Source organism: Callithrix jacchus, chromosome 8 (genome assembly GCF_049354715.1).
Source record: "Callithrix jacchus isolate 240 chromosome 8, calJac240_pri, whole genome shotgun sequence".
Classification (NCBI taxonomy): domain Eukaryota; kingdom Metazoa; phylum Chordata; class Mammalia; order Primates; family Cebidae; genus Callithrix; species Callithrix jacchus.
This window is the reverse complement of record NC_133509.1, coordinates 111836994-112281381: the sequence shown is the minus strand read 5'-3', so window position 1 is coordinate 112281381 and position 444388 is coordinate 111836994. Positions and strand designations below refer to the sequence as shown.

General features: G+C 49.5%; 8 protein-coding genes, 1 long non-coding RNA gene, 1 other non-coding gene and 2 pseudogenes across 38 annotated transcripts; 6 read left to right on the top strand and 6 right to left on the bottom strand.

Moving 5' to 3' along the window:
* Positions 1 to 7165: 7165 nt before the first annotated feature.
* Positions 7166 to 18440, bottom strand: GSTZ1 (glutathione S-transferase zeta 1). Of its 8 annotated transcripts, XM_009006385.5 has the most exons (10): positions 18296 to 18440; positions 14867 to 14954; positions 14555 to 14606; positions 12586 to 12653; positions 11966 to 12046; positions 11479 to 11604; positions 9924 to 10023; positions 9268 to 9320; positions 8694 to 8743; positions 7166 to 7595 (listed from the first exon to the last, which is right to left on the bottom strand). In XM_009006385.5, the coding sequence occupies exons 2-10, from the start codon at positions 14882 to 14884 to the stop codon at positions 7469 to 7471; spliced, it is 675 nt and encodes a 224-aa protein (XP_009004633.1). In that variant the 5' UTR covers positions 14885 to 14954; positions 18296 to 18440; the 3' UTR covers positions 7166 to 7468. The 8 variants fall into 8 exon arrangements, with proteins under 8 accessions (XP_009004633.1, XP_078191643.1, XP_017832738.1 ...); XM_078335517.1 differs by lacking the exon at positions 8694 to 8743; XM_017977249.4 differs by lacking the exon at positions 11479 to 11604.
* POMT2 (protein O-mannosyltransferase 2) lies at positions 18076 to 63781 on the top strand. Of its 7 annotated transcripts, none has more exons than XM_035261158.3 (21): positions 18076 to 18280; positions 27072 to 27156; positions 31980 to 32084; positions 33606 to 33714; positions 35425 to 35533; positions 37102 to 37261; positions 38757 to 38863; positions 39510 to 39592; positions 42315 to 42424; positions 47278 to 47344; positions 49846 to 49915; positions 52120 to 52198; positions 53300 to 53451; positions 53891 to 53982; positions 55050 to 55126; positions 58331 to 58402; positions 58715 to 58774; positions 58867 to 58972; positions 59926 to 60066; positions 60212 to 60351; positions 61275 to 63781. In XM_035261158.3, exons 1-21 carry the CDS (start codon positions 18144 to 18146, stop codon positions 61794 to 61796), a joined length of 2583 nt encoding a protein of 860 aa, XP_035117049.1. In that variant the 5' UTR covers positions 18076 to 18143; the 3' UTR covers positions 61797 to 63781. The 7 variants fall into 7 exon arrangements, with proteins under 7 accessions (XP_035117049.1, XP_002754196.1, XP_009004635.1 ...); XM_002754150.6 differs by lacking the exon at positions 18076 to 18280 and adding an exon at positions 18582 to 19044 and having other exon boundaries at positions 60237 to 60351; XM_009006387.5 differs by lacking the exon at positions 18076 to 18280 and adding an exon at positions 18582 to 19044.
* Positions 63782 to 67204: 3423 nt separating this feature from the next.
* NGB (neuroglobin) lies at positions 67205 to 90035 on the top strand. Of its 3 annotated transcripts, none has more exons than XM_054240239.2 (5): positions 67205 to 67612; positions 68992 to 69103; positions 70056 to 70175; positions 72226 to 72363; positions 86107 to 90035. In XM_054240239.2, exons 1-4 carry the CDS (start codon positions 67524 to 67526, stop codon positions 72358 to 72360), a joined length of 456 nt encoding a protein of 151 aa, XP_054096214.1. In that variant the 5' UTR covers positions 67205 to 67523; the 3' UTR covers positions 72361 to 72363; positions 86107 to 90035. The 3 variants fall into 3 exon arrangements, with proteins under 3 accessions (XP_054096214.1, XP_035117054.1, XP_054096213.1); XM_035261163.3 differs by lacking the exon at positions 86107 to 90035 and adding an exon at positions 72982 to 73369; XM_054240238.2 differs by lacking the exon at positions 86107 to 90035 and adding an exon at positions 72716 to 72845.
* On the bottom strand, positions 74863 to 190005 carry TMEM63C (transmembrane protein 63C). 11 transcript variants are annotated; one of them, XM_035261148.3, is made up of 26 exons: positions 159478 to 159609; positions 139661 to 139734; positions 139002 to 139150; positions 121055 to 121117; positions 115318 to 115480; positions 114694 to 114773; positions 114170 to 114251; positions 108905 to 108942; positions 103341 to 103483; positions 101293 to 101341; positions 98787 to 98895; positions 96758 to 96831; positions 96029 to 96109; positions 95796 to 95919; positions 94926 to 95059; positions 93133 to 93255; positions 92562 to 92715; positions 91027 to 91133; positions 89253 to 89339; positions 87887 to 87952; positions 86072 to 86234; positions 85675 to 85780; positions 85090 to 85257; positions 82497 to 82606; positions 80750 to 80821; positions 74863 to 77696 (listed from the first exon to the last, which is right to left on the bottom strand). In XM_035261148.3, exons 5-26 carry the CDS (start codon positions 115465 to 115467, stop codon positions 77496 to 77498), a joined length of 2421 nt encoding a protein of 806 aa, XP_035117039.1. In that variant the 5' UTR covers positions 115468 to 115480; positions 121055 to 121117; positions 139002 to 139150; positions 139661 to 139734; positions 159478 to 159609; the 3' UTR covers positions 74863 to 77495. The 11 variants fall into 11 exon arrangements, with proteins under 11 accessions (XP_035117039.1, XP_035117038.1, XP_078191632.1 ...); XM_035261147.3 differs by lacking the exon at positions 159478 to 159609 and adding an exon at positions 153103 to 153204; XM_078335506.1 differs by lacking the exons at positions 139661 to 139734; positions 159478 to 159609 and adding an exon at positions 189485 to 190005.
* On the top strand, positions 133910 to 133998 carry LOC128928973 (small nucleolar RNA SNORA32). Its single transcript, XR_008474738.1, has one exon. It is a non-coding gene; the product is annotated as a small nucleolar RNA SNORA32 (small nucleolar RNA).
* On the top strand, positions 161941 to 162541 carry LOC118144995 (protein FAM204A pseudogene; annotated as a pseudogene).
* Positions 187355 to 190671, bottom strand: LOC144577450 (uncharacterized). Its single transcript, XM_078335521.1, has one exon. It carries the CDS (start codon positions 190040 to 190042, stop codon positions 189419 to 189421), a length of 624 nt encoding a protein of 207 aa, XP_078191647.1. The 5' UTR covers positions 190043 to 190671; the 3' UTR covers positions 187355 to 189418.
* On the top strand, positions 189417 to 199943 carry ZDHHC22 (zDHHC palmitoyltransferase 22). The gene is made up of 3 exons (XM_002807253.7): positions 189417 to 189605; positions 191458 to 191997; positions 197243 to 199943. The coding sequence occupies exons 2-3, from the start codon at positions 191472 to 191474 to the stop codon at positions 197506 to 197508; spliced, it is 792 nt and encodes a 263-aa protein (XP_002807299.2). The 5' UTR covers positions 189417 to 189605; positions 191458 to 191471; the 3' UTR covers positions 197509 to 199943.
* Positions 199944 to 213573: 13630 nt separating this feature from the next.
* On the bottom strand, positions 213574 to 323909 carry CIPC (CLOCK interacting pacemaker). 4 transcript variants are annotated; one of them, XM_035261140.3, is made up of 4 exons: positions 323566 to 323909; positions 225630 to 225817; positions 221172 to 221341; positions 213574 to 217459 (listed from the first exon to the last, which is right to left on the bottom strand). In XM_035261140.3, exons 2-4 carry the CDS (start codon positions 225763 to 225765, stop codon positions 216566 to 216568), a joined length of 1200 nt encoding a protein of 399 aa, XP_035117031.1. In that variant the 5' UTR covers positions 225766 to 225817; positions 323566 to 323909; the 3' UTR covers positions 213574 to 216565. The 4 variants fall into 4 exon arrangements, with proteins under 4 accessions (XP_035117031.1, XP_035117032.1, XP_035117033.1 ...); XM_035261141.3 differs by lacking the exon at positions 323566 to 323909 and adding an exon at positions 231066 to 231955; XM_035261142.3 differs by lacking the exon at positions 323566 to 323909 and adding an exon at positions 231875 to 231955 and having other exon boundaries at positions 223384 to 225817.
* Positions 270413 to 271067, bottom strand: LOC118144994 (small ribosomal subunit protein eS26 pseudogene; annotated as a pseudogene).
* Positions 322671 to 326799, top strand: IRF2BPL (interferon regulatory factor 2 binding protein like). The gene has a single exon (XM_009006378.4). The coding sequence runs from the start codon at positions 323585 to 323587 to the stop codon at positions 325943 to 325945; it is 2361 nt and encodes a 786-aa protein (XP_009004626.3). The 5' UTR covers positions 322671 to 323584; the 3' UTR covers positions 325946 to 326799.
* A 60759-nt stretch (positions 326800 to 387558) lies between these two features.
* Positions 387559 to 392798, bottom strand: LOC144577449 (uncharacterized). The gene is made up of 2 exons (XR_013521428.1): positions 392525 to 392798; positions 387559 to 388362 (listed from the first exon to the last, which is right to left on the bottom strand). It is a non-coding gene; the product is annotated as an uncharacterized LOC144577449 (long non-coding RNA).
* Positions 392799 to 444388: the final 51590 nt, after the last annotated feature.

Genomic DNA, 444388 nt, shown 5'->3' with positions numbered 1-444388 from the left:
AAGCCTCCAGGTAGCAGGCTTCAGAGAGAATAGATCATGAATATTTCTTATTAGACCTTAAAAGGTGTCAGACTCTCCAGAAAAGACCTAATCAGAGAAGGAGATTTTCTTGATTTGCAGTAGCTTTGAAGGTCTCTTAAAAAAAAATGGCCGGGTGCGGTGGCTCATGCCTGTAATCCCAGCAGATCACTAGGTCAGAAGTTGAAGACCAGCCTGGCCAAGATGGTGAAACCCTGTCTCTTTAAATAAAAAAAAAAAAAAAAGAAAGAAAAAAAAGGAGATTTTCTACAGAATGCAAATTTCCCCCAGAAGAAACGGCTTTGTAGGGCCATTTCAAAATATGTTAAATAAATATATTGGGGAGTAAAATACTTTGATTTCCTTTGGGGCCTGCTATCTGTCATGTGATGCTATATCAGAGTCAGGTTGGGATTTGGTATTTTATTGCCACAGAGAGTCTGTTTGGTTAGTCTTAAGATCTCTGTATTAACGTTAATGCTGGTCAGTTGTAGTTAAATTCCAAAGTGAAGAGGGTGAAAGGAGGCATGTCCGACCCTATATACCATACACCCTCCCACGTAAATTAAAAAATTTTTAACTACCAATTCTTAAGCAAAGATGATTCTAACATTCTGTTCCTTTTGACAAGTTCCAGTTAGAGAATGCTGAGAATGTCCCCTGCACAGACAACTTCAGCTCTGTCAGAGAGCCCCTGATTTTTAGCAGACCTGTTTCATTCAACATGGGTTATCCAGGAGGTGATCTTCATAAAAATGTTTCTTGGAGCCAGGCATGATGGCTCACTCCTATAGTCCCAGCACTTTGGAAGGCCAAGGTGGGCAGATCACCTGAGGTCAGGAGTTTGAGACCAGCCTGGCCAACGTGGTAAAACCCCGTCTCTACTAAAAATATAAAAATTTGCTGGGCCTGGTGGTGGGTGCCTATAATCCCAGCTACTCTGGAGGCTGAGGCAGGGAGAATCTCTTGAGCCCAGGAGGTGGAGGTTGCAGTGAACCAAGATCGTGCCATTGAACTCCAGCCTGGGAAACAGAGCGAAACTCCATCTCAAAAAAAAAAAAAAATTGTTTATTGGTCTCCAACTTTGAAAACCTGTGCTTTATTTCCCCTTTCCCTCAGGCCATGATCTCTGCAGTTTTCCTTACTAACTGGCATTTCAGTATAGGAGTGATTGCGAAGCTGCTCCAGAAGGGCTAATCTCTGTTGCTTCATGACACGACCTCAGGATCCTGATACTAAAACTCAATCCTCAGATAACAGGTAGCTTTATCATGGAAGTAGGTAGCAATTTGGAATTGACTATTCTTATTTTTTTTCTTAATGAATTGATATATGCACTTTAAAAAATATTTTTGTTATTTTGGGAAGAAAAACTTAGACTTTTAAAGTAGTGTATATTGTCCCATTATAATATGTACATGGAAGAGTGAAATCTGAATGCTGCCTTATATTAAACAGTGGGATTAGGTATTATCATAAAATGTCTTCATCTATAAAAAATAACGAGTTTATGTTTATGATGAGCCCTGCTCAGTCCCTCTTGAAGAGAATTAGTTGAAACCCAAACTCTAAAGTCAGTACTTTTATATTTGTTTGTTAAGAACGCTTATCTGCAAAAGGTTGGCATCTAAGGTGTGGAGTTGAGTGACCCTAATATTTACATAAAAGACTTGTTTTAATGGAGCATAAGGGAGGGGCATAAGTTAAACCATTTTGTGTGGCTTGAGACCTGACTTTTAAAATTGACCACCAGGAGTGAAAACAAAATAAAATGAGGGGCAAGGGGTAGGAGGTAGGAGTATGTGGGCAGGGGAGAGCAGAGCTATCAAATAGATCTTAGAATTTTGCTCAGAAATCACTGCTCCCTCTCAATTGTTATCCCTGCCTAAACCAAGAAGGCCAAAGAAAGTCCCTCCTGTTTGAATTCTTAAGCTAAGAAAACACTGTTGCCTAAAGCCTGTGATAGTGGAGCTCATTTACAAATAGGCATGCCTCACACACTGAGTCCAAAGGCAAGACATTGGCTTTGAAATCAGGCTCATGATCTCATTCCTATTATATGTACCTTGATTTCTTTTAGGCCTCAGGTATGTGGACCAGAGTTAATGTCATGACTCTTCATTCTAAGAGAGGATGAAAAGTTGCCCTAGAAATCTAGAGATGCATGTTTATTTAATTCCATAGTTTAAAAAAAAATCATTTTAAGCAGGTAGTTGTAGCTTATCTGGGGGTAAAATAATATATGTGAAATGACTTCCAGAGGACAAAGTATATTTTCTAAAGTTGTGATACAGGATCATGAACCATTCTGAAGTTTTGGTTTGAAATATTATAGTATATGATCTTACCAAAGAGCCCTTAATTCAGAATTTAAGGGGCTCTATTTCTGGATGAACTCTTCATCACTCAGGGTTGAATGTGTAATGTTCCTTGCTATTGATTGTTGTTGATTCTTAGGATCGGGCCAAGAATCATCTGGAAAACATTATCTTAATTCCTTCTTTCATATCCTAAACAGTACATGTTACTAAGGAACTCCATATGAAAAACCCCACTCATGTCTCCTGAGATTATCCCGTAAGTGAAGTAGCTTTCATTTAATCCAGCTAAATTATTTCCACTTAGCCATGTTAAAGAGAAGTCAGGTCTGGAGAAAGCGATTCTGTAACCTGTGACTCTGGTGTACCCATTTTCCCTTAACATAATGGGAAGTGTTTTGAAATTCCCAAAAGAGAGCTGTTTTGTAATCCAAGTGATGGATTATAAGAAAGCCAGACTTTGGATAAGGATAATTGGAAAAAAGGGAGGTGCTTGAAGATTTTCTAAACTACTTTATGCCATTTAGCTTGTTTCTGAAGGGCCTTCTTTGGTGCCATGTACTCAGATCAATCAGTGGACTGAAAGATGATCGTGTTTTCTTCGTCAAGATTTAAGCAATTGGCAACCACAAAGACGTTCTTTCCTTTCTGTTCTATATCATGTACTGTTGCTGACATTACAAAAAGGGGTCTGGAAGGGAAACTGTCACTCTTTTATTTTTTTCTTTAAAATACAAAAGCATCCCAACTAATCATTTATTATGGTCAACTTGTTTCACATGTCCCCTATTATGAGAAATGCTATTAACATCTCCCGTGATTTCTAAGAGCTCTTACCAAATTGTTACTTACTTCTTGTGTCCTGCTGAGTGGTTTTTCTTTTAAAATACCATTTTTATCATCCTGTGGCACTGAGTGTGTTACTGCGATTACACTGATGATTCTGAGCTGTGGTTCTTTAAATAGCTCAGTTCTTGTGTTTTATATTATGTAACAGTTTTGTGATGCTTTTGTGCATTCTTTGTCATCTCTTCTGAGTTTTGAAATCTGTCATAAATAAACTTTTTCACTATGCACCTGGGAACATCTGAGTTGTGTTTTCATGAACCTGATTTACATTTTAAATTCTTTGTCTTTTATTTATCTTCCTTAAGAAAGGTATTCTATAAACCCATATGAACTATTTCATAATCTATTAAGATTATAAAAGTTAAGAAAAACTAAAAAAAAATTGAGAATAAGGTTAATAATAGATCTTTCATCTGCATTTTAATTCATGGCAGAGTATCATGAACTGGGAACTGGGATTGGAAAAACTGGGTTAACAGTGATGATGAATAAATAGAACATTGAGTTTTATATCAGTGTTTGGTCCCAGTGAGCCTCATTTCCCCATAAACATATTCTGTTCAAATTTGGAACCTGTATTTTGGATACCAGGCCAATCATTAATGTAATCTAGGTGATACGAATTCAGCCTATTTTTTACAAAAGTGACACCGTATCTTTGATATCTTTTAAAACCACATCTCTGGTGTCTGTTACAGAATAAGGACTCACTGGAGCAGGGAAGGGTTGCATATAAGTATTTCCTTCAGTGATATCTTGATTCTAAAATGAACCTGTTAGATCATTCTCTGCTTTCTGTTGCAACACATATTTTAGAGGTTGAAGCATAAAAGAGGAAGGGATCTGAAACAACTGAGTTACATGAATGTAATCACCAAACTTCCCGACAACTGACCAAAGGCCCAGGCACATTCCCTGCAGCTGGAGATCGTTAATGATTCGTGTTTGGGTATGCTGGATGTCATACGTCACTGCTAACACAGAATATATTTAAGATCTTTTTTAACTTTTAAAAGCATATATGTCATCTCATTGACCTTGACATAGCTCAGGAGTACATAAGGCAGCTCACACATTACAGCTCTTGACATTCAGCCTTAATGTTCTTTAACCTGTGCAGTTCTGGCTTAAACCTGGCAGCTATCCTTAGTACAAGGTATTCTCCAAAAGTAGAATGATGCTTGCTTGTGACCTTGGAAGCAAGAGCTAAATAAGTTATGTTTAGAAGTAAGAGCCGGCCCAGCTACACAGGAGGCTGAGGCGGAAGGATCAAGATCAGCCTGGGCAACACGGTGAGACTCCATCTCTAAAAAAACTGTTTTTAAATAAAAAAAATCTAAAAGGAAGAGCCAATCTTGGCTGGGCACAGTGGCTCACACCTATAATCCCAGCTCTTTGAGAGGCTGAGGTGGGCGGATCACCTGAGGTCAGGAGTTCGAAACCAGCCTGACCAACATGGGGAACCCCTGTCTCTACCAAAAATACAAAAAATTAGCCAGGTGTGGTGCCAGGCCCCTGTAGTCCCAGCTACTGAGAGGCTGAGGCAGGAGAATCACTTGAACCCAGGAGGCAGAGGTTACGGTGAGCCACTGCACTCTAGCCTGGGTGCGACAGAGTTAGACTCCGTCTCAAAAAAAAAATAAATAAATTAGTGTCTTATGAATATGTGTATCACCTGTTTATCCAGTGAGTTTGCCACTTTCCTTAATGGATATGTAAAATTTCTGAGGAACATAAGCCTATGATTTTTCCTGTGTTCTCAGGTGTTTCCTGGCAGCACCTCCCTACTGCTTTCCTCCTTCTGAAGTATTTCTGGGGATTTGTTACTTCCATATAGTTGGAATTACCAGTATCAGGCCGAGTGGTAATGTTCACTCCATGAACAATCACGGAGTGTCATTGATCTTCCTTCACGGTGGCCGCTCCCAATCTGGGAAGTCCGCATATCAGGTCTCCCTGTGGCCTCTAGCATATCAGGACCAGGTGTCTGCTGAGTGTGCACGGAACTGACAGCTGATATGGAAAGGAGGGACTTGACTTAAGCCCCTACTGGAAAATCTCCTGTAAAAAGTGATGGTCTTTGCTACGATTTAAATGTTCTCTCTTTTTTTTTGAGATGGGGACTTGCTCTGTTGCCCAAATGAGTGCAGTGACACAATCTTGGTTCACTGCAACCTCCACTTCCTGGGTTCAAGCAACTCTTCTTTCTCAGCCTCGTAAGCAGCTGGAACTACAGGCACACGCCACCACACCTGGCTAATTTTTTTTTGTATTTTTAGTAGAGACGGGGTTTCACTGTTGGACAGACTGGTCTTGAACTCCTGACCTCGTGATCCACCTGCCTCGGCCTCCCAAAGTGCTAGGATTACAGGTGTGAGCCACTGCGCCTGGCCTGGATTTAAATGTTTATGTCCCCTCCAAAATTCATGTTGAAACTTAATCTCCAATGCAACAGTATTAAGAGGTGGGGCCTTTAGGAGGTATAGGTCCTAAAAAGTCATCTCATTTCATCCCCAGAAGCCACCCCAATCTCCCTATGCCATCTCTGCCAGGAGGTGGTTGGTCCTGGTTCTGCCTGCACACTGCCAAACATGGGAACTTGCTCCTTCCAGGGCAGCCCATGGTACATTGGTACCTGCTTGGTCTCCTGAGCTGGCCTGGTCAGTAGCTGCTCACACTGCCCATGGGGGAGTCTGCTTCCCATTCCCAGGAACACTCGTGAGTGGATTTACCCAGAGTGCCTAATCCTGGGACTGGTCTGGAGAACACTGGCCCTGAAGACAAGGGACTGGGTTGAGAGGAACAAGTTGCTTCTCAGAGCTGGAGTGGATTTTTTTTTTTTAATTTTGAAACAGAATCTCACTCTTGCTCAGGTTGACATGCACTGGCATGATATCAGCTCACTGCAACCTCCACCTCCCGGGTTTAAGTGATTCTCCTACCCCAGCTTCCTGAGTAGCTGGGACTATAGGCACCTGCCACCACGCTGGCTAATTTTTTTTTCTTTTGAGACAGAGTTTTGCTTATTGCCCAGGCTGGAGTGCAATGGCACGATCTCAGCTCACTGCAACCTCCGCCTCCCGGGTTCTGGCGATTCTCCTGCCTCAGCCTCCTGAGTAGCTGAGATTACAGGCACGCGCCACCACACCCAGCTAATTTTGTATACATATATATATATCTTTTTTGAGATGGAGTTTCGCTCTTGTTACCCAGGCTGGAGTGCAATGGCACATTCTCGGCTCACCGCAACCTCCGCCTCCTGGGTTCAAACGATTTTCCTGTCTCAGCCTCCCAAGTAGCTGGGATTACAGGCACGAGCCACCATGCCCGGGTAATTTTTTTGTATTTAGTAGAGACGGGGTTTCACTATGTTGGCCAGGATGGTCTCGATCTCTTGACCTCGTGATCCACCTACCTCAGCCTCCCAAAGTGCTGGGATTACAGGCGTGAGCCACCGCGCCCGGCCCTGTTTTTTTAGTAGATATGGGGTTTTTCCATGTTGGTCAGGCTGGCCTTGAACTCCTGACCTCAAGTGATCCACCTGTCTCAGCCTCCCAAAGCGCTGGGATTATAGGCATGAGCCACTGCGCCCAGCCAGGGGTGGAACATTTAACGACGGTACCATTCTAGCCCTGGGAACTCAGCCAGTCACTAGATGCTTTCCTGCTTCTATCTGTTATCACCCTGGATCTTGTCTGATTCAGGCAGGCTTTTGGGTGTATTTCTCTTCATTGCCCTTAGGTCCCATGGGCCAGGCCTGCCACAGGGTAGGCAAGCGGCTGACTGACTTCCTCTACTGGTCCAGGCACAGGGGATTCCAGCTAGGGACAGTGTTCATCTTCTGGGACCCAGCTCAGTCTTAGACAAACAAGGTAGAGCCCTGGCCTTCAGTTTAATTCAGGCCAGATTTCAGTGTGGGCATTCTTTGGAATCAGACACAACAAAAGGGGATGAGAAAACACACTCAGGCTTCCCTGTGGTCCTATGGTAAGCATGCCAGGCATTTTAATCCACATTCTCATCTCAGCTTCACGACCGCCCGCCGTCACATAGATAGCAGGTAATATTTCTGTCCACCCTGCTTCCAGCATCTCCCTACCCCACCCCACATGCATTTGACAGATGAGGGGACTGAGGTGGAACTGGGTTCAGCAGGAAGGCAGATCCAGGGCTAGACTTTGAGTCTCCCGTCTTCTCAATGAAGATTCACTTGTTTCCAGGCCTCTTCAGTCCACCCAGCTTCTGCCCCTGTGCCCCTGTGCTAATGGGGCAGGATTTGGGAGCTAGGCCCTCAGCTCGGTGGGTGTATCTGGCTGCCGGCAGGGGTGAGACAGCTGGAAGGCCTCCAAGGCCAGCAGCCTCTTGTTGATACAGCTGATGGTGGGGTAGGGTGTGAAATCCACCTTGAATCTGTAGTAGAGAAACACCCGCTAAGCCAAGCTTTTCAGGGACACAGGGAGACTGCCCTGGGGGCAGTGAGGGAGCAGAGAGGCAAGGCAGGATGAGGTCCCAGGAGCTGTCCAGAGAAGGACAGTGGGGCAGTCCTTACTCATAGAGGATGGGTAGATCTTGTGCAGTATCATTTAGCATCTGTTACCTACTGTTCCTATTTCTTTTTTTCTTTTTTTTTTTTTGAGACAGAGTCTTGCTCTGTCGCCCAGGCTGGAGTGCAGTGGCACGATCTCAGCTCACTGCAACCTCTGCCTCCCAGGTTCAAGTGATTCTCCTGCCTCAGCCTCCTGAGTACCTGGGATTATAGGTAAGTGCCACCACGCCCAGCTACTTTTTTTTTTTGGTATTTTTAGTAGAGGTGGGATTTCACCGTGTTAGCCAGGATCATCTTGATCTCCTGACCTTGTGATCTGCCCACTTCGGCCTCCCAAAGTGCTGGGATTACAGGCGTGAGCGACAGCGCCCGGCCCTGCTGTTCCTATTTCTTTGAGAACCTACTATGTGTAAGGCCTCATGCTAGGCATTTATATATATAGTCTTTCTTCCCCCATTAGAGATAGGGATATGGAAACTTCATGGGGGGCAGGGAATGTGCCATATGTTTCCATATCCCTAATGCCTAGCAAGATGCTTTCCAGATAGGGCTCATTGGAATTAAACTGAAGGCCAGGGCTCTACCTTGTTTGTCTAAGACTGAGCTGGGTTCCATTCATGCCCTATTGAAGGGTTGACGGAGGGAAGCAGAGGTAGAGGTTGCTGCTGGGCACGGACACATCACATCTGAGGACGTCAGGCTCTTGGGGGTCTACCACGTGAGCCAGCTCATCCCAGGAGCAGGAGCTATCTATACAGGATCATCTGGGCTACAGTGGGTGTGGTAGGAACACTGCCCCAATTTCTTTTGCCCTCTTCCAGGCCAAAGTGGCTGAGTGGCCTGGCATGGTGGGCTCCTTGGCTGGTTGGGGAAGAGTCTGAATGAGATGCTACTTCACCAGCTGAGTGGGGGCCTGACTGTGGGCAGAGCCAGAAGAAGGGAGGGTGGCGGGGCTCTCTTACCTCTCAGCATTTGCCACCTGAGGCACCAAGCACAGATCGGCCATGGTCACCTGAAAGAGGGTCAGGTGGGTTCTCATCTGGGTGAGTACTCCAGACTCACTGGCTAGACTGGGTGTGTCCACTGTGACTCTACGGGGGTGCCAAAAATCTGCTTCGGCTCTTTCACCCATCCTGCCCCCATTCTTGTCTGCCACAGGCCTGCCTGGGTGTTTCCCAGAGCTGAAATGCCCTCCCAGGCCATGCCCCAGTTGCCCAGATGACCAACTCTGTGGGTTGAGAAGGCCAGAAAAGATGGATTGCCTTCATTGCACAGACATCATCTATCACAATCCCTCCACTGATGCCTGGCCTGCCTCATCCTCTCACAGCGCAGTCTTCTACCTTGAATAACTGCCTCTTGAGATGGTTTAGTAGGAGTGAGCTGAGGAGTGCCCCACAGCACAGAGCTCCCCCTGCAGAAAGCTCCCCGCTCAGGAAGCTCTGCCTCAGGGTGGGGGAGACAGCTAAGTCCCAGTGGAAGACAGTCCCAGCATGAGGGAGGTGGCCCCTGTGCCTGGGCCTGGGGACAGCTTACCTCATCTCCTACACAGTATTTGCCGGCTGTGCTCTGCAGGATCTGCTCCAGGGCTGTGGGGAGGCCACATGAACATCTTATTCTGGGCAGAGGAAGGGGACATGAAGCTTTCTGGGCCTTGGCCTCCATAGTTATGAAATGGGTGCCAATCTGAGTGATGGACTGGGCACAGCTGCTGGAGAGAACGTGGCAGCTGGGTCTGGAGAGAGCTGCTAGGAACGAGCTTCTGTTTCCTAAGGCTCTGCACACCCAGCCACCATTTCCCCCACTTGAGTGGACAAACCCAGCCACTGGCTGTAGTGGCAGCTCTCACTGATGGCTGGCACTGTGCTGGCCTTGGTTTCCCAGCTGGAGTGGGCAGTGAAGCAGAAGTTGGGCCACCCAGCTATGAAGAACTGTGGGTTCAGGGACTGAGGTTCCTGGAAACGCTGGAGGTAAGGTCTGGATACCCACCCAGCCTATCACCTTCCCAATCCTGCTCTCATCCATGGAACTGTCAAGACCAAAGCAACCCAGGGGGCTGGTTCAGATACTCAGGCCCTTATGTGCAAGGGTCAGACCTCTAAGAGGCCACTGAGGTTGGAGGGAGGTAGCCATCCCAGCAGTCACCGTCACAGGCTGCCCCAGCGTGGCAGCTCACAGGCGTGAGGACTCACCGTTAAAGCCAGAAGTGATGGCATTCTGGGCCCAGGTCAGCTTAGTCTCCTCTCTCAAGTCCTTGGAAACCTCTCCCACTTTCTTCAGGATAGACAGGTTCTGTGCAGCCCAAAGAAAATCTGTGATTGCTTAGGCATGAACAGTGGCCAAAAAACAACAACAACAACAAAAAGAAAATCTGTGATTGCTCTGAGCGCTGGCTGGCGGCTGCCGCTTGGCCAAACCCCCGCAGGGAAGTTCACTTCCCATCTGCCCCTGGCTGGACATCTATCCCTTCTCCCCCAGACTACACGAGCTCCTTCCTTCAACCAGGGCCCTGAGGTTGGAGGGAGGTAGCCATCCTAGCAGTCACCTTCCCAGGCTGTCCCAGTGGCCTCTGAAAGCCACGTGATTCCATCAGAGATGTGCATGAATACCTATTCATGCAACACAAGATGTGGCCATGGCTGTGGCAGGTGTGCCCACAACCCGAGGCCTGTTTCCTTCTTTTCTCCCTTGCATGGTCCCTTGTGAGGAGAGGGAGAGTGACCGAGGGTGGGGCTGGGATGAGGGAGGCACACAGGACTGGCTTCCAGAGATTCCCACCCTGGCTCCATCTTGGCACCCCAGAGCCATTTTACCTCTGCCTTATTATAAAATGGAGATGTCTGTTGGCTCCTACATCCTTTGTTAAAATAACAAGATGACATGGGGGTGGGGGCCACAGGTGTGCAGGGATCCTGGCTGAGTCCCCATTCTGCTACCACCTAGGTGTGGGACTCAGCAAAGTCACTCCACCTTTCTGGGGCTATTTCCTCATTCACAAAGTAGGAGTTGGGACAGATGAACTGTTTTTAATACTTGTCTGTTTTAACAGGGAAATTTTCTTTTCTTTTTTTTTTTTTTTGAGACTGAGTCTTACTCTGTTGCTCAGGCTGGAGTGCAGTGGTGCAATCTTGGCTCACTGCAACCTCTGCCGCCTGGGTTCAAGTGATTCTCCTGCCTCAGCCTCCTGAGTAGCTGGGATTATAGATGCACGCCACCACGTTCAGCTAATTTTTGTATTTGTAGTAGAGATGGGGTTTTACCATGTTGGTCAGGCCGGTCTCAAACTCCTGACCTTATGATCCACTGGCCTCAGCCTCCCAAAGTGCTGGGATTACAGGCATGAGCCACAGTGCCCGGCCAACAGTGAAACTTAAAAAATCTGAGCATCCCAGGGTATGATTGAGATAGCACAGATGAAAGGAAAGCCACTCTGGTTAAAGGCAGGGGGCCTGGACAGAAGCCTGCCCAGTCTCTCCCCTGCCACCCTGGCCTTTTCCCCACCTTGAGCACCTGTACATGTGTCCTTGGAAACCTGGAGCTTCTAGAAAGCAGTTGGGGACCCACTGGCTGATTTCTGATTGAGATCTCTGCCCCTTCTTTCACATGGTGCAGGTCAAAGCCCCTAGGAATCCCTGTCTCTCCCTTGACACCTCTGCCCCCACACTGGGCAGCTCTCAGCCAATGTATGAGTGTGTTAGTGTAGGAGTGCATGAGGTGTGCAAGGGTGTGAGTGTACAAGTGCCACACCTGCAGGGGCTGGATGCCACTAGCGATGAGGTCAGAAATCATTCGCACGCTGGCCCTCTTCTTTGGGTCCTGAGGCAGAAGTCGTGGAGTGGGACGCGTCTCCTCTAGGTACTCAATGATGGCCAGCTGTCCAGCGGGGAGCAGTGAGGCTGGGAGAGGGCCCAGGACCCCTGGACCAGAGGGAACAGGGCCAGCAAACCCCTCCTCCTCTTCCAGTACCATCACTATGCTCTTTCCTCTCCTCCTTCTCAGCTCAAGCCCTGTATAGGCTTTTTGGACCTTATCCTGCAGAACTTGGTTCCTCATATGCTTGAGTCTCCTCTTATTTTCCTAACAACCTCCCACCCTCCCCACGAGTCTTGTATTGAACCCCTACTACGTGCTAGGCTTCTTATGGCATGCCCATACACAGGTGAGGAAGAGATTTCAGGCGCTCTCATTCAAGGCACTGCTCTCACGAGGGCCCTCCCCCAGGCCCTGCACTCACTGACTGATGAATGGTGATTCCATCAATCTTCAAGGTTGGCACCTGCTTCATGGGATTCAGTGCCTGGAAGTCCTTAGAGAACTGTGGAGACAAGGCCCTGGTAGGCTGGATGGCCTGGCCTAAGTTGGCCAGAGGAGAACCAAGCAAGCAGGAGAACCCCAGGTCTGCTGCCCAGACCCCTCTCCTTTCCCTAGGAAGGCCCTAGCTCCTAGGCCCAGGATAGTCCGTGGGGGATCCATGCAGTTTCCCAAACCCCAGCAGCTGCTGAGCCACAGGCTTCACCCTAATAGCCTGGCTATGGGCTTTTCCCTGCATCTTACACGGTGGCCACCATGGTGGCTCCTACCCGTCAGCCCTCCAGAGGACCCAGTACGGGGTGGGGACCCACTTGCCATCCACCCTTCAGGGTCAGGGACTGGAGAGCCCAGGCTCTTCCCTGGCCTCCTACTACTGCACAGCTTGATACCTTGTCCCACAAGAGAGAGCCAGCAGCCTCCTGCAGTGACAGTCCACAGGATACAGATTCACTTCTGGGGGGCGGAGCCTCCCCTTCTTCCCCTGCCTGGTGCCTCTTCAAGGCCTCCAATTCCTACATCATGGTCTGGGCACAGCCTTCTTACCTGTTGGCCCCCATCCTTTATGAGATTGACGGGCACCATCTCAAAGTCAATGCCTTTCAAAGCCAGAGCTAGGAGAGACCAAAGATAGCAGAGTCAGGGAACAGCTTCTGGCCATACTCCTAAGGAAAGAGCCCTTCTAGGGTGACATAAGGCCAAAGAGGGGAAGGCGTCACTACACTTCTGGGTGGTCAAGGCTCAGCTTGGCACTATCCCCTTCTCTCCAGCTTTCTTTGTCACTACCTACTCCCTATCCCAGATGCTCAATGCTCTGCCTCTCTCACCCCTGAACTCTCAAAGACCTCACGATATGGACCCCCGCAATGGGGGCTGTCATGCCCCCTGGGTGGTGATAAAGGTGTATGCCCTGCCACCCTGCCACTCTGTGGGCTCCTGGAGGACAGCAAGGGTGTGTCGTGTTTGCCTCTGCCCCCTGCCTCTGCCCTGGGCCTTAAACAGTGATGACCAGTGTCTTGGTTGGAGACATGCAATTACTCCTTCAAGAAGGCATCTAAGGATCAAGGGAAGGAACTCAGGTGACCCAGAGCACACAGACAGCAGCAGTCTTGTTCTGTTGGAGAGGAAGCTCCTCCAATCTATTCTCTCTGTTCTCAGGGCTGTTTACTAGAGATTCCAGACAGGCATGGGGCTCTTTGGTGGCCTCGGAGCATTTGCTGTGACTTCAGTCACCAGATTTCCCCTCCATCCCTTTTGATAATTTCCCCTGGCAAGCTGAGGGTAAAAAAAACTTGGGTGGGTCAACACTAATGGAGCAGACTGCGTGTGTGCATGTGTGTGTGTATTATGCACGCATACTTGGGCATTCGAGTATGGTGATGGCCAATCTCAGGCAAAGGCACAGGCACGAGGGGAGGAGGACCAGACATGTCTTGGTGTAAAGAGCCTGGGCAACACCAGGCTCGTCCTAGCGCTGGGCAGCTCCATGCTGGAGAGTGACAGTGTTTGGGGCCGAGGAAGAAAGGCCAAAGCACGCAGGCCCTACAGACAGCACCTGTATTGCTCCGGCTTCTGGCTGAGCCAGGGCAGAGGCACTGGTGCCCAGGGATGGGTTAATCTTGGGGGAAGTTTCTCCTGGCACCCAGTGCTCTTGCTTACTGATCCCAGCAAATACCAAGTGACTGCGGGATGGAGGAGGGGTCACAGAGGTTGGTTTTGCCTCCACACTCTGGAGGCTAGCTTCTTAGGTTCAAATTTCATCATAGTCATTTGCTGTGTGGCCTTGGGCAAGTAACTTAATGGGCCTCTGGAACCAGACTATGTGGTTCAAATTTCAGTTCTGCCTCTTAGTAGCTGAATGATCTTGGGTAAGTTAATCTTGCCTCAGTTTTTTGTGCCTCAGTTTCCTCCTCTACACAATGGGGACAGTAATAGTACCTCCCTTCTAGGGTTGTCGAGGTTTAAATGGAATCGTGCACACAAAAGCACTCAGCACAGAGCTTTTCCACAGTACAAGCTGCTTTGATTATGACCTTTGCTGAAGGTTGTGTTAAGCCGAGGGAGGGAAGGGTCAAACAAGGACTAGCCACAGGGCCCTTGTTTCTGCTTTTCTAAAGCCTCCGAGGCTGACGCTAACCCATTCTGTTTGCTTTGCCAGTTCAAATAAGATAAGAACTGAAGGAGGCCAGCTGTTTCCCTGCCAGTTACCAGGGGCATCTGGATTTTGTGACCCTGCTTTAAACATGGTTGCCAAGGGGCTTTGGAGAGCAGTGTCAGGAGAAGTATCAGTCCCTAGAGAAAAAACAACCCCCCTCCTCCCACCCTCACCCTGCATGTCCGGGGTGGAGATGACATTCAGGGATGTGGGTTCTAGGAGATGGGGGATGCTGGTTGTGGGGGGTGAGGTCCTTTCTGACAGAGTACCCCTTCCATCCCTGGCCAGCTTTGCACCCGGGCTCCTCCACCCCAGCCCACCCAACTCCAGCACTCAGCCTGGCGGAGGCACAGCTCTTACCAATTCGAACTCTCCATGAGCAGGAGCTTCGGAAATAGGAATAGAGGACAGGCTGAGGAGAGAGAGGATGAAGGTGCGTGTTAACCCATGCTGGGTGGGCTCCAGCTTCAGGAGCCCGCTGGAGAGGAGCCAACGGTTTCTTCCTACCCTGCCAGGCCTCCTCCCTCAGGCCTGCATCTGGGCAACTCAGGCCAGACTCCAGGTTCTTTGACAGTCTTGTGAGGTCCCTTGGCTCCAAAATTGTGCTGGTTTGAGCTCCTGAGGTCCAAGAGGCCCCCAAAGGGGCAGCTAGCCTGCGAGTGCCTTCCTTACCTTGCCAGACTCGGTCATGGTGCGTGGTGACCCTCAGCCTTCCAGGGAATGTCCCCTCTGGCAGAACTTCTGAGCAGGGAAAGGAAACCTACAGGGGTGGATTTCAGGAGCCAATGGGGAAGCTGGACTACCCAGGAGTCGGAGGAACTTTGACTCTGGTCAGAAAGGGCATTTCTGGCCAGGCACAGTGGCTCACGCCTGTAATCCTAGCACTCTGGGAGGCAGAGATGGGGGGATCACTTGAGGTCGGGAGTTTGAAACCAGCCCAACATGGTGAAACGCTGTCTTTACTGAAAATACAAAAAAAAAAAAAAAAAAAAAATTCAGCTGGGCATGGTAGTGGGCACCTGTAATCCCAGCTATTTGGGAGGCTGAGGCAGGAGAATAGCTTGAACCTGGGAGGTGGAGGTTTCAGTAAGCCAAGATCACACCATTGCACTCCAACCTGGATGACACAATAAGACTCCGTCTCAAAAAAAAAAAAAAAAAAAAGGGCATTTATTTCCAACTTGCAGGACGTTTCTTATGCTCCTGCTGGGGTCAGGTTTGGTGTCCTGGGCACAGAGTGGGGCCTGGTTTTGATGCAGTGGTTTGAATGGTAGAGAGGGCTGTGAGCTGGCATCTGGAGCCTGGACCTGGTACAGGAACCAGCTCTGCATGACCTTGGACAAGCCTCTGCCTCCTCTAATCTTTGGCTTGTAAAACAAAGAGTTGCCTTAAACTGATGGCAGGGATTCCTTCTAGCAGTGCAGAAAGACCAGAAATTCTAATTTTTTAATTCTTTGGTGCCTATCTTCTTCAACCCCACCCCTTAGCAGTCCTCCAGGATCTCAGCTGGCTCCATAAAAATAGCTGGCAGATATGCTCACTTACCCCAAAGGTGAGGTCAAAAGCTAGCAGCACACTGGGACCTATCTGGCCCTCAGAATTTCTGTCTGCTCAACACAGTAGTTTAAAATGTTTCAATGGTAATATAGTTGCCAATGTTTTAAAAATCAGGACATTTTGTTCTAGTGTGATAGCTCATGCCTATAATAACAGCACTTTCAGAGGCTGAGACCAGCAAATCACCTGAGGCCAGGAGTTTGAGACCAGCCTAGCCAAGATGGCGAAACTCATCTCTACTGAAAATACAAGAATCAGCCATGCATGGTGGCATGCGCCTGTAGTCCCAGCTACTCAGGAGGCCGAGGCATGAAAATCACTTGAACCCAGGAGGCGGAGGTTACAGTGAGCCAAGATTGTGCTACTACCCCCCAGCCTAGGGGACAGAGCAAGACTCCATCTCAAAATAAATAAAGTTAAAAAAAAAATCATGACATTTTATATACAACATGTTTGTTTTTTTCTTTAAAAATCTGGAGACAGGCTGGGCATGGTGGCTAACACCTATAATTCTAGCACTCTGGGAGGCCGAGATGGGTGGATCACCTGAGGTCAGGAGTTCAACACCAGCCTGGCCACCACGGTGAAACCCTGTCTCTACTAAAAATACCAAAATTAGCCGGGCGTGGTGGCACACAGCTGTAACCCCAGCTACTTGGGAGGCTGAGGCAGGAGAATTGCTCCAACCCAGGAGGCAGTTTATAGTGAGCCAAGATTGCACTACTGTACTATAGCCTGGGTGACCAAGTGAGACTCTACCTCAAAAAAATATAAAAATAAAAAAAGATCTGGAGACAGTAGATTTGGGTTCCTAAATAGCGGCAATTGATGGGAACAGACTGATGGCCCCCATCAGCCAGGGTATGCCCTCTCAGGTCTCTATGGCCCATATCTGACCCATTCTTCTCATTTTTATTACTTTTGGGCTCCTGCGGGCTGTTGGGTATTCGGTCTCTGTTCCAAAGTTTAAGGGCCTCAAAGCTAATTTCTCTGGTACTTCTTGGGTGGCCAGCATTTCAAAGTGGAACCCAGGAAAGACTCGCCAGTGATTAGCACTCATGAATCTTCCCACCAACACATGTGTATCCCTATGGATGGGGGAGAACTTGATAGAATTTCTCAGATCTCGTTTACTACCCCTCTGACTACAGACATTTCACCAAAGCTCCCTCTCCCCTCTGCCACCCCCAGCACATTAAGCTGCTCAGTGAAACTGCTTTCACCATCTCTGTACTACCAACTCAGTCTGCTAGGTGGGCAAGGGTACAAGGGGGAATCTAGGCCCTTCCAAGGTGTTTTCCAAGCCTAGGAGTCCCAGGCTGTCCTGAAGTCACCTTTTGTGGAGAAAGTAAAGATGGTCCTGGCACAGAAAGCAGGTGATGGGCAGAAAGGGTCTTTCAAAGAGGAGGAGTTGGGTGGCCACAACTGGATCTTCCTTATTTGGAGATGCAGCACCCTTTCCTTACCTAGCCAGGCTACAGGGACCCCTGGGGCCAAGGGACGGGGACTGCTAGTGACCACTAGAGAGTGGCAGACATTAATTAGCTCAGAATCCCTGAAAAATGCCTTACCTAATGGCATTCTAATGTTATACCTTTGGATCTGTACTACGAGTGACTGGAGCACGGTAAATGCCGCTGCCCTCCATCACGACCCACAAGCAGGAAACCTGAAATCTCTTAGGCAATTTCTGCTTTCTCTTACCAGTGATAACTGTGTAAACCATCCCGTTCCTTTCTGCACTTGTAGAGCTAAATTTTAAGCCCAAGTATCCATCTCGTCAGCACTCCTGGAAGACTTCTGTTTCCAACTCAAATATGCATTCTGATTACTTTAGCACATTTTATTTTTAAACCATGTCTGACACACGACTTGAGACAGACTCCTAAAATCCCATTTGGAAGAGGAGGACTATACATTATTTACATGACGCAAAGTCCCATCTGATGTGCGACCTTCCTTAGTGCCACAAAACTTTACGGCGCATAAGACCCATCTGGGCCGCTTGTAAAAACATGCAGATTCTCGGGTCCCTTCCACCAGAGATGAACAGAGCGAGCGGGCCCTGGGAAGAGCATGGGAAAGCCGTGAAGCTCCCCAGGTGATTGTCATGACTGCCTCTCCTCCCTCGAGGACTCTTAAAATACAAGCATTACTGGAAGGCCATCTTCTGCTAGGGCCGAGAGAGGAGCATGAAGGGCTGCGAGAAACTGGGAGGCTTGGGACGACATTTGCAAGCCCTAGTGGAGGGGTCTATTACAGGGAGCAGGGAGGGCGGGGCAGCAGTGAAGCGCGACCGGACAGCGACTCCACCCTGCTCAGAACGCCACACCAAGGCCGCCTCCTCTGACCCCACCCTCCCGGGACTACGAGCCCCAGCGGGCAGCGCGCAATGCGCAAGCGCAGAGCGTGCCCGGCGCGGCGCACTGCACGGCGGGAGTCTTTGTCGGCGCCGGGAGGGCGGAGCGGTTCACCTCTGACCCATCCCCCCAGGGTCTCCGGGTGTCTAACCAGCTTCCCTCCACCCAGGTGCGTAACACAGACCTTCCCCGCCTGCATCTGGCACTTCGCGCGACCCCTCCTCCAGGCCGAGAAACTTCGCGCCTGGGACTCTCCGACGACTAAGGTCCAGTGAGACTCGACGAGTTAGGCTCGTGGCTTTCGTCCGGGTAAAGCGAGGAGTTGGACTAGAATGATCCTTCCGGTCGCCTCTGGCTTGCGCAGCCCTCCCGCCATGCCCCGTGCCCTGGGGCTGCTGGGAATTGCAGTTCCCTGAACCCGTCCCCTCCTGCCCCGTTCCCCCCCCGGGCCGTCCGGCCCTCCCGATCCCGACATGCTCTGCGCCTCTGGCTGCCTCCTAGCGGCCCCGGCCGCGACCACGCTGCCCGCCGCGCCCCGAGCGCGGGGTACCGCGCTCCGCTGCTGGCGGAGGGAGCTGCATTTTCCGGGGTACCCCGAACCTGCCCTCCTGTGGCCCCCTTGGCGGGGAGGCTGGTCCGACAGAGTGTGCCTCCGGGCCAGAGGGCGATCCGAAGGAGGGGGAAGATGCCACCAGCCACGGGCGGAGGCCTGGCAGAGACCGAGCTGCGTCCCCGGAGGGGCCGCTGTGGGCCCCAGGCTACTAGGGCCGCTGACCGGGACGTGGCCGCCAGGGCTGCGGCGCGAAACCCCAAACGGCCTGCTCGGGGCTCGCGGCGCTTCGAGACGGCTAGCCGGTGGGCCCTGCTGGCCCTAGTGACGCTGCTGTCCTTCGCCACCCGCTTCCATCGCCTAGACGAGCCGCCGCACATCTGGTGAGTGACTGGATGGACTCGGCGAGCACCCATGGCAACCGGGAGCGGACGCCGCCCTCTGATTGGCCCTAGGGCACGGAGGGGGCGGGATTTACCAGGAGGGGCGGGGCCGCAGTAGGGGGGAACTTGAAGTACGGGTGGGTTGGCCTCTGACGACGTGCAGTCTCTGGGAGGGGGATCGGTTTGCTCTGGTGTGGGGTGGGCAGCGGGAGGCTTAGGATCTGAGGAAACAGCTGTAATGACTTCCAGGTTATGCTGCAGTGCCTCACCTGGCTTTCAAATTGTGGCTTTTAAAGGTGCTTTAAACTTTTCAAAGAGAATTGCAAATTCTTGGGTACAGGATTTTCTAAGGCCTGAGTTGGTATATTTGCAGGATTTTCAGGCATCAACAGAGAGGGGAAATACCTAACTGTGTACCTTTATCCTATAGGGCAAGGCCAGTTTGGGTGTTCAGGTATAGTGACAAAGGATTTTAAGAGACATAACTCTTCCTGTGAGAGAGATTTGTTTTCTTAAAGGTTTTAGTTTGTACTATCCAGTTACTGGGTGTCAGAAATGGAACTTTGAGCAAAATGCAAGCAAGAAGACAGACTGTCAGACTTGCCTTATTTAGAATTTAATAAATTAGCCTGTTATTGTGTCGTGACTGCTGGATTAGAGACAGAGGACTTTTTATTACAGGAAATAGGATGCATGTTAGAAGCAGTTTCCCTTGCCATCCAACTGCCACAGGGTGACGCTATGGGCTCAAATGGATGACTGCACAGGCAGTAGGTTGCATCCAAGTGAAGGAACGACAGGCTTGGGAAATCTGTTCTATAGAAGGCAGTACCAGACCTCCTCTTTGTCCTGGAGGGAGACACTACCTCTTCTCAAGGTTGCTTGCTGCAGACACAACCCTGAGAAATGGCCCAGGTGAAATGTAGTCAGAGCCTTGCGTTCTTAGTATACCCAGAATGATGTGTAGATGTATGAGCAATCTAACAGCTTCTCTGATCCCTGGATTCTACAGTCTTGGCTTCTAGCAGATTTTCACAAGAATATGCAACTCCCTTGGCTACTGGGATTAACCTGGCTGACGGAGGCAGGGACCAAATCTTTTCAATTTGTCCCTTACAGCGTTTAATTAAGGTTGCTGTCAGTGGGACTTTAAGCAGCAGAATAAGGGCAGCCTACAGTATTTACCTCAACCATGCTCTCTAGGGTCCTGGATTCAGCCACTTGTGAATAAGTCCTGGGGGCTCCTAGGAATCTTATTTCAGACAGACGGGCTGCGGTGTAAGACCAGTCTATTAACCACTGCGACCTTTGCACAGGAGTTCAGCTTGACCTCTGGTGTCATTACCAGTAATTACAATATCCCCCTACCCTTGTAAAAATTTTTTTATGTAGTAACTACCAGGCCGGTCGTGGTGGCTCACACCTGTAATCTCAGGACTTTGAGAGGCTGAGGTGGGTGGATCACCTGAGGTCAGGAGTTTGAGATCAGCTTGGCCGACATGGAAAAACCCTGTCTCAACTAAAAATACAAAAATTAGCTGGGCATGATGGCGGATGCCTGTAATGCTAGCTACTAGGGAGGCTGGGGTGGGAGAATCACTTGAATTTGGGAGGTAGAGGTTGCAGTGAGCTGAGATGGCACCATTGCACTCCAGCCTGGGCAACAAAGTGAGACTCCATCTCATTTAAAAAAAAAAAGTCACTACCATGATTAATGGAAAGATATTTTGTGACGCATTCTTTCTTACACACTAACGTTACTTGAAGGAGTGCAGACCGCTCCAGGGTTTTCTGTTAGATTTTTATTTGGATCACCATCAAATTCGATTACTATTACAGTGGTTTAAACCACATGGGCAGTGTCACTGAGAAACTGCAGCCTCAATCACGAGACGAGGCATAACCTAAGTAAGGCCCCTCGGATCTCAGGAGAAGCATGTGATTTCTGTCAGTTGCAATGACAGAAGGTTGTGCTGAACCTAGATTTGCACACCTATGAGGGAGGTCTGTGTTTGGGAGTTGGTATTGATGTCATCAGGCACATGGGAATAGTTCAAGACTGGCCATGTCCACATGAGTTTTTGTTTTCTTTTTTCTTTTTCCTACTGACCTACTAGAGAAAGCTTTTCTGTTTTCATAGTGCGATGATAAACTCAGCCACAGGTCACATTGCCAGCTACAGTTGCTGCTTGACTTAGGTGGACCATATGAATGTTTGCCAGGCTTTGGTGCTGGACCTAGGGGACAAAGAGAACACTGTTTCCCTTCTCTTTATATCTTCAGGGGACTAAGGTGTTCCTTCCCTAGAGGCCAGGATTGTTTCTTTCCTTTCATTTCTACTTAATTAGTATGTCCTGCCCTGGTACCTATAACTTCATCTTTTCTTTATTTATCCCCTACCAGTATCCAATCCAGACCTTTTAATATCCAAGGACATTGTTAGAAAATTGACAGAGGCCCATTAGGTCTTCTACCGTGACACATGTGGGCCACTGTAGGGTGACTTTAAAAGCACTGTACCCAACCAAATGATCATTAACTTTATACTCTAGCACCAGGCCATTCCAACAAGACAATCCAGTGACTGAACCAGAGTTAAGTCTGATTTACATGGACACCCTTCTCCTCCCAGCTGATCTGGGCTTTCTGCAGGGGGAAAGAAAGATGAATCATGACCAGAAATGATCAGGGGAGAATCTTAAATTTTTAAAATAGGTTTTTATACCACTCCACCCCTTTTTTTCTGATCATTATACAGTTGGTAGCCAAAAGGAGATGAACCCTTTCTCAGAATGGCTGCCTTAGGTGACCAAACTGCTTCACTAAGGTGTGTAGAGCAGGAGGTGGTTAAAAACATAGAATCAAATATCTTTTGAGTTGATCTTTGGGGGAACTATTCAGTACTTGACAATATCATGCCTGTGGATGGTATGGAGTGTGGGATGTCCATCGAATACCTTGGCTCTTGACTGTTGACATTGTTGGGTGGCCATTGTGACAAAAAGATATGCCAATGTCAGACTGTAGATGGCTTGGAAAGCAGAAAACCTGGCAGAGTTTAGTTTCTTTTTTTTCCTTCTTCTTTCTTTAAAAAAATTTTTTTTTAAATTAAAAAAAGAGTTTTACCATGTTGGCTAGGCTGGTCTTGAACTCCTGGCCTTAGGTGATCCTCCCACCTTGGCCTCCCAAAGTGCAGGGATTATAGGCATGAGCCACCGTGCCCAGCCGGCAGAGTTTAGTTTCAAAGGCCACAATGGTATACACAGAGTCAGATAATTGGACTGGAAAAGCAGCATCAACACTGTCATCTGAAAAAGTATCAGCAGTAGCAAGGTACTGATGATAGCCTGGAGAGGAACAAAGTCCTAATGTCAGTCTCTCAGGAGCAGGTGGGGTCAGTGCCCCTTGCAACGTGGTTTCCTTTACTGCAAGACAGCAGGCCAACTTTTGGCAGGTGTCACAAGTCTGGCATGCAGTGGTGGCTTCTGTCTCAGAAACATGTAGTCCCCTACATTGTGCCTATTCCATGATGGTAGATGTTTCCACACCTGTTGCAGGAATCCAGGTGGCTATAGCAGCAGTCTCAGTGGTGCAGGCGTGATCAGCAGTTTGATTCCAGTCCGTCTTATCAGAGTACCTGTCCTTAGTGTGGGCATCTACATAAGTGGTCCAGTGTGTCCCATTGGCAGGCAGCCGTGATGTGTTTCCACACTTCTCAGCGTTCTTCTCTCAGTATTTAGTCTTCCACGTGGCATACCAAATGCTTCAACCCTTACTGCTGTCAGCCATCCGGAGTTGTCATTGGGGCTAAATGCCTGCTGCTGCCTGGTGGGCACCATCAGCTTTTAACGCAGGCTAATCATTGGTGAACCAGGCCTAAATGTTTTGAGGAACCTCTGTGAATCAAGGGCCCGATTAAACCAGCAGCTCAGCTTCAGGCGTGGAGAAAATTGTTTCTCCTAAAGTAGGAGCTGCCACTTCTTCATGTAAAACCAAAATGCCCCTAGGGCCAGCCTGGCTATACTCTTTTTTTTTTTTTTTTAAGAGATGAGGTGTGACACTCTGTTGCCCAGGCTGGAGTGCAGTGGTACAATCGTAGTTCACTGCAGCCTCAAACTCCTGGGCTCCTCTTGCCTCAGCCTCCTGAGTAGCTGGCACTACAGGCATGTGCCGCCACATCCAGCTAATTAAAACAGATTTTTAAAGAGACGAGTTCTCACTATGCTCACCAGGCTGGTCTAGAACTCCTGGCCTCAAGCCATCCGCCTGGCTCAGCCTCCTGAATAGCTGGGATTACCAGCTGTACTCTTGAATATACCATTTCCACAGGATCAGTGAGGCTTGTTAAACCCTTCCCTTGTTATCAGTAGATTCCCATGTATCCACCCCAAAGTGGGAATACTAGGCCTGGGAGTCCTGAGGCCTGTATGGATCAGGCAATCAATTTCTAAGTGTTGACTAGTAAGAGGTTAATAGCTGCCCTTTTAAAAAGGGTGTGCTTGGTAACTGTGTCCAGCAGGTGGCACTGTGATTCTGGTTCGTGGCTCTCAGTACTCCAGCAGCCGTGAAGTTTTTAAACTTGTGATTTATTTTCCTTTCCTTCCAGGGATGTAGAATTTTTTCCTCTGGACCACCAGGAGAGGACAGGATCACCTGTCTACACACAGCAGCCCTTGCACAGGATAATCCTATTTCACACTTATGGGATCAGTATCAGACATATATTCAGCATTGGCAGCCACAGGAATAGTACACTGAAGAGGCCCAAAGAGCCCTGCCACCAATGTCACTTTAACTTCCTTTCCCTACAGGGAGCATGGCTCAAACTTTATCAGTTTAATTTGGATACTTTTTCCACCTCGAACTAATGTGTCTAGTAGGCCTGCATCAGGGGCTATGGTGACAGCCAGCTAGAGATTTTGCCATTTCCCCAGTTGGAGAGTGTGACGGTGCTGGCTGCAGGGAGTAGGGAGAAGCTGCTTTTCCTACTGTAGCTCTTCACTAGGCTTGGCGCCACTGTCTCCCCAGTGTCACTCCCCCAGGGCTTAGGGGCTCTTTTCCCTTTAGTCCTTGTGCGCACTACTACAGCTCTCCTTGCAGTCCTCATTGCCTGCGGTAACCTCTGTGCCTAGTACATCCTCCCACCATGGGACCAGTTAGGGTGGAGATAGGGGACCTCACATCCAGCAGAGCTCTGAGTTTGTCTCTCTCCTCCCTGGGGCTCTCCAGCATACCAGGATGAGTGTGCATGACCTTCAGTCCCTTTACAAACATAGAGACCTCAGCCCAACCTTTAATCATCGTATTCTTTAAAGCAGCTGAGGTTGTGGTAGAGTGGGAGGGATCGTGAGACATAAAGGGAGAGGGTGGCTCTGAGCCAGAAAGCAAGGCATATTTATATTTGCTTTTGGCTTGAGTACACAGCTCACCCAAGGATCTTTCAGTGTTTTCATTTTACTCTGAGTTCTATCTTATATAGCAGGGTCCTATTGCTGCACCATTTGTGGAAGCATTGGAGACTTCTCGATTCAGCAGCCACGTCTGTACTGCCTTTCGGCAGGGGCTGCTGGACTTGCTGCCATGATCACACTTCTTCCTCCTTTTGCCCAGAGGACGGGGCAATAACCGAGGTGACATTCAATGGCTCATTTCAATCCTGCCTCTTTCTATCAGCTTCTCTAATAGGTGGGACAGTGGGGACTCTCCCTACCCCCATTGCCGGCCTGTGGAGGCCCTCATTCTTTCTCTTCAGGAAGACTATGTCTCTCCTCATCCTATGCTTGTCCCCACACTGTCAGGGGCTGAGATTTTATCTTAGCCTACTTATAAGCTGATAAATTAGCCTGTTACTGTTTTTTGCATGCCGACAGAAGACAAAGTCTTGGGTCAGAGACAGAGGACTTTATTTCCCGTGGCACAGCAAGTGGGATGCGCATCAGCATGTTGGCGTCAGTTTCCTTTCCCCCTTAGTCCCGGGTGGTGCTGTGGGACTGGATGAATGCTTGCACACGCAGTAGGTTGCATCACAGCCAAGTAATATTGAGCTTGGGAATCTGGTGTTTTATAGCAAGCAGTAAGCAAGATAGCCCTCTTCTCAGAGGGAGGCATGAACTCTTCCCTCTAAGGGTTATGCTCATGGCAAACATAGCCCTTAGAAATGACCTCGGGAAAGACGGATCAGCATTGCATTCTTGGCACACCCTGCAAAGCTTGGAGGAGCACAAGGGAGCCATGGAGGACTGTCTCTCCTAACACAAGCAATAAAAGCCTGGAGGAAATAAGAATGTCACAACTGGCTTTACTTGGGAAACTTTTGAAGTGAAAATCTGGAGCCCAGGCCGGGTGCTGTGGTTCACACCTATAATCCCAGCACTTTGGAAGGCCAAGGCAGGTGGATGACCTGAGGTCGAGAGTGTGAGACCAGCCTGGCCAACACGATAAAACCCTGTCACTACTAAATATATACAACGGATGTGGTGGTATGCGCCTGTAGTCCCAGCTACTAGGGAGGCTGAGGCAGGAGAATCGCTTGAACCCGGGAGGCGGAGGTTGTAGTGAGCTGAGATTGCATCACTGCACTGCAGCCTGGGCAACAAGAGCGAACTCTGTCTCAAAAAAACCCAAAAAACCAAAAAACTGGAACCCTTTTGTTAGTATGTCCCCAAACAGATTTAAAAACTAACCACGAATGTCAGGACAGTTTAAATAGGGCCCCTCAGGTATGATACTTTATAGTCTACAGAATTCTTTCACATGTGTTATCTGATGTGAGCCCTAAGACTTCCCTGGGAGGTGGGCAGGTATTGTGTTCATTTTGTAGATGAGATAAGAGGAGTAGAGAGAGTGAGTGACTTTTGCCAGGTTGTGCCTTTAGTTAGTGGTGGAGCCAGGACTGGACCACTCTGCAAATCAATTTTGTTATATTGCTTTGACATTATTTTTCTCTTTGACTTTACCATGCCAGTGTCCTCACTGCATGTCATGCAGTGTGTTTAGCAGATGAAGAAATAGACTTATTTTTCTGCCTCATCTTGGACCCACCGAGTAAGATATAAAAAGATCCCTAGATTTTTGGGTAAAGCATGTTTTGCCCGTGATGTAGTTGGTCAGTAATGACTGCTCATGACCTGGGATTGATGACTACTGGAAAGTAACGCTTCTTTGGAGCTACAGGGAGAAAATCACGAGTAGAAATGGCCAGGCTCTGCTGGGTGACTTGGCTGCCTTCCTAAAGCCCTCGTGTGTGGTGTAGAAAGTTGTATGTGATTGTGTAAAAGAGGACTTTGCGTTGTGTTTGAAAGCTTATTTATTCAGATTGCTTATTTACTTGCAAATAACTTAAGCAATGAGAATAGGTTTTAGATACGGTTTTAACTTAGTAAGAAAACCCTCAGTTTTTATATACTAGTTAGTATAAGATCAGCCAGATCATAGTTAGCAGGTTACTTGTCACAGGGTCGCTGAGCAAAATGAGACTCCTATGCCAATCAGGTTGATAGTCTCAACTCTGATCAGTAGCCCAGCAATGTAGTAATGGACCTTCTGATAGCAAATGCTGTCCCAGAAGTTAACAGACTTGGAAGAATTTTTTTTAATTTAAATTTTTGTTTACACGAGCCAATTTTTAGCCATTGCAAAAGATATTGCAGTGTTTACACTAGCTACTTGGGGATAAGAAGAAAACTCTTACTACAAGACTTTCCATATTATAGGAAAACTTTTTGTCCTTTTAAAATAAATAGAAACTCAAGATACAGAGTGAGTGTACGTGTATTTAACTTAATTGGTAACTAGCTGGTGACTACTTGCTCACCTTTCTCATCTGTCTAAATGAAGACCAGTGGCCAGCTTGATGTCTGTCTTCTTCAAATCACTTGTGTCAAAAGCTTTTCTTAAAAAAAAAAAGCCAGACTTCTTCATTAATCATTTGAAATGCATAGCCTTTACTTTTAACCATGCTTTATTAAGGCCATTTGAATTTTATGATAATTTTACAATTCTTGTTTCTCTTTTTATGTTTCCTTTAGTTGGGATGAGACTCACTTTGGAAAAATGGGAAGTTACTATATCAACCGCACGTTTTTCTTTGATGTGCACCCGCCTCTGGGAAAGGTGAGCAGTGTGGTGATCAGCAGCTCTCTGGTCCTGGAGGATCAGTCCTGAGGGTGGGAGCCACATCTTGATTTTGGATTTAATTCTGGGACTTGCAGAAGGAATTTTCTGACATTTCAGACCAGCTACTTTCATGGAAAATGTTTGGTGTTTTTAGAGAGTCCTCTGGGCTCGGAAATGGATAGCGGACCCATCAGCTGAGGGAGGGATCAACAAAATGTGGCACAGCCATATGGTGGATAATATTGGGCCTTAAAAAAGGATGAAGTTCTGATACGTGCTGCAACGTGGATGAACCTGGAAAACACTATGCTAAATGGAAGAAGCCAGACACAAAAGGTTACATACCCTGTGATCCCACTTACATGGACTCTCTAAAACTGACAAATCCGCAGAGACACTAAGTAGATTACTGGTTGCTGGGATCTCAGGGGAGGCCATGACTGCAAATGGGTAGGGGGATTCTTCTTGGGGTGATGACATGTTATGGAATTAGATAGTGGTAATGATTGCACAGTCTTGTGAATGTATTTAAAACCACCCATTGCACACTTTAAAATGGTGGATGTTATGTGAATTTGTCTCAGTTTTAAAAAAGAGATAGGAATATATTGCATGAAGCGGAAATAGCGTAGGGGGCTGATGTCTACATGGGCTGACTTTTTTCTCCCTTCCCATGCCCAGCATACACATTGTTTGATTTGTTTCTTTCACATGTTTTACCATTAGAAATTCCATCAATTAGAATTCATTTTACTCTTCTTTGTTTGTGTGAGAGCAGTTTCACTCTTGCCACTAGGCTGGAGTACAATGGCATGATCTTGGCTCACTGCTACTTCCACCTCCCAGGTTCAAGTGATTCTCCTGCCTCAGCCTCCCAAGTAGCTGGGATTACAGGCACCTACCAACATGCCTGGCTAATTTTTGCATTTTTAGTGGAGACGGGGTTTCACCATGTTGGCCAGGCTGGTCTCAAGCTCCTGACCTCAGATGATCCACCTGCCTCGGCCTCCCAAAGTGCTGGGATTACAGATGTCAGCCACTGTGCCAGGCTCATTTTACTCTTAAAAGCAAACACCTCTGAGAAGACTGTTGGATTAGCCCTGGAATTCACTCAGGCTTTTCTTCCTAACTGGAGACTTAGATCTTGGGCACCAAGGGGACAGGAATTTTCCTGTGATGAAGTGGGGAGTGATCTTGGAGCATGTGGTACTTGGGGATAAAGGTGGGAGCAGGGAAGGCAGGAGGAGGCAGTGATAGTAGTCTTTTATCAAAGATCAGGAAAATCACCTATGGGTGGGCTTAAGGAAACATGAGAGCAGGGGGCCCTACAGCGGGGAGGGGTGGAGAGGGAGGTAGAACAGGTAGCCTATTTCAGAATTGGCTCTGAGCCCAGGAAAAGTGTAGAAGGTATTATGCCTCTTCCTATCTGTTTTATACTATAACGACAACACAAGAAGAGCCATTAAGAACATTTAGTCTGTTCTAGTCACTTTAGAGTCGGTATCTCTTGTAAGCCTCAGAACAACCTTATAAAGTAGGTGTTTTCGTATCCCCATTTTACAGATGAGGAACTGAAGCAAGGTTAGTAGTTTGCCATAGGGAGCCAAGCTAGTAAGTGGCAGACTCAAGGTTGAGACTGGCATAGAGCCTGCTCTCTTAATCATGACACCACATTTCCTTGCAAACTTGCCTTGGCTCACTCCTCAGACTCCATCTGTTACTACCATAGAATTAAGCAACAGAATGTGTTGAGTATTTGCATGGAGCTAGCCTGTGAACCAGACCTCTGATGAAGATTTTTTCAGAGGAAACCCAGCCCAGTCTTTCCGCTGGGGACTGCCCCTTCTTTTTTGGAGTTTCTCAGTGCTCAGCGCATGTGGACATGTGCACAGGACTGGCTGATTGGTTTAATTTACCTTAGCCTTTGGCTGGGCGCGGTGGCTTACACCTGTAATCCCAGCACTTTGGAAGGCTGAGGCGGGTGGATCACCTGAGGTTAGGAGTTTGAGACCAGCCTGGCCAACATGGTGACACCGTCTCTAGTAAAAACACAAAAATTAGCCAGGCGTGGTGGTATGTGTCTGTAGTTCCAGTTACTTGGGAGGCTGAGGCAGGAGAATGGCTTGAACCTGGGAGGTGGAGGCTGCAGTGAGCCAAGATTGTGCCAGTGCACTCCAGCCTGGGTGACAGAAGCAAAATAATAATAATTTACCCAAGCTTTGCTTTCCTCACATCCAGTTGCCCGTGTGAAGGGAGAAGTGTGAGGCTTCTAAGGCTGCTCTCAGGGAGTGTGGCCCATCTGCACCCCTAATTCATCTCCTGATGATTCTGTGTTCTGTCTGGTTAAAAGAGAGTGATGAGCAAACTGGAAGCCTGTGAGTGGGCATAGTAGCTTCTGCAGGTTCTGAGGCGAAGCCAGTCAAGGAATCAAAAGCCCCTCCCAGTGGCAAGCAGGAAGTTTTCTCCTTCGCTACTAAGGCTGAGACCCGCTACTTCACACTGGCCCCCAGCCCTCGTAATCTGGTGGCTCCAGTCCAACAGGAACTTATAAAATAAGAAAGCCTGCACATAGTAGAAAATGTGGTCAGCACGGAAGGAAGTACAAGGTCAGAAGCCTCCGCCACCACATTTCTAGTCCTCAGAGGTAACCACGGTCATCTTTGTCAATAGTTTCTTATATTCCTCTAGGAATTTTTTTATACAAATACAAGTGTGTCTGTTTTGATATATGTACATGTGAACAACACAGTACACGTGTATACACACAATCCTTTTTAAAAACTCAAATGGGATAAGACGACAATGGTTTAGCAACTTGTATTTGAAACGTGAATTATCTTCTTCCCACATTTGCACATAAAGGTGTGCTTCATTCTTTGTCACAGCCATGTGTCATTCTGTTACATAGACGTGCCGTAAGTATTTCACCCCTCTTCAGTTGGTGGGCAGCATGTATGTTATTTCTAGTTTGTAGCCTTTACAAAAGATACTGCAGTGAGCATCCTTGTACATATATCATTGCATAGTTGTGCAGGTATATCTGAAAAACTCCCAGCAGTCAAGCTAAAAGAATCAAAGAATATGCACATTTAAAATTGTGTGTGTTATTGCTAAGTTTTCCTGCAAAAATGTAATAATATATACTCTCACCAACAGTGTGTGACCATGCTTTCTTCCCCACATCATTGCCAGCACTGGTGTGATCATACTTTAAAAACTTTGTCAATTGGAGAGTAAAAAATGATGTCTCCAATTGACAAAGTTTTTAAAGTATGTTTTCATTTGTGTGGTTTTATGAGTTAGGTTGAACATTTTTTCATATGTTTGTTAGCCATTTGTGTTTTGTTTTCTATGAATTTGCCATTTCTTCTGATAAGTTATTCATTTTTTTCTATTGATTTGAAAGAATTGTTTAAGAAATTAACTTGGGACTACTTTTAACTACTTTTAAGGGGACTGAGAGAGAACTGAACTTTGAGTGTCTGCTAAGTGCTTGGTATAGCGATAGGTGTTCACTTAATAGCATCACCTCTAACCCTCACACTTGCTGTGAGGAAGTTTTTATGACCTATAGCTCAGTGATAGTAAGTATTGTTTGTGATCAGAGAGCTAGAAGGTAGGGTACCGAGATCTAAGACATCCGTGCATTTCTTCACTCCAGACCAGCCAAGCAGCCTGGAAACGTATGACCAGCACCAGGCAAGCTTGTCCTCCAAGATCCCAGGTGGGAAGAGGGGTTCATTTCATTGCCACTTGGCAGCTTTAGTTCCTCTGGACCCTGGGGTTCCCCCATTCCTTTTTAAAAACAAGTCTCTGTAGTCTTTTACTGCCAAACTTTGGCTTCTATACCTTGACCTGGAACTGTAGAGAGTGGCTTTGTTTAGAACTACATAGAGAAAAAAGTGGGTTGATTAGTGGTCCAAATCCAAGTCCCTCAAGTGTGGCTAAGAGGGACTTTCCCCATATAGCCAGTGTATTCCGTGCTCCACACAGTCTGCCAGAGCCCTCGGGTCAGGCTGGAGCAGCCTGGGGCTGTCCCAGATGGTTGGCATTTGCCGGCAGTTTTTATACTTCAGCTGCCTCTGGTGGCTTGTGTGAAAAATAGAATTTTACAAGGTTGATGGCCAAGGAAATATCCAAAAGAAACGGCCAGTCTTCTCAAAGGTTTTGACGGATTCATGACTCACAGTCTCAGTTTATAGTTGATTTGTTCTGGTTTGGGAGGCACCAAGGTTGCCCTCCTTTGGAATATTAGGAATAGGAGAAAGCAGCCTCTGGCCTTTGGCCGTTTTTCTCCTCTCCTCTGGGCAAATTCATCTGTCTTTACATTCCTCTTTCCGATTTTCTTCCCTCGTCTCTATTCCTGGTGTGTAGCTCCTTGGTCCCTTTTCTCCCTCATCGTGACTTGGAACCTCACTTGCCTTTCAAAAGGCCAGTTTCCCAGGAACCAGCCCCTGCCCATGACCCAAGAGCTGCCATGTTTTATTTTAAACTATCTGAAAGAAAGGGGAATAAGAGAGCCCCTTACTGACTCTGCCCTTCAAATTGGAGCTCTTTTTCCTTCCTAAGTGTTTAGGCTGCGCTGTTCCCAGAACTCGGCCATAATACAAGAGAGGATTTGTTTGAAGCAGTGAACTCTGTAGACAAAAGATTCTTTGCTCTGTGGCAGCTGCAGGAGAAAATGTCACATTGGCAACTTTTTCTATGGATGGTTGTCAAGGGAAGCCAAAGTCTGTGGGTGCAGCTGGAGGGAAGTTCAGAGGACAGAGGAATCTTCTCCCAAAGGCTTCTCATCTTTCTGTTTGTTCTTCTCTCCTCAGATGCTGATAGGTCTTGCTGGCTACCTGAGTGGATATGATGGTACCTTTTTGTTCCAGAAGCCTGGGGATAAATATGAGCATCACAGCTACATGGGAATGAGAGGAGTAAGGCTTCCTGACTTGATATGGACTGACGGAACCCTAGGGCCACACCATACTAACATCAGAAGTGTTGCAGTTAGCAGCCCTGGAGTGGTGGCAGTGGTGAGGAGAGGGGAGGATGATCAGATCCTCCCCTGTGGTGGAGATATTTAGAACTGAGGTGAGGAAGAAGGGAAGAGGAGGCCACAAATAATTCAGAGATGACATAGATAGGAGCAAGTACACACTGTCACCTGCTGCCCTGCCTGCCCGGTGTACTGTCAGACTTGAGGTTGGAGAGCAGCCTGGAAGCCGGGCATTTAGGAGTCTCCTGCAGCTCCAGTGGTGCTTCTGTGCACTAGCACGCTGCCTGCTCCTCCTCTCACAGCCACAGCTGCTGGAGTCTTGCCTACCTCTCAGAGCCTTATCTGAAGATTTTGGCATCCCACACCCTGTCACTAAGCTCCTGTGTCTTTCCCCATGAAGATTTCAGGCACACGGAAAGAATTTTCCAGCCTTATTTTAAGGGAGGCCAAACATCTGCTCCAGTCCCTCTATGTCCTGATTCACAGCACCAGCCTTGATGGAGCATGGCAGAGCCTAAACACCCAACTCTTTGGGAACCCTGAACATGTAGCTGAATGAAGCCAGCAGAAGCTGACCTGCAGTGTGGACCTTCAGAGAAGTTTGCATTTACTAGCCCCTTTCCTTGAGGGTTTTCCAGCATTTTAGATAAATGGCTATGTGCTCATTTGGCCTTGTCATTAGTTGGTTTGCATGGCCATATCATGGTCTATTAAACAAGGAGTGTATCCCACCCTCAAATTATGTTCTTAGGTGATTCTGTGTCTTCCTAATAACTTTTGAACACCACGTAGCATACATAATTGGATGTGACAACCAAATGTGAGAATTTCCCATTCTCCTGGCTGGTCTGTTTATTTTGATGGACAGGTAGGGGAGGGAAGAGGGCTGGTAGCTTAAAAAAACAAAAAAAACCAAACAGGCATCCAGGTACTGAAGTATCAAGCAATCCCTTTTTCCAAAATCAAAATATGTACATTGTGCAGATTAGAGACTGGTTTCTGGTGTAATTGAAGAAAAGAACTAGGAGTTCCTTAGAATTCTCTGAAACACCTTCAGAAGGGTCTTTCTCAACTTGTACCTACAGTTTTGTAATAGGAGCTAATGGCTATCAATTACCATCTATGTGTTAATAACACTCATTTTCTTCCCTTCTCTCTATTCCTGCTGTGTAGCTACTTGGTCGCTTTTCTCCTTCTCTCCTGCCACACCTTCCTGGCTGAACTTTGCTGATGTCCTGTCAGTGCACAAGTTGCTGCTTAATGGGAACATACATATTGCTTGATTTGACTCTTCACTGTTACAGTACTGTTTTCTTAGTTATAGATATCCTAGGTGACTTTAGGTCACCAAAGTCATGCCTTCATCAGGTCCCCTGTCTTAAACGTTAGGTGTACTGAGTCCAGTAGGTCCCTGATGCCCAGCTCAGCTTATTTGACAACTTCTCTATTCCCCCCACAGTTCTGTGCATTCCTCGGTTCCTGGCTGGTCCCCTTTGCCTACCTCACTGTACTGGATCTGTCCAAGTCCCTCTCAGCAGCACTGCTCACCGCTGCCCTCCTCACCTTTGGTAAGTCGTCTTAGCCATGCCATGGCTTTTGGAAAATGGCTGCCACTCTGTGAGCGTAGCTGAAAATCAGTACATTCAAGGGCCCTATCTGCGGGTCCAGTTCTTAATTAATTTTAGGATTGGGTAAAATGTGCTACAAATCTCATTTTATTCACTAGTAATACTTAATGTATCTCAATAGTTATACATAACAAGCCTTTATATTATTGGAGGGGAGAACCACGTGAGTGATCCCAAGCTATTCACATTTGAGTTTGGGATGGGTAATAAGATAGATTGGTATGTGTGAGTATGTGTATGTTTGAAGGAAGCTTATAATTCTAATTTTGCTTCTCTTAGGTTAAGATTAGTTTGCATTCCTAATTTCAACTGAATACAAAGGCAAATGTCCCAGAAGTAGCTGGGTGGCAAGAGATAGCAAAATGGGAGCTTGGATAATAATCCTCACCTGGATAAATGAGAGTTCATCATAGAAGTTGATCCTGTTGCTAGCTTTGTTCTTAAGAAAGTGAATTCATGACCTCGTGGAGCTTACTATTTAAAGAAGTCTAGGCCAATTTAAATGGGTACTTTAGGGGTTTGCTTTGACAGATAGATTGCAAGATTATTGGCTTTCTGTACAGAGCACTGGTGGCTTTTTCCTTGTTTCTTGAATTTCCATCTTCAGTTATTCATTCATTTAGTCCTTTATTTACTTTAAATTCAACAGTTATTTCTCAAGCACCTCCCCTGCTCCTGGGCACTTTTCTTGGTCTCAGAGGATACACCAATGAAGCACTCTGGTCTCATTCAGCTTACCCCATCATGGGGCAGACAGTAAATAAGCAAATAAATGAATAAGTCTGTAATGTGAGGTCCCAAGCCACAAGTGCAGTGTAGGAAGTAAAGCAGGGTAAGGGATGGAATAATGGAGATCAGTACTGTGTTAGACAGCATAGTCAAGGAGGAGCTTCTGAGAGGGGAGCTTTGAGTGGAGACCTGACTGAGACAAAGGATCAAGCCCTGCAGAGATGTGAGGGAAGAGCATTCAGGTAGGGAAAGCACATGTGCTGCAATTGTGGTGTGGAGCTCTGTGGGTTCAAATCCCAGCAAGAAGGCTGGCATGGCGAGGGCAGAGTGAGTGAGGCAGAGGGTGTTGGGAGATGAGGTTGGATGGGGAGGGAGACCATGCAGACTTTGGCAGGTGTCATGAGATCTTTTTACTCTGAGTGATATTGGAAGACATTGGAGGGTTTAAGCAAGGGCATGACATAATGAGATTTAAGGATTTAAGTTAGAAAAGAAAATCACTCTGCCATCTGTTGGGAGAATCAACCCCCAAGAGAGACTTCATGTAAAATGATAAGATTCTGTCATAGGTTTAGATAGTTTGCGGTGACATAAGCAGGGTGGCAGGACTCTCTTTTTGATGGTGGAAATGTGGAAGAGACCTCGTCTCAGGGTGGCTCGGAGTGAATGAATGACATGGTGCTCCCTTGGGTTGAGGGCCTAGAAGCAGTGTGAGATACTGCTTCTCGTCACTGGGCTTTGATGTCTCCCAGAGCTGTGGCTTCCACCTCCCTGAAGACTCAGTGATGACTCTAGTCCTCACTGCCAAGTGCTTACATTCAATTAAGTGGCAAGAGGAACTGTTTCCTACTGCTGGGGTGTTTGGTTTTAGGGGGCCCCTCTCTTACCTCACTTTTTCACCAGTGAGCTCATGTTTTTCAGACACGGGATGCCTCACTCTGTCCCAGTACATTCTCCTTGACCCCATCCTGATGTTCTTCATCATGGCTGCCATGCTGAGCATGGTCAAGTACAACTCCTGCGTGGACAGGTCAGAAACACCATCCCCGGGAGGGGAGGGTCGGAAGCTGTGGCAGCTCCAAAATTTCTGTAATGGCCAGGGCCAGGGTGGGTGCCCAGAGACTTGTCTTGAAACTGAGTTTAAGGCAAGCATACTTTTTGTTTGTTTGTTTTTTAACTTAGATTGTCTGTTTTAGATCATAAAAACAGATTTTAAAAGGTTTTCTACAGATGATTTTATTTTTGCCATATTCAAGACTGAGAAAATGTCAGTTGTCTTTTTCAAGAGTAGTAATATTATCATGTTTACAATGGAGTACAATTGGGTAGGGGTTTGGGGATATCATGGAGTGGTCCTAATGCTTTCCCCACCCACCTCTTGTAACCAGTGCTGGTTAGGAGATCCTGAGACGGGCTTATCCTCACATACTCTGTCCTGAAAGGGAGGGCACCAGGGTAGATGCTGCCTGCCCTCAGTGGTTGTATCCAGTCCTGACCTAATGATGGAAATAGTATATATAAAGGTTGGCTTGAATGGCCCATACCAGCCAAGAGGAAATTTTCCAGGTCCTGGTCAATTCTAAAGCTGACCTGGAGGGTCCAGTCTGCTTCTAGAATAGTCTTTTCCAGATCATTCTTTTACTTCTGAGAAAGTAGAATAAGTCATTCATTCTATTCAAACCAAAAGAGTTGGCCCCTCCTAGGCTTTTCTGGAAGTTAACTTGGCACAGCCAGGCTCATTAAGCTCCATTACGCTAATCAAACCTGATCAGTGCCTCTCAGCCCACTCTGGCTTTGGGTGTTCTACTTATGCCACATCTACTCCCACCTACCATTTCTTGAGTACATACTTTGTGCCAGGTACTATGCTGGGAGCTGGAGGTACAGAGCTCCGTTGGGCTTGGCTGTTAAGGAATATTCACTCTGGAAGAGGAGGCAGCCAGAGAGCCAGAGAATCACAATGTAGAGTACTAGGTGTTACACGAATAGCAAAATGGTTAACAGCACTAACCTTGACCCAACTGCCTGGGTTAAAACTGTGCCCCACTGCCGGCTAGCTGCATTATTCCATCTCTCTGTATCTCAATTTCCTCCTGTGCAAAAAGAGGACCTAGTGACACAGGATCCGCTGTGGGCTGTAGTGGCAGCTGGAAGAGTTAATATACATGTTGTACTTGGAATGGTACCTGACACACAGTAAGCACTCAGTAAATGCTGCCTTTGACAGGTCAGAGGTGACAAAAAGGAGAGGGCTGCCTGAGTCCAGGGGCACCTCAGGATTCTCCTTTTACTCCTTTCTGACCCATCACTAGTGAAGAAGGAGTCCCTGCTTGCCCTGAGCCCTGTATTAGCCAGGAACACTGGACACTCTCCCTAGAAAAATAGCCTGCTCACTCAGACTGTGGTTTGCCTGCCATTCCAGGGGTTTCACAGATCATCACCTCCATGGAGCCACGCCATCGTCTCTTGAAGCTAAGAGCCCCCAAGACAGGGCCCAACACAGTCTTTCTGAGTCTGAGAACTGCCCTGTCCCCTGCTGCGCTTGCGTTTGGCTTTGGTTCCTGCTGCCAAATTGAACTCCGTCTTGTTGATTTTCAGGCCCTTCTCTGCCCCCTGGTGGTTCTGGCTCAGCCTGACTGGTGTTAGTCTTGCTGGTGCTTTAGGGGTCAAGTTTGTTGGCCTCTTTATCATCCTTCAAGTGGGGCTGAACACCATTGCAGACCTTTGGTACCTGTTCGGAGACCTCAGTCTTTCCTTGGTGAGCACCCAAGTGTTTGCTTTAGAAATGTTTTTGCTCCCTGATATTGCTTCGTAGGAGCCCGTGGCCTTCTCTGTCTCTGCTGCAGGTGGCAGAGTGGCTGTGTCCTGGGCCCCAGGTGGGCTGGACCCCCCCCACCCTCCACAGACAGCAGAACATCAGGGAGTAGGCCCGGCTAAGGACTGGAGAGGGTTCAAGGGAGAGGATGGACTCACATTTTTGGAAGCCTCTTTTGGCATTTGTTTTGTAATGTCTTTCCTTTTTTATTTTTTTGAGATGGAGTTTCACTTCGTTACCCAGGCTGGAGTGCAGTGGCCGATCTTGGCTTACTGCAACCTCTGCCTCCTGGGTTCAAGTGATTCTCTTGCCTCAGCCTCCTGAGTAGTGGGGATTACAGGCACACACCACCACACCCAGCTAACTTTTGTACTTTTAGTAGAGATGGAGTTTTACCATGTTGGCCAGGTTGGTCTCAAACTCCTGACCTCACATGGTCTGCCTGCCTTGGCCTCCCAAAGTGCTGGGATTACAGGTGGGAGCCACTGTGCCCCACCTGAACTCAAAATTTTCATTTCCTGACCCACAGTCTCCATATTTGGAGGCCAATAAGGGCCTTATGGTTTATTATTTATTAAGGACTGATTCTATGCCAGGCAGTATGCAAAATGCTTTATTTCCATGGTCTAACTTACCCCTCATCATAGTTCTATGAGGTGGGGAATTATTAACCTGATTTTCAAAAGAGGAAATCAAGACCTACAGAGGTAATGACTTCCCCAAGGCTATTGGGGAGTGAGAGCTGTATCTAGAAATCACACCCAGGTTAGATTGGCCCCAGGCCATCACTCTGCTATAGTGCTGCTCCATGACCTCCGATCTAACTCCTAACAAGTTTATTCATTCACTCAGAAAATATATAATGACCATCTACTCTGTGTGTGAGGTGCTGGAATATACAGATGAATGCAATATGATCCCTACCCTCTGGGGTCAATGAAGAGGGAGAAATAAGGAAGGAGGCAGTTAAAGTCAGCTAGGAGTGCTGGGGGAACACAGAGGATGGCACTAGGCCAGTCCCAAGCAATCCAGGAAGGCCTCTGGGGGGAAGCTGAGGCCTGAAGTTACGATAAGGAGCCATTAGCCATGTGATGGGTTGTGCTGGGACAGTAGAGGAAGCACTGGGAAAGTAGAAGGATATCAGTGTCCCTGGAACATGGAGGGGACTGGTGAACCTTGTCCTTGGCACAGTGATAGCCTGGGGTCCCGGATGCAGAGCCTGGAGAGGCAGCAGAGGGCTGGCCCGTGTTTATCTTGTGTAGTGCTTGGGTGGTGGGTGTCACAGAAAGGCTTAGGGTTTCCACATACGCTTCTCTCCTGTTGGCCGTTTTTTATGATTATGTCTTACACATTAAAAACTATATATAATGCATGCATAGTGCATAAGGAATAATGAGGTCTCACATGCCTACTACCCCATGCTGGCCTCTGTTTGCAGGTGACTGTGGGAAAACACCTGACTGCTCGTGTCCTGTGCCTCATCGTGCTGCCCCTGGCTCTCTACACAGCCACCTTTGCTGTTCACTTCATGGTGCTGAGTAAAAGGTATGGACAGAGCCTTTGCAGCATCTTGCTTCTGGTTTCCCTTTTGCCCCTAAGCCTGTGGAGGGGCCGGATGATGTTCTGGGTCTGCGGTTAAAATGGTAGGAGAGGGACCCAGGAGCCTTTTCCTGTTTCTTTCCCTCTCTGTTCTATCCTTTGGGTATGCTAAGGGCTCAGAAAGGCCAGCACCCTAACCTGAAGGAAGAAGCTACTTTTCTTCTGGACAAATTGTCCCTTATCTCCAAGTAGAGTCCCTTGTGCATTACGGTGTGCAGTAGGAGTGAGGGCGACAATAACAGTAACGCCAGCAGCAGCAGCTCCCACTTAACGCGCAGCTCCTGAGAATCAGGAACCGTGTTCTACATTTTATATACATTATCTAATTTAATCGCAATCACTTGCGACTTCTGTTGGTTTCTTTAAATCTCTAGTTTATGAGGAGCTAAGGCTGAACAAGATTACCTTGCCCAAGGTCACACAGCTAGTAAGTGGCTGAGTTGGGATTTCTTCAACTCCGTCATCCACCTCTGTTCCATGATCTGATTGAACTTCCCTTAAACTAAGTGAGCAGAGCTCTTCCCAGCACTCCTGGGAAATCACATGTTCACTCCTTTAGCTTGGCTCTCTTTTGCTCTTCCTCTCCCCGCAGTGGCCCTGGTGATGGTTTCTTCAGTTCTGCCTTCCAGGCCCGGCTTTCAGGAAACAACCTGCACAATGCTTCCATCCCTGAACGTGAGTGTCTCTGGGCCTTCACGAAGGAGGAGGCAGAGGGACTTCCTGGGAGTTGAATTAGAAAAGACAAACATGATGGCTTGGGTTGTTTTAGCCTATGATGGATGGCACAGTGAGAGAAAGACCCAGTTAGATCTCGTAAAAACAGTTAAGAATGCCAGGCATGGTGGCACATGCCTGTAGTCCCAGCTACTCGGGAGGCTGAGGCTGGAGGATCACTTGAGTCCAGGAGGTCTGGGCTGTAGTGTGCTATGCCCATCGCGTGTCTGCAGTAAGTTTGGCATCAATATGGTGACCTCCTGGGAATAGGGGACCACCAGGTTGCCTAAGGAGGAGTGAACTGGCCCAGGCCAGAAACAAAGCAGGTCAAAACTCCTGTGCTCAGGGAGTGGGATTGTGCCTGTGAATAGCCACTGCACTCCAGTCTGGGCAACATAGCAAGACCCTTTCTCTAAATAAAATAAAAAAAAAAAATACTCAAGAGTGAATCAGGACAGAGGAGAGGAAGACATCCTGAGCAGCAAGTTCTCTGACCCTAAAGAATGACTTCTCCTTTGTGGGAAGCTCACTCAGAGAGAATCTGGTGACAGCACCAGGCCCTTCAGAGCCAGTTGTCAGTTTCCTGCATCGCTTTCTGAGTGTCGCATCCATTCGCCTATTCCAGATGGTAGTGGAGCACGTGCTCACCCTCCAGAGATGAAGCCTGGTGTAGAGGAGGTCCACATAGTGTGACCAGAGGCATTGAGTATATAAAGAGGGAGTACAGCTCTGGGGATCGATAGGTGTGAAAGAGCATGGCTGCTGGGCAGTTGAGGGCATCAGAGGTACATGATGTGGGTTGCCTTGGAGTCAGGCCCTGGAAGGATAGGTGGCTTTCAGCAGATAGAGGAGAGGGCATCTCAGGTAGGAGGGATGACGTGATCAAAGCTGAGGACAGACCAAAACTCAAGGCACAGGTTATATGCAGAAAACTACTGAAAGATAAATGTGAAAAGTTGGGTTGGGTCCAGACTATGAGGGTTTGAGGTGTCTGGAGGAGGTATTTGGCTTCCTTAAAGAGGCCGTGGAGACCTAGTGGAGGTCTTTGAGCAGGCTGGAGGCCAGGAAGGCTGTGCTGTAGGGAGATGACATGGATGGGAGAGTCACGGCTGGCTAGGGAGTGGACAGGATTGGAGAAAGGAGAAGCCCTCTGGGAAGCTATTGCAGGGACCTGAGCAGGGCATGGCGGGGCAGCCACAGGAGTAAGCAGATAGGCATATGCAAGGGAGATCTAGGCACAGAAAAGAAGAAACATGTCACTAAGGACTTGAGTGCACATGATTGCTTCCTGGAGGCAGAGACTGCATCTTACTCATGAGTCTTTCCAGGGCTTTGCACAGTGCCTAAAATACCATGGACTGGGAAGAATGAGAAATAGGGAAGCAGGAGAAGAAGTTGGGTTGGAAGGGCAGATACTGAATTCCACCCTAGAGGGGTTGACAGTGAGCTGCTTGGGGAAATTGGTGCCATGGGGCCAGTGGGCTTGCGGCTGATGCTTTCAGAGGAGGAATCAACCAAGTAAAAGGGTGATTCATGCTGTGATAGTAGCTATAATTTGTAAGGAAACTGTAGGAAGAGGAGAATAGGGCTGAGGTCAGGTCAGTGGGGAATGCAAGAGGAGGAGGAATTAGGAGAGGAGGCTGCAGAAGAGTGGTCCTTGAGGGAGTATGCGGTCGAGAAGTGGGAACAGCGAGCATTTCAGGAGACGAAGGTGGTCAGCTGTGTGCGGGGCTGCAGAGGTTAGCCTGCCTGAGAACTCAAAGAACTCAGCTGTGGAGTTTAGCAAATGCCTGCTCACTATTTAAAGGCCTAGCTCAGCTGTCATCTCTTCCATCAAGTCGTCCTCTCTTTACTCCCTGGGAGAGAATTTGTCCTGTTCTGAGTTCCCATCACTCCCACCGTGTCACACAGTGTCACTCTTTGCAGGGCAGTTGCCCATTGTCCTGTACTTGTCAGTGTGTGAAGCCATCTTCCTTGTAGACAGGGCTCTTCCAGGGCCACAGGCAGGCCTCCTCCATGTTTGGATCCACCATGTAATCAGTGCATTCTGCTGATCCACTGAATGAACAAAGAAAAACAGAGCAGATCATTACAGAGGATTGGAAGAGGAATAGTATTAAGGAAAAGAGGGTTCTCAATAACCCAGGGCCTATGGGAGGAGGGGATGCCCTTGAGAAGTGGTTTTCTCTGTGTTTTTTGTCTTTTAATTCAGAGTAAAAACAAAACACCATTGAACAGTTGTTTTACATGGTACTGGATTCAAAAGGCACAAAAGGATGTAAGTGAAAAACATGGTTTATCAAAATGTTATATCATGGAGAACATTCCAGGTGAAAACAGAAAATGCTTCTTCCTTCTTTATTCCATTAAATACATGTAGAGACCTTGAGAAGTACAAGTTGTTTTTAATCTTTTGCTGTTACACATGGTGCTTTGATAATGACAGCGTTAACTCCAGCTTCTTCCGAAGTCCTCAGGAGGGCGGGGAGGGCGTAAGTGGGTCCTTGTGGTGAACTGTCTTGAGTCAGCTCCATGGGAGTGAGAAGGCAGCTAGGCTTCAGTCCAGGGCCCACAGGAGTGTCGTAGAGGGTTAGTGAGCCTTGTGGCTTCCAAGCTCCTCACAGGCTGGGGCAGCCTCTAGCACTGTGCCCACTCACCCCTCTTCTATCTCCTTTCCTCCTAGACCTGGCCTACGGCTCTGTGATCACTGTGAAGAACCTCCAGATGGCCATCGGCTATCTGCACTCGCATAGGCACCTCTACCCCGAGGGCATTGGCGCCCGCCAGCAGCAGGTTGGTGAGCCTTTTGTGCGCTGGTACTGTAGCAATGCTGTTCGCCATGACGGTTCACTTTCTTGCCTCCCGTCCTTTGCTCATTCTGTCCCCGCTGCTTCAAATATTCTTCCCAGCCCTGCACACTTCTCTTTCCTTGGGCTAACCCCAGCTTCTCTAGGCGTCAGTGTAGGTACTCTTCAGTGACCACTGTGCCCCACCTCTCTGTGGTACGGGGTGGGGTGCCCTTCTGTTGAGGCTTGGTGGCATCCTCCACATGCCTACATGGTAGCCCTTCTCATATTGAACTGAGTGCTTACTTCCTGCCGTCTCTTTGCTTCTTGATTGCCAGCTCCTGGAAGGCTCAAGTGCCTAACACAGTGCCTGCTATGGAGTGGGTGATGAGTAAATACTTGTGTGGTAGTTATGAACACAGACCTGGGAACTAGACTAGATGACCTGGGTGTGAAACGTGCTTTCATACGGAGTGTGACTTTGCACAAGTTCATCTTGTGCTTCAGTATCCTCTTCTTTAAGTTGGGGAAAATAACTAGTACCTCTCTCCATCATAGGGCAGTTGTGAGGATTAAATGAGTTAATAATGTTAAGTGCTCATGAGAGATTAGCCATGTGAGTATCATCTGAATGAGTGAATGACACTGTGTCCATGTTAAGGAGTGTTTCTGTGGCTGCAGTGGATGGTGCCTGAGAGGGAGAAGCAGGATGCTGAAGAGGTTGGTGGGGCCATATTGGGGAGAGGCCTGTGTTACAGTAGATTTGACTTTGATCCATAGACATTAGGGAGGCAATGAAAATTATGATTATGATTAGATCTCTAGTCTAGAAAGGGTAATTTTAGTGGTAATGTGATAGCTCACAAGGAACCAGTTTGGAGGCAATAATTATGACAAAGGACAGTGAACAGAGGCAAAAAGCATGGGATATTTACTGTGCAAAGATTTTTACTTTGCAAAAAGTTATGCCTCTCCGAATGCTTTATTTCCCTTTTAGCTGCTAGAAAGTGATCCAGGGTGTATTAGTTCGTTTTCATGCTGCTGATAAAGACATACCCAAGACTGGGCAATTTACAAAAGAAAGAGGTTTAATTGGACTCACAGTTCCACGTGGCCGGGGAGCCTTCACAACCATGGTGGAAGGCAGGGAGGAGCAAGTCACACCTTATGAGGATGGCAGTAGGCAAATGGAGAGCTTGTACAGAGAAAATCCCGTTTTTAAAACCATCAGATCTCTGGCTGGGTGTGGTGGCTCATGCCTATAATCATAGCCCTTTGGGAGGCTGAGGTGGGTGGATCACTTGAAGTCAGGAGTTTGAGACCAGCCTGGCCAACATGGTAAAACCTCACCTCTGCTAAAAATATAAAAAATTAGCCAGGCGTGGTGGCATGTGCCTGTAATCCCAGCTACTTGGGATACTGAGGCAAGAAAATCACTTTAACCGGGGAGGTGGAGGAAGGTTACAGTGATCTGAGATTGCGCCACTGTACTACAGCCTGGGCAAAAGAGCGAGACTCTGTCTCAAAAATAAATAAATAAATAAATAAAATAAAACCATCATGAATAAAATAAACAAAATAAATAAAACCATTCGCTATCATGAGAACAGCACGGGAAAGACCCAGCCCCATGATTCAGTTACTCCTCACTGGGTCCCTCCCACAGCACATAGGAATTATGGGAGCTACAAGCTGAGAACTGGGTGGGGACACAGAGCCAAACCATATATATATATTTTTTTTGAGACGGAGTTTTTGTTCTTGTTACCCAGGCTGGAGTGCAATGGCGCGATCTAGGCTCACCGAAACCTATGCCTCCCGGGTTCAGGCAATTCTCCTGCTTCAGCCTCCTGAGTAGCTGGAAATACAGGCACGCGCCACCATGCCCAGCTAATTTTTTGCATTGTTAGTAGAGACGGGGTTTCACCATACTGACCAGGATGGTCTCGATCTCTTGACCTCATCATGATCCACCTGCCTCAGCTTCTCAAAGTGCTGGGATTACAGGTGTGAGCCACCGCGCCCGGCCTGAGCTAAACATATTACAGGGTATTGGATTTTAGTGTCAGTTTCTTATCTTTAATTCTCCATTCATGTTTGGTCCAGTGGTTTTCAGCCCTGGCTGCACTTAGAATCAATGAAGAAATTTTTAAAAATTGTAATGCTGGGACTCCACTGCAGAGATGATGATTTAATTGATCTAGGGTGAGACCCATGCATTATGCATTTTTGGTTTAGTTTTAAGCTCTCCAGATGATTCTAAGTCATGTACACCCAGGGCAGAGACAGCTAGCTATGATGTGTTACGTGGTGATAGATTGCTGCAGGTGTCCCATAGAAGACACTGCAGTTACAGACATGGTGACCAGGAATATCTACACTGTGCAAAGGGAGGGAAAGGCCAAGTTTTAAAAGGCTTTGTTAAGCTAGTGTCATGTACTTAAGACCGGCGTGTGGAGGTGTGAAGTGGTAGTAGTGGGAAAGTGCCTTGGGCCAAGGGACAAAGGTGTCTGGCTTTGTCGTTGACCAGATCACTTAGCCTTTCAGCCTGTTCCTCATCTGTAAACTGAGGGGATTGGACTAAATAATCTCCAGAGGCTCTTCCTGCCCTGCAGTTTAATGTCTTATTAACATGTCTAGGTCTCTATTTTAAAATGTTTTAAAGCATAGCATTTATAAAACTGGAAAATGTAGAAAAGTAGAAAAAAGAAAACAAAAGCTGCATGGGATCCCAGAAGATGAGTGTTTCTCTGAATGTTTTAATGTACAACGTTCTGCTATAATTGGATACCTGTGTTCTTAGGAAATCTCGTGGTATAAAATATAAAAATCTCCATTGTCAAAACAAACATTTCAATGGGAAAAGGGGCCATGGACTGTACTCATGATAAATAATTTTTCTTGTAGGAATTTTAATCATAATTGCTCTCGTAAAACAGACACACAAAAACCCCTCTCCTGCACACATCTACACAGTTCACAAACGAGCATCCCGGAACCTTGATTTCCTTGAAGAAATCCAGGCTGGGTGGATGACGTCAAACTTTTTCTCAGGAATGTGGACTGAATTTTAATTTCTTTATGAGCGCCAAAAATTTTTAGCTTCTTGTATATTCTTAATACCATTATCCCTAATTTTTCTTTCCTGAGAAACAAAGCAAATACCACTCAAAAGAAGCAGCCATAATGCAAGCAAAAGAATTATTTCCCTAAATGCAAATCCTAAATCTCCTTCTAAGTACAGTCATGCATCGGGGGGATATCTTCTGGGAAATGTGTCATTAGGTGACTGATTGTTGGGTGAACATCATAGCATGTGCTTACACAAATCTAGGACATATCTAGGTGGGACAGCCTATTAGACACCTAAGCTGCCCGGTATAGCTGATTGCTCCTAGACTATCAACCTGGATAGCATGTTACTGTACTGAGTAGCCGTAGGCAGTTGGAACACAGTGGAACACAGTGATAAGTGTTTGTATTAACTTAAACATGTCTAAACATAGAAATGATATAATAAAAATACGGTATTATAATCTTACGGGACAACCATCATATATGTATTCAGTGTATTGTTGACTGAAATGTCATTATGTGTCATATGACTATAAATTGGTTATGTTTTGTCCAATTGGGGTTATAAAAACTCATTTGTAAGAGTTCTTTACTTGTTTACATAATTAGCATAATTAGATGTATATAGTCAGTATCCTGGGAGCATTGATTTAGCTGCCCTGGTTTGAATCCTGTCTCCCCAGCTCATAATCTGTGTGACCTTGAGCAGATGACTTAACTTCAGTTTCCTTGTAGGTAATGTGGGGATAACATAGTACTTATGGCACAGGGCTGTAATAATGGATACATGACTTGCCCAATGCTTAGAACAGTGCCTGGTAATAAATGGTAGCCATTTTCAGCATCAGCATGTCATTAGCCTTTTCCCTTGTTGCTAAAAAAATGCTCTGAAACATTTTTTGTGGCTGTATAGTATTCTATCCCAGGGACATACTATCTATCATGTTGACTATTTTTCTGTTACTAGACAGTCATACTGTTCCCAGATTTTTTTGTATAAAATGTGAGTTAAATACTAGGACAGGATACTGATGGAGCTTTTTAGTTTCATTTGGCCACATTACAGAAAATATGCTAGCATGGATTTTTGATTTAGCAAGTTTGAGGGATGATCTTAATTACTTTTTTTTTTCCCCCAAGATGGAGTCTTGCTCTGTTGCCCAGGCTGGAGTACAGTGGTGCAATCCCGGCTCACTGCAACCTCTGCCTCCTGGGTTCAAGTGATTCTCCTGCCTCAGCCTCCCAAGTAGCTGGGATTACAGGCATGCACCACACCCAGCTAATTTTTGTATTTTTAGTAGAGACAGGGTTTCACCATGTTGGCCAGGCTGGTCTTGAACTCCTGACCTCAGGTGATCTGCCCACCTTGGTTTCCCAGAGTGCTGGGATTACAGTGTGAGCCACCGTGCTCAGCCTGAATTACTTTTAAAATGCACTTAAATCCTCATCCTGTTGTGCGGGAGTCGGTTATATAAAGCCTTGTGGCTCCTCCCTCTAGAAGGCTGGAACTTTTAGGACAAGATGCAGAAAGAGACAAAGAGACAAAAAGGCTGTTGTGGGACAAGAGCCTTCTGCCTCTAAATGCAAAAGGAAGGAGTGAATCTTACTCACCAGTGCTACGTCTGAGCCCCAGTGGGAAACGTGCCCCTCGGGTTGGTGGCTGGGGATTCTGCAATTGGCTTAAGCAACGTTCATTTGCTGTTGGTTGTCCTTGGCCAGCTGTGCTGATAGTGATGGTATTCTCCCTCCTGCCTCCTCTTTCCTCCATCCCCACTCCCCACACAGGTCACCACCTATTTGCACAAGGACTACAACAACCTGTGGATTATCAAGAAACATAACACAAACTCAGGTAATGTGGTCAGAGACTGATGCTTCTTGTGCTGTTACTCCCTCTGAGCCTTTCTTAAGATTTCTCATGCCTGCAAAAGAATGATCCTGAGATGGGCTTTCCTAAGCATCTTTGACACCTTTACTTATCTCAATTATCCTTTCAATTATTATTTATTAAGCATCTACTGTGTTCCAAGCACTGTTGTAGGCATAGGGGATAAGCATTGAGCAAAAGAGGTAAGAACTTGCTCTTAGAGCTGTCATTTTGAAAACAGATAGCAGAGCTCAGATTTAATCCAGGAAGAGGTTACCTTAGCATGCCACCGGGGGCTGGTGAGTGGCCCCAGCTAAGGGCACCTGGCGGCTGCCCTCATTTTTGACATAGAGCACACCAAACATTGCAAACATTGCACAGCCTAGCATGTGGTGCGGCTCAAGTTGTCTTGATAAGGTAGAGTGCTGCCCACTGCTCAGCCCTGGCCTGAGTCAGTCAGTGGGAGACCTGAGGGCCTGCTAGCCCTGTGACTGGAGTTTGTCTAGGCTGATTCCTGGGACGTCACTCAGTGCCTGCTGATCTGCTCCTAACTGGCCTGAGCGAAGTCCCTCTGAAGCACACCTATCAGGTTCTCAGGGCTTAATGACACGAGCAAGAGCTAGAGCCAGATCTTCCTGTCTTTGGTCAGACAGCTAGCTACCTGCAGGCTGTGCCTCTGCTGCAGCTGAGAAGAGAAGAGAGGGCATTCTCCACTCACTTTTCGAGCCTGGCATCACTGGTTCTGTGCCACAGGTATCTCTGACTCCTTGGCAAATCCCACCTGACTTAGCCTGTCCCAGCTCAGCTGCTCTGGGCTTTCATGAAGTGGGCGGCTGCTTACCTAAATCCACATCCTCTTAATGCTGTGTAGGCTAGAAATGTGGTGTATACAACCACTCTCTGTATTCTGCTCCTTAGTAGGATAAATTATGACTCTGCCCAAACCACTGGGCAGAGTCTGTTGTTATAGCTTTATAATGCATATTGATTGATTCAGCAGGCCAGACGTGAGTGTTCGCTCACAATGATGAGTTCTGAGGGAAGACCAGTTTTGCTTTTGTCGTGTTCATGAACCAAGTCTTTGAACAGTTCTAGTCTCTTATTCCACTGTGATTTCTGAGTTAAGATGAGTTGCATTTCATCAAAGTGATTAAGGATTTTGTGGGAGCTTCATATTCTAGGGTCTTTATGTTCTTGAAGGCTATAAATGTCCCTCCCCACCAAATGCATATAAAATAAAACTTCCCTCCCTATTGACTTAATTGATTTGTCATCTTGCTAATTGATGCTTTTAAGAGACTCTAACGGGCAGCATGGAAATGGGCATCTCTGAAGTTGAGTTTTCTGATTCTCTCAAGAGCCAGTGATTTGCAATGGCAAATTTATCTTTCTTGACCTTGATCTATTTATAGTGTGTTGGTATCTCACTGCTTGGCACTGAAATTCGCAAGGATCCATTCTGTGTTGCTGTGATTACTGCCAGCTCCTTTTCTGTGTCATCACCTTTGGAGATCCTGATTGGTGTTGACCTCGAGATGATACAGAAGTAGTCCTTTAATCATTCCATCACTTTCTTCACCTCACATTTAGCAAGTTTATTGCCAGAGACAAGATGATTGCTGGCAAAATTGTCAGGATTATTTGATTTTGAGGAGAGTTGGGCAAGTGGTCATTTGTATGGAATTATTTTTTAGAAGACTACTGTTATTACTACTAAAGTCTTAGTATTTAGCTTCTGAGCTTAAGCTCCACTGGGGGCTTCGGTGATTAGGCCACATTCCAGCCTGGAATATGCAGTCCGGCCACACTCATTCGTAGGCTCATCTGTTTCCATTTCCACTCCTTTCCCCCACCCCACCCACCCTTACAGTATGAAACCCATTTACTATTCATCAAAGGAGTTTTTCTTCTTCTGTTTTTTTTTGGGAGACAGAGTCTTGCTCTGTCACCCAGGCTGGAGTACGGTGGTGCAATCTTGGCTCACTGCAACCTCCACCTCCTGGGTTCAAGCGATTCTCCTGCCTCAGCCTCTCGGGTAGCTGGGACTACAGGTGTATGCCACCATGCCTGGCTATTTTTTGTATTTTTAGTAGAGATTGGATTTCACCACGTTGGCCAGGCTGATCTCGAATTTCTGGCCTTAGGTGATCTGCCTGCCTTGGCCTCTCAAAGGGCTAGGATTACAGGCGTGAGCCGCAGCGCCCGGCCGGAAGTTTTCTTCTTTCACGCTTCTAGTGCCTTTTCCCCTGCTGGTTCACCTGACAGAATTCTCTCCTTCCTTTAAGAGTCTTTTCAAGCATTATCTCTGGTACACCCTTCTCTAATCCTCTGAGGCAGTTTAGGGGCCCTTCCTCTTTGGTCTCAGAGTACGTGGTTAGTACCTCTAGCAGACACCACGTGGTACTGTAACTGTTCACCAGTAGGCCCTTGATTGATACTAGCCCAGTGAGTGATTTTGGATATTGATGCTTGTTTTTTCTTGGCAGACCCCCTCGACCCTTCCTTCCCAGTGGAGTTTGTAAGACATGGAGACATTATTCGACTAGAACACAAAGAGTAAGTCAGTTTGTGGTTTGGATAAATAAATGGTATGGGCACCAAGGGAACGGTTTTTGTTTTTGTTTTGAGATGGGAGTCTTGCTCTGTCTCCCTGGCAGGAGTGCAATGGCGTGATCTCGGCTCACTGCAACCTCTGCCTCCCAGGTTCAAGCAATTCTCCTGTTTCAGCCTCCCAGTAGCTGGGATTACAGGTGCCCACCACCATGCCTGACTAGTTTTTGTATTTTCAGTAGAGACAGGGTTTTACCATGTTGGCCAGGCTGGTCTCGAACTTCTGACCTCAGGTAATCCACCTGCCTCGCCCTCCCAAAGTGCTGGGATTACAGGCGTGAGCCACCTCCCCTGGCTGGGGAGGGAGCTATTTTAAGAAGTAAACAGAAGTTGGATTTGGATGAGGCTTTGGTCAATGGAGCAAGGCTGCTTCATGAGAATAGGAGAAGCTTTCTTGAAGGTGGTAAAATCACAGGCCAGCCTTTGCCTGCCTACTGGGGACCTTTCAGTTTCCTATTTCCTAGAGGAAAATTTGAGTTGTCCAAAGCTGCTGCTGCTTTTTACCCAGGCTGGCCTCAGAGTCCTGGGCTCAAGCTATCCTCCCGCTTCAGCCTCCCAAATGGTTGCTATTACAGGCATGAGCCATCACACCCAGCTCCCAAAGCTTCTTCTTAAGTGTCTGCCTTTAGAAAGATGTAGGAGTCTGTTTCGGAGAATATGGCAAGCCAACTTATTTAACCAGTGTTCGCACTGAAAAGGACTAAAAATGCTGGAATAATATAAAGACTTCTTAAGAGCATGAAAAGGCTGACAAGATATTAGTTACCAGACCAAATCCTAAGTGAAATGAGGAATCCAGAGAAATAAGTAAGACTTATTTCTTGTCTCTTTTTTTGCTTTGATCTCACAGTCTTGACTTTTGGCTGCCTCTTGAGAGAAGAGGTTTTAAAGTCAAACCTCTAGGCTCACCCAAAGTGGTAAATGTATTAAGTTATCCTTCCCCAAATTTGGAACCCCCAAAGGCTTGGGGTAAGGGTAAATCTGCCCTATCTACCTATGCCCAGGAAAAGTTACCTTATGACCCAGCTAAGTGTTGGGGGTTGGGTGGGGAACTGTCCTTAGTCCCTGACGAGTTGGGACTACCATTTGATCCTCACGTGAACTTCCAGCTCAAATTCATGTCACCTGGATGATCTCAGAATCTGTAAGCCATGAATTTAAATGAACATGATCCTAGATTGGTAATGTCTCCTAGGCGCATGGCTAAAAACAAATGTAAGTCCTTTCTTGGGAGAGACGGTGTCATTTGTTCCCATAAATAGTTTTTTAGTGACAGTAGTACACACCCAAAAGTAATGAAGCACACAAGGAAATAGGGCACTGTGTGCAAGAGAAAGCAGAAACAACAGACAGCCGGAGCAGCCCTGTAAACATTTCATAGACTGGAATTATCAGGTACAAATTTTTAACAATCAAGGGTGTATGTATGTGTGTGTACTAGGCCACACACACACACACACACACACACACACAGAAGCAATTAGCAGTGATTTTTTTTGTAGTCAGCTGGATTTTGAATACTTAAAATTTTTAAATAAATTCCATTTTGTCATTAATAAAAATTTATTGTAATTAAATTTTACTTTTGCAAGTTTTCCAAAATTTTACAATGAACATTCATTACTTGTTCCAGATGAAAGTGAGAGTTGTTACATAAAGCTAAATAAATAAAAGCTAAATTAAACCCCTCTCATCCTCCACAAATGTCCACCTAAAAAACCTGGTCATGGGAGCAGAAAGAGTAAGTGGGAGTGAGGAGGTTACCTAGCTCAGGCCATGTAGATTACAAGTTTTAATTTCTCCTCTCCCCAAACCTGCCTCCTAAGTCAGGCAAGCTAAGTGCTTCAAAGCTACTAAATGTGTGAAAGTCACCCCCCACCTCCCTGCCGGCACCTAAAGTTAGCCCCTTTCTTGGCACGTTGTCCAGCGCTCCTACCATCTGTCTCTCCGGTTTGGGCTCATCTCTTCTCCAGTTCTCAGGATATTTCTTGTGAGTAAATAGGAAACACATTCCTGATATGTTGGATTTAATAGTTCAGAATCTAATTTTTCTTATCCTGGCAGATGCCTCTGAACATCCTTAGTAAAAGAAGAAACGTGGCACATCTTCTTTCTATAGGATAGTGATAAGTCTCTTTTCTAACTTCTAGAACTTCCCGGAACCTGCACAGTCACTATCATGAGGCTCCCCTGACCCGGAAGCACTATCAGGTCACCGGCTATGGCATAGTAAGTGAGCAGCGGGGACGTGAGCAGGATGTAAAAAGTTATGGGCCTTGGCTCAGGGCTGTGTGGTGGAACCTCTCCTCCCCAGAATTCTGGAATATTCCTGAGAATAAGAGGTTGCACAGGGAGCCTCTTAACTTTTGGGAGCTTTTTGGCTAGGCTTGCTGTGGGAAAAGCAGCCTATGAAGTCTGTTGTCTCCATCTCTCTCCTCACATAATAACCAAGCCATTTACATGTTCTGATACTTAGTAAATGTCAAATGTGAATGCTATTTGGATCTCTTTTAAAATCACATTGGGCATAGAAGCCAAGGACCCAAAATATGGCCCCGGACGAACATGTATGTTTATCTTTTGCCAGATCCCAAATTCTCATTAGCTTTATTTTTAAGTATCACTTCCCTGTTCTGCAGAGGGATATTACCCATAGCTTTTTAATTTTACTACCTCAAGAAGATGCAGTTAATAGTTAAAAGCTCTACGAGTACTTACAGCTTTGGGAGTAACTGAAGACAAATAGTACTGCTGGGAAACTATATAAAGATTATGGCCTTCAGGTGGATTTCCCAGCCCTCTTGCTGTTTGCTCATCCTACATTGTGCCAGGTCAAGACTGTGAACTTTCTCGTCTTCTCTGTGGGCATCTTCTGAGAGAAATTAGGCACACACATCTAAATTTCCAAAGTGTGACAGCCAGGCCAGACCTTTCTGGCTTAAATGAGTGAGTACCTAGATGGCCAAGGTAATGGATGGAAATGGCCCAGATCTGTTTCTGTTGGCTCAGGGTGATGTCTTGAGTATGGTTGAAGGGAAAAGCATCTATTTAGAACTCGAACTCTAGTTCTATGGGATGAAGAGTTGGATTTCTGGTTCCAGGAGTTAAACCGCTGTTTTTTGGTTGTAATAGTGAGTTTTGGGACAATGCCAATCACCTAGGATATTTCTTTGGCCTTCTTTTTCCCTTGCTCATCTCTATCATTGAGTCTGATTTGGTCTTTGACCTTTATAACATGGTGGCATCTAAAGGTGGCCATTTCCCTTTCTGACACATTTTCTCTAAAGTCCCCTCACTTCCTTTTTGTTTGTTTCTTGGCTTTTATGGCAGAATGGAACAGGGGACTCGAATGATTTCTGGCGGATTGAAGTTGTAAACAGAAAATTTGGAAACCGGATCAAGGTGCTGAGAAGTCGAATTCGCCTCATCCATTTGGTCACAGGTTGTGTTCTCGGCTCCTCGGGAAAGGTTCTGCCCAAGTGGTAAGTCTCTAGGGTTTTGCTGTCCCAATCGAGGCTCCTGATTTTCCTTTCACTCTACAAGGCGTATGCCAGAAGCTTTTGTTTTCCTGTGTTCACCTCCTGTCTACTTGTTCTTAGTGGCAGATGGAGAGAGAGTAGGTGTCGGGTGTATTATGGAGCACAGAACCCAGGGGAGCTTCAGTGTTTTGTGTGTTCTGATAGTTGGACATTTTCACATCTAGTTGGTGCTAATAACTCTCTGGGTCTGTGTCTCTTTCTAAAATGGGAATAGCATATCCTAGACTTTTCTAGGATAGTTGTGCAACATGGAACATGAAGAAATAATGGCCACCAGGTAGAAAAGGGAAGGAGTCCATGGATTTAAGAGCAGAAGACTAGCACTGCTCTCTGGTGGATTTCAGGTCTTCTGAGACACACCTGTGACTCCTGCTTTTCACAGGGGCTGGGAGCAGTTGGAAGTTACTTGTACACCATACCTGAAAGAAACCCTCAACTCCATCTGGAATGTGGAGGACCATATCAACCCCAAATGTGAGTGAGGTCACTTTCTGGGCTGGCTCTGGAGGGAAACATTTATAAGAAACCCTTATCTTAGAAAAGTAAGCCTTTGTAGACCCTGCTGTCCCTTCAACTTGCTGCTGTTTATTCCTTTTTAACACTCTTTTTATGAGTTGTCTGTACCTACATAGCATACTCCTTGTCTTTCTCATCCACTCCCTCCTTAAACTCTTCTCCCTAAAGTGGCCAGTGCCCATCTGCAGGACCATCTGTCTCATCTTCCTCTGGGCTCCTCTCTCCCCTGCACCATGGGCACTTCCCCAGTCTCTGGGCTTGGAGCAAGCTGGTACTTTCCCTTTATGCCTCAGTATAGAGCCGCTCCCCCGCTCCCTACATATGCAGCCAATGCTTTTATAGGAAGTGACAACCACAGCCCTGATCTGTGCCCCACATCTCTACACTCAAGCTCCAACTTGATATTCCCACTGCATTGTCAGCTTCAACTCAATAAGTATTTGGATTCATCATCTGTTTTCTTAAACTACTCGCCTCAAGCTTATGTGTCCCTTCATTTTGTTCTTCTTACCACCTATTCTAGCCAAACCCACTAATCAGGGAATTCAACAACTCTTTATCAAGTATGCCAGGAACCACACGGGGCCCTGTGGACATATTAATGAGGAGACAAGCTTGGTCCCTGTCCCGACAGCACCTGCTCCAGCAGTCCAGCATGATTCATTCCTCATTCCCAGACCCTTCAAAGGGCCACAGTGACTCAGGGGCTATGCAGCTGTCCCTTATGCCTAACAGGAGAGCAGCATTTGTGCCATAATGAAAAGTGATGGTGCTGAGAGCTGTCGGAGCACCAAGCATGTGAAGAAGCCTCATTGTCTGTTTCCGTTGTATTTCTCAGAATGCCTGATGAGTTCTGCGTACAGTTGAGTAAATGATCAAGAATTGGGTCGAGGTTTCTTCTGTCTCCTCAACAGTTGTCAGCTTGTCAGGAAGACTGCATGTGGATTCCGTGGGAATGTGGATACCACGGATAGGCTGAGAGAGAATGTATGACAAAGGTGTTTGTCCTGCCTTTTTTTCCCTAGTGCCAAACATCAGCCTGAATGTGCTGCAGCCCAGTTTTCCTGAGATCTTGCTGGAATCCCACATGGTCATGATTTGGGTATGTGTCCCTTTCTCATTTCATGGCGTCTCTAAGAGCTCTTGGGCAGCCATCAATTTGGATCACAAGTCAATGCCAGGCTACAGCTCCATTCCCCCTTGTGGAGGAATTTGAAAGTGTCTTCACTACTGCTTTCCATGATCCTCAAAGGCATTTCCCTTCCCTCACCACAGAAAGAGGATGGTGGTGATGGTGGTGATACCAGTGAGTGCTTGTACAGCTCATGCACCAGCCTCTACACTAAGCACTGTATATTTATCAGCTCCTCTGATACTTATTACAATCATGTGGAGATTGCTGTCATTCCCAGTTACAGCTGAGGTAACTGAGATACAGAGAGGTCGGGGAACTTGCCCAGGGTCACACAGCTAAGTGTGAGAGGTAGATCTAGCCCTCAAAGCCAGGCTAGTAGGCTTTTGGAGTTACTGCTAGTTACCGCTACACTAGCCTACCTGTAAGTGATTTGTAAATCTGTTTAAGTGGCAGAGCCCCTGAAATCATAGTTTGAATTGTAGCTCTTGGTTGAAGATCATAAGATACGATGGTTCATTCCATCATATGAAATTGGGATCACTTAGGATAGATAGCTAATTTGAGTGTGTTGTTTATATGCAGCATGAAATCCCAGCCACGAGCCCACTCATATTCCTGGACAGAAACTGCTTAGGCGGGGCATGGTTGATTCTTTTTAGGTTTTCTAAGACATTGTTTGCGCTCTGTCATTAGTGGCTGACAGCAGTTGTAGCATCAAAGGTTTAAGAACAATTCAGAGAAGAAATCTTTAAATTGAGAAAATTCTACTCACTAGCTTAAATTTTCCCCTGCTGTAGTCCTGATGTTTAGTGGAAGACTCCCTTTTTCTGGCTTATGGAAAACCTTTGTTCTGTAGGAGTGGTGTTTAAGAATCACTATCTCAAGCCAGCTATGTGATTAGCACACTACCCACAGGATTGCAGGGAGGTGTAGCAGTTGTTATTTTTCCCCAGTAAGTCATTGCCAAGCGGATCCGCCCGGAAGTGATTATGTAAGCAGTATTCAGTAAATATAGTTGACTTATTTTACCAGATAACATTTCAAAACTTCAAATTTTGTCATTTTTGCACATTGGGAGGTGATGAGTTGACATTAAGTGTCTCTGGGTCGCTTCCTCTCTGACTCTCTGCTTGTAGCTGTCACTGTGGCCTGATGATATAGCTCTTTTGAACATGTGCCTGTCAGTCAGAATAGCAGTCTGGGTCTGGGTCAGATTTTAAGACTAAACCTAGGAGCTTCTTTTTGTTTTTCATTATCGAAGAAGTGGAGTCAGAGAATAAGTAAGAGAGCTTTCTTATTTGGCCAACAAACAGTCAGGGAGCGGGGAGAGATGAAAACACTGAGTCCAGAGTATAGAAACTTCTTCTGCCAGCTGAGTGGTGGCCCCGGCCCTGGACGGGGAGGCTGCCTTGCCTGGTGTAGTTACCAGAATGAGCCCATCTAGATTTCAGCCATAGAGAACAACTTACAAGTACATATGTCTGTGATGGTTACAGATTTTTCTTTCCTCTTTCTCTTAGTTTAGTAACAGAACAGGATTTCTCAGAGTTTAATGCAGTGACTAAGATTCCCTTGGCTTGGTACAGTTCTGGCTGGAGTCTCTGGGTTTGGGACTGAACTGTGTAATTTGAAGGAATTGGTTTCCCTCAGCAACTGCTCCAGGGGTCCAGAATGATTCATTCCTCATTCCCAGGTCCTTCAAAGGGCCACAGTGATTCAGGGGTTGCGCAGCTGTCCCCTTTGTGTTTGATGCCCCCAGTGGACTTTTGACCTTGGAAGTACAACCTCTTCACCATGCAGAGGCCTGCAAGCTATTCCCAACCCCTTAATGAACTGGATTCATTAGGCCCTGGGTGGCAGTCCATTGAACCTTCTGGATCTTTCTTACATTGTACCAGTGGTTCTCAGTTGAGTGCAGTTTTGCCTTTTGGAATTTTTGGCAATGTCTAGAGAAATTTCTGGCTTGGAAACTGAGGGGTTGAGGGTAGGAGTGTTACTGGTATTCAATGAATGGAGCCAGGAATGCTAAACACTCTACAATGCACAGGATAGTCCCCACAACCAAGACAGCCAGCCCGAAATGTCGGGAGCACAGGACAGACCCCCCCAACCAAGGCTCAGCCAGCCCGAAATGTTGGGAGTACAGGACAGACCCCCCCAACCAAGGCTCAGCCAGCCCGAAATGTCAGGAGCACAGGACAGACCCCCCCAACCAAGGCTCAGCCAGCCCGAAATGTCAGGAGCACAGGACAGACCCCCCCAACTAAGGCTCAGCCAGCCCGAAACGTTGGGAGTGCTGAGGTTGAGAAGCTCTGGCCTAAGTCATGGCAGCTGACTCCCTTTCTGAGGAAATGCCTTTTCAGTCTGTCCCAGTGATGGAGCTGACCCCCGTCCTAGTGGTTAATATCCCGGATCCTGACCCTATTCCTTCCTGTTTTAGCAAAGACCGGATTCTGCCCTGTAGAGACAGGTTAGTGGGTGTTCTTGGCTGCCGGATTAGGGAGGCTGAGTCTGGGTCCTTCAGACCAAAGTGTGCTTTGGGGGTGATTTCTCTCCCAGGAGGTGAAAAGTGTTCTTGGAGGGCAAAAATCTAATTTTTTGTGTATAAAGCACAAGTATTCATATAGTTCATAAACGAAGTATTAAAATGTCATGGAGGGTGTTTGGGGGAAAACATGTCTGTGAAGGCTCCTGGTAGAGGGGCAGAGTGGGAAAAAAGGTGGAGAAACACTAAGCTAAAATAACCTTTTCCAAGTCTAGGCACTCAGGAGGGTTTCTGCATTTCTGTTTGAAATTGTTCCTTTCAGAACAAATAAGCCTCATTTTCTATCCCCTCTCTCTTGACACCTTGTCCTGGGTATGGCAGATAGGTGTATATTTTGTGCCCATTGGAACAGTTTCCTCATTCCTCTTTCCCTTCTTTTTCCTAGCGTAGATGGCTGGAATGGACCATCCTTATGGGAAATGGAGGCTTTTTGGGAGAAGTAGAGCAGTTGGTGTAGGCAGCAGACAGTGGCTCCAAATGACCCCTAATTCTTCCCTGCAAGGAAAGGGAAGGAGAGAGGGTTCCACTCAGCACTTGGCCATGTGTCAGAGAAACCTGGGCCTCACATTTCTGTCAGCCTTCTAGATCTCTATCTTGACTAGCTTTTCTTTGCTACCTTCATGCAGGGGAACAATGGCCTCAAACCCAAGGACAATGAGTTCACCTCCAAACCCTGGCACTGGCCTATCAACTATCAGGTAGGGTCTGAGGCTAGGGCTCCTCCCAGGAAGTGGAGCCAAGAAAGAGACTTTAGAGATAGGTGGAGGCGGGGGTGGGGTGTGCCAGGATAGCAGGGCGAGGGCCCGCCTGGGATGGATTGGCTAGAGGCAGCTCTGTTTTCTGCTTTAATTCTGACCCTGCCTTCCCAGAGAGCTCGTATAGAATTTGCACAGCCTGAGCCTCTGTGTCCAGGCTCCCTGTCTGTGAAAGGTGACCATCTTCCTCCCTCTAATGGGTGTGGCTAAGGTTGGGCTGGGGCCTGGGTCAGCAGGGTGATCTCCATTCCACAGGGCCTACGCTTCTCAGGGGTCAATGATACCGACTTCAGAGTCTATCTGCTTGGCAACCCGGTGAGTGCCTGAACATTCCCCACTTAGGCCCTGGAGCACTTGCCCGTGGAGAGTGGCTGCATTCTCATCTGCCCGTTCCCGTTTCTGTGCAGGTGGTTTGGTGGCTGAATCTGTTGAGCATCGCCCTCTACCTTCTCTCAGGGAGCATCATTGCTATAGCCATGCAGAGAGGGACACGGGTGCCGGCGGAGGTTGCAGGTCAGGTTCCCTGGGCTCTCCCTCTCCTGACCTGGCGGTGGCAGAACACCTGCACCCCTGGGGAGGGCCAGCTGCCTGCCAATGGGCCATCCTTTGCAAAGTTTACCACCCCACTTCTTCCCTTAGCTTTGCTTTTGAAAGCTAACAACCCCCAAGTAGCCAGTGCTGTGTTAAACTTTACTTCCTCCCAAGGACACTAGAGGGCTGGGTGTTACTGCCCCCATTTTATGGATTAGGAAACCAAGGCACCATGAGATTAAGAAACTGCCCCAGGACATACAGCTAGTAAGTGATAGAGCTGAGGTTCAAACCCATGCAGTCTGACTCTAGGGCCCTTCTTTTAGCCCCATGCTGTGCACAGAGCTGCCCATTTTTTCTTCTGCCGCCTCCTTGTTCCATGGCCCTGTCCTCTCATGGGCTAGAGGGGAACCTCCAGGGTTGTTGGGCTCCCATCCCAGTGCTGTTCTTGGTAACTGTGGCTGCCAGACCATGGTACACAGCACCTGAGACGTTCACACAGGCCCTTTTGCCTCTGCAGCTCTCTGCCTGAACAGTCAGAGTCCAACCCCCTCACTCCATCCTCACCTGTGGCCTCAGCTTAGCGCCTGTCTGTCGCTGCAAAGTTCTGTGTGGCAGCAAAGATGTGCGAGGTGAAAGCAGGGAGAGAAGCTGTCTACAGATGCAGAGGGGTTTCTTTAGAGGCTGGGCTGCCTCCTGCTGGTGTTTGGTGCACCTGCCATTGGTACCCAGGCCTTACTAGGCTGGGCCCTGACCAGAGCTCTTGAGCCCCAGCTGCTCCTCTCTTCCAGTTTTTGTAGAGTGGTTTGGGTTGGTCCAGTGAGGTGATGTGACTTATTCAAGGTCACACGGCAGGGAAAGGGCAGAGCTGGACCGGAGCCTGGGATCTCTGCCCACTCCTTGTCTTCTGACCGGGCTGCTCTGCTTGGACCCAGGGTTGTCCCAGGTCCTGCTGCGAGGAGGAGGCCAGGTCCTACTTGGCTGGATGCTCCATTACTTCCCATTCTTCCTGATGGGCCGGGTCCTCTACTTCCACCACTACTTCCCAGCCATGCTCTTCTCAAGCATGTTGACAGGTCAGTGCCACCCATCTGGACTTGGGAGACAGCAGGTGGAGGGGGAGGCCATTGTGGGGCAGCAGTGCTGGGAGTGACTCTCTGCTCCTTGACTTGGAGTGGCTCCTTCTGTAGCCCAGAAGTCATCCCACCTGGCTGGCTCCAGGTTTCTCTCCTCTCCTCTGCTCTAGGCATTCTGTGGGACACCCTCCTGCGGCTCTGTGCCTGGGGCTTGGCCTCTTGGCCCCTGGCCAGGGGCATACACGTGGCGGGAATCCTGAGCCTCCTCCTGGGCACCGCCTACAGGTGAGTGTCCCTGCACTACACATTCCCTCCCAGTGTGGGCACAGCGGTGCCTCAGCCCTGATGCACTCCAGAATCCTCTGCGGTACTTTCAACAACACCAGTGCCCATGCCTGGAGGTTCTGTTTCACCCCGGCCCAAGTGGGGCCATGGTTTCCTGAGTCCCCCAGGTGATCTTAATGTGAAGCCAGGCAGGAGAAGCAGGGGGTTAACTCTGCCTTTTCCCCTTTTGCTGGAGGTTCAGCTTTTGTGATGTCCCAGCACACCTGGAAGGGCACCCTTCTAGTCACAGTGACTCCTTGCCAGAACAGCTCTCAGGGGGTGGGAGAGGTCGGGGAGGATGGGAATGGGGCAGGGTACTCCTCTAGTCACAGTGACTCCCTGCCAGAACAGCTCTTGGGGTGAGGGAGAGGCGGGGAAGGGTAGAATATAGGTCAGGGGATCCCTCTTTAGCCACCACAGCCCCCTGCTGGAACAGCTCTCAGCGGTGGGGTGGGGAGAGGAGGGTGGGAATGGGAGTGTGTGGCTGAGTGGCTGGAGGGAGAGTTGTTTGGAAGGCTCCCTGCTTCCCCTCTCCCTGGCCTTGGTGCTGGGCCTATGGCCTGTGAGCACGTGCCTGCCTAAGAGGGTTACATTCACAGGTTGACAAACACCCCGGGCCAAACAGCCCACAACAAGACCCCTAGAAGGGTTGCCCTCCTGGGCATCTTGGGAAGCGTGCTTTTCATTATTGTCATTCAGTCAGCATCTACTAAGCACTCAGGCTGCAGTGTGCCCCAGCGGGACTCAGACAGACAAGGCCATGACAGAGAGCGGGGCTTGGTGATGGGGAATTTCTGTGGCGCTCCAGCAGGAGGAGTGGAATTCAGAGCCCCTCAGCCAAGGCACTGGGATGCCAACTGCCTCCCGCTGGTTCTCTCGCACAGCTTCTACCTCTTCCACCCTCTGGCTTATGGGATGGTTGGTCCCCTGGCCCAGGACCCACAAAGTCCTATGGCAGGACTAAGGTGGCTAGACTCATGGGAATTTTGAGGCCACTGCAAAGATTCCAGCCTGGGTCCAGGAACTTCCCAGGAGAGCCAGCTGGGACGCAGTACTGGACCCTTCCAGCTGTGAGGAAGCTGCCTAAGGAGGCTGAAGAATTCTGCTGCCCACCAGGACCCAGCTCTGGGAGTGCCCCTGGAACTGAAGCCAGCATTGGAGACAGCCGCAGCTCCGTCCACAGCACCACAGAGGACTGTATCTCACAGGCCGCTCTCTGGTGCGCAGCACAGCGGAGGATGGGTGCCAGAGGGTGGATGTGGGTTCGTGTGTATGTCCATATCCCTCTGGAACACAGACCGTGTAACTGTGGACAGCTGACTGTCATAAACTCTAAAATAGTCCAGGCTATAGTCATATATTCTGATATTTTTTTCACATTGGATTTCTTGGGTTTCGGTTTGTAAGATCCATAAAAAATTCTCAGACCTCTAAGAGGGCCTTGAGGGCAGAGAGCACTGACCTCACCTTGGGATGTCACCAAAGGCAGAGCAGATGGGACTGCCAAAGCTGTGCTTCCCTCCCTCCCACAAACAAAGGAATCCAGTGTGGAGGAAGGTGAGCTGCCCCAAGCTGGAGGGCCTGGTTCCCGCCATGTCCCTGAGTGGCAGGAGGTAGCTGAACTTCCTGCCTCTGACACACAGCACCGGGCTCTGGGGCATCCACCTGTCTTAGCCCTTGGTTCCTCGTGTTTTGGGATTGTCACACTGTGAGACTCAGGAGGAACGATGTCCTATCCTGGGCTGCTTGGTGTTTCCAGGCTCCATGTGCCAGAGGCTGGGTCTCTCCCGGTGCATCTGGTGTGGCCTGGAGGGCGAGGCAGATGCATTCTCCTGGCTGCTGGGAGAGGCTGTGGAACCTTGCTTAGCGTCCAAGGCAGATGAGAGGCAGGGCAGGGAATCTGTATGGTGCTGGGGTGTGGGGACTCTGGCCTCTCCAGACTAAAGTTCTTGTCACCTGCTGAGCTTTCCCAGTGTCACTTCTGCTATCTTCCCCTGCTCACCCCTACCTCACTCTGTGGGTGTTTCCCTTTCTCTCTGTCACTGCTTCAGCCATGAAGACCCGTAGCACCTAGAAATGCATGCCTGTTTCCTACGCCTACCACTCTGAAGCTCGAACAGGAAGCTCAGAGCTGCTCCTTCCACTTCCTCCCCAAAAGGGATGAAGAAAACCCACTGGTAGAACCAAACCACCCAAGGTCAGCCCTTCAGGCTGCCTCCTCCTTCCTGGGGCATGACAAAATACTTCTTTTGTCTCAGAGGACTCTGATGCTTCAAGACTTAATGATGAATCTCTGCCACACTCCATTTTCCCTCCTCTGTAGCTCCCAACAACTCTGACACGGTCAGATCTCTTTAAAGCATCTTTGGGAAGCGGTTGCCACGGAGACTGGATATTGGTCCCAGGGACAGGCTGTGCTGCCTACTGGGTGGTGGGGAGCGAAGCTTCTGGCCATGCTTAGACATTCAAACCAACCATCATTAATGTTAATAGAGGAAATGCAGCAACGTCAAAAGCAAGGCAGGTTGGTTAATTAGATCTGGGGCCTGATGACCTCCCTCTCCCACAGTTACAGCCCTTTTGACTTCCCCCAGCAGGAAGTGCTGTCTGTGTGGCTGCGTCTGGGCTGCTTACTTAATTGTATTTCTGGCAGGGAAGGAGAGGAGGGATGGAGAAGCTCTGCTCCCTGCTTCCACCTTGCCACGATTCCTCTCCTCCCCTCCCCTCCCTTCCCCTTTTCCCCACAGGCAGAATTTCTTCTGAGCCGGGCGGGCTCTCCTGCAGGTAGAATGCCGGGATCTGTGGTTGGCTCTTAGCAAAGCAGGCAGCCCACAGTGACATCCAGGAGGTGGCTGACTTTCCTTTGTGCCTTATTTCCCAGTAGGAACTTAGAAGGGAGGAGCTCTGAAGGAGCCAGAGGGGCAGCCACCCCGAATGAGGGTGAGGAAGGAGACGCCCAGACAGCCTCTACCCATCCCTCCCTGCCAATTAGGCTGCACTGGGGCTGAATGCTTCCCTGGCTCCTGCTGCCTTCTAAGGATCCAAGGAGAATTCTCTGCCCATTTTCTCTTCCTCCATGCCCAGACTGGCAGATGCCTCTCTGGGCTCAAGACTACACAGGTTGATGCAGCTTCACGTACTCAGGTTCTGTTTTCTGGAAGATGGCTAGAGAAAGGCTATCAGGGGGCTTCTCTGAATATGGGCGTCAGCCTTAGCACTTGGCAGAAATGTGTCCCACAAACTGCGGGTGGAGGAAGGAGACATTCGTCGACCAGTTCAACCTCCAGCCAGCTTCTTGAGTCTCATTTGGTTAAAAAAAAAAAAAAAAAAAAAAAAAAAAGCTTCTAATCAGAAGCCACTGACTTATATAATAAATAGAACTTGTTTTGAATGCCATGTTGTCCTTGTACTTAATTGAATCTGACTTGCTCTCTGGCTCCCAGAAAAGCCTCCCTGAGAAGAACGTTGTGAGTGCAGGAACCATCCCTGGTGTCATGTCCGAGGCTGGGCTAATTCCTGCAGAGGCCCTGGGCTGGGCAGGTGAACCTGATTACTCCAGGTGGCGTTTGGGATACAGTTACTTGAGTAATGTTGATCGCCATTTTGATACATTTAAACTGATCCAAAATAAGTAGGAAACTGGACCTCTGATTGTCCTCTTTTAACCTGCTCACATGGCAAAGAAAGATGTGCAAGAAGAAGTTTTCCCCTTCCCAGACAGCCCAGTGTCCCAGCACTGTAGCAACTAGCTATTCTACCTACCAGGCCCCCATCTTGACAGGGGTCTCCTGTTAGCGGGAGTGATGTTAGGATCTGAAGGCAGCAGGAGCTGACCTGAGTGTTGGACAGAGGTGGGGGAGGGGAGTAGCACTGTGTTGTGGAACTGGGGGTCTTCTGGGCTGCCTAGCCACCCTCTGGTGGGGCTGGTGGGGAGAGTAGGGCGTGTGGATCTTCAGGAGATGGACCATGCCTATCACAGGCAGGTTAGGAAGGGGCCTGATAACTCTTCCTTGAGTGGTACAGCTTAGTTTACAAAGTCTCAACACACCTCCGACATTTAATCCTCATAAAGGCCCAGTGAAGTCAATGATGGTTTTGTTCCCATTCTACCCATGAGAGATTAAATTACTTGCCTTAAGTTCCCACCATTAGTTAATAGTAGAGCCAGGACTGTCTAGCCTGGTCTTGGGACTAGACGCACCTTCCCAGAACAGCTTGTCAGTTCTAGACACCCCAGGGAGAAGGCCTGAGCACTCAGCCCAAGGTCCCTGACACAGCACATTTCTGTGAACCTGCTGCTTAACGCATCAGCAGCTGCTCTTCTAGGCCTTAGTTTTCTGGGCTCCCCCAGGTGCACCCAGATCAGTGTTTGCTGGTAGATGTTTAACCACAGGTACTCTGGGAGGAAAAACTGGTATGTATAGCATTTGCCAGTTTCCATGGTGTATTCCCACCATGTTCTTTTTTTAAGCTACCAACTTGATGTTGCTGAATGAGAAGCTGCAGAGATGCATACAGCTGGTTCTTGAGAGGCGTGTAAAAGCTGGCTCCAGCACACTGCTGACCCTGACCCAGTGACCATGGCTTGATCTGAACTATTGAGTAGGGCTCTTGGCCATAGCCCATTAAAGCAAGGGAGACATGAAGGCCTACAGGATGGGCCAGAGAGACCTGAGGTCAAATCTTGGCCCCATCACTATTAACTGTGAATTTGGGCTAGTTGCTTAACCTCTGACTCTGTTTCCTCAGCTGTAAAATGAGGGTATGATAAATAGCACCTACTTCATAGAGTTATTGTGAGGAAGAAAAGAGGAAATGAAGTAACATGCCCCGAACAGTGTCTAGACATAAATGCCAGCTCTGTATTATGATTAATGATACATAGACCTCAATGACAGCACTGGCTCTGCGACAGTACTTGAACTCTCTTCTAGGTTCTTGCCCCCTGGTTGGATGACCCACTTGGAGGAGAGCTCCTGTGACTTTTACTAAGCCCCTCAAATGTGGGCTCAGCCCCTTGGTCTACTGGTGGGAATATATCACTGTGGTCGCTTAGGCCCATCCAGATTCTCAGGCTGTTCTTGAAGGGAGCAGGGATAGAGTGCACTTAGCTTGGCTTATCTTAGTGTGTATCTCCTGGCTCTGGGAAGACTAAGAGTGAAGCCATGGTTTGAGTGCTGACTACACTTAACTAGCTATGGCCATTAACTCCCCCTGCCTCATCAGACTCCAGACCCTGGCCAGAGGAGAGAGGAAGCAAGATGGGTCCTAAGTGTAGACTGCTGGCAAGAAGCACGAGCTGGGTAGAGTGGGCCACCAGCCAAGTGGCCTGCACAGAGCATCTGGGCACTGAAGAGTGAAGGTCACCAGTGACATGTGGCCTTGCCCTGTGACCTGCTGAACCTGGCTGCAGGTCCATGAGACCCCAAGTTGGAAGTCTAGTCACGTCTTCTCCCTGCAGCACCCCTCCCTTGGTGCTCTGCCTGCGGACCTCTTGGACCCTACGATCCCAGCTTTTCCAGGCTGCCTCATAGCCTTGCTCTCCTGCTCCAGCACAGAGATGTGTGAGGAAATGGGGAATAGAATAGGAGGCACCACAAACTCCTGAGTCCTTGGAAGAGGGAGAACCACTAGGTGGTTTCCAGGGGCATGGCTGGGAGCAGGAAAGAAGAATTCTGAGGCACTCGGTTCTGATTTAGGGCCAGAAGGAGAAATTTTAAAGGCCAGGACTCACCACTCCGTGTCTAGCACAGGGCTAGGCATGGAGCCACAGCTCTTCAGAACCAGGGGCTCAAGAACACACGCACCTTGTACCCATGGAACCAAAGGAGGTGGACTAGAAGGCCCCAGAGACTGCGCCACACAACCTCCTCGCTGCACAACTGAGGAAACAGGCCCAGAGAATCGTGGATTGATAGAGAAGACAGGCTTGGAGGCTCCTGAGGGAATGATGAGAGACAAAGGAAGACGAAAGGGGCTTGCTCTCCCAAACCTGGGCCACCAGCACTGGGTGGAGCCTGAGGAACTTTCTGATTCAAAGTGAAAAGTTTAGTTCTAATTGACAGGTGGCCAACTGCACACCCTGAGTGGGGAGCGTGGATTCTATCATCTGAACTTCTATCGAAAAAATTAAACAGTACTTCCATTAAAAAAAAAAGATTAAAAATCATGGAAGTGGGGTGGGCCCCCGGGAGGGGAGAGGTGAAAAATACAAATAAAAATTAAATCATGGAATGGGAGAATCTTAGAGCTGAACCCCCTCAAGATTTCATCCTGGCCAAGCGGAGCTGGGATAAGATTCCACCCTGGCCAAGTGGAGCTGGGATAAGTTTCCATCCTGGCCAAGGAGAGCTGGGATTAGAACTGGAGTTCATGGATTTCTAAAGATGAGTCTCAAAAAAACCCAGGCCTGGCTGGAAAAGGCTGTGGTCTTGGCCCTGTCCCTAGGGCTGAAAGCCCTGGTGGTCCCCAACGTGTGCAGGTGCCCTAGTTAGACCCAGAGCTAGACGCCCCAGGCCGCCTTCCCAGGCCTGACCTGCAGAAGGAAGGAGACTGCGGGCCAGGTAGGTGGCAAGCTCAAATGCCTCCGGCAATGCTGGAGTGGAGGGGTCTGTGAAGAGAGGGCGCATGCAGGGCCTACCTGAGGCCACCAATTCAACACAGTGGCCTCGGGGCTCGGGAGGAGAAACTGAGGCCCGGAGAGCCTCGGCTACGTCAGTTACGTTCTGCAGGCCAGGCCTTTCCCGGGCCACCAGGTCGTCGCTGGAGGAGGGAGCGCGCGCTCGCTCGCTGGCCTGGAGAGGGCGGGGGCCGCAGTGGCTTTAAAGCGCCCAGTCCGGGCGGCGCGGGGCGGGGCTGCTCTCCCGACTGCGGGGCGCGGGGCGCGGGGCGCAGGGCGCAGGGTCCGAGCGGGGTCCCCGGAAGCACAGCTGGGGCGCCTCCGCCTACGGCCGGCCGCGCGCCTCTTCTCTCCCGCGCCAGGGAAGAAGCGGCTACGGCCCCCACCGGGCGGAGGCACGGGGGGCATACCGGGGACGGAGGGGTCCGCGTCGTGAGGAGATGGCGCGGCACGTGCGGTGACGGCGCCCGCGCCCAGAGGGTCCCAGCCCCGCGCCTCGCGTCCCCGGGACAGCATGGAGCGCCCGGAGCCCGAGCTGATCCGGCAGAGCTGGCGGGCTGTGAGCCTCAGCCCTCTGGAGCACGGCACAGTCCTGTTCGCCAGGTGAGGGCGGCCCGAGCGCCCCAGGGGTGCGGGTGGAGGCTGCCTCGGCGGGAAAGGGGTCACGCGGCAGCACCGGCCCCGGAGGAGGGAAATCTGGCCGCTGCCGGGGCGCTGGGGCGCCTGCCAGATGTGCGCCAGAGGAGCGGGGCGCGGCGACGGCTGGCACTGCCCCTCTGCCTCTCTCCCTGCCTTGGGCGCCTCTTGCGAACCAGCGCAGCACACTGCTCCCAACGGGGCTCACCGGGTCGGGCGGGGTCCCCTCCCGCGGATCTCCCCACATCCGGGCGGGTGGACCTCCGTCCAGGCGCTGCGCCTCCATCCCGCCTAGTGCCTCCTGCGTGTTCCTTGCGGTTACTTGCGTGACGACTGCGGGGGTGCCCCCGCTGCCGGTACCAGGGCAGTGGGGTACCCCGAGGGCCGGGGAGGGGAGGTGTGCGGGGCGAGCTCCTGTGCCCGCGTGTGAGTGCGCGGGGTCCGGCTCCAGGTGTGTGGATTCCTGACAACCAACAGGACAAACCTTTCCGGGAAAGGTTCAGAGAGCCGCCGGGGAAGGGGTGACAGATGCAGGAACCTCAGGGCAGGGGAGAGGGGTGCGGGGTGCGCAGGGCCTGGGGGAAGGGGAGGCCAGTCTCCAACCCCAGCTAGCTGTCTCGGTAACCCCTCTGTCATCACCAACGGGGCACCGCTTCCCTCACCGTGGTGTTCCCAATCCTTGGCACCCTCACGCAGTCCAGAACTTCTGCCCAGGCTTCCGCAAAACCACCCCCAAGATAAAAGAGGAAAAAATTCAGTTACCCAGAGATCCCTCCCAAATGCCAAGGAGAGCCTCTGCTTCTGCCTCCGGACTCCCCCCAGCCCACTTTTTTTTCAAGCACCTGCTGTAGCTCCGCTACATCCAAGCTGTGTGACCATAGGGAAGTTCTAGCCTCCCTGGGCTTCTGTTTTCTGCTCCATAAAATTGGGATAACACTTGTACCCACTGCTAAGGACTGTGAGAACTACAGTTACAAGTTAACCACAGGGAAAGTACTCAGCGCAGGAGAGAGAAGGGCTTTTCTCTCTGCACAATGTAACGCCAGGTTTCCTGTTTGGGGACCTCTTCTTGTCCCAAATCACATCCCTCAGCAGTTCACTGAGGGGCTCCTGCGTGCCAGGTGTTGTAAGAGGCCCTGGGACACATTGCTCTTTCTAGGATGCTGCCCATGGCCAGTGGAAGGCTTGATGAGGAGGGCACAGCCAAAGCTGGCCAGGGAGCAGTGCCAGGTTCGAGAGTCGGCTGTAGTTTGCAGCTGAGACCCGGCTTGGCACCCCGCCCCAGGGCTTGCTGGGGCTTGCAGGGGCTCACACCCAGGGCTAACACCTGGACCTCACACCCACAGGCTGTTTGCACTGGAGCCTGATCTGCTACCCCTCTTCCAGTACAACTACCGCCAGTTCTCCAGTCCAGAAGACTGTCTCTCCTCGCCTGAGTTCCTGGACCACATCAGGAAGGTGAGGGTGGGTGGAGCTGCAGGGGCCTCTGGGATCCAGCAGAGCCCCTCCCTGGTGGAGAATGGGGAAGCTAACTTTCTGCCCCAGGCCCAGTCTTACTCCCCTCCTGTTCCCCGGAGCAGGGTATCTGCTCCTTTCCCTCTGGGCTGGATTGGTCTGGGACATCAGAATCAGCCTCTTCTCCTACCCTGTGCTCAGAGAGCTGGTCCCAGCCTCGGTAATGACAGGCTCCCATAGGTTGTGTTAGCACAGATCCTGGCCATTGGGAGCCATCTGCCTATGAAAACCAGGCTGGGATTTTCTTAGAGTCTCATGATTCTCTTTCTTTCTTTCTTTTTTGAGATGGAGTCTCACCCTATCACCCAGGCTGGAGTGCAATGGCGTGATCTCAGCTCACTGCAACCTCTGTCAACCGGGTTCAAGTGGTTCAGCCTCCCGAGTAGCTGGGATTACATGCGTGTGCCACCATGCTTGGCTAATTTTTTTATCTTTAGTAGAGATGGGGTTTTACCATGTTGGCAAGGCTGGTCTTGAACTCCTGACCTTGTGATATGCCTGCCTTGCCTCCCAAAGTGCTGGGATTACAGGCGTGCGCCACTGCCCCGGCCATATTTTTCTTCTTCTTTTTTCTTTTTTGGAGTCTCATGATTCTCAAAGGGCCTCAGTTTCTCCTTGTCCCAGGCAGACAACACTCCCCAGTAGGCATGTTTAGAGATATGAGTTCCTCAGAGGAGACAGGCTTCCTTCATGGGTGTAACATTAGGAGTTTGGCCGTCACATATTGCGTGCCCCCTGTATGCAGTAGACACAGGCTGCCTTTGACCCCTGATCTTGGAGAACTGAGGGTCCTGCTGGCCTCTCTTGCTTTGGGACCCTCAGGCCTTGGGCTGTGATTGTGAGCAGTTGGGGCTGCTCTAGTCTCTCTGTTTCACTGCTGCCTTGTCCTTGGCAGGTGATGCTCGTGATTGATGCTGCAGTGACCAATGTGGAAGACCTGTCCTCACTGGAGGAGTACCTTGTCAGCCTGGGCAGGAAGCACCGGACAGTGGGTGTGAAGCTCAGCTCCTTCTCGGTGGGTAAAGGAGCTCTGCCTCTCTCCAGAGCTCCTGACCTGGGGCCACTTCTCTCTCCCAGATCTCCCCTAGCCACCCATTATCTCTCTTCCATTCCCATATCCTTAGATAACCAGAGCTGCATCTGTCCTGCTGTGTGGCCTCGACATGCGCTTGACCTCTCCGAGCTTCCAAGTTTTCTTGTCTGATATGGCTTCTTTTAAAACTGTAAAAGTTAAGGAGCCTTTGAGATTAGCTGGTCTGCTCAATTTTCTATTTTCAAACAACCTAGAACTATGACAATGCTTTCCAGTTTCTCATGGCTGGGCTCAGCTGGGCAGCTCTTCTGTTCTGCATGGTGTAGCTGGAATTACCTGTGTGTTGTGTTTAGCTGGGAGCTCAACTGAGGCTAGAATGTCCAAGGCCTGTCAGCCTTTGAGCTCTCTCCCTGTTGTCATTCACTAGTCTAGCTGAGCTTCTTTATGGAATGGCAGCTGAGTTCTGAGAGGCAGTTTTTAGAGGACAAACTCCAGTGTGCAAGGGTCTGTAGAGCCTCTGCTTTCATCACTCTTGCTAATGTCCCATTGTCCAAAGCCATTCACATGGATAAGCCCAGTGTCAGTGTGGGAGGACCCTACTCAGGGCATGAATCCTGGGGGCCACTGATATGACAGTCTGCCACACAATCCAGTCACCTTGCCAGATGGTGAGCACCTTGAGGAAGGAGCTGTGTTGGTCATGTCCTCCTCTCCATCCCCAGGACTAGCACAATGCCTGATCAACAGTTGATATTCAGTTAATATTTGTGAGATAAATAAACCTTATTTTATTATGAGTAATAATAGCAAATGAGAGCCATTATCTTTTATTTAGTTATTTATTTATTTTGGGAACACAGTCTTGCTCTGTCGCCGAGGCTGGAGTTCAGTGATATGATTACAGCTCACCGAAGCCTCAGCCTCCCAGGCTCAAGTGGTTCTCCCACCTCAGCCTTCCTTATAGCTGGGACCACAGGCAGGCACCACCATGCCCAGCTAATTTTTGTATTTTTGGTAGAGATGGGGTTTTGCCATGTTTCCCAGGCTGGTCTCAAATTCCTGAGCTCAAGTGGTCTGCCCACCTCAGCCTCCTAAAGTGCTGGGATTATAGGTGTGAGCCACTGCACCTGGCCTATTATCATTGTAGGTTTCCTGTATACAGATGCTGTGCTAAGAGCTTTTTCTGGATTATCCCATTTAATCATCCCAGCAGGTCTAGGAGTTGGAGCTTCTACTTTCCCTGTATCACTGATGAAACGGCTGAGGCTCGGAGAGTTTACATAACTTACTGAAGGTCACCCAGTTGATGAAGGGTGGAGTCAGAATCTGAACTCAGGTGTATCTGGCTCCAGAGCCCAGGCTTTTAGCCCCATCATTGCTACCTTGCAGATGAGGAAACTGAAGTCTGGGGACAATGACTCGGTTTGGTCTAAACTGGGAGGTCCCAGGCAATGCCCTGGCCCCACTCATGGGGTGGTTGCAAGACTAAGAGTGGGATGAAAAATGTGAGGATAGGCGGCCAGGCTGGCAGCTCACGCCTGTAATCCCAACACTTTGAGAGGCTGAGGAAGACAGATCATGAGGTCAAGAGATCGAGACCAACTTGGCCAACATGGTGAAACCCCATCTCTACTAAAAATACAAAAATTAGCTGGATGTGGTGGTGCGCGTCTGTAGTCTCAGCTACTCAGGAGGCTGAAGCAGGAGAATTGCTTGAACCCGGGAGGCAGAGGTTGCAGTGAACCAAGATTGCGCCATTGCACTCCAGCCTGGCGACAGAGCGAGACTATGTCTCAAAAAAGAAAAGAAAAGAAAAATGTAAGGATATAGAGCCTCACATTTAGAGGGAAAGGTGGGTACAATGTGATACCCAGGGATTTGGGCAGGACCCTGCTCAGGAAGCATGGACTCTGTGCAGGAGAGAAAAAGGCCCAGGAGCCTTAATCAGCACTAGGCCTGGGTTTTCTCGCCTGTGGAATGGAGCAGTGCCTTCCTGCCTTTGGAAGTGACATGGTGCCCCTTGCCTCTGCAGACAGTGGGCGAGTCTCTGCTCTACATGCTGGAGAAGTGTCTAGGTCCTGCCTTCACACCAGCCACTCGGGCTGCCTGGAGCCAGCTCTACGGGGCGGTGGTGCAGGCCATGAGTCGAGGCTGGGACGGCGAGTAAGAGGTGATCCTGCCCGGCGGCCCCCATCTGTCTGTCTGTGGTCTGTACTGTTGTAGCCCAGGCTTCCCAAGCTTCCGTGCATCTTGGTCCTTGTCCCCTTGGCCAGACTGGAGAGGTGACACTGGGCAGGACTGGGTCTCAGCTCTCAGAGCCCAACTGCAGGAGTGGCTTTTCCTCCAGGAAGGGGCTTCTGGGTGTCCTGTCATCCCCAATAGTGTCTTCCCTGCCTTTCTTTTTACCTTTTTGGCACTCCTCTGGCCCCATGAGGAGTGTTTTGGTTGCAGAGGTGGGATGGAGCCGGGAAGGTATGGGGCTGGGAGGGAATGGGGCTCTTCTGTCTGTCCTGCGTCTTCAGGAGCACAGGCCAAGGTGGGGGTGAGATGGCCGAGCTTCCAGCACCTTCCATCCTGCCTTCCCAGCCCTTCCACTGCTCTCCTGCCCCAGAACGGCTTGCTATTCACAAATAAAGAGAAAGAGCAGCTTTAGCCTTCTTGGTGGAATCCCAGGCAGTGGGAGCCGAATCAGAACCACCAGGGAAGGGAAGGGGGCCTGGGTCTCAATGGGGCTCACTTGAGTCCCAAGGGCTGTGCAGATACTCTGACAGTCAGTTTCCCTCTGCAGCATTCCCTTCCCCTCATTCAGCACTTCTGAGGGAGCTCCTGGACTCTTCTGCAGCTGTGGGAACCCAGCTAGCAGGCCAGGTGGGGTGGGGCTGGGGACCGGCCAGGAAGGAGGGGCGACTTCATCCCAGAGAGACCTGAGTTCCCCCAGCCCTTCATCAGCAACCCAGCCCTGCAGGAGTGAGTCTCACCTCCCTTGGCCCTCCTTTCTGCCCCAGCCTGCAGCGACTGGGAGGCCACAGTGCCTCAGATTCACGGCCCGCTCTGTGCCTGTACTCAGGCAGCTGGAGGGAAGAGAAGGCAGCCGCAGAGGCCTCTGCCCTCACCCCAGCTGTCTGCACTTCAACCGTTTGCTCTGTGCTGTGGTCTATAAACTCATGAGAAACAAACGTTCTGTGTGCCTCTCTGACCCTCGGCCTGGTCTTTTCTTGGGTCTTGGTCTGTGCCGGATGAAGCTGCAGTGGAGCGGATCTCAGAGCAGGATAGGAGGATGGAGTCAGGGAGTCCAAGGCCAGAGTGGGTGGAATAGGAGGGAGAGGCCTGGGAGGAGGTGCTGGGAAGCCAGTGGCAGAGAAGGAGCTAGGGGTCTGTGGCCCAAACTGGCTGGTAGGCCACAAACCCCATTCCTCTTCCTCCTGGGCTCACAGCTGGATGTCCAGCAGCCACCCTTGCATTTAGGTGGGGCGTGTGGCTGGGCTGTGGCTGCTGGACCATGCAGATGTGTGTGCCACTCCCAGGCCTGGTCCCCCAAAACTCCTGCATGCTCCTCCATGCTCTGTCATCTTTCTGCTGGCTTTGATACAGACCTCACAGAGACCATGAGGGCCACGTGTTGAACATGGCAGAGCCACCCCTGAAAGGAGTCCTGACACTGAATCACTGCTCGGAGGAAGGTGCCCATTAAACAGAATCACCCATTTTGAATTTTACAAGGAAGAGACAAACCTCTCTTGTGTTTATGCCATTACACATTTTGGGGTTAGTTAAACCCAGACCTACACGAATCCATGGTTTGAAGCAGGTCATTGGTCAGGGGCTTGGAGCCCACAGGCTGGTGGGCTAGAAAGCCAGCCATGGATGTGGGGGAGGGGAAGCCGCGTTGAGTGGGCATGGAGTCTTGCTCTTGTGGCCCAGGCTGGAGTGCAGTGACACGATCTTGGCTCACCACAACCTCCGCCTCCCGGTTCAAGCGATTCTCCTGCTTCAGCCTCCTGAGTAGCTGGAATTACAGGCACGCGCCACCATACCAGCTAATTTTTTGTATTTTTAGTAGAGATGGGGTTTCTTCATGTTGGTCAGGATGGTCTTGAACTCCCCACCTCAGGTGATCTGCCCGCCTCAGCCTCCCAGAGTGCTGGGATTACAGTTGTGAGCCACTACGTCCCGCTGCTAAAGGGTGTTTCTTATCCCACCTGGCTGCCCCACAACTTTCTTGGTGCCAATCTAGCCTCCGCCTTCCCTATCCCCAAGCCCCCCACTGCATCCCCTTGAAGACCTGGGCCCTGTCTGCTGCTCCTTCTGGGGTCTCACCTAAAATGTTTTTTTTTTTTTTTTTTTAATAAAGACAGGGTTTCACCACGTTGGTCAGGCTGGTCTTGAACTTCCGACCTCAGGTGATCTGCCTGCCTTGGCCTCCAAAGTGCTTGGATTACAGGTGTGAGCCACCATGCCCGGCCAAATCTGTGTGTTTTGAAGTTTGGCCACTAGCCTAGCCCAGTGGCCTGTTCATGGAGCTCAGCACTCACCAGGGACTTCTGCGGCTCCTCGGGGCTGCCCTGCTGGCTTCCCGGTAGCTCAAGGACCAGAAAGTTCTCTCCGCCTGCACAGCAGAGCAAGACCACACTGGCCCAGAGGCAGAGGCAGAGACAGGGGCCAGTAGAGATTGGGAGGACTCGTTTATTCAAGGCACAGTCATAGCATTAACAAGAAGATTCAGCATTCTGGCACATTCCTTTAGTGGTGGCGGCCAAGGTTAGCCCACACCCCCCACCGGGGGCCCCAGAGGACGCAACGCTGCTGACAGGCACTTTGCTTCCAGGGGCAGCGGAGGGTCAGGCAGGCGGGTGCGGGGCCACTGGGGCCCCTCCTGGAGGCTCTAGGCAGTACCGGTTCCTGGGTGGCAGCTCCTTCTAAAAGATTAAGTGTGGGGGCATGATTTGGTGGATGGAGTGGGGTGGGGCAGCTGGGAAGTGGCTAGTGGAGGAATGGGATGGCCATAGGTGGGGGGGGCAATGGGCAAGGTGGGTGTGGGAGAGGAAGGAGATGCCTGAGAGGGTCTGCATGTGGTCAGGGGGAGGCTAAAAGATGTCCCCCCCACCGCCCTGCAGTGACCGTGGGAGGTCCGGATGGAGCCAATTGCCATGGGGCTTTGCTGGTTCCCCTAAGAGTGGACTCTGGAACCCTCCCCACATTCTCACCACCTCTCAGAGCCAAGGTGCAAGGGACCCAGGTTCAGAGGGAGAAGCCCCCGGCCATCCTGCCACACTGTCTGCCAGGACCTTTTCCATATGTGGCTTCCACAGTGCGGCAGGGGCTGCAGGGACTGGAGGCAGGTGCCAGAAAGCTGTACCCAGTGAAGGAGAGGCCCCAGGCCAGCTTCTGGTGGGACCGCCACCTCCCCACTGCGTGCCAAGCTCCTTCTGGGCCTGACCACTCTGCTGGGAATGTCCTTTCTTCTTGTTGTTTGGTGAAATTCCAGGGGGAAGGGGTCCTGTGGGGCCTGGGTGTGTAGGGGCCAGGCTAGGTAGCATTTCCCCCTTATTCCTAGGTGGACAAGGAATGGGCAAGACAGCCTCTCCCCAGCAGACCCAAGCTCTAAGATTCCCCCATGCCAAAATGTGGGCCGTGTCCTGGGGGTATAGCAGTTTCTGCCCATTGAGCACGGTTTCTCACCTGTGGTGAAGCTTCGAGCTTCTGGGGCTGGGGTGGGGCAAAGGTGGGGTAGGAACAGGGCTAGGTGGTCTGAGTTCAGGGCAGCCATGTGCCTGGGCCTGGTGGTGGCGCTCAAGTGAGATAAGCCTGAGGCCAACCTTCAGCAGGTTGGTGGCAGGGACCCAGACCTTGGGAGGAGGCTGAAGAGGGCCCTGGAGCACACAGACTCCATTCAGCTTGGCTTGTTCTGGTTCACTGAGGCCCTCACTGGCCCTTCTCATGTCCTCCCTGGCTGGGCTGCGTGGTGGTCCTGATGACAGCCCATCCCAGAGGCAGAGGCCGGTTCTCCCCGGCAATGGCAAAGTTCTGAGTGTCACCAGCACTGTTCAGAATTCAGCTCCCCCAGGTCTCAGGTGCTGGCAGTCCTGGGAGGGCAGCCTGGCTTCTCCAGAAAGGGCTTCTCCTGGAGTACGTGGCCCTCCCTCCACCCCAACCCCGGCAGTCCTGGGGTGACAGCATGATTGAAGCATCTGCAGTGTCTGAACCAGGGCCACATTGGAGCCGCTTGGGTGGTCTTCAGGGCAGGGTGCAGGGGCAGCCCAAAGAAGGGAGGAAGTGATGGTCAGTCCCTCAGTTTGAAGCATGGGCTTCTAACCCTAAAGTACTGCCCATCTTAGCCAAGCTGGGGGCCCAGGCACTCGGCTGGGTAGGAGGCAGGAGACTCTTTTAGTGGCCACATCTTTGGCTTTGAGGGTCTTCTCTTTAGACCCTGGGGCTTGGGGAGTTTTAGCTGGTTTCCCACCACCCAGAGTTTAGGGGAGAAGACCCCCTTCCATGAATTCAACCTCTATCTCACTCCACCCTGTGTTACCCAGCAAGGACTAGCCAAGGTTTCCTTCTGAAAAATGCACGCAGGTCTCCTTTGATAAGCTCCAGGTGATCACGCTCTAGCTACCCTTGTATGAACAGAAAGGAGAAGCACCTCTGCCCTGCTGCTCCTGGGGACATCGAAGAGGGCAGAGGAGCAGGAAAGGGTGAAGTTACCTCTTCTCAGGTCTATGCTTTTCATTGCCTCTTGCTCAGGAGGGTGCAGAAACTCTTTACAGCTGCCTGTGCAGGGAGCCCCGTGATGAGGTGGTCTTCCGTGTCCTGTTAATGTGCCCCATGCATGTACTTTTGCCTCCTCAGACTGCAGGGGAGGAATGGGCCGGGGCTGGGCGAGGAGCAGCAGCAGGAGCTCCTTAGAAGGGCAGCTGATGCAGAGTGGTGATGACCCCAGAGAGCCTTTGCGGCCTCTTTCTGCCTCCTCCCTTAGGCACGCCATCTCCATCTTGGCCCCAGGAAGGGACCCCAGCATTCCGTCTCTGTGCTGGGGCTCCGGCCACCTCTCTCAAGACATGGGCTTGCCTGTATCCTCCATCCCTTTCCAGGCTCCCTCAGCACTGCTGAGCACTCCCAGTTCCAGCTGGGCAGCAGGTCGGGCCCCCTCTGTGTGGCCCAAGGCTGGGGTGACAGATGTCTCCACTGGGGGCTTCTTAAAGTCTGCAGGAGGTAGTGGGGACGTCCAGGCCACCCTCCTGCCTCCCCCTGCCAGGCCCTCCCCTGGCCCCTCAACATGTCGCCAGTGGAGGCCTCAGGTCCCAGTCAGTGGTACTGGTTCTGGCCCTCCAGTTCCAGCCCTTCCTGGAACTGGGCCGAGTCTAGCTCCCCCGCAAAGCCCCTCAGACCACTCTCTTCTTCTCCCTCTTCCGGCTGGTTATTCATGGTGCCATAGGTGTGCCTGGCTGGGGAGGAGGCTGGGGTCAGGTTCAGCTCAGGTTCTTGCAGCACGGTGGCCACATAGAGCTGCTTGGGATAGAGACAGGAGATAGGAGCGAGGTCACATCTGGAGCAAGGCCCTAGGCACACCCTCTCCCCTCACAGCCAACCCATCACCTCCGTCTCCTCCAAACCTTGGAGCCTACCTTCTTCCCCAGCAGCCTGGGTCCTATCTGTCTCACCCACTTAGTTGTTCTTGACCATATAATGAGCATCTGGGCACTCCCAGGGCTGGTTTAGTGGCGGGACTCCACACTCCTAGTCCACTGCTCCTTTAGAACGTGTTCATTTACTCTTGCTTCCAAGTCAAGCTGCACCCAGGGGAGGGGACATGAGGCTCCCCTCTGCTGGGGTCTGGAGAGACCCCCTTTTCTGAACTAGTGCACTTTCTAATACAGCTCAGAGGCGCATTCAGAACACCCTGGGGAGTGGAGACGTTGGTCATATAACCTATCACACCCAGGAATGGTCTCCATGCCTGGACGGGCAGCAGACTAGAAATACACAGAACTATTAGGAAAAAGAGCCATTGTCACCCTCTGAAGTGGCTCTTAAACCATCTCCTTATTTTGAAAATGGGTAATTAGGGAATGTAATAAACCTTTCCCGTGGGAGATTATTTCAGTGAAACCAGTGACCCTGGTGGAAGGAACAGTTTTCCTACAAAAGAATCTAGACATGTGCATGGCACCTAAGTAAACCATCGAGATGGCCTTTTGGTCATAAAGGGGAAAATGTCAACTGAACAATGGAAAAATCCATCTGCCATTCCCCTAATGAGAGGGTCACGCTGGCATCATTAATGACTGGGAATTAACGGGATGTTACATCTCTCTGGGTGTAAACTGCAGCACTACCTGTAATGTGCTCTAGCCCCATGTTGAGCTTGAATCCATCGAGCCATCAGATCTAACTTCCATTGCTCAGAGAATACAAGGAGATCATGGAACCCGTCATAAGACATCATGAACAGCCAGAAAAATCCAGGTGGAATATTCTGCAGGACTACTGGCTTGGTCTCTCCAGGTCATTTAAAAGGGACTGTGCTAAAATAAAAGGGACATGAACCCCTGATGCACAGGTACTAGATTTAATATTGGTTTGGACAAGCTCTAAAAGATCCTTCTGGAACAATTAGGGCAATTTGAATATGTACTGGATATTCGAAGAGATCAGAAATTTATATATGTGGAAAGACACTGTTCACTAAAAATGCAGGTTATAGGCCAGGCGCAGTGGCTCACACCTATAATCCCAACACCTTGGGAGACTGAGGTGGGTGGATCAGCTGAGGTCAGGAGACCAGCCTGACCAACATGGTGAAACCCTGTCTCTACTAAAAAGACAAAAATTAGCCAGATGTGGTGGCAGGTGCCTGTAATCCCAGCTATTCAAGAGGCTGAGCAGGAGAATCACTTGAAACCAGGAGACAGAGGTTGCAGTGAGCTGAGATGGTGCCACTGTACTCCAGCCTGGGCAACAGAGCAAGACTGTCTCAAAAAAAAAAAAAAAAAAAAAAGGTTATAAAACAGTATGTGTTGTTGCCCTCGTAGGACCGTGGGCAGTGCGTTGGTCTCATAAAACGGTATGTGCACTACTATTTCATTTTAGCAAATGTAAATCACATACAATTATCTGAAAGAGATCATAACATATACATATCTGGAGGAATGTACACTATCGGTGGTCATCTCTGGGTGTGGGAATATGGACTTTTTATTTCCTTATTTCTGCTTATCCTTTCCCCTCCCCGTAACGATGCACAATGTTCACACAGACCTGTTGTAATAAGGCAAGATTTAAAAAATAAATCTTAGTCATATGTTTTAAAAGCATAGGGTTTAGAATCAGATGGACCTGGTTTGAACTTTGTCCTGACACTTCCTTGCTTGGTGCCCTGGAGTCTACACTGACTGATCTTCTGAGCCTCCATTTGGGGATGAAAACCCTACTGTGTGAGTTTACCAAAAGATTAAGAGGGAAAACAGCAAAGCGCCAGGCTCATAAGAGGATTTCAAACCCTTATTGCTAACAATATTCCAAGAGGGATCCTTTTGGAAGGGTCCCAGGAAAAGAGACTTTCTCGCTCTGAAATCCTGGTCGTCTCTTCATTATCGAAGCACTTTCTCCTGTCCCCTCTCAGAGGTAATCTGTGCCTGTATGTAGGGTTTTTCAAAGTGAGGAAACCTGGCCCTCCGGTGACTTCTGGCCCCCTGCTGCTGTGTTGTCTGTGCTCTGTCACTGTGCGCTCACACCCAGCTCTGCCCATGACTAAAGAAAGCCTCAGCTCCCCTAGGGCCCTGCTGTCCACTCTGCGTTTCCACCATGCTGAAAGCTATCTTCAGTCCCCAAGCTATGGTCTATCGTCCAGGGCTTTCCACAGGCTGCTCCTCGTCCTTGAAAGCTCTTGCCCCACACCCTACTTCACTTGGCATCCCATATGCCCATTCCTGGGGTCCGATTTGAAGCTCCTTCCTCTGGGATGATTTCACTGAGTGCCAGGCTGGCTGTCACCCTTCTTCAGACTCCTCCGAGGTGCCCTGGCCTTGGGGCACAGGCTGACCCCAGTACCCAGCTCAGTGTGTGCCTTGGTGGCCCTGCACTCCGAGCCAGCCTCTCTGCAGGCAGACTGGCTCGCTCATTCAGCATCCCTGCCTTACCATCAGTGCAGATTTCTAATAGTTCCCAGAAGCTCTGTCTGCGTCGCTTTGCCTGCACCTGTGCCCTCGGGGGCAGCCTTGCGTCCTGAGACCAAGCCTCAGCAGGCCCCCCTGCATCTACATGACAGAGGTCGCTGAGGTCTGGGCCTCCCTGACCAAGTAGGTGCTCTCTGGGTGGCTTCCAGACAATGCCGAGTACATGGTGGCTCTTCTCTTTTCCCCACTCTTCAGCCAGGGCCACGGCAGCATTTTGACCTGGGCCAAGTCCTGCTGCATCAGAGGAGGGAGCCCAGGGGTCCCCCATCTCCTCCCCTATGCCCAGAATGGGCATCAAATGCTGGTGTCCCCCAGAATGCCACTGGAGCAGACCACCCTTGCAAGCACCGCCCTCCCGACCTGTCCCCGAGACTCAGGACTCACGAGGGAAGTGGGCGTGGAGGAGGTGCTGCTTGGCTCCATGTCAAACACTGTCTGGATCTCCTCCTCCTCGGGCTGCCGCAGGGAGAGGTAGTGGGTTACTGGATGGGGGTCTGCTCTTTGCTCCTCCCCCCACATCCAGAGGATCCTCAAGCCCACACCTGGGCTTCTCACCACCTTGGAACTCAACTCAACTAATCTGTCTTTCCAGACCTTCAGCCTGGCAAGACTGAAGTTCAGGGGGACAGAGAGAGGGCTGGGATGTTAGGGAGTCCCTTCTGGAATGTTCTATTCCCAAGGACCATCATCGGGGGAAGTAAGCAGAAGTGGGACAGGTTCAAAGACAAGCCTGCTTAGACTCCAGGAGAAGCCTTGACTTCAGCACTGTTGTCTTTCCTCCTGTGGCTTCCCTTCTAGTTTGGAAAGAATCCTATACCAATGCAGCCTAGGTTCCCGCATCCTCCTTCTCTAGAGTGGACACTTGGGCAACCCAAGCACATGATGCTGCTGTATTAGAAAGACAGAGACAGTGGGTCATTCACGCTGGCCCTTCACTAAGTGGTGCTCCAGCCAGGCATGGAAGAGGAAGGCTGGGCAGAGAGGGCAGTGGGCGCTCGTGCCCAGAGCCCTGGACACAGAGACATCAGAAGCAAGGAGATCCTCCTCCAAGTCCCTCCTCTGGCTCAGTCAGGTGTCAGTTCTTAAAATCAGCTTCTTTTCCTTTACATATATTCATTAAAAAAGGAAATGATTTGGCCAGGCGCAGTGGCTCACACCTGTAATCCCAGTACTTTGGGAGGCTGAAGTGGGTGGATCATGAGGTCAGGAGTTCAAGAGCAGCCTGGCCAAGATGGTGAAACTCTGTCTCTACCAAAAATACAAAAATTAGCCAGGCGTGGTGGTGGGTGCCTGCAATCCCAGCTACTCGGAGGCTGAGGTGAGAACTGCTTGAACCCAGGAGGTAGAGGTTGCAGTGAGCTGAGATCATGCCACTGCACACCAGCCTGGGAGACAGAGTGAGATTTCATCAAAAAAAAAAAAAAAAAGGAAATGATTCAGTATTATAAACAGAAACTGTGTCAGTTGTCATAAGCAGAAAGTTAATGTTAAATACATAACCATGAAAAATGAAAAATTATGTTGTGATCCACTGGAAATCACTCCAGTGCCCAAGGATAGACATCCTTTCTGGAAAATGCTGAGCTGGAACACACAGTTGTTGGCATGGCTCTAAAAGGGCATGGATTGGCTCCCCTCTCCTAATGAGTAGGCTGGGCCCTCTGCCAACAGCCAAAGGAGTCATGTGGGGCAGGGGCCACCTCCAAGCATGACAGCCTCAAGTTCAACAGCCTGGGGTCTTAAAGGAGAGAAAACGATAATCCCCCTTTTCGGGTTCATTATCAGCTCCCCTGACAACCTCCTTTGCTCCATCATCTCTCTTAGCGTCCAGTCCTTGGAGGCTCACAGCTCAGTGGCTTCACTGGACTCACATCGCAGGAAGGAGCGGCCAGCAGTTTGGTGTCAGAGGGCAGAAAAGGAGAGGACAGTTGTCTTCTGGAGAGGGGACAGGGTCTAAGTTGGTGCAAGGCATGAATGCACTCACGCTGGGCTCTATGCTCTATGGTCAGAGAGAAAGGCAAGACCCTTTTGTCCTCTGGTGCTATGGGAGCCCAGGCCTGGAGGGTATCCTACAGCTCTGTACCCTGGGGACCAGGAGAACCAGTGGAGGAAGGGCAGGCTGGCAACTCACCTCATAGTCGGTGGCCATCCGAAGCTTTCCCAGAAAAATGCCAACAAAGGCAATTGATATGGAAATGAGGAGGGTGGACATGGAAAAGATGGTGATGGCATGGAGAGAGCCTGCCAAAGAGAAGAAAGGACCATGGGCAGGAGTCTGCCAGCTGAGATGCCACCTCAACAGGCAGATGCCTGGGGACCGTGACACACCACCGTGAGGACTTTGACCTTGCCTAGTCCTGCTCTGATAACAATGGCATCAAGGAATCTGACACAATAAGATCATCCCTTTGTCTATTTGACCAGTTTAGAATTTGGCATCTTGTGGAGTCCATGATAAAATATTTTAATTGACTTCAGTACCCACTTCAGTGCCCGTTCAACATATCCTTCCTGACCTGACAGTAACCTCCAACACCACGGTCCCTGGGAAGTATCTATGAGTGACCATTTCCGCCAGTGCCCCCAACACCATCTCTGACCTACACCTTTCCCTGAAAGGCCTTTTGAAGTGAGCATGCTCAGTTATCTCTGCTGATGGCACAGAGAGGACATCTAGAAGGTAAAAGTCACCTACATTGCATTTGGGAATATTTGGTACCCCCACCTTTTTTTTTTTTTTTTTGAGATGGGAGTCTCGCTCTGTCACCCAGGCTGGAGTACACTGGCGTGATCTTGGCTCACTGCAACCTCCGCCTCCCGGGTTCAAGCGATTCTCCTGCCTCAGCCTCCTGAGTAGCTGGGACTACAGGTGTGTGCCACCATGCCCAGCTAATTTTTTGTATTTTTAGTAGAGACGGGGTTTCATTGTGTTAGCCAGGATGGTCTCGATCTCCTGACCTCGTGATCCACCCGCCTCGGCCTCCCAAAGTGCTGGGATTACAGGTGTGAGCCACCGCGCCCGGCCTATTTGGTCCCTTTTTTTACGGCAGCAGTTTTTAACTAAGTAAATATTTTTAAAATCACGCTTTACAGTCAAAGGTCACTGCTTAATGATGCTTACTGCAGTGTTTTTATAGTAGCAAAAAATGGTAAATCTCAATATCCAATCATGGAGAACGGACTAAAACTCGCAACCACTGAAAGACATTTACACGTTCAGTCTTTTAACAGCCTTGGAAATTGCTCAGAACATTGCGTTCAGTACAAAACCTCAGGGTACAGGACTGAATGATACAATGTGGATGATCACAGTTTTGTAAAGTAACAACAGACCAACAGCTGCCTCTGGACGCTCCCCGCTCCCACCTAACGCGCATGCCTGGAAGTGGGGCTGGGGATAAGAGACACCCGGCTCTGGGTGAGATGATGGGTTATTTACATGTTAGTCTTCATATATTTTTTTCTATTTTTCATAATAAACATGCAGTCCTTTATTCTTAGAAAAAAGCACTATGGAAAAATAAATGAAGTCTGAGAGGTGGCAGGGAAAGGCAGGGATAAGCCGCTGGGGGTGACAGCAAATGGGTAAGCCACATGTGTGACTGAGAGTCAACCCCATGGGTGCCACCGTGGCAGAGAGAGAAAAGAAAACACCACCTCTTCTCACCACCTTGGAATTTAACTCAGCTTCTGTCTTTCCAGACCTTCAGCCTGGCAAGACTGAAGCCCAGGGGGAATGACAGGGAGAGAAAAGAAAATGCCACCTCTCCCTTCTCCCACCACTAAGAAGGTTAAGGTCAAGTGTCCTGAGGGAAGGGCAGTGGGGCTGGGGATTGCTGGGGGGCACAGGTGCCTGCAAGGGGAGAAAGCTGAGGGATTTCTAATCTGTGGCCTGCAGGGACTGCTTCCAGGAGGGTGTCTCTGAGCTCCCCTGGGCAGGGACAGCAGCTCTGTGAAGCTAAAGTGTGAGGTAAAGGCTGGCCTCTACTGCAGTGTCTGGTTCCTCTCTGGGTTTTTGGCAACCCCCAAAACCAGGCATCTACCACTGAGCGTGGTGGCTCATACTTATAATTCCAGTGCTTTAGGAGGCCTAGGCGGGAGGATTGCTTGAGCCTAGGAATTTGAGACCAGCCTGGCCAACATAGTGAGACCTCATCTCTACAAAATTAAAAACAATTAGCCTGTCATGATGGCTCATGCCCGTCGTCCCAGCTACCAGGGAGGCTGAGGTGACAGAACTGTTTGAGCTTGGGAGGTCAAGGTTGTAGTGAGCTGTGATTGCACCACTGCACCTCAGCATAGGCAACAGAGCAAGACCCTGTTTCAAAAAATAAAATTAAAAAATAAAACAAAACAAAAAACCAGGCATCTTATAGGATCCCAGAGGAACTGTCATGGGAACCAAGCTTCCCAATAGCTGATATTCTATTTCCTGAGCGTCTGGAGTTAGAATGAAGGAGTATGAGGTTTCCCTCCCTGAGTGTTGGAAACTCAGAGTCACACCTGTGGACCATGTTGGTCCAGGCCCTCCTCTTAGCCTCGAAGATCTACTGAGACTCGAACACAGGCCCTTCAGGCCCAGAGAAGTCACTGAATGTGGCCAGGTCTGGTGAGCAGCATCTTGCCCCACCTGGGTTTTTCTCCTGTAACAGGGTCAGTGTTGAGGAACTCACAGAGCAGTGGGGCAGGCGGAGGTGGGGTCTCCAGGCAGGCTCGATACCTACCCAGCCGCAGGATGGAGAAGAACAGCATCCAGAACAGACCCAAGAGTGGTGCGAAGATGGCCTGGGAGACAGCGGCCATGTGGATCTGCTCGTTCAGCTTGGTGGGTGCGAAGGAGTAGTACATGTTATAGCGATCCGTCAGGTGCTTCATGCACAGGTAGAGCAGCCCTGGGGGCCAAAGGCAGAGATTTACTCAGTGGCCCCTTCAAGTCAGGACCTTTGTGGCTCCAATGTCTCCACAGGCCTGAGAAGCCAGATCCAGGGCTGTCAGAGTCACACCAGCCAAGGATAGGTTGGGGGAGCTCCATGGTGCTGACCTCTGGGGCCAGCAGCTTCCCTTGAGCCCCCAGAACTGATTCTTCCAGCTTGATGAAGAGTCATTCACTCATGCATTCATTCAGCAAACATTTCCTGTCAGCAGCCATCCAACCTCAGCTCCCCTGCACCCCCAGCTTGGCCTTAGCCCTGACACCTCCCCATCACAGGTTTCTTTGTGCTCCAGGAGGTGGCTGATATTATGGGGCTCAATTTCTCCTCCCCATCTGTGGGTGTGCAGCCCTTGGGCATGCCTCAGAGATGACTCACCAAAAGGCACAATGATAGGGCAGGTGATGCTGTACGCCATCACCACGCTGAACACGTTCATCATCCATGCGTACTCACGCCCAAACTGGAAGTCGATGGCCTGGTTCTGGGGCAGAAGGCAGGTGTCACCCTCAGGTGGCCCAGTCCCCTTGTCTTGGCTACTTCTGTGGTTCCTTGTCAGCCTCCTGGCAGCTCAGGCCTGGAGGCAGCCTCCCTTCCAGCCCTGGAGACCAAGGGAGGCAGCCTCCCTTCCAGCCCGGGAGACCAAGGTGCCCCCCCACCACCCATCCTCACCATCCCTCCCACCTCAATCCTCTTGATGCTTCTAGCAGGCCCTATCCCTGTCACCCTCCCAAGGGAAACTGAGGGTTGTGCTCTGTGAAGGGCCAGCCTGTACCTTTCTGATGTTGACTCTCTCTGGCTCTGATCTAGAGAAGAAGAGGCGGGTGCTGTACCAGAAGAGTGACCCTAGACGCAGCAGATCCATGCCTGTGCCAAGTAAAGCTGCCGTGATCACGTAGTTGACAAAAAAAGCGCCATTGTCTGGCAGGAACACACACCTGGGCAGTCGGGGAGAGGGTGGGTGGGGACAGAAGTCATGGGGGGGAAAAGGAGAGACGTTGAAAGCGGGGAGAGAGAGGAGAGCAGCAGAGGAAATGGGAGTGGGGGTGGAGATACAGAAACAGACAGAGAGTAACATTTCTTCTCTCTCTCTCTCTCTCCTATAATACGTATGTCCCCAACCCAATTAAGTTAACAAGCAGGCCACTGAGCAGGGAGGGGCGGGAACCACATAAAGCCTGGATGTGTTAGGGGATACATGCATTGGCTTGATCCAAAGCAAGGTGTCTGACCCAGGTCCAGAGACTCTGGAGAATCCATGAGTGGGTTTCTGGGGGTCTGTAAACTAGGATGGGAAAAAAATAACATCTTTATTTTTATGAATCTCCAACTGAAATTTGGCATTTTCTTGCATGAAGAATGTGGGCAACATGGCAGGGCATGGTGGCTCACAACTGTAATCCCAGCACTTTGGGAGGCTGAGGCAGGTGGATCACCTGAGGTCAGGAGTTTGAGACCAGCCTGGCCAACATGGCGAAACCCCATCTCTACTAAAAAATATCTTGGAGAATTCTGATCCTTGCCTTATAGAGCAAGTTATGGAAGTTTGCATGTCATTGCATGTCTTTGAAAATTGGGATTCTCAACACTTGTTACCATAAAAACAAAAAAATTTGAAACTGGCAGAATGTCCCACATGGTCTGCATGTTACTTTGTTGAAGATCCCCCCCCAGTTTAATGTTCTTATCCCATAAGTCATATCAGCTTTTATACTGATGTTTTTAAGAAGTAAAATGTAACTTTAGCTCACCTATATAAAAAATGCAATATCAGCTGGGCGTGGTGATTCATGCCTGTAATCCCAGCATTTTAGGAGACCAAGGTGGGCAGATCACTTGTGGCCAGGAGTTTGAGACCAGCATTGCTAGTGTGGTGAAACCCTATCTCTACTAAATATATAAAAATTAGCCTGGCATCGTGGCATTCTCCTGTAATCCTAGCTACTCAGGAGGCTGTGGTGGGAGAATTGCTTGAACCCTGGAGGTACAGGTTGTAGTAAGCCGAGATTGCACCACTGCACTCCAGCTGGGTGACAGAATGAGACTTGGTCTCAAAAAAAAAGCAATATCTTGTTATTGATGCGTTTATAAAAACTATGTCAAAAATTTGATTTTTGAAATATCTTGATAACTATAATTCAGTATAATTGGTTTTCTTTGTAATCCATGTATTTTGTGCATGTAAAGACATCATTCCGAGCACATGTAAAACTGGCAGAATCTGAATAAGCTCTGCAGATCGGACCAGTGTCAATATCCTGGTTTTGCTATTGCACTAGAATTATGCTTCCACTGGGGGACACTGCATAAAGGGCTCATGAAACACCCACCCCCACACTGGTTTGGGACAACTTCCTGTGAATATACAATTATTTCAAAAACGTCATTCTGAGAAGGAGTCCCTGGGATTAACCAGATTGCCGAAGAGATCTTAGCAGAGGAAAGGTAATGAGTCTGCTCAGTGAGGAAGTTCACAAGCATTTGTCCACACTTCTGTGAGCAAATTTGGGTGCTGGACTCAGGGCAGAGCACGTATACCCACTTCAGTGAGTGCACACAGCAGCCCTGGTGGACATGTGGGAGTACTCACTGGAACCTGATGGAGGCCTGCTCTAGATAGTAGATGTCAAAGAGCCAGCGAAGAAAGACATCCAAACTAGAAGCAAAAACAAGGCAGGCCTGTTAGTTAGCAAACCTGAGCTAAGGCTGAGGGTTCAACCATCCTCCCTTGCCCAACCTCCAAAGACCCTTGCTTTATTCCAGCTGGCCAGTCCACACTTCCACTCTGCCTTCTTATTGCTGGGCTGTCCTGTCCCGAACCCTTTGGCCTTTGAGTTCAAGAAGCCACCTCCTCCAGCAAACCTGGGCCAGTTTGCAAAACTGTGAGCAAGCATTTCTCTCACAGTACTCACTCATGTCTCTCAAAGTACTCACCCATGTCTCTCACAGTACTTACTCATTTCTCTGACAGTACTCACCCATGTCTCTCACAGTACTCACCCATGTCTCTCACAGTACTTACTCATTTCTCTGACAGTACTCACCCATGTCTCTCACAGTACTCACCCATGTCTCTCACAGTACTCACTCATGTCTCTCACAGTACTCACCCATGTCTCTCACAGTACTCACCCATGTCTCTCACAGTACTTACTCATTTCTCTGACAGTACTCACCCATGTCTCTCACAGTACTCACCCATGTCTCTCACAGTACTCACTCATGTCTCTCACAGTACTCACCCATGTCTCTCACAGTACTTACTCATTTCTCTGACAGTACTCACCCATGTCTCTCACAGTACTCACCCATGTCTCTCACAGTACTTACTCATTTCTCTGACAGTACTCACTCATGTCTCTCACAGTACTTACCCATGTCTCTCACAGTACTTACTCATTTCTCTGACAGTATTCACTCATGGTCTTTCACAGTACTCATTTCTCTCACGGTACCCACTCATGTCTCTCGCAGTACTCACTCGTGCCTCTCACAGCACCCACTCATGTCTCTGACAGTACCCACTCATTTCTCTCGCAGTACGCACTCGTGTCTCTCTTAGTACCCACTTGTGTCTCTTGCAGTACCCACTGGTGTCTCTCTCAGTACCCACTCGTGTCTCTCTCAGTACCCACTCGTGTCTCTCACAGTACTCTCTCCCTCTCTGAATTTCTACAGCTTTTTGGCTGTGTTGTTCCCATGTGGGGCTGTTGGTCAGCTGGCAAGCATGCCTTGTGTCCCCAGCCAGATGATAAGCTCTATGTTGGCCAAGTTCATGGCTGACACGTTAGTGCTTGTATGAAGCCTGGCTCATGCTACACCCATGACAGGCACAAGGCTGTCATTTGAGGAGTAGGTTTGCAGCAACCACAGGCAGGCCTCAGTATCTGAAGGAGGAGGTCTTAACCCTAAGGAGAGCCTGGCTAAGACAGGAGGGATAATTGGAAGTATGGTACCTGGTCAGTCCCATAGAGGGCAGAATGACCACCATGAATACCAGAAAGATGTAGCACTTGTGTACCATGACCAGGTTCTGACTTGATCTAGAAGGAAACGAAGAGAGATATTCATCAGTGGGGATGGCCTGAGAAGAACCAAGGGCCTAACTACATAATAGAGAGGAAGAGTTAGGTACGGTAGCTCACGCCCGTAATCCCAGCACTTTGGGAGGCTGAGGCAGATCATAAGGTCAGGAGATTGAGATCAGCCTTACCAACATGGTGAAACCTCATCTCTACTAATACAAAAATTAGCTGAGTGTGATGGTACGCGCCTGTAATCCCAGCTACTTGGGAGACTGAGGCAGGAGAAATGCTTGAACCCAGGAGGCAGAGGTTGTAGTGAGCTGGGATTGCACCACATCACTCCAGCTTGGGCAACAGAGCAAGACTCCATCTCAAAAAAAGAAAAATAGAGAGGAAGAGAGATGCTGACATGGTTTGGTTCTGTGTCCCTACCCAAATCTCACCTTGTAGCTCCCATAATTCCTATGAGCTATGGGAGGGACTCAGTGGGAGATGACTGAATTATGGGGGTGTGTCTTTCCCATGCTGTTCTCATGATAGCAAATAAGTCTTGTGAGATCTGATGGTATTATAAGAGGGAGTTTCCCTGCACAAGCTCTCTTTGCCTGCTTCCATGATAGTGACTTGCTCCTCCTTGCCTGCCACCATGATAGTGAGGCTTCTCCAGCCATGTGGAACTGTAAGTCCAATAAACCTTTTTTCCTATCTAAATGACCCAGTCTCCGGGATGTCTTTATCAGCAGTGTGAAAATGAACTAATACAGACGTATGTAGAGTAGAGGTCTGGGCTGGAAAATGGGTTTGATCATGCATACCGCCATCTCCATACACCACTGTGAGCTGTGCTGCATCTGGGAGCAGCAGGAAAGAACAGCATGATCGACTTGTGATATCTGTGCTGGGCATGGGAAGGGATGGGAAGGCACAGATGTGCCACATAGTTGACATCTCTGCGTTAAAGAGACATTACCAAGAATATGCAAAATCCCTGCAGAGTGTCAGTGATCAATATAAGTCTTGTTCTTGGCCAGAGGAAAGGCCAGGAAGGCTTTCTGTTAGGACAAACCTTTTGGCTTGCTGCCTGGTGGAATGGTAGGAACTTTTGGTGCAGGAAACAACTTTTGAGATACATTCAGCCTTCAAGCCAAAGTAGTGCCACCTGCCCAGAGTATGGCAAATACTTTCTACCCAGTGAGCTGCCACCATAGAACCGTCAAGGCTAACAAATGGGAAAGCTCCTGATTGGGTCGAAGGTTGGCATGGTGTGAGCCATATGTGATGACAGCCACAGTGAGCTCGTGGGCCACTCTGTGTGGCCACAGCAGTCTATCGCCTGTCCCACACGAGTCTTTTCTCCTGTGCCTTCTGCCTGGAATGCCTGGGACTGCCTAGCTCATGCCTATAGCTCCATGCCTTCAGGATATGGTTGGGGGCTGAGGGAGAAGCCCGAGGAGGGCTTGGTTTTGGCCCCACGGTCAGGCGGTGGCTCTGTCTCAGCATCCCAGGGGCCCAGAGACCACCCAGACCCTCCTGCCAAAGAGAGAACACCTGTTGGTCTTTGGGGATGGTTTCAGGTATCAAAACCATCCCTTATCAGTTCTCCTCCTTAGGCTAGAGGGGAGGCCCAAGTGCCAGGCTGGCGGGGAAGCCAGGGCAGAAGAGGCTGGAGAAACTGCAGGGCTAGGAGAGGAGGCCCCCAAGTCACCTGGTCCAGTGGGCCTCGAGGAAGGCGGAGAAGTAGACAATCAGAGGCAATATCACTGTGAAGGCCCAGAGCAACACGGAGGGGAAGAACTGGGTCACAATTGGGCTCTGCAGGGGGAGAGGGGAGGATGGCAGGAGAGACGTCAACGCAAGCAGCCCCTTCCTCTTGCCTCCTCTTCTCCTGCTCACTTCCAGGGCTGGCTTGCTCTCTTGGAGGCTGCAAGGGGCCTGGCCCTTCTCATGGCCTTCCTGGCCAGGCAGAGGCTGACACCCAAGGTCAAGTGGAGTCCCTGAGGGGCTAGGCCTTCTATGCTGAGGTCACTGGAAGGGCAGCCTGAGCTTTCCTGAGTGACTCCCTCCTGGGGAGGGAAGAAAAACTTTTATTGGCAACCATCAAAGATATTCACAACAAGACTCAGACCCAAGGTAGAGACCCCTAAACAGATGATTTTCCCTCCATTCCTCAGGCTGGAACAGATTTTAAACCAAGCTGGAGAAATCACTCCAACGCTGGCCACAAACCAGAGCCAGCTGGGAGGTGACACTGCCTTTGCTGTGATGACATGTGAGCAGAGGAGGAGGCGAGGATGGAGGAGTCCCCAGGGAGAGCTGTGGCACACCCAGGATGCCTGGCGGGGGAGTCTGGGGCCTATTACGAAATTGACGAAGGGGAACAAAAAGCGGCAGAAGTGGTGTGGCTTGACTTGTGTGTGTGTGTGTGCATGTATGTGCACGTGCGCTTGTTGACTATGTGTGCATGTGTGCATATGCACGTGTTGACTTTGTGTGCGTGTGTGCATGTGCACATGTGTTGACTTTGTGTGTGTGCACATGCACGTGCCCATGTGTGTTATTGGAAATGGGGATGGAGAGAACATGGAAGAAGGGGCCTCCTAGGCTCATCGTAACAGCCTTGAGGAGAAAGAATTTGGAAATGGGCTAATGCTCCCTCTGACCTGCACCATCAGCAGGAGGAGTCCCCTGACTTCAGGGATGGCTCCTCCAGGGCTGAGGCTCCCAGCCTGGAGTGCGGGTGTCTGGAGTGAGGGAGGTGGAGGCAGATCTGGAGTTCACACTTCTCTGAGAGGGCTGCATTGTGACTTACCTCACTCTTCCTCACCCTCAACCCTGCCACACAAATCAGGAGCCTGCTGCCCTGGACAACTTGCAGAGAGCAGAGCCACTCACACTTGCCATGCCCTCTGGACCCCCAGCTGGCCTGGGATGACCCCATCCATGAAGACCTCTGAGTCCATGTTGCCAGGACAACACCCCCTCCACTCACCACAGGACCTGCCTGTGAATTCCCCACTCTCCCTTCCCACTCTAGCCCTGGTCCCTAAGACTGGAAGTCACCCACCTTCATCTTTTTAGAACAAAACAAACTCTACCCCACCATTTGCACCATGGCCACCTCCACAAAGTTTGCACTGTATAGGCTCCACAGCCCCAACCCAGGCCCCCCCACCCATCCCATCCTGAATTCTTCCTTGATCTCCCTGGGGCCCCTAGGCCTGGCCTGAGCAGAGGAGGTACCTGCAGGTTCTCGATGGGGCGGGTGACGTTGTACATGTCGATCGTGTTTATGATGATGGAAGGCGTGGTGAGGAAGAAGAAGAGGAAGAAGAGGAAGGTGTTGATTGCGATAAATCGGGCCCACCAAAAGAAGCGGCGGACAGATAGGTGTTTCCTAAGGAGGGATGGAAGAAGGAGGCACACTTAAGAGACATCGGTTCTTAGAGTCCACATGCTGTTTGCTGCATGCCAGCCATGGACCCAGGCTACCCTAGTCTAATTCAGCCTCCTGGACCCAGACCTGCATGCAATGGGCCCTGGGCCGCCCCTGTCACACTGTAAAGGATCTGGAGCATACAGCCAAAAAAAACGGACCTGAGTTCCTTCTAAAGGAAAAACATTTTTGCTAAGGGTTGGATGCCTCCCACACTTGTGGGAATGAATCTGGGGGTACACAGAGGCTGTAGTGCTCAGGACAGCATGTTCCCTTGGTAGTCTCCGTTGGGGACATGGAGAAGAGAAGGCCCTGTCCTGCTGCCTTCTTCAGTCTCAGAGGAGCTCAGAGGTGAGGGGAGGGATGGAGGAGGCTTACCAAATAATGTCTTTGGGGTGTGGGGCCAGAGTAACCCTCCAGTAATAGGATTTGACGATGGTGGTCACTGAGGACTGCTGGGGCTGTACACCACACTGGATGTACTTGTAATCCTCACGGACGCTGCAGACAGGAGAGAGGAGGAGAAGATGTGGGGTAGAAGGATGGGCTTAAGAGGGCCTCATGCCAGGGACTCGGGGCCACTATGGTGGTTCTACAGATGAGGCTCAACCCTTCCCTGGGGATTCTTGAAGTCTTGGATATTCTTCAGCACCTTAGAGGCGGACAGTTCCTAAGGCCCAGTATCTGGAGGAAAGGGCATTGGAAGGTGCCTAGACTGCCATGTGCTTGTCAGTTTCTGCCTTTCCCTTTAACAGCAGTGACGGCACATAGACACACTCTTTCTCTGAGTTTTGGTAAGGGAGGTACTAATTTTAGCCCCATCTTATTATCAATAGCTACTAATTATTGAGTTCTTTCTGTGTGCCTGATACTGTGCTAAATGATGACCAGTATCATCTCAATTGCACAGATGACTAAATCGAGGTGCCCAGAGATGTGAACAAAGATGGAGCCCCATCTCTGGCTTGCTAGCTCATATTCTGCTGTAAGTAAGCCTCTGATCCTCTCTACCAAATGACGATGACTCAAAGAACGAACAGTATTAGCTTAGGTAGGTGTATTGCTTTAAACAACACAAAAACTAAATAGAAGACATATCACTTGTTAAGCCTCTGGGAGGTGAACAGGGAAGATCCCAGTAACGAAATTTGCCAGATAAAAAGTTGAGAATGTAAGGAACTTGCAAAATTGTACACCATTGTTTGTGAGTAAAATCTAGGTAGTTCTGCTCTTCCTTTGTAGGGTTGGGGTGGGTGAGGACAAAGTGCTGTACAAAATCAGCCTCTCCCAGAGAGAAGAGGGCTCCCCCACAGTTCTTAAGAGATGAATTCTGGACTTTGGCCCTGTCCTAAGGATCCTTCTGGAACATTCCAGAGTGGACTGAATTCACTCCTTGTCAAGGCAGGGCTGCCAGAGGCTGGGGCAGAAAAGAGAGGGGGCTGAAGGGCTATGAGTGAGGGAGGCCTGTACCAGGAGAAGGGCAGGCAGGGCTTCTCTGTCCTGAATCTCTCTTATGGTGAGGAGTGAGTGACGTGTGACGTGTGTGCCACGAGGGAGAAAATGGATGTCGGCTGGGCGTGGTGGCTTGAGCCTGTAATTCCAGCACTTTGGGAGGCTAAGGCGGGCAGATCACCTGAGGTCAGGAGTTTAGGACCAGCCTGGCCAACATGGTGAAACCCTGTCTCTACTAAAAATACAAAAATTAGCTGGGTATGGTGGTGGGTGCCTGTAATCCCAGCTACTAGGGAGGCTGAGGCAGGAGAATTGCTTGAACCTGGGAGGCAGAGGTTGCAGTGAGCCAAGATCATGCCACTGCACTCCAGCCTGGGCAATAGAATGAGACTCTGACTCAAAAAAAAAAAAGGATGTCATTCTTGTCAAGGCAAAGAGGAACCATGAAATCAAAGGCTTCTCTGGCCACCTCTGTGCTGAAGCAAGGACAGGAAGTGAAAAGTCCCAGCTTGGGCACTCCTCAAGACCAGGTGGGCCCCAGCAGCTGGGGGGAGTGGATAGGACCATCTTATCCTGCTGGAGAGCCAGATGGCAGCTGCCTGTGAGGAGCTTGGAAGGCCCAGGGGAGGCAGAAAGGGAAATTGGAGGAGGTGAGGGTGGAGAGTGCAGAGAAGCAGGGGCATGCTTGGGGCTGAGTGGGGCGCCTGCCTGGTGCTCACCGCTTGGCCATCCTGGAGTCCTGGAAGGTGACAAAGATCAGGTCCAGGCGCTTGAGTGGCACACGGTTGAGCTCAGCGTTGAACTCGTCTGTCAGCTGTTCCTCCAGCTCACTGTAATACTGCTCGGCATCCACCTGGGGTGGCAGGCGGCCCTCAGGGCTGGGGCCAGAGCCCTGGGAAGGCCTCCCTGGTCCCGAGGTCTCTCCCCGCTCCAGCCTCCCTGGATTGTGGTGGCCTTGAAGCACCTCAAGGAGTCCAGGACCCTGGCTGGCCTTCAAAGGCCCCCCTCTAGAACAAGAAGAGGTGATGACTCCGCCACTCACCCCTGCCCCCAGATCTGGGGAAAGTGAGGCACAGCTAGGGGTACCAGGGGGCTTTCAGGCTTGGGGTGGACCCCAGAAAAGTGAATGTAGTAGCTACATTTCCATGATAGTGAGTGATTCTTTTCCTGGACTGGCAGAATTTTGATGCAGTCCTGAAGCAGGTGTCTGAGTCTTGACGCCCTCTTTGAGCCACAGTGGTTGGGTGATAAGACACGCTGCTGCCTTCAAATGTTTCTGTCCTATCTCTTTGGAAGTCTGAGGCCTGGCAGCCTGCTGTATTTTCTCTGGTCTTTCTCTTTCTTCCATCCAAGACCAGAAAGGAGACAGCAGCAGGTTTCCCTGGATTGTTCTGAAGGTGGCCTTCAGAAAGGCTCCCATCTCAACAGGGAGGGAGAACATGGTGGATGGGGAGGGAGAGGCTGGGTGGGGAGCACTGGAGCAGACCTGAGTGGGGCCTGGGGCCCAACATTGTGGGTGAAGGCACAGAGCCTAGAGCCCCAGGACCCCACCCCTCCCTTGCTGTGCTCCTGATGCTAATGCTAGTTACCTCCTTGAAGCAGGTCCAGCACCTGCAGAAGCACAGGCGGGCACAGGGGTGGATCCTGATCATCACCTTCCCAGTCTTCTTGGCCTTGGCTGTGTAGAAAAGCCGGCCCCGCATGGCATGCCGCCTGCCAGCATGGGCAACGGGAGAAGGACCTGCAGGTCAGGGGCCAGCAGAGTCCCATCCTCCTCTTTTACCGCCACCCTGGACCCTGAAAGGCCTCACTGAGGTCTCACCTCTGATCATCCAAGTCGATCAGGTTCCTGACGTCGTAGCAGAAGTGGACTCTCGTCACGACACTGCCCGGATAGGCCTCGCTGTAGCCACAGACATGAGTGCTGAGTCGGCCTGTGAGGCTGGGAATGTGCTGCCCCCACCCCCTGTCCAGCATGTCAGCCCTCGGGGCTGGGTTGGCTCAGCTGCCTGGTGTCCCTGGATGGGAGACACCATCTCTGCTCCTAAAGCTGAACCTCAGGGTTTGAACCCTGGTGATCTGAGAGCTTCCAAATCCTTCCTACACAACTCAGAACAGGGCCAAATGGTGGAGCTCTGCCCACTGGGGAACCCAGGAGGAGACAGCTGTTCACAAAAGACATAATTAGCTCATGAATGGTGTCCTTGGGGCTAGGAACTTGGGGTCATAAAGGATGTCTCCAGATGATGTGTTCTAAGTAGCTGTGATCCAAGGTTCCCTGTGCTCAGTAGTTGGAGCAGCAGGAGTAAGGAAAATTCTCATTGCCCATATCACACCCACGCCACACAGGAAGTCCCTGACTTCAGAAACCCTGCTCCAGTGCCAGCAGCCCTCCCCATTCTGAAAAGCTGATTCTGAGATGAGTCTAGGGAGAGGCGCCCCCAGAGTCTCCCAGTCCCACCATCCTGCACCAACTCAGTACCCACTTGAGGACACAGACGGGGTTATGAGGAGGAAGCAATCCATGCCTCAGCCCACCCGACCCACTTACTGAAAATGCTTAATGATGATTTCTGGGTCTTCAACGTCCGTGGGCACATAGGTGATCATTAGTGTCCTTGTGACCTGCGTGGGAAGAAGCAAACGAGAGAGAAGACTGCTTGCACAGGAATTCCAGGTATCGCAGTCTTCTGGTGGCCCAGTCTCTTGGGAGCAGGTCTTCTGCTCACAGCAGGCTGCTGATCCAGTGCCGCCTTGCTGAGAAAGCCAAAGCCAAGCTGGACCACTGTGGGCCAAAGAAGTGCCTGAGCCAGGCCGCTCTAAGCTGTTTTCCTCAGTGCCCAGCTGTGGGTGTCCCGCCATGATCACTGTGGTCAAGGAAGGAAGGGCTGGAAGGCTGCCGTCAGGCTGGGGTGGAGGGTCAGAGCTCCATGATTGGAAAGAGATGCCCGAGCGACCCCACAGTGATTTTTGGTCTCCCTGCAGCTTCCACCGTTCCAGCGTAAAGCCCCACATTGCCAGGAAAATCCCTCATGTGAGACTGGGTTGGGGAGTTGGGAAGTAAATGAGACTCTGGGGAGAGAATAGGGAAGCTTCCTCCAAACTTCACATTTTATTCTGTGAATGGGAAATATCTTCCTGGGCCGTCATCTTTAAGATGACTGTCTAGTAAATTGCACTGCAAGAATCGGGGGTCTTGAAAGGGCTTCTGGTGACGATAAGGAAAGCTGAAGTGGCAGAGGCCAGACTGGTCAAGGGTGACCAAGCCTCCATGCCTGGCAGGCTGAAGCATTCGGGTCACTTTCCAGGGGAAGTGGATTTGTACTCTGGGGTGGGTTCAAACGAATCAGGCCTTTTGAATGGATGGTCTGGAAGGAGCTGATTCCTCAGGCTGAACCTTTGAAAGGCTGAGGACAGGAGCTAGGGTGCTCATCCTCACTGTTGCCCATCCCCACTGGAGCATGGGTGCTGGTCCAGGGGGTGGCACTGCTGGCGCCTGCCCTTGGCCCCTCAGTGGTCATCTCTGCACACCAAAACCTGCTGCATACTTCAAACACTGTGACTGCTCTTTCCTGGCCTTGGGGACATGTTCAGCTTTTGTGTAGGGCAGGAAGCAGAGGAGCTAAAGCCCCTAAGTGCAGCCCTCCATGAATGGTGGACAGGGAGTTGGTGGAAAAATATCCCCAATTGCTCACCTCCAGGAAGATTCTGGGCCATGCATTCTACACCAACCCCCAGAGTTCCCGGGCCATGAAGCTCCAGTTGCCCACAGTGGTAAGTCATCCGTCAACACTCCTTTACTGGCTGTCTTTGCATCCCCCTCCCTTACTGGCCTTTCCTGGGATCACCTCCCATAAATAAGTGCTACGCAATCCAAGTGTTAGGCTCTGCTTGGACATCCCCACCCAAACTGAGACAATGGGGATACACAGGGGCCTCTGACCTCAGAGAGATTGCAGAAGGGTGAGGCATGGGCCTAGCAGGAGTGGGCAGGGCCAGGTACACTAGGTAGCAGAGTTCAGCAGGGCCCTGACCACTTAGCCCAGAGGCCCCCACTGGCCCACTGGGCCTTGTTAATCCTTTGGTCTGCAGATGATGGGAAGTCCAAGAGGCCCTGGGGAGGGACGGGACAGCAGAAGGCCAGGGATAGGAGGTACCTGGGCAGCAGCTATTTACCAACCAGTCTGAAAGTTTCATTGGGGGTGAGAAGGTGGAGGAGGGTGAGAGGGCAGAAGAAGGTGAGAGGGCGGAGGAGGGTGGAGGGCGGAGGAGGGTGGAGGGCGGAGGAGGGTGGAGGGCGGAGGAGGGCAAGAGGGTGGAGGGCAGAGGAGGGTGAGAGGGCGGAGGAGGGTGAGAGGGCGGAGGAGGGTGAGAGCGTGGAGGAAGGTGAGAGGTGGGGGCCCGATGATTGTTACCAGGGCTGAAGGGAGGAAGCTTGGCCCCTGCTCAGGTGAAACCACACCTCCCACCTGTTACAGTCTCCCTGGACCCTCTAAGGGCTTCTCTGCGGGCTGGGAGGAGTTGGTCCAGTGGGGAGGGGCCCCATCTCCCAGTGGGGAGCAGCTCTGTGGGCTATTTACCTTTTGGCTGTTCCTGGGCGAAAACCCCAGGCAGTGATGCGACATGAACATGAAGTTGGTGATGAAGTAGAAGAAGGACAGCAGGCTGTGCAGCCACAGGAGCTTGCTCCTACAGGCAGGGAGGCAGCAGCAGTGAGGTTAGCCTGCGAGTTCCCAGAGCCCGCTGCATACAGACCCCTGGGCCTCCTCCTACCATAAGTCTCCTGGGCTCCCCCAACCCATCACAGTCTCCTCAGACCCCCACAACCCATCAGAGTCTCCCCAGACACCCCCACCCATCACAGTCTCCTGGGGTCACCTCAATCAGTCTCCCCATATCTCCACCCATCACAGTCTTCCCGTACCCCTCAGCTGGTCACAGTCACAGACCCCCACAGCCCATCCCAGTCTCCCTGGATCCCTCTGCACCAATGGCAGTGTCCCTGGACACCCCCACCCACTGCAGTCTCCCTGACACCTCCTCCACCCACACAGTCTCCTAGGGCTCCCTGCTCCCTCCCAACTATCACAGTCTCCTTGGACCCCCCCAACAACCCATTGTGGTCTCCCTGAACCCCCAACTGGTCACAGTCAGAGCCTCCTTCAACCTGCCCCCACCAATCGCAGTCTCCTGGGACACCCCCCAACTTATCACAGTCTCCCAGGTCTCCCTCCCACCCATCAGTCTCCTTGGACCCTCCCTTCTCACCCATCACAGTCTCCTCAAATGTCTCCCCATCCACTGCAGTCTTCTCAGACATCCCCTCCCACCAATCACAATCGCCCTGGACCCCCCTCTCCCAGCCCACATGCAGTCTTTCCAGGAACACCTTCTTGGAGGCCACTCAGGTGCCTTGGAAGAGGGCATCGGGGGTGAGAAGGGTCTGGTTCCAGCTCATGGTGGGGATGTCTATTGAGTGCTTACTCTGGGCCAGATCCAGGTGGGACTGAGTACATGGTGTGCATTTTCTCACTAGACTCCACCATGCATGTAGGTATGCATGTGGTTGTCTTCACTCCACTCATAGGGAAATGAGGGTGAGAGTGGGTTGCTGACCCACCCAAGGTCACTGTAGCAGCGGTGCTCTGGGAAGTGAGCCCAGAGCTGCTGAAGTACTTAGATTCTTCACTGCTAATGCCATTCTGCCAGCTGCTGTAGCTCAGGCCCCCATGCTGCGCAGCAGACCAAGTGAGGAAAGGCCGGGGTTACCTGCAGGCCTCAGGCAGACAGTCTGCAGCACCTCCCCTGAGGTAAGAGAGTGAAGGCTCTTGGGCCACGTTTGCCATCCCTGCTTTAACCCACATGAGGCCATCTCAAAGCATATGGCTAGGATTGCTGCTCAGAAACAGGGCCCACCTTATTCTGTGTGGTTAGAGGAGAGAAAGGCCATCTTGTTTCAAAATATCCTCAATGCCTGGAACCTCACACGCCATTGCCATCTGCTAGATGCTTCCACCCTCCATTTACACAGAGGGGCAAGGCTACGTGGTCTGTACAGAATGCTCCAGCTCTCTGCCAGAATGGATTCATGGAGACTGATGGCTTTTTGCTGCTCTACTAGAATTCAGTTTTTGTTGGGAAGATGTAGGTACCTCCGGCCAGCAATGGGCCTCAGGAGGGAGCTGATATCCCTGCTCTGGTTGGCATCCCCAGGGGAGGATGTGGTAAAAGGAGAGGTGAGGGGATGCCATAGCCCCTTTCTGCTCATTTCAGAGTTTGAGTTAAGCCAGTCTGCTCCAAGGTGTATTGCAGAGGTGCAGGGGCAGAGGGACGGGGCAGGGCAGGGAGGTGAGGTGAGGCATGGATGTGTGAACCTCACTCACACTTGCTTGGAACTGCTTCTGCAGCTTTGTCAGGAATCAGCCAAGCCTAGCCTAGACACCTAGGGGGCCATGGCATGGACCAGTGGGGCCACATTTGGCTCAGGGCAAATTGATACGGCCACTAGTTGGGTTGGCTGATGTTGAAACCCACAGGTTCTGGGCCTGTGAGGGGAAGGAGCTTAGAGAGCACATCCAACGGCCCTTCCCCAACAGTGGACATGGATCAGGCTAAAGCTCATGTTGGGGGTGCACTGCTTCAGACCCACACCAGTTAATGGCAGAGGTGGGCATGAGTCAGTGGTGAGACTCTGAGGGGGACGGTCAGGCCCATGATTCACTCAGGTATATGATGGCTGACCAGAACCTATTGATGGCAGAAAAACAATCTTTAGTCTCTTTCAGGACACGGTCTCTGCCTCTTGGGATCTGGGTACACTAAACAAATAGGACCATTTCTCCAGGTCTTCATGAGTGGCCAGTTTGGGCAGCTCTACTCATGACAGAGGAGGACACAGGGCACCAGGAGTCCTGCCCCACCAAGAGGATGCAGCTTCTGGCATCTCACTCTGGACCCAGTTCCCAGGGAACACCAGGCCTTCCTTATCAGCAAAACAGTGCCCAGGTTGCAAACTGACATGTTAGACCTCCTTTCCCCATTGACACCCCCAGCCAACAGAATGGGAGGTTAAGATCAGGTACCTACTCTGTGGAGACATTGACAATGGTGGTCCGAGCAAAGTGACTGCTCCAGTCTGGAAGAGAAAGAAGCTGCTGACCTCAAGCCTGGCTCCTCCGATGCCGTGGGGTGCCAGATTCAAGGTTCCTGGATGAATGCTTGGGGTCTAGAGATGCTTGCCTTCGTCCTCTTCTTCCTTCCAGTTCCCCAGAGCATGTCCCCAACTTTTAATAAAAACATCAGAGGCCTCTATTCCCTGGCATGGCTGATTGGGGATCTCGGGGGAAAAGTGAGAACACTTTTTTTTTTTTTTGAGACAGTCTCACTCTGTCACCCAGGCTGGAGTGCAATGGTGCAGTCTCGGCTCACTGCAGCCTCTGCCTCCTAGGTTCAAACGATTGTCCTGCCTCAGCCTCCTGAGTAGCTGGGACTATGGGCATATGCCACCACGCTAATTTTTGTATTTTTGGTAGAAATGGGGTTTCACCATGTTGGCCAGGATGGTCTCGATCTCCTGACCTCATGATCCACCTGCCTCGGCCTCCCAAAGTGTTGGGATTGCAGGCATGAGCCACTGCATCTGGCCAACACTTCTTTGTGTGGTATCTCCAGGGCATGAATGGCACATAATGGACACCCAGTGAACGCTTGTTGAAGGCACCAGCCATCCAGTCATGAGCAGAATGGTGAAATTAGCAACACTATTACCACTGGCAATGTCCAGAAAAGGCGACACTGCCTCATTCACAGGAAATCCTTCTGGCTATGAGTATTAGTTTGACAGTTCAGACACCCCCAGGTTTTGTAAAATGTGTCTAAAAATCCTGCATGTTATAATCATTGCCAACATACCAGCTGGTAGGATGAGACTCTGGAAAGATAGGACTCAGTTACTCTGGTAGTGGAATTTGGTGGCATGGACACTCAGTGTGCTAACTTGAATTAATTAAGGTCTAGCTCCAGCAGAGGTAGAAACAGGTAGAAACCTGAGGAATCGAGGCAGAGCTGGTCGCCGCTGGGGCATTTAAGGTGCTATTTGACACCATGCCATTCACAGCCTTCATACCGCTCTGTTCGGCTTCATGATTCTAAGTGAAATGTGAGCTGCTCTTCAATGAGCACCTACTATGTATATCAAGCACTGTGTAGGTATGTTATCTGCCGATCCCTAGGATAGTTGAGGAAACTGAAGTTCAGGAAACTGATTTGCCATATACAAGATTAAATAAGATGTTAGCGGTTGGGTGCAGTGGCTCATGCCTGTAATCCTAGAACTTTTGGAGGCCGAAGTGGGCAGATCACCGGAGGTCAGGAATTTGAGACCAGCCTGGCCAACATGATGAAACCCTTTCTCTACTAAAAATACAAAAATTAGCCAGGTGTGGGGTGGGCGCCTGTAATCCCAGCTACTTGGGAGGCTGAGGCAGGAGAATCTCTTGAACCCAGGAGGTGGGGGTTGCAGTGAGCTGACATCCCGCCATTGCACTCCAGCCTATGTGACAATAGCGAAATGCTGTCTCAAAAAAATCAAAATAAAATAAAATAAAATAACCTGTTAGCTAGGCAAAGGCATTTTCTGGGAAGCAGATGTGGGTAAACACTGTGGAGCCATGATTTTTCTGTTTTGGAAGCCAAGGTCTCATCCACAATGCTGTTATGTCCAAAGGGTTTACCCTGTTTCAGTGAGTGGGAGTAGATGTTCTACAAGACAAATTCTGCACCTATGGTGTTATGTCTAACACAGTGGGTTCAGGAATCTTTGTAGTGGGTTACATGTCATAAAAGGGTCTCTAGGAACAACCGGCCAGAGTGGGGCTATGAATGAACACTCAGTTCCAAATTGAATTAATACTGTGAGCTGTTGTGTGCCAGGCCCTGGGTCAAACCTGTAACCAAGGAGGAATCATCTCCAGTCCCCACATGAGAGAAGTGAAGCGTGGCTTGTCCAAGTTCACACGACCACTAACTCCCAGGATTAAAATAGATGTCTAGACCCCCAACCCCAGCCCCATCTGGACTGCCTGGCTGCCCCTCAGGTCCAGCTGCTGTCCCGGGGCCTGCTGCGCTCTACCTACCCAGAACAGATCCAGTATAGTTGATGGGCAAAATGATGCCCAGGGAGGGGATGCAGATGATGAGCACAAAGATGATGAGGTGGTACTGGAACGCGAGGTAGATGCGCGCGTCGTCCCCACACTTGTTGATCAGATCCTCGTCCCTGGAAGAGACACACACACAAGGGCATGCCTTGGGAGCCAGCATGGCTGCCACTTGTTGGGGGGAGGTAGAGGGAAGGGCAGCATATGATCACTCCCTTCCCCAGGTTTTTATTTTGTTTGGAAATATTGCCCTCTATCTCAAAGCCTCTGTTATTCCCAAAGTATATTTTATCTGAATTTCACAGACATATCAAAGATAGAGGCTCTGTTACAGATATACACTCAGGAATCCAGAGGCACTCTTGATAGAGAGCATTCATTCATCCTTTTATTACTTCTTCAAATATTTTGAGTGCTTTCGATGGTGCCGGCACCAGACAAAGCACTCATGATATCGAGAAGCACCCTATTCAGGGAAAAAGGAACACCTGAGACATCACTCCACACTGCCAGATTTGCCAAAATTGGAAAGTTGAAAAACACTAAGTGTTGGTGAGAATGTGGGGCATTGGGAGCTCTCCTGCTCTCATGGATGTATACACCGGCCCAGTTATGCTAGAGGACAGTTGATATTATCTACTGAAATGGAATACATGTACATTCTGTGACCTAGCGATTCCACTCCTAGGTTTATACCCAAAAGAAATGCATGAATGTGTACCCAGAGACATGTATAAAAATTTCACAGATGTGTTACTTGTAACATCCTCAAACTGGAAACAACTTACATGTGTATCAGGGTGAAATGGACACAAGAATTGTGATATATAAATCATGAAATACTGGACAGCAGTGGTCCTCAACCTTTTTGGCACCAGAGACCAGTTTCTTGGAAGACAATTTTTCCCATGGACGGGGGTGCAGGGCGGTGGTGGATGGATAATTTTGGGATGAAACTGTTCTACCTCAGATCATCAGGCACTGGTTAGGGTCTCATAAGGAACACAAAACCTAGACCCCTCATATGTGCAGTTCACAAGAGGGTTTGTGAATCTCATGCCATGGCTGATCTGACAGGTGTAATGCTTGCTCACCTCCTTCTCTGTAGCCAGGTTCCTGACAGGTATTGGTCTGTGGCCTGGAGGTTGGGGACCCCGCTATACTGCAATAAATAGACCCATGGCTGAACTTCACAAACACAATGCTGAGCAAAAGCCACGAGGCACAAACAACACACACTGTGTGATTTCACATATGAAGTTCAGCTATAGGCAATTCTGAGATATAGAATGCTGTAGTTAGGAGTAAGAACGCTGCTACGTTTTGGGAGAATGGGGATGAAGATGGGGGGGCAGGAAGAGAGCTGCTGGGTATTGGCAATGTTCTACTTGTGGGTCAGGATGGTGGTGGCACAGGCTTAGCTTCGTGATGACTGAGCTGTACAGTTTTTGGTGTGTGCTTTTCCGTGTATGTGTTATACTTCAATTTAAACAATTTAAAAGCAACACATGCTCCTAGAAACTTTGGAAAATACGAAAGAGAAGTAAATAATTCATCTACAATCTCATTGAACCTAAGACAATGACTAAAAAGCATTTGGGGTTGGGCACGGTGGCTTGCGCCTGTAATCCCAGTACTTTGGGAGGCGGAGGCAGATGGATCACTTGAGCCCAGCCATTTGAGACCAGCCTGGGCGATATGGTGAAATCCCATCTCTATTATCTATCTATCTATCATCTATCTATCTATCTATCTATCTTCTATCTATCATCTATCATCTATCTATTATCTATCTATCATCTATCTATTATCTAGCTATCTATCATCTATCTATTATCTATCTATCAATCATCTATTATCTATCATCCATCTATCTACTATCTATCATCTATCTATTATCTATCATCTATCTATCATCTGTCTATTATCTATCATCTATCATCTATCTATTATCTATCTATCATCTATCTATTATCTATCTATCATCTATTATCTATCTATCATCTATCATCTATCTATCTATTATCTATCTATCATCTATCTATCTATCTATCTATCTATCTATCTATCTATCTATCTATCAATCATCTATCTATCTATGTATCTAAATGAGTTCGGTGTGGTAGCATATGCCTGTAGTCCCAGCTGTTCTGAAGGCTGAGGTAGGAGGATCGCTTGAGCCTCCAAGGTTGAGGCTGCACTGAGCCAAGATCATGCCACTGAACTCCAGCCTGGGTGACCTGGGGAACAGAGTGAGACCCTGTCTCAAAAAAAAAAAAAAAAAGCATTTGTAATGTTTGTTTGTTTGTTTTTAGACAGAGTCTCACTCTATCGCCCAGGCTAGAGTGCAGTGACACGATCTTGGCTCACTGCCTCTGTCTCCTGGATTCAAGTGATTCTCCTGCCTCAGCCTCCCAAGTAGCTGGGATTACAGGTGTGCACCACTATGCCCAGCTATATTTTTGTGAGGAGGATCACTTGAGTTCAGGAGTTCAAGACCAGCCTGGCCAATTTGGTGAAACCCTGTCTCTATTAAAAATACAAAAAATTAACCAGGCTTGGTGACGCACACCTGTAATCCCAGCTACTTGGGAGGCTGAGGCAGGATAATCGCTTGAACCTAGGAGGTGGAGGTTGCAGTGAGCCAAGATCATGCCACTGCCCCCCAGCCCAGGAGAGACAGAGACTCCATCTCAAAAAAAAAAAAAAGATTTATTTTTAAACAATACTACAAAAAGCACACCTTCAAGGTTTTCAGTGTTCCCACTTGAGGAATTATTTAGAGCTCTTGATTTTTTAACTTTGAGCAGCTAAATGTTTCCCTCCCTGGACTTGAGAATGAAATGCCAGGAGGGATAGATGAGAACTTCTGGCAAGGAGAGAAGTGTCTTCTTGCTCTGCCCAAGCAGGTGGTGAGGTCCAGGAGCCTCCAGTCAGGCAGACAGAGCAGAGGCTGAACAGGACTGGATGGCACTGAGAGCACTAGAACTCCCTTCCTGGGTCAGGAATTCCTGCCTCCACCACTAGACCTGTTTCCTTTCCCCAGCTTTCTTGTAAGTGCCCCGCCCTGGCCTTCCAGCCAATCACCGTTCTTCCTACTTTTTAATTCCCTGTCTCTGCTCTCATTGCATCCCCTCCTTTCACCTCTTTCTGAAGACTTGCTGGATCCACTGTTCTGCTCTCTCATCTTCAGCATCCTTTTCTCTCTGCATCCACCCACACCTCTTCCCCATAAACTACAACCAGGCTCAAGTGCTTGTTGGTTACTGTGTAATAAAACAACTCCCCAAGCATCCACTCTTGGATCTGTTCCCCAACCTGGTTCCCCTCCAGTTCCTTCCAACAGCTTCACTTCCCTCCTTCCATGCACCTCTGGAAAAAGGCGACCATCTTTCTCTGCCTCTGTGTCTTGGACATCCTACCCCAGGCCTGCCCTCCAAACAGAGACCCAACTCACCAAAGTCAATGTCCTCTCCTCAGCCCCTCTTCTACTCCACCTCTGAGCACTAAGGTTGCTGGGCCACCCCTCCCTAGACGGGAGCCTCATCCTGGCCTTGCTTCAGGGATTCCAGCCCCAGAGGATGCCTCTTCCTCCTGCCTCAATGAGGCTTTCCCTTGGGCCGCTTCTGGTCTTGCCTCCTTGGGTGGCCATCTGCCCTCATGACTTCAGCTACAGCCTCCATGCCCCATCTCCCCAGTTGAAATCTCTAGCTCTGACCTTTCTCCTAGGCTTCAATCCTGTTTTTCCAACAGCTCCTTTTCAGCTTGAGTACTTGCCCTGACTACATCTCATCATTTTGTGTTTCCTCCCCCACCTAATAGTATTACTCCCCTCCCCAGAAACCAGACCTCAATTTTTTCCTTTCTTAAACAGGCCACAACCTGCTGACTAGCCTCATGATCTCCCTCTCATCTTCCCCTACCATTGTTTTCCAGGTCACTGCCCAAGTTCAGGTCACCAGCATTTCCCTCCTCTTCCTTATTGGAAGAGCCTCCTTAACTGCTCACCTTGACTTTCGACTTTCTCTAATGCCATTCACCCTCCATACTTCTGTCTACACACATATATCGTTCCGAGTTTCCTGCTTGAAAACCCTAATTGGCTCCCTACTGTCTCTAGTTGAGAGCCCAAGATTCTCAGTATCCCAGCTGAGGCTGGGTGTGGTGGCTCATGCCTGTAATCCCAGCGTTTTGAGAGACTGAGGCAGATGGATCACCTCAGGTCAGGAGTTCGAGACCAGCCTGGCCAACATGGGGAAACCCCATCTCTATTAAAAATACAAAAATTAGCTGGGTGTGGTGCTGTGTGCCTGTAATCCCAGCTACTAGGGAGGCTGAGGCAGGAGAATCACTTGAACCCTGGAGGTGGAGGTTGCAGTGAGCCGAAATCGTGCCACTGCACTCCAGCCTGGATACAAAGCAAAACTCCGTCTCAAAAAAAAAAAAAAGAAAAAAGAAAAAAAATTCCAGCTGATCCTTCTAGCCCAATCTTTTACCCTCCCCTGCCACGCTTACCACAAAACCTTGCTTCTAGCCACACCAGAGTGAACACATCTGTGCACACCCTACTCATCTCTGCAACAAACTGGCTCACACAGTCCTTCTTTTCTGATGTGCCCTCCACATCCCACATCGTGCCTGCTGAACCTCTTCCTGTCCTCCAATGCCCAGCGCAAAACTAGACTTTTCCAGTTGGAATTCATTTCTCTCTTCCCCAAATGCCTTTTGCACAGCAATTATAACCCTCCCACTCTGAATGGTACGAAGGGAGTCTTGTTCACCTTCATTTCTCCAACAGACTGCATGCATTTGTGCATGGGGACTCTGCTTGATTTATCCCTGCTCAGTAAATGCTTTAAGCCATCTTCTATGACACTGCTCTCAAGTGTGCTGTATGCATGGTGCAATGCCCTACCTTCCTGCTTTCCCAGATGCTGGGTGCCTAATGGAGGGGCCTCTGTGATAGGAGTCTTTGGGTGGGGTGGGGGGGAGGAGGAAAGATTTAAAGGATGGGCAGGCAGAACAGATGGAGCATATTCAGGGAGAGCCCATAAGTGTGAGTGGTCTGAGGTGAAGGTAGTGCTATGTGCACATGTGCATGTGTGTGCATGTATGTAAGAGTGTGCATGTGTGTACGCCTACCCAGTGGGAACAAAGCATTCTGGAAAGTGTCTGCTCTGCTGAAGTGTCTGACTGGTAGAAGACCAGATGCTTCTGGTTGGGGAATCAGAAGAAAACAGGTGGCCTGAGGTTGGCTTGCGGGAGAAAACAGGTGACTTGGGGTCTGCTTGTTTGCAAAGTGGGGTCTGGCATCCAAGAAACCCAGAAGGTGAGGTGGGCAAGGGCTGCCCCTCTGCTCTCTGGGCACTGAATCGTAACCCAGGAAAGCATCCGTCACTGGTGTTGGGCCGATGTGGTGGGAGGGTATGGGGCTTAGGCCCTGTCATCCCAGGTTGGGGGCTGCTTATTTTTCCAGGCGCCTCCACCCCCCCCACCCCCAAAGCAACGAGGTCATAAGCTGGTAGAACCCGGGCACTTACTTCATAGTTATGCTGTTGAAGAACCAGGAACAGAAGCCCTGGGGGGAAAGGAGAGAAACTGTGAGAAACCCAGGCCCTGGCCTGCCCTGCCCAGCTCTGGGAACCCAGGTGGCCTGGTCATCTGAGGGGCCTCCTTCCTGGGAAAAAGAGCCTAAAGGTTCAGTTGGGAACTGATGGTGACTGTGGAGGGAGATGTTCCCCTGGAAATGAGTGGACATCTCTGCCCTCCTGTTACAGGAAATGGGACTTAGAAGGTGGTCTTTGAGCTGGAGGGTGAATGTCTGTTGCTTCCTTCTGAAAATGCCCTTCCCTGGATGCGCGTGGTCCAGTGGGCTCCTACTCTTACTCCGTCCAGTGGAAGTTTGCCTCCAGTGATCGGTTGGCCAATGGGAACTTTACCCAAGTGGGTCCAATTAAAATTTCCTTAAGGAAGCCAGGCATGGTGGCTTACACTTGTAATCTCAGCAGCTCAAGAGGCTGAGGTAAGTGGATCACTTAAGCCCAGGAGTTTGAGTCTAGCCTGGGCAACACAACAAGATCCCACTTATTTAAAAAAAAAAAAGTCCCTTAAGGGGATTGATATGGATGTTGCAAGGGAGAAAGTCTCTTTCCCTCTGAATTCCTGCACCTTAGTAAACACCTCAGTAAACACCTGGAGTGGTTTGGTGGCATCTTTGATGCCACGTGCAGAGAGCCTGTCTGAGAAAGAAACCAGCTCATAGGGAAAGGACAAGAGAGGGGGACCTGGGGGCATTGCTAGACTTCCTGGATTTAGCTATGCCTGAAGTAGGCACTCTTCATGAATTTTCCCACACTTGAGCTGCAAATTACCCTTTCCATGTAAAACTAGTTTGAGCTTGGTTCCTTCTCCTGTGCCTGAGAGTCCTGTCCTGTTGATACCTTTCTCTTGGGGTCTTGCTGTCTGAAGTTTTTGGGTGGTGGGGAAAGGTGGCCTTGGTCATGGGGAGATTGGACAGGGACTAGAGAGAGTGGTCTTTGGAATGGTGTGTGAGATGGGGCTGAGGCCTGCAGCTCTAACAGTTGCCAGCTCTGGTAGCTGGTGAAGTTACCCTGGTGCCTGCTTCCTTCTGGGATCCCAGAGGGCTTAGAAAAACCTTCCACAAGGTGACAGCTCTAGACTGCTCTGTTCGGGTCATGTGCACTTCTGTGAACCAGGCAGACCTCTTGATGGATAGTTCTCCCGAAACACATGGATTGGGGAAGGGGTATTTCCCAAATGGAGCAACTGTCAGCCAACTCAATACAGGGAAGGGACTCAGAGGTGGGCTTTATGCTGAGGGGAGCAAAGACATCTGTTTCTTTTGTGCCTGACCTTGCTGCCTCCTTTTGAGAAGGCACAAATGAAACAGAAGTCCCTTGCTCCCCTCAGCATAAGTCCCACTTTATAAATCCCCCTCCCTGTGTCAGGTTGGCTGACGGTAGCAGTGGCCAATTGGCAGGTGTTCATGGCACAACATTTCTCCAGCTATGTCCTGGGGAGCTAAATTAAGGATAAATATTCAGCTATAAATCAGAGCAAGGAAGGGAAAAGTGTGGTGGCAGCAGCAGCAGGGGGGAGCATCCCCAGGGAGGGGTCACTTGCCAGGCAGAGCTGGGCCAAGAGAGGTCCTGCCACCCCTCCCTGCATGGAGAGTCTGTCTCCACTGCCCAGCTGGGCAAACAAGTTGCGACTGACTAAGGGAACAGATAGCTTTCTTGATGGCCCCTCATGATCTGGCACCATGGGGGACCCACCTTCCTGGGAATGTTTCTGCCCCTTCCACTACAGGGGCACAGGTGTATACTGAAATAGACAGAGGATGGGTCATCAATGAAAGGTCATGAATAGAATAGTGGCCATGAATATCCCGTGTGGATCTGATCTCTCCTGTCCTCTCCTCTCTTTCTCTTTCCTCTCTCTCTCTCTCTCATGCATGCGTGCACGTGCACACACACACACACACACACTCTCCTGAGTATATGCTGTCACTCCGAAGACATAAACCATTCAGAAAGCTCAGCAGCTAAACAGCCACGTGAGAAGCAGACACATGGCCACAGTCTCCAGGAGCCAGCTCAGCTGATGTGACAGAGTGACAGCTGTCAATTCACTGAACTCCCTGTTCTCTGTCTAATTTAATTTATGCCCTCTTCAGTTTGTCCTCCTCACTGCTACCATAATGACTTATCTTCTTAGGTTTTTTAAAATAAAACCATCCTTTTGTCATTGTAACAAGAAAAAAATCAAAGTGATGTTTCTAAAAATAAACCTGTGAGCCACCTTGCAAGGTAGGTGTTGCTGCCCTCATTCTACCCAGGAAGCCTCCAAGAGATGAAGTCACTTGTCTGAGGCCCCACACTTTGGAGAGGGCAGATCCTAGCAAGTGAAGGACCCAGTCTCTCGAGGGATGACAATGGGAGGAATGTGGCTCTGCTTATTTCGCACAGCCAACAAGTACCTACCAGGTGCTAACCACATGGCAGGCTGGATTAGATGCGGGGTGCAGTGGGGAGCAATGACGAGATGAGGGATGATTACAGACAGGGTTAAGAATGTTCAAGAGCTCATGCCTGTGATCCCAGCACTTTGGGAGGCTGAGATGGGCAGATCATGAGGTCAGGAGTTCAAGATCAGCCTGGCCAAGATGGTGAAACCCTGTCTCTACTAAAAATACAAAAATTAGCTGGGTGTGGTGGCACATGCCTATAGTCCCAGCTACTCAGGAGGCTGAGGCAGAAGAATTGCCTGAACCCAGGAGGCAGAGGTTGCAGTGAGCCGAGATTGTGCCACTGCACTCCAGCCTGGGTGACAGAGTGAGACTCCATCTCAAAAAAAAAAAAAAAAAAAAAAAGTAGCCAGATGTGGTGGTGCACACCTGTAATCCCAGCTATTCAGGAGGCTGAGGCAGGAGAATCGCTTGAACCCAGGAGACAGAGGTTGCAGTGAGCTGAGATTGTGCCACTGCACTCCAGCCCGGGCAACAAGAGTGAAACTCTGTGAAAGAAAAGAAAAGAAAGGAAAGAAGAAAGAAAGGCAGGAAAGAAGGAAGGAAGGAAAGAAAAGAAAGGAAGGAAAGAAAAAAAGAAAGAAAGAAAGAAAGAAAGAAAGAAAGAAAGAAAGAAAGAAAGAAAGAAAGAAAGAAAGAAAGAAAGAGACAAACAGACAGACATGCATTTTCTGTGGGTATATAACAAGATATCTGGACCCAGGAGGGGTGGTCAGGGCTTCCTGGGGAAGTGGTGCTTAAGCTGAAATCTTAACAAAAGGTGATTCAGAGAAGGGCCACTGGAGAATGGGGAGAGGGATGAGCCTGGGAAGGGGCTGGTGGAGGGAAGCAGGTGGCCCTGTTGAGAAGCTAAAAGGTGGACCCATGTGGCGGGGGTAGGGGGTGGGGAGGAGTAAGAGATGATGGACGGGAGGCCACAGACTGAACTACCAGGCCACGGCACGCATCTGCACTTGATTCCACAGGCCCCAGGAAGACAGTGAAGGTCTCTGCAGCAGAATGTATGTCTGAGGCATGGGAATCTCTCTGGATGCAGGTGGATAAGGGTCTGAGAGTGTGGACCTAAAGGGATCAGTCAGAGCTACTGCAGTTGTCCAGGCAAGAGGCGGATGGAGGCCTGGACCAGGGGATGGGAGGAGGGATGGAGAGAAGAAAGCTGGGAAGGTAAAAGCCACACAACATGGAGACACATTGGCCGTGCTCAGGAGCCTGGGTAACAGTGAGAGGAAGCCCTGGGGAGGATGGTGAGAGCTCTGAGACCAAGGTCGCAGAAACAGGTGGGTGTGGTGGGATATCACGAAATGTTTTGGACAAATGGAATCCCAAATGCCTTTACAATATCCATGTGGAGATATTTTGAGGGCCACTGGGTAAATGAGGCTGGAGCCCAGCGAGAGGATTAGCTGGAGGCAGGAATTTAGCAGTATCCCCGGCAAAGGACTTTAGTAGTATCCATGGCAAAGGAAATTGTGAGTGTGGGCGTCATTGCCCAGGAGTCAGGGCCAGGGGAAGGGTATGGGATCAGCTGGTTGGGGGACTCCTGGTATGGAGAAGAAGCCTGAGAAAGAGACAGAGGAGGGGCAGACAGAGTAGAAGGAACACCCAGAGAATGTGACGCCACCAGTGCAACAGGGAGCGCCTGTGCAAGAGAGAAAGACGGTCTACAGGGTCGGATGTTTCTGAGAACGCAGCCAAGATGTGAACTGAGAAAAGTCCACTGGATTTAGTGGCAGGGGAACTACTGCGGACCTTCTGGATCGTCTGGGTGGAGTGATGGACGTGAGCCCACATTCGAAGAGGTTGAGGCGTGAGTGGGAGGCAAGGTGCCAGTAGGAAGCGAGGCGTGGGAGGGGAGGCAAGCCATGGGAGTGGAGGCTGGGCCTGAGTGGGAGGGATGAGTGGAAGGCAGGGCATGTGTGGGAGGTGGGGCATGAGTGGGAGGAGGGGCGTGAGTGGGAGGCGACGAAGTGACAGTGGCATGGGCCACTGTCAGGAGTTCAGCTGTGGGGGGAGAGGGAGGGGAGGCCGTTCTCAGGGCTCCCCCTCTCACGGCATTCATGGCCCTGCTGAAATGTCACCACTGCCCACCACCATCCCTGATTCCCCCTGTGCCGCACCACAGCCCCCCACCCCTCCCCGCCAGCGTTCTCCACCAGGCCTTGTTGCCAGTCTATATGCCTCTGTCTGGTCACCTCTCCTGCCCAGGAAGACAGCGCCACAAGGCGGGACTTGGTCCCCAGCTCCCAGACCAGTGGCTGGCACACAGCAGGTGCTTCCCAACAAGTGGCTGAAGTCGGGTAGAGGGCTGGCCTTCGCCAGGAAACAGGAGGAAGCAGATGACTGGGCTCCACTAAACAGGGCTGGGAAGCCTGAGGCTAAGGGAATCCCTGATGGATGACTAGAATCTTCTACGTGAAATAGGAGGTGAGGCCTTGACTCCAAGTGAGGGGCGGGGACGTGGGCAAGACGGCACTGTGAGAAGGTTTGGAGATTTGAGAAGGGAAGATAAATTAATGTTAAAAATCTCTCAAGTTATCTTAGTGAACACTCACTTGGCACCCTAGTAGTAGGTATGGTCAACATCTCCATCTTTCAGGTGGGGAAACTGAGTCTTGGGGAGGCTGAGGAATTTGCTCAAGGTCACACTGCTGGAATCGTTGAGTCTGGCTGATTGCAAAGCTGTGTTTCTCCCTGTGCACACCACACCCACCTGCCCAGCGCTGGGAGTCCCACTGCCCACACTGTTCCCAGCACTCACTTTGTCTCTGCGTTCCATCTCCAAAGAAGTCTCCGAGGGAGATGTCTTCTCGCTCTGCTCCCCGTAAATCAGCGAGGTCAGGCTGCCAGCCAGGGAAGGGGCAGGGAGGTAGGAAGGGAGAGAAAGGTCTCAGCTGCCTGCCCTGCTTCCTCTCCACTCCCTGGCTGAGGGCTGCCCTCTGCTCTGCCCGGGGCAGGTGTGCCTCAGCTCCTTTGCAGAGCACATAGCTCTGGGCATAGACAGCAGTTGCCCCTGTGCCAGGTGCACCAGGCATCCTGGGAGTCTAGCCACATGATCCAGAAAGTCTAAGACCAGAGAAGAACATGGCCTTGCGCCCAGGGATGGCTGCCCTCCAAGTTCCCTTCCTGCAGGGAGGGCAGAGCAGGGACACAGGCCAGCGATGAGATGCCACCTGCGGGCAAGACACCTGCTGCAGCTCTGGCATGGGGTGGAGCTGCGTCCTGGCCTTGGCAGCAGATTGTCCCCAAGGGGGCAACAGCTCACCCACCCAGATCCCACCTCACCTGTCATTGTGTATCAGCAGAGCCAGGCGCCCGTAGTCCCATGCAGCTTTCCGGAGAAAGGAGTAAACCAGGAGGACGAGCTACAGGCAGGAATAGCAATGTGGGGTGGGAGAGTTCAGGGATTCCTTCCCCTTGGCTGGCCCCATGCATTTCCTTGGGGGTGACCCTGTCCCTGAGGTCCCCAGGGAGCTCCTCCACTAGAAGGTGAGCTCTGTTGGAGTAGGGGCCATTCCTTTCAACTCTAGGTTTCCAGCAGCGCCCAGCAGCTTCTGGGCACAGAGTGGATGCTCAGAGTTCGTTGAATGAAGGAGCTGGCGGCATGTGCAGATCTATGGGACCAGAATGTGCCTTGAAGATCTCAGCAATGAGGAAGAGAAAGGAGGCCAGGTGGACCTTTGGACAATGATGCATGGAAGAGCATCACAAGAATTCTGCCTGTTCCTCCAGGCTCTTCTCTCTGAAGCCCACCTACCAGGGCCACCCTGGGCAGGGCTAACATTCAGGCAGTTCCCATCACTGTGGCTGTTGTCCATTTGGACAACTGGGTCCCCCACTGTGTCACCTGGGAAAGTCTGACCCTGTCTGAGGCTTTACTTTGTGTCTCCTGCAGTGCCCAGGACTTACCAGCCACAAGGCGAGGTTCAGGCACAGCACGGTGGGGACGCCCCCGAAGGGCTGCCCTTGGAGGACGGTGCTCCGAGACTGGAAACATTCGTCCACCGTCATGTTCTTTAACCTTCCCTCTCCACTCAGGTTGAGCGGCAAGGCAGACATCCTGGGAGGCTCCCTGGGGAACAGAGGGTGTCCAGCTTAGACACAAAGACTCCCTTGTACTTCGCAAAACACAGAAGCCTGCTGGGGAGTGGTGGGATGGCCACTTCAGACCCAAGACAGGAGGGTCAGCCCACAAGATGGCACACAGCCCTGTCCTGCAAGAGAAAGCTGCCCTAAACCCAGGGCCAGTGTGACAGACTGGCTCCGGTTTCCTGGGAGAGTTCTTACTTTGCACCACTGGATCCCTGGAGCAAGAGTTGTAAAATGCACATCCAAATGGGCCTTTCCAGTTCTACCTTGGGAAGTTTTTCTTGTATATACCTCTATGGACAAATCCCACAAAGGTGGGTCAGATCCAGCGAGGAAATGCTCAGGTTGGAAGTCAAAACCCCTGTGTCCACAGAACACCCATGCAGATGGGGCTCACTGACAGCTAACTCCGCATTCAACAGTTCTGTGATCCAGTCACCCTCCAGCCATGGTAAAGGGCATAGCTCCTGGAGAATGCAGAGCCTGGCACTTGCAGTGACTCAAGAAAAGTCCCTGTCTTTTCTTTTTTTTAACTTCTGTGGGTACATAGTAGGTGTGTATATTTATGGACTACCTGAGATGTTTTGATACAGGCAGGCAATGCACAATAACCACATCAGGATAAATGAGGTATCCATCCTCTCAAGCATTTATCCTTTGTGTTACAAACAATCTAATTATACTCTTTTGGTTGTTTTAAAATGTACAATTAAATTGTCTTTGACTACAGTCACCCTGTTGTGCTAGTAAATACGAGATCTTATTCAGTGTTTTTCTGTGCATATTACCCATCCCCACTCCTCACCACCCTCATACCCTTCTCAGCCTCTGGCAACCACCTTCTGCTCTCTGTCTCCATGAGTTCAATTGTTTTAGTTTTCAGCTCCCACAAATAACTGGGAATAGGTGAAGTTTGTTATTTCTGTGCCTGGCTTAGAAAGGTCTCTGTCTTCCAGGCATTTGAGCTAGGGAGACCAGCACCTGCCCAGGGACCGGAGCCAACTCCATGAACCTGAACATTTTGGTAAGACACCAATGCAGAGCCTTCCATCTCTGGCATCACACTCCTCAGGCACGGATAAGAGTGGGAAGGGTGGGTGAAAATGGGAGGTGTCTGGTAGCTGCTTGAACTTATCTGCAAGGTTGTTCTTCTCTCAAAAGATCATTCATTTTGGCTTCAGACCTCACCCCTACCTGGAAACTCTTCATTTCCATTCAAGAAAAGTAGACTCATTTATCCATTCATTGATGTATTCAAATATTTGGTGAGCAACTGCTCTGTGCTAGACAAATGCACCGGTGAACAAGATAAATAAAAATTCCTCCCTTGTGGGATTCTAGGGGGAGACAAAGAGGAGGGATGGGGGTGAGGTTAGAATTGTAAAGCAGTGATCAGGGAAGGCCTCGCTGAGAGAGTGACATTTGAGCAAGGACTTGAGGAGAGGGAGTAAGGCATGAAACTCTGGGGAAAAGAGCTCTTCAAGTGGAGGAGAGGCCCTGGGCTTTGAGCTTGCCCAGAGAGTTGGGGAGGTAAGAAGACCCGTGAGGCTGCACAAGGCAGGGCGAAGGGCATGGGGAGTGAGCCAAGGAGTGAATTAAAATGACTTTTTATTTTTTTTAAGAGAGAGACAGAGCCTTGCTCTGTCACCCAGGCTGGAGTGCGGTGGCATGATCGTAGCTCACTGTAGCCTCCAATTCCTGGGCTCAAGCAATCTTCAAGAGTCACTGGGATTACAGGTGCATGCCACCACACCAGGCTAATTTGTAGAATTTTGTGATAGACACAAGGGTCTCACTATGTTCCCAGGCTGGTCTCAAATTCCTGACCTCAAGTGATTCCCCTGCCTTGGCCTCCCAAAGTGCTGGGATTACAGGCATGAGCCACTACACCTGGCCTACAATTACTTGTTTTAATGAGATCTCTTTGATCCCCATATGGAAACTAAATAGAGGAGCAGGAGGGGTGAACAAGCAGAGAAGTAGATGCAGAGAGCTCAGTGAGGGTCCAGGCAGGAGAGAACGGTAGCCTGGACTGGGATGGGGGCAGTGGAGGTGGGTGACGTGTTCAGATTTTGGAAATATTCTGAACGTGGAGCCCACAAGATTTGCCGGCAGATTAGATGGGGGATGTGACAGAGGGAGAGGAGTCAGGGATGATTCTCAGGTTTTTGGCCTGAGTCACTGGAAGACAGAGTTGCTGTTATGGAATGGGAGAGGTGGAAAGTGCAGGTTGGACATGGACAGTGGTGGTGGGGAGGGGGAGGGCGTGCAGGGGTACAACCAGGAGTTGAGTTTGGGACATGCTAAGTGGAGATGGGGAGCAGGGAGTTGGACAGGTGAGTCTACAGTTTAGAAGAGAGACTGGAGACATAAGTGTGAGGCAGAAGCCACCAGCATGGCGACAGCTCTTGGCAAAGCCCTGAATCACAGAAGAGAATGTGGTGAGAGAGGGGAGATCCAGGTTGGGAGCCTCGGGGGCCCGACAATAACTGCACGACAGGGGAGGAGGGGACAGAGGAGGAGGCTGAGAAGTAGCAGTCAGTGAGGAAGGAGGAAAAGCAGGAGAGGGCGGTGGCCTGGACTGAATGAAGACAATGTTTCCATAAGGAGGGAGGAACCGGTGTTGATGTGGTCAAGTAAGATGGCAACTGAGAATGAGCCTGCCTGCCTGCCTGCCTTCTTTCCTCTCTCCCTCCCTCCTTTTTCCTTCCTTCCTCCCTCCGTCCTTCCTCCCTCCCTCCTTCCTCCCTCCCTCCTTCCTCCCTCCCTCCCTTCTTCCTTCCTTCCTTCCTTCCTTCCTTCCTTCCTTCCTTCCTTCCTTCCTTCCTCCCTCCCTCCCTCCCTCCTCCCTCCCTCCCTTCTTCCTTCCTTCCTCCCTCCTTCCTTCCTTTACTTCCTTCCTTCCGTCCAGTAAGATGACAACTGAGAATGAGCCATGGTTTGTTTTTCTTTCTTTCTTTCTTTGTTTAAATTGAGACAGGGTCTCACTATGTTGCCCAAGACTGGTCTTGAACTCCTCTTCCTCCACCTCCAAAAGTGCTGAGAGCATAGGCACGAGCCACCATGCCCGGCCAAATTAGCGATGGTTTATGCTATTTGCAGGTGGCCACACTGGAATAGTCCCCAGACAGAACGACAGGAGAGGACTTGGAACGAGTGGCAAAAATAACTCTCTGAAAGAGTAATTGGAGGTGAAAGTGGTTAAGATGGGAGAAATAACACATTGTATAGTGGTGGGAATGATTCAGTGGAAGAAGTGGAGGAGGGGGAATTGCTGGAGCAATGTGAGACTGTAGGAGGGTTAGTAACCAGTGCTTAGGTGAAGATGTTTGCTGGGAGCCAGGCTGTTGGCTCGGGAGCAGGACGGAAAGACAGCACACATGCACAGGTGCTGGCCGGTCCCAGGTGTGGCGGTGGGAGCCAGCAAGTGTTCTATCCTTACTGCTTCTAGTTTCTTTTTCTTTCTTTTTTTTTTTTTTTTGAGACAGAGTCTCACTCTGTCACTCAGGCTGGAGTGCAGTGGCACAATCTCCGCTCACTGCAACCTCTGCCTCTGGGGTTCAAGTAATTCTGCTACCTTAGCCTCCCGGATAGCTGGGACTACAGGCACCCATCACCACACTTGGCTAATTTTTGTATTTTTAGTAGAGATGGGTTTCGCCATGTTGGCCAGGCTAGTCTTGAACTCCTGACCTCCGGTGACTCACCTACCTCCACCTCCCAAAGTGCTGGGATTACAGGCATGAGCCCTCACACCCAGCCTTGCTTCTAGTTTCCCAGTAAAAAAAGAAATGAGGTCTCAGTGGAGTGCGAAGTGCTGGTGGTGGGCAGATGTTGGATGTTTGAGGACAGGAAGAAAGGTAGAAATAGAAGTCTAGGGGAATGAGAGAGGATGGATTAGGGAAATGGAATGGGACAGCCAGATAGCAGTGGGGCCCGCAGAGACTCAGGATCTTGAATTGATGAGGGCAGCCAGCCTTGCTGTGCTGTATTCACCTGGATGGTCACAGGTGTGGAAGACTAAGTAGGGGTAGAGGCTTCCCCAAGCAAGCACGGGCATAAAACAAGAGGGTTGAGGGTGTAGCAGGTGAATAATTTTAACGATTGGCCATGGAATTTGAGTCAGGAGAGAAATGAGATGCAAGATGGTGAGGAACAGGGAAAGGTACTGGAATTCCAAGGGGAGGTAGAAGAATTGTGGATGACTAGTAGGTGTAGCACAGAGGGAGTGACACTAGGAAAGTGGGATGCCTGGTGCTGAGATGACAGAGATTGCAGCTGATGGTGGTGATCGGGTCTAGGGCATGACTGTGGGAGTGAGCAGCTGAGTGTTAGAAGGATCATCTTTGTGGAGATGTAAACCTTGACATCAGCAAGAATGGAGATAGGAAAAGCACTGGAGAGACAGTGAGGTGGGAAGGGGAGAGTGGCCTGGGGGACTCCTTGATGACTAACAAAGACAGGCGGCAAGATATCTAGGCTGACACTTGCGGTCCGAGAAAGCAGGGAGGAAGAGTCTCAACATTGCTTAGAGGAACAAGAAAGACGTGTCTCCATCCCCAGGCCAGTGGTGTTGGGGGAGAAGCAGAAACCACCTTCTATGAGGGTGGAAAGGGAAGCTGGGCTGGGGAGTCTCCCAGTAGGAAGGTGGGGAGACCAAGGGGCTGGGGATGCTTCTGGGCATTGTGGGCTCCATGACACGGAATCTCAGCTCTGACACTCACTCATCACTCATTGGGTGACCTTTAGCAAGGTACTTATGGTCTCCATGCCTCACTTTACTCCTCTGTAAAGTGGAAATGGCAACAGCCATTAGTACCCGCTTCACAGGGCTGTTCAGAGGAGTGAGTTAGGATGTGTCAGTCTTGTAGGACAATGCCTGGAGCATGGGAAGCACCCATACATATGTGCAAAATAAAGAGTGGAGATCCAGGGGGCACCATGGAAAGGTTCCAGGAGTTGGGAGGGCTGGGAGATGGGGACGGAGAAGGAATAAAGGTAAAGGGATTGAAGCAGGGGATGGGAGGTAGCCTGGGAGTCTGGGCTTTTCTGCTCACTCACAGAACCCGCGAGGGAGGACCTGAGAGTAGTCCTGGAAAAGGAAGGGGTGCACAAAACTCCTCCCACTCCCACCCTCTAGATTAGCATCTAGCAGGATCTGGAAGTCTCTTGTCTGTGTTTCTCAGTTTCCCTGATTCCTGCTCCATCAAACTCTGCCTAGGCTACCCATGGTTTTCTTATGACTACCCCAGGTGGCTGATTCACTCACTCACTAGCACGTTTAGCCAAATGCAAACTCATAATAGTTTACATCGGACACAATACACTTTAACAGCACACCTTCTGCTGGAGCATCAGAGCAGCAGCCAATGGCATTTCTAAGGTCTCTTGGAGGAAGGAGCTGGCATCTGAGCTACCTCAAGCTCTAGGTCAGCTACGGCAGGAGGTTGCAGTTCTGCTGGTGATCACTGGGAGGAGCCCGCGCTAAGGAAGAGGGCAGGGGAAGGTGTAGGAAGGTGATCCTGCAGGTGAAGAGGCCGGGGGAGACTTTTCCCACCTGAGTCGCTTCTCCAGTGAAGGTCCACGTCAGGCCTGGAGGCTCCGCTCAGCTACGGGGTTGCTGCGAAAGAACAAATGCGGTGGAGAGACCACAAGACTTACAGACCCAGGAGCTCCCTTGCTGGCAGCACCCTCCTTCAGGGCCCCTTTGGTCATCTTTAGGCTCAAATGCATGTCCTTTACCAGAGGTCTGTTTTGCAAATAGTTTCTCCCGATCTATTGCTTTTCATTTTCTTGATGGTGTCTTTTGAAGCGCAGAAGTTTTGAATTTTGACAAAGTGACCTCCAAGCTGAGATGTGAAGGAGGTGTAGGAGTTAGTCCTGTGCAATGGGAAAGCGTGGGTAGAGGCACTGTATTGGCAAAGACATAGAGGGAAGACTGAACATAATGTTTTGAGGAAGTGAAAATGAATGGCAGTGGCTGCAGTGTAGAATGGATCACTATTAGTCGGTTCATTCATTCAGTCGTTCATTCAGCAACTCATTGAGGTAGACTCTGGAAGTACAAACATGAGGTCCTCTCTAGGGAGCTCACATCACAGCCTTTGGGATTAGGGAGAGGATTGCTGTTGGGTGGCTTGGACCAGGTGGCCCTTCTGCCTGGGAGGACCCCCTAGTTACAAGGCCTCAGCTGCTAAGCTTGGAGTGGGGGCAGGAGGTGGGGAATTCCATCCAGCAGGTTGGTCAGATATAAGCTTTCAGTTCAACCTGGCTGCCCAACCTGCAGGGAAGTAAGGGAGGAAAAGAAAGGAGACAAGATCCTTGCCCTCTCCCACCTCACCACCCTCCTCAGCTTTCCCAGGCATCAAGCAGAGGGAATAACAAGGGAGGCTGTTGCTGTGGAAACCTAGAGCAGCACCAAGCCTTTTCTCTGCACCCCTTCATCCTCCCTGGACCTTACTTCTTTCTGGAGGGAGAGCTAGCTCTTGGGCGTGAAGAAGAGAGGCAGAAAATCCAGATTTTGGCTTACTGGAGGCTAAAGCATCAGCACTGGAAAGAATGAAGCTAGAAACTCTAGGATGCCAACAGGAAACACAGCAGGGCCACCAGCCCAGCAGGGCACAGTGGGGGCATCAGCAAACTCATCTGTTTAGACATCAGTTTCACAGCACAGAACAAAGGCTGTTTGGGGCAATGGGAAGGATCAGGCTCTCTGAAGCCACTGACTGGACTTAATCCCAGACCCACCTCTGCTAGCTGTGTGACCAGAGGCAGTGACTTCATCTCTCTCAGCCTCAGTTCTCATTTTTGGAAAATGGGTATAATAACAATATTGCCTTACAGGAGTATTGCAAAGGGGAGTAAGATAATCCATATCAGTCCATTTGCACGATGCTTGAGAAATATGACTGCTTAGTTAGGCAGCACTGCCATCCTCCTCCTCATCAGCTTATTTGTAAGACCGTGGTGAGAGGCCCAGACTGCACAGTCCCTACGCTCCTCCTTCCACCCTCTCTGTTCTAGGGTAGGCAAGAGGAGAGATGTGAGGATGGAAAGGTCCATCCACTATCCCTCAGACTGCAACTGGTAGGTGGTGGTTGTTTCTGTCCTTCCTGTGCATAAAAAGCAAATGTCAGCCTTGCTCTTTGGGCCAAGGAGGGGCAGTGGAGATGATGTGAGTGCTGGTTGGTGAGTCAGGGTTTCAGGTCCCACCCCCCGCCCAACTGCATATCTTATTTGATGGGAGAGTGTGTGGCCCTCTTCCTGTCCCATTTATCCTCCATCCTGGCTTCCTATGCCAAAGGCTGGCAGCTCAGCTCTTCTGGGCTTAGGCAAAGTTATCCTTGGCAACTGGGCAAAGTCTTCAAAAAGAGCTAGCTTTGCCTTTCTGTCTGCCCCATCCTAATGCTCACTCCCGGGCCTCTAGACCTAGCCTGGTTTCATCCACTGCTGCCCTAACTAGCCAGGCCAGCACTTTGCTCCCCACTTCTCCTTCCAGATGAGTTAGACATCGCAAGGCCAAGGCCAAATCTCAGGGATGAGCCCAGAGTTAGGATGGTCCCAGAGGGACTTGGAGAGGGACCAATTTTATTAATAGCTAACATTTATAGAGCAAGTAACATGGGCTCAATATTTTCTGGTTAAGTACTAGTTCATTTAATCCTCATAAGTACCCTAGGGTATGAGAATAATCCCCAGAGGAAAGAAAAAATTAAGGCCCAGAGAGGTTAAACAATTGGCCCAAGGTCATGACCCAGAGAGGTTAACTGGCCCGAGGTCATGGTGCTTGTGAGTGGCAGAGCTGGCCCTGGAGCCAGACCATTTGTAACCCTCTGCTTTGCTGGCCCCTGAGCCTCTGCTGCTCTAGACATGCTGAGGAGTGGGCAGAGGAAGGGGATGACCTTGCTCAAGCTTTAGTCCAGGGACAGCAGCTTCCCTAGCCTTTAGGGTGATGCAGTGGAAAGCAGAATGGGCTGAACCAGGAACCCAGGCTGGATCTGCAGCCACCCCACCTACATTTCCCAGCACAGCCCAGGGCCCAGTCTGCCCCACCATCCCCAAGAGTTCTCAGGAACTTGTCCACGGGGCCCGTGTTTTGGTTTGGATTAGAGAATCACTATAGCCAGAAGTCATGTCTTAGGAAAAGATGCTATGGTTGGGGAGCCACACCACTTTCTCCCCAAACCCCATGGCCACCAGAGTGCACAAAGCCACACCTCCTGCCCTGTCCCCTTGCCATTTGGCCTTCTCAGTAGCTTCAGTAATTAATCACCTTTTTGTTAACAATAGGTAAGATTATCTCCTATGGTTTTGGACTTAAACAAGCTGGGATTCCTGGTCATGGGTATTCCCTCCCACCTCCTCTTCTTCTCCAGGTCTCCTGCCCTGCCCCCACCACCCCTTGCCCCTTCTTACTTGCCCCTTCTTACTGAGGGCCCCCCTCTCATTAAGGTTTACACTCATGGGTAGGGGCTGGGTACTATTGGAGGAAGTGTGGGGAGAGGAAGGTTGTGTCACTGGAATGAAGGGCTCTGGTTCGTGTCCTTCACTGACATGTCAGCTGGCCATAAATCTTTCTGTAAATATCAGTAAGCCCTTCCCTGCTCTACACCATCCTCAAATTCCTCAAACCTTTCCAATAATGAATGGTTTGCTTAGCTTTACACATGGAGAAACTGAGTCTCTAGCAGTTACAGAGATTTGCTTAAGGCTGGGGAAAATGGTGGATTGGGGATGAGAACTGGGAGTTTCTGGCTCCCCACTCAGTGCTTTCAGCAACTCCTCAGCCTGGGAGGCAGGCAGTGAAATCATCTGGAAGGTGTTTAGTACCTCTAGATAGTCGTGTTCCGCCCCAGACATTAAGCATGAGAATATACAGTCAATTATTGTGTGCAGCCAAGACATAAAAGCACCAGACTGAGATTTCCAGGGTTATTTGCACCTAGAGAAGGAGTTCTTGATGACCCAAAAAACTTTCTCACTCAATAAGAAGTGAGGGTGGGGAGATTTGGGGATAAAGGATGGTACCTCAGTGCCTCTTAAACCATGTCACAATGTGGCAGTTCATGAGACTGGTCCTTATATTCACCTCCCAGGCAATCTCTGTCCCCCACCCCCAGCTGGTTCTGAATCTGTGGAGAGTTGGCTGAAGATCTACAGGGGCCCACACCATCTCTTCACTGGAAGCTCCTGGCTCTGGCATTTCTCAGGTTACCCCAGAGGCTACTGGCCTGACTACTTCCTCGTGGTGCCCTCTGTTCTCCCCCACCAGCCCCCTTATTCAGAGTTGCTTGCCCCACCCCTATACAGCTCGAGCCACTTCCTCCTGGGCTTGGGTGAGCCTTGGTCTCATCAGCATTTAAAGCCCCTGAATCCAGCTTGTATTCTACTCCTCTGAACCTTCTTTCAGATGACCAGTCCTGTCTGCACCTGGTTCCCACCCTCTTTACAGAGCTCGCCTTGCAATCGCTGCCCTGCACAATACTCTCACTTTTCCATGCACACGAGCAGCCACCTCTCCAACAAATCCATGGGCTCTTTGATGGTAGGGACCAAGTCTTCTTCTTATACTTTCCATGGTTCTCCCAAAGATTATTACATAGTAGGTCTCAAGAGAGACAGAAGGCCCTTTACACAGAGCCACACTCAAGGGTAGGAAAGAATAAAATGTAGGTGATTTGTACAAATGCATAGTGCACAGTGTATGTGAGTCCTGAATTTTTGCCCCCACATAGCACATCATTGGCTACCAAGTTTCCCACCCCCAGTCACTGCAGGGAGTGGAAGGAGCATACAGCCGCAGGTAAGGAGACTGGGTGTGAATCTGGCTCTATTGTTTATCAGATGCTACCTAACCTCTTGCTATTCAGTTTTTTCTTAACCATCATATCTGTGCTGCCTACACCAGGGTGATTATGAGGGTTAATTAAAGGAGATAGTGCATAGAGACTGTAAATTGTGCTACAAATGTAAGTTCTTGCCTTTGCTGTCCTCTTCATAGGATCGAGGCAAGCCTTTCCTCAGAGGTCCCCAAACGTCCCTTCTACCACAGTCACTCCTGAAGCCAGTATGGTGTGAGAGGATTGGAGTTCCACCTTGCCATTGGGCCCATGATGCACGCAGGGCAATGATCCCGCCACCCCTGGCTGGATCCCGCGGGGCTTTCAGCACCATGGACAGCGCCACGATGAGCTAGGGGATCCGCTAATGCTACTCTCTGCCAGGGCTTGTGGGCAGGGCCAGGCAATGCTCGCTGGTGCCACAGCCCAAGAATAAGAACAAGAATAACAGCTAACACTTACTGAGTGAGTTCTACGTGCCAAGCCCTGTGCCAAGTCTCTTTAGTTGTCTGGGTTAAACCTATCAATCAAGTTGTGTGTGGGATACAGTTGATGCCCTCAGCATCCATTCTCATCTCTGTGCCTTCCTATATTGCAGAAGCTGGAAAGTTAAAAGCTACATTTCCAACACTCCCTTGCAGCTGGGGTTCTGGATACAGATTAGAGCCCATCAATTCGACATGCTGGAGATAGAGTTACAAGGCTGAAGGGAGGAGAGGAAGGAGGAGGTGATCTCCCTGGTGCTCAGGCGGTGTTCTGCTGACAAGCCATGTCGAGGACAGGAAGGGATTCTCTTCAGGAAGTTCAATGCCCAGTCACTGGCACCCAGGGAGGGGGTGGTGTGAGAGGCAATTGTGGCAAAGGTGGCAGCAGGTTCCTCATCCCTGGATAGCAGGTGAAGGGATGTGAACTCTATGGCTCAGTAATGGCCCTCCTGACTGGGTGAGGAGTAATTTGTCTGGAGGGACAGTTCTGCTCTGTTCCAAAGACCCAGCTTCTAACTCTTTCGTTGATATTGAAACCCTGTGATTCCCTGTATGAAGCAAGCTGACTACAGCATCACATCCCAGTCCTGGTTTTGCTTAAGATTCTTAGAGTGTTTTTTGTTTCCTGTACAAAGACCAGGCAGGTTCTATTATTATTATTATTATTTTATTTTATTTTATTTTTGAGACGGAGTTTCGCTCTTGTTACCCAGGCTGGAGTGCAATGGCGCGACCTCGGCTCACCACAACCTCTGCCTCCTGGGTTCAGGCAATTCTCCTGCCTCAGCCTCCTGAGTAGCTGGGATTACAGGCATGCGCCACCGTGCCCAGCTAATTTTTTTTGTATTTTTAGTAGAGACGGGGTTTCACCATGTTGACCAGGATGGTCTCAATCTCTTGACCTCGTGATCCACCCGCCTCGGCCTCCCAAAGTGCTGGGATTACAGGCTTGAGCCACCGCGCCCGGCCCAGGTTCTATTATTATCCCATCTTATGAATGAGGAATTTCAGGCCCAGAGAGATTACAAGACTTGCCCAGATCAGGGAGCTAGTACCTTGAAGTTAGGGCCTGACCTGGGGGGCTTATCAGCTCCCTCCTGATCACTTTGCTATGTGCCACCCTTGAGGCAGAGAACAGAGCACCGATTCCAACAAGCAGGAATAAAGCTGCTAGGCTCAAAACAGAAGTCAATGGAAAAAAGGAAAGGCTGACAGGGAATACTGGGACCACACTCCAGGCTCACATGGGTGTAGCTGCTGAGGGGGTCTCAGGAAAAGAAAGGGGCAGGAGAAGACATGGGCATTTGTGATGGGCCAGGCCTTCTTATGGCTATCCCACCGAACATCATTTATTCCTCACAAGCAACCTGAGAGGTAGCAGCCTGAGAAGTGAGAATCAGTATACCCATTTTACAGGTAGAGAAACTGAGGTTAAGAGAGGTTAAGTAACTGGCCTAACAGCTGAAGAAAGACAGAGGCAGGATTGGAATCTAAGTGTCTGGCTCCACTATGTCATGCAGCCTCTGAAGGCCCAAGTGGGAAGAGAGCAGCTTTGCCCTATTCCAGGAGGACTGTATTTCTGGGGTACAGGAGGATGGCCTCCCAGATCTGTAGTACATCTAAGGGACTCTCAGTTAAAGAGAAGGACCAGGCAGCTTCTATTATTATCCCATCTCATGAAAGAAATTTTAGGCCCAGAGAGGTTAAGAGACCTAACCTCTTAACACCCCTGCAGGTGGCAGAGGGAGCTGGGATGCCATGGGGGGAGAAGGTGGTAACTTAGACCCAGGCTGGAAGCTGAGTGTGTTGGCTTCCCCACCCCATCCATCTCACCTCTGGGATGCCCACAGGGATGCCTCTCCCTGCCAGGAAGTTTCCTTCCTTTGTCCTCCAGACCCTGCACCCCATCCTATGCCTTTCTGCCCATGCCCCTAAGTCAGTGGGCAGCCATGATGGTGCCCAGGTGGGCTGGATGCAGAAGGCAGAGGCAGCTGTGGGGATGTCACGGTCACCCAGGCCCCTGGTAGCTGGGCAGTGACTGAGGGAGACATGGGGAGGAGGACAGGTGACTTCATGCCTGTGTTAAAAAGGCAAAATAGGAAGTAAAAAAAGGATATAATGCTATTAAATGAAATTATCTTGATTCTAAAAAGAATACAAGAAAAAAACCTAAAATTATACCACATTCTTTTAATAGTCCTTGACATTTTTTTCTGTTTGAAATGCTATTTAATATGAACATGTATTGTTGTTTCTAATTAGAAAAATATCTTTTATTCAAAGGAAGTCTTGAGATTGACAGGCATCCATGTAACCAGCTTTACTCCTGCATCAAATCCCTCTTCCCTTCCTCAAATGCCCTCATTCTGATCAGCTCCCACTCAGACTTGTTGATGGGGAGGAGAGGGTGGAGGGACTGAGCCCTCATGGTGACATGCAGCCCAGTGGTTCCTGTGCAGGCTGCCTTCTCAGAAAGAAGAGTCAAAACCTGAATCTGATGCCACCTCGTCTCCCTCCCCTGTCAGGGCCCAGCTGGGCCACGTGCAGGCAAATCAAGACTTGACCTTGTACCATTGAGGCCAAGGTGGCCACCAGCTTTCTGGGTGTCTGCCTAGAAGCCAGAGGCACCCCCCCACCCCGCCCTGCCCACCTCAGGTCAGTGGCTCCTCCTGACAGCAGTGGTACTGTGCTGACTACCGCATCAACTCCCAGGGGCAGTGATCAGGAAGGGGCCTTGGAGGCCTCCCTGGCACAGCTCTCACTGGGGCAGGCACCTCCTCACCCCCACCTCAATGGATCACTGGAAGATGGTGGCCACTGAGGCCCCTCTAGTCATTTTGGGGGGTGATCTAAACCTAGCTTCCCATGGGAAAGGGAACAAAAGAGAAATAGGAACCTCCAGGAGGTAGGGGATGGGGTCCTGAACAGGCCTGGCCTCTGGACCACCTCTGAGCCTGATGGAGGGCCTGTGTGCGCTCTCCTCCATGTGACAAAGTATGTTTACAAAGTCATCATCTCACCTGGCCCCACCTGTGACATTCCTGCCCCAGGAGAGGTAGCAATTGTCCCCATTTACAAACGAGGATGCTGAGGTCCAGAGTGTGCAGCCTGCCCAGGGTCACACAGCTAACAGCGGTGCAGTGGGAGTGGAGATCTAAAGCCAAGGCCTGAGCTTCTGCACAACTCCCTGCTCCTTCTGACATCTAAGCTCTCAGCTCCTGGCTCACTGCAGGGCAGAGGCTGGGTCTAGGGGAGGCCCTCTTGGCCCCAGGAGCCCCTCTAGTCTCACCTCCTCCAGTTCCCCATGAGAAGTCCCAGCTCCAGCAGATGTAAGGCATCATGCCCATCAAAGGCCTTGGTTGTCTCTGCCCCCTCTGTTTCTCCCCTCTGTAGAGCACCTTGATCCTTCCCCAGCAGGAATGCTCCATTGGCAAGGCCCAGTTCAACTCTGCTTCCTCCAGGCAGGCTTCTGGGTATACTTCCAGGTCTCAGCGATCTCCCTTCCATCCTACTGTTCTCACAGATTCTTTCCTGAGTTCTCTACTGGGGTAGGGTTTGCTAAAGACAATGAGATGTGTTCCTCCCCTCCAGCTCTTTCCAGAAGAGGAATGAGAAAGGCCTTGGCTGAAAGGCAGTGATAATGCAGTATGAGAAGGGCTTACAGATGCACTGAACCCAATCTGTAGTGCGAGGCGGGCCGGTGAGGAGGGGGTGGCTCCTGGACTAGGCTGTGATGGAATCAGCTAGAAGGGCTTTCTTTGCTCTCCTTAACTTGGCCAGCAGGCCTGGGTGTGCAGCCCTGCATAGTGCTCTGGCTTTACTGTGTCAGACTTCCCTCTCATTTCCATCTCCAGCCTTCTAGGTCATCCCTCAGTTTCTGGAATATGCCCATCCCTCCTGCCACAGGGCCTTTGCATATGCCAGTCCCACCCCCTGGAAGGTTCACCCTCCCATTATTTGACTCATTCTCCCCCTGGTTAATCTCAGCTCAATTTTTGCTTCCTTAGGGAAGATCTCCAGGCTGGGTCCAGCCCACCAAGTCCCATGCCTCAGAGCATCTTGGGAGGCAGACATCGTGTACGCCATAAATGTGGATTACTAGTACTAGATTCTCTGGGTCCAAGTTCTGCCTCTGCTATGTACTTTGCTTGTTTTTTTATTTTTTGAAATGGAGTTTCACTCTGTCACCCAGGCTGGAGTACAGTGGCGCAATCTCAGCTTACTGCAACCTCTGCCTCCCGGGTTCAAGCGATTCTCCTGCTTCACCTCTGCTATTGACTAGCCCCATGTCTTTGGGCAAGCTTCTTAACCTCCCTGTGCCTCCGTTTCCTCATCTGTAAAATGGAGATGTTAATAGCAGCTACCTTATTGGGTAGATGTGAGGATTCAGAGAGCCAGCTCACATGAAACATTAGAGCAGTGCCTAGCACACTGCGATGGATCCATAAAATTAAGTGTAATTTTTCTTGTTGTACCTAGTACATTTGATGTTGTTTATGGGATGACGTAGCAGATGGCTGACTTCCCACCTCCCCAGGAAGGGAAGCTCCTTGACAACAGAGCCCTTGGCTGTGTTTGCTGATTATTTCCTCTGCCACGCTGGATAGGGTTGAGCGCTTTACAAATATTTGCAGAAGAAAGGAAAGACTGGCAGTGGGTTGGGGTAGGACTCATGTGGCCCCATGATGTCAAACCTAGAGTGTTTTGGCTGGAGGAGATCTTACAAAGTGTGCAACTTCAGCCGTCCTTCCATGGAGGGGCAAAGGGAGCTGCTGGTGAGCATTTTTCTGGGCTTCCAGCCTCATAGGGGCTGGGCAGCCCCTGTCTACCTCTGTCTCCCCCTAGGGCTTTGCTCAAAGCCTTTCATGGTAAAATCTCAGACTGAGGCATCTTTGATTTTGAAAAAAAATGTGGTGCATCTCATATTTGAGTGTTGTGGAGCAAATGCTTTCACAACAACTAGGTAGAGCTGCAGGATCCAGTTTGACCCTCAGTTATTGCTGCAATTCTCATCTCCATGGTAACAAGTCCCCAGTAAGTCTTCAGCCAGTAAGGCTGGGCAATGGCTCAGCTCAGCCCCTGGGCTAAGATGCAGGCAGGCAGGCAGCCTGGTTCTCCCTCCAGCCTCTAATCTGACTGCCTCTTCTGCAGGAGTCTGGAGGGGACAGGAAGGAGGAAGGGGAGGGGAGGCAGACATAGGGATGCAGCAGCAGAGGCCCTGACCCCAGAGTCAGCTCTAGCTAGAACTGGGGTGAAGGCTGCCAGTGGGGAGGTGCCCATGAGCAGAAGCAGCCAGGCAGAATGCTGTTAGGACCATCCCACCCCACCCCCTGCTGCTGCCAGGATGAGCTCTGATCAACCAAGGCTCTGCAGCCAGGAGGCTGAGCCCCAGTCCCACTCAGATCCAAACAGCTGTTAACAATTTATTACTGTCTAGATAGAGCCAGCCTTCACTGAACACCTGCTCTAGGCCAGCCCCAAGCTAGGCGCTGGAGAGGCAGGATCCATAACATATGGCCCGTCCTCAGCGAGCACACAGTCAGATGGGGGAGACCCAAATGGTGTGGAAGTAGCCAGAATAAAGAGCAATGGGTGCACAGTTGGGCAGGAAAAGCAAAATGCAGATGGGACATGGAGAATGCTGCCTCCTGCGTGTCTCCACTTCCTCTAGCAGGACGCATGAGAACTGTTGCCAGTGCTTGCCTTCTGGGCAGGGATTAGATGTCAAGGAAGCAGGGTGAGGAAGATCTACCTTTCACTCTGTTCTCTTTATTGCCTTTTTTTTTTTTTTTTTTGAGATGAAGTTTCATTCTTTTGCCCAGGCTAGAGTGCAGTGGTACAATCTCGGCTCACTGCAGCCTCTGCCTCCCGGGTTCAAGCGATTCTCCTGCCTCAGCCTCCCATGTAGCTGGGATTACAGGTGCCCGTCACCATGCCCAGCTAATTTTTGTATTTTTAATAGAGACGGGATTTCACTATGTTGGCCAGGCATCTCTAACTCCTGACCTCAGGTGATCCACTGACTTTGGCCTCCCAAAGTGCCGGGATTTACAGGCATGAGCCACCACGCCCAGCCTCTTTATTACTTTTTGAATTTTGTACTATATGCATACCTTACCATTTCAAACAAAGCAAAACAACAAAACAGAACTGAAAATAGGCACCATTGGATAAGTGTTGTAATAAGGGTGCAAGCTTCTCAGGGCAGGACACCCAGAGAGGAGGAGTGGAGAGCTCTGACACTGGGGGACTCTCTCTCCTCTCAGGAGCTCAGAGTTCCAGCTGCCAGGTAGGGGTCTGTGTGTGTGCGCCTGCCTGCCTGCCTGCCTGCCTACCTCTGTAGCTATGTGTTTGGGGTGTGTAGATCTACTGGGCTGAACAGTATCCTTCCAAAATGCATGTCCATGTGGAACCACAGAATGTGACCTCGTTTGGAAACAGGGGGGTGTTTGCAGATGTAATTAGTTAAAATGAGATCACACATGATGGGGGGGGGCCTGAATTCAATGACTCGTGTCCTTAGATGAAGGTCATGCAAAGACGAGGGAGAGAATAGAGTGAAGCAGCTGCAAGGCAAGGAACGCATAGAACTGCTGACAGCCCCAGCAGCAGGAAGAGGCAGGTAAGGTCCTCCCCTCCCTCCTGCAGAGGGAGCACAGCCCTGCTAACACTTGGATTTCAGCCTTCTGACCTCCAGGACTGGACGAGTATAACTTTCTGGTTTTCAGGACCACACAGTTTGTGGTAATTTGTTGCAGAGACCTAGGAAGCCGATACAGTGGGTCTGCGCATTGGGGCTTGTGTGTTTTGAGGTGTGTGTATTAATGTGTTTGCATGTGTGTGCATCTGAGTGTGTTTTGAGGGGCATTTGGTTGTGCTTGGGAATGTGTTTGTGATTATAATTTGGGTTTTGGATACTTGTGTTTTGGGTTGCATGTGTATTTATGTGTTCATATGTGTGCATGTTGAGTTGTGTAGACTTGTATGTTTGGGGGCCAAAACATATGGCCTGTCCTCAGTGAGCACACAGTCAGGTGGGGGAGACCCAAATGGTGTGGAAGTAGCCAGAATAAAGGGCAATGGGTGCACAGCATATGTGTTTTTAGCCAGTGATCTCTAGGGTCTCCCTCAGCGGTGTCATTCCAGAAGTCTGCCCTGGGGCCCCTGCTGCAGGGGGTACCTAGAAGTGATGCTGGACAGCAGCAGTGGGGATGGCGTGGACTCAAGGCCAGGTGGGAGCAGCATCCTGTCTGGTCTAGGGTCACCTGGGAGAGGGCAGGGGCATCTCAGGTGTCCCCATCATGCCTGCTCTGCTGACACAATGATCTCAACCTCAGGAGCAGGGGTCCAGTAGGAGCCATGTCCTGGGGTCCCAGCCTTGGGGCCTTCTTGGAAGCCTTCAGCAGAGAAAAGACCCTCTGCTCAGAGACACTCTACCTCCTCTCCTCTTTGGTGTTAGTTTATGGGAAAGTGAATGCACACCCTTGAAACATTACAGCAATGGGTCTCACACTTTGGTGGGTCAGAATCAGCAGCCAGGCTTGTTACACCACAGATCACTAGGCCCCACCTCAGGGTTTCTGTGGCAGCGGGTCTGCGGTAGCACCTGAGAATCTGCATCTCCAACAAGTCCCTGAAGGATGCTAATACCACTGGGTCAGGGACCTCACACTGGGAATCACTATCCTAGACCATAGAACAGGAGAGGGAGGCTCCCCTGCAGCCCCCTCATTCGACCCCCAGACTTTGGTGTTGGCAGCCTCTGTTTCAGGACAGGCCCTGGAAAGGCAGGCTCAAGCTGATTCTTTCAGTCTCACTGTCTCTCCTGTCATTCACAAAATCATTTATTCAGCAAATTACAGTCCAGACTGTTCTCTGAACTCGAGGTGCCTATGGGCTAGACACAAGGCTCTAGTGGGTACGCAGACCCCTAAGGAGACCATGACAAGACTGCATAGCTGTACTCTGAAGCTCTGTTCAGGGAGTACTGGGAGTACAGAGGAGGAGCTCCTGCCCCAGCCCTGGAAAATCCAGAAGGGCTGCCTGGAGGAGGTGCCAGCCAAGGGAACTCTTCATAGATGGATAGCTTGGTTTTTGCTGTAGACATGACCACAAAACATTTCCCACTTGGTTTTCTATCTGCTACCTTGCTCTCAGCCAGCCTATTGGGAACATTTTATGAACCCTTTATGAAACTGTCATAAAAAAAGACAAGACAAACAGCACTAGATGACTTTAACTGAGCACTTACTACCTTCTAGAGGCTGTGCTAACTCTGGAAGCACAAGAGCACCTGTGTCCTCACATCACCACCAGGATGGGAACTATTGTCCTTGAGTGAGATTTGAGCCTAGTCAGGTGGCCTCAAAAAATCACATTCCCAGCCTGAGGGCACATGGGCCTCTTGCCATGTGGAGGACAGGGCAGAACATTCCAGAAGGAGACCTCAGCCTGCACAAAAACTGAGAGGGAGATGGTGGGAGGTAGGGGCAGCAGGACAAGATGTGGGCCTGCTTCAGGTCCCCTGGATGGAAATGCACCATCCCTCAGGGGCAGCAGAGCCAGGAGTGGGGCCGGGTTGAAGCCTGTTTCTAGGCTCTGGCCCCGTCTGTCTAAACAGGGCCAAAGCCATGTTGGCTGCCTCGTGGGCTGTGAGCACAGCTGCTCCAGTGACGGGTGGGAGCCAGATGGCAGAGGCTGTGGGTTTGGTTCACAGGGCCTGGGGGGCACAAGGGGCCTGAGAATCCCTGCTGCCATAGTGGGAGCTCTCTAGTCACAGGTTTGCTTGTGATGAAGGTTAGCCCTGCAGGGAGGCTGTGCCAAGGGGCTGAGGGTTGATGGCCGGCACAACCTCCATGACTCATGGTGGCCCCACATCTTAGCTCCCTGGCAGTCTCCATGTGGCTCGGGATCACCAGAGCCTCCTCAACTAGAGCACAAGCCCCAGGCCAGGAGTAGCCTCTTTCTGGCCTTGCTCCGTGGGGAGGGGATCAGGAAAGCCACACTGGTCCAGGCCAAATGAGGACTTGAATGGTGACTTGAAGCCAGGTGATAGAACCAGAGAAAATGAGCTGCAGCAAGAGGTATTTTAGTTAGACACAAGGAAGCACTGGCCTGGGAGACTGAAGGGAGTGCAAGCTATTTCTGGGAAAATAGAGGGATCCCTCCTTCTGTTGGCGACAATCTGCCTCTCTGGAAAAAGTACAATGGGAACTTCTGTCTTCCTTCACTAGCTCCTCCATCATCTCTCACCTACATTTCGTGTTATCTGTCCTTTCCTGCCTGCCTCCACTTCTGCCTTCATTGTCTGAGTGGGCCTGGCTTGTCATAGTGTCACTGGGAGTCTTTGATTGGGTACACAATTTAGCCAGTGTTCGCTGAGTCCCAGACTTGCCCAGGCCCTGCCGGAGCACTTCCAGCTGGGTAGAGACCAGACAGTAAAACTAGTGCCTACACCCAAGGCAGAGTAAGAGCCACATGCGGAGAAAGGAACAAGCCAAGTTGTGGGGCTCAGAGACTGCAGCCACAGGGGTCATGGAAGGCCTCAGAGAGGTGGCATTTGGACACTGGGTGGATTTCCTTACTGACAGAAACCAGTGGGAACCAGGATAGTCTGGGCAGAGAAAAATGAGAGGAAGAGGGAAACAGAGTGTGGACTATTCCAGAAACCCAGGAAGACTAGCTTGGCTGAAGAGGTGGGGTGAGAAGGGTCTGGTGAGGTTAACAGGTCATGAGGCCCTGAATCTTGGTTGAATGAATTTGTACTTGACTGTAGGCAGTGAGGAGCTATTGAAGGTTTCAGAGGAAGGGCATGGCATTTTCTGGGCTGGGACTAGAAGAGCATCTAGATTTTGCTCCTATTCTAGGATCTCATGAAAGGTACTTGGCCTTGATTCTGAGCCCCTGGGCCTTTCGGGAATCCCCAAGGGGAGCAAACAACCTGTGTGTTTCAAATGTTGCCTTTCCAGTGAGGTGTGTCCTGATCATCCTATTAAATAACAGCTCCTCTGGCACTCCTGACTCCCCTCCCGTTCCTTCTGTGTTTCCCCACACTGCCCTTGCATTTATCTCCTTCTAACATACTTCATCCATAGTTTACACTGTTTATTATCTGCTCCATTTGAATAAAAGTCCCCCGAGGGCAGGGTTGTATTTGTTTTACTTGCTGCTGCCTAGTCCAGTGCCTGGAATCCCAACAGATTCATTCACTGGTCAAGAGGATAAAGAGAAAAATACCGGCTGGGTGGGGTGGCTCACGCCTGTAATCCCAGCTCTTTGGGAGGCCAAGGCAGGTGGATCATTAGGTCAGGAAATCGAGACCATCCTGGCTATGGTAAAACCCGGTCTCTACTAAAAATACAAAAAAAAAGCTGGGTGTGGTGGCGGGCACCTGTAATCCCAGCTACTCAGGAGGCTGAGGCAGGGAAATCCTTTTAACCTGGGAGACAGAGGTTGCAGTGAGCCTAGATGGTGCCACTGCACTCCAGCCTGGGTGACAGAGCAAGACTCTGTTAAAAACCAAAAAACAAACAAAAAAAAAAAACAGAGAAAAATACTACCTTGCAGGAACCAGCATGCTCTGGTTTGCCCCCTCCCTGTCCCTTCACTCCTGGCTTCCTGGGCTTGGCAGCACGGAGCCTCCAAGTGGAAGAATCTCCAAGAAAAGCATGCAGACCTGTGCTGCTTCCCTCTCACACTTCCCACCCTTACCAGGACTCTGGAAACATTTGAACTGTTTCCTGCTCCTGCCAAAAACCACCACTGTTTACCTTTATTGCAGAGCAGAGGCCAAGCAGGGACAATTTCGCCTAAGGAAAGCTACAGGTTTGCAGGACTGAAACAGCTCCACTGAGCAGTTTGGAGAATAAGTTAGATGGTCTGATCAGAATCACTGCAAATTCCCAAGTGCCCACTCCACACATGCAGTGGCTCTGGGCATTTGGCTCCATTTTGCCCTTACCCCAACTCTATGAAGTGGGTGTTATTCTCTTCATTTTACAGATGGGAAAATAAATAAATTCATTGATGCAGCAGAGTTTTCTCTACCAGATGAGGAGGCTGTTCTCAAATGCTGTTCTGTCCTGTCCTAGCCCAGGTCTTGTTCCTCCATAGTGTGTGGCCTCTTTTGCACCAGAGGGGCAGGTGAGATGCAGGACAGAGCTAGCTGAGTTCTCTGTCCAAGATACCAGATCATGGGTAGTCTCTGCTGGCCGCAGGCTTGCTGCCTGAGCCATGGGAGCCAAAGTTTTGGCCACGGCCCCATGATGAATGAGGACAATGATGTCACGTCTGCTGCCTGGCCTGAACTCATCAGAGAGTACACATTATAACCGTGATCACTGCCTGTCTGGGCAATGGCCAGGTGTCCTCTCTTGACTCTGATGTGTACCAAGGCTGGTGCTCAAAATAGGGCTAGCTGCATTTGCAGGCCCAGTGAATCCAAGGGAAACCACCCCTAGCCTTGTGTGCAGCCCAGAGCCCTATATCCAGGTCTGCTCCTGACCAGGCTATGGCTGGAAAGGCAGAAGAGCTTGGATCAAACCCCTAGAGATGGGCTGTAAGTGACTGCACTTCCATTCCTTAGGGACTCAGTTCACACACCCTGAGGGTGGAAACCCTCTCCCAGCAAACATTACTGATTCCTCATTACATGCAAGGTAAACAGTATTTGTCTCTGCCTTCAAGCCCTTCAAGTGAAGTTAGAGCACAGTCATTAACTAGGCAATGGGAAGCCATGGATGGTTATAGAGCCGAGGAATTGGATGACTGCACTGTGCCTTAGGGAGGCTGATCTGACAGCAGACTATGGCTGGGAGAGAACAGACTTTTGCAATGATCAGATCAAATGTGTTAAGCACGTACTGGGTGCTAGATGTTGTTTCAAGCACTTCACAGATATTACCGTAGTTAATCTTCACCCTAGGGTGCTATCGTTAACCCCATTGCACAGATGAGGAGACAGAAGTACATACTGATGACAAGGCCAGCAGGTGGCTGAGCTGGGATGTGAACCCATCTGGCTCCACTGCTGCATCTCCCAGTAATCTTGAGCAAGGGTCTGGCATAAGGCTGGGGCTGTGGGAACAGCCAGAGGAAAAGAAGCAAAACACTGCCTGTGGCTAAGGCTCCCTGCCCCGGAGGAGTCTCCCAATAAAGGACCAGGAAATTATAAAGGGGACGTAAAGAACGATATCTAAGATTACTTTTATCAATAACAGCAACAATCACAGTGTTCTTAGCCAGCAGCCCATGCAGGATAACATCTTCTTTCATGTAAGAGATATTTGAGACACTCTCAAAGAGGGAAATCTTATCACAGTTAGAGCTTCCTCTGGAAAGCTTCCTGGACTCTCTCACTTAGATGCTAACCTAGCTTCAATACCTTCTGGCTTGGGATGTCCAGCCACTCTCAATGTCTCTTTTGCAAAGGTGGAGGAGTTGCTGGGCAGGTGGACGAAGAGGAAAAGGAGCATGGGGCACAGGCTGGGCTGGGGGGCAAGGGGAGGCCGCTGAGCCCAGGAAGTGCTGTCCAAAGCCAAAGGGGTTCCCGTGCTGTTTTGACAAGATTACGCCTGTTTCCTCTGAGATGTTCAACCACAACACTGGAAAGTACATTACTGATGTAAGTAATGCTTGAGAAGTAAAAAGAGATTGCGGTTGGATTCTACTGCTAAGATCGCCAGCTCTAGCAGTCTATGAAGATACCCTCTGTCTTAATCCTTTCCTAGAGGAAAAAGTGTCAAGAGTTAGGGAACTCCTGGAAGAGTGGAGTCTGGCCGGATTCTGGGCTTGCCCCAATACAGAAATTCATTGACACAGCCTCAATGGAAGTCAGCTAGGCAAGAACCAACAGGGGCCCAGCTAGCAGCTCAGCCCTGGGGGCATTTCTAGGGGGCAGAGGACATCCTAACCAAAGCCAGAGCATCTTCTGCCCCTTCCCAGGCCTCATGAGCAGAGTCACTTGGGACAGTGCCCTTCGGAAGGGGGTTAGGCTTTACCTGCCCCCATCCTGGCAGGTTGTGGGTTTAGGAAGGCTTAGGGAGGGCCTTTGCCCAAGTGCTGGCTGGAGAGCTGCAGGCCATGGGATGGCCGGGGTGGCCATGTTTCCCAGGCTCAAGGTGGGGAACTGGAACTAGGGCTTAGCCGTGATGGGTAGTGGGATGATGCCAGGGGCACCTACCTGGGGCAGCAGCTGAGGTTCAGGGCTTGGGCTCCACGTGGCCTCTGGGCTGTCACAGGACCTTCCCTCCTCTTGATCAGTCCCCAGGAAAAGGTGCTTCTGAGTGTCCCCACTTGATTCCTGACCTCGAGGGAGGCTCCTCCAAGACTCTATGGCACAGTCACAAGACAACCCTCTCAGGGCAGGCGGGCATGCAACCCAGTCCTCCCTGGCTTCCTTGCAGCTCCTCCCCAAGCCCAAGCTGGCCAAGCCCCTCCCAGCTCCAACATGCTTGTCAGTATCTCCCACAAGGCCTGCCTTGGGGAGTTCCGATGGGGTGAGAGGTACCCCAGATGCACCCACAACCCCCACCCTGCCCCAGCTCCAAATCCAGGCCAGCCAGTGCCCACCCCTGGGGTGGGTGAGCTGGGAGTGACCATTCATCCCAGTTAAGTAGCAGCTGTGGGGAGAGCACTATACTGGGAGTCCAGGCACCAGCTCTGTCACTTCCCCTGCTGAGCTGGAGTACCCCACTTTCCCCTACTGGTGTGGTTCAGCCTAAAGGCACAGACAATGCCAGCAGGGCTGAGCTAGGGGAGGCCAAAGGGGTCATAGACATTACCTACTTCAGAATTATCTGTCAGGGAAGGCTTGCTAAAATGCAGGTGGAAGGGCCCTACCTTGATCCACTGAACTTGAATCTCCGGGCAGGTGTTTGGGAATCTGCATTTTAACAAGTTCCCCACATGGGCGCCTAGGAAGTAAGACTCAGAGCACTGACGACACACTGGAAAAGGGCAGACAAGCCCAAGTATAATCCGCATAAAGGAGTCGTCGGTCCCTTTTCTGAAATCAGTATCACAGGAGCCCGATCTCTGCAGCCAGGCTAGCCAGGGAGCCCCGGCAGCTTGCTAAATCCTCTCTAGTTCTCATTTTCCTCATGGACAAAATAAAGATTGGAGGTGATCTCTTGGGCCCATCCACATTTGAAATTGTGAATGCAGGAAGAGGTGAACCCACTGAGAAACGAAGTTAAAAACAAAGTTCAGGGTGAAGCAATTTAACTGGTATTCTCCCCCTTATAATTTCTTTCTTCTTAAATATTCCTGTTTTGTTTTGTTTGAGATGGGGTCTCATTGTGTTGTCCAGGCTGATCTCCAACACCTGGGCTCAACTGATCCTCCTGCCTCCACGTGCTGGGTAACGGGGATTACAGACACATGCCACCATGCCCGGCTTTCAATATGCTCTTTAAATTCTGAAAATAACATGCTTAGGAAAAAAATCAAACCATTCAAAATAATACACCGTGAAAATGAAATCTCAGCTGGGCATGGGGGCTCACACCTATAATCCTAGCACTTTGGGAGGCCAAGGTGGGAGGTTCACTTGAGCCCATGAGGCCAGACTCAGCAATATGGGAAAACCCTGGTTCCACAAAAAGTATCAAAAAAAAAAAAAATTGGCTGGGTGTGGTGGTGTCCACTTATAGTCTCAGCTACTTGGGAAGCTGAGGTGGGAGGATTGCTTAAACCCAGCAGGTCGAGGCTGCAGTGAGTCATGATAGTACCACTGCACTCCAGCATGTGTGACAGAGCAAGAGCCTGTCTCTAAAAGAGAAAGAGAAAAGATATATAGCATGGATGTCCCTGCCATCTCAGACCTATGCCCCACCCTCCAAAATAAATATCATCAAGTTTCATAAATTTTCCTTGAGAATTTTTTCAGAAATGTGGACACACACACACATGTACATACATATATATAGATATATATATATCTCTCTCTCTATGCCTGCATCTTTATTTTAAACCCAACCAGGAACATATTCCCAGTACTTATATTTGCTTTGCTAATTAACATACATCACACATCTCTGCATACAGCACAGACAGAGCCCTCCATTCTTTTAATAGCTCATAGTGTTCCACTGAACCAATGCACTACAATTTCTGTGAATCTGTCCTTGTTGATTGATATTTAGGTTATTTCTACATTTTTTGCTGCACAAAGAAAGCTGTAATGAACATCTTTGTGTTTTCTTGTTTGTTTTGAGTCAGTGTCATACTCTGTTGCCCAGGCTGGAGGACAGTGGTATGATCCCAGCTCACTGCAGCCTCAACCTCCTGGGCTCAAGCGATCCTTCCACCTCTGCCTCTCAAGTAGCTGGGACCATAGGTGCCCACCATCATGCCTGGCTGATTTTTTAGTTTTTGTAGAGATGAAGTCTTACTTTATTCCCTAGTCTGGTCTCAAACTACTGGGCTTAGGTGATCCACCTGCTCAGCTTCCCAAAGCGCTGGGATTACAGCTGTGAGCTGTAGAGACAGGGTTTCTCCATGATAGTACCTGGAGTTGACCAGGCTGGTCTCGAACTGCCGACCTCAAGTGATCCACCTGCCTTGGCCTCCCAAAGTAGTGGGATTATAGGCATGAGCCACCGTGCCCGGCCTGACTCTGTATCTTTGTGCACATATGTGAGGCCGGCTAGAGGATATCCCTGGGTCAAAACTTATGTGAACCTAACATTCCAGTAGATATTGTCAAGTTGCCCTGCAATGAGGGGGAACCTGTTAGCTCTGCCCCAGCAACTCATGAGGGTGCCTGTTTTTCTCCACCCTCACACAGTGTGGATTATCAGGCCTTTAGATTTTGACAGTGAGTTTAAAAATGGTATTTTGTTTCAATTTGTAATTCAGTTGTCAAAAAGGACAGACATGTTTTCATGTTTATTGACTGATTGACCTTTGCACTTATTTTTCCATGAATTGTCTGCTGCTTCTGTCCTTTCTAATTTGACTTATTGATTTTTTAAGTTTTTCTAAATTATGGCAATTAACTTCTTGTCCCGTGTATTGCAAAATGTCATTTGACTTTATTTACGGCAGCCTTTGGACTTGCTTAAAAAGCCTTTCCCATTTGAGAATCATGAAAATATTTGTCCATCTTTTCCACTTATATTGTTGAAGGTTTCTTCTTCTTCTTCTCCTTCTCATTCTTCCTCTTCCTCCTCTTCTTCTTCTCCTTCTTCCTCCTCTTCCTCTTTCATCTTCATCTTATTCTTTTTTGAGACAGGGTCTCACTCTATGGCCCAGGCTGGAGCACAGTGACACAATCATAGCTCACTGTGGCCTTGGACTCCTGGGCTCAAGTGACTCTCCTGCCTCAGCCACCGAGTAGCTGCAACACTGGGCTTTTTTCTTTCTTTTTAAAATATCTTTGCCACCTCTAGAATTTATTTTGGTGTAGGGATTGTGGTAGGACACAGCTTTATTATTGTTTTCAAAGGGCTGCATAGTTGTACTAAAGTCATGTTTGAATAATCCATTTCCTACTCCCCAACCCAAAATCCTCCCTCTAAATTCAAAATCCCAATTTGACTATGTGAAAAGATGGATACAAAGAGCATAAACTCAGAGTCAAGTGCTTGGCTCAAATTTCCACTCTACTGGACCTTTTTAAGAAGTTTTTCTAAATTAAGGCAATTAACTTCTCGTCGTGTGTATTGCTTACTGTCATTCATCTCTTTTGCCTACCCTTTCTGTGGCTCAGATTCCTCATGTAAAAATGGAGATAACAATAATGCCAACTGCATGGAGTTATTATGAAGATTAAATGAGTTATTACAGCTAAAGTGTATAGAAAGATACAAATAATATACGCTGCCCACAAGAGGCTCACCTTAGAAGTAAAGGCTCACATAGGTGGAAAGTGAAAGGATGAAAAAAGTTATTCCATGCAAATGTAACCAAAAGAAAGCAAGGATGGCCGTATTTATATCAGTCAAAAGCTGCCAGGAAAGACAAAGGAGGCTATTACATAATGATAAAGGTCAATTCACCAGGAATATATAACAATTATAAATATATATGCACCTAACAGCAGAGCACCCAAATATACAAAGCAATATTGACAAATAATAATTGGAGATTTCAGTTCTCCTTTTAATAATGGATAGAACAACCAGGCAGAAGATCAATAAGAAAATGGAGAACCTGAACAATATACTACAGACCAATTGGGCCTAACAGGCATATGCAAAAGACTCCTCTAAACAGCAGCAGAATATACATGATCTCAAGCACATATGGAACATTCTCCAGGATAGATCACGGTACAGGACAGATCCTTTACCTGTAGACTAAGCTAGAGGCTTTACCTGTAGATTAGCCTACAGGTAAAGGATAGGACAGTGGCCACGAAAGGGACCTACTATATGATGGTGATTACTTTTATTATTGCATATTAAGTGCGCTCTGTTTATCAATCTGTGAAGCAGTTCCATCATTTGACAAATATCTATTACTATGTGTCAGGCCCTGTTCCAAGTGCCAGGGAATCAAGAATGAAGGGGCAGTCTTAAGAGCTGCTCCTGCCACCTCTACTTAGGCTTAGTACTGGTTATTTTAGCAATTTTACTAATATTTTAAATCTCTTCCATTGTATTTAAAAGGAGGCTAATGCTTACATACAGGCAAGGTATACATTTTTGTTTCTAATAGTTATTACTGATCATGTTGGTATATTGTTTTATTATTTCTATTTTTTTTTCAGTTGACAATTTTGTTGTTTTTTCTCCAGGTGGTCAATCTTATCGCCTACAATTTTGATAAATTTAGCACTTTTAAAACATATATTTTCAAAATTTCTGTTGGCTTGTACTTATAGAGCAGTGTTAAAGAATTACAGTAGTGCTGATCATTCTTTCCTTGTGTGTCTGAATACGCATGCACACACAAGCACACACAGGCATATACAAAATCATGTTAAGCAATATCCATCTATTCCTATGAAATAGGAGTTAACATCAGAGACATGTTGAGTTTTTTCAAATGCATTTTAGACATTTTTTTGCACTTATGAGGTTGCTTATATGATTTTTTTTTTTTTAGAGGCAGGGTTTCACTGTGTTGACCAGGCTGGTCTCGAACTCCTGACCTCAAGTGATCCACCCACCTCGGCCTCCCAAAGTGCTGGGATTACAGGCATAAGCCACTTCGCCCGGCAGCTTATATGACTTTTTATTTCTTTTGAGCTTTTAGTTCAAAAGAGCTGTTAATTACATGAACAGCTTTCTGCTGTGGAGTCTATATTTGTGGAATACAGCCCCACTGGCTTGTGGTAGATTCATTTTTTTAACAGAATGCTGTGTGAGTGCATTTACCGCTATTTAAGAATTTTGCACCACTATTCATAAGATTTTTAAGTTATTTTTCTCTTTTTTGTGCTATTTTTGTCAAGGTTTGGTATCCATATTGTTCGGACTACATAGAATAATTTAGAATCTCTCCTTCTCTGTGATTTGGTGTCATTGGTGCATTTTAATAATATGGCATTATCTGTGCCTTGGAGGTTTCATAGAAACGAGAAGCTATCTAAATCTTAGTTTTTTTTTGGAGAAGAATGTTATGAAAACTCAGTTTTTTCAGTGATTATTGGTTTACCGGGATTTTCTACTTCTCCTGAGGTCAAATTGATGATATACATTTTCCCAGAAAATCATCAGTTTCAGCTGGTTTTCAACTGGATTTATATATGGCCAAATACAGTACCAATCATCATAATAATAATTCTTTCTATTTTCTCTGTATCAGCAGCTATCTCCCCATTTTAATGTTCAATTTTGTATATTTGCCTCAATCCTCTCCTAACCCCCATTAGATTATCTCATCTCTAAAAAATCATAAAATGACACATGATTTCCCCCCCCAGGAACCTATTTACTATGTATACAACTCAGAAATAGAAGGGCTGAAATCAGAGAATGGAATGAGGGGGAGGCAGAGGGACAGTCAGTCAACAAACATTTCAGAAGTGCAAAGAGCCGGCACAGGTATTCCTTGGCTTTAAGCACCGACAACTGTTATCCCAACTCCCCCACCGCAGTGAAACCTGCCAGCTCCCTGCGTCCTTCATACCCAGCCCTCACCTCCTCTTGGACCCTTTCCTGACTCCCCAGGGAGATGTGGGGGGAGGGCACCTTTCCATCCACATCTCAGATTACTTTTCTTCAACTTTGAAAAATTCATTTAAACCAACCGAATTAACAAACGTAAACATTCTGTCATTTTTGCTTCCGCTGTTCTTTGTTAAATGAAGTGTTACAAGTCAGAAGTCCTTCCTTTCCCCCTTCAGCCTCAGCTTCTTCTCCCTCCAAGGCACCACAGGCATGAGCTTGGTAGGCATTGCAACAGAAATCAGTAAATCCATAAATCACAGCTAGTACTGTTTTGTGATTTTTATGAAAATTAAATTTTCAGCCAGGCACAGTGGCTCACACCTGTAACCCCAGCATGTTTGGAGGCCCAGGTGGGCGGGTAACTTAAGCCCAGGAGTTCAAGACCAGGCTGGGAAACATAGCAAAACCCCATCTCTACAAAAAATACAAAAAAAAAAAAAAAAAAAAAAGAAATTTAGCCGGGTGTGGTGGCATGCACCTATATTCTCAGCTACTTGGGAACCTGAAGTGGAAGGATTGCTTGAGGCTGAGAGGTCGAGGCAGCAGTGAGTCAAGATCGCACCACCACTCCCCTCTAGCCCGGGCAACAGAGCAAGACTCTGTCTCAAAAAGAAGAAAAGGAAAAAAAAGAAAATTCAGTTTTCACTAATGGTATTGTTTTGCAATTTCCTTTTTTTTGCAGCATTGTTTTTGAAATTTACTTACGTTAATACAGAATGTATCTGTATGTGTCTGTACATTTATATCAGCTTTGCTAAACTATAATTTATATAAAATAAAATTCCCCAATCACACATAGTTTAACTGTTGCATTGTATTGCAGGTTTTTTGGTTTTCTTTTGTTTTATATTTTGAGATGAAGTCTCACACTGTCGCCTGGGCTGGAGTGCAATGGCGAGATCTCGGCTTACTGCAGTCTCTCCCTCCCAGGTTCACATGATTCTACTGTCTCAGCCTCCTGAGTAGCTTGGATTACAGGCACACACCACCACACCCAGATAATTTTTTCTATTTTTAGTAGAGATGCGGTTTCACTATGTTGGCCAGACTGGTCTCGGACTCCTGACCTTGTAATCTGCCCACCTTGGTCTCCCAAAGTGCTGGGATTACAGGTGTGAGCCACCGCACCTGGCCCCAGTATCACAGTTTTAATCATTATTCTATTATTGCAGATATTGAGGTCTCTTTTTTTTTTTTTTTTCTGTTTGGTCACCCAGGCTATAGTGCAGTGGCACAATCATAGCTCACTGAAACCTCAAACTCCTGGACTCAAGCAATCCTCCCACCTCAGCCTCCCAAGAAGTTGGGACTACAGGTACACACCACCCCACTTGACTAACTTTTTTTTTAGTAGATACAAGGTCTTGCTATGTTGTCCAGGCTGGTCTTGAACTCCTGGGCTCAAGCAATCCTCCCACCTGGGCCTCCCAAGGTGCTGGGATTACAGGCATGAGCCACAGCATTGAGCCAAGACCTTTTTTTTGCATTTTAAGCATTTCTGCCCTAGATACCCTTGGAGCTGTTTCCTTATGCACATGTGTAAGGTTCTCTAGGTAATGTACACCTAGATGTGAAACCACTGGTCATAAAGCATACACGTTCAGTTTTACTAGCCCTTACCAGAATGTCTTCCGGAGCTTTGTACTTCTATTTTCACAGAATGTTATTATTTTTCTCAAGCTATTGTCACTAAGCCATTTCATTGTTTACCCACCCCCTTCCCCAGGAATTACTGGAGGGCGTATGTGATTGGCACTCAACAAACACTTGATAAGTGAAAGGATGAGCTCACTCTCTAGCAGAAGAGATAGACTCAGTGTGTTAAGGGCATTCAAGGCAGTTGAGATCTCATCTGGCCGAGATCCAGGAAGGGCTTCATCAGGGAGATAGCATTTGAATTGGTCTTTGAAGGGAAGGAAGACTGAACAGATGAGGATAGGGATAACAGCAAGGACTGGGATGGGGAGGGGTGGTGGCTCAGACCGTCCCGGGCACATTCGATTTGCCAGAGCAATGGTTCTTAGCTGAGCTGGGGTGAGATGGGGCAGAAAAGCTAGGCATGTGTATTCTGTAAAAACTTCAAGGGCATCTGACACCCGCCCCCACCACCACCACCACAAATAACCCTTGAGTGGGAGCATAGCGTGTAGGAAGGGAGCCTCACTGGAGAAGGCAGGTGGGGCTTACTCCAAGATGAGCCTTCAATGGCAGGCTCTGGGCCAGAGTGGACTCAAAAGTCACTCCCAGGGGCGGTAGGCAGAGTAACAGGGACACCTGGGATAGGGCTAGATTGGAAAGCCTGCTCTTCCCAATCGCTTCCCCTTCTCTGTTTCTGGGAACAGATCAGGGCTGCTCTGGCGAGGGTTCCCTCCTCAGCCACACAGGAGGGTGCTGGGACTGGGGCTCCTTCTGCTCCTCCACTTGGCAGCTCTGTGACCCAGGCCAGGGGCTTCCTGTCCCTTGCTCCATGCAGCACAAGCTGCATGTATGTGCCTGGCCCAGGGCCCCAAGGAGCCCCTCCATGGAGCATGGGGCCTGGGCCTGGCTAGGCCAGGTCCCCTTCCTTTGCTTTGGCTTAGCCCCTTGGGACCTGGGTCGGGGTGGGGTGGGAATCCTAGCCTTCCACTTTCTCTGTTCCCATGACATGAGTTGTCCTTCAACAGAACCCGCTTCTGGGCGCCCTGCCCAGAGTGGAGGGGAAAGGGAGAAATGCACAACCTTCTCTTCCAAGTCCTTTTGTCTCAAGCAACTTCAGCAAAACCACCAGCCCCAGCAGTAGGAGGTGAGCTCAGGATGTGTCAGCTGTGCTTGGGAGGACAGCGCATAGACGACTCCCCTGGACACAGACCGGCCATGGCTCCTGTTTGGATTCTGCTGCTTTGGTTTGTGAGTGCGGTTGCGGCTGTCACAACCTCTCAAGCCACAGCTTTCTCATCTATTGAGCGGGCGACTCAGACCTGCTTTCTCTCCCAAGGCATGGAGAGGATTAAAAAGTAATGACAGGGAATGTGAGGCTGCTGAGTGGCTCCAGGGCCTCAAGCCAGGCTCACTGCTCAGGCTGTGGTTCTTCTGGTACCTGAGAAAGTCTTCCCAAGCCAGGCCTAGCTGACATGCCTGGGCACATGAGGCCCCAGCCAAGGAGAAATCCTTGGTCCAGCAACAGCTTATTCATTGTATGAAAGGACACTCCCTGCCCATACCAAACACACACACACACACACACACACACACACACACCCCCTCTGGTTCTGAGAAGACTCCCCCTCTGCCAGGTCCTCAGGGACTGAAGCCTTTTTGTTTGTTTTGCTTTGTTTTTTTGAGACAGGGTCTCGCTCTGTTGTCTGGGCTAGTGTGCGGTGGTGCAATCACAGCTCACTGCAGCCTCAACCTTCTGGCCTCAAGTGATCCTTGCACCTCAGCCTCTTGAGTAGCTGAAACCACAGGCCTAGTTAATTTTTTTACTTTTTTGTAGAGGCAGGGTCTTTCTGTGTTGCCCAGGTTGGTCTTGAACTCCTGGGTTCAAGCGATCCTCCCTCCTTGACCTCCCAAAGTGCTGGGATTATAGGCATGAGCCACCACGCATGGCCTGAAGCCTTTTTGAAGGGGACAGTTCAGTTGTAATAGTGCCTGGAGCAGCTCACACTGTGGGTCAGCCATTGTTTAATATTGGTGTAACCAAAAAGCATGGTCTGGCTGGGCGTGGTGGCTCATTCCTGTAATCCCAGCACTTTGGGATACTGGGGCGGGCAGATCATCTGAAGTCAGGAGTTCGACACCAGCCTGGTCAAAATGGCAAAACCTTGTTTCTACCAAAAATACAAAGAAATTAGCCAGATGTGTTGGAGCACGCCTATAATCCCAGCTATTCGGGAGGCTAAGGCAGGAGAATCGCTTGAACCTGGGAGGTGGAGGTTACAGTGAGCCAAGATAGTGCCACTGCACTCCACTGTGGGCAACAGAACAAGACTATTTAAAAAAAAAACATGGTCGCCATCCCAGAGGTTCCTGGACAGCCAGCCACTCAGCAGACAGAGAGACCAGCAAATGGAAAAGAAGGGGACTCCTGGTCACCAGGCACTATGCTAGGCACTTTTCTGCTTCCTCCCATCCATCCTCCCAGTGGCTCTGCGTGGTGGGGATTCACCATGCTGCAAACAAAGGACTTGTGGAAGTGAAGTAAGCAGGTAATGAAACGGGTGGAAAGGTAGCTCCCGAGTGCTCCCGCAGAAAGCGTGTCCATGTGTGACAGGTCCTCTGTGCTCCCATGCCCCCATCAAAGCAGGACTGATTTCCCCATAGGGCCCTAGGTATGTGCTCCATTGCCCTCTGTAGTGTTTCTGGCCTATGCCAAAATCACTGCCACTCAGACATCCCAAGGCAATGAGGCCTCAATACCCAAAACCCAACAGACAGCCGTATCCCAGAGGACTGGCCATAGCTCCATCTCGCCCATCTATCTCTCCGAAGACCCTAGGGTCACTTGCTCTTTTACTGGGACCCCATGGCCTGAGGCCAGTATGCACCTGGCTGAGCACAACTCTGAGAAGACTCAGCCAGAGTAAGAAGAAGGCTTCTGTCTCCAGGACCTTCCTTGGCCAGGCCACTAAGTAACGGGGAGGAGACAGTTTGGTTTCCTGCTGGAAGCTGGCCTGGTCTTTCTGCCTCTGATCCTCTAAGAACACCAGAGGCCCTAGCTTGGCAGGAATGAAGGCCTACAGGCACAGGGCTGGGCATGACTCACCCACCTCCAGCCCAGCTCTTCCCATCTCGAGGGTGCTCATGTCAAACAGCAGAGTGAAAGGCTGGAAGAAGCAGAAGGTGGGAGCCTAGGACATTTGGATCCTAGTCCTGGCTTTCTAAGCAGATCTATGCTTCAGTTTCCCTTTGGGGAGCATTACTAATGAGTAGGAGGAGGCAGGAGGTGAAAGTGAGGCACCCCTTCCCCATCTACCCGGCCTCTGCAAGTCTCAGCACCAGCCCCAGGGGTGCTGGCAAGGAACGTGGCAGCTTGAGTACTTATCCTGCCCTAGAAACACAGAACATGGAGTCCTGGCCACACACTGTTCTTCTTCAGAGCCACCTTCGGTTGGGCCTGAGTAATGCAGACAGATCTAGAGCAAGGACACACCATACTTCATGAGCTGCCCACGTTCTCATCTCAGCTCCTCCTGTAACCCTACCTTGCAGGAGTTGCACCAGCCAACTCATGGGCAAAAATGTGGAGTTCCATTTACACCACCCATGCTGATGTGTAAGCTGTGAAAACCACTGCTCTCCACGAGAGGGAAGAAGAATGAACATCGGGGCCCCACCTCATGCAAAACAAGGCACTAAAAGCTGCTGATCTCACTGGAAGCTGAGCACTTCCTCTAAGCACTTTCATTACAGCCTTTCCCCATGTGAGCCTGCTCATGGTCTGAGCACCACGTGGGTTCCGGCAAACTGGACGCTCTGTGCAAAGAGCTCCCAGCACTGTATGCCCATTATCTTTATGGTTCTCCCACCAGCCGCTTCCCAGGAAGAATCAGAACAGAGTTCGTGGGATTTGAGAGTCGAGGCAGTGGGGAGGATACAGGGCTGTAAGACACTCCACTGTGCCATCGCTTCTTGGCCTTTCGGCTAAGATCAAGTGGAACCTCCTCTGTGCCACTAGACACCTGCATTTTATCGGGGTGAACATCCTGTTAAATATGTGAAATACCATGGGCAGCTGGGTGTCGGGGGAGGAAACTCCTCAAGGCCCCAAACACTACTTGAAGTGGGCTGGGGAGGGCTGACCAGCCTTCCCAGCCTAGAAGGATGGCCTACACTGGCCACAGAGGAAGAGGGTATCCGCTGAAGAAGAAACAACCATGCTTCCCCCATCGAGGCAGGAAACAGATGGCTTCCACCTAGACCGGAGACTCCAGGAATAATACTTCCCATTGACAAGTTTCCAAAGCCCTCTCACCCATCTGGAGAAGGTGTTTTCATGCATAGCTATCAGGTAGAGAAGCTGAGGGCAGAGTGCCAGCCAATAGAGGCACTTGGTCCAGGCTCTCTGCTCTTTAAGTCTGGTTCTCATTCATAACCCAGGGGGCCTCTCTGAGGCCTGACCCTGTCTCTGCTAGCTGGAGCGATGCATACCACCAGCTTCCTGGGACATGAGGCCCTGGCCTTCTTTCTGGAAAAGGGGACCCCAGCAACAGAGCTGAACATGTGGTTCCCCTCCAGTAGGTTGGATCCTCTCCTCTCTGGCATCGTTCTGTCACCCCACAAGCAGCTGGTTCCCATCTGGTTTACTGGGAACCCCATTGCTTCCCACAGGTCACCCCAGTAGCTCCTGGTGGTCATCATGCAGTCCAAGCCTCCTGTGAAGCCATCAGGGGCCAGCTTCAGGGGCGCTGTGCTCAGAGGGTATCTGAAAAGGAGCAACTCATGAGCCAGGCATATGGCAACTGCTTTCACTTGGAGTAAACAGAGGATGGGGTGGGGTGCTGGCCCGAACCCCACAATTGGAGATGCTGTCAGGGAGATACTGAAGTCCCTTTACCTGTGGATCCACTCCCTGGCACAGCTGCTGGCACTAGGGCAGAGGGATGTCTGCTTTTGGCTCCAGGAGGCCCATAGAAATTGTGTCTCCCCTGTGCGGGCATGGTGGGAATGTAACCAAAAGACTTCATTTCCCCTCTTCAAGCTGCTTCCTTCCCAAGGTAACTAGAAAACATATCTTAAAAGTGGAGAAAATGCTGTTGCTGTCCCCTGTCACCACTTTCCTCCACACCTGTCAGGAGGCCCTCCCAGCCTCAGCTTCTCAGTGCTGGGACTGTGGGGTGTGAGGAGAAGATGGCAAGAGGCCCCTCCAGTCTGCCCTTTGGTGGCTGGGGAGTCAGGAGACCTGCCTAGAGGTAAGAATCCTGGAGAACTCACTCCACCCTCCATGCCTCAGTTTTCTCATCTGGCTCCGGCTCTAATCTATTATCGCTCTCTCCTTGCCTCAGTTTCCCTCCAGGGAAGGGCATCTGTACCAGGGAGAAGAACAAGGTGAATTCACTTCTAAGGGCAAAGTTCACTTCTAAGGGCAATAGATGGACTGTAGCCCATTTCTCCCAGGGACAGGGGCCGGAGAGAGATGGAGGATGAGATGATAACAGAGTGGGGATGAGAGATGGAAAGTATGTCTTCCCAGAGCTGCAGGAGTTGAAGGAGAAAGTTCATTTCCTCCTCCCCCTCAGCATGGGCCTTTCTCCCCTCAAAGCCAACTCTCATTCTTTCCTTGAACCTACTCATACCCCCACTGCTCAGATGAGTGTTTTTCATGAGCAATTTTCTCCTGTCCCCACACAATCTAATTCCTGCTCACACTTATGACACCCTAGAGCCCCATGAAGAAGTTGCAACTCCCTCTATTCTCAGGGATGAGGAAATGGGGTGCTGGGGTTGGGGGAGGACCAGGGGTCTACAGAGGAAGAAGGGCCCCTGCCCCTCCAGAGAGCATTCAATGAAGGCAGTGCCTGGAAGCCAGCTCTGTAGGGCCTGCTCAGTGACCTTGGTCAAGCCCCAGCACCCCTGGGTCTCAGTTTCCCCAGGAGCTTCATCCAAACACAACGTGTCTTTCTCAAGGCCAGGGCGAGTAGGGAGGCAAGAGCCTTTCTTTGAAAGCACATGGGGAAAAGGTGGCACCGTTCCCCTGGGGGCCCAGGAGCCCAGCCCGCCCAGCAGCAGCGCAGCAGTGACGTTGTCATAACCCATAGCGGCAGAGCAGGCTGCCCCCTCCCGTCCCAGCCTAGAGAGTGGGCGGCAGAGCCCCGGGGAATCCCTGGGTGGGAGTGAGGGTGGCCCAGAGCGGTAACTCCCACCTGGCTGTCAGGCAGGAGACTGGGGACCCCCGGGCAAGCCTCCTACCCACCTCCATACCCTACCCAGTGAAGACCGGTCTGCTAAAGCCACGCCCTCCCGGGTGGGCTGCTCAGGCCACCCTTTCCTGGGTACCAGCTAGAGACAGCCAGCGTGGCAAGGGACTGTGGCGCAGTCTCCCCTACCCCCATCCCTCCGAATGCAAGGTCTCAGAAAGCTGAGAAACAAGCAATCCTTCCCCGCCCCCTCCCCGTGCGGGACCTGCATCCTGAGCCCCTTCTCCTAGCCCGACCAGCCCCGGTCACTGCACCCGCGTCGCGTGCTCACCACATCTGCGTCCTCAGCACTCGGCCCCAGCCCCAGGCTCGGCGCTCAGGCCGCCAGGCTATGGTGACAGGCTCCACGCTCCCCACCTGGGAGGAGACTGCCAGCGGGTCCTCCTCCTCGCCGGCCGGGCGAAGCCAGCCCCACCTGGCAAGGGACTGTCAGCAAATTCCCCTCTGCATCACAGCGGGAGAGGCATCTAGACACCTCCCGAGCAGGGGCCAACCTTGGCCCCGCCCCAAAGCTGCTCTGACCCGCCGGGGAACCCAGGCTGGAGGATGCTACGCGAAGACCCAGGCTCCGCCTCAGAGACCCTGCCGCTAACCAGGAACCATCTGCAAATTACTATCTCAAACGCACAAGGCTGCCGGTCCCTGGCTCCAGCCTGCTCCAGCTCCCCTGATGCATTGGGCCTTGGCAGCTCCTTTGCCACCTCCCCTGCCCTCTCTCAGGCATGTCCCCTTTCCCAGTCTTCTTAGTCCCATCAGCCAGAAGCAAGAAAAGCCATCCCACTCACACAAAGGTAGCGCTCTACCTCGTCCAAGGACCAGGTCCTGGCACCAACCCAGTGGCTGGTACCCAGTTGCCACCCAGGCCCCTTCTTCCCCAGCAAAGGAGCAATCTACATTTGGCCACAGCCCCACCCGGGAGGCCCAGGGGAGTTGGCTGGGCCATTTCCAGTTTGCAGTGGGCCATACTCCTGCAGGTCTCAGAGTTTCATCAAAGTCCTGGCCACTCTGCTACAGACCCTGGTGTTGACCCTGAGGACAGGTGCCAGTGTTTGCAACCCCTAAAGATCAGTGTGCAAAACAAGGGGCAGTAGTAAACAGCCTCTCCCTCCCAGGCAGGGCCTAGGCACATTTATGTCATAGTCATTATCGGGCACTTGCAGTTCAGTAGCTAACTGGGGAGGAGCCACCGCCCAACCCTCTCTGAAAGTGACTCCCTTTCACCAGTTAGGGCTGTTAGCAATATGATAAGAAGGCCATAGAGGAAGCCGTGTGAACTCAAGGTCATGAGGTGCGAGAGCAGGGGGTCAAAGGCTGGTAATGCTTTCATGGGTTGACTTCCCCATAACCAGCAGCACAGCACCCCCTTCCACACAACCCCGCCAAGATGGCACACCCTGGTCATCTCCCTCTTTCCTTGACCCCCCGGTTCTCATGACCCAACCACCCCACGAAGACCCAAGGGTGAGCCACATAGACAGATTCTGCCGAAGTCTATTCATTACATACTCACTAACCCACTCATTCTTTTATCTTTTTCATTCATGGGACAGGAAGGCTTTGACCATCTCTTCTGCAGTGGCAGCAGGGCAGCAGGGTCTAGGTTCTAGCCCCAGCTCAGTGGCTATCACGCTGTGCAACCCTGGGTAGCTCACTTGAGCTCTCTTTGTTTTTCCTGCTCATCTGTAATTCTGAGAGGGCTGGGCTAGTTGGGGTCTCAGACCCCTCCCTCTGCCGTGACACTTTTATTCTCCTCTTCCAGGATAAAGGCTGGTCAGTACCAAGACAAACCAGATCAATATAGAGTAGTGCTGGGAACGCTAGCTGCCTGTGTTCGGTCCTAGCTGGGCCACATAAATGTGGAACTTAACCTCTCTGTGCTTCATTGTGGTTTTTTGCATATGGAAAATGGGGGAAACAATAATCATAAACTTAAAGGGTGATTATGAAGATTAAATGAAATACTGTATACAAAATAAATGCTCTGCAAATATTCATTGTTGTTGCTCTAGTTACGCCATTCAGTCTGGTGGGACAGCATAGATTCTTAACAAAAGCAGTTTGTTTTTTCCTTCTCTGCTTCATCATCACAGAAGCTGTTGTTAAGCCCGTACCCAAACCACTCCAGCTCCTAGAGGAAAAACCTGATAAGCATCAAGGATGTGCGCAAAGGGTGGTCAGGCACCGTGGCTCACGCCTGTAATCCCAGCACCTTGGGAGGCCGAGGCGGGCAGATGACTTGAGGTCAGGAGTTTGAGACCAGCCTGGCCAACATGATAAAACCCTGTCTCTACTAAAAATACAAAAATTAGTCAGTGTGGTGGTGGGCACCTGTAATCCCAGTTACTTGGGAGGCTGAGGCAGGAGAATCACTGGAACCCAGGAGGTGGAGGTTGCAGTGAGCTGAGATGGCACCATTGCACTCCAGCCTGGGTGACAGAGCAAGACTCCATCTCAAAAGAGAGACAGAGAGAGAGAGAGAGATAGGTGTGGTGGCTCACACCTATAATCCCAGCTCCTCAGGAGGCTGAGGCAGGAGGATTTCTTGGGTCCAGGAGGTTGAGACCAGCCTGACCAATATAGAGAGATCTACATGAGAAAGGGGAGGGAAGGGGAGGGGAGGAGAGTAGAGGGGGGGATGGGAAGAAAAGGGAGGAGAACCCAAACCCGTGGAGATGCCAGGTGGGCTGTGGTGGTGAAAGAGGTGACCCCAATGTCCCAACCAACCACCTAGATGAGTGTCAGGCTTGTAGAAGGTTCTCAATAAAGGTGAATGGGGATGAATAACTGAGGCTTTCAAAAGAAAGGCCCTTCTGGCCTGTGGCACTGAAAACACTGATCACACTCTCACTCGTGCCTTTGGCCTGAGTTGTCAAATCTGAAATATTATGCCTGTTATTGTCTTCATGACTGCGTTGTTAACCTCCAATGTCTTGTCTAGGAACATAATCCAGAACAATAAAAAAGAAACAAAAGGACTCTGAGTATCCCTCACAGGTGGAACTGTCTGATAAAGTCAGGGGCTTGTTTGGCAGATCACCTTGTGTCTTCAGTTGGAGCTCACCTTCATTTACTCCACACAAAATTTCAACAGATCCGGAGTGGCAGAGATGGCTAAGAACCCCCATACCTTTTCTTTCCCTCTTCCTTTTTACAGTAGAGCTCCCAAGTTTAAAACCTGGATATATGACTTCCCTACTACAGACCACATGTCCCAGAACCCCTCGCAGCCAGGTGGAGCTATGAACTAAGTCCTGGCCAGTAAGACGTGAGTGGAAGTAATAGGTTTCATTTCTGGGCCACATCCTGGAAAGGAAGCTGGCTGTTCTCTACTTCCTCTTTCCCCTTTGTGAAAACTGGGATGTGGATAGAGGGTGGAGGGGAGGGCAGCCTTGATGATGCTGACCAGGACACCTCCCTGGAGATGGCCAAGTATCAAGGCAGGAAGAACCTGAGTCACAAGATGACCTGGAGAAGTACCCAGCTGACCCCCTTGCATTTTTCCATGGAGAGCAATAACCTTGTAAAGTCACTATTATCTGGTCTCTGTTGCAGCAGCTGAACCAATAGCCTAAAGGATAAGCCTACTTCCTGATTTTCAAACCCACAGCAGATGAGCAGGGGCGTGTTAGGAGAAAGGACTTATAAGAAAGCAAGTACAGTGAAAAGGGCAAAAGTCAAGAGCAAGAGAAGAGACAACAGTGTTTACAATAGCAAAGACCTGGAACCAACCCAAATGCCCATCGATGATAGACTGGACAGGGAAAATGTGGCACATATACACCATGGAATATTATGCAGCCATCAAAAACGATGAGTTTGTGTCCTTTGTAGGGACATGGATGAACCTGGAGACCATCATTCTCAGCAAACTGACACAAGAAAAGAAAATGAAATACCGCATGTTCTCACTCATAGGCAGGTGTTGAACAATGAGAACACATGGACACAGGAAGGGGAGCATCACACACTGGGGTCTGTTGGGAAGAATAGGGGAGGGAACCCAGCGGGTGGGGAGGGATAGCATGGGGAGAAATGCCAGATATAGGTGAAGGGGAGGAAGGCAGCAAATCACACTGCCACGTGTGTACCTATGCAACTATCTTGCATGTTCTTCACATGTACCCCAAAACCTAAAATGCAATAAAAATAAAATAAAATAAAGTAAAAACAACTTAGGAGTTTGGGGCCATTTAGCATAAGGTCATTCCAACAGGCCTTGAAGGCATCATTGTATCACAAGGTAGTTGTGGAACTGTGCATCACTAGAAGTCATTGACCAAATATTTTATTTTAAAGGAAAGCACCTGTATATTTAGAAAGTATTTCCAATCAAAAGTGGTTAAAATGGAATAAAGTTTGTATATTGGGGGAGAAACCTTCAACATCTGGAAAACCCAGTCATCCAAAATGATCTCTTTCCTCAATGGTCAGAAATCAGAGATTAGAGTCATTTATATTTACCGTCTCCCTCATTAGATTATAAATCCTTTTACAGTCAGATTATGTCTCCTTTTTCTTTTAATTTTTAATATGGAGCATTGTGCCTTGACTCAATAAATACTCTCTGATGGCTTTGGGGATGAAGTCTATGTGACCTTGGGTGACAGAGCATAGGAAGTTCCCACTAGCTGATTTGAAACACAGATGCCTCCTCGACTTAGGGCGATGGTGTTACATCCTGACAGATCCATCATAAACAGAGAAAAGCATAAGTTGAAAATGCATTTAATCCACCTGATATGGTTTGACTGTGTCCCCACTCAAATATTGTGAATTGTAGTTCACATAATCCCCATATGTCATGGGAGGGACCTGGTGGGAGGTAACTGACCATGCTGTTCTTGTGATAATGACAGACTTCTCAAGAGACCCGATGGTTTTATAAGGAGCATTTTCCCCTTTTACTCAGCACTTCTTTTCCTGCTGCCATATGAAGAAGGATGTGTTTGCTTCCCCTTCTGCCATGATTGTAAGTTTCCCGAAGCCTCCCCAGCCATGCTGAACTGTGAGTCAATTAAACCTCTTTTCTTTTCCTTTTTCTTTTTTTTAAGACAGAGTCTCACTCTGTCACCAGAATGGAGTACAGTGGTGTAATCTCGGCTCACTGCAACCTCCACCTCCTGGGTTCAAGAGATTACCCTGCCTCAGCCTCCAGGAGTAGCTAAGACTACAGGTGTCTGTCACCATGTCAGGCTAATTTTTTGTAGCTTAGCAGAGATGGGATTTCACCATGATGGTCAGGATGGTCTCGATCTCCTGACCTCATGATCCGCCCACCTCGGCCTCCCATAGTGCTGGGATTACAGGCATGAGCCACCGCACCACCTGGCCTTAACCTCTTTTCTTTATAAATTAACAAGTCTTGAGTATGTCTTTATTAGCAGCATGAGGACAGACTAACACACCACCTAATCTACCAAACATCATAGCTTAACTTAACCTACCTTAAATATGCTCAGAATACTGACATTAACTTAAAATTGGGCAAAATCCTCTAACACAAAGCCTATTGTATAATAAAATGTTGTGTTAGGTAGCATTGTGTCAGATGATTTTATTTACTGAATACTGAAATTGAAAAATATAGTAGTTAGATGGATACTTAAAAGTATGATTTCTTCTGGATGCATATTGCTTTTGCACCATCTTAAAGTCAAAAAATTGTAAGTAGAATCATTGTAAGTTGGACTGCCTGTATTGATCAGTGAAATTGCTGAGATCTTAAACCAGCCCAGTTAACAACTGCAGGGACACAGCCCTCATAGTTTTGAGCCTATAGTGGCCCTGGGAACTTGCCTCTGTTATTTAGAAATAATTTTATCATAAACTCTTGATCTCACAAAGACCTACACACTCAAGAATGCACATTGCAGAATTGTTTGTAATTGCAAAAACAACAATAACAACAACAAAAAACCTCACAACTGTGCAGAGCCTACACAAATGTACATGGCTTTTCTGTAGTACCCAGGTGAGATGTTCAGGAAAATTCAAAATGAGAGAGAAAAGGCAGGTAGTGACAGTCACACACCAGTGTCCCTATCACCCCAAGGCCTGGTGCTGGGCGAGGCTGCTAGGCAGAGGGTAAGCAGGGGGCCATGGTCTTGGAGATGATGGGAGTCAGACCACAGGTTTTACTGTAGGACCCAGAATAGAAACATATGTCACTGACAGGGACAGTATTTTCAAGGCAGAACCAAGACTCTGTTTGTACTTTAAGTGGCAAGCCACATACTCTAGGGAATCCCTGATCCCAAGAGCCAAATAAAAACTCTCTAAGAAAGTGGATTCATTTTGGGAGTTCAGGCTTCTATCACATGCTCTAATCTGCCTTTCCAGACAGAACAAAATTTGATTTTTTGTGCAGAAAGTAGTGGGGAAATGTATTGAAATGGAAAACCATTTTTCAGTGTCCTCTGCCTAACCAGACACAGGGTTGTGGATTTCTAGGGAGAAGACGACTTCAGGCTTAGGTCTAGATACACAGCACTGTCCCTACTTGGAAGCTGGCATTCCCCAGTGGAGGAGTCAGGCCCTATGATCACTGAGCCCTGACACAGCAGAGAATCCAGGCCTCCCTTCTTCTGGGGCAACCCTGGCCCCTCTGCCCTCTCTTACCCCTGGCCTCAGGCCAGGCCCCACTCACCAAGGCCCCACCAGGTGGGTAGTCTTAGCCAGCAGCAATCTCTTCTTCTTCTCCCCTAGAAGAAGGGAAATTCACAACTGGTAGGAGGTCATTGTTATCCATAGCTAACAGCCTCTACCACTTAATGATAATGGAAACTTCTGGGTGGGTGAGGTCAGAAGCAGGTGTTGATGACATCACAAAAGAAACTGACAGTTCCCTGTTGTGCTGTGACTCTGTGATTCTGGTATCATTTCTTTACCCAGAGTTGAGCTCAGCTGAGCATTTTCAGACAGATCTGGGGGTTGAAGGCGGCACGGCCTCACCTCAACTCTAACTTGAGCCTGGCTGATACCCTGCAGGATTAGATCCTTAAAGAATACATGGGTCCTGCTGGGCATGGTGGCTCATGCCTGTAATCCCAGCACTTTAGGAGGCCAAGGCAGGCAGATCATAAGCTCAAGAGATTGAGACCACTGTGGCCAACATGGTGAAACAGTCTCTACTAAAAATACAAAAATTAGCTGGGCATAGTGGCGCACACCTGTAGTCCCAGCTACTTGGGAGGCTGATGCCGGAGAATCACTTGAACCTGGGAGGCAGAGGTTGCAGTGAGCCGAGATCACGCCACTGCACTCCAGCCTGGTGACAGAGCAAGACTCCATCTAAAAAAACAAAAAATGGGTTTTGCATTGATATTTTATTGAGGCTATAGAACTCCCTTGCTCCCCCAAGCTATTCATGAGGCAGAAATATGGGTTTCTTCTGGGTGACAAAGTGAAGAGCTCCTCTTCAGGACCTCACGTCCAGGCTCTTGAAATCAGCTCTGTTATACTCCTTCCTCTGGGAATTGGAGTCTGTTTTCAGTAATGAACCTTTTCTTGTTGTATAAGCTTTATTAACTTTGTGAAATATAATATACAAAGAAGCATATACCATACACAAATGAGCACTATAATGAATAATCATAAAGCAAACACTTGTGTAGAGACACTATTTAAGTTGAGAAATAGAACATTATCACCAGAAGTTTCCCTATATTGTTTCTCAACCCACCCCTTCCTTTTCCAGTCCCTCCCTGCACAGAGAGAGCCCTATCCTGAATTCAGTGGCAATCTTTCCTTGCATTGCTTAGTACTTTTACCACCTGATTATTCATTCTTAATATAGTTTGGTCTGTATTTTAAGTGTACATTGATAGAATTATAGTATAAATATACTTTCATGTTGGGCTGTTAAAACTCAATTTTTTTTTTGAGATGAAGTTTTACTCTTGTTGCCCAGGCTAGAGTGCAATGGCACAATCTCAGCTCACTGCAACCTTCACCTCCAGTTTTAAGGGATTCTCTTGCCTCGGCCTCCCAGGTAGCTGAGATTACAGACATATGCCTGCAAGCCCGGCTAATTTTTATATTTTTAGTAGAGATGAGGTTTCACCCTATTGGCCAGGCTGGTCTCGAACTCCTGATCTCAGGTAATCCACTCGCCTCAGCCTCCCAAAGTGCTGGGATTACAGCCACGAGCCACCATTCCCGGCCTCAACGTTGTATTTTTAAGATTCACCCACATTGTTGTATGCAGTTGGAGCTCATTCATTGTCATTGCTCTTTTGTTTGTGCCATAAATTAATCCTGGTTTGTTTGGCATTTGTTTTTATTTCCAGTTTTTTATTAGTGAGTGCTATGATTTAAATGTTTTTGTCTCTAAAATTAATTAATTGAAAAATATAGGCTGGGTGTGGTGGCTCACTCCTATAATTCCAGCACTTTGAGAGGCTGAGACCAGCAGATTGCTTGAATGTAGGAGTTTGAGATCAGCCTGAGCAACATAGTGAGACTCCATCTGTAAAAAAATACAAAAATTAGCTGGGCCTGGTGGCATGCACCTGTGGTCCTAGCTACTCTGGAAGCTGAGGTGAAAGGATTGCTTGAGCCTGGGAGGCAGAAGTTGCAGTGAGCCAAGATCACACCACTGGACTCCAGCCTGGGTGACAGAGTGAGACCCTGTCTCAAAAAAAAAAAAAAAAGAAAGAAAGAACATGGACACAGGGAAGGGAGCATCATTGGGGTCTGTTGGTAGGAACTAGGGGAGGGACAGCGGTGGATAGGGAGTTGGGGAGGGATAACATGAGGAGAAATGCCAGATATAGGTGACAGGGATGGAGGCAGCAAACCACATTGCCATGTGTGTACCTATGCAACAATCCTGCATGTTCTGCACATGTACCCCAAAAGCTAAAGTGCAATAAAATATAAAAAAAAGAAAGAAAAGGAAAAGAAAAAGATGGTAAAGCAAGGAATCATTTTAAACTGCTCCAGAGCATAGAAATATAAATAAAATGTCCATATTGTTTTATACGAAGCCCATATAACGCCGAAACAATATACAACAACGATTTCACACAAAAATTATTTCTTAAAAATGTTTTTGGTTGATGGGGTCTTAAGATGGCTGCTGGGCGGCTGCTTCCTGACAGAAGGGAAGATGTTGAGTGGACTGCTACCTCCTGGCCTAAATGAAAGTGATGCCGAGTCAGACTCTGAAGATGAAGCTGCATTGGAGGACTCTGGACTCAACTTACAGGAAGTTAAAGCGGATGAGAGCACCAGAAAAGCAGAGATCATAGATTTCTCAATAGATGAACCAAAAACTGAAACAGAGTCAAATGTGAATGCCTAAGAAGAATGTGCTTCTGGAACTCCCTTAGGTATGTGGAAGTGAACAGTCCTCAAACGCAACCCAGTGGAAGGAGCTTACTCAGTACTTTTGAGTCAATGATAGGTTTGACGGCCCCCTCCAATCCCCCATTAAAAGGAAAAATGTTGAGAAGGCCCCGAAAAGAGGATAGAGCAGGCTGTGGAGGAGTGAATATTGAGAAGGCTGAGGAACCAGCTAGCTATTCGAGAGCTTGGTGTAAAAATTGCCAAAGCAGTTGCCTGCCACAACTTTGTAAAAGCCAAAAAGGGAGGCTAAAAATTCACAGGCTGCCCCCAAAAAGGAGAAACTTGCATGGGGGTTTGAAGCAAAGAAGAGATGGGAAACCAAAAGCAACATGGGATATGTGTCACCTGCCAGAGTGCTTTAAGACATTTGTAGACTCAAATGCTCAATTTACCAAGAACGTTTTCCTGCCTATGTTAAATATATCAGAACATTGATAGCACTAGAAAAAAAATAAGCATAAAATTTGGGAATTTGATGATCAGCTCTTTTCAATCTTCCGCTAAGGACTTTGTCCTATTGAAGTAAATAAAATGAAGCATTCTGTTATTTGTATAAGAAATGTAAGAAAAAATATAGAAAAAAAGGATAGGATTTTATTCATTTATTTGTATAAACCCACAGTATAGAAACAGTTTTGCTGCTTTTCATTCATTTGGTTTAGCATAGCCAATGAGCATCTTGTACTTTCTTTTCTTTTCTTTTTGAGACAGACTCCGCTCACTGTGTCACCCAGGCTACAGTGCATTGGCATGGTCTTGGGTAACTGCAACCACTGTCTCCTGGGTTCAAGTGATTCTCATGCCTCAGCCTCCTGAGTAGCTGGGATTACAGGCAGGTGCCACCATGCCTGCCTAATTTCTCTTTGCATGTTTAGCGGAGACAGGGTTTTGCCATGTTGGTTAGGCTGGTCCTGGCCTCATATGATCCACCTGCCTCGGCCTCCCTGAGTGCTGGGATTACAGGCATGAGTGATCGTGCTGGCCTTGTACTTTCTCCTCTGTACCCAGTATAACTACACGGTTATTGGAACTGTGTTTTTAACATTGATAATTGTCTATAATGGGTTAGTCATAAGTGCCAAAATGTTTCAGTTGATACTGTTTTTACAAATGACTTGACCTTAATGTCATGAAAGTAGTTACTGATTTTTTTAATTGAAGGCAGTAGACTTGATATTTCAGAATTGCACAGTAAAAGCAATTTACTAGTTTTTGTGTACTTTCAGATAAACTGTTACAATAAAGAAAGGGAAGAATGTTTAAAAAAATTTTTTTTCCATCATGGTTACTGCCTGAGCAAGTTGGAGCTGTGGGTGAGGCTTCCCTGGAATAGGGACAGGTTGCTTCCAGATGGTTCTGATACACCTCATTCTGCAGCCCTCCTTTTCATACTCCAGCCCCGTAAGAAACATATGGTATGGATGTAGTATTGGGAAAACTTCCTCTTCTCTTCTTTAGACTTGCTTCCTCACTTTTTTTTTTTTTAAAGCAAAGGGTATTATTTATTTATTTATTTTGAGAAAAAGTCTTGCTCTTGTCACCCAAGCTGGAGTGCAATGGCATGATCCCAACTCACTGCAACCTCTGCCTCCTGGGTTCAGGTGATTCTCCTGCCTCCGCCTCCCAAGTAGCTGGGATTACAGGTGCCCACCACCACACCTGGCTAGTTTTTGTATTTTTGGTAGAGACAGGGTTTCGCCATGTTGGCCAGGCTGGTTTTGAACTCCTGACCTCGTGATCCACCCGCCTCAGCCTCCCAAAGTGCTGGGATTACAGGCATGAGCCACCATGCCTGGCTGCTTCCTCACTTTTTTACTACTTTGATCAGTATCACTGTAACATGGCAGCTGCCTCTGAGGTGTCAGTCATTCTCCTTCAGTTCACTGAAGGAGATATATAAAAAATAATACCCTTTGCTTTAAAACCGTGGAGGTCAGGAGGCAATGGGATAGAACATTAAAAGGACTGAAAGAAAAACAGCTGTCAGTCTAGAATGCTATATCCAGCAAAATTATCCCTCTGGAATGAACTAGAAATTAAGAAATTTCAAAGTAAAAACAGAGAGTTTGTCACTAGTGCCCTACAAGAAATGCTAAAGGGGTTTCATGCTTAAATGAAAGGACAGTCAGCGTAATTTGATTCCACATAAAGAAATAGAGAACACTGGTAAAGGTAAAGATAAAAGTCAGTATAAATGTGTTTTTGGCCTGTATCTCTTCTTTTTCCCGTATTATTTGAAAGGCAACTATATAAATAAAAATTGTTGATATAAATCTATGCTGATAGGCACAAATGTGTAAAGATGGAATCCGACAAGAGCAACATAAAGATGAGGGTAGAACTATATAGTAGCAAAGTTTTTATCCAAAAACTATTAATCTAAAGTAGATTGTTAGAAATTAAATGTTAATTTTAATCATCAGGACAACCACTATAAAACTAACTAAAAGTATATAGTAAAAGAAAAGATGAGGAATATAGTATATTAGAAAATATGAGTCAGGCATGGTGGCTCTCACCTATAATCTCAGTACTTTGGGAGGCTGAGGTGGGTGAATCATTTGAGCTCAGGAGTTCAAGACCTGCCTGGGCAATATGGCAAAATCCCACCTCTACAAAAATACAGACATGAATACAGCATGGTGGTGTGTACCTGTAGTCTCAGCTACTTGGGAGGTTGAGGCAGAAGGATCACTTGAGCCTGGGAGGTGAAGATTTCAGTGAGCCAAGATGGTGCCATGGCACTCCAGCCTGGGTGACAGAGCAAGACTCTGTCTCAAATGAAGTAAAATAAAATAAAAATATGTATTTAACGCAAAAGAAGGCAGTAATGAAGGAAATAAGAAACAAAAATGGTATAAAACACAGAAAAATAGCGAAACAGCAGAAGTAAGTCCTTCCTTAATTACGTAAATGTAAATTAATCAAACTTTCCAATCAAAAGGCCTATATTAGCAGATGAATTTTTTAAAATTATCTAACTATGTGCTATCTACAGATGACTCACTTTACATTCAAAGATACAAACAGGTTGAAAATGAAAGGGTGGAAAAAAGGATACAATGCAAACAGTAACCAAAGGGAGCTAGGGTGGCTATACTAATATTGGAAAGCAATAGAATTTAAGACAAACATTGGTACAAGAGACAAAGAATGACATTATATAATGATAACAGGACAATCCATTAAGAAAATACAACAATTATAAAAATATATGCACCCAGCAACTGAGCCCCAAAATATATGAAGCAAAACCTGACATAATTATAGGGAGAAATAGACAATTAAACAACAGCAGTTACAGATTTTAATATTCCACTTTAAATAATAGATAGAACAACTATACAGAAGATCATCAAGGAGGTCGGGCATGGTGGTTCGCATCTATAATCTCAGCACTTTGGGAGGTGTAGGCAGGCAGATCACCTGAGGTCAGGAGTTTGAGACCAGCCTGGCCAACATAGTGAAACCCCGTTTCTACTAAAAATACAAAAATTAGCCGGGTGTGGTGGTGGGTTCCTGTAATCCCAGCTACTTGGGAGGCTGAGGCAGGAGAAATGCTTGAACCCTGGAAGTGGAGGTTGTAGTGGGACAAGACTGTGCCATTGCACTCCAGCTTGTGCAACAAGAGTGAATACTCTGTCTCAAAAAGAAAAAAAGAAAGAAATACCGTCAAGGATATAGAAGACTTGAAGAGGACTATAAACAAACTAGACCTAACAGATATTTTCATTTATAGGGCACTCCACTCAACAACAACAAAACGCACATTCTTCTCAAGTGCACATAGAACATTCTTCAGTATAAGTCAGGTCACAAAATAAGTCTCAATAAATTTTAAAAGATTAAAATTTTAACAAAGTATGTTTTCTGACCACAGTGAAATAAAACTAGGAATTAATAACAGAAAGGAACCTGAGAAACTCATAAACATGTGGAAACGAACAAACCCTTAAATAACCAGTGGGTTGAAGAAGAAATTACAAGGTAAATTAGAAAATATTTTGAGATCTATGAAAACTACAATCCAACATGCAAAAAACTTAGTAAAAGCAGTGCTTAGAGGGAAATTTATAGTTGTAAATGTCAACATTAAAAAACACACACAAAAGTTGTAAGTCAATAACATATTCTTCTACCTTAAGAAACTGGAAAAAAAAGAATAAATGGAATCCAAAACAATAAGAAAGAAGGAAATAATAAAGACTGAAAGCCTTTCCCCTGCAATCAGGAACAAGATTAGGATGTTAGCTCTTGTCACTTCTATTCAACAATACACTGGCAATTCTATCTAGGGCAATTAGTCAATAAATAAAAGACAGTCAGATTGGAAAGAAAAAAGTAAAACTATCTCTATTTGCAGATCGCGTACTCTTATATATCGAAACCCCTAAAGAATTTACAAGAAAAGCCTGTTAGAGCTAATAAACAAGTTTATTGAAGTTTTAGTGTACAAAAATCAGTTGTACTTCCATATACAAGCAATAAGCAATCTAAAAATAAAATTAAGAAGTTCATTAATAGCAGCATTGAAAAACAGAAAATAATTGTGAATAAATTTTACCAAGTAAGTATAAGATTTGCACACTGAAAACTACTGTTGAAAAAAATTTTTTAACTGAAATAAATAAGACATCCCATATTCATGAATTGGAAGACTTTCTTTTTCTACACGAGTCTCTCTCTGTTGCCTAAGCTGGAGTGGCTCAGTCATGTCTCACTTCAGCCTCAACCTCCTGAGCACAATCAAGTGATCCTCCTACCTCAGCCTCCCAAGTAGCTGGGACCAGAGGCACATACCACCACGCCTGGCTAATTTTTGCATTTTTTGTAGAGATGTGGCTTCACCATGTTGCCCAGTCTGGATCTTAATGTTTTTAAGATGACAGTACTCCTCAAAATGATCTACAGATTTGGTGCAATATCGATCAGAATTCCAGCTGACTTCTTTGTCGATATGGACAAGCTAATTTTAAAATTTATATGGAATTACAAGACACCTGAATCCCGATCACAGTCTTGAAAAAAAAAAATCAACAACGTTGAAGGACTGACACTTCTCAATTTCAAAATTTACCACAAACCTTCAGTAATTGACACAATGTGATACTGATATAATCTCAATTCCGTTTCTATATGAAATAGAATTGAGAACCCAGAAATAAACCCATACGTCTATAGTCAGTTAGTTTTCAACAAAGGTACCAAGATAATTTGATGGTGGAAAAAATAGTCCTGAAATAATTCAATACCCATATGCAAAAGAATTTGGATCCCCTACTTCATACCATATAAAAAAATTAGAACATGTCAGAGTCCTAAATGTAAGAGACGTTAAACCATGAAACTTTTAGAAGGAAACATAGGTGTAAATCTTTGTGACTTTGAATTAGATAAGGTTTCTTAAATATGACACCAGAAATACAGGAAATGAAAGAAAGACGGATATATTGAATTTCACCCAAATTTAAAACTTTTTTGCATCAAAGGACACTGTCAGAAGAGACAACCCACAGAATGGAATAGAATATTTGAAAATCACATGTTAGATACGGACTTTAAAATATATATATTTTAAAACTCTTACAATTCAGCAATAAAAAGACAACTCGATTTTTAAAAACAAGCAAAGGACTTGAATAGACATTTCCCCAAAGAAGATATATAAGTGGCTAATAAGCACATGAAGAGATGCTCAACATCATTAGTCATTATGGAAATGGAAATCAAAACCACAGTGAGATGCCACTTCACACCCTCTAGAATGGACACAAAATGGAAAATAACAGGTGTTGGTGAGGATGTAAATAAATTGCAACCTTCATACATTGGTGATAGGAATGTAAAATGGTGCAGCCACTGTAGAAAATAGTTTCATGGTCCTCCGACGATTTAAATATAGAATTACATATGTCCCAGCAATTTCACTCCTAGGTATATTTGCAAGAAAATTGAAAACATGTTAAAAAATTTGCACATGAATGTTCATAGCAACATTATTCGTAACAGCCAAAAAGTGGAAACAACCCAAATATCTATTGACAAATGAATGAATGAACAAAATGTGATACATCTATACAATGAACTATTCGGCCATAAAAGGAATGAAGTACTGATATGTTTTACAACATGAATGAATCTTGAAAATATTATTCTAAGTGAAAGAGGCCAGACACAACAGGCCCTATATTGTATGATTCCGTCTACAAAATGTCCAGAATAGGTACGTCCACAGAGGTAGAAAGCAGGTTATTCACTGGCAAGTGCTGGAGTGTTGGGTGGTGCCCATGGGGGTGGTGATAGTGATGGAGGATGGAAGTGACTGCTTCGTGGGTATAGGGTTTTCTTTTTGGGGCAATGAAAATGTTCTGTAACTATTGGTGATGGTTGCACAACTCTGTGAGCCACACACAAAAACCCTACTGAATTGTATTTTTTAAAAGCGGTTTAAATTTTATGTTAATTATGTCTTAAAAAAACACCTGGAGTGTATTTCTGTGTGTATGGGAGATAGAGATCCAATTTCATTTTTTACCTGCAGCCCTTCATCATCATTTATTGAAAATATTGTCCATTCCTGACTACTCTGCAGCGCCACCTCTGCCGTAAGTCAGCATGGGCTCCCTGACACCACTTCTCCTGTCCCTCAAAGATGCCCCTTTGGTCCTTGCATGCTCCTCTGTATCCTGGAACTGCCTAACGGGGTCTTGGTGGAGTGGGCAGGAACAGTGGCTGTAGACACCCATGGGTCATTTGTTAAGTCTGACACCCCTAAGCTGGCACTACCTGCTTTTGAGCATATATTACCCTGACTTTATTGCAAGCATAGTATTAGTTGTAGGAAAATATAGCTAACCACTAAATGCCCTTTAGGTTACAGTGAGATGACTTTGTCGTCGCCTTCAGTTTCCCTTTGGCCGAGCAATACTTAATATTCTCAGCTCTGTCCACCGTTTCCTTTCAGATCTTTCTGTCCTGAGCAGGAATCCTCCCTCTCTCTGATGCCTCACACTGTCATGAGCTGGAAAGCCAGCCACCTCTTTGCCCCAGCAATTTCCTCACCAGCCTTGCCCCTTTCCAAAGCACTTCCAAATAATAACAGTAATTGCTAACATTTGTTATACCTCACACACATTAACATGTGTATCTATCTACATGGATAGAGAGATACCTTGTAGTGTCCAGGGGTGGTGGCTCATGCCTGTAATCCCAGCAATTTGGGAGGCTGAGGTGGGTGGATCAAGAGGTCAGGAGTTCGACACCAGCCTGTCCAACATGGTGAAACCCCGTCTCTACTAAAAATACAAAGATTAGCTGGGTATGGTGTCAGGTGCCTGTAATCCCAGCTACTCAGGGATTAGGCAGGAGAAGGCTGCCTAATCAGAAGGCTGAGGCAGGAGAATCGCTTGAACCTGGGAGGTGGAGGTTGCGGTGAGCTGAGATCACACCATTGCACTTCAGCCTGGGCGACAGGGCAAGATTCCGTCTCAAGAAAAAAAAAAGAGAGATATCTTGTAGTATCTACTACAAGGTAGATATTATTATTAGAGTTCCCAATTAATCTTCAAAATATCACAGGTAAGGGAGACTTCACTATTACAAGTTGTAACACTTTACAGGTGAGGACACCGAGGTTCAGTAACTTGGCTGAGACCACACGAGTGGTCTCAGGAAGAGGCTTGGCGAAGCCCGGAACCGTCTTTCTCTCTCTAGTTGCTGTATTTCTTGTGGATGGTCAGAACTACCTGGCCAACCCAGAGAAGAGTGAGAAAGAATAAATCATTATTGACTTAAGCCATTGTTTTTTTGGGTGGTTTGTTACACAGCAATATGTACCTGAAACAGATGCAGAATATTAGATTGTAGATGAATATTTTCAATGTGAATGTATGTTTACAACATATTGTTAAGCGAAAAAAGGGAGGCTACACAACAATGCGTGTAACATGAGCTCACTGTTGCAAAAAACAAAGGCAGATGATCTGAATCTATTCCATTCCTGTTTGGGGAGCGTGCGTGTTTAGATGTTGAGGGATGCTTGTATTTGCATGTGGGAGGGGAAGAAGAGAAACCCCTGCCCCCTATTCCTAGCCTTGCTTGGCTGAGGGACATGGGGTGGGGGACAGTCATCCTATAATTGCACATGATTTCTTTTTTTAATTTTTAGAGATAGGGTGTTGCTCTGTTGCTCAGGCTGGAGTGCAATGGCTCAATCATAACTCACTGCAGCCTGGAACTCCTGGGCTTCAGCAATCCTCCTGCCTCAACCTACCAAGTAGTTGGAACTACAGGCTGCACACCAGTACACCTGGCTAAGGTTTTGTTTTGATTTTTTGTAGAGACAGAGTCTCACTATGTCGCCCAGGCTGGTCTTGAACTCTTGGCCTTAAGCAGTCCTCTGCTTTGGGCTCCCAAAGTGCTGGGTTTAAAGGTGTGAGCCACTGTGCCTAGCCGAACGTGATATTTAACTTTTATATTATTTTATTTTTTTGAGACAGGGTCTCACTCTGTTGCCTAGGCTGGAGTACAATGGCACAATCATGGCTCACTGCAGCCTCAACCTCCTGGGCTCAAGAGATTGAGCACCTCAGCCACCTCAGCCTGTAGCAGGGACTACAGGTGCATGCCACTACACCTGGTCAATTTTTGTATTTTGTGTAGAGATGGGGTTTCACTATGTTGCCCAGGCTGGTCTCAAACTCCTAAGCTTAAGTGATCCATTGGCCTTTGCCTCCTAAAGTGCTGGAATTACAGGTGTGAGCCACCATGCCTGGTCTTAACTTTTTTTTTTTTTTTTGGAGACAGAGTCTCACACTGTCTCCCAGACTGAAGTGCAGTGGTGGGATCTCGGCTCACCGCAACTTCTGCCTCTGGGGTTCAAGCAATTCTCCTGCCTCAGCCCCCTGAGTAGCTGGATTATAGGTGCCCGCCACCACACCCAGCTAATATTTTTATTTTTAGTAGACATGGGGTTTCACCATGTTGGCCAGGCTGGTCTTGAACTCCTGACCTCAGGTGATCCACCTGCCTTGGCTTCCCAATGTGCTGGGATTACAGGCATGAGTTACTCTGCCCCTGGCCTTAACTTTTAAATTGAACTAGACTAACCTGGATTTTTAATACCTGGAGGTGACCAGAAAGCTAGGAATCTGCCAGGAATATTGTTCAGGGTGAGAAGAGATTTGACAACGCATGGCTGAAGGCTGAGGTTAGAGACAAAGCAAAAATGTTTCTTGTTTGAATCCTCTTAAATTCAGATTTTTCCATAAGCCAGGTCCATGTGAATAGAAATAAATCCAGAAGGGATTAGAGCGGGGCATTAGGCACCAGGTGGGGGGATTTTGTACGAAGACAAAAAGTGGCTTTTAATGAAAGGAGATGTGCTACCCTCATCCAGCCCATCCCCTGAGTCTCTGTCCCCTCTGGACAGCGGGCAGCCCCTACCCACTGTCACACAGCCTCACTCATGCCTGTTCCGGGCAGCTCAGGGACCAGTCTCATAAATGTCTATTACATCAAAACAGCATTACAGAGCCAGGAAAGCTTCTGAGCTCCCCTGGAGAGGCCAGGTGGGGGTGATTTGTAGGGACCTGATGCCAGCAGGCTGGTAAGGATGAGGGTGGGGTTGGAGAGGGCCAGAGAGGATGCCCAACCCATCCTTGTGTCGTTTGGGGAAATCCTTAGTCCTGGGCCAGTCCTTCCCTCCGGGAGGGTTGGTCCCCACTGCAGCAGGATTGGGGCTGACAGAGGAGAAGGCTGGTGGGCATAGGGTGAGGACAGAGTGAGGCTGGAGAGACTGAACATGGGAACAGCTGCAAAGGAGAATGCCACCTGCCCTTTGTTTCTGCAGCCTTCACATCTTGTAGGGAGAAAAGCCTCTCTCTGCTGGGAGGGGCTCCTTTTCCCTAAACTAGGAGGTGTGTGAGCATGTGAGCATGTGTGAGTGTGTATGTGTGGTGTCTGTGTGTGGTGTGAGCGTGTATGTTTGATCTATGTGATGTGTGTGTGATGTGAGGTGTGTGTGAGATGTGTGTGTGATGTGTGTGCATGTGGATGCATGTGTGTGATGTGCAGTGCTGGCGCACGCCCTCCCTCTCTCCTTCCCTCCCTTGCCCCCTCCCTCTCTGGCTCCAGCAGGGATGACTCAGCAGGGAAGCCAGGCCTGCTTCTCACTCTGGCTCCAGTGCAGCTGCTGTCTGCTCCCTGTCCCCCGTTTCTCCTGACAGCAGCCAAGGAGCAGGGGACTTCCTGGGCTGAGGCCCCTGTGATCTCTCCACGGTGGCCTTGAGGAGGCTGACCAGCCTCCCCTGGCAGTGCAGGCCCCTCACTCTTCCCTCCCCCCTCCCCATTCCAGCTGCTTTTCCCCTCACTAGCTAACACTGATGGGGGTGCCCATGTGCCAGGCACTGTGGCAGGTGCTCGGCATACAGGTCATCATTCATCCTCACCCTGTGAGGCCAAGTCACTGGGCCAGCCACTCATTCACATGCAGTTCTGACAGATATGCACACTCGCATGGTGTGCATACTCCAGGGTGTGGTGGTGCACACTTGTAATCCCAGCTATTTGGGAAGCTGAGGCAGGAGAATCACTTGAGCCCGGGAGGCAGAGGTTGTGAGCCATGATCCTGCTGCTGCACTCCAGCCTGGGTGACAGAATGAGACTCCTTAAAAAAAAGGACCCCAGGTAGCAGCAACAAAGTGAAGTAAACAGCTGGAAACTATCCGTGCAGTCGGTAGGACATACCACAGGCATTATGGTGCATCTGCATGATGGGAGACCATGCACTCATTAAAGAGGGCTGGGAAGCTGGGCAGGTGGCACACACAGAAGTCCCAGCTACACAGGAGACTGAGGTGGGAGGATGGCTGGAGCCGGCAGCGGGAGACTGCAGGACTAGAGCATTGTGCCTGTTGATAGCCACGGCACTCCAGCCTGGGCAACGTAGAGTCTATCTCTAAAAAACAATAATAAATAAACAAAAAGGAGGAGCTCTGTGTGTGCATGAATATTGAGCAATTGCCAGGGTACATCAATCAACAAAGGAAGCAGAGTGCTCACGCCTGTCATCCCAGCACTCTGGGAGGCCGAGGTGAGTGGACCATGTAAACCCAAGAGTTCAAGACCAGCCTGGGCGACATGGCGAAATTCTGTCTCTACTAAAAATACAAAAAAAAAAAAAAAAATTAGCCAGGTGTGGTGGTGTGAGTCTATAGTTCCAGCTACTCAGGAGGCTGAGTGGGGAGAGTTGCTTTAGCTCAGGAGGCAGAGGTTGCAGTGAGTCAAGATGGCACCACTACACTCCAGCCTGGGTGACAGAGTGAGACACTGTCTCAAAAAAATAAAAAAAAGTAGAGTGCAAAGCAGTGTGCTAGTGTAGCTAGGGGGGCTACTGTGTGTGTGCACACTCACGTGTGCACAGATGCACACTTATGTCCCTATAGAAGCTTATCTGGGAAGGAGAACAAGGGACCAGAAGCTAGGGTGGTGGTGGGGGAACAGCACTTATGACATCTTTATATGATTCTAATCTCAGATACTGCCTTCGGAAAATGAGAAGCCATTGTTAAAAAGCTGTAACGTGGCCAGGCACAGTGGCTCATGCCTGTAATTCTAGCACTTTGGAAGCCAAGGCAGGCAAATCATCTGAGGTCAGAGTTCGACACCAGCCTGGTCAACATGATGAAACCCTGTCTCTGCTGAAAATACAAAAATTAGCCAGGTGTGGTAGTGCACGCCTGTAATCCCAGCTACTCGGGAGGCTGCGGCAGGAGAATCACATGAACCCTGGAGGCAGAGGTTGTAGTGAGCTGAGATCGCGCCACTGCACTCCAGTCTGGGCAACAAGAGTGAAACTCCATTTAAAAACAAAAAACAAACAAACAAAAAACCCATAATGTAATATGTAAAAGAAAACACGGCCGGGCGTGGTGGCTCACACCGGTAATCCCCGCACTTTGGGAGGCCGAGGCAGGTGGATCATGAGGTCAAGAGATCGAGACCATCCTGGTCAACATGGTGAAACCCTGTCTCTACTAAAAATACAAAAAATTAGCTGAGGCAGGAGAATTGCCTGAACCCAGGAGGCGGAGGTTGCGGTGAGCCAAGATCGCGCCATTGCACTCCAGCCTGGGTAACAAGAGCGAAACTCCGTCTCAAAAAATAAAATAAAATAAAATAAAAAGAAAACCCCAGGCCTGCCTGACTTCAAAGTTCAAACCCTTAACCATAAGAGTGGACTGCCAAAGGAATTTGGACTAAGGTGTGTGGGTGAGTGCTTGTGTGCCTGTGCATGTCTGTGTGTCAGTACCGGTGTGCCTGTGTGTATGAGTGGGCATATAAGAGCAAGTGTATGCAGATACACTTTCAGAAATCCAGCTTCTGGTCCCCAGGTCCTGTTTCCAGGAGGTGAGCCAGGGCAAGCTTAACCCCGAACTGCCCTGGCACGCTCTGCCCTTCCCTCTGTCTCAGATAGATTGCTGAATGGAACCACAGGGAAGGGGAGCGTGGGGAGTGTGGGGGGCTGCCAGATAGGCCTAGCACAGGACTCCACCCCACCCAGGCCAGCTCTGTTAGGGGAGAAGATGCCCTTCCCCTTGCCCTGCCTCTCCCCTCCCAGCCACACCCACCCCAGGCCCCAGAAGTTCTCAGCACTACCCTGATCTAGCAGCTGGGGATTGGGGTGGGGAGGGAGGAAAGCAGGACTCGAGCTGAGCAGGCCAGCACCAAGGGGAGAAGGTGGGGAACTGAAGGCTGCCTTTGCTGAGTAGAGGGATGATTTTTCAGGGCTTGGAGAGGTTGGAGAGAGGGCAGAGCCAGGGTGCCTGGAGATCAAGTTTAGGGGTGATGGGGAAGCTGCCTGGGGTGTATGGGGGCAGGCAGGGCAAGTGGAGCAGGCAGTGGTGCCTATAATTCTTGGTCTCACGTGACCCCCTCAAACCACAGGCCAGGGCACATGGTTTACTGCTAATTTTACCAGCAGGGTCAGATTTTCCCTCCCTGCTCCAAAACTATCTCTGAAAAGCTGGCGTGGACCGCCAATGCTGTGCACATTCTCTTGCCCCTAAATGTCTTCTCCCAAATCTGGTAGCCTGCTTGAAATTCCACCCTCAGAATCCCACATGGGGTTCCAGGCCCCAGGGCTGCCACCTACATGCTGGGTGTCTAGGACCAACTACCAACTACCTAGCAGCTCTCAGGCTCAGGGCTCGATCTGTCAAATGGGGATGAGGGTGCAGGGCTAGTGTGAGGGTCCGGGGACAAATGCCTGCAAGACTCAGTGTTAACGCCTCATTCCTCCTCCACACCTGGGGTGTCCGAGGCTCCAGACCCAACCTTACAGGAAGAGGTAATGAGCAGGGAAATGAGTACTTCAAAGGGTGGGAGCAGAGAACAAGTTGAGATGAGGGGCCCCAGCCCCTGACAAAGGTGTCTCCCAAGCGGGAAAGAGAAGGCGGCGGCAGGTCAGGAAAATACATTTAGCAGCATCATAGAAATCTCTGCCCAGCTCACCAAGGCAACCGCCGCCTGTCCCCGCTGTGCAGCTGCCGCCGTCGCGGAGCCTCCCCCTCATTTCTGCCGGAGCTTTAACTGTAGCCAGATTCCACTCTAGAAAGGGAGGGGGGCATGGCGGGGGGCTTTGTCTCAGTGCCAAGGGAGGGGATGCTGTAGATGGACCGGTAGGGATAGGACTGGAGGCAGCTGAGCACATCAGGGGTTATAGGATGAGGGTTGGCAATGATGGTAAGTACAACAGAACACAAATGTCGTTTATATGAAGATAGGAAATTAGCCCCTTAGGGTATTTGCATCATTCTTGTTCTGTGGTGTTATGGTTATGAGGTTATTTTCCTGGTTAATTTATGCTGGGGAGCCTGCTAGGTAGAGATGTTCTCCATAGGAAGGAGATGTCCCCTCATAGGCAAGATGTGGCAGAGAATTCTCATGGTTCCTCAATCCCCATGCTCCTCTTTTTCTCTAGGAATTAGACCTACAATTTTTAGCTAGGCACAGGGCCACCTGGAAGAAAGACTCACCTCCTGACCTTCTTTGCATCTAGATATGGTCATGTGGTTAAATTCTAACCAATGGGAGACAAAGAGAAGTATCACAAGTAATTTCCAGGGCTATCCTAAGAAGAAGAAGGTATGTCCTTGCTCAGACCTTTTTTCCTACTTCCTGCTGGTGGAATGTTGAATCAATGGCTGGAGCATGAGAGGCTGCATACTAAGAATTGTGGAGGAAATGATATAAAAAGATCCTGGGCTCTGATGTGATGAAAGTCTTTGCCAGCCCTGAGCTGACACCTCCACCATGAGGATGGCCATATCTGAGGGATGATGGAGCAGGGAACTGGAAAGAGCCTGGGTCCCTCCTGGTGCCGTAGAGTGGCCATATTAGCTCTGGAATGGCTGCCTTCCAACTGCATTGACATTAGAAGGAACTGCATGTCTAGCTCATTGAAGCCACTGCTACTTTGGATTTCTTGTTTCTTTAGAGCTGTACCAAATCCTAAGTGAAATTCACAGCAAGTTGTTCCAGGTTTCCCTGACCCAGGCTTCCCTCCACGTGACAGAGGCAGGGAGGAGTCCAACTAAGCTTCTGCTCTGCACCTTGGAGTGAGCTACAATGGTGGGGGCCAAGGACAGTGTCCAGTCATTAAATGGCCTAGGAACTAGGAAGGGAGGAACTGGGTAAGGCCTCTTCTTCCTCAGGGTTCCAGAGGAATGGGATAAACGCTGGCTCAGAAACAAGATGGCACTTACGCTAACTTTATTGCCCCATAAGACTGTAAGCAACTCGAGGCTAGAGATTAGAATCAACTCCAGCACATAGTAGATGCTTACTAAATACATATTGACTGGCTAGTGGATGCACTATGCTAAGGAGCTTGGATCAGAGGCTGAAAGGGCCAAAGCAACCCCTGGGGATAGAATAGCAGTGGAGAGCCAGGAGAGAGACCCCTATGGGAAGGTGACTCGGGGTGGGGTGGTGGGGTGTTGTGACAAGGCAGTGCCATTCGGTCTGTGGCACACCCTTCCCACAATAGTGCAGCATATCCTCTCTGGGTAAGGAGGGCACTCATAGCCGCAGTGCTTTATAGCTAGCCATGCATGGTCGTGTTCAGAATAGCATTTGTTCCTTGCATCCCCAAGGGCAGGGATTATTACTGCACTCTTTTCATAAAGGAAAGCTAGGGTCCAGAACTAAGAGGTCACTTGCATAAGACCATTCCTAAGAAATGCAGGAGCTGGGACTTGAACCCAGGACTTCCCATTACATACATCGCCTTTGTTGGAATAAGGGATGCCGCTGAGGCTTTCTGGTGCTGATGCCACTCTCCTCGGAACTCCCCAGCCCATCTCTGAGACTCTCAGGCAGTTGATGAAGGGATGAGACAAGGGAGGGAAGGGGTGTCAGGAAACCTCTCAGCAGCTTGGAGGGCTGGTAGAAAGATGCACCCAGCACTGCAAATAGCCCAAACAGTGTATTTGTACAGAAAAGGGGTGTCCTTAACTCAAGATGCTTTACTGCCATCTACTGGAAAATTGTTATAATCATCATTCAAATATATATGTGTGAATATGAGGCCCCTGAAATTGTAAAGTGCAGAACCTGAACAACTGTACAAGGCAGCACTTCTCTAGATGCAACTTCTCTTGGCTGAAAGAATGAAAAAAGAGACGACTCTTGCCACCAGGGAGGCTCAAGTCTTGTCCTCTTCTTTCCTGCCTGGGAGTACCTGGTTTACACAGAGGGTCTGTAGCAGTTTCACCATCTAGGGTGTAGAATCTATTCATCCTTCCATCCACTCCACGCGCATGCCCTGTCTACTCTGGTCCAAGTCCTTATCTGCTTTCTCCACCATTTCCTAGCTGAGAGCTCTTGGATATTTTCCCGGGCCACTGGCTCCTCTTGTAGAAGATAAAGTATCTCTCTTGGCCATTTGAGACTTACATGAGACAATGTACAGAAACTCCCTCCCGGCATGTGGTCAAAATTTGCCCCTTTACCCCCAGAGTGGTCAACTGTCAACTTATGTGTGAGGGACTCAGAGACCAATAATCTTGACCTGCTCCCTGCACTGTTAGACCTGAGTTACACACACCAGGCGGCTCACTCAGAGAAGACAGGCTCTGGCATAGTTTCCTTCAGAAACCACCAAGAAGTTATGGATGTGAACGCGTGAAGGTAAAGTGTACAGCACAGAGCTGAGCCCACTGGGCGGTCACCTTCTTTTCCACCTGTAGTTCCCTGGCTAGACACTGGTGCTGGCTGGGAGGGTGCAGGGGTCCTTTATCCTGAGAGGGGCTGAACAGTTTAGGGTCGTGAGGATTCGATCTTACAGCTTTTATTCACCTGCAGGAATAGACTTGCAGACTGTTGCTTGAACAGGTCCCTGGAGACTTCCATTAGGGCTAAAAGCAGGGCTGGCCAACGCTTTGGGTTTCAGTTTCCTCATCTATAAGATGAAGCCAGCCGTATTTGCTTTGAACCATCACTGAGGGGATTAAAATGCAGGAAGTAAAGGGTCAATCACAATCCCGGAAACGAAATAAACACAAAATAAATTATAGCTGCAATTGCAATCGTGGACTCCAGGGGGCGTCTGGGTCTAGCTGAAAGTTGCTGTTCGGTACCGTCCAACTCCCAGCCTCCGTGGGGGACTGGAATAGCAGATCACAGAACTGGCGAGGAGGCGGGTTACAAACCCCCCACTCCTTGTGTGGGAAGGAACCTGGCACACACTTTCTGGAGGATGGTTTGGCGAAAGGGATCCTTTTGACCCAGCCACTCCACTTCTTGGAATTCAGCCAAGGAAATAATCACAGAGCCCATAGAGTTGTTTGTGTTAGGGCTTCATTGCAAGGTTGCTAATAATAGTGAGAAACTGGAAATAATCTAAAGTTAGTGATGCACTCAACACACATTTTGGCTGAACACCAGATGGTCAATTGTTACAATCAGTATTCAGCCAAAGCCCAAGCCAATGCCTTTGATAAAGGAGTACATCTAAAAGATTATCAAAGGTTCTCTGTAATGACAGTTTCCTTGTTGGTGCATTTCACTGTCAGTGTTTGACAGTTTAACATTATAGTGCAAGAACAATATTGTCTTAGTGCTAGCAGTAGCAACATTGCTTCTGTATTATGTATGTTTGTGTTAATAAATTGGTGCTTACTCTTGACTGATAATGGCAGAGGAATGTGATGTCTCATTTGTTCTAATAACATTTTCCTGGCCAGGCGCAGTAGCTCACACCGGTAATCCCAGCACTTTCGGAGGCCGAGGCGGGTGGATCACCTGAGGTTAGGAGTTCCAGACCAGCCTGGCCAACATGGTGAAACCCCGTCACTACTAAAGATATTAAACATTAGCTGGGCATGGTGGTGGGTGCCTGTAGTCTCAGTTACTTGGGATGCTGAGGCAGAAGAATTGCTTGAACCTGGGAACTGGGGTTGCAGTGAGCTGAGATTGTGCCACTGCACCACAGCCTGGATGACAGAGTGAGATTCTATCTCAAAAAATGACAATAATAATATATTTTTCTTTTTTTCATAGTCTGTATATTCCATATTGGGTTAAATCTAATTTACCATAGACATTGTTATTAATATATATGATTTTAGAGGTTTCCCTCCTTATGTAATTATGAGGTTGGTTAAGCTGACATTCTGTTTTCATTTTATCTTTATAAGACATAAAAAATTGCAAATAGAGCTCAAAAAAACACTCACAGCCTAAATAGAATAAAGTAACTAAAAATGGAATACAGTTTTAAAAGGTTTTGCTTTGTGTCATGAATGTTAGTATCCCAAACAATTCTACAAAGAGAACTCTGAAATAATCTAATCTCTATTATTCTCCTTCATATTATTACTTTAATTTTTTTTGTTGTTGTTGCTTCAAAAAGTATCTTTAAGCCAGATATAGTGACTCAAGACTGTAATCCCAGCTACTTGGGAGGCTGAGGCAGGAGGATTCCCTGATCCCAGGAGTTGTAGGCTTCAGTGAGCTATGATAGTGCCACTGAACTCCCTGTCTCTAAAAAAAGTTAAAATTTTTTTAAAAGTCTTTTTGTTTGTTCGTTTTTGAGATGTAGTCTTGCTCTGTTGCCCAGGCTAGAGTGCAGTGGCATGGTGTCGGCTCACTGCAACCTCTGCCTCCCATGTTCAAGCAATTCTCCTGCGTCAGCCTTCTGAGTAGCTGGGACTACAGGCACCTGCCACCATGCCCAGCTAATTTTTTGTGTTTGTAGTAGAGAAGGGTTTTCACCATGTTGGTCAGGATGGTCTCGATCTCCTGACCTTGTGATCTGCTGCCTCGGCCTCCCAAAGTGCTGGGATTACAGGCGTGAGCCACCGTCCCCGGCCTTTCAAGTCTCTAAAAAGTATCTTTTAAAAGTATCTAGCTGACACATTTTTCAATATTTGTATTAGCTACGTGTTTCCTTCTAAATCTAAACACTTAAAAGCTCTCAATAATTACTTCCCTACATAAAAGGGACAGTGTTTACAATCCTAAATGATACAGTATGTTACCCTTGCAATAATAAATGTACATTTATACACTGATAGAGTTTCAACACATAGAACATAAAAGAAGATATTCATTACAAGTTACAAATAGAAGGCTGTCCATATTTGAAAGCGTTTATTGCAGTACATCCACATGATACGCCAGGATAACCTGTTCTTATGCTTACTGCATACAAAGGCCATTAACACAGTCCTAGGATCGTGGGTCATACCACAGTCTAGGAAACCTGGGAATGATGCTCAAGTCTGAACTTGGCAATTCACTTTCCAGGGGCCAAAGCTGAAGGTGAAGCCCTAGCGCATAATTTGTTACTAAGATCAAAGTCAAATTTTGGTGCCCCCCTACTAAATTGGGTCACTTCTGTAAGAAGGACATACTCGCTGTCCAGTAAAAATTATGTTGGGGAAATGTATTTATCACATGGAAGGATTGCCTTGTGAATGCTGAATTTTAAACCCTGGTTATAAAAGACAATGAAGATGTGAGCCCGCATTTATAAATAAGGGGAAACAAATCTGAGTAGATGAAAGATTGTGAGACACATACAGGATGTTCGTGATAATTAGCTCAGGGCTTAAGATGAAAAGACTTTGCTTTGCTTTTAACTAAAAAAAAATTTTGTATTTTCTTACACAACATATTACTCATATGGTTTTTAAGAGGAAAAATATTGAAGGTGCATCTTTTCTGTCTCCCCTTCTCTTTCATCTGGGGCCAGATTTTGAGCTTATTGAAGCAGCCAGATCATCTGTGAAGCTGGGACACAGACCATAGCCACATCCAGCACTCACTATCCATGTTCATCTGAGGGGCAAGGCTTTGGCAGGCTGCACCTGCCTTTCCTGCACCTGCTCTGTGAGCAGAAGGAGAAGTGACAAGAGGAAGGCAAAGATCAGGTGGGAGGGCAGCAAAGGGCAGGGGGCAGTAGCCCCATTTGACCAATGACAAGCTGGAATCTCAGAGGCTAGAAGTCCCAGAAAAATCCTTCTTCAGTCTTGAGGCCCAGGGAATGGACAAATTGCATGTGTCTAAACTTTTCCGCGGTAGAAGAAAAAGCTGCAGGTCATCCCCCAAATCCATTTCACTCTTCTTTCTCAACACAACTGACAAAGCTTAGCTGATTACATACTGATCAAGTTCTAGCCAATGAGAGAGGTAAGTGCATGCATTGTGGGACTTCCAGGAAATGTCTTTAAAAAGTGGGGTGTGGTTGGATGCAGTACCTGGAACATCAGCATTTTGGGAGGCTGAGGGAGGAGGATTGCTTGAGGCCAGGAGTTTGAGATCAGCCTGGGCAATATAGTGAAACCCCCTCACCTGCCCCCACCTGTCTCTACAAGAAATCGAAAGAAAAAAAAATTAGCTGAGTGTGGTGGTGCACACCTGCAGTCCAACTACTCTGGAGGCTGAGGCTGGAGAATTGATTGAACCCAGGAGGCTGAGGCTGCAGTGAGCTATGATAACACCATTGTACTCCAGCCCCGGTGACAGAGTGAGATCCTGTCTCAAAAAAAAAAAAAAAAAAAAGTGCTGGGCACAGTGGCTCACACCTGTAATCCCAGCACTTTGAGAGGCTAAGGCAGGCAGATCACTTGAGGCCAGAAGTTCGAGACCAGCCTGGCCAACATGTTAAAACCCCATCTCTACTAAAAATACAGGCATGGTGGTGCATGCCTGTAGTCCCAGCTACTTGGGAGGCTGAGGGAGGAGAATCACTTGAACTTGGGAGGCAGAGATTGCAATGAGCCGAGATCATGCCACTGTACTTCAGCCTGGGTGACAGAGCGAGACTCCACCTGAAAAAAAAAAGAGGGGCCTGTTCTTTCTCCCTTTTTCCTTTTTGATGGCTGGAATATGGGCATGATGGCTGGGATAGAAGCAGCTGTTCTGGACCATGAGGCAGCATGTTCAGGATGACGGAGCAAGATAGAGTCTAGGTCTCACATGATCTTGGAGCCTCTGCATCAACCGTAGATGGGCTTCATTAAACTTCATTTACGTGACAGTGAAATAAACTTTCATCTTAGTTTAAAACAGTTTTGTCTTGGAGCTTTATCACATGCCATGGAACCTAAGCGTAGTTCATTACAGAACTTATCACTTATTTAATGCTTACTATGGCAGCCACTATTCTAAGTGCTCTATAGATGTCGTCTTGCTTACCCTATGCAACAACCCTATCAGGCAAAAGCTGTAATTAACCCTCTTTTATACATCAGGAAACAGAGACACAGAGAAGTTAGCTGGCTTGCTTAAAGCTGGACAAGTGACTTGGAGCTGAAACCTGAACCAGGGTCCTTTGACCCCAGAACCTGTGCCCTGAATGCTCTCTGGACTTTCTCCTTGGAGTCCCTTTTCCTCCTCTGGCCCCATCTGAAACTTCTATTCCTTACTGCAGAACTGTTTTTGCTGATTCTTCTCCCCCATCCCACCCGACTCCCTGTTTCCAGTAAAAAGCCCATTCTTTCACACCATGTTTCACTGGGAAAAGGCTCTGACTGGCTAATTCATGCGGAATGTAAGAGGTCCACTCAGCATAATATGCTACCTCTACATAGGAGAATGGGAGGGTTACTTCTATCTCAGCGTGAGGGTTGATGTGTGAGAGGCACAGGACCACACTGGGTAAAGCTTGGGCTTTGGAATCAAGTGACCTGGATTTTGTTTCTGCTGTCAGCAGGCTTTGCAGTCTTGGAAAATCTCTTAACTTCTTCCAGCCTCCACTTTCCCCTCTTTAAAATAGGTAGAGTCGGTCTTTCCCTAGGCAGGGTTTTTATAAAGACAAAATAACCAATGTGTAGACCCTGGCTCCTTATCGGCCTTGGATCAGTAAATATTTACCTTATTTTGCTAAATGTTGTTCATCCATTGCTCCCTCTAGCCTATTTCTTAAAGGTCAGACATTGAGATATAATTTATCATTAATTTATTTATAACTTATTCATTCAGATATTTATTGAGTACCCATGGTGCCAGGCACTGTGCTGGCTACAGAAACACAGCTGGCAGGTGAGTCCTGGCCTTGGATGTTTGTAGTCTTTCAAATGGAAAGAGGCAATAGACAAGTAGCTAAACATACAAGCAAGATCATCATAAAAGCAGGAAGTGCTATGCAGCCAGAAGGATGATGTGGTAGCTGGTAGCTGAGGATGCTATATCAGGTAGAAAAGATTGAGCTGACTCCCATCTTTGTCATTTAAAACGCATGACAGGCTGGGCATGGTGGCTCACGTCTATAATCCCAGCACTTTGGGAGGGCAAGGTGGGTGGATCACCTCAGGTCAGGAGTTCCAGACCAGCCTGGCCAGCATGGTGAAACCCCCATCTCTATTAAAAACAAAAAAATTAACTGGGCATGATGGCATGTGCCTGTAATCCCAGCTATTTGAGAGGCTGAGGCAGGAGAATCCCTTGAATGGGGAGGTAGAGGTTGCAGTGAGCCGAGACTGCGCCATTGCACTCCAGCCTGGGTGATAGGGTGAAACTCCATCACAAAACAAAACACCCCAGAAAACAAAAAACTCACAACAAACTGCAAGTTAGCCAAAGTCCTCATTTAATGGAGAGTGAATCTGAGACTCAGAGATGCTAAGACACTTGCTCAAGGTCACATAGTCAGTGAAGAGTAAAGCAGAGATACAAGCTCAGGTCAACGGACACCAAAAACTTGTGATTTTAGTGGTCACACCACACTGCCTCTCTGCTGGGGCCTGGGCCATCTCTGCTGGGGCCAGGGGAGGGAGAAAGGAGGAGTCAGGCGTGTGAGTTTTATGCTGCCTGCTGCTCTGTGACTCGAACAACATATCTAAGAGGCCTCCAAACAGCCAAGAGCACTGCGGGGACCTCACTCCCTTGGTCTCGCTCCCCTCCTCCTGTAATTGAGATGTCAACCTTCTGCCTCATTCCTCCCATCCTGGACACCTGACATTGCAGGGATCTCAATGGAGACAGCTGATCTCGCCCTGTTCCTCCTGAGCCTCCTCCATCATGAAGACATAAACTTGGTGTGTCAGACACATAAGTGAGCATCCTCTCACTACCCCCTTTTCTCCACCTTCCTCTCTCCTTTTCTCTCTTCTCCCCTCTGCCTTCTCCCTCCCTCCTCCTCTCTCCCTCTCTACCCCTTCTTTCTCCTCCCTCTGCCTCCTGCATGCTCTGAGATGAAAGGGCCAGTTAATCATGCTGCCACCACTTCCACAGGGCTGCGTGCTTGCTTGTCCACAGGCACAGGCATCCCTACCAGGACTGCCTAAGCAGTCCCATGGCTAATTGGTGAAAGAGCCCATTCATTCTTTCTTCCAAAGACTAGATACTGCAAAAGAGGCTTTCTCAAGCAAGCCAAGATTTCCATCCTAATGCACCAATCACTGGGAGACCACTTGGGTTACTTGTCACCGAGACCTGTAGTTTCTACCTTGACATGTGAGCTTGGAGGCTGAGCATCCCTGCCCCTAATCACACACACCTCCTTTAGCACCACAAACAGCGGAGTGCCTGAGGGCATTTGATTAATGTGCTGCAGGCTTACAGGCTTATGCATACTGTATTTATTCATTGAACCAATGTTTACTGAGCACCTACTATGTGCCAGATACCGTTATAGGCACTGGGGATATAGCAGTGAACAAAGCAGTTCAAATCCTGCTCTCATGAAGTTGAGATTTCAGTGGGGAGAGACGGACAGCAAACAGACAAATATATTGCTGTCATGTGGTAACAAATGTTGTTGAAGACAGAGTAGACAGCTGCAGAGTACAGAGCACAGCAGTTTTAGGTAAAGGGAGATCCTTTGGGTCTGTTACTCTGGGGGAGATATGTTATATATCTGCTTCCTTTATGCAACTGACATGTTCCAGAAAAGTTAAATATTGATGAGGGTTTTTTCATATTAAATCATATTTCAAATCAAACATAGACAAGCCTTGCAAATGAACATGCAGCAAATCTCTGAACCTCAGTTTCCTCATAAGAAAAATGGGTTTGAGAATTCTGACCTCAGCTAGTTTAGGCTGTTGAGGGAGATTCATGGGATGAAATTTTAATTTTGTGGATGTACTTTGTAGCCTGCAAAACACTTTATTACATCGAAGTAACGTTATCGTTGGTAAAGTGAAGACATAGTTAGCAAAATAAATTACCACCTCCAGATAGAAACTCTGCGATAATCCAATTTTCACAAATTTAGTTGGCTAAAATGAAGATTACACTTGCATGTTTTCCAAATCTGGGCAGGCAGGGACGGCATCTTAGTAAGCCTTTTGAGGCTTGGGAAGCACTCTGTGGCTAGCTCTGGCTATGACCTGCTGTCAGCACTAAAGAGTATCCTGACCCCGGCCTAGCTTCACCTTGATCTCTCTGAAATAAGAGCATGAAAATGAAAGAAAATCTCCACCAGCCTTCTTAGGTGCAGCTCCTTGCACCTTGGAATAGTCTCCATCCAAAACATTTGGGGCGTCATCGGCCTGACAGACATGGAGGCGGGGTTCCTCACTCAAGGCAGAAGCTGTTTGCTACATGGATTTCTCTCCTTGTAATACAACATTCTGAGGCAAAGTGGAATAATTTTCACTTGAAAGGGAATTCATTTTATTCAAATAACACCACCAAACAGCAAGATTGAGGGTGCGTATCTCCAGGAAAGGGCTGGACAGCAAGATGCTTATCTGTGTCCCCGCCCCCATGGGACTGCCTGCAGGTACAGTCATAGCTTAACTATAGAAATCTACGACAAGAACAATGGAGAGTGTGGTTTATAAACTATTTCAGTCACTGTTTATGGAGGATGAGATTAGAATCAGGGTGGGTGGTGGCAGGTTGCAAGATCAATGGCAAATGTGTCCTCACCAGACATTTCTTTCTTTTTCTTTCTTTCCTTCCTTCCTTCCTTCCTTCCTTCCTTCCTTCCTTCCTTCCTTCCTTCCTTCCTTCCTTCCTTCCTTTCTTTCTTTCTTTCTTTCTTTCTTTCTTTCTTTCTTTCTTTCTTTCTTTCTTTCTTTCTTTCTTTCTTTCTTTCTTTTGAGACAGAGTCTTCCTCTGTCACCCAGGCTGGAGTGCAATGGTGTGGTCTCAGCTCACAGCAACCTCTGCCTCCTGGGTTCAAGGGATTCTCCTGCCTCACTCTCCTGAGTAGCTGGGATTACTGGCACCTGCCACCGTGCCCAGCTAATTTTTGTATTTTTAGTAGAGACAGGGTTTTCCATGCTGGCCAGGCTGGTCTCAAACCCCTGACCTCAGGTGATCCACTCACCTCAGCCTCCCAAAGTGTTGGGATTAAAGGGTGCCAGTGCACCCAGCCCTCACCAGACATTTCAAAGACCTCATAATATAGCTCTTCCTTTCAGAGACACACCAGTAGCAATTCATCAATCAAGAGACTTTTACTCAGTGTCGACTCTGGGCAAATCATCCTATTAGGCAATATGGAAGAGACCCCGAAACATTTCCAACACAGGCAAGGGGCTCTCATTTTAGATGGAAAGAGAAGAGAGTCCTATGGATGAAAAGAAGGGCCCTAAAGAGGACGTGTGAGACGCTAAGGCACTTAAATTACATGAACCCATTTGATCAACATCACCAGAAAGTAACATCAGCATTTGTATTCCTATTATACAATGAGAATACTGAGAGCAGAGAGGTTAAGTGACTTGTTTATGGTCACACAGCTGGTAAATGGCGATGAGAGTCTGTTTGACTCATGGGGCCAGAATCCAAGTGAGGTTTTCACATTGATTTTGCCTTCCTGTTGATTTTGTCAGGGATAAGCATATGTCTTAGAAAAACAAAATGGCATTTGGCGTGCTTCCCTTCACTCCATTCCTTAAGGAGGGCTGAGGAACCACTAGCTTTAGATTGAAGCAATAATTCTTACCTGGCTTTGTCCGTGTGTATTTCCACGGCCGGATCTCCTTTCTTTTCTTGGCTGATACTCCCTTCCCCCACTCACATCTTCCCACATTCGCTTAGCTTCTTTCTCTCTTTCCCTTTCCTCATACACACAAATTCAGACACACACCTTCCCACCTCACACCCATATGCAAAATAAAATTAGAAATATCACCCGACTCACAAGGTATTTGGGGAATGGAGAGCTTCAGTCAGTATACCCAAACCTGAGCACCCCAGGCTCTCTCCCTGTCAAGCCCATGTGAGAGGCAGACCGAGCTTGTGAAAAGGGGCCCAGACAGCCACGATTATGATCCAAAGCTGCTCTGAAGGGAAAAGGGCCATGTGTGCTTCCCCGTGTCTGTCCTGTGGCCACTGGAACTCACAAGGCTACCAGCTGCTCACGGCCACCATGTGGCATACTGTTCTTTCGCTTATATGTAAGATCCTTTCAGAATGTGAAAAGGTTTCCTGGCCTCTTTTTTTATTTTGATGTACACTGATAAATTACAGAGAAAACAGTGTCTGGTGATTCAAGAATAGAGGCTGAGCTGATCAGCATATGGCTCTCATTTCAAAGGATTGCTCTTGTTTTAATCAGCCAGTTGAGAAAGCAATAAACAATTATTTATTGATTAAGTATGCCATCATCCAGAGGAGTGGAACAGGGCAGGTAGGTGAGCTATGACACCCAGGAAATTGAGGATAGTGATGGCACCAATATTCCTGCAGTGTTTGATATTTCTAAGGCTCTCTCTGCTCCCCCACACCCCCACTGTTTGATACACACTGGTGTCACTACCCTCTTGGTGCCTCATAGAACTCACCTTAGCAGAGTGGAGCCCTGGAAGGGAAAGGAAATAGAAATAGGAAGGTGGGGGTGGGGCTCCAAGCAGAAGCTCCAAGTTCAAGCTCTCTGTCTGGATAAACTCCCATTGCCTTTCTTTCTCCCAAATCAGAGCTGCCCCTGGGTCCCAGGACAATACTGGGTTGTGTGGAGGCTGAGAGTAGCAGCATTCATGCTAGAACCAGGTTCAAGCCCAGACTCTGTCACTTCATGGCTGAATGACCTTAGACATGCGACTTAGCTTCTCTGAGCCTCAACCTCCTCATCCCCAGAATGGGGCTCAGCCAGCTTCACAGATCAGGCTGAGAGGATTAAGGAAGCAGCTTGTGCTAAAGGCTTAGCACATCTCCTGCTACCTAGTAGGGGCCAGATAAGTAGTGTCTCTAATTATGATCTAATCAAGCAGTGCTTGCCCTGGGCAGGCCCTGTTTAAGGGTTTTACATAGATTGTCATTTAACCTTCATATCTCTATTTTACAGATAAGGAAACTAGAATCTAAGATCACACTGGAATTTACAGACGAAGAAACTGGAATCTGAGAGCTCACAGTAGTGAATGTCAAACCCAGGTAGACAGGCTCCAGAGTCCCAACTCCCAACCCTCTGTACATAACCCTTTCGAGGAGATGACGCTGATCTTCATGGGTGTTGCCCTGGCAAGCTGACCTCTCAAACCCCCAGGGTTCCCTTCAGTCCAAGGGGAGAGCAGGGAAGGTCGTGGGACACAGCCGAGAGGGAAAGGCAGGGTGATGTCTGGAGCATCCACATCAGGGCTGAATCCCAATCTCCCAGCTGGAACGGGCGGCTGAAACCAGGCAGGGCGCCCCAGCCCGCTCAAAGGGAACCGAGAGGGGAGGGGGGGCAAATCCACGATGCTGAGACTGGCGGCCAGAGCACCGCCCCCAGGAGAGGAGGGAGGGGTGTCGGGGCTGGGGGGTGCCCAGCTGCCATCCCCGCCGCTTCCTGGCCCCTACTCGCTGGCGCCCAAGTGGGAAGCCAGCAGCTGCCGGTTCCCTCCTCCCCACATCCCCTCTACCTGCCCAGTTCCCGACGCGAAGCGCAGGCTGCGAGCCAGCCGGGCCGAGCCCACAACTTTGCAGCCTCGGGCAGGGCGAGAGCCGGCGTCTGGGGCTCCTCTTGTCGGCGACCAGAGCTCGGTGAGTTCATTTCCTCGCCCCTCTGCAGCGGCGGCAGTGCGGCGGCGGAGGCGCGGGGGGCGGCTTCCCGTGAGTCCCGGAGGCAGTGGCCGAGAAGCCGGTGGCTGCCCGCGCGGCCAGTCTTTCCAGGGCTCCGGCTGTGCCGCCCTCTGCTGCGAGCGAGGCGGGCGCCAGTGCTGAACGGACAGTTCCCCGTGCCCCGGGGCCCCACGGGCGGCCCCCGCTGTCCCTTCTCCAGCGAAGGCCGGGGCTGAGGCTGCCGGCCGAGCGCCCCTTACTCCCCTCGCCCCTGTCCTTCGCCTTCCCAGCGCTGCGGCGCATCTGGCTGCTCCCGCGCCCCCCTGGCGACCGGCGCGGGGAAGACACTTGCTTCGCTGGAGCCCCAGGCCGAGGGCTCTCTGGGGTGGGCAGCGCCTCCGCAACCCCCGACGGCGCATGACTGGGGGCGGTGCCCAGCCCCCGTCGACCACCCTCAGGCGTGCCCTGCGCTGCGCCCCAGATGCAGGGAGAGACCCGCCCTCTCCACGGGCTGCGGGTTCCCGGGGGGCGCTGGCACCTGCAAAAGAGATTCCAAGGTGACCAGTCAACCGGTCCTGACGGGGCAGCCTGGATGGAGGCCCCGTGGCATCCACCCGTCCTAGGCGCAACCGCCTTCCCAGAACTTTTCTCGGGCCTCCGGCTGGCAGATTCCTTAGCCCCTGGAAAAGTTCTCTCGGGCGCACGGAATCCTATTTCTCTGTGGCTTCCGAGGCTGGCCAGGAACCCCAGTTGTGAGGAGTGGGGTGGGGTGGGAACGCGGTGAGGGCTGCGCAAGACAGCGGGGTCGATCCCAAGAAAGGCTGGCCAAGCAAGCATCCACTCGTGCGCACAGGGCGGGCTTGTCCGCACGGAAAAGATTTCGGCGCCATGAGGGTTGTTTGGGTTTCTCCCACCAGGAGGGCGGGAGGCAGGCGCGAAGGGGGGATTTCAATTTCGCCTCAAATGAAAACCCTCTTTGCAAAGAAATAGCCCTGGCAGCCAGCGTTGGAGAGATGTGCTGGCCAGGACACGCTGACACAGGCATTCTGGTTGCGCCCCCACCCGACCCGGTGCCCAAGAGCGAGTGTGAATGTATCGATTGTTTTAATTGATTTTTTTAAAGCTAGGTGGCAGAGGCTGCGTGTCTGTACACGCAGATATATACATACACAAATACAGATACTCAAGCGCACAGATTACACGTACAGAGTCACGCACAAGGACACACACATACACACACACACACACACACATCGTGGGCCCGCACGCACACATACCTCCAAAGAGCCTTGGGTAACCGGTGAGGTTACCCAAAATGTGTGTGTGGGTGGGGGCGCGCGGGAGGAGAAAGGGGAGTGTGAAGCAGGACTTCCAGCAGGTCAAATGCCTCTGATTTCTCTGTCCCGGACCCCAAATCCTTCCCTTTCTCCTCCTAGACAGGTCTGAACCAGAAATCCCAAACCTGGGCTTGTTTCCACAGCCACAGAGGGGAGGAGCCCTATCCCCCAGCGCCCCCCACCCTCACAACTCCCGTAGACTGCAAACGAGTCCTGCCCTCCTGTGCCTGACTCTGCCGCGCCAAGGCGCCCAGCTCGCTCAAAACCCCAGGCAGCAGTCATCGCCAGATAGGGCCTGGCCCCGAGGCCGCTGAGGGCTCGGGGTCTCTGGCCTGCCTGGTCCGAGGTTGGGGAACTGGGGAGGGGAAATCCGCGGGGCAGGGGTTGGGGGCGTGGAGTCGCGTGCAGCGACCCAGACGCGCGGCGCAGATGAGCGCGCAAGGGCGCCCCCTGAACGCCTTAGTCAGCCAGTCCTCTTCTCACCCCGGGCCCCGCAGGAATGTAATCGAGGATGCTGGCCTTGCGGCTGCTCAACGTGGTGGCCCCCGCCTACTTCTTGTGCATCTCCCTGGTGACCTTCGTGCTGCAGCTCTTCCTCTTCCTGCCCAGCATGCGCGAGGACCCCGCGGCCGCCCGGCTCTTTTCGCCGGCCCTGCTCCACGGGGCGCTTTTCCTATTCCTCTCGGCCAACGCCCTGGGCAACTATGTCCTGGTCATCCAGAACTCCCCGGACGACCTGGGTGCCTGCCAGGGGGCCTCGGCCACGAAGGCTCCGTGCCCCTCACCTAGCACTCACTTCTGCCGAGTGTGCGCCAGAGTCACCCTGAGGCACGACCATCACTGTTTCTTCACCGGCAACTGCATCGGCAGCAGGAACATGCGCAACTTCGTCCTGTTCTGCCTCTACACCTCCCTGGCCTGCCTCTACTCCATGGTGGCCGGTGTGGCCTACATCTCCGCGGTCCTTTCCATCTCCTTCGCCCACCCCCTGGCCTTCCTCACGCTCCTGCCCACCTCCATCAGCCAGTTCTTCTCCGGTGAGTGGGCCTTGGCAGGCAGGTTGGGCTCTACACCAAGATCTCCCACCCCAAAGGTTGCCGGACCCCAAACCCCAACCCCAAAAGTTGCCAGATTTAGCAAATAAAAAATACAGATCGTTCCGCTAAATTAAAATTTCAGATAAACCACTCATAATTTTTTGGTACAATTATGTCTCAGATATTGTATGAGACACGCTGAGAAAATTTGCTATTGGCTATCTGAAATGCAAATTAAATGGACATGCTGTATTTTATTGGCAACGTCCCCCCTTGCCGCCATCATCCTCATCCATCATGCTGTCCATATACTATAAAGTGGCATCCAGGCAATACACCTTGCCAGGCAGGGCTGGGTGCTGGCCCTTCCTCCATGTGGCCCTGTGAGGTTCAACCACACTATGACCTTCTTCTGCCTGGATCCTGCTCACATGTCACCCAAGAACTCTGCTCTCCAGAGGTCTCACCAACCAATTGCAGTAATATTGAACTTGTTGCCAGCCTAGCCTAGCAGGAAGTAAGCCCTGTTCTCCTGCCTATTAGGTTTGCTCTTACCAGCCTGTTCTCCAGCCTGCTGATGGCTCAGAGCAGAAGGAACTTGGGAGAAGCAGGGATTTTTCTTTTTTTTTTTTTTTTTGAGACAGAGTCTCACTCCATCACCCAGGCTGTAGTATGGTGGTGCTATCTCTGCTTACTGCAAACTCCACCTCCAGAGTTCAAGCAGTTCTCTTGCCTCAGCCTCCTAAGTATCTAAGATTACAGGCATGTGCCACCACACCCAGCTAATTTTTGTATTTTCAGTAGAGATGGGGTTTTATCATGTTGGCCAGGCTGGTCTTGAACTCCTGACCTCAAGTGATCTGCCTGCCTTGGCCTCTCAAAGTACTGGGATTACAGGCGTGAGCTGCCATGCCTGGTAAAGGACTGCACTTTAGTATGCACCAAGGACCACTTCCTGATACCTGGCCCTAGAAGGACTTGGCTCCTGGTGGCAGTTCTTTATTTGGCCTTGATACTGGCTCCTACTGTGTTTCTTCCACTTCCTCCCTATCCTGGCCTTTGACTCTGAATGGCTTAGCTTCCACAACAGGTAGAGTACATGTGCTTGTGCGTCCATGGATGGCAATGTTACCTCCATTTCTCAGATGATGAAACTGAGACTCAGATGGGATTAAGTGTCTTGCCCAGAGTCTTCCTACTACTGAGTAGCAGTCTCTGGTCTGCCTCTCAGGTCCTTAATCCACAGTCTGATGCTCTTCCGCAGTAGCTCAGGGAATAGAGCAGGCTTCCTCACCTGCTGGCCTTCTGGGAGCAAAGAAAGATAGTGGGCAGCTACTTCCACTGAAAGCCCAAAATTGTTTTGAGGTGCCTGGGCTGAACATTCATAAAAATTCTGCTCTACTCTGGGGGAAGCCATCATTTCAGTGTTTGTGGTGGCTACAGCCCAGTTCTTCCCAGGCGTAGAACTATCTTGCCATTTGGCAGTGGGAACACAGAGGTGCAGGGGGAGACCTAGTTATGGGGGCTGCCTTCAGGGCTGGTGGCTGAGCTGGGTCCAGAACTCACAGCTTTCAGGCCTTCTGGATCCCAGCATTGGCACAGGAGTCTGCTGGGACCAAAATAACCAGGACGGGGGAAGGTGGGTGGGTGGGCTAGGGGGTGGAGTGTGAGCACAGACAGGTGGAGGGATGAGGAGAGCCAACAAGCCTGCTTCTACTTTCTTTTCCAAGTGTTTTGCCAACCATAAAAATGGATGGTTCCAGAAGGAGGACCTTGAAATGGTTTGATTTGAGATAAATCTAGGCTTGAGGCCTGTCCATATGTGCTAGTTTGATCTGATGGGAGAACAGAGTCAGTGAGTGCCCACCTTGGGGCCCAGACTCCTGTGCCAGCATAAGGATGAGTTCCAGTGTCTTTCACTTCCTCAGCATACCCACTGGGAAAAAGCAGCCAAGACTTCTTACCTCCTACTCTCCCATGTCATCCTTGGTGACCTTTCATCTTTCCTCTAGACAACCTTCCCTCTTTCCCTCCCACAACATACACCCCACCTGTTCAGCTTTCCCTTTCCCATTCCTCTTCTTCCCCAACCCTCAATCCGAACAGCTGAGAGCACCCTCTCTCATCTGCTCAGGAGGACAGGTGGACAGGGAGGAGTAAGAAGCATGGGTTGCTTAATACAAATTGAGTTTGAGATCAGCCTGGGCAAGATGGTGACATTCCGTTGCTACAAAAGTAAACAAATAAACAAATACAGTAGATAGGCATACTGCCTGTTGTTCCAGCTACTTGGGAGGCTGAGGCAAGAGGATCGCTTGAGCCCATGAGTTTGAGGCTGCAGTGATGCCACTGCACTCTACCCAGCCTGGGCTACAGAGCAAGACCCTGTCTCAAGGAAAAAAAGAAAGAAAGAAATTGAGCTGTTCCCAACTCTGGTACAGCTCTGAGTCAGATCTATCACCAGAGCATGGATGGCTGTGAGTTTGGGCCTTGAGAACTAAAAGAGGGAGGGGTCAAGTGAAAGTGAGGCCCTCAGCTGATCCAAAGTGGGAGGTGGCTAGCTAGTTAGCTTTCAGAAGCTGTCCTTTCTTTTGGCATTGTGGGACCAGTACAGGTTGTTGTGTCACCTCTCTTAACCTTATTCTTATCTGGGAAATGGAGATGCCACCATCTAACCTGTATCTTGGCATTTGTGTAAGTACACCAGCATGGTGGGTGCTACCAGAAAGTCCAGTAGGAGGGAAAGGGGACTCATGTTCATTGAGCACCTATTATGTACCACCCACTATGCATGTCTTGTTTCACCTATTCCTCATGACAAGTCTGTATTATCATATCCATTTTTAAGGCTCAGAAATAAAAGATTCAGCAAGGTTAAGTTGCACCAATGCCACACAGCTGGTATGATTCCAACCCAAGATTCAGAGTTGGGACTGCTACCCTCCAAAGCTCATAGCCTTTCCACTACACCACATTGCCTCTTAGGGGCTGCCTCTCTGAAGCTGTTTCTTGAATGAGCCACTTTGAGAGGGAGGGAGCTACCTGTCCCTGGATGTACTAAAAAATATGCTGGGTAATGATCTGTCAAAGGTGTTATAGATGCTTGTTGGGAGGAAGGGGCAAGGGAAATTGGCTGATGTGTCCTTTTAGGCACGTTAGGAAAATTCTGTGATTTTTGAAAAGAAGCAGAACTATTATTCAATAGTCAAGAGGAGCTGAAGCAGCCAGGTAAGGCAACTTCAAACACTTTTAGAGAAAGCAGGTCCCCAGAATAGCCTTTTTGTAGCTGCTGCATGGGGCCAAGAAAGGGCCACAAGGTCTTTTTCTCATGCCTTGATTTAGTGCCAGGAAAAAACCCTGTGGGAAATGGCTTCCATCCACCCAGGCTTGTTCCTGGGGCAGCATTCATTGCAAAGCAGGACTAAGCTTGACAGCTCTGATGTTCTTACATCCCAGCTCCAGGGCCATCTTTGCCTGTTAGCATTCCTCACACCAAAGGGCACCATGGACCCGGGATCCTCCATTGTGCACATGGCTGCCCAAGCTAATATGTGCTGACAAGGAAGAAGTGGGTCAGGGGATGGACAGCCCAATGTGAGCCCCATCCCACTGCTGCCCCTGTGCTGGTGGAGGGGCTGCTCTAGATGGCAGCTGGGCCTATCTGTCTCCAACTTTGTAAAACAAACAAACAACAACAACAACAACAACAACAAAACAGCTACCCAAGCTCCTAGGGATGAGGACAAGAGGAAGCTGCTAATGAGAGAATCTGAATCAGATGCACATCCTCTCTGGCTGCTGAGTCCACCACTGCTCAGAATGGACAAAGTGTTGAAAGCCCAGTTCCCAGAGCTCTGGAAATTGGAGGCTGGAGAGGCTTGGGAAGAGTTGGGCTGGGGCAAGAGAAGGTTAGGGAAAGGGCAAAATATGATTGAGATTTTCAGGGGCAGAACAGATTGTAAGGTGGGGTCCTTAGAGCAGGTACCCCCACCCCCAGAGGAGGTGACAGAGTTGCCCTAGAGGGAACCAAGGGCCAAGGAAGGCTTTTGAATTAACTCCAGGTCCAGTGCCCTGGCTGCTGGGTAGGTCAAGGTAAGTGTCCTTTGCCAGAGCTGCGAAAGTGCAGCCCAGCCAGGACTCTAAGCCCTGGAAAGAAGGAGAAAACTTGATAGTTTCAGGAGTTAAACCTGAACTCATTTTGGATGTGGTCTCCTGCTCTGTAAAATGACCCTCTGCTGGGAGCGCCGCACTGAGTGTGAATCGGGATGCTGACCACCCTGTACATCATTTTCTTGAATCATGCAGCCATAAGAAATCGTTATTGTTATTATTGTTATACCCATTGTACAGAGGAGCAAGCTGCAACTGAGAGGTTAAGACACTTGTGCAAGTCCACACAACTGGGAGACTCAAACCTTGCATGGACCAGACACCCAAACTCTGAAGAAGAGTGTGGAAGCTCTTACTCAGTGGTTATTTAAAACTAGTAATAGGAAGTGCTTGGTTTATAAGGATTCTGGGGAAATCCTGCCCCATGACACAGGGCTGATGACTTTAGGGGCCTCTTCTAGCAAGCGTTGACTGATGAAACTAGCTCTGGTGGAATGCCATGGTGGACACACTGTCCTCTTGTTAACATTAATGATGACTGAATTATTCTCTAAGTTGGCACTCTGGGCTGCCCTTGAGACTAAGCTCGTGACTTATTCTTCCCGGCTCTCCATCATACTGTCAGTTTCCTGAGTTCTCTCGGCCAGCACTCCCAGAACAGTAGGGAGAAGGTGCTGCTGTCTAGACAGCTGCCCGGGTACCTGCTCCCTCTTTAGGGTCCTCAGCTCACCCTTCTCACCTCCTGAGCAAAACCCCTTCGCCCTGCTTCCAGCCCAAAAGGAGAAAGCAGAGAGAGACAGTCATCCCTGACTTTACAGAAATGTTATCAGCGGCCAGGTGCTGCCCCAGGAGCTGAGGGCTCTCCTTGCCCAGCTCATCAAACTAATCTCTCTTCTTAGCCATGTCTCCAGTTTTCCCCTTTTGCCTCAGGTGCCATCCGCACCAAGAAAAAGGGCAGTGAGTTCTTCCTTTCTCTCCCTTACTGCAGCTGCAGCACTGAGGTTGCTACAAAATGTAGTGCCAGTCTCATTAATCTCCCCCCTTGCCAGTGGAAAGCCTGCCTGGATCACAGTTCTGCAGGTGGCCTGGCTGTAAAGAGGCTCTGTCTGGTGTTTCCCCTCCCACTGCCCTGCAGGAGCTGTCCTGGGTTCTGAAATGTTCGTCATCCTCATGCTCTACCTCTGGTTCGCCATCGGCCTGGCCTGCGCCGGCTTCTGCTGCCACCAGCTGCTGTTGATTCTCCGTGGGCAGACCCGCCACCAGGTGCGGAAGGGGGTGGCAGTGAGGGCCCGTCCTTGGCGCAAGAACTTACAAGAGGTCTTCGGAAAGAGGTGGCTGCTGGGCCTGCTGGTTCCCATGTTCAATGTTGGAAGCGAGAGCTCCAAGCAGCAGGATAAGTAGCAGACACTCCCATCATTTATCTCCCTCTCTCTCTGTCTTGACTCCTCCTGAGCATAAAACCACGGCAGCCTTGTTTCCACCCATTACCCACTACAATTTGTGCTGGTAAGGTCCTAGCATCTTCCCCTTGTCTTCCACCCAGGAGAACAGTGTGGGCTGGTGGATCATGACAAGGAGGAAAAATGTCGACCCTGGCATTGCTAGGCTCCTCATGAGCCAGCCACGTGGCTGCTGGCCATTAGGCTGCCTCTGCTTTCGTTCCTTCCCCTTGAGACCCCTACTTTCCCCTCTTCCTGGCTCATCCCTTCTCCACCATGTTTAAGTCATCACTGCTGTCTGCTGGAGCCCTTCCTCTCAGCCTCCATGTTGGGAGAGGGGAGTGGATTCTTGCTGCTGGTATGAGACTCCCTGGGACCTAGAGGCTGACAAATATTTAAAATCACCACGTGTAAGAGGCAGCCAAGTCAGCTCTGCCAACTGCTAGGGGAGTTGGGAAAGAGTGGGTGTGTGTCCACATCCCCTCTGTAGGAAAAAGAATTTAGTGGCTTGCTGCCCCTGCCCCCACCATCCCAGGTTCAAGACCTCTTTTCTGGGAGACAGCAATCAATGGCCTGCTTTTTACAACTGCTACTCCCTGTCCACCTTTCCCCACCTGGCCAGCCCAGCCCAGCCCAGGGTCTGGCTGGATGCTTCCTCTCCCTGGAACTCTTCCAGCTTTTCTACTTGATCTCCAGCCCCCAGGTCTTTGCCAGATGCTGGGAAGGCAAGGAAGAAGGGAGAGGGAAGGAGAATTACTGATAAATGAAGGGGGCATTCAACTGTATAACCATATGGAAGGGTGTGTGTGTGTGTGTGTGTGTGTGTGTGTGTGTGTGAGAGAGAGAGAGAGAGAGAGAGAGAGAGAGAGAGATAGAGAGAGAGAGAGGTGGTGGTGAGATGTGTTGTTAGAAACACGTAGGAATAATGTCTAGGGGAAAGGGAGAAGTGAGAACAATTGGGTTCATTAATGCCCTGTACAAAGGGCATTACAGCAGCTGAAACTGTTCAACGTTTGAATGGCTACCTGCCTGTGAAGCTAGTGAGTACCCCATCACTGAAGGTATTCCAGCAGAGTCTAGGTAGTTGTCTGCCAGGCATGCTGTGGAAGGGATTTCTACACAGGGTCATTCTAGGTGAGCTTACACCTTCCTTCCAACCCCAAGGTTCTGGTGTCCTGGTTGTGATTGCTGGACCCAGAGGCAAGATCTGCAGAGATGCCTGTGAGATATTTGCTTTCCTGGAGGGGAGTGTGGGCATGGAAGGCATCTGATAATCAGAACCCAACAGCCACTGAAGAGAGTCTCTGCAGAGACAGGGCTATCTGGGTGGTTGAGGGGACTGGTATTTGAGAAAAGGGAGATGGAGCAGTGTCAGTGTTGGTGGCCGGAGGAAGGGGGGTGGGGTGGGCAGTGGTGAGTTAAGGCTGGGGAGTGGAGATGACCAGAATATAAGGGTGCAATTCCCAGACCATCCCTGCACATCTGACTAACTCCTGTGGAGGCACTGCTGTGTGTTTTGAAACAGAGGACCAGACCCTTGGGGCATATGAGGAAGTGGGGACAACACAAGCGCCTCCTCCTGACTGGTCCCAAAGTCAATATGACATTCATGCGGGCAGCAGTGCTGCATCCACACCCTGCAATGTCCAACCACTGACCTCAGCAATCCCTATGAGAGTGGCACAACACCCTCGGTTCTTGAGCAGAGCTTGGGAGGACTTGACAGTGGTTCTGCCTTCATGCCCCCTAGCATTGGCTTGACCTGCTCATACTTCTCCCTCCCATATTCATTCATTTATTCATGCATCCATCCTACATATATTTATTGACTGCCAACTACATTCCCAGCCTCTTCCAGGCACTGGCAATGCAGTGGTGAACAGGATGACAAGATTCATGCCATCAGGGGCACCTTGCCACTGCCTCCTGGGCACTGATTCACACCCCCTGAAAAATGGTCACTCTGCCACCTTGGTGGTTGGTGGACAGGTCATTTGGAAAGAAAGGATGTGATAGAGATGCTGAAGAGGTGAAGCCTAGGCCACCTCAATGGAGAAGTCACTGGGGGCATCTTCACTCCCAATTCTGGCCATACTTAAGCAACGGGAGGAAGAGGGAGGAGGGGAAGGTCTGGGCAATTTAGGCCTTGACTCTTTCCTGACCCCGGGGCTCAAGCTTGGAAGCCAGCCCTGCCATTTCCAGCCTCATGAAGTCTCAGCACGGTGAGGCCTGACATCCTGGGGAAGGGCAACAGGGCGACCTCCAGGGTGTTGGCTGCTTGAGACCGGTCAATGGGGTGATGGCGGGGAGGGTGTCAGATGTGAGACTTGAGTAGCATTTGTACACATGGCTGCTGTATTGTCCATGAAGAACATCAATAAAATACATGGTTTTAAATTGGATTTGATATGATTGTGCGGGCACTGCTGGTAGCAAGGCTGGACTGCACTGATGCAGTCATACTAGCTGTTAAAATATTTAAAATAAGTATTGAAAATACTTCTTTCTTAGTAAATAACCATGGCTCAGATTCTCTGAGTAACCTACCCCTTCTGCCCCTGCTCCTCCCTGGGGATGCTTGACGCACCCCACAATCCAGCAACTAAAGTGATAATACTTGGCACATGCATGCCCACCCCTCAGCCCTGCTGCAGCCCTCAGCCAGAGTCCACTGTGATTTGCCAGGGCTGGGTTATATGGTGGTAACTATGTATCACCTCTGGTTGGTAATAGGTCTCAGTGCTAGGGTCTGTGGACCCACAGGAACCAGGGATGGAATATCTTACCTAGGAACTTCCCTTTCTCTCCTTCTCCTTTCACTCTTTCTCCTCCTCTCCCTCCCATCCCCATATCAGAAAACAGGCGAGGAAAAGAGTGCAGAGAGTCCCTCTGCTCCTCCTCCACAAACAGAGCCAACTGCTCCTAGGGATCGGCCAGGCCTCCCTCTCAGCCCCTGCAACATCTGGAGGTCTTAGACTTCCCAGCCATGGGGACAGCTGGGAGCATGTTGAGCCCTGCAGGGAGTGGACCCGGAGCAGGTGAATAGGCAAGGCCCCTGATTCATCCTAAAGACACACAGGCCTGGACTGAGGGAGGATCCAACTGCAAGGAGCTGTCACAGAACCCTCAGCCTAGCCCAGTGTCATGATGGTGGACATTCCCTGAACACATGCCAACTGGCGATCAGCGGTGCCACAGGAGCTGGGTGAATGGAGCTGTGGTGAATCCTCAGCACATTCTAGAGCCCACGGGCTGTCTATACTCCACAGGGTAGGCACCATACTTGCCTCGTCACTGTCATATCCTTTACACCTAGCAGGGGCTAGGCACGCAGTAGGTGCTCAATGAATATTGCCTGAATGATGCAGATTTAGCGCTCATTTGCTTACTTCACATCTCTTATTCCTGTCATGGGCCCAGGACTGCGCTTTGCACACTGTGGGGCTAGAAAAGAGATGAGACCACTCTCTCTTTGAGGAGTTCCCATCCTGGGAGAGGTTTCTGGGAGTGCTCAGAGGAGGGAAAGAGCACATTCTGATGTGAGGTCTGGGGCCTTTCCATGATACAGGGCCTGGAAAATGGACGAGATTTCAGCAGGCAAAGAGGGACACAGAGGGATTTCCAGGGATGGAGAACAGGCCTGGGGCCTTGGGGTATTGGGTATATCACGAAGAGGCAGAGTAGGTTAAGGCTGAGAGTAGAGACCCAAGCAGCCAGGGCTCTGAATGCCAACCAAAGGGACCTGGAGGGCATTTGACAGGCAATAGGAAACCACCGAAGGTTTTGAGCAAAGGAGCAGCATGATCAGAGGTAAATTTCAGAAAGCACAACCTTGGAGGATAGACCAAAAGTGGGAGGAACTGGAAGCTGAGGGACCTGGTAAGAGGCATGTGCTGTATCTCAGTGAGACATAACCAGGGTCTGGGTGGGAATAGTGGTTGTGGGATTGCAAGAGGGGAAGGATATAGGAGGCACTTCACAGACCCAGGTCACAAGTGGAGGAATGCTGGGGAAGGGGCCAAGATGGCCCTGAAGGTTAGAACAGGGTGATTGTTAGGAGGATTGGAGTGGAAAAGATTGTGACACTAGTGCATCCCATGCACCAGCCTCTCTCATTGGCCCATCAGATGACAGTTGATAGTGTCATTATTTTATTTTATTTTTTTTTGAGATGGAGTTTCACTCTTGTTGCCCAGGCTGGACTGCAAATGGTGCGATCTCCACTCACCACAACCTCTGCCTCCCGGGTTCAAGCGATTCTCCTGCCTCAGCCTCCCAAGTAGCTGGGATTACAGGCATGCACCACCACACCTGGCTAATTTTGTATTTTTAGTAGAGACAGGGTTTCTCCATGTTGGTCAGGCTGGTCTCGAACTCCCAGCCTCAGGTGATCTGCCCTCCTTGGCCTCCGAAAGTGCTGGAATTACAGGCGTGAGCCACCGCGCCCGGCCTCAACAGTGTCATTCTTAACTAACCACTCTTCGTCTGTAGAGGAAGGGGTTCAGGGACATCTGCCAGTCATTCTTTACAGCATGACTCCCAAAGCTGGAGTGGAATAATCTGTCAGTGGCAATAGAGGCCTATGTGTTAGAATGAGATACTTGGCTCCCCAGTGTCTCAATCTTTCCATCCAGAAAGTGGGTACTCTGCTTTGGCCCATTCCCTAGTGTCAGATTAGGCGAGGCAGGAACTGCTTCACTCTAAGCTTCAGACACCCAGGGAGTTGTGGAAAGAGGACAAACTTGAGGAGTCATCAACCCAGGTCCCCTCTACTGTAACAAGTCAGTCCTTAGGTCCCAGGGCCATCTGCTAGCCAATCTTTCTCCTTAGGAACGTGACTGTCCTTGTTACTGTCTATACATTTGGTCCCCCAAATACTGTGGCTCCTGTCTATACCCAGTGTCCACCAAATGGCCTCATTGCTCATGAGATTCCCCCTCATCTCCCTCCTGCCCTGCCTCTCGGCATGCCTTCAAGGATACTTGGGAAGCAGCCCCTCCTGCCAGGAAGAAGAGGAGGGATGGACAGGGAGAGAGGAGGCATTGCTCCTAGCTTATCTGAGACATGTTAGTGATGAGGCAGAACCTTGGGCCTGTTTACCAGTCACAGTGAGCCTGCTTGGGGGAGCGGGCAGGAGGCGACTGGGAGTAGCTCGGCTGCTCCTGATGTTTGCCTGTGCTCCTGCTCTCACTCCCCTCTCTGTGCACGGTACTGGCCCAGCTCCTCCACTCATTCCTCAAAAACATTTATTGATGCTGACTGTCTGCCAGACATGATGCCAAGGAACAGGAATGCAAAGATGAAAGGGACCCAGTACCTGACCTCAGGGAGCTCACTAGGAAAAGAACAAATTGCAGATGGTTGTGATTCAGTGGCATGAAATTGCCGATGGGACGGACAGGGTGCTACAGAAGCCTGGAGCAGAGCACTCACTTGACCAGGGTGGACCTGAAGACTTTCCAGAAGAGGCAACATCTGGGTCATGCGGGATGAATAGGAGGTGGCCAGGCAGGGCTGTGGGTGGGAATGGAGGTAGGAGGGACTGTGTGGAGGCAGAGATACCAGGTGATTTCTGGAAATTGTAAGTCTGCATTTAGGGGATGTGAGCACACACCTGCAGCCAAAACTGAAGGTTCTGTCCTCAGGCCATGCTCCCCAAGGACCCTGCCTCCATCCTTTGATCACTTCTTACAGAACCCTAGCTCACACCAGCTCGTGGTGTCCCATTTGGGCGAGTCAAGCATGAATTGATGTCTAGTTTTTCTAAAGGATCCACAGGTCTTCAGGTTGGCGATCACAGATAGAGGGTTAATTTCATTTCCCAAAGAATCAGCCCAAAGATGGGAACATCAGAGATTCCTAGTCCTCTCTCAGGGCCCAAAGAGCTCTCCATCACTCTGGGAGCTCCCCATCACTCTTGCCTTCCTGCACAACCTCAGCAAATGGCGTTGGAAGGACACTGTTCCTACCAAGATGGCTTCCAGGAGCTACAATAGAACTGGAAAGTCCGGGACCCTGAGAGGTAAGGAGTGACCTTTCATTAGGTACAGTACCCCATCTGGACTGGCAAGGCACCTCTCTGCATGGCCTTCTGCACCCTGGTGCGCACCTCCCCACAACCCGTAACCTGGTGGCCCTGTGTGCCCCCTCTTTTAGCCTAGGCCCCTCCCAGCCCCTCCTCCACACTGCACTTCTCCATAGGACCTTTCCTCAACTGGTCCAGCCCCCTGGGAACTTTCTATCCCAAACTACTGGTGATAACAACCAAGATTTACTGAGCCTTCCCTACATGCCAGGCCCTTGTCCTACACATGTTTTATCTGTATTAATTCACGTATTCCCTATAGCAACCCTACAAGGTATGTTTTATTATAACCCTGACATTCCAGGTTAAAAAAAAAAGGCACAGAGGTTGTGTAATTTGCCAAAGTCTTAAGCTAGTAAGTGGCAGAGCTGGGATTCAAACCCAGGCTGCCTACTCCAAGGTCTATTTAACCAGGCACTAGACTGTCTTTCCATTGTGGAATATGATAGACACACAATGCATTCCCTGCTGAAAATTAACAAGGAGCCAAGTTGCTACTCATTCATTCATTGATCTGTTCATTCAACACGTTTATTGAGCACCTACTACATAATAGGCACTGGTAGATACAGGGAAAGGAAGTAGGCTCAGCTTGCGCCTTGCAGAGCTGACAGTCAGCTGCTTATGGTGACTTTGCAGGGAAAGTAGGAGGGGGTTCCTAGGTCTTTCCCAGCTGAGGATTATGGGCAGATTGCCCCGGATGAAGCCACTTCTTCCAGGGCAGAGCATTGGTGGAGGTCTGAAAACAGTCAGGGCTGGGGCTCAAGGATGATCCCTAGCCAGGGAAAAAGCCCAAGCTCGTTCTAGATGGCGGCCCTCCCAGGCAGTGTTGAGGTGCCTGCAGGAGGGAACCAGACCCTGGCAGAGGGCGAAGCACAGCCCAGCACACCTCTACCCCCACCCCTGCTGACCAGGGCATGAAGGCACCAAAGACTAAAATGAACGTGGGATCCGAGGAGCAAAACATCTGCAAAGCCTGTCTATGACAGAGGGAAAGGAGAAGCCTCCGGGGGGCAACAGCTAGTGAAGTGGGGTTGCATGTGAGGGTCCCCCCATGGAAGGCCAAAAAGCTGTGTAGGACCAAGGGGCTGACCTGGAACCCAGAGCAAAGAAGAGCTGGCGCTGAGGCCTTCCAAAGAGGCAGTCCTGTGTGTGGGCTTCTCTTCAGCCTTCCTGTCCCCAAATGCCCCCTTTCTGGCCGGCTTGTGATGCCTGAAATTCCTCTACCATGAATATGTCCTTCAAAATAGCATTTTGGCTCTCCAGGTCCTTTGTTTCCAATTCTGGGAGTATTTGCCACGAAACACCTTGAAATGAGGCTGCCTTCTTTTTTGATTGACAGCTGTGAGGTGGCCAGAAGCTGTCTGAAGGGGTGATTTTAGGTAGAGGGGAAGGGAGAGTGGTGCCCAAGGTGTGAGGTACTCTGTGTCACCATGCACTGGGGAGGCCACACAGGGTGCTGGCAGGGCAGCCCAGAGGGGCAAGAACTGAGGTGGCAGGGAGTGCAGGCTGAGCAGGGCTGCTCCCAAGTCCCCAGTCAGTAAGTGGAATGCTGAAAGATTACACTGTGAACCCGGAGTGCCCAGTGGCTCTCAGCCCCTGAGTGACCCTGGGCCGGTCACTGCCCTCCGTGAACACCGGACTCAGTCTTAGACTTGGCAGGGATTGCGCACACTTGGCCCTCAATGGGGCACGTGGTTTTAACGACCCCCAAAGGGGCAAGTGCCTTTTACTTTGCCACAGACTCCACGCCTCCCTATTGCCCAACCCAGAGCCACCACACAGTCTGCCCTTGGCTATTTGGCCCCTGGAGACTGAGTTTGTGATGCCTGAAAGGCAAGCTTCTAGAGTGGTCAGTTTTAGTCGTAACTGTGCCCTAGATAGGCTGCGAGACCTTCCACAAGCCCCCGTGTGCTTTGCTGTGCGGCGGGACGGTGACGGGAGGGGGAATACGACTGCACAGCTGGAAAGACAGGGGAGGGGAAGTGACACGCATTGGGTGCCCAGCAGCAGAGGTCACCAGCAGCAGGACGGTTCTTGCATTTGCTCAAAGACTACAAGGATTGCTGTCTTGTTCCAGGTGGAAAGAGAGGGAGGAGACTCAGGGAGGGAAGCCAGGAGGCTCAGCTGAAGGGCAACGCGGCCCCTCCACTTGACGCGCCGGCCGCGGAGGCCATGAATTCCCTCGCACGTGCCGGGTAATTAATAAACAGACGAGCAGGGACAGGGGGCGACGGCTCGCTGGAGGAAGAATGTAATTAGCAACGCTTTCGGGAGAGAAAATTAAATTACAGGAAGCAATGGTGCCGGCCACGGACCATTTGTGGTCCCGAAGCCGATTCCTGAGGCCCCTGCGCGCATCGGGACCGCCTTTCCATCGCCGCGGCCGAGGGACGAAGGCCGCGCAGCGTGGGACGTCTGTCCGGGCTCGGGCTGCGACGCTGCCGCGCGTGGCCTCCCCGGCACCCGCCGGAGCCCGCGGCCGTGGCTCAGGCCCACCAGGAGGGGGCGCCGTCGGGTCTCCGCGCTCCACTCTCCCGGCGCGCGCGCCCTGCGCTTGGCGGCCAACACTGGGAGCACGGGGACCGCGGGCGGGAGCCTCCCTGGGCCCTTCTCGCCGAGCCGGAAAGGGCGAGATCGGGGGCCCAGACTCGTGATGCCAGCAGTGGTCTCACTCGAAATTCATCTACGCGTAAGGTGGGGAGAACCGGCCTGATCCGGGGAGCCAGCGGCAAGTAGCGCAGGACACTACAGTCGTGTCCACCGCCCGGGCTCCGCGCATCACCGCATCTCCGAGAGCGCGCTCCGAGCCCAGCTCCTCCAGGGACGTTCTTAGCTCTCAGGCGCCACCACAGCCCGGGGTCCTCCCCGTCTCCTGGAGGGTTTTGTGTTTGTCACAATAGTGACCATTCCTGAGCTCGCGCTAGAGCCAGGCCTGGTGAGTGAGCACTTGGCTTAGGGAAGGCACCAAGCCCTGTGCGGTGTGACTATTAGCCCTGTTGGGCAGAAGAGGAAGAGGAAACGAGCTCAGAGAGGCGGAGGAAGTCGCCCAGGAACACACAGCTGGCAAGACATTGAAATCCACATCCCATTGGCTTCTGAGCTCTTCCCCAGTAGGGGAGCGACTGTTTTTGATTCTCAGTCTCTAGCACAGAGCCTCGCACGTGGGTGCTCAGGAAGGATTTGCTGAAGGAACGGCAGATTTTTCCTTGTTTGTCAAAAGGGGGTGCTCATAGCTGAGAGGGGTGAGGATTAAATGAGATGGTGTGTGTAAAACACCTGTGACTTGGACTACGCGAGCAATTAGTAAAAGCTGGTGCCAGTGTTAATCACTGGGGATTTTGTTAAAAATGTAGATTCTGAATCAGCAGGGCCTGTGACTGCATTTCGCACAAGCTCCCAGGTGTTCGCCATACTGTAGATGACAGTTGCTTTGCTGTGTGGAACTGGTCCCCACACCTCCTCACCCCAGCCCCAGGTTCAGTCCTCCACAAGGGAACCACTGCAGTTGTTCCCAGCTTCGGCTGCCTATCTGCAATCACCTGAGGAGCTTTAGAGATAACCCCCTGGGCTGGGGGAAGAAAGGTCTTTTTCCCAGAGTCTGACAGGTCTGGGAAGTGGCCTGGGCATGTTCAAAGATCCCTAGAGGATTCTGCTATGCAGCCAAGGCTAGAACCACTACAGTGGTGTCTGAGGAAGGCAGTAAGTGAACAGAGGTGGTTTGAGGAAGTTCACCTGATTCAGGTGTGGAGGACAGCTTATGCAGGAGCCTGGAGGCTGAGTCACCAGCTAGGAGGCTGGGCCAGGCATGAGATGAAGGACCTGGCTACGGTAGGGCTGATTCCTCCATAGCTCCCGGCCCACCAACTGTATAACTCTAAAGGAGGGTGAGGCCTGGGACAGGCTGGGGAGAGCTGGAGAGCATGCTTGGCAGGTATTCTGCAGGGTGTGTACGAAGGAGGGGCTCTGTTCTGGGTGCACCAGGGTGCCAGAGGCAGGCAGGGAGCTGGATTGTTTTGCTGGCCACTGCCTGTAAGTACAAAGTGGAAGGCTGGTCTTTGACTGAAGCCAGCTCAGAGGGCCCAGTCTTTGTTCTTGGAATAGCATGATTCACTTGCAGTAGCAATCTTATTATTGTTTACTGAGCACCCACCACGAGGCCACTATACTAGCCACTGTACATTAAGACACAACAATCTTTCAGAGTTGACAGTAACTTAACAAATGAGGAAACAAGGCACAGAGAGGTTATATAACTCTCTAGGATCACGCAGAGACCAGATCAAGATTTAAAGCCGTATTTCCATCTCACCAAGATGTCTCTACTCCTGTTCTTTCCTTTGGCTAAAACGCTATTCCCCTTCCTGTCTACACCTGTATCAGGTGGTGACCTCCCTTGAAACCCCTCTGCTCACATTACTGCTCCCCTATGTTGTCTCCATGTAACTGACATACTCTCCAAAATACAAAAGTTACGTTCTTCATCTGAAGTGAAAGGGCTATTTGCAGATGACTGACCAGGAACAGACGGCTTATCTAAGCTCTGCCCTATGCCAAGACTGAGCTTAGATCTCAATCATCTTGAGTTCCTCTCCAGGTCTCAGGGAGCTCCTGTGACTTTGATCTGTGATTTTCCTTGGGCACCAGGCACAACCTTGCATCACTCCTTTTCCCATGGGTCATGACTCCTGGCTCAGATGCCTGGGCTCCAAGGCCAGGGACCACAGGTATCTTTCTATAAACCCTGGGCCTCAACAAGTATTTGGTGCTGCCAGAGCCAGGACGGGGGTGAGTCAAGCAAGGGGTCATGTGAATGCCTGTGTCGGGAAACCTGGGGAAAGCAGGTGCAGGTGCTGTTGTGGGTGAGCTGGGAAGTCGGAAGGTGAGCACTCAACAGGTTAATCTGCTGCTGCTAACTCCCTCCTAGTGTGCTTGGGTGTGTTGGGGTGGATTTATCAATTTCTTCAACACCTCTGTTCTCAACTTCATAGTTTCATATTAAGAACTCTTGCCCTAATCAAAGGGTCCTAACCCCAAAGGTTATTAAAGCATTATCTTTGATACATCTTAGCACCTTGAACAGGCTTATACTCCATGTTTGGATGTTTAAGACCTAGAGAGACCAAAACTGTCAAAGGGGCAATTGACTAACAGTGACTAACAATGATTGTCACTGCTACTTCCCACAAGTCTAGAAGGAGGAACTCATGTCTGTTTTAGCCGCCATTTTATATCCACAGCTCAGTCAGCTGGGACATAAAGGTGTTGAAAATTTGTTACCCTGAAATAACAATAACAATGCTTTGGTCGGGTAAACTGCAGGAATCATTAAAGCTTTCAGAAAAAGAAATGATCAGGTTTTGAGAATATAATTTTCAAACTGGGGGAGAGGTGTGAAAATCTGAGTGATGGGGACCATGTTTTTGAGGATTTTAAAAGTGGGACCTACCCCAGGGCTGACCTGTGATCTTGTGTTTTCTGGTGCCTGCTCACCTCACCCTGTGGGTCCAAGAACCTTTCCTTCCCTTGAATTAAATGTCTCTGCCACGTTGACTTGTTTTGTTTTTAATCATTCAGTGCATACTGTCCGACATGTCCTGATCCCCATGCAACGGATGGGGCCAGGAGCCAGTCCTGGTCACGGGCTGAGCAGAAGCGACACGGTCACTGCAGCCCAACCTGACTAGTATAATCAGCAGCGTTAGCAATGCACTAGGTAGAAGCTTCACAGCACAACTGGCGCTTATAAAATGCTGCAAGAATAAAAGCACAGGCGGGAAAGCACAATAATTCTAAATACACCAAACATCAACTTGCATATCCTTTAAAAAAAAATAGAAGGCTTTCTTTCACCTTAAAGTTACCCTCTGGGCCTGGTAGAGCCCAGGGGACCATTACTGAAAACACACAGTCTGAACCATGCCTGTCACTGTGCTGTCGGGCTGGTATTTGGGGCTCTTTGTTGTGACGGTTCACTGCCCTTTCTCTGTGTGTTTTGCTGAAATGAAACTCATTTGCATTTCCTGAGCAGCCCAGTGATAAGAGGCCCAGAAATCTTGCTGGAGCACAGAGGGGAATCAGAATGAAATGTTTACCAGCAGTACCGCCAGGCCTCTGGGGCCAAGTTTTCCAGCCGTTGTTGAGGATGATGCAGGACTCGCTGGGAGTGTGGTGTTCAATTCGAACTTCTTAAGGCTGCTTCTCTTCCCCCGACTGGGCAAAGTATTCACTTGTGCAAGGGTGGAGTGGAGGTGATGATTTCAACCCAGCTCTCTGCAGAGACATGATTGTGGTTTACCATCTATAAGTGGTGACAGGTCTTGATTTCTCAGGGCTTCTGGTTTTTCACTCTCACCTTCAAATGAAGGGCAGGCCCCGTGCCAGGCACTCCCATCTGCCCACCCAGCGGGCAAGGGCTTTGTGGGCTGTCCCCAGAGAACAGAGAGGGCTTTGGTCTCTTCTGTTATAAAGACATGTACCAGGATGAACGAGCAAGGCCACTGAAATTCTTGAGATCTAGTGAGTCTGTAGGAAATGTAAAGGCAGCTATTTTTACTCTCATGCTCTCCAGCCACTCTGACTGCCTTGCTGGAAGGATAATAATCACTCCACCTGCCAGGGCCCTCACGCGGGCTGGCCACAGGATCCAACTTTCGGTTTTCATTCGCCTTCATTTTCTAACAGCTTCCGCCCACTCCCTGGGTTAACTTCATACTCTATGGGCCCGTCTTGCTTTTTTGCTCAGCTCATCTCCTCCAGCTGCTGTAATTTGAAGCAGGATCCATACAGACTGTTCTTTCAAGCAATTCTGTCTTGCATAACTATCCTTCAGAAAGAGATAGGAAAGCCACGTGTTTTAAGAATAAAGCAGGGCCAGGTACTGTGTAATCCCAGCACTTTGACAGTGTTGTAATCTCAAAGTGCTCACGCCTGTAATCCCAGCACTTTGAGAGGCTGAGAAAGGCGAATCACCTGAGGTCAGGAGTTCGAGATCAGCCTGACCAATATGGAGAAACCCTGTCTCTACTAAAAATACAAAATTAACTGGCATGGTGGTGCGTGCCTATAATTCCAGCTGCTTGGGAGGCTGAGGTAGGAGAAACACTTGAACCCAGAAGGCAGAGGTTGTGGTGAGCTGAAATTGCACCATTGCACTCCAGCCTGACAAGAATGAAACTCCATCTCAACAACAACAACAACAACAAAAAAAAAAAAAAAAAAAGGAAAGGAAGGATTCTGAGAGAAAAAGAAAGGACAAAATGGTCCCACATGGTCCCACAGAACAGCTCCTTCCAGGAAGCCAGTCAAAGAGTAACCATCCTGGGTTGTATCTGTTCTCCTCCCACGCACCGTAAATGAGATTTTGGTAGAAGATAGCCTTAATTATCCCAAGCAATGACAACCATGAAGGGGCTGAATGCCATCACTAGAATCTCATCACTGGCCTGTGAGCGGTGAGGCTGCCTCGCTCCGCGGAGCAGTTTTAAAACACTTCGGAGACATCAATCTTTGCATTGCACCTTCATCTCAGGATGTCAAGTGCATAGTGAGGATTACACCACTCGTCTTTTGCTGAAGGAAACTGAGGTAGCAGAGATACAGGCTGTAGGAGCTAGCGCATGGTTACTGTTTTCTTCTGCCTCTCTCTCTCAGGGATTCTGATTGTGCTGTGTCACCCAGGCAGACTTCTTCTCATCTCTAATCTCTCTTCTGGTGCAGATGAAAGGTGACCCAAAAGGCTGGGACCAGAATAAAGACCTCACAAAGTATCACTGCATCTATGTCATCTCTGACTAGTGACAGTGAAAATAATGTTAAATCACCCCGAGTGGTTCTGTTTTTTGTTTGGCTTTTTTTTTTGAGACAGGGTTTTTGTCATCCAGGCTGGAGTGCAGTGGCATGATTTTGATTCACTGCAACCTCTTCCTCCTGGGATCCAGTGATACTCCCACCTCAGCCTCCAGAGTAGTTGGCACTACAGGTGTGTGCCACCATGTCCAGCTAATTTTTGTATTTTTTGTAGATAGGGTTTCACCATGTTGCCCAGGCTAGTCTCAAAGCCCTCCTGAAGTGCTGGGATTACAGGTGTGAGCCACTGCACCCAGCCCAAAATGGTTCCTTAAAACACGCAGAAACATCATCCCTGGTTGTGGGGAGAGAAGTCTGAAAGGAAATAAGCTAACTACACTCTTCAAAATACAAAAGTTACCTCCTCCATCTCAAATGAAAGGAAAAAGCTGTTTGCAGATGACTGACCAGAAAAGGACATGATCTGACTAACAGAAAACTGTACGATAAAACCATCTTACTGGAAACCCTCAGAAACTCTTCTAAGCACCTTATATTTGAAAAAATTTAATCGGCCAAGCACAGTGGCTCATGCCTGTAACCCCAACACTTGGGGAGGCTGAGGCAGGTGGATCACCTGAGGTCAGGAGTTCAAGACCAGCCTGGCCAACATGGTGAAATCCTGTATCTACTAAAAAAAATATAAAAATCAGCGGGGTGTGGTGGTGGGTTGCCTGTAATCCCAGCTACTCGGGAGGCTAAGGCAGGAAAATTGCTTGAACTCAGGAGGCGGAGGTTGCAGTGAGCTGAAATTGCGCCATTGCATTCCAGCAATTTGCTGTTGTGACAAGAGCAAGACTCCATCTTAAAAAAAACAAGAAATTTTAATCTATTAATTTTTTACACTCTAGCAATTTGTTCTTGCGACAAGAGCAAGACTGTCTTCAAAAAAATTTTTTTTTTAATCTATTAATTTTATGGCTCTAATAAGGTTTTTAAAAATCTTATTAATTTTATGACTAACCTTCGTAAGATCTTACTATAGATCTTACGAAGGTTAGCAATGAGATGAAACTTGAAGGTAACTAGTTCGAATTCATCATTCAACTGAGAGGAATGACATCTAGAGAGAGGTTAAATGACTTATCCAAAGTCACTGGGTCAGTGAGTAGTAGATATGACATGTGAATGCAGGTCTTTAGATCCCGTCACACCAGGCTACAATCTGCAGGGATGCCATAAAAGATGTGGATTAAACACGTTTGCAAATGGGCCGTCCTAAGGTAAAGCGTTTCCACATAGAGGAATCACGCTGAGGGGTGAGGAGCTGCAAATGCAAATAACGGTTCTCCTGAGCCTCCCAGGCTCTACTCTTTGTGTGTGCTCCCTTCCTTCTCTGGATTCCACTTCTTAAGGAAGGATAGTTCTCTTGATTTCAGGAGGGACCTTCTCTAGCCATCTTTACCCAGTTTTTGTTTCTTACTAGGGCCTTACAGCTACCTTTTAAAAAGCCACTTAGACAATTGTACAGGACAGAAATAATACTAAAGAATTAGAGGACAACCCTCCAAGCTTTTTGGTGAGAACCAGCTTTTCATCTCTCCAGTGTCTTAAAGATCCCAGGAAGGGGATCCTGACTGGCCTGGGAAACAGGGAGAACATGACATGTCTCCCTGTTGAGATCCTCTAGGTGAACCCCTGACAAGGAGCAAGGGTTAGGAGGCACAGGGGAAGGTATGAAGATGTGCTTGCTAAGGACCTCTGTGCTTTAGAAAGAACTTCACTTACTGTGGCTTTAATTTATCTCAGTATAATAATTATAGTAGCTTTGTCACTTAAAAGTTCTATTTGTGAAAGTGTCAATCAGATGGAAGAAATCACTGGACTGTCTTCACCTCTCACTCCTCCCAACCTGCCCAGTATAAACCTCCAAGGCTCCATAAAACAGGAGACTACACACTTGCCATAAAACTGCTCATATTTCCTTTCAAGTTCACACCAGTGAAAATCTGAGCAATGAATTTCCACATGTTCATTGTCCAATTCCAATATTCCCAAATAAATTAGTACCTATGTTTAATATTTAATCAGTTCAAATATTTATTCCAGGTTTCACTCAGTATTTTTAAGCAGTTATAAAGCAAAAAGGCCAAATAGGTTTCAAGTAAGTGACTTTTATTTTTTTCTGAGATTTCACAGTCGATTTCTACAAAACTTCATACTTTCTCAAAAGAATTCACATTTGCTAAATAAATTGCTACCCTAAGGAATTCATAGCTCAAAAACCACTTCAATATATGCGCAAAGGTGACTTTTCTGCTAAAGGAACCATAGTAGAAAAGAAAAAGACAATACTATAATCAATAAAAACCAATGAGTGTAATAAATTACAAATGTCATTAAATTCCATTCCCATAACTATTGCAATCAGCAACTTTTCTAGATGTATTTCAATAATGCCAACAAAATCTGCCAAGATTTCTCTTAAGGGTTGCTCTGAGCTAAAAATGGCTTCTCACCTTTAGAAATCAGCAACTCTGCCACAGTACTTCATAGCCAATTATGTTATGCATCGCTAGAACCATCACTACTACTTACAGCCTTGGGCAACCGATGGAGATCTTTCTGGTCACCTCCGAATTTCCTCCATTTGCTGATCTGGCTTCTGGCCCCAACTGTCTGCTGGCCCCAGTGGATCTCTCCTTCCAAGATCTATCTTCTCTACTTGGATTCATCTGCTTATAGCTCCAATAGGGAACAAACACCCATGGTAACAGCCTGGAGAGACTTCTAGCACCAAGTTACAAGATTAGAGAAGAGCTGGGGGTGGTGCTGCTTCTCCCTGCCACTCAGCAGTGAGGATCGATAATGGCTTTCATCATCTTTTACTGAAACAGGAAAGGAAATGCAAGCCTTAATCTAGGAAAAAGAGTCCAAGAGGCTTATAGCTGCACAGAGGGTTTTTCCAATGGAATAAATTTGGTTCTCAGCAAGTGTTTTCAGATTTTTGACACTCAGTAAGACTCATGACTGGTGCCCAGGCTGTTCTGAATGCACCTGTCTCTATAGCTTTGCTGCCAAACATATTCTGCCAAAAAGGAAGCTTCCTAGCATGGTGCACAGAATAGAGCTGCTATAGTACCACACAGATTCAGGGGAGGCAAAGAGAGTGGGCCAAGAAAAAAATATTAAAAGGAGTTGAGTCTGCCTAAAGACACATTTGCTCTGATTTCTGAAATTCTTTCAGAAAGCAAATAGCAGATAATAATTCTGCATTGATGAGGGGAGTCTAGGGATGTTACCAAGTTGTGTACTTCAAAATCAGTCATATCTAAATCACGTTTGTATACAAAGTATAGGCAATCTGAAGCCACATATCTTTAAAACTCTGCTAGAGTTACAACTACCTAGGAAATATGATCTTTAACTTCTGGCCTTGATAAAACTTTTCTTTGCAGGAAAGGTGAAGCTGGGCCAAGCGTGGTGGCTCAGGCCTGTAATCCCAGCACTTTGGGAGGCTGAGGTGAGTGGATCACCTGAGGTCAGGAGTTCAATATCAGCCTGGCCAATGTGGTGAAACCCCCTCTCTACTAAAAATACAAAAATTACCTGGGCGTGGTGATGGGTGCCTGTAATCCCAGCTACTTAGGAGGCTGAGGCAGGAGAATTGTTTGAACTTGGGAGGCAGAGGCTGCAGTGAGCCAAGATCCCACCATTGCACTCCAGCCCTGGGCAACAAGAGCGAAACTCTGTCTCAAAAAAAAAGAAAAGATGAAGCTGATCATACAGAACTTCTTAAGATGATTTTGTAAAACACAAAGGTTTTCAAGAGGATGAAATTTTAAAATGAGAGAGTATTTTGAAACTTTACTACTTAGAAACATAGTTGCCTATATAATAAAGCTGAAAAGAACGTGTATCATCTGGAAACTCTGGTCATGTTCTCCATTTTGAGATGAACTTCATATAATCAATGTTACACTTTTGGCTTTGTTGCCAACATCTAACACATGAAGGAAACACAGAAGATGCTGCTCCGTAACTGCTTCCCATCACTATACATGGAACAAGTGAAAACTTGGGATGTGAAAAGAAAAACCATTTTCTTTTCACATCGCTTTCTAATTTTTGTGAACTTATTATCATACCCTTAAGACAACTGTATTTAATTCAAAGTTTATCAAGCATAATAACTTCTTTTATCAAAATAAATGGGACAAAAAACAAGGTGGCAACAGAGTTAATTTATCCAATATCCCCAGGAACCACTGAAACTATCCTTAAGATTTTTGGACATAAAACAGGTAACACTGTTTCAAAAGAAGAGAGAAAAAAAGCACAAGTTACCAGAATTGTCCAGCTCCTGACCATGAGATATGTGGGCCATGTCTATTTCCTTCAGTTTCTAAGTCAAAAAAGCAATTCACTGACTATAATTCCAGATGGTACTGCATCCATTCCATACCTTAAAATTTGGAAGTATTTTTCTTTGCCTGCTAGTTTAAGAGAAATCTGACTTGTAATGAAAGTGTAGAAGTCAGATGGTACTACCCTTTCCCTTGACTTTCAAGTTTAAGGAAACAAAAGTGTTGAGTAAGTGCTTGCAACAAGCTACAACCTGTGCCCAGGGCATTTTAGGTCTCACCCAACTAGCACAATGCCTTGTGGAATGCAAACATACCCCCTATTTCTCTCCATGATTAAGACAGGCAAAGGAAGAGCCATGAAGGTTTCCTTGTGTCACCTACTCCCTGACTCAACAGGCGTCGTCTGTATCCTCATTTGTGTTACTGCACCCTTGATCCTGGTTAGTGAGTGGGACAGTGGGAGGTGTCAGCAGGAAGAGCCCCATAAACAATCATCTCCTGCTCTGCCCCATGATCCATTGAAGCACCTTCAGGCTAAGGAAAAGGGGCTCAAGGGCACTCCGAAACTGAGGTCCTCAGTGGAACGGGGACATATGTATCCTGTGCCCAGACCACAAGTTAAGACAGCAGCCAGGTATTGGCATGTGGCTTCCTAAGTGAACCACAACACAGTTTAAGTTTAGAAGGAAAAGCTCTTACATAAGTTTTGGGAAACAGGAGTAGGTAACAGCAAACGAGCTAAAAGAACCACTCAAGTAACAGGAAAATGTGCCTCTGTGCTATATGTCTGGGTGATGAGAGAATGCTTCTAGGTCACTGCCTGCATTGCTGGACCCAGGTGTTAAAGATGCCTGCAGCTTGGCCCAAGCCTGAGGAGCCCTGCTTTTGATGGCCTCTATAAACAGCTGGGTTTGCTCCTTTAGCTGGTCTAGCTCTACCTGAGTTGCCTGGTTCTGACGAATCAACTCCTTTGTTTTCAAAGTGATCTCCAGCAAACCAGATTTGTGTAGGACTACTAGGGTATTCTGAAAGCGCCTATGTTTGCTCTGCCGCTGCTCTGAAAAGATATCTGGGCTGCGGCAGAGGTGCTCTGCAGCCCATAAAGGTGAGCTATAATTAGCAGACAGTGGTGAAAGGGGAGAGTTGCTCTCTAACCCATGCAGAGTGCTGTCTGATGCGCAGACAGGACTGGCGGGGGAAGCAAAGGTCAGACTGGGAGCTTTAGCCACGTGACTGCTGGATACTGGCTGAAGAGTCTGTGGACTTCCACCTGCCACTAGGGAGGGCACACCCTGCAGAGTCGAGTCCTCGGCAAGTTTGGCGCTGGGCGGTGCTGGCGTGGAGGGACTGGACGGAACAGCACCAGCCTTGGTTGGCTCACTGGAAGACAAGCTAGGCCCGAGTCTCTCGGTACAGATTTTCTTCTGCACTCCACTTGCTCCTTTTTCTTCTGGGCCAAGGGAAAGGCCCCTTTTGCCTGGATGTGGGGCTATTTTGGTGTAAGAATTTAGAATGGGCAAGTAGTTCCTGGAGTCGGACTTTTTCTCGCCAGTGTGACATGGACTGACAGGAGACGGTACAGGTGGATGAAGGAATAAGAGCTGTGGCTGTGCTGAGATCACTTCAAAGGAGGGCTGGACAGTCCACGACTGGAGCTGGGACGAGCTGCTGCCCTGAAGACAAAGGAGGAGAAGAGCACACTACTTATTACTGCTGAAAGGATAGAGGAGTGAAGCTTCTGTCAAAGGGGAAAGTGGATACTCAGACATTTAGAACAATTTCGAGGACAGAGCTTCCCTCACATACTGGCTTGAACATCTATTTGTGTCTGATATCACAAATACTTTTTTTTTCAACATTTCCTAAGGGAAAATGGGAGGAAATACCTATTTTTAGTCAAGTGTTATCACTCAGAAAAAGAAATAGGCAGGTAAAGTAATGACATAGCTAAGGTCACAACTAAAACAATAAAAATAGGGATTTCCTGGTGTAAGTTAAAATGTGACTTTACAACAAAGCGAATCTTCCTTTAGTTACACCTGGAATCCCTTTTACCTGAAAATAACTTTTGATTAAAACGTAACATATTGGGCTGGGCGTGGTGGGTCATGCCTGTAATCCCAGTATTTTGGGAGGCTGAGATTGACTTATCACCTGAGGTCAGGAGCTCAAGACCAGTCTAGCCAACATGTGAAGCTCTATGTCTACTAAAAATACAAAAAATTAGCTGGGTGTGGTGGTGTGCACCTGTAGTCCCAGCTACTCAGGAGGCTGATGCAGGAGAATTGCTTGAACCCAGGAGGCGGAGGTTGCCGTGAACTGAGATCGTACCACTGCACTCCAGCCTGGGCAACAGAGCAAGATTTGGTCTCAAAAACAAACAAACAAACAACAACAATAACAAAAACAGAAAAAAACCCCATATTGTCAGGAGTCTGTGGGTCCCTGTTTTTAAGGCAGTGACATCCACCGATCCTAAAACCATTCAAAATAATAATGATGTGTAGGTGCTGACTACAGGCTACCACTGTGTATAATATTTTATGTGAGTTACTTAATCCATATAACAATCTCATGAAGTAGTTACTATTTCCCTTCATAAATAGGAAACTGAGGCTTAGTTGAAATAACTTGTTTTAAGTCACCAAGTTACTAAGTGATGCAGTTAGGATTCCATCCTGTCTGACTCTAAAACCCATCTGAACCATTCTGCTATACTGCCTTTGTTTTATTACTCCTCAATTATACATTATTTTTAATTAAAGTATTGATTCAGATAAAATCTAATAAAGAAGAACATGGCTACTTGTCTCCAATGTTTGAAAGCCAATCCAGTTCCAACCTGGTCCCAAAAATTTGAGTATAGATGAGGCCAGGCAGAGGGCAAACCTGACAGAGGTTCATGTCCTCAGTGGGGTCAAATGGGGTCATTTGATTATCTGAAGAACATTACACACTGTCTTCCCATACATGTACATGTGCACACCATTTTCCACATTTCGGTTTCCTGGATGCAAGGTGATGAACTTTAGGCCCACTATAATTCATTTCTCATGCAAAGGCTGGAATGATCTGGAGCCCTCTTGATGTTCAAAGATACTCCAGGATATACCAAGGCAAGCAATGCTAGATCCAGAGAACATATTTCCTTGTCAAAGGATATCCAAAATCAAGAGGTCTTTTGAAGTAGAGATCAGCCTGTTCCAACTCAGTCAGAAGCAAAACTCCATGCCTTCTCTAGGGATGACCTACGAGGCAAATGGATCCGGAAAACATCTAATGCATTACTTTCCCATGATTTTACTGGACTGCACTTCCTAATGCTACTGTTATGCTCACTGACCTAACAGATATTTAGCTAATTTGTCCTAATTATTAGATTTTACAAATTGCATTATTCATGCTGAACTCATCTGAGGGAATACGGAACAAAATTGTAGACTTTGACAGGATCTCGGAATCATTTCACATAAAGCCTTCATATTAAAGATGAAGAAACTGATATCCATGGTGGTTAACAATGTACAAGATCACACTGTCTAGTGACAGAGATGGAATCAGACTCCCAAAAGAAAAACATCTAAAACCAAGCAGCAATAATCAAGACGTTACACAACATGCAGAGGGTTTTAAATGTGTATCATTATTTTAATTTTAGAATATGCTGGATTCTAGTCTGTTTTAAAAAAACTCCTAGACTCCTGTAATCCCAGCACTTTGGGAGGCCGAGACGGGTGGATCACGAGGTCGAGAGATCGAGACCATCCTGGTCAACATGGTGAAACCCCGTCTTTACTAAAAATACAAAAAATTAGCTGGGCACGGTGGTGCGTGCCTGTAATCCCAGCTACTCGGGAGGCTGAGGCAGGAGAATTGCCTGAACCCAGGAGGCGGAGGTCGCGGTGAGCCGAGATCGCGCCATTGCACTCCAGCCTGGGTAACAAGAACAAAACTCCGTCTCAAAAAAAAAAACCTCCTAGACTACTCCCTCAGGTCAGCCTGTCCCCAACTCTCTTAGCTCCAGATCAGGCCCAGCAGCCTTCTTGGTGGGTCTTTGTCCTGAAGAATGTGGCTCTGCTGGAAAAGCCTACTCACTCTGTAACTGTGTGTGGGCTGTTCTCAGCCTTCTGGAGCTGCCAGCCTAGCCTACAACAAAGAAGGGATATAAACACAGACACACAAGTAAGGGACAAGGAAGCCAGAGAGGAAGGCAGGGAGAAAAAGAACTGGGAGAAAGGAAGCCCAGGAGAAGCTCTGGTTGCACTGGTAGGGCCAGGGTCATCTCACATGGGCTCCATTTCCTGTCTCTATTCTTTTCCTTTCAGTAAGAGAGCCATGCTTCCAGCTGAGATGTGATTTACCAAGCAAAAATCTTCAAATTCTTTTTCAGAACTCACCAGGCTGCCTTGTTGAAATCAGTTTGTGTTCCTCAGACATAACTAGGTAATAGCTAAGACATTAAGATTTCCGGTCAGGTTAAAGCCACGTTCTAACCTTTTACCTACCGAAGAAAAGTCAACTACTCAAGCCAGATTTCAAATTTCATTATCTTCAGGTAGCCTCATCAACGGACCCCTATGAAAACTGATATATTTTCAGAGGAAAGTACACTAAGATTAAATTTCTTTGGCTGAAACCAACCTTTTCCATTCTCAGACTTCTCTATTCTAACTTAACCAAGTCTATATGATCAAGTTCTCAGTTTCAAACACTAGAGCTTAACTTAGATTTTCACCTCAATCTTTTCTTTCATATCTAAACAATAATCATATAATAAACATAGGTATGTAATAGGATGTAACCCAAACAGGATGTGTTTCCATTCCACAACAATGCTGTTGTTCCCATACCTGAACCAGGAGCAGCTTCATCCTCATGACGGCTCTTATTGACTACTAAGAAAATGCTCATCATATGCACAAAAAACCGGAAATTGCCTCTGTTATTTATTTTGAAGCAAATAAATGTATTCTACATCCCTAAATTCCCAGGGCAATTCATATTAAAAAGGGCTTCTTTTGTTTCTAACCTAAACTCTGCCATATGTTAGAATACACCACTGAAGTGATGCCATTTCTGTTTGGTTCCTTTATATACACTTCAGGGTCCCTTTGGACAAACTATGAATACAAAAATAAAACAACCTAACTGTCTCAAAGATGAGAACACACGTCATGATTCTTGCATTCCTTTTTAAAACAATGTCAGCACTTGAAAGATAATATCGCTCCCCAGGACAGAAAGTACACATTGATGTGGTTCTAGTGGTCTGTTTTGTTTCTAAAACCTATCCTTGGCAGAGAGAGTATAAATCTCTTCCTTTATACACAGGAAGCTCAGAAATTTTTATTTGCAAAGGCTTTAGGTGATATTAGTCCTCCTCACCTGTTTGACCAGCACATTCTTCATGACGACCATGGGAGATAGCGTTTGGAAGGCATTCTTTGCAGTTTTGGAGTTCTGCCTCGGCCTGTCTTCCCTGCTCCAGCCTAAGGCGCTCAGCATGTCCTCGGACTCCATCTGCTCTGCGGAACTCAGACATTCTGAGCTCCCATCTGGTGGGCAGAAGAATGGTCAATTCACTTAGGCTCTAGACAGGGGCTCTAAACCGGGCTCCTAAGGAGCTATGGACCCCTTGAAATTGAATGCAACACTTGTGATGTGTTTTTGTGAATTTTATTGAGAAGGAGGCTTTTAGCTTTCATTGGATTTTCAATGGGATCGGTAATTAATCCCTCCTCCCCCAAAGATTAAGACTCATTGCCCTAAGACAAGTTTGACTTCCTTTCTAACTCTCTCACAGACAAAAACCTGCCTCAGTTAGGGCTCACATGAAAGTAATCATCACCAGTCTACAGGAGAAATGAGTTCAAGGCTTCAAAGTTAGTTAATTACTTTCGAGAACCTGTTGTTGAGAAAGGAGATGGGTATGGCCCACGGTAGGATTAAGACCTTCAGAGGGTCTGGGTACCACAAGATGTAATTACAATAAAAAAAAAAAAAATCTGTAAACCTCAAAACTTACATCGATATTGAAATAAATTTATTTACGTATTTATTTAAGACAGAGTCTCATTCTGTCACCCAGGTTGCAGTGCAGTGGCATGATCTTGGCTCACTGCAACCTCTGCCTCCCGGGTTCAAGAGATTTTCCTGTCTCAGTTTCCCGAGTAGCGGGGATTACAGGCGTGCACCATCATATTCAGCTAATTTTTTGTATTTTTAGTAGAGACAGAGTTTCACCTTGTTGGCCAGGCTAGTCTTAAACTCCTGACCTTAGGTAATGCATCCACCTCAGCCTCCCAAAGTGCTGGGATTACCAGCGTGAGCCACCAGGCCCAGCCATCCACACTGAAATTTAAAAAGTGTCTTCCTAGATTTTCTAATTGTAAAATTCTGGATAAGTTCAAAGCTGAAATTTACTTGTTTCTTTTGTTGTCTGTCCCCAACCTCCCACTCCTTTTGCTGGTATCCTAAGTGCATGCTGAGTGTGCCTTTTGTTTGGGGATCCTGCACAATGGGTGATAGAAAGATGTTCTCCAAGGCAAAGAAAATAAGGTTGCTCTATGTAAATTTCATGCAAAAAGGATGTGCTTAGACACCTGCTGGAGTAAACTAAGAGACTGCTGTACCCTGCTATCCAGGAGTCTGGAAACAGCCTAAATGCACATCAAGAATCTCAAAGTCATCTGGATGAGGCAGAACTGAAATGTGACTGTCATTTATGTGAATGTACTGTCAACAATTACATTTTCTCCAGCTTAATGAAGACTGTATGACCAGAAGGATATGCATCAATGGAGATATTACTTAGAATCTCCAGTGACACTTTTCAAAAATTATGAATGTTGGGGTCCTTCCCTTGATCTACTGAAGTGATTTACCTGGTTCCATGGTAGGTATATTTTCACAAAACACAAGTAATCCAAATGTGCACCTCCAGTTAAGAACCATAAGACCAAAAACAAATGAGTCCAGATACAATGTACATATTGGGTGCCCAGAACTTGGTTTCTAAATGCCATTCTGCACGTAAAGGAAATGAGGGCTCCTTGGAGAAACAGCTGATTCTAAGACTTTGAAAGGGAAGGTATGAGATAAGCCTGGACAGCTTGTTGTCCCAGAAAGCAAAGAAGTACTCAAACATTAACAGAGACGTCAAAGAGACACAAAAGCTATCCTGAAGGGACTCCCACTGGCCAAATTTGAGACAATTTGAGTATCAGAAATAATGATTTTAATGGACTGACAAACTGAATTACAAAAGAATTCATGAATACATTAGTGATACTCAAAAAAGAGGGAGGAGGGAAAGCAGTTTTTACAGAAGAATGTCAGCTGATGATCTACAAAGAATGGTAAAATGAGAAGATCACCACTTTTAAACCACCAATGTACTGACTCAGGCAAGGATCATCAATGGATGCTAACTCTGGTAAACTTTGTTGGGAAATAGGATAGTCACACAATTACAAAGTATTGTCCCTAAATTACTTATTAATTACAAAGAGAAAAGAGTACTTTTATGATAAGTCTGGTATATACTATCTTAGCCAAGTGATCAACCAACCAGAGCATCACCACGAGTAAGACTTACTTACGAGTCTCCACATGTGCTGTAATGGAAAAAAACAAAGCATCAACAACACAGTATTTTAGTCAAGATGTTTATCTTGATCCTAATAATGGGGACACTACTAGAAAATCCAGAGTGTGAGACATTCTATAAAGCAACAGGCCTGACTCATTCAAAGATGTCAACGTCATAAAGAGGAAAGAAAAGAGGGGAAAGAAAAGATAGGGGAGTGGTTATAGACTAAACCAGACTAAAGGACAGAACAACTAAATGCAATGCTCAATCTTCAGCTGGATCCTGGATCCAAAACAGACAGACAAAAAGACAAAGAGCGCTAAAGGACATTATTGGGACAATGGGGTAAAATCTGAATACGGAGTGTAGCTAATAAGTATCAGAGTTAAATTTCTTAGGTATGATAATGATATTATAACTATATAGAAGAATGTCCTTGTTTTTAGGACATTTGTACTGAAGCTATTTGGGGGTAAAATGTCAGTTGTTTGCAATTTACTTTCAAATAGTTTGTGTGTGTCTATGTGTGTGTGTAGAGAGAAAGAGAGAAAGCATATATGGCAAAATGATAGATATATGGGGTTATGGAGTATTCATTTGCTTTTGTATAGGTTTGAAATACAAATGTGTAATTAAAATGGAAAAAAATTGTCTTGATTTTGCAAACTTCATCCTAAATCTAAGGTAACTTGGGCAGTGAGAAAATCACTGGCACCTGGCCCAAAAGTGGCTCGAAGCATTCCAATGGCATTCACTGGGTACTTTCTGGGGCATAATGAGTTTGACAATTTTAATACTACCTTATGTCTGAGTAGTACAATATTCTTAAAACAACTGGCCTGACAAAGTTGAAGTTGTCAGAAGTGTCAAAATGTCAACAGTACTGGAAATAATAGATGGCAGGATTGTGGATAATGTTTATTTTCTTCTTTGTGCCTTCCTAAATTTCTAAGCTTCTACAAAGAGCACATATTACCTTCATGAAATAAGAAACAGACAAAAAGCAAACATGATATTAAAAGAAAAAAAGAAACACTAGGCCTCCAATATTTCCCAAACCTGTCTGATCATACAACAGAAACACTTGTTTTTTAAAAAAACCCATATTCCAGGCCCTTTCCAGACTCCTGAAAGAGTCACCAGGAAAGGGGTTTGGTGATCAACAGTTTTAACAAATGCCTCAGGTGAGCCTTATGATGAGGTAGGGCTGGGAAACAATCCAAAGGGCTACAGGTTGGCCTGCTCTTCCCTGGGCTGTCCTGGCTCTGGGCAGGGCAACTAATTCTCTTAATCTAATCCCTTCGTCTTTAAGCAAGTCTATTTATAATTTGCCTTTTCAAGCAGCATGCCTACAGGGAGAAAATACGCCAATCTAAAGACAAGAGAGTTCTAGTTTTCCTAACAGCTGCATTTCTCACTATAATACATCAAAATGGACTGATTTTTCTTTGTGAGTCTGGATAATATAAATCTCCTTGAGAGGATCTACTCTCAGGATGTTGACTCAGCCAGAATCCCTCAGCATCACCCCTCTGCATCCCTGGGTCAAAAATCACACTATCACCATATTCAAGCCACTACCCTCAGACTGGGAAATAAAAAAATAGACACAGCATAAAATTCAAAGATTCAATGTATATGCAGCTAGCCCTTTTGGGTAAGGTTTAAGACAAACTTGTAAGGAAAATTGTTCTATTTTCTTATCGCTAATAGATACTCAAGTTTAGAACTCGGCCAGGTGGTTCAGAGTCCAAATACAAAATGCATACGGTCTCGGGGGAGGGGTAAGAGGTACTTTTCTAAACACAACAAAACACTCTTTCTCAATGAAAAAGTTATCTTACAAATTATATACAGTATTTAACTGGGAGTCTTCAAATTTGTTACATGTGACAATATGCAGTAGCATCTTCCCCCTACAATGTAATAATTCCTATGAAAAAGGCACTAAAACAACAGAATTATAAGTATTTAAATATATTTTTCTAGTAACCAGTTGCAATAGTTGGAAGTGTAAGATTCAGAGTCTAAGTTGAAAAAAGATGTCAAATAATACTTTCAGAACGAACCCTACAGTGACTTTGATGAATACCCTGACATATGGCATCAGAATTACCATGCTGAGGCATCAGGTAATTCTTTCTTCTGTGCATGAAAGCATCCCATCCTTATCACATAAATGAGTTTTGGGTAGGAAATTTTTCAGGCAAAGCATTCACTCCAAAACAGAGGAAGGACAAGATATTTTTAACCTGAAAAGCCAGAGTCCTTGTCTGACTCAGCAGCAGCCATCCCGAGCTGACGAGCCACTTTTTTCATCTCTGTGCTTTTGCCTACTTTGGTGGAGAGTCTTCTGGGGCTCTCTCTGGATGGGTTTTTCCTCTCCATGGTTTATTCGGCTGGAGGCAGATTCATTGGTACTCTTTGCATCTGGACTGCCCTATGAAAAACAATTACATAAGAAGTCACTACCTGGAGAGCTGAAACAGGTGATCCAAATAGTGAATATATGGGCAAAGAACACTGGCCTCACCCACTTCAGCTTTATTTTCTCAGAGGTCTCAAGTGACAAAAGTTTACTTAGAGTTTACTAAACAGAATGGTTTCCACCCAAAAGGAAATTCACAGTCCTCTGGCTGCCCTCTAATTCCATTACAAATTCAAGGCATACAAACCACATTCAGCATATGCTTTGTAAACTGCTAACAAAGGCACATTTGATTAGGCTTTTGGCAGTGGGTAACAAAATGAACTCACCAAAGGAGAGAGGGGACAGGGGAGTGAAGAGAAGGGAAAAGGAAGACGGGAGAAGGGAGAGGGCAGAAGGAAGGTGAGAAGGGAAAGGGAAGAGGAGAAGAGAGACACCACAAGCCTTGCTTTCCATGTGTACATTTGCAGGCTCATGACCTATTGCCAACTCCCATAGTGTAGTGTTTCTCAAATTAACCTCTAAATCCTTTGGCTGACATTGAACAGAGAGCAAAAACAACTCCCTATACATGCATGCTACTTTTGGGCTTAAAAAACACTTTTATGGGCAAATAAAATCATATATAATAAAGAGCTGATAATATGTGTTGCTATTAGTGTTATCTCACTTGGGCCTCACAATGTCATCTTCAGTTGCTGTCTCACTTTGCAGGGGAGGAAACCGAGGCTCAGATAAGTTACATTCAATCGTTTAGAAATATTTATCCAATCCCACTGTAAATCAGGCATGGTGTAAGGACTAGGGATACAGAGTGAACAGAATAGGTATCTGTCACTCCCTTCAAAGTGCTGGCCAAGGATAAGAATATCCCAGATATTTTAACATGGCCATTTGAGTCACCAAGGAATGGCAACTGTAAGGCTAGCATAAGAACACAAAGACCACCACAGGGATAAGGAGAACAGGCCAACAGGAAACATGACAATAATGAAACTGGGAAGATGCAAGCAAAGCCTTGTGATGTTCTAATTCACCATGCACTCCTGATTCTGTCCTGTTGTCCTTCTGAGTGAAGACAAACTCAAGCCCCCTGCCAAATGGCACTGTATCTGGAATACTCTGGAGTGCCAAGTCTGGATGGCTCTGCTGATATAAAATCTAGTGAAGAACATTAACTACCCTAGAAGCAGCAGAGGAAGGATTCAAAATAAAATTAAATAGAAGACAAGGATGCTTATAAGCAACCCTCTTGCTCATACTTTTGCATACTGTAGGAGGAGACTAAAGAGAACACAAACTGGACTGAATGAGAGTGAATTTTAAACACAATTCCAAGTTAAAATCATTTTTCCCCATATCTAATTCATTTAAGGGGACTGGCTTCCTCATTCAACTGACATCAAATCAAGTACTCTTCCACAGGTCACATATTTAATCCTATATGCATAAAAGATAAACAACAGCACTGTCACGTCTTGCAGAGAACTATGAAAAAGCAATGTCTATTTGACAGCTATGAAATTTGACATCATGGACAGCCCAGTTTAAAAAGTAGACTAAAGTATAAAACTATATCTCTAATTAAATCAGGATCCTTTTGTATGAAATTCAACAAACGTGCATAGTATAATTTTCCTAAAATAATACTGTCCGAAAGTGAATAGAAGCCTTTTCCAAAATGGAAGTAGATGAGGACTGTGGATGCCAGGCTGTTGATTTACATTAGGAGGGTGGCTCATGCTAGTTGCAACTAATTAAGAACCTTACTTAGGATCTTAGGTTCTTGAAGTTTCACAATATCTTCCTAAACATGGATTATTTTACAGGTACTTTAGACCATGCATCCCAATGTAGTCTTCTACAATCTTTGTGGCAAAGCAATGAAAAAAGTCTTGCTATTATTATTAAAGTGTAGTCAGTGGAACTACAGAAAATACACAGGAATTTATTCTGGCTTATTGAGAATTTGTAGAACAGATAATTGATCATGGAGTCAAAATACTAAAACATTGACAAATCAGTTGCTGACGCTCAGAAAACAATACTCCAAAGTATGGCACTTTAGCAATAACGAGTGCTTTGTTGTCGTTTTTTGTCTTATCTGAAACTGTGTCTTGCTCTGTCGCCCACGCTGGAGTACAAGGCCACAAACATGGCTCACTGCAGCCTCAGCTTCCTGGAGAAGAAATTACCTGACCTCTCTTGTCTGATAGTAGATCAGAAAACCATCATTCTAGAACGGCTCCTGCCCCGATAACAGAGAGGAAGGAATGCTACACAGAGGTCAAGAATAATTCTGGACGGACAGATCTTGCTGGGTTTCCCACCTCAGTCCGTTACTATTAGATCACACTCTTTTTGTTTGGTTGATTTTTCTTTTGTTTTGTTCTTTATTTATAGATGCGTCACATGTTGTTGCTCAGGCTGGAGTGCAGTGGCACGATCACGGCTAACTGCAGACTCCACCTCCTGGATTCAAGTGATCCCTCCCTTAGCCTCACGAGTAGCGGGACTCCAGGTGTATACCACCACACCCAGCTAATTTTTAAATTTTTTGTAGAGAGTAGGTCTTGCTATGTTGTCCAAGCTGGTCTCGACCTCCTGGGTTCAAGCAATCCTCCCACCTCAGCATCCCAAAGTGCTAGGATAACAGGTGTAAGCCACTCTGCCCAGCCAGATCATACCTTTTTTGTCCAATATTTCTACATGGCCTTACATTCTTCATCAAACCTAAGCATAAAAATAGTTTTCCCTGAGTTTGGGAGATTTCAATTCTAAAGACTCCTGTGTCATAAGAAAACTTGGATTAAACAAAACTGTTATGTTTCCTCTTGTTAACCTGTCTTTTGTTATGGGAGGGTCAACAGTGACCCTTATGGTAGGCGAGGAAAGGTATTGCAGAGGTAAGTTAAAAACAGAACAGATACTAAACTTAGATCCTGGGGATCTGGTGGCAGCTGGAAAGAAAGAACGCAAAGTGGACTTTAGGATGACAAATTGACTATTTTGGATATAAAAATGATTAAAAATATGAAAGCCTCTGTCTTCAGTAAAGCTCTCTTAAGCAACAAGAAGCCTTAGCACTGCAGCCGGGGAGGCTCACGTGGGATGTGGAACAAATGGCTACATCCCTCCCCAGACTTTCTTTCTTCGGAGGAGCAGCACTGCCCTCCTGGGAGTGGCTGAGGGACCCACTCACACACAGCACCACATAAAGCCCTTAACAGGAGAGAAGCAGAGAGTGATGGCATTTACTACTGGTGCTCTCAACCCCAAAGTTTGCAAGGCAAAGTCTGAAAACCTCAAGAAGTTGCTTGATTTTTTTCCTTCTAGATATTAGTTTACAATAAAGTTAGATGCTCACACACTGACTAGGAGTTGAAAATGGGTTACTAAGCTCTTAACCACTGTGTTCTTTCTGCTTCCTGGCACAGACTGGAAATCACTCACACAGCTTTACAAATGCATGTACCTTACTCTGCATTAGAAAGGCTAATTTAAGCTCCAAAACTGTCAGAATTTACCCTAATTGGGCCTCTTATGCATGTATATGTAACACATTGCCCAAAAGTTTCCCAGAGAGGATAGTACACACTAAAACTCATAATGGAAAGTGAATCAGCTGGGTGCGGCACCAGTAATCCCAGCACTTTGGGAGGCCAAGGCGCATGCATCACCTAAGGTCAGGAGTTTGAGACCAGCCTGGCCAACATGGTGAAAGTGTGTCTCTACTAAAAATACAAAATTAGCTGGCTGTGGTGGCACATGTCTATAATCCCAGCTACTTGAGAAGGTGAGGCAGGAGAATCACTTGAACCCAGGAGGTGGAGGTTGCAGTGAGGCGAGATGTCGCCACTGCACTCCAACCTGGGGGACAGAGTGAGACTCAGTCTTAAAAAAACAAAAAAACCCAAAGTGAATCAGAGCTGGGCAAGGTGGCTCATGTCTGTAATCCCAGCAGCACTTTGGGAGGCCAAGGCAGGTACATCACCTGAGGTCAGGAGTTCTAGACCAGCCTGGCCAATATGGTGTAATCCTGTCTCTACTAAAAATACAAAAATTAGCTGGGCGTGGTGGTGTGTGCCTGTAATCCCAGCTACTCAGGAGGCTGAGGCACGAGAACTGCTTAGGTCTCGGAGGAGTGGAGATTGTAGTAAGCCAAGATTGTGCTTCTGCACTCCAGCCTGGGTGACAGAGTGTGACTCAGTCTCAAAAAAAAAAAAACCAAAAAAAAAAAAACAGTGAATCAATAAATATATTGGTTTATATAAGGAGACAAAACTAAAAATTCTAGCAAGTGCTCCAAAGCACTTAGCTCTTACTCTTTTTGCACTTCTGACATTAGTCTAATTATTTTTCTCCTCAACCTCGAGTTTTTTTTCCCCCCCAACCCCCAACAATTAACATAAGGCATTCAACAGAGTAATAAATTCCAACAAATGGCTGACCTGCTGTCTCTCTGACAGCTCTAGTAGCTTAGCAGTCATGGAAATACCTGAACAGCCTGAAGGTCAAGATTCTGCATTTCCAAACACCATGGTCACCTTAAGAGCTAACCTCCATGTCTGGTCCCCTGCAGGAAACAGATATTTGATCTATCCCTTATGCTAAGATGAAACCTCAGGGACAAATCCAACATCCGAATTAAAGGTTGGTCTAATCCACAAACAATCTTTGTGGAGATTTGTCCTTATGATTAAAAAGGAGATCCAAGGGTTACAAGAAAAGGATCTGAAATGCTGCTTTCAGATCTCTCCTTTTATAGACACTTGGCAACATTCCTGGGAGCTCGAGTTCCCTTTAAAATGTGTCACGTGTATAACATGTGTGCCTGGACAGAAGTGTGAGGTAAAAGCTCAGGCAGAGGCTTAAATACAACAAAGTGATAAGGTCACAGAAAGCAAACCTTGAGTAATCCCAGTTAGAATGATAAGTTCATTACTAGGTTTTCTCTGAATCATTTTCTTTTGGCCTGCATATTCAGATACCATCCTGAGAGAATGTCTGTGTATTTTAACAGTGGAAAAACCCTATCTACCTAAATGTCTAATATTCACCTTCTCTTTCACATTCATTTCATTTCTCCAAGTTGGCTGAAAATTCGTGTCAAAGATCCTGAACCCCAATTTCATACAATTTCCTATGTTTGAGACCAGTTTGGCTCTATTTTCACCTTTCAAAGAGGAGGTGAGCTTAGAGAACATTCTCTGCTCCGCTCCCCTGCTGCAATTAGTTAACAGTAACAGTGCCCACCTACCCATTCGCACCAGCCCACGTTGCATCTGTGCCAGGCAGCATGTGCACCCTCCAGGCATCTACCAGCCTGCCAGCTCAGCAGGGCAGAACTGGGCAGACCCTAGTATTGTGCTGGGACTGGCATACCACCAGTCTTCCAGGGCAAACGCCCAGACAATGCATACTGCCAGGACTTGAGCAATAACAGGGCGCCTAGCTCCAGCCTGTGCCCTGGGCCGGGATCAGAGCTCCCCCGAATCACGCACCCACTAACCACTAACTCCTTACTTGGCACTGCCCACCTTCTCCCCTAGAACACTACCCCCGGTGCCAAGCCTGGCGAGCTGGCCACAGGGGAAATAACCAGCAACGTGGGTGACTGCAGGTCTCTGGAAAAGGCAGCGCACCTGTGCCCTGGGGCCAGAACAGGGCTACCTCTGACCTCAAACTGGTAGTCCAGGACCCTCGCCCAGTTACCAGTTCTGGCGCCCACTCCCCTCCCAGCCGGCTGGCGGTTGCCCTAGGGTTAAACCAAGGCCCACCTGCCCTAACGGAGCCGCCCCACTGGCCCCTCACACAAGCCCCCTCCCCACACGCAGCCCCCTCCTCACCCGCGATTCCCTCTCCCACGCCCCTCACATCAAAGCCAACAACCCCCGCTCCCACCATTTGGCCCTCCGTCCCCCGAAAGTCTCAGTTTACTCCTCTTGCCTACTCGCTCCTCTTCCTCTCTCCCCTACTTCCACCTCCTTTCCCCACGCTCCTCGCCCAATCCCTCTCCCGCCACCAGCCCTGTTCCCCTCCTCCCGGATCCAGCCCTCCCTTTCTCACCTAGGGCCAGGGTCGCCGCTCCACGACCGGTCCCGTTGGTCAGGTGGCGCATGCGTGAGCACGGCCCCGCGGCTCCATGACAACCTAGTCGTCGCTGGTTGTCTCGCTATCCCTCCAACCTCCCGCCCATTTCTCCTCCCCCCGCCTCCGCGACAGCTTTCGCCAGCCCACGTGACCCGGCTCGGAGGTCCCGGCACCATAGAGACCGCACACTTTTCTCCTAGAAGGGACCTTGGAGACTCGCCCTTTCCCCGCCCCCGCCGGAAGACCAGGCTGGCGCGGAGCTGGGCCGGCGCCCTCTCCGCGGCGGGCTAGCGTCTCTATGGTTGGTTCCTGAGAACCCGCCGCCATTTTGTACGGGGGCCTTGAGCAATGAGCGGCTTGAGCACGGTTTCGAGGCGGGGTTCCGAGGAGCTGGGGGTGGGGCCGGCTTGGAGCCGCTACTGCCAAAGATGCGACTCCCGCACTGCCATGGTGCGTGCCGCGGTGCAGCCGTTGGGGTTGGGGGCCCGGGCGAGGCGTGTCTGGCCCTTGCGCGAGCCAGGAGCGACGGTGCTCAGCGTACGAGAGCGGGCGCGCTGGCAGCCTCGGCGTGGAGTCGCGGTGACAGGGGCGCCAGACCTCCCCGCGTGCTCCTCGCATTTTCCCTACGCGTTTGCCCTGGTTTGTTTTTGTTCCCGTCCACTCTCGAGACCGTGCTCCAGGAGGTTGAGGGGCGATGAGTTATTTTAAGTGGTTGATTTCATGTCCTTTGATGTTTGACTTACTTTGTCATGTGCGATGGGTTTTATATGGACGCTGTTTCTCGGTGAAGGTTCACGGTGAACACGTGTGTAACAGCTGAAGAAAAGGGCTTGGGATCAGTTGGCGTTCTGCTGCCTTGAATCGATGAGGGTTACTTAGAATTATTTCTCTAGTGAAAAAGACACCCGCGAGTTTAAAGAGTGTTGACAGATCGAGGCAGATTGTAGACTGAGCTGTCCAATAAGGTGGTCACTAACTACTCGGTAAGTTTCTCAGTCGTACTAGTCCCATTTCATGAGTTCCATGACTCCTTGATTGGACAGTGCAGATTATAGCCCATTCCCAGCATCGTAGAAAGTTGTATTGGACAGATCTGATCTAGATGGTGGGGATAGTTTTATACTGGTCATCCAGGCCTTTGTATGTGCTGCTAGGTCATGGTTAATCACGTGAGTCCTCTAGACAGAGATAATTCTAATGTATTATTGGGTATGGGTGTACTTACTAGGAATAAGCTTTACCAACAAGTAATGTGCCTACAGCATGTAAGGCTTTTATTTTGGGGACAGATTGAAAGCAATAGTTAACAATTACCAAGTAATTCAGAGCCACTCCCCTTTATATGCACCCTCTTATGATGCCTTACAAATTTATGACGCAGGTGGTGTTTTTTTTTTTCAGCTGTGTAGACTTTTTGCCCATTAGGACACAGTTACGAAACCCTGGCTTTTATCCATGAAGCCATTAATAGATTGCCTTTTTTTGAAGTAGAATGAAACAGTCTGCCTTCAAATAACTTAATATCTGATATGGGAAATAAGACAAGCTGTAATAAATAATATGAAAGAGAATGGGATAAGTACCAGAAGATTCTGGACAAAATTAAGTCAAGGGAGAAAAAAAAAATTTTTTTTTTTGGTTGTTGGAGGAGGATGAGACCAGTAGGTAAGTTTAAGGTTAGCTAAAAGTTGAATTTGCAAAAATGGAAGTGGGTGAGAGTGTAATGCATACCAAGCAAAAAGGAATTAATGAAATAAGCAAAAACATGAGGGGTGGTCCTATCTTAGTCTGTCAAAGGGGCAAATAAATCCACTATGAGAGGAATGAATTAATGGCATCTGCAGCAACCTGGATGAGACTGGAGACTTACGTTCTAAGTGAAGTAACTCAGGAATAGAAACCCAAACATTGTATGTTCTCACTCACAAGTGGGAGGTAAGCTATGAGAATGTAAAGGCATAAGAATGGTACAATGGACTTTGGGGATTCAGGGAAAAAGGGCTGGAAGTGGGTGAGGGATAAGAGACTACAAATTGGGTTCAGTGTATACTGCTCGGGTGATGGGTGCACCAAAATCTCACAAACCGCTAAAGAACTTACGCATATAACTAAACGCCACCTGTTCCCCCAAAAACCTATGGAAATAAAAACAACAAACAACAACAACAAAAAACGGGTACTTGGCTTAATACCTGGGCGACAAAATCTGTACAACAAACCCCCATGACACAAGTTTGCCTGTGTAACAAACCTGCACATGTATCTCTGAACTTAAAAAAACAAAACAAAATTGAAAAAAGAATAAGACTGCCTTCAAATAACTTAAAATCTAATATGGGAAATAAGACATGCTGTAATAAGCATTATGAAAGAGAATGGGGTAAGTACCAGAAGATTCTGAGCACAATAAAAAATTAAGAGGAAAAAAAAAAAAACCTTTCTTTTTCGGTTGTTGGAGTAGGAAGAGACCAGCAGGTGAAGCTTTAAAGTCAGCTAAAAGTTGGATTTGCAATAATGGAAGTGGGCGAGGGTATAATGCATTACCACACAAAAAAGAATCAATGAAATACGCAAAAGCATGAGGCCCTATTTTAGTCCTCTGAAGGGGCAAATAAACCAAACTTCTTTGACTTAACCGCATTGTGAGCAGACAGCCATGTTGTACCAATAACTTGACCTTCTGACAAGTATTTTAATGGAACCAAGTGAATCAGACTAATTTAATGATAGGCATAATTTTTATGATTATTTTATGCTATGATTCTACATAATTACATATACAGAATAAGCAATTCATGAAAATGGATAGTGAATATTTTTATGTCGCTAAACCACTGTAAACGTTTTTCTTTCCTATTAATTTACCAAGGTTTGTAAATCAGCATCTATTGATAGTTTACTGGTGCCACAAATTCTTTAACCTTCTCTCACTTTACTCTCTTTGTTCTTGTTTGGGGTAAGGATCCTGTGATGGATAGTGGGTTTTGAAGCACCGGATTTTTCTTGCTGTAGGGTCCTTTCCAATTCAAGTTCTCCCCAGTACCATTGTGGTCTAGGCTTGGTTTGCCACCACCACCACCAGTAGGGGGAGACATATGCCCTTAAATCCTACATTTAGGGATTTGCAAATGTTTCTTTTTTCCATCTGCTTCATGAAATAGTAATCTGCAAGAGGTCCTGGTTTAAATAAGTAAGATATTGTAACCTGCCTATCCATATGAGGATTTGAGTTTTTTCATGAAGAGTCAACCATGAACTGTTTTATTTGAAGATACTTTAAAGGGTATAATCTATTGTACAATTTAAAATATTTATAAACAATTGTTTAATAATTGTTGAATTTAAAATTAAAGACATTTAAAAATATTTAAAAGTAATTAAAATAGGAGGCAGTGAAAGTATTCAAATGATGTAGTTTCAAATCCCAGCTCCTATCAATATCATTTTACAAAAGAAAGGGCATTTTGATATCTTTTCCATATACACAGGAAGGACATAACCTCACAATTTAAAAATAGAATAATTTCAGCCAGGTGTGGTGGCTCATATGTGTAATTCCAGCACTTTGGGAGGCTGAGGCGGGCAGACCACCTGAGATCAGGAGTTTGAGACCAGCCTGGCCAACATAGTGAAAACCCATCTCTACTAAAAATACAAAAATGAGCCAGGTGTGGTGGTGGGTGCCTGTAGTACCAGCTACTCGAGAGGCTGAGGCAGGAGAATTGCTTGAACCCAGGAGGCAGAGGTTGCAGTGAGCCAGGATCCCACCACTGCACTCCAGCCTGGGTGACAGAGCAAGACTCCATCTCAAAATAATAATAATAATTTGGGGTGTATGAACAACTTAAAGCCTTAGTCGTATTTCTCCAGTTTGGCCGAGAACTGGTGAAAACAGCGTCACAAGGACTGGCAGCAGTTTGTAGACTGGTGTTTGGGAACCACGATTTCATTTTCCTGAACTTCAGTTTGGCCATCTGTGAAACAGTTATCCTCTAGTTTGAATCTAGAATCTAGCATTATTGGTGCTGATCACTTTGTAAGTTTTTAAAGAAGATTTGATGGAGTGTTAAGTGTGTGTCATGGGTCAGTGAGAGGAGAGGGGCTCCAGCCTGTGTGGGTGGGGGATGTACAGGTGCCAGATGGCAGAGGCAGAGGTCAGGGATAGTGGGATGTATGACCTTTTTTCCCTTAGCACTCAGGTGACAAGGCCCTCACCAGCCAGACTGATTCTTGGCTCATATTTTAGGGGAGTATTTGGCAGAGCAGGTACACTAAAGGGATAATATTCAGGTTATGGTCAGGCTGTTCATATATAGGCAAAGGTTTGATTTTAGAGGCAGTGGAAAACCCTCCCACTGCTTGACACCCAGATACTCTGGAACCCAAGACAAAATCTTTCATAACACGGAGTGCTTGTTATTTGCCAGACACTGTCCTGAGTGATTTGCCTACATTTATTCACTTAATCCTCCCACTATCATTATTTTTTTTTTACAGAGCAGGAGGCTAAGATACAGAGGCCCATGTCACTTGCCAAGGTCACCAGTGGTAAGCGGTAGAACCAGGATTTGAATTCCAGAGTTCTTGCCACTTTGCTTGACAGCCTCCAGGTTAAAGTGGAAATGGGCAATATCTCAGCCTTTCCTGCTCTGCTAAGGAGGAGGCCAGTGGGAAGCTAGAAGCACTATGAGGAATAAAAATAAAATCTTAAGCTCTTCAGCCAACTGGACTGACCCCCCTCTTGGCCAGGCATTTCCCAGAGAAACTCTGAAAACTGAGTGGCTGGCATGCTGGGGAGAGAGTTCAGACATGCCTCAGTATGCCTCTTCCTTATTACCCTTTCTTTAGCCATAATTCTTTCCTAAAATGTAAGCAGAAACTAGCTCTAGAAAACAAGAAATGGATGACCCATTCCTTTATCCCCATCAGCCAATCACCTGAGGTAGTGACTGCACTCTCCCATCTCTTTACAGTTTCAAAGTGACAACTTGCCAGTTTCACAAAGAATCCCTTCCTAAAAACTGACCACCATCTCTGGACTAGTTTTGGCTGACTCATGGAGGATGTGCAGTGAGGATTTTTGTGTCTTCTGCTTCACCTTTTCATGTCAGAGTAAAACTGCCTTTGCAAAGATTATGATGGTAAGAGAAGTCTAGCATGGCTGACTCCATTTTGCTTCTGCCTCATAGGCTGGCTGTCTTCACTCATTCCTGGGTGTAGGCCAAGCTAACCATGGGAGGCATTTCATTTATAATTTAACTTTGAAGTAAAATGATAATAGGCCCTCCATTAAACTAACCCCCTCTTTCCTCAGGGACCAAAACCACTTTTGTAAAAGCAATGAAAGACTATAAGATTAGGATTATGGGATGGGCCTGAATTCTGCTAAAATGTAGGTGTAATTAAATGACAACCAGCCATTGTTTCAGAAGTCACAAAATTTGTAACTTCCCCAAATGCTCCTTCCTATAGGTAATCACTATTTTAGAACCTAAGATTGATCTTTTGAGTTGTTTTTCAGACTTTTACATCCTGGTAACTGACTAACTTCACCTGGATGATCTGAGACTCAGGAATCAACTGGTCCTGTGGGTCCCCCACCTAGAGGCTGACTCAGCACATGAGGACTGTTTTCCACACCCCTATGATTTCTTCCCCAACCAGTCAGTTAGCAGGACCCATTCCCTAGCCCCCTCCCACCAAATTTTCCATAGTACTCTAGCCTCTCAGTTCTCAGGAAGACTGATTTGAGTAATAAACTCCCACCTTCTGCTTACCTAACCCTGCAATAATTAAACTCTTTCTCTACTGCAATACTGCTGTCTCAGTGAATTGGTTTTATCTGTGCAGTGGTAACAAGAACCTGCTGGGCAATTACAAGAGGGCCAAAAACTCCACCCTTGAACCATGCTAACACCACCACTTTTTTTTTTGAGACGAGTCTCATTCTGTTGCCAGGCTGGAGCTCAGTTGTGTGATCTCAGCTCACTGCAAGCTCTGCCTCCTGTTCAAGCAATTCCCCTGCCTCATTCTCTCAAGTAGCTGGGGCTACAGGCATACACGACCGTGTCTGGCTAACTTTTTTGTATTTTAGTAGAGATGGCTTTTACCACATTGGCCAGGTTGGTCTCAATCTCCTGACCTAGTGATCTGCCTGCTTCAGCCTCCCAAAGTGCTAGGATTACAGGCATGAGCCATCATGCCTGGCCAACCACCACCTTTTTTGAACATGGGACTCGGGAAGAAATGTGAAGCCCAATTGCATATATGCTTGTTTCTCCTTTCATAAATATTCATGACTTCTATAACTTACTGAATATGATATATTTGGCCATGCAGCTAAGCATAAATTTCTGCTTGCTTTAGCCCTCCCTTGAAGTGTGTGCTCTTAGCTTCTTCTGAAGGTTACACTTTCTAGCCTGTGGGCCAGTAGGCTGCAACCCTTTATGAGAAATAAAGCTTTCCTTCCAAATTGATGAATTTTGTGATTCTTCAGTTGACAATTAGGTACAGGCACTTGTGTGGAAAGGAGGATGCCAAGAATGGGGGCTGGGCATTGTAAAAGCATACTACAGAACATTTTCTACCTCCAGCTGGTCATCTTTTTCTTTTTCTCTGCACATCATAGAGATATTTGGGGTGTGTGTTTGTGTGTGCGTGCACACATGTGTTGTGTGGTGTATGCTGATCTCAACCCACATACATGCCCAAACTATTTAGAAGCTGCCTTGTATCTGTTAGACCCTCATCTTGAATCTTTTTAGTGGAAAGACTTTTAAAGTATTTTCCCCAAAGGAGCATAAGGAACTTCACCCCAAAATATGGCTCCTTGATATGAGTATTTTGAGTTAAAGTCCCTTAGAGATCAATAGATGTTGGAAAAGACTTTTCCCTTATCTACATAAAGATTGGATGGACCCTACAAGGAGAATAATTGTTTCCCAGCCCCATTATCTATTTTCTTTTTGTTTATTTTTTTGAGACGTAGTCTCACTCTGTCACTCTGGAGAGCAGTAGCACAATCTTGGCTCACTGCAACCTCTGCCTCCTGGGTTCAAGTGATTCTCCTGCCTCAGCCTCCTGAGTAGCTGATATTACAGGCATGTGTCACCACATCCAGTTAATTTTTGTTTTTCTTTAGTAAAGATGGGGTTTCACCATGTTGGTCAAGCTGGTCTTGAACACCTGACTTCAAATGGTCTGCCTGCCTCCACCTCCCAAAGTGCTAGGATTACAAGTGTGAGCCACCTCAGCCATTATTATTATTATTATTATTATTTTGAGACAGAGTCTCACTTTGTCACTTAGGCTGGAGTGCAGTGGCGTGATCTTGGCTCACTGCAACTTCTGCCTCCCTGGGTTCAAGCAGTTCTCGCGTCTCAGCCCTTTGAGTAGCAGGGGTTACAGGCATGTACCACCATGCCCAGCTAATTTTTCGTACAGACAGGGTTTCGTCATATTGGCCAGGCTGGTCTTGAACTTCTAGCCTTAAGAGATCTGCCTGCTTCAGCCTCTCAAAGTGCTGGGATTACAGGAATATGCCACCATGCCTGGCTTCCTCCTATTATCTATTACAGGAAAGACCAAGAATGTAACCACACATGAACAGACTTTCACATGATAATGTCTCTCTTGCAGACTCACTCAGAAAACGTTCAGAAATTAATGTTTCCCAATCCATTCATTCTCCCTAGCAATCATTTATTGCCATTCAACAGAATTACCTGTATTCCCTATCTCCCCCTCCACCTAATATAAGGCTATCTGGACCCCACTGGGAAGTGGGGTAAGCACTCTGTGGTTCTGTGCACATACTCAGGTATGAAAAAGGATGATTTATTCACCCAGAAATGGGTTTCTTTAAGATGTTGAGTATCCTTTTTAAAAGGCTGCTTCTTTCTGGTAAAGTCCTGTCCCAGCTGGCATCACGGGACCTGCTGATCTGGAGCTGTTACTGAATTGATGGCCATTCCCATGCAGAAATATGGTGCATTTGGTCTCCTGTTTTGTGGACAACTATAATGGGATAACCCACAGGATCTACCCCCAGGGTAAATCCAAGAAAATTCATTGCAATGTCTTGTGCTAATAGTTTAATGAAATTCTCCCTCCAGCAATTTCTGACAGGGCATGGGGATTTTCTCCAGTGTCACCATACTTCAGCAGGAGTGACTGTCATCCAGGTGCAAGTGTTCTTGGCTGTCCTTTACCTGTTGTCTCTTCTTGTCACACATAGAAAGCAGATGACAGGTTCATCTCTACAACATGGGGAATTACCAAGTGGTTGCCTAGCAACTCACACAGCACAATCAACATGGTCTCTGTTGTGGAATGTAGAGTGGTTAGCTTTCTTTTCAAGAATGTGTTTCCATACTTCTTTTGGGTTTCTAGAAGAGAAGGTATGTTTCCTGGATTTGAGGTTAGTAAAAGGGACTTTTGTATTGCTTTTCCCAGTATTCATTCTATTGTAGGCCATTACACAACTATCTGATCAAATCATTAATACAGCAATTGTTTCACTTCAATTCAGTAAGCATCTTCTACGTGCTACATACCATACTAGATACTGTAAGGAATTATAAGGATGCACAGTGTGGTCCCTGGTCTCAGGGAACCTAAATTTTAGTGTAGATGCTTAGACATTTAATAGATTTGTATAAATCACTTCTTTACTCATGTGAAACAGATAGCTCTATACATATGTAAAATAAAGGTGCCTTTATTTGGAAGGGTTCCTTTGTGTTTCATCAAAGGATTTTTTGCTTGTATTTAGATTACTGCCCCGTTATAGCTTACAGCTGCAATCAGTTCAAAAAGCTGTAATTAAAAACTGTAATCACTTTTAAGACATAGCTCCTATTGGAATCTAAGTAATTAGCAGCTCTTAAACAGCTCTTGTTGGAATACGCCTCTGCCGCTGCTGATGTTATCAGATAGGATGGTGCTGCTCTGTGTCTGCACTGCAGTCTTTCTGCATAATTGCTGCTGTGGCATTCACAGCTCTCTGCTTCTATTTTACACATTCCAGTTTAAAAGAAGCCCCTTGCCTTTCTTTGTCTACTTTGCAACAGTGCAGCTGCCTCTTTGCAAAGAGGGACTTTGGCATGTCACCAGTCTTGCATTAGGGAATCCTTTGATTACTTGAGCTAACTTCTTTTCCACTTGGGAGACAGTTGCTAGACAGAGCCTGGGATTTGACTAGCCCTTTTCCCATGAATTGACTCATCTGGTAAACTGTGGCATCTTCAACCTCAGGAAGGTGCCAAGGCATGGGTGTGAAGTAAGTGTCCTTTGATGCAGTTGGTGCATATTCGTTAGATTCTCCGCCTGAGTGAACTATACTGAGACTTCATCAAGAAAAGAGGCTGCTTTTGTGGATAGTTGTGCCACAGCCCCAGAATCATCTTCCAGCATTTTTGGCTCGCGCTCTTTGGTTTCTCCGCTTGCCTTCCCAGTCCCTGTGTAGGACCTGTCCCTTGATCATTTTCTCGGCCGTCCAGTTCCCTTAGATCCCTTGAGAAATCATTTGGACCTCTTGCCTTCACACAGAAGCCCCTGACCTTTGCTTCCCAATACAATGTCAGCCAGAAGGCAGGGGACAAAGGATAGAAGGGGACTGTGTGAGACCAAACATTGTCCAGATATTTTTCTTAAGCTTTCTCATTTCATCCTCATAACCACTTCTCCCTAGCTCTTCACAGCCCCATTCCAACCATGAAGCTCAAAAAAGTGCTATACAGATTGCTCTAATGAGTACTGACGTAGTCTCCCATCTCAAGTCAGTTTTTCACTTAAGATCAAACCCACCAACGTTTACTGTGTACTGTGTCCCTCCCAAGGGTTAGGGGCTGTGTAAAGCATAAGGCCCAGTCTCTTCACTTAAGGAGTTCCGAGAATGGTTTTATAAGTGCTATAATATAAATGTGGGAACACAAGCAGGAGATCAGTTAGTTGAGATAAAGGATGAGCGTTCAGGAAAAGATACTAAGAGAGCCATTTAGATCTGGAAGGTTGGCTAACAAGGGAGGACACTCTATTTACCTTTAAAAATGGGCCTAGGAAAAGCTGCGTGTTGGCCGGGCGTGGTGGCTCATGCCTGTAATACCAGCACTTTGGGAGGCCAAGGCAGATGGATCACCTGAGGTCAGGAGTTCAAGACCAGCCTGGTCAACATGGTGAAACCCCGTTCTCTGCTAAAAATACAAAACTTAGCCAGGCGTGGTGGCAGGCACCTATAATCCCAGCTACTTGGGAGGCCGAGCCAAAAAGCTGAGTGTTGGCTGGGCACAGTGGCTCACACCTGTAATCCCAACACTTTGGGAGACCTCACACCTGAGGTCAACATGGTGAAACCCCATTCTCTACTAAAAATAGAAAAATTAGCCGATGTGGTGGCACGCACCTATAATCCCAGCTACTTGGGAGGCTAAGGCAGGAACATGGCTTGAACCTGGGAGGTGGAGGTTGCAGTGAGCTGAAATCGTGTCACTGCACTCCAGCCTGGGCAACAGAGCAAGACTGTCAAAGAAAGAGAGGAAAGAAAGGAAAGGAAGGGAAGAAGGAAGAAAAGAAGGAAGCAAAAGTAGGAAGGAAGGAAAGAGAGAGAGAAAGAAAGAGAAAGAAAGCAAGCGAGTGAGCTGGGTGCAGTGGTGAGTGCCTAGAGTCTTAGACCAGCCTGGAAACACAGCAAGACCTTGTCTCTAAAAATAATTATAAAATAAAAATTGATCATGGACCCAGAGCGGAGATCTGTTGCCCTTTGATGTTGGGAAATCCTTTACTGCTTGAATCTAAATCCTTTATGCTGCAGTTTACACCATTATTTCCTCTCATTTCAACTTCAGTTAAAATTGCAAAAATCTGTGCCTAATACCCTAGTCACTCAGAGGTCTTTAGCAAGTCATATCTGACTCACTACCCCAACAGAGAAAAAAACACTATTTTCCTCTTTCCCCAAAACTCTGTGGCAAGACTCTTCTAGCTGCTGCACTAGGAACAGTTTCTGAGAGACTCCTCCCACTAGGGCCTTCCCTGGAAGGGCGGAGATAGGCAGGGCAATCAGCTAGTCGGGCAGCCTGCCCTAGATAATTGCACTTGGAAAGAGTCTGCATTATAATCACTTCTCAGGGTATCTTCACTGAAGACAGAATTTTTGAAGTTAAATGACATAAAAGACAGGAATAAAGTACAGTGTCTCACAACATCCCCTACCAGATTTTACCAGCCAATGGGGTCATACTGACCTAGGAGGTCATGTTGACAACCAGACCTAAATTTCACGAGCTCTGGTCTCCTACTGAAGGTCTATAGAACTTGCTAGTCATCCCCTCGCCCTGCTAACTCATCCTCAGTTATTTCTGGGAGCCCCCTGAAGTATCTTCCATAGGTTCATAGGCAAACCCACTATGTTCTTCAACATCCACCTCCCGATTCACACTCTGCTATTCACAAGCTCCTTAAAATGGGGTCCCTCATCAGTGTCTATGGCCTCCATAAGAACACTGTTCTTGCAGTGGTGGGAAGAGCATTCTCTCCTTTCTCACCTGTGGCCACTCTAAGCCAGCAAGTTGCCAAAGTGGAGGGTGAGATGGGGACTCTCTCACAGACTGGCTGCACTTTGTTAAGTGCGTTGTGAAGCAAAACTGCATATATCATTTTTCTTTTTTAGACAGAGTCTCACTCTCTCACCAAGCTGGAGGGCAGTGGTGTAATCTCTGCTCATGGCAACCTCTACCTCCCGGATTCAGGTGATTCTTCTGCCTCAGCCTCCCAAGTAACTAGGACTTAGAGGCATGTGCCACCATGCCCGGTTAATTTTTTCTATTTTTAGTAGAGACGGGGTTTTACCATATTGGCCAAGCTGGTCTTGAACTCCTGACCTCGTGATCTGCCCACCTCGTCCTCCCAAAGTGCTGGGATTACAGGTGTGAGCCACTGCACCCAGCCAATGCTGCATATATGTTTAGTTGCACGAAGCCTCACACAGTTACTCCTTTTTCCATTTATCGCCCTTCACTCTTCCCTCACTGGAGCTGGAAATGAGTCTCTCAAGCCATCATGGAAGATGACAGCTCATCAGTACCTTCCGTTATCCTTATCTTTCTCCCCAGAGAGCTCTGCACCCAAACAAAACAACTCCCACAAAACCAAACAAATAAAATTCAAAATCTCCTTCAATTCAAAATAGCAAAAGTATGTCAATTGATGCAAATAGTTACCAATACTCGGGTGGACAGGTTGGCGTTTTGGGGTTCAGGGGTGCCCTTAGCTCCCCTGAGAGATGCTTCTCCAGGTCCTTGGTTTATTACTTTTTTAAGAACGGGAGAGGAGACCACAGCACAGTGCGCTCGTAAAGTAAAATACCGGACCCCAAACGGTGTTTGCAGAAAGTGATTTATTTAGGTAGAGAAACAGAAAAAGGAGAGGAAGCGAGAAAGCTTTCACGAGAGAGTGTGGAAGGGGACCCTAGAGGGGAAATCCGGCCGGTGTGGGGACAAGAACTTTTAACCTGGGAGGAATTTCCTTCCTTTTCAAGCCCCACAACCAATAAAAAGAGTTCCTTTAAACTTCCACTGGAGTGACTGACTTTTGACCCTTTGCCACACGTGAAAATTAAACAGAAACCATTAAATCTCTTGGATGGAGAGAGATGGGAGGGGGTATGGCACTGGGAAGTTTTTGCCCTTAAAACTACTCCCCCTTGTGGACCGGGAAAGAGAACACATTCCCTCATTTCCCCCTTTGAACAGGAAAATTTAACTTTTGTTAGAACATGGGCATTGTTTGCTTTTTAACTACTTTTTGCTGAAATGGGGCATAGAAGGGGCCCTGCAGTTGAGGTTTTCTTTAGAGGGGAGTCTTTTAGGGGCACAGGTTGATTTAGAGGTTTATCATAGAGCTTACTAGCCAAGGACATTTGGGGTTTTGGAAGAAACAAAGTGACAAGGTAGTTAGAGATGAGAGGCCTAGAGGCCAACAAACATAGAATGGTTATAAACAAGCCTAGGAGAGAAAAGAGCCAGGACAGTTAGTTGTTAAACAGACTTCACAATACTGTTTTTTGAAGGTTTTTAGCCCTGTGTTTGATTCCTGAGTTTTTTTAACTTTGTTTAAAACAACACTTAACTGGTTTACAAAGTAGCAGCATTTTTTTTTTTAGCGACAGGTTTCCTTTCCACTATGAAAAGGATAATTGGAGTCTGAGAGTTATTTTGGTTGGGCCAATTTTTTGTTCTACTGCCTGTAGGGGGCAGAGTTTGGGCATTCGGGTAGCCTGAGATGCTCTGGCCGTTTTGGCCCTCCCTGGCTTTTGCTGGAGTCCAGGAGCTGAGGGGCCCTGGTTGGCAATGGTGGAGGTAGTTGCCACAGGGAGTCCCACATGTGGAGGTAGTTTTGAGGAGGGCTGAATAGGGTATAGGGTACATGTCTGACAGAGCTGGGCTTATTCCTTAGGGAAAAGTTGCACATAGGGGACCTTAAACCATTTACCCTTACTTTACAATACAGGTTTAATTGTAGAATAGTGTTATAGTTTATACTTTTCTTTGGAGGCCAGGTTTTTTTTTTTTTAAGGTTGTGTGTTAAATTAGTTTTAATCTTTTAGTATACACTTTAATGGGGGCTTGATTTTGGGAAGATTGGCACCCATTTGACATTGAACACAAGGAATGCAAGCATTCCCCGTTAATAGTTACAGCTGCTTAACCAGAGGTAAGATATTGGTAATGGAGTGTTCTCCAGTTAGTATTTTGAAATTTTGGTGCCCAAGATACGTGATTATTTTTGGTGGGGGGACCTTCCGTGTACTGGATTTGAATTATGCCTACCAGCGTTACGGGACCACTTCCTGTTTGCGTGACCTTCAAGTGACCACTACAGAGGCACGAAAGGACTGCTGGGTTGAGTAGTTTGTACCACTGTGCCCCTGAACCAGGCCAGTGAGCCTCGCTCAGGAGACGAGTACCAATATTTTCCAGCAAAAGTCCAATTTACAAAACTGCCTTAGAAGGGTAAACTGCTAGGTGTTGTGGAAGAATTTCACCTGACACGAAACCCAAACAGCACTCAGAGGGTCAGAGGCGTGCAGTTTATTACGCCAGCGGGCCCAGAAGTTTCGTACTCAAAAGTCTGGACCCTGGCCTGAACCAGTACACAGCTTTTATAGTTTAGAGGCAGGGGAAGTAACTCAAAAGTTTTAGACAACGTGGCAGTTTTGCAAGGGGCTTTTCAGTTAGTGAGCAGGAAACAGATGTACAAAAGCACAGAAGCAGATAAAGGCAGTTGAGGCAGCTAATTGGGGCCCTCAGGAAATTTTCTTCACAGGCCTTTCCCATCTCATTCCCTGCTTTGATGTTCTTTATGTTCCATGTGGAGCGTCACCCTCAGACAAAGAAAATACCGAGGGGAGGCAGGGGGGCGGGCGCACTGGGTCTCCATAGCGGAGAGGGAGGTAGTTGTTGAACAAGGAAGGCGTGAGAGGTTGCTGACTGGCAAGTTTCCTTGGAGGCGCTGGACACAGGTAAGGTTAGCTTCTGACTTTATGAGTACGTTTTCAGCCACTGGTCCCAACAGGGCTGTCCGGCTGACTCCTGCCCAAGAAAGATTCCAATTGTTGGGGACTGGAGTAGCCATAAATAACCCCTGTTGAAGCAGGAGGCATAGCCAGCAGGGCTTGGTGATTGGTTTCCCTTTGTATACACTGGTAAGTTGTGTTCAGGACTCGGGTTAACTGGATATCAGTTTCTAAGGGCTGTGTTAACTTCCTGATTGCTAAGAGATTTACGCCTTTATGGGGTTCAGGTGTAGCTTTGGCCAGGTTACTGAGTTTCTGCTGAGTTTGTTATATGAGTTTTTCTCTAGATTGGTCTTGGACCCTTCCCCCATCAGAGCTGCCACAAGTAGTGTAATAGGCCCAACACTTGTCCTGGCCTGTATACTGGTTTCCTCTTTGGGGGCAATCTGGCCTTGTCATTTTTCCTGTCCAGTAGGTTTTGGAGTCTATGGTACTAGTACAGAGAGAGGGGGTGATTTGAGTGGTTCCAGAGTATTGAGTGTTACAGCACCTCTGGTCCATTCTGGAATCCACTGTCATGAACTGGTATCCTTTATAAAAGGAATAACACCCTGTTGGGCAATTTGGGTGTGCCTGGCAGGGGACCCACACAAGGAGATGGGCAAACAACATATTATACATTAAACCTAGCATGGACAAAAGCATTCACGGCCTAGGGGCTTTGAGAATCAGCAAGCTAGGAGTAATATAAGTAGAAGAAGTAAGAATAGGGTGATAGCAAATGCTTCACATGGAGTCTCCTTAAGCTTCAGCTGTGCGTTGACTAGTCAGCTTCCGGTTGTGTGACTAGAGCAGGGCTTGACGGGTCCTCAGGATTCGGCTCGCCTGAGCATGATCTTCAAAGGGTGCTGGGGTCTGGATGCACAGTCCACAGGTCTGGTGATGTGTCTGGATGGGCCCTCTTGACTCTGGAATGGTGAATCCATGGAACAATTCCTGTAACTCTGAGAGCAGTGGGAGTGACAAGGACGACAGTATGGAGCCCTGCCCAGACAGGCTGGAGGGGTTCTTTCTTCCAATCCTTTACCCAGACTTGGTCTCCGGGTTGGAAGGGATGCACTGGATTGACTAGGGAGATGGGTGTTCTCTCCATTACAAACCGGTTGACCTGGGACAGCCCCTTCCCCAATGCCTGCAGCTGAGATGTTATGTTTATTTCTCCTACCTATCTGGGGTCTCCCCGTACCTTGCTGATTAAGTGGGGAGGCCTCCTGAAGAGAATCTCAAAGGGTGAGTAGCTGGTGGGTCCTGGTGTGCACCGTGACTGCAGCAGGGCTAGGAGGAGCATATCTACCCAGGAAGTCTAGGTTTCTTGATAGAGTTTTGCCAGCATAACCTCTAGGGTTCCATTCATGTGTTCCACTTTTCCCTGAACTTGGTGGCCTATAGGCTATATGAAGTTTCCATTTGTTCTTGAGTGCACTGCTAAGGGTTTGGATGATCTCTGCAATGAACTGCCCATTGTCACTGTGTCAGGTGAGTGGAAACCTGCATCAGAAAACAATCTCATGGAGTAGGATTTTCACTTCTTGGGACCTTTCAGTCATGGTCAGGAGTACCTCAGCCCAACCTGTGTATGTGCATACAAGGACCAGTAGCTATTTGTACCCTTTACTGGGCTTGATTTCAGTGAAGTTCACCTCTATGTCTTCAAAGGGGTAACTTCCCACCCATTCCATCCCTGGAACGTGCCTCAGCCGCTGTGTGGGGTTGTTCTTGGCACAGGTTAGGCATTGGTTACTGTAAGATTTATCGCCAAGTTTGAAATAAGGAAACTGAGGCCAGTATAAGAAATTAAATTCTGATTTATTCAGCTCTCAGGCGAGGTTCTATGGTCCGGAAAAGGGGCCAGAGAAGTCATGCCTGACTTCCCGAGGCATGGGTTTTTATAGCGAGTGAGGGGGTCCTGATTGGCTATGAGGGAACAGGACATGGACAGGGCAAGCGGCTATTGGTAGGTAGGCGGGATTTCTGGTGAGTGAGCCGCCCAGGGGAAGTGGGACGTGGATGGGGCAAACTGTTATTGGGCAGGTTTTGATGGGGCTTCTTTTAAATTTTGGCGAGGTTTTTCAATGGCGGGCTAGGTGCTGAGTGCAGAGCCTAGTGTTGAGTGCAGATTTGGGTGCTGAGTGCAGAAGTGGGCATTGGGGGAGCTACGTGGCGGAGCTAGGTGCTGAGTGTAGGGCTTGGTGCCTGGGGCGGAGTGGTGACATAGCTTTTCCGCAGAGAGGGATGGGCGTGTCCGAGCTCCCGGTGAAGCAACCAGCCTTACATTCCAACCCTTTTGATGATATAGGACGCTGCTTCTCTCTGGCTACCTCCTGCTGAATAGGGGTGGAGTTGGGGGGGGCAGTGAGTTGGCTGCTGCCTCGGTTGGGAGCCAGACATAGGGGTGAAGTAGCCTTTGATGTATGGCCACCCTGGAGATTTACTTCATGCGGGACTGTAAAAACCTGAGGAAGAAAGGGGCCAGCATTAGCAGAAGACAAACAATGATAACAAGGGTGATAATGGGAGCCAACCAGGTAAGTATGGGGGATTGCCACCAGCTGAGAGATGAGGCTGGTGCAGTTTCCTTCTGAGATCTTCTTGGAGGCGATAGAGTGTTGATGTTCTCTTCTACAAGGCCTGTTTCATTGACATAGTAGCAGCACTGTTCCTGAAGAAACAGATAGGTACCTCCTTTTTCTGCCATCAGCAGGTCTAAGGTCCATCGGTTTTGGGGAGTTACCTGGACCAGCAACGTGACTTGTCGCTGGAGGGAGGCTAAAGAGGCGGGTGATGCTTCAATAGCCACACGGAGCTTGTCTTCCAGTTGAGTGGCTGAAGTGACACTGTAGCCCATGGTGCTGCTCCCTATTCCAGTTGCTGCTAGAGAGGATGCTAAAGAGCGGCCAACTACTATTGGGAGGGAGACTGCTTGTTTGCTCCGGTGATTAGGGGAGGGTGCGATGAGGGAGAGGAGCTCAGCTTGTCCGTACACTTCTAACTGCGGGACTAGTGTAACAGGCACACAGGGGAAGGGGAGGGAGGCATCAATAACTTTGGTTAGGGTTCCATTACACCAAAATTATCTTCCTGGAGGCACATAAAGGGAGGATTTTACTTCTACTGTGGTGTTGCACCTGAAGCTGGGGCTGCTGGCTGTCCCATAGCAAAGAGAGAGATTTTGAGAATGTACTTTGAACAAGGGGATACCCGTTAAGGTGGTGCTAGGCCCTGTAGGTGATTGTGACAGACTGAACCCGGACCAGAGGGGAACTGCGGCTAAGCGGGGGTTGTTGAGGGAGGCACATAAAAAGCAGTTGGTGAAATTTATGGCTTTGGTTAAACTTGTTAGTACCTTGTTGTACTAGAGTTAACCAGGAGAAAGGTTGGGAAGTGTTATTTGGGGGTTTGAATTGGTTAGTTAGGGTGGCTTCATTTTGTAGAATGGTATTGCCTAATGAGTTGAGTTGGTCTATTTCTATGGGTACAATCCACGTATAGGACCGGAATATCAGCCAGGTGCCCCGGGGGCGGCCATGTGCGGCTGATTTGTATATTTTACCTGCGGTTCCCTTTTCCCAGCGGCTGTCCCAGGGGTCGCAGATGGCAAGGTACACTTTACCTTTGTTGTCAGTGGTGAGTATGTCCCCTTTCATTCTGTGCATGACACAGGAGTAATATGGACATCCACCATAGGTGGTGTTCCACCAATGACAGTAGTCCTCGGTTTGGTCATACAGAAAGCATAGGGCTGCATTATCCCAGGAGTATGTCAGGGTTTTGGTTTTTGATGCCCCAAATTCAAATACTGTGGTTGACTGGCAGCCTTCAGGCTGGCAGTCTGTCTGGGCAAGGTAGTGAGTTCTGGTAGTGGGGCCATTGGTCCAGGACTCTTGAAGGTAAAAGCACCAAACATGACTTGGCTTCAAGAGGAGACATTAGAAGGACTGTCAGAAGGAGGCTCTGAAGGGTTAGGGAGTGATGTGTAGGGGCCACAGGTGAGGCGGAGATGGGTGGGGCCCAGGAATTCGGATTTCCACTGATTATCCTGGGGGGCCAGTTTGAGGCGGGACACATGGTACCACAGAGTATGACCCAGGAGTGTGGCTGCTGTGGGAGTGGTTAGAATAACAATGTGGGGCCCCGACCACCTGGGTTGTGGGGATCCTGGTTTGAGTTCTTGGAGAACACTGTCTCCTGGTTGGAGAGGCACTACTGGGTGGGAATCCTCCAGTCTGCGTGCTCTCTTAACAGGTGGCGGAGGAGGGAAAGGAAGGGAAGGTAGGAAGCTAGCGGAGGGGGGTTTGCAGGGAGGTTGTGAGAGACTAGGAAAGGCCGGCCATACAGTAATTCAAAGGGGCTAAGGCCTGTTGGCCCCATCGGGTGGCCTGGATCCGGGCTAGAGCAAGGGGTAGGAGTGTGGGCCAAGAGAGTTTTACCTTGATGATGAGTTTGGCTAAATGGTCTTTGAGGATGCCGTGAGCCCGTTCAACTTTACCCAATGACTGAGGGTGGTAGGGGATGTGTAGTTTCCAGGAGATGTTGAGAGACTTGGCGACCAGTTGGACCACCTGAGCTATAAAGGCTGGACCATTGTCTGACTGAATGGTTGCAGGTAAGCCTAAACGAGGGATGATTTCTTGAACTGAGAGGGAGGCCACTGTGTCTGTGGTTTCCCTGCAGGTGGGAAAGGCTTCAATCCATCCGGAGAAGGTATCTACAAAGGTTAGGAGGTAGTGGAGTCTTTTGTGAGTGGGCATATGGATAAAATCAATCTGCCAGTCTTGGGCTGGTAGGTTGCCACGCATTTGGTGCATAGAAAACTGTGGCCGTAAGCCTCCCTGAGATGAGACCTTAGAGCAAGTAACGCATGCCTTGTGTACTTGCTCAATCGTCTGTTGTAGGCCCGGTGAGAAAAAGGGGCTGCACGAAGTGGTGCAACGCTTTGGGCCCTATATGTAAGGACTGGTGGATTTCAGCAATGATTTTTGGGGCCTGTTCCCAGGGAAGGGCGAATTTGTTGTTTAGGAAGATCCAGCCCTGATCAGACTCGGTCCCCCCTTTTAATATGAGGGCCTGTTTCTCTGATGGCAAGTAAATCGGCAGTGTGGCTGTGGTGAGGAAAAGGACTGGAGTGGGGGCTGGCCTGGTACTGGTTAAGGATTTTGCTGCTGCATCTGCCCTTGCATTGCCCTGGGAAACAGCATCCTGCTGTGCTTGGTGCCCTCAGCAGTGAATGACAGCAACTTCTTTGGGTAGTGACAGGGCCTGTAGGAGATTAGAGATTTGGGTAGCATTGATTATGGGAGAACCCTTTGTGGTAAGGAATTCTCGCTCTTTCCAGAGGGCAGAATGACAGTGGGTAATAAGGAAAGCATACTTTGAGTCAGTATAGATATTTGCCTGCTTACCCTGTACTAGGGTGAGAGCCCGGGTTAGGGCAATGAGCTCTGCTTTTTGTGAGGTGGTTCCATCAGGGAGGTGACATGCCTTGAAGGTGGCTGAATCTGTGACTACTGCATAGGCTGCCTTTTGTCGCCCTTTGGCTGTCATTACTGAACTTCCATCTACATAGAAGGTAAGGTCTGGGTTAAGTAGGGGAAGGTCAGACAAGCCCTCCCAAGGTTTGGCAAATGTATTAGCTCAGGGCAGGAGTGGGCTGGGGAGGGGGAAAGGGATGGAAGGGGAAGGAAGGTAGCCGAGTTGAGTGGAGAAGTGGGGTGCAGGTTTACTGAAGGATTTTCAATAAAGAGTAGATGGAACTCTTATAGTCGAGAGGGTCGCAGGTGAGTGAGAGATTTGTGGGAGAGGAGGTTGGTTAGTTGGTGAGGAGAGAACACTGAGATGGGCTGACCTAGGGTAAGCTTTAGGGATTCCTTGGTAAGTTTTGATGCTGCTCCTAGGGCCCGCAGGTAAGGCTGCCATCCCCTGACTGTGGGGTCAAGTTGTTTTTGTAAGTAGGCTACAGGATGATATACGGGGCCCAGGGTTTGGGTTAGGACCCCAACTGCAATACCCTGTTTCTTGTCAGTGTACAGGTGGAAGGGACAGTTGAGATCTGGCAATTGGAGCAGGGGTGTTGTGGACAAAGCAGTTTGTAGGGTTTTAAAAGCCTGTTTTACAACCCCAGGATGGGAGAGGGGTCCCATGGGTGTGTCCATAGCAGCCGCATACAGAGGTCTAGCTAGAGAGGCAAAATTAGGTATCCAGTGGTGGAAGAATCCTACAAACCCTAAAAAGGAGAGAATCTGGTCAGCCGTTTCTGGGGGCTGTAGTGAAAGGAGTGCCTTCTGGCGATCTGTTGTCAGGCTTTAAGTTGTAGGGGTGAGGTGAATGCCCAAATAGACTACAGAGGTGACTGATAACTGTGCCTTGGAGGGAGATACTCGGTACCCCTGAGATCCCAGAAAATTAAGGAGAGTGACAGTATGCTGTTGAGACAGGGAGAGGGAGGGGCTACAAAGTAACAGGTCATCCACATACTGAAGAAGAAGACTGGGTTGGAGAGGGCAGGAGCTAAGATCAGCTGCTAACGCTTGTCCTAAAATATGGGGGCTGTCTCTGAATCCTTGGGGCAGGACTGTCCAGGTGAGCTGTTGTGATAGGTTGGTGTCAGGATTGGTCCAGGTGAAGGCAAAGAGAAAATAAGACTCAGGGTGTAGGGGAATGGTAAGGAAGGCATCTTTAAGGTCAAGAACTGTAAAATGGGAGGTAGCAAAGGGAATGTTGGATAATAGGGTGTATGGGTTGGGGACTACAGGGTGGAGGGGAACCACTGCCTTGTTGATAAGGCGTAGGTCTTGAACTAGGCAGTAGTCACTGGGTGACATCTGAACCATCAAGATAGGAGTGTTGCAAGGGGAACTGGTGGGGATAAGGAGTCCCTGGGCTAGGAGTCGGGTAATAATAGGCTTTAGGCCCTGGAGGTGGGTTTGAGATAGGAAACTGGGGATGTAAGGGAAAGTGGGTAGGATTTTTGAGAAGTATCTTAACTGGCGCATGGTGTCTGGCCACTACAGGCATGGAGGTGCCCCATACTAAGGGATCAACAACATCAGGAGGAATAGGGGGTTGAGGCAAAGGGTTAAGACAGGGCGTGGTGTCAGTTAGCAGTGGCAGCAGGAGGTGGGTGGGTGGGTAAAGGGCTTGAGTATGGGGGCCTAGCGAGTTGGAGAGTGGCTCCTACAGTCTGGAAAATGTCCCATCCTAAAAGGGGGGTTGGGCACGAGGGTATGATCAAAAAAGAGTGGGAAAAGGGGTGTCCATCGAGGACACAGGCTAGAGGATGGGTTTGATTAGGACAGGAAGGCTTTCCGTCAATTCCCATGATTGAACCTGGGAAGGTATGCTAGGCCCTGAGTAGGAAGGCAATACAGAATAGGTAGCCCCCGTATCCACTAAAAATGAAATGGACTTACCTGCTACCTGCAGTGTTACCCTGGGCTCAGCAAGGGTGATGGGGGTCCCCAAGTCCGGGCTGCATCAGTCATCCGGCCAAGAAGTTCAAAAGAAGGGACTGCTTCTTGTGAACCGGCCTTCCCTGCACATAAAGGTGTGTGTGGGGGGGTGGGCCTGTAGTCCGGGACGAGCAGTCAACCTTCCAGTGTCCAGCCTGTTTGCAGCTCAGGCAAGGTCCGGGAGGTGGACGAGAACAGGGGCACTGCTGTGCCCAGTGTCCCTCTTGACCACATTTGAAACAGGCGCTGGGTGGGGCCTTTGAAGAATTTTGGGAGGGTTTCAATGGACCCCCTCCACTGGATGTTCGGTGGACTGCCGGCCTCAGGGCAGCTACAAGAGCTCGGGTTTGGAGGCCTACCTTTTACTGTAGACAGGCTTGGTGGGTGGCCTCAGCCTTTTCCTCTTGGCCATTAAAAACTTTAAATGCCATGTTCACCAGGTCCCGTATGGGAGTTTGGGGACCCTCCTCAGCTTTTTAAAGTTTCTTCCTTATATCAGCTGCTGACTGGGAGATGAAGTCAGTGGCTAGGACTATAGCCCCTGCTAAGGAGACCGGATCCAGCTGGTATGGAGGATGATAGCATTAGTTAATCAGTGTAGGAAGGCAGCTGGGTTTTCATCAGGACCCTGAGTTATTTCCCTTAACTTGTCATAATTAACTACTTTTTGAGCTGCGCTTTGCATGCCCACTAGGAGGCACTGTAGCATTTGGTCTCAGTGGCGGCAGACATCTTGACCAGTTTGATAGTCCCAATTAGGGTTGGCTTGGGGACCGCCGCTGCACCTACTGGCATTTGATTGTTTGTGAGACGTACCTGATCAGTGTGTGCTTGGGCTGCTGTAAGAATGTGGGCATGCTTGTCTGGGGTGAAGATGGAGGACAAAATTACATGTGTGTCATGCCAGGTTAAGTCATGTGCCTGGGTGAGGTAGTGAAATTCTTTGGTGTAAGCAGTAGGATTGGTGGAGAATGACCCTAGGCGTTTTTCAATGGCTGATAGATCAAAGAGAGAGAAGGGAACGTGCACTCAGACGACACCCTCTGCTCCGGCCACCTTGTGGAGGGGGCACAGGAGAGGGGTTTTGTCATTAAGAGCACAGCACAAGCGAGTGTGAGCACTAACAGGGGAGGCCAGGTTGGGACTGGGAAGAGGAGGGGCTGAAGGGGGTTGAGGTCCTGCATAGGGCAGAGGATTTGTGGATTGGGTGGGTGGAGAGTTCTTTGGGCGGGTCGGGGTTGGAAAAGGAGGAGGAGGAGGAGGAGGAGGAGGGTGGAGGGGCCAAGGGCAGTGAGGAAGTTTCTTTGGCTAGTAGGACCTAGGCGGTGGTGCAGGAGGAGCAGAGGGTGGGGCGGGAGCAAAGATACCAGAAAGCCTGCACGTAGGGGACCCCTGACAATTTACTGCTCTTTTGGCAAAAGTTGTCTAAGTTTGTCAGGATATTAAAGTTGAGTGTGCCTTCTGGAGGCCACTTAGACTGGTTGTCTAGATGATACTGTGGCCAGGCCACAGTGGAGAGGAAGAGCGGCCTTTTCTTTTTAGTGGAGAGACCCAGTTTGGGTAGATTTTGAACTGGGCATCCTAATGGCAACTTGGGGTCTGGGCGGGACTCCTGATTGCCCATAGTTCACTTTTTGCGGAGTAGTCAGGGGTAAGGAAGGAATATGAAAAGGTATTATACCCAACACAGGCAGAAGTATTCCTTTCCTGGAGGGGGTGGCTGAGAGAACTTACAGGCTGAAACGATTATAACAAGAAAGAAAATAAAAAGAGACAGGGCGAGGGCTATCTGCCACATGGCAGGATTAGAGGAAGTGAAAAAGAGACAGGGCTAGGGAGTGAGACCTCAGTGGTAGAAGAAGAGCAGGAGAAAAAAAGAGAACAGAGTTATTTCTAGGGGCATGAATTCAGTAAAGGTTCCCTGCAGCCAGTGGTCTGTTACCCACTGTAGAATATCTGTTACTTCAAGGGAAGCAGGCCTGAACCACTATACATCGGCTAACAGGAGTATAACAAAACTGGTGAATCTACAATAAAGACAGAACCACATATGGGATCGATAGACAAAGGATGGGTGCCTCCCCCCAATGGGAGACCAGTCTGATGTCTTCCTGGCCACGTCCCTGGAAGGATATTTCAGGGCGTCTTGGCTAAGGTGTACTGTATAACCCCCGGGCCTGGTCACCTCAGAACTTTCAGCCCTGAGGTGAATCACTGATATGCCTTATGACATCCCACACAAGCCCTATAGCCGTTAGGCTGTGGGACTACACATAAACTCACTCACTTACTCACTTGTGTCAGGGTTAGAAAGAGGAACTGAGAGTGCAGTTACTCTATGAACAGGAGTTTGTATGCCAAAGGGCTAATTTGAGATTGTAAGCCGGGGCAAGGCCCAGGTTTGTGGACGGGGCTTCTGATTACCCAGACCTCAGCTGCTGCTGTGGAGATGATTGGAAGGGCGGCTCAGCATCCTGAGCTGCGCTACTGAACACTGGAGGCTGCGAGAGGGTTCAGGAAGGTGGGGACGTCTCCCTCAGAATCCTGACCCTGAGAAATCCCTCACGGGGAGAAGACAAGAGTGTACGGACGTCTCCTCTATGCTCAGGTCCTTGGAACGAGGCTGGGGCCCTGGGCCCGTGGCGAGAGGTGAGAAGGAGTTCCTGATGTGGCCGCGATTATGAGCAGGGAGTCCACGAGGCAAGCAGCGGAAGAGGCTGTGGGCAACAGAAGTCTTATCTTGTGGCAGGGTGGCTCCCTGGTCCGGCTTTGGGTTGGAGGAGTCAGTTTCCCAAGGAGGGGTCTTACAACTCCTCCCGGGTTTCGCCACCACTTGTAAGGTTTATCACCGAGTTTGAAATGAGGAAACTGAAGCCAGTATAAGAAATTAAATTCCAATTTATTCACCTCCTGGGTGAGGTTCTATGGTCTGGGAAAGGGGCCAGAGAAGTCATGCCTGACTTCTCGAGGCATGGGTTTTTATAGCGAGTGAGGGGGTCCTGATTGGCTATGAGGGAACAGAACGTGGATGGGGCGAGCTGCTATTGGTAGGTAGGCCGGATTTCCGGTGAGTGAGCTGCCCAGGGGAAGTGGGACGTGGATGGGGCAAACTGTTATTGGGCAGGTTTTGGTGGGGCTTCTTTTAAATTTTGGCAGGGTTTTTCAACAGCAGGCTAGGTGCTGAGTGCAGAGCCTAATGTTGAGTGCAGATTTGGGTGCTGAGTGCAGAAGTGGGCATTGGGGGAACTATGTGGTGGAGCTAGATACTGAATGTAGGGCTTGGTGCTGGGCACAGAGTGGTGACCTAGCTTTTCTGTGGAGAGGGATGGGCGTGTCCGAGCTCCTAGCAAAGCAACCGGCCTTACAGTTACTAACTGCAGCACAAAGTTTAGGGAGGTATGCAATGTAGTAGTATCTGTTGAGTAGGGTTTCCAGGGCAGTCTTGCCTAGGTGGGTGAGACTGTGGCACTGAGTAATGACAGTATGAGCTAGGTTCTTGGGCACCACGGGTCTGTTGTCAGGGATATCCCCCCATGTTCTGTTTTGCCTCCTCCTCCTATGCCCATTTATGCTCCTCCTTGGAGTACTCTGGCCTTTCCAAATCCTTTTGAAGCCAAGGAATGACTGTAAATAAATGGGTGGGGGTTTGTGTGGGATCTTCCTGCATCGCAGCTGTGTTAACTTCTTGGTCAGTCAGCTGGTTTTCTGTGGAGATGAGATCTGTTCCTCTTTGGTGGCCCTTGCAATGTATGACAGCTACCTCTTTGGGTTTCCAAACTGTCAAGGATTTCTTCCTTGTTTTTGATTTCTTTTCCTCCTGCTGCTAGCAATCCTCTTTCTTTGTATATTGCCCCACAGATGTGGATGGTTGCAAAGGCATACTTGGAATCAGTGTAGATATTGGCTACTTTATTTTCTGTATGACACAGGGCCTGGATAAGGGCATATAGTTCTGCCCGCTGTGCTGACCAGCCTTTGGGCAAGGGAGCTGCCTCCAACATTTCGGTGGTAGTGCTGACTGCATATCCCGCATACCTCTCCCCATTTTGGATTTAACTACTTCCATCACTGAACAGGTATAAATCTGCTTTTGAGATTGGAGAGTCCTTGAGGTCTGGCCAACTAGCAAAAACTTAGTCCACCACTTCCTCAGTTGTAGTCTGGGGCTCCTTCTTCTGTGGGCCAGAATGTGGCCAGGTTGAGGCCATGCAGTTTCAATGGTGACCTGCAGGTTCTCACATAGCAGTCCTTGGTAGTGGGTTAAATGGGCATTTGAGAACCAGTGATGTCCCTGACTGTTCATGAGGGTGGACACTGAGTGGGGCACCTTGATATGAACAGTCTGGCCCAAGGTCAGCTTGTCAGCTTCCTTCATCAGAATGACTGTGGCAGCTAAGGCTAAGAGACAAGGGGGCCATCCTGATGCCACTGTATCCAACTGTTTAGACAAATACGCCACTGGTCTCTGCCAAGGCCCAACAGTTTGGGTGAGGACCCCAAGCGCCGTTTTGTTCCCCTCTTGAGTGAATAGATTGAATTCCCAGGTAGCATCTGGAAGACCCAGTGCCAGGGCACTGTGAGTAGTGCTTTCATTTTCTGGTAAGCCGTGTCTTGGCTATTACCCCACTCAAGGGGTCTATCTTCCGGCCCAGTTAGTGCCTCATAGAGGGGTCTCGCTATGTCCACAAAGCCAGGGATCCATATGCTACAGAAACCTGCTGCTCCAAGGAACTCTTGGAGTTTTCACTTGGTGTTGGGAGTGGGCATGGAGCAGATCACCTTCTTCCTCTCTGGTCCCAAGGACTGGTGGCCTTTGGTGATGACAAATCCAAGTACCACACCTGTTGTCTACAAATTTGAGCCTTCTTCCATGAAACTTTGTATCCCATCTCCATGATGAGTTGCAGTAGCACCTCAGTTCCTTCCCAGCAGCCCTACCATCTTCTGCTGGCTAGGAGGAGGTTTTCCACATACTGTACCAGCGTGCAGTTGAGGTCCTCTCATGGGAAGGCAGCTGGGTTGGTGGCGAGTGCCTTACTGAACAGGGTGGGAGAGTTTTTGAATCCTTGGGGTATGAGTCCAGGTTAGTTGTGTCTTTGTGTCTGGGGGTCTTCCCATTTGAAGTCAAAAAGTGGTTGGCTTTTTGATGCCAATCGTGGGCAGAAAAAGGCATCCTTTAAGTCCAAGCAAGTGAACCACTCAGCCTTGAAGGAGGAGCTGACCCAAGAGAGTATACAGGTTAGGAACCACGGGGTGGAGAGTGACTGCGGCACTGTTAACCGCTCTCAGGTCTTGCACTGGGTGATACCCCCTGTGCCAGGCTTTTTCACTGGCAATAAAGGGTATTCCAGGGAGACTGGCAATTGACCAGGATCCCCTCTTTTCTGAGCTGCAAAATGTGTTCCTGAATTCCCAGCTGGGCCTCTTGAGGTATTGGGTATTGTCTCTGCCTAACAAGGAGGGCTCCAGGCTTGAGGTCAACATTAGCAGCACACGGGCCTTAGCCATTCATGGAGGGTTCTTTTCTTCCCAAACTGCCAGGAAGGCGTCTTCTGGGTTTTCTTCTGGCCTCTCAATGGTGTGCAACTTCCATATATTTTCACATGGACGAGTGACTGCCAGGACCAGGCCCTTCTTGGGCTCACCCAAAGTCAGACTCATTGACCCTCCTGGTTGAAAGGTAATCTGCGCTCCCAGTTTACTCAGCAGGTCTCTCCCTAAAAGGGAAACAAGGCATTCCAGTAGGTAGAGGAACTCATAGCGTATCTGGTGTCCCCCTAATTGACACATTCGGTTTTGGCAGAATGGCTGGGGCTCTACCTGGCTACCTGTTGCTCCCATTATGGCAGCCTTCCTGTCACCAAATGGGGCAACAGGAGTGGTGACAACCAAGTACTCCACCCCAGTGTCTACTATAAGTTATTGGGTGGACTCTGACTTTCATCTTGACCATGGGCTTGCAGGGGCCAAATTTTATAGCGCCTAGTCTGTCATAGCCAAACTGATCAGGTGCACAGCATTAGGTTCTGGCTGGTACTCTGCCTTTCCACTGGGGGGGGGGTGCCTTGCTTGAGGTTGCCCATTTGGGGCACTTGTTCTTCCAGTGCCCCACCCCTTTGCAGTAGGCGCATTGATCAGGCTGTAAGAGAGGACACTCGGACATCCCGACTTTGTACAGGGGCCCTGGGCACTTAGTCGGATTGGGGTGGCTGAGAGCTGCTGCCGAAAGTGTCGCCTTCTGCTTCATCCATTTGTCTGCCTCCCTTTGTGCTTGTAGGTCTTCATTCACATAGACTTTATTGACAACCTCCAGCAGCTGAGTGTCATTCATTCCTGCAAAGCCCTCCAGCTTCTGCAACTTCTGGCGAATGTCCAGAGCTGACTGGGCAACAAAGGCGGCATTAACCATCCACGTTTTTTGGTGCCTCTGGGTCAAATGGAATGTAAACCCAGAATCTTGCAGAGTTGCTTTTAGAAGTCACTGGGGGTCTTGTCCGGCTTTTGAGTGACTGCTGCAGTTTTTGACATGTTGGTCGGTTTTCTTGCTCCCTCCTGGACCCCCCCTAAGGAGGGCCTCCCAGTAGCGCTGGAGAGAGGCTCTCTCCGCTTCAGTGTTAAAGTCCCAATTTGGCTTAATGTCAGGTGTGGCCTCCACAGCCCACCGGGCCGGGTCCAGGGCCCCCAGTGGGGCCTGTTCTTCCAGCCACTTACGGGCTTCAGTCAGGATATGCCTTGGCTCTTCTGTGTTGAACAGTGTGAGGAGGAGTTGGTGACAGTCATCCCAGGTGGGCTGGTGCATTTGAAAGATGGATGCTAAAAGTTCAACCAGCACCTGAGGCTTCTCTGAGTACACCAGAGTGTGGTGTTTCCAAATCAGGAGATCTGTAGTACTGAAGAGCTGGTAGTAAAGGATGGGCCTCCCTGGCTTGACCGTTCCATCAACTGTCACGGTGTGGGGGATGCCAAGTTTCCCACAAAGGTATCTGGAGGGCTGGTGATGGCTGCAAGGACTGAAGGAGCCTTGCTAGGGGTGTTCCAGGGCACAGAGGCTCCAGGTCGGCCATGCCAGGCTCGGCGATTTCCACTGATGCAGGAGGCATCTCAGGCATATTGGGTGGGACTGACCGTGCAGCCAAGGGAATGTATGGAGGTGGCAGGATCTATTCCTCGGGGTCACCCTGGTGGATAGGTCTTTTGGGCTCTTTAGTTACCTGAGTCACAAGGATTTTGCACTGTCACTTTTTTCCAGTGCAGAATCAAACCCAACGTGGCAAGGTTTGACTACCTCCAGCCAGGAGTCAATATAAGGGAATTGGTCTGGGCTGGGACTGCTGGTCATGGCTTGCCAAACAGCCTGAATGGTAGAGACATCTAAGGTTCCTTCGGATGGCCAGCCAACATTGAATGTCAGCCACTTCACAGAGAGTTTTTAGTCTTCCCAGGGTCATTTTGACCCCATAATCTCCGGAGAAGCCCTTCCTAAGGTTATCGACCATACAGTCTAGGACAGTGGGTTTGGACTGGCCTGATCCCACCACCCATGCTAACCCTTGTACGGTGGCACAGGACGAACACAAAAAGGTGGGGGTGTCCTGTCAGGGACCACTCAGATTCCTGCCTGGCCGCATCCCTCACGGTAACTTTAGGAGCCTCTAACATTGGCAGGTTGGTATAATCCTGACTTGGAGTGAGTCTAGCTCGATGGTGCCATAAGCCTTATGAAATCACCACGGAACTGCAGGTTGGGGCCTACTTGGCCTCCGTAGTTCGTACCATGGAGCCACAGACTGGAGTTTCAGGGACAAGCCCCTGAACTCTGCACTCATTCACTCACACACACAGAGGTCACAACATTCCTGCCCTAGGCTGGGAAAATCTACCTGTGATCTCTAAATGGAGACCCTGGGAGGTGATCAAGCTACCCTTCCATCCACAGACAGGCCTGCCTAGGGTCAGGTCCTGGGACCTTCCCTTGTCTGAGGTCTTCCGATGTTCAGTCCATCACCCTCCACGAGTCGGGTTGGCAGCAAGGTGGGTGGCAATGCTGGAGCAGCAGCAGTTCCCCTCCTGGGGAAGGAGACCCTGTTGAAATGCACAGTGTGTGGGGCGGGGGTGGGGGGGTGTATCCCCGCCTCGCTCTTCGGAGGGGAACAGATGCACCATCTCCCCTTCCCAGTCGCGATCCCAAACCAGTGGCTCAAGGGGCCAGCGCGATTAGGTTTCCAGGTCAGGGAACCAAATGTTCTGGAAGACTTTCACCTGACAAGAAACCCAAATGGCACTCAGAGGGTCGGAGGCATGCAGTTTATTACGGCGGCAGGCCGTTCGTACCCAAAAGTTTGGACCCCAGCCTGAACCAGTACACAGCTTTTACAGGTTAGGGGCAGGGGAAGTAACTCAAAGTTTTAGGCAATGTGGCAGTTTTACAAGGGGCTTTTTCAGTTAGTGAGAAGGAAGCAGATTTACAAAAGCACAAAAGCAGTTAAAGGCAGTTGAGGCAGCTAATTTGGGCCCTGACGAAATGTTCTTCACAGGCCTTTCATCTCACAGGGAGGGGCCATTAGAGCACACAGCTTGAAGAAGGCAGGCCCTGCGGCTGAGGCAAGAACAATACCCATAGGACCCCAGCCTCCTTTTCTTTAACCCATTTTCCATTGTAAGAAAATGCCGTTAGGGATGTGAGACCTGTTCATTAACTATTTGGGCCCTGGAACTGGTTTAACTATGATCTTTAAGATGGAAAAATTTTGCCTTAGAGAGAGAGCCAATTCTAAGCAAGACAAATTATACACAAAACACAAAGTTCCATAACCTTTAGCTTTTGAATTTCCTGAAAGGTCCCAAATTCAAGGCTGGCTCTACCAGGGATCTGAACCAGCAACCTTGCAGTTGTCGGCCCTACATCTTAGCCTCTTTACCATTTTGGCAGCTTACATTAAAAGCCAAGCTTGAGGTTTCCTTAAACTTTCCTGAATGAGAGTGCTGCCACATGCAGCCGCACAGGGAGGGAGAAGTCCACCGTGCCTGGCCGCCCAAACCAGGAGGCGCTCAAAGCGGAAAATACTATGCACAGCTGTGAGGCTGAAAACCCCGGGGACCCACAGCCAGAGGCTGCTTTTTCCCCCTTAGCCGCTGTTTTCTCACAGCCTGCCAAGAGAAAAAAAACACTTGCCTCTGTGATTTAAAAGCGTGTTTGCAGCTGCTGTTGGGCCGGCCTTGAGTTTCGGGAACCGTGCCCCGCCCCCGCGGCTTTCGGTTGCCATGTTAACCCCGCCAGAACCACGTGCGCGCTTGGGCCACGCCCGAGCCTTTGTTCACACAGGGACCCAGGCCGGCGGGCGAACATCCCCGGGGAGACTTTTACACTCCTGCCTGCGACCGGGACACCGGAGGGCTGCCAGAACCATGCGCCAGGCGGCCGGCAACCCGGTCCCAAGCAGGCTCGAGTTTTACACTGGCTCGAGCTATACCCCGCCCGTTCCGTTTTTCTCCGATTGGAGCCGTGCTCGCCTTTTCGGTCCCACAGGCTGTGGCAGGTTTTTGTCCAACAGATAATAGCCGAAGGATAGAGAAGGAGAGGGAAAGTAGAGAGCTTGGGGGGAAAACTGCGCTTTTAATTCTGGCTGGTCCGCGCTGCTTAAAGACGCTTGGGCCCGGCCTCCGCGGCTTGGCCGAGGCACTCGGGTGTTCTTAAAGAGACAGGACAGAGGAGGGGGAGGTTGCAGTGAGCCGAGGTTGGCCACTGCACTCCAGCTTGGCGCCTGGTGAGGGAGTGAGACTCTGTCTCAAAAAAAAAAAAAAAAAAAAAGAGGACAGCAGAATATGGCAGGTTTTACTTACAGTTTGAAGTCTTTTTCTTCTGGCTGGCTTGCCAAATGTTGGGGTTTTGGGGTTCAGGGAAGCCCTTTGCTCCCCTAAGAGGATGTTTCTCCAGGTTCTTGGTTTATTACTTTTTTAAGAATGAGAGAGGAGACCACGGGGGCTGCGCCCATAAAATAAAATACCGGACTCCAACCGGTGTTCGCAGAAAGTGCTTAATTTGGGTAGAGAAAGAGAAAAAGGAGAGGAAGAGAGAAAGCTTTCACGAGAGTGTGGAAGGGGACCCCAGAGGGGAAATACCGCCTGGTGTGGGGACAAAGACTTTTAACCTGGGAGGAATTTTCTCCCTCTTCAAGCCCACCCACCCCGCCAATGAAAAGAGTTCCTTTAAACTTCCGCTGGAGTGATTGACTTTTGACCCTTTCCCGCGCCCACCAAAATGAAACAAACCCTCACATCTCCCGGATGGAGAGAGATGGGAGGGGGGCATGGTGCTAGAAAGTTTTTGCCTTTAAAACTACGCCCCCTGGTGAACCCGGAAAAAAAAAAACCATTCCCTCAGAAAGAAGTGAGAAGGTTGGTGATGTTTTGTACACCCCATCCCATAATTCATAAAACCCAGGAATAGTGAGGGTTTCTTGTATAACTTGAAAAGGAAGCTTTCATTGGCCAGGCACGGTGGCTCACGCCTGTAATCCCAGTACTTTGGGAAGCCCAGGCGGGCGGATCACATGAGGTCAGGAGTTTTCGACCAGCCTGGCCAACATAGTAAAACCCTATTTCCACTAAAAGTACAAAAATTAGCTGGGCATGGTGGTGCGGCGTGCTTGTAATCCCAGCTACTCCAGAGGCTGAGGCACGAGAATCACTTGAACCCAGGAGGTGGAGGTTGCAGAGAGCCAAGGTCGTGCACTGCACTCCAGCCTGGGCGACAGAGTGAGACTGTGTCAATAAAAGAAAGAGAAAGGAAGGAAGGAAAGGAAGGAAGGGAGGGAGCGAAAGAAAAGGAAGTCAACTTATTTGCATAAGAAACATAATGCATGAAAGCTCCATCTCATCGGCAATCTGTGACAATGCAATCCTGGGAGAAATCTGCAATGGTCCAAAATGTAACAGTGTTTTGTCAAATGGACTTCTTTCTATACAAGAATTTTCTCTGTAGGTTCTAAGAAACATCCACTGCACCCCACTCCAAAATAAACACACAGAAATTAAATTCTTTTAATTCAGGTAATGCAAAAAGCAAAGATAGAAATGGGATTGCCCTAAAAGTGGACTTCACGGTATGGTGGACAGAGCTCAGGATGTGGCATTAAAGATGTTAGTTGAATCCAGGCCCTGCCACTTACAAACTGGAATCCCCTGAGAAAGTCCCTTTCCCTTTTCAAGATACTTCTCATTTCTGAAATGAGTGACGATAATGTCTCTCCTTCTTCCCAGGGTTATAAGGTGGGAAGAGATAATGTAGGTGAAAGCTTTGCTAACTGTAAAGCATTTTTCTCTAAACACAAGCTGGGGCCAGGTGTGACAGCTCACACCTGTCATCCCTGCACTTTGGGAGGCTGAGGCACGAGGATCACTTGAGCCCAGGAGTTCAAGACCAGCCTGTGCAACACAGCAAGACTGTCTCTACCAAAAGGAGGAAAAAAAAAAAAACCAAGCGGGAAGAAATCACAGCAGCTCAGTCACCTCAGTGTGGCTCTCTCTTGGCTGATGAAGTATTTTCCAGAGGAGGTTCTGTGCTCACACATCAGCCACTTTGTGTCTCCAGCACAAATGAGGGGCCTGCAACTGACAGAACCCATCGTGCCATACTACTGTGTCTTAGGGTACAGTGAAACAATCCCTTCTGGTGAGGCCAGGCCCAGACTAAGAGAGAATGGAAATAACTGTAATAAATACCTGTGTGCTCTCTGACACCAAGCAGCAAGATCCCCTGCCACATTCACAACCCTGCTGAAACACCTTTCTTTTTGAAACATAGTCTTGCTCTGTCACCCAGGCTAGAGTATAGTGGCATGATCTGGGCTCACTGCCAACTCCACCTCTCAGGTTCAAGTGATTCTTCTGCCTCAGCCTCCCAAGTAGTTGGGATTACAGGCACATGCCACCATGCCCAGCTAATTTTTGTATTTCTTGTAGAGATGGGGTTTTGCCATATTGGCCAGGCTGGTTTTGAACTCCTGACCTCAAGTGATCCACCTGCCTCAGCTTCCCAAAGTTCTGGGATTACAGGCGTGAGCCATCATGCCTGGCCTGATTTTTATTTTTTATTAGAGATGAAGTATTGTTACGGGATTAGTCTTGAATTTCTGGGCTCAAACAGTCCTCCTGCCTCAGCCTCCCAAAGTGCTGAGATTACAGGTGTGAACCACTGCACTCATGCTGGCACTCTTTTGATCTTACTAGAAGGATCCTACATGTGTAGGTAGTGACAAGCACCAGAACCCTTAAACCTGGACAAACAGGGCCACTGCCTCTATCTGGAGCCCATTCACCACTGGCACACAAAAATATACTATGATTAATAAAAAGGAATGCCATATTGTGTCATATTCTGGGAAAGGCCAGCCTGTGTCACTAAATGATCATGATTTTGGCATTAAAATGTTTTGTGGTATGACCGGCTTCCCCCCAGAGGCCCAACCTAACCCCAGCAGTCAAGGCAACCCTGAGTCCAGGATCCCTCACCTGCCTCCTGAGCCTGTGGTCTGATTCAAGGGTGCTTTGAAGCTCTCTATGTTGGATATGATTGGAGTTATAAAAGAAGATGAATTGGCTTTTTTAAATTCATTTTTTATCTGAAGGATTGGCCTTCAATTGACTTTGTTGTTCAGTTTCTGTTGACACAGGATCTTGTCCCATATCCCGCTAATAACTTCGTCCCTTTTCTTGTTCTGTATATTCGTCCCACAAATATACATCTTGTGGCCTGTTGCTCATGCATTCACAACTCCTTTGCTGGAGCTGTGCTTGTGGTCTCCGGCAGCCTTTGAGGGGAAGGTGCTGGCCCTGAGGGGAAAGGGAATCCTGCCACCCCTCATTTCCCCCAGGCTGGCCACATGTGCTCCCATGCTCTTCTGTGGCATCCCTCTGCTCCCAAGCTCTTCCCATCATCCTCTTCCCGGATGCCTGCCCCCACCCCGAGGTCAAACTGCCATCGTTGCAGTGACTTCCACTACTCGAGGCATCACGCGGGTGGGTCCGTGGGCCTTGCATCTCTGGTGGATGAGGGCAGAGCACCCCCAGAACCTGCAGTGCCCAGGGCAGGGCCAAGGTGGGGGCTCCACAGGCAAGGACTTCCCACTGCACCTGTGCAGCTGCAGCCGGCCTTGGGTCCCTTGGGTCAGCTTTGGGGAACACGGGTAGAAGACCCTCCTCCGTGTTGACTGGACGCACAGCAGCACAGGACGCTGACCTGAAAGTGGCGGGGCCTGCCTAAGGGCTGGAAAAGCAGTCAGCAGCTCACTTTACACCTTCTTCACTTGGTGAGAGAAACTGTAGAAACTGGCTGGGTGCAGCGGCTCATGCCTCTAATCCCAGTACTTTGGGAGGCAGGAGAATCTCTTGGGCCCAGGAGTTCAAAACCAGCCTGGCCAACATGGCAAAACCTCATCTCTACAAAACATACAGAAATTAGCCAGGAGGGGTAGTGCGTGCCTGTAGTCCCAGCTGCTTGTGAGGCTGAGGTGGGAGGATCACTTGAGACTGGGAGGTGGATGTTGCAGTGAGATATATTTGCCCCACTGCACTCCAGCCTGGGCGACAGAGGAGGCTTTGTCTCAAAAATAAAAAACTGAGTTTTAGAGCCAGCCAGTGGCCACAGGAGGTACTGCTGGTGACCTGGTGTCCCCCAAGTGACTACTCCAGGGCTGGGACCCACATGTACTAAGGTTTGAACGAGTAGTAAAAGGAGTTAAAAAAACATTTTTTTTTTTTTTTTTTGCCGGGCACGTTGGGTCACGCCTGTAATCCCAGCACTTTTGGAGGCCAAGGCCAGCGGATCACGAGGTCAGGAGTTCAAGACCATATGGCTAACATGATGAAACCCCGTCTTTGCTAAAAATACACAAAATTAGCCGAACATGGTGGCACCCGCCTGTAGACCCAGCTACTTGGGAGGCTGAGGCAGGAGAATTGCTTGAACTAGGGAGGCGGAGGTTGCAGTGAGCCACCACCACACTCCAGCCTGGGCGACAGAGTGAGACTTTCACTCAAAAACAAATTAAAAAAACTAGCTCTTGTGGTATAAGTATATTCTAAGTTTAAAGCCAAAGTGTTTTGTTACCACTGCTACTTGTTTAAACACCCCTGTTTCAACATTAGCTTTAGCCACAGAGGGAAACTGGGACCGGAAACACAGGATCTCTATTAAAAGAACACAAAACGTCACTTCCACACAACCTGCAATTTCTAGAATGGAGACAAAGCTTCAATAAACATCAAATGATAGCATGCCACAAAGGCAAGTAAAGGCTGAAATAGAACGTTGGCATAGTGTTCTTTTTTTTTTGAGATGGAGTTTCGCTCTTATTACCCAGGCTGGAGTGCAATGGCGCGATCTCGGCTCACCGCAACCTCCACCTCCTGGGTTCAGGCAATTCTCCTGCCTCAGCCTCCTGGCATAGTGTTCTTAAAAGAATAATATTATTTGTCCTGTATTGAACCAACATAAGAATCTGTTGCTCTTGTTTTCTTATGGTGGGAGATATGAAGTTATGAAGAGATAGTTACTAGATCAAAATAGGAAGAAATGATGCCTGGCAGATATAAAAAAATATTCATGTGCATTGATTACAACATAAACAAGTAAATACATGAGTAGCTCTTCTTTACCCATTATTCTAAATCTTCCATGATAAATCACTATACTTCACAAGGATCTATGAATTTTGCAATGTATTAATTTTAAAATAATTTGTTTATTTTATTTTATTTTTTTTTGAAACAGAGTCTTACTCTGTTGGCCAGGCTGGAGTACCAGAGCACGATCTTGACTCACCGCAACCTCTGCCTCCTGGAGCAGATTCTTGTCCCTCAGCCTCTCAAGTAGCTGGGACTACAGGTACGTACCACCATGCCTGGCTAATTTTTTGTGTTTTTAGTAGAGATAGGGTTTTGCCATGTTCCCCAGGTTGGTCTCAAACTCCTGGGCTCAAGCAATCCACCCACCTTGGCCTCCCAAAGTGCTGGGATCACAGGTATGAGCAACCACACAGGCCTAATTTGTTTATTTTTATTATTATACTTTTTTGAGACAGGGCATTGCTCTGATGCCCAGGCTGGAGTGTAGTGGTGTGAACATGGCTTACTGCATCCTCAGACTCCTGGGCTCAAACAGTCCTTCTGCCTCAGCCTCCCAAAGTGCTAGGATTAATTTGTTTATATAAACAGAAGAAGTTCCAGGGAAAACATTTTCCTGGGGTCTAGCATATCTTAAGGGTGGCCTTCTCCACTACTTGGCCAACAGTACCATGGATTTCAAAGATATTAGAATACATTAAAAACGTGGATCTGAGAATAGATGAAATGCAACATTTAGTCACTCAGAAAAGACAAATTTCTTTCTTTCTCACTTGTGGTATTCATTGCAGATTGGCAGGATACTCTGCTCCACACAGTCATTCTGGGATCCAGGTTCTTTGCATTTTCCTGTTATCTCTTAGGCATCATTTTTACTTGCATGGCAAAGCTAGGTCTCAGGTAAGATCATGTTCTGGTTCAAGGGAAGGAGAAAGAATACAGATGAGACATGCCCACTACCTTTTTTTTTGAGACTGAGTCTCAGTCTGTCACCCAGGCTGGAGTGCAGTGGCATGATCTCAGCTTACTGCAACCTCTGCCTCCTGAGTTCAAGCAATTCTTGTGCCTCAGCCTGCTGCATGTCCACTCTCTTAAGGCCTAGGTGTAGTCATCTCTTCTGCCCATATAGTGCAAACTTAGTCGTGTAGTCACACCTAACTGCAAGATGTCCCCCAAGTGACTTCTCACTCTAGGGCTAGGACTCACATGTGCTAAGATTTGAACTGCAAGTAAAGTTGGGAAATGCTATCTCCAGCTGGACAACTATAAACCTAACTACATATATGTTACAGTGAAAAAAAGGGGAGGAAAAATCTTGATGAAACTCTGTTAGTCTCCATTTTAGAGATCCATCTGAATGAAGCATCTCAGATGCTAGTTTGTCCTAGAGACACCTGAGAGAGTTTTTGTTTGTCACCTGGAGGTTGATTTGGACAATCATGGCACAAGTATTATACTACCACTCGGCAAAGCCTTCCTTAAACTTTTAGCTCTCACCTTAGTCAATTTAAGAGTGAGCTTCTTTTTGGTATAAATACTGTGGTAGTTATCAGTGGCTCACACCTATAACTCCAGCACTTCAAGAGGCCGAGGTGAATGGATCACTTGAATCCAGGAGTTCCAGACCAACCTGAGCAACATGGTGAGACTCCATCTCTACTAAAAATACAAATAGTAGCCAGGTGTAATAATGCATACTTATAATTCCAGGTACTCTGGAGGCTGAGTGGGAGGATTCTTTGAGCCTAGGAGGTTGAGGCTGTAGTAAGCTGAGATCTCACACTGCACTCCAGCCTGGGCGACAGAGTGAGACCCTGTCTCAAAAAAATAAATAAATAAAATCAAAAAGACTGTGGTCACTATGTATTGCTTTTTGCCATCAAGAATCCTTTCCCCTGCCTCCTAGTGGTACTATACTGACTTTCCTCTTGGGAACCCCACTTTCCCATTTTTTAAGTGCAATTTCCATTTTATTTTTCCCCAGAGAATAGTCTGTCTTCAGTCTTTAAGGACTCAGCTCCTTACATGGGTTTTGGTGGGGGATGGGTTTTAGTGGGGGTCGTGGGGCAGCACCCACAGGTCTAAATTGGGGTGAAGGTGTTAGGTCCTTGTGGGCTTCCCAAGATCAATTCCTGATGACTTTGCTGTGAACTGCACAACTCACATAGTAACACAGCTTCATATACAGCTTAGGAAGCACATAGGAATCGAAGACGTTCGCTTCAGAAATGTCCCTGACTGCTGCGGCCTCCACTACTTTTCGAATGACAAATTTCTTAGTGGCCTTGTCCTTGGGCATGCATGAGGCACAGTTCGTGCAGTGGATAGGCTGCACATGGCCGTGGCCATCTTTGGCACGACCACCGTTCCTTCCTTTCTTTGTCATCTTGGAGGCACAGACCACAGAGAGACCCACTTTCCCATTCTTGATGTCCCACAGAGTTGACTCTGCTCCCAGATACAGAAGTGGTTCTGTCACTACAGCCTGCCACTTAGGCCATCACATTCCCCAGCCTTGGTGTTTTGCTTGATGATGAATTCATGTTCAAGTCAGAGCCGGTTAAGTGCAATGAGACTTTTGCTGGGACTGCAAAAAAAAAAAAGCACTTCATGTTTTTTCCTCATAAGTCTCAGGCATGGGAAGACGCAGGGCTGGTCAGCCCACATCACCCTAGTAACCCCACGAGGAGCTCAGACAGGCTGGAGTTACTCCCAGGGCAAGCATGCTGTGAGACAATGAGAACCCCTGGAGTGGGTGTGTTCTCACCAGGGAAGGTCACACCCTCAGACTCTCCTGGGCTTGTCAGGTCCGGGCAAAGTGACATCACCGGGGTTCTCAGTGAAGCTACAATTAGGCTATCTGGTGAAACTGATCAGAGAGTGCTGTCATTGCCTGGTGGAGGATCGTGACAGCTCTGGGCACCAGGGTCAGGGAAAGCCGGAGAAAGGGGTGGCCTGGTGACAAGATTGCATTTAGGGCCTAGCATCTGAAACCCTTAAGGAAAGGGGTTTTAAAGACTGCTAGGGCTTGGGTGCAGTGGTTCATGCCTGTAATCTCAGCACTTTGGGAGGCCGTGACAGGTGGATCATCTGAAGTCAGGAGTTCGACACCAGCCTGGCCAATGTGGTGAAACCCAGTATCTACTAAAAATAAATTTTAAAAAAAAGCTGGGTGTGGTAGCACACATTTGTAGTCCCAGCTACTGGGGAGGCTGAGGCAGAAGAATTGCTTGAACCTGGGAGGTAGAGGTTGCAGTGAGCTGAGATCGTGTCACTGCACTCCAGCCTAGATGACAGAGCAAGACTCCATCTAAATAAATAAATAAATAAATAAAATAAAGAGTGTTAAGAGCCTTCTCTCCTATAGGCTGTGAAAAACTAAGCTTGTTTGGTCCTGAAATGTCACTGTCATTGTCAGCAAGATAAATGCTTTGTGCTGTAATAATACAGAGAATCAGGACGTCTATTCCTCAAAACCTCTGTCTAGAGAAGGTGGGCTTTCCAGAAGCTCTGACTGTGGAATATGTCTGGAATCCTCTGCATGTTTTCCAGGCTCACCTCCACATTCTCACCTCTGCTCAGCCAGGTCCTTGCTAGGAGCTGGAACATGGCTGGTGGATCTCTGACAGAAGTCCCATGCTCTGCAGACTCGGGACTCTCCATACCCCCAGCTTCTGCCTTGTTCTGGTGCCTTCTCTCAAGGGGCAACCTTCTTTACAAACCCTGACTCTTTTTTTTATTTTCTTGAGTTAGGGTCTTGCTCTATCACCCAGGCTAGAATGCAGTAGTGCAATCACAGCTCACTGCAACCTCCGCTGCCTGGGCTCAAGCAATCCTCCTGCCTCAGATTCCTGAGTAGCAGGGACCACAGAGGCTCACCAGCATGCCAAGCTAACTTTTTTTTTAATTTATAGAGATGAGGTCTCGCTATGTTGCCAGGCTGGTATCAAGCTCCTGGCCTCAAGTGATCCTCCTGCCTCAGCCTCCCAAAGTGCTGGGATTACAGGAGTGAGCCACTGTGCCCAGCCCAAACCTGACTCAAAAAAAGAGCTAGTCCCAAGCTTGGGCAAGGACAGTGAGAGAGGGGAGACTCAGAGGTAGCCAAACGTTTACTCCAGTAATTAATAAGACATTTAAAGGACTTATCAGAGCACCACAGTGCCATCATTCCTGGGGAATTTTTTGGTTTAGCAGAACTGTTCCCACCCTGCCCCCTTTCGCTTTCTTCTGTCCTTGCCCAGACCCCTCCCCTATTTAGTTGACTTTGCACAAAGCTTTCAAAAACACAACTTTTGTTCCCAGGTCCGCTATATCCTCCCAGGATGAAGTTTCCCCATCCCAGGGTGAAGTCAGGCCAACACGGGGGAAGAATTCAGAGGGCGTGGGTGTATTTTGCACAGGGACAAGACATTCTTTTGTTGTTGTTGTTGTTGTTGTTATTCTTTGTGTCATTTCCAGACAGAGGAAGGAAAAAATAGTAAACATTCTTCAGTTCTGCACAAAAGCTGAGAAGGGATTTTCTTCAGGAACCTCCCTGTGGGTCAATGCTCTGCCATGGTGGAGAGCATGAGGGGGTAAGAAATATAAGGCCCAGATCCCCTTGGGGGCATGGGTTCAGTGAAACCAACCCTTTGGCTTAGTTCAGTGACACCAATGCCTTGAATGTGGGATGGAACAAACATGCGACTCAATCAGTTTTGGCTCTCACTGTGCATTTGAGCTATTCGGCAAGGGAAGCTTCTCCCCTTCCCCTGGCTGAGAGCTCAGCCGACCCTGAGTCTCTTCTGGTCATGCTTAGGGATGCTCATTTTATGTCACAAAATCCACTATCGACTTAGAGATTGAAAGCAGCCAAAGATATTAAATGATACTTTCATCTTTCTTCAAAGAAATCCTCTTCCTCCTGCCCTAGTTAAGGCCTTAGTCGGGGGCTGCCAGCTGCCAGGGGCTGGGCATGGTGGGCTGTTCTCACCTGAATACCCCTCTTCCCACTTGCTGGTTGCTTTCAGAGTCTAAGTGGAAGTGGTGGGTGAGGATGCAGGGAAACGGATGGGGGGCAGGGGAATAGGGCAGTTTTTACTTGACTGTATGATTGATTGCCAGCTCTGGGTGTGGCAGATGGTGAATGCTCTTCCTGGAGAGTTCTCTGGAACTAAAGACTGGGTGGATCTTTCCAGTGGTCTTAAAAATATCTATGCCAGGGATGTCATCTGATCCAAGAGCATATTTAATTTCCAGAAAGATTCTTATTAGGATCTAGCCCTACTGAAATAAAACTACAAACCAAGGTGGTAAGATGGTGCACTAGAAAGATAACAGAAGTTGCCAGGTGTGGTGGCTCATGCCTTAATCCCAGCACTTTGGGATGCCAAGGTGGGCAGATCACCTGAGGTCACAAGTTTGAGACCAGCCTGACCAACATGGAGAAACCCTGCCTCTACTGCAAATACAAAAAAGTTAGCTGGGCATAGTGGCGCATGCCTATAAGCCCAGCTACTCGGGAAGCTGAGACAGGAGAATCGTTTGAACTCGGGAGGCGGAGGTTGGGGGTGAGCCGAGATCATGCCACTGCACTCCAGCCTGGGCAACAAGAGTGAAACTTCATCTAAAAACAAATAAAGAAGTTTTCATCTTGGCTGGGAGTAGTGGCTCATGCCTATAATCCCAGCACTTTGAGACGCCAAGGTGGGTGGGTCACTTGAGCCCAGGAGTTCTAGACCAGCCTGAGCAACATGGCTAAACCCTGTCTCTACCAAAAATGCAAAAGTTAGTTGGGGGTGGTGGTGTATGCCTGTAGCCCTAGCTACTTGGGAGGCTGAGGCAGGAGGATTGCTTGAAACCAGGAGGCGGAGGTTGCAGTGAGTCAAGATTGTGCCACTGGACTTCAGCTTGGGCAATAGAGTGAGACCCTGTCTCAAAAAAAAAAAAAAAAAAAAAAAAAAAGAAGTTCTCATCTCTAAAGTTCTGTCCTGAAGTTCCCGGCTTTGCACCTCCATTTCAGCGATGGCTATGACTGCATCTTCAACCCCCAGAAATCCAGCATCCTCTTCTAACTTCTTCCTGCTGACATCCCTTTCCCCTTCTCAGAGGCACCACAGGACTTAAAATGGCCCCCACTTTGGCCCTCTCTGCTGCCATGGTCCAGTCTGATCCATATCCGGCCCATGGGGAGAACTCAACAGAACTCACACAGCCCCTTCACTCATTCTAATGCAGCCCCTCCTGGCACAGTCCCGTGGGGGCGCACAGCTCCACGTGGCTGCATGGAGGCCCCCATCACTAGGCTTGAGTTGAAAGTGGTGGCGCCCTGACTCCTTGGTGGGGTAGCCTACAGCGTAGCTTTGCCCTCTCTGGAAGTTTCTATTTCCAAACTCTCCCCATTGTCCACACTCTTTATATTGTTGGTAGGCTGAGGGCCCTGAGGCTGTGCAGCTGGTTCCCCATTATTTCCTTTGTACGTACTACATACGAGTCTGTCTCGAGTTCAGTTTGCTCGCTGATATTGTGGTAGCCTGCTTCCATGACGGCCCCTCATTGTCACCACCTCCTGGTATTCACATCATTGTTCTCCTCCCTCCCTGAACAGGGCCGACCCTTATAGTCACCTGCTATTGCAGAGCCGATGGCATGCATCTTCTGAGGTGAGGTCATTGTTGTGTGTTGAATGATGTTCCCCCAAAAGATATGTTGCAGCCCTAACCCCGAGGACTTATAAATGTGACCTTTTTGGAAAGAGTCTTTGCAGTTGTAATCAAGGGTCGCTCTTGACTAGAGTGGGCCCTACATCCAATGACTGGTGTCCTCATAAGGAGAGAGAGAGACACAGGATAGACACACAAGGGAGAGGGCCGCGTGATGCTGGAGGCAGAGATTGGAGTGACGCAGACACCGGCCAGGAAACATCTGCGGCCATCAGAAGCTGGAAGAGGCAAGGAATGATTTATTCTTTCCCGCTTATTCTTTCACCGATGAGCACCTTCCATGTGCCACCATTCTGACCCTGCTGACGACGGAGTTTCATACTTCTGGCCTCCAGAATTGTGAAAGAGCAAATTTCTGTTGTTTTAAGTCATCTTGCTTGTGGCACCTGGATGCAGCAGCCCTGTGGATCTAATACGGCCAGAGGAGACATGGTGACCTCCCTGCTCTCTCTTGAGCCACTCATTCTGGGGGAAGTCAACTGCCATGTCATGAAGCTACTCAGGGCGGTCTGTGGAGAGGTCCACATGGCAAGGAACTCAGGCCTCCTGCCGACAGCCAGCACCAACTTGACAGCCATGCCAATGTGCCATCTTAGAAGCAGATCCTACGGCCCTAGTCAAGCCTTCAGATGCTTGCCTCCCTACTTGACATTTTGACTGCAACCTCCTGAGAACCCTAAGCCACAACACCCAGCCAAGCCATTTCCCAATTCCTGACCAAGAGAAACGATGAGATAATAAATGTTTATTGTTTTAAGCTGCTAAATTTTGAGGTAATCTGTTATGTAGTAATTGATAACTATCATACTGGGGCCTCAGTGTAACCTGGAACAGAAAGAGTTCCATGTTTTAATTCTTAAACATTACTTGGAATGGTTAGGGGCTCCAGTGCTATTCTCTCTGGGGATATTTCCAGCCATGGGCTCCACAGCCATTTATAGTGAGTTGTCCCACTTACTCTTTCACCAGTGAGCACCTTCTATGTGTCAGATGCTATAATAGAGACTGGGGCTATAGAAACAAACAGTCCTGTTTTAAACCAGTGGCCATTATGGTCTCTGCTAGTAGAGCACTATGGGCAAAAAGGACAGCACTGATTTGCAGAGAAGGGAAAAGAGAGACATCATTGAGGCACCGAGAGGAGAAGCCTTCGGTGGTGTGGCCCTGAAGAGGCAGGAAGCGAACCAAGTTCTACAGTCTGCAAGAACAGTGGGAGGTAGAGCTGGAACTAGGAGCCAGACACCCCACTTCCGGTCTTGAATTTGTGCTTCCTGAGCTACACAGAGGCTGGCTCATGGTACCAGGGCCTCTGAAGATACGGAGGCAGGGACTTGAATCCTGCTGGGAACTCTTCTTTGGATAATGATTTCTCTATGGAAAGGCAGGGTACAAAGTTCTAGGAACTTGCTTCTGCTCTGCCATCTTAGCTGAATAACTCCCTTTGGAGATCCTTTGAACCCTGATGTATCAGCAGGACCCTCTGAAACATCATAAGCCTCAGAGCAAGGAGGCTGGCCTTCTCCTCCATCTGAAACCTAGCACTTTTTTTTTTTTTTTTAGATGGAGTTTTGCTCTGTTGCCCAGGCTGGAATGCAATGGTGCAATCTCGGCTCACTGCAACCTCTGCCTCTCCGGTTCAAGTGATTTTCCTGCCTCAGCCTCCCGAGTAGCTGGAATTATAGTCATGCACCACCATGTCCTACTAATTTTGTATATGAGTAGAAATGGGGTTTCTCTACCTTGGTCAGGCTGGTCTCGAACTCTCGACCTCAGGTGATCCACCTGCCTTTAGGACACCTACTGGAATCTCCAGGCCAGCCACTCCCAAGGTCAAATTGCACATCTTGCAGATGAGAACAGCCTTTAATTCTTGAGTGTCTACTCAGCAGCGATTTCTCTAATCTTCATGACACCCTCTCAAGGCAAGGGATCATGCCCCACACTTGGCAAGCTAGAAAAGTGAGGTTCAAGAACAAGCTCCAGGACACACAGCTAGTGACCTTGAGGCACAGAGCTGCGCCTCCAACCCAGGCCTGTCTAACCCTAAAGCCCCTCCTATCCACCCCCTCCTTGTTGCCACAGAGGGTGACTCAGAGGCACTCAGTCTGGGGAAGACAAGCCAGTATCCCAGGAAGTGGAATTTTCTCCAGTGTCCTAGGAAGGAGGGACTGCCATGGCATGGGGTGGGCCAGGTAGACGCAAAAGGCAGTGAAGTTGTATAAAGTGCTGATTAGGCCCGGTGCACTGGCTCACGCCTGTAATCCCAGCACTTTGGGAGGCTGAGGCAAGTAGATCACCTGAGGTCAGGAGTTCGAGACCAGCCTAACATGGAGAAACCCCATCATTACTAAAAATACAAAATTAGCCAGGTGTGGTAGTGCATGCTTGTAATACCAGCTACTTAGAAGGCTGAGGCAGGAGAATCACTTGAACCCAGGAGGCAGAGGTTGCGGTGAGCCAAGATTGGGCCATTGCACTCCAGCCTGGGCAACAAAAATGAAACTCCATCTCAAAAATAAATAAAATAAAGTGGTGATGAAAGAGAAGAGAGTCTACTGTGGTTTGGATATGGTTGTGTCCACCTAAACTCATGTTGAAATTGGATTCTCAGTGTGTGGTGTTGGGAGGTGGGGCCTAGTGGGAGGTGTCTGGGTCATGGGGGCGGATCCCTTATGAATGGCTTGGTGGCCCTCTCGCAGTGGAGAGTGAGTTTTCACTCTGGCAAGACTGGATTCTTGCAGGAACGGATTTGTTCCCGAGACAGTGGGTGGTTATAAAGCCAGGATGCCCCTTGGCTTTCCCCTTCTTTGCCAGTGTCCACTCCCGCTTTGACCTCCTGTATGTTACAGCCCTCACCAGAGGCTGAGGAGGTGCTGGGGCCATGCGTCTTGATTTTCCCAGCCAACAGAACTGTAAGCTGAATAAACCTCTCTTCTTTAGAAGTTCCCCAGTCTCAGGTATTCTGTTATGGCACACAAAATGAACTAAGACAGGCTGACGACAGATTGTCCAGGTTTGAAACTTAGCTTTTCTTTGTGTACCACATCTCAGCTTCTTTATCTGAAAATTGGGGATAAGAACATGTACCTCTGGCCAGGCGTGGTGACTCACACCTGTAATCCCAGCACTTTGGGAGGCTGAGGCAGGCGGATCACCTGAGGTTGGGTGTTCGAGACCAGCCTGACCAACATGGAGAAACCCCATCTCTACTAAAAATATAAAATTAGCTGGGTGTGGTGGTACATGCCTGTAATCCCAGCTACTCAGAAGGCTGAGGCTGGAGAATTGCTAGAACCTGGGAGGTGGAGGTTGCAGTGACCCATGATCGTGCCAGTGCACTCCAGCCTGGGCAACAACAGCAAAACTCTGTCTCAAAAATATATATATATACATATTCTGGCAGGGCATGGTGGCTCACGCCTGTAATCCCAGCACTTTGGGAGGCTGAAGCGGGCGGATCAAGAGGTCAAGAGATTGAGGTCATCCTGGCCAACATGGTGAAACCCCGTCTCTACTAAAAATACAAAAATTAGCTGGGCATGGTGGTGTGTGCCTGTAGTCCCAGCTACTCTGGAGGCTGAGGCAGGAGAATTGCTTGAACCTGGGAGGCGGAGGTTGCAGTGAGCCAAGATCGCCACTGCACTCCAGCCTCACTCCTGGTGACAGAGCAAGACTCTGTCTCAAAAAAAAAAATTCCTCCTTGGATTGGGGAAGATTAAATGAGATAATGCATGTGAAATTCACAGCAAGAGTAAACTGCCCATTAAATGTTTCTACTATTAACATTGTTATTGACATTACTTTCCCACCATCAGGCCAATATTTGAAGAGAGAGAAATTTAAACAAAAAAGCTGTAATTTGGAGATGGATAGCAGAGAAATCTGTGGCTTGAAGGTTGTTTTTCTGATTTTGTTTTTTTCCAGCTCTAAGACAGCTCCCTGTGTAAGGTGATGAGTGTGATTAATCGCAATCAGCTCCTCTCCATGTAATGAGGGAAGCTGGATGTCATCCTGTGGCTTCCGTCCAAGTTGATGCAGTTACCTATTGTGTCCACGGGACGTCGCTATCGATCATGCTTCAACTGAGTACAACCAAACCAAGATACTCAGGGATGTGGAACTTGTTACCAGACTTCCATTTAGTGCAGACACAGCGCCAGGAGGCTGAGCATTCGTCAGCAACACCCTTTGGACCCCTTCTCTACACCATCATGCTGTGTGGGTAGAAGGGCTGGGGACACGAAGGAGTAGCTCAGCCAAGGTGACCCAGGTGGTTGGGCTCGGAGCTGGAAGAACACCATGGCCCTCTGCCTCCCAGTTCCTGCATCTGTTCTGCTTTAAGAGGGTTGCCAAGAACAGGAGCTTTTGTTTGTAGGTCTCCAGGGATGGCCACCGCAGGGAGTGTGATTTGAAGATGGGGTCAGGGTGACATTACAAGCCCCTTTAGGTTCTGCTGGGTTGCAGTCCAGCTCTCTAGGTACTCCTTTCCAATGGCTGCTATTTTAAAGGCAGATAGGATGAAATTAGCAACTTTTGTCATTAAACCAGCAAGGGCTCAGGAGAGGCAGCCGCCTTCTGGGAATGTGCCTAGCTCTGCTCCAGAATGGAGGAGCTGGCTTTCCATGGAGTCTGGGCAATGTACCACACGGGGAGGAGAAGATGCTGCCAGCTGACACCAATGTCTCTATCCAGAGACGTTTCCAGGACACCATGTTAAGCAGCAAAGACACAAGAAGCCAAGGCTCATATGCTCTGGTACGGATGTGTGCCTCCTGTGACTCAGTTGTACCATCTGTGCCATGGGAGGGTGTAATGAGGGGTGAGATCACATCTGTGAGGGCAGGCACATAGTAGATGCCCAGGAAGTGCCAGTCCCCATCTCCTTCCCAGTTTCTTCAGAGCCGTATGGAAAGCACTGGCATAGTCCAGTCCTGAGGTACTGCTTTTTCTTTCATGGACGATCAGGAGCTTCTGTGATTTCTTCCCCTTCACTCTTCATTTTGCCAAGACACTGCCCATAGTAACCTCAGCAGTAGAGTGAGGATTTTGCATTGTTCCACTGCCCCTGGAGCTGTACATCCACGTGAGCAGGGTGGACCTGTCCTAGAGCACTTTGCCCTCAGAGGGCAGCATCACCTACAGGAGTAATGCCATGGACAGCTGTGGCATGTCCTCCAGGGCTCTGGCATGGTCAGTGAGGAAAGGCGCCCAGGGCGTGGGCTTCACTCCTCCCATCAGTCAGGAGAAGGCTTCCTGGGGTAGGTTGGGATGCTCCCTACCCAACTGAGTTGTTGAATGACAGGAGGGAGAGGGGAAGGTCTGGGTGTGTGGCACTGTGTTTTTTTTTTTTTTTTTTTTTTTGAGATGGAGTCTCACTTTGTTGCCCAGGCTGGAGTGCAGTGGTGTGATCTCGGCTCACTGCAACCTCCACCTTCTAGGTTCAAGCTATTCTTCTGCCTCAGCCTCCTGAATAACTGGGACTACAGGCACACGCCACCACGCCCAGCTCATTTTTGTATGTTTAGTAGATTGCGTTTTACTATACTGGCCAGGCTGGTCTTGAACTCCTGACCTTGTGATCCACCTGCCTCAGCCTCCCAAAGTGCTGGGATTATAGGCATGAGCCACTGTGCCCAGCTGGCACTGTGATTTTTTTTTTGGAGAATTGTCGGGGTAGAAATGAGGACAGGAAGAAGTACAATCCGTCTGGGATTGGTTTATTTTTATTGCTTTTTAAAATCACATGACTAATTGGTGTTCATTGAAAAAGAGAAAACAAAAATAAGCCAAGACAGCAAAAATAGTCCGTTAACATCTTGGCAAATATCCTTTTTCTCTGCATAGAAACAGAGGATACTTTTGTTTCACTTATAAAATGTTTCTTACTGTACACAGCTTTATAACCTTTTTTAAAAAATGGAACAATATAATGGGACTTTTTTTTTTCAGGCTAACAGGTGAATAGACTTCACCTGCATTGATGCTATTGATAATTTAACCCATCATTCTGTCCCCCTTTACTCAGTCACAAAAATGACCTGGGTACCTGCACCTGGGCATGGGCTGGGCATCAGTCCTTGGCAGATGGGGAAGGTTGGCGACCAGCAAGGCACAGAATAAGGACACCCAGTGCCAATAGACCCTTGGGATGACCTTGAGCAATTGGACCTTGGAGAGACGGGGGAGGGGAGAAGAACAGAGGGCAAAACCATGTGTAAGGGAGGGTGCAGGTGGCTGGTGGTTGGAGCTCCTGGAGGCTAGGCAGAGGGGCTGCAGGAGAGAATTGTCTTCTCCTAGTCAGGGGCACATTGTGATTAGGGTTCTGGGGTCAGATTCCATCTGGGCTCTGTCACCTACTAGCTGGGACATTTGAACAAATAATTGAGCCTTGGATCTCACCTATAAAGCTAATAACGGTCAGATGTGGTGGCTCACGCCTGTACTCCCAGCACTTTGAGAGGCTGAGACAGGTGGATCACGAGGTCAGGAGTTCAAGACCAGCCTGACCAAGATGCTGAAACCCCATCTCTACTAAAAATACAAAAAAACCGATATGGTGGCCTGTAATTCCAGCTGCTAGGGAGGATGAGGCAGGAGAATCGCTTTAACCTGGGCTGCAGAGGTTGTAGTGAGCCGAGACCACTGCGCTCCAGCCTGGGCGACAGAGAAAAACTGCATCTCAAAAGAAAAAAAAAAAACTAATAATAGCTACTAATCAGATTGACGTAAGTGACAGGATTAAATGAGAGTCTACAAGCTATAACAAGTGCTGCGTGGCAGCTGCCTTTCAACTTATTCTTACCATTAGCTTTGTTACTGTTGTTGCTGCATTTCCGGGTAATGCAGAAGGGCTTCCCTCTTCCCAAGCCCATCCTTCTTCCTCATTTCTCTCACACTCCTGCTTCTCCTCTTTCTCTTCCCTTTCCTCCTTCGTCTTCCCTCCGTTTCCCCTGAGAGGGCCTTGACTCCAGGAGCGGCAGCAGGAGGGAGGGAGAGGAGGCTGCCGCTGCTACAGCCTTGTGCCACATGGGGGCAGCAAGCCCCTCTGAAATGTGGGCCTGCCTCTCCCACCGCGCCTTCTGGCCAGGGCAATGCCCAGAAAGAAATCCATACCCATCTGGGCCCAGGTAGGGAGGCGCTACCCAGAGGGGTCCCATGGTCCTTGGCAGCCAGAGTGGCTGGCTGTTACGAGAGGTCCTGGGAAGACAGGGTGCCCCAGAGTGGGGCTGGGTCTGCTAAAAAGGGAGTTGGAGAATCAGAAGGGCAGGAAGGAGGTGTGAGGGTCCTCCAGGAACCTGCAAGGCTCCAGGTGCTGTGAGAGGTGGCCTTGGGAAATTGGCCAGCTGAACCTGGTCTGGGACAACCCAGAAGAGAGAATTAAGTGGGAGTCAGTGTAGCACAGTGGCTCGGCACACAGGCTCTAGGGGCTGGCTCTGGCGCTTACCAGTGGTGTGGCCTGGGTCAAGTTACGTAACCTCTCTGAGCCTCCATTTCCTCACCTGTAAATAATAGTGGTACCCACCTCATAGAGTTTCTGAAAGCTAAGTAAGGTAAGTAATATACATACAGCATGTGGCACACTGCCCAGTCCACAGCAGCTTAGCTATTTGTATTATCACCAGGTAAGTTGGCCTGGAGAGCTGGGAGACAGCTGTGTATAGAAAATGAATGTGCTGACCATGCTCATGTCTGGGAGTTCAAGCCTATTAATCCTAGCACCTTGGGAGTCGAGAGGATTGCTTGAGGCCAAGAGTTCGAGATCAGCCTGGGCAACATGGTGAGAGAGCCCCATCTTTACAAAAAATACAAAAGTTAGCCAGGCATGGTAGTGTGTACCTGTGGTCCCAGCTACATGGGAGTCTGAGGCAAGACGATTGCTTCAGCAGGGGAGGTCAAGGCTGTAGTGAGCCATGATCACACTACTGCACTCTAGAATGAGTGACAGAGGAAAACCCTGTCTTTTAAAAAATAAAAATAAAAAGGCTGAGCGCAGTGGCTCACGCCTGTAATCCTAGCACTTTGGGAGGCTGAGGTGTACAGATCATGAGGTCAGGAGTTTTAGACCAGCCTGGACAACATGGTGTAACCCCGTCTCTACTAAAAATAAAAAAATTAGCTGGGTGTGGTGGTGCATACCTATAGTCCCAGCTACTCCAGAGGCTGAGGCAGGAGAATCACTTGAACCGGGAAGGCGGAGGTTGCCGTGAGCCGAGATCACGCCACTGCACTCCAGCCTGGACAACAGAGCAAGACTCTGTCTCAAAAAAAAAAAAAAGAAAATTCATGTGTTTGCCCAAGTTCACAACTGTGGCTGGGTATTCTTTGCAGGGCCAGATTGGGGTATGCATGGCTGGGGATCTGGAGAGGAAGGAACTGGGAGGTTGGGGTCAAAGGGCAATCCTAATAAAGAATAAGGGATGGGGCCTCTAGGCTTCACTGCTTTGAAACCAGGTAAAGACTCCAGTCGCCTTCCTGGTTAAGGAACATGTTGTGTTTGTTCGCACCAAGCCTCTTTCCTCCAGGCTGCCCTTGAAGCAGTCCCACTCCTCCTGGGGTGCAGAGCAGGCAGGGGCTGCAGTGATACCTGCAGGGGAAGCAGAAGAGGGCTGGCATGGAGGAGAAGGGGGCTCAGTGGCCTTGAGCAGCTAAAGCCTGACGGTCGACCTGGTCCACGCTGCAGGGAAGCAGGTGCCCCAGCTGGCCTCCTTGCCATGTGCACGGGCAGCCTGGGCCCCGGACCAGGCCTCCCACTGCCTGCTAATGAGGCAAGGCTTCTCCAAGGGCAGAGGGGGCTATGCTCCTGGCAGGTGGGCTAGTGGGTGGGTGAGCAAGGGTGAGAGTGTGTCTGCCTATGTTCTTTTAAATTCTCCAGAAGGATCACCAAGGAGTCTCCATTATAATCAGTCTTGAGCCCTGTACGATTTTCTCACACAATTTAATCTACTCCCTGGATGGCCTCCAGTGTGTGAGCCACTGACAATTGCAGGTCTTTGCAATCGATTTCCTGGAAGCAGCGGCCCAGCCAGCAGCCACATGATGGATGTATGCTCGGCAACCTGGTTCAGCAGAGGCTGAGGGGGCTTAGGAACCCTAGGCTGTCCTCCCACACCATGGCAGGGTCCCTGAAATGTAGGACGCATGCCCCGCCAGCTCCATCCTGAAGCATCAATGCCTGGAGAACCATGCACACATGTGCACAAAGAGACGGGTGAGCATGCTCGGTGCAGAATTGTTTGCATGGCAGAAACTGGAGCCGCCTTATCTGTTCATCTGGCAGAGCTGCCGCATTCTGGGTGTGGATGGCATCCCCTGGAATTGTGCAGAGGCACCATTTACCGTGAAAATCTTTTGACCCATGCCCCCTAGAGCTGGGACCCTGAGTGGGAGAAGCGTGGTTGAATCAACCATGTTACAGCCACTTATGGAATATTAGGTAGAGGTTAAAAAAAAAATGAATGAGGATCACCAGGTGTCGTGGTGCACACCTGTAGTCCCAGCTACTCATGAGGCTGAGGCAGGAGGACTGCATGAGCCCAGGAGGTTGAGGTTGCAGTGAGCTATGATTGCACTAGTGCACTCCAGCCTGGGCAACAGAGTGAGACCACATCTCTAGAAAAAGAAAAAAAAAAAAAAAAAAAAGAGGATGTTCTATATTTGTTGACATGAGAAAATGTCCAGGATATACAGTTGTGGGGAAAGTTGCAAAGCAGTGTGGTCAGCACGATCCTCTTCATGTAAAATCAAAGCGAGACAAAGATCTTGACATCGTCCCCCTGGGTATGTGCATGTATTATGCATGTAAATGCCCAGAAATAGTCTGGGATGATACAGAGCAAACTGCTCATATAGGTTATTGCTGGGGAAAGCAGAGATACTAGACACAAAAGAAACCTTTCATTTTTCTTTTTCTTTTTTTTTTTTTGAAACTGAGTCTTGCTCTGTTGCCCAGGCTGGAGTGCAGTGGCATGATCTCAGCCCACTCCACCCTTCACCTCCCTGTTCAAGCGATTCTCCCGCCTCTGCCTCCTGAGTAGCTGGGACTACAGGTATGCACCACCACACCCAGGTAATTTTTGTATTTTTAGTAGAGATGGGGTCTCACCATATTGGCCAGGCTGGTCTCAAACTCCTGACCTCAAGTGATCCACCTGCCTCGGCCTCCTAAAGTGCTGAGATTACAAGCGTGAGCCACCACACACAGCTCACTTTTCTTCTCTCTTTACCTCTGTGCTCACCTTTTTTTCCCTAGGCAGGGAAAAATAATGTGTAAAAATAAAAAAAGAAAAAGAAACTTCCCTCCTTTCTTCTTTGCTTGTTGCCTGACTCCCTCATCCATCAGGGCCCTCCCCAAATTCCCATTTTTTAATCATCTCCTGCAGAGAGCAGCTCCCTCCAAAGTTCCTTCCCATTTACTCTCCAAGAAGGAGCCCCAGGCAGGAGAGCTGGGCATTGCCTGGACCCACATCAAAAGGTCCCTGCTGCACTGGAAGGCCCAAAGCATCCTATGCACATCCTGGCCTTGTGATCTGAGTGTGGGACTTTGGTGGCCAGGTCATCCAGGGGACACTATACAGGGAGCCTTGGGGTGAGAAGCCCCTCATGTGGGTCGGCAGCAGGGGAAGGAGCCCAAAAGCTGAGGGGGAAGAAGGGGTGTAGCTACATTAAATAAAGCTCCTTCTTCTTGCACCCACCAGCTTGCTGGCAGGATGCTACCTCTAGCATCCCAGGGAGCCAGAAAGGGGCAAGCATGGCTCTGCCTCCTGCCTGTGCACCTGGTGCAGACTCCACTGTGGTGTGGGGTCTCCAGCAGTGAGGACTAGGCTATATCCACCACTCTGGCCTGTGAATCCTAAAGGAGCCAGGGCACGACAGTCCACAGTGCCAACCTAGGGTCCTCTAACTCTCTATCTGGCCTGGCCCTGCCTCCCTTGTCCTGCCAGGCCTAGGGCAACAGCTATGACCCTCTAGGACTCTGCTCTGTGGAAGGAGCCCTTCTATTCTAGAGATTGTGTGGCTGCCAAGCCTACCAAGGGTCCAGCCTCCACTGCCCGGGGATCCTTTACTTCTTTCTTGTTCTAGAAGGAAGAATGGGGGCCGGGGGCATGATCATGGACAATACATCTCTTCTGTGCGAGGAGCCCTGTTGGTTTCCTGATACTTCAGCCTATTCACATCCCTTGACCGCCCTATAGATGAGGCTCACAGACTTGGGAGTGACAGGTGTGACCTGGCCACACAGCTGGAAGATATGGAGCTGAGACCCGTACCCAGGTCCTTCCACACCCAGGGCCGCTCATTCCTACGATGCCTCAGTGCAGCCTTGCTGCTCCGCAGGGTTCAGAGAGGATGCTTACCCTTTACTGCTGATGAGCAGAGAACCTAGCCACGGAAGGAAGTCCAAAGAGGGACAAGCTCCCAGGGCTCCTGGGGGCTCCCCAGCCCTCCCTGACCACTACTCTGCAGGGGCCCCTCCAGGGATCTTCTTGCTTCCCAGTCCTCTGTATGCTTCCCTGACACCTCCAGTTATGGAGCTCAGACCCTGCTTGCTGGAGTCAGGTCAGCCAGGCCTTGACCCCATCCCTCCCCTCCCCTCCTCATGGATTCACTGCCCTTTTTTGCTGGCATCACTCTGTCCCAGCCAGATCAGGAGGACCCCTTCTTCCAAGCTCTTAGCCCTTCCTGCCAACATCGTTTAGTCAAGATTGGGTTTCCTATGACAGCGAGTCAGCGAAATCTGATGGTTAACATGGCTCCCATCCCAGCTCTGTCATCACTAGCCATGTGACCTTGAGAATGTCTCGGAACATCTGTCTCCCAGTTTCTTCATCTATAAAATGGGGATGCTAATAGTGATGATTGCTAGGGCTGTTGCACGCATCATACACACGATCAGAACAGCTCCCTGCTGTGGTTCGTGCTCTGTACGTCTTTACTGTTATTGTTCTTTTTCTTCCTCCGAGCTCCTTCCACAGGATGGGTTCTTCTGCAGATCCACGGCTGGGAGGAAATTAGAGTGGGCTGGATGGAAACCAGGCCGTGGGCCTGATGAAACTGCCATATGGTGCTTTGCTCAGAGCTGTATACAGGAAGAAGTTCACATGCCAGTTGGGTGGTGGAGACTGGGGAGGAAAGTAACAGGGACAGGGCTTTGCAAATGCTCTGTTTTTTGCTCCCTACCTTTCCCTAAAGCCTATGGCCTCCAATCCCCATTGTCCCCTTTTTCTTCAGGTCTCTGGGTCTCTGATCATCTTGTGAAAAACATTATGGAGAGGCGGGATGGCTGGAAAGAGGAAGAAGTGAGATGGATAAGCACGCTGTCTAGTGGCTGTGCCCTGCGTGTGCTCAGCTACCAGCAAGTTCTACTGTGGTGTTCAATAGTAACTGTGGGCAAAGCCAATGTTGAGTCTCTCAAGCCAATTATGGTTTCTCTTGATTTCTTTCTCACTACAAGAGACCCTTAAAAAGGAAGTCATTCTTGGAGGGAGGTGGCTCACGCCTGTAATCCCAGCACTTTGGGAGGCCGAGGTGGGCAGATCACAAAGTCAGGAGATCGAGACCATCCTGGCCAACATGGTGAAACCCCGTCTCTACTAAAATACAAAAAATTAGCTGGGTGTGGTGGCTCATGCATGCCTGTAATCCCAGTTACTCGAGAGGCTGTGGCAGGGGAATCGCTTGAACCCAGGCGGAGGAGGTTGCAGTGAGCCGAGATTGCGCCACTGTACTCCAGCTTGGTGACAGAGCAAGACTCCACTTCAAAAATAAATAAATAAAAGGAAGTCATTCTTGATACAAAGCACTGGGAGCCCTCATAGTTGGCCCTAAAACAACCAACAGCCCCTTATCTGGCACATGTGTATTCCTTTGTCTTCCCTGCTGTGTTGCCCCTGAGAATACCACATCTGTCCTGTTCGCCCCTGAGTCCTGATGCACCGAGCCTGAACTAACAGTCAATCCGTATTTGTAGACAGGATGATGGAGGAGGGATCTGCAAACTTGGGAGCTTTACGAGGGAGCTAACACCCTTGAGAGGGCCTCATACAATGTCTAGCACATGGTAGGTACCCCATAAATGCCTCTCGACTCTGAGTCTGGGGGGGCTGTTTGGTTGTCACCCATTTTGATGTGTTTCTGGGCTAACACCTCCAGCAAGCAGGTATGGCCACACCCAGCCTGTCCAGGCTCAGCTAAGGAACCAGCAGCCAGTCCTTCCTGTGCAACAAGCCTAGCTCCAGCAACTCACACTGACGACCCCCAGCCAGCTCTCTCCGCAGTGATACGTGCCTTCTGCCACGCAGGGCCTTTGAGGCACTGTGTCTGTTTCAGGGTTGCCTCCTGAGTAGGGTAGAAGCTACCTCTACCAACCCTCTACTCAGCAGAAAATGTCCCTTGCTAGCACTGATCTAAGGGGAAACTGGCCCCACAGGCCCCTTGACAGGCTTCTTGAGGATAAGGAGGAGTTTCCCTCCTGGGTTCCTTTCTCGGCATTGAGGACTAAGGCACTTTCCCAGCAAAGGAATTCATTGTCTGACTAGTGCTTCCTGGAAGTCAAAACACGATCAAGATCAGGTGACGAGGGGCCTCCAGAAGCCTTTGTCATAGTCATTTCCATTCTTTTATGTAACTTGGCCAGCCTAGACACACAGGTGACCTAATGTACTGCACCTGCCCACCTTGGGGACTTTGTTACACAAAGTCTTGCCACCAGTGGTTCTCAGACTTCAGCATTCATCAGAAGCCCCTGGCATGCTTATTCACAGATTCTGAGGCTCATCAGAATATGTGGGGCCTAAGAATTTGCCTTTCTTTTTTTTTTGAGATGGAGTTTCGCTCTTGTTACCCAGGCTGGAGTGCAATGGCACGATCTCAGCTCACCGCAACCTCCGCCTCCTGGGTTCAGGCAATTCTCCTGCCTCAGCCTCCTGAGTAGCTGGGATTACAGGCATGCGCCACCATGCCCAGCTAATTTTTTGTATTTTTAGTAGAGACGGGGTTTCACCATTTTGACCAGGATGGTCTCGATCTCTTGACCTCATGATCCACCCGCCTCAGCCTCCCAAGGTGCTGGGGTTACAGGCTTGAGCCACCGCGCCCGGCCCGAATTTGCCTTTCTTACAAATTTCTTTGCTGCAGTGGCTCACGGTTGTAATCCCAGCACTTTGGGAAGCTGAAGCAGGAAGATTGCTTGAGTCCAGGAGTTCAAGACCAGCCTGGAAAACATGACAAGACCTGTCTCTACAAAAAATAAAAAAATTAGCTGAGTGTAGTGCTGGGTACCTACCTGGGAGGCTGAGGTGGGAGGATCCCTTGAGCCCAGGAGGTTGCAGTGAGCTGTGTTTGTGCCACTGCACTCCAACCTGAACAACAGAGAGAGACTCTGTCTCTTAAAAATTTTTTTTAAACCAGATTCCAGATTCCTTGGTGATTCTTATGGTGCTAGGCCAGGGACCACATTTTGAGAACCGCCAGTATAAGCTATTTCTTCATTTGTTACTTCCTCAGGGAATCCTTTCTTGACCTCACCAAACAGATGAGGTTCTCATTCTAGGTGCTTTTACTGGATCCAGTACTTCCCCTTCATGCTGCTTATCACATTTTGCATTTACTATAAATTTATTAAAATGGTAAATTGATATCAGTCTCCCTGTTAAGCCTATGTCTGTTTTATATACCTTTGTCTCCCTGGTACATAGCATGATGCCTTGTACCTAGTAGGTGCTCAAAAATCACTGCTGTTTGAATGAACGAGTGAATGAATACATGCAAAAGACTTTCAGAGGCTTTCCTATGGTCACTACCGGCTCAGGCAATCCTGGGCACTAGGAGAGCATGGCTACTGGAATCAGACTCTCCGGGTTCAAATCCAGTTCGTTACTAGCTATGTGACCTTGGGTTGGTTACTTAATCTCTCCATGTGTGACTGTTACCATCTGAAAAATGGGAATGTTACCAGTATCTGTGAGTAGTTCATAGGGTTGTGTGAGGATTAAATGAGCTAATTTGTCTAGAGTGCTACCTTTTGTGCCTACCACAGGTGAAACACTATCCAAGGTGATAGCTTAATTGTTAACAAAGTGCCTGGCACGGAGGCCCCTCTTGCTTTAATAAAACTCAGCTGGGTGCAGTGGCTCACGCCTGTAATCCCAGCACTTTGGGAGGCCAAAGCAGGCACTTGAGGTCAGGAGTTTGAGACCAGCCTAGCCAACATGGCAAAACCTCATCTCTACTAAAAATACAAAAATCAGTCAAGCATGGTGGCGCATGCCTGTAGTCCCAGATTCTTGGGAGGCTGAGGCAGGAGAATCGCTTGAACGTGGGAGGCAGAGGTTGCAGGGAGCCGAGATTGTGCCACTGTACTCCAGCCTGGGTGACAGAGCAAGGGTCCATCTCAAAAAACAAAAAACAAGGACTCTGTCCAGGGATCAGCTTCTGGAGCATTTCCTCTGGTCGACTTGGGCAAGACCTAGACACAAGGAAGTAGCCCAGGTTTTGGTTTCAATTAACTTTCCCAGAGTGCTCCATTCCCACCTACCATGCCTCCAAGATGGTCATACACAGTGCATGTTGGGGGCTGGAGGGCCCGGCTCCCGGCTCCTGCAGCTGCTCCGCATGTGGATGGAGCTGGTGTTTCTGGCCTTCCCTTAGCACCACAGGCCTGGCATGGAGCTGACTCACTGCCAGGAGGGGGTGGTGATTAGTATGCAGGGCGAGTACTGGGAGGAAAGCTGTCTCCGCGCAACAGCTCTTGATGTGTTTCTCTGATTAATGTGGCAGAGAGAACATTGCAGCTTTTTCCTGAATGGTCGCCACGTGGAGCCAGAGTCATTAGCATTGCGTCTCCTGCTTGCCATGACCCGCTGACCACCTTAAGTAGATAAAAATGAAAATGGCCAAGACAGCTGCAAGGCTCAGAAACAAACTGCCTGGTGGCTTTGCAGCCACGGGAGAGTCTTTTATATGGAAGGTTTCTGGAACAGCTCTGCCTTCTCCATCACACCCCTCCAAAGCCGTCCCTAACGTTTCTGCTTCTGTATCTGCTGGGAGGTCAGAACTCCTTTCTCAGGAGTGGAGCCCAGGTGGGAGCTCCTGGATCAAAGCCTCCCTTAAGGGTGTCTGCTCCAAGCAAAAAGAGGGTGGGAGGAGGGGCCCCAAAGGTATGAGCTCCAAGCCAAAAGAGGGTGTGGAGGGGACAGGGGCTTCAGAGGGAGGCGTCAGATTGGGCAAAGGACTGGAGATAAGGGAGCCAGGGCGAGGAGGGGTCTATGATGGATCAGCCGGGCTAGGGCAAAAGCAGGCACATAAGGACCTGAACTGAGAGCATCAGGGAGTTTGTTGTGCAGGCTGGACAGGAGGATAAATGGGGGTCCAGTCTGGAAGTGGGGAGAACCATGAGGAAGCTGTTGTCATAATCCAGCGGGCACTGTACCCGCACCTTCCTCAGTGCACTTCCCCTCAATCCCAGGGAGCTCTATGCATCTATGTGCAAACTCTGGAGGCTAAAAGCTTGTGTTGCCCAAGGAAACTGACAAAATCAGTGGCGACCTGACAGCCTCCCAAGGATAGGTGTGATGGCTCGGGGAGCTCCTTCTATAGCTCTGCTTCCTCCTGGGCTCATTGGGCTTGGAATCGTGTGGCCATGTTGCCCTGAATTATTGCTTTTGGATTTTTTTTTCCCTGATTTGCCATAATCCTTCTCCAAGTCTCAGTTTCCCCATCCATGGAACCAGGATGGGTCAATGGTGCCGGAGCTTGCTGGGAAGCAGGATAAGACACAAAAGCAACACCAGACATCAGGAAGCAAGAGCTCAAGCTGGCACCACTCCTCACCATGACCCGATGACCACCCTAAGTAGATAAAAGTGTCTCAGCCACTGACTCACACCACCATCCCCACTCTATTTGGGTGGTGGTCTTCAAGCCAGCCCCACAGCTTCACCTTGCCAGAAGGCAGGCCTCTGCCCTCAGCCTGAGCTGGAAGGGAATGAGCAACGGTGCTGACAGGAGAGGCTGGGGGTAGGCAGCCGAGAGAGAAATCATCTTGTGATATGCCAATTACTGATCAGCTGGGACATAATTGCAGGGCTGCCATCCCGGCTGCTGAAGATACCAGGCCTCCCTCTCGTTAATCAACGATAATCCAGAATTATGACCCTTAATGATTTGCAAAGACACTTATGCACACACGCACACATGCTCTCACACAGACACAAGTAATTGATAATCAACCATGTAATCTGAGGCAATAATTCTGTCTGGGACAGATGACAGGCTCCACCCTGCCAGCAGAACAGAGCCCAAATCACATGGACCCCTGCAATTGGTGGCAGATTCTCTGGGGGAGGGGGCTCCTTTCCTCCTCCATCGTAGGTATTGAGGGGACCTCCAGTTGTCTCTAGGCAGTGTATGATGGTATTTTTTACTATTTTTACTTACCTACATTTTCTAATTTTTGTACATTATTATTTGCCGCATTTAAATCATCATTGGCCAGGCATGGTGGCTTGCACCTGTAATCCCAGCACTTTGGGAGGCTGAGGCAGGCAGATCAGGAGGTCAGGAGTTCAAGACCACCCTGGCCAACATAGTGAACCCACATCTCTACTAAAAATATAAAAAGTAGCCAGGCATGGTGGGGCGTGGCTATAGTCCCAGCTACTTGGGTGGCTGAGGCTGGAGAATCACTTGAACCCAGGAGGTGGAGGCTACAGTGAGCCGAGATCGTACCACTGCACTGCAGCTTGGGCAACAGAGATAGACTCCATCCCAAAAAAACCCAACAAAAATAAAACAAACAAAAACACTACAAAAATTAGCCGGGTGTGGTGGTAGGTGCCTGTCATCCCAGCTACTCAGGAGGCTGAGGCGGGGAATCACTTGAACCTGGGAGCCGGATGTCGCAGTGAGCCCGAGATCGTGCCGTTGCACTCCAGCCTGGGTGACAGAGCAAGACTCTGTCTCAAAAACAAACAAACAAAAAACATCTTTGCAATTGCTAGTGAATTGGGCAAAGGATGGGAGAAGAGGGAGCCAGAGCAAGGAGTGCTCTGCGATGGAGCAGCTGGGTTGCAAAACATCACTGCCATTGCCATTGCTTCTTCATGAGCCTAAATCAACAGCCTCCAACTTTAGTGCACACTCCAATCACCTAGAGAGATAGTGAAAAATGTGGCTTCCATCCAGGTGCAGTGGCTCACTCCTGTAATCCCAGCACTTTGGGAGGCTTAGGTGGGTGGATCACAAGGTCAGGAGTTCAAGACCAGCCTGGCCAATATTGTGAAACCCTGTCTCTACTAAAAATACAAAAATTAGCTGGGCATGGTGGTGGACGCCTGCAATCCTAGCTACTCGGGAGGCTGAGTCAGGAGAATTGCTTGATCCCGGGAGGCGGAGGTTGCAGTGAGCCAAGATGGCAGCACTGCACTCCAGCCTGGTGACACAGAGAGACTCTGTCTCAAAACAAAAATAAACCAAAAAAACATGGCTTCCTGACTGGGCGCAGTGGCTCATGCCTTAATCCCAGCACTTTGGGAGGCTGAGGCAGGAAGCTCGCTTGAGCCCAAGAGTTCGAGATCAACCTGGGTAACACAACAAGACCCCATCTCCATTTTTAAAAATGCAAATTCCTGGGCCCCACTCAAGGAGATTTAGACTAAAAAATACTGTTGTAGATACCAGGAATCTGCATATTTAATAAGTGTCTCAAGTGATTTGTATATAGATGGTCCACAAATCTTAACAACTAAGCGCCTAATCAGTGGTCCTCAACTCTGATTGCATATTAAAATCACCTGTGGTTTAAAGCAAACCGCCATAGCACATGTTTAGCTATGTAACAAACCTGCACATCCTGCACATGTACTCTTGAACTTAAAATAAAAGTTGAATTTAAAAAAAGGCCCCCAAGGAGCTTTTAGAGAATTCCAATTCCTGGGCTAGACCATCAGGGACTTGGACTTAATTGATCCAGGGTACATGCTGGGCATCAGGATTTTTAAAAAAGCGCCCACATCTCATTATTTCAGGCAGGCTTTAACCGGCATTTGTCTTCCTAACCCATTCCTGTTCTCTTTACCTTGAGAACCCCTAGCTTCTGTAGTCTCAAACTCTAACATGCATGTGAATCTCTTGGGTATTTGTTAAAATGCAAGTTCTGGCTCAGGAGGTTGGGGGGAGGTCTGCCTCCCTAAACACATCCTCACGTGCTGCTGCTGACGATCTTATAGAAATAAGATTTTTCCCTTTGTTCAAGGCCCAAGCTCGTGTGTGGACTGTGGTGCCAAAAAGTCCTGTTTATAGAGCTTTGCTTCTGGGACATCCCCAGTGCTGGTGCTAGGTCTGCCAGACTGAATCAGATCTTGCCTCACTTCAGGCAAGTTGGTGGAGTGCCTGCAAGTCATATGTTAGGTTCTTTCAGGTTTTCAAGAACAAGCCCCGCTTGGGATAACTCAGGAGCTTGGATCCCAGGAGGTAGGGGGAAATGGTGCCTACCTTCAAAGAGACAAGATAAAGCAAATGCGTGTGAAACCAGGTACAGAGTATGAAAGAGTCACTGGGCAGGAGGGCCAGGCAAGACAAAACATGGGCATGTGCCTTGTGGTGGGTGCCTAGCAGGCTTCCGTGAGTCCCTGGAAATAAAAGCTTCCTGGGGTTAGGCAGAGGGGATGGGAGAAAGGCTGGCAGTGAGGAAGACTGAATGGTAGTTAGTCTTCCACATAGCCACAAGCATCTCCTTCCATTCTAGTATGTGTATGCCGTTTCATCCATCAGGAGGCAAAATCCATTTTCCCTCCTCCTGAATCTGGGCTGATCTGGTGTCTTGCTTGGGGAGGTAGAAGTTGTAGAAGTCACACTGTGCCAGCTTCAGAGCTAGTCCCTAAGTCTGGCAGCTTCTGCTTTCATTCCCTTGGATGAAATGTAATTCCTAGCTGCCATGTAATTAATCCCACTGACCTGAAACCACCATGCTGGCCACGTGGAGAGGCCATGCAGAGGAGTGCTGAGGTGCCAGGAGTGTAAGTGATGCCTTCTTGGCCCTTCCCTCCCAGTCCAGCCGCCAGCTGAATACAGCTGAGTGAGCGACCCCAGCTGACACAGACACCACATGGAGCAGAAGAACCACCCAGCCAAACCCTGAACAAATTCCTGAATCATAAAATCAAGAGAAATAATAAATTGCTGGGTTTTTTTTTTTTTTTTGAGACGGAGTTTTGCTCTTCTCGTTGCCCAGGCTGGAGTGCAATGGTGCGATCTCAGTTCACTGCAACCTCCACCTCCCATGTTCATTTGATTCTCCTGCTTCAGCCTCCCAAGTAGCTGAGATTACAGCCATGCACTACTATGCCCAGCTAATTTTGCATTTTTAGTAGAGATAAAGTTTCTGCATGTCAGTCAGACTGGTCTCAAACTCCTGACCTCAGGAGATCTGCCCGCCTCAGCCTCCCCAAAGTGCTGGGATGACAGGGGTGAGCCACTGTGCCTGGCCAATAAATTGCTGTTTTAAGCCACTAATTTTTTTTGAGATAGAGTCTCGCTGTGTCACCCAGGCTCGAGTGCAGTGGCGTGATCTCAGCTCCCTGCAACCTCCACTTCCCAGTTTCAAGCAATTCTGCCTCAGCCTCCTGAGTAGCTGGGATTATGGGCATGCGCCATCACGCCCAGCTTATTTTTGTATTTTTAGTGGAGACAGGTTTTCACCATGTTGGTCAGTCTGGTCTTGAACTCCTGACCTTGTGATCCACCCACCTTGGCCTCCCAAAGTGCTAGGATTTCAGGCGTGAGCCACGGCACCCAGCCAAGCCACTAAATTTAAATTTATTTAATTTTTACATTTTTTTTTTTGAGATGGAGTTTTGCTCTGTTGCCCAGGTTGGCGCAATCTTGGCTTACTGCAACCTCCACCTCCTGGGTTCAAGCAGTTTTCCTATCTCAGCCTCCTAAGTAGCTGGGAACTACAGGCCCTGCCACCATGTCTGTCTAATTTTTTTTTTTTTTTTTTGAGACTATGTCGCCTAGGCTGGAGTGCAATGACGCAATCTCGACTCACTGCAACCTCCCCCTCCCAGGTTCAAGTGATTCTGCCTCAGCTTCCTGAGTAGCTGGGACTACACAGTCGTGCACCACCATGCCCTCGACTAATTTTTTTTTGTATTTTTAGTAGAGACAGGGTTTCACCTTGTTAGCCAGGATGGTCTGGATCTCCTGACCTCGTGATCCGCCAGCCTTGGCCTCCCAAAGTGCTGGGATTACAGGCATGAGCCACCGTTCCCGGCCAATTTTTGTATTTTTAGTAGAGACGAGGTTTCACCATGTTGGCCAGGCTGGTCTTGAATTCCTGACCTCAGGTGATCTGCCCGCCTCGGCCTCAGCTTCCCAAAGTGTTGGGATTACAGGCGTGAGCCACCACGCCTAGCCTCAAGCCACTAATTTTTGAAAGTCAATTGTTATGACCTTGTTCTGATACACACAAGCTCAGGAAGCATGTCAGGCCTCAATTTCCTGATCTGTAAAATGAGAATTAGATGAGATAGGCTGGGCTCGGTCACTCAGCCAAACAATGCCACAATTTCTGTACCCATGCTCTGCCCCTACTAAGTGATGGCCAGGCAGACCATGTTGTTCCAGGTCCTCAGATGAACAGCCGTCATTCTCCTCGAATGGAAATGGCCTGTCACCATGGCAGCACCCCAGCTAAGAGCAGTGGCTTCTAATCAGTAAGCATGGATGTAAGCCTTTCTCTGTCAGTTTCTAGCTTTGTGACCTTAGGCAACTTATTTACTATCTCTGAGTCTTGGTTTCTTCACCTGAAAAGAAAGGAAGTCAGCCACCCTCCCTCTCCAGAAAACCTACCCTGGTTAGCCTCTCCCCACCATACTTTTCTAAATAGAGCTTTGTCATGATTCCTGACCTGTCTCAAAAAAAAAAAAAAAAAAAAAAAAAAAAGCTCTACCAACTGAGAAGGATTTGAATGGCCTGGGAGAGAACAGGAATCTGGGCAGGCAATGGTTCCTACCAGGCTGGCACTAGGCTAACCAGTCCAATTAATTTAAGGGAAATACCCACGTGTCACCTGGAGAGAAGGTTGCAGAGTATCTGCCCAGTACTCCCACATCCACTCTGATGACCTCTCATTAGAGGTTAGGGCTTTATCTGCCCTGGAGCAGAATGGCATGGGGCGGGGGTCTTCTGGGGCTGCTGGTGGATGAAGAGCCTGGGGAGATCCGCATGACAGGGACCCCTCAGAATGAACCAAATGAATGACAGCCCAGGCTCAGAGGGATGAGGTTTCCTTTGAGAAGAGATGGCTGTTGGTGGTGATTTCTAGCTCCCCACTAATGACAGCGCCCTTGAAATCCATACCCAGGAACTCTACCCTCTTGTTTGAGGGGAAGGCGTAGAGAAGTCTTCCATGCTGCAGATGAGAACCTGAAACTCTGAGGAATTATGTGCTCTGTCCAAGATTACTGCACGTCCAAGATGCCAGGACCTTTGTTCACTGATATATCCCAACGCACGGCCGTTTCTGTTGAATGAATGAACGTTCACGTAGATATTGATAGTCTCTGGGCTTGAACCCATGTGTGGTCGACACCAAAACAAGTTGGGTCCAAAAGCCGAGTTTACTTTTCACTCATTTTGCATCCCTCCCAAAGGCTGGCAGGGTGCCTGACACCTGGCGGGTGCTCTGTGAATATTGGGTCAATTGACCCCACAGCGGCAGGTGTTGCTACTAGGAACCACCTGAAGACCCCTGGCAGACAGGCGGGACCTCTGCTCGCAGCCAGCAGGGGGCGCGCACACATCGTTTTCTGGTGGGCTCCTCACTCACCTCCCCAGGCCCCCTTTACAATCCTCTGGTCCCTACTAGTGGTGTGTTAGACAGAAAAGGTCCTCCCTCAACCAGCCTGTTTTATGTCGGGAGGCTTCAGACTATGCGGTCTTCCCCAGCAGGTAGCCCTCCGGGATGTGTGGCTCCTACACCAGGCGCTGTACTAGGCCCTTGACACACATTATCTCATTCAATCATCTGAGGTACTGATGTCAATTTTACAAATGACTGCTAAAGTGCTATTTTTACCCATTTTACAAATGAGAATACTGAGGCTTCGGGCTTGTCAGGGACTTGCGCCTCTGCTCTGGGGTGGTGGGACCCTGACAGTTCCTGGTAGAGGTCTGAGCTTCTGGAGAGGGCCAGATGGGAAAGAACACTTCTCAGAAGAGGAATGGCTCCTGCCTGGTTCTGCCCCATCTCCTGCCTCCTCGTGGTTTGTCACTGTTTCCCAGAGCTGGGCGGGGAGGGGAGGGCAACTTGGGCAGCCCTGCCAGCTCCACAATGTACCACGGGGCACAAGGACACCCCCTCCTGGTGTCAGTTCCAGACACCTTGCACACACTGGGGAGTGTCATTGGTGGCAGAGGAGAGGCTTCCCAGCATGTCACAGTAGGGCCAATGAGCCCACCCTCTTTGCCATTTTATATGCAAGGAAAGTGGCCCAGAGGGGAGCCCCCTGACCCAGCTCTCTGGATTGCCAGTCTCTTCAGGCGTGAGCAGATTGCGTTCTCTGCGGCCTGGAATTTCCTCCTTCCTCACCTCCAACGCCTACCCTACCCCTGCCTGTGTCATGGCCAATCCTGCCGGTGCTGTCCTAGGCCCAGCCCCTGCCCCTCTTCCAGGGAGACTTCGCCGTCCTGACTTAGACCCACTTGTTCTTGTTCTTTTTTTTTTTGAGATAGAGTTTTGCTCTTGTTGCCCAGGCTGGAGTGCAGTGGCGCAATCTTGGCTCACCACAGTCTCCACCTCCCAAGTTCAAGCAATTCTCCTGCCTCAGCCTCCCAAGTAGCTGAAATTGCAGGCATGTGCCACCACGCCTAGCTAATTTTGTATTTTAGTAGAGACATAGTTTCTCCATGTCAGGCAGGCTGGTCTCAAACTCCAGACCTCAGGTGATCCACCTGCCTCGGCCTTCCAAAGTGCTGTGATTACAGGTGTGAGCCACCATGCCCGGCCACTTGTTCTCTTTAGTCTGTGGCACGTGCGTCTCTCCCTGGGTAACTTGCCCCATCTCTCCAGCTGATCTCTGAAACAAGTGTCAAGGGCAGGGCAGTACAATGGATGGGGCACTGGGCTTGACTTTCAACCTGACTGGGCCCTCCAACTTGCTGTGTGACTGAGGGAGGTGTGACTGAAGTCACTGTGTGACTTCACCCCCTGGGCCTCTGTGTCCTCCTGGTCTGGGTCAGGGTTGTTTGGATGCCGTCCATGAAGTCTCAAGTGGACAGGACCTTGCCTCTGCCCTAGATTCAACTGCAGCAGTCTCACTTTTTTTTCTCTCTTAAATACTTGGGCTTTTAGCGGGTGGGATTGGAGTTCGAGGCAAACAGAAGTTTAAAGGCTATTCTGAGGTCCTTTCTACTCTGATCTTGCTCTCCGTATCTCTCACCCCACTCCACCATTAGCCAGGAGGAATATGGAATCTTGCATAAAGTATTCTCAATAAAATTTGGTGGCTGGGTGTGGTGGCTTACGCCTGTAATCCCAGCACTTTGGGACGCCGAGGTGGGCGGATCACCTGAGGTCAGAAGTTCGAGACCAGCCTGACCAACATGGAGAAACCACGTCTCTACTAAAAATACAAAAAATTAAAAAAAATAAAAAAATAAACCTGGCATGGTGGCACATAGCCTATAATTCCAGCTACTCAGGAGGCTGAGGCAGGATAATCACTTGAACCTGGGAGGCAGAGGTTGCAATGAACTGAGACCATGCCATTGCACTCCAGCCTGGGCAACAAGAGTAAAACTTCATCTCAAAACAAACAAATATATAAATAATAAAGATTTGGTGACCAGAATCAAGTGTCAGTGGCTAGGCACAGTGGCTTACACCTGTAATCCCAGCACTTTGGGAGGCTGAGGCGGGTGAATCACCTGAGGTCAGGAGCTTGAGACCAGCCTGGCCAACATGGTGAAACCTCGTCTCTACTAAAAATACGAAATTAGCTGAGCATGGCGGTGCACACCTGTAGTGCCCACTCTAATGAGGCAGCAGAATCACTTGAACCCAGGAGGCAGAGGTTGTAGTGAGACGAGATCACTCCACTTCACTCCAGCCTGGACGAAAGAGCGAAACTCTGTCACCAAATAAAAAAGAACTGAGAGTCAGTGCCTCCCAGCGGGGCTGTGCTGAACCCTGGTGAGCAGGGGAGGGGCAGGCAGGAAAGGAGACCCTGGAACAAGCTTCTAAGGTGAAGGCGGCCTTTGAGAAGGTGGCTGAGGTTGCCTTGAGTCTGTGGCTTCTGCTCCCCATCTCTTCCATGTTTCTTCCTGGCTTGCCCCTCAAGTGAGCCACCACATCTCCCATGCCCTGCGGTGGGTGCCACAATGTCCTTGCACAAACCCTGCCCCGTCCCCTGCTGCCAGGGCCGCTCATACGACTGGGCGGACATGAGTCTGGCAGACATTGGTGTGGCTGAGTTCTCCTGGAATGAGGTTCAGAAGGGCCATGGGGCTGGCAGGGAGCAAAACTTCATGGCCTGGTCAGCTGGCCAAAAGCCTGGCAGACCCCAGAGGCAGCCCCACCCAAGCTGCAGAGGTTTGCTGGGCTTCTCCAGGCACTCTCAGGGAGGACGGACGTGGTGTGCTTTTGTCCAGGCACAGGCCCTGATTTACGTTGTATGGGTATGATGGTTCTGCTTTCAAATCTTGGCTCCTCCTGGAGCTACAAATTATACTCTAGAGGCTGGGAGTAGTGGCTCACACCTATAATCCCGACACTTTGAGAGGATGAGGCGGGTGGATCACTTGAGGCCAGGAGTTCGAGACCAGCCTGGCCAACATAGCGAAACCCCATTTCTACTAAAAATACAAAAAATTATCTGAGTGTGGTGTGGCATGCCTGTAATCCCAGCTACTTGGGAGTCTGAGGCACAACAATCACTTGAGCCTTGGAGGCAGAGGTTGCAGTGAGCTGAGATCGTGCCTCTGCACTCCATCCTGGACGACAGAGTGAGACTGTGTCTCAAAAAAAAAAAAAGAAAGAAAATTGTTTCTCCCTCTCTTATGTTTTAAGATTGAGATAATATTTCCTAAAAGAAACCCCCAACCCCCAGGTCTTATTCACCAGCACTAGGTCACAGATCCATCCCCAAGGAAAGTGTTAGCAGCGGGAATGGGATGCCAAAGTTAGCTCAGACTGTCGGGATTTTCCTCCAATGCATGTGGAACTAGCGGGTGGGGACTCCTGAAAAAAATTCAGGGCACTAAGGAAGAAAGCAGGAGTGACTACTTTTTAGCAATCAACAGCGTCTGCCCCATGAGTAATTACTGTTATCTCCATTGTATAGCTGAGAAAACTGAGACTGAGATACAGAAATGACTTCATGTCACAGTAAGAGACCAAATTATGACTGGAACTGAGAAATACTTGACTCCAAAGCCCCAACTCTTTCTACTGCAGGACGTACTAAGTACTACTCTGTCTCTACTTCTGAGTAGAATGTTCCAAGTTTTTGCTGGGACAGGAAGGGTATAAATAGTACATACATACATACACTTCCATATTATTTTGGTGACAATAAAATTACATCATAAAAATGTATATTTAGGCATGTTTATTTGACTAGCATTTATTTAGGGGCTTCTAATGCATTCAGGATAGAATGGCGCCAGCCTTGAACTTCAGTGAGTCCCCAGTGAGGCCGTTGTGAACAGATAACTACAACTCTTTGTGATAAATACAGATTGCAACTGAAGGACAGAGCTGGGAAATGCCAGAGACTATGTTCACAGGAAAGGTAAAAACTGAACTGGGTTTTGAAGGGTACATAGAAGTTTGCTCAAAAAACAAGAAGGAGAAACATCCTTTGTAGGCAGAGAAAAGAGTCCTGCAAAGGCATGGGGCTTCAGAGTTCATATTGGGTTTAAGGAACAAGAAGAATTTAATGTGGTTAGAAAGTAATTGAGGAGAAGGAAGAGGCAGAAAGAGGAAATGGGGGCAATTTCCCAGAGACCTTGTGTCCCAAGCTAAGGAGTTTGTCTTGATCCTGTAAGGTGCCCGTAAGATTTTCATTTATTTTATTTTATTTTTGAGATGGACTCTCACTCTGTTGCCCAGGCTGGAGTGCAGTGGCATGATCTCAGCTCACTGCAACCTCCTTCTCTTGTGTTCAAGCAATTCTCCTGCCACAGCCTCCTGAGTAGCTGGGACTGTAGGCACCCACCACCAGGCCCAGCTAACTTTTGTATTTTTAATAGAGACAGGGTTTCACCATATTGGTCAAGCTGGTCTTGAACTCCTGACCTTGTGATCCACCCGCCTCAGCCTCCCAAAGCGCTGGGATTACAGGTGTGAGCCACTGTGCCCAGCCTGGAAGATTTTTTAAGCAGGAAAGTAAACTGATCATACGTAATGATTTAGAAAACTTGGAAAACCCTAAGGAATCTGACTGGACGTGAGTGGGCAACGCAGAAAGGAGGGCTTGTTGGCTCAGAGGCAGTTGTGGACACTTAGGATGTGTGGATTCTGCCATCAGTTAAGAGAAGTCACAGAGAAAGGAGAAGGTATTTTCCCCAACATCAGTGCCATGCCTAACTGTACTTGGAGCCAATATACCTGTTCAGGGATGTATGTGCCCTTCCAGGGTTTGAGAAGATCCACAAAGATGATGACTACCTTGATCAATGTATCTATGCTGAAGAAACACAAGCCTATCAGCTGGGTACGGTAGTTCAGACCTGTAATCTCAGCACTTCGGGAGGCCAAGGCAGGAGGATCGCATGAGCCCAGGAGTTCACGACCAGCCTGGGCAACATGGCAAAACCTGTCTCTACTGAAAATACAAAATTACCGAGTGTGGTGACATGCACCTGTAGTCCTAGTTACTCAGGAGGGTGAGGTGTGGGAATCACCTGAGCCCAGGAGGTCGAGGCTGCAGTGAGCTGTGATTGCACCACTGCACTCCAGCCTGAGCAACAGAGTGAGAACCTGTCTCAAAATAATAATGATTATAATAGTTATAAATAAAATAAAAGCTAGCATCCACTGAGTACTTATTATATTCTGGGCACTCTGCTAAATATTCTAAATGCGCTATCTTATTTAATTCTTAAAGCAATCTTGTAAAGCAGGTTTAGGCTATATTACATGAAATTGCCAATATTTGATGGGTCTAACAATGGAAACAGATGAGGAAGCCCAGAGGTGCAGAAACGTCTCACAGATCACACAGTCTCATGAGCCAAGATTCAAACCCAGATCTGTCTGATCAGGCCTCTAGAGTCAGGCAACTCTGAGTTCAAACTTCAGCCACCACTTACTAGCTGTGTGTCCCAAGGTAAGTTATTTAACCTCTCTGAGTTTCAGTTGCTTCATCTATAAAATGGGGACAATAACTGACTCCACTCCATTAAGTGTGGATTAGCAGAGATAATGCAGCTGGGCACGGGGGCTCACGCCTGTAATCCCAGCACTTTAGGAGGCCGAGGCGGGTGGATAACAAGGTCAGGGGTTTGAGACCAGCCTGGCCAACATAGTGAAACCCCTGTCTCTACTAAAATTACAAAAATTAGCTGGGCGTGGTGGCAGGCACCTGTAATCCCAGCTACTTAGGAGGCTAAGACGGGAGAATTTCTTGAAACCGGAAGGTGGTGGTTGCAGTGAGCCGAGATCATGCCACTGCACTCCAGCCTGGGTGAAAGAGCAAAACTCCATCTCAAAAAATAATAATAATAATAATGCATTAAAACACCCAGTACAATGTCCAACACATAAGAGGTGCCCAATAAATGTCAGCCTTGCCTATCATCATAGCTATTAATATCCTAAAGTCTGGGTGGTTAAGCACCTTCCCAGCCTTCTGTAGGAAAGATACTTTCTGAAGTCTATAGGTGGAGAGGAAGGAGATTTTACTGCCAGAACCATGGCTGCTGCTGGATAACAGTCTTCAAACTAATGGGATGAGGAGAGCTGGGAGCTGTGTCCTCTAGTTTCCATCACCACAAGCCTTTTTGTTCCACTTCTCCTGAGGTTCTCCTGGCCACAGCAGAGGCAGCAGCTCTGCCCTCACCCAGGGCATTCTCCTTAATGAGCAACTTCTGACTCCTTTGCCCATGAACCAACCTGAATGAAGTATATTTCCAGGAAATATAAGCTGCTTTTTTTTTCAAGATAGAGTCTTGCTCTGTCGCCAGGCTGGAGTGCAGTGTCACAATCTTGGCTTACAGCAACCTCTGCCTCCTGGGTTCAAGCGATTCTCCTGCCTCAGCCTCCTGAGTAGCTGGGACTATAGGTGTGCACCACCACCACATCCAGCTAATTTTTGTACTTTTAGTAGAGACTGGGTTTTACTATGTTGGCCAGGATGGTCTCGATTCCTTGACCTCGTGATCCTCCCGCCTCAGCCTCCCAAAGTGCTGTGATTACAAGGGTGAGCCACCATGCCCGGCAAGCTGCCTTGGCGTTCAAGAATCACATCTGGCCAGGTGGAGTGGCTCATGCATGTAATCCCAGAACTTTGGGAGATTCAGTTGGGCGAATCACCCAAAGTCAGGAGTTGGAGACCAGCCTGGCCAAACGATGAAACCCTGTCTTTACTAAAATACAAAAATCAGCCAGGAATGGTGACATGCACCTGTAATCCCAACTACTTGGGAGGCTGAGGCGGGAGAATCGCTTAAGCCCTGGAGGTGGTGGTTGCAGTGAGCTGAGATCGTGCCACTGCACTCCAGCCTGGGTGACAGAGCAAGACCCTATCTCAAAAAAAAAAAAAAAAAAAAAAAAGCCACATCTATCAGTGATGGGTCTTTGCTCTTATACCTCATCTATGCACGCCTCTCCAATAGCTTTCTGATTTTGCGTACAGACAGATGTTTCTGATATATGAGTGCATGCAGCTTTGTGTGTGTTTCAGGGCCCAAAAGCATCTGCACTGGCACGGGCTGGAGATTGGCACCACCTTTGGCAGGAATAGCCCAAGGACACTTTTTGACCATTGCATCCCATGTCTGGGTGGGGCCTCTGTCTGCACTTTTCCATCTATATCTCGGAGTGTTCTTTTGGCAGAAGCTACAAGTGCTGCTGACTTGAGAAGGAAGTCCAAAGCCCAGCACTCCGCTGCTCGCAGCGTATCTCCCTGAGATGGGGGGCTTTGGCTCACGGACGGACATCATGGTAGTTGCCATGATAAAATGCCGAAGGGGTGGGAAGCCGGCAGGCTCACTAAGCCACACCTTGGTTTCAGCACTTTGGGATACCCACAGATCTTTTCAGCACTGTCTGCCCTCTTCTGTGGCTGCACTCTTGCACAAGATCTGGCTGCCCCCAGCTTCATCTCTCTGAAAAACATGTTCAGCTCCCTCCAGAGAAACTCGAAACACAGAAACTCCTATGCATTTTCCTGGAATCATTCTATAGCTCCAGTCTGGGAAAGCTTCCAAAAGTTTCCTGAACCAAAGATAATAATAATAAAAGAGGTGAGGGAGGGGAGACTCGTGGGCACACGTTTCTATTGATTAATGTGCAAGGGAACAGACTTGGATTGTAGGGAAAGGAAAAGGAAAGGGTTTTCCAGGTCAATTTAAACATTTGTGTTGTTTTCTTTAAAGGCAGTTTCAAAATAGCTGGCCTCCCCAAAGCGATTTTTTGGAATCGACCCAGAGGGCAGAAAATGAACGCTTCCTCTCCCCATCTGGAAAGTCTTCACACCAGAGGCCCCCCTCATTCCTGAGCTCTGGCGTTAGAAGGACTTTCCCAACCTTCCAAGATTCCCTGCCCTCCCTCACCCGCTGACCTATAGGGAGTTATGTTTGCTCCACCCCAAGCAGCTGCATTCCAGCTGTGGAGCTATTATGAAACATTTAGGAATCCTCTGGCTGGAAAGGTAAATGAGGAATAGGTCCTAATGACAGCTGAGGGCTGGCTAAAATCTGTAAACAGAGAAGCAGCAAGGAACAAATGCTTGACATAGGATTCCCTTTACAATTCTATTGTGCCGAAGAGTCAGCTGTTAAGTTACAGAAAACCTTCTAGATGGTCTTACAGATAAAAGTGCTGATCAGCCTGACCCCCCCCTACTGTGAATCGCAAGAAATGAAAGTCGAACCTATTTGTGAAGATTCAAAAATATTTTCACTTACTCATGATCTCTCATCTTTTTAATTAAAGCACAACATCTTGCTCAAAACAAGCCTTTGGAACAACAGACTAAACAGAACCTTAATTCAGGGATTTGCCAACTGATCTTGACTACTGCTGGCAGGTTATAGCAGCCAGCTAGAAGCAGAAGATGGGGTTCCCTGCCCTTCTGAAGATAGTGTGTGCCGAGGGTTCAGAAAAGAGGAGGAGGGCCAGAGACCCATGGCGATCCTTGAAATACACAGAAGTTGGCCAGACAGGGCAGGGCTGAGCAAATGACTAGGCAGCTGAAGCCCCTGCAGCTGTCAGAACAACTGCCACCAAGCTCTCCTGGCTAAGGCTGCAGCAAGTGCTGCTGCGTGGATCTTATCTTCGGGACTGCATCGTGGACACTCGGGTTAATGGCAGTCCACCTTACCACCTAGTTCTAGAACAGCCAGCAGCACCTGCCTAGCTATACGGTGTCTTACCCAAACCATTTCATTTCCTGGGTTCTGCGTTTTCAGATTCTGGACTTTTCCACTAGCTCAACTGCCATCCAGCCTGACAGCAACAATTAACCACCATGGGTATGCTTTGAGAATCCAGTATCCAGAACTCCACATCGTCCTCCATTCATGCCTGGTGCTAAAAGCAGATGTGGAGAATTAGTAGAAGTGGTGCCCAGTGTCCCAGGGGGCCTCCCAGCTACAGTGAAAGTGTCTCTCTCCCCACCTCTTCCTGCTCCTGTCGTTCCACTTCAAACACTCCCTATAGGGCACTTTTAACACCTCCGGAGCCGCCATTGCCACTGACACACACACACACACACACACACACACACACACACACACACACACACAGCCTGCCACTGGCCTAACCACCTAATTCTCAGCCAGGTTTCTTGCAGACACAGCCTCCATGGTTGCCATGGAGGGGTCCTCTGCCCAGCAGTACCCCTGGGGGCTTTGAGACCCTATAAGGAAAGCACCAGGAAACCCCAAAACATTCTCCCTCCTGAAAACAATGGTTCCCAGTGTCTGCGCCAGACACACGCACACCACCCAAAATAGACGCGTTGTCCTCTTGCACAACATCCAGGAATTTGGTGAAACTCATCATTTTTCAGGTTACCGATAATTCAAGTTTGGAAACTGAAACAGGAAGGAACACGGGCTGGAAAGCTTTTATCCAGCCCACAGCATTTCTCTCTCCAGATGCAAGATAGTTTTTTTCCTTTTCTTTTTTTTTTTCAGCAGTACTTTGGTGGGGTTAAAATTAGCTGGCAGCATTCTGGTCACATGCTAGACAACAAAACAAAAGGGAGTTGTTCCCCCTGTGGCTCCTGAACTGGCCCACAACAGAGCTGCCTAAACCATGGATTTCTGGGAAGCTGGCTCTCCGGGCCCTGGTATGGAGTGGCCACACCAAGGACACCCCTTGGTTATCCTTCCCTGCTATAACGGGGCGACACAGACAAGGTCAAGGCTGTTTGGAATCTTGGGGGTTGCCTCGATCTGGGAAGGCACTTAAGGGTCCAAAATGGCTTTTGTAAATCTTCTCACCAAAGCCAATAAAGAAGCAAACACCACAGAAACACTGAGAGAGGGAAGGGAGACATCTGACACATGAACATGGGCATCCATGGACTTGTGGGGTGGCGGCTGCTCTTGGCATGATTAAAAAAATAGCTGGGTGTGGTGGCTCATGCCTGTAATCCCAGCGTCTTTGGGAGGCCGAGGAGTTCAGACCAGCCTGGCCAACATGGTGAAACACCATCTCTACTAAAAATACAAAAAGTAGCTGGGCATGGTGGCATGTGCCTGTAATCCCAGCTACTCCGGAGGCTGAGGCAGGAGAAGTGCTTGAACCCAGGAGGCAGAGGTTACAGTGAGCTGAGATTGCCCCATTGCACTCCAGCCTGGGTGATAGAGGAAGACTACGTCTCAAAAAACAAAACAAAAAATAAATATAATACATCTGGGCTAGAGGAGGCAAACATTTAGGATAAATTCTTTATCTCTTGACCTTGATGATAGGGACATGTCAGGGTCTGCTTTTTCATCCAGCTTACAACTGTCACCAGAAGCCCTGGATTAAAATGCAGCCTCTGATTCACACACAGTCAGGAAACATGCCTTGTGCTCAGTACGGAAACATGTCCGTCAACCTGGGAAAGGAATCACCACCACGAAATATGCTTTTGGCTTGCCAAAGCTTAGCAGCTGCGAGAGCCAAAAACCCAGCTGCCTGGACTGTCTGGGGAATGGGGGGAGGGTTGCTTGTTGAATCACCTGATTTCTGCCTCCAACTCTAGCTTAATTCCAAGCTGAAACATATCTTGAAATGTCTCAAGGGCCAACTGCTCCTAAAAATTGTAGGTTTTAGCTAACCCTTCAGCTCTGTGCCTGCTGGCAAGGTGAAGCAGATGGCGTTTGTTGATTATTTATTTGGAAGGGACGACTTTGGAATCAGGAAATTCCAGCGAGACAGAGTGCATCGCTTTGGCCAGACCTGCTGTGACAATCACGAACAGACACCCAGAGAGAGTTAAGTTCAAAGAAATTGCAGCTAAGCCCCAGGAACTTGGGGCATTTTCAGTCTTTCTCTTGTCCTGGCCTCCATGTTCACCACGCATTAGGCAGAAATATTCTGTTTGGTTCAACATTCTGTGGCCTTCAAGGGTTTGAATACAAGGGCCCACATTCAAGGTCCCGCTTTGTCAAAAGGGCTTCACGAAGCTAACAGGCCTCTGACTTGTATTTCATCCTGAAGCCCTCATTATACAGACACATCAAAACAGAAATCCCACCTGCCTTAATGCCCAGCACAGAAAGTCCTCTTTAATTAACATACACCATTTTTCAGTGAAACAGCCTCAAGGTGTTAAAAGTACATAAAGGTCTGAAAGCTGAAGCCCAAGACAAACAGTGTGCTGAAATACATTTAGCAGAAAATATCGAAAGCCACAGGAAAAATAAGTTCCCTTCCTGGGATGTTAAAGAAGGTTTAGGTTCAGGAAACCTTCAGGAAGTAGTGAGCCAAGAAGGAATACTGCTCACGGGTTTTAGCCCCAATGTAAATAAATCACTAAACCTCTTTGGTTTCCATAGGCCTGGGCTGGAGTGGAATATTTCATTTTTTCCCCATTAAATAGGCCACCCGGAGTGTTAGCATTACAGGCCTGAAAATATACCAAATCTGAATGTCCTATTTTGTTTCTGTACATTAAATCAGACTGTGTTTCAAACGGCAGTTTGTGCCAAATGAGGGGTGGATGGTCCAGACACTGCACCCTCACACACCTGAAATCGGCGCAGTGCAAATGACAGATCTGTTTCACCTTGGATCTCCCCGTGTCTTGACTCCTACAGGAACATACCCTCTACCCTAGTGGCCCAAGGTGATGTCATGTTCATTCTAAAGGCCGCGCGGTTCCCAGGGACTGCACCGCAAGAAGTTGCCTTCAGAAAGACCCAGATTTCCTGCGGTCTCAGGTAGGCGGCAGGGAGGGAGAGAACAAGGATCCGCCGCCCCTCTCCCCAAGATGGATGCTGCATGATGTAAGTGGCTGGCTAAAATATCTGGCATCCTTGCAGTTTTAAGTTGCCAGCTAAATATTATTAAAAAGATAAAATACACGCAAACTGTGCAGAATGCAGGGCTGCTGTGTTTACATCCGGGTTTTGATGACTCAAAGACTTACACTTGGGCTTGCTGAAAAGCTCCATTAAAAACACCGCTTTGTGAAAGCCTCAAGGGAGTAGGAAGAAAGGGGGGGTGTGAAAGAGGAGAGGGGGGAGGGTGGTGACCCACCCAAGGACGGCGCTGAGACCTGTGATCCGGGCTGGCACTGGAGGACAGGGAAGTGCTTAGAGGTTAACCTCCTCTCAGCCTCGGAACCAGAGCGGGGAGGGTTAACCTTTTTCCAGAACATTTATTTCACCATCTCACTGACTGGAGGGAGGAGGGGCGGGAGGGGGAGAGCGAGAGCCTGCCGCGCAGAGAGGCTGCGGATCACAAGGCCATTCTGATAGCCTCCTGTCCCCATGGCAACTGCAACGGCATTTATCAGTTCCTTCTGCGCACAGGCACAGCAAATCTGCATTGCACATGGCAGTCTTCCAGCATTTCAAATGAAAGAGCACTTTGAACGGCTGCCAAGTTTGGAAGGAGCAGAACTGTCAGGGCTGCTTAAAGCTGGCAGTTCATACTGGGGAGGTTTTCGCTTCCCAGAATCCTTCGGGCCTGGCGAGCCGCCAAGTACTTAGCGGAAGCTAAAAAGTAACTCGCTCCCCTCCCTCCCATCCCTTCCCCTCCCTTCCCCTCCCCTCCCCTCCCCCTGCTCACGCTCCCCCTCCACACTATTCACCGCAGTGCTCTCAAAATTTTCCACATGTCCTGTGTCACCAGTGCAGACTGTACAATGAAAACCAGAACGCCGGCTGCCCACCACCAGGCTTTTATTAATAAATAACGGGGGAGGTGGGGTTGGGATCAGACTCTGACAGCTGGGGCACCGGGTCTCCGCGTACCTGCCAAAACCCCATAACCACTGGGTGTGAACGCGTGTGGTGTGTGTGCCTTTCGGCCTTAAAAAGACATTAATAAAAATAAAAATAAAGGGAGCCTCAGAGCCGTAGACACCCTGAGTACTGGAGGAGAAGGGGTGGGTTTCGGTTGGATGGTTTGGCGCTTTATTTAGGGTGGGAATGGAGGTCTTGCAGGCAGCGTTGTTCAGATCCAGCCTTTCTAAGATCTGTCGAGAAGAGGGCTGTTATGGAGAGCTGAGCCTGTTTCTGGAGCTTTCCTTGAATCAGAAGTCACGGTGAAAGCCCGGAGGCCACCGATGGGGAGGGAGTTCGGAGATGGTTTTCAATGGAAAGTTTACCAGATAACTTCTGACCATCACGCACAGCCCAGAGCACAAGGGTTTCTACGGGCAGAAAGTGGAAATTGGCATAGTATTCACTGTACTGATTTTTTTTTAATGAAAATCTACACTGAGATCAAGGGCTTGGGCTTTATTCTCCAGCACAAATAGAATGAAAATTGTCTGCCGCTTAGGCGGTTGGATAGAGTTCAGGAAAACTATGTCTGGCATTAATTCCAAAGTGGAGGTTTTGGTTCAAGCGAGGCCCATTAATTTCAGTAAACTGTTTTCACTAGTCCAGACCCTGCTGTGCAAGGATTATTTATTACCTTTTGCTAACCTGATGTCTGCAGAGTTGTAAAGCAAAGGGAAAAAAATCCAGGGTGAAGATATCTATATTTTGCATCAAATGAGTTTTGCACTTCCCTTTGGGGGCCATGTTTTATGGGGAGTTTTCTATCCCTGGCTTTTCTTTATCAGTGCCAATTTTAAAAAAAATTCCATCTTGCAATGAATTAGGAAAAAAAATCCTGATAGAGAGGAGCCTGATGAGAGCAAATACTCATCTCCTGCCTCCTTCAGAAGGGCACCTCCCAGCCACAGGGATGTTTCGTGTCACTGTCTTCAGCTTCCAGGCTGCAGGTCCACTGCAAAGCCCTGACATGATTCACCCTGACGATCAGGTCTAAAATACACCAAGACAGTCAATTTTGGCATTTGTTCTCCCTTAGGAATTTTACTAGCTGCCTTAGAAAAGCACATAAATTACTTCTCCCTCCCTCTCTTTTTCCATGCCTCCTCTCTTCATCCCTCCCCGCCTCAAGTCCATCTTGATGTCATTTCAAAGGATGAAAAGAGAGGATTTGTCAGGCAGTCCGGTTTGAGTGTCTTGCCAGGCCCCAACACACACACACACACACACACACACACACACACGCAAGCACGCACACATGCACCAGCTGAGAATGTTAATCAGAATTAAAAGCCAGTCAGTACTATTAAAGCATCAAACATGAAGACCTAGAGGGGGAGAAAGGGAGTTGGGGGTAGGGCTAGAGGGAGTAGGAATGAAGCAGAATTCAGTCCTCTGTCCTGACTTACTAAAATAAAGGAGGGGAGAGGTAGCGGTAACCCTGATTTGGTCACCTTGTCAAATTTATTGGTCTTTCCATTCAATTACCCCCCATCTCCCCACCTCCCTACCCCCCACACCTCACCCCGCCCCAACACAGTCAAGTTTTGTGCCATTCCCAAGTGTGATTAATCTCTGGCAGAGGCCAGAAACAGGAGTAGGTTTCTTGGCTGCCCGACCTGATAAACAATCTGTTCTAGGGAAGGGTAGGTGAAGGGGGCTGGCTGGCGGGCGAAGTGGGGGTAGTAATCTGCGGGCATGATGTGGGGTGGGGATAGGAGAAGGAGGAAAGGAGGGAGCAGCCTCCAGGCCGGCCCCAGCTAACCCTAGTAGGGCCCGCCCTCCCGGAAAATGCAAGTGACTCTCCTTGGGGCGAGTGGTCTGGGGATGGGTCAGGTTTCCTGCCCTTAAAAATGTGAGCAGACAGTAGATCCTTTCTTGCTTGTCACTTCACCATGTCCAGGGAATGTCGCAGGGACACCAAAGGCCCAGGGAGAGGGAAGGAAGGGGAGGAGAGGAGAGAGGAGCCTGAGAATTCCTAGGCTTCAAAGCCATTTTGAATGCTCTGGGCGTTGCAGACCAAGTGAGCTTGTGCACACAGTCTGCTGGTCCCAAAGGGAAACTGAGGCAGCCACGGGGTGGAGAGGGGGGAGGCTGGGTAGGAACGGTGGTAGTAAGAAGTATTTTAAAGCAGAACAGGGAAAGCCAGAAGCTGTTTAAAACAAAAGGAGAGACTATTTTGCAGCATCGGAGGTCGCTGGGATGGCAACTGTAGGCAAGAAAGCTGGCTGTGGATTTTACTGTGGGACTTATTGTGTGGGCAGCCAGGCAGAAAGCGGGAATATGAAAAAGTGGGGAGTGGGGACTTGGCGGTAAAGGAAAACCCGTGCCTAGAAGGCTGCACACGCTGAAATGTCACCAAGGAGAGGGCAGTGGCACTGAATGAAAGATGAATAATTGGCTACCTTTTGGAAAAAGCAATGAAAAAATATTAATAAAGGCAGGAAGCCCGCTTCTTCTCAGCCTGAAAAGCAAATCCATTTCTCACCTCCTGCCTCTCCTCCCCATCCCAACACACAGAAAGCAACACACATACACACAGCTCCTGTCTGTCCTGCATCCAAGAAGCATCCGATAGGTTCGCTTTCCCTTGGATTTAATTACTTGAAAATGCTGAACAAAAACCTGTAATTACACCCTTAGTCCCTGCCACTCAGGCCCAGTACACTTCCTGCCTAGATTTGTTTTCTAAAGAAGAGGTCATTGCATCTTTGCTTTCCAAATTGGCCAAAACAAAGCAAAAAAAAAAGAAGTAAAAGCCCCAAATAAATCCAACTGCTCTGAGCTGCACTGCTACCACCAGGGATTTGGGGAGGGGATGTTCTTGTCTCTCTAGGAGAGATGAGAAAAAAACAGCCTAACCTTGCTATTGTCTGACTCCAGTTCTTAGGCCTAGAAGCTGTCATTGCTTCTTTGTCTGTCAGCCCAGAAGGACGCGGACATGCTGGATTGGCCCCCCAGGAGGAAGCCCTCCAAGGGGAAGATGAAGAGGGTGGACAGGACCTAGCTGCAGGCCTGGCTTTCCACCTAGTTTACCTCGAAGGGCTTAGCACTGGAAACGAGATTTGACACAGTGTCTCGCCTTTCTACAGCCCTAGGCATGAACGTACAGAATTTCACAGCAAACCCCTGAAGTTGGGAAAACAGGTTTTAATATCAACCTTTGACAGGTGAAGAAATGGAGTCCCAGAGAAATTAAATAGATTGCTCTAAGTCAGTCATGTGGCTGGTGGGAGTGTTGAACAAGCTCTGCCTCTTAATGACTTTTGGGCTATTGTATCAGGAAAGGACACCTAGGAGGAAATGGAAGCTTCTAGATTCTAGGCTAGAGCCAGTTTGGCTTGGTTTATCCAGCACTGAGAGAAAAAGTGCTCTCTAAATAAATAGTTGAATAGCTGAATGAATTGTAAATGGAAGGGCACTGTTTAAGGAGCCAGGGAACAGAAACCCACCAGGCCACCTGGTAGCCAAGTTTCAGCTTTGAAACAAAATATAAGTATTGAGAACAGTTTCACACCACTGACCTATCAAGCTTACTCTTTTGGGTCTGGCCCGAGGGTGGAGTTCAGGTTAAAGTATGGTAGTCCTCTAGGTGTGTTGGAGGGGTCACTGTTTCCTGACTGTCTTGCTTCAGTGATGTCTAGACCAGGTTTGATGTCAGGGCTACACACCTGCCCTTGCCTGGAAGTGCTTCCCCCTCCTCTCTCTTAAGAGATGAAGGCTGGGCACTGTGTCTTACACCTATAATCCCAGCACTTTGGGAGGCTGAGGTAGGCAGATCACTTGAGGTCACGAGTTTGAGACCAGCCTGGCCAACATGGTGAAACCCCATGAAACAATAAATACAAAAATTAGCTGGGCATGGTGGCAGGCATCTGTAATTCCTGCTATCCAAGAGGCTGAGACAGGCTATCATTTGAACCCAGGAGGCAGAGGTTGCAGATAGCTGAGATCACACCACCGCACTCCAGCCTGGGCAATATAGTGAGACTCTGTCTCAAAAAAAAAAAAGAGGTCTTGTTCTGTCACCCAGAGTAGAATGCAGTGGTGTGATCATAGTTCACTGCAGTTTCCAACTACTCCTAGGCTCAAGTGATCCTCCCACCTCAGCCTCCCAAGTAGCTGGGACTACAGGTGTGTACCACTGCACTGCGCCTGGTAGCCAGAAATGCTTTGAGGACTGCAGCCTGCCACAATCAAGTGGCCCCCAGCCCAAGGACAGGACAGTACATATTGGGTGAGTGTCCACATTATAAGGTGGCACATGTTATTTGTGTGATATGACTTTTGGGTATGAGGGCTCCTTCCACTATAGAAGGCACTCTCTTTACTTTCCTCTTTATTGTTGAGCCTGGGGTTTTCCTCAGGAGTGCACATTTAAAATGCTGCTGTCCCTGGTAAGGGTATCTCGGTAAATTTCAAAATACTTCAGTCAGTGCTACAGCTTCAGGTTTTTCTCTGTCATCTCTGCCAAGGACCAGGGTAATGAAAAGGCAGGAAGAGATCAGGTGCGGTGGTAATCCCTATACTTTGAAAGGCTGAGGTGGGAGAACTGGCTGAGCCCAGGAGAGACAAGCCTGGGCAACACAGTGAGATTCCTCTTGTCTACAAAACATAAAACACTTAGCTGGGTGTGGGATGTTGCATACCTGCAGTCCCAGCTATTCTGGAGGCTGAGGTGGGAGGATCACTTGAGTTTCAGAGGTGAAGGCTGCAGTGAGCCAAGATCACACCACTGTACACCAGCATGGGTGACAGAGTGAGATCCTGTCTCAAAATAAATAATCTTTTTTGGCCAGGAGCGGTGGCTCACGCCTATAATCCCAGCACTTTGGGAGGCTGAGGTGGGTGGATCATGAGGTTAAGAGATCGAGACCATCCTGGTCAACATGGTGAAACCCTGTCTCTACTAAAAATACAAAACTAACTGGGCGTGGTGGCGGATGTCTGTTGTCCCAGCTACTCCAGAGGCGGAGGCAGGAGAATTGCTTGAACCCAGGAGTCGGAGGCTGCGGTGAGCTGAGATCATGCCATTGCACTCCAGCCTGGGTAACAAGAGCGAAACTCTGTGTCCAATAAATAAATAAATAACCTTTTTTTTTTTTTTAAGGCAGGGGCTGGGTGCAGTTGCTCACGCCTGTAATCCCAGCACTTCAGGAAGCACAGGCAGATGGATTGCTTGAGTCCAGGAGTTTGAGATCAGCCTGGGAAAACCCCATCTCTTTTGTGCATGTGTGTGTGTTTTTATACTAAAAATACAAAACAAACAAAAAAATTAGCTGGGTTTTGTGGCACATACCTGTAGTCCCAGCTACTCCAAAGGCTGAGGTGGGAGAATCATCTGAGCCCAGGAGGTTGAGCTGCAGTGTGCTGAGATGGTACCACTACAGTCCAGCGTGGGCAACTGAAGTGATACCCTCTCAAAAAAGAAAAAGAACAAGGGGAAAAAAAGGCTGGAAGAGAGAGAATGGCCTTACAGGATGCCAGGAAAGCGTAACTACTTAATTTTGCTTCAAAGTTGGATGGTGATTTTAACTCCAAAATAACCTGTGCTAATTTATGTATAACCTTGCATCTACTGGGACATTAACCTTTAAACTCCTATGGGGAGAGAGGTTTTAATTTCTTGAAGTTTCTCGGGAGCATCTGAGACCCTGAAAAGGCTAGCAACAGGCTGGGTGAAAGAAGAAATGCTAGTTTTACAGCCAGAGAACCCGGTTTCCAGTAATTCTGGACTCGGCTTTCCTCACCTACCTCACAGGGTTAGTGTAGGGATTAGTGAAACAATGTCTGGGAATGCACGTTGGAGCCCTAGACAAATGTTGCTCATTATATTGTTAATAATCTTACATTTTATTAAGCACATTATATTGTCTTCACAGATCAACGAGGCAGGCAAAGGAGGCAGTGTAATTTTTCCCATTTTACGGATGAAGAAACTGAAGTTCAAGTGATTTGCTCAAGTTCACACAGCTGTTTAGGGTCAGCCAAGTCCAAGTTAAACAACATAAGTAAATATGTACCCAAATGCTAAGCGCCCTCCCTTCCTCCCTCTCTCCTGAGTTTCGGGTTGAACTACTCAGTTCACGCAAACCAAAATATTTGAGAGGCCTGGCCCGTCCATGCCAATCAGGGACAGCAATGACAGCCGGCCTGGTGGACCGGACCTTACCAAGGGATGGCCAGACTACAGGGAGAGGCTTCCCGCTCTGAGGCCCCGCCTTCTGGTGGCCCAGCAGGAAAGCGCCGGCGGCACCGGGTCTCCGTAGCCGGGCGTTGGAAATCCCCAGCTCGTTTCGGGCCAGTGGGAACTGGCTGGCACTCCTACTCCCCGCTGAAGCCCAGGCACACGCCTGGCAGGGTGGAGGGTCCGGGGGTGTGCGCACCTGTGGCCCGGTCGGCCACCCTGTCAGCTCTCTGCCTACTCTTGCCGTCCAAGGACTTCTTTCCTTGCCAACCCCCCTTTTTGTGGTGTGGGTATTTGTTTTAATCCAACCAGGTCAGTGAATAGCACCCTTGTCTGGCTCTTTCCACTTTTTTACCTCTAGGCCTGGTCCCTGGGCAGCTCATTCCAGGGTTCCTTTATTTTTGGACCTAAAAAAAACCACATCAGCTTTTGCTGAGGACCACGCTGGGCTCCTCCATGCCCTGGCACGCGGGCAAAGAGAGGAAGCGGGGAGGAGGCAGGAACCAGACGCGACTCCCTCCGCCTTTCTTCCCCTCCCTGTTCCCCGCCCCTCCAGGAAGAAATCAGAGATCCATCGCTTGCTGTGGTCACTGTGCCTGCACCCACCACTACGCCCGCCCTCCTTTTCCTTCCACCCGATTTTTCACGGAGAGCCCGGCTGCCCGCGAGCCCCAGGCTGGGCAGGTCCCGGCGGGCGGCGCGGGCTCCCCTCCCCCAGGGCTTCTCTGCGAATCACGTTGTTCCTGAGATTTCATGCTCGAGTGGCTCTTGCGTAACCCTATGCCCTGGCCTAAGTTAGTATTTTTTATTTCCCAAATACTAGGATTACTCCTTTAGGGAAAGGCAAATACTTCCGCCACGGGATGGGCCTGGGAGTAGATGTGTAAATCACCTGGCTGTCTCCATTCCCTCACCCTTCACAGCCCCTTTGCGCGTCCCTACAGGCCCAGAGCTCAGGCTGTGCCTCTGGGATTCCTGGCGCGCAGCGATCAGGGGCCAAGGAGAGGCCAGAGGAGGGCCCAACCCAGACGTTTGTTTTCATCTTCTCCGAGGCGGATCTAGCATGCTGGAGAAGTGGGTCCCGCTTACCACGGGGCTGTTACCAAAAAAGGCCTTTCTCTCGCTGGAGCGCTTGGCGGCGCGCGTTGCAGTAGGGTGACGCGAGGTTCAGCCCAGGCCTCCTCGAAGGTTGAGCCAGCTGACTGCAGGGATGCCAGGCCAAGAGTACCCCCCCCACACACCCACCCACCCTGTCTCTGCCACAGCACGGCAGGGGCGGGAGAGAGACTGCAAGGAGCTTCGAAGTGCGCGCCGGGCGACCTTCTCACCACTACTAACCTTGGCCTATGGCGCTCCGGAAAGGCCAAGTGGAAAGCTGACCTTTTGCTCCAGTTTAGAGCAGGGTTCTCTGAGGATGCCAGCCTAGATGGCAAGCTGGGGGAGGGGAGGAAGCGACAGGAGGAAGGAACTTTGGAAAAGCGATGCCGCCGTTTGGCACCCGGCTCTGCTAGTTTCTCTGCCTGTCTCCCAAACCCTGTGGACAGAGTTCTGTGAGTCTCTGCACCTGGCATCTTAGTTGAAGCTCCTCCACCTCCACCACCTCCTTCCCAAATCCTGTCCAGTTCCTTTCCACCGTTGTCACAGTATTGTTGCTCCGGGCTTTTCTTCGGGGAGAAAACCCACCTCCGGAACATTGGAGTTCTTGCTTCACACATCCGCAAACGGCCATCTCAGACAAGCAGTTAAGGAACAGTTTATCACCACAAATGATGGTGATTCTTTGGGTGTGTGTGTGGGGGTGAGTATGGAGAGAGCTGTGTTTTTTAAATTAAAGGATTATGAGTCTGTAATGGAAGTCTGTTTAAGTACATGTTGATTTCTAAGTCAGAGTGTCTGAAGGCACCCGGGCATGTATGTGTGTGTATGTATCTCCCTTTAGTAACAGTGAAGACGAGACAGACAGGGAGAAGGGACATATGTGTGTGCATACCAAACATAACACTATGACACAGAATTCAACTTGCTTTCTCTAGCAGCCTGGCTGGAGGGTTGTGGCTAAGTTGCTATTTCCCCAATATTTTTGGTTTAATAAAGGGAAGGGCTGAATAAATATTAATGTAAAGTAATGGGTCAACCAGCCAAGCCAAAGCTAAGGAGCCCTGAGCTGGCAGGGATGTCAAACCATTTCCCAGCCCTGTGTTTTGACTCACTTCAGGGTAGCTGTGGTGTGTGGAGGGCTGAAGTCTGGGAGAGTGAGGCAATGCTCCCCAAGCAGCTCTTTGCAGAGGAATCACTGCAAAGTGCCAGCAGGCCAGAGAAAGTTTATTATTGCTCTAGAGTGCACTGTGAGCTCACTGTTTTGCAAAAACAGAAATCTGGCTTTGAGATGAAAGCGGGGCTCCCTAGGGCTCCTCCTCCTTTTCTGTGCTTAAAAACTGACCTTTCTGGCCAGGCGCAGTGGCTCACTCCTGTAATCTCATTACTTTGGGAGGTGGAGACAGGCAGATCACCTGAGGTCAGGTGTTCGAGACCAGCCTAACCAATATGATGAAACCCTGTCTCTACTAAAAATACAAAAATTAGCCAGGTTTGGTGGCATGCACCTATAATCCCAGGTATTTGGGAGGCCGAGACAGGAGAATCACTTGAACCCGGGAGGTGGAGATTGCAGTGAGCCAAGATGGTGCCATTATATTCCAGCCTGGGCAACAAGAGTGAAACTCTGCCTTAAAAGAAAAAACAAGGCTCATGCCTGTAATCCCAGCACTTTGGGAGGTTGAGATGGGTGGATCACGAGGTCAGGAGTTCAAGACCAGCCTGGCCAACATGGTGAAACCCCATCTCTATAAAAAAAATTAAAGCAAACGGACAAAACACCTCGCCTTTCCTTTGCACTTGGGAGCCCCAGAATGAGTGGGAGATTGCAGCTCCGGGGAGTGTTGGATAGGGGAAGAGTCTCTGGAGGTGAAGGGCCAAAATAAAAATAAATATCTCTTGTTGCTTCCATGAGCTTTATTGCAATTAGTAATAGGAGTGATACGAATAATGACCCTTACATTTTATGCAATTTAGAAAGTACTGTCACATGTTAACCAGCAATAGTACCAACCCTAGTATCGATACTAATAATAACTAACACTGTGAGTCCGACACTGTGCTCTCCATTCTGTATGGTGAATTTAGGTTACAGTCTGGTAGTGGCAGATCTACAGCTTCTGTATATAGAACTCAGTGGTGCTGGGCACAGTGGCTCATGCCTGTAATCCCACCACTTTGGGAGGCCAAGACGGGCAGATCATGAGGTCAAGAGATCGGGACCATCCTGGCCAACATGGTGAAACCCTGTCTCTACTAAAAAATACAAAAATTAGCTGGGCATGGTGCCGCACATCTGTAGTCTCAGCTACTTGGGAGGCTGAGGCAGGAGAATTAACTGAACACGGGAGGAGGAGGTTGCAGTGGGCCGATATCGTGCCACTGCACTCCAGCCTGGTGCCTGGTGACAGAACAAGACTCTGTCTCAAAAAAAAAAAAAAAAAGAACTCAGCGTTACAAATCTGTTGTTTGTAAGGGGAGGCTGGGGGTTGGTTATGAAGGTATATTTGAATAATACTTACATAAGATTGTATGCAGTATCAAATCCACTGGGACTGATGGGAACTTTGAGTACCCCAAACCACCTGTGAGCCTGAGCTTGTCAAAGCCACCTCTCAAATCATATTTACTGGATTCAGATCATAGCTCCATCTCTAATGGCTGTGGGCAAGTTATATAGCCTCTTTACTTTCCTGATTTGTAAAATGGAGTTAAAAGAATCTACCCTGTAGATAATATTAAGGGTTTAATAGTATAATAGGCTGGGTGCGGTGGCTCATGCCTGTAATTCCAGCACTCTGGGAGGCTGAGGAGGGAAGATCACCTGAGGTCAGGAGTTCGATACTAGCCTGGCCAACACGGCGAAACACTCTTTCTACTAAAAATACAAAAATTAGCCGGGTGTGGTGGTGGTTGCCTGTAATCCTAGCTACTCAGGAGCCTGAGGCAGGAGAATTGCTTGAACCTGGGAGGTAGAGCCGAAATCATGTCACTTCACTCCAGCCTGGGCAACAGAGTAAGACTTTGTCTCAAAACATCAACAAACACCACAAAATACTATAGATAATATCCCCTAAATACTGTAGATAATATTAAGGGTGATGCAAGTAAGCCACCTAGTTTACTAAGTGTCTCACAACAAGGCTAAGTAAGAGTTATCTCCTATTATGAAAAGAAACAAATTGAGGCTGGGTGAGGTGGCTCATGCCTGCAATACCAACAATTTGGGAGACCAACGTGGGTGCATCACTTGGGCCCAGGAGATCAAGACTAGCTTGGGCAACATGGCAAAACTCCATCCATCCATTCAAAAAATACCCCCCCACCCCCCGAGTGTGGTGGCTGACGCCCGAAATCCCAGCACCTTGCCGGGCGGGGGGAGGGGAAGACACAGACACGACTGCCTGAGTTCAGGAGTTCGAGACCAGCCTCAGCAACACAGTGGAAAAAATAAACCTGGCGTGGCAGCGTGCGCTTGTAGTTCCAGCTACTTGGGAGGCTAGGGCAGGAGAATCACTTGAACCTTGGAGGCGGAGGTTGCAGTGAGCCGAGATCGCGCCATTGCATTCCAGCCTGGGCGACAGAGTGAGATTCGTCTCCAAAAAAACAAAAGAAAGAAAAAAAAAACTGCGGCTGTGTTTTACAAAAAGATACAAAGTTATCAGTATTATTAAAAACTGCCCCCGCCTTTTAAAAATCAAACGCTAGAAAAACCTCACCTGTTTGGCCTCTCCTGCACCTACCCCTCCCTGCCCTCAACTGCAGCTGTGCGCAGCCAGTTGACTGCTTTCCTTAAAGGCCTCGGGGTGCTCGTATCTTCTTTAGACGTTCAGCCAAAATTTTTAGAGTGCGGCTGGGGGGAAGGGTAGCGCACCCAGAATTAATTTAGCTCCATCGTTGAAGCCTGGGTTCCTACCCAAGGCACAAAAACAAATAGAAAAGGCAGCTTCTGGAAGATTAGAAAACAGCTAAGTTTGCAGGTGCTTCGGCATCAGTGGTGGCGTTGAATGTAACATCCATGCCAGGTGGGATAAGGTTTGATCGCAGATGAAATGGTTAATACCTTATACGAAATTCACGACGAAAAATCCCGAAACAGGGCATTTAAATTCACTGCCAGGGCTTGGGGGTGGGGAGCAGGGATCGGAAGCGACGCTACTGGTTCTTAAATGCGTTTTTACTTGGGAATGCCGGGCAGGGAAAGGAAAGGTCATCATCTGTTTAATTTCCACCCCCAGCTCTGGACTTCCAGCATTAGCTCGCCGGGCCTCAGCTGTTGTACACACACGGCGAGGGGGAGGGGAGGGCGGAGGCGCGGAGGAGGGGCCGGCTGGGAGGAATCTGGGCGTCCTGCCGCGCATGCGCCTTTCCCGAGCAACAAGTGGGCTCCACAGAGGAAGTGTAAAGGGGGGGAGAACTGGTGCAGAGCATGGCGGTGACGTCAGCGCTCCGCCCGGGCGGCATCCCGCGCGGCCAAGCCGGGGACAGCGCGAGCCGCAGCCGGAGCAGGAGCGCCGAGACGCGCCTCCGGAACGTAGAGTAACAATCACAACCCCACATTCCGGGCGAGCGCGAGCACGAGCGGGAAGGGATGCGACCCGGGCCGAGGCGCCGCGCGAGCGCCCTGCAGCCAACGTGAGCGCCGCCAGCCGCGGCGGCCCGGGCGCCGGCCAGGCCTGGGGGCGGCGGGAGCCTGCGTGCGTGCCCTCCTCTCCTCTGCTTTCGTGCGTCCTGGAAGCAGTGGCCGCGGCGGCTCCCTCCTGGGTGCAAACCCAGCCGTTGCCAGCGGAACGGCCGACGCCACGGAGGGGAGAAGGTCCTTTCTCGGCTACCACCCCCTCCCCCGGCCCTCCGGGGAAGCAGCGGCTTCAGCAAGATTGGACCCGGGCAGCGGGTGGCACTGAACTCTCTAGCCCTCGCCCCAGGGGGCCCGTCGGGGAGAGGACGCAGCTCGTAGGGGGGCCCCCGGGGAAAGGAAGAGACATCCCCTTTCGAGCTTCCACGCACCCGCCACTCCGGGGAGGGGGCCAAGAGGCAACGGCGGCCAGCACCGGGCACCCTCGCCCCCTCCCCTCGGGCCCGGAGCTTCCAGCCCAAGTCCGCGGCACCAGGAAGAAGGCTCCTGAGCTCCCCTCGCGACGAGACATCCGCAGTAGGAGGTGGGGGCGAAGAGCGGGCTGAACCCGTCCTCCGCCCGGTCAGTGGAGCCCCACGGCGAGGCGCTGCGCCGGCGGTGGAGACTCGCGCGCCCTCCAGCCCCTGGGGCAGAACTTTCTCGCCCCCCTCCTCCCTCCCCCGCAGTCGGACTCCCTCCCCAGCCGGCCAGTCCTCCCGGAGGAGAAGGCGCCGCAGAGACAGCCCGGGCGGGGGCCTACCTTCCCCAGGGCAGGCATCATGTCGGCGGCGCAGGTGTCCTCGTCCCGGAGACAATCTTGTTACCTGTGCGACCTGCCCCGCATGCCCTGGGCCATGATCTGGGACTTCTCGGAACCCGTATGCCGCGGTTGCGTCAACTACGAGGGCGCCGATCGCATCGAGTTCGTGATCGAGACCGCGCGCCAGCTGAAGCGGGCGCACGGCTGCTTCCAGGACGGCCGCTCCCCCGGGCCGCCGCCGCCCGTCGGGGTCAAGACGGTGGCCCTGTCGGCTAAGGAAGCGGCCGCGGCAGCGGCGGCAGCGGCGGCGGCCGCCGCGCAGCAGCAGCAGCAACAACAACAGCAGCAGCAACAGCAGCAGCAACAGCAGCAGCTCAACCACGTAGATGGTCCCAGCAAACCTGCGGTGCTGGCGGCCCCGTCTGGCCTAGAGCGCTATGGCCTGAGCGCGGCCGCAGCCGCCGCCGCCGCCGCCGCCGCCGCCGTGGAACAGCGCAGCCGCTTCGAGTACCCGCCACCGCCGGTGAGCCTGGGAAGCAGCAGCCACGCCGCGCGGCTGCCCAACGGCCTGGGGGGCCCAAACGGCTTCCCCAAACCAGCACCGGAGGAGGGACCCCCAGAGCTGAATCGCCAGAGCCCCAACTCTTCTTCAGCGGCGGCATCGGTGGCGTCCCGGCGTGGGACGCACGGTGGGCTGGTGACGGGGCTGCCCAATCCGGGGGGTGGCGGAGGTCCCCAGCTCACCGTGCCCCCCAACCTGCTACCGCAGACACTGCTTAACGGCCCGGCCAGCGCCGCGGTCCTCCCCCCACCCCCGCCTCATGCGCTAGGCAGCCGTGGGCCCCCGACGCCTGCTCCCCCAGGGGCTCCCGGGGGCCCCGCTTGTCTCGGGGGTAACCCGGGTGTATCGGCCACGTCGTCCGCGTCGTCTTCGACCTCTTCGTCGGTGGCGGAGGTGGGCGTGGGTGCTGGTGGCAAAAGGCCCGGCTCGGTATCGAGCATGGACCAGGAGCGCGAGTTGAAGGAGAAGCAGCGCAACGCCGAGGCCCTGGCCGAGTTGAGCGAGAGCCTGCGCAACCGCGCCGAGGAGTGGGCCAACAAGCCCAAGATGGTCCGAGACACGCTGCTCACGCTGGCGGGCTGTACGCCCTACGAGGTTCGCTTCAAGAAGGACCACTCGCTGCTGGGCCGCGTTTTCGCCTTCGACGCCGTCTCCAAGCCCGGCATGGACTACGAATTGAAGCTGTTCATTGAGTACCCCACGGGCTCGGGCAACGTGTACTCCAGTGCGTCTGGTGTGGCCAAGCAGATGTACCAGGACTGCATGAAGGACTTCGGCCGGGGCCTGTCCTCGGGTTTCAAGTACCTGGAGTACGAAAAGAAGCACGGCTCCGGGGACTGGCGCCTGCTTGGGGACCTGCTGCCCGAGGCCGTGCGCTTCTTCAAGGAGGGCGTGCCTGGCGCCGACATGCTGCCCCAGCCCTACCTGGACGCTAGCTGCCCCATGCTACCCACAGCACTGGTGAGTCTGAGCCGCGCCCCTAGCGCACCCCCGGGTACCGGGGCCCTGCCGTCCACCGCGACCTCGGGCCGGGGCGCAGCCGCCAGCCTGCGCAAGAGGAAGGCCTCTCCCGAGCCCCCGGACCCAGCCGAGGGCGCGCTGAAGCTGGGTGAGGAGCAGCAGAGGCAGCAGTGGATGGCGAACCAGAGCGAGGCGCTGAAGCTCACCATGTCCGCCGGGGGCTTCGCGGCGCCGGGGCACGCGACAGGGGGTCCGCCTCCGCCGCCCCCACCTCTGGGACCCCATTCCAACCGGACCACCCCACCTGAGTCAGCCCCCCAGAACGGTCCATCCCCCATGGCTGCCCTCATGTCGGTGGCAGATACTCTGGGCACTGCGCACTCGCCCAAGGATGGCAGTTCCGTGCACTCTACCACTGCGTCCGCGCGGCGCAACAGCAGCAGCCCAGTCTCGCCGGCCTCCGTGCCGGGCCAGCGCCGCTTGGCATCACGTAACGGGGACCTGAATTTACAGGTGGCGCCCCCGCCGCCTAGCGCCCATCCGGGCATGGACCAAGTGCATCCCCAGAACATTCCGGATTCCCCCATGGCCAACAGCGGACCCCTCTGCTGCACCATTTGCCACGAACGTTTGGAGGACACGCATTTCGTTCAGTGCCCATCCGTCCCCAGCCACAAATTTTGCTTCCCTTGCTCTAGAGAGAGTATCAAGGCCCAGGGGGCCACCGGCGAGGTGTATTGCCCCAGCGGAGAGAAATGCCCCCTAGTCGGGTCGAATGTACCTTGGGCCTTCATGCAAGGCGAAATCGCGACTATCTTAGCTGGGGATGTTAAAGTGAAAAAGGAGAGAGACCCTTGAACCACCGGGCAGCCACCTCCTTTGCCCCAGACCAGCTCCTCTCCAATCCTGAGGGCCCCACCCCCACCCACCTCGACCTTCCCTTCCCTCACCCCCAAGATGTAGAATTGTGAATATAACAAAACTGCAAAAAGTTAGTCTTATGTATAGACATTATTTTCGTCGTATGTTTCTATATTTTGAAACAAAGGTATGTAACTTCTTCATTTGAAGGATAAGCTGGTTTGTGTTAAGCAGTATCATATTGGTTGGGTCGTTTGCATCATATTCGTTAGCATTTATTTGGTGGCAGAATGTTTGCCTAGGTACAGAATTAATAGCCCTTAGCAACGACTGCTGCTGGTGTGTATTTTTGTAAATGTTATGCACTCTCTGAAAGGAGAAACAGACACAAGAAAAAGACTTTTTTTTTTTTTTTTTTTTTTGCCAAGGCCAGTGTTGCTGCCTAAAAAAAAAAAAAAAAAAAAAAAAAAAAATGATGCTATAAAATGGTGAAAGCTTCCTTCTAAACTGCCCCAAGTGTTGAAGTCTTCACTTTATTTTGTTCTGTTTTTGTTTCGTTTTTCTGTTTTGTTTGCAAAATGGTAAGGGGGGTGTGGGGGGGACGGGGTGTTTTTTGTTGCAAGTTTGTGAGGGGAAAATGCTTTGGTTTGTTTCTACTGACCTGAATGTGTTGGATCTACACGTGTTGTTTTGTTTTTGCTTTCTTGATGCACGGATGCTTTTGAACAGTAGAGCGAAATGCTAGACATGGAGAATCTGCTCTGTTTGTCCTTTATACATTTCTGTAGTTAACAGAACACTGTAATGTGCCTTGGAGCTTAGTAACTTGTAATAAATTCAATTGATATTAATTCTGCGCCGAGTCAGCAAGTTTGTCTTTCTAGGGCTAAGGCCACACAACTCCGACGTAAGGGACACCCTCCCTACCTCCAATACAGAACGAAAATCCTAGTGCCTTTGAAAGCCCTGGGAGCTGGCCTGTGGGAAAGGCCCTGAGCTGCCTGGCTGCCCCTCCCCCTCAGTACCAGGCTATTTACATTCACCTCTTGGGGAGGCGACAGTTGCTGACTAAGCAATTTCGGTTTACTCTTCAGCATCTCTATTTTCCCCCGGATGCGGGCCCAGCTGCAAATGGCATTGTCAGGAATGCTTTTTGGTGCCTCGCCCTGTGGCCGTGAATATAGGCTGACATTCAATGCAGCTGGTGACTTGACGAGTGGGGGAAAAGTGTAGGGAAAAAGCTAGGTGCTTTGCCTCTCAGAGATGACAGACTTCAGTCTTTGCATATTTAAAACAAAAGTGTCACAGAGCTGGGAGCATACACTTAGCCTGGAGAGTCAGCAGTAGCTTCAGGCTGGTGTCTTGGAAAAGCAGTTTTCACCTCATTCATGACGTTGTTTTCTTTCCTCTAAAAATTTTCTAAAGACAGAAGATGTAAGAGTTAATCAGAGGGTTTCCGACGATGAGGAAGATGGGGGAAACCCCAAATCCAGTTCCTGAAGTAAAGGTTTACTTCCGACACCAAATAAAAATCCATTCGTGCTGGTGAAGCAATGCAGTTATTCATCTAGTCAGCTTTTGTCGGCGTTTGTGAGGTGCAGAGGGGTGGGGAAGGGGACAGAAGACTAATGCCCTTTAGAGCAGAGCCCCATGGGCTGAGAGCAGCCTGGAGTCCTTCCAGAGGTAGGGGAAGGCAAACAAACCTGATCTGAACCTTGTACTTTCCTGGGAGGCAAATAGAAGAGCAGAAAACAGGAGGGAGGAAACAAAACAGAACCCGGTGATCCAGTCACATTGATTCCTGGCCACACCTCATTCCTGGGCGGGGTCCTGGCCCCGATGGTGTCCTCCGAGGGTGAAGGACTGACTATAAGAAACTTGGAGCCTCCACTCCACTCCCATCAAAGGAGTGGGAGGACTGCGAGGTGGGGATGGGTGCAGGCACGTTTGGGGAGAAACAAACCACTGGTTCGCCCAGAACTCCTGTGTGGAGGTTGGGCTGGTGTCGGGACTTGTTAATAACACCCTTTTAGTTTCTGTTCCTGCTTTGCCACTGCCATCACTGAAGTGGTAGAAACCAGGACTGTGCGTGTGCATGCGCACGCACGTGTGTGTTTGTGGGTGTGGATAAGTGACAATATTAATGGATCTGCTGCAGCCTCTTAATCCTGGTACATGGGAGGTGCCTGTCTCACCTTTTTAAGAATCTCCCCACATACAGATATTCATGTCAGCTTCCTGCAAATGTGTCCTTGCATTTTCATCTGCTGCCAAGTGTTGTATTGGTGCTTATGAGTCATGAAACCTATTTTCATCCGCAGGGGTAATTAACTTGGGGTGATAATGCGTAGCAGACTGTAGGAAGAGTTAATTCCAAAACCCATCCTCGCCTGGCTACCAATCACACATTTCACTTAAAGGTCTGGGTTGGCTTTTTGCATAAGCTTATTAATAAAAACCAAGCATGTTATGCCTGGAAGATCCTCTAAGATGCTCCCAACTCCCACTCCCAAGGCACATACTCTTAAAATGGGTAAAGCTCAATAGCCTGAGAATACAGTGTCATGGGTACAATGTAACCATCATTGAAGGAAGGAGCGGTGGGTGCAGCCATAGCATTGCATGGTGCATATGAATTTAGACATGTGTATCACCTGTCTGGGTGTGGATCTTATGAGTTGTGTCTGGTGGCTCCAGCTGGGAGTTGGCCCTGTTACCGGTCTCTGTGCACAGCCGCTCCTTCCAGCCTACAACTGTCTCTTCATCGCAATGGTATTATGCTCAGGAACTTTCAGGATTACAAGCCCCTTGATTACTAGTGCACATAGGTAGGAAAGGGGGGCCGTCATTAAGCAGCGAAAACAGCATCGTTTCTTTCCTTCTTGTTGCTGGGTGCTATTATGAACAGTAGAAGCAGTAGCTGTAATAATGAGGCATCCAGCCATGGAGGCCAGTTTGCTTTCACTGAGGAAACCTCACTAGAAATGGGGGGGGGGGGTGTGGAGAGAAGGGAGGGAGTGGGAGGGAGAGAGTGGGTTGGGGTGGAACCCAGGCTGGAAGCGAATTATAATAGTGCAGTTAATTAAAGTTTATCATAGCCAGGGGCCACTTGTTAAATGGAGGTGCGTGCTCTCTCTCTCTCTCTCTCTGTCTCTTTCTCTCTCTCTCTCTCTCTCTCTCTCTCTCTCTCTCTCTCTCTCCTCTCTCTCTCTCTCTCCCCACCTCCCTCCCTCCCCCCCCCCTTTTTTAACCATGTGACCTTTTCCTTTGCTGGGACCCATTCAGTTGCTAGTCTAGTTGTCTTAACCAGTCTTCCTCTGATCCCTCTGCTAGATTCCCCTTTCCCTGAAGCTTTCCACAATGGACTCCTAGGAAACAATTTTCCTCTCTGGCATGTGAGGATTCTTGTGCATTTCTGAGATTCACCTCAGGCCTCTGGATGAGCCGAGGTTCCATTCATCTCCATTTTACCTCTGCTTGTTCCTACCCTCATTTCTCATCCTTCTCACTCTCTTTCCCCTCAGAGCCAAAGTGGCCAATATTTAAAAATGTATACTTATTTATTTATGTGCAGCAAATCCAAATGAGATGTTTAAGACGGCAGAGTTGTGGGGCAATGAGGATTTAATTCAACAGCTTTAGAGAAGAGGCCAATGGGAGTAATTTCTTGACCTTGATCTCTGAAGGCAGCACCATAGTCCACCACGAAGACGGCTTACCGTATCAAGTCCTACATGTAAGACTCAAGATGCATTTTCACTTGCATCCAGCCAAGACTGGATGATTAATAAATACTGAAATTCACCTTTGTTTTCTCTAATACATCATGAAGTCAGGAAGTTGGAATTGGGGCTGCGCAGGGTGGCTCACACCTATAATCCCAGTACTTTGGGAGGCCAAGGCGTGTGGATCACCTGAGGTCAAGAGTTCAAGACCAGCCTGGCCAATATGGTGAAACCTCATCTCTACTAAAAATACAAAAATTAGCTGGGTGTGGTGGCGTGTGCCTGTAGTCCCAGATACTTGGGAGGCTAAGGCAAAAGAATTGCTTGAACCTGGGAGACAGAGGTTGCAATGAGCTGAGACAGCACCACTGCACTGGGAATGACTCTTAAGGTCATCTAGTGAAATGTTTTCTAAACCTTTTCTGGGGTCAGAGACACCTTAGAAAAATCTAACAAAAATTATGGCTCCTCCCCAAGATATACCACTGCCCATATACACAAGGATTTGCATACATTTTTTTCCTTTTTAATATACATTTTATGTATTTGTTTTTGAGAAGGTAATACATTCCTTTGGTTCAAAATGCAAAGAATAATCCCAGTACTTTGGGAGGCTAAGGCAGGAGGATTGCTTTAGGCCAGGAGTTTAAGACCGGTCTGGGCAACATGTGGGACCCTTTCTCTATAAAAAATTTTTAAAAATTAGCCCAGCAGGTCGAGTGTGGTGACCCACGCCTATAATTCCAGCACTTTGGAAGGCCAAGGTGGGCAGATCATTTGAGGTCAGGAGTTCAAGACCAGCCTGGCCAACATGGTGAAACCCAGTCTCTACTAAAAATACAAAAACTCAGCCAGGCTTGGTGGTGCATGCCTATAATCCCAGCTACTCAGGAGGTTGAGGAGGGAGACTTGCTTGAATCTGGTAGGCAGAGGTTGCAGTGAGCCAAGATCACACCACTGCACTCCAGCCTGGGCGACAGAGCTAGACTCCTTCCCAAAACAAAGAAACAAACAACAACAACAACAACAAAATTAGCTAGGCATGGTGGTGCATGCCTGTGGTCCCAGCTGCCTGACAGGCAGAGGCGGCATGATCGCTTGAGCCTGGGAGGTCAAGGTTGCAGTGAGCAATGATTGTGCCATTGCCCTCCAGCTTAGGCAACAGAGCAAGATCCTGTGTCAAACAAACAAAAAATGCAAAGAGGGGAATACAGTACAACTGGCCCCTCTGCTACCCAGTTTCCTTCTGGGATGCAACCAATACTACTCGATTTCTCAAGGCATATGCACATCTAAAGCCCTTTCATGAACTTGAGGTTAGAATTTGCATCTGGTTCCTCCACTTTGTAATGATGAAGATACCAAGACACAGAGAGGTGAAATAACTTGCCTAGGGTGGATCACCTGAGGTTGGGAGATCGAGACCAGCCTGACCAACATGGAGAAACCCCGTCTGTATTCAAAATGCAAAATTAGCTGGGTGTGGTGGCAGGTGCCTGTAATCCCAGCTACTCGGGAGGCTGAGGCAGGAGAATTGCTTGAACCTGGGAGGTGGAAGTTGCAGTGAGCTGAGATCGTACCACTGTACTCCAGCCTGGGCAACAAGAGCAAAGCTCCATCTCAAGAAAAAAAAAGAAATAACTTTTCCTATGGTCACATAGTGGCAGAATCTGGGCTAGATTCTTATTAGGGAACAGCTATAATAGACTATTTTTTTTTTAATTTAAGACTATTTGAGAGCTGGGCATGGTGGTGTAATCCCAGCTACTTGGGAGATGTGAGGATTGCTTAAACCCAGGAGATTGAGACTAGCTTGGGCAGTCTTGGGGAAAAAAATAAGAAATAAAAATTTAAGGACACTTTCTATGAGGAGTGGTGATGAGGTGGGCAAAAGGAGAGTGATAACTGGTCCAGTGGCATTCACTGTTTTTACCAATTCTTGGAGGACTGGCAAAAAACATTTATCCCTTGTAGCCTTTTGGGGAAGGGAATGTTCAGAGATATTTCTAGGTTTCTGACTGTAAATGTCAGGTGGGCTTTTTTTTTAAAAGACAGAGTCTTACTCTGTCTCCCAGGCTGGAGAGCAGTGGTGCTATCTCAGCTCACTGCAGCCTATGCCTCCCCAGTTCAATGAGTTCAAGCGATTTTGTTGCCTCGGGCTCCTGAGTAGCTGGGATTACAGGTGCACATCACCACCCCCAGATAATTTTTGTATTTTTATTAGAGACGGGTTTTACCATATTGGCCATCTGATCTCGAACTCTTGACCTTGTGATCTGCCCACCTAGGACTCTCAAAGTGCTGGGTTTACAGGTGTGAGCCACCATATTCGGCCAGTAGAGTCTCTTTTTAACCTTTGATTTGTGGCCCCTCACACAACCTCCCCCTTTGCTGATGGGAAACTTCTGAAGGGTTTTTTTTTTTTTTTTGGAATAGGGTCTTGCTCTGTCCCCCAGGCTGAAGTGCAGTGACACATCCACCATGGCTCACTGCAGCCTCTACCTCCTGGGCTCAAGCCATCCTCCAGTCTTGCCTTCCAAGTAGCTGGGACTACAGGTACATGTCACCACCATGCCTGGCTAAATGTTTTCTTTCTCTTTTTTTTGAGATGGAGTTTCGCTCTTGTTGCCCAGGTTGGGGTGCAATGGCACAATCACAGCTCACCACAACCTCCACCTCCCAGGTTCAAGTGATTATCCTGCCTCAACCTCCCCAGTAGCTGGGACTACAGGTGCATGCCACCACTCCCGGCTAATTTTTTGTATTTTTAGTAGAGAGGGGGTTTCATCATGTTGGTCAGGCTAGATTCGAACACCTGATCTCAAGTGATCTGCCGACTTCAGCCTCCCAAAGTGCTGGGATTATAGGCATGAGCCATTGTGCCTAGCCCCAGGAGTATTTTAAGTTTTAAAAAAGTATTAGATACATATGGTAAAAGGAAAAAAAATCAAACATCATGAAAAAGTTCTCAGAGAAAATTAAGTCGGTCTCCTTCTCATTCCAAATTTTCCGTTCCTCTGCACCGTGGGCAGTTATTCCATATAATGTTCAGAAGCATTAAAAGCACAGAGAAGCTTAGATCTACAATATATGTATCTCCTGGGGGCAGATCTTAGGACAAGCCAGGGAGATGAAGAAAGGTCCAGGATAAGGAACTGGGGTTGGGTCAGAGAGAGCCCCAATCTGGGTCTGGGGGCTGATGTAAAAGTGAGCGAGACACTCCCCACCCTCACAGCCTAGGATTGGTTCTGAGGCTTCCTAGGCTCCTGGGCAGGGAGTGTGAGTCAGTGAGTGTGAGTGTGTGCTTGTGTGTATCTGGCCCACAGTCCCACACCCAGTGTACCCACATTCCTGTGGTGACTTGGGTGCCCTGAGCAGTTCCTGGATGGCTGGCCATTCTCTGGAAGGACACGGGGGAAGAGGTGGGGCAGCGTCCACGGAGGCCATGAATCCCCGGCAGTGTCCAGAGCCTTCCTTACCAATAGCTCATTCCTCTCCCTCTCCCACCAGCCACAATAGCTCGTTGAGGCTGTCAGAATTATACCCCTAGGTCACAGACGGCAACGCTGTGGCTGAAAGAAAAGATTGAAGGAGATAAATTATTATCGTTATTATTATTGGAGATAGAGTCTTGTTCTGTCTCCCAGGCTGGAGTGCAGTGGTGCAATCTTGGCTCACCAAAGCCTCCACCTCCTGTGTTCAAGCGATTCTTCTGCCTCAGCCTCCTGAGTAGCTGGGATTACAGGTGAGTGCCATAATGCCTGGCTAATTTTTGTATTTTTAGTAGAGACGGGGTTTCAACATGTTGGCCAGGCTGGTCTTGAACTCCTGGCCTCACGTGATCAACCCGCCTCTGCCTCCCAAAGTGTTGGGATTACAGGCATGAGCCACCACACTTGGTGGAAGAGAAATGATTGACTGTAGACTTTGGAACTGACAATGGGCCAGTCCTTGTCATATATGACTTCCCCTTCTTCATGGTAAATCTTTGAGGCTAGTTGTGGCCATGATTCGCCTTTGGCAGGATAATCTCTCCACAGTAGGTCCTGTTATTGCTCCCATTTCATAGACAGGCAACTAAGACATAGGGTTAAATAATTCGCCCCTGCCTGGCTTCACTCCTCCCTGTCACTTTGTCACCTGAAGGACGTTCACACCACCCCCCCTTGCTCTGCCCCACACCTCACGCTTCACCAGCACAGACCCTGCTAGCCATGGCTGGTGTTTTTGAGAGGAGGAGTGAGTGCTGGGAATCCCAGAGCTGCAGGCAGTGAGCGACTCTGGACCTGCTGTGGCTCCAGGAGGTCTGGGTGCATCTGAGAACATGTGTGGGTGCCTGGGGGCGCCGAGGGCAATACTGATGGCCAGCACCCTGGGAGAGGAGGCTCTGGAATGTGGGGCCATGTGAACGTGAAGGAATTAACTCTGTGCCCCTGGGTCTCAGCCCAGACGGTCATGTGACCACCTCCCACAATCTCCCCCCTCCCTGGTGTCTGCCTGGATCTGGAGGTTCACAATGCCCTGTTGGGCTTGGACTGGAGCTGGTGGCAACTGATCCCTGACCTGGGGAGTTGCCAACATGCCCACTCTTCTGGGGCCTCTGGAAATAGGATAGTTTCAGGGGTGGAAAGAGGGGTGCCTGGGAGCTTCCCAAGGTAGAACAGAAAAGGGGAGAGCTGGAGAGTTCGAAGAAGGAGTTGCTGCGGAGCCCACCACCTCACCTGGGGCTAAACCAACCGGCCAGGTCACTTGCAAAAAAGTGGCTTCGGTCCCCAAGTCAGTCCTGCCCCAGAAGGGCCTCCAGCTTACCTTGGTGAGTGTGGTGACCCCAGTGGGGCTGGGAAGTGGGCAAGGTTGGCCCTCAGGGAGGGAGCCAGCACCTGCAGCTCCTTATTAGGCTCAGGCACCCCTTTCCTTGTTCTCCTACCTGGCCCTAGCCTTGCCCCTGCCCAGGGAGGCAGAAGTGGGGGATCAGGAGGTGTCTGCCAGCCATAGCTGCTGCCTCCAGCACCCTAGGTGCAGGCAGTGCCTCTAACAGCCTTCACCTCCTTTTTCTTTTTCTTTCTTTCTTTCTTTCTTATTTTATTTTATTTTTTGAGACGAAGTGTCACTCTGTCACCTAGGCTGGAGTGCAATGGCACGAGCTCAGCTTACTGTAACCTCCACCTCTTGGGTTCAAGCGATTCTCCTGCCTCAGCCTCCTGAGTAGCCGGGATTATAGGCAAGCCCAGCTAATTTTTGTATTTTTAGTAGAGACAGGTTTTCACCATGTTGGCCAGGCTGGTCTCGAACTCCTGACCTCAAGTGATCAGCCTGCCTCAGCCTCCCACAGTGCTGAGATTACAGGCGTGAGCCACTGTGCTTGGCCTATCACAGGGCTCTTTCTTTGCCCACTATGGCTGAGTGCCTGGGGCAGGGTTCCAGTTTCTGGGAATGGCAGAGATGGGAGTGGTCTGGAGAGGCTGCGGAGTGCACCCAGGCCAGGCTGTGCTTCTGCCCGACACATGGCTCCCTTCTCTTTTTGCCCACCTATCACTCCCTTCCTTCTTCAAGACTCATCCAGGCCCCACGCCTCCATGAAAATCAACTTTCACCCACACGCATCTATTGATTGATGTGTGAGTTCAAATCCTGGCTCTGCTATTAACTTTGGGCAAGTTACTTGATCTCTCTGGGCTTGCATCCTCCCTGGGAAGGAGGAATATTTTTCACAAGGTGGCAGGAAGAGTCCAGAGAGACAGCAGTGTGTATTCCGTGTCAGCACCAGCCACCGAATTGGCTTCCAGTGAGGTTAGCTGTCTTGCTGCCCTTATTCTTGCCTGGCTCAGGGGTCTCCAGCCACCAGAACTCTCAGCACCGGAGGACTGGGCAAAGGAAAGTCAACAGTGGCACCAGTGATGGTGCTGTGACTGTGGTGCTTGGTGAGGGGGTAAAGGAAGGACCTCTTCCTGGAGATAGGGCCCATAAAGGACTGAGAGCAAGGATGATAGAAAGAAGCTCCTGGTGGAGAATCACTTGAAGCCAGGAGGCAGAGGTTGCTGCGAGCAGAGGTTGCAGTGAGCTGAGATTGTGCCACTGCACTCCAGCCTGGGCAACAAGAGCGAAACTCCGTCAAAAAAGAAAGAGAGAGAGAAAGAGGGAGAGAAGAAGAGATGGAGAGAGGGGAAGAGGGAGGGAGGGAGGGAGGGAGGGAGGGAGGAAGGAAGGAAGGAAGGAAGGAAGGAAGGAAGGAAGGAAGGAAGGAAGGAAGGAGCGCCTGGTGGAGGTACAATTGGGGAGGCAGGAGAGCAAGTTTCCTCTGGAAGGGCAAGGAGTTAGTTGGCTTTGGCTGGAGAGTGAGGAGGAGGTGAGGCAGGACCAGCAAGCAAGACTTTCTGTGTGGGGAGTGGGGTGGGGTGGGTGTTGGGGTCAGGGGCTGCAGGGGACAATTGGGACTTGGAATTAATCACAAAGGGCCCCTGGAGGATGCTGTGAGCTGGAAGAGATGTGGCCCTATTTGCCATTTGAAAAGATCTTTCTGGCAGCAGCTTGAGGACTGAATTGGAGGGGAGGGAGAACCAAGATTGGGAAACCAGCTAGGAGGCGACTGCAGTCATCCAGGCCAGATGTGGTGACACCGAAGGAGGAGGGGCTGTGGCGCTGGAAGAGGCTGAGCGCTGTGGGGAGAACTCTGTGGGCCCTGGTGCCCAGACCCAGGAGGGTGAGGCAGAAGGAGAAAGGGAGCAGGGTCATCAGGGTCATCCCTCAGCCTGGGTGCCTGGGGACTGCACAGGCCAAGGAGGGTTAGGGAAAGAGGTCCAGCTCCGCTCTGGACACAGGGTTGGGGTGGAGGACGAGATGACGGATAAGCAGGTAGCCACGCAGGTCTGGCCTCTGCAGACAGGTCTAGGCAAGAAGGGAGAGGTGCTGTCCTCTTTGTGGGTGGTAGATGGAGGCGTGAGTTTATATGAGGGTGGGGAAAGGAAAGAGGGCAGCATGAGGAGATAAGATGGAATGCCAGTAGCTAGTGCTCCCGCCTCGCAGGCCTGGGGGAGGAGCAGCCCGGGAGGAGAATGAGTAGCAGGAGAGGTGGAAGGAGGATCCCAAGAAGTGGTGTCCTGTCTGCCTAAGGAGACCTGCAGACTGGGCTTGGACACAGCCAGATGCTGGGTTAAGACAGAGGAAGGTAAGGACAGAAAGGTGTCTGCTGGACTTGGCAAGATGGAGTTCCTAGAGATCTTAGCCAGGGAAGCATGGTTATACTTCCCACATTTCAGGCAAGAATGAAGGGAGCAGAGGTGAAGCGAAGATGAACCGTGTCCAGGGGTCAGTGGGCAAAGTGTGGGAACAGCAGAAGGCCCAGCTTGTCCTAGTATCTTGGCTCTGAAGGGAAGGAGAGAAATGCAGCCAAGGGACAGGTGGGGAGAGTGTCCTTGATGCCAGCTGAGAGACACAGCATGTGTGCAGGGAAGGGGCTAGTCCAGGAGAGGTTGAAGGCCCTGGAAGGGGGATGGGAATGAACTGAGTGGCATTTGAAGAGGGAGGTAGTGGCACAGGTACAGGAAAGTCATAACATTAAGAGTAGCTCTCAGGCCAGGAGTGGTGGCTCATACCTGTAATCCCAGAACTTTGGGAGCCTGAGGCGGGTGGATAATGATGTCGGGCGTTCAGGACCATCTTGACCAATGTGGTGAAATCCTGTCTCTACTAAAAATACGAAAATTAGCCAGGTATGGTGGCATATATCTGTAGTCCCAGCTACTTGGGAGGCTGAGGCAGGAGAATTGCTTGAACCTGGGAGGCAGAGGTTGCAGTGAGCTGAGATCATGCCATTGCACTCCAGCCTGGGTGACAGAGCAGGACTCCGTCTCAAAACAAACAAACAAAAAATAGCTCTCATACACATAACGCTTACAATGTGCCAGGCACCCTTCTAACTTTAGCTCTATGTATACTGCCCCAGCCAATCTGCAAAGCAGCCCTACAAAGTAGGTGCCTATATGGGGAGTGCACCTGATAGTAATCACTTCAGCACACGCTGAGAATGACCCTGGATGGCAGACATATCTGCACGTGCGTTCCAAGCTGGGGGTCTGGGAGCGACCAACCTGAAGATCCGTTCCTTGTCCATGAGGAACATCTGAACCCCCAGCCTGCCCTACGGAACATGGGCCATACAGAGATGGAGGCCCCAAGTTTTGTGCTGAAAGAAGCTTGCCAGGTGGAGGTCAGGGAAAGGGTGTTAAGTGACAGTGCTATATAAACTGCATGCCTTTTGCAAGCGGTTGCAGTTCTCCTGCCCAAAGCACTGCCACTGGACTCTCTTCCCTGTATGTAAGTCCCCAGTAAAGCCCCAGGCTTTACACTCTATCATTTGCTGGCCCTGGGTCTCTGCTACGGCCTCTTGAACCTGGTACCATCCCCACTGGAGTTGACAAGGTTCAGCACAACAGCGCTCTCATAGTTCACATTTTACAGATGAAGAAATCCACATGCAGAGGTTGAGAAACTCAACCAGGTGGCTCACACCTGTAATCCCAGCACTGTGGGAGGCTGAGGTAGGCAGATCACCTGAGGTTGGGAGTTCAAGACCAGCCTGACCAATGTGGAGAAACTCCTGTCTCTACTAAAAATACAAAATTAGCTGGGCATGGTGGCGCATGCCTGTAATCTCAGCTACTCAGGAGGCTGAGGCAGGAGAATTGCTTGAACCCGGGGGTGGGGGTGAAGGCTGCAGCGAGCCGAGATTGCATGATTGCACTCCAGCCTGGCTAACAAGAGCAAACCTCCATCTCAGAAAAGAAAAAGCAAGCAAAGAAAACAAAGGAAGGAAGGAAGGAAGGAAAGAAGGAAGGAAGGAAGGAAGGAAGGAAGGAAGGAAGGAAGGAAGGAAGGAAGGAAGGCAGACAGGCAGGCTGACTGTGGGGCTTGGTGCATAGAGAGCTTTGGTGGAGGATGCACCTGGGACAGACCTGGGGGCCCCACTTCCATTGGGAGCAGAGGGAGGAAGCCAGGATGGAGAGATGGCTCTCCTAAGGTTACACAGCTAATATGTGGTGTTGCTGGTGTGTCAGGATTTGAACCCAGGCAAGGGGCCTCCAGAAGTGTGTAGTGGCCAAGAGCATGGATTCTGGGGCCAGACTGTGCCTCAGTTTCTCCACCAAGAAAACAGGCATGAGAATTGTACCTACTTCATAGTGCTAGTGGGTGGATTATATGCATAAGTGCCCATAAAACTCTAGAGTGGGGCTTGGTGCATAGAGAGCTTTGGTGGAGGATGCACCTGGGACAGACCTGGGGACCCCACTTCCATTGGGAGCAGAGGGAGGAAGCCAGGATAGAGAGATGGAGATACTTGCAGGGACTCCTTAGCCTTTTCTGTAATATTTATTTACGGGCGCTCTCCTGACCGGACAGGACTCCTTGCAGGAAAGTTTAGGAGCAATTTGTGGTAGAGCTGAAGAAGTCTTTGGGACCAGAACCTGGTCTCTTTTTTTGACTCAGTAGCTATGGAACCTTCTGCACATTACTCTGAGAGCCTCAGCCTCCTCTTAGGCCTAAGGGGCACTGATGTCACCTTGCCGGGCTGTGATGAGGATGAAGTGAGACCATGTGTGTGAGCAGGTGCCCAGCTGAGCTCATTGCCTGACACCAGGTGACACTCATCAGCAGCTACTTCCACCTCTTGTACAAATTGTGATGGCGCTCCCAGCTGGGGCCCGCGCTGTTGTAGAGTGAAGCGTTAGTCCTGATGCCTTAGCACAGTGCTAGGTACTCATTCATGCTGGTCGGATGAGGAAACAGGTTGCTCCGGCAACGATCAAGGAATGGGTCAAGGAGGAGGTGCTAGGGTTAATTAGTCAGAAAAAGGGAGGAGGGTAGAGAGGCTCACTGCCTCACCCCATCCCAGTCAGTTCTCTAGGGACCAGAGATTGTCAGGGGCTCTGGGTAGCCCCCCTCCATTACATGCAGATGTGACCTGGAAGATGAGAGGTGAGGTCGAGAGCATCTTCGGATGGTGGTGGGGCCTCCAGGTCAGCGGAGGACTTGCTTCCCAAGGCCCATGGCTATCGTACTTGCCTCATGTCTGGGATATGTAACTGCCCAGGTAAGGGAGTAGTTTATTTGGGGGACAGTGTGGGTGCTGTTTATGGGTGTCGACCTGTGCAGTCACAAGGGGTCCCACATTCAAAAGGAATGGTTGAATTTTCTGCTGTCACTCTATTGCAATTCTTTTTTTTTTTTGAGGTGGAGTCTCGCTCTGTCGCCCAGGCTGGAGTGCAATGGTGCAATCTCGTCTCACTGCAAATTCTGCCTCCTGGATTCAAACAATTCTCTGCCTCAGCCTCCTGAGTAGCTGGGATTCCAGGTGTGTATCACCATGCCCAGCTAATTTTTGTATTTTTAATAGAGACGGGGTTTCACCATCTTGGCCAGGCTGGTCTCAAACTCCTGATGTAAGGTGATCCACCTACCTCAGCCTCCCAAAGTGCTGGGATTACAGCGTGAGCCACTGCACCCGGCAATCTTGCAATTCTTAATCATTTGGAACAAGGGACCTTGCGTTTTCATTTTGCATTGGGCCCAGAAAATTATGGAGCTCGTTGTGGGACCTGGGGTGCTTGTCTGTCTCCTCACTCATAATGTTAGAGGCTCCTGGCCATGGTAGAAGTTGAGAGGCGCCTGGCTGGGCAGAGAGCATTGAAGCAGGAGAGCTTGTGGCTTTGCCCCTCTGGAGGCCTGAGCAGGGGTGAGACCGGGGGTGTGGAGTAAAGTATGCTGGGCAAAGTCAGACCACTGGGTTTGTATCCTAACCCTGCCACCAGGCAGCGGTGTGCTCTTCAGCGAGCTCCGTGTCTCAGAGCCTGCTTCCTCATCTGTACAATGGGGATAGAGCAACCATACCACAGGCAACATGAGGGTTACAATATAAAAAGCACCTGGAGCTCTGGGCACAGTGGCTCATCCCTGTAATCCCAGAGGGCGGATCACAAGGTCAGGAGTTCGAGACCAGCCTGGCCAACATAGTGAAAACCTGTCTCTACTAAAAATATAAAAATCAGCCAGGCGTGATGGTGCATGCCTGTAATCCCAGGTACTCAGGAGGCTGAGGCAGGAGAATCACTTGAACCTGGGAGGTGGAGGTTGCAGTGAGCCGAGACCTCGACATTGTACTCCAGCCTGGGCAATAGAGTGAGACTCCGTCCAGTTTAAAACACAAAAAAAGTGCCTGGAGCAAGTAGGTGCTTTGTAAATGTTTGCTGTTGAGTGCCTGGCTGGGGCAGGAAGGGAGTTGGGTTGTGAGTAACACGCTCCATTGCAGCAGGCTATGGGGGAAGAGGCATCGAGCCCTGCCCTGCCTCCAGGGGCTCAGAGCTGAGTGGCATCCTTGGAACCATCTTCCCGGAAATGAGTTGCCAGCTCCACCTCCAAAGTGGCCACTGTCTTTGGCCACCTCTGGCCAAGAGGCTTGCCATTTCCAGACTGAGCAAATCCCAGCTCTGACCCAGGGACGGCAATTCCAGGCTGCCAGGCCTTGAGTGCCCCTGCTCCTTGTTCCCCTGCAGAAACTCAAACCTTGATTTCCCGAGATCCTCTTCACACCGATGCAGGCCTCACACTGCACGCCTCTGGCTGGGCTAGACCAGCTCTTCTTTCACAGTAATACTGCAGTGTCCCCTTCTCTGCTGAAAGCCTCCCTCTCCAGGGGATAGAGCTACAGGTTGAGGCCACATACTCCCTCCTCCTCAATGCCTTGGGGTCCCCACCCCCTTTCTGATCCTTGATTTTCCCTGAGCTGGATTAAGACCTTTAGCAGCCTTAAAAGCTGACAGATTAAGGTGTACCTCCCCCACTCACCCACACACAAATTCCAAATAAAATAATCCTAAACCTGAAAATAAGTGTCAGGAAGTCCAACAAAGTTTTCATTTTCCCCAGGATGACTACTCTTCCTTGCTATTTTTGAAGTACTAAATATTAGCCATTAAAAAAGCAAAACCAAACCCAAACATTTTGTTGATGGTCTTTTGCTGCCAGCGCCCTGAGAACATGCTTAATCTGCCTACCGGGGAACCTGGCCTTGCCTGCCCCCTCCCTGGTGCCCCAGAAGGACAGGGCTGGCTTGCAATAGCAGGGCATTGGGCCACTCTGCCCAGAGATGTCCCCAGGGAGAGAGGGAAGTCCTGGGCCAATCAGTCCCCACAGGGGAGGTGACATCAGCAAAGCCCAGAAGGTTCTGCTGCTTCCACCCCTCCCATAGGGCACCCTCTCCTCCCTTCCAGAGCAGCCAGGGTCAGTCTGGGCCCCCTTCCAGCCCTGCAGCTGGCCAAGGATGACTGGGCTGTTAGTCCCTAGGCCTGCTGCCCTTCACCCACACCTGCTGGGCAGGTCTCCCTGCCTGGCCAAGGGCTGCCTTAGCCACTCACCCTCCTGCTGTGGGGACGGAGCCAGCCAGGGCTGGAACATCTTCTACAAACTGGCTTTTCCAGATCCTGCTTGTAAACTCTGGTTAAAAATAAAACCTCCTGTCTGGGAAGGAGAGGGTAGGAGGGTGCGGTGGTGGGGGACAGAGCAGGCAGGCAGAGGGCTATGGACAGGTGACATCAGCCCACCCTAGCAAAATGGTGGGGTATCCCAGAGAACAATGCTGGCTGGGGAGTATCCCACATAATTCCTCTGGGAGGGAGGCACCTTCCAGAGCCCTTTGTTTTGCAAAGAGAAAACAGGCCTAAAAAGGGGCAGGTGGTGTCACCAAGTCTTCAAATGGAACCCTTGGCCTTTTTCTTGCTGCCTCCTTTTCCTCAAGAGCGAGGTGTGAGGACAACCCTCTTTCTTCTTCCCTGCCAAGGATCCTCTACTCCTCCCCAGGAGCAGTCCCCAGTCATGTCAGGGCACCTTCTCCATCCCCACCCGCCCCGCCCCGCCCAGGATCACTGTCAGAAGCTCCTTGCCATCCTCTGCCTGCTCGATCCCGCCCACTCTCTTCTTCACTGTGTTTCTCCCTCCCAGTGTCCATCAAGCTGGTCTTCCTTTCGTCTCTCTGAGGGAACAAATGGCTATTGCGGGTCGGCTCTGTGCATACTATGCCATTTATTCTTCTTGCCAATAAAGCAAAGCTTTCCTACAGTGTTTTTTGAAGGAAACGTCACCTTGTAGGGGAGAGAAGGAAAGGGCTTTGTGTATATTGAGTGCTTTACAGGTGCAGGGTACTTCCCCTATGTGATTTCCAATCCTCAAAACATCCCTGCAAAGTATTCTGAGGCCTTCCATAAAGAACAGTCCTCGAGGCTGAGAGCCTTAAGGAACTGGCTTAAGGCTCAGTCCAGCTGACCCAGGGATGACTCAGTCTTCCACCTAATCCCTTGCTCCTGCAGCCCCACAAGGGCAATGACTGAGCCCTCAGTATATGGCACAACTCTAGTAACTGAGGCCGGGGATCACTTGAGCCCAGGAAGTCCAGGCTGCAGTGAGCCGTGATGACACGATTGCACTCAGCCTGGCCTGCAGAGCGAGACCCCGTCTCAATCTCATTCCAATCTCCCAGCACCCATTAGTGAATACTACATCAGTGAGTACTAGTGTTGCCTCATTTTACAGAAGAAGGAGCTGAGGCACAGGGTAGTTAAGGAAATATGTCCCCCAATCAGGAGGAAGTAGAGCTCAACTTTGAACCCAGGGTTTTCTGCTGCAGGCCCATGCTCTTAATTACGGCCCAATCTGGACACTCACAATCCCATCTTCAAGACCCAATCCAACTTTCCATCTTTTCTGTCCAGCCCCCTCTGCAGTCTTGGGCTCTGGGCTTCAGGCCAGCTGGCCTGGTGTCTCTCTGGGGAGGGCAGAGGCTGTGGGTTCACATTCTGAAGCTGAGGTGGGAGGTTGGGCTCAAATAGTGGTAACTGACAGCCAAGCTGGTGGAAGGCTTAGGGAGGGAGAAGGTGTGGACGTGGGCTGAGAGTGGTGTGTGAGGTTGCTGTCTTTTCCTCTCCAACCCTTTTTGGAGTTTTAGCTTTGTCTCCATTGCCCTGGTGGTTTCAGGTTGTTTCTTTCTTTAGCAAATGCTCCCCCAGAAAAGGCTGTACAATTCAGAGATGAAGTATTTGGATTGGATTTGGGCATTGGGATTGGACAGAAGGAGGTTCAAATTTCCTCTTTTTTTTTTTTTGAGACAGAGTCTCACTCTGTTGCCCAGGCTGAAGTGCAGTAGCGTGTTGTTGGCTCACAACAAACTCCGCCTCCTGGGTTCAAGCGATTCTCCTGCCTCAGCCTCCTGAGTAGCTGGGAGTACATGCCAGGCTAATTTTTTGTATTTTTAGGAGAGACAGTGTTTCACCACATTGGTCAGGCTGGTCTCGAACTCCTAACCTCAGGTGATCAGCCCACCTCAGCCTCCCAAAGTGCGGGGATTATAGGCATGAGCCACCGTGCCTGGCCTCAAATTTTCTCTGTAGGCTGAGCACAGTGACTCCTGCCTGTAATCTCAGCACTTTGGGAGGCCAAGGTGAGAGGATCACTTGTGTCCAGGAGTTCAAGACCAGGCTGGGCAACATAGTGAAACCCTGTCTCTACAAAAAATAAAAGATTGGCCAGGTACAGCGGCACACACCTGTAGTCCCAGTAACTCCAGAGACTGACGCCAGAGGCTCACTTGAGCCCAGGAAGTTGAGGCTGCAGTAAGCTGTGATCGTGCCACTGCACTCAGCCTGGGTGACAAGAGTGAGACCCTGTCTCAAAAAACAACAAACAAACAAACACACACACACCCACACAAATGTTTTCTGTACTAGTGATCCTGGACAAGTTACTCTGAGCCTTGAATTTCTCTTCTGTCAAGTAGGAAGACCAGTGCTTCCTTCAAAGCATTATTAAGGGGATCAAATGAGACAATAGATAATTCTGAATGGAAAAGTATCTGCATTGTCAATAGCTAATGCCATTGCCTTCCTAAAGAAAAAAGGCTGTGTGCAGGTCTTATTGGGGAATGCTGGGGGAGTGACGGCTGAAGGAAAGGAGGCTGCTGGTAAAGCCAGTGCTGTCCTGGAGCTCTGATACTTCATACTTCTGATCTACGGAGGGAGGGAGGGAGGTGACAGATGGATCCATGAATTGCTTTAGCCAGTGAATTGCTTTACTGGTGCCCTGTCCCTGTGCCTGGGGAGGGGGGTGGTCCCAAGACACCTAACTAGCCTGGGCTGCTGAGGGAGCAGCAGGTGCTCACATGGCCCTAGGGTGGAATGCACCCATTCACCCGTCCAGAGCAAAGGGCCCTAGAGCCTGTGGCCAGACAGAAGCTGATTCTACTCCAGGGTCTGGGGGAGGTGGGGGAGGGGGCTCTGATCTGTCCGGAAAGCTGGCAGGTTGAGCCTATCAGGGGATCTTGTTTCCCATCAACGTGAGTGGCTGTGGGGACAAAGGATGTTGGCGGCAGATATGAGGGAGCTTCTTATTTTTGTTTTTTTGTTTTGTTTTGTTTTTTGTTTTTTGAGAGGAAGTCTTGCTCGGTTGCCCAGGCTGCAGTACAGATCTGGCATGATCTTGGCTCACCGCAACCTCCGCCTCCTGGGTTCCAGCGATTCTCCTGCCTCAGCCTCCCAAGTTGCTGGAACTACAGGCACCCACACCACCACACCTGGCTAATTTTTTGTATTTTTAGTAGAGACAGGGTTTTACCACGTTGGCCAGGCTGGTCTCGATCTCCCAACCTCGTGATCTGCCTGCCTCGGTCTCCCAAAATACTGGGATTACAGGCATGAGCCACTGCTCCTGGCCATGAGGGAGCTTCTTGTAAATGGAGCTGGGTGTCCATGGCTACAGGAGGAGGGGCTGCTACAGGCTGACACAGTCTCCTTGGGTTATGTAACCATTTCCCTTAACCCCCAGCGGTACGTGCATCAGTGATGACATAGAGTAGATACCAACCTGGTCATCCAAACCTGGACCTGTCCCTGCCAAGCAGGAACATCCTGCCCCCTGAGCTGAGCAGACATCTGGGCTATGGGGGAGGAATGCAGAGAAGTAATCAAGTTCTCAGTCAGAAAGCATAGATGGTCCTTGCTTTGTGGTGTCATTTGGTCAATGATAACTAATCCACATTGGAAATGGGGTGCTAAGTTAAAGTCCTTGTGGATATGCTCACAACATGGTGGGGGGAGCATGGGAAGTAAAAGAAGTTTCTTTTTGAACTTTCCTTTCTTGTTAAAGAATAAATCATAAGTGTGTTAATAACTTTGTTAAGCCCTACCCTACCCTATGCAGCTGTTAGGCATGCCATGCTTACAGACAGGTAGTACACTCTATGTCCTTGTACTTTAACCAGCTGTGCTGGATGTGCTCACAGGCATGTCCCAGCTCTCCACTGCTTTTACCTGTTTAAAAAAGTTTTAAGTTGTTAGCCAATCAGGTTTTAGTTTAGATTGTGAGGTCCGGCTCCAGCCAATGGAGATTAGACACAGCAGTCAGGACGACCCCAAATGCGTAAGGAATAAATTTGTGTGTTTTCCTTTGTTCTTTGTACTCTTGTGGCACGATGGCTACAGCTGAGTACCCTTCCTGCAGTCCAGGAAGTAAAAATTGCATTGCTGAAAAATCCTTTGTCTCAGAGCTGATTTGTTTCTTTGCAGCACCGAGCATCTATTTCCAACAGGGAGAGTGCCAGAAACATACAAGTGGGAATGAAGAGGCAACTGCTTCAGCTTCAGCATTTCGGCCTCTATTTTGATGAGTAAATAGGAATTGACTGCGCAGGGATGGGAAAATCTTAAGCCTCACTTATCCACAGGTTGAAGATAAGAAACTGCCCCTGTAGAGAATTCATGAGTGCTGGGAGGTGCTCTAAGGTTACAGGAGAGCATGACTCAGGAATGAGGCCATTGTGGGTCTGATGGTAAATCTCCCTGATACTGTAATTTTGGCCTCTGTCCCACTGGTCAGGCCTCCAGCTCTTCCCTGGGCTCAGCTAGAAGGAAACTTGGCCCAAACCACATTTCTCTCTCTGACTGAGCCATCAGCACCTTGCTGGCTGGGAGCATAGAGGTCAAAGAAGGACAGGGAGTCAATACACAGACTGGAGCCTCTTCTTCTTTTTCATCCTCCTCCTCCTCCTCCTCCTCCTTTCTCATTTTCTTCTTCTTCTTCTGGAGTCTCGCTCTCTGTTGCCCAGGCTGGAGTGCAGTGGCCCGATCTCAGCTCACTGCAACATCCGCCACCCAAGTTCAAGCGATTCTCCTGCCTCAGCCTCCTGAGTAGCTGGGATTACAGGCGCATGTGCCATGCTCGACTAATTTATTATATTTTTAGTAGAAACAGGGTTTCACCACGTTGCCCAGACTGGTCTCGAACTCCTGAGCTTGGGCAATTCACCTGCCTCGGCCTCCCAAAGTGCTAGGATTACAGGCTTGAGCCAATGCGCCTGGCCTGGAGCCCCTTCTTCTAACCCCCAACTCAGCAGGCAGAGAGGCCCTTCGTGCACAGGGTCTGCATGTCCATCTCCTGAATTGGCCTCTCTGCAGTTTCCAGCCCTCTGAAGCCTGCCCTGACCACACCCACCAGGTGCCTTCTACTCTCTCAGCCCACTTTCCCGTGGTCCTGACGCACCCTAGCAGAGGCCGTGACCAGCCACTTTCTGGACCTCCAATTTGGCTCAATGGTTGAAGACCCATGACTTTTTCATGGTCACCTCCCAGTCATTTCCTAGGTCCTGACCTTGGACCTGATTGATTCTGCAGCCATCTTAGGGACTCACAGATAAGAACTCTTGGACAGCGAAGGCCCACAGCTTCAGGACAATTGTGTGCCCACAGGCAGTCACCCAGTTCAACATGGGGGAGTCTGTGTTCACCATTTCCAGAACGAAATGGACCATGGAGTGGGCACACCTGAGCTGTTTGCCACCATTGCCCTTCATTCCCTACACAGCAGGGAATGCAGAGCTACGTATGAATTTAGTCTTAGCTGAATTCATATGCATCTCTTTTTGAAAGAGGTAAAAGCAAAAAGCATGTCTGATTATCACACTATATCTGTTTGTTTTTTTTTTGAGACAGAGTCGCGCCTTGTCGCCAGGCTGGAGTGCAGTGGCACCATTGCAGCTCACTGCAACCTCTGCCTTCCAGGTTCAAGTGATTCTCCTGCCTCAGCCTCCCGAGTAGCTGGGACTATAGGCATGTGCCACCATGCCCGGCTAATTTTTGTATTTTTAGTAGAGATGGGGTTTCACCATGTTGGCCAGGCTGGTCTCAAACCCCTGACCTCAGGTTATCCACCTGCCTCGGCCTCCCAAAGTGCTGGGATTATAGGTGTGAGCCACCATGCCCTGCCCAAATGATCTCCTTTTCAAGTTAGTTTCCCTATGTGGCAGATGAGAGTGGGGCTTAATCACCTGTTTCACCAAAGGGCCATGTAGGAGATGATGGAATTGGAAGGACTGCCTGGTCCACAGAGGTTTGGGTCCTGATACCAGCCCCTGCTCTTCCATCCCCCACCGTCCTCTGCTGGAGAAAAATGGTCTCAGTGCCCACCACAGCAGGCCTGTCCAGAGGGGTGAAGGCCAGCGGACAATGCCATCATGGTCACTCTGCCTTGGACTCATCTCTGACCCTTCTGCCTCCCCTGCTCTCTGCAGCTAGGGAATGGCTCTTTGAAAGAAAGAATGTTTACTTGTCCTTGAGCTTCAGTTCTGAACATGATCCTAATGCCTTTGCATGTTTCTGGCTCCCCTTCTAGAAGGTCTTGTGTGACACTGAGTGCCAGTGCAGGAATAGTGCCTGGAACAGAGGAGAATGTTTGTTGACTGACTGACTGACTGCCTTGCAGATTGAGGGAATGATCCAGGACTGCAGGTGAGGTGGGGCATGCGCAGAGGGCAGGTGCTCATCCTAGGAGGGAGGAGGGAAGCAGGAGAGATCTCTAATTTTAGTTTCTGGGGTTGATTAGATGGCTGTGTTTTGGTCTTCTACCGAAAAATAATCGCAAATATCTATATTGTGTCAGCCACTGTCCTAAGTATTTTACATACATTAATGTATTGAATCCTTATAAAAACCATGTGTATGGAGGGCGCTATCATCATCCCCATTTTATAGGCCAAGATTCTGAAGCACAGAGAGGTTAAGTGATCTAGCCAAGGTCACACAGCTAATAACTGGCAAAGTCAGGATGTAAACCCGAGTCCCTGCTCTTATCTTTCCCCCATAGATTCATAACCTATATTCTTACCCCATAGACTGTTCCCAACGCTCTTTAACTGGAGTGCTTATGCCCTTAGGGTCCCTGGGATGAGCCAGAGGGTTTTTGAGACTCAACTTTGATGAAGATCAATTTTAAGCAAAGATTTCAGAAAAAAAGTTAACTGTTGAAATATGTCATTTGAGATGATTGACATATATGTTATAGTGAATCATGCCAAAAGCCAAGTGAAATTTTAAGACAGAAAAAGTGGCCATACCTCCCAGCACTTTGGGAGGCTGAGGCAGGAGGATCACTGGAGGCCATGATTTTGAGACCAGCCTGGGCAACATAGTGAGACACTGTCTTAGCCAGGCATGGTTGGCGCCAGTTGTGGCTGTCTGGATGGCGTCAGTTGTGGGCCACGTCCAGGCAGGGCTGCAGTGGGAAGCCATACTTTCTAAGGATTGCGGGCCTGGGGGTGGAGGGCCAGGCAGGGAGAGAGGCTGGGTCTTAGGTCTCCATGGGAGCTTGCACGGGGCTCAGCGTTTCCCTTGGCACCTGTGGGATGGGGTAACAGAGGGATTGCTCCATAGAAAACTGTAAGACGATGAAACGGGAGGGAGGGGGAACTTCACCTCTGCTCCACCAAATACCGCACCTGGAGGCCCTTCGTGGGACTCGAAGAGCACATCCTTAGCTGCTCCTCCCTGCAGGGTAAGAGGCATGTTCTGTGGCCAACGTTTCCTGTGTGTCCGTGTATGCCAAGCCCAGGGATACGTGTGGTCCCGGCCATGTGCCACAGAATGGGTCCCACTTGGGGAGGCAATGCCCTTGGGACTTTTAGAGGCTGAGCAAGAGGAAGGTGAGCTGACACTCCTGCCAGTGAGTGACAAGGAGCTGGGGTGCCTCTGCGGACAACAGGCCTGCTCTTTAACGCGCCAGCATCTTCATTGACAAAGCAAAGAAGCAAACACAGCTGAAGGGAGTGAGCCGCGCAGGGAGACGATGGCGGCTGGAAGGAAAAGGGCAGGGCTGAGCGAGTGTGACTGCGGGGATCGGAGGGGCTCGCACAGGGCCAGCGGGGCTGGAGAGGCTGGACACAATTGTCTGCAATTGTGAGGATATGTGTGTGTGAGAGAGAAAGAAAACGTGAGAGGCTGTGTCTGAGAGGGAACGTAGCACTGTGAAGTGAGTGTGTGACGACAGAGGAGGGGACGGAGGGAGTGAGGAAGGGTGGGGGAGGCGGCAGGGGGAGAGGCCCCTCCTCTCTCCTTCAACCTACTGGCTCTGGAAGGGCCGGCGGTGTGGAGTGAGGGACGGGCAGGAGAGGTGAGATTTCATTACCTTTCCCTTTGTGTGACAGTTTCGAGTTAGAGATAGAAGACTGGAGCTATAAATAATCCAGTCACAGCTGCAGCATCCTGGAGATTTATGATGCATGCCAATGCCAGCCAGCTTCAGGCTGGGGAGGGGTTGGGTTTGCTTCCCACAGCCGAGATGAAAGGCTGATTCCCCCAAACTCGCTCCCGGCAGCCCCAGCAGGCCCCCACCCGCCCCCACACCTCCTGCCTGGCCCATGGAGCCCAAAAGGGGAGAAAAGCTCACAAATACTTCGACCCCCTCTCTAGTCCTGAGACCCAAGCCCCATGAAGCCTGGCATAGTGGTGACTCTGCTAGCTGGGGGGACCAGTGGGGCAGGGGGAGCAGGGTGGGCAGAAGGTGTCTTACCAGGCTGGGCACGGTGGCTTATGCCTGTAATCCCAGCACTTTGGGAGGCCAAGGAAGGAGGATCACTTGGGGTCGGGAGTTTGAGACCAGCCCGGCCAACATGGTGAAACCCCATCTCTACTAAAAATACAAAAATCAGCTGAGCATGGTGGTGGGTGCCTGTAATTCCAGCTAATTGGGAGGCTGAGGCAGGAGAATTGCTTGAACCCGGGAGGCAGAGGTTGCAGTGAGCTGAGATTGTGCTACTGCACTCCAGCCTGGGCAACACTCTGTCTCAAAAAAAAAAAAAGAAAGAAAGAAGATGCCTTACCCTAGAGGTACATGTTGCTCAGCTGCCTCAGACAAGGGGGCAGACCTGGCAGGGCCTGCAGGTGACCCAGACTATTCAGGCTTGATGAGGTCCGGAGGGACCATCACCCCCACCTTCCCGATTCCTAGTCTTCCCAGTGGGCCAGGATCCTGTTCCATGTCTCAGCTGCAAAGACTGCCAAGATGGGCTTGGTGCAAGACTCTGTGTGGGACTAGGGGGTCCTCCCAATCCAGAAGAGGGTGACTGCCCATCCCATTGGCCTGGGGAGCAGCCCATTCCCCAACTATGCAGCCGGTGCGTCTGGGACAGCGGGAGGGTCACCTCCACAGATCTGTCTCCAGCCCTGCCTTGAGGGTGGGGGAGGAGGTGGTGAACAGAGGCATCTGGGGAGCCCAGACATAGGGTTCTCCTCAGGCTCTGTGGGAGCTGGAGGAAGAGGATGAGGGTGGGGGTCTCAGGAAGAGGAGCTAGTTCAAGTCACCCCACTATGCCTGTGCAGTTTCCCACCAGAGCACTTATCCACTCGTGGCCCCCACAAGTCCTAAGCTTTGGAAGGCAACCCTGGGGACTGCGCGTCAATACCTGCTGAACAGTCAGGCCCTGGTGCTGGGTGGGCACGCCCATGGGCTGAGCCTGCAGAAGGAGTTTCCGGAGAAAGAGGTGGCCAGGCCCACCTGGGGCTGCCTCCTGGGGGCCAAGGATCTCTCGAACTTCCCCCTCCTCTTCTTCCTGTTTGGAAGCCCCAGGGCCTGCTGGGGCCCAGCTACCTCAGGGAGCAGCTGCCACCTCAGCAGCTTCTGCTTTGCTTTTCTTATTCCCTGAGCAAATATTGAACATCCAAAGAGACAACCAAATCCTGAGTGTCTGGGCAGGGACGGAGGTGGTAACTCAGCTGGTTACTTCTTGGGCAGCTCAGCCAAGATCATCCATAACTCAGGCCAGGCCTCCGGCGGAGGGAGGACACTGGGAGGCGGGGCCCTTCCTTCAGAAGGCTCCTCTGGGGTTGGGGGTTTGTGGGATTCCTGGGGCCTCCAGAATACCCATAGGTTGGTTGTGGCAGAGTCTTTTCTTGGGTGAGCGGGGCAATCTGTCCTCCTTCGGCTTCCAAAAGTAAACCGTGTCTGCAGTGGGGTACACACAAAACTCATTTTCTGCAGTGAGTGTTCATGTGACCCTGTAACTCCAGCTACTGTGATAGTGATTGTCTTTGCAGGAAAGAAGTGATTGTCTTTGCATGGGGTGCACACGCCCATGGGCTGGGATTTCTCCTTCAGGGGGCTCAGAGGCAGCTCAGCGGAAGACACAAAGCAAGCTTGCCCCAGTCAGTGCACGGCAGAGCCTTAGAGCTCTCTAAGGACCTACCTGACTGCAGCTTGGGTGCCTCCTCCCCTCCTGCATTTCTGGCGAACCTGTCAGGGGACCACCTTCTGCCATAAGCACTGTCTATCTGTCCTGGCTGTTTGTACCAGTCAGAGTTCTTTTCGAAGGCAAGATAAATGGACTCTGATGCTTTTAAGTAGAGAAAAGATTTACAGAAAAGATTTGGGGATGCTCACGGCATCCACAGCAAGGGTGGAACCCAGCTTGGAAAATGGGCAGGGTCGAGGGGATGCAGGGTTGTCGGCATCACTGCCAAGGTCATGCCACAGGGTGATCTGGTTAGGATACCTTTGCTGGCACCACCTCTATGCCTTCCATGGGTCTTACCACAGCCTGACTCTGCCATAGACCCTGACTCTGCTGACCCTGTGGGTCTGAGCTACTTCCTTTTTTTCCCTTTTTGAGATGCAGTCTTGCTCTGTTGCCTAAGATGGAGTGCAGTGGTGTGATCTCAGCTCACTGCAACCTCTGCCTCCCAGATTCAAGCAATTCTACCCCCTCAGCCTCCTGAGTAGCTGGGATTACAGGCATACACCACCAGTCCCAGCTAATTTTTGTATTTTTAGTAGAGACAGGGTTTCACCATGTTGGCCAGGCTGGTCTTGAACTCCTGACCTCCGGTGATCCGCCCACCTCAGCCTCCCAAAATGCTGAGATTATAGGTGTGAGCCACTGTGCACTACTTCCTTAAGACTGAGTTTCAGGTGGGAATTTCTGATTGACTGAGTCTATGTCGTGAGCCCACCTCCTGGCGGCCAACAAGTAGAAGGAGAGAGAATCCCCAGCTTTGATTTCTGTGATGAAAGGCAAAGTCTGTTTCCATAAATACCCCTCAGGGAGGGACATTCCCATCCCCAGCTCCCAGACAAAATAGGAGCATTCTGGAGGGCCTTTCTGATTGGTGCCTCCAGACTTCATCCTTCTCTCCCTCCCCACCTCTGAAGTCCAGGAGGCTGATCTGTATGGGCTATGTCAGCTGAACTTCCATACTTCGTGGCTTCTGGTTGGGTTTGCCCAATGGGCAGCATCATTGGAGGAGAATGGAGGTGGGAGGAGAAGGTGGGGTATTGTTCCCCTCGTTCCTTTCCTTTGCAGCTTTGGGTCTCTAGCTTCCAGTCATTCTGTCCCTATCTCATGGGGTCTTCATCATCCCTGGTTGGTTTCCCTTTGTGCTGCCCACCTTTACAACTTGTTCCTTCTTGAAAGGTCCCACAATTGCCCTGTTTCAGGGTAACAGCTGTTTCCTCTTCGGACTCCAGAATGATACAGAGGGGTTGAACAGTGAGAGGCAACAGAGCTCCAATGAATGCCCACAACATGGTGGGACAGATGCCCATTGGAAGCTGGAAGCTGGCAGCATGATAAATGGACAAGAGCAAGGAATTTGAAGCCAGCCTAGGATGGTCTAAATTCTTTTTTTTTTTTTTTTTTTGAGACAGAGTTTCACTCTTGTTGCCCAGGCTGGAGTGCAATGGCACAATTTCAGCTCACTGCAACCTCTGCCTCCTGGGTTCAAGCGATTCTCCTGGCTCAGCTTCCTGAGTAGCTGGGATTATAGGCATATGCCACCATACCCGGCTAATTTTGGATTTTTAGTAGAGACAGTGTTTCTCCATGTTGGTCAGGCTGGTCTTGAACTCCTGACCTCAGGTGATCCACCCGCCTCAGCCTCCCAAAGGACTGGGATTACAGGTGTGAGCCACTGCGCCCAGCCTGGAAGGTCTAAATTCTTAGCCCAGCTCTTACTACCTGTGTGAACTTGACTGAGTGCCTCAACCATGCTGAGTTTTTGTTCTTTTTGAGAAGTAAAAGTTAATCCTTAACTCAGGGATTGGTTGTGAGATGGATTTATTAAGCACTTGGCACTTAGGAGACCAGCGATCCTCTTACGTGGATCCCAAGCTATCAGTGATGACTCTTTGGAGCACTGTGTTGAGAATTCCAACAATTTGTTCTGGCCTGGAGGGATGGGTGCATTGTGATTGATTATGATGTTTGTTCCAGTGCAGGTTGGGCAGTGGCATTTACTCCATCTTAGCTATCCCTTTTCATATTCTTTCCTCCTTGGGAAGGGAAACAGGATTCTGCTGGGGTCAAAAAGACCAGGATCTGTCTCCATCAGCACTGCCCAGGTCCTGAGTCCTGGTTCAGCACAGACTTCTCAGCAGGATGGGTGCCTGGCAAGCCCTCTCTTCTAATCAGCAAACTGCTTTAGCCTTACAGAGCTTGTTTCAAGGACTTTCTGCTGGGACCTCTGTTCTTTTCAATCCCCAAATGCCTAGTCTGATCCTCCTTGCCAGCACAGGTACACCACACATGTGCACCTACACCCAATCCCACGTTCACATAGTAACTCGAATCTGATATAGTAACTTGAATTCCTTGACTCCACTCCCCAAAGCCTCCCCCATTATCTCCTGCCCCAACTCAGGGGGCCTTCTATATTCCAGCGAAGATAGAAGAGAAACCATGCCATAGGCATCCCGTGATGAGTGCTGGAGTCTTGGTGATCACCACGTGGTCCCTGGGACAACCAAGAAGGTGGGAGAGACCAAGGAATCCTTCCCCCAAAATCCTCCTTTCTAGTTTCAGTTGCACATAGGAGCAGCCTTCAGTTATTCAAGAAACATTTATGGAGTACCTGCTATGTGCCAGGCAGCAGTGCAGGGAATAGACAGGCTCTCTGCTGTGAAGGGCGGACAGGCATAACTCAGTGCAGTAAAGTGCTAAGTGGAGGGGAGCACAGGGGACCTCTAATTGGGTGGCATGGTGGGACAATCAGGGAGGCTTTCCTCTTAAGCCAAGTCAGGAAGAATAAGGAAGCTGTTCCAGGTGTTGTGGTAAGGGCAGTGTATGGCAAGATCTGAAGGTGTGTGTTTGAAGAGCTCCTGGTTGCTGGGGGCTCTGAGCTGGAAGAGAGGAGATACTGGAGCTGGGGGAGTACAGGGGGCAGGTCCTACAGGGCCTTGAAAGGGGCCTGGTGGCTGGGCATGGTGGCTCACACCTGTAATCCCAGCACTTTGGGAGGCCGAGGTGGGCAGATCACGAGATCAGGAGTTCCAGACCAGCTTGGCCAACATGATGAAGCCCTGTCTCTACTAAAAATACGAAAAATTAGCTGGACACAGTGGTGCATGCCTGTAATCCCAGTTACTCAGGAGGCTGATGCAGGAGAATCGCTTGAACCCAGGAGGTTGCAGTGAGCAGAGACTGGGCCATTGCACTCCAGCCTGGGCGACAGAGCAAGACTCTGTCTCAAAAAAAAAAAAAAAAAAACGCAAAAAAGAAAAGGGGCTCGGATTTTCCCAAAGTAGCACCCACCCCACCCCAGCCTGTCCTCTGCCTGCTTCAGCAAGTGAGATCCTGAAAGGATACACCTTCCACTCCCCTTCTTTCTGTGAGCTCCGGGGCTTCCAAAGCAGTTGAAGGTAGATTCTCACCCTCACTACCGCCCCCACCCTTCATGCCCTGTGAGTCATGGGGAGAATAGTGAAAGCTGACTAAGGCAAGGCGCGTGGGCAGGTGGGTGGCTGAGTGAGGAGGAGCTGCAGAGCAGGCCCCTCCCCCAACCTGCTGAATGAAGCCTTTAGTGCAGTCCGCATAATAACTGGCTGGCGGGCCCAACCATCAGGTGCGACATAGAGTAAAGCAGGTGTTGAGGCATTTTATTTCTCTAATGACTAAGTAGCTGTTACCTCTTCCTCTCATAAATCCCCCAGCCCTTTTTCCCAGCTACCTCCCATGATCAGACTTACTTCTCTTTGGAAAATGGGAAATGATGTGTCTATGAAGCAAAGTGTGGCTCTGTGTGTATACATATAGTATATAGCTATATGTGTGTACATGAAAGTATTTCATGTATATGTGAGGAAGTATATAAAAGGAATATATGGGCCGGGCGCGGTGGCTCATGCTTGTAATCCCAGCACTTTGGGAGGCCAAGGCAAGCAGATCACCTGAGGTCAGGAGTTTGAGACTAGCCTGGCCAACATGATGGAAACTCCGTCTCTACTAAAAGTAAAAAAATTAGCTGGGCGTGGTGATGGGCACCTGTAGTCCAGGCTTCTTGGGAGGCTGAGGCAGAAGAATCACTTGAGCCCAGGAGGCAGAGGTTGCAGTGAGTCGAGATTGTGTCACTGCACTCCAGGCTGGGCAATAGAAGGAGACTTCATCTAAAATAAAATAAATAAAAAGAAATAAAATAGGCCAGGCATGATGGCTCACGCCTGTAATCCCAGCACTTTGGGAGGCCGAGATGGGCAAATCACCTGAGGTCAGGAGTTTGAGACCAGCCTGGCCAACATGGTGAAACCCCATCTCCACTAAAAATACAAAAATTGGCCGGGTGTGGTAGCGGGCACCTGTGAGCCCAGCTACTCGGGAGGCAGAGGCAGGAGAATCACTTGAACCTGGGAAGTGGAGGTTGCAGTGAGCTGAGATCACCCCATTGCACTCCAACCTGGTGGACAAGAATGAGATTGGGTCTTAAAAGATATATAAATAAAATAAAATAAAATAAATACATGTTCTTAGGTGTGCATGAAAATATTTCTACTGGTACCATGCGTGGGAGCACATTTGCATCAAACTTGCATGCCACTGTGTGTTAAGTATGCATGTCGGGAACATGGAGGCACACGTGTGCACAGGTGCAGGAGAGTGTGGCTGGTTATGAGTGGAGGGGGCATGAGGCACATGTGTGTGTTTGCAGTGAGTGTGCATGTGACTCTGCAACTCCAGCTACCGTGACAGTGATTGTCTTTGCAGGAGAGAAGTTGCTGGGCTGGGGTATTCCTATTAACCACATCAGTAAAACACTCAACTGGTCTGGCTGCCGCCCCACTTGCTTCTTTGTGATTCATTCTCCACCCAGCAGTCAGTGCGAGCTCTTAAAAATGCAAATCAGATTATGTCTCTCTAAGGCTGAAAACACTTCAGTGGCTTCCCATTGCATTTGGAATAAATCAAACTTCTGATTGTGGCCTCCAGGATATACCTCCACCTCAGCCTTTGAAGCTTTGCTGTCTCTTCTCCTCTCACAATCTGGGCACGCCCTGAGCCACACAGCTAAGAGCCTTCGCACCTGCTGTTTCCTCTCTTGGACTCCTTGAGTGGAGTGGACTGTTGGGTGGTGTCCTGCCCTCAGGTTTCAGCTCAACATGATGGCATCATCAGTGGGGGAAGCCCTGACCCCCTCCCCAGTTTAAATTGGCACCCCTAGATGGGTGCAGTGACTCACGCCTGCAATCCCAGCACTTTGGGAGGCCAAGGCGGGTGGATCATTTAAAGTCAGGAGTTTGAGACCAGCATGGCCAACACAGTGAAACCCCATCTCCACTAAAAATACAAAAATTAGCTGGGCCTGGCTGGGCACAGTGGCTCATGCCTGTGATCCCAGCACTTTGGAAGGCCGAGGCAGGCGGATCACCTGAGGTTGGGAGTTCGAGACCAGCGTGACCAACAGGGAGAAACCCCATCTCCACTAAAAATGCAAAATTTAGCCGGGCATGGTGGTAGGCACCTGTAATCTCAGCTACTGGGGAGGCTGAGGCAGGAGAATTGGTGGAATCTGGGTAGTGGAGGTTGCAGTGAGCTGAGATTGCACCATTGCACTCCAGCTCTGGTCAACAACAGAGAGACTCAGTCTCCAAAAAAATAAAATAAAATAAAATAATAAATAAATAAATAAATTGGCACACTCAATCTATGTCCATCCCATTACTCCAACTTAGTTCCTCCCCAGCCCTAGGTCCCTTGGGTCTGAAGCTGGCACTGAGATGGAGTTAGGGGTACATAGGGTCAGTGGGGAGTAGCCTCTGTGACAGGAACAGGGAGGATGCCGCATTGAGTGGGTGAACCATTGGACCATGGTGCAGAGCTGACAAGATCTCTGCTAGCCCACCAGGGGGCCAGCAGCAGAGACAGCCCATTGGAGGAGTCCTGAGTGAAGTAGAAATGGCTGGCCTCTGTATAACACTCTGGCTCAATCAGGGACTGGAATCATCCACTCAGATGAAACGGAGAGTCACAGACTGAGAGAAAACATTCAAAAGACACATTTGATAAAGGACTGCCATCCAAGATAGTCAAAGAACTTGGGCCAGGCACGGTGGTTCACACCTGTAATCCCAGCACTTTGGGAGGCTGAGGCGGTAGGATTGCTTGAGCCCAGAAGTTGGAGACCAGCCTGGGTTACATAGTGAGACCCTTTACCTACAAACAAAGTTTAAAATTAGCTGGGCGAGGTGGCACATGCCTGTAGAACCAGCTACTTGAAAGCTGAGACAGGAGGATCACTTGAGCTGGGAAGGTGCTGTAGTGAGCCAGAGTCTCACCACCGCGCTCCAAACTGGGTGACAGTGAGACACCGTCTCAAAAAAAAAAAAAAAAAAAAAGAATATTATATATACACACAATGAACTCTTAAAACTTAACAATAAAAAACCAAACAAACATTAAAAAATGAGCTAAAGACCCAAAGAAAGACACCTTGCTAAAGGAGATACATAGCTAGCAAGTAAGCACATGAAAAGATGTTCATCATGTATCTTTCTTTTTTAAAAATTCTGAACATCTCTTTCTTGATCTTTTTTTAAAAAAATTTTTTTAAATATATATCTTACTTTTTTTTTTTGAGATGGAGTCTTGCTGTGTCACTCAGGCTGGAGTGCAGTGGCGTGATCTCGGCTTATTACAACCTCTGCCTCCTGAGTTCAAGTGATTCTCTTGTTTCAGCCTCCCAAGTAGCTGGGATTTACAGGCATTCACCATCATGCCTGGCTAATTTTTACACTTTTGTAGAGACAGGGTTTCACCATCTTGGCCAGGCTGGTCTTGAACTCCTGACCTCTGGTGATCCCCCACCTCAGCCTCCCAAAGTGCTGGGATTACAGGCATGAGCCACTGCACCTGGCAACATCATATATCTTTACGGAAGTACAAAGTAAAACAACACTGAGATTCCACTATACATCTATTAGAATATCCACAATCCAGGACGCTGACAACGCCAAATGCTGGTGAGTATGAGGAGCAACAGGAACTCTCACTGACTGCAGTGCCAATGCAAAATGGTACAGCCACTTTGAAGACAGCTCAGCAATTTCTTACAGAACTAAACATACTTTTACCATATGATCCAGAAATCATGCTCCTTGGTGTTTACTCAATAAACTTAAGTTCACACAAAAACAAGCACATGAATGCTCAAAGCAGCGTTATTAATAATTGACAAAACTTGGATGCAGCCAAGTTATCCTTCGGTAGGCGAATGAGTGAATAAACTGTGGGACATCCGGACAATCAAACATTATTCGGTAACAAAAAGAATTGAACTATCAAGTTATAGAAAAACATGGAGAAACCTTAAAAGCAAATTACTAGTTTGGGCATGATGGCTCACACCTGTAATTCCAGCACTTTGGGAGGCCAGGGTAGGAGGAGTTCTAGGCTGTAGTGAGCTATGATTGTGCCACTGTATGTCAGCCTGGGTGACAGAGAAAAAGAAAGGAGAAAGAGAAAGAAATAAAAAAGAAAGAAGGAAGGAAAGAGAAGGGAAGGAAGGAAAGAAAGCGAGCAAGGAAAGAAGGGAGGAAAAGAGGGAGGGAGGGGCTGGGCACAATGGCTCATGCCTATAATCCCAGCACTTTGGGAAGCCAAGGCGGGAGGAGCACTTGAGCTCAGGAGTTGGAGACCAGCCTGGCCAACATGGCAAAACCCCATCTCTACTAAAAATACAAAAATTAGCCAGGCGTGGTGGGCAGGCACCTGTAATCCCAGCTACTCAGAAGCCTAAGGCAGGAGAATTGCTTGAACCTGAAAGGCAGAGGTTGCGAGCCAAGATCCAGCCATTGCACTGTAGCCTGGGTGACAAGAGTGAAACTCTGGCTTAAATAAATAAGTAAATAAATAAGTAAAATAAAAGGAAGCCCAGGCGAGATGGCTCATGCCTGTAATTCCAGCACTTTGGGAGGCTGAGGCAGGTGGGTCACCTGATGTCAGGAGTTCAAGACCCCCCTGGCTAACATGGTGAAACCCCGACTCTACTAAAAATACAAAAATAAATAAATTAAATTAAATAAATAAGTTTTTTAAAAGGAAAGGAAGAAAGAAAAGAAAAGAAAGCTTGTATTCCTTCTGGACTCCCTTTCCTTCTCTTCTCCTTTATATTCTTCTGTGGCCCTCGGGGGATGTGTTTGCTAGGTATTTCTGTCTGCTCGTCCTTTTCTCCTCTGGTGTGGCCAAATCCTTTGTTAACAGTTTCCCAGCTTAGGGGCTGGCCTGCTGGAAGCTCCTGGCCCCTCTGCCCTCCTTGCCACTCTCCGCCCCTTTCCTGCGGGCCCACTGTCCTTCTGGAAAGAATTTAATAAACAAATGACAGCTACTGTAAGTCCTGTCCTGGTATAAATATGTACCCTGACACCCAACAGGGGAGAAGGAAATTCAAAATTGGGAAGAAAATTCTGAATAACTCATTAGCACCACCTCCAACCAAGCTTAATCTTGCCTCCTTTGGTGTCAGACGGCGGCAAGAGGAAAAACATCTTCCCTCCCCGCCCTCCAGGGATGAAGCTGCCATGCAGAACAGACTTGAGGGGGGCCCACCAACTGTGCACCCCACTTCCATTTCCCAGGCCTTGATTAAGACTTTTACAGACAGTAAGCTCCGAAAAGATGAGGGCATCTCCGCCCCCGTGAATGACACAAAATGAAATCAATATTAAGCCACAAAATAAGTGTGAGGAAGTCCTTCAACATTTAAAATTTTCCCATGATGACTGCTTTGAAGTTGTTTATTTTTTGAAATATCAAATATGAAATTCTTAAATGCTTTTCTCCTTCTTCGCTGGCTTCCTTCCTGTGGGTTTTGTCTGTGTGTTGCTCTTATCTGTGATCAGCCCTCAGCCCCAGCCCCCAGCTGGCCTTCCGGCCCCCACCAGGCCTGCCCTGTGCTGGGCGTTAGGAGGGTGGTTCTGGCCAGGCTCAGTACCTCACGCCTGTAATCCCAGCACTTAGGGAGGCTGAGGTGGGTGGATCACAAGGTAAGGAGTTCGAGACCAGCCTGACCAATGGTGAAACCGTGTCTCTACTAAAAATATAAAAATTAGCCCGGCGTGGTGGCGCACACCTATAATCCTAGCTACTCAGGAGACCGAGGCAGGAGAATCACTGAAACCCGGAAGGTGGAAGTTGCAGTGTGCCAAGGTCCTGCCATTGCACTCTAGCCTGGGTGACAGAGTGAGACTCCATCTCAAAAATAGATAAATAAATAAACAAATAAATAAATAAATAAAGGAGGGTGGTTCTAGGGCTGACCTTGAGGAACCCAAGGGGTACGTCCATGAAAACTGGCCTGGCGTGGAGACAGGAGGGTCACAGAGTTAAGTCCCCTCTCACCAAGGTTAGTGGGCTTGCTGAATAGTCCAGGGCACACCGGCTTATGGCTGATCAGGGCTGAGCAGAGCAGGGAGGGCAGAGTCCTGGGTGGGGCCTGGAAAATCAAACTTGAATCAAATCAACAGACAGCTACTGCATTCCATGTTCAAGGCCAAAAACAAATTGGGCTGGGTGGGAAGGCCAGGACTGGGGTCTTATCATCTGGCGGCCGTGGGCTCTTCTGACCTGTGGTTGACTCAGATGGTGGAACAGAATGATCAAGCGCCCAGTTGGCTGCTCCCCATCAGTTCAGATTCATTACTGTCGTTAAGGACTGGAGGATCACCCACATTACAAATGGGCAAATGGAAGCCAAGGTCCTGGTGCAGTGATGAAAGAGCTGGATCTGTCAAGCTGGCTGGGTCTGGAGATTTGGCTCACAGTAAGCCTCCAGGATCCAGAGCCTGGGGCTCCTCACTCATGAGTTTTATCATTGTCTGGCACCTTGTGTTGCTGAAGGGAGAGGTGAGAAGCCTATAGGCATTTTTTGTCAAGTCTGTGTATTTGGCCCATTAGGTGTTGGGCATTCACAAATATGTGATCTCATCCAGGCTGCACCCCTGCAAAGTGGGCACTGTGGGTCCCATCTTACAGACATGCTCAGCAAAGGAGAGGGACTTGCCCAAGCTGGGGCATGTGGTGGGGACTTCTGGCTCCCTGGAAGGGACTCTCCATGGGTGCAGGGCCTGTCTGGCTCCAGCTATAACCCCAGTCCACAGCCCCCCAGCACAGCGATCAATGCATTGTCAGCAAGCAATACCTATCTGGTGAATGAATGTCAGTGACTAGTGAATGATTGCTTGATTCCATTTGACCCCAAATCTTTGCCCTTTCCTGTTTTCAACTAGTCTGGGGAGCTGCAGCTGAAAGCAGAATCACAGGTCTTCCTGGTGGAAAAGGCTCCCTGCACTGCGCTGGTGAGAGCTCTTGGGTGAGAAGCCTCAGCCTTGCCAAGGTCTCCCAGCTTCTGCATGCTCAGGAAACCCCTGCCCTCACCCCTGCCTGCTACAGCCACCCCTGGTGGCCATGTATAGTCCCAGAAGATGCTGAGAGGATTTCATTGCAGAATAATCATATAGGCTGTACATGCAGTGATTCAGAAGCTCCTGCTGTGCTGGCCTCCCTCTTCCCTAAACCATGCAGTTGCCATAGCAACCGTCACCAAACCAGAGCTAGCTGAGGGCATCCCAATTAACCCCTTCCTGGTGCACAGGACAGTCAGTACACCCGTCCACATGGCCTGGATGCCCACAGCACTGATGCCCAGGCTGAGAGACAGTGGCACAGGGGCAACTTGTGCCAGACAGAGGCAGGGTGGTACTGTGGGCAGAAATGCAGGCTTTGGGAGTCAGAGGGCCTGAGTTAAATCCCTGGGTCAGCTATGTGAACTTGGATACTCCAAGAAACTTTTCTTTCTTTCTTTTTTTGAGATGAAGTCTCGCTCTGTTGCCCAGGCTGGAGTGCAGTGGTGCGATCCTGGCTCACTGCAATCTCTGCCTCCTGGATTCAAGCAATTTTCCTGCCTCAGCCTCCTGAGTCACTGGGACTACAGGTGCCTGCCACCACACCTGGCTAATTTTTTGCATTTTTAGTAGAGATGAGGTTTTACCATGTTAGCCAGAATGGTCTTGATCTCTTGACCTTATGATCCACCTGCCTTGGCCTCCCAAAGTTCTGGGATTACAGGCATGAGCCACAGTACCCGGCCTACTCCTAGAAACCTTTCAAGCCTCACTTGCAATATGGACCTAATACTGTGCCCACTCACAGAGCTTCTCTAGCAGTCGGCTGAATGAGGAATGCATCACAAGGCCCTGTGGAATACGTGGCATGCAGCTAATGCTCGTGACTTTGGGCTGGGTTTGTGCTGTCCGCACAGGAGGAGCTGGCCAGCGGGCTGTGTGTACATATCCAGTCCACTCCTGTTATGTGGGGCCCCAGGGCATGTTAGGGGTGGGTGCATAGGTACAGACACACAGAGCAGGGATTCATCTGGGAAAAAGGAAGCCTGTAGCCTCTCAAGCAGTACCAGGCCTGGAGCTTGCCCTGGGAGATCTCTGTCAAACGGTCCATTCATTCCACCTTGAACTTAACCCTCTCCAGGCCCCACTGGGTCTGGAACTCCCAGAGTAAGAGGTTTGATTAGAAACCAAGAGGGGTGGGAGGAAGCTGATGAGAGAGGGGTGGGTCTGTGGGTCTCTGGCGTGCAGAGGGGAGGGTAGCCAAGTCAAGTCTCCTCTCACTAAGGTTAGTGGGCTTGCTTAATAGTCCAGGGCATACCAGCTTAGGGTTGATCAGGGCTGAGCTAAGCAGGGAGGGCAGAGTCCTGGGTGGACGTCAAACTTGGACTTCCTCACACTTATTTTGTGGCTTACAAACAGGTCTGAGGGGGGGGCGGGTGGGGAGGATAGAAAGTGAGGCTGTGCCAGAAGCTCTGGACTCACCTGTCGACCTGTGGCCATGGCCCCTACCTCCCACCACCACCTGTCAACTCTGGTTGAGCAAAGGGCCCCTGGGGAAAGTGAGAGCAGAGAGTAGACCAGACAAGGCAGTATTAATGACCACTGCTGATTGAGAGTCAGGGGCCAGAGTGATAAACCAAATAAGGCCACATTCCCTACACCCACTGCCTAAAGCACTTTGATGCTTCTCCCTGAGGGACCCAAACCTCAGCGGTGGCTTACAGTCCCTTTGTCCCGGCCCCAGCCCACCTCTCTGCTCACTTTGCACTGCTCTGCTCCCAGTCACCCAGACTTGCTTTGTTTGTGTTGTTTTTCAAATGAATTGCTTCTTTCAGCCTCAGGCTTCTGCACGGTCAAGGCAGGTGCCTCTACCCGAAATGCTCACGTACTCTTTCCCCAGTTCATTTACTGTATCTTATCAGTTACAAGACATGCACTAAAAGAACCCCCAAACATTTCATTTGAAATAATTTCAGACTGCATAAAAGTTGCAAAAAATGGCCGGGCGTGGTGGCTCAAGTCTATAATCCCAGCACTTTGGGAGGCCGAGGTGAGTAGATCACGAGGTCAAGAGATTGAGACCATCCTGGTCAACAGGGTGAAACCCCGTGTCTACTAAAAATACAAAAATTAGCTGAGCATGGTGGCGTATGCCTGTAGTCCCAGCTGCTCGGGAGGCTGAGGCAGGAGAACTGCTTGAACCCAGAAGGCAGAGGTTGCGGTGAGTCGAGATCGCGCCATTGCATTCCAGTCTAGGTAATAAGAGCGAAACTCCATCTCAAAAAAAAAAAAAAAGTCGCAAAAAATAATACAAATAATCTTCATGTTCCATTTACTCTGTTTCACCAAATGTTAGCTTTCCACCGCACTTGCGTTTGTACAGGCATGATGCACACTAGAGCTATCTTTGTGCATCTGCTTCCCAACTCCCTCTTCAGTGACTTCATGGCGCCAGCTTGAAATTGGCCATGAAGAGTATTTACACCACAGAAATTGGTATCACAGAGAGCTGGTTGTTAAACATTTTCAACATACCACCACTTTATCAATCTCTCTCTTTTATCTTTTTAAAATCAAATTCTCTCTTCATATGTATGGTGTGTTTGTGTGCTCACTCATTCTTTTTCTTTTTCTTTTTTTTCTGAGACAGAGTCTTGCTCTGTCACCCAGGCTGGATTGCAGTGGTGTGATCTTGGCTCACTGCAACCTCCACCTACAAGTGATTCTCCTGCCTCAGCCTCCCCATTCGCTGGAACTACAGGCATGGGCCACCATGCCCAGCTAACTTTTGTATTTTTAGTAGAGACGAAGTTTTGGCATGTTGACCAGGCATTGGTCTCAAACTCCTGACCTCAGGTGATCTGCCCACCTCGGCTTCCCAAAGTTCTGGGATTACAGGTGTGAGCCACTGCACCCGGCCTCTTTTTCTTTTTTTCTAAACTGCCTGAGAGTAGGTGACAGATAAGCACCTTTATCTCTAAATACTTTGATATATTCTTCTTCAAAACAAGGACATTCTTTTATCTAATAACCATAGTACATTTATTGAAATCAGAAAGTTAACATGGCTACATATGGTTCTCTTGTCTGATGTACAGATATTATTCAACCATCTCAACCATTCTGCTAATGTCCTTTACAGCAAAAGAAGAAACACAGTGAGCACAGTGGGTAACACCTGTGATCTCAGCTCTTTGGGAGGCTGAGGCGGAAGGATTGCTTGAGCCAAGGAGTTCAAGACCAGCCTGGGCAATACAGTGAGACCCTATCTCTACACACACACACACACACACACACACACACACACTAGCCAAGTATGGTGGTGCACACCTGTAGTCCCAGCTACTTGGGAGGCTAAGGTGGGAGGATTTGCTTTTTCTCCTTCCGGCCACCCTAGAAGCTGAGCCCAGCAGTGACTGCTCAGCCAGGACCCCTTCCCCACCCTTCTCCCCAGGCTGGTCCACAGGACCCTTTTGTCCTGCCTCTTCTTTCCACTGAATCAGAGCCCCAGAGCCTACTGACCACAGACTCAGGACTTTTATACCGGCAAAGCTTGCTGCAGGACAAAGTAGATTTCTCTTGGATTCTATTCTATTCTGATCTCTGCCACTACAGATCCTTCTTCGTTTTAAATTAGGTGGGAGAGAGAAAACTCCTCTGCGGCTGTAGAAGGTCAAAAGAGCTGTTCAGTAAGCACAAAATAACATTTCTAAGGTTAATTGGCCGAGTTTTTGGCTCAGTGTTATCTAGAATAATAGTGTGGATGATCAATAGTGTTTTAGATTCCATGAACTAGATCACACCCAGTTACCCTTCAACACTGAGCTCATACCACTACTCATGAATACTTTTCTTCTGTATCACTCAACACAATCAGTAACATGGATCTGGGGGCAACTGTTGGTCCATTATCTCTCTGAATGCCTCGAAAGTGGACTCTCCCCTCTGCGTCTATCATGTATTCATATCTGTATCCTCAGTGTATGGTCCAGTTAGGCGCTCAATAAGGATTTGTGGAGTAAACGGCTGGATTAAGTAAATCTTCTCAACAAGGCTGCAAGCAGAGATGAGGCTTCCTGCTTTACTGGTGGAGAAACTGAGGCTCCTCGAGCCAAAGTTTGTTCAATATCACTCCACTAGCGAATAGTAGACTCCGGATTTCTAAGATTCCAGTGTCTGTACAAAGTGTGTCAGTTGAGGAAATTATTTTAGTGAAGAATTGAGTTTTTTATTTTATTATTTTTAGAGACAGGGTTTCACCATGTTGGCCAGGATGGTCTCAATCTCCTGACCTCATGATCAACCTGCCTCAGCCTCCCAAAGTGCTGGAATTACAGGTGTGAGGTACCACACCCGGCCAAGAATTGACTTTTTATTCCCATGATGAGTTTGGTCCCAGAGTGTATAAATTCCCAGAAATTGGGACAGCACATACATAATGCAAGAAAGGACACAGAAGAGGGGCCGGTGCACAAAACCAGTTTCCGGGGGCGGGCCACAGCCACTCAGCTCATACTGCCACTAGGTTGGCCTGGGCTGGCCTGCCCCACTATGGGAGGGCCAGGCAGAGGCATGGGTCAAGGGCAAGCAGCCTGGCAGGGCCTGCCTGACCCCAGGCATGGGCCTTAGCCACTTGTGCTGCCCGATTAGCCCTGCGCCTGCAAAGGGAACATCTACACAGACAGCACTTCTCTCCAGGGCTTCACCATCTCACCCTCACTGCCCCCTGCACATGCCAAGCAGTGGGGCAGAGTGCAGGTGACAACTTCCGCTTTGCAGAACTGAGTCTCAGAGGGCATAAGGACTCATAAGAGGGTAAGGCTGTTGGTTTCTCCATCTGTAGGATGGGAGCTTGGACTTGGTGATGGCACAGGTTTCTCCAGCTCTGCAGGTAATGGTTCTATGACCAGTGGCCACCTCCTCCATGTCCCTCCACCCAAGCTCAGGGCTTTCCTGACCACTTCTCAGGGGAAAGGGTGCTTCCCAATGCTTCCCAAGGAACAGGCGGAATCAAAACACAATCCTCATTTACATTTCAAAAGCCCTGCTCAGTCACCCTAATCCAGAGCGGACTTACCTGTACACTTGGCCTATGAAAGTCCAATCTTGGACCAGGCGCAGTGGCTCACGCCTATAATCCCAGCACTTTGGGAGGCCGAGGCGGGTGGATCACGAGGTCAAGAGATCGAGACCATCCTGGTCAACATGGTGAAACCCCGTCTCTACTAAAAATACAAAAAAATTAGCTGGGCATGGTAGCGCTCGCCTGTAATTCCAGCTACTCGGGAGGCTGAGGCAGGAGAATTGCTTGAACCCAGGTGGTGGAGGTTGCAGTGAGCAGGGATCATGCCATTGCACTCCAGCCTGGGTAACAAGAGCGAAACTCCGTCTCAAAAAAAAAAGAAAGTCCAATCTTGACCAGGGGCTTTCATGAGATGAGGAGAGGGTTTTTGGAAATAATTTGACAGGCATTAAGAAGACCATCTCCATTTCTTGATTATATGCTAAACAAGGAATGGATAATTCATAACTGGGGATTTCCTGGAACTGAGGGTCCCTCCCCTGTTTAGACCATATAGGGTAACTTCCTGATGTTGCCATGGCATTTGTTTATTTATTTATTTATTTGAGACAGAGTCTCACTGTGTCATCAGGTGCCAGGCTGGAGTGCAGTGGCACGATCTTGGCTCACTACAACCTCAGCCTCCCGAGTAGCTGGGACTACAGGCTTGCGCCATCACAACCAGCAAATTTTGTATTTTTAGTAGAGACAGACTTTTGCCATTTTGGCCAGGATGGTCTTGATCTCTTGACCTCATGATCCACCTGCCTTGGCCTCCCTAAGTGCTGGGATTACAGGCATGAACCACCAAGCCCGGCCTGCTATGGCATTTGTAAACTGTCATGGCGCTGGTGGGAGTGTCTTTTAGCATGCTAATACATTATAAATAGTGTATAATATGGAGTGAGGGTGGCCAGTGGTCACTTTCGTCACTATCTTGGTTTTGGCGGGTGTTAGCCCGCCTCTTTGCCACATACTGTTTTATCAGCAGGGTCTTTGTGAACTGTTTCTTGTTCTGACCTCCTATTTCATCCTGTGACTAAGAATGCCTAACCTGAGCTGGGCATGGTGGCTCAGGCCTATAATCCCAGCACTTTGGGAGGCTGAGGCGGGTGGATCACCTGAGGTTAGGAGTTTGAGACCATTCTGACCAACATGGTGAAAACCCGTCTCTACTAAATACAAAAAATTAGCCGGGGGTGGTGGTGCATGCCGGTAATCCCAGCTACTTGGGAGGCTGAGGCAGGAGAATTGCTTGAACTCAGGAGGCAGATGTTTCAGTGTCTCATAAAAGAAGACCATCTCCTTTTGTTTTTTTTTGAGACAGAGTTTTGCTCTGTCACCCAGGCTGGAGTACAGTGGCACGATCTAGGCTCACTGCAACCTCTGCCTCCCTGGTTCAACTAATTTTCTACCTCAGCCTCTCCAGTAGCTGGGAATACAGGTGAGTGCCACCACACCTAGCTAATTTTTGTATTTTTTTTTTTTTTTTGAGACGGAGTTTCGCTCTTGTTACCCAGGCTGGAGTGCAATGGCATGATCTCGGCTCACCGCAACCTCCACCTCCTGGGTTCAGGCAATTCTCCTGGCTCAGCCTCCTGAGTAGCTGGGAATACAGGCACGCACCACCATGCCCAGCTAATTTTTTTGTATTTTTAGTAGAGACGGGGTTTCACCGTGTTGACCAGGATGGTCTTGATCTCTTGACCTCATGATCCACCCCCCACGGCCTCCCAAAGTGCTGGGATTACAGGCTTGAGCCACTGCGCCCGGCCTTAATTTTTGTATTTTTAAGTAGAGGTGGGGTTTCACCATCTTGACCAGGCTGGTCTTGAACTCCAGACCTCGTGATCCACCTGCCTCAGCCTCCCAAAGTGCTGGAATTACAGGTGTGAGCCACCGCGCCCGGCGCTGACCATCTCCTCTTCTAAACAGATTTCTGTCCTACAAATATCACAAATTATAATAACCACTCAACACTTACGTACACTGACTAGGTGCCAAGTACTCATTTAATCCTCACAACAGCCCTGTGAGGTTGCGGTTATTTCCCCATTTTACAGATGAGGACACTGAGACACAAAGAGGTTAAGTGACTTGCCCAAGGTCGCAATCTGGAATGTGAACTTCTTTTTTTTTTTTGAGACAAGGTCTTGCTCTTTTGCCCAGGCTGGTGTACAGTGGTGCAATTATGGCTCACTGTAGCCTTGACCTCCTGGGCTCAAGTGATCCTCCCACCTCAGCCTCCTGAGTACTTGGCACCACAGTCTTGAAGCATCACTGCCAGCTAATTATGATTATGATTATGATTATTTTTTTTTAGAGACAGAGTCTTGCTATGTTGCCCAGGTGGCTTCAAGCAATTGTCCTGCCTTGGCCTCTCAAAGTGCTGAGCCACCTTGCCCAGGTAAGGAATCTGAACTTCAGCCACAATCATGCCACTGCATTCCAACCTGGGTGACAGAGCAAGATTCTGTTGAAAGAAAGGAAAGGAAAGAAAAGAAAGGAAGAAAGAGAGAGAAAGAAAAAGAAAGAAAAGAAAAGAAAGGTGGGATAGGCTGGGCGCTGTGGCTCACGCCTGTAATCCTAACACTTTGGGAGGCCAAGGTGGGTGGATCACCTGAGGTCAGGAGTTCAAGACCAGTCTGACCATCATGGTGAAACCCCATCTTTAAAAAAAAAAGAAAGAAAAAGAAAGAAAGAAAGGTGGGCTAGCAGGCCTGGGTGTGGTGGCTCACACCTATAATCCCAGCACTTTGGGAGGCTGAGGAGGGTGGATCACCTGAGGTTGGGAGTTCGAGACCAGCCTGACCGACATGGAGAAACCCTGTCTCTACCAAAAATACAAAATTAGCTGGGAGTGGTGGCGCATGCCTGTAACCCCAGCTACTCAGGAGGCTGAGGCAGGAGAATCACTTGAACCTGGGAGGCGGAGGTTGTGGTGAATCCAGATGGTACCATTGCACTCCAGCCTGGGCAGCAAGAGTAAAACTCCGTCTCACAAAAAAAAAAAAAAAAAAAAAAAAAAAAAAAAAGTTCTGGATGCGTTGGCTCACACCTGTAATCTCAGCACATTGGAAGGCCAAGGTGGATGGATGATGAGTCAAGAGATGGAGACCATCCCAGCCAATATGGTGAAACCCATCTCTACTAAAAATGCAAAAATTAGCTGGATGTGGTAGTGCGAACCTGGAGTCCTAGCTACTTGGGAGGCTGAGGCAGGAGAATTGCTTCAACCCAGGAGGCGGAAGTTGCAGTGAGCTGAGATTTTGCCACTGCACTCCAGCCTGGGCAACAGAGCGAGACTGTCTCAAAAATAAACAAATACAAATAAAATAAAAATAAAAGATGGGATGGCTTTAGGCCAGGCATGTTGGCTTGTGCTTGCAATCCCAGCAATTTGGGAGGCAGAGGTGGGAGGATCACTGAGGCCAGGAATATAAGACCACTCTGGGCAACACAGGTAGGTCCTGTCTCTACAAAAAAATAGATTTAAAAACAAACCAAAAAAAAAAAACAGCTGGGTACGATGGCTCACACCTGTAATCCCAGCATTCTGGGGGGGCTGAGGTGGGCTAATCACCTGAGGTCGGGAGTTTGAGACCAGCCTGACCAACATGGAGAAACCCCATCTCTACTAAAAATAATATAAAATTAACCTGGCATGATGGTACATGCCTGTAATCTCAGCTACTGAGGAGGCTGAGGCAGGAGAATTGCTTGAACCTGGGAGGTAGAGATTGTGGTGAGCCGAGATGGTGCCGTTGCGCTCCAGCCTGGGCAATAAGAGTGAAACTCTGTCTCAAAAAAAATACCCAGCTGCGGCCAGGAGTGGTGGCTCATGCCTGTAATCCAAGCACTTTGGAGGCCAAGGCAGGCAAATCACCTGAGGTCGGGAGTTCAAGACTAGCCTGACCAACATGGTGAAACCTGTCTATATCAAAAAAAAAAGAAAAGAAAAAAAAGAAAAAAAAAATACTTAGCTGTGATAGCGTGTGCCTTTAGTATCAGCTACTTGGGAGGCTGAGGAAGGAGGATTGCTTAAGCCTGGGAGGTCAAGGATACAGTGAACCATGATTGTGCCATTGCACTCCAGCCTGAGCAAGAGGGAGACCTTGTTTAAAAAAAAAAAAAAAAGATGGCTTTAGAGAAAGCTGATCATTACCAGACACCGAATCTGCCTATACCTTGGCTGCAGACTTCCCAGACTCCAGAACCATAAGAAATCTATTTCTTTTATTTATAAGCCACCCATTTTATGGTATTTTATTATAGCAGCCCGAATGAACTAAGACAGGGCATCATTATCACCATCTATCTGCTGTTGGGGTGGAGACAACAGTAGCACTGTCCAGTGCCACTCAGTGGAGAGTGACAATTTGCTTTCCTTCCATGTGTCCTGTCTACACAGGAGGTGTGGCTGCTGGAGGCAGCGGGGAGAGCGGAGGCGCTGAGGCTGGCTTCTAGCAGGAAAGGGCTGACCTGCTTGCTAAGTCTGATCCTCTGACATCAGAGCCCTGCCTCCCTCCTACCGCCACCCACACATCTTACACAAGCTTCTCTCCCCGGGCCACCCCAGACCTAAGCACAGAGTGATGACGACGCAGTCATGGGCTTGCCTCTGAAATTCCCCTCCAGGAGAGCGGTGGCGGGCTTGTGCACAGCCTACCCCTTCTGTGGCTGCTGATGGAGGAAGCTGATGAGGGTGGGGAAGGGACGGGCAGTGGACGGGGGAGGTTCCCAAGAAAGAGCAAGAGGAAGAGGAGGAGGTGTGGGCAGCTGGAGACAGGGTAGGGTGGTTGAACTGGATACACTGTCTGTGGGAGTACAGATTTGGGCTCAGCCTTCAGGCAGGACTGGGGTGTCAGGCAGGACTGGGCTAAGAGAGATTAGAACTCAGGCCTCCAGCCATGTCTGATCCAAAGGGACACCCCGCTCCTCTCTAAACATCACTCCAGGATCCCAGCTCCTTGTGACACTCCTATTTGGGGTCAGGACCTCTTCCAGGAATTGATAAGAGTTGGGACCCCCACCCCAGGAAAATCATCCTCCACATAATCTTGAGCTCCTACAGCCCAGGTCATCTGTGGTTTCTCCTAGAATTCTGCGCTAGGGACCTCAAAGCAAAGGGAGAAACTGTTTCTCCAAGAGTTGACAAGGATGTTTGCAAAAATGCCAATTCCCAGGCCTGACCTCAGCTAGACTGAGCCAGACTCTGGAGGAGTGGTCTGGGGCCTACTTTTCTTTTTCTTTTTCTTTTTTGAGATAAAGTCTTGCTCTGTTGCCAGTCTGGAGTGCAGTGGCGCGATCTCAGCTCACTGCAACCTCTGCCTCCCGGGTTCAAGCAATTCTCCTGCCTCAGCCTCCTGAGTAGCTGGGATATCAGGCGCGCGCCACCACGCCCAGCTAATTTTTGTATTTTTAGTACAGATGGGGTTTCACCATATTGACAAGGATAGTCTCGATCTTTTGACCTTCTTAACCACTCGCCTCAGCCTCCCAAAGTGCTGGGATTACAGGCGTGAGCCACTGTGCCCTGCCAAGTTTTGTATTTTTAGTAGAGACAGAGTTTTGAGATGTTGGTCAGGCTGGTCTCCAACTTCTGACCTAGAGTGATTCATCCACCTTGGCCTCCCAAAGTGCTGGGCATGAGCCACCTCTCCCAACCTGGGACCTGTGTTTTAAACAGGACACCAAATAAGTCTGGGAAGCTGGCTGAAGGTAGTTGTAGAGAGGGTGAGAGGAGAGGGGACTAGGTAAAAAGGCAGATTCCTGGCTCCATCTCCAGAGATTTGGATTTGGAAGGGCAGGCTGGGTTCAAGAATCTGCATTTTAATCAAACAGCCCAGTGATTTTGATGCCCAGAGACCTTGAAGGAGGCCTGGGAGAGCCGAGAGCCAGCCCTAAGTGATCAGGCTAGGTGCGGGCACAGGAAGGTTTGTGGTGGATTTATATAGTTTTATAGAAAACTGCTCTAGCAACAGATGTGCCAGGCCAGGAAGCCAGCCCTCCCCAGGGCTCCAGGTGAAAGGCCTGGAGCCCCTGGGTGGGCTGGCCCAGGACCTCTTCTCTTTTCCAGGTAGGCAGCTGGATGTGAGTCCCAGTTTTGTATTCACCACCTGTGGGGTCTTGGCCAAGTCTCCTGGGGCCTTGGTTTCTCTGCCAGTGAAATGGGAGGCCTTTGCAACTCCAACAGTCTGTGGCCATGTCATGGTGGCCCTGGCCACACGTCAGGGCAGTGTGCACTCCTCATCCAGCCAGCCCTCCCCACCGGCACCCTGCCCCTCCCTGGGAGAGGGCCTGGGGCCAAGAGGCTGGCAGCTCAAGGCCTTCTCCAGCCGGCTTCCCTTGAGGTGTGCAGCTGGGAGAGCCGCTCTGTCATGTGGAGTTGTCCCCATCCCCTGAGGCACCATGAGTGCTTGGTCTGAGTAATTGCTGGTGTGTGTGGGAGGTGGGAGGGGCATGGCTGGGCTGGAGACTGGAGATGGGTGTGTGGGGATGTCAGGCCCCTGAGGCTAACAGCAGCATGGCCCTGTCCTGCCTCCTCTGAGGGAAGTTTCCAGGCCTGAGTGGATGTCTCTAGGGTCCCGCCTGGGTGTAGTACACAGAAAGGCAGTGCCTGGTGCCTCTCCATGGAGGCTCTGGAGGGAAGGTTCCTGGGAACTGGGTAACCATGCAGGTGCCTTCCCCAGCCTCTACTTTTTTTTTGAGACAGAGTCTTGCTCTGTCACCCAGGATAGAGTGTACTGCAGTGGTACAATCTTGGCTCACTGCAACCTCCGTCTCCAGATTCAAGCAATTCTCCTGCCTCAGCCTCCAGAGTAGCTGGAATTACAGGCAAGCGCCACCATGCCCGGCTAATTTTTGTCTTTTTAGTAGAGACAGGGTTTCACCATGTTAGCCAGGCTGGTCTCAAACTCTTGACATCGGGTGATCCACCCGCCTCGACCTCCCAAAGTGCTGGGATTACAAGCGTGAGCCACTGTGCCTGCCTGCCTCCTGCTTTCTCTCTAGGTAGATCATACACCTTTCAGCCACTGCATGCTCCTGCGCACTCCTCCCTCCTCTGCTTGCTTGTCTCCCACCTCACTCCCTCGCCCTCCAGCTTTCTGATTTGGAAGGATGGCTGTAGGCAGCTGGCTCTAACAACAGCCCCCCTTCTGCCGGTCCATGTACCCAGATTCCAAAATTCTTAGGAAGTAGAGTTGGAAGGAGCATGAGAGAGGGAACCCAAACTAAACATTTGGCTTCCTCTCTACTCAAAGTTCTCAGCACCACTGTTTTGTATAAGAAACCCACAGACTGAGAAAACCATAAGAGTTATGAGGGAGGAAATGGGCTGGCATTTAAAGCTCATTCAGTCCTTTCTTTCAACGGGTATTTATTGAGCATCTACTATGTGCCAGGCTCCAGGGAGACAACAGTGAGCAGATAATGCAGTGTTTGCTCTCACAGAGACACCAACTTGAGAGGAGAGGAGGGCCTTTTGTGGCTTCCTGCCTTGGTTGGTGGTAAACAGTTGTCACCGGTCCCAGTCTTCAAGCCCCGGGAACAGAGCAGAATCCAGTGGCTTCTCTGAACATTTGTTCTCTGTGGGGCCCCTTCTCGCTGAGGCCTCGCTCTCCACCTGTCCCCAAGCCTCTGGACATTTCCCCTGGGCAGCTGTCTCTCCCCTTTCCTTCCTTCCTCCCTCCCTCTCTCGCCTGATTTTTCTTTTTTTTTTTTTTGAGATGGAGTCTCAGTTTGTAGCCGAGACTGGAGTGCAGTGGCTCAATCTTGGCTCACTATGACCTCTGCCTCTAGGGTTCAAGCACTTCCCCTGCCTCAGCCTTCTGAGTAGCTGGGATCACAGGTGCGTGTCACTATGCCCGGCTAATTTTTGTATTTTTAGAAGAGACAGGGTTTCACTATATTGGCCAGGCTGGTCTCAAACTGCTGAAGTTGTGATCCGCCTGCCTCAGCCTCCCAAAGTGCTGGAATTACAGGCATGAGCCACCTCGCCTGTCTTCTCCCCTGATTTTGGACCTGACTGGTTGGTCTCAATCCTGGCCCATCAAGCCCATCAGCATCCCTGTTGGAGCTTTCACAGAGAGCAAGGCTCTGCTTCAGGATGGTCTGAGTGTGGAGGTGCAGGGGCAGGGCCTGGACGCTGGATATTTTAAAGCTCTCCAGGTCTTTCTGAGACAATTGCAGATTGAGAGCTTAACCCCCGAAGGCTGAAGGAAAAGGCTGACGGGCATTTCCCCCTGGTATGACCTGGAGCTGTGATGTACAGAGGGGTGGGCCTGGGGGTTTTATAGGAAGATTGGGGACCGCAAAGCCAGGCCCCAGGAGAGAGGACCAGGCCCAAAACGTCCAGAGGTGAACCAGCTGTGGGCTGATCTCACTCAGGTGGATAGTGAGAGGCAGGGGACCCTCTGCCTGCTTCTCAAGCACTCTCACAGCCCTCTGTTCCTTGAAGGCTGCAGAAGGATCTGGGGCAGAGCCTGCCTTTCTGAGTTCAAAGAGGAGAAGGTTGAAGAGAACAGACATAGAGCAGCCCTAACTTTTTTCTCTCCTTTCCCTCTTTAATCTTCCTTATCTTTCAGGGCACCATTTAAATTTTATCTCCTCCAGGAAGCCTCCCTGATTGCCCAGAGCAAAACCAACCAACCAATTAATTTCTCATAAGGCTTCCACAAGTATTTCCTTTTGATTCACTTTGTATCATTACATTTCGATTCGGAAATGACCTTGAAGTTGACCAACTTTTATTCTGCTTCAGGCAGGCCCATAGTACATACCACACACGTGTACACCTCCCTCAAGGCCAGAGCCCCACATACCTGAGGCCATCTGTAGCTGGTCTAGAGCTCCTGAAGGCCTGGGATCTTGGCGGCTCTCTCGAACCCCTCTGACTGAAGCCCAGTGCCAGGGTGCTGGCTGCTGAAGACTTTCACCTGTGGGAACCAGGTGATGTGTTGCCTCATCCCTCCTTCAGAAGCTGCAGCCAGAAAACCTACAGCAAAATTCTAGGCAAAGGGCCCTTTCTGTGGATGTGCAGGGCCATATCAATGCCCGGCCCAGAAAAATTATGGAACCCCTACCCCCAAATGTAATACAAAAAATAAAACTACATTAAAAAATTAAAAGCCCGATAAAGAATGTGATTTTCAGCTGAGCACAGTGGCTCACACCTGTAATCCCAGCACTTTGGGAGGTTGAGGCAGGAGGATCACTTGAGGTCAGCAGTTTGAGATCAGCCTGGCCAACATGGTGAAATCGTATCTACTAAAAATGCAAAAATTAGCCGGGTGTGGTGGCACGTGCCTGTAATCCCAGCTACTCAGGAGTTTGAGGCAGGAGAATCGCTTGAACCCTGGAGGCCAAGGTTGCAGTGAGCCGAGATTGCGCCACTGCACTCCAGCCTGGTGACAGAGCAAAACTCTGTCTCAAAAAAAAAGAATGTGATTTTCTCCATGATGACCTTTTTGTTTCCTTTTTTCTTTTTTTCTGAGACAGAGTTTCACTCTTTTTGCCCACGCTGGAGTGCAATGGTATAATTTCGGCTCACCACAACCTCTGCCTCCTGGGTTCAAACAATTCTCCTGCCTCAGCCTCCTGAGTAGCTGGGATTACAGGCACAAGCTGCTACACTTGGCTAATTTTGTTTTTTGTTTTTTTGTTTTTTGAGACGGAGTTTCGCTCTTGTTACCCAGGTTGGAGTGTAATGGCATGATCCCTGCTCATGGCAACCTCTGCCTCCTGGGTTCAAGCAATTCTCCTCTCTCAGCCTTCCAAGTAGCTGGGACTACAGGCAAGCGCCACCACGCCCAGCTAATTTTTGTATTTTTAGTAGAGACGGGGTCAACCACCTGGTTGACCAGGATGGTCTCAATCTCTTGACCTCGTGATCCACCCATCTCGGCCTCCCAAAGTGCTGGAATTATAGGCGTGAGCCACTGCGCCCGGCCTAATTTTGTATTTTTAGTAGAGACGGGGTTTCTCCACGTTGGTCAGGCTGGTCTTGAACTCCTGACCTCAATTGATCCACCTGCCTCGGCCTCCCAAAGTGCTGGGATTACAGGCATGAGCCACTGCACCCAGACTCTAAAAATTTGTTCTTACTTTCTTTGTTGTCCTGCTTTGCTGGTGACTTCAGCATGTGTTACTCTGTATTGGGAAATCCAGTTTTGCATGTGTGTATGTGTGTGCATGTGTCTATGTGTATGCATGGGTGTGTATTTGTGTGTGCATGTGTGTGCACAGATACATGCTGCCAGGTGCAGTGGCTCATGCCTGTAATTCCAGCACTTTGGGAGGCCGAGGCAGGTGGATCACTTGAGGCCGGGAGTTCAAGACCAACCTGGCCAATATGGTGAAACCCTGTCCCTACTAAAAATACAAAAAATTAGCTGGGCAAGGTGGCTCAGGTCCGTAATCCCAATACTTTGGGAGCCCGAGGCAGGTGGATCACCTGAGGTTGGGAGTTCAAGACCAGTGTGACCAACAGGGAGAAACCCCATCTCTACTAAAAATACAAAATTAGCCAGGGGTCCCAGCTACTTGGGAGGCTGAGGCAGAAGAATGCTTGAACCCGGGAGGCAGAGGTTGCGGTGAGCTGAGATTGCGCCATTGCACTCCAGCCTGGGCAACAAGAGTGAAACTCCCTCTCTTTTATTTTTCTTTAACTCCTCCACCCCCCAAAACTCCATCTCAAAACAAAGAAACGTACACACATACAGACACACACACACACACACACACACACACACACACACTTGATATTGACTAGTGGTTCTCGATTATGGCTGCACATTGGAAATATCTAGGGAGTTAAAAAAAAATCCCAGTGCTCAGACTGTACCCTAATTGAAATAAATCAGAACTGCCAGGAGTAGAACCCAGGTGTCAGTAGCTTATAAATCTCCCTAGGTGATTTCAATGTGTCATCAAGGCTGAGAACCACTGATATAAACTGCAGCTTTCAGGATAGAATTCCTTTACTGAGCAGTTAACAAGAGTTGCATTCAGACTCAGAAACTGTTAAGAGACTGCACTTGGAGAGTACTGGGCAGCAAAATGAAAACTCTTGGCCCGAGTGCAATGTTCTCACCTGCAAAGTGAGGTCACTGGACAAGACCATCTATGGAGTCCCACCCAACTCTTAGAAAATGCTTTGATTGCAGTAAGTGCATCCAGGAAGGAGAGAAAAAAATACACTGTTCAGGCAGAGGCCAGGCCCCTCTCCAGAGGCTGACACGTGCTGGAGTTCTGAGTATCTACAGCACCAAAGCTGCTTCTCTTTTTGTCATGGGCATAAACCAAGGGCAACCTTGCTCAACTCCTCACTGGACAAACAGCAGCCAGTTCGAGCTTCTAGGGATCAGGGATTAGGGAGGGATTACTGAGTGTGGTTTGCGGAGGACCTGTAGTCTTGCAGCCAACTCAAGAGTCTGAAGTCCAGGCAGGGCACAGTGGCTCATGCCTCCCAGAACTTTGAGAGGCTGAGGTGGGTGGATCACCTGACGTCAGGAGTTTGAGACCAGCCTGGCCAAAATGGCGAAACCCCATCTCTAATTAAACACACACACACACACACACACACACACACACACACACACACACATACACACACACACATTAGCTGGGCATGGCCAGGCACAGTGGCTCATGCCTGTAATCTCAGCACTTTGGGAGGCTGACTGAGGGAGATTATGAGGTCAGGAGATCAAGACCATCCTGGCTAACATGATGAAAACCCATCTCTACTAAAAATACAAAAACTTAGCCAGGCGTGGTGGCACGCACCTGTTATCCCAGTTACTCGGGAGGCTGAGGAAGTAGAATTGCTTGAACCTGGGAGGTGGAGGTGGCAGTGAGCTGAGATTGCACCAGTGCACTCCAGCCTGGGTGACAAAGTGAGACTCCATCTCCAAAAAAGAAAAAATTAGCCAGGCATGGTGACACATGCTTATAATCCCAACTACTCAGGAGGCTGAGGCAGGAGAGTTGCTTGAACATGGGAGGTGGAGGTTGCGGTGAGCTAAGAATGTGCCACTGCACTCCAGCCTGGGCAAGACTCTATCTCAAAAACAAAAACAAAACGAAACAAAATCTGCATTTTAGAGATTTTGGATGTTGGATTTTTGGATTAGGGATGCTTAACCTGTACTAGTTTTTGTTTCGTTTTTTTTTAGTTTAATTATAAAAGTAAGATCTTAAAGTAAAAACTTGAGGGCTCGGCGCGGTGGCTTATGCCTGTAATCCCAGCACTTGGGAGGCCTAGGCAGGTGGATCACCAGGTCAGGAGTTCGAGACCAGTCTGGCCAACATGGTGAAAACCCATCTCTACTAAAAAGACAAAAATTAGCCGGGCGTGGTGGCGCACACTTGTAGTCCCAGCTACTCAGGAGACTGAGGCAGGAGAATAGCTTGAAGTGGGGAGGCAGAGGTTGCAGTGAGCTGAGATTGTGTCACTGCACTCCAGCCTGGGTGACAGAGTGAGGCTCCATCTCAAAAAAAAAAAAGGATTGGAAAATATTGAAGTATACAGATAATAAATGAAAAATCTCCCTCTCACCATGTCCTCCCTAATTCTACTTCCCTCTCTTACCATTTTGGTGTTTATCCTTTCAGGGAATTTTCTATATGCATATGCTGTGTGTTTTGTTTTTATTGTTTTACAAAAACTTAGGTCGTACTCTATGAATTATTCTGCAGGTCGTTTTATCAACACTCTACCATGATCTCCTCTGTGTCTGTTCCTAAGTCAGAGCTACTTTTGTTTTTGAGTCAGGGTCTCACTCTATTGCCCAAGCTGGAGTGCAGTGATGTAATCACAGCTCACTGTAACCTCAAACTCCTGGGCTCAAGCAATCCTCCCACCTCGGCCTCCCAAGTAGCTAGGACTATAGGCACATACCACCACACCAGGCTAATCTTTAAATTTTTTTGCACAGACAGGTTTTCAATATAGTTACCCAGACTGGTCTCAAACTCTTAGCCTCAAGTGATTCTGCCTCGGCCTTCCAAAGCTCTGAGATTACAGGTGTGAGCCGCCATGCTCTGCCCAGGGCTACTGTTTTCCTTTTGGCAGCTGCTGGAGGTCCATGGCCTCTGACCATTTACAGGAATGCTGCGGCCAGTGCACCTGCTGAGGTATTTCTGTAGGATACTTTCCTAAAAGTGGAATGGTTAGTTCTGGATTGTGGTCAGAGATGGGCAACCAAGGCAGAATGGGCCTGAGCATGGGGGAAGAAGGATGGAGAGAAAGAGTGTGTGCATTCTCGGCTGACCACGGTGGTTCACGCCTGTAATCCCAGCACCTAGGGAGGTTGATGTGGGTGTGTCACTTACGGTTGGGAGTTTGAGACCAGCCTGGACAACATGGTGAAACCCCATCTATACTAAGCAAACATACAAAAATTAGCTTGGTGTAGTGGTGTGCACCTGTAATCCCAGCTACTCGGGAGGCTGACGCATAAGAATAGCGTGAACCTGGGAGGCTGAGATTGCAGTGAGGCAACAGAGAGAGACTCATCTCAAAAAAAAAAGTCTCACTCTATCACCCAGGCTGGAGTGCAGTGGTGCAATCTAGGCTCACTGCAACCTCTGCCTTCCAGGTTCAAGCTATTCTTATGCCTCAGCCTCCTGAGTAGCTAGAATTACAGGGGCCCGCCACCACATCCAAGTAATTTTTGTATTTTTAGTAGAGATGGGTTTTATCCTGTAGGTCAGGCTGGTCTCAAACTCCTGACCTCAAGTGATCCGCTCACGTCAGCCTCACAAAGTGCTGGGATTACAGGCATGAGCCACTGCGCCCGGCAATGGGATGCATTTTATCCAAATGTCTCCCCAAAAGCACTGCAGTCCCACCTGTGTACCCTCTGCCTTTGAACCTCATCAACTCTGGGGTACTACCCTTTATATTTCTCCCAATGTGAATGGAGAATGTGAACAGGGCTTAAAAGAAAATGCAAACAGTACTGAACATGCAATCCTGTGGGCTCTGGATTGGCCTCCAGCGTCCCATTTTCCCAGGTGGGATGAAGTGGGGAGGAAAAGGGGAGTGATTCTGGTCTACAATGTGCCAAGTGGGAGGAAAAGGAAATACTGGCAGGGGCTCCAGGTGGTTGTGGGGAGGGGTTCAGTAACAAGAGGGGCGTGAAGGGGTTATCCATGCTAGCCCAAGGCCTGGGACCCAGCAGCCCACCAAGGGAGCCAGAGAGGCAGTAGAATGCAGTGGGAAGGATGTGGCCACCTGAAGGTAGAATGTCTCAGTTCAAATCCCAGCGGCACCCCTCACTTGCAGCATAATTTTGAGCACGTGATGTAACCCCTATATCTTCCATGTCCCCATCTTCTTTTTTTTTTTTTTTTTGAGACAATGTCTGTCTCTGTTGCCCAGGCTGGAGTCCAGTGGTGTGATCTCAGCTCACTGCAACCTCTGCCTCCCAGGCTCAAGCAATTCTCCTGTCTGAGCCTCTCTGAGTAGCTGAAACTTGGGACTACAGGCACATGCCACCACGCCAAGCTAATTTTTGTATTTTTAGTAGAGACGGGATTTCACCATGTTGCCCAGTCTGGTCTCAAACTCCTGAGCTCAGGTGATCTGCCTGCCTCGGCCTCCCAAAGTGCTGGGATTACAGGTGTGAGCCACTGTGCCCAGCCACCCTGTTTAAATTTTTTTTTTTTTTGAGATGGAGTTTCACTCTTGTTGCCCAGGTTGGAGTACAGTGGTGAAATCTTAGCTCACTACAAACTCTGCTTCCCAGGTTCAAGCGATTCTCCTGCCTCAGCCTCCTGAGTAGCTGGGATTGCTGGCGCCTACCACTACACCTGGCTAATTTTTGCATTTTTAGTAGGGATAGGGTTTCACCATGTTGGCCAAGCTTGTCTTGAACTCCTGACGTCAGGTGATCCACTCACTTCGGCCTCCCAAAGTGCTGGGATTAAAGGCATGAGCCACCTTGCCCAGCCTCGCCCTGTCTATTAAATAGGGCTTAGAGAAGTGGTCTTCCTCAACCTGAAGGGAGAGGATTACTGGCAAAGTTTAGAATGGTGCCTAGCAATGTTAGCCTTGAGTGAGTTTCCATTTGGCACACCATCTTCCACCCCACACACACCTTCCTACTCCCCTCCTTTAGGGTAACCACTATGAACAGTTTGGGGTATGTCATCCTAGACTCTTGGAAACATCGAATCACATGGGCTTGTGTGTGCATGCCACTGCCTGTGACAGTTAAAAGCTCATTTAAATCAACCAAATGGAGTTTCAAGGCTCAGAAGCTGTGCAAGTCCAGATATAATGCTGACTTTGATTAAGACTTGACCCAGCCACTCAGCGTCCCCGCAGACCTGGGTCTCTGTTGCTTCTCTGTCTTCTGAGATATGAACTCTCTCTCAAGATGCCATTAGGTGTGTGCGCTCTTCTCCCTCCCCAGCTCCAGGGTCTTCCCTCATGGACCAAAAAGGCTGCCACAGTCCTAAATCTCCATCCTCAAACCACAGTATCCGAGGGAAGGCAGAATGTCCTCTGTGGCTTGGATGGTTCTGTGGCTAATAGTTCATCTGCCAATCGCTAGCTCTGTGGCCTTTGCTGTACCCATTTTCTTTATCTGTAAAACGAGGACATTAAGCTAGAAGGTTTTAAAGACTCTCAGGTTCTCTTCTGCTCTAGAGTTAGTGTCCTGATTGAAGGTAGTATATAGCCATGGGAGAGGTGGCTTTAGCAGGAAATGGCATCTAGAACAAGGGAGGGGAGGGGAAGGAAAATTAGGGGAGGAAAGGGCCTGGAGAGCCCCACCCTGCACACTGGCAGAACATACCCAGATGGGCAGTGTTCAGATGGGCACGTTTGTTTCCAGAAACAAAAAACAGGATTGTGGTTGGAGGTGGGCAACTGAGGCAGAAATGGGCCTGGGGGTGGAGGAAGAAGGATGGAGAGAAGTGGGAGCATTTAATCTGAGGAAGAGAAGGGCATGCCACTATGCCCAGCTAATTTTTGTACTTTTAGTAGAGATGGAATTTCACTGTGAAGGGCAGGGAAAAGTTTTGGAGGGAGTGCTGTGGATAAAGGCCTCCTGGATGTGCTCTGCAGTAGGTGAGGAAGGACTGGACATATTCAGTGTGGCCCCAGGGGAAGCAAAGGAATAGTAGGTAGGAGTTACAGTGCTTTATTTTGGCAAAAAATAAAAAATATTTCCACTGGGAGTGGTGGCTCACGCCTGTAATTCCAGCACTTTGGGAGGCCAAGGTGGGCAGATCACAAGGTCAGGAGATCGAGACCATCCTGGCTAACATGGTGAAAACCCGTATTTAGTATTTTTTGTACTAAAAATACAAAAAATTGGCTGGGCGCAGTGGTACACACCTGTAGTCCCAGCTACTCGGGAGGCTGAGGCAGGAGAATCGTTTGAACCTGGGAGGTAGAGATTGCAGTGAGGCGAGGCTGTTTGAACCTGGGAGGTAGAGATTACAGTGAGGTGAGGCTGCGCCACTGCACTCCAGCCCGGGCGACAGAGCGAGACTCTGTCTCAAAAAAAATTTTTTTCTTAAAAGATTGAAATACATTTAAATAACTTACCAAAAGGTAAAAAGATCACAAAAGAGGGCATTTGGGGCCCACACAGCTCCTGAGGCTCTAGCCTCAGGCTCCTCCCCACGCCTGCTACTCCCAGCCTCAGTACCAACTGCTTTTGTCACTCTCCCTACACCACCACCACTGTTTTCAAACCTCTTCCTTTTGCCCAGTCTCAAGGAAGCTCTGGTGTCGTCCCCTCAGCAGCACGCCACACCCATCGGCCACGCCTTATCCTGGAAGCCGGGTTTCCTCCTGCCCACCCGCTCCAAGTAGACCTCCATGGACTGCTCTTTCTCTGGTCCTTTGCTAGGGTCATTCTCTGCCAGTTGCTTCTAATTTTTGTTTTGTTTTGTTTTGTTTTGAGACAGAGTCTTGCTCTGTTGCTCAGGCTGGAGTGCAGCGGGCATGATAGCAGCTCACTGCAACCTCCACCGCAAGGATTCAAGCAATTCTCTTGCCTCAGCCTCCCAAGTAGCTAGATTACAGGCGTGTGCCACCATGCCCAGCTATTTTTGTATTTTTAGTAGAGATGGGATTTCTTCCTGTTGGCCAGGCTGGTCTTGAACTCCTAGCCTCTGGCCATCACTTCTATCCTGCTTTTCTCTGGCTTATGTCCCAGGCCTCTCCATCTTCCCCTCTTCTCACTCTATATACCCTGCCTCTGTGTGTACATGGCGACCAGTCTAGAAGCCTGTCCCAAGCCCCTGTTCAGGGTCCTAGACCACCATAGCCAATGGCCTAGTATCCCACAGACATCTGGAAATCAGTCTGTCCCAGAGGGATCTTGTCTCCTCTTTCTCTCATTTTATAATTTTAATTTCTTTAAAGTAATTAATTAATCAATTTTTTTTGAGATGGAGTCTCGCTCTGTTGCCCAGGCTGGAGTACAATGGTGCGATCTTGACTCACCACCACCTCCACCTCCCGAGTTCAAGCGATTCTTCTGCCTCAGCCTCCCGAGTAGTTGGGATTACAGGCGCCCACCACCATGCACGGCTACTTTTTGTATTTTGGTAGAGATGGGGTTTCTCCATGTTGATCAGGCTGGTCTTGAACCTGAGATTTCTCAGAGAAAGGTGGGTTTTGAGCCTTCCAGTTGTACAGATATTATGTCTCCCTGAAATGTATAAAAGCAAGCTGTACCTTGACCACCTTGGCACCTGTCTTCAGGACCTCCTAAGGCTGTGTCATGGGCATGTCCTTAACCTTGGCAAAAATAAACTTTCTCAATTGACTGAGACCTGTCTCAGATATTTGGGGCTTGAAGCTCTTCATCACCCTCAGGACAAAATCCAAATGGCTGAGCAGACTTTCAAGGTCCTTTTGGGTCTGGCTTCTTCCCACCTTTGGGGACCCCAGCAGCTCCCTGTACTTTCTCCCACCCTGTGAGCTCCAGCCAGTCTCACCCAAATGGTGCCACTCATATGCTGTTCGCTTGGCCTGGAAAATCTGGTCCTTGCTAATGGCTAACTCCAAGTCATCTTTCAGGCCTGGATCCAGCTTCTCTCCCTCCAGGGAACACTCCCAGGTTCCCCATGGCGGGCTCAGCTTGCGCCTCTGTGGGCTTGTCTAGAACCAGGTGGTGAACGACAGAGCCTTTGTCTATGTGTTTTATCACTTGATTGCGTCTCTGCATCCGGGTTTCTAGCTCTGTATGATGAGGAACCTTGCCTGTCTTGGATTGCATTCCTAGACCCTGGAACAGAATGCATTTGATAAATATTTTTGCCTTTTTTTTTTTTTTTTTTTTTGAGACGGAGTCTCCCTCTATCTCCAGGCTGGAGTGCAGTGGCGTGATTTCGGCTCCCTGCAACCTCTGACTCCTTGGTTCAAATGATTCTCCTGCCTCAGCCTCTCTAGTAGCTGGGGTTACAGGTGCACGCCACCATGCCACCATGCCCGGCTCATTTTTGTATTCTTAGGAGAGATGGGGTTTCACCATGCTGGCCAGGCTGGTCTCAATCTCCTGACCTGGTGATCTGCCCGCCTCGGCCTCCCAAAGTGTTGGGATTACAGGCGTGAGCCACTGCGCCCGGCCAATATTTTCGATTATTGTTCGATCAAGACTTTTGACAAATTGGGTGCAGCCCAGAACTTTGGCAATAGCCCCCGCCTTAAGAAAGGACCAGGGCTGTAGCTCTAGGGTAAGAAGCTGAAGCTGACAGAGAAGTGAGAGTGACTAGAAAGTGAAAGTAAGGCTTCGTGGGGAGGAAAGAACCTCAGAGGGTAAAGTCTCTGGGGGAGGGACCGGGCCAAGAGTTCATTCAACCCAGTGGAGTGAGGCTCCGGAGGAAGCCGGCGGGGGCCGGGATAGGTGGGGGTTGGGGTGGAGGAGCGTGTGGGCGGGACAGTGAGCTTGACGAAAAACGAGAGAAAATGTGTTTTGTAATTAGTCATTGCCCCCTGGAGTGAGGTTGGGAGTTTTCACCGGAGGTGGGTTGACCAGATTTGCAAAATGACAAACAGGGGCTAACCGCGGGCTGGGGCCTCGGCGGGGCTTCCGCCCTGGTGACAGAAGTCGAGCTTTCTAGTTTTTTCTCTGCCCTGCCCCGCTACATTCAAGGTTCTGCCAAACAGTGGAAACTGGGAGGAGAAAGTCTCTAGGAGACTGCGCAGGGGCCAAACTGCCCTTTCTGACTCCAGCCGCTGAGCTCTGCGTGGTCTCATGGCCATGGGAAAGGGGACAGAGTGGCCCTTGCTTGGAAGGCTCTAATCAAGGCTTTTGACTGATTTACCCCGTGGAGGTTCTGGGGGAAAGGTGAAAACATTCCGGATATGGGGGATCTGGATGAAAGCTACATTCTCTCCTTTCTTGCTAATAGCCTGGATGAGGTGACTCAGGCCTGTAATCCCAGCACTTTGGGAGGCTGAAATGAGCAGATCATCTGAGGTCAGGAGTTCAAGACCAGCCTGGCTAACATGGTGAAGTCTCATCTCTACTAAAACTTCAAAAATTAGCCAGGTGTGGTGACGCGTGCCTGTAATCTCAGCTACTCGGGAAGATGAGGCAGGAGAATCACTCAAACCCAGGAGACAGAGGTTGTAGTGAGCCGAGATCGTACCACTGCTTTCCAGCCTGGGTGACAGAGCAAGACTCTGTCTGAAAAAAAGAAAAGGAAAAAAAAAAAAAGCAAAAGGACTGGAGCATATTTTGGTGTGAAGGTGTGAAGCCTGTGGGAAAGTGGAGGTCAGTTGTTCCTCCACAGACACTCCTGGGGTGCTGGAACCAAATGTTAGGACAAAGAGACCCCTACCCCCACCCCACTGCCAACCCATACACAAAATGCACACTTTGGTCTTCATTCTCTATTTTCCAGAGCAGTGGCTTTCAAATATTTATTTATTTTATGTTTTATTTTCCTTGCTGGGTGTGGTGGCTCATGCCTGTAATCACAGCACTTTGGGTGGCTGAGGTGGGTGGATCATGAGGTCAAGAGATCGAGATCATCCTGGCCAACATGGTGAAACTCTGTCTCTACTAAAAATACAAAAATTAGCTGGGTGTGGTGGCACATACCTGTAGTCCCAGCTACTTGGGAGGCTGACGCAGGAGAATAATTTGAACCTGGGAGGCAGGGGTTGCAGTGAGCCGAGATCGTGCCACTGTACTCCAGCCTGGCGACAGAGCAAGACTTGGCCTCAAAATAATAAAAATAAAAAAGCAATGCGTTCCCATCTCAGCCCATTACTCAGACAAGCATCTACAAATTACCCTGAGGCAAAAACTTTACGAAACTAAAAGTTCCTTTTAACCTGCACTCCTGTTTTTACATTGTCTTCTATTTCCCTTTTTTTTTTTTTTTTTTTTTTTAATTCTGGCCTGGTGCGGTGGCTTACGCCTGTAATTCCAACACGTTGGAAGGCCAAGGCAGGCAGATCACTTGAGGCTAGGAGTTTGAGACCAGCCTGGCCAACATGGCAAAAGCCAGTCTGTACTAGAAATACAAAAAATTAGCTAGATGTTGTGGCAGGCGCCTGTAATGCTAGCTACTTGGGAGGCTAAGGCAGGAGAATCACTTGAACTCAGGAGGTGGAGATTGCAGCAAGCCGAGATCGTGCGCACTACACTCCAGCCTGGGCAGAGTAGCAGAAGAGACTCTGTCTAAAACAAAACAAAAAAAATTTGAGTATGATCCCTTAAATTGATTTCATGACCCACGAATGGATCTCAACCCACAATTGGAAAATCCCACTGCTCTGGAGGAGTTGATTTCACTCTTTGCTGGATCGCCAATCCCTAACCACTGGAATTTGGCTGCAATTTTCCTGGTGAGTTTCTCCCTCCGTATTCTCCTCACTAGTACACCCAACACCAGGCCTCCAGTCCTAAAAGCCACCACCAGCTTCAGGTCACCACACCTATGCCAATTAGTTTTCCTCGTTCCCCCTTTGACATTCAGGGACCTCCAGGATAAGTGCAAGGATCCCGGTTACTGGCAGACTGAGATAAGGATGACAGTCCCAATGGGCTACGGGGTTCCTATCTATTCATATTTGGTGGGCTGCTTTTATCTGCAAGAATAAAATACAAGCCCGACGCGGTGGCTCACGCCTGTAATCCCAGCACTCTGGGAGGCTGAGGTACACGGATCACCTGAGGTCGGGAGCTCCAGATCAGCCTGACCAACATGGTGAAACCCCATCTCTACTAAAAATACACAATTAGTCGGGCGTAGTGATGAATGCCTGTAACCACAGCGACTCAGGAGGCTGAGGCAGGAGAATCGCTTGAATTTGGCAGGCGGAGGTTGCAGATCACACAGTTGCACTCCAGCCTGGGCGACAGAGTCAGACTCTGTTTCAAAAAAAAAAAAAAAAAAATGCAAAATATATAAAAGAGCAAAATATATAAGTCAAGCAATTTAAACAGTGAGGGGTAAACTGAAATCACATGCCAGGGAGCCCAGAGGTCCATGGTTCCAGGGTTGGTCAATGAAGTGACCACTCTATGTCTATTTTCTTCTTGTCATTGCCACAGTTTGGAAGTGTCTTTTTCTACCTTAGTCTCAGTATGGCAAGAGTGCTGTGTCAGGGGGCTTTTGTGGGTAGCAGAAGGAAGGGTGAGGCCAGGGTTTCGGGTGGGTGGGTGAGTAGGTGAGTCACTGAGTAGCCGGGCCCCTTTAGCCCCATGTAAGGACAGGCTACAGCCACCCACTGCTCGCCCCAACTGTGTCTGGACAGAAATGGGCATGTCTGCTTTGCAACGGCCACGCCTCACGCTGGGATAACCGTATGAATCAGGAAGGTCACAGATGCTATCACCCTTTTCTCTCCACTAGTCACAGGCCCTGAAAGCAGAAATGACTTGTGGCCTCACCTACAAATCCTCAACAGCAAACCCAACGAGTCCTGTCTCTAGCTCAGTGCTGGATTCCCTGGAGCAGGAAGTGCCAAATGTGGCAGTGAGGAAAACTCTTTGGTTTGGGCTCATTCTAAGTCCATTCCCTAGGCACCCAGACCCCTCATGTTGATTTCTTCTGCCTACATGGACCCATTGTTTGTAGGTTTTCCCAGGGAGAGCTGAGAACTTGGGGGATGGGGTGGGTGGGCATAACGGTGGCAGGGTCTCCCCCAGCTTCTGTGTCTATAGTGGCACCTGATAGCACACACCTTGCCATCACCTGAGTGTAGTTGCATCTGGGACTGTATATGAGCTGGAAGGAACGTGAGTGCAGCCTCCCCTACTATGTAGATATGAAGCCTCAGGCTCAGAAGGGGATAGTGATTTGCCCAAGGCCACACAGATCCTTAGCAGTAGAGGGGTACACTGAGGTTTCCGGGACTTCAAGCCTCCACTCTTTCTTTCTTTTTTGAGATGGAATCTCACTCTGTCGCCAGGTTGGAGTGCAGTGGCTCGATTTCTGCTCACTGCAACCCCCGCCTCCTGGGTTCGAGTGATTCTCCTGCCTCAGCCTCCCAAGTACCTGAGACTACAGGCACCCGCCACCATGCCCAGCTAATTTTTGTATTTTTAGTAGAGACAGAGTTTCACCATGTTGGCCAGGATGGTCTTGATCTTCTGACCTTGTGATCCGCCCGCCTCCGCTTCCCAAAGTGCTGGGATTACACCAGCCAGCCTCCACTCTTTTGCCACTCCCGCCTGTGGGGATCCCTAGTTTGCCCCCTAATTGGCTCCACCCATCAAAGTCATCATAAATGGCTCAGGTGAGAGTAGTGCCCTGTTGCTAGGGGCTAGTGGGTCCAGGCAGTAACTCAGATGCTGGCCCCAGGAAACCCTGACAGTGGAGCAACACCTGTGTTTCTCTCCCAAGCTGCTTTGCCTTGCTCCTGCTGAACACAGTGGAGAGGGAAGTGAGAATCTGCACTGCAGGCCCTGAGACAACAAATGCTAACCCTTCTGAGGAAAGCTGGCTTTAACAAAGGGGAGCAGGGCTTGGCTGGCCCTGGAGAGAATTTGCTACAGGAGCTGGTCTTAGGGAGGGGATGGGACCAGCTAGTGTGTAGGAGTTCTGCCCACGGCAGGATGCACCGGTGTGTGCTGATTCCTCTGTGTGTGCCTGAAAGATGGCAGGTGGTGTAGGCAACCAGGGAGTACCTGACTGGCAGCTGGAATTTCAGGGTTCCTTCAGCCACCTGTCAGTCCTGTGACCTTGGGACGTAATCTCCCAGAGTCTGTTTTTCTCAGCTGCAAAATGGGGATGCTAAGAATCTCCTTCACAGGGTTGTTAAAGAGGTAAAACAAATGAACATGCACATTCTCCCAGGGGCTGGACAAAGTGGCTTCTTTGGGAGGCAGAGGCAGAAGGACCACTTAAACCCAGGAGTTCAAGACCAGCCTTGGCAACATGGCAAGACACTGTTCCTACAAAAAAATCAGAAAATTGGCTGGGCATGATGGTGTGCACCTGTAGTCCCAGTTACTCAGGAGGCTGAGGGGGGAGAATCTTTTGAGCTTGGGAAGTCTAAGCTGCAGTGAGCTATGATCTTGCCACTGCACTCCAGCCCAGGTGGTAGAGAGACACTCTGTCTCTTATTAAAAAAAAAAAAAAAAAAAAATCAGGGCCGGGCACAGTGGCTCACATCTGTAATCCCAGCATTTTCAGAGGCCAAGGCAGGTGGATCACCAGGTCAAAAGTTCGAGAACTGCCTGGCCAAGATGGTGAAACCCTGTCTCTACTAAAAATACAAAAATTAGGCGGCTGCAGTGATGGGCGCCTGTAATCCCAGCTACTTGGGAGGCTGAGGCAGGAGAATCGCTTGAACCCAATAGGCAGAGGTTGCAGTGAGGCGAGATTGTGCCATTGCACTCTAACCTGGGCTGGGCGACAGAGCAAGACTCTGTCTCAAAAAAATAATAATAATAAAAAAATCAATCATTCACCCAGGGACAGAGCATGACGGCTACTCTGGAGAGAGAGGCTGGGTGGAGATGTGCTTCTCCCTGGGGCCCTCCCTGTTCCTGGGATGTCAGGCAGTGTGTGGTCTGGGGAAGGGCAGGGCAAGGCAGCTCCTGAGCCCCTCGCTTGCGATTTCCTTCCTGACTTCCTTGGCTGCCCAAGGCAGCACTAAATCAGGTCACCAGTTGTCTCTCCTCACAGTAGCTGTCATGCAAACAGCTCCTGCCCAGCTCCCAATTCAGGTCACCCTCTCACCACCCGCTCCCTGCCCTGGCAGCCAAAGAAAGGGCTGCTTGGTGCTTTTGTTCTTAAGTGGTCGTTTATTAGGCCCTGGCTATGTGCCTGATACTGGGGCTATTGCTTGAAGTAGAAATAGCAGGCATGGTTTGCTGCATGTGATATGCCAGTCCCCATCATGAAATTACCCTCTTTTAGGGAGATGGGATCACCTCTGTTATAAGTGTGAAAACTGAGGCTCAGGAAAGGAATCTCATGTCAGGTTGCTGTGGCAAGTGCAGAGCCCAGGCTGAGACCTAGATGTGGCTGATTCCAGAGCCTGTGCTTTCAGCCCCTGGGTCCCATGTTAGGGGGCCGGTGTCAGAGGGCGGGGTCGGAGCCCGGGGTGCCAGGGGAGGGACAGTGTGCCACTTTGGACTCAGAAACCCCCAGTCACTCCAGGAGACAAGATGAAGTCTGAGAGGAGGAGGCTGTGTCTGAGGGAGAGGGGAGGGGATGCACACACACCGAGACACACGTATGGCACACACATGACAGGCCCACAGGCCAACACAGACGCCCACAGAGAGGGACAAAGACTCACCAGACAGGCGCAGGGATCAACACGCACTAAGACACACACAGACTCAGCCATACACAAAAGACAGGCACAGTCGCGGAAATACACACCTGTGATGGGCAGGCATCAGACACGCCGGCAGACCCTGCCACACCCGCACACACCCACACCACACACCGCGGCTGGAGGGAAGAGGAGGAAGAGCCGCTGCCTCATTTCCGGGCCTCCTCCTCCTCCAAAGCGGAGGGAAAAGCCTTCCCCAGAAGTGCTGAGTCAGCAGCGGGTGACAAATGAGCCTTCGGGCGGCGGGAACGGGCGCGAGCACTTAGCATGCAGAGCGCGTTCGTGCCAGCGCCAGCCCGGGCCCGCGGCGGGCGAGGGGGCAGGGAGCGGCGGCCGGCTGCCCGCTCGGGGGGAGGCCCGGGGAGGAAGTGACTCGTTTTGACTTTGCAAACGCCCGACTTTGCCGCCCAAGGTCACGCAGCAGGCGCCGCCAGCCGGCTTCCTGCAGGGAGGCGGGGTGGGATCTGGCTGGCGCTGGGCGGCAGCCGGGCCAGGCCGGGGAGGGGCTGGACGCGGGGAGGGGAGGGGGTGGCCCTCCCAGTGTGGCAGGGCTCTGCGAGAACAGACAATGGAGCTGCGAGGAGAGGTCCCTGAGCGCGAGGGCCGTCTCAGAAATGCCCAGGGCCGGCCCGGGGGGCTGAGCGCGGCTGAAGCTGGTCCCCCGGGTGCTTCTTCCGCATGCCCGAAAACCCCCATTGGAATCTAGTCAAAGGGCACCTCGCAGCACGCCTGCGTTGCGGCAGCCGCCCCAGGCGGACTCTTCTTCCCTCCTGCCCCTCTAATTTATTCTTCACAGGGCAGCCAGCGAGGTCTTTTCAAAACATCAATCGCATCGTTTCCTGTGATGGCTTCCCTCTGCCCTTAGAATAAATCCAGCCGCTCATTGCGAGCAACTCATCTCCGGCATGAGCCGCTCTTGATTGTGAAAGGAAGAGCTATTAAAAACAACGCGAGGAGGACATGGCTGAACGGGGACTGCCCCAGCACCAAGCCCTGCTTCTAGCCTGTCCCCACTACAGCGCTTCTGCCTACACCCGCCTTCTTTGCGTGGCTGGCCCAGGTCTCAGCACGAATATCAATGTTGCCTCCGCAGAGAGACCTTCCCTTGCCGTTCGCCTGCAGAGGTCCCGCTCCTTAAGCAATTACACTGCTTTCTTTCCTTCATAGCATTTACCACCCTCTGAATTTACCTTTTCTGTTTGTTTACTTCTCTTTTGTCTATTTCCCTCCTTAAATAAAAGTCTGAGGGCAAGGCTTTCTGGGTTTTGTTTGGTTCTGCTGTATCCCCTGTACCTGGAAGGGTGTGTGGGACATGGTTGGTGCTTAGTAACATTATATAGAGGAATGAATGCACCAACGGGTGGCAGGCCTGAAAGTGAACCAGGTCCTGAAAGGACGGCCTCAGGGACACACCACAGGGAGAGGGCCAGGGCCTGATGCATGAGGGTGTTTGTGGGCAGGATCTATGGATAAGAGCTGCAGGGGCTTTGGGAAGCTGAGGTGGGCAGATCACCTGAGGTCAGGAGTTGGAGAGCAGCCTGGCCAACATGGTGAAACCCTATCTCCACTAAAAATACAAAAATTAGCCAGGCATGGTGGCAGGGGCCTGTAATCCCAGCTACTCAGGAGGCTGAGGCATGAGAATCACCTGAACCTGGGATGTTGCAGTAAGGTGAGATCACACCATTGCACTACAGCCTGGGTGACAGACAGAGACTCAGTCTCAGGGGAAAAAAAAAAAAAAAAAAAAGCTGCAGGGTCTCCTGGCCCCTGAAAGCAGCCGGAAGGCTTTAGAGAAATCCCCGTCAGGCTTGAGAATCTCTGCCCTCTTAGTTGCTAGCTCTGTCTTCAGGCGATATTTACTATTTGGAAAGTAAGAATGAACACAACTTCTCCAGGGTTATCAACAGACCCCGGGTCCTCTCGCAGGTGTCACCTTCTCTCCTTGCCAGCTCCTAAGACACTCTTGGCTCTGCTCGGGAATCCAGGAGTGAATTCCCTTCCTTAGATGTGTGTTGGACTGTTACTGGGGGCTGCCATGGAAGTGTCAGCTGTGTTTCCACACTGGGTCCTGTCAGGATTGCCTCAGTTTCTTCCTGGGTAGACAGAGATTGAGCAGGGCTCTGCTCCTCCGAGGTAAACCTCCAGGAACAGGGAGGAAATCTGGCAAAATATGAAGCCTACAAAGTGTTCTTGCCCCGGCTCTCTGGCTTCAGTTGACTCCCAGCCTGGAGGACATTTTTTTTTTTTTGCAATTGTTTTTTAATTCCTGTTTTTCCTATCCCCGCCCCAGAGTGAGGATTCGGTAAGATAACAATCATGATAGTGCTTTGAAAGTATCCCTGGCAGGCCGAGTATGTGGTGAGTCACGCCTGTAATCCCAGCATTTTGGGAGTCTAAGGTAGAAGGGTCACTCGAGACCAGAAGTGTGAGACTAGGCTGGGCAATATAGTAAGACCCCATCTCCACACAAAAAAATTAAAATTAGCTACTAGGGAGGCTGAGGTGGGAGGATTGCTTGAGCCGGGGAGGTAGAGGTTGCAGTGAGCTGAGATTGCACCCCTGCACTCCAGCCTGGGTGACAGAGTGAGACTCTTTCTCAAAACAAAAACACAAACAAAAACAAACAAAAAACAGTATCCCTGGCTGAGGAATAGAAGGGACTGTCGTTAATACTATTTCTCTGCTGAGATTTACCCACAGGGATGTAGAGCACAGAGGCTGCTGAGCTCCCTTTCTCCCATATTCAGGAGGCCCCCAGGAGCCAGTTTTCCTGACACCTAACTCCCACCCCATCTCTGTGAGCTGGGTCTGCAGCCCCTGACCTGGCCAGTTCTACTTCAGTGGAGAAAAGAGAAAGTGAAAGTGGCCCTGGGAGCTCAGGGCCTGCCAGCGGCGGACAGATCCCAGCAAAAAAGGGCAGCTCCTCAGCCCCACCCCAGGCCCCTGCTCTGAGCTGCCGCACAGCCTGGGCCTGCCCTGTGGCTTGGCTCCTTCCTGCCACAGCCCTGGGCAGAACAGGCTGCCTGGGCAGAGGGAGAGTGGCCTGAGGCCACTGTTCCTGGTCTCCTGTCCTGACTCACCCTTCCCAAGTGGGTGAGAGGAGGGAAGGGAGGGCCTGGCAGCCAGAGGGCTGTCCCCTGTGGGATGCTTTAGAAGCTGGAATGGCTGGGCCCCTGGTCAGGATGCCGCAGGGCTTCCCAGTGATGTCACTGGGAGGTCCAAGGTATGGGTGTGGGAAAAGGAAAGTGAAAGGAACAAGATGATGACGTCAGCCGGCCTCTAGCACAAAGCTAACCTCAGGCCATGTGCCCTGCCAGGTGCTTTATCCACCTATAAAACTTAGGGGATCAAAATCCCAAGCCTATGAAAAATACCTATGCCACTGGCCCGTCCCTATTTCTCCATTTCTTCAATTATATATGTCTTTTTAAAGACAGGGTCTCACTTGGTCACTGCCCTGCAGACTGGAGTGCAGCAGCACAACCATAGCTCACTGTAACCTCAACCTACTGGGCTCAAGTGATCCTTCCACTGCAGCCTCGTGAGCAGCTGGGACTACAGGCAGGTGACACGATAACCAGCCAATTTTTTTTTTTTGATAGGGGTCTCACCATGTTGACCAGACTAGTCTCAAACTCCTGGCCTCAAGCAATTATCCCACCTCAGCCTCCCAGTGTTGGAATTACAAGCATGAACCACCTCGCCCAGTCTCAACAAACATTTTCTGAGTGCCCACGGTGCATCAGGCCCTGTCTAAACACACAGGGACATTGCCATGGAAACAGGTTTTTTTTTTTTTTGAGTCTGAGTCTTGCTCTGTTGCCCAGGCCAGAGTACAATGGTACGATCTCAGCTCACTGCAACTTCTACCTCCTGGGTTCAAGCGATTCTTCCTACCTCGGCCTCCCAAGTAGCTGGGATTACAGGCATCTGCCACCATGCCAGCTAATTTTTGTATTTTTAGTAGAGATGGGGTTTTGCCATGTTGGCCAGACTGGTCTCTTGGGTGATCCACCCTCCCAAAGTGCTGGGATTGCAGAGGTGTGAGCCACCACACCCAGCCCTTTTTTTTTTTTTTTGAGTCAGAGTCTCACTCTGTTGCTCTGGCTGGAGTGCAGTAGCTCGATCTTGGCTCAGTGCAACCTTTGCCTCCCAGGTTCAAACGATCCTTCTGTCTCAGCCTCCCAAGTAGCTAGGACTACAGGCACGTGCCACCATGCTCAGCTAAATTTTTTTGTATCTTCAGTAGAGATGGGGTTTTACCATGTTGGCCAGGCTGGTCTCAAACTCCTGACCTCAAATGATTCACCTGCCTTGGCCTCCCAAAGTGGCGGGATTACAAGGGTAAGCCAGCATGCCCAGCCAGAAACAGATTTTTTAAGTCCCTGTCCTCATGAAGCTTATATTCCATTGGAGGGAAGAGTCAATAACAAAAATATGTGAAAGATTTAATACATGAGATGATGACATGTGCTATGGAGAAAAATACAGAAGGGAAGGAGGATAAGGTGCTGGAGTGGGGATATAATTGTTATTTTAAGAAGAAAGGTTGGGGAAAGCTTGCTGAGAAGGTAGCACTGATTCTAATTTATTATGTCTTCAATACTCACAAAAAGGCAAGGCACAACATTTTGGGAGGCCGAGGCAGGAGGATTGCATGAGCCCAGGAGTTTGAGATTGGCCTGGGCAACATAGTAAGACCCCGTCTCTACCAAAAAATACAAAAATTAGCCAGGAGTGTTGGCGTTAGCCTGTAGTCCCAGCTACCGGGGAAGCTGAAGTGAAAGGATTGCTTGAACCCAGGAGGTCAAGGCTGCAGTGAGTTGTGATCGTGCCACTGCACGATCCTGTCTCAAAAAAAAAAAAAAAAAAGCCAAGAATGCAGTCACAATTATTAAGGAGTACGACACCAAGGCCCAAGTGGGGAGTTCAAAGTCAGACGGCTGAGAAGGGGCAGATCTGAAATTCAAACTCAGGCTTTGTCTGTGTTTGTAACCACAGCGTCATATTGGACAGAGGGAGAGAAAATGGAATGGAAGGGAAAAAGGAAGAGGGTATAGGGCCAGCCTTGCAATGGTGGCCATCTGTTTTCCAACTGAAAATCAGAACATGACCTGAAAGGATTTTCCTGTTGCTCACAGTGAGAGAGGCTGTCTGGGAGAGACAATTTGGATGTGGGCCTGAAGGGTGGGATTTCTGAGACATTCCAGTGGCTTGTGGGGCCCATGAGGAAGTCCAAGGGTAGGGCATTTTCATGGCAACCTCAGTCTGGCCATTGGGCAAGGAACCTGGTGCAGAGCCACCTGGCAGAGAAACCATGCTGGGGTGGACCTGAGACTCGGAGGGCTGGGGGGATGGGGAGCCACTGAGCAGCCAACACCCAGGGGACGAGGGGCATGGTAGGGGGAGAGGGGAATGTGTGGCTGCAGCCCACGCTCTAGGCCCATCCAGAGGGTGAGCTGGCTGGTTCCAGGACACCCCCTGGAAGGAGTCTGAAGGGCAGCTGAGGAAGGAACACAACCTTTCCTGTTAGCCCAGCCTGGGTTTGAAAGTTCTCCCTGCCACTTCCTGCTCTGTGGCCCTGGCAAGTCATGCAACTTCAATGAGCTCCATGAGCTTGTTTCCTCCTGTGTGAAACAGGGAGAACAACGCACTCATAGGGCAGTGGCGAGGATCATCATGCATTGAGATAAGGCGCGAACTGTGCTTGGCATACTGCAGGCTCCATGGATGAGTACTGCTGTTTCCCTCCACCCAGTGGGGCATTGGGGGCATGCCAAGATGGTGAGCTGGGTGGAATGGAAAGAACTGTGGGGCTTGGGAAACGAATGACCCAGTCACCCAGGGTAGTTGCAGCCAAACCCTGTACATGGGCTGGGACTTCGTCAGCAATAGAACAATACTCTTCCCCAAAGGCTAGGCCAGCAGTGCAAGCCCTCCTCCCAGTCCCACCACTCTGTAACTTCGGTGCTCTGGTGGATGGGCCTCGCCACCCACCCACCCCTTCGGGCAATCTGAGCAGCACTGGGGCCCACAGTGACCTCTGCTCTGGTGAACAGCCAAGATGCTTTCAGAAGGGACAGAGGGGCTCCCATAGCTTCTGTTGGGTGATCCCTTCCTTTCTGCCTAGCCACCTAAGTGCCTTCCAGTAAACTCCATTGCTGCCCACATTGTTGCTTCTGGAAGATTGTCCTTAAAGAAAGGAAAGAGAGGCCGGGCACGGTGGCTCAAGCCTGTAATCCCAGCACTTTGGGAGGCCGAGGCGGGTGGATCACAAGGTCAAGAGATCGAGACCATCCTGGTCAACATGGTGAAACCCTGTCTCCAATAAAAATACAAAAAAATTAGCTGGGCTTGGTGGCGTGTGCCTGTAATCCCAGCTACTCAGGAGGCTGAGGCAGGAGAATTGCCTGAACCCAGGAGGCGGAGGTTGCGGTGAGCCGAGATCACGCCATTGCACTCCAGCCTGGGTAACAAGAGCGAAACTCCGTCTCAAAAAAAAAAAAAAAAAAAAAAAAGAAGGGAAAGAGAAGGCCAGGAGTGGTGGCTCACACCTTTAATCCCAGCACTTTGGGAGGCCAAGGCAGGTGGATCACTTGAGGTCAGGAGTTCAAGACCAGCCTGGCCAACATGGTGAAACCCCATCTCTACTCAAAATACAAAAATTAACCGGCCATGATGGCACACACCTGTACTCGAAGCTACTTGGGAGGCTGAGGTGGGAGGAACACTTGAACCTGGGAGGTGGAGGTTGCACTGAGCTGAGATTGCACCACTGCACTCTAGCCTGGGTGACAAAGTAAGACTCCGTCTCAAAAACAAGCAAAGAAACAAAAAGGCTTTTAGGAAATTTATATTTAAAAATAAATAAAGAAAGAGAACCAGAAAGAACTTTTGCATTCCCCTGTCCCCACCGCCCCTGCCCAACCCCACACATCCTTCCATGGGCTAAGCTGGATTCCTCCAGCCCTGGCAGAGCAAACGAGAGCTGGAAAACAGCCCAGCTTTTACCAATAATTCACTGTGTGACCTTGAAAATCCTTTATGGGCCTCCTTGCCTTCATCTGTAAAGTGAGGGGTTCAGATTAGATCATCTCTAAAGTCTAGTCATAACCTCTAAATGATTGCATTCATCGATTCTTTTTTCTCTTCATTCATAGCCCTTATACTTCCTGACATAGTATTTCTTATTTGTTTATGTCTGTCTTAGTTCACTCTAGCTCCCTGAGGGCACGAGGTTTTTTTTTTTTTTTTTTTTTTTTTTTTTTTTTTTACTGTTATATCCCTGCCACTTACAAAAAAGACAGTAGGAGCTTATAACTGTCTGTGTCCTGGAAGTGATCAAACAAACAGAGTGATCAAGCGTTCAAATAAGGACAGAAAGAACTGGCCGGCTGCAGTGGTGGCTCATGCCAGTAATCCCAGCATTTTGGAAGGCTGAGGCAGGCAGATCATTTAAGGCCAGGAGTTCAAGACCAGCCTGGTCTACATGGTGAAACACCATCTCTACTAAGAAATACAAAAATTAGCCAGGCATGGTGATGGGCACCTGTAATCCAACAGACAGAGGGAAGACTGTCTCATGGGGGTTGGGGGCAGAGGAAAAATAAAAAAAAATTTTTTTTTTAGATGGAGTCTCGTTCTGTCACCCAGGCTGGAGTGCAGTGGTGCAATCTTGGCTCATTGTAACCTCTGCCTCCTGGGTTCAAGCAATTCTCCTGCCTCAGCCTCCTGAGCAGCTGGAACCACAGACATGCACCATCATGCTTGGCTAATTGTTTTGTTTTTTTTTTTTTCTTTTTTGAGACGGAGTTTCGCTCTTGTCACCCAGGCTGGAGTGCAATGGCGCGATCTTGGCTCACTGCAACCTCTGCCTCCTGGGTTCAGGCAATTCTCCTGCCTCAGCCTCCTGAGTAGCTGGGATTACAGGCACACGCCACCACGCCCAGCTAATTTTTTGTTATTTTAGTAGAGATGGGGTTTCACCATTTTGACCAGGATGGTCTCAATCTCTTGACTTCGTGATCCACCAGCCTTGGCCTCCCAAAGTGCTGGGATTACAGGCTTGAGGCACCGTGCCCGGCCTGTTTTGTATTTTCAATGGAGATGAGATTTCACCATGTTGGCCAGGCTGGTGTGGAACTCCTGACTTTAGGTGATCGGCCCACCTCGGCCTCCCAAAGGATTACAGGTGTGAGCCACTGCTCCGGGCCATAAATAACTACTTCTGAAGTTGTAGATGAAGAAAGGAGACCAACAAGGAAAGGAGATCATCCCAGGGCTAACTGCAGAGTAGGGGGTGGGGCTGAGGGGGCAAGGCCTGGGAACCCTACAGAGCTGTGGCGCAGCTAAGCTGCAGGAGAGGACCAGAGGACAGGAACTGCAGGCTTGGGTAGAGGAAAGCAGCTACTGGTGTCCCTATGCCCAGCAAGGAAGTGTGTGGGATAAATCCGACCTCCTTCTCCTTCTGCCCTCCAATCACCCATCACCTTATCCCATTGGCTGAATCTAACCAGAAGCCAAAGGGTAACAGTCCTGAGAGGTCAGGGTAAGGAAAAGGTGGAGGAGGGTGGACTATGGGTCTGGGGAGGAAGTCTGGGTTCAGCGCAGCACCTGATCAACATTGCTGAGCACTGGCCGGGTGCTGGAGTGCCTGCTCTGAAGCAAGACATGTCACCCGCAAGTTTATAACCAAGGTCTCTGCCCACCAGGCAGCACAGATAGGATGCCTTGGCTGGGTCTTGAGGAGCCCTCCTTTCCCTCTGCCTGGGGGCCTCCCATCCCTATCTGATTTTTGGAAAAGGCTGCTTTATAAAATTACATTGACAAATGGAAATTGCGGGAGCACTGTTGAAGGGAGGCTGCGGGTGAGGGGAGGGAAAGGGTTTGGAGGGCTTGGGCGCTGAGAACTGGCTATGGAGCTCTGAAGCAGCTCAAGAAGGTGGCCTTGACGTTGTAGTGGAGGCTCCAGAGTGTGAAAGGTTCAAATCCCACTCTTTCACTCATTTGCTGTGTGATCTTGGGCCTGTTCCTTGATACCTCTGATTTTCAGTTTCAGCATCTGTAAAAATGGGGGGATGAATTTTTCGAGGATTAAAGGAGAATCTATACAAAGGGCTTAGCACAGTGCCTGGGCACAGGGCAAACACTTTATTATGATAATTAGAGGCCAAGGGCCACACTCCCCCCTTCCCATTTCTCACCCGACATGGAATCTCCACCCCCTCTCCAGCTCCATTTAGCTCTGAGTGTTTTAGGTCATTCTATGCCTGGCATTCTGCCAAGGCTCTGACAAAGACAGGAGTTTCTGCTCATTCATCGTAATGCAAGTTCCTGCGTTTAGGATAATAGGGAAAAAATGCATGAAAGGGCTTGCTGCCGGCGGAGGGGAAATCAGCTTAGAATTGAAAATTGGAGTCCTTCCTTGGCCCAGGTTTCCCCTCCCTGCGCTTTGGCAAAGGCTGTAGCGGGGAGTGGGGGAGCGGGGAGGAAGAAGAGGGGGAGTGGGAGGGGGAAGAGCTGGCCAGAGAGGCAGAAGGGCAGGGTGGGGGCAGGGGCGAGGGCCCGGCGCACCCGAGTGAATGGATTTCAGGGTGGCTGAGGAAGCCTGCCAAAAAGGCCAAGTGAAAAGGCCGGCCCCGGGAGGCGCTGCGAGCGGTTTCCATGGCGACACCAGCTGCTGCCTGGGCCCAGCGCTTGCAGGTTCTGCCGTCCCGGCGGGGTCTCGCCTGCCACCACATGGTTACTCAGCGCAGTAGGAAGGAAAAATCCCACGGGTTGCCTTGGCCCAGGGGTCACCAGCCAGTGCCACCGTGCTCTAGGCACCGTGCTGCCCTCTCCCCTGGGGAGACGGGGACCTGGGAGGTACCCGCTGCTGCCTCTGGAAGCACACGCTTCGTCTGTGTGCTAACTGCAGGGCTAACTGCAGAGTAGGGGGTGGGGCTGAGGGGGTAAGCCCTCTCCACGTCTGGTCCAGATGGAGAATGGGGCTGCCTTCCGGGGGCAGAACAGGCTCTCCAAGGCCCGCAGGCCTTTTCAGTGGGACATGGCAAGGCCAATGTGTATTTGTTAAAGATGGCCGTGCCTACAGAGGACTCCTGGAGGATGGGTGTGGGGGGGGGGGTGCCCTGAGAGGCTAGGTCAGGCTTCTGTGGCTTGACCTATGGTAGGAGGTGAGTGATTTAAGATGAGAGTGATTTAAGAGGTACACATGACCAGGCCTGGTGCTTGGTTGAAGAAAGAGATGCCAGGGCTTTGGCCTGGGCAGCAGGCAGGTGGAGGGTGTGCCCCCAAGACAGAACATAAGGATGGGGGCCTGTCGGTGAACTGTCTCAAGAGAGGAACCTCTTGTCCCACTCTTGTCTAGTTCTGCTCCTCCCAATTCTCCCCCACCCCAGAGACTACAAGGACTTGGATCAGGGCAGGGATGCCCAAGTTTGATGAAGGAATATGTGAAATGGGGAGAGATAAAAAAGTGTGTGAAACAGAGCTGTGTGCAGTGGCTCATGGCTGTAATCCCGATGCTTTGGGAGGCTGAGGTGGGAGGAACCCTTGAGCCCAGAAGTTCAAGGCTGCAGTGAGCCATGATCATGCCACTGCACTCCAGCCTGGGCTACAAGAAAGACCCCAGTCCAAAAAAAAAAAAAAAAAAAAGAAAAGAAAGAAAGTGCCTGAAACAGGGTGGGTAGATGGGCTGGGGAAGGGAGACCATCAGGATAAATAGCTAATGCATGCGGCGCTTAATACCTAAGTGATGGGTTGATAGGTGCAGCAAACCACCATGGCACGTGCTTACCTATGTAACAAACCCGCACGTCCTGCACATATATCCCAGAACTTTTTTTTTTTTTTTTTTTTTGAGATGGAGTCTGTGTCACCCAGGCTGGAGTGTAATGGTGCAACCTTGGCTCATTGCAATCTCTGCCTCCCAGGTTCAAGCGATTCTCCTGCCTCAGCCTCCTGAGTAGCTGAGATTACAGGTGCATGCCATCAGGCCTGGCTAATTTTTGTATTTTTAGTAGAGACAGGGTTTCACCATGTTGGTCAGGCTGGTCTGGAACTCCTGACCTTGTGATCCACCTGCCTTAGACTCCCAAAGTGCTGGGATCACAGGCATTAGCCATTATGCCCGGCCTGTATCCCAGAAATTAAAGGTTTTTTTTTTCTTTTTTTTTTTAAAGACGGGGTTTCACCATGTTGGTCAGGCTGGTCTCGAACTATCGACCTCAGGTGATCCGCCCGCTTTAGCCTCTAAAGTGCTTGGATTACAAGCGTGAGCCACTACGCCTGGCCTATTTTTTTTTTTTTAAAGAAAGAAAGTGTATGAAACAAACAAGATAGAGATGCCCTCTCTCCAAATACTTATATACCAACCCCCTAGGTGCACCACCCAAGACTCCCTCTCACATGCGCATACACACTCTTATTGAACTTTGTCCCCTAAATGTATCATTTTGGTTTTTTGGTCATCTTAGCATTCAAATTGGCTTTCACAATTTTTTTCTTTCTTTTCTTTTTTCTTTCTTTCTTTTTTTTTTTTTTTGAGATGGTGTCTCCCTCTGTCACCCAGGCTGGAGTGCAGTGGCATGATCTCAGCTCACTGCAACCTCTGCCTCCTGGGTTCAAGCGATCTTCCTGCCTCAGCCTCCCAAGTAGCTGGGATTACAGGCGCCTGCCACCACACCCAGCTAATTTTTGTATTTTGAGTAGAGACTGGGTTTCACTATATTGCCCAGGCTAGTAATCCCGACCTCAGGTGATCCACCTGCCTCGGCCTCCCAAAGTCCTAGGATTACAGGCGTGAGCCACCGCACCTGGCCTCTAATTTTTAATAACAAAACATTTTAGGGGGGAACCTATTAGCCACAGATGGTAGAGACTGCTTTCACAAATTTATTGAAGTTCTATTTGGCTTTTTTTTTTTTTTTTTTTGAGACAGAGTTTTGCTGTTGTTACCCAGGCTGGAGTGCAATGGCGCGATCTCGGCTCACCGCAACCTCCACCTCCTGGGTTCAGGCAATTCTCCTGCCTCAGGCTCCTGAGTAGCTGGGACTACAGGCACGCACCACCATGCCCAGTGAATTTTTGTATTTTTAGTAGAGACGGGGGTTTCACCTTGTTGACCAGGATGGTCTCGATCTCTTGACCTCGTGATCTACCCACCTCGGCCTCCCAAAGTGCTGGGATTATAGGCATGAGCCACCGCTCCCGGCTATTTGGCTTTTACTCACTTTCTACTTGTAGAGTTTCACAAGCCATGTGAGGGTGGAATCCTTTCTCCTGCTCCATAAAGTGCACCTGTCTACCGGTGACTGTGTGGGTTGCAGGTGCCCCTTGTTGTAAGTAAGCAGGTCCAGCAGGTAGATATTTAACTCAGAGATCCAGTTAGTGCTGACCTCATACTTTATGGAAGAAATCTCTGCAGCTCTCCTGCAAGGCTGTGGAGTGATGGCAGGGCTCAGTGGATACAGAGGTTTCCAGGGACACCGCTACCTGGGTCATTTTTATGGGAGACTAGTTGGCCAAATGTACGCTTTATTGGAATCCTCCCACCTACTCTCGTCTTCCTACCTGTAACATGTATGCTACTCAGTGATGAAATGGGGGCTGAGGGTAGGGGCGAGGGGGCGGGCTGTGCACATCCAGGCCTACCCTGTGTCCGGAATCCTGAGACTTTGCCTGATGCCCTTTGGAACAGATTCCCTCACCCTAACCTCTCTCCCGAGACCAGCTTTAGTGTTTGCAGCACCCTTACTTATCACCATCTGTAATTGTTTTGTCATTTACGTGTTTATGATGAAATCCTTATTCCTCACCTTTAAAGTTTCAGTCCCTAGAATGGTTTCTGGCAATCAGGAAGGGCTCAGGGTTTTTTTGTTTTTTTTTTTGAGATAGAGACTTGCTCTGTCACCCAGCCTGGAGTACAGTGGTGCAATCTCAGCTCACTGCAACCTCTGCCACCCACGTTCAAATGATTCTCCTGCCTCAGCCTCTCGAGTAGCTGGGATTACAGGCACATGCCACCATGCCCAGCTAATTTTTGTATTTGTAGTAGAGGTGGAGTTTCACCATGTTGGTGAAGCTGGTCTCAAACTCCTGACCTCAAGTGATCCGCCCGCCTTGGCCTCCGAAAGTGCTGGAATTACAGGCATGAGCTACTGTGTCTGGCCCAAAGGGCTCAGTTTTTTATAGAGGAATTAACAAATGAATGAGTGAATGGATAAACCAAGAGAAAGGGCCAGTTTTTCTTACATGCACTCCCCCTCTGCTTGAGTTCAGGAGGCCCTTGGGCAGTTTTCATGTCCATCTTTCTGCTTCCAAGGAGGGCTGGATTCCAAATACCCCTGTAGGGGCCGGGCATGGTGGCTCCCAGCTGTAATTCCAGCACTTTGGGAGGCCCAGGTGGGTGGATCACTCGGTGTCAAGAGTTCGGGACCAGCCTGGCCAACATGGTGAAACCCTCGTCTCTACTAAAAATACAAAAATTAGCCTGGTGTGTTGGAATGTGCCTGTAATTCCAGCTACTCTGGAGACTAAAGCACAAGAATTGCTTGAACTCAGGAGGTGGGGGTTACAGTGAGTTGAGATCAAGCCACTGCACTCCAGCCTGGGTGACGGACTCTATCTCAAAAAAAAAAAAAAAAAAAAAATTAAAAAACCAAAAAACAAATAGCCCTTAGACTGGACAAGGGCAAGGCTGTTACTTATCACCCACAGATATTCCTTGTGTGCCTGTAAGTACCAGAGCCTACGTGGGATGCAGCGGAGACAGCAGTGGAAAGACAGCCTGGGTCCCTGTTCTCCTGCAGCTTGCGTTTCAGTGTGGTAGACAGACAATATGTTGCAAGTGACACATATAAATGTAAAAAGGCCTGTAACAGAGAGTTAAAAAGGGCATCTAATTTAGATAGGGCAGCTAGGGGAGGTCTTCCTGAGAAGGTGACATTCTAGCTGAGCCCTGAAAGTTGAGAAGGATCCAAACATCTAAAGAGCTAATGGGATGAAGTTCCAGGGAGTGGGGCCAAAAAGTGCAAAGGCCCTGAGGCAGAAAATAGCTTGGCATGTTCCTGGAAGGCCAGAGGTCAGGGAAACAGGCAGAGCCCAGCATGGAAGACCCTTATAGCCCACAGCGAGAGTTTGGGTTTTACTCAAAGTGCACTAGACGATCATTGTAAGGGTTGCCCAGGAGAACTACATAATTGGACCATGCCCCTGGCTTCTAAGAGCCAGGATTGGGTGGATTGGGGATGGGGTGGAAAGCAGGATACATCTCTGGATCCTGGCATCTCTGCTTGAACACTCCTAGTGATGGGAGGCTCACTTCTAGAGCAGTTGGAAGGTGAAAGGGAAGGGAGGTTTAAACAGGTTAGAGTGGTTGGCCATAAGGGTGGAAAAAAGTGGGTAGAAACAAGACCTGAATGAAGGTGGAGGTAGGTTGGAGCTGGGGAGAGAATAGGACAAGTCTCCGGGACTCTTGGGTTTCTGGCTGGAGATACCCAGCAAACCTGGTAATGCAGCCAGGCATGGTGGCTCATGGCAGTAATCTCAGCACTTTGGGAGGCTAAGGCAGGGGAATCACCAAAGGTCAGGAGTTTGAGACCAGCCTGACCAACATGGAGAAACCCTGTCTCTACTAAAAATACAAAATTAGCTGGGCATGGTGGCACATGCCTGTAATCCCAGCTACTTGTGAAGCTGAGGCAAGAGAATTGCTTGAATCTGGGAGGCGGAGGTTGCAGTGAGTGGAGATCACACCATTGCACTCCAGCCTGCGCAACAAGAGCGAAACTACATCTCAAAAAAACAAAAACAACAACAACAAGAAAACAATGCAATATCTAGCTATTCTCAAAAAAAGAGCCCATGTTTGTTGGACCTGTGAGAACTTTCCTGAGAGTCTTACAGATTGGGCAATGAAAGCTTCCACTCCTGCTAAATAAAGAGCCCCGTGTGAATGGCGCCCTAACGGCAGGAGTCTTTGAGGCACAGTGTCACAGGAGCAGAGCTTGGGCAGCAGTGGTTATCAACCATTCAGCACGGTTTTGAATCATGGCATTCTTTCTGTGGCTGTCCCCAATTCTAGCATTTGAAAGCCAGTCATCTGAAAGAGCGCTCTACCTTTGAAAGGCCTTCCCGCAGAAAGGGGAGCAGCTCTGTGGCCCCAGAGGGCAGAAGCAGACGGTGAGAGGCATGAGGGTAGAGACTGCAGCACAGTGCCAACAGGAAGCGCTTGAATAACGAGAGCTTCTTCACGGATGAGCCTCCCATCACTAGGAGTATTCAAGCAGAGGTTGACAGGATGCTGGGGCATCTCCAACCTGGCAGCCAGTCAACCAGGAGACTGAATTCCTGTGGCTGTGAACACCCTTTTCTTCTTGCTTCTCTGCATCTCGGGAGAACAACGGCTGCCTCCTGTCCCCTGCACAAAAACCCTTCAGCTGGCTAAGGACAGAAGCTAAGTCACATCTAAGCCTGCCCTGCTTGTTCTGGGTTTAACAATCTCAGTGTTTCCTCCCACCCACCCGCCTGCCTGTGGCCAGGAGAAGAGCAAACCCCAGCGTGGGCGGAGCAGTGGGGGCCGGCAGGATGCTGTGCAGGCCTGTCCAAGGCCTCCCGGCTTTTCAGGAAAGGGTGTCCTCATGTCTCTCGGACTACCGGAGCCAGGCATGGTTCCCTGAAACTCCCCTGCCCACAGGTCCAACAACTGCAGGGACAACCAAAGGCGTCAAGGGAGTGAGATGGGGGCTTTTCTGATAAAGCCTGCTGGACTTTCTCCTCCCCTCCTCCCAGCTGCACTCACTCGAACAGCCGCAGCTGCCACTAGATAGGAAGGACCCCACCTCTGGTGTCCTTGAAGAAAGGGGCCTTGCATAGGCCATGACACAAGCCACTTGGTCGAAGCTGTGGGTGGGGGGAGGAGCTAACACTTCCAGGCCCTGAACTCTGGCAGGCAGGATTGCTTTCTGGTCTCAGCTGCCACCATGGATCCCTGGGAGCAGCTGGAGGGAAGAGAGATGGCATTTAGCAACGATCTGCTGTGGGGAGAAGCTGGGCCCTTTGGGAGGTAGTCCTGGGCCATGGCAGCACCACTCCTATCTAGGTTACCTCTGATGATTCTGGTTCTTTCTTTGCATTTCTGAGCCTCAGTTTTCATATCTAGAAAATGGGGATAGAGCAACATCTACTTTCCATGACAATGGAGTGAGACGATGGATAAGACAAGCTACCACAGTTCTGGCACCCAGTAGGCACCGGATGAGTTTTCTCCTAGAATTCTCTTTTTTCTCCATACTCTCCCCTCTGTTACCATCTGTGGAAGTGGAATTGCTTGCCAGTAGCGAGGATGCTGTTGTGGGAGAATGAGATCCTGCTTGGTCTGAAAGATCCCTTTGCCTCTGCTGATAAGACTACAAACCTGTGTTTTTTTTTGCTTTTTATTTCTAATTGAGACGGAGTCTCACTCTGTTGCCCAGGCTCTGGAGTGCAGTGGCTCACTGCAACCTCCGCCTCCTGAGTTCAAACAATTTCCCACCTCAGCCTCTGGAGTAGCTGGGATCACAGGCACTCGCCACCATGCCCGGCTAATTTTTGTATTTTTAGTAGAGATGGGGTTTGACCATGTTGGCCAGGCTGGTCTCAAACTCCTGACCTCAGGTGATCCACCCACCTCAGCCTCCCAGTGTTGGGATTACAGGTGTGAGCCACATGTGAGCTACTGGGTCCAGCCCTTTTTTGTTTGTTTTTTAGGGACAGGGATCTCACTCTGTCCTCCAGGCTGGAGTGCAGTGGCACAGTCATAGCTCGCTGCAGCCTCAGTCTCCTGGGCCTAAGTAAGCCTCTCACCTCAGCTTCTCAAGTAGCTGGGACCACAGGTGGGCACCACCACACCTGGCTCACTTATTATTTGTATTTTTTGTAGAGCCAGAGTCTTGCTATGCTGCCCGGGCTTGTCTCAAACTGCTGGGCTCAAGTAATCCTCCCATCTTGGCTTCCCAAAGTGCTGGGATTGCAGGCGTGAGCCACTGCACCCGGCCCAAACTTGTATTTTTTAAAATAAATAAATGATACAGAAGGCAGGCGAGAGGGTTAGCTGCCAAGCTGCAGGCCCACTGTAGCTGCCCACATTTTCCAGTCGGTGCTGTGGAAGGAGGGGCCTAGCTGGGGTGGGTTTCCCAGCCCCCTGGCTTTGGCCCCACAGCTGGAGAGGGGTATGGGGAGGGGACCATGGACATGGTGATGGCAGACTGGCATTGCAGGCTTCCCAGGTTGGGAGCCCAGTTGAGAGAGGAGGGGGCTGGCTGGGAGCCGGCCCTGGAGGAGATGGGGAGGGGCTCGGAGCCACTTGCTCTTCCAGCCAGCTGACCTTGTTATTTTTAGACCTGGAATCCTCTCCCAAGCCCCTTCACTTCTGTTTATCTTACTTTGGAGTCTTGGTCTCTCCCCAGAATTCCACATCAGGGGAGGCAGAGGATTGAGGGTATCAGAAAGAATGGGTCACACTGGCTGGGGCTAGGCTGAGGAAGAGGAAGGTGGTCCTTCTCCCCACCCCAGCCTGGAGGCTGCCTTTCCCTCCTTTCTCCATTTTGGCTGGAAAATGGAAAAAACCTGGCTTAGAGAATACTTAGCTGTCACCAACTTATCCTTCCTCTCAACCACCATGGATAAGCCCTCCATTGTCCCTAGCCCAGGCTTTGGCAGTCCCATCCTCTCACCCGTGTTTCAGGGAGCTCAGGTGAGGGCTGGAGTGGTCAGGAAGGTTTTGCCCTGGAACTCCTGACTGTGCATCAGGACACACTGGGGGTCCCTGGAAGGAGGTCCTGGATGAAAATGAAAGGAGGGCCAGGTGTGGAGGCTCATGTCTCCAAATCGCAGCACTTTGGAAGGCTGAGGTGAGTGAATCACTTGATCCCAGGAGTTTGAGATCAGCCTGGGCAACATAGTGAAACCTAATCTCTACCAAAAATAAAAAAATTACTTGGGCATGGTAGCACGTGGCTTGGGAGGCTGAGATGGGAGGATTGCTTAAAACTGGGAGGTCGAGGCTGCAGTGAGCTGTGCCTAGACAACACAGTAAGACCCTCTCTCTCTCAAAAAAAAAAAAAAAAAAAAAGAACAGAATGAACAGGAGCAATCAGGAAACTGGTGAGGGCTGGAGGTTGATTCAGCACTCCCTGAACGTCAGTTGCATCCTCTATAAAACGAGAATGACAATAGTTACCCTTCTGTGAGGCATCTGCTGGGAGAGGCATGAGATGGTGAACAGTTAGTACCATTGACACTCGAGGAAACCGCTCCATCAATGTCACCAGTGTTGGCAGGATGGGCCAGTCCCAAGGCGGGGGTGCTTTTGGGTACCGATGGGGCCTGAGCCTCCTGAAGGTCACATCCCTTCCCAGCCTGCTCTAGTGGCTGTCAGTCTGCAGAATGCTTTGCTCTGGGCTCCGTTGCAGGTGAATGTCATTCACTGGCTCCTCTTCCCGCCCCCACCCCCAGACAGGGGTGTAGGTGGGCACTAATTCTGAGATGAGGGACATTTTGAGGCAAGGTAATCCCCTCCTGCCAGTCCCTAGAGGAGAGGAGGGGAGTGTGCCTCTGAGGCTCCCCAGGGGGCAGACACGCTGTCTCTTCCTGTCCTGTTCTCTAAGCCTCCTTGTGGGAAAAGCCCATCAGCCCTTAGGGAGGGCTGGGCATCACCTGGAGCTGGCGCCAGGGAGAGAGGTCAAGGCAGTGAAGAGCCTTGGTGGTCCTAGTGCTGAAGGAATGGTGGAATATTTTGGTCATGAGTCAGACAAAAATGGCCATGCTGTAGGCCTGGTGGTAGCCTAAGGGGGCCATGTGTGGAAGAGAGGGTGGACGGGCCTGGGACAGTCCTGGATAAAGGCAGAGGATGGGGAAAGCCATCTGGGGCAACCACTGTCCCCCTGCCGTGGGATTAATGCCACTTAGAGGTGGAAAAGAGGCAGCAGCTGCCATATCCCAGGAAAGGCACTGACCTTTAGAACAGGAGACAGAAATAGCCCTGGAGAGTGCAGAGTCCTGTGTGGGAGAGGTGACCAGGCCAGGCAGGGCAGGCCCCAACATGAGGATGGGAGGAGAGCCACGCTAGTACCCCCTGGTCGGACACAGTGCCCAGCATTTCACAGGCCTTCTCCACTCACTTCCCACCTCCAGCCAGCAGGATGTGCATGATTGTCTCCATTTTATGGATGAGAAAACTGAGATTCAGAGAGGCGTGGCCAAACTTGTCATCAGCAGAGTAGGGGCTGAGCCAGACAGTCCACTTGGCCACACTGCTTCCCTCACCCCCAGCCTAGTTGCTGCTGTCATTATGGGTCTTGGGTGGGGTTATTCAGCTGAACCTATACTCAGCTGTTCGGGCACAGGCGAGAGGAAAACCTCTCACTGAGGCCTGGAGGCTCCGAAAGGTGAAATTAACTACTTTTACTTGCCAAGTCACCCCAGAGCCTCTTAATCTTGGTAGCCTTCAGCCAACTTTCCTTTCCTCCCTTGCTCATGGAACAAGGGATAGTCAACATTTCTCCTCTTATGTCCCCTCAACTGTGCCAGGCTCAGGGCTAGGTAGAGCCCCTGGAGACCCCTTCCCTGTGGCAGTGGCAAGGACAAGCTTGGGGGAAAGGCCTCAGTCAAGCCAAGGTCTGGGAGGGTGAGAATAACAGCGTGTCAGAATAACATGCTGACTGGCTGGTGGGCTCCCCCTCCCTCCCCTGATGGTGTTCCAGCCTCAGCAGCTCCCAGCTGTTTCTGCTTATCTGAAGCCAGGGAGGCTGGTTGCCTGGATACCAGGCTGCTGATGCGCAGTTGGGTCCTTCAGGGGCAGGCAGAGCTGCTGCATTTCCAGCCAGCTGGGCGTGGCACCCCCAGCCCCTTGCACCGGCCCTAGGAAAGATGGCAGGGAGAGTTGGGGGTCGGGGGTGGGGGAGCACTGATGGAAGAGACCTCCCTGTGCCAGGAGTTGTCAGAGAGTCTGAGCCCTGCCATTTGCTGGCTGCGTGACCTTGGTCATGTTAATTTCTCTGAGCTTCTGTTTCTTTCTTTCTTTCTTTTTTTTAATTTCTGGTCCTTCTGTTTCTTTATCTGTGAAGAGGGGATAAATATCCCCTACCTCAAAGAGTTGTTGAAAGGATAAATGTGGGCCAAGTGCGGTGGCTCATACCTGTAATCCCAGCACTTTGGGAGGCGGGCGGATCACTTGAGATCAGGAGTTCAAGATCAGCCTGATCAACATGGTGAAACCCCGTCTCTACTAAAAATACAGAATTAGCTGGGCATGGTGACATGCGTCTGTAATCTCAGCTACTCAGGAGGCTGAGACATGAGAATCACTTGAACCCAGCAGTGGCGGGGAGGTTGCAGTGAGCTGAGATTGTGCCATTGCACTCCAGCCTGGAAGACAGAATGAGGCTCTGTCTCAAAAAAAAAAAAAAAAAAAAGAATAAATGTGATGAGTAAGTGACTGTACAACAGAGCACAACAGCTCAGTAATCCTGACAGCCTGCCCGCACCAGCACCGTTGGGCCCCATCCAGAACCTTCTGTCTGCATCGCACAGGGAAGCCGGGGAGGTCACTGAAGCAGGCAGCTGGGAAGAGGTGGCCTGGAGCCTGCTTCCTTGCTCTAGTGAAGGAGGCTTGACCCATCCTGGGGCCCTCGGGGTTTAGCTGGGGCTGAAGGGCAGGCTGTGGATGGGTTGGGGAAGATTAGACCAGACAGCAGGCCACTGACGGCATCTTAGGTGATGAAAGGAAAGCCAGCTTGTGTCTGATCAATGGCAAATGTTCTTGTTCAGCATCCTTTCTTGGCAAAGGGAGAAGCTGCTGGACTGCAGGTGGAAGACGAAGGGAGGAGGCAAGAAAGCCCAGCACTGTGAGCTCCAAGGTTTCTGTCACCTGCCCTGGTTGGGTACAGAAGACAGCAAGGCCAAGGGAGCAGGAACATGACCAAGAGGACGTGTTCTTCTGGTTTGCTCAAATCTGGTGGTCCCCATGTGACCTTCCTCACTTAGGAGACGAGTGAGGCAGGCTGGGCGCAGTGACTCACACCTGTAATCTCAGCACTTTGGGAGGTTAAGGCAGGCAGATCACGAGGTCAGAATATCGAGACCATCCTGGCCAACATGGTGAAACTCCATTTCTAATAAAAATACAAAAAATTAGCTGGGCATGGTGGTGCTCGCCTGGTCCCAGCTACTTGGGAGGCTGAGGCAGGAGAATTGCTTGAACCCAGGAGGCGGAGGTTGCAGTGAGCCAAGATCACGCCACTTCACTCCAGCCTGGCAATAGAGCAAGACTCCATCTCAAAAATAAATAAATAAATAAATAAATAAATAAATAAATAAATAAATAAAAGAGAGACGAGTGAGGCAGACCCCACCCAGGGTGGTGGGTTGGGCGCTGATAGAGCAGGACAGGAGAAACCTGAATCTACTCTGCAGAAAGAAAGGGCAGATCCCAAGCTCATCTGTCGGCTTTCCAGAAATCTCTCTGGATCCAGGCCCATGGAGCAGGCAGTTGGTCCAGATGAGAAGCAGCAAGTAACCGTGGGCCCTCAGCACCCGGGGCCATCACACACCCTCTTCTTCATGCTCCTGACTTAGGAAAAGGGCAAGTGGGAGAGGAAGGGAGGGGTGCTGTATCACCAGGGCCTGTACCTTGTTACTCCCTTAATTTGGCAAAAGAGCGGCCTGTGCCTGCTGGAGGTGAAGAGACGGGAGCCCATGAATAATGCAGAGAAGAGCACAGGGCAGCTAGAAAACGGTTACTGTTTCATCAAAGTGGGGAACGAGCCTGGAATGCAAAGCAGAGGGAAGATGGGGGCTGGAGTGGAGGAAAGGGTTTGGTGCTGCCTTTGGGCCATCGGGCTGAGGGACTCACCATCCCTGTGCCTGGCTCTGGCCTCTCTGTGGCAACGGTAGCATCCCGGGGCTTGCAGACTGGGCAGAAGGGCTGGGCTCTGCCCCAGACCTGGCCTTCCAGTCCGTTAGGGCGACAGGAGGCAATGCCCACCTGTCGTATCTTCACAGAGGTGTTGGCACTGGCAAGCAAGGTAGGAGGAAGGCTTGGAGGGAAACTGAGGGAGCTTCCGGAGATGTCTTAGCAGGGTGGGTGGGGCACTTCCAGCTGCTTGAAAGCTTGGGAACTGGGGAAAACTGAGGGGTCTAGGAGTATCATTTAAGAGTCAAAAGAAGAAGGTACACTTTGGTAGACCAAGGCAAGCGGATTGCCTGAGGTCAGGAGTTTGAGATCAGCCTGGCCAACATGACGAAACCCCATCTCTACTAAAAATACAAAGAAATTATCCGGGTGTGGTGGCGCATGCCTGTAATCCCAGCTACTTAGGAGGCTGAGGCAAGAGAATCTCTTGAACGTGGGAGGCAGAGGTCGCAGTGAGCTGAGATCATGACACTGCACTCCAGCCTGGGTGACAGAGCAAGACTCCATCTTAAATAAATAAATACATAAATGAAGATAAATCTATAAGGATGGATTTAGAGTAGGTCTGGGTGGAAAAGGCACCATCTCTCCTCACTGCCTTATCCACAGGGGGTGAGAGGGCACCTGGTTACAAAAAGCCTCAAAGTTACACATCTGCACTTTTTTTCCTGAGTTCCATCAGAATCCGTGGAAGGATTTTACAGGAGAGAGATAAGATCGGATTTTAGTGTGAGCAAATCATAGATAATTTTATTGTGTTGTCATGGGAGATCAACAAACCATTTATTATATATTTGCCTCCTTTTTTTTTTTTTGAGACAGAGTCTTACTCTGTTGCCCAGGCTGGAATGCAGTGGCGTGATCTCAGCTCACTGCAACCTCCACCTCCCCAGTTCAAGTGACTCTCCTGCCTCAGCCTGCTGACTAGCTGGGATTACAGCCATCTGCCACCACACCCAGCTAATTTTGTATTTTTAGTAGAGTTGGGCCTTCTTCATGTTGGCCAGGCTGGTCTTGAACTCCTGACCTCATGATCTGCCCGACTCAGCCTCCCAAAAGCACTGGGATGACAGGCGTGAGCCACCGCACCCAGCCCCATATCTTTTTTAGTACTGCTGCTTTAGACTTGATGGATGTCTCTGCCTCTAAGCTTGTTGGTCACCGTGTGATTTGGGAAGGAGGGGACATGGGGTGGGTTAAGGGGGCTAGTTAGGGGACTGGCAGAGTCGTACAGGTACAAGAGGCTGGGACAGCAGAGGTCCTGGGCAGGGTCAGGAGGTGGGAGAGCTGTTCAGAAGGTAGAAGCAAGCACTGCTGATGACGTTCCGTGCAGGTGGTCACCAACAGAGAAAGAGGCATCAAAGGAGACTCCCAGGTTTCTGGTGTGGGTGTGACTACTGGGTTCCAGGCAGATAGGGTTCCTCTAATACAGAAGAGAGGCCCCGGAAGCTTTGGTGCAGGCTGATGGTGGGGAAGGTGCTGAGTTTGAGATTCCTGGGTGACAACCTGGTGGCAGGCGGAAATAGGGCCAGGAGTTTGAGGCTTGGCCCCGTTGCTGAGATGGGCCCTGTAGGTACAGACAGGCCTTTGCTGGTTCTGGGCCCACCTCCCTACAGCCCATAGGAGAAAAGGGGCCAGGTGAAGAATACCGATTCTATTAAAGTCCCTTCAGTGGTGTCCTGGGGCTCCACCAGCGCTGCCTAGAGTGGACACTCTCTGCTTTTGCTCCCCAGACCTCTGAAGGTCATGGCATCCCTCGCGTTTCTTTCTTCTTTCTGCCTGTAGCTGGGCCTCAAGCAGCCTTAAGAGGAGTCTTTCCCACGGCAGGATTCCCCAGGAGAGAGGCTTCCTCTTTGTGCCACTTTGTTCTCTGGCGGCAACAAGTCGGGGGCTCAGGTACCCGATTTCCTTGCAAATCCCAAGGGGGTGCCCTGAGCTGTTGCCTTTGGGTGGAGAGATTGAGCACAGGCTGTCAGGCTGGTGGAAACCCGCTGGGGTGAGCGTTTACTGCTCTCCACAGCTGCCTCCCAGGCATGGGGGCCACTCTCCTGCTGACACCCAGCTCCGCACAACTGTTCCACCAAGAGCTTGTCCACAAATGCGTCCCCAAACGACAAGTGCACACAAACCATCCAGTTACAGAAGCCAGTAGCAGCCCAGAGAAGGATAGCCCATGAGCCACCCAAGCTAGGGACTAAAGGGAACAAGCTGAGATTAGGGGAGAGGGGGTTCTTTGGAGAGGCCCAGAGAGGTAGGAGAAGGCTAAAGAATAATGAAGAGGGCCAGGTGCCATGGCTCACGCCTGTAATCTCAGCACTTTGGGAGGCCAAGGCAGGTGGATCATGAGGTCAGGAGTTCGAGACCAGCCTGGCCAAGATGGTGTTTAGTAGAGACAAGCCTGGCCTGTCTCTACTTAAAAAATACAAAAATTAGCCAGGTACAGGGGTGGGCACCTGTAATCCCAGCTACTCAGGAAGCTGAGGCAGGAGAATCACTTGAACTTAGGAGGCGGACGTTGCAGTGAGCTGAGATCACACCACTGCACTCTAATCTGGGTGACAGAGCAAGACTTTGTCTCAAAAATAAATTAGAATAGAATAGAATAGAATAGAATAGAATAATGAAGTGGATAGGAGGAGGTCTGGAGGCTGCCAGGAGGCAGAGGGTCCCAGTGACCTGGCAAAGGTCGCTGGTGTCAAGTGGAATGGGAAGTAGAGGGATACAGATCAGAGGAGCCCCAGCAGGGTCTAGAAGACCAAGTATCATTTACTCCCACATGCTTCATTCCTCCCTGTACCTACCATGCTCCATGGCTGGTCTGAGGTGTGGAGAAGGGATACAGTCCTGTTCCTGGAGTAGTTCACAGCTGTGAAGGGCAGAGACAGGGCAGGACCCCAGAAGATGAACCCCTGGCGCAGGCTGGAAGGTGCAGGGGTAGTGATTGGTGACTTGGAGATGGTGGGGCTCAGCTGAATGTATCCTGAGGGAGAAGTGGCAGACATCCAGGTAGAGAAGGGGTGGGGGATACCCAGGGAGCCGAAACACCTTGCAAAGGCGGGAGGCAGGAGAGAGCCAGGGGGCTTGCTAGAGCTGCGGTGTGTACACACGTGTGTATCTACATGCACAGAATAGCAAGAAATGAGGCAAGGCTGTTTAAGCAGCTATAAGGCATCTGCCTTGCCAAATGCCCTGTGTGCTCTTCTGTGAACACTTGGATGCAGTGGAGCACATTCAGATGGCATAGAGTGACAAGGTAAGATTTGTTTTCTGAAGGCAATGTGGAGTGCTGGAAGACTGAAGCTAGAGAGCAGCTGGTTAGGAAGCCTTTGCAGTATTTCATGCTAGACGTGATGGAGGCCTGAAAGGATACTAACGACAGCCATGCTTCCATGCCAGGCTTGTTCTTCACCTCTTCACAGAGTAGTTCAGTTGATCATCACAATAGTACTATAAAGTAGGCACTGTACAACTATTATGTCCACTTTGCAGGTCAGGAAACTGAGGCCCAGAGAAATGAAGCAACATGTTCGAGTTTCCCTATCAAAGCCCCAGAGTTGGATGGGCGCAGTGGCTAATAATCCCAGCACTTTGGGAGGTGGAGGCAGGTGAATCATTTGAGGTCAGGAGTTTGAGACGAGCCTGGCCAATATGGTGAAACCCCATCTCTACTAAAAATACAGAATTAGTTGGGCATGGTGGTGCACGCCTGTAATCCCAGCTACTTGGGAGGCTGAGGCAGGAGAATTGCTTGAACCTGGGAGGCGGAGGTTACAGTGAGCCGAGATCACGCCATTGTACTCCAGCCTGGGTGTCAAGAGTGAAACTTCATCTCAAAAAGAAAGAAAGAAAAAACCCCAGAGCCTTTTTCATGGGAAGGCCCTGGCTGTCAGTGCAGCGAAGAGGGGACAGACAGGCAGATGTCAAGGAGGAGCAGTCAGGCTGACCTGAAAACTTCTTGGGAGTGATGAGGGTGAGAGAGGGAAAAATCAAAGATGAGGGTAAGGGAGCATCCTGGGTCAAATCACTGCCACCCTGCAAATTCATGTTCACTTGGAACCTGTGAATGTGACCTTATTTGGAAATAGAGTCTTTGCAGATATAATCAAGTTAAGATGAGGACATACTTGACTGAAGTGGGCCCTAAATCCAAAGACTGGTGTTTTTTTTTTTTTTTTTTTTTGAGATGGAGTCTCACTCTACCATCTAAGCTGGGGTGCAGTGGTGTGATCTTGGCTCACTAAAACCGCCACCTCCCAGTTTCAAGCGATCATCCCACCTCAGCTTCCCAAGTAGCAGAGACTACAGGTGTGCGCCACCATGCCCAGCTAATTTTTTTTTTTTTTGTATTTTTAGTAGAAATGGGGTTTCACCATGTTGTCCAGGCTGGTCTCAAACTCCTGACTTCTAGTGGTCTTTCCCACTTGGCCTCCCAAAGTGCTGGGATTACAGGCATGAGCCACCACGCCCAGCCAAGACTGGTATTCTTATAAGCAGAAGGAAACTTGGACACAGGCACAGACACACAGGGAGGCTTTGTGAAGATGGAGGCAGAGGTGGGGTGATGGAATGCCCAAGATTGCCAGCAAACAGCAGAAGCTAGGAGAGGCAAGGAAGGATTTTCCCCAGAGCCTTCAGAGAGAGAGAGGGCTCTGCCAACACCTTGATTTCAGACTTCTGGCCTCCAGAACTGTGACAGAATAAATGTCTGTTATTTTAAGACACCTGGTTTGCAGTCATTTGTTATAACAGCCCGGGAAACAAACACAATCTCCCCACTTTAAAGAAACCAGGCCTCGGCAAGGAGGATGGTAGCACATCCACCTGAGTCAGGTAACATTCAACACATGGAGAGGCCAGGTGTGGTGGCTCACGCCTGTCATCCCAGCACTTCGGGAGGCTATGGTGGGCTGATTATCTGACGTCAGGAGTTCGAGACCAGCTTGGCCAACACGGTGAAACCCTGTCTCTACTAAAAATACGAAAATTATCCTGGCATGGTGGTGGGTACCTGTAATCACAGCTGGTTGGGAGGCTGAGGGAGGAGAGTCGCTTGAACCCAGGAGGCAGAGGATGCAGTGAGTAGAGATCATGCCATTGCACTTCAACCTGGGCAACAGAGCGAGACTCTGTCTCAAACAAACAAACAAATAAAACAACAACAACAAAAAACTATGGAGTGAAAGGGCAGGCAGATCCTACAGGTGAGCCTTGAAAGGAGTCAAGCCAACTTGAGTCAAGCCAACCTGGGAGGCCCTTGAAAATGAGATTCTGACAGTGTAATCTTGAAAGGTCTTGATGGGAAGGAGGGAGGGAGGAGCCTGAGAGACAAAGTGGATCATCGCAGGCTGGCAGATGAGCTCGGACTGGGAAGGACACGTTCAAAGCTGGAGGAAGGGCACACAACCAAGGGCAGGAATGAAGGAGCAGCAGAGACAGCAAGAATAAACCTGGCACGCTGCAACCTGCACAGAGCTGAGGCTTGCAGAAAGGCCCAACCACAAAACAATTTTTTGAATGTAGGGGAAGGGCAGGTAGGGAGTTTGAAAAGTTTTCTAGAAAGAGGAAGACCTGCTTGGGAGTGAGGGCTAATTTGGCACTCAAGAATGACAGATATACCCAGATGCTATTTGTCACCGATCTTCTCTGTAAAGATAATGGAGGGAGCACACTTTTTTTTTTTTTTTAAATGAAAAGGGTAGAACAAATATTAGCAGGAGGAAATTAAAACTCAACTGGATTTTTTCTTTTTTGAGACAATGGAGTGTCTCTCTGTTGCCCAGGCTGCAGTGCAGTGGCACGATCTTGGTTCACTGCAACCTCCACCTTCCGGGTTCAAGCAATTCTCCTGCCTTAGCCTCCCAAGTAGCTGGAACTACAGGTATGTGCCACCACGCCTGGCTAATATTTTGTATTTTTAGTAGAGACAGGTTTCACCGTGTTAGCCAGGATGGTCTCAATCTCCTGACCTTGTGATCTGCCCTCCTCAGCCTCCCAAAGTGCTGGGATTACAGGCATGAGCCACTGCGCCTGGCCCTGATTGGGTTTTAATGAGATACCTGTAAGGTGAAGAGATCTCTGTCGTAAGAGGTATTCAAGCAGAGCATTTCATCAGAGGTGTGGTAGAGGAGAGTCCTCTGAGACTTTAGAGTGGACACAACCCCTTGGTCCTGGCTGGACCATCTGACCCTTAGTTCTGCTCCAACACAGGGGAGACAAGTGGGGTGGTTGCCTAGAGCTCCGCCCGCTCTGCATTGGTGGAGGCAGCAGGAAGACAGTCTTACTGCAGGGCAACGGCTCAGACTAGGTAGTACCAGGGAAACCAGAACCCTGTGAATGTGATAATTTTCTTGCTGTGAAGGTTTTGTGATGGTAACAGTACTAACTTAAGTTTTCAGCTTTGCTTTTGTCACCAAGCACTGAATGTAACACGGCATCACCAAATCCCCCACCCTCCCCATTCCATGCCCACCTTTTCATCTTTGGCCTCCCTCCATCCTTGACCTTTCCCCCATCCCTGCCTATCCGCAGTGTGGCCTTGTTGCTGAGGGGCAGAGGAGCAGGGCAAGCCCCTCTCCCTGGTGGCAGGGGGAGTTGGGAGCGGTTCCCTCTTCTCTCCTTTCCCTCCCTCCTGTGCCTGCCCTCTTTGTTCTCTGTTTCTCTCTCTGCCTCTACAGCTGGCAGGATAAGCTGGCTGAGGATGAGGCAGGGCGAGCCCTTGCAGCCCCTGTTGTCTGTCTGTCCATCAAAGCAGGGGGATGATGTGATCATTAGGAGGCTCCCAGAGTGCAGGACGCACACTCTTCCCAGCCGTGCCTGACCTGGTTCCCCTCCACTCAGGTCTCCCCAGAAGCCTGGGTCTACTCCTTGTTTGCTGGCTGCAGGTGGAGGAAGAAAACAGAGAAGCGTGCCCTTGGCTGAGGACAAGAATCTGCATGACGTTTTCTTTGACCTTGAGAATGGCTTTTGCCTACCCCACAGAGCAGGAGAGGAGTTGGAACTTTCCCCTTTGGCTCTGTCAGCCAAATGTGGCTTTCAGTTCTCTAGGGACTGCTGTATTTTCTCACGAGTGAGTCAAATGCCCAATCTGAGTCCTGGGAGACAGGGTGGAGGAGGGGAGTGGGGAAGGGGATACCAGCATCAACCTCGGGGTGGGAAGATTAGACTGAGGCCTGCCTGGGCTACTGGTGTGTGTCCTTGGGCCATCAACACCATTATCATTTCAATAAACAGCGGATTCGGGCTGGGCTGACAGCTTTTTTTCTCGGTTCCAACTTCGCATCCCCCGCTCCTCTTTCACTTGACAGATTTCAAATGCTACAACTCCCCGTGTGACAGCTGGAGAGTTACTATACCTTTCTGGGCCCCATTGAGTGACAGAAGATCAGAATGGATAGTCACACGCCTGCCCCAGCATGGAAGAGCCTTCACTTCCATCCATGCTGGCCTCTTCCAAGTTCCCTTCATTTTTCTCTCTAAGATCAAATAAACAGGCATGTTGTTATTATTTTTATACATTTCATACATGTTCATGAAAGAAAAGAAGCCAGGGCCGGGCGTGGTGGCACACACCTGTCGTCCCAGCCCTTTGGGAGGCTGAGGTGGGTGGATCACTTGAGGCCCGGAGTTCCAGACCAGCCTAGCTAACATGGTGAAATCTTGTCTCTACTAAAATTACAAAAATTAGCCAGGCATGGTGGCACACGCCTGTAATCCCAGTTACTTGGGAGGCCGAGGTGGGAGAGTCACCAGAACCCAGGAGGTTGAAGCTGCAGTGAGCCAAGATCTCTCCACTGCACTGCAGCCTGGGCGACAGAGTGAGACTCCATCTCAAAAAGAAAAGGGAAGAGAAGAAAAGAAAGAAGCAAAAAGGCGATAACAAGAGTCCTCACCTAGAAAACAATCACTATTCACATTTTGGAGCATATTATTTTCTTCTCTCTCCCCATTCATTCCTCTGGCAGACACGAAGGACTTCTCTGTGACAAGACAGGCAGGATTCCTCCCTTTCTGCTGCCTACATGTCAGTGTGAAAAATCATACATAATCTACATAACATCTGCAGACAAACAAGGCAGGGCTGTCTCCGGAAGTCCCCTCTCCATGTCCCCTCTCTGTCTCCATGGCTATTGCCGTTGATTTCCTCCCCAAGAACCCTTCCTTTTCTTCTGCATATCTATACTTCGGCAGAGAAGGGCTTAGTATACCGTGGGAAGGTGCCAGGGCCCAGGCCTGGGTGGGCTGCATGCTGGGACTGTGCCCCTGGGCAGGGGAGAAACAGCCCCACCCTTTGTGGGAGTGGAATTCACAGGGACCCTTGTCTAGAGAGCTCAAGGCTATTAGTGGTCCTGCCTCGTGTCAGCTAAGCCTCACTCTGGTGGGCGGAAGGAGAGCCCCTGCAGCAGCTGAGCTCAGAGAAAGGTCTAGTCACCTGGCCAGGTCACAGGAGCCAGGACTCGGTTTGTTCCCATGAGGCTTGGGACCTCCCATGGCCCTTTCCATGCACCCCAAGTGGTGTGAAGGAGAAGGAGGGGCGGTGAGGCAGCTGAGGAAGGAAGGGAGAGGGAAAGGCAGGAGGAGAACCAGCCTTGTTTCCATAGCAACCACACATGTGAGCCAGCTGCTGTCACCATGGAAATAAGGGGAGCCTGTTCAGAGGCTGCACTGTCTCAGGGGAGACACAATTTTTGACCCAAAAAAAAAAAGAATATATATATATATATATATCTCCTTTGATAAAAATAAAGAAAAAATAATGAAAGCCACACTGTCTGGGATTCAAGGGCACTGCAGAGTGAGGCGACAGAGAGGAGGGGGCTGGGCTGTGCGAAGGATGCTGTGGCTTCTGCTACTGCAGAGAATTGCCGAGTCAGTGTTTTAGAGCCAAAGGGGGCCTCGGAGACCACCCCCCCTTGATGGATGAGAGAGGAAGCGCTGGGGAGGGAGGCTGGTGGCTCCTGGAGGTCCCAGGGCAGGAAGATTCAGTGCCGGGAAACCCAGGGCACCTGGGAGAAAAACAGGGCCACACTGATTCTATGGGGCTTTGCTTTTCATGAGCTGGTGTGTGGGGCCTTGAGGGAGGGAGAGGCAGGTGGGCAGGTACAATCCCCTTTAGCTGGAACAGGAGGTCCCACAGACCCTTGGCCTCTTTCTTCCTCTCCCTTTGCCCCACCCTTCTGCTAAGCTCAGCCTCCAAGGTTCGGGCTGCGGCTCTGGGGACAAAGCTGGGTGAGCCCTCATCAGTGGGTAGGAGAGGACCAGGAGGGATCCTCCCAGCTTAAAGAAAGGGCAGGGGGAAGGGTGAGAAATGCCTGGAGAACAGCCATTTCCAGGGAAAGCCACACCAGCCTCAAACTCAGTCTGGTGGGGATGGGACAACAAGAAGTGCTCCTGGCAAACTGGTCCTTGAATAGAGATTTATTTGGCCAGAAGGAGATACTCTTGGTAAGAGTCAAGTCAGGAAAGATCAGGCAACACACAGGACAGGAAGGTGGGGCCTTAATAAATCATATATATATATCTTTTTAGATAGAGCCTCGTTTTGACGCCCAGGCTGGAGTGCAGTGGCATAATTTCGGCTCAATGCAACCTCCCCCTCCTGGGTTCAAGCGATTCTCCTGCCTCACCCTCCCAACTAGCTGGGATTACAGGTGCACACCACCATGCCCAGCTAATTTTTGTATTTTTAGTAGAGACAGGGTTTCACCATGTTGGCCAGGATGGTTTTGATCTCCTAACCTCGTGATCCTCCTGCCTCAGCTTCCCAAAGTGCTGGATTACAGGTGTGAGCCACCAAGCCCAGCCCCATTTTTTTTTTTTTTTTAAATCACAGGGCTTTCTGACTGAGGGGTTTTATGAAGTAGAGCTGGGCCCCAGCCAGACAGGAGAGGCAAAGGGTGGGCTCTGTCCTTCCAAGTGTCCTCCCATTTCACCAGAGGAGTCTCTGCTTCTATCTCCTTTATATGCTTTTTTTTCCTTTCACAAAGCACTTTCCTAAATGTCATCTCATTTGCTTCTCTCATCAGCTGTGAGAGGAGATGTGCCCATCCTTTTGTGAGGGTGAGGACACAGCCTCAGAAAGCTTAAGTTCCTCGAGGTCACAGAGCTCCCAACCAGCCAGAACAAGAATCCCAACCCCAGTTCCAGGTGCCGACTCCATTTCACAGGCAGGGAGACTAGACACAAGCAAAGGTGTGCATCCTGGGCAGGATTGTCCCTGGCCTCCTTGAGAAGAGCCCAGAGCTTCGAGAAGACCCTGCCCCAGGACAGTGACACAGACTAGCCCAGGTCAAGGGCACATCTGGGGGCAGTCTTGCTGCCTCTTTGTCCTGGAGCTCCATTGCCTCTTTCCCTAGCACTTGTGCAGCCTCCGCTGGGAGCCCTGGAGTGAGGGTGAAGGGTGGGCAGCGCCCGCAGGGGGCTGGGTGGGTGGGGCTCTGCCAGGGTGATGGGGGGCTGGCGGTGGAAGGGGCGGGCTCTGACTTGGCTCTGCCCTCACCTCTGGGAGGTTGGTGCCTCTTGTCAGCTGCCCTTCACTCCCTGCCATCCCCCAGCCTCTAAGGCAGCGACCACGTGGGTGAGTTGCCATGGAAACTGTGGAGTTCTATTTGAAAGCAATACATGGTGTAATGTGAGATGGCTTGTTGGGGGGTGACAGGGGTGGGGGGATGCGAGAGGCAGGTGGGGTATCTACACCTGTTTGGCTGAAGTCCTCACAGCTCATCTCTTACCACCAAAAACTATTCGGGGGCCAGGCCACTGTCTTTCCCACAAGAAACTCACCCCACAGTCCCACTGCCACCACCACCCACCTTCCCCAACCCTGTTTCTAATCTGAGGCAAGAACCCCCCCAGGCTCTGTCCTGCCCACCCCCCTACTCCAGAGAAGGAGCCATTATCCCTGAGACACAACAGTAGGTGGCAAGAAACTGCAGAGGTCATTTTGCTATGCAAGGGGAAGGACAGAGCTGCAGGGATTATCTGGGTTACAGGGCACCTGTGTGGGAAGGGGTGGGCAGTGTTGGGGTCCCAGTGCTCCAGAGATGGACATGTGAACCCCCTTTTCCCCCCTCCCCACTGAGGTTTTTTTTTTTCTTTGAGACGGAATCTCTCTCTGTGGCCAGGCTGGAGCGCAGTGATGCTATCTCGGCTCACTGTAACCTCCGCCTCCCGGGTTCAACCGATTCCCCTGCCTCAGCCTCCTGACCAGCTGGGATTACAAGCACGCACCACCACACCCAGCTAGTTTTTTGTATTTTAGTAGAGACAGGTTTTCACCATGTTGGCCAGGATGGTCTTGAGCTCCTGATCTCGTGATCCACTTGCCTCGGCCTCCCAAAATGCTAGGATTACAGGCGTGAGCCACCGTGCCCAGCCTCCCACCAAGGTTTAACAGCAAGGCTGGTCAGAGTCTGAGGGCTTGCAGGAAGCAGGAAAGCTAGTTTAAGGAGAGATGGGCTTGCCAGGGCCTCAGAATTTCCGTGTGGCCACGCCCAGTCCTTGCCATTCCTGGCTCACACCTGGCTTAGTTCCTGCTCTTGGTCTTGCCTGCTGTCACTTTTGCTATGCCCCCCACTCCCACTCCCACTCCAAGCGATAGCGGAGGAGTTCTGAATTTGCTCCTCCATTTAGCTGTGTGACTTGGGGTAAATTGCCTAGCCTTTCTGAACCTCACCAGCTTCTTCCATGAAATAAGGATAAGGGAAAAAAAAAAACCCTGCCTCATAGAGTTGCTGGGGGATTCAATGAAACAATGTATTCAAAGCGCTCAGCATAGCCCTGGTGTCAACAAAAATAGAAGTATGATTACTATTATTATCCATCCCTCAACACTCGGAACCAACCTCATCTCCTCCAAGAAGCCTTCCTTTCTCTGAGGGAGGAACTAGTGCTCAGGCGCAGCCACTGCGTGCCAATAGCTTCGATGCATTTTCTCACTGCATCCTCACAACAGCCCCGGGAGGGCCGTGCTGTTTTCATTATCCCCATTTTACAGAGGTGGACACGGAGGCGCAGTGAGCGTCTTGCTCAAGGTCATTGGCTAATGAGAAGCAGGTTCAAGATTCAGACTCAGCCTGTCTGGTTTCAAAGCCATGCTTTTTCTACCCGGATGTGCACCTCATAGATGGTACAGCTCCTCCCCCAGCCATTTTCCTTCTAGTTCAAAGCAGGTCATTATTGCTTCTGATTTCTTTCTTGCCTCCTTTCTGCCTTGATTCCCTGCACCAGGGCAAAGAGTAAGGAGGTAAGCCAAATGCTCAGGGAGGGTCTCCTGTTTACTGGAAGCTTATGCAGCAGAGAGCTAGAAGCCAAGCGTGGATGTTTGTGGGAAGCAGGCGACCCAGGTGGGGAAAGCGTTCCAGGTGCCGAGGTGGGTGGGACTCCAACAGACTCTCCCCAAGCCCACTCTCTGATTTTCTGCTTAGCTCTGGCTTTGGGCTCTAGACCCCAGCTTCTCAGACCAGGGCTGGTAAGGGCTTGATGGATGATCTTTACCTGGTTTTGTCTTTTTGCGGGCTTGAACTGTTTTCTTTAAGGAAGAGAAGAGAGAAAGAAAGAGAGAGATTGAGAGACAGAGTGAGAAGGTTGGGGGAGAAAGCAGAAACAAGAGGGAAGAAGGAGGAGGGAGGAAATGGAGAAGAGGGAGGGAAAGACAGCCGGATGGAGAGGGGAGGACAGGGAGGAGGGGAGAGAAGCCAGCCCTGTGTGGTTGTGAGCGCCGAGGCAGAAGAAAGGATGAGAAAGCAAGAAATCAGCTTCAAGGGAAGGACAAAGAGGGAGGGAGCCGAGGTTGGTGGGAGAGCGCGAGAAAGAGGAGGAGGGCGAGAGAAGGAGAGTGAGAGAAGGAGAGCCAGGTGGGGGAAGGGAGAGAGAGGGTGGGGAGAGGCCTGGGGAGAGAAAGGAGAACAAAGGCACAGATCCAGGAGCAGCCAGGCAGCGCTGCTTTCTCCCTCCCGCCACACTTGAGGCTTCAGAGGGCTCTGAGGGGCTGAATGAAGCTGAAGCCAGTCATGACTCAGCCTTGGGGCGCTCCTGCCCCACAGACAAATCCTTTCTGGCTCAGCAGTTTCTACTCTGTTAAGGGGGGGTGTACCATCCTCCACCATCAATCCTCCACGGTCCTCCACCGTCCATCCCCCACTGTCCTCCACTGTCCATGCCCCACTGTCCTCCACTGTCCATCCCCCACCATCCATTCTCCACCATCCATCCCCACTGTCTTCCACCATCCATCCTCCATCATCCTCCACCATTCACCCCCCACCATCCACCCCCCACCGTCCACCCCCACCATCCTCCACCATCTACCCCCCACTGTCAACCCCCACTGTCCTCCACCATCCATCCCCCACCGTCCATCCCCCACTATCCCCCACCACCCATTCCCACCATTCTCCACCATCCATCCCCCACTGTCCTCCACCATTCATCCTCCATCATCTTCCACCATCCATCCCCACCATCCTCCACCAACCATCCCCCACTGTCCATCCCCCACCATCCTCCACCATCCATCCTCCACTGTCCTCCACTGTCCACTCCTTTCCTGGAAGGGAGTCTTCCCTTAGGCCCTGATGAAAGCCCCACCACCCAGGACTTTGTGGCTGGTACCTGCCCTGAGTTTTCCTAGTTGCATGCACTGTCCTGGACAACCCTTCTAGAACCTTCCAAAGAGGCAGAAACTGATTGCTGTGCCGGAGGAGTGAGGAGTGGGTGTGCATGCAGCCTGAACAATCTCCTCATCCCCCCAGCTGCTGAAGTCTGGCACCTTTCTAAGAGGTAGTGCCCAGGAACCAGATCTTTCTTAATAAAAGAACTAAAATGTGGCCAGGTGCAGTGGCTCATGCCTATAATCCCAGCATTTTGGGAGGCTGAGGTGGGCTGACCGCGACATCAGGAGTTTGAGACCAGCCTGGCCAACATAGTGAAATCTTGTCTCTACAAAAATATGCACAAAAAAAATTAGCTGGGCATGGTGGCAGGTGCCTATAATTCCACCTACTTGGAAGGCTGAGGCAGGAGAATCACTTGAACCCAGGAGGTGGGGGTTGCAGTGAGCTGAGATCGTGCTATTACACGCCATCCCCGTGACAGTGCAAGATTCCATCTCAAAAAAAAAAAAACCAAAAAAACAAAAAACTCAAATGTGTTGAGAGCTTAGCAGGAGTTTAGCAAGTTTTATGTTGTATCTCATTTAATCCTCACAGCAACTGTAAGAGGTCGGCATTCCAGTTTCCAGAAGGAGAAATGAGAGTTAAGGAGATTTAGTTATTTTCCCAAGCTCACATAGCTAATAAGAAGAGGAACCCTGGTGTCTAACTCTCACCCCAGGGACAGAGGTCGTGGCCCTCCTGGGTTTTAATCCAGGGCAGGGGCTGTGGTAGGAAAGTGTGGGATTAGCTAATGGTTATCATGGCTTGGGCAAGTCTTGGAAGTCTCTGTGCCTCAATTTTCCCATCCAGCATCTCAGTTGCTATAGGAGTGGTGGGAGGGAGAGTTGGCCCAAGGAGTCACGACACAAGGTCAGTAAGGCAGTATTTGAGGGTTGTGTCCTCTCGCAGGGAGGAAGGAAGGCCCCAGGTACCTGGGAAGAAAACTCTGAAATGGTGTTCCCCTGCCGGCAGCCTTCTCAGCATCTTCTGGGAAGACCAGATGGATGGTAATAAGGCCCTGTTTTCATGGGGCTTCCAAGAACCTTTCTCCAAAGCGCTTTCATATATGGGTAAACACACACGCACAGACACACACACACATACACACGCACAGACACACAGACACATATACATGCAGACACATTCACAGACACACACACACATACATATGCACAGACACAGACATGCACAGACACACATACAGACACACGCACAGACACACACATACAGGTGCACATACACACGCAGACACACAGACACAGCCACATGCTCACAGACACAGACACACATGCAGACACACATACATGCACAGACAGACACATACACATATGCACACATATACACATGTGCAGACACACAGACACATGCAGACACAGACACACAAACACACAGACATACACACAGACACACATACAGACACACACACACATGCACACATATACCCACATACACCCACACACCTACAGACACACACCCACCCACAGACACATACGCACACCATTCTTATCGTCAAAGCCAACTTCCATGCATGTAAAGTCCACCTGGCTTCATTTTATATGGCTAGGCTCCTCAGCTGGAGAAGGCCAAGGTCACACAGCTGGGAATAGGGAGAGCAGATGCCACCTGGATGCATGGGTAGTGACATACAGTTTCTGTCCTCAAGGTACCTTGCGGGCTCTCAGGGAATCAGTAGGCACACAGTACCCACTCTGCACCTGGCCGCAGCCTACTCTTGCCCACCGCCACAGTACCTGGGAGTCATCCTGAAGACACTGTGCATGCCATGTCTTCCCCTGGCACCACCCTGCAGCCTGCCCATGCCCCTCTCCAGCCTGAGCTAGGGGTGCATCTGCTTCCCTCCCAGCCCAGAGCCCTGATGAATTCCTCCTGTCACCTTCCATCAAGGTTCATGTTAGAGTTCCAGTTTGGAAAAGGGCTTCCCCCTCCTCCTCTCCCACCCCTCTGCCCAGATGGCGGCTCCCCTTCCCTAGGGACCAGTGATGCAGCAACTTGGGTAGCCTGCAGTTGCCATGGTGATATCCCTCTTTTAGGTTTCCATGAGGTGGGGATGACAGGGAGGGTGCAAGTTCATCCCATTTTCAGCTCCAGGTGAAGAGGGCTCATGGAGTGGAATCCTGCCCTTCTCCAGTGGGGTCTGCTCCTCCTCCCAGCTCGGACCCAGCCAGCTCAGTGGCATCACAGCAGCTGGGCAGACTGGAAGACAGATAGGGACACTGGACTGAAGAGAGATGGTGGGGGTGGACATGGGCATTGGCACAGTTGCTAAAAAATGGAGGCCAGGACCTGGGGTGGGAGCCAAGGCATCAGGGAGCTGGGAGGCAGGACAGGCTGGAGCCTCAGAGCCTCGGAAGAAACCCAGAAAGGGTGGGCCCCTTATTTCTGCCATCCAGCCAAGGGGTCTCCCGCTGCGCTTCCCCAGTCAAGAGAAGGCCCCTCTGCTCTTCCAACATGATCTGTAATTTCCGGCAGACATTTGAGGTCCCTGACATCTGCATAATGTGGGCCAGTCTCTTAGCAACGGGGAACAGCTGTCTGGCATTTCCAAGATTAAACTGTAACTATACGCGGTCCTTGCCAGGGGGAGGGGGTGGGGGAAGGGGATAAACACTGCCTCCTGGCATTTTCAAACTCATTTAGCTTTTATTCATTTCCTGCCTCCAGTAAAGAGGCCAGGGATTTGGGCTGGGCTGGGCTGTTACTGCCCTTGCTGCCGCCGCCTGCCACGCCGCTGCCACCACCTCCGCTGCTGAGGTTGCAGATGGCTCTTCTCCCTGATCTGTTTGCATGCGGGTCGGGGAGAGATAGGATTCAGCACTCGCCCCTTTTTTGTTGTTTTTTTTTTTTTAATTTTTTGTGGGTGCTGCGATCCTGGCACTGTAGCTGCAGCCCAAGGAGAAAAGCCAGGGTGGCCCATCAGTGAAAGCCCCAAGTCAGCTCCCAGCTGGGTTAATTCCATCAAGCTCCTTGGCTAAGAGCATGCTGCGTGCCCTTGTGCCAGATTCCTTCACTTGCCCACACCTTCACTTCCCTGTCTGTACAAGGACACAGTTCTACCCTGAGGTGGCTGTGAAGACTGCTTATGCACTCAGGCACCGGATTCATGATTAATCATCGTGGCTCTCTGCTCCTTGGATTACCTTCCAGCCGCCATGCTCTGTTAATGACCTCAGGCCCTGCCACTGTGGCAGAGAGACACAGGCCATTTCTTTGGGAACTGCCACCTTGAACTCCATTTCCCTGGAGCCCTAGGCAATGACACTTTTGCCCTGCAGGACTTAAGCAGGGCTCAGCCTGCCCTAGCAGGGCCCTCTCTGCGGCTGGCCTGGCCAGAGGTGTCCTCATCCCTTGACCTGCTTGGGACAGGCAGCTCCTGTTTCCCAATTCCTCCGCCAGCTCCTGCCACTTGGCCACAGCGCCTGAACTCGTGAACGTGGTGTTTTGGTTTTGCAGCAAGAAGGAAAAATAAAAGGGCGGGTGTGGGGCTGGACGGGAGGGTGAGAGGGAGAGAGAGGAGGAGGGAAAAACCCTCCAGCCGCCTGTGCCGGCCAGTTCCAGGAATGTGTTCTCCGACGTCAGTGCCAAAGCAGTGACCCAGGCGGTGACCAGGCCGGGTCTGGAGGCCTTCCCAGGAGAAGGGAGAGGCTGCTCCAGGGCCTGGAGGCCGCCTCGTCTCCACCTCCCCCACACCGCCTCTGCTGACTCATCGCTGCCCCAGCTGGCAGGAGCCTTTTCTGGGGATGGCTGTTGCTAAGATTCCTTGGAGATGACTGATTGCTTCTTCTTGAGCTTTGTGAAAACATGTTTGTAGACTGCACGCAAACACACACATGCACTCCTGGGGGCTTACACGCCTGGCCTGGACACCTGTGCATGGGCGTTTATGTGTCCAAATGTGTGTGCACATGGAGGACCAGAACACACTTCCTGTCCCCATCACCTCCGGGCGCACGTGTATGGGCCCGCACACCCCCACTCCACCCGAAAATAAGCTGAGACTTGCCAGGCTTTCCTGGCAGTAGGGGAAGTTGCTGCTGTGCCTGCTCTCATCTGAAGGAGTTTCAGGTTGCCTTGAAACATTCTTGGCCTCTGTCCCTCCTGCCCTCTCTGGATTTTTGGTTTGCTTCATTCTGCTGTAATGATCTAATCTTCCCTTCTCCCCAGGCCTGCCAAGTTTTTGATGTCTGGTGTTTCAGTCACTCAACTGGGAGCTGCTTGAGATCAGTCTGCCTGGCTTGGAACTGATTGCCGAAGAGGCTCCAGGGAGACTCAGTGCCTCTGTTTCCCTCCTGGGGAGAGAGGAGACTAGTGATGGCATTCTTGGAGGAGAAGCGCTGGGTCTTTCTCTGGGCTCTGCTGTTGAATGATGTGGGAGGTGTTTGTTCCTCCTCTGTGCTGGGCGGAGCCTTGGCTGGGGTGAGTGTGGGGTGCTCAGTGCTTAGCATGCAGCTCTGGATGCCCAGCCTCCAGGGCCTTGTAGCCAGTGCTGTGTGTGACCTTAGTCACATTGGGCTCTTACTGCCTTGGTTTCCCCACCTGCTGGGCTGAAATTGGACTCCTTGCTGAGTCTTCCAGTGTTTTAATATGACAGGGCTTGGCAGGCACTTGGGCACCAGGCAAGGTTGTTTGTCACCGGTTCTTGAAGGGGTGGAGGGACAGGCAGGCCCCGGGCCAGCACGGAGCCAACATTCTCCTCTCACCAGCTCTGCTAGGCTCAGGCTCAAGTGCGGCTTCTTTAAATGGACCCACCGCGGGGGCCAGATCCCAGGAGTGCTCTCTGCTGTGATTCTCAGCTGTTGCTAGGGAAGGCTCTGAACCTGGCCTCCTGGGATGAGCTGTGGCCAGCCTGAATTCAGTAGTCTTGGCAAACCTCGCAGCAGCCACAAGGAAAATATCCCTCTGTGCTCAGGTCCTCATCCCAAAATGAGGACAAGGCTAGCTTCAGAATTCCTGCTGCTTTTAACAGGCAATGATATGGGTGGGAGCAGGGTTGGGGCTTGGGAGGTGGAGTGGAAATTAAGAGAGTAAAGCAAATGATAAAAATTAAAATAAGTGGCACACAAAATAATGGCTCTTTTTGGGAATGTCAGCAGCGTAAGGCAAGCTCCTCAAGGCAGGAACACTCTGCTAGATGCATTATTTTGGATAGCTCCACAAGAGTGGCAAATCGTAACATTCTCAAGACAGGAGAGTACACAGCACGGGGTACTCTCATTCAGGAGTCCTCATCATTCAGGATGCATCAGCCCCTTGCCCAAGGCTCCCAGCCCACCCATGACCCTTGCTCCAGCCTCAGGACAAAGCGGGGCACCGAGCAATTTGCCTGGAGTCCTTGTTTTCACCAGGAGGTGGCAAGCGCTTCCATATGAATTGCCTGTTGGTCAGGTTTGGAAATTACACAGTCAGTCAGTAACCACAAAACCAGTGAGCTGGGAATCCCCAAAGGGTGAGCTCTGGGCCTTAGCAGAGGTCTCTGAGCTGAGGCGGACGTGCTGGGATCCGTTGGTGAGGAGGCAAGTGGAGAATGATCGTAAGGACACATCTTTGTTGAGCTTTTTAGTGTGTGCCAGGCACCTTTCTAAGCTGCTGCATGCATCCATCCGTTGATCTTCACAACGGCCCTCTGAAGGAGGAAGTGTCATGACCTGTATTTTCCACATGGGAAAACTGAGCTGCAGTCATGTCAAGGAGCAGCTGGTCAGTAGAAGTTTGTCTCCAGAGCCTAGCCCTTAGGCACTTTCCTTCACTGCTCCCTGCTGATTGCCATGCAGGCAGTCTTGGCACCAGGTGTCACCATCTTCTCCAGCGCTGCCACAGGCAGAGGAGAAACCTAAACTCCCATGCCGATTTTCCATTTCCACAGCGCTTCTGCCTCTAACCTCTGGGAACTCACATATCAGCCAAGACAAGCCCCGTGGCAAATTTTATTAAGGTGTTCTTGGGCTGGGCTCAGTGGCTCACATCTGTAATCCTAGCACTTTGGGAGGCTGAGGTGGGCGGATTACCTGAGTTGGGAGTTCAAGACCAGCCTGATCAACATGGAAAAACCCTGTCTCTACTAAAAAAATACAAAATGAGATGGGCATGGTGGCACATGCCTGTAATCCCAACTACTCAGGAGGCTGAGGCAGGAGAATCACTTGAACCTGGGAGGCGGAGGTTGTGGTGAGCTGAGATCACGCCATTGCACTCCAACATGGACAACAAGAGCCAAACTCTGTCTCAAAAAAAAAAAAAAAGATGTTCTCTCACTGAGTGACCAGAGCATATGATTCAACCCTTTGGACTTTATCTTATCCCCTTCTGTACAATGAGGGGCCTATGAGACCCCTCAGTTCCTTTGCTTTCCTGACATGCAACAATCCTAAGAAACAGCTTTCTCCCAGGACTCCCAAGCACATTACAGATGCTACTGAGTTGCCTGGTCACACGCGCATGCGCACACATGAGCGTACCTACGGGTGCAAAATCTTGAACAGAGTCACACAGATGCACTATGGAACCTGGGCAGGGCTTCCAAAAGACTGGTATTTTGATTATACTTTTTATGGTAGCAACGATCAGGGAGCAGCATCAGGCTATAGATGCTTACAAGTAAACATTTAATAGGGCCTCGCAGATGTGAACAGCTGTCAAAGGATTTCACAGCCAGCATTGTCTGAGATACTCATACATGTGTTCTTGTTTGTATGTCATTGTCTTCCTACCCATAACACGTTTTAAAAACAGGATTTTTTTTTAATGGAATCTCACTCTGTCGCCCAGGCTGGACTATAATAGCACGATCTCGGCTCACTGAAACCTCTACCTCCCAGGTTCAATTGATTCTCTTGCCTCAGCCTCCTAAGTAGCTGGGACTACAGGTGTGTACCACCATGCCTGGCTAATTTTTGTATTTTTAGTAGAGCTGGGGTTTCACCCTGTTGGCCAGGCTGGTCTTGAACTCCTGACCTCAAATGATCCGCCTGCCTCGAATTCCCAAAGTGCTCAGATGACAGGCATGAGCCACCGTGCCCTGCCCACCAGGATGTTTTGCAGTGTCTCCCTCATACTGCCTGGCACAGCGCAGCCCCTAATAGGTGATCAATTTGTATTTGTGTGTTGGTGGCTACTGGAGACAGGTGAGTTAGGCTAACAGTTGTTTGGTGGCATGCATCCACCATCCCCATGACACTTTCAGAAGCCATTATCTGGACTTAAGTCCCCAATCTGCTCTGTAGGCCAGCTCCTCACTCAGTGGTCCCACCCCTACTCCCAGCAAGTGCTAAGGCCACACCCTGCACCTTCTGCTCCTTTTGTCTCTGCCTGCCTTCCTTTTCCATCGCCTGCAGGGGAATTTGAATCCATGCCCTGAAGGACTGCCTTTCCTCCCTCTCTCCTCCTCTTGATTTTCTTCTCTGAGAAGAGCCAGAGGGAGGCCTCTGAATGGCTGTTGGAGGAGAAGGACTCGAAGCTGGAGGAGCAGGCCCCAGGCCTGGTGGGGGTGTCAGGTGGAGGAGGCCGACTCTACCCTGGCTTCTCTCCTTTCCTCTCCTCTTTCAGACCTTTCCTCCCCAGGCCCACCTGGGGAACCAGCAATGCCAGAACTGTGTCTCCACCTCTGGCATCTGCAGGGCGAGCCTGTGGTGAGTCTAAGGGTGGGTGTGGTCTGGGCAAGCAACAAGCAAGCCGAGCAAGCTGGAGGAAGGCCCTGCAGTGTCTACAATCTGCTGGGGCTTCAGCGTTCAGAGCCTGGAACCAGTGAGGACAAAACAAGTGCTTCCTCCACGCTCCCTCCCCAGTCCGAGCTGATGGGAAGGAAACCAGTGTTGGGCGTGGGGGCTGCTGGCTTCTGAGCGACAAACCTTTAGATTAGGCTGGAAATGGCCAGTCAGAAGCTCCCAGTGCTCCCTGGCTTTGAACTAGGTTTGCTTGATCTGAAGCTAATGAGAAACCAGAGTCTCCCAGGTGGCCCTGCAATCTACCTGGTCCAGGCAGGACCCCAGGAAGCTGGACTGAGCTCCTGGACAGGGGCATGGGGGCGAATGGGGAGGGTGGCGGTGCCTCCTGTCCCACCCAGCGTCTTGCTGGGATGAGAAGGTATGATCTGTCCTTCCACATCACCCTCAACTCATTTCAGGCCTTTGATGGAAGGCTCCTCTGTCCCCAGTCTTGGAAGACCAGGACATGTGCCTTCTCAGGGATGCTTCTGCTGGCCTTGAGGGTAAGGGGACAGGGCCACTGCTCTGCTCCAACCCAGCCTCCTGCCTTTACTTCCCCAGTCCCTGGAGTGAGTGCTGGAGAAAGGCCTTCCACCATCACCCTTCATCTTGCTGGCTACACAGCGACACTGGTGGATCATTGGCACCGTCACAAGGAGAGTCCACGAGCCCCACACTGGCTGAGCCGTGGGTCCTAACCTCTGAACCTCACCCAATCTCAGTTCATCCCCCCAGGGGGCTAAAACCCACCATTTCCCTCTGAGCCCAGAGTCCCGGGCATTGGGAACCACTGGAAACAAGGAGCCGAGTCTGGGAAGAAGTCAATGTCCCATCAGACAAAGACTTAGGGGAGCCAGTCCAGGTCATAAAGTCAAAGTATTTGGCCACTAGGGTTGGATGAGGCTGCCAGAAAGGTCTGGAAGGGACTGGGTCTGGGGGTCAGCCCTGGGTCAGCACCTGGGGATGTGTGGGCATAAAGCAGATTCTGCTGCCCTCCTCAGGACCAAATTGGAATCCACACCAGGCCCTTTGCTTGGATTACATCCCAACTCCCCAACTCCAGGGGCACGCTGGGTGAACTGATTCTACCCTGACGGCACTGCCGTCACCCAGGGTTTTGCCTGTGGGCTTTTGGTTTGTTTGGTTTTGTTTGAGACGGAGTCTCGCTCTGTAGCCCAGGCTGGAGTGCAATGGCGCGATCTGGGCTTACTGCAACCTCTGACTCCTGGGTTCAAGCGATTCTGCTGCCTCAGCCTCCCGAGTAGCTGATATTACAGGCATGTGCCACCACGCTCAGCTAATTTTTGTATTTTTAGTAGAGACAGGGTTTCCCCATGTTGGCCAGGACGGTCTTGATCCCTAGATCTCATGATCTACCTGCCTTGGCCTCCTAGGGTGCTGGGATTATAGGCATGAGCCACTGTGCCTGGCCTGTAGACCAGGACATATGCCTTCTCGGGCTGAGTTCTTGATTTTGGAGAGATGCTGCTGAAAGGTTGCATTACTTAGGACTGTTTCAGTTGCAAGTTATAGAAACCCAAATCAAACTAGCTTAAGCAAAAAAGAGAGTTTATTAACCCTCAACTGGGCACCACCTTCAGGCACAGTTTGATCCAGGGGTTCAAACAATGTCATCAGGGTTTTATCTCCTTCTTAGTCTCTTAGCTTTGTCTCCTTCTATACACTGGCTTCACTCTGCACATGGGCTTTCTCTTGTGTCAGAAAGATGATAACTAGTAGCTTTAAATTCACATCTTTCCAGTCTAATAATTGCCAGAAACACAATTTCTTTTCTTTTTTTTTTTGAGATGGAGTCTTGCTCTGTTGCCCAGGCTGGAGTGCAACAGCGGAGTCTCTGCTCACTGCAACCTCCACCTCCTGGGTTCAAGTGATTCTCCTGCCTCAGCCTCCTGAGTAGCTGGGATTAATTACAGGCACTCACCACCATGCCTGGCTTATTTTTGTATTTTTAGTAAAGACGGGGTTTTGCTATATTGGCCAGGCTGGTCTTGATCTCCTGACCTCATGATTCACCCGCCTCAGCCTCCCAAAGTGCTGGGATTATAGGTGAGAGCCACTGCACCTGGCCAATTTCTGTCTTTCATATTACTAGGGAAGACTCTTAACTGACACTTTAGGGACCATGCCCATTAAAGAATCAATCAACATAAGGAGCAGCCTCTGGCTGGGCTGCCAGGGTCACTTGCCTGCCCTTACATTCTTGGAAACAGGTAGGGCCCCCTGCAGAGGGAGAGAAGTTCCCCATGGAAACTAGAGAAAGTTGGTTGGGGAAGCAAGTTGGGAATGCAAAGCCATCACTGCCATATTCTTCTTAAAGTGACTTGAAGTTCCCAGGAGGACTTTTCTTTTTCTTTCTTTTTTTTTTTTTTTTGAGATGGGGTCTCCCTCTGTTGCCCAGGATGGAGTGCAATGGCACAATCACAGCTCACTGCAGCCTCAACCTCCTGGGCTCAAGCAATCCTCCTTCCTCAGCCTCCCAAAGTGCTGGGATTAAAGATGTGAGCCACTGTGCCCTGCTGCCCAGGAGAACTTCTGTCTTCACATTGGAATGGCAGCACAGGAAACTTAAAACTTGGCAGGTCCACCCTAGCTCGCTTGACAAACCAGAGGACTGAGGCCAAGGTGAGTGCTTTGCTCAAAGCCATCTTTCATTCTCCGGCGGAGCCATGACATCACTGTCGGCTCTGTGTCTAATTATTCCAGTCAAGATCCAAGTGCCTGGCCAAAGGGTTGTCTGAGAATCCCTGCTTACCCCAGAGTGGCTCCGCAGACAGCCAGGAGGTGAGGAGGGTATTTCAGGAGGCTCCTTATTGATTACCCCAAGGTGTCTAGGCTACTCCTCACCCTCCTCAGGGTTCTGGGCAGGGAGCCCTCTCACTCCTCCTCTGCCAGGGGAGGCCAAAAAGACTGCAAATGGCTGTCAGGATTTGAGAAGGTGTGGCTGGGAGACTGGCTAAGAATGCATGGAGATCGGCCAGGCGCAGTGGCTCATGCCTGTAATCTCAGCACTTTGGGAGGTTGAGGTGGGCGAATCACGAGGTTGAGAGTTCGAGACCAGTCTGGTCAACCTGGTGAAACCCCCATCTCTACCAAAAACATACAAAATTGGCTGGGCATGGTGGCAGGCGCCTGTAATCCCAGCTACTCGGGAGGCTGAACCAGGAGAATTGCTTGAACTCAGGAGGCAGAGGCTGCAGTTAGCTAAGATGCTCCACTGCACTCCAGCCTGGGTGACAGTGCGAGATTCTGTCTCAAAAAGAAAAAAGAATGCATGGAGATTACAATACAGGGAGATGGGTCTCCACGTGTGGTCTATATGATTCATCTGAGGGCCTGAATGTCAAGCTCACCTCCCGGGGAGGAAGTGAGCAGTGAAAGGCATGGTAAATCCTTACCAACAAGGGGTCCGCAACCCAAATCATCTCTAGGTGCTGTCTTCATTGGGTTCCTCACCCAAGGCAGGAGGTGATGTCAAGAGAGAAGCCCAGAGGGAAGGCAGCTGCGCCTCCTTACCACAGGATCAGAGCTTTGTTCTCTTCATGTGTGCCTGGCCACCCTGACCCACTTCACATGCTCTCCACCAGGCCCCTGCGTCCTGCTACGCCCATGCCATTCACGTGCCCTGGCCACTAGAACACTGGCCCATAGAAAGCATAATTTTTTTTGTATTTTTAGTAGAGACAGGGTTTCTCCATGTTGGCCAGGCTGGTCTTGAACTCCTGACCTCAGGTGATCCGCCCGCCTTGGCCTCCTAAAATGCTGTGATTACAGGCATGAGCCACCATGCCCAGCCAGCTTTCATTATTTCAATCAGTGATTCTCAGGGTTGAATCTCCTCCCCAGGGAAGAATTTTGGAAATGTGTATGCCCTTATGAGCCTTGGTGGTGGCGGCAATGTTGCCTTCTTAAGCAGTCATGCCTCAGCATTTACATACAGAATGCAGTCATTAATGACCATTTACATACTGAAATACCTGTTGTTTCATTTTTTTTCCTTTATGATATAGTTATGTTTTTTGAAAAAATATATATTTGAAACGAAGTTTCACTCTTGTTGCCCAGGCTGGAGTGCAATGGTGCCATCTTGGCTCACTGAAACCTCCACCTCCTGGATTCAAGTGATTCTCCTGCCTCAACTTCCCAAGTAGCTGGGATTACAGGTGCCTGCCACCACACCTGGCTAAATTTCATATTTTTGGTAGAGACATGTTGGCCTGTTCACCATGTTGGCCTGGCTGGTCTTGAACTCCTCACCTCAGGTGATCCACCTGCCTCAGCCTTCCAAAGTGCTGGGATTAGAGGCATGAACCACGGCACCTGGCCAATTAAAAATATTATGTCAGTAGATAGGTTATATTATCAACACATTTACTTTCAGGTTGCTTGCAAAATATTTAAATATCAATTTTAAACGGAGTATCATTGGGTCTCAAGGGGTTGAGACCCACAGTTCTAGATGACTGGACTCATATTGCCACTCTTGTTTTAAGACCAAATCTTGCTCTCTTTCCCAGACTGGAGTGCAGTGGTGCAATCTCAACTCACTGCAACCTCCACCTCCTGGGTTCAAGTGATTCTTGTGCCTCAGCCACCCGAGTAGCTGGGACTTCAGGCACATGCCATCATGCCTAGCTGATTTTCTCTTTCTTTTTTTTTTTTTTTTTTTAGTAGAGATGGCGTTTTGCCATATTGGCCAGGCTAGTTTCAAACTTCTGGCCTTTCGTAATCCACCTGCATCGGCCTCCCAAAGTGTGCTGGGATTACAAGTGTGAGCTACAGCACCCAGCCCACTCTTGTTATTTTTAAGCAGGGCACGTTCCCCTCTAAATTTGGCTCACACACACACATTTAAGCCCCTGTCACAGCTATCTGCACCCTCTCTGTGCACGCCCAGGACACATCTGGTCCAATTCTGTCCCCTCCCTACCTTTGCCTGCCCTCAGCAGGCTGGCACTCTCAGCACTGCATGGACAGGCCCAGACTGGTGGAACTCAATCATGTGTGGACTCAGAGAGCCAGCCAGAGTACCCAGCCTCTCCTGCCTGCTGTTGAGTCTAGGAAAAAGATGACCAAGTATGGTAGCTCATGCCTGTAATCCCAGTACTCTGGGAGGCTGAGGCAGGAGGACTGCTTGAGCCCAGGAGGTCAAGACTACAGTGAGCCATGATTGTACCGTTGCACTCTAGCTTGGGTGACAGAGTGAGATTCTGTTTCAAAAAAAACCAAAAACAACAACAACAAAAAAAACAAATGAAAAAGGAAAGAAGATGGATGTTGTGCTGGGTGTGGTGGCTCACACCTGTAATCCCAGCACTTTGGGAGGCCAAGGTGGGTGGATCACTTGAGGTCAGGAGGTTGAGACCAGTCTGACCAACATGGTGAAACCCTGTCTTTATTTTTAAATAAAAACTGAAAAAAAATTAGCCCGGTGTCTTGGCGTACGCCTACAGTCCCAGCTACTTGGGAGGCTGAGACAGAAGAATCACTTGAACTGGTAGGCAGAGGTTATGGTGAGATTGTGCCAGCCTGGGCAACAAGGGCGAAACCCTGTCTCAAAAAAAAAAAAAGAAAAAAAGAAAAAAGATGACTGTGTTCCTAGGAAAGGCATTGCTTCTCACCACACCCTCCTACCTGCTCAGCCATGATTCACAGAGTGAGCCATGAGCCCCTCATCACCCCCACACCAAAACACCACCTTCGCCAAGCAAAGCATAGCCTGGGCTCTTCCAAGTTAGGTCTGTCCTTGTTACAAAATGATCATTGTAAGAAAAAGTAACAAAGCCAAGAGTAGAACTCACACCTACTCCTGCTAACACTCTGAGTTTTTGGAAATCATACCTCCATATTTTATGTTTTATCTTTTAATGTTTTTTTTTTTGAGACAAAGTCTCACTTTGTTGCCCAGGCTGGATTGCAATAGTGCAATCTTGGCTCACTGCAACGTCCACCTCCCTAGTTCAAAAGATTCTCCTGCCTCAGCCTCCCAAGTAGCTGGGATTACAGTTGTGCGCCACCACAGCTGGCTAATTTTTGTATTTTTAGTAGAGATGGGTTTCACCATATTGCCCAGCTGGTCTTGAACTCCTGACCTCAGGTGATCCCCCTGCCTCGGCCTCCCAAAGTGCACATATGTTTTAATAACCCCTCTGCAAATGCTGTTTAGTACCCTGCTTTTTTTTTCCCGCTTATTTACCTATCTTGAACATTTTCCCAGGCCTTAACTATTCTTCTACCAAGAAATGTCAATGGCTGCCGGTATTCCATAAATAAACCAGTGTTTACTTAACCAGACTACTGATTGCTAGACACTTTGTTCCTCAATCTTGACTTTGTTTGAATCTCGGCTCTGCACTGAATAGCTGTGTGCTAACAGGAACGTGACTTCCGCTCTCTGGGCCTCGGTTTGCTCATCTGCCGGCTGAGCAGCCTAATGCCCCAGTACCCTTGGACAATGCTTTGAAGATCCCTGAGTGGGTGGATGACGCAGCGCTTGGCACAGTGCTGGTGACACGTCCCCCTAGTGTTTCCTCAATGTGAGTCTTCATCAGCTTCTCCGCTATGCCTTCTTCAGCTTGTTTGTGAGTTCCTGGTTCCTCCTGACCACTCTGAAAGGCCGCCTCAGGGTTTTCCCCTAACTGTCCTTCTCTCTCCTGGTGTGTAAGTCTTTCTCCTGGTTCCCAGCAGGAGCGTGGGAATGAGTGCTTGTCCTGGACATGGGACTGGGAACCAGCACCTAGTGGTGACCGGACTAGGATGACTTGGGCCAATTTCTTTCCAGGCTGAGTCTGGATTTCAGATCAGCTCTCCCAGGATAGAGCCCTTGGGAATTCCCATGACTCGAATGTTCCCAGGCCAGCAGGAACGGCTGCCCACCCACCTCTTCCAAGGTGAGTGTGAAGGCGTGCCCAGGTCCCTGGGTGTATGCCAGGCTGTGTGCATCCACCTTGATGTCCAGAGATGTGACCCTCCGGACAGGAGCTGTGCTCTAGGAGCCACCCACACCTGCCACGTGCCACTCTTTCTGGGGCTGTCTCTGTGAAGGTCTGACCATGGCTGCACTGGACCAGCTCAGGAAGCCTTGCTTCTTCAGCCACGCCTTCCCTCTGTCCAGCCACTGGCGTGACTCATCACGGCGCCCATTTCTTCTGCAAAAGGAAATGCTCAGACCCACGCCCCTGCTTACAAAAGAGGCCACTCAGCTGAGGATCTGCTTCCAACAACTGGAATGCAGACCCTGAATAACCCCAAGCAGAAACCTTGTGTATAGAGCTTATGTGCGCAAGCACACACACACGCATCTCCTCATGCACCCTCCCACGCGCTCTCACTCACTCTCCAGCAGGCCCATCCTATCTGCTCACACATTCACACACATGTGTGCACGCACGCACCTACCCTGTGCCTCTGCCAGATGGCAGATACTCTGACTCGGCTTATGTTTTTCCTCATGTTGTTCTGCGAAAAGAGAGTATGTTTGGAGAGACCCCAGCTGCCAGACGGTAGCGCTTTTTCTTTTTCCTCCTAATTATGGCCCCATAGGTCAGACCTCAATTTTTTCTTTCTTTTTCTTTTTTTTTGTTGAGACGGAGTCTGGCTGGAGTGCAGTGGTGCAATCTTAGCTCACCACAACCTCTGCCTCCCAGGTTCAAGCGATTCTCTTGCCTCAGCCTCCCGAGCAGCTGGGACTACAGGTGTGTGCCACCATGCCCCACTAATTTTGTATTATTAGTAGAGACCGGGTTTCACTACATTGGTCATGCTGGTCTTGAACTCCTGACCTCATGATCCACCTGCCTCGGCCTCCCAGAGTGCTGGGATTATAGTCATGAGCCACTGTACCCAGCCAGATCTCAATTTTCTTTACCGCTTGAGCAGTGAAAGAGAAAGGGGCACACACTGCAAACCAAAAATGAGACAGAAGCCTGGTACCGTGGTGTGCATCTGCAGTCCGGAATACTCAGGAGGCTGAGACTGAAGGATTGCCTGAGGCCAGGAGTTTGAGTTAGCCTGGGCAACACAGTGAGAACTTGTCTCTAAAAAACTTAAAAAATGAAAAAAGAAAAAAGAAATGAGACAGAGGCCTCTACCCTGTGACACCCTGGTTATCTGATCGCACCTGGTGCACACTCTGAGTGGGATACAGAGATTCTTGCCTCCTCTTGACCTGCACGATAAGCCGAACAGTTCAGAGTGCTGGTGAGAGGTGGAGAGGGGTCATGAGAGAGAGGACTCAGGACTGGCTTTGGGAAGGAAGCAGGAATGGAGATGCTCACTGCAACCTCAACCTCCCAGGTTCAAGCAATTCTCCTGCCTCAGCCTCCTGAGTAGCTGGGCCTATGGGTGCCCACGACCATGCCTGGCTAATTTTTGTATTTTTAGTAGAGATGAGGTTTCACCATGTTGGCCAGGCTGGTCTCAAACTCCTGACCTCAAGTGATCCACCTACCTCAGCCTCCCAAAGTGCTGGGATTACAGGCGTGAAAGATGGAGAAAATCTCATCAGAAAAGGCCGGGTGTGATGGCTTACACCTGTTATCCTAACACTGTGGGAAGCCAAGGTGGGAAGATTGC

Coding starts and splice junctions, on each gene's coding strand:
- GSTZ1 (XM_078335517.1), bottom strand. Junction 11,605..11,965: donor GAATCACCATTCATCAGTCA/GTGAGTGCAGGG, acceptor CCCGCTGGACAG/CTGGCCATCATTGAGTACCT. Junction 10,024..11,478: donor GTGGCATCCAGCCCCTGCAG/GTGTGGCACTTG, acceptor TGGGCTGCACAG/AACCTGTCTATCCTGAAGAA.
- POMT2 (XM_009006387.5), top strand. CDS start 18,797: ATGCCACCAGCCACGGGCGGAGGCCTGGCAGAGACCGAGCTGCGTCCC. Junction 53,452..53,890: donor GGAAAGGTTCTGCCCAAGTG/GTAAGTCTCTAG, acceptor TGCTTTTCACAG/GGGCTGGGAGCAGTTGGAAG. Junction 58,775..58,866: donor TCTATCTGCTTGGCAACCCG/GTGAGTGCCTGA, acceptor GTTTCTGTGCAG/GTGGTTTGGTGGCTGAATCT.
- NGB (XM_054240239.2), top strand. CDS start 67,524: ATGGAGCGCCCGGAGCCCGAGCTGATCCGGCAGAGCTGGCGGGCTGTG. Junction 69,104..70,055: donor TCCTGGACCACATCAGGAAG/GTGAGGGTGGGT, acceptor TGTCCTTGGCAG/GTGATGCTCGTGATTGATGC. Junction 70,176..72,225: donor TGAAGCTCAGCTCCTTCTCG/GTGGGTAAAGGA, acceptor TTGCCTCTGCAG/ACAGTGGGCGAGTCTCTGCT.
- TMEM63C (XM_078335504.1), bottom strand. CDS start 139,804: ATGCGGATTATACTTGGGCTTGTCTGCCCTTTTCCAGTGTGTCGTCAG. Junction 114,252..114,693: donor CTGCTGATACACAATGACAG/GTGAGGTGGGAT, acceptor CCTGGCTGGCAG/CCTGACCTCGCTGATTTACG. Junction 89,340..91,026: donor CTCGAGGCCCACTGGACCAG/GTGACTTGGGGG, acceptor GTTTCCTTCTAG/ATCAAGTCAGAACCTGGTCA.
- LOC144577450 (XM_078335521.1), bottom strand. CDS start 190,042: ATGCGCCGTCGGGGGTTGCGGAGGCGCTGCCCACCCCAGAGAGCCCTC.
- ZDHHC22 (XM_002807253.7), top strand. CDS start 191,472: ATGCTGGCCTTGCGGCTGCTCAACGTGGTGGCCCCCGCCTACTTCTTG. Junction 191,998..197,242: donor CATCAGCCAGTTCTTCTCCG/GTGAGTGGGCCT, acceptor ACTGCCCTGCAG/GAGCTGTCCTGGGTTCTGAA.
- CIPC (XM_035261140.3), bottom strand. CDS start 225,765: ATGGAGAGGAAAAACCCATCCAGAGAGAGCCCCAGAAGACTCTCCACC. Junction 221,342..225,629: donor CAAGGACTCTGGCTTTTCAG/GTTAAAAATATC, acceptor TCTGCCCACCAG/ATGGGAGCTCAGAATGTCTG. Junction 217,460..221,171: donor AGAATGTGCTGGTCAAACAG/GTGAGGAGGACT, acceptor CTTTGTCTTCAG/GGCAGCAGCTCGTCCCAGCT.
- IRF2BPL (XM_009006378.4), top strand. CDS start 323,585: ATGTCGGCGGCGCAGGTGTCCTCGTCCCGGAGACAATCTTGTTACCTG.